Source organism: Gymnogyps californianus, chromosome 3 (assembly GCF_018139145.2).
Source record: "Gymnogyps californianus isolate 813 chromosome 3, ASM1813914v2, whole genome shotgun sequence".
Taxonomy (NCBI): Eukaryota; Metazoa; Chordata; class Aves; order Accipitriformes; family Cathartidae; genus Gymnogyps; species Gymnogyps californianus.
In genome coordinates, this window is record NC_059473.1 from 75,832,780 (window position 1) to 76,386,184 (window position 553,405).

Below are 553,405 nucleotides of genomic sequence, written 5' to 3' on the forward strand. Positions count from 1 at the left end.
TGCACAGAAATGCTCACTATTTAAGGGATGAATTGGCAGAAGAGACATCCTGCAACTATGCAGATTGTAGACAGATGTCTACCTGTGTTTTGCTTGGCTGTAATTTGGAAGTGTACAGAATTTTTCAAGAGCAAATGTGATGTGTTCTCACCAATTTTTATTTCATTGTGGATTGGTCCATATTTTTGCTTTTAGGGATGAAAGCTTACCGTTGTCTTATAACTGTTTGCCTGGTGATGTTTGCTGGTAATTTTGCTTGGGTTCTTAAATATTGTACGTGACAGTAGAATTGCACACTTCCTGTGCAGATATAGCTTTAAAAGAAGCTATTTATTGATGTCACATTTCATTAGAAAGTTTTAAAATTTGGAGTTTAAGAATAATATCTTAAAAGTAGTAACTTACACTATTCCAAATGTGTTTCATTCAGGTACTCCTACTGTTGCTTTGTGTGTGGGTTTTAAAATCGCCTTATCCTTTGTATGATTGAACATCCTTATGCTATCAGATATCACTGCTTTCACTGCACAAAGAACCGGTAGGAAAGCTTTTCATGCCTCTGATGAAAAGTTACTTATGATATAGCGACAGAAGTGTGATGAGAGGTATATATGCATATCTGCTGGTGTTGCACATTTGCTTACAGGACTGTGGGGCCTGATATACCTATACAGCACATGTAAGCCTTGACGCTCCTTGAGATTTTAATTTGGACAATAGTACACTCAGTGCACCTTATGTGTTTGAGAATCCCAAGTGTGCAGGAGTATAACAAAAAGAGAATGGGGGCTGTGTGGGATATGCACACATCTAGCACTGATCAATTACTGATAGGTAACTCATTTTCTGTTCTCCTGGCAGTTAACTCTATGCAATATATATCCATATTTCCACCACAGTGTACTCAATAGCAATCATTAGTTTCTTCCATGGCAGACTCAGATTCTCGGGAGGTTGTGGTTGGAACAACACTTTATGTTGTATCCCATCAAGAGTTGTTAATATACTCTACGTAACATCTGTTGAATTGGGAAGACAGAGCTTCAGGTTGATGCTCTATAGATATCTAAGATAAATAATTTTCTTGGTGAAATTGCCAGCACAGATGCTGCTCTGACAGCATATGATCTAACGGTTTACCTGGAATTGCCGTAACAATCTTAAAACAGACTTGCAGTCTGGAATATAACTACGTAGGAAAAGTCAAGTGAGTATCTTAAAATACTTCACTTTTTGTAGTTAACAAGGTACCTGTTACATTCCAAGTGTGTAGGGATGACTCTGTCTCCAGGAATATGTGGTTTGAGGGAAGAATACAGAAAGATGAATTTTCTAGTTCAGATGGAGCTCTGTAACCATCATTGGCAGAAATTGGAGGATGCCATTAAGTGCTCTGTATCCGCTTAGAGGAGAGGGATCAGCTGTACTTCTCCCTCAATCTTGTCACTGAGGTGATGGCCTCCAGGAGGTCATCCTAGCTGACAAAAGTCATCAAGGGCATAAAATTTTTGTCAAGGATAGGTACTCCTGGGAGCTGATGGGTCCAGACACAGGTTCCAGTCTGAGGTGGGAGAACAGCCATCCAGCATGCACGCTAAGAGAGGGAACAACTTTAAGTACAGATATCAAACCATTCCTTTATTTGGTGCCTCCAAATGCAGGAAGTCCGTAAGTTCTGCAGATACTCTATTCAGGATATCTGGAAACCCGGACTCTCTTGGCAAGTAGAAATGAAAAAGGTTAATTTTGCTGAGTCTTACTTGATTTTGCCAAGTAATCTGGGAATTAGAAGGATTGACAGGTAAGTATAAAAGGAATCAGCTATCCTTGGAACATGGAAATCATTGTCTTGTTGGCCTGTGCTGTGAAGATGTCCATTCAGGATAACTCTATTTTGAGAAGACGCCTTCAAATGTTTTTGATTTCCTGTCTGTGTTTTGAAGAGGAGTGTCTGCTGAAATCTTTTACCCAGCTATTCTGCAGACTAAGCATAACACAAAAAAGAAGATTTCACACAAATGCCATAATTTAATTTCTTCCTGGCACAGAGAGTAATGCCACATTCTCACACTACTGACATGAAGCCATATAAGATTGCTAACAATCATGATGGCTTTTCTGTTTTAGATATTTGTCCACTGGAAACTGGTTTCAGGGTCTGACTCGACTGTAAAAAGAGGCCATCCAAAAACTATCAGATAACAATAACTTTCTGTCATGACTTGTGTGGTGTCAAGATCTAACCTATATCCTGTGAGTTACCCATTTCCTACAGGAAATTCATCTTTGCTACTATCATATAACAGAAGAGCAACCACCTATTCTGCACTGAAATATTTGTCTGCTTTCTAGTGTTTCAGTCTAGCAAGCATAATTTCCCTGAATTGACAGTATTTTTAGAGTAAAATGAGAGGTAAGGGTTCTGTGGTTTGAGGAAGTCAAAGGGAAGTTCAATGTCTGATTCAAAAGCAAATTTCTTTGTGACAACATGCAAATTGATGGGTTTCTGTAGCTCACTGTCTCCAACAAGGAAAAAAAAAATACTGAGAGATGAATTGATTTGTATTTGTGAAATATTCAGCTAATCTTCCCACTTGACTTGTAAGAAACTGAGTGATGTATTTTGGGTTTGTTTTCTAATCCTCAGTATTTGGAAGCTCCATCTCCCAGGGTAAATGAGACCACCACAGCTATGCCTACACTGTAATGAAACACAAAGTCCTTTGGACCAGAAGTAAGCATGGCATATTGTGTACCCCCTCTCCCCAAGCCCTATCCACTCCGGATAGACACATTATGGCAGCAAGGACCACCAGCAGACTGCTTGTGAGCAGCAGCATGCCAGTGCTACCCACCAAGCTCACTCAGGTACCCAGCTGCCAACACGCTCTGAAGAAAAGCTGATGTGCCCATATCTGAGGTCAGTCTTGTATGCTTGCAGTATAAAATGTGGGTAAGTGTGATTTTCAGCAAGGTTTCAGGTCTGCTTTCATTGGAGTACAGATGAAGGTCTTAAGTGATTATGTAAATGTAGTAATTATGTAAATCTAGAAGACTTATGACAATTGGAATTAAGGCTGAGAATGTAAATGTGGACCTTGCTATCTTGCATTTGGTGAGAGAAGTTTTATTTTTCTGAACAATGTAACACATGAAAACCTCAATTCCAACACAAATCTTTACTAACAAATCAGGTTGATGGGCAGTAGGATAAAGGTTAAGCACAATTTGTTATTTACAGTTTTTAAAGTCATATACAAATCCCTATGTTCTGAGTACTAAACTCTTATGCCCCATACATATGTTGTTTGTTTTATTAGACTACATGTGAATGAAAAGAACAGCTGTGACCTCCCATTGTACTTCGAAAGGGCTCTGACAAAAAAACAAACAAATCCTCTTTAAGAAAAAAATTCTTAATTTGAATTCCTTCATTCTGCATGTGTAAGGACCCACAGAATTATTCCACGTTTTCATTACATTCAAAATTAATAGTGAAAAGGCAGCTTAGGTAGAATTGCACACCTGTGCATATTCAGTTTTGGAGTTATCTCTTAACATTTCAGTTATACTACATAGTTCACCACCACTGTTTTCTAATCTAGAACCAGACTCATTGTAAACTGATAGGATGTTCACGTAAGCCTTTACCTGGGCTGAAACTGTGAGTTCATTTCCTCTTTGTACAACCTTTGGTTACCTAAAATATGTTATTAAAATGATTTTTCTCTTTCCATATATAATTTTAACAATTCTTTGTTGGATTGGGTGTGATTTTTTAAGCGTAATCATTAAGCCGATACAAGTATTTAGCTTATTTTAATAAAGTCACTAAAATTACTGTATCTGCACTGCAGGCTCATGTTGCTTTTATAACACCAAATGATTTGTTCCAAATAGCAAAGGTATACAAAAACTGGGTGTACATAGCCCATAGTTAAACTAATGCAAAGCCCTATATAGTCTTATAAAGATTTAGCTTAAGTCAGTAGATGAAATAATTAATCAGTATAAGTTTTGAATGTGACCAAAACATGATACACATATTTCACTGTTCAGCACTCATCGCAATTATCGATCACCATCCCTTCTCTATGCCTCCTGCACTGCACACACTCCTTTTTTCCCCAGAAAATACAGATCTTCAAATACAAGCACAAGTAATGAGAATACAACAACAACAAAACAACAAAAAAAAGGCCTCTGAACTCAGCTGGAGAAGGAGGCTGCTGCCTCCCCATCAACAAGACGGTGTTGATCAGCTTGCCTTTCTGTGAGGCAGCTGCGCGCAGCTTCTGCTAAGCTGCACACTCAGTATGGGACACGGAAGAGAGGAGATATGGGTGCTGGGATAGGAGTCGGGCAACAGGGAATATTGTAGCTCATAGTATGGTGGGGAGGGAGGTAAGGAAGGAAAATGCAACCAAACAATTGATTTGTGACTCACTGACACTGTATATTTTATTTGCCTTGTTCTTGGCCTGTGCAAGTTTGATGATCTCTGTCTTTTGGTCTTCTTCCACATACTCCCACTGCTGTCTAAGCTTTCCTATGTGTCAAATGACCCAGATGTTTCTCCTCCACTGACTATCTTCCAATTTGACTGAGCTACTCCTGTGATTAACAGGCAAGAGGTACATGAACAGTGTGCATTTCCAGTAACAAATTCTGCAGCTCAGTGAAAACTAAAAATTAATAAAAATATTTTTAACATTTAGGTAGTACAAGAGTTTGATTTGGTGTCTACTAATTTTGTTAATTTTCATATGTAATCATATTTAAATAAATTGAAATTATATGATGAATTACCAAAGTCTGTTACAGAATCTCTCATTTTAAGACTGGAGTAACAGAAAATTTGTTCATGCTTGCTGTTATCACTGTCTGAAGAGACACAGGAACAGGCAAAGAAAGCAAGCAGAACATAGCTGTAGCTGGCTGTACTCATGTAATCCAAATATTTAATAGCGAAATGTTCCTAACAATAAATAAGCAATAATAATCTATTCTGTATCAAAGGATATATTTGAACTCCCTGGGCAAGTTTTGGCTTAAGCTTATGAGGCATGTGGTAGCTGAAAGAAAATACACAAATAAAAGATAAACATGTTCTGAATTATTTTACCAACAAAGGGGAGAGGAGGAGGCAGGAATGACCTACACTGTTCTGTACTTTGTTCTTGGAACAAGCCAAGTAACTTCCCTCAAAGCACACACTGTGAACTGCACGCTCCGTGACAAGGTACCAGGCCTGGCCAGATACCCAAATCAGCTCAGCGTGCCCACTTGGAGTCACGTAATGTCAGCGGGCACGTTAGCTTAACGCTCAAAGGAGTGATAACAATGTATTTATCCAGCCGTGAGGAAAAGTGCAGTAAATCTCTCTGTGTCATTTTCCCCCGTGTTCTTCAAACACAGTTACATAAACCCAACCCACATTTCCCTCTTACTATGTGGCAAATATAATCTTCTCCCTAATAAAAAAAAATTAATCTGAATCTGAAATAACATGTTAAATAATTTGCAGGAATGATTAATAGTTCTGCTGACTGGTAAAAATCTGGTTAGAGCAGCTAGGGTATGATGGCTTTTTAGGAGCAGGATAAAGTTTATTTGATTCTCTGTAACTGGGTGTCCTCAGTTGAACCTACCAGCCCTTTGCTGTGCGAGGATTATAACTCACGCTGCAGTTGGATCAGCCTCCATTTCTATTTTTAGTGCAGATCTTGCTCCTTATTTAGTCCTGATTGCATAGCCAGAACTGCATTCTCAGCAGCTCAGTGAAAAGCCTGCCTGTTTCATTTTATAACTTTTCCAGACAAAAAGATGGGAAGCCTGTAGCTTTCCAAACAGTCTTATTTTAGGAGCTTGCAATACGATACAGTCCAAAACCCAAGGGCCACATGAATCCCTGCTGAAATACTATTGACTTTCCTGGGGTTTTACACAGCAAGAATTTGGCTGCTTCTAAGTTAACCAGGATATTTAAAAAAATAAGAAACCAACCCCCCCCCAAAGCCTTCTTCACTCTAAATACTTAAAAGATATTTATTGAAACAGTAATATACATCTGGATCAAATTCTCCAGAAAACATTTTATCCTCCTTAGATTCATAGTTTACAAATCCAATTCATGGAGGCAACTACTAGCCAAAAAAGAAATAAACAAGGAAAAATGGAAAATGTTGGTTTTAAAGAATCTCTTAGCAGGGATGACCACACAGAAGTAATTTTCTGCCACTCAATTAAAACCATAAGAACATTTTTGGTTTTGAACAAAGTTTTCCCACTACAGCAAGGAGTTGCTGTAATTCTGTCAGAATCAGCTACAATGCTTCACCTTCACTTCTAGGATTTGTTTCTGGAATATCTCCTTAGTCATATATACTTAGTAAGTTATATTTCCATGTGTTGCACATAAGTGCATGACTAAAAACCAAGATTAAGATTTTTATCTACATGTACTGAAATACATTGTCAGTAATGGATCTTATTTCCATGTGTGAAGACATTTTGCATCTTACTATACACTGAAATTACACACACCTCCAAATAGGCCTTTTATTCCTAACCCAAGATAGTCATGCTCACATGCACAGATCTCTTCTTAGATGTAATCCTAAACCCTTGCTCTCCCAACCTGCCATAAATCGCTAAGGAATTGTTATGCTGGTCAGGCAGTGATCACTGAATTCAGCCATCTTTATTGTACATGTAAGGATATCCAGCACTCCTCCTGCAGTGGGGAGATTGATTGCAGATGGAAATTTCCCTCCACTGCCCTTGCATTCAGGCCATTGACTAGTCCTTTTATGCCACACTGAGAACACAAAGGCAGATTTAAAAGAAAATTAACTGGAGGAGTAAAGAATTAAAATCAGTGAAGGGAAGGATGGACTAATATATTCTCATTGTAAATTCAGTAATTTAATTAGCCCTCAGTCAACCACCGGACAAATTACAAAGCCAATACAAAACAGAAGGGCCATAAAAATTATGTATTCAGCAGGTCTGAATTTGCATATTCTGTGTTCCCCAAATATCCTATTAATTCTGTGAAAATGGAGGGTATTCCAAGTACATGAAATCAAGTTCTGTATCTTGATTTAAATGACACAGGCTTGAGAGAGAGAAGTTGAATGCCACAAAAAGTACTCAAGATCACTATCTCAAAGGCAGGAGGTTAGAAACTGAAAGGACTGGAAGTTATTAACTGAAAACAAAAGACCCAAGTACTTGAAAGCCTGTTCATCGTAGCTGCTATTAGGAACATGGTACCCTTGTACCCTAAATGGAGAGTACTGAAATTTGGGTATTTGGGATATGGAGTGTCTTGACTGTGCTTCTCAATGTGACACACAAAGTTGAAACTCTAACAGATTTAGAAAAATATAATCAAAAAACACTAGCACCGAGGTGCCAATGCTTAAATCAGGGCAATGGAATCATGACGTGTGTGCCTATAAATTTGGAACAAAAATTTAAGCATGACCATTCTGACACAAAGGTATTTAAGAACAGAGCTTCATTCTCAAAGAGCCATGAAGGCCACTCAGATTTTTTTCAAGATTACACTGAAAAAGACTGAACTGCACATGAAATCCTTCAGACAATGCCTAAAAACATAACATAGCCAGAGACTACACTAACTTCCTTTGAGCCCTTTTCAAGAAGTGACTTTTGAGCTGATGCATGGCAGAGGAGCCCAAGAAGTTGATGCTGAGCTGCAAGGGGCCAAGACATAGTGTGGAAGTCTCCATAGCTTTACGAGAATATGCCATGTTCCAGGAATGTTTGGAGAAATCTTCCACAGGGAAACTCTATATCTAAGAATAAAACTTAGAGGAAACACCTTAAGGAAGCACGACAAGATTTCCTCTAGCAAGCCCCTGGCATGCACTTTCTTATGACACACTATAGCATAGTGCAAAAAGTATCAATTTGCCCACAACTACATTCTGGACATAATCTTTAATAATAAAAGTGACTGCTGAATCCATTTGGAAGAAACACTGATCTAAGTGTATAGAGCTTTGTTTGTAATTCAACACTATAAGGAGTACCCTAACAAATGATGAGTATTTTGTGTCTGATGTAATAACTATTTCTGTATTTTCAGTTAGGAGTGACCAGTTCTGTGTTTTGAGTTAGAAAATGTGCATAACATTAAAATAAATTATTCAAGTGCCATTTTAAATCAAAATGAAGTAGGTCACTTCGAAGTCAGCTTTGATGGGCAGGTTTGTTGTTGGTTTGTTGTTTTTTTTTTTAATGAGAGCATGAGCCTGTTCCCTCAGCACCACTTAATCACTGGTAACTTTCATGAAGAGCAAACAAAAGGCCTCTTTTATTTATCCATTATGTTCCTAAGAGGTGAGAACAGCTTGATGCAAATGAAAATCATTAAAGCATTCTGCACTACCATTAACTGTCTGAATATCTGTCTACGCAAATGCAGCACATAACCCAGTGAAACTACAGCCTCATGACCTTCCGCATTGAAAATCTATGCCTTATGACTCTCTTAACAGTTAAAATACTCTCTGTGACGTGCCTTTGTATAAGTGCTTGGTTTGGACAGGCATGGAAATGGAGTGCAAGCCATTACACAGAAACATATTCAGTTTCAGATACCCCTTCACCCTGACTGGGCAAGGGGTAACATCAGAGATACCTGATTTGTAACAGTGCTACATTATGAATAATAAGCTAAAATGTGATTGCCCAGATCTGATCCTGCATGCAATTACACCCATAACGTCACTCAGATGAATAGTTCCATTTAAGACACAATGAACATATAATAATGCAAAACCATAAGTGGTTTGTAGGATGAGAGGCCTAATTAGATATAAAACCTACTGACCTAGTTCTTTAGAACTTTGTCCTTTGTGTAGCCATTTATGCCCATGCGAACGGCATACAGAACACTGCTATTCTCACTAAGTAGCACACCACCCGACCGATGAAGATGGGTGAATGTATGGAGCTAGAGAGTTTGGTCCTCCGACGGCAGTACTTAGCAACAGAAATGCACCAGAACTTCTGCATTCTTAATAGTTTTAACCAGAGACATACTTGTGATCGCTCAGACAGCAGGTTACAGAAGGCCACTTATTGCTGTTCAGTCTGTCTCTCTCCTTGGCGAAATTTAGGTCAGTCATCAGGCACAAATTTACATCTGCTGCCTAAGAGCTTTTCTAGAACTGAGTCTTGGCAGAGGTTAAGGATATGTCCCCCTCCTTTGGGACACATACCTTTGTTGCATACTCTTATGTAGCAGCAGAGTGGTTTGGACACTGCGTTATTCAATAGCAGCTGAAGAGGCAATAGTAGGTTGGATTCTAGGCCTTTCCATTGCTTGAAGGACACCAAACCAGCCTCTCCTGTCTCCTAGGAGAGTGCCCCTATCAGCAGGTGGTTGCATGTGGAGCATCTCTTACCCCCAGCTTGGGTTTTTGCCAATCAGTGCTGAGGAATGGAAGACTCAGAGGCCAAAAAGAATAAGGAAGCTTTAATCTCCTAGGCCTGCTTATGTTTTTTCATTAAATGGTAATTAGATAGCTTGCATGCACAGTACTGAGTGCAGGAACTAAGGACTCTTAAGCAGGGGCCCTTATTACTCATTTATTTGGATGTTATGAAAAGTGATTAATGTATTTGAAGCACTTTTAGAAAAGAAAGAAGTCAGTGGAACTGAATACCCCTAAAGGTCTTGTTCTGAATTTGGCAAATTGGCACATTTAAAAAACCTTATCTGAGACACTGCTGCTCTGCCTATACTGTTTAGTAAAATGGTACCAAAGAACAAGCTTGAACACCGGGCTGCTCATCACCCACGCTGTTAAGCTGCCAGCATGCTGTGTGGCAGTTTAGGCCCATAACAAGTAGTACCATCTGAAACAGTGCTCCCACACTGCTCAGGGGACAGCATGCGGATGCAGAGGGACACAGCGGTCCCTCTAGCCCTTTTTTATTTCACAGCATAGATGTAATATATGGTAAGGAACATTACAAAGAAGCCAATGAGGAAATTATTAATTCTACTGTCACAGTACAGTTCACGCCAAATAATTTGGAATTTTTAAACCTTTGAAATAGCTGTGTTATCATTTTATACTTGATTAAATTAAAATAAGCTTAAAAAGTTTTGTTTTTATTAGGGACCTAAAAATAAATTATGCTAACAACAATACAATATTTACAGAAACGTTGTGCCTTTAACATGCTCATTCATCTCCTTTTCTGTCAGAACATAAGAAATAAAGGATATGTTTCCAGGTAGTGCTCTTTATCCCTTTTGGCAACTACTGCTGTATTTTCTCTTTATCTGAGCAAAATTTACTTCTAAACAGAACTATTTAATTAAAAAAATGCTAATACTTTCAAAGAGTGATAAAAGATAAAGCTACTCTGGATGAGCTTGAAAAACATGAATGCTGTTGATTTCTTTTGTTTAAAATAAGCAATTTCTGAAGTATTCCAGGCAAAAAGCAATTCAGTGGCAGTCAGAAAAAGAAGAAATCAGGGAACTGACTAGTAATCTCGTGCTGGAGCAATAGAGAGAAACTCAGGTTACTGGTAGTGAAATCTTTATCACAAAACAGGTTTAAAAAGTTGCAGCTAGAACATGTGGTCTTTAAACATGTTTTTTTTTTCTCCAACAACAACTAAGAAAAGGAGGAGACTTTTTTGGTATGAAATTCAATTTCCTTTTCAAACAAATAGATATTAAAAAAAAAAACTTACAGTGATTTTAAAAGCTTATTCATTACAGTACAAAAATACAGTCTGATTTTTAATGGGTACCTAAAGAGTCACCCAGAATAGCCACCATAACTGCTATCTTTAGACAATGATGAAGAAAAACAATCGGGGGATGCAAGAAAGGTATTGTGTAATGAAAGACATACCCATTTTTCTCAAAGCACAAGAGGTCTTGGCACTGACAATTCTTGTTTCAAATGTCCAGTCCTAATGCCTTATTTCAGAATGATATGGTTTTGCAGACGAGCCCACAACTACATTTGATTTACTGACTGATTCTCTTCTGTTTCCTTTTAAAGATAAAGAATGTGTTTAAAGCTGAGTGTGAGAATGCGATCACTTCTTGGAAGGCTCTCTTCCCTCTCTGAACAATCAGAGACTCTTTCAAAGTTATTTTTACAGCATAATAATTTCCTATTTTTCCCTGCGTATTAGTGCTTTCACTCAACAATCATTTTCTTTGAAAAAAGCATGGTCCTAATGCGAACACATCACTTAATTATTAGAGGAAAAAAATGAATAGGTCAAAAGCCTAAGTCCTGTCCTTAGAAAAACAGCTACGCAAAATACTGTCTCCACGAAATAGTTTAAAAAGTAGCATAGGAAAAGGAAGGTGCAGGTGCAGCGGGTGGAGAGACTGGAATATGGCATATGTAAGGGACAGGCCCGAAGTGACTATACCATAAGGCCGGGAAACGCCCCGAGAAAGGGTTAAGCCATGGGGAGGGGCCTACCGTCACGTCTCTTGATTTGACTGACGGGTGTCTCGACCACTCCTGGGGCTGGAGTGAGAGAAGGTTCCAGAAGTCCAGAGACTGGGGCCGATAAATAGGGGCACGTCCAAGCCCCGTGTGGCGACCCTCTGAACCGAGCAGCTGGTGCTTGTGGGTCTAACGCTGTATCCAGGGTTGGTGAGCTCTTTGTCTCTCTTTTTTTCCTCTCTCCCTTCTCTTGAAGTTGTTAACATAAGGCTTACCTTGATTTTGTGCAAAGTTGCATAGCTTAGATATAGGTATATCTCGTGCATGGGCCAATGCTTACAGAATACTCGTTTTATGGAAGTTTCTCAAGTTTTTCATTAAAGGTGATGTTTTTGTATGGAGCTTGAGTGTTGTCTCACCTTAGTCCAAACCGAGGGGATTTGTGAATCTGAGTCGCTCCCCCCTTCCCACAGGTGGGATGTGACAGCATAGAACTTAATACTTTACAGATTTTGGGGGCAGAGTTGTTTAATTTTACTAGCCAAGTCATCAAGTTCCTGCTTTTGGATGAAAACAAGTATCACTGATTTTTTAACTAAAGCAGCTGCAAGATTACTCAAGAGACAGCAGGAAACGCACACCATATTATAACAGAATCCAGTCTCAGTCACTTAGCTGCACAGCTTCCAGAAAGAATGTATCTGACTTCTTGACTAGGAGTCTATAAGCAACACACATAATTCCCCCGCCCCCAAGATTCTGGAAAGAACATCATGGTGTCTTTCCTTACAGTCTTTCCTAACTTAATTAACATATCACATTAGATTAGCAGATCTACTCCATAAATTTGTTTTCTTCCCAAGTTTGTGTCTCCAACTGTACCTGTCTCATGCTTTGAGATATAAAATGATCAATATACTGGTATGAAAATTAGTTTTATTTGCAAGATTCCAAAATTGTTGAGGTAGATCTGTGTGCTGATGGGGCCTGTATTTCCAGTGTCATCCTTTAGTAGATACTACTAGAACTGGTAGAAGTATATCTCAATATGTAATAATAATATCCCTTCAATGCAAGTACTGAGCAAAAAAACACTGGCAAAAAGTGCTCAGTAAGTGAACATTTTTGAAACTAGGTTTCAGTAGTCATAAAATTAGTTTTTTAAACATCTAGATAAGAGCACTACCTTTGAAATTCTAAACAACACTAAATTTTAGGCCAAGCAAGGCTGAAAATGTTAGCCTTAAAGGACAACAGAATACTAGGCAATATTTAGCTTATAATAAAACAAACACCACCACTTTCCCCAAAAGCCAGAACAAAATACACAGTCCAAAGGAAATCTTTAGATATTACATAACTCAATTTTAGGAAAGCATTTCGTACTCTCATGAAACCTCAAAAATCACTTGGAATGCGTTGGATAGATTACAACGCTGAACGAGAGGTACAAAGACACAAGGACTGTAAAAGTTCTGAAGCTTAAGGAAAACAGTGAATATTGTATGGCTCAAGATATCACTGTGAAAACTGACAGCAAATAAAAGAACCCTAGGATAAAGGACACATAGCAATCTATCTGTATATGTGTGGTGCCACAGGAACTGTTGTGAGGCCTTGTGTTTGACATCTTCATTAATCCTTGAGAGGCTACAATGTGGACAACTTTGAGGACACTGAGATACCTCAAAGTAACTTAGTGTGGCTAAAATACAGTCAGAAAACAGTAAAATGAAATTGAGTACAAGAAAAAGCAAGCTACTGCTATGGAAAAGACAGAGAAATATTCTGGAACAAATTCTGGAATATATTCAATAGGATGGAAATACCCCAAAGGCATAATATTTGTAAAGGATCTGAGGATAACAAGCAAGCAGGAACTACAAATAGATTTGTAACAGAGTACCAACAAAGAGACTAATTTAGATTTGACTTGCATACTTGGAAGCACTGTATCCTGGAGCAGGAAGGTAACAGTTTCTCTATATACAGCTGTAGGGCAGACTGTAGAACTTTTTATTTGTGGACAACCAACAAAGTCCTTCAAGCCTCTTGGTGGACCAAACATTAACACCCTCAAGTAATTAATTCTGCCCTACACATGGAGGTCATATGGATGCCTGAAACAAAGTAAAAAACTCTTATCTGGACGTAAGCCATAAATTATTCATCCACGCTCTTTACAACCATGCCTGGAATTCACCAATGAGTTCTAGGCATATTACAAGAAAGATCTCTGCAAATTGGACGGAATTCACATAAAAATAACAGAAATTCTTTGGGAGCTGGAAAGACTCAAAAGGAAATGTTACAAACCTAAACAAGTGTTACCTTACTTGCTCAAACTAAGCAAGTAAGAAGTTCAAAACGCTTTTTTCTTAACATTCAGTTTGTTCTGGAAAATTATTTCAAAGGAACAAACCTCAGGAAGGAAAAATAATTATTTGAGGTAATAAAAGGTTATATATACATATTTAATTAGGAACAGAAAGATTTAGACAATACAGGAAACATATACTGAGTTCTAAACTATAGGTAATTGTCCTAATAGAAAAAAATAGTAGGCATCTGAAACTGCAGCATAATGTACACATTCATATGTTACAGGGACCAATACTGACAGAGATGGACAAAGCATTTAATGGAGCTCTGCCATCCCTAATCTAATCTTAAAACATTTTCAGTTTACTCTTACGGCAACACTCCTCTCCCCTTTTGGATAACAGATGGCTGTTTGTGATCTGCATACTGGACTGAGGCTTCCTTCACTCCGTCTGATGCATGAATGAGGAATGCCTCCCACAAGTCAGGCTACATGGCAGAAAGAAGTACAGCATCTAAAATTAAATGGATTTCACCACTTACCATCCAGCCCCATTTCTGTGATTCATTCACAGAAACATATTTCACATTTTAAAACAACAAAAATTCAAATAACCACATACTCATGTATATTTGGCTACATAAGTTATAGGAGACTGACAGGGCTTTCGGCAATTACAGTACTTGAAAATTTTCCATTATGAAATCTTTTTAATTACTTACTGTTTGAACCATTCGAGCTAACTCTCTTCACACCAAACATACTTCTCAATGGAGAGTTTCAGCTAAATGCTTCAGCTATTTATCAGAACTAGAATATGAAAAATGATGTTTTGCTTGCCTGTTTAAAAACAATTCTTACAACCATTTACCTGAGCTGCATTGTATGGAATAGAAATTTCAGAGTTTGGTAGGGATATGTACACATGTAGATATGTGTACATATAAATTAAATATGCTTTTTAAGTTAATAAACCCCACCCAGTCACATATGCTTTGTCCTGGGAAGATGATGGAGGGATCAACCACATGCAGCCTCAACTGGCAGCTCTGTTGTAAAAATAAACCAATTACTTTTATTTTTACAACAAAAGCTATTCAAACGCTCAACCATTTTTCCCTTTATACTCCACTACTTGCCAGTAACTCTCATTGTTGAACATACCATTCCCACAAACAGTATTAATGTTCAAATGTTTTATGTCATGACACACAATTTTCTCTTTTAAGTCCATACCCAACTTTTATAGTCATTAGACCCAAGCACTAGACAGCGGGTTTTTAAATTACACTGATTCAGCAATGCCACTCATAAAAACAGCTCTAGCACTATTCCTCAATTATCTAAGACTTAATCAGTTCATCTTAATCAAATTTCATCTATGAAATTCTCATTGTCATACATCCAATCACTAAACTTCACTTATTACTATACTGTTAACTGTTCCCCAACAATGTGTGTGTTCTTGTTATACTAAACTTAATTCCTTATGCAATCATATAAATAATTTGCTCTTGACAATAGGTCATTCTCCAAGCATGGGAGGGAACCTGTGAGAGACTGAAAGAGTTAATGTATGTTGATGTTTCAAACAGTATGGCAAAACAAGTTACGGTCACAACCCCAAGGAGCCAGGTGTGCGCCCATCACCGGAGAATTGCCACGTTCGTCATCGTGGGATCCAAGGGTAGTGACATAGATACAGATAGATAGATATAGATCTCCGTCCCTCCTTCCCTCCCTCCCTCCCTCTCCCCCGCCGCCTACCATTACGCTTTCCAAGTTCGGGTTGCTTCTACCATGAATAAAACGTTTAATCAATCGTTTGGTGTCGTTTCACCTCATTTTAGCCCAAGGGAATCACGAAACCACTACAGCCCCCTGAGTTACCCAGTCTGGGTCATAACATTTTTAATTGGCGTCATGGACAGGATCTTTCTCTCCTATCCCAGGAACTCGGAACAATAACCCCATCCGCCCCCCGGGAGACTGAGTTGATTGATTTGAGCGTCCCCGAGTTGGGAAACCCCCTCCGCCGTCCCCAATAAGTGAGCCGGGGGATGGCCAGTGGATCTATTTAAGAAGGCTCACGGAAAGTGACAAAGGGGACTTGTTGATTACCTTTCCCCTGGGCCCCTTTAAGACTCCAGTCACCTGTTTAGTAGACACAGGAGCCCAGATGTCAGCTCTCCGGACGGATGTTGCTAACTGTAATGGAATAGCTGCTGACGAAAACCAAATTTGGGTCACAGATGTTTTTGGAAATTCTAAGTCACAGCCAACTGCCCAGGTCAGGTGCTGGCTGCTGGGAGATAATATCACCTGTTGAAGTCACAATGATACTAGGCTCATTGCCCACAAACATTTTAGGATTGGATTTATTAAAGGGGAGAGCGTGTGTAGACTCAAAGGGAAGGGAATGGAAGTTCAGACTCCCTGTGGCCTCAGTGAGACTGTTACAGTTGGCGCCTGCACTTTCTCCTTCAAAGACAGTCAATGTGAAACCCTATGCCTTGCCGTTAGGGGCAAGGGAGGGAATTACCCCCGTAGTAACTGAGTTGCGGGAACAGGGGATAATTATCCCAACTCACCTTGTAACTCCCCTGTGTGGCCAGTCTGTAAACCAAATGGAAAGTGGTAATTGATGATTATCGGTGCCTGAATGCCAATACGGGTCCCTTAACAGCTGCAGTGCCTAACATGGCCAAGCTGATTGCAACCATACAGGAACAAGCCCACCAGATCTCGGCCACTATTGATGTGAAAGACATGTTTTTTATGGTTCCCTTGCAGGAAGCAGATGAGATCGTTTTGCTTTTACCTGGGAAGGGGTGCGGTTCACCTTTAGACATCCTCCTCAGGGATACCGCCACTCACCAACCATTGCCCACTATGCACTGGCACAGGAGCTTGCCTGGGTTACCCCTGAGAAGGGAGTCAAGGTATACCAATATATTGATGATACATTGATTGGCGGCTCTGATACCAGTGTGGTGTGACAGACCCAAACAAAAATAATCACTCACCTGGAGAATTTAGAACTCCAAATCCCGGCAGAGAAAGTACAGTTCCCATCCTCGGAGGTAAAGTTCCTGGGTATCTGGTGGAGGGGTGGGACAGTGTGTATTGCCCCCGAAACCTTGACTACCCTTGAACAAGTGGGAATGTCTGGAAACAAGAGGGAACTCCAACATGGCTTAGGCCTGTTGGTGTTTTGGAGGAAACACATTCCAGATTTTTCCATCATAGCCCAACCCCTATACGATCCGACATGCAAAAGGACCTCTTGGGATTGGACCCCTGTCCATGAGGAAACCTTAAAGCTGCTGATTTTTGAGGCTGGGGCATATCAGGCCTTAGGGCTGATACACCCGACTGATCCCCTCCATATCGAATGGGGTTTTGCCATTCACGGGCTATCAATACATATGTGGCAATGTGGATGTGAAGGCCCGACTCACCCTATCGGGTTCTATTCGTGAAGTTTTGAAGATGCAGAAAAATGATACTCAATTTGGGAGAAGGGCCTTTTTATAGTTTATCTAGCCCTACAAGAAGGTGAGAAAATCGTAAGGCAACAAGCAATTATTTTGAGAGGGCCCTTCAAGGTCCTGAAGCCAGTATTGACTGGGAACACACATACACACACACACACCCCCGCCCCCGCAGGGGTTACACAGCAGGAAACAGTCAGGAAATGGTATGCACAACTGGATTACTATTGTCATGCATGTAAGATAAAAGAAGGAGCACCTAAGGTACTTCAGATAGAGAGTCACCCGATGATAACCAATCCAACCAGGATACCCCTCCTTCCCTTATAAAACCAGCTCCTCCATTTGAACCTCACTTGAAAAATGTGTGGTTTACTGATGCATCCTCAAAAAGAGAAGGAAAGGTATGGAAATACCAGGCAGTAGCCTTACATGTTGATTCGGGGGAGCAGATTGTAACGGAAGGGGAGGGAAGTGCTCAGGTAGGGGAGTTGATAGCAGTTTGGAGTGTGATAAAAAGAGGCTGAGAACAAAGAACCAATATTAATTTATACAGATTCATGTGCTGTATTTGAAGGATGTACTGAGTGGCTCCCCTTCTGGGAACAAAATCAGTGGGAAGTTAACTGGTGTCGTGGTTTAACCCCAGTCAGCAACTAAGCACCACGCAGCCGCTTCCCCCTCCCCCTTCCCAGTGGGGTGGGGAGGAGGAAAGAAAAAAGTAAAACTCGTGGGTTGAGATAAGAACAGTTTAATAACTGAAGTAAAAATAAAAATACACTACTAGCTAAGAATAATAGTAATTGTAATGAAAAAGAATACAACAACAAAAAGAAAGAAATAAGAAAAGGCAAGTGATGCACAATGCAATTGCTCACCACCCACTGACCAATGCCAGAGCAGCGATCCGCCCCTCCCGGCCAACTCCCCCCTGTTTATATACTGGGCATGATGTTCCATGGTATGGAATACCCCTTTGGCTAGTTCAGGTCAGCTGCCCCGGCTGTGCTCCCTCCCAGCTTCTTGCGCACCTGCTTGCTGGCAGAGCATGGGAAACTGAAAAGTCCGTGGCTTAAGATAAGCGCTACTTAGCAACAACTAAAACATCAGAGTGTTATCAACATTATTCTCACACTAAATCCAAAACACAGCACTGTACCGGCTACTAAGAAGAGAGTTAACTGTGTCCCAGCCGAAACCAGGACAACCAGGTACCCATGTGGCAAAGAGAAAAATGGGAGGAAATCTTAAATGTTGCTAAACAGGAGGGATGCTAAACATTTCTTGGTGGGATGGGTAGCTGCACACCAAAAGGGGAATCACCCAGCCCACATTTGGAATAATGAGGTAGATTCACTAACCTGTTCAGCTACAAGGGCAGCAGAAGCTGAAGAAGAAAAGTGGGAGTATCTGTTACATGTGAAACATGGTCATTCAGGGGTTAAAGACCTTTTCAAAGAAGCTGGTGGCAGGGGCTGGCCAGTAACTCAGGAACTGTGTAACACGATCATTTCTGCCATACCAGTACAATTAGAGAGGCATCCCTTGCAAGAACCCCCTCTCCACTTACTGGACTGGAAGGGCCTCTGGGAGACTTGGCAAGTTGATTACATAGGACCTTTTAAGAAGCCAGACGGGAAGCAGTATGTTCTTGTCAGGGTGGAGGGTGGAAGTGGTGTCAGGACTTACCCAGGCTGCGGCCGCTGCGAGAGTAACTGGGGACAACACGGTGAAGGGGTTGAAGCTATGGTTTAGTTATCTACCTAAACCCCAGTTGATCCAACTGGATAACGGTAGCCATTTTACTGCCAGGGTGGTTCAGGAATGGGCAAAAGGCGAGGGAATACAACGGGTATTTCACACGCCCTACTATCCTCAAGCTAATGGGATAGTGGAAAGAACAAACAGATTGCTGAAACATGTCCTTAGCCCCCACAATTCCAGATGGCCTGCACGACTCCCTGATGCTGTAGCGAAAGCGAACAGTCGCTGGGGGGTAAATGGCTGTCCCAGGCTTACCGCATTTTGCCCCAAACCCCCCTCCCTGCTCCCGGGGAAGAAGGAAAAGAAGGACCTGGTAAAACCACTCCACTTCCCAGGACAACCCGTTTTGGTAGACTTACCAATGGTAGGAGAAGTACCCTTAACCCTGAAAACTCTGCTTGACCTCTATGCCTGGATAGCCACTGACGCCCACAGAAGGGATCATCGAATTAATGCTAGATGGATTGTGCTGTCCTTTTAAACCTGCTTTGTTCTTGTTCTATGTATTGGCAGGGCATTGCAGAAGCCTTTATGGACCATATGTTTACATTATTACCCCTAGTGATTATTTGTATCATCTGTGTAGTTTTTTCTATTGTTTTTGTACATTGTAGCAGAGCACAATGCTTTGGGAAACCCTCTTCCTTGCCTTTGCCATCCTTGGTGAGGGACGAGGAGATGAGTCTTCGAACCCTGCCTGGGAACTGATTCAAGGGTTCGTGCACATCTGGAACCATACTAACCAAGGAATTTGTGTCCCAATTCCTAGGTCTTCAGGAGAAGGTATTGGCTTTTTTATAGTTAATCTTAACCTCTCCAAGTTGCTGGAAAGTAAATTACGTACAATCGTTAATAACTGTACCGCCAATTGCACTTGGGGCAGAGTGAAAGCTCCATTCAAGAATCAACCTAACAATATTTTTGGTGGGGCCTGGAGGGTGAACCAGGATGCATTTTATCAAAGTCCCCTGGAAAATTGGACCGATCTTTGGAACAAAACATGTAATAGATGGAATATGAGTGATCTGGTAACTCCCATGTTGGAAGCTGTGTGAAGCTTGCCAGTATCTCCTTGTCCTGAAGATTTGATGAACATACATAACACGTCAGGTAAATGGTGGAGCCAAACTCACTGTGTGAATCCCGACAGGATATCATGTACCCAAATCCCCTACTGGCCTCCACCTCCTGAAACGGAACCTTTTGAGCACCCCTATATGGTTAAGTGGTCTACTGCATGGTGTATACAGATTCCGGATCACCCAGGCCAGGAATATGGTAAAACCAATAGAACCAGATATGAGTGGGCTTGGTCTATCAAACATATGTTGTATGGAGACACCAATCCCGATCATCCGGTTGATGAGAAATATGCTGAAGCCCCCTCGCCAAGATACTCCCAGTTAATGAACTGTACCACAACCCTAAATTGCACCACGGGTGCAGGAGACCCCGTTGAGACATGGTGTATACCTGAACTCCAAACCTTTATATGGGATATGTGTACTTGCTGGGGATACCCTTCCAGGGGTTTCCGAAATTTGGACAATAGGTGCAACAGAACCTGGAAAACGGGAAGAACTGCGATTAGGTGCGATATTCCCACAAGCCACAGTCTGGAACACTGAAAGGTGTGGGATAGGGACCTACAGGGTACTTGGGTACCCGGAGACGATGGTTACCAATGTAGTACAGCATGGTACCCTGCCCCACAAGGAACATTACGGGGATGTTTGAATGGAAAATTATATTCCCATCTTAATGTGAGACAACATGCCAGATTAGAGTGTGGAGTAGGAGTTCCTACAATGTGTCCTTCTAGAGTGTTCAGTTTCTCAGTGCCTCATCAAAACAGAAGGCGACGGGAAAATGATGGGCCCCAGGCGCAACCTGAGTGGGCGGTGCATGGAGTCCGAGTACCCGATCCTTGTACCTGGAGCCTGACAACATCCCTGACGTTAGAAAATACATTTACTCCATATGTGACCCTTAAAAGACACCAGTTCGCCTTGGAAAATCTGACCTGGCAAGTACACGTCCTAAGCAATTGGACCAGTTATGCCTTCAGGGAAATGAATTTACAAATTCAACAGGTGTCTAAAATGACTTTACAGAACAGATTAGCTTTGGATATGTTATTGTTAAAAGAGCAGGGGGGATGTGGAATGTTAAATCTCACCGATGGAGAATGCTGTCTCACCATACACAACACAACTACCACCACAGAAGAAGCGCGAAGGAAGATGAGAGAGGTGACAGATCAGACTGGGGAGCTTTTCCAGGCAATGCAGCCGAAGGACTGGTTTAACAGCTGGAGCCCTGGATCTTGGTTCAACTCTCTCCTAAATTCACTGGGACTTAGAGATTGGGGAAAATAGCTTTTAACTATTGCTATGGTTTTGGGCTGTGAGTTCTTGTTTTTGATGATTGGCCTTGCTATTGTAAAATGTATGATTTCACGACTTTTATCTTCTCTATCCTCTATCCGTTACGTGAGAGTCACCACCCTGGACGAAGATTATATGGACAATGTTTGAGCCACGGGGTGGTGTGAGAGACTGAAAGAGTTAATGTATGTTGATGCCTCAAAAATTGTGGCAAAACAAGCTACAGTCACAACCCCAAGGAGCCAGGTGCGCATCCATCACTGGAGGATTGCCACATCCATCATCGTGGGATCCAAGGGTGGTGATGTCTCTCTCTGTCCATCCCCCCCACTTCTTAAACATCTCAATAGAACCCCCGCTGCCTACCACTATGCTTTCCAAGTACAGGTTGCTTCTACAATAAATAAAACTTTTAATTGATCGTTTGGTGTCGTTTCACCTCAGTTTAGCCCAAGAGAATCACAAAACCACTATGACCCCCTGAGTTACCCAGTCTGGGTCATAACAGAACCTCAATCCCTTCTTGACATGTAGAATTCTGTCAGCACAGAACAGATCAGGAATCTCATCTTTAGAATTAAAATTGTTTACTGACCATTTTCTTACATTATGCATATGCTGCTTCTCAATTAAATACACTTTCTCAACTTTAAAAAAAAGTGGTATAGTTCTACATTGTTACATATGTAATTTTTTATTAATTTTTACATTTCAGTTTATATCATTTTCTTGAATACTTACATGTTTTCTTGTACACACATTCACTGGTAGGTTTTTCTGAGATGAGGCAATGGCAAAACCTGAAAATGTTGGAAAAAAAATTGTTACTTTCAAAACAAAAAATTGAATAACTTTCAATCAAAACTTCTGTTTGAACTGTAAGTTGCTAAATGCAAGTACAAGCCAGGAAACAAAAATGGTCAAAGGCAGCTTTGCATTTTCATATAAACATTATGTATGTGAACACAATAGGTGTTGTAACAGGGTTGCATTTTGTGCTACAGTCAAGGTTTTCTGAAACAGAAAGCTATACCATATCCATGGTATACAATGTATTTTGTACAATGATGATTAAAACATTTACCCTAATGGCTAAATTGTCTGCATCGATTAGAGGAATCAACTATAGAAATGTTTGGGGAACTACATGCAATTCTTCTAGAATTTTGATCATCAGGTGCAGTCGTGTGATAACCAGCAAACATCATATAACCCTCTTCATAATCTCATCAACCTCCATATTAAAACTTGCTAAAATGCTCTGCCCTGCTACTTTCACTGAGAGAAGAAATTAATTCCTCCATTGGTTAGAAACCTTTCATGGCAAGTTAATTTCCAGTTCATATCTAATCATTCTACATCAACACTGTTCTTTAGCTTAAATATTTTTTCTTCTTGCTTACTCCAAAGTTACAGATATACTTACAAAGTTCACTTATACTCTCTCATCTTTTGTTTTTCTAGACAAAGCCAACTGATTTTTATCTTCTTGATAAAACAGCCTTTTGACATCTATGATCATTTTCAGAACCCCACTCTGTACCTCTTCTAGTTTAAATTTATCCCTCTTGACAACTTAAAAAATAGTCCAAATAAGGTATGATGAAGATCTTGTATAATCACATTGATATATCACTTGCTTTGATAGACATAACTCACTTCATGCAGTTTAGGATTGTACTTATCTTTTAGGACCCATCATGGGGGTAGATTCATACTACTCTGACTCCCAGATCTTTTCTTCTGTCGTTTCTGACATTCTAGTTCAGAGCAGAAAACTCTTAGCAATTTTAAAGTGCAAAATCTTGCCTTTCATATGCAATTGGGTTATTCCAATCCAAACCACACAATTCTTCCTATATGATATGCTTGTTCTCCTCCACACTTGTTACCAGCAACTTTTATTTACATGCTAAATAGGACTACGTTAAAGACATTACATGGGCGGACTCTACCTGTAGTCAACTTCCAGTTTTATAGTCCTTCTTTCAACACAATCCACTGTCATTTCCCGTTAGCAATTCTTTACGTTATGCATTCTACTTAATTTCTCATATGGCACTATACTGAATCTTTATGAAGTACAGATTAAATTTACTTCATTTCCTATGTCAATAAATTAATTATTTTGTCAAAAAAATACCCAGTTACCCCAACAAAATCTACCTTTACTACACCAAAGATTTTTTTTTTTTACTTCTATGCCTTTGCTGATCCTATCTTATAATTTGTTTCCTACGTCCCATATACTGCAACAGTTGCACGTAACACTTCCTTCGGCTCTCCTTCAAACACATTTGTTACTTTCCAATCACATGGCACCATTCTTGCGTTGGTGGGTTTATTAAGCGCCTTTGCTAAAAGACTGCTTTGATACCTCTAATATTTTCATAATTGAGACCTAGGTTAGTTTTCCCATCAGGTTTCTAGTGGCAAGACATTGTTGGTCTAAGGCCATTAAATCTGTGACCGCCCTGGTTCTGACAGAACCTGACTCTGTTACACTTCAGAGCCTATTGCCTAGCCTGTATCTATTCACTGAGAATTAAAAAAAAAAAAAATTCTCATTAATTAGGATCTTAAGCATTATTTCCAAAGCACAGTTACCTCCACAAATGAATTCAGCAGCCTAAGTGGCACTTTAAACCAGTTTGGTATCCACAAGTTGCTCAATTCCTTGCTGTTTGCATGCTGTCCTTAGATTTTTATCTGGTAACATCCAGACAGCAGTTGACTTTCCACTGGTTTGATGGGCACGTGCAATGTTGCCTCAAATTCTGGCATAAGTGGGCCTAACTACCTGGAATGTAAGCAAGGCTTGTCAGGACTCTTGTATGAGGACTCCTCCTGTGTACCTTGCCTATGACGTACCTTGCCTAAACCCCTGATGATGCCAAGAATGCGATGATCTAATAAGCATTCTTAAAACATGAAAGACCACCAGAAATTAATCTTTCCTAATATTTTGCATAGGTGCATTAGTTCATCCATTAGCCTACTGTTAAGGCACTCAGCGTGAAATGCGGATCTGTTTTCAAATCCCAGATCTGCTCGACTTGGAAGAAAGAGCTATCTTTCCCTGTTCTTTTATCTCCCAAATAAGATAAAGGTTGTACTTGCTTAGGTACGTAACTCTAGGAGAGGACTCCAAACTGAGAATCCTGAGAGAAGACTTCAGCCTTACTCCTTTGGGCAGAGGAATATTCAGTTCATACTTTCTCAGCATTTCTAAACAGCTTCTCATCCAGTGTACTCACTTTTGCGGACTAAGAGGACTACTTCTTGCACTGAGTGTTTAGGGAGCCTTAAAGCCTAACATGAGACTACGGATTCTTATATGTGGCAGTCCAAAATTACACTTAGTCTGTGGGGTACACTAGGAAATAAACCTCCCAGTATATAATAAACCTGGGTAACGTAGACGGTCTGACTGTCTACGTCAGGATACCAACTGAGTGGACCACACGTTACTCCTGATCTGTGTGCCCAGGTTTCCTCCCTGCAGAAACCATGTTTCTGTCGCCTGAAAAATCAACACCTGAGAATATGTGGGCCACACTCATCCTCCATTCTGAAATATAGTCTGGATAAATCCAGGGCATCCCCAGACTGAGAGAGCACTCCAAGATTTCAGACCACAGACCTCAGAAATACCGAACATCCTGGAAATCAATAGGAACTCAAACATGGATACGTAAGTCAGTTTTGAAGTTCAGATGTACTGTTTGAAATTTTACCTTTGTGTTATGGTCTAAACTTTTATCATCAAATTCTGTTGCATTCTGCTACTATAATTAGGTATTTGAAAAATGTGGCATCTCCCTGGCCCCCACATGTTTCATCGCTAGATGATTCTCTGTCTACTCATATTTGCATTTATAATTTTTTTGTGAACTGCAGATATCGTTTTGTGACCAGTTTTTAAGTAGGTACATAGTAAGGATTAAGAGAAAGAAACAACTGATGTGCCTTTTGTTAAAAAAAAAAAAAGACAAAACTATATTGATTTTACTGTATAGAGAAATTCTAACTTTTAAGACAGTCATCAGTTATGGTGATAACTAATACCATTATTAATACTCAGGTTTTTATTGTACAGCTGTTTAACTGTGCACGATTAGAAGCAGTTAAATATTCAAGCTTGATTATTTTCATGCAAATACATGGCTAGCTAATGGGGAGAACAGCTGCTGCTTAGCAACTGGAGGAACAGAGAAAGGGGGTGACTTGCTTTATAACAGAAAACTGGATGAAACCTTAGAAAGAGTACATACAGAGTTTGGAGATACCAGGGAAAATGGGTGGTAGTGCTCTCTAACCGTGATGTTTCCTTTTGCAATTACTGACATCCTAGGATGGCAGCATTTTCAGGTAATAAAGGATAAACTACAAGAAAATTTATATATAGTAGATGCATACGCACATGTGTGCATGAATAACAAACAAAACAAGTGCTAAAGACAAACCCTGACATACAAGCTGAAATGCAGGAAATCCAGAAACAGGCTTTGTGTCTCATCTACTGTAAGGGTTAAACTGACTTTTAGACTTCAGCAACTTAAACTAGTGACCTTAAGCTACCACAAGCCAAGACTGCTGGAAGAAGCGTTCTCTTTTTCTTCCTGCTGCTCAAACTCCTCCACTGTGCAAGCATGGGCTTTCACACACCTACATAATGAGGCAGATCAGGGACCTGATCTAGGTTAAAACTAACCCATATTTTTTAGTTGGATCACTTTCACCTGGATCAGTTTCCGAATCCAGTTTGTTATGCAGCTATTCAAATGCTTGCACTGACACGAGGAGGAGGGCAAGGGACCTCCCGTGACACTGCTGACTCAAACCTTTTCTGAAAATATATTCTTACCTTGGTGTGACCCTGCAGACTAACTTATTGACTTGACTGCAAGAAGAATACTAAAGCAGAAGTGTGCTCTAAGAAATGAAGGGAAACTGAAAAGGTACAGCTTAGAAAGCATGTGAGTTCCATATAAAGGTCTGCATGGCTATAAGACTACCACTTGGATCAAGCTATTTACATCAAAAAGGAAAGACACTTAATTTTTTTTCTGAGAGAAACATTTTCAGAAATCAAATTAATACCTCATATGAACAGGAAACTGGCTCTAGGTTAGGTATCAACTGTTCTTGTCTCAGTCCTGCTGTCTTCCGTTTGCAACAGTTGTTCCTAATTCAAAGCATGGTTCTCTCTGATTTAATAAACAACCTAAAATTTTTTGTAATGAAATAGAAGACTCTGAATGACGTGCTTTATGCTTCTAAAAAGCTAGTTATTCCAGCTATCTATCTACACTATTCTGTTGTGGGCAATTGCTTTCTCTTCAGCAGGACTACCAGATACGAACTTGTGCCTACACCTCACGCACCACACTCATTTAGAAGAAGCCAGAATCCTCCAGTAGCTTAAATGTCTTGGATTATATACCAACCCAGCTGAGGTGCAGATACACATCATGTTCTGCTGCCTATGCATATGACAACAGAATATAGCAGTGGACTGGTACCCCCTAGCACAGAAGTGGACTGCTGATGTTGTAGTATCTTAAACTCATGCAGGAAGGGGCACCAGAGCACATCTGCCAGTGTTGAAAGACATTAAACCATCAGTGAAGTAAACAGTGGTGGGAAGATACAATGCTCAGGAAGTTAAGACGATCATGTGAACAGAAAGACAACAGAGCATGGAATGGAGTAGCACAAGAACAGAGTAGTGTCCCTACCAAAGTCCTATGCAAAATGAGGGAAATGTATTCATTAAGCAGCAGTACAAAAGGTATTCAAATAACAGGAGTTAAGAGATGCTATTTGTTAACATGCTTCACCAGTAACCTCCTAGTAATTTATTAGCCTTTGTGAAATTTAAGTATCCATAAGAGTATTCTTGCAGTTCCAAAGGTTTTCCAAATATCAGCCTTGCAAATTTAAATAACCATCAAAAAATTAAAGTTGTAGCTCAGTTATTCTTCAGATACAATGAAAATAGTTTGGGTTTCAACCCTATTTCAACTACTTCTGTGACGCAAGATTTCTTGATGACTAGGTAGTTAGACTTTTTTTCTGTTTGCATAAAAATGAGTTTAAGGAGGAAAACAGATGTGAGCTAGAGAAAATAAACAGCTTACAAAGAAAGAGTAGGAAACCAGTTACCCTTGAGTAGACAGGCAAGCTTCCTGTTCATTACAATGAAAAAATGAAGGGTAGCAACTGCCTGACCTGTCTTTTGTTCAAATCTAAAACCAAAACATATGTAAGCAAAATGTGAAACATATGTTTTACATATTGGACTTTTGTCAGATTTTATAGATTTGTACGTTTGTCTCATATCATCCAGTCTTGCACGCACATGTAACAATATCATTCTAAGTAAATGTAAGAGTATTTGGCCTTTTTATAGGCTGATCTTCCACACTGCCAACTCTTTCGATATTTGGTGTGGGTTTTTTCCCCAAATCCTCAGCTCCGAGACAAAGAGACTGCAACAGGCATCCCAACTCAAGGTTTTTGTTATCATTTTAAATGAAAACCTGCACGAAAGAGCTGGAAAATGCAAAATACGCTCTCCTAAAGGACCAAGGACCAAATAAGAGAAACCTAAATCCTCATTAATTTTACCCGAATTAATGACGGGGAGCAGGGAGGCACCTAGCTCTCAGGACTCGCTTCCACCCCATTAACGCAGGTCTCCGAGGGGCTGTCTCGCCCACTTCTGCTGGGGTTCAAGAATCAAGGAGCCTGACCCCAGCCTCGGGGCGCCCCTCCCCAGCCGGAGAGGGCCCGAGGTTGCGGCCTCACTGCCGCGGTACGACAGGAGGCCGCTCCCTCACCGCCGCCAGGTAACAGCGCGGGCAGCTCCCCAGCCCGACTTTTATTCCCGGGTCGTAGGAAGGTAACGGGCAACCATGGAGAGAGGGGCGGGCGGGGGAAGAAAGAAACGCGGCGGCCGGTGGCCGTGGGGAAAGCGAGGGGGGAGGAGCGCGATGGTTGGAGCACGCTGCGAAGTAGGGGGGGGGGGGGGCGGGGGGAGAGGCGGCCGCTAACGCGGGCTGAGCCGCCCGCAGGGGCGGCGGGGAGACTGCGAACAGGACGCGGACGCGGCCCAGCCCTCGCCGCTCCGCCGCAGCGCGCCCGGCCCCGCCCCGCCGCCGCCCGCGCGCTCGGCAACGGCACCAACCGCCGCCGCCCTTCTACAGGCCTCCCCCCGCCCGCAAGCCGCGCGCAGGGACAACTACAACCAAAGGGGGCGCAGGCTTCAGCGGAAGCGCTACCTCAGTGGTGCCGCTACGCCCCCCCACCCCCCGCGGCCCCGTGAGTAACGGCGGCAGATTTCCCCGTCTCTCTCCTCGCCCCCTTCCCTGCCGCCCCCAGCTCTGTAATTTTTGTTAGCCCCCGCGGCGTGCGGAGACTCACCTTCCCGCAGCGAGGCGGCTCGGCATCCAAAATGGCGGCCGACCCAGCTTAACCCCATCGTGTCCCAGCAGCGCTCCCTCCCCGCCCCAACCCGTCCCATCCGCGGCTCGGGATTCCGCAGCCTCACCCCAGCCCGCGCGGCCGATCGCCGAATCACCGAGGACACCCCCCCCCTCCCCCCCCGCCACCGGGGTGAGGAGGGTAAGCATTGGAAAGATTTCCCCCACTCCCACGCACACTCGCGCCCCGTCTGCCGAGCCCACCCGAAAGACGGAGGGGGGGCGGGGGTGTGTGTGTTGGGGAGTGACACCTCCCCCGCTCGTTGCCCCCCCCCCCAACACACGGCCCGTCCACCTCCCCGTTCCCCCAATGGTTGCGTCCGTGACATCATCATCATGGCAACAACAGCTGCAGCCCGGAGCCGGGGAGCCGCCGCCGCCGCCGAGGTGTCCGTGGTGCTGCGGGGGGACGGGTCCGCGCTGCCCGCGAGGCGCTCGCGGCCGGTCGGGCTCTAGAGCCCGCGGGGCGCCCCGGCCGACCGCGCGCCGCCGCGCACGCGCCCAGAGGCGCAGCGGCAACAGCAAGAGGGGGCGGCGGCGCGGGGCGGGGGGGGAGAGACAGAGAGAGCGCGAGCGAGCAGCGACAGACAGAAGAAGGCGCGTGCGAGGGCGCGCGCCTGTGTGTGAGGCTGTGCGCGCGCCGGCGGGGCGTGCGCGGGCGAGCGAGCGAGCGAGGAGAGGCAGGCGGGGGGCTGCGCTCGCTCGCTCGCTGCGGCGGGGGGAGCCGTGCGGGCTCCGCGCTCGCTCGCTCGCTCCCTCGGTGCGTGCCTCGGCGGCGGCGGCGGCGAACAACATGTTCTCAGTGCGGATCGTGACTGCCGACTACTACATGGGCAGCCCGCTGCCCGGCCTGGACCCCTGCCAGTCCCACTTCCGAGAGGCCCCGACCAGGCGGGTGCCCGTCGTGAGAGTCTTCGGCGCCACCCCTGCAGGTAAGGGACCCCCGTCGCCGCCGCCGCCCCCCGCCGCCGACGGCCGGGCGGGGACGGCCCCGCTGCGGCGCGGGTCCTGCTGGCGCCGGGCCCGCCGCCGGTCCTCCCCCCCCGCGGCGGAGGCAGCGGCAGCTCCTGCTCTTTGTGGCTGGGTCGCGCCCCCCCCCCCGCCGCTGCGGCGCGTCTCACCTGCCAGCGGCGGCTGCGAGGGAGCGCGCCGGGCCCAGCCGGACCCCGGCGCCGTGGGGCGGCGGCGGCGGCCGGCGAGGAGGGTACCTGCCCCGGGTGTACCCGCGGGGGAGCCCGGCAGCCACTGCCGCCGCGGGCGGAGGTGTCGTGTCGCGCAGCGCACCCCGCCCGCCCGCCCCCCCCCCCGGCCGGTGGCGGTGGGGGCCGCGGGGCCGGGCCGCAGGTGCGCGCCGGGGCGGAGAGCCGGCGGCCGCCGGGGCTTTGTGCGCGGCGCGGCCGGCGTGGGGGCTGCCCCGAGCGAGCGGCGGCAGCTGTGCAAACACTGGGGGCAGCCGCCGGCCCCGCGCCCCCGGCCCCCATAAAGGGCAGGATAACGGCGTGTGGGCACGGGGGTGAAGGCGGCACAGCAGGAGGTGTGTTTCTGCGGGGCGAGTAGCGAAAGGGTGAGCGTAGAAGGGGAAACCTTTGAACGTAGTCACAAACGAGACTTCTGCAGTACTTGCAAAGTGGGGGTTTTATGTTGATGATCTTAACGCTAGCGTGGTACAAATCACGTAAAACGATAGGCATTGGTGCTGCACTGCAGAAGGGAACGTCCTAACCGCTGGCCACATGTTGCCCCCTGAGACTTCCTAATGTCACATCCCACTTCATTGCCTCTTCTCTGTGGACTCATGGTTATAGTCTTACCACATCTCAAGTATGTTTCTGACCGTCAGAACGAATTCCTAACAAGTTTAATATTTAGGAAAATGAATTTAATATTTATTGTTTACCCATACATTAAATATTAAGTTGGGAAAAAAACCCTGTTCTTTGAGATGTTAGACATGTTAAGCGTCATTGCTTGTGATCCCTTTATACCTATGTTGTGTAATGCTGACCTTGGGATTTAAGGTATTTCTGCATATTTTATTGACTTACATGTTGAAAATGAGGTATTGATATATATGCTAAATGTTAGGCAAGACAAAAAACACATAATAAAAAAAGCACAGTTTTTTCCATTCGCCCAGTTATTATAGTAGAGCAGATTTTTTTGTTGGGTTTTTTTTGTTGTTGTTCGTGGTGGGTTTTTTTTTTTTTATTTAGAATTATCTGTCTGTTCTCTGTTTAGGCACAGAGGAATGTGAGATATTAAAGCTGTTGTGATCTGATGAATCTACAGCTCCAAATTATTAAGTGGATGAGTGGGATTAATAGATACAATATTGAAATAGTGGGACCTATTTTATTGTAGTTCTAATTTGGCATACAAAGGAGATATTATGTAATAATATTTATGTAATGGCATGAGTAACTATTTCATTATTAAAAAATGTAGAGCCCGAGGTTGTCTGGCAGGTAGCAGGCTTTCTGTGCGTGTGTGTGGTTAACTCATTAAGGCTTATTTTCTTTTAAGAAAATGTTTAGGCTATGCCATATCATGAATGTGGCATCATAAAGTAAACAGTGAAGTAGTTTAGTTGTCCAGCTATTAGGAACACAGTAGGAAATCCCTAGCTTCCCAAACCATAAACTTTAATATTAGTTTGCATAATAGAAGTGTTTCTAATTCGTCTTTGTTAGAGAAGACACTTCACTATAGTCTGCAAAGGAAGCGTGACTTGACTATCTTCTATTTATTTCCTTGTTAAACTTTTTAATGGCTTTTTTTCCTTTCTATATCTTTAGTAATGTTTGCTAATAAGCTTCAAGAACTTCTTATTACATCTCTGCATTATTTTTTTCCTTTTTAAAGAAAGGAGACAAATGTAATTCTGTCTCTTTTCAGCGGTGTTGGACCTAAGCAGTCATTGTCAGAAGTAATGTATGTGACTTCAGAGAGAGGGCTATCCAGTTATTTACTTGAGAGTTGAAATATGAAATGAAATTAAGTATAATCACTTACATCTACATTGACATTTTCTTTGAAGAAAAAGAAATAGTAAAACCAACTTCTATTATACTGTATAAGATAATGGACTGTACTTATTGTTTGGCTTACAGGCAGTGTGATGCTTGTCTTCACTTGAGTTAGTCTGGATAAGAATAACCTGTTCTCATTGGGGTTTAACGTGTGTGTCTTGCCTGCAGGAAAGGTGCTCAGTTGCCATGCTGCCTACATGACAGCAAACCACTATGTCTGTATAGGCTGCTTCACCTCCAGCACGATTAGCTCTGCACGAATCTTAGTATGTTTAAAGCTGTGCATCCATGCTGTGCAGCTAATTGGGAGTCAGGTTCAGAACAGACTCCAAATTCCACCTGCTGAGTGAAGGGGGATTGATTGGTATGTGGAAGTGGCTTATGCAGATGTTCAGAAAGTCAAACGTCTAGCAGCACTGTATCTTGTGTCTAGTATCAGCTATGGATGTTGGTTCTGAAGGCACCTATCTACTCTTTCTTCCTCTTCTTCTGGAGGTATTGTGCTCAGTGAGGTATATGAATGACAGGGATTGCCAGTGTTCTTATCTTTGAGGGCTTTTATATAATCCTGTACTCAACAATTGATTTGTAAAGGTTTGCTGGTACAATCTATAAAATTGAAGTGGTTTGTGGTGTGGTGGTTGGCGGAGGTATAAACCAGACTTTTAATTAAAAATAATAGAAGGATGAACTCCTGGAATGGACTGTATTGGCAATAACATCGGATAACTTCTTTAGGTCTTTTGAAGAAGAAATCTCATTGTATTTGGCAGACTATGCGAGTCATCTCTTGATGTCTTACATCTTTGCATAATAAGAGCTTGAAAGGCAAGGAAACAAAATTTTGTTTAAGCCCAAAGATCCGCCTACTATTTTCTGTTGTTCCATGAAAGAGTAAAATTCTGACTACAACAGCAAAAGGTGAAGTGAAACACTACTAGAATTTATGTTTGAATGCATCTTAGCTGGTTGAGCCATTTCATTCCATTTTAGCCGTTTGGTGCAGACTGGCATGTCTGTTGACATAGTGACTTGGACAAAAGTATAATTTCAGAAATGCTACAACACTGCCATGGTGGTAATACAATGAAAGCAGTATTAAATTCGTGCTTTGTTGTATAAGATCGTAGATATTATTTGATATAGTAGTCTTTGTATCTCTAAAGGAGTCTCGTAATATTGCTGCTTATATTTAAAAACAATAGGTTTTAATTCACTATGTAATGCTCAACTATGAAACAAAATTTCATTATCTTAGTATTTGTTTTCTGCTAGCTAGCAATTTTTGTAAATGCTTTTTATAAAAAAAGAAGAAAACCTTTGAGAAATTGCAAGGCCTGTTTATTAGAATGAAATCATAATGAAAACTGAATTTTCTGTTTACGTACGGTCTTTTGTTTAATTGGTAATTCTTGAATTGTAATTCTTGTTGCTAAGTTGTGGTGTATGGAGGTATCAAAGTTTTGATTTATTTCCTACTAGCTTTTGGCCATTTCAAGCTCTTGGAGTCTTCCCTCAAGATTTCACTGACCACTCCAAAATAAGTATGTGAATGCTCAGTTGGGTGCTTCTGTCAGGTGCTTATTCAACTGCAGGAAGACAGAACCAAACTGTAAAGCCATCCATAAAGAAATCAGAATGAGACTATATGTCATGTTAGGAGAGACATTAACAAACGAGCTGAGGTTGCTAAATGATCACTTCACTTAACAAGACTGAGTGCAAGTAGCTGAGGACACCAGTCGTAAACCGCATACAAGATACCTGTTGGTGTATGATAATGAGTATTGTAAAATGGATAGTCGAAATATTTTAAAAAATCAGAATTCTGATTTGGGCATGATTTGAGGCTGATATACGTGATAAATTTTACAGAAATAGGTACACATTTTAAAATTGCTTTTGAAGGCTTTTCAGTGTTAGGCTGAGAAATGTGTGTTAAATTGACAGGAGGGCCTTTGGAGAAGGCAGATTAGGAATTTACCTAAGAAAAAGCAATGTGTAATTTGAGGAATAATATAACTCTGCGATCCTCAACTGCCACTTTATGTATTTGTCTCTTTTTGAAGGGTTTTGTATTTTACATTATGAAATCACTGATCCAAGAATGAATCTTACTTCAGGGCAGCACAAAAACTCAGCCAAAGAAGATGTTTTTAAGCTACTCTTGCATGCTTTTGATTACGAGTTTTCCTGAGGCTAGGTGTAATTTAGAGTACGGGTTTACAGTCTGCAAAATCTGAATGTGTTTCAGGTAGATGTCCAAGTTTGGTGGCTTCACTTCTCCTTGGTTTTCTGAGAGGGGAACAAGCAGAGGCAAATGCTCCAGCTGAAATCTGGCTCCCTTCCAGCAGCAGTAGCTCTGGTATGACTCAGTGAGGGGGCCTGCTTATCTTCTTTCTTCTCTTCTTCCCTCCCCTTTCCCTCTTCACTGACCTGGCTAGGCTGTATATCTGATCCCATCCCAGTGTCTTTCTCTCCTCTGTTGCTGCTCACTTGAGAAGGAATGAGCTTATTGCAGGAACTTGCTGCTTTCTACACTCAGCTCGCGATTAACTTTTTTTCTCCCCTCATTTTTGCTGCCATTTCAGACACTGTGTCCCACAATGGTCATTCCCCGTAGCCTTCTCGGTTCATTATCCCAATGTTCACAGCCGAGCATCGTTCCAGTTGCCGCTACTTCCCGTATTGCATTTCTCGGAAGTCGGCACTTCTTGTTAACAGTCTTCCAGTCCCTTCTGTGGCTTCATGGTGAGGGTATGAAGATGCGAAATAGGATACAGCCGTTGTGGTGAGGCTTATGCCTCTGCCTTACCTTTTCATACCCTCTCCCAAAATATACCAGTGTACAACTCTTGATAGGGGTTTATTCTGTGGACTGCAGCATGGCCCAGAAGATTTTCAGCATTGTACAGTGTAGCTCCACTTCCAGCGTACCATTTCTGCATCTTACACTGGCAGGCTTCTCATACTTCTGAAGAGCTATTTGAAAAATAGTCTCATGTCCACTTGTTTCTCTTTTCTCCAGAGGTTTATAGCTTCTGTGAGATGTGAACAGGACTGGAGTAGGAATGAGAAATTTGAGATAATGTATTTATTCTGAGATTGTTTTCAATGTTTGAGTTTTGTCAGTGGTGTGATTGGAGGTCATTACCTTGCAATTTACCTGGTTCTTAAAAGGATGTGTTTTCTAGTGTGTTGTGGGGTTTTTGTGGGTTTTTTGTTGTTGGTTTTTTTTTTCCCCCCAAAGAACCTTCTCCTTTTTTTGAGGCATTTGTTACATACTTTGTATAGATTGCCTACTGAGTTGTTTGAGCAATGAGAGGCTGCCTGAATAAACTGTGAGATTCTGCTCCACTGGCAGGAAACTCGTTAAGTGGCAAATTTAGTACCCATGTATATATGGCTTGCTTTAATTCTGTTTCTTAAATAAACCTTAAAATACTGTTACAAAATTGATGTTCTAACTAGAATCCAGATACTGGTTTCATAACCAATATACTGTTTGCTACTGTAGAGTACCTCTTGGTCAAGTCACTGAATATATTTGTGCTTTTGTAATTCAGTCAAAAAAATACCTGTGTAACTGACGATACGTGCTTAGAACTCCATCAGCTGCAGACTTCAAAGTGTTTCACAGAGCAGCTGCATCTGTATTGGGTCTAATAGATAACTTGGGACTGATTTTTATGATCAGTGCCCCTGGAAGTAGACTAACAGCTTATCTATCTCAGCTACAACTTCCAGTTCTGTTACATATTTCTTAAGAGTGCTTTTTGGCTGCTTTCTTTTTCAGTGTGTAAAATGAACCTCCTCAAAATAACACACTGGCCTGAAAATAGTTCTCTCTTATTTTTACCAGAGTAGCACATGCATATCACAACTGAGGTTGGCAGGATTGGATGATGTGTAAACACTCAGTGAGAAACAGCTCCTGCTTAGTAATTTTTGCAGTCTGAGTAGACAAGATAAATTTCTGGAAGAAGGAAACAGGTGTGGTAACACCACGCTATCCGTTTCTTCTCAGTGTCTCATTTCAGAGTTCCAGTATTGATCATTTAATACCCTGTTCTGCTAACTGTTGTCATTACCCTGTTCTTGTTCTTTACCCTTGATTGACTTGATTGACCTCCGTGTGCAGTGGGCCTCTGAGAAGCATGATGATGACAATGAAAATGTAACCATTTGGAAAGAGACAGCATGAACACTCACACTAAAAGACTTACAGTGGATGTTCAGTCTCACAGATGAAGCAGCTGAAATCTTTCAGAATGATTGGACAGTGTTACAGGAGATTCAGTCTCATGTTAAGGGAGATCTGCTGATCAAAGTCTCAGGACAATTAGCATTCAACTTTTTTTTGTAATTAAGCATTCTGTCTCTCCAGCTATTGCGTAGCCAGCTTCTGAAAAGCCAACATCTCATCCTCCTCATCTGTCATCATTGGATGTTGAGTTGACAACTGATGAACTTGCTTCTTCCTCTCTGTCCACCATGTCATATGTACTGTCCCTGTGTGTTACAATTGTGTGCGTTTTTTTTAAGTTCCTGTATGTCTCCTTTATATTACATTTATTCCATGGGGAAAAATTGTTTCACTATCTATTGAATTGCTATCTCACATTTCAGGAACATATTCTTGACAGATAGCAAGGTATACGTGTGTAAAGAAAACAATGGATTTGCTTAGGATCCCACATCAAATCAATAGCAGAACTGATAGTACAATGAAGAAGCTACTGTCTACAAGCAGTGTTATTTCTGTGCTACTACCTTGCCCAATAACAAATTAATGTAAACAATGAAATAATGTTCTTTTATACGTTGACCAAAGCTATAGTTGTGGTAACAATTGTAACATTAAGGCCTAGGCTTGATTAGCAAGGTCCAGGGACTGGTTGCAAAGATCTGCCATGCAATCTGTATAGTTAGGCTGTAATTGCACTGTTATTCATGATACTTATATGTATTCTGATGGAACCAATAATTTTGAGGAATGCAGTGGAATAATCAAGTATCTGAGCTTGCAAACAGGCAGTATTTTTCTGCCTGTGATACAGTTACTTTAAGACTGAGGATAGAGCCCAAAATATACAAGAATCTAAACAAATACCAGAAAAGTTTGTGCTAGATATAGGGACTGTCTGAGATGCCAGTGTTTGCATAGGCTTCATTCATGCATGTTTGTTAAGGTTCTTTTCTTTCAAGAGCTGCTTTTTATTACAGAGAAGTTATAAGGTGTGTAGAAGTTTGTGGGTTTTTGGCAGGGCATTTCAATAAAACTTCACACTTGCTGGTTGGGGTGGGCCGTATGGCTTGTTAGGGAACCATGTCTGTATGCTCCAGCCTTTCTGTGATCAGCATCCAGACGGCCATTTCAGATAACTTCTTCCCCCACTCATATATATGCAGTCTGTCATGCTGACTGCGTGTTTATGAGTTCATGTTATGTGACCTTGGTGTACGTGTGCATGCCTTCTCAGGTTGTGGAGTCATCGTCCTTGGAGATATTCAAAAGCCGTCTGGATGTGGTCCTGGGGAACTGGCTCTAGGTGGCCCTGCTTGAGCAGGGGGTTCGGACCAGGTGACCTCCAGAGGTCCCTTCCAACGTCAACCATTCTGTGATTACTGAGATTACTCTCGTCAGGAGTGAGTATCCAGGTGCTCTGTACAGCCTGTTCATGTGTCCAGGTAAACACAGTTGCATCCAAATGGTGTGGAAGGGTTGCCAAGTAGCTGTCTTTAAGTTCATTACCCTACAGCTGTAAAAGTTACTGGAAGGTTTTTGGCGATGTTAGTGAAAACTGATTTAGATTTGCAAAGAAGAAGAAAAGAAAGAATATTCACTACAGAGACCATTGCTAGGTTGGGTTTGTCCCTCAGTGGCAGGTTCTTTTCCTAAGAATTACAGAGAAAGGAGCAGCCGCTGCTTATTTACATTCAAATTGTGCCTCTGTACTGTTTGCTGACTAAACCAGTGTTTACTACAGCAAGGCTGTCCTATTTTAGGTGCAATATCAACATGCGGTACTCAGTGCGAATATTGAAAGGGCTGTGGAATGTTGCACCTAATCCATAATACTTGGCATTACTCCTCAGGGGAGGTTTACAATACAAGTTTTCTGAGTTTTGTATAATGAGATGTATAATGAGTCTTTCATTTTGTGTTTGAAACTACCTAGGTGGGTTTCTGTATAGCACAGATCTTATTAAGCAGTGGGAATTGGAAACTGATTCAGCTCTCACTTCTGCAGGTACTGCCTTCAGATCAGTAATGAACAAATTTTTATTGCTGCCACCCCTATTATATTTATTATCCAGATGAGGAGGTTATTTTCTGGAGTTCTCAATATAGCAGCTTTTATATTTCCTTTTAAAAAGTTACCTATTTAACCTAGCTAAAATGTTACAAAAGACTTCCATTGCAGGTGAATCTTCCTTTCATGTTCTTGTATGTTTTTATCCGTTGACCATTAAGCAAATGGTTTTGTGGCATTCACATTTGTAAGCAGTGAAACCTATTTTACTGTCTGTAGGAAATTAGAAAAGATTACAGGCAGTTTCTTATGTTGAGGTAAAATTAATCTCTTTTTATAAATACTTGGTGTCAAATATTTTAATTTTTGAGCTGTTTGAATTAGCTTTGTAGAACTGAGGGTTAACCATCTTTACTGTTAGACCTAAATACTAGCAGTAAAAACAACCCAGTTCTGCTGTGAGTATTATCTGTTTGTCTATTTCCTACAATAGAAGTGTTTTTTTACCCTCAGATTAATGTTGAGGTTGGAAGGGACCTGTAGAGATCGTCTAGTTAGTCCAAGTGCCCCGCTCAAAGCGAGGTCACCTAGACCAGCTCCAAGGATGGAAACGCCACAACCTGTCTGGGTAAGTTCCAGTGTTTGATCACCCTCACAGTAAAACAAACAAACAACAGAAAACAAACAAACAAACAAAAACCCCGCCCCAAACCCACCCAAAACTTTTTTTTTAAGCTTCTTGTGTTTCAATTTGTGCCCATTGCCTCTTGTCCATTCACTGGGCACCACTGAGGAGAGTCAGACCCGCTCTTTTTTACTGCTTTCTATCAAGTATTTTACACATTGATAAGATCCTTCCCCCGCACGCCCAATCCCTCTCTTCTTGAGGCTACGAAATCCTGGCTCACGCAGCCTTCCCTTATATGTCCGATGCTCCAAGCCCTTAATCGTCTTCATGGCCTGGTTCCAGTATGTCCATGTCTGTCTTGTACTGGGGAACCCAGACCTGGACCCAGCACTCCAGATATGTCTCACCAGTGCTGAGTAGAGGGGAGGGGTCATGCCCCTCGACCTGCTGGTGGTGTTCTTCCTAATGCAGGTCAGGACGCTGTTGGCCTTCTTTGCAGCTGAGGCACATTGCTGGTTCGTGTTCATCCAGGACCCCTGGGTCCTTTTCTGCAAAGCTGCTTTCCAGACAGTCTGCCTCCAGCCTATAGTGATGTATGGAGTTATTCCTCCACAGGTGAGGACTTTGCCTTTCCCCTTGTAGGGCTTCCTGAGATTCCTTTCTGCCCATTTCTCCAACCTGTCAAGGTCCTGCTGAATGTCAGCACAACCCTCTGGTGTATAAGGCACTCCTCCAAATTTTATCATCTGCAAACTTGCTGAGGGTACACCTGTTCAATGTCCAGGTCATTAATGAAGATGTTAAACAATATCGGCCTCGGTATTGACCTCTAGAGTACACCACAAATGACTGGTCTCCATGTTCCATTATTGCAAGGCTGCTTCTCCTCACTTAAGTTTCATTTCTCTCCCTGCTGCATAGCAGTCAAATCTGTTTTAGAGCTCTCCAGTCTGTGTTTTGTTGTTACCTCTCCCTTTTTTTAACATGCCATCCTCTGAGGTGAAAGTATACACACTTCATTTCATTTCTGATTACAGCAAGGTTTGTTTTGTAGCGTTTATAAAATTTCTATGTAGATATCTCGGGTATGGTATGACTATGTAAAAGTAATAAATCCTGGGTCTGTATTTTCTGGGTTTTGATGGTATGTTTTACCCGAACAGAAAACATAGGAATGATGTAAAATGACTGAATATAAGTCATCATTTGACTAAAAAGGTGTTCTGTATCAGAAATACAGTTTTAAATTGTCCCATGTTTTCCTTGCTTTAGAGAAGTGGCATATGTTGTGCATAAGTAATTTAACTTGCCATGGTAATTCAGGTCATTGTTATGTTTTTTATGTATGGTTCTTAAGGAATTTGTGCACTCACAGTACATTTGTAAACCTGCAATTCCTATGCAGAGAAGAATTTAGTATCTTTACAGTCTAGATTGCTATTTTGAGTCTGATGCATTAAAAAAAAAAAAAATCAAAAAACCCACCAACAAAACCCCCCACCGTAGGATAGATGGCAAGAACAGAATAAAGTTCTGCTAAGCATTTACAGATTGTGCCAGCATGTCAGGTTTTGGTGAGCTTGTGTTCTTATGCCAGCAGTTGGAAACCTAATCAAGGAAATAAATAGTCATTTTTAACCACTGCTATATTAAAGATGAAAGACTTAAGAACAGAAACCAGTTGTTTTAGGTGGTGTGCAGACAATGGTGGATAGTCCTCACTCCAAAAAAATTATGTTCTGTATAAACGGAGCGTTAAAAGGTGTAGAAAGAGTGATATGTTATGAAAACAGATGGCGTGGCAATATTGTTAGTCATTATTTTGAAGTGGAATTTTGTAGGAGGGATTGCCTGAATGGAAAAACAGGAGGAGGGGTGGATGTGTTGAAAGGAAGGCTGGGAACGGAAAGGAGTATGTGGAGCATGTGAGGTGAGCTGGGGAGGGGGGGTTGGAGGAAGGAGAGTGCTGAGAGCCAGGACTGCGGAAAATATTGACGCTGGAGTTGCAACAACAGGGACCAGTTATCTAAGGCTGCTCCCTTTTGGTTTCACTTGCTTCGGCTCATGGGGCTGATTCATCCCCTGGAATTTCTTATCTCCAGACTCGTGGCTGGAAGTAGATGAGGTGTTATGTGAGGTTTATTGCTCTGTGCAGTGGGAGAAGAGAGAAGGCAAACAAAGTCCCCCCCGACTGAGAACTGTCCAAGAGGTGTAGAACATAGCAGAGAACTACAATATTCTCATGAGCACTGTGCAGTTTGTGAGCACGTTTTGTGTTGCCTGCTTTCATGAAAATTTGTATTATTATTTTTAGGTTAAGGGATGTGAAAAAGTAAATAAATCGAATTCTAAATATCTGGTGTTCATCTTCCCAGTGTTTCAGTAGAAATAAACTAAAACCAGCCGGACTTCAAGCCTGACTCTGCAGTGATGCATGCACAAGAAAATACATCTTTTGCTGGCAGAGAAAGATAGGTGGGCCTGCATAATGTAGGTGCATATGTGGCAGATTTAAAAAACAGAACAAAAACCAAACACAGTGAGAAACAGGTCACTTCAACTCATCATCTCTTCTTTAGTGTAAATGGGCTTTCTGTAGCCTGTTCGTTTGTCATGTTCTTCAGTTGCTTCCATAAAAATCTTACTTGTTTTGTGTAAGCTTGATTTGTTGGAAGAAAACCTTAGCAACATCTTATTCTTTCCAAGTTAGTCTTTGGCTTTTTTCAGAATGTCATTCTCTTATGGAAACCACTAGCAATGCAATGTTTTAATTTTATTAATAATTTGGCTTCTGTAGCCATCTGACTCATAGTAAACCATTTAATTTCACTGAGTGTTTGAATTCTGTAGTTTTTAAAGGATGAGTGATTGCATTTTTCACTTGTAGTACCCTCATGATCAGGGACTTGGTATTTTGATAGCAGAGCATTGATGGTGAGAGGCTGAAGCTTATGCATTTGATAATAAAGTTGTGGAGGTAAAATGGTGATGGAAAAATAACAGTAGATCAGAGTGGAGTTGGCCAGAGAACCTTTAGTAAGTTGGTTTAGGAGAAAACCTGGTGGCTAAGATTGCAGTGTAATGCTTTTATTATCTGAAGATACATAATTTGGTATACAAGGGTCAGGAGAAGCACAAGTAACGTTTAGAACTGAGTAGTACAAAACTTTGGCTGTTTTTACAGCTGCTCTGCAGCAGCCATCAGTTGAAACTTAAAGCTTGATCGTACAGTTGAATCTCTGCACATGCCTCTAAGACAGATTGATGATCTTTTGAATCCAGTAGCTTGCGGTTTTTTCTTTTATATTTAGTTAATGATTTTAAGTGTTTTATGGTGTGCAGTATTGAACGGGAGTTTCTTAGTCCAAGAGTTTTGATGCAGTAACCATCACATTGCATAAATGTTGCTTTCTGAAGCCGTCTGATTTTATTTGGCTTGTGTTTGGACAAATGCACAGTGTGGTTATTTGTTAGTGCTTTTACACTAGGAAGTCACTTAGAATTGGGGGGAAGGGATAAGAGGAGGGGAAGACTGATGCAATGTATTTGCTGAGGTGAGGAGGCTTTGGGGGGGTTTGTTTTTTGAGTTTTTTTAAATGGAGGTAGACTCAGTCTGTTGTACTCAAATAATTGGGTTCTTTGTTAGCACAGTGTAATTGAGGTTTCAACTGTTCTAGAGCTGAAAATAACTTACTGTTTTAGAGCATTTTGTGAGCTGCGTATTGATGCTGTAATGGGTAACTAAAGAAGGGTAGATGATTTTCTACCAGTTGTATGTTCTGAAATATTGCACGCACTGAAGCTCTGCAGAAGAATTCTGCTGTTTCAGTTCATCAAAACAGTAAAACAGGATACTGCTAGTACTAGAGGTAGTATATTCGTGTGAGGATTACAGGAACAGACATATATGAAGAGAAAAAGAGGACAAAATAAAACTTGGGGAATTAGAAGTCCATTCCATCTGCATTCATGAAGGAGTCTCAACTTTTTTCCATCTAGACATTATTAAAATGGTTTCTTAATTTCTTCAAATATGTAGTGACCTGTTACAGATGTCAGCCATTCCTTAATGTAACTGGACGTGGTGAAGTTAGATACGCTATGCTATTTTGAATATAAGCCCGGCTCTTCAATACCTGTGAATTGTATATTTAAATGCATACCCAGAACCATAGTCTTTTTGACAGAATAGAACCTAGTACAGCTGTTATAAATCTTATGATACAGTTTTCAACAAAATTTTGGATGTTAAAATTTAATATAAATCTAATTTTTCACTTTTTTTGCAATTAAATCATAATTGGAAAATTTTGCAACTGTTGTATTGATGTCCTTTATTTTCTTATAGTTTTTAGGAGCGGAGGAATATGTGATAAGGAGAGCTATCCACTAAATCTTTGGCTCTGTCAATACCAGAGTGTCTGGGTAGGAGTGCAGTCTCTTGTGATTATACTTTGAAGTGTATGTTTCATTTGTTGGTGTGGGTTTGTTAGGGAAAATTAAAATGTTTGGGAAAATACTGTTTAAAAACCAGTTTAAAGATGAAACTTGTAATTAAGGGTAGTAGTGTCATCTATACAAAAGGAATGACTTCTGGTAAACTTCTATAGAAGTGATGCCAGTTCTTTTTTTTTTGGTGTCGGTTTTCTAAATATTCTTAAAAATAGGTTATTGTCACTGGTGCCAGCCAAAATCTCTCAGTGCCGCTTTGTTGCTTCTTGGGTAGATTTTTCTATGAAACTTACAGTGCTGGTGAAGGGGATGGCACGATGTGGTTGTCATAGTGGTAGTGAACTGGACCTTAACTGTAACTCCACAAATTCTTTCCAGTGTTCCAGCTGAGGAATAAACCATGAAATCCTAGTTGTGATTACTGTTAGAATACTAATCAATTATTTTTTGAAGTACAATTTATCTTTCCTCCTTGTAGTGCTTGTATTCTTTCTATTTGAAATGTGAGAACTAAATGTAGTTCTATGTAATGTCTTAAAAAATCACTTTATGAAAGAAGACAAGATTACATATTCCAAAGTACAGCAGCTGTTTTACAGCATCTGATTACAATGATTGTTTTTTCCAAAGCACTGTGTTTTAAGCAGTCTCTAATTTGAGTGTTTAAGGTATTGTGATTATTAATACGTATCACAAAGGAACTTTATATTTTCTGATATTATTGTTTGCAAGCTAGGATCGGAATTGAAAGGAAAAAATACGAGGTTTTTGTATGTAAGGAAGCAGTCTTTTTTAACCTGTTGGGTGGTGGTTTCTTCTATTTTTGATTAGTTTTCAGTTGACCAACAGAATTCATCACCATGATACATTACATATTTTACAAGGAGAAAAGTGTTTTTTTTATCAACCTATGTTCTAGTAGTTGCCAGCATTTAGAACAAGGAAATCTCCAAGTTGATATTGGAGGCTAGCCATGTAAAAGGATAAGGCGCCAACTGCATGAAGTGTTGTTTTTCTGGCAAATAGCTTCTGTGTACACTCATCCCTAACTCAGAAGTAAATCCGATCTGAGGTGGTTTCTGCTTTTGTGAGTTAGTTCAAGTTTAGCTCTGAATTCGTGAAGCATAGGTCACATCTGTAGTGAAAATTGTTGCTCTTTTACTGTTTTTGTAGTTGCACAGTGAGGTCAAGAGCTCTTTTTTCCATTCAGGAACTTCAGTCACATTTTAAAATAAGCTCAGTTGCAACTGGACATGATTGTCTCTCATTGCCAAGCTGTATGTTGAACTATTTAGCTTTAAAAAGGCTTCTAAAAATCATCTCTCATGAGGCTTAGTGGTATTTCTACTTAGGCCCAATCATAGAGAAAAGGCTTGACTCCAAAGAGGGTTTGTAATGGTTGGAATTGTTGTAGTTTCGTATTGGAATTTGCTCAAGCAGTTAAGAAATCTGTTTTTAAAAAAAAAAAAAAAAAATCAGACATTTTCTACTGTTGGTAAAGAATGTGATGAAAATGGAGTGATCTTTTCCAAAAGTGAGAAATAAACTGATACAAAAGGAATTGTGGATGCAATTAAAACTCATAATTTCCATTAAGTGAAAGGTGAAAAAAAGTGAGAAATGTAGTAGATGATGATGATTATAATTAATATTTATTTAGAAATGGGTTGCACTTTTTCCAGTGGGGAGACAAATATTTATGTTCTGTAATTGTCTGTTAACAGGGATCTTGATCCCTAGCTATTGAACAGTAGCAGCCACAATAACAGGATTAATGTGTCAAAAATGTGACATTTAAAGTTTTTTGTTAACTTGCCATTGTTTTAGGAAATCATATATTAGATCTTTCTTTGTTTTAAGACAGTTTCTTAATATTTGAGACATTATTAAAATTTCAAGGGACAATTCTTCAGTTGGGTGCAAGGAAGTTTGTCAGTAGATGATCTGGCTAATGTGGTTCCATAACATCAAGACTTGATTTTTCAAATGTATATAATATTCACATTTCCTATAAAGTCGATGTATTTCTGGCTCCCTCCAGGAGTTCCACACTTACAGTAAATTTTTTTTATAGAAATGTGCTACAAATGTTTTTATTTAGAAACAATAATTGGAGTCCTGTGTTTTTTCTAATGCATAATTGTCAAGGGTAGTTACTTATTTGTAGGAGAGAATAAGCAGAACCCACAGTCTCATTTGTGATTTGCGTATGTGGTTAAGTTTTTAGTTCTTTATGACCGTAATTTTTAAGTGTTTGCTATTTTTCATGCAGTCATAACTTCAGGTTTTTGTCTCCCCTACAACTCCCCAGTTCATGTCCTAAGCAGAATTTTATACATCAAGACCTGAAAACCTGATAATACCAAGATGAATCAAAAGACTTGCCATATCAAACCACTGCCCTTTTAAGCAGTATCTGTTGTTTGGTCATTACTTTGTACTTTTACTAATTAGAGCTATTTTAAATTGGATTAAACTCTTGCAAGAGAATAATTCATTCAAGTTGGCCTTTCAAGATTATGTTCAGATTGAAAGCTGAGAATCATTTGCAGAACCTTTGCAAAGACATTTGACTTTTCTTTCTTTTAGTTCTACTCCTGTGAAGGTTGGGGGTTTTTTTGAATGTTTATCACATATATAGACTGCATGACTGCATTTCTGTCTGAATGCCATTTATGCAGTTAGCGAATGATTTTGGGCTTTAAAATACTTAAGTAATTCTTAATTTGGTATTACAGATGTAGAATCAAGACTGAGGGATTCAGTGACTTGTACAAGGTCATGAGGGGTTTGAAGTGGGATTCATCCTCCTTTTCTTGCCTTTAGGTGTCTTAATCACAAGACCATCATTTAAGACAATGATATGCACCAGTGCTTCTAAGAATTCCTCACAAGATATGTGCCTTTATGCCATAATATTGTGTGCAGATTTTGTATGGCTAAACTAATAAGCAACAGACTGGAAACAGACATTGTAGAATATGTATTGAAAAGTCATAAAACAAAAGGTGTTATTAAAAGGTTATATTTTGAGGGGAACTAAAGATGGCTGTGTTCATCAATTTCAGCTTATTTCATTAAAGTTTATGCTTTTTTCATCATGTGTTAAAGATTTTGAGTATTCTGTACTGATAAATTATTTCAAAGACTCACAGCGTAGCATTTTGTTTTCTGAAGATGAAAGTTTTGACTGTGCTGTGTCTTCTAATGTTTTTGAACCATATTCAAATACAAGTCTGCATACGTGCTAGTGCACTTCCACTTTCTGAAAGAATTGTTTGAAGGATAGTCCCTGACATAGTTTGGCTCACACAGTTCCTTTCTTTAAAAAAAAAAAAAAAAAAAAAAAATCCTGGACAGGGAAATTTGGCAGACAGTCATATTGGAAAATAATAAACATGCCTCTGCCAGAAGTATTTGAATTTGTTACAGTCATCTGGTCTGGACTAGTAGCTGCTTAAAGATCTATGAATAGCAACAGTAGAGGCAGAGGAGCAATTTTTCTACAGGCATAGGGTTGAAATGATTCTTATTTGGAAGGCTGCCTTTGTCATCAAAGAGTTAGAAACATAGTTTTTTGTCTCTTAAAGTTTTTTTCTGAAGAAATTAATAATATGTAGTAATAAACAGAATTTAAAATTTGCTGGAACGTTCATTTTAGAACAGGACAGTGCAGAAACACTCCAGTGATACTGATGAATGATTTTCTGACCAAAGCCAAGGCAAAAAATAAATAGCCTTACCTGTGTTTTTAGATCTCAAGGTCTTTTGGTGGTTTTGATGGCAATTCTTTTCTGCTTTGCCTCTAGAAATAAAGGAATTCTTTGTCTCTTAAAGGGCTAGAGCCCCAGAGGTTTTAATAGTCAGCTTCTCTTTAGAGTTGCACAAGACTTACTATTACTTTCTCTCAATATGAGGTTTTCAGGTTGTTTTTCCAGTCCACAGCCATCACTATTAATACTATGATGTAGCGGTCACCTGTGTGAGAAGTTCCTGTTGGTCTGTGCTTTGCTCTTGATGCACTTTGTATTTATTTTACTTTTGATATATTCAAGTTAATTGACTAGGATTTGAAATAATCAGTTAAGTGTTGGTCTTAACTATGCAAAATACTTTTTAAGCACAGATTTTTATTCCTGGTTATGGTCTGTTTCCTCCAGTTGTCCAAGTGTTTGAATGTCCACTGGAAGAGTAAGCATTGAAGAGCAGTCTGATGGTTAGGGTGTTAGAGTTCAGATTTTATTTTTTCCGTCAATTTCCTGTGAGGCTTTGGAAAATACTTCTAATATCTAGAAAAATATAAAATAAAGTAGAAGAAAAATCCTAATTTGTAAATTGGCACAGTGCTGCACTGGTAATCTGATCTAAATAATTTGAATCTACATTATCATATTTTCACCTTTTGATCTAGTTGCGAATAAAAAAATATATCCTTTTCTTCATTGTCCTGAACTTTGGTATCAATACTTTCAGGTTCTTTTGTTCTGGGTGCCTGAACAAGTTCAAGTGTGTCAGTCGTTTCTTAAACTCATTGTTAATAATCTCATCATTATTGTTCAAAGGATTGAATTAAACCTTTCTCTCAAAAGGACCAGGAGTTGGGACGGCGAAATAGATTTAATTGTCCAGAATAAAAGTGATACCATTAGTACTGGAAATAAAATGCAAATACTTCCAAATCTGAAACACAAGAACGGGAATATTTGTGTTCTGTGATATTGGTGTTCTCAGAGATTTTTCTAGACTTGAACTAGGGCCTCTAGTTAAGTAGTACTCTTATTGCTTTACGAAACTGGGTACATCCTGAGAATCTTTTTTTTTTTTTTTTTTTTTAAATGAGTGAGAGATGATGGTGACTTTGTACTTCAACAGCCCAAAAACATTTTACTAATTAGTAATCTTTATGGACTGTGAGTTAACTGCAGCAATAGCTGTCCAACAGACCTCAGGGACAAAAAAATTGGAGGTATGATTTGTCAGTGTACTTCTGAACTTGTGTAAACTTCTTCATCTGTCTCCTGACACTGGAGGATTAGCATGAGGTTTTTGCATGGCTTCAGGAAGACAGCCTTTGTTTTCAACTCTTGGAAATGTAAGTAATTGCTTCTGAGGAAGACTCTAAGTGCTCTTTTAAGGTGTGTCTTCACTAAGCAATTAGCAGTAGTGCTTTTGTTTCTTGCCCAAAAGCGTATCATACCATTTACATTAACAACCTGCGTGTGCTTTCTGATTTAGTCAAGTTTGCTGACTTTAGGGAAAGTCATAGATTAGAATTAAAGCACATTTCTTACTCAAGCTTGCCATGACAATGCAGGTAAAATTATTTGAAGGCCTGTAGTCCTCCAGTCCTCTTGCTGCAGTTGTTCTTGAAGGGCATGTAAGCTGACATGATGTGCTGGTAAAAGCTCTTAGAGGATCTCAGCATGAAAAGTAGAATATACCACTAGAGGTACGTGGATGAACAAAAACAACATTGAAGATGCAGAATCACTGAATGGTATTTTACAAAGTTAACCTGGGTCTTCAGATTCAGTTACTAATCTTCCAGTTCTCCATGGGGTAACCAGCTGCAAGGGTATCTAAACACACATGTGAATAAAGCAAAAGCTATTGTCAAAGAGATTGAGACAATCATTTCTCTGACAATGAAAAGAACTATGTTCAGTAGCTTCTAGTCCTCTTTGTTTTCTTTTTGGGCTAGCTTCTACTGTTCCAGTAGTAGCATGGGAAAACAATGGTTTGGAAAGATTACCATATGTGTATTCTGCCGTCAGCTGAAAACAAGACCTCATAAATGCTTGTTTCTGTAAGCCCTTAGGTAAAAAGCAATAAAGCCACTACAGAAAACCAACTAGTATGGAATAAACTGGTTTCAAATGTTTACTTTGTAATAGTTTCATCAAAAGCTATATTCAAAATGCATAAAATTACCTCTCATAGCTAATCTATAGTGTTATCCCCAAGTTTTACCTGTTAATGTAATATGGAGACTTCATCCTGTTTACTTACAAAGTGTACAGTGTCCTGGCAGTTAAATGGATTATATTTTGTTTAGTTTTGTCCCCTCCCTATTGCTCCCTCTTTTAGCTAATATTTAGTCCTAAAACTCTCCAACATGCTTTTTGTTGTTTTGTTTTTTTCAGATCTATACTACCCCTGCTTTTGTATGAAAACCCCTTAGTCCACATGGACCTTTGATTAATGCAGTGAGATGTCTGTATTTTGTTTGGATGTTGTTACTTCAGTTATGAGGTTGTAGTGAGGAGCTTAATGAAGTCCTATGGGTATCTTAAATGTGGGATGTCCTCCATCCCATTACTAAAGTACGTAGCTTTTAAACAGGTTACAGATAAAAAGTGAGGACTTACTTTGATCCAACTAGATGATGATTATTATTATTATTTTGTCAGTGCATTGGAAATGCAAGTTCTCTTGTATTCTTTAAGCTTTCCTGTTGCTTTTGATGATCCATTCAACTCAAAGGCTTAATACAGTAAGATTTGAAACATTAATATTCAACTTGTATAGACACTTGATTCCTTTTTCTAAACATGGTAATCAGTAGACATAAATTTTCAAAACCTGAGTCAATAAAGTTCTGTTAGTGGAACTTTGTGTGCAGGTTTATATAATATATGCTATTGCTTGCCATCTTCAATTTAAGCAGGATTCTGTGTAAAGCCAAACTTCTTAGAATAATAGCAGCAATCCCAGGGGACATAAAAGAAAGCATCTTGGGAACACAGGTAGACCTGTGTTTTTTGATTTGTCATCTTAACTTTGTTTTCAAATGAGAACCAGTTCTGTAGTTGTAGTTGCAAGGAAACATTCAACACCAAAACCAAGTCAATCCAATAAAATGCTGTCTGCTTGAGCTGTCAGAGAGCTTGAAACAATAGCTCTGAGGTATGAACTAACCCATTCTTAAAACTATGCCAATCTGAGTGCCAGTAGTGATGTTCTAAAATGTCAAGAGTACTTTACTGTTTCGCTATTGATTGAGCTCTAGAAAGTAGTACCATATTTATATGCATCTTATTCGTATTCTGAAAAATATAGAGCTCAGACAGGCTGCTAGAGTCAATAAAATGAGTAAAAGAACATAAGTACATGGATATTAAACTAAACAGCAGCAAACTCTTAGATTTGGAATTGCTTTTCTGAAATAAGTATTGTAGAACTGTAGACTTACTGATATAATCACTGTCAATTCAGGATGCTTCAGTCATAGGGCATACACATGTTAATCAGTGAAGCTTGAGGATATTTATTTCCTTGAAGAAAAACTACCTTCACTGCTTTTTCTTTTGTTTCTCTTTGTTGTTGGGCTTAAGGTTAACTGTGATTGGATGGCTTAAACATATGTCAAAATACATTTGTGTAGAAACTGGAGTCAAAAAAAACCCCAACTAAAATACTAGACGAGGTCATAGGCAACCTGCTTTAGGTGACCTTGCTTTGAGCAGGGAGGTTGAACTAGATGGTCTCCAGAGATTGCTTCCAACCTCAACTGTTCTGTCAATCTGTTATGTGACAGAAGAATTGCATTTAATATACCTGCATTAAAACAGGTTTATCCAACTAGTTTGTATTTCAGATTATTTTGTTCTTTGTTTTGTTGAAATGTTTTAACTCATCCTCTTTTCTGCAATTAAGAGAAAGAATACCTAAGTTATTTCTACGTAGTATTTATTAATGGAATTGAAACTAAAGTTTTCAGCTCTTTCTCAGTTTTGAATGAATATCATTGATTTATTTGACAAAACTGAAGTGAAGATACTTGTTCTGCACCTGCTTGAGAGTGATGGTCTCTGTCACAAGCTGGATTTAGAAAAACTCTGTAATTCTAGGCTGCTTACTTTTCCATTTCCATGGTTTGATTTTCTTTAAAAATGTTTGTGTTGGACATGGTTTCCTTAACTTTTAAAAGCATTTAATTGAAATTATGTTAATAGCTTACAGCAAACATAAACCTAGGTATGAGTTGTTACACTTTCAAACTTAATCCTTAAAAGGCTTACTTTAAAAGGAAAGGGTTTGTTTGAAAGTTACTTAAATGGAAACAATTTGGGTTTATGGCTGTCTCCTCCTAATATGACCCTATCAAAAAGTTTTAATAGTTTTGTGGTATTTAGTTGCTGAGGTTTTTTTGGTATCCATTTTGTGAGAGTCAAATGTTACTGCCCACCACTTATTTCAGTCATTTAAGGCTCAGGGAAGAGTTGATTACATTTTAGTTACATTAATTGGTCTTTTCAGAAATGTGATTAACGAATAGCACTGACGTATAATTTGTGATTCCCTAAAAATATAAGGGTGACAGTTAACTATTTGGATAAAGGACCACGATTTTAACCAGGTGAAATTAAGGGAGAATTTCAGTACAGCTAACAGAGATGCACTCTAGTTGCTCATGCTGACGTACTGCAGCTGTTGCACTCAAGCATTACAGACTTCTAAGAACTATCTGAGTTTGAGGAGAGACATACTATTAAGTCAGTAACTGATTAAATCTTCAATCATGGAACAAAGGGAAGCAGCCAACACTTAGTAAAATTTGCATAGTTCAGATTAAGTTACATTTGATTGTTGGCATTTAACAGCTCGCTTAGCATGCAGAGTATCCCTCCAGCAGATTTACATTTGTCAGTTTTGGTGATTGCAATGAGTACCAAAGAATTTTAAACTAGGAATAGTTCAACACAAGTGAAAAGAAGGGGGGGGGGGGGGGGGGGGGGGGGGGGGGGGGGGGGGGGGGGAATAAAAAAAGCTGAGTTTGACAGTGCTCTTTTAGTCCTGCAAGTAAAATTTTAGAATGCAGACATTTCAACTGGAGTGCTCCTTATTTGAACGAACACACCCACATGCTGTAACTACCATATGTATAGATAAAATTTATGTAGTTAGAAATGTTATTATGTTTTTTAATATACAATGTATCTTGTGTTCAATTTGACTGTTCTTGAGCTCTATGATAAAAAATATTAATTCTTCCATGTTTTTGCACGTATATTTTTGGTATTGTTATTGATGCATTTTTATGTTTTTGTTCTTCTACTGTTTGTCTTATTGCAGCTTTATTGTTCTTTAGCCATGTGCCATGAAGTATAAGCATATTGGCTCTTTCTGACCTGGTGAACAGCAATATTCATTCTAACTGTAATAAAACTAATGAAAGTGATTTATTGAGAGTAGAGGACACAGAAGAGCTGCTTGGCAATTTATTTAAAAAAAAATACTGCAATGTACAGAATTCAAGGTAGAAGCTCTCTGATAACTCAGAGCATGTCACCTGATACTCTATGCTTTCATTTGTTTTGAGTTATAATATGTGGTTGCAGAGTAAGAGCTGGAGTTTGATTTTTTAGAAAAGTTTAATAACTTTGGGGTTTTCATCCCTTGAAGGAGCATAAATATTGCACATGAGAAGCTACTGATTATAATATTTATTTATAATAAACTATTTTAGTGCAAGTTGACTGTGTAATTAATTTGTATCAATAATTTATAATGTTGATAGAATTCAAGGAAGGCAAAGAATTGCAGAAAGTTAAATAGTGCAGCAGTCATACATAGTTATGTGAATCACTTGATAGATTTTGGGTATTCAAACAGAGTGGGATGTTATATGTAAGAACAAAGAATTTAAGCAGTGTCCATGGTATAGAAAACAGCGACTGTGAAAAGAATTTCTGATCACTGCAGATAAGCAGCTGAATGAATATCAGTGTGATGCTGAAAGAGCTAATGTCATTTTTTGTTACATTAATAACAGGAGAATGCTGAGGAGGTTGAAGGTAGCATTTGTGAAACAGATGTGATAAGCAGTGTGTCCAACTCCTGCACCAATGTATTTTAAATTATGTTGAAAAAATATGGAAGGCTCAGAAGAGAGCTCAAACGTGTTTTTTCCTCCTCTAGAGGATATTAAGATATATTTTTGTTAGATTGTATCAGGAGCTTGTGAAGAAGCGATGAGAAGTTCTAGTCTAGTGAAGAAAACCACAGAAAGAACAAATACCTGAAATTTAAGCTAGTCAAACAACAGCTCAAATATTTAAGCAAAGATGCGTTTTAGAGAGGGGAGTTTAAGGGATTTTGAACTGCCTGTTAAAGGAAAGTGGTAGCCTCTTCTTCTCCTAAAGCTAGACATGGATCTTTCTAGAATGACTGCTTTTGTCATGTGAGCTACTGGACGACTGGGTTAACTTCTAGGTCTGTTATATCCTGGAAGGCAGATAAACTGATCAAATCTTCCCCCATAACTTAAAAAAAGTACATTAAATATCAATCCACTGCATCAATATGATTCAGTGGTGTATCAGTGCAGGGTTGTGTCTGGGTGGGAAGTACTGCTTCTCGTTCAGTCTCAGCAATGTGAAGTACTAACCATAGGCTTGTGAAGTAGAAAGATTTGAGTTCCAGTTCCCCATTAGGCTCCTTGCATTATCTCAGAGCTTACTTGCTTGTGGTGATCTGAGCTGTATGTAAACAGCTGACCCCCAATTGGGGATTTAGATAAAATCTGTGGGTAGAATTGTGCTTTCTGTATCTTGGAGCTCATAATAGAGCTGACTAGCTTTGCAGCACCACTCTAATGGTGTTACCCTGTAGTAACAGCTATGCAAACTGTCATGGCAGGAGCAGCTGATACGTTGTAAATTTATGTGCTAGTTCAACCTGCTGTAACTTGTGCATGTGCTTGTGCTTCCAGGGATGACAGGCAAAACATCATGCCTGTACTTTCAAAGCATTTGAGCAATCAGTTGTAGTGTCTTCACCTGGTGTCACTGTCACCATGGGCGCTGTCACAGTAGAATCAGAATTTGAAGCTAAATGTAGCTTTTCTATGAAACGTGTCTTTGGGTAATCAGAGTCTCTCTGCCGTTATCTTACTATGGGAGAGGGAGGTTAGTGTCATAGAGCAGGGAAGCCTGTATTGTCTTCCAAAAGCAGCTGTTAAATGCACAATTTGAGTAAACTTTAGCTCGATAAACCAATTTTTGAGATGGGCTTGTCCTTAGAAATGCATTTGATTAATAGTTCAGCATGTGCAGGATTGGATTCTTCTGACTGCTTGTGACCTGAGAGAAGATGCCAGTACTGTGAGTGCTCTCACACCCTGTAGCTCAGGGCGTAAAGGGCAAGTGGCTTCTACCTGCTGTCTGTTCTTTCTGGTTACGAGAGAGAATCCTGTGGTGAATGTATACCTTACTCTTAGTAAGTAATTAGTTCAGTTCTTAACTTATAAAATAGATGTGCTGTGGATAGAATTTACTTGCCCCTTGATTCTTTCTCCCTTTCAGGTAAGATAAGCAGTGTTTCTTTATGTATAGTAGCATTTCGGCCAGGTGCAAAGCCAGAAATGTTTGGGTTGAATCATTTGGCTTCATTATGTATCCATTATTGCTAAATATTTCTGATGCTTATTGCATTTTGGCAGATGCTATTTCCTTGTTTCCTTTGTGTGAGGAAACCCTTCTCCAAAAGGGTGTAAAAGACACGAGATGCCTTTTCAGGCAGTGTTTGATCTGGTTAGATCTACAGAAAGATCAGGCAAGTGTGTCAGCCTAATAAAGCCAGTATTTTAGCAAACAGAAATGCAGTTTGGCATACCCAGTCTATTTTTATTCAAATCTCTTTTTAGTATATAAAAAAGTAACACTGTAAAAAGCAGCTTCAGGAGAGTACAGCATCAGGCCAGACCTGGTTTGATTCTGTACTGTGTAAAATAGAAATAGAAAGCCTCTACTATTCTTTTCTAAAGCAAGTGTATATTTGTTCCTGTTAGTGTTGAGCACTTCAGCATCGTGTACTAATGCAAAATACAGCATCACGATATTCTTTGAAACAGTTATCTTTATTTCAACACAGATTTATGTATTTATGGCAACACAAGTATTTCACTGGTATTGCTCTGATTTATGGCACTGAGAGACCTTCCTGGCACTATCATTGCCCTTGCCTCTTTCTGAGGGTGTGAGAGGTCATTGCAAAATACCGGTCAGTATTGTTTTGGAAACATTTGTTTCCAAAACTAATCAGGCCCATCTACTGAAAGAAGCTCACCCCTTGCCATCAGAGATTTCTTACTCAGTCATACTTTACACAACCCATGTTGATGAAATACAAATCAGAATGAATCATTGGAGAAATCTCAAGTGGAATGGAGAGATAATTGTGGTCAGACAAGGAGCAGCTGACATCGTCATATTTACTCCACTACTCGCACCAATCACAGGAGGACTGAGACTTCTAGACAACTGGCTTCATTTGTTGTCTCTGAAGTTAGGTGTCCTTCATTGAATATTGACTGAATTCAGTATTACTCATTTATGTCCTTCACGGAGTATACACTCCAGCTTGAGTGAGTATTGTCCTGGTTGAAACCCAGTTCTTAAAGGGGAGAAGCTAATAAAGGAAGAAATTATTTGCCAGAAGATCATTGCTTTCTGGCCAGTCCAGCTATCAACAATTTGCCTATTGTTCCTCTTCTGTCAGCAGTCTTCATCTGTCAATTTGAGGGTTCAGGCGACTCACAGAAACTCCTAAGCTACAAAACTATGCCAGATCTTCCTCTTTGAGGGGCAAAAGAGAGGTCTAAAAAATGGGCTTAGTTGAGAGGACTTTATACTCTTTAGTAGCAAACTATCAAGCACTCTTCATTGTATTCCTCATAAAGCTTCATAGCATAGAATCACTATGATTTGATTGGCAATGTATGTTTCTGATTAAACATTGCTGTGGCTTTGATTCTTTAAGCAGAATGTGCTCCTAAGAAGACTTTAAGGAGGCGATGCCCATTGACCATTCCTCTGCTTAAGGAAGGCAGTGAAACGTATAATTTAATTTAAAATTTCACAAATAAGTGATTCTCTTTGTGTTTATGAAAACATCATTTTGGAGGGTTTTTTCCCCCTCATATTCAAAGGGAAATGATAGCATGACAAAAAGCAGTGCTCAGTTTCTGTTTTGTGTTATATATTGATGTAAAGTTTTAGCTTGGATGGTAATAGGAAGAAACCTGATTTAGTATCATCTGGTAACTACAACACAGAGGTGAAAAGTAAGGCAACTTTAGAACATGGTGGAAAGTATTGGAAGTTTGTTAGAATATGCATCTGGTGGTAACAACCTGAAATTTCACCCAGCTCTTCCAAATCCTTATCCATGTAACATGCCTTTAAAAGTTAGTTCTAAATTTACATGGCGGGGAATCACTTTTCCATCTTCTATTGCTATACTGCTTTCTAGCTGTTTCTAGATGTAGCTGATTGTGCCCCTGAAACACTGGAGAGGTGTTGTCTGTACAACCGCTGTCTTAAAGTAGGATGAATTACCTGTTGAAGGGGTCCATCTGCCCCTACTCCTCTTCGACTTAGAAGCAGCATAATGCTTAACTCATTAGACTGGATGAACCTCATACTTAAAAGAAAAGGTAGGCCTCTGGACCAAGAAAAAAGATCCATCTGACTCATAGTAGGTATGTATAATATGCAACTTGGTAGAGATGATTGTGCTGTTCCTGCTATTTTTTTTTATGGTTCTTTCTCAACACTTATCTTTTTCTTTTTTCCTTGTAGGTCAGACTTCAATGGTAGGAGTCCTTAGGCTTGTTTCACTGTTAGGTACATGTAAACAGTACAGTTCTGTTGACAATTAGACACATGAAAATAAATGTACACTTTTTTTTCCCCAGGCAACAAGAGTACAGAAACATCTTTATGGAGTGAACAGTAGCACAAAGTATGTGATACAAGTTTTGGATTCAAGTACACATAGTGAAATGAACCAAGATAGGAAATTGCAAATAAAGAGCCTCACACATGTAGACAGGCTGCATGGGCCCTAAAAGTGCAGGCAGGTAACTAGACAGATCATGTCATTTATACATGGTGTGATAACTACATGAGGAGTAATTTTATCACTATATTGTCTTGTGTCTGCTTATTTTTGCAATGATTCTACTTTTGCTGAAATAATTGACTTGGGACTAGGAAACTTCTAAAAATTACTTTGACTGTATTAGCTCCATTTGAACTTAGACAATCCTTTATTAGATGTGTTTCCATTAGAAAAAGGAAAGTTATATTTATGCATGTTTATCGTGTACACTGGGGGCTTGTCTGCACAATTTTTTCATAAGCAATGAGCTGCAAATTAGACTGTTAAGCTTTTTTTTTTTTAACTAGAATAAAGAGACTTTAGAAAATAGCATGTTTTGTAATACACATCCCTAGAGCTATATATCTTCCAGTTGAGTGCAGATGTTAATTATTAGTTGGTTAACCTCAAATTTCTCTGGAGCAAAAATGTAAGCCTGGTCACATGGCAGGCCACAATGTTGATTTCTATCATCAGTACTTCTTAAAAGTTTTCTTAACAATAGTCTTGCTTTTTTCTGAAAGTTTAAGTAAATTGACATTCTTTTGCATGCCTAGCTACAGATTGTGATGGGTGTGTCTTGAATCCTCGATTGGGGGTATTACAATTAGATTGCTGTTGTTTCACTTAAAAAAAAGTGATTTGATAAATCATAATTCTGACACAGTAACTAAGAAGTGTGCTGTACTATCCCTGAGGAATCATTGCTTCATTTGTGCAGATATGTTTGAATCTCCACTGCTGAGCCAATTTCTTGTGCTATGATTTCTTTGAGAACTTTCATGCATGTTTGTTTTCGTTGTATAGATCTTTATTTATAAAGGACATTCCCAAAACCGGCATTGGTTCACTTGAGGGGGGCGGGGCAGAAAATCTTGCTGTATGACACTTTGTCATGTTTGCGTTCTCTCTAATTCTTTTAATCAGTTGGGAGTCATGGCTGTTTTCTGGCCAGTAGGTGTTCAGTAAATCTGTCTTAAAGTGATGCACTTGAAACTGTACTGTTTTTTTTCATTTCTGGTGTATTGTGATCCCATAGCCTTAAAGTATGAATGCATGATCTCACATTGGTTATTTATTCTGTTCGTTTATGTTGTCCAATAAATAACTGCAAAATATATAAAGCTTTACTGGTACACTTCTTGATTACGAACAAACCCCCTTTTTAAAAAAAAAAAAGGGCAGAAATGCGAGTTTCCCTATTCAATAGCCACTGTCCTAACTCTGATCCAGTTATATTAACATTGATATAATTGCTCTGCTTTTAGAAACACTTAATTTGCTTTACGCTCTGGATTAATTAGTTCTTTTTCTCCACACGAAACTCAAGTCATCTTATGTTGTTTACAAGTGATAAGAATAATAGGATTTGTGTCTTGAAAATGTAGAACGAATCCTTTCTGTTTTATTAGTCTTTGGAAGTTACTTGCTTTGTCAATCTAGTTTGCCAAAACTATTGTAAAATACTGGCTGGCCAGCTTGCTTTAAAAGTAAGGAACATCTAGAGATCGTTATTGTTTTTAAAACCACTTACAATACTTTAAGAGTTTTCTGTCAATAGCTAATGAAAGGCTGACCTCAAGAAAGACTCTTTGCTCAAATATTTTATAGCAGTTAGTTAACTGGCATTCTAGTAATTCCTTGTATTTGCAGAAAATACTGCTTTTTAATCTCTCTTTAGTAAAATCGTGGAGGGGGCACAACATAAAAGCTATATGGGTGTACATACTTTCTAACCATTCCCTCCCACTTTTAAGAATGTGGCAGTACAGGGTTGTTTTTCTTTGCTTTTAAAGTATCTAACATTTAGGTTATAGTTTTGAATGCTGCTTACATTGTCTGTTAGCTGACATTGATAGTGTATGAAGCAAGAACTGTGCACAACTGCCCTGTGGAGCTTTGCCTCTGTGTGTGCTGGCACAATAAGTTGTGCAGTTATGGTGAACTTGGGGAACTGATATATGTTGAAAGGGTAATCTTTTTTGCAGGATGAATTTTTAGCCGGATCAGTGTTCCAGCTCCATTCCTAGTGCAGATGTCCGAAGTCTTATACAGTCTCAAAAGAGAAATGGAGAATGAGTGCAAGAGCAGATGACCTAGGCAGCTTAGTTTTCATCTGATTTTGTCTCTACTGTACAGCTGAATTGCCTTTTCTAAAGACTGATCTTTCTATGTCATGTCTTCTCTTTGTATAAACACCTGGAGGATATTTTTGTATTGAAAATGCTTGGAGCACAAAGTTGGTTTTGAGGTTGTTTTTTTTTTCTTTCCTTATGCTGTATTTTGCTTTTTTCCCTTTCCCTTGCCTTTCCTAGAGGAATAAAAAGGCAAAAATTAAAAACTGAGGAGCATATATAGCAGGTTTAATACTTTGGTTTTGTACAGCTGTGTGTTATTTCACTTCTTCCTAAGTGTTGTTAATATTAAAAGTGGATGGGGGAAAGGAGGTAGTATCTCGAACATTGAGGTGTTTTCCATTCAATTCACTGTATTCTGAAAACTCAAAGATCTAAATGGACAGTTTGCTGTATGCTAGGTTCAAATGATGCTTTAATAAATCTCTTTAAAAAATTTACTTTAAAATGTAATAGCTTAAAACATGCTTATATTTCAGCAATAAGTCATAGGTCATATTTAAATAAATTTGACATGTTAATTTGGAAAAAACAACCAGTAAGCAAGTACTTTACCTCCAACTCAAATGAATCTATATACCTTTATACTGTAGCTTCTGATGTGCTGGTATGAGAAGTAAATCTTTAGCAATTCAGCTGTAGTATTTGCAACCAACTGCATTCATTGTTTCACCTTTTGATACACTTGCTGAAGTTGATGTGTGCAGATGCTGAATGTGCAGTACTGTCATAAAACTGTTTTTAGATTAAAGTTCATAAGGAATCTAGTACATTATTCGTTCCAGCCACAAGGTGACTCTTGCTGTTATGTTGCTCTTATAGGGCTGGAATTGTATGAGAAAGTATAGATTCACAATAAAGGACAGCATACAGCAATAGCTGGACCAAATGCAGTTTGAAACGTACCAGGTTTGCTCTTTTTGGCCTGGCCTGATCTTGATTGAGAAGATTAAATAGTGTGATAGATATCGGTTGTACTGAGCTTGAACTTAATGTCGGTCAGTTTGCGTTTGGTAGATAGTTGTTCTCAGAAGTGACATGTAAGAGCTGATGTCATTCTTACACTAGCAAAGCATATGTGTCATGATACCATTCCTGGTTGCTTAGTTCTGTATGTTCTGATAATATATTGCTGTTTCCTATAGGAATTTTATGACTTGCTAGCAACCCTGAACTTCAGTAAATTGGTCCTTTCAGCTTGAACACATCTAGCTTTTACCTATCTCAAACTCTTCTGTTATTCAATGTCTTATTGTTAATTGGCTTGCTTCTTTAATACTGTTTATCAAAACATAGTAAATCATCAGAGGCCTAACCTGAAATATCAGCTACACCTAGGCAACAAAGGAGAAATACAGGCTTATGGACCCTTGGAAATACCAACAGAAATTTTGATAATGAAGACTCCTGGTCCTTCTGTGTCCTGAGGGAAGGAGCAAATTACTTTATTTCTTGATCTAGCTCAGCAAGGTCTGTCAAGTGGCACCTACTGGCCAATTCAGATTGTTTTTTCACCTTCATAGAATCATAGAATGGTTTGGGTTGGAAGGGATCTTTAAAGGTCATCTAGTCCAACCCCCCTTCAATGAGCAGGGACATCTTCAGCCTTTAGAGTTGCCAAATTTTAACTAGTTCCCCTCCCATCTCATTTTTTCCTCATCTTCTGTAGGAGTTCTGCAGTCTCTGTTTATCAACATTGCATATAAATTCTTTGTTAAAAGAACACCAGGGTTGCAGTCACTAAAAAGTGTGAAGGTATGCCAGAAACCTTTTCCCCTGTGTGAAAGCATTAGGATGATTTTCAATAATGTGATCAAATGCTATTTTTTCACATTCTCTCTAGCAATTAGCACATGGTGCTTAGTGACTTTTTGTCCAATTACTCAGCTGGTAGGCATAATCTTATTTATCATCCACAGTCAAAAACAACCCAAATAAAACATTCACTTTGAGAGGGTATTTTTCTTGTAATATTGATGTATTTATAATTTTTTGTGAAGTTATCTGCAAGTCAGAGCTGAGGTAATGATACTATCTTCTACATGAATAACTGAGGTTCCAAAATGAAGATACTAGATTTCAAATTTTTTGAACTTTTGTGGGGTCTCAACCTGAAATTATTAGGGTTTAAGTTTTTATAACATTACAGTGCTTAATGATTTAATTAAGCATAGAAATACTTAGCAGTTTTCTAAATCATTTTTAGCTGTCTCAGTGTAAAAAAGGCTCCTTCTGCCTTTTTTACGTATGACTTACTCAGCATCACAATAAAAATTCCAAGAGAAAGGTGGGAATGGTATCTGTTTTCTAGAACGATATTCATCTGCCTCGATAATGAATCCTTCTGTATGTGTTGGTGCCTGCTTTATTGGCATAAATTTCTAAGTACTGTGATAAATGAGATGTGCATTATGCAAGTAACTCGTTCAGCATGTAGTTCTGACTTACTTGCAGATTCCAGGTCTTTCCTGTGTATCAGGTGAAGCTAAAGTTCTGTCAAAGAATCACTATCAGTTGCACGATTAAACTTTTAATTAATACATATACCTGAGGAGCCAAAGGCTTAACTAGTAGCACTTAGTTCTGGCACTTACTAAGATTTCTGTCAATAGATTGGCTATTTGAGTTGCAAGTTGAATTCAGGTTATTGGTGGTTATCATCTGCCAGACTGCTCCATCTATTTTTCCTGTCATTCTCAGACTCCTGCTTCCTGTTTTCTTCCCGCATCTCCTTATCTCTCTGTTTATCTTTTTGCTCCCCCTCTCCATGCGTGGTTTGGTTTTTTTGTTTTGTTGTAGGTTTGTTGGTTTTTGTTGGTTTGTTTTTTTTTTTTTTCATTTTGCTTTCTGTGCTTGCTGGATGCCAGCAGTAGGGCTACTGAGAACGTAGGGAGGGGGAGTCTTCATATTTGATTGCAGTTATTCTGCTCTTGCTGCACACTTCATTAACGCTCTTAGACAAAACCACAGAAGAAATCTCCATTATTGCTCAGATTTTACTTTTTTTTTTAAAGGAAACTTGTAGTGTGTAGTATATCATTTAGTCACAAAGTATTAACTTATCTTTTCTTCTAGTTGGTGCTACAGTTATCCAGGCTTTTTCCTGTTGATTTTTCTCTGAACAAGGTGCTACATTAAAGAAAAATTAAATACCTGAACAGTTTCCATATATAGCACTACTTAAAAGTACCATGATCATCCACATAGTTGTTATAGTAAATATGTGGATATACAGTCCATTAAATTGTCAATGATAATGGCGATAATAAGAATCTTTCAGTAGGTGTAGGGTGCATCTATGCTATTAAGATTCAAGGATAGTTCCTAGTGAGCTGCCCGTGTAGTGAGTTCATTCCACCGTGACCTCTCAAGAACATGAACAATGCTGATTATACCCAAAGTATGTATACTCTTATCTTCTTTGCCTCTCTGATTTCAGTCTGCTGTAGGCCATTCAAAACATGGGATGAAGGGAGCTTCTAACGCATAGTATCCTGACTCTTAAAAGAACAGGAAATCTGTTAAAACATTAACAGAAAACATTTTAGAAAAAGCTGTGGACTGGTAGTGAAGATTAAACATCCTTTTTGACAACGCATCACTGCTGGAAGGAGTTTGTCACATTTCTGTCGCTTTTGATAAAGTTCTAGTCTTGATCTTAAAATTTTAAGGTCAGATGTGAGGAACACATTTTTGGGAAGGCTGGTTAAAACGTGTTAAAACATACTGCCTGTGTATCACTGCTGTCATTGGTTTGGGAAAAGGGATAAGTGGGGGTAGAGAGGATTCAGATCTGAACAGAGCAAGGGAGGGACTGGTATTAAGTAGTCCCTCTGAGCATTTGTTGGATTAGCTTAAAATGTGAAGCTAGATTGCTAGCTGTTTTTTCTCCCCTTGTTCTTTTTAATTATATGTGAGGGAGAGCTTTTGTTTTCAGTGCAGAAAGGTAGTCAATAATTAGAGTTGTGCTGTGCACAGAATTTCAACAATTTAAAATTTAATAGCCAGTGAGATGACCCTGTAAAATAGGAATATCTGGACTGGGCGATATTACATTAACAACAGATACTTCTGAGTAACACTTCAAAACATTTCTTAAGGAATGCAGACATTGCTATAAATACCTTGTCTTGGCAAGTGAAGCATCCAGTCTACTCGGTCTTTACAGCCACTCTGAAGGTTATTGAGTAAATACAAGACAACCACATTAAATGATCTGTACAAGGCAAGCAATCTTTGGATACATGCTTTCTGTAAAGTGCTCAAATGTTTAAATTTTTTGCTGTAGCACTGAGACAGAAAAAGATCTTGCAGTTCTAATTATGTGAAGAACTAGAACAGTGTGTATGTTATCAATTAATGACTGTAACAACCCTAAGATAAGAGTGCTACAAAGACTGGGCATTCTTTGCAGAAAGAAAGGCTAGAGCAGGCAAAAAGCCATGAAACCCTTCAAGTGCTGCCAAGAGACAGCAGACTTTACAGAAGATGAAAAGAGGGGGATGGATGCCTAATTCAAGATGAGGAAGTGAAGTAGCATGTCACAAAAGAAACCGAAATAGGAAGTAAGATACTTAATAGTATTGCAAAATGTGCAGAATAAAATAGTAACACCAGCTGTATTACTGAAAGACCATTCATTTACATATTTTTGTAATATATAAAAGAACAGAAGAAGGCATAAAAAGATCACGTTTGAAGAGTGACAGATGCTGTGCCTGCATTTAGCATCTATTGACTTTAGTGGATGGTAAGGTCTTTGTTTACCTGGAGTGTGTGTGTGGGGGAAAGACCCTGCTTGTTAATAACCACAGCTGAGGGCGTGGCAGAGATCTGAGGACTATATTCACAGTAGAAGACAAAACGCTAAAATGTAGATTCTTTTGAAATACCATGGATAAATCTGTGGAAAAAGAATAAGTCTGAAAAGAGCTAGTTTAATTTACTTTTGGTTTGAAGGACTTTTTCTTGTTTAAGACTCCTACCCTCCCATGTCTTTTGGCAAGCAACCAGACTATCTAATATTTTGGCAAGCAAAATAAAAATAGAGAAATAACATTACTGTAGTGTGCTTTCCGTATACCATGCTATTGTAGTATAAAAGAGGAGAACATCTTTCATCAGAATAAAAAAAAAATACTGAAAAATACTGTAATCTGAATTTGATTCTTCTAATGCTGCTATTGTTTCTACTGTTTAAAACAGTTATTTTTGCACTTGCATAGTACCTCTCAAGAGTTAATCCTGAATAGCTATTGAAGATAAGTATAATAATTATTAAACTGCTGTTAAACTGGAGCGAAGAGGTTAAAAATGATCTGAAGGAAAAGGGGGCGGTAAGATTTTCTTGTGTTCGTGTGTGATGCAAACTACAGAATTGGTCAGGATTATAATTCTGTTAGATGAATCAGGATTCAGACCACCAGCTTTCAAGTACACAGCTTCTGTAAATCATCTGTGGAGCTGCTCCCTCTGTAACAGCTCTATAGAATTGAATTTGGCTGGGGATCGGTTCATAGCAAACCAAAGGCTGCTATATCAGCTGAAAATCATTTCCCTTGTGTAGCTGAAGGGTCCTATCATGAGAATCCTTAGGAAAAACTTTGAATAAGGGTTTACGGTATGTGCAATCTCAATTTATAGCATCTTTTAAAAAAGCTTCAATGAATTAGAGCATTTTATCGCCCTATCTGCTTGCTGTAGCTTCTTTTTCCCTCACCTGGAAATGTCTTGAACATTCTGCACCTTTGTGCATAGCCTTTCTTGGAAGACTCATGAACAGGCATATCTTTCACTAATATGTTTTTAAATAGGTTTGTTGTAAAGGATAATACTTTCTCCCATATTGTTTATTATATTAATACAACAAATGGACAATGTTTATACTGTTACATTATTTAATGTAAGTTATGGTAATATGACTAATTTATGGGAAGTTTGTGGTTAAATATGTTAACATTGCATTGAAAGGTTTTATTACTTTGGGGATTGTGGCTGTATGTTCTTTTTTATTAAGTTAATATGGGTAGGCTGAAACTTCTACTCTGAGTAAAGGTTTAAGGCAGAGACTTCCAGCTGTAACACACTCTGAAATCTTCTGGTGAAGTTACATCACAAGGTAGCAGGTATAAGTCTACTAACAGTAAGACTTGCTTTGCTTTGTTACCTTTTCCAAATCTTCTGAAATAGTTTGTACACTCTAGAAGTTGACATCCAGGGGATCATTTCTGTTAACCGGTGTGTGCTGGGTTATACCTGGCTAACAGCGGAATTCCCACCCAGCTGCTTGCTTGCACACACCCCCCCCCCCCCCCCCACTCTAGTAAGGCAGAGGGATAAAATAGGAAAAACAGAAACAGTAAAACAGTAGGTTGAGATAATGACAGGGAAATTGCTTACCAATTACCATTGTGGGCAAAACAGACTCTACTTGGGGAAAATTAATTTATTGCCAATTAAAATTGATTCAGGTAGTGAGAAACAAACTCAGACATTAAAACAGCACACCTTTCCTCCCCCCTCTCCCAGGCTGAGCTTCATTCCTTCACTCCATACTCCCCAAACCACATACCCTACCCCTGGCCTGCAAGCTTACATGGAGGATAGCAGGGGGATTGCAGTCAGTACATAGTGGTATCTCTCTGCCACTCCTTCCTCCTCACATCTTTCCTCTGCTGTGGTGTGGGCTCTCCACGGGCTGCAGTTCCTTCGGGAATATCTTTGTGCTCCACTGTGGGGTCCTCCACAGGCTGCAGGGAATATCTGCTCCGATGTGGGCTCTTCCATGAGCTGCAGGGGATATCTGCTCTGCCATGGAGCAGCTGCTCCTCTTTTCTCTGACTTTGGTGTTGCCTTTCTTAAACATGTTTTCCCAGAGGTGCCCCCAGCTTGGCTGAGGGGCTCAGCTGTGCTCTGTGGTGGGTCTGTTGGAGCCGGCTGTGTCCCACACGGGGCAGCCCCTGGCCTCTTCCCACAGCAGCCACCCCTGCAGCTCCCCCTCTGCCAACAGCTTGCCACGTAAACCCTGAACACAGAGTTACTAAGATACTAAGAACACAGTTTATTTTCTGGGTCATGAAGTTCTGTTCCCTGCTGTTCCAGTCGCACACCATATAGCCCTTTCAAAAGCTTATAGAGGAATTTAAAAGGTGTCTAAAGTAAGGAAGTACTCCCTAAGTAAGTGGCTGCTTGTCCAAAAATGGTAAGCTTAGAACACAGAAAAGATGTTAAAAACTTCTTTAATGAAATAAAAGGGTATGTGTGATAAGGAGTATCAAGTGTTGCAAATTTGCTTATGGGTATCCTAAGAACAGTGCTCCTGTCCTCTAGCTTTCATCAGCTAGAGGAATAGGCTGACATGACAGTTACCTGTGAGTGGGAGATCTTAATGCAAATACAAAAGAAAAGAAAAATTCCAAGAAACATTCATAGAATTAGTTAGCACTGTTTGAAGAATAGGGGAAGAGAAAACAAACAATGTGGTGTCATTTACTTGTTAATGTAAACTAATCGGACTCATGAGAGTGTCTGTGTACTCTACAGTGTATCATTTTTCTGGGATTACACAAGCTTGGTGGTGTTCAGGAATTTATAAATAGTCAACATTTCTGAAAAGTGTCTATGGAAGATAATGCTGATGAAAACACTTAACTTTATCACAATTAATGTCAGGGGGGGTTTGCCTGCAGTTTAGAGTAAAAAAATAGTCTTTGACAATAATTTATGGTGCTTTTTTTCTAACTAGCTATCTAGCTGACAGAAAAATACCTGTTGAACAAAAATGTTTCAACTGGTTTTGTCTGACACAGGAGAGAGAGGAATTGTGGCTGGAACAATGCACACTCATTACGGTATTTAATAGGCAGGTGAGCCTCATACGGAGGTGAAAGTTCAAGTTCAGTTACCAACCAGGAAAACTTTTTCTCCTTTGAATATATATGCACTGATTTCCATTTACACGTGGCTTGTGTTACTCTGATCAAGAAAGACTAATAAGATAGCTAAGAGAACTTGTGTAGCAGTAACAGTCTTTAATGAAAGCTAGTTGAAGGAAATGGAAACCAAAGGCTGTGTGACTACTCTGCTCCCCCTTTTTACTACTGACTGATTTTTTCATCTTTTACAGGATGTGGTAAAGTACACACCATTATTTTATCTGGGACTAGTAAATATGCTCTTTTCTGTTCAGCTATGCTTTGGTCAATGTGGTCTAATATAGTCTGCCTCCGTTGCATTCATGTGGTTGGTTTTCTTACTGGAATAGCAGCTTGGCCTGTGTTGCCAGCCTGTGCATGCCAAGAGCCCAGTATGATAGCTAGAATCTGTAGCTGGGGCCAGCTACATTTTCCTCATTAATGTGTTTTAGTTCATTTTAGCTGACATCCTAGTGATTTTTGACACTCATTCTAGAAATATTACTGATATTGTCCAGCTGCTTACATGAGTAATCTGCCAATAGAGGAATGTCCTGGTTTCGGCTGGGACAGAGTTAACTTTCTTTTTAGTATCTGGTACAGTGCTGTGTTTTGGATTTAGTGTGAGAATGATGTTGATAACACGCTGATGGTTTAGTTGTTGCTAAGTAGTGGTTATCTTAAGCCAATTCAGTTTCCCATGCTCTGCCAGCAAGCAGGTGTGCAAGAAGCTGGGAGGGAGCATGGCCAGGGCAGCTGACCTGAACTAGCCAAAGGGATATTCCATACCATGGAACGTCATGCCCAGTATATAAACAGGGGGGAGTTGGCCGGGAGGTGCGGATCGTGGCTCGGGAACTAACTGGGCATCGGTCAGCGGGCGGTGAGCAATTGCATTGTGCATCACTGGTTCCACACCACCACCCCCCTTCCTTTTTTTTGTTATATTCCTTTTCATTACTATTATTATTATATTTCATTATTACTATTGTTAGTATTATATTTTACTTTAGTTATTAAGCTGTTCTTATGTCAACCCACGAGTTTTACTTTTTTTTTTCTTTCCTTTCCTCCTCCTCACCCCACTGAGAGGGGGAAACGGCTGCGTGGTGCTGAGTTGCTGACTGGGGTTAAACCATGACAAGGAAGCAAGAATAACATTTTGTATATGGCTCATTTTGTAGATGGGTGTTTAATAAGCGAATACCTGACCTTGCCTTGTGTGTCTGCTTGTTTCTACTAAGAAAAGAAGAAAATACTGTTGCCATTTCTCGTAACTCACAAGTCATCAAGTTTGTGAAGAATGGTTTGTACATAGCTCATCCTTAATATCTGAGGTGCTTAACTTCTTTGGTCTCCATTATTTCAGGAGACTTGTACTTTTAAATTATCTTCTCCAGCTCTGGACTTTCCTGGTTCTAGTTTGACTGCATAACAGTAAATTTCATGAGTTATATTTTTCCCACAATCTCCACTATGGATTCAGTTCTTTTTGCTTGGTGATAACTATAGGTAATAGCTGTTCCTTTCTGATGATGTGCCTTTACATCCTATAAATGGTTAGGTTTATCAGTAGTACTTCTGAAATTGGAGACCAAATTGTTTTCTAATGTCATAGCAGGAATCCAAAAAAGGTCCTAATCAATTCAAGGCAGGAGGAGGTAGTTTTATGGAGATCATCAGAGTATCTTCACTGAGTTGACGTATTAAATATCCTGTCTCAATTTTTATGCTTTTCTTGGGGTTTGCTCGTTATTTATGTGAAAAGGAATAACAGAGCCTGTCTTGCGTATTGGAATAAAAAAATACAAGTCAAAAATTCTCAGTAAGACAAAGATAGTAGCCTTGCTTTTGGGGCTTACCATTGATATTTTCCATCAACAGTAATGCCCAGTGTAAACTCTAGCCTGAGAGGCCTCAAAGGTTATTTCTTTTCTAGATACCTCACAGTTCAAAGTATCTAATGGACTTCAGTTTTGTGTGACTATTGCATAGCTTTCTAGACTGGATAAGACAAGACTTGGTGAACCAGGTGGTCTCTTAGGCTTTATGTTTCAAATGATTAGGACAACTTATATTTGATATAAAAAGCTGTCTGTGAGCAAATTAATTGAATGGATGTCAGTTGGAGATGTGACAACTGAAGTGTGTACTTAGGCACTCAGTAAAAATCAGTGTTTCAAATGTAATTTTGTTCGATGTTACCTATGCTATTATCTTTGAACCTCTGAGCAGTAGAAACATCTGTTCCAGGGTTCTCAGACCTCTGGACCTTGGGACCTGACACGTTTGCTGGAGAACTTGAGAGGAATTTGTCTTTTGGAAGATAATGGATTCAAGGAAGCTTGTGGACTTCTTGCTGGAATCTAGAAACTGCCCAGAGATCTGGGATTCTGGGGAGAGGATCTTTGTGCTGCTTTCAAAAGCACAAGAATGCCATTATGCTTCTGGGTTTGGAGGGGGGTGCCCTGTCCCCAAAACCAATGATACCTTGCATTTTCTTTTAATTTGTGAGATCTCCTTATCTGCTTTTAGGAGCCTACTGAAGTGGTGTGATGCTTATTCCGAATTTTTATCTTGGTTTTTGACTATAGAGAGAAACTTTCCTCATGCTAATTCTTTACCTTTTTTCTGTTGTAGTGGTATATTTAGGCATCTTATATGTTTGGATTCTTTTTTTTAAACGTAATTCAACTTTACATCTGAATATTCTGCTTTTCTCTCATCTTTGTTTCCCCCCATAGTTCAAGTGAAAGAACAAATTTGTTGACTTACTTTTCTTGCTGCAGTGAGCCATCCCATAGATGGAAGACTGAGGTCATATATTTTTCATATGGTCAGGTTGTTTCAATTTTGCTGATGCTACAATGTTGATGAAAGCTGGGTACAATTTCAGGGTTAGTAATGTGAGATTAAAAAGGATGCAGGGGGCCTGCTATTTGAAGAAGAATATGTTTAGTAGTGTGATTCTAGGCCTACAAATTGCTCATGAAAGTTTGCTTTCCTTTCTTGAAGGCTCGCTGAGATAGATGTGGCGATATCCTGAATAGGATACTGCTGCTCATTTGAACGCTTTGTCCTGTGTCTTCCTAGCCATTGCGTACTCCTAGAACCCATCTTTTTTGTCTCAGAGTATTCTTTTTGTATATTTATCCCTTTAACAGATCTTTCAGATATGAAAGTACCGTTACATCAATTTCACAACGAGAAAGTGCATCATCTATGGTAACTTGCCCAAGGCTACACATGAAGTCTCCCTAGATGGGAATTGAACTCTTGTCTCTTTGATTCTAGGCTAGGTACTACTTCAATATGCGCGTAGTTATACAGAGATTTCTGACTTTAAATTACACATGGAAAACCCAGCCATTCTCCTTCTCTAAGGATCTCTACATCAAGGGTGAGGAACAATCTAGTTGTAATGAGTCACAGGCCCTCATTTTCCTAGTGGATAAGCTTTCTTTTCTTTTTTTCTTTTCATGAGAGTAGAGGTATTACATGTTACAAGGAACAGTTACTGACTAAAGAATTTTAAATAACCAAACACTCCATTTGGATTCAAACAAATGTAATTTAAATTTTTTTTTTTCTGTCCTGTTTACGAATGTTACTGAAATAAGTGTTTTCTCACATGCCAGGGAAAAACTGAAAGCCTTGACATAAATATCTAATATTATATATAAAGTACGGTCTTTGGGCTCTGTTCTTGATTTTGTTTTGACGATATCTTGCTGCTGCAAGATCTTATTTTATTATTCTTGTTTCTCTAGTATCCAGTATTTAAGACTACAATGTGTGTAGTCCTCCTTTTCTTCTCACCCCTTGGAAAAAAGCTGACTTGATTCGGCAGTCTGGGAAAAGGTTGAGAGTTTCACTTAATCACTGAAGAAGTTACATTAATGTAAGAGACTACTAAAGAACTCTTAAACTGTTATGTTTTTGAATGACATAGCAAACGTTTTAAGAGGGAAAGACCTTCCCAGATTTGTCTTCATCAAAGTATTACCTTACTTGTATCAGTCCGTGTATGTGATTAATTTGCTTTCTGTGAGAGGTAAAGAATGGTGACTTTAATTTCATAGGCTGTATTAGCACTATAAAGTGATTGAGTCCTATTCATTTTCAGTAGCTCAGTTTTGAGTGATATTCAGTGATCAATGTCCTGACAAGCCCACTCCAGTGAGCGATATAGCTTAAATTTAAAACACCATATAAACTGTGCAGAAGATGCTCATGTTGCGCCTGCCTAGCAGGGCAGAGTAAGTACTCCTGTTACAACTTGATGTTGCTCTCTGAAGCCTATTCCTGGAGAAGGGGTAAGTGAGATTGCCTATGGTATGGTAACTTTTATTGTGGGAAAGAAATTACTTTGAAATTGGGTTCTAATATTTATCCCATTTACAAATTTTCATTTTTAGAATTGTTTTTCGAACAATTGTTACTTTTCCCACTCTCTGTAGTCATCATTGTTCACGGTTTGTTTTTCAGATTTTTTTTAATCTAGATGGTTCAACAGTTATTTGAAAATACCTGTTATCTTTTAAAGATCGTAGTGTCATGTCTTTTGGTTTCTAATGACTTTCCTTTACTACTGCTGTTAAAGGAAGGAAATCCCTTATGACTGTCTAGCCTTTCCTGCATCCTGCAGTGACATGCTTGATATGTTCGCATGCATTCTTCTGCTAATACTGTCCATGTTTAATTAGTCCTGCCACTTTACAAAACTGCACTCAAAGTACTTTTAATAGATGGCAAGTGTATAAAAAGCCCTTTGTCTTCCATCTTCTGCATCCTTTTTTTTAACCTCCAGCCGGAATTTTCCTAAAATCTTGGGATCTTGCCCTGTATTTAAGTGCTGCTGCATTCTCCTTTTTACTCCCACCCCATTGTACTTTACAGTGGTCTGGGAGAAATGGATCATAGTTCAGTAATTAAAATAACAGTTTTAGGGAGACCTTCAACAAAACTGGTTGTTCATTTACATGTAGGAGTGGATTCCGTGTAGTTGTTCGCCACAGCTCTGCTTAGCTCCTTATAATGGGATCAGCTTGTTCTGTGGCAGAAATATCACAGCAAAATATGTTTGCATGTAGACCAGCATTAAACTGTTTTCTGAAGTCATATTTATCTAGATTTTGGTTTTGTTTTCTAAATACTAAATGAGATGATGTCTATTCAAAATGTTTCCAGTATTGACTTCAGTTTGTGAGGGTTCTATAGTCAGTTCCTAAATTAAGAATTACAGGATAGGAGCTAAATGGCTTTGAGTATCGTTTCTATAAAGTTAGTAAAACTCTGTCACAACTGTAGGACATGCTCTCATTAATTATTAGAAATCTCAGATGCAGGGATTTTGTATTTTAGAATCATCCTATCTAATGCATAAACAATACTGAGGCTGAAACGCCCCTGAGCTGAGGAGTCAGGCTCTTATTCTTACTGTAGAAATCTTGCATTCCTGTCTGTGGTGGTACAAATTCAGGTCTGTAGAGCTTTACCTGTAGCCTTGTGATTAGGTCAGTCTAATGTGAAAACGTTGGGTTTGGCTTTTTGTAGGTAGAACAGATCCTAGAGCCTAGTGTGTGGTTTCTTTGGGGTGCCTTGACCTCAGTATTGACTTATAGGCTCAGTAGGTTCCAGTGTACTTTAATATTCTCGGCTATAAACTGCGTTGGTTTAGGATCATCTGCATGCTCTGTTCAGACAATCCTCCCATGAGAGTGGAAGTCTCCTGGAGGAGATAACTGGAGGGAGTATCTGCATGACCTCTCCCCTTGCTGGAATATGAGCCAGCAGGTAGTCATGTATGTGTGGAATTACATCCAGAACAGATGGACTTCTGTCTTCTTCTCCTTGAATATATACACAGATCTTCATGTGCTAGCTGTGGTGAATCCTTAGGTGCTCCTTGTCTAACTTGTTTGCAAACTTTACTCCTGAACTGGACAATACAGTAAGGTCCCTTATTAATAATTTTCACATTTTTCTTTTGTACAGAAATTTGTCCAATTTGATCTCAGCGGAAAGAAATTTTTAGAAGTTTAAAGCAAAATCAATTTTTTCACATGGTGAAGAAGCACTTCTCTGAGGACACTTGAATAATAATCCTCAGGTTCTCTAGCTTGTTGTACTGTGAAATTAGGTGTTCATATGCTTGGGCAGGGGGGCTGGACCAGGTGACCTCCAGAGGTCCCTTCCAACCTCAACCATTCTGTGATTCTGTATAGATTGCATCTCAGTTTTATCCATACCAGATCATCCTGTATGGCTGAACATTCTGGTGGTCAGAAGACGTCAGTTCTTGCATCTTCTTGAGTAGTTGTTGAGCAACTTTGCATTCCTTTATAATACTGGTTTCAGTTCTCTTCTAATTATATTGAAGTTTTCTCTCTTAGGGTTGCTACAGATTTTTCTTCTAATATTTTAAATGATACAGTAGCTCAAGGATTATGCTTGGTACGTGTTCCTAATAGTAATGCATATGGCAACCATCTTCAAAAAAAAATAGCAGGCTGGCTTTCTTAATCTCTCTCTTGTGGGTTTCAAGTATGCAAAATGCTATATTTGGTTTTAATACTTCAGTAACATTTATGGCACTTACTTTTGTAAGTATGGGTTTGGGGAGTGGGCTCACTTTCTTTACTGCTGAAAATATTGCATTTATATTATTTTTTAAGTATTGATTCATTATTATTCTGGCTTTTCATCTATATTGACATTTAGTTTGCAGTTTCTTCTTTTCAGAGAAAACAGCTAGTTTGGTAGTTGAGTATCTCATAATATCTCAAGGTTTTGTCTATTGCCTCTTTTCTATGTTATAGCAGCACTTTTTGTGTTCCTTCATTCACCACTTCATTCAGTGCCTGAAAAAGACTTGTGAATAAGCCTCAGCTTTACTTCTAGATTTCTGTATGTTTACTCAGCAGCCTGCTTGAGTCATACACTGGGATGCTTGATCTGTGACCTGCAGATAATTCAACCAGTGCAGACCCCATTCTTTGAGAGAGCGTGGGCCAGAGAAATTGTTGCGGCAGCAGCCTCCTCCTGCCTGATAACCTGTGATCACCACCAGTCCTAGCATTTAGGTACAAACTGTGTTCATTTTTTAATAGAGACATCGTATGTACTGCTGGTGTACAGAATGGTTGTGGTGCACGTGTGCAGTAGGTACATGATGAGACCACAGCATGAAATACTTCAGTGGCCTCTCCCATCTGAAGACTCTGGGAATCACTTCCAGGCATCCAGTTTTGCATGGGGAAATTCTGAGGAGAGCGATCGTATAAACTGTATGGCTTTTCTGCAGAATCTGCTGTCGAGCACCACTTCCATTGATTCTACAGATGTAAAGAAACTGATGAAACCATGTAAAAGTAACATCTGCTGGTCAATGTAAGCGGTCGCTGTAGCAGTCATTACTGTTCTAGTGGTACAAATTTGCTTGTGTGTATCTCTGAAAAGAAACAGAAATGTAAGATTGACACATTTAAAGCATAAAACTTCTTAAGCTTATCCCAAGCCAGGTTTTTAATTTATGTTAATTGATGAGTCTGTGTGGCCTGAGATCCTCAGTGGGTAGATCTGTTTTCTCCTTGTGGCTCTAGTGGAAAGAATCCACTAGAATTTGTAATGGCTTAGTGCAAACCATGGTTGCTATTACTGGAGTCTGGGCTTCAGACTCAACACTATGACATTTGGTGCAATTTGATGCTTTTCCTTAAATGATGAAAGCAGATGACTCTGTTCTTAACACTAGCAGGGTAAGACTTTTAGTAATGTGGAGTGTACATAAAAATAGCAGTATAACCGAATATCATGGTAAATGAGTCAATACTAACAAGGATCAAAGTGAGTAGCTGTATAAACCTAAGTAACTTGACAGCTGCTGGCCTAATAGGAGTCTTAGATCAGCAGTGGTTTGTTTGCTTTCCTGGCAGAATCAAAAATGAAAAGCAGCTCAGTGTGTATGTTTTATAAGATTTCCCTGGAGTTAGATGGTAATTTGACTCTTTGGTCACTTGAAAGCTATAGTGTTCTTCATGGGTTTTTTGCACATAAAGGGGAGTGCAGGGGAAGGGGACAGAAGGAAATAGAAGGAAGCTTTCTTTGTACATGGTTTGGTTTTTTTTTTTTATTCAACAATAAAATGTCATTTCAGTTCAGCAAGAACTGTTAAATAGCTAGAGTAGAAACGGATGTATTTTTTAAATTTAATTAACTTGAGTAATCAGGTGCTAGCTATAAAAGCATTATTAATTAATTATCTTGCATAACTTGAAAGGAACCTGAATTTAAGTACAGTAAGTTTAGACTGTCTCCCTGTTCTGTTTATTCTGGTGCTTTGCAATTCTGTTTTCTGGGGAACATAAATTAACTATAACTCAGAATAATTGGGCAACCATTAAAGCAAAGTTATTTTTTAAAGTGTTATCAAAAAGAACAAGAGTTCATAGCTCTTAGTGTTAAAAAAAAAAAAGTGCAGAACTGATTTTGACTGACAAGTTGTAGGTAGCAAACACCTGAATTTATAAAATTCGTGAGGGGATAGACCTATATATTTGCCAGAAATTCTTAGTCTGTAGCTCCAGTATCAAATTTAGTTTGAAGTGAGTTGGTTTGTTCACTTGATTTTTTTAAAAGCTTCAGTAAGCATTCAGACAAATTATATGTAAGAATAAATTTTAATTTCTCCCTGAATGTGATCCTGGCATACATTTCAAAAAAAACATCACCGACAACAACCCCACCACCACCGCTCCAACTCAACTGAAAAAAAAACCCAAACCCCTCCCAAAACAAACAAACAAAAAAAATTGAATAGAGGAACTACAGAGGTTTAAACAACTATTAATTTTCTGTTAATTATATCGGGGGGGGGGGGGGGGGAATCCTTTATTTCAAAATCAGTCTTAAGTACAACCGTGAGTAAACACTCAGATTTGTTGGTGACTTGGTACAAAAAATAAATGGTCTGCTACCACTGCACAGCTCGATACTCTCTCTCAGTTCATGTGCTACTAATAAATGACTTCTCCCATGTTAGGGGGACAGAGGTTTTCCTGCCATATAAAGCTGTTACTGTCCTTTATTTTTGCCATTAAAAAAAACCCCTCTGGTTCTTTAGTTTCCCCTTTTTCTTAGTGTATTATTATTTGAAGTACATAATACGTAAATAAGAAATTTCTTCTCCTGAAATAGTTCAAAAGCATGGGCAGAATTCATCATAGGTGATGACCTCAACATTATGAATGCATACATAGGTTGTATTTAAACATTGCTGAAGAGACTTGATGGGGGTGACTTATAGGAAGAATAAAATTCACCTTGGAAAATGGACTTGTACTACCATCCTTTGAGCAATTTCTTTCACTTCTAGACATTATGTGAAGGTCTGATAAACATTTGAAGAAAGAACAATACATCTGACCCCCAGTAAAAAAAATGCTATGCTGTTTATGGTATTTGGAGGCATGCGTTTCACAGGTGTAAAAATTTGCAAGCAGTCCTGATTCTGAAGCTCTGTTCTTCCTGCGCTTTAATGGACTTACAGCTGTCTTCGCTGGGTGGCCAATGGTGCACTGATGTGGATATGAATGAGTATAAATAGTTCAGGCAAGGTCCACCTGCTGAAAAATAATCTCAGTTTGAAAGAATGGACTTTTGGAAGTCTTCATTGGTCTTGTGGACCAATGAAGTTATGCTGCCTCTTTGTCTGTAATATTTATCTCCTCATTGATGAAAGCACTGCCTTTAGATACTGTTTTGCTATCTTCATGCAGGGAGTTTATCCAAACAAAATGCAAGATGATATACTTTGCCTGTCATTACGGTGGGGGTTAATTAGTGACATATGCTTATAGTATTTTTCTGTGAAACTTTTTCATTGACCTGTGAGAAGTCATGAATGATTTTGGGGGCTGGTAGAGTGGCGAGCAGGATCTGATGTTCGTTTCAGCAGTGAATGCATGCTCTGTTATATTGTAGTGAGGAAAGAACAGAGAACACGCATTACAGTTGAGACTAGCCCCCCAAAAAACATGGTAGGTTTGGGAGATCCTGGTCCACATCACTGTACTGCCTTGTCTGAAGCAGAAGCTCAAGCTGTGGTCTAGCACAGTGGTTTTCATGGTGTGTTCTTTCATTCTGCTGTTATTGCAGACTCACAAAAGCTAATGCTGAGAAGTAAGCGTGTTGTTAGAAGGCTGGAGATCTGCGTATGCAGTAGAGACCTCTCAGGGATCCACAGATTTTAAAAGTTGAAAATCACCTGGTTTTTTTCCATATCCCAACTTATGCCTTAATAACTAGAATATTGAATGGCCTCGTAGATGCTCTGGATGTTCTTTTTAATTTCTGAGAGGTTGTGTGCTCATCCCAGTGAGGAATGGGAAGAACTTTGATACTGCAAAATTTTCACAAAGGCTGAGAAACCATTACCCATCCAACACTGACTCAGTATGCAAAATTATTCTGAGAGAGGTGTTGTGTTATTACTACAAAGAAAATTGTTAGTGGCGAATTCTGCTGTTATGCAAGTGTAATCCTGTGTATGTCATGTAACCACATCTGTTCTGTGCTGCTTTTGTCAATGAATCAAATGTGAGAACTGCTCTAAATTGGTAACTTCTGTTTGAATACACCTGAACTTGTTTCATAAATTCATTCTGTCTGCAGAACCTGAAAATAACCTGAAAAAATTCAAACTTAGGGACTACTTAAAAGAAGAAAAAAATGTATTCATTAGAAAATAAATGTTTACCTTTTCCTTTTAGGTCAGAAGACTTGTCTCCACTTACATGGTATCTTTCCTTACCTCTATGTACCATATGATGGTTTTGGACAGCATCCAGAATACTATCTTCGTCAAGTGGCGTTCAGCATTGACAGAGCACTTAATGTGGCTTTAGGCAACCCGTCTTCTACTATTCAACATGTTTTCAAAGTGTCATTAGTATCTGGAATGTAAGTATGACCTGTTAGGATTTTTGGTTATTTGTTTTGAAATTATTTTTGCAGTTGTACTACAGAGAAGCACTTACTATGGACTTGGGTGACTGCAATGCTTTTCCTTTTTCTTTTCCCCCATGTGTATCTTCACACAGGCCTGTACAACTACTAAATAACTCTTCTCACTTGCTTTGACTTTAACGTAATCAACAGGTTTTCCCCCAAACACTTGACACAACCATTTTTTTTCTAAACTTGGATCCTAGTGTCTATCATTTCTCCAAATCTACTCCTTTTAGCTTTTTCTGTCTCTGCTATTACAGCAGTACTTTCCAGCCAGCATTTTATACCTGTATGGGTTATTCTAGGTTCCCTGTGACCAGGCATGTCTTGCAGGAGCCTGACTCTAGGTTTCCTTTTCTTTGTTCATCTAAGATGGCCCCTTTAGGAAGCACATCACAGGGACTGTCAGGTCATGTTTATCCATCTGATTCTCCCAGCAGCATGGGCCATGAAGTGGAGGCTCTTAAACATTAATTTACTTATCTGTCAAGCTGACTGTCGTGTTTTATTTGGTGTAGCTTTCTACTACTGCTGGAACTATATGCTATTATGGAATGTTAACATTTTAAGGATTCTCTTAATCAATTTTTATTTAACTTGCATAACCAAGGACTGACAAATATGTCAAATCATAGTGAATAATAGGCAGCTGTCCTGGAGGAACGCAGTTATTTTATACATGCATTGAATTTTTCATGTTCAAAACAATGTAAATGCTAATTTTCAGTACTGTGCAGCACTATCTTTTACTTTTTTTTTTTCAGGCACTTTTGAAACATGTTCTTTATAACTGTTAAGTTTAGGAAGATAATCTTTCTGTTCCCAGCCAGTTTTAGTGGTATCTTCTAGATATTGCTAGTAAAGTGGCTGCAATAACTTCTTTTCGTTTTTAATCAGAACTTTCTGATGTGTTTTTGCATTAACGAGGAAGGTAACCCACCAAATTTCTTATTTTTGTTCTTTTTGTGAGACCTAAGTGAATTGTAGTATAGCTGTTTATCTCAACAGTGAAAGCTGGGCAGAGTAAACTGCTGAAGACAATCTTTCCTCGAATCAGTGAGAAAACAACAGACAGAGATTAGGAGAACCTGCCTCTCTTTAACCTCTCTTGCCTTAGAGCTTCAAAACAGTCATTACTGAAAGATAGATGCTCATTGCCTCAAAGAAGCATAGGAAAGAGTGTTTCAGGTATTTTATTTGCTTGCATAAGAGGCTAATGGGAAGCACCTAACAGAAATTGTAGTACATCTTCATCTTTACCTGGGTAGATAGACATACTTACGTAGTCACACAAATCTGTTTGTTTTCTCCTGTTCCGACCTGAGTCAGATTCTGCTCATAGATATTATAGTGTCTCTGTGGTGAGAAACCTATATTTTTCTTTAAATTTTGGAGATTATCTTATCCCTTCTCTCCTGCATTAGCAGGAAAATTGTTACGTAATAAAGGTGTTTGCTAAACCTTTATAAGTTTAATGTAAAATTTTTGTTGCATTAACTTCCAAACATAGTGGAGGTCCAGGAATAAAAAAGAGGCGAAATATGCTGTCCTTGTGCATTGTGAAGTTAAAGTAGGTGTTCATAGCTAACCTTGAAAGTGTTGCAAATCTTGCTCTCCCTGCTGCCATGTCAATGTGAGTATGGATCACTTGCCATGCAAGTGCTGACTTCTTTTTAAAGTAGCTTTTAATTTACATGCCTACAGCACATTAAGTCATTGTAACTCAATGTATATAACCTGTCATTAGGTTTATACTTTCTCTATAAGAAAGCGATTGATTCATAATACAAGATCTGATCTCCTCCTTTTCAGCCTAACAGCTTTAAGTTTGTTGTTTCAACTTAGCTCAGTTTGAACATCATAAACATTTTTTTTAAACAGTTCAGTCTCTGTCTTTTCGAGATATTAAATGTGTGCGTATTTAACCATATTAAGGATAGCAGTATTAATGTTGTAGTTGTGCAGTTCTGCTGAGTTTGCATTTAATTTAGGACTGAAAGCCCTCTTACTACTGAACTTCTTTTTTTTGACTTAGCAGGTAAGCATCCCAGTTGCATTTTTTATAATATTTTTGATAAAGAGATTTATTTTATTTTGTAGAGGTGACATTTAAATGCATGGTTTCCTGAATTTCTGTTGACTTTGGTTGTGATTACTGCAAACTGTAGACTTCTTGCATTCACCCAATGTGTTGAATTATGGCCTGTTTCCTTAACATGCTGTTTTACAAGCATGTTAGATTAGATTAGAATCCTAGATGCTGAAAAGCCAGTAATTCAGTCAAGTAATACCAGAATTAATGCTGCCTGTTCAACCTCAGTTTAGTCTTGACATATTCATTATGCTATGTATTCTTTAATTGCATTCTCAAATCCTATTTTCTTCAGGATTCATGCCTCATTTAGTGCACAAGATGATTAGTAATCACTGAAAAGGGGCAGCTATTCACTCTTCTAAGCTTTTTTCATCGCTCAGTTATTATATTACACATCCAGTATTTACTCATTTACACCTGATCTGCAGAATTAATGTCCTTAAGGACTTTGTTACAGCATTTATCAGAAAGGCTGAAAGCTGTTTTTAAAGCAGTCCAGCACTAATAAATTTATTAAAAGTACTATTATGATGATGTGCCATCAGGGTGTTTACATGTGGGGAAAGTGAGAAACAACGTTAAGCCAGAAGTGCCTTCTGATTTTTTTTTTTCTTAGATACTTTGACATGCATAGGGCCTATTCTTTTTATCTTTATATAGTAACATAGTGCTTGCCTTTGGCCTGACACATGGGAGTTTTCATTCTCCTGGATATGCAGTTTATCTTCTAATTTTTTTTTCCCCTGGATTTTAATACTCTTTATGGTAAAATGCGGTTAAATAAATGCCACAGCATAACTGGCTAGCTTCTTGCTTTTACTTCTTCCTCTCCAGGCCTTTTTATGGTTACCATGAAAAGGAGAGACAGTTTATGAAGATTTATCTTTACAATCCTGCAATGGTAAAAAGGTAAGGATGTGGCGATACGAAGTTCTGGCTGATTTCCTTATATCTTGAATTAAAAAGTCAATTTTGAAGCACGATTCACCTACATCTTAACAAAATAAAAGCAAAAAAATTATTGTCCAAATTTTCCAAAACACATAAGAAAATTGCTAATTTTAAGCACACCAATAATCTTTTTAGAGCAGTAGCATGTTAGGAAAGCAAGACCAAAATATACTTGCCTTTAGTTGTCTTGTATTAACTGTAATTCTTGAACACTTGAACAAATTTGCATCAGGTTACTTTTCCTGTAACTCTTAAGGAAAACAATGTAGTATTCTTTCGTATATTATAAAGTAGATTTTGGGAGTTTTTAAATTCCAGCACCTGTTATTAAATTTAAAATATACTTGGAAAACTGAATAGTTCTTGTTATTAGACAGTTTTTCTCTTTCTCAATAGAGTAACATTCTGTTAAATGAAAGCACAGTTGATCTCAATCTTACTGTCACAGTAGTTGCAGTAAATTCAGCATAAACTGAAATCCCTTGAGTGTGTAGTATTACCTATTGTAACTGGTTTTTTTTTTAAAGATCTAATACATGATCGTAAGATAGGATTGTCTGGGTTTTGTTCTAGGCTAGGAAAATTTTGCACGATTTAAAATTTCTGTCTTAATGTAATCTATATGTATGTATGACATGACAGTTGTTTCAAACTTCGGAGCTTCTCATGTTTGAATTACTCCTATCCAAATAAGGACTGACACTTCACTTAAATTATTCCTTTAATTTTTCTATATAAAACTTTATTTTTTTAACCCAGTTTGTTGCATTTAGAAATGCTTAGTGCTTTTCTTTGTTTTATAGATATATCCTGTTACTTTGAGATAAATTTATCACACCAATTTATAATTATCCAAATACCTGCAGTTATTTTCTAATGTGTCAATGTTTAAAAGAGCAGATTTGTCATGCTTCTAGGAAGTTGTTTAAAATACTGTTTCTGTGTATACAGTATGTAACTTTAAAACCATGCAGGACATATTCATATATATGTCAAGGAGAACTAGAGAGACTTTGAAAGTTATTACTGGTGTGTAGGCACACAGTTGCTACAGTTATTCTGTAGAAAGATTTCCATGGGCTATAGTGGCTTTGGATCAGTTGCAGGAATAGTGCATGGTATGATGTTTTTCCAGAGATTTTTTTTTTTTTAAGCTGGAGGATTCACAGCTCCTTTGTAATTAACACCCAAATCCTGAATCATTATTAGCAGAGATCATTTTTGTGGGTCTGTTATTGTGAAAACAAAATTCGTAAGTTAAAAATACAACTAAGGCAAAATTTAAGAAGTTTAAGTATTTTGTATTTTGATAAAATCAAATATCAATATTGTTGTACTAGAATAATTTTTGGTTTATGTCCTAATTTGTCTTTAATTTTAGAGTATGTGAGCTTCTGCAAGGTGGAGCCATAATGAACAAATCTTACCAGCCTCATGAAGCCCATATTCCCTACCTCCTTCAACTCTTTATAGACTACAACTTATATGGAATGAATTTAATAAACCTGGCTGCTGTCAAATTCAGAAAGGCAAGGAGAAAAAGTAAGGTGTTTATTTCTTAAGACCAAATAATTGTTTTGAAGGCCTAAAACTACCATTTTGAACAAAATGTCACTAGCTGTCAGACTTTTGCTGTAGTTTGTGGCTGAATGGCTATTGTGTTGTTTCCCTACAGTTTGCTTTCTGTGTCAAAACAAAGTCTGTGTGTAGCTTTCTATCATTTTTCCTTTTTGTGCCTGTGTATTGGGATTGAGGAAGAGTCTGCTTCCTGAAATGAGATGCTATATATCAAGAAACATGTGTTCTGTCAGCAGTGCAGCTGTGACCGTTTTCACAAGATGACTACACCTCTTTTCAAGTCCGAAGATTAAAAACAGTTGATATTTAGTTGAAGAATTTATGTGAAGGATGGCATACTAATACTGTTGCTTTAATTTTTTGATGTTTGTTTTTGATCCCTATATCAATTATAATTCGTTTTTTTGCTGTGGTAGTGTCTTCACAAAATTATGGCTAATCATTATGCTCTGCTGACAAATAACGTTTTTAATTAAAACGCTTGTGTTTGTACTAAGATCATTTGCTCTAAGGTGAAATTTGAAACATAAATGTCTGAGCGCAAAGGAGGTATTTTAAATTTTTGTTTTAAAAAATTAGTTTGGCATTTTGAATGTACACACTTAGATAAAAATGAAGTTTGGCAGGAACATCCATGATGTTATCTAAATGCTTCCATGTAAAGGGGAGATAACAGCAGGAAAACTATAATGTCTTTGGTACTTAACATTTAGAAAAATAAGTATTGTTTACTTAAATCATAATTGTTCCTACAGCTAAAGCAAGAGTTGAAAAGAATGGTAAAGTATCTTTCTGTAAAAACAGCAAGTAAGAATCGTGCTGACTTTAGTTTTGTCTCATTATTTTTATGCATGTGTATTCAGACAGCAATAGATTTAGCACATGGGGTTTCATAACTGATTCTCATCTAAAGACAAATACTCTTTTCGTACTCAACAATAGGCCACACTTTTTGCTGGTGTCAAAACTGTAGGAAGACAAAAGCTCAGCCACGGACAGAGCATCTTCAGGATCTTCAGTCCTGAGGAAGTATAGTCAGGTACCTTTAGTCTTCCAGATGTCCAAAGTGGCCTTCTGGAGACGTGCAATGGGATTGTATTGAATAGTTGCTCCCATTCTTTTTCCATAGCTCTTTTCCCTCTCTCTTGCAGATGATAGATGAAAGACATAGGCTATTTATATTCTCCTTCATCATTTATTTAAGGATGAGAGACCTAGGTCTTGAATGGGAAGAAGAGGGTGAAAGAGGAGCATGGGCTGAGACCAGTGGACTTTAACTATTCGGGTAGGGGAGAATCAAATAGGATATTGGAGCAAGCAAGAAAACGACAGACTACCTTGTCCTGGCTTGATCAGATAATGGCAGCAGTGCTCCTAGCAAGATTCATACCGCTTTGCGTGGCTCCACATCACACATGTATAAGTAGCCTGCCTCAGTCTGTTGCAGTCCCCAGGCGCCGGATGGCTATCTACTACTCTTAGCACAGCAGCTGAGCGACAAATGGTTTGTCCCTGGTACAACCTTATAGAAGCGATGCTGTCAAGAGGCCAGTCCTTGCACAGCAGCCCTGAGAAGCGCCATCCTTTCTAAGCTCAGACCTGGAGTGGTGTAGAAGGCACAGCCTCTGCTTATGACTGACAGACTTACCTGCCTGTTCCACAGCTTCTGTGTCTCGGGGGTTTGCATTCATTTTAGTCAAGTGTAGTTTGTGCTGTGCAGGCCAGGCTGAACATTGTTTCTTAGATGGCAGTAAAAGCCTTCGCCTGAAGATGGGCAGCAAACACTTACTTTCTTCCCTTGCAGATGATGATATAGAAATCGGTCTGGCAAGGAATAGAAAATTCAATAATAGATCTGTTCCTAAATGTAAGTAAGCAGCCTCAGGAGCCTGTTTCCAGTGGTATTTTTCTCACTGAGCTAAGTAGATTGTTTTGAAGGCTGGGAGAGGTCAGCAGGCAAATTTGTAGTAGCAGGAATACTCTGCCTTCATCAGCCTGTATCCAGAAGATGCAGGAGTTCTTTTTTTCAAGTTCTTCTCTTTATGCATAGTGAGGAAGAAGGCTGCAAATTCATTTGTGCACCATGTGCCACTAAAACTATTACAAAACTTTTATTTTCAGTAGTTGAATCTTCTGTAATATGACTCTGAAAGACCTTGATGTGTCACTGCTACTGTCTTTAAAGGTCTTCATGTCAAGAAAAGGTGAATCTTGAGAGTCCTTAAATCTCTATTCCTATGAGTAACTTTACTGAAGAAACAAACTGATACAGGAATTTGAGCCTCGATTTTTAGAAGTATTTGAAAGTAGGGTTCATAGGGAAGAAGAAAGGGGGTAATGCACTGAAACGGCTCTGGTGTGGCATTTGAAATGCATGTGATTTGTAAAAATAATAGTATATATTTTACCAGTTGGCCTATAATCTTGCATAGAGGCTGTGATGTATTTTCCTTTAAAATATAGAACTATTCAGTCCCATTTTGTCAACTCAGAATAATCAAGTTGCAGATGAAAAATAACACGAGATGTTTCCATGCATAGTCAGCTTGCATTTTAATACGGAGAATTAGCTGATATGCCAGACAGTAAAAACATGGCTGTGTTTCCTCCTCGACCAGCTCTGCCAAGGGGCAAATCGTCACTTTTGAACAGCACAGACACTAAGCTACGCTAGGTTTGAGCTGGGTCTGTGCAAACGGGGTCGGATATTTTGTGTTGTCTTTCTGGAATCACCTGCTTAGGCATTGCAGTGCGTAGACCATCTTAGTGCAGGTGTGGCTGAATGTGAGCTAGCTCCTGTATAAACACAAGCACGTCTTTTCACCACAGTTGAGTGCCACGTTTCCCATGTGAGTTTAGTGTCTGTATGCTGTGTCAGTGCACTTGGGAGTCTGATGTAGGGGCAGGGTTTGCAGGAACTAGTCTGGGTGCAGTAAGGTTAGTCTGGAACATATTTAATTGAGCCTGCTGGATTTTGGTTGCTTCTACTTGTAGCTTCTAAGGCACTTTTGGCATGGTGTCTCCCAGTTGCTTCTGTAGTAACTATATTATTCAGGGCTTTTTGCTACATGAGATATCCCTATCCCTGCTATTCCAAGTAGTGGAATTCACATTGGCAGGACTCTGTTATGAAATTTACTTTAAAATTATAGAATAAAAATACATGTCGTAATAAATATTTATTTATTGAAGGCCTCTGACAATTGAATTGTTCAATTAATGTATCTTTAACAAATGGAAAAGTGTTTGCTATTGCTGAAAGGTAAATTTAATACAGAAAAAGCTGCTGGTGTGTGACACCAACATAGCTGAGAAAATTCTACGTGAAAGACCAGCTTGAACCTTGAAGTGGGAGACTGACTAATTTTCAAGGTCTTCTCCCATTCTGCCTGCCCCCCCCAACTTCATTCCTGGGCTTTTTTCCTTTCTTGTGCCACATCCTGTGCATATTGTCTTTCCTTCCTCTGAAGAGTGAAGGTTCAGGAGGAGACCACAAGGGAGGCAGTAAATCTTCACAGGGGACTTCTCCAGCATGACTTTGGAGCACGCTTCCTTACACTGAGATCTCTGAGCAAACTTACACGATGTTTTCTTTATTTGTAGGTCAGACAACATCTGCCTTCATTGCAGGTTTCTGCTTACTGCTACTGCCACTGCATCTGGAATATATTGTGTATTCTCTTGCAGCTCACAGATAAGAAAGACAAAAAGTGTGAAGCAGAATTTAGTGTTTTCTTTGGCTTCTAATTTCCATTGGGATCTGACCTGAGGACCCAGACACTTGGGAATTCTGAAGTTTACATCAGACTGCATGATTTACTTTGAAACTCGCGGAAATAGGAAAAGATTGAATTTAGGTTAAGATAGGACTAGAACACAGCAAATGTAATTCTAATAATGTCAGTGTGTTGAGGATATATTTTTCTTTTTACATGTATCTACATGTTAGAAAGAAAGTTAAATCATTTAAATGATAGCATAGTTACTTTTTGAAGATGATATTGTGCAGTGCTATTTATTCTTTAGCAGCATTTGGACTGGTAGTATTAAATAATAAATGGAATTATATAATGATATGTGTAAAAAATATTGCCACATAAATGAATTCATTTCTCATTCTATTTTTCTTTCTAGGTGATACATCAGGTGTAAGTAAGCATCATAGAATTCATTTGCCAGAAAATTCAAACAGCGTATCTTTCATTGAATGGGAAGAAGATGAAATACCAAGGTCAGCATGCCAAATTTTTTTTGTTTGCTGTATTTTCTTATATACGTCAATTTGTATATACTACAGGGTTCCAGGCTCTCATTTAAAGGACCCTTAAATGTTTTATATGTTCAAAAAAAAAGAAGTGCTAATGTGACACAGATGATCGTTATTTAGTTTCTTTGTATAGTTTTGGTCATTTGACACTTTCTGGTATATGGTTGTAAAAATCTAACTGGGAGATAACAATAGGAATATATGTGGCAAATTCCACTTTCTGGTTTTTGGAAGATATGTTTCTAGCTGCTGCTTCTGATGAAAAGCTAAGCAAGTTTAATATTTATAGAGAATACTTATACATCAGTTCACAGATACTGGTTTTGTAATCACCCTTAACTAACATGAATAGTGTGCTGTCAGAGTATTCCAATTTGTCCATTTCAAATAGTAGCTACATAAGAATCTCAGCTTAGAATTTTCATGTCTGTCTCCCATGCTCTTCCTTTTTTCTAGACATTTCCTAGTCTACAGCTTGTAATTTGTAATAGCTTTACTTCTATAAGAAAAGGAATATATCTGGGATGTTGGGGTTTTTTGGGCCGAGGGGGAGAGAAACAGACAGTATCTGGTGCTACCTCGATTTCTATAGTTTACCCATAGCAAGTTCATTCTTTAAGCTACTTTCTAATGTTTGACAGGTCCTGTAAATACTCTGTCATCTAGTAGTCTTCTCAGTCTTTGGGTAGTTTCTGTCATTCTTCTCTGAATAGCTTATCAGGCTCAATATGCCACGCTGCTTGCTAGCATTATGTACTGGGAGCATTTGCTTTTCCAGTAGAAAGTGAGTGCCTTAAACCATAATTCAGATTTTTCTAGTGTGCAAAAACTTGAGCTTGTGCAAGGTAGCATCTGTTTTTCTGATTCTACTACTACTTTAAAGAGGTTTTGAAACAACATCCATCTGATAGTTGTCTTGTGATTTTACTTGTGGTCAATTCATATCCAGTTGTTCTTGGGCTATTTCTTCTCCTTTTTGGCTGCACACTTCCTTCATAGTCTGTTTCAACCTTTAGTTGGCTCAGTTATGTAAACCAAGTTACTTAACCTTTAGGGGGTTGAATCGTAAGTTAGACCAGGATTATCTGATGTTACTTTACACAGATCTGGGGAAGGAAGATAAAAAGAAAGCAAAGTAGCAGTTCTGGCTGTCAAACCCAGAGAGGGATGAGCCCAGCATAGCAGGAGCCAAGGGTGTCTTCTCTGCAGGCATTCATCCTCATGGCTGTATCCACAAACCTTCTTTCCTCCTCCTTCCGTACTTTTGTGTATACAGCCAGGGGTGCAGCATCTCACTTGTGCCAGTCCTTCTCCAGCTCTCACACATGTTCCAGCAGTGGGATGTTAGCAGTAATGGGGCAAATACCAAGCCTGTCCATTTCCCTAGCATTCATTCTCTACTTTTGCCAGTAGGAATTTCTTTCTTGAATGTAAAGTCTGAACACTACATAGTATACCAAACAAATTCTCTCTAGCACCGTATGCAATGATAGTGGTAGTTCTCTCCCTGATATGCTTTACAGTCTCATTTACCATGTCACTTTGGCTTATAAACATTTTAGGATTTATTAATACAAGATGTTCCTCCTCTTCCTTTTTTTCAAGTGATAATCTTCCATTTGGAATCCCTTATAAGTTCATATAGGGTCTTGCATCCCATTTTTAAATTTCATCCTGTTTCTATTATTCTAAGTTATCCTGCTTTTGTTTTATGATACTATGATCTGGTTATGTATCCAGTATGTCTGCCAGCTTGCCTTATCAGCATATTTCATTAGTACACTCCTGCATTTCCTGCCAGCAGTATTGAGATGTGAATTAAACTCAGTCCCAGAAACTGGTCTATATTCAGTTCTACGAATTTTGTATCAACCCTCAGTCTTTTTTATATATGTCCTGGTTTTGGCTGGGACAGAGTTAACTCTCTTCTTAGGAGCTGGTACAGTGCTGTGTTTTGGATTTAGTGTGAAAATAATGTTGATAACACTCTGATGTTTTAGTTGTTGCTAAGTAGCGCTTATCTTAAGCCAAGGACTTTTCAGTTTCCCATGCTCTGCCAGCAAGTAGGTGTGTAAGGAGCTGGGAGGGAGCATAGCCGGGGCAGCTGACCTGAACTAGCCAAAGGGATATTCCATACCATGGAACATCATGCCCAGTATATAAACAGGGGGGAGTTGGCCGGGAGGGGCGGATCGCTGCTCTGGCATCGGTCAGCGGGTGGTGAGCAATTGCGTTGTGCATCACTTGTCTTTTCTTGGGTGTGTTTTGGGGTTTTGTTGTTGTTGTTGTATTCTTTTTCATTACAATTATTATTATTATTATTATTAGCTAGTAGTGTATTTTATTTTAGTTATTAAACTGTTCTTATGTCAACCCACGAGTTTTACTTTTTTTCCCCTCCTCCCCACCCCACTGGGGGAGGGGGAAGCAGCTGCATGGTGCTTAGTTGCTGGCTGGGGTTAAACCACAACAATATAACCAATAGGAATTTCACCTTCAGCCAGCTCTTAAAATGCTTTAATAATTTAGAAACTAATTTACATCTCCTCCAACTGAAACTGTTTCTCATTTGGTACTGTGTCAAACATTCCTTTGTCTAGAAAATGAGCTATTTTATTAAGGGTGTTATAGCATGGCTGTCTTCCACATGCTGTAGGATGTATGTGCCACTGCAAAGTAACAAACATAAACTCTTTTCCATTCCTGATTTTACTCTGTTCTGTATCTACATGAAATTAATTGCCTGTTATAATTTCTCCTGGATTATTTATGGGAGACATCAACTTAAAACAGTGTTCTTGGAATCAAACCCATACTGCAGTTTGTCCCACTTTCAGTTTACCTTCCTACTTTATTTGCTTTAAAATTCTGAAAATTTACATCTAGGTTGGTTTAATGAACCCATAATTGTCATGATCAACCTTGCTGAGGGTAAATCTGACCCAGATAGTATATGAGATATCTATCCAAGGAAACCCTTGTAACTGTTTCCTGAAATGATTGTGACTCAGATTTTTTTCTATACTGTTTTTATTCTTGCAGTCTACAGCATTACTTGATATCTGTAAAGCTGCCCTTCTTCCTTTATTTCTGTCTTCCCTTAACAAAGTATATCCTGTATTCCAAACACTTGGTTTCTGTGTATAGCTATATCAACAGCTATATTGATTTCTAGTTTCATGTGCAATATCAGCACAGTCCCCTCACTTTGTTATCCAGTCCTCTTGAGTTCAAGTTGAGATGTTTAATTGTTTTGTGAATTGTTTAGCAAACAATTTTTACTTACTGTATTTCATCATTTGACTGCTATTTCCAGCAGCATTTGGAATTTCTCCTATGTGTCAGTACTGAACTTCTAAGTCTGTGCTTGTCCTTTTTATTAAATAGGAAGATCTCGTAAATCTTTCCCTACCTTTCACCTGTACACTTAAGTTGTTAGTTGTTCTTTCAAGAAAAAGCAAAAGGGGAAAAGACAGTCAAATGTTGTTTGAGACCACAAAATTTCTAGGGCTGCCCTGTATTCTTAGTGATTGGGATGTCTGTTTAGACTCATTATCCTTGGTTTTGTGTGCATCGAGAATAAATTTTAGAGATAGTCCAACATGTATCTGCCAAGTCCTTGCTGCAAGTGGCAGTTTGCAAGTTCTCTGGTTTAACCAAGCAGTGCCAGTGATTTGGCATTTCTTGACTTTGGAAAACAGTATATCAAGTGGTTGAAATCCAATGCTGGATGCCTGGAGGTAATATGAAAATATTATTCAAAAGTTATGTATGTAACATTAGCAGCGTTTTGCATGAGTAAATGCCAGTGGTGGTTCCTTATTTCAAAAAACATTGGAGAACTATGCCAAAGTTTCTTGGTGACTGAACTCTCTCTTCAGTACTAGATAGCACCTTGCTACTCTGCCACTTCTCCAGAACAGTAATTAACCCAGCCATCTCCTGTCTTGCCCCTGGCAAATCTCTGAATTACTAACTTGCCGCTATAATTAGCGTACTGTATTAAGCCAGGGACAGCTCTTTTAATCTAATTCTAGAGTGATTCTGTTATGAAGTAGACAAATGTCCAAAGCCACTAGTGCCCAGGAATCCCTGATGTTATAAGGCTTTTAGGTACAATACTTGCCAGTGTTATCAGACTGGAACCTACAAAGCCCACCTTAAAACAGGCAGTGGTCACCTGAGCCCGGCAGTGCTATCCAGCAGTTTTGACAAGAGGAGTTCTTCACAAGACACATTTATGTTATCCCTCAAGTAGTTGATAATAAATGATGAAACACTTCCATGAGTTCCAGTGAGAAAACTTTCTAGTAAACATCAGGCTTGGCATAATCTGCCAGTCAAGTGTACCACTTGGACATGTGTTAAAAGCAGAATGATTGGTAGAATGCTTTTGAGAGACTTTTTTAAAGCCTAGCCATTTGCTATTGAATGCTAGTTCATACGGAAATGGAGCAATCTGACAAATAACACTATTGCATAGTCTAGCAGTTATGTAATGTTACAGATTTCCACTAGGTTTGTGGCTGTCATAATTGCTTTTCTTGCCTGTCAAGATGTACATATTTTTATTTAGCCATTTGATTCTTCATAAAATGTGCACATTATTTAAGTCACTGGAACATCCTGCAAACAAAGACATTTTTTATTCCATGAACAGAATATGGAAAACTATTATGTCAAAGTTTAGAGTCCTTATCAGATTTTCTGTGGGGTTAATTTTTTATCTACTATCCTCAGTTTAACATTATAAATGCCTGAGATGTGGTCATCACAGAACTTGTTTCCCTAGGTTGTCATTAATGTTGGTGAATTAAAGTACTGACCTTGATGTCCATTCTTCAAGGTTTTTAAGGGACTTTGATCTAGCTAACTGTATATAGTGGGCACTTTTTTAATTGTATGTCCACTGTTGCTTTAATTCGTTGCCTCAGCATCTGAGGAAACAAACCTTGGTACTTTCTTTGAGCACAGGTTTCATTATTATTATTATTATTATGCCACTGGATAGTGCCAACAAACTTTTACCTTCTTCAAAAATTAGGACTGTTCTCTCTGTCTGTTGTCAAAATAATTTATTTGGAGCTTTTTCTACAAAGGTGTGATGGATTTGTATTGCAGTTTTTCAGCATAGTATGCAGGTATAAAAGGTAATTTTAAATAAATTGGTCTGAGTATCTCAAGTAGCCTAACCATGGCAGCTCAATGTTGTGCAACCCTGATTTATCTTGCTTCTTAGGAGAGTAAACTTTTGTTCTCTTGCAGCTGGGTTGTTTCCATTCCTATGCCACCTCACTTAACCCTGCCTTTCCTATATCTGTATTACAAGTTGTACCTTGTGAACAATTCTATCTACGTTCTCTTTTACAAAATGAAACCTAGATGCTATGAAAAGCTTTGGCTGGGACTTGTAAGGTCTTCTTTTCTAACCTTGTTCTAATACAGATATTCTCAAATCATGGTTTTGACATTACATAAAACTATATTTTTCTTTGCAAAACATGCATGTGATGTGAAGCAGGTGGTTAGTCCGTTGTATAGGGCAATCTGTGTCAAACAGACCACTTCTGAGTATCTTCCAAGGCATAACAACTGCTAATGACCTGAAGTAGTTCATATTTTCAACTAACTACAGCTAGGAGACTGGACATGTTCTTACTTCTTCATGCTGTCTTCTCACCTGCTAATTGCAGCACTGTAGCTGCTCAGGAAATGTGGCTTGATCTGGGAGAGTGGGAGCTACAGTTGCTTCCTATATTTTCCTGATGTGTTGTGCACATTTGTTTTAGGTGAGCAAAACCAGCAAACCTAACAGCTGACCAAGCTATTGACAGTACTCAGATGAAATAGTTCTCAAAGAAGCACGTAATCATGTTAAATAACTGTACTTCAGGACAGTTTGTACTCCTCCCTCTCCCCCTGACATTTTTGTTTTAATCAGAGTAAACTAAAATGTTAGAAGGGCCACTTAAAGCTGCTCTGCTTTCATATGCCCTTTGAGGTTTTCCCTGAAGTGGGAACAAATGTCATCTTGGCCTTTGTGGCTTACCTGGATGTTGCAGAAGCTTGTAGTGCTACTGCCCTGACTTCTGCTAGTGGAAGTGTCTAGCGACTCACCTTGACAAGGATGTTAAATGCCAAGTTAATGACGTGGTTGTATTGAGAAGACAAGTCCTATGAAAATCTTATTGTATGTGTCAATTGTCTTTATTAGCCTCCACATCAGTCTTTGAAGCGTGCAGTTTTGACTGCCAGCCCTGCCTTAATCCTGAAAACTTTAATGAGAATTATGATGATAAATCCTAAATTTGTTTCAAAAAAGGGCTCTTGTTAGCTCAGTGGTTTTAATTTGAATAATATGCCATGTTAATTGGAGTACTGCAGTTTTTGACAGAAAGACTCCTTATATCTGTTTGATTTAGAGGTTGGGCAAAATGAGCCTTTCTTCTTCTAATCACCCAAATTGTTTGAATCTTGGTGAGTTGTGGACAAAGAACATGCTTCAAATTAATATTATTATGGAAAAAGACTTAAGTTACAGTGACAACTTCCAGTTTGTTTTGAATTCAGCAATGTTGAATTTAGTGTTATTTTTATAGGATAAATCCATATTAGAATCTCTTACTTATAAGAAATCTGATTATTTGGAAAGCTCTTGGCCAATTCTGTCTGTGGTATTGATCAGTTCTCAAGACAAATCACTGACCACACTCTTGATAGGGATGTGGAAAACCAAGACATGGTTTTTTTTGACAAAATGTCCTAACTAGTTAAAGGGAAACGAGTAGAAAGCTGTCTTTTTGTCAGAGGAGAGGCGAATGTTTTGGTTAATGGTTTTAGTCATCAGTCAAACTCTTCAGAAATAGGTCGCTAACACTAAAAATATATTTCGTCTTAAACTTTTCAAGAATATTCTCTCTTTCTCTCTCTTCCCCCCCCCCTTTTTTTTTAAATTGGATTCTTTTTCACAGAGGAAATTAGTGAAGGTAGAAAGCTCAAAGCTTTGCTGTTGTATCTACCAAACAAGTCAAAGACAGATCTTGACCAGATTTCTGGTCATTTACACGTGTCATTTAGCAAAGGAAAGTATTAAAATCAGAAACTCTTCTGATATCAATGACCATTATGTATTGTGGTCCCTTTTCAGTTGTTCCCAGAAACGCTTTGATTTCATGAAGGGAGCAGACAAAATTTTTGCAGCCTCCTCCCTCGTTCTTGTTTCCCAGTGATCTTGCAGTTCTTTCTTATTATGTGATCAAAATGCAAGTTTCAGCTTGCCTGCAGTCCCTGTTGCCCACCATGCAGGCAGGCTCTGTTTGAATGCTTTGATGAATACGAGCACCCAAAGTGCATGACATGAAAAGTATGCATTTTGATCATATTATGGACTTGCTTCTCAGCTGATGGCATGACTGGGAAAGGAGGGAAGTGATGGCAATGGATTGTCCTTAAAGTGTGCATTAGGGCATGGGCAGTCTACTTCTGCTAAAAGGCTGAGCTGCTTTGGTTTAGGAGTTCTATCATCTGCTCTCTTAATTCTCACAATAACTCAGAAACAGTACTGCTGACTGGAGGGATTAGTAATTGTATATTAATGCATAGCATCTTACAGTCGTTAATGAATTCTACATGATAAGTGTTTCACAACTTCTGCCAGACTACTTTTGGATGTTTAGAATAAAGAAATATCCTGCTCTGCCTTCTTTTGCTGTAAATGAGTGAAACATACATTTACATACAGAGTGAAAAATACATTTACTGTATTAATGCAGCCACAAAATGCGACATCAAAAATTTTAAAAGTATGGCTGCCAAGAAATTATTCTGGAAACTTTGTTTTCTCTGCTTTTAAACTATATGCTTTCAAAATGTTAAGTGTCAGGCAATTTCTAAAATTGACTTTCAGGATGCCTATTCCTTTTTTCTTATCCCTCACTCCATTAAAAATCCAATTGCTCAGATTTCTATTTTGTTTCTCAGTTTCATATTATGTATAACACAGGATTTTATTTTCTAATAAAAATTCCACTATTATAATGTGATAAAGGAGGAGAGGAAAGATGAGCTGAGTCTGCTATAGAGAGGCTGAGGTTCTCACAGTAAACCCTGTCAGCCTTACGTAGGGGAATATTTCTTTCTTACCCCAGAAGTCAAGTTGTGCATCAGCTGAGCATTTGAACTAGTAATACAAATTGAACTTTGTATTGCTGTGATATATAGAAAGAGTCAATGACCAAATAACTAGATCTCCTTTCAGTCCTCTCTGTCTTCTCCCTTGTAAATGCCAGTAAATAGATATTCTAGGACTGGTTTAATTTCTGCTTACATTTCTAACACTGTTTATTTCCCTCTTGTCCAGTTCTTTGCCTAGACAGTTAAGCTAACAAGCTGTAAGTTTACTGGGGTTTTTAATCTCCACTGGAGATTAAAAAAAAAAAAAAAAAAAAAAAAAGGTGGACTTTTTCAGAACTTCACACTTTTAAGGTGAAAAATAATTTTCTGATTTCCTTGTAAGGTCTCTGTGTTCTCCCTAACAATGCAGGAAGCTATTTCTGCATTATGCAAAATGCAGTTGGTATTTCAATTGACTGACATTATTTCTTCATAGGTGGACAAATAGATACAGGCGTAATAAAATAGTTATAGCCTAACAATTTCTGTTTTCTCTGTGCATGATACTGCCATCTAACAGTCTTACAAAGCAAAGTATTTGTTTGCCAGTGCCTTTCATAATCTTTATGAAGTTCATGCACTATTGTGGACCTGATAAATAATTCTTGCTTTTGTAATCACAAATGAATGGATTTGTTATCTTAAACTAAGTCATATGGTACATTGATACACTTCAGAAATACTAGATCTCCATTCTACTGACAGAACTGGACAGCAGTCAATAAAAGCTCACATTGCGGTATCCCTTCAGATAAGTAGCCCTCTTAATTTGTAGTGTTGTGTGTCTCCATCCCCCTCTCCCCGCCCCCCGTCCCCCTCCCCCCCCCCCCCCCCTTCCTTCTTTTGAATTATCTCAGCCTTTGCCCTTTGGGCAGTAGGACCTCAGTTTGTGGAGGAAAGGGTTGTTCTTTTGGGGAAAGCAAGGAAAGCTGAGGGCCAGGAGGAAGTGAGACAGGAGAAATGTTGCACCCATTTAGAAGTACTCCTTTGTTCTGTACTTCACTTACAGTGTGGACATTTGGCATGGGCTGAGTATCTCAGGAGTTCTGGTGTAATGGTAAAGCAGTAGACCACTGAAGCTGCCTGAAAGCAGCCCTTTACCTTCAGTTTGTGTTCAGGCTGTTTAAACCAGTTTAATTTCTGCAATGCGTTTGAGAGAACCTCTTGGTCTTCTGCTGCTTCAAAGTCAGGAAAAATATTTTAGAGCTTTCTTGCAGGAGGCATCCTAGCAGTTTTAATTAGCTCTCTACTGAGCAAATCTACACACTTTGCCCATAGATAACCCTCTTAAGGAAGAGCATTTGTCTGAAGTAGCTTCAGTGCTAACTTCATGTAATCTATAGTTTGCTGATGGTCTCTACCATAGACCTCTGCAAAAGGAGTTTAGAAGTAAATATTTCTCTTTTCTAGAATACTGCAGATTGGGAATGTGATGAAGGGGTCAGTTTTGGCTTTTTTTTCTTGGCATGCTATCTTATCTCTTGATAATAAATATGATGCCCTGAAGCCTTTTAGAAACTCAAAATATTTTTGTGGTTGAGTTCTCTGTTGTTTTCTGAGAAGTCATTAGATTTTTGCTCTTACATAGAATCATAAAATAGTTTGGGTTGGAAGGGACCTTTAAAGGTCATCTAGTCCAACCCCCCCTGCAATGAGCAGGGACATCTTCAGCTAGATCAGGTTGCTCAGAGCCCTGTCCAACCTGACCTTGAATGTTTCCAGGGATGGGGCATCTACCACCTCTTTGGGCAACCTGTTCCAGTGTTTTACCACCCTCATCGTAAAAAACTTCTTCCTTGTATCTAGTCTAAATCTACCCTCTTTTAGTTTAAAACCATTACCCCTTGTCCTATCACAACAGGCCCTACTAAAAAGTTTGTCCCCATCTTTCTTATAAGCCCCCTTTAAGTATTGAAGGGCTGCAATAAGGTCTCTCAGGAGCCTCCTCTTCTCCAGGCTGAACAACCCCAACTCTCTCAGCCTTGCTTCATAGGAGAGGTGTTCCAGCCCTCTGATCATTTTTGTGGCCCTCCTCTGGACTCATTCCAACAGGTCCATGTCTTTCCTGTGCTGAGGACTCCAGAGCTGGATGCAGTACTCCAGGTGGGGTCTCACCAGAGCAGAGTAGAAGGGGAGAATCACCTCCCTCTACCTACTGGCCACGCTTCTTTTGATGTAGCCCAGGATACTGTTGGTGTTCTGGGCTGCGAGCGCACATTGCCGGGTCATGTCCAGCTTTCCATCCACCAGTACCCCCAAGTCCTTCTCCTCAGGGCTGCTCTCAAATCCCTTCATCCCCCAGCCTGTATTGATACCAGGGGTTGCCCCGACCCAAGTGCAGGACCTTGCACTTGGCCTTGTTGAATCTCATGAGGTTCACATGGGCCTACTTCTTGAGCTTGTCCAGGTCCCTCTGGATGGCATCCCATCCCTCAGGCGTGTCAACCGCACCACTCAGCTTGGTGTCATCTGCAACATAAGCGAAGCAGTTTAGTTTTACATTTCTTTCAGATTTCGTATTTCTAGATAGTTAAATACTTAATTTTCAAAGAAGGTGTCAGGGATATCCAGCTCTTAATTACATCGTCTGCTACCTCCTTGCACTGTAGTGACTTCTATTCAAAGCTTATAGAGAGCACTGAAAATATTAATGAATTATATCCTATATTCCATACTGAGATTTTTGAGGCTCTGGGTATGTCAGGGAGTGTAGGAATACAAGTAGATGTTGAAAGTCACCAGTTAATTAACCTAGACAAAGGGTCCTGAAGAATAGCATTATTTTAACCATAGGGAGCTTTGAGGGGATTTTCTGTGTTTCCCTAAAAATTTTCAAAGCGTAAACAGACTTCCACATAAACCTGGGAGAAGGTTTCTCTTTCTTAGCTTCCTCCATGGACTCCTTAAAATTAGTTCACTGACAGCGACAGGTGGAAGGCCACTGACCTTAGCAGATCTGAAAAGGCACAGCGGGAAGATGATCAGATCATTATACAACAAGCTTGAATCTGTTTCTGGTATTTTAAGTCTTTACCAAGCCAGTTATTCTTAGTTCTGCTCGTGTTTGGGATGCTAATACTCTGTTTATATTCGCCAGGATACCCCTAAGCCCCCTAAATAAATAAAAAAATCTGAAAAATAAAACATTTTTTGCTTCACTTCCCTTATTTGGAAATATTAAACTGTTTTGCATTGCTCTGAACTGTGAATGAGAGAGAAAAATTCTTGCTGCTGTGTTTTCTGGGTGCAAGATCAGGCGAACGCAGATGGTCCTGTTGGCTGAGAGTTCTATAGAACATTTCATCTTGTATTTGAGGAGGAGAACATTATTGTAATGGCTGTAGTATTTAGAGTTGTTTAACACTTCTTTCTCTTCTCCCCACAAAAGAAAAAGCTAATCCCTTTAAGTTGAAGATACAAATTTCTCATCTAATTAGATTTGAATATGACCATTAATTTAAGGATTTGCAGGTGAGGATGAGAACTGGTAATTCTGTATTCAGGTACTCACCCCCCATCCCCCTCAAATATGTTAGATGTTAGTCCAGTTAGAAAACAGTGATGGTGCATGTTTCAAAATCAACATTTTGATAAAATTAACCTGTGGTTTTTATGTTGTCACAGCTCTTTAATATTGAAAGGTGTTGAGCCACAAAGTACCTGTGAATTGGAGGTGGATGCAGTTGCTGCTGACATTTTAAATCAACTGGATATTGAAGGTGAAATGTTAATAACTTTCTGTGTAAAATGTTTTAGGGCAGGAACTATATTGTCATCTTTTTTAAGGCTCAGCTTAGTTAAGCCACAATCCAGATTTCAGTGTTAGTGAATTGTTGATGTACAAATTTATAAAGTTTAAAAAAAAAATAAAAATTTGAATGAACTCTGAAAGAAAGCAGGTTATAAGAGTAGCCTATTGTCAGAGCAATAGAAAGATTTTTGTTAATGCATAACAGAAGGTTTCAGACCTATAAGGAGAGTAAGTGAAATATCAATATCAAGTATGCGTGTGTATGTACATACATCTGTACATACATACACACGCATACTTGGTGAGAGGAACAGCAAAAGCCAAAGATCTAGATAACAAATAGGAGATTTGTTATCTAGAAAACAGTTGTAGTTACACCTTGACTTTTACGTAACACTGAATCCTAGAGTAAGGCAAGAATTACAATTTAAAAAATAACAGGTTAGAATGACAAAAGAGATGAAGAAGGGCGATAGAATCTAACTTGGGGGGAAGAATGCTTCGTCATATTGACAGAATTCCCTTCATGTATTATTGCGTATTTCAGCCCAGATTGGCAGGAACCCTGGTTTGCAAGCTATATGGGAAGATGAAAAGCAGCGACGGAGACAGAAATGTGAATCTTCTCAGATTAAGACACCCGAGTCACAAGGTAAAAAAAAAAAAAAAAAAATAAATTTGTGCAGCTCTTTATCAAAAACTCTGAATGAGAATCAAGCAGGAGGTAGAATTTAAATCGATGTATCAAGTTTGAGGGCTTTTTAGATGTACTGTTTTTTCAGTTCAAGCTTACTAATTGCCCAGTATGTGTATACTAATTTTAAAAGCAAGATACATAAAGTTGCCTAAAAACATCATGATTCAGCTAGCTGCAAAGCATTCTAGGCAGAATGAATGATAATGACAGTTAAGATTGCATGCTTTACGTTGGAAAACATTTAAACGTTTAAATACTGGCAAAATTAAATCTCTTATCCTGAAGCTTTCCATGGTAGTTTATGCACAAGGGCAGCTCCTTTGAAATTCTGTGGAATTATAGCTAAGGTGATGTTAGATGAAAATTCTAAAAGGATGGACAAATCCCTGTATTTTTATGTAAAAGTCATTGCACAGGAAAGACCATGCTCTGCAAATTAATTGCATAATGAACAGAGCTATTCTCTGCAGAACCTAGGCCATGTTTCTTTTAAAATATGAATGATATTTGGCAAGTAAGCCAGAGGATTGCAAGAAGGAAAGAGGCAAGTTCCTGGCTAAGGCAGACTGCTTTCTGACTGTGGTTTTTTTCCTGTGTTTCTGTGTAATATTATTCAGGCTGCATAAACCAGACTTTTCAAAATTGTTCACTGATTGTTCTTTTCCTGGATGCTCACCTTGGTGTAATTGCAACGTGATTTGTAAATGCTGTTGATGCTCGCAATTGCAAATGAGATCAGTGGGAGTATGTGAAGTATTTTAAAGTGTTTAAATACACTTGAAAAATCAGCCCTCAAATTTGGCATTTAAAATTAGCGGACACTTCAACTTTGAGCCATTTCCTTATAGAATTAGTAATTTTAGCTGCTCTCTGTGTTGAGAGGTCAAAGTAACACTGAATAACAAATATTTTTCAAATTTTGAAGACCGTGGATTTGTGCCAGCAACAGAAAGTGAAAAATTTTTTCAGAAGAGACTTAAAGAAATCCTCAAGCAAAATGACTTCTCTGTGTAAGTGTTTAGCCATTTGCCATAAAGTATAGTATTCTATGCAAACCTTAAATATGCATTTAAAAATTGCTTTTCAATTAACTAGAACGTTGTCAGGATCAGTGGACTACAGTAATGGATCAGAGGAGTTCTCTGCTGAGCTAACACTACATTCTGAGGTACTTTCTCCTGAAGCCTTTCAGTGTACGCCAGCTAATATGGTAGAAGTGCATAAAGATAAAAAGATGAACAAAGGTGGGTATTTTTAATAGCATAATTGTTTAAGCATAAATCTGTTTCATACTTCGGCTGTTTATACTATTAGCAGAAGTAAGCCAAGGAGGATCTGATTGTCAGTTATGAAAAAATGAAGAGTAGTTTTGCTTTTATTTTCATCATTGTTAGAGTAAGCCTTTTTAAAATTGCCATAGCAAATAATGGAAACATACTTGAATAGTAAAATCCATTTTAAAGTGGCTTGCTTTCATAATGTATTGATGTCTGTGACTCTTTGAAGTTTTATCCTTTCTCTTTTTGTTTTTCTTTTAAAGAATCCAATAGGATGCATACTGATAAAGAAGAGGAAGCACTTATTAATGAAGAAGCAATTTTAAACATTGTGGAGAATAGTCAGAGCTTTCAGCCTTTGTCTCAAAGACTGAGTCAGACTACAGTTTTTAGTGAGTATGACTGGAATGTCTTTTCTTCCGGGCTACTTTATTGTTCCACAGTCTTTGTTGTGTTCACTTATGTTACCAGTCATGAAAGAAAGAAAGTAAGTAGTTTACCTCAGGGACTTTGTCGAGCAGGTTGAGACTTCACGCACACACACCCCCTACCACCACCACCAAAGAAACACCTTATATTTTTCTAAAAATGTCACCAGGACAGTGTATTTGTAGAGGCTACTGTGCTTTACTGGTTCACTAAGCCTGTCCTCTTGCCAGGTCAGCTCAATGCAGTCTCTTATGGGTGTTGCTCTTTGTTATGCTCCTAGGGTTACAGGACTAAAACTATCAGAATAAAGATGATTTTGACTGTCTATCCATGATATTCTTGCAGTTACTGCATCTTTCTTACAGTTATGGTAGAGAACATGCTCATGGGCTATCTTTAGCAGCTCAGCTGTCTAGAGATACTGGGGGATAGTAGGCTGATAATGAGAGGCAAGTTGCAGCAGAGCATTTCCCAAAATTTATGGATACAAAAGAATGGTTGAAGGCAAAGAAACAAGTAGTAAAACATTAAAGAGGGGGAGAAAAACCATGACAGCAAACAAATGTGAATGGCATGAGGGGGAAACAATAATAAAGTAACACAACAAAGGAACTTGTATGAAAAGCTACTTCAGGTAGAAATAGTTCAAATACTGTAGAGGAGATGAAAAGCACATAGTTCATGCTATCTCTATATATACATTCTTATGTAAACATAAGGTATAATGTTAATATGTACTAAAGTTGATACTACAAAGTGTGGGAGGGGGAATATGTAAACCCCATAGCCTCCAGTGCTTTTGATACATACATGGTGTGAATATGTGCATGGGCAACAAGATACAATATGGGCAACGATATATGTCTATGGGTAATACAATATACAACAATATACAATCTTTTCTTGCAAAGAAAGGAGGAGTGGATGGAGTGAGATTAAGAGTATTTTTCAGTGCTGTTTTATTTTGCAGAAAGTAGGCAAGATTTTGGTTATGGAAGTTTTATAGGCAAGGATTTGGATTTATCGAGAGAACTATAAGTAAAGAAGTTATGTGGGAGCTGGCAAACATGAACATTGATTTATCTTTTTTTTTTTTTTTTGGAGTGAGAAGGTTGTGCTGAGGGGATGAGAAGTGGCTAAAATAATATATAGGGTGCGTCTTATGACTATGCATGAATTGCTCAACCAAATAGGAGTGTTGAAATGGTCTGCTTTTTCTGGTGGTTAGGGAATCAAATGGAGACTTTATGACTTTTTTTATTATCATGGGGCTACTAATTGCTGGTGTCTTGTGTGACCATGAGTAACATGCTGTATCTTTGGGTCTCTTATGCTCTTCATAGCATGGACTAGTCTTTACTATGCCTTTGTAGAGTCATAGTGCCACAGGGGCTGTGAAGGACACTACTACTTCTACTGCTGCTGCTGTGAAGTACACAACAAGGTTTATATTAATGGGAAGTAAAGGTTGGAGTTTAATGATGGACCTCACAAAGGGCAAAGGAGCCAAGAACAGAAAGTACAATTGAAAGGGGGTTAATTCAGAACTCTGGCAAAGGGGATGGTTTCCATTCTAAACGGTTGCATGGTGTCTTGTGAATCCTTTGTAAAATATGGAAAATGCCTTCCTCACCAATGTTGAGACCTATTTTATATGATTCTCAGGATCATTGTAAATCATATGATATTTCCTGAGGAAGGAAAGTAGAGATTGTAGTTCTTCAGCCAGAGGGGAAGGAGAGAGAAGTAACAAAGATGCCTGGTAGACTGGAGATCATAAATTGGTTATGAGGTCAGATGAAAGGTAAGCAGGAGGAGAGGGGGAAAAAATTGTGACTTGGAAGGATGTTTAAGAAATAAAAATAAAGAATGAGAAGGCAAGTGCATGAGTTAGTTTAAGCTTGGGTCAAATAAAGGAAAATAAAAAAAAAATTTTAAGGGAGCAGTGAAATCAGGTAAACTTTCACTGTTCAGAGGAACCTAGGAAGATAATAGGTTATAATGAAAAGAAAAGGGGGGTGAAGTTAAGCATTATAGTAAAGGTCAGAAGGAAAGAACTAGTTGGTCAAAATCAGCATCACCTTTCATGAGATGCAGTGATTGAAAGTCTTTCAAGTGATACAGAGAGACGTGCCCAACAAAGTTAATGCAGCCTTTGAGATGGTGAGAGCAAGAGAAGGCAGTGATGCTTCAGAAGCTGGCACTCATGCTGAAATAAAAGGGGAGAGTGAGGCCTTGCTGAATGTGAGGAGGCAATAGGAGAGTGAAGAGAGAGAAGTGATTCCACTAAATCTGCTACAGTCAGAAGAGGAGGGCAGAAATAAAAAAAAGAAGGTTGTCAAGATTGTGGATAAAGAGCTAGAAAAGATAACAAATCATAAAACTTGAAAAAATAAGATATGAAAAGAGCTTTGTTTCTGTAGCCTGCCTTGCTTTAGACAGTAATGAACTAGTAGATTTTAAAATGTTGAGGGGTTTTTTGGTTTTGTTTGGTTGGTTTTGTTTTTTACTGGTAGACTATAACTAGTCATTTACAAGTAGAACAAAATATAGATTCTACTTGTATGGGCTTTTTCTGCAGTGGACAGTAGTGCTGATGAGGCCATGATTGATCTGTTGGCTGGATTGGAGAATGATGGATATCAGATGGGACATCACAAAACACTCTCTCACCATCGTTCTCTTGGAAGCTGTCGAAATTCTCAGAACAGTGATGATGAAGAAAATGAGCCACAGTGCGAGAAAGAAGAAATGGAGCTTAGCTTGTTAATGTCCCAAAGGTGGGACAGTAGCATTGAAGAGCCTGGGCCAAAAAGAAGGTATATATGTGATTTTCTTTTCTTAATATGTTCTTTTCTGCCAGATCCTTCCTCCCTCCCACCCTGTTTTCAAGTGTGCTATGAGCCCAGTGAGCTGTAGAGAGGTCTCTGTTGACAGCATTGGAAAAATCTATGCAGATCTTGGGATAGAGTGCAGATGTTCAGATGATGCTGTGAATCGTCAGTTTTAGACAGAAAAAAAGATTAAATGTTTAGGTTTGGCTAGACCTAAGCTTCTAGCTTGCTGTTTGAGGAAAAATTGAGTAGGTTTTTTGTCCTACAAGTCCAGATACAAAAAACTTCAGTTGTAACCTCCTTTTAAGGTCACACCTTGGATGTAGTACAAATGTTAACGTGTATCTTGTACATCTCGCGTGCCTGTAACTTCTACTGAAGCGAATATTTAAGAAGTATTCTTGTGAAGACTGACCCAGAAGCCTGGGACAGACACCCATTTGTTTCCATGCTCAAAGCTTAAATCAAAACATGAATGTTGCTCACTTTGCTGGACTGCTAAAGGTCAGCAGCTTGAATATTTTTAAGGCCAAGATTCTTGGAACACCTTCTCAGGTTGTAATGACCTTTTATACAGTCTGCACTGACAGGCGTTGAAAGAAGCTATATCCAGTTTCTCTTCACCCCTGCTTTGGGCAGACCTTCTGGTATTTATAATTCTATTTGAAAGAGGAGAGACTTCACAGATGTAACTTTTTTTTTTTTTTTTTTTTACATCAGAAATCATAATTATCCTATGATTCGGAGAGCAAGAGAGGCATAGAAATATTTAATCTTTTCTTTCCTGAAGACATACCAAAAAGTTGTAACAGAATCGGAAGTTAGATCGTTAGTCTCCTAATTCTAGAGATAATTCATCTCTAAAGCTAATTTTCCTATCTGACCTTTGATTTTTCTTTGGTTTTTCCCTCATAGTAGTCTGAAAAGTTGGAATTTCCATCTAAAACACTTAACATTAATCTTCAGTTTAGTGGTAGTTTCTGTGTAAAACCAGCCTGTATCTTGCAGAATTTATTAGCTCAGGCATAGCTCTGTATGGGCATGACTGTACAACTTCTGGAGTCAGGTAGGATCCTGAAGCAATTAACTGCTTTTATGCAGTAAAGAATCCTATTTAAAAACTCACCAGACTTGATGAGCTGGCTCACAAATAACTTGCTTATATATGCCTACATCTTAATCCCAGACAGAAAGCACTAGGGAGAATGTACATACCAGGTCCCTCCACAGGGACTCAACTCACGTTCAGAGGGAATTACAAGCTTTGTTTCAGTGTGATCTCTGCAGAATTTGGACTGACTTCAGAAGAGAGCATGGATATCTCTGCCCCCTGCATGATTCTGCTCATGTATAAAGAGCCAGTTTGAGTCTGACGATGGATCCAACCTTATTCTGCTCAGGCTCATTCTGTCTGTACTGCTTCCTAATGCATCCTACCGTATTTATACTACCACTTTTCTGTTATTGGATATTCACCAATCTTCCATTATCTCAAAAAATATACTGAGATAATGAGGAGTAACAACACCCTACTGAGTGAATTAAATGGCTTGGGTTTGATTTGTCCTGAACTGGAGAAAAAAGTCCATCAAGACCTGGACTGGTTCATGTATGATGGTATCATGCTGTGTTACACAAATTTTCCTGGACTCTAAACTGATGGGCTTGAATGTGGAGAGATCCAAGTTATTGTCTGCAGAAGTTGTCTCCAGGCTGACTGGGTTTACTAAAGTTGACAAAGATTGCTTCATGCACAGGATTATAGCATAATTCAGGTTGGAAGAAACATCTAAGTGCTATGTAGTCCAGTGCCCTGGACAAAGCAGCTTTGGATAGATCAGTTGCTCAGGGCCATGTCTGGGCAAGGTTGGAGTATCTCCAAAGACAGAGATTGCATAGCCTATATGGGCAACATGTTCCAGTGTTTGAACACCCTCATAATGAAGAATGTTTTCCTTGTTCATAACATGCCCTGAGGTAGCCCTGTGCCCCTTGCCCTTTTCATATCCCTGTGCGCCTCTGAATCTGGTTTCATCTTCTTTATACCCACTCATTGGATACTTGATAAGTACAGCAACATCTCCTCTTAGTTTTTTCTCAAGGCTGAATAAATCCTGTTCCCTTAGCCTCTCATTATGCATCATGTGCTCCAGCCCCAAGTCACCCTGGTGCTCCTCAGCTGGATTTGTTCCAGTTTGTCTATCTTGTAGTGGGATGCCCAAAACTGAGCACAATACTCCAGGTGCAGCCTCACATCTACTGAAATTGGCCACAGTCTGGTAGTCGCAGCCCAAGATGCAACAGGCCTTCTTTGCTACAAAGAAGTGTACACTACACACTCTCAGGTTCAACTAGGTGTCCACCAGGGCTTTTGCATCCTTTTCCGCAAAGCCACTTCCTAGCCAGCTCTCTCCCTGCCTGCAGCAGTCCATGGGGTTATTTCATCCGATTTCTGGGACACTTGGATTTGTCTTTTTTGAAGTCCATGAGGTTCCTGTCAGCTCATTCCCCAGCCTATTGAGATCCCTCAGAATAGCAGCCCTACTCTCCAGAGTATTGATTGCTCTCCCCAGTGTGATACTCATTTGCATATAGAGCTGAATGTCTTTGCACTGTACTTTTCCTTGTTTTGGGAACATAGAAGAGGGAGAACTAAGCTCACTTAGGTCGTGGCCACTGTGTACCTAGCTGTGCTTGTTAGTTAGGTCTCTCTTCCAAGTCATGCTGCTTCCAGACTTGCGTTAGTCTGGAAATTATATAGCCATATTTGAGTCTATTGTTCCTGAACTAATAAACATGGCTTGATCTAAGTTGGCTCAGTGCTGAGCACATTCAGATGTCTGTGGTGTTACGATACATAGAATTCATGCTCTGGTTGAACTCCACAGATAAGAGTTCTTCAAAAGTAGACTATATTTAGGTTGTTGTGGATTTTCCTTCATGTAACTTCAAAACCTTTGTATTTACCTTTTAAGGTACTAGACAATAATGTTTTGATGTATCAAGCTACTAGGATAGATTATTATTATCTTAAAAACAAAAAAACAAACAAACAAAAACCCAAAACAAATCAAACCCCTAAACCTCAGTTCCTTAATATTTATCTGGATTTCTCTTTTGCAGCCACAGAATAGCTTATTTCTATGAAGAATTATGTCCATCTTGCACTTCATTTTAAAGAAGAAATCATCAAATTCCTAAGTGCTTCTAAGAGTTGTAATAGGCTGGAGGGTTTGGGTTTGGGAGTTTTCTGTATATTTTTTTTTTCTTTTTTTCCCCATATAAAGCCATGCCACCTTAAAAACATGAAAAAGTCATAGAAGCTTTTTTTGTAGATTTACTACTACTTTTTTTTTTCTCCAGCAGATTTATGACTGTAAAAATGGCAGTGTAGAACAGTTAACTTAATAAAAGTGGCTTAAGTATTAGCAACATTAACTTCAGAATGTTCAAGGAGGGATGGAAACAAACATAGTTTTGGTGGTTGTGCTTTAGTTAAGCCTGCCGAGAGAGAATTGTTATAATGCAGTAAAGATTCCTTAAAAAAAAAAAAAAGTAAGCATCTGTTTGCTAAGAGCTAAACTGAAATAATTTTGCATAGTTGGTTTAGTCTTCAGATTTCAAGCACTTTCAAGCAATGAAATTAAATTTCAGTAAAATTGAAATAAAATTAAGCATCTAAATGCCTTCTCTCTAACTTCTTAAGCTAGTGAATCCTGCTGGTTTTGTCTGTAGTTTTTAAATGGTTGGCTACCACTGTTGCCTCTTAAAATAGTAACATTGAATAATATTTTGAGTTTCTCAGTGAGAAATTTAACAATTTTTTTGTTTGTTTCCCTTTGCTCCCCCAGATTACCCAACCCTATAGCACCACACCCCTTTGATTTTGAGGTTCCCTGGGGCTATTGGTATTTTCTAAGAGAAGTATAGTGCATTAATTAGTTCCCTCATTTTCTCTAGGTCAGCTGGCAAAAATATGCATCGAAGTTCAACAGAAGAGGATTCATCTTCAGAGGAAGAAATGGAGTGGAGTGGTAACAATATGCTCCTAACTAATCTCTCTATACCTCAGTTAGATGGGACTGCAGATGAAAATGGTGGTAAGTAAATAGAAAAACAGCTTTGGAAGTTGAATTATTACCTGGGTCATAGTTCGTTTTCAGATCAATTTGCTAATTCTCAAAAGTGCTAACTTTTCAATTCTTGTTTCAATTGGAAGGAAATGCTCTCAACAGATTGCAGAAGCAGGCCCTTAACATCTTCCTTATAAGCCAACAGTATTTTAATCTCAGTGCCCTCTATGAATCACCAGAGTCTGCTTTTGCTATTGTATTAATGATCCAAAAAAGGGCATTGTTTAATTAGTTTTATGGAAAAGATAGTTACCTTGTTGCAAGGGGTATTTTTCTGTTATGCAAATATGGTGTTAAAATTGATGATTCTGTAGGATCATTTATTCTGCTAGGATTTCACTGTAAATAGTAAATCTGTTATTGTGTAAATTTAGATGGTTCTTTGCTTTGCAAGTATTTGCCACACATGCTAAAACATAGTGAGTGTTTGTTTGAGCCTATGTTTCATTCAGCAGATTGCATGTTCACATCTTGGGATTGCATGACTATGCAGTGGCAAAGCTGATGCAGAAGAAACTGCCTTTCAAAATTTATAAAAAATTAATCTGTAGAGATATCTCTTGCCATCTCTTTATAACCTACTGTCTTTGATCAAATAACCTTGGTTAATAGAACGCACACTTTGAGGTTAGGCAAATATATAAATATTATTTGTTTCATTAGACAATTACATATTTTCACATTTATAAAATTCTGTTGAGCAAAACAATGTAAAATGTATGGATCTTGTGGGGAAAAATATATATCTGTATCCAGGGTTTTCTCAGTATTAGGTTCACTTTTGTTCTTGGTCTAATCAACAGTATTTGTTCTTCTTTGTTTAGAAATGTTGTATTAGTCATACTTAATTGCCTTTAAAATTTGAAATTTGTGGTTAACATCGCTTTGTACAGAAGCTTCTTTCTTAATCCATAGTACAAACTGGTTAATGTAAAATCTTGGTTGTGCTCATGCATGTACCTAATTTCCTATTATTGCATTTGCTGTTTGGGGCAGGAATGTAATCCTTTACAAAATTTCTCTATTAGTTCGTGTCTCTTGAAGCTGTTTGACAAAAATAACAAACTCGTATATTAGTATATAAAATACATACGTCTTAATATATCTATTAGCAATTCTTTATTAGAGAAAGTGAGCTATATGATCTTGTTACATACACAACCACAGCTATGCTTTTGTGTTCACTGTTCAAAGCGTAGTTTGCTTTTTCCTTTATAGGTATAATGGTAGGATTAATACATGACTTGATGTACTACTAATATGATTTGGTTTTGCAAAATATACAATTGTAACTTCCTTATTTGTAGTACTTTGTAATTTAATGTAAAAAGGGATGCTTCTGGCTAATGAGACTGTATCTTAAATCATTGTTTAAATTTTAGAATATTTTAACTATATGAAATAGCACATGCAGAAGAAGAATGTCAGCTTAGAATGAGTTTATTACTGTGAACTTTTACATCAACTTCTTATAATAGGAGATACAGTGAATTCAAAACAGATCTCAGTCCAGTTCCTCTAAATTAGAAAATGCTTACCCGCACGTGAATCTGTGCCCATAACATCTGACTGACTGACAAGTATTTTTGCAATTTTTATATCTGAATAGTCAGGTGTCTTCCAAGTGTTCGTTGACACTTCACTAAACTCCCATTTTCTTGGTTGTCAGTTAATCATCCTCATTCTGTGTGTGGACTCCTACCCTCAGAGAATCATCTCCCAGCTGTGTTTCACAGCTCAGGGACTCTGTATGCATTAGAAAATGTTACTAGAAACAGATTGAGACTTCCTTTTATTTTTCTCACCCGGAAACAAATAAATTGCTAAGCTGAAGGCAGCATGAATATAAGGTGATCCCCAAATTGGTTGAGACTTACAGTAAAGACCCAAAGGATCCCCCATCTAGTATGACAGTGTGCAGTGCATGCTTCCAGGTCATATGGCATGTTTCATAACTCCTATCCCCCTTCAACATTTCAGCTAAAGATGTGGACACATGAACAAATTGCTATGTGCCAGGAGCTCTGTGGTAACTGCCTCTTTGCGGAGGAATGAACTCCTTCAAATTACTTGGTGTTCGTTGCAGTTACCAGCAAGCACACGGTTGCTGCAAACCAGTTGTTAATTTGTTACTTACCACCTGCCTGTCCACACTTATCCTGCAGTAAATGTGGTGAAAGTGTCAGCGAAAGAGAGAGAAATCATCCCAGGTATCATGTGATGAGTCTGCACAGGACCGTTATTGCAGCACATGCTGGTTGCAGATCTGTGTGGGAATGTTAATGCACGGATACGAATTCATGATCTAACTAAATGGTGTGAGCTCCTTGCATAAACACCTGAATGGGTGGTGGATTGCTCTGCTTTATAAAAGTGCAGCAAACCACCTATGCTTAGCGCACAGGACAGTTAATAAAAATCTCTTGCCGTGTTGTAAGATAGTACTTCAGCTTTCTGTGCAATGACTTTTCTATACGGGGAAAGTCATCTAAATAAGTTCTTTGTTTTTCAGAGCCAATGAGTATGCATACTTCTCAGGGACAAAGCAGGATACAAGCTTTTCTAGAAATCAATCTGAATGTATTTAGTTATCTGAAAGTGATTTTAGAAGCCTTCTTTCAGAAAACCAGCATGAAATCTTTGGCAATTGTATGCAAGCCAACCATTTAGGAGTAACTGACAGAATGGCTGACACACAAATGTACTGACGACGTGATTTTGATAAAGCAACTGATGTACTCGGGGTCTGTAGTTGTCATGATCATAAATGCAATGTGATTTAGAAGAGTTTTGTTTCTTCTTTGGATGGGAGGGCTTTCAGGAAAATGTCATTAAAATGGTTAATGCCTTAGGTTATTTTTTTTACAGGAAAACTAGAGTAAAATTGCTTGTCTTCCATTTCAGACAATCCTTTGAATAATGAAAGTTCTCGAACTCACTCCTCCGTCATTGCAACAAGCAAAATGTCTGTAAAGACCTCAATCTTTCACAAAGATGCTGCTACGCTAGAACCCCCATCTTCTGCTAAAATTACTTTTCAGTGTAAACACACAAGTGCCCTTTCTAACCATGTTTTGAATAATGAAGATTTAGTAGAAGACCTCTCACAACCAAACACAGAAACAAGACCTGAACTTTCAGTCCATTCTCTTTCAAAAGAAAGCACTTACTCAGCAAAGTACCCAACTCCATTCAGCAATAGTACCCATGCAGAAAACTCTCACAAAGAGAGTAACAAGAAAGATACTCTCCCAGTTCCGTCATGTGAAAATAATATTTTTGAGTATGAAGATGATATTTCATCAGTGAGCAGACAGATACCTAGTAGGAAGTATACTAGCATCAGAAAGGCTGAAAAGGATGTCTCTTTTATGCATGTGGGCCGCCACATTGGTGACAGCATGTTGAATAAAAACTTATTTAACTTTTCCGATTTGAGCCACTCCAGCCATTCCAAAGGTAAAATGTCCTCTGAAGTAAATGAAAAATCCAGCAGTGCAAGTATAAATAGTTTTTTTCCAGCAACAGTTACTGAAAATTGTGAATTGGTGTCTTGTTCAGGAGGCAGTCGAACTGTGGTACATTCACTTGAAAATAACACTGATGAAGGTGGCCTTAATAAGCTTAAAATTAGGTATGAAGAATTTCAGGAGCACAAGGCAGAAAAGCCAAGCCTCAGTCAACAAGCAGCACATTATATGTTCTTTCCTAGTGTTGTTCTTTCCAATTGTCTCAGTCGACCGCAGAAGTTAGCTCCCGTGACATACAAATTACAGCAAGGCAACAAACAGTCCAGGTTGAAGCTGAATAAAAAGAAACATAGTTTTATCAGTCATCAGGAGCCTGCAAGTGTAAATGATGTTGCATCAGTGAAGGAAAGCTGCTATACACAAGGTAATGCTTGTAGTAACATTCCTGATAAGGATAGTGCTTTACCTAGTGACTTAGTTCCTCTTGAAGCTTTTGAAAACAAAATGCCTACAAGTACTGCTAATTATACTGACTGCCAGTTTGCAGATGGATCTCTTGAAACTGAGCAGTCATTTGGATTATGTGGGAATAAATATACGCTCCGAACGAAACGGAAGGTAAATTATGAGACTGAAGACAGCGAATCAAGCTTTGTCGCACACAACTCAAAAATTAATCTACCTCAACCGATAGAAAGTGTTGAAAGTTTGGATGGGTCTCAGAAATCTCGAAAGCGTAGAAAACTTTCTAAAAAATTGCCACCTGTTATTATTAAATATATTATCATCAATAGATTTAGAGGGAGAAAAAATATGCTTGTTAAACTAGGGAAAGTAGATTCTAGTGAGGAAAGAGTAGTACTCACAGAGGAAAAGATGAACTTATATAAAAAGCTTGCACCTTTAAAGGACTTTTGGCCAAAAGTTCCTGACTCTCCTGCAACCAAATATCCTATTTATCCACTAACACCAAAGAAAAGTCACAAAAGGAAAGCAAAACATAAGTCAACCAAGAAAAAAGCTGGAAAACCACAAAAAACAGGTAGTAAAAATATTAAAAGAACTTTATCTTTCAGAAAAAGGACTCATACAATTCTTTCTCCTCCTTCGCCATCCTACAATGCTGAAGCTGAAGACTGTGACTATAACTATAGTGATGTTATGTCTAAGTTAGGTTTTCTTTCTGAGAGAAGCACAAGCCCAGTAAACACATCTCCACCTCGCTGCTGGTCTCCCACTGATCCAAAAGCAGAAGAAATTTTGACTAACCTGGACAGAGAAGCTTTATTTACTAGGGGTCCCAATATGTACAACAGCAAGACTGTTAATTCTAGTGTAGGAAAAAACAGTCGAGCAAAAACTCAGGTTAAGAAATGCAAAAAGAAATTTGCTAGCCCCACTGTATCTACCAAGAAAAAGAAAAAGATTAATCAGGCTGATAAAACAGCAGATGATGGAAAGAAGAAACCTAGAACAAAACAAAGACAAAAAACAGCTGAAAAAGCATCCTCAAGAAAGCGCGTTGTATTTAAAGATGAAAAAGGAAATACTCGCTCTACTGCAGAAGTAAAGTTTGTGCTGAAACGTCAAGATCTGCCTGAGATTTCTTACAACTCTGTCAACTCACAGCCACTTCATAACCGGAAAGACAGTCCTCTTCCTGGCTATTCAGCAGGGTATCTACCATCAGCACAGCGCCCTTCAGCAGCTGATGCACAAGGTAATTCATCAGGCTGTTTTCATTCATTGATGGAAATTGATAAGCCTGTAGATGCACAGTGTTTACCTGCTCCACGAGAAGACCCTCATTCATCTTTCGCATCTACTCCTGTGGCATCTGGAAGGGAAGTACCAAAAATGAGCTCTCAAAGGCCCAGGACTCAAAGTGCTATATTTAGAATGAAGGATTCTGCTCTCATTCAAAACATATTTGATCCATCTAATCACTCAACTCGGGTGACACAGAATGCGCGCATCTCTAAAGATAAGACTTCTGCAAAAGCAGAAGAGATAAAAAATTTGCAAACCAGATATTTACCACCAGCTGGGAAATTAAATGAAGCTCATGACTCTTTGGACGCAACAAAGATGGATCAGTTATATGCCACTAACTATTTGCATTGTAAAGACAATAATCAACAGCAGATTTTTTGTTTACCAGAGGCATCCAAACATTCTGACCCTTGTTCTTCTATTCTTAAGTCATCTGAGGAAAGCCCTAGGTCACTTCAGTTGCCTAAGAACTGTTTTGTAACGTCTTTGAAGAGTCCAGTGAAACAGTTAAATTGGGATCAAAACCAGAGAGGATTTATTTTGGATATGTCACATTTTAAACCTGAAACAGTAAAACAGAGGTCTCCGTCAGAAACAACCATGCAACCAAAACCCATCTCCCAGTATAAAAACAGGACTATAGTGGCCCCATCAGCATTCAGTGAAGGACAGTCTGGCCTAGCTGTTTTGAAAGAGTTGCTCCAGAAGAGACAGCAGAAAGCTCAGAATGCAAATGTTACACAGGAACCATTACCAGCTAAAACACAGCTGAGCAGGAGTATACCATGCCCTCTTGAACAGAATAAAGCAATCAAAAGGTCACGGTCAATCATATCGCCAAGAAAATCCCGTGCTCCCAGGAATACAAAACCTAAAGAAAAAACACCAAAACTTTCAAAAATGGAGTCTTTAAGCCAACAGATCACTAGTCGGATTGATCACTCTGTGTCTGATGACAGCCCCATTTTTTTGTCAGACCCTGGTTTTGAAAGCTGCTACTCGCTTGAAGACAGCTTGTCTCCAGACCACAATTACAACTTTGATATTAATACTATAGGGCAAACTGGATTTTGCAGTTTTTATTCTGCAAGCCAGTTTGTCCCAGCAGATCAAAATTTGCCCCAGAAATTCTTGAGTGATGCAGTTCAAGATCTTGGTTCTGGACAAACAACAGAAAATGACTTTCTGTGTCATAATGACCAAAAATCTGAGGAAGAAAAGCAGCATTCTTCAAGCACAAGTAAATGGATACGGTCTGGTTCGCTGAGCCCTGAGCTTTTTGAGAAAACCTCACTGGATAATAATGAGAACCACTGCCATAGCCAATGGAGGAAAAATGTTCATCCTTCAACTTCTAGATCTAGTTCTATTGATACCTCTTGTACGCAAGAGACTGAGGGCTGTTTAAATGAAAAATTCAAATTGAATAGAAATACAGTAAATAAAGAGAGATTTCTTAACCTTCCTCAGCCTACCAGCTCAGACTGGATTCAAAGCCACATTAGAAAAGAAACCACTTTTGAACCCTGTCAACCACTTGATTCAGTTAATACCTCTTTTACATCCATATTGTCTTCTCCTGATGGTGAACTTATAGACGCAGCTTCTGAGGATTTAGAATTGTATGTTTCGAGAAACAATGAGGCACTAACTCCAACTCCAGATAGTTCACCAAGATCAACCAGTTCTCCCTCACAATCAAAGAATGGAAGTTTTACACCTCGTACTGCTCACATTCTTAAGCCTCTCATGTCCCCACCCAGTCGTGAAGAAATCATGGCAACTTTGCTGGATCATGATCTCGCAGAAACAATTTATCAGGAACCATTTTGCAGCAATCCTTCAGATGCTCCAGAAAAGCCAAGGTACTGTGTTAAATGCATTTCTGTCTACATATGCTTGTGATTATATTAAATTTAATTTATTCCTGTAAAAAATTTTATGCTGTTATGTGGCACAGATGCATGAAAGATCCCATCTGATATACATACATCTGAAGCTGAAAATTACTGTACTTCTTGTGCAAATACCCATTTTCGTTCATGACACTTTGGGTTTTTTATTGCTTGATATTGTAGTAAGTGCGAGTGTGCCTGCTTGGTTTGTAAAAGAAAGATACTGCCCACAGGAATTGCATAGTGAGAAAACTAGTTAGCAGGACTCTGCTTGTATATCGTCTTGAGGACTGCCTGCAATGCAGTTTAGAGCAAAACAATAATTCAAACTATTTTCTTCACAGGGAGATTGGAGGACGGCTTCTCACAGTGGAAACTAGACTTCCAAATGACCTGCTTGAGTTTGAGGGGGACTTCTCATTAGAAGGTCTACGACTCTGGAAGACTGCGTTTTCAGCAATGACAGAAAGTCCTAGACCAGGGTCTCCTCCTCGTTATGGTCACTCTACTGTTAATAAAAGAGAAAGTAATAGCCATAAAACTAGTGAAGACAAAAAAATAGTCATAATGCCATGCAAGTGTGCTCCAAGCCAACAGCAAGTTCAGATATGGCTTCATGCCAAAGAAGAGTATGAACATTTCAAGAAATTGCCTAAGAATCATCCTGCTGAGCTGGCAAAGGCAGCTGAGAATTTCAGCTCTGCAGTATTGTCTGAAGAGAAATCTATAGAAGTAATAAAAGCAGCTAAAGATTTAAATTTATCTAGTCTGGAAGATGAAAGACCTGTTGTGCCTACAAAGAATTCTCCTGCTTCTGTGGCAGAAGCTACAAAAACACAAACCAAGGAAACCTGTGATAAGTCTATAAGCACTATAGGAACTTCTATAAATACTAAAAATGACACAGACTCTAATAAAACTCCACCTGAAAGCAAGACACTTATTATTTCAACACTAGAACATGATAAGGAGGAGGAGGAGGAAGATTATTATGTCAATTACAGTTCACCAGATTCTCCAGTACTTCCTCCTTGGCAGCAAGTAGCATCTCCAGATCCCAAGCAGTCCAATTTAGAAGACACAGAGTGGAAAAGTCAGGATATTATTTTGTCTGCTGTGGAAGGAAATGATGCAGTACCTGTTGGAAGTGCACAAAACTCTCCATCCACCCAAGAGGACGCTAGGACATCCTTTGACACGTCTCCATTTCCAGTTAATGAAGATCCTGGAAATTCTGAAACCATTTGCCTACATAGTACACCCATTGTGCAGGGGAAAAATCAAGATGGAGTACCTGAAGTTCTTGGGTTTACTCCTTTATCCACAGGTAAATGCATTAAATGATTCTAATGATACACAACAAAATTTTCTGAATATGAGATTAAATTTCTTTTGACATAATGAGAAAAGAATTACATCTCCACAAAAATGTATTTAAAACTAGTTTTGGAAAGGAAAAGGAACACCTGTGCGTTATTGTTAAAGTAACTATTGAATTACGAAAAAAATCTAGAAGCAGAACACCCTTTTTCTTCCTGATGGTCTCTAGTATCTGAACTCTGAAGTGCCGGTTAAAAACTTAATTTAAAAGTATAGCTTATTTTGGGGATTTTGAAATCTTGTTGGTTATATTGCTTGTATTTTTCCAAACATAATCTCAATGTAGAGTGTGAATAACATTGCAATGTTCAAGATGATAATCATGTGAGGTTTGGTAGCTTACTGGCCTTGTACTATACGTTCCTAAATGTCCATAAATACCAAACTGTAATAGTTGTGCTTTGGGTTGGACAGAGAATAAAGTTGTATTTGTTCATATATATATATAATATTTGTTTATAATGTTAACCAAATGCCTCTAGTTGTTTCTAGCATGTTGTTTAATGTCTAGACAATATTATTGAGGCTAAGCAGTTTTGCACTCATATATGTTTACAGAACCAAAAGCCCAGAAACTGAGCCACAAGAGGGGAAATAATACTGATGGTCTTCGAAGAGTACTTCTAACCACACAAATGAAGGTAAATTAAGATTTTATGTATAGATGTATTTTTATTACACCACACATACACATTTCCATTCTCTTTCTTCTGTGTTGTTTTTTTCTTTTGCTGTTAAGATCTTGAAAATACATTTTAAATGGTAGGGTGCAATTGCTGTAGAATCAGTGTACACTCAAAGGAAGAAGAAATCAGTTTAATTTGCGGGGGGGGGCGAAGTTGGATATTGAGAGTATGTTCTATGTTTTAGGGTAGTGAGACGCTACTGAAACACTAAAGAGACACTGTGTAAGGATGTTGTTTTGCTCTTTTAGTTACAACATCCTTTTTAAGTTCTATTGTGATTTCCCTTTTTTATGTATGTGTGTGTGTGTATATATATACACACACAGATGCGTATATTTATGTGTCTGTGTGTGTATTAGTTTTCAGACAATGTTCTAAGCATTTTCTGAAAACAACGTAGGCAGTAAATGGCACTGGTATGCTGACAGAGTAGAAAGCAAATGAATCACATAAAATGATCAGACTCGCATGTTTTCCCTAAACAGTGTTTCTGCTCCCCATGTTGGAAACAGAACGGTGGACTAGGTGTATTACCGAAATGACCCAATAGTCTTTCCTGTTGCTCTCAACATACTGGTATTCACCCAGTTCAAGTGGTACTTAAGTGTACCCTTAATTCAGTGCCTTAAAAAGTGGTGACTGAAACAGAGGTTTTTGGTAAATTGTTGCTCAAGAGAGAATAGAGATTTGCTGGTTCCCCTGTCCTCAGGCTTCTAAGACAGCCAATATGTGTGGTTTTTTGTGTTTGTTTTGTCGTTTGGGTTTTTTTCAAAGTAATTCTAACTGCCTCTTGCCTCTAAAAAAAGTTGCCTCTAACTTGCTTTACTATGAGGTTTCATGAAAATTATTCCTAAAAGGCAGAAAGATACAACTGTTGTTTCCCTGTTGAAAAATGACATGAGGAGATAGTCAAAGCTTTTTTTTTCAGTAATTGTAGTGTAGCATTTGCATTTTCATTGATAAATTTGTATTTAATATTGCATATGAATTTAGCAACCTGTAGTTTTTTCAGTATTATACTGTGCTTTTTTTTCATTTCCTCCCCCCCATAAGAATCAATTTGCTGCCCTCGGTGCTCCAAAGAAAGAGACTTCTCAGATTGAAGGACCATCTTTAAATAACACTTACGGTTTTAAAATCAGTGTGGAAAACCTGCAGGAGGCAAAATCTTTACATGAGGTAACTTACTGTTACATGTTATTTTATAAAATGATAGTTTATCAGACCAGTTTAATACTGGCAGAATTTAAAAATCTTTTCCTCCTTGGTCCCTACCTGACTTAAAATTAATCAGTGTGTGATGTCTGCAGCTTTAAGTAGTTGCTCTACTAGTTTCAGCTTGATTTCCAAGTGCCTTTATTTAACAGCATTGAACTAAATTTCACAGTATTTTTGTTGAGAAGGTGGTAAACCTTCCTTTAAAAAGTAAAAATAAGGGAAAGATCAGAAGGAAGAAATAGTAAGTTTTGTATAAAAACATTACTGGAAAAACTAGTTGACCATAACTTTCATGGATCGTTTCCTTAAGAAACAAGGCATCTGACATCATTCAGTCAGGCCCTCCCAGTATCTCTACATGTTACCTACTGAACCGGTTGGCCAGTTTCTATTACATTTAACAAAATGGTACATGTCTCAAAGAGTGTCTCTACATATTTCATGTAGATCAGTGGCTGGTCTGGGAAGAGAGATCAAAATTGGTGCTGGAGAAAGGGATGCAATGTGAATGCAGTACTGCTGTGTTTGGCTGCTAACTGGCCAGCCAGCATGTAGGTGCTCCCAGACAGTCACCACATCCGTGGCTTGGTATTAGCTGTTGACCAATTTACAGGTGAGATGCGGAGATAGCAGTTTTATGCGCTGAGTAGATGACACAGGAGAAGCCACAAGAAACTGATGATTTTGCAGGAAATGGAGATAGAGCTTGATAGTAAAATTTCATTTCAGTGATGGCTGTAGTGATTTAGGATGCAAATCTAGAGGAAATCAGGCTGCCCCCAGGGTAGCTTACATACTCAGAAATATTTGTAACTTTTCCCTTGTGTAATCCCTCCAACTTGCCCATTAGTCCACATTATCAACTATATTATGCAAGACAACAGAGCAACAACATAGCATTGAAACAGTATTAAATACTACAGTATTTATTGTAGAGTCAAAACTGTACAATATATAGGGATTAGCATTTTCATAATGCAAACCATTCTTCAAAAAGCTGTAGCAACATGATGTGGAAGTTCATTAATGCAAGTGAAGGGAAAGTTAGGTATTCTCCGTATCTTCCTGTAAGTGACTTAGTCTTCATGCTTGCTTGCACGTCTTGGGTGAGGGAGGGAAAGGAAAATAAAGACCAACAGTGATTCTTTGTTCTTGATCAGTCTGGAAACTTAACTCAGCTCGATATGCAAAGTTGTTTGAAAACATTACAGGAATTTACAATTGTTGAAGTTGACCATTTCTGTTTGTTTGTATTTTCTGCTTTCGGTAGAAGAAGATAGTACTCAGAAACAAATATTGGATTTTGATAATTGAGTATAAAAATGTATTAAGTGATTAATGTTTTTTGTAAGATAATGCTTTTTGCAAAAAAGTGAGATCCAGAGATGCATGTTTAATCATGTCTATTAATTTTCAGGTGTGACCTCTTAGTTACAATATAATATGACCATATAAATGTCTGCAATGCTAATAATCTAATAATCTCCTCTTAAATTTTTTGAAGAAAGCTCCAAAACATACTAACTTACTGTATTTATTTGTTGGTAGGTCCAACATCTTACCCTCATCAGTATGGAGTTACATGCTCGAACCAGACGAGATTTGGAACCAGACCCAGAGTTTGATCCGATCTGTGCTTTATTCTATTGCATCTCATCAGACACAGCACTGCCAAATACTGATAAAAAAGAAATCACTGGTGCTATAGTGATTGATAGAGACAGGACACTCTCAAGCCAAGGTTCCTATTTCTTTTTTCTTAACATATTTTACAAAAATGCTTATTTCATAGTAATCAAACAGTAGCAAGCAAAATATAATCGAGTATCTGTATTACTATTTAGCTCATTTAGTTTTGTCTTGTTGACTGTTGGATGAACGGCCATATTAAACATAGAGAGAGTTTTCCTGCTTATATCTTCCAAAGAACTATTGCATGGGCTGTAAACCACAAATAACATACGCATGTGCAAAATATCTATGTTTGCGTACTTGTGGACAAGCTCCTGCAGTGTTCTAAAAGTATAAAGAGGAAAACCTGCCTTTAGTTTCCTACTCAAGTTGCTGGATAGCTACAAGTAGAAAATGTTAAAAGCAAGACAGTATGTTTTATATTTTACTTAAGGGTTATTTTTGTGGTTTTATCTGATCCTTTTAGGATCTAAACAGGGGCCCTTATTCTATTGTACCTTTTTGGCTTTGTTTAGACCAGTGATACTCAACCTGTGGCTCTAGAGCCGGATGTGGCTCTTCATGGCCCTACAGGCGGCTCTCGCAATGTAGGCGTCTGATCGGCGCTCCACTCTATCAGGCAGCGCGGGGAGCACTGAGCAAATGGACCAGCAGTGTGGGAGTCGCTGAAGTTCCCCCTCCCATAGGGGGAAAGAAAAGGAGCTGCTGGGATCCCCCCACAGGTAAGAGTAGAGATCACCTCCCACCCAGCAGCCGTGGGGCAGAATGGGGAAAAACTCGCCCTTTTGCCCCTTCCACCCCTCCACCCACTCCTTCCTAGCAGCCAGAAGGGGTTGAAGACAGAATGCTGCTGGGAGAGAGGATGCTGATGTGTCATGTCGTGATGTATCAATATGTGATGATGTTGAGGCAGCATCATCACACATTGAAGTGTCATGATGGAAAAAAAATCACACTGTTGATGCTTGATTTTTTTTTTTATGGTGCTCTACAACTCCATTTAATAAAGAAGTGGCTCTCCAGCTGTTAAAGGTTGAGTACCACTGGTTTAGGCTAGTAAAAAACCAAAAACAAACAAACAAACAAAACCCAAAAAAACCAAAGTCCTCTTTCTTTCAGGGTTTCTTTGGCATTGTGAATGTGTGTTAAACCACAAAATACTGTCTAAAATTTAAGTGTGGACAAAAAGTCTACCAAAAATAAATTTAGCATTAAGGCAACAGCTCCTTCTTTTACCAGTTTATTTTTCGAAGTATTGTAGATATTATATCATGTTAAGCTAAGTTCTTATTATTCTCAGTGAAGTTTATTCTGGTATTATATGCTTGTTACTATCTTTAAAAAAATTATGTCCATTACCTTACTAAGTGAGATTTTCCACAGTATAGTCACTATGGCTCCCTAGGTGTGTGCCACTGATAAATTATCAAGAAAAAGCTCTCTGTAAAGAGGTCCAATAATATTTTGAAAAACCAAAGGTTCTGATCTGTTTTTGTTAGTGAGATAAAATGATGTGTTTAAATGCTATTGTGACATTCCTTGCTTTAATTGATGTGTGCTGTCAATATTTTCTTGGTTAGAACTTTTTGAGTTCCCTGTGGAGTGACTTGACATTGAGATACACCTTTTTTTCCCTTTTTGTATTATTATTGCTTTGTAAGTTACAGTACTCATTTTAGCATTTATTTCTGAAAGCACACTTTTTTTAATTCTCAAGATCTTAAGAATGTGTCAAAGTAGAATGCCTTTTAAAAACTCCAGATTGTTGCCTTAATCAGATATTACTATCTGTTGTATAGAGAAAATTAAGACAGTATGTGTTGCATATTATTCAAAGAGATTTTTTTATACAGAAGGCAAATGCTGAGTTCCTGCATGCATATGAATTTAGCTATTATTTACACATTATCAATGTAGACACTCTTAATGTGCACTAAGTGAGCAGTTGCTCGTGTTTTTCCTTTTCTATTAGTAACTTAGCAGTGTTTTTAAGAAGTATCCTGAAAAAAGAACTATACTATGTTATGTAGCATTTTCATTCTGCAAAACATTTTGCAAAGCACTGCTCTAAGCTAGCAATTAAAATACACGTTTTGCATGAAAACACTGTGTGAGCTGTCATATGATCCTTTAATATTTCTTAATCAAAACTAATTTTCTAATAGCTGGACTCTTGTACATGTAAAATGGTGACATTTTTCTTGAATCAAATTTATTTATATCTGAGAATTTCTGCAAGATTACCACTATGGTAGTATTTTACAAAGGGAAAAGAACAAACTTTTCCACCCAAGAGGAACAAAATAAGTCCATGGAATTAATTGTGATAATAATTAGTGTTAAAGATAAAAATAGCTTGTATTCCATACTTCTTTTCAGTTATATGTTGTATTCTAAAGCAATATTGTTGACTGAAGTAATGGAATTCCTTCTAAATTGTAATGATTTTTTTTTTAACTTTATTTTCTAGGGAGCAGAGACCAAGCCCCCTTGCTCACAAGATCTGGAGTTACGGGACTAGAAGTCAGTTACGCTACTGATGAAAGAACTCTTTTCCAGGAAGTAGTGAATATTGTAAAAAGGTAGCATATCTGTACGTTCTGCTTTTATTTTTCAGGCTTGGTACAGCAGATTTAGTTCCTTCAACCCTTGCCAGTCTCTCAAATACTGATTTTTGTTGTTGTTGTTGTTTCCCTTGAAGGCTTATTTCTAGAGTGGACAAGCGTGGTCTTTCGAATAAAAATACTTTTTGCTTTTCCTTTTCTCTGACAGCAAGAACATTCAGATCCTCTTAAGCAGCTGAGTTACAGTCTTGAAACTAATCAGCCATATAAGTAATCTTCTTTAACATACAACCTTTCCTGTTAATCCCAGAATTCATTACACATCTCTTTCTGAAACTCTCAGAATAGTAGATATTAACAGTGCTGAGAGCTATAGAAAACCCCTCAGATGGGAAGAATTTTTCTAGGGACTCTGAGGCAAGACAGGAAAAAAACCTACATGGTACTGAAACTGCTATGGACAGATTAAAATAACCAGTAGTTGAAAAATCAGTTTCCTTCATTAGTTTTGTCTTCTCTGAATGGAAATCCCTTGCTCCATCAGACTTGGAAAACTGCTGGTTTTCCCCATCTCCACCAAGGCTGGGAAGCCTGTTTGGTAGCCCTCTCAGCTGGTGAGTAGGTGGAACCGCAGATGTCTCTCCAGGCCCTACTGTCAGAGGTGCAAAGCTGTAAAATTGCAAGGAAAAATAAACAGATTTAAACTATGAGTCACCCTGCTGGAATAGAGGCACAAGAAAAAAATGTGTACTAGGCAGAGTACATTTGCAATTCTTTCTCTCTCCAACCAGAAAACCTCTGATGAGAAAGACATTGACCAACCCCATGAAGCCAGAATACAAAAAGAGTTGCTGAATGCAACCAACACAGGGTGGGTCCTGACAGAGCAGCAGATCCCTGTTCAGAGAAGACAAAATTCAGGTAAGGAACATAATTTTATTTTTCTCTTTCTTGGAAATCTAGTGCTCCATCAAACTTAGGAAAATTACTGAGAATGAGAAGCTGCCAATAAATGAAGAATTCTCCACCAGTTGTGTGGAAGTTAAAAAAGTGACAGTACATAAAGAGTATGGGAGAGAGAACTCAGCAGTTAGAATATATATTTATCGCTGAAGAACAGAAGAAGTCTACATCTGTACATATTGAAGGCATTACGGAATGAAAAAAAGCATGCAATTTTGGTAGTACTTCAAGATGGAATGTACCAATCACCAGGTTGCTGACTGAGAAATCTCTTCTTAAGAGATCTTCTCTTTCAACACTGTGCCAGCATGCCTTTTTGATGCAACAACTTTATCTTCAAAGATTGAGTTAGGTAACTTGTATTCCCGGAAGATAAAAGATTTGATCTATTAATGGAGAGGCAGACTGCTGTCATCGTCTTAGTCTACTTCCCTCCCCCCTCTATGCAATATCACCTAAGGAATCAGACTTCTGTTGAACTCTCAACAAATCTGTTTTTAAAACTTGGACCACATCTACAGTTTGCTGCTCTTTTCCCCCTTTATTTTCTGTAGCCTAAGCAAAAGAGTAAGAAATTTTGCTGGAGTAAATGTTTTATATTTCTTAAGCACAAAACCAGTGTCTAGGCCCAGAGTAGCTTTAACTGAAGGCAAAAGTATGGTAAAACTACTTGATTAAAAAGTATTGGACTGCAAAAATCTTCCTCAATGGGAAATGAACAAGCAAGCAGCTTTAATGAAAACTTTCAGCATCAGGAATTATTTTTTTAAACAATCTTCTGTTGCTGTTTTTAGTGTTGTTTTTTCCAGCACAAGCTAGGTACTCTAGTTGTTCTGGTAGGTGCACTTAATAGTAGGTCTGATAGGTTAGAGAAAGAAAACAATCAGGGCCATGTTTAAGAAGTGTTACCACTTGGGGTTCATGGTGCAAAACTCAAAATCACCTTAATTTATCAGCAGAGGACCATATCAGTATCTTATATACTGATGTATGCATCAGGCTAGAGGATAATAGGTTCTTGTGACCAGACAGCATGCCCAGCATGACTGCAGCTTGCTTTTGGTTCATGTTCTTGGCCTCTTTGGCTGTTGGAGGGAAGGGGGGAAGAGTGAAATTCCAGAATCCTGGCACAACGAATGACAGAATATCTATTCAATCTTGATTTTCAATACCAGGAACAGACTTTATCAGCTTGTTGGTGCACTAGAGGGTACCTCAGCTGTGGGAGGAATTGTCTTACATAGCCCAGTTGGAGAATTCTTGTTCCCATTTCTTGTCATTCTCTTAGTAGTTGGCCTAATTCTTGCTCTTATTTCATACATGTGAAATTGTGGAACATACTCATTTGTTTCAAGTTCCAGCCTTCTACTTCTCTGTTTAGGCCTTTTGTTTTTATTCTGTTTTGGTTATTGAAAATAAGAAATGATTGATTCTGTCACTTGTCAATAGATGTAAACTCTGGAAGAGCACAGTAGAGAATTCTTGACCACTGTTCCCAGCACACAGATGAGGGAAAGGTGATTCCTGGGAAATGTATCACTTCCTGCAATACTCTTAGCTCATCAGTCTCTTTTTCCATCAGAAATCTGTAAGCGTTTTGTCTTCATACAAATGACCCAGAATATCTATGCAAATAGTCTTTATAACGTGCTGGTTGATATTGAGGGACACGGATGCTGAAGCAGAGAGTGATAAATTAGTGAGGTTTTAATGCTTGCTGGTGTTTTATTCTTGGGCTGCACCACTAGCCTTTTGTCACTGAAGAGTGTTGCCCAAATCTAACTTTTTATAGCAGAGCTAAAGTTACTCTGTTACATGTTCACTCAAGATGAGTATTGCTTCAGAAAGTTCACTGGAATTGATGAGCTGAAGTTGGATTCAGTTATACCTTCACTGTGAAGTTGTTCAGCATGTGCTAGATCTGAATGACCACAGTAAGATTAACATGTGTTTCCACCTAGACGTCCATAAAGTAAATACCAGGTTAAATGTTCTTCTGTGAAATTAGTAGATGTTGCCTCTGATTAACTCAGGGCAGATGGCAAATGAAAATAAATCATCTTGAGGTCTGTAGACCAGAAGACGACCTGGTTGTTTCTCTGGAATTCTGATCTGTGATTTCATCTATGCTGAAAATGAGCAGATTTCTCCAAGTATTGAGGGAAGTAAGCACCTTTATTTCTAGGAGATCATTACTGAGGGTGATTCAGCTGCGAAATGGGAGTACTTACAAGTGTGAGTACCAAAAATCTGTGTAGAGACAGCTAAAAGAAAGCACATCATTGTAAAGGGAATTTGAGAATTCTCTTTAATTCTAAAAGGTATTGAAATACTGAGCTGCTTGAGGATTGAGAGGCAAGAAACAGTTTGAAAGGAAGAGCCATAGAGGTGAGTTTGGAGGAGGCAGGGAAGAACAAAAAACATGGATTTGCAACAAAGAAAAGCATAATTAAAGTGGTTCTTGGTACCCTGACAAGCATCTTAGAGTTTGAGAGGAAGCTTCACCTATATAGGTCCAATTTTCCCTTCTTTGATAAGCTGTCCTCTGGCTGTAAACAAAAAAAAAAAAAAAAATAGGACTTCAGCTCAAAACTGGCATAAAGCAGCTGAGAAACAACCTCCTTCCCATCCTGTGCAGCCAGTGTGGATGATCTACAAGCACAGAGAGCCAAGTTGTAGGCTCTTTGGACTTGTCACAGGGGAAATTAATTTTTTTTTTTTCTTGGAATGGAGCCTGTACCTATATTGCTGTCCTAAAGGATTCTGTCCTGCTGCCTGAACAGCCTTCTTGAATAGACCCTCTCTTTATCATAAGGTGTCAGCTGCAATGAGTTGGGAGAAAAATTGGAAGAATCTGTCTGCTTGAAAAAGTAAAACAGAACCACTTCTCTGTCTGAACCTAAAGGCCGAAAAAAGAGTAAACACATTCACATAGCTCCATAAAGCTGGCTGTTTGAGGAGGAGGAGGAGGAAGGGAATGCTACAAGAGTGTTTGTCTTGGAGATTTAAAAAACACGGGAAAATTAGAGATGTCCAAGCCTGATGGAGCAGTGGATTCCCATGAAAGAGAAATTAAATGTCTGGACCTCTCCTACACTTTTAAGGCAAATTGTGCTACTCTTCTCTAAGTGCAGATACTACCAGACAGCAGAAAAGGGCTGGTCCTGCAGGCATGAGAGGAGCAAAATTTGGGGAATTCATGTGGGAATGCATAGTCCCCATCTCTGTGACACGCAGAGGATATGGAAACAGGATGGGCTTGAAAAAAAGCAGTGGATTCACTGCTACTTGAGACTCAACAGCCACCCACAGCTCTTTGTCCCCATGGAAGTAGTTTCTGATAAAAGTATAAAAACAGAGTATAAAGTTGTAAGATTTTTCTTAAAGATTTTGGGGATAAAACATTTGTAAATTAATTAGTTGTTAATACTTAACATTTAAATATTTTGTATAATGTTTTTCTTGTAAAGTATGATGCTGATCAAATTTTTGTATTGGATACAATGCATTATATTTGTTCTTCTGTAAATGCTCTTGCAACATTTTCTTTGTAAAATAGAGATGTGTTAATCTAACCTTCTTTTCCCAGGCCAGTATCATCTGTGGCGTTTTCCTGTAGAAATCTTTACTTAATGTCCTGTATCAACTTTATGGATTTTTATTGTCCAAAGCAAACTGGGAAGATGTTTTCAGAGATTTCAGTTATGTATTTGAGTCACCAAGTATTCTGCTGCCATGCACAGTTACTGCTTTTGTCTGTAGCATAGGTCTGGCCTAATTTTTTTTCCCTTTCTCTCTTAATTTTAGCTGGAAGAAAAATAGCAGTCAGGAAAACCAGACACATAATAGAAGGGAACGCATAACTGGGAGCTTTAGTGTTCATTCACGAAATTATCAAATGAGGAAGAGGAAGAGATGGCATAACAGCACATATGACTTAGCTAGAAAGGAAAATAATCACATTTCTTCTCTCTGCAGCATGTATGAGTTGAATGCTAATGCTGTCGTCTTTAAATCCTGCCAGTATAAATGCTGCTTTTCATCTTTGCAGAGAGACTGGCAACAGCATGCAAAGCAGTATCAGTGCCCATCCTTTTAAAGAAAGAGCACTATGTTGGCAGGCACACCTCTTGTTCCTGTCGTGTTAGTCCTAGCCAGCAGCTCTCAAATATCAGTATTACAACTTAGTAGTTTCTTGCAGGTGTAAATGCTGGTCTCATTAACATTTCTTTTAATAAAATAGCTTCAACTGATGATGAAGACCAAGTGGATAGTATACTGTAAAAATTGTAAGAAGGGAGGATGAAAAATATAAAACTTGTCCTCTCCTTAGTTCACAGCCTGTCGTCTTTGTGGTACGACAGGAAAAGGGGAGAGAGAAAGTGAGAGAGACACAGACTTCAGTTGAGCTCACATCAGCTAAACCTTGGGTTTACCTGTTCACTTTCTCATTTGGAATAATGTCATCTTTTAGCTCCAGGCATCTCTTCTTCTCTAATAGCAAAAAGAATACCACAGGAGATCTCAACAAATGACACACTGGTCCATTGGTACAGCTGGTACATGGGATTGGGTTGCAAGAGAGGGCACTTCTGCTGCACAAATTGAGACAGAGTTGATCAGCAAGGAAATAAGAAGCAAGAAACAGCAGCGCCTCATGTTAGGTGCAAGGAATCTGATAGGTCTGTTAAACCTGTTGCATAAGGTAGACCTTATGCATACTGTAATGCAGGAGTTCGGGGTCCCAAGTGTTGTTCAGTAGAAAGGAGTTCTACTTGAATTTCATCTTACTTTGTTTTTTCCTTCGAAGATAATTCAGAGATACACTTAACCAAAAATTCTTTTGATTGTAAAGTTAAGGAAATTCCTAAGCATCCATAAATTTGTTAATACTAATTGTAGTCCTTTGTGCATATACATTGTGAATGCATACAGATATACATACAAAATACATGTATGTGTAACTTCTGCAGTATCTGAGCAACTCAATTGCTGGTAGCATGTTTATCCTTTTTCATGCTTTCAGAAGGATACCACTTGGATCCAAGTTTTAAATAATGGGAAACTGAGACTAAGGGACTATGTTTACAGGGCATTTACAGTAGAGTTTGAATTCACCATTTACTAGTTACTCTACCTTGATTTTCCATGTAGATAGCTTTGTATGAGAGTCGTCTGACTGAAACTTAGACATCTTTATTTCATTGTCAGTGTCTAAGTAGCTACCCTCATCACCATGTATGTTAAACGGAAAGAAGAGGATCTCATTCTGCAAGAGGTGGCTAAAATGCAAGGCATAGTTCACCCAAAGAGGCCTTTTTTCTTCAATGACAATAAAGAGACCAGCTTAGAAAACTTGAGATGCCAAAATTAGTTGAAATGAGACCCTCCCCTTAATGCATGTTCAGTGTCTAGTTGGGAAGGAAAAACAGAGTAAGTAATGCACTGTAAAGTGATACTGTATGACTCAGTAATGTGCTATTATAGGCAATCCCTAATGGCCTGTACAAGCAAGACTGAGTTCAAAGCTAGCACGCTGATTTTTTTTTTAATCTTTTGAGTGATAAACTTTCCAGTCTACATGTGAATTTACATAAAGTTGTGTTAAAACATGTAATATTTAAGTTAGATAGTTTATTTATATAAGAAAATGCATGTATCTGAAAACATCATAAACTAAAGTGGTTTTATGTCTTGTCCTATAAAACATCTTCCCATCTGAAGGATACTAGAGAAACAATTCTTGAGATTATATGCAGGTGGTTTACAGAGGTGGTTGTTTTATTCATTAGCTTAAAAGAGAATAGTAAGATTAACTCAAGAATTGATGAAATGTTGTATTCAGTTGCAATACAAATGGGGTATTTGCATTAGTAATGTTGTAGCCCACTAAAATTTGGTTAAGTAGGAAGCGAGGGAGGTAATGCATTACTTGGGCAAGGAAAAACCCAAAGCAACTGTCCTTCATCACAGGTGGTAGCTGCTAATATAGTTATGGCAACTTGCTGCTTCCAAACAGTATGCTTGTTTCTGTTCAGAACAGGCTTAAAAGAGCAAGCAAATTCCTGGCATAATGAATACTGTTTTATGTACCACATAAGCAGTTCTTCACAAGTTTCTCATTCACGTTTGCATCTATCATGGAACCCATCTGCATAACATCTTGCCCTGCGTAAAATCTACAAGTATTTTCCATTTTGAATTATGTGAAACTAGTTTTCAAATAGGAACGTAAATGACTACTTCCTTCATTTTAAATAATCAGTAGTGTTTTGCAGTATGCTAGGACCAGGATAGTTTAGCTGCAAGAATTAATGTGAAAATACATTAATTTTTTTAACATTTATTCTATGACTGTATAAATCATTACATAATTCCTTTTTATTCCAAAGCTTAGATGGAGCTATTCATAATTTTGGAACCTCAATTAGCAATCATTGTATGTTGTGTGGAACAGCGAATGGTCATAACTCTTTTTGACACTGACTCTGCTGCTGGAAGGAACTGCAGGCTAGCTTCATTCAGTCATCCATAAATTGTTCCAAGTAGCTACGGGTTTGTACCACTGGTAGAACAGGATTCCAAAATTAGTAAATTTACTACTTCCACTCCTGATGATCATTTCTTGTCTCCAAAAACAAAGAATCATTCATTTGACATTAACAGCAGATAGCAAAATACCCCCCAAAAGCAAAGTGCTAGATCTTTTACTTTCTCTAGATTTGCTAGAAATCAAAAACTTACTTTAGAATCTTCTGCTTTAGCCAAAAATCATATCAAAACCATTCCTTCACAGGTAGAAGTAGGTGGTAAAAGGGATTTTTGCAACTTTTGCTGGCTGGTGCAAAAGCCCAAATTGTAATAAAGAGAGAGCCATGCAGAGTAAGATGATTCAAATACTTTTCCCTTTATTTTTCACAAAAAGTTAGTGTCCATGCCAGAAGTGTGGAGAAGCTCTTTTCTGGAGCTATTCTCAGAGTAGTTGGTTACTTCAGAGTGAGTTGTCATCTGCCTTTGGCTGGCACACACAAGCAAGGAAGACACTTTCACAATAAAGTCTGAAGCTTCATTTGTAATGTCTGTGATACAACTTTAACTTAGGATTCAGGGAAAGGGTATTCTCCTATATCCAACAGTCAGGAAATGTTGGCATTTTTTGATACGTTTTAGGATGCAAGAAGTACAGAGATCCTGTTCATAAGCCAAGGCCCCTGCCTACTTCTCCCATAAACTAAGGTCTACAAGCCTGCATCCTGTTGTGGGGTTGGGCATAGACTGTGGTACAGGACCCTCAGCCTATCGTCCAGTCCTCTACCTCCTGACAGCCACTCTTTTGTCATTCAGTTGTATTGAATACTGCCTGCTGGAACTCAAAACCCCTTGACTGAGCTGCATTGAAAGAAGCAGCTATTCTTCCCAGTGAAGCTTCGTTGGTTGGGTTTTTTTTGCGCCAGTGACTTCTGGTTTTAATAGTGCCTACTCAAAAGGTAGGTGATACAGGCTCCTCCAAGCTAACTCCTACCAGTGCTTTGACATTGAAGCCACCTTGTTTGTCCTTCCGTCTAGTCAACTCTTCTCTGAGCCTGATTGGAAGACAGGCAGTGACTGTGTCAGAACACAATTCTGACTTTTCTTTTTGTCATACCTGAGCCGGTCAAATTTTTCACCTGGCATGAGATACAGCATAAAATGAGCTTTTCTTGTGTATCATGTAGAAAGAAGGTTATCTTAAAGGAAGAGGTATTTAAATAGAACTGGTAGATACAGTTGCTTTTTTCCATGTTTCAGTTTTGACAGCTCTCCCTCAACTGCAAATTGTAGCTTTCCCAATAGAGCATCACTATTTAGGACCAGAAGTGTAGTCTGATTATTGTAAGCTACACTGCAGTATGCATGACACATTGTTATTTGCAAAACATTCAAGTAGCCTAGTAGGAAATTCTATTCTATTTCATAAAGGAAAATAGTACAACAAAGTTTGGGGACAGGACTGTATTTCATTGCATATTGTTTTGTGCCGGTAGCTAGATTTCAGTTTATGCTTGATACAGCCTGATTCCATCGATAAAACCTGATTAGACCTAGATTTTGTTCTTTATTTGTAAAGACTGAAATAACAGATGTAAAAAAACCCAAACAAACAAAAAAAAACCCCAATGAAAATATTCATTCTAAAAAATTTTTCAGTTGAATGTTCTTGAAAATCCTAAAAGATTGTCTGTTTTAAATATTGTCTTCTAGTCCAGATGCTGCTTTCATAGAAACCCATTGTGGCTGCTTCTTTTTTAAACTCAACATGATTAGACTGAAATCCTGTTTATATTCTGTTCATGGAAAATATTTTCTTAAATAATGTGAAGCTCATTTTCCTTTTCCCCCCCCTCTCTAGATATGACCCAGACATTTTGTTAGGCTATGAAGTCCAGATGCATTCCTGGGGTTATCTTTTACAGAGGGCTGCTGCACTAAATGTTGATTTATGCCAGATGATTTCTCGTGTGCCAGGTAAGTTAATGTATAGGGTTTCAGTTCAGTTCCAATAGAAAGAAGTTGAAATCGATGAATAAATTAAAAAAATAAATGCAGAGTATTTCTTCAGATGCACCTCTTTTTTTGTTATTGCCGTTGTGTTGTTATAGGTATAATCACACCAGGAAAAAAAAAAAATTGAAATACCAATGAGATTCTGGTTTTCAATGTTTTCTGAATTTTTAAATTCCTTGTGTATTCCACTTCTGGGTGTGTCCTGTATCCATGATCCTAGACTCATTTTCAGTAGTCATGTGTGTTAAGTTTTCAGTTCTTGGAGGTACTTCTGCTACCAAACCTTCTCTTGCTTCTCCTTGGCTTCAGTCATATCTTTATGTCATTCAGGGTACGTACCATAATTATTCATCACTTCTCTGGCTGGGATACGAGGACATAAAGATGCTCCTGAGCAGCATTCGTCCTGGTCAGCAGCTCTGTAATGAAATCCTTACTTTCAACAGCCATTCTTGTATGGTGGGCAAATTTTACTGGCCCAACTGCTAATGCTTTCGTCCGACATTCAGAAAAAGATCTCTTTGGGTTTTTTTCTTGAAAACCTGGGGAAAGTTATCCAGGAGAGTGGTAAGCCTAGTGTCTAAACTTTGCTAATCAACAGAAGCTATCATTCTGAAGAATGCAGTTAGCAAACAGCTAAATAAATGTGTCTGTTGTGGTTTAACCCCAGCCAGCAACTCAGCACACACAGCCACTCACCCCTCCCAGTGGGATCCGGCGGGGGGGGGTGTAAAACTTGTGGGTTGAGATAAGAGCAGTTTAATAACTAAAGTAAAATAAAACACAATACTAACTAATAATAAAAAAAAATTGTAATGAAAAGGAATATAACAAAAAAAAAAAAAAGAGAGAAATAAAACCCAAGAAAAGACAAGTGATGCACAATGCAGTTGCTCACCACCCACTGACCAATGCCCAAGCAGCGATCTGGCCAACTCCCCTCAGTTTATATACTGAGCATGACGTTCCATGGTATGGAATATCCCTTTGGCTAGTTCAGCTCAGCTGCCCTGGCCATGCTCCCTCCCAGCTTCTTGTACACCTGCTGGCAGGCAGAGCATGGGAAACTGAAACATCCTTGACTTAGGATAAGCACTACTTAGCAACAACTAAACCATCAGCATGTTATCAACATTATTCTCACACTAAATCCAAAACACAGCACTGTACCAGCTACTAAGAAGAAAATTAACTCTATCCCAGCCAAAACCAGGACAGTGTTGCACCTGAGAAGAGTCGAGTCAAGATGACCCTGTAAAATTAAAAACTGTCTCAAAAATTTGTTGTAGCTCTAAGATGTGGATGAGGGAGATATGATTTTAAAAATCAAAACAATTGAAAAATCTGCTTTTGTTACCAAAGATCTGTACAGAAACTAAATAGCCATGAAATAAGAAGTGCTTTCCTGTGATTGTCCTATTAAAAACTTGATCCTCTTGCTCTGTAATAGTTGAAAAGGCAAATGAAATGTTAGGAATTATGGAGCAAGGAAAACATAAAACAATGAATGTAAATGTAAAAAGCTGTAGTGTGCTTGCACCTCAGATACTGTGGTTCTAGCCTCTTCATAACCTTTCCCCCATCAAAATGGATATAGGACAACTGGTAAAGATGAGAAGGGTAATCCAAATGTGTCTAGTAATTTAGTAAGTTAGGATTCCAGAAGAGAGAAAACTGGGTGTCGTGGTTTAAGCCCAGCTGGCAACAAAGCACCATGCAGCCGCTCGCTCACTCCTTCCCCCCAGGTAGGATGGGGAGGAGAAAATACAGCAAAAAACCTCGTGGGTCGAGACAAGGACAGGGAGAGATCACTCACCACTTATGGTCACAGGCAAAACAGACTCGATCTGGGGGAAAAATAAACCAATTTAATTTGCTACCAACCAACTCAGAGTAGAAGGATGAGAAATAGAACCCTATCTTACAAACACACCTTCCCCCCGCCCCTCCTTACTTCCCGGGCTCAGCTTTGCTCCCGATACCTCTCCCTCCCCCCCAGCGGCGCAGGGGGCGGGAATGGGGGTTGCGGTCAGTTCGTCCCACATTGTCTCTGCCGCTGTTTCTACAGGGGGAGGGCTCCTCACACTCTTCCCCTGCTCCAGCGCGGGGTCCCTCTCACGGGGGTCAGCCACCCATGATTTTCTCCAACTCAAGTCTTTTCCACACAATGCAGTCCTCTGCGAACTGCTCCAGCGTGGGCTCTACCAGAGTCGCGGCTTTTTCCGGGCCCAGCCATCTGCTCCACCGTGGGGTCTTCCACGGGCTGCAGGGGAATCTCTGCTCTGCCGTTAACCCTCCATGGGCTGCAGGGGGACGGGCTGCAGGGGGACAGCCTGCCGTCTCACCACGGGCTGCAGGGGAATCTGCTCCGGCGCACCTCCTCCCTTCTCCTTCTTCACTGACCTCGGTGTTGTTTCTCTCACATCCCACTCCTCTCCTCACTGGAGCTCCTCTTCTTCTGCCATCATCTTCTTCCTCTCCTGCTCTCTTTACTGTAGTAGTGGCGGCGGCGGCGGCTGCTGCTCTTCTTCTTCTTCTTCGTCCTCCATCTTACTCTCACACCCCCCGAGCCTCCCTCCCTCCCCCGTTCTTAAATATGCTATCACAGAGGCGCAACCACCCTCGCTGTTTGGCTCGGCCTTGGCCAGAGGCGGGTCCGGGTTGGAGCCAGGGAAGCTTCTAGCAGCTTCTCACAGGAGCCACCCCTGTAGCCCCTCCCTCGCTACACAAACCCAGCACAGTGAGGAAGGTAAAAGCCTGTGCAATCAGGAGGGATATAAAGGGAAGTATGGATTGGTTGTTCATGGCCTTTACCAATGCAAGAACCAGAAGTCATCGAATGAAGTTAGCAAATGGCAGCTACAGAATAGGAGTTGATTTTTCACCCCTGGGTGGTTGAACTGTTGAGTTCCTTGCCACAAGATAGTACAAATGCTTAAAGTGTATGTTGCTTTAAGAGGAGATAAACTCTTGGGGAAAAAATCCATTGGTAACTATTATATATGTGAAAATAATGTCTGGCCCAGGAAGCTGCAAATGGTTAGAAGCTGGGAGAGTTCTAGAGAGATTATCAATAGCTGCTTCCCCTGTTCTTGAAGCATCTGCTTTTGGGTACTTAATAGAACATGATACTGGGCTAGTTGCATCTTTGGGCTTACCTAGCATAGCAATAGCATCTTTTATGTTGGCATCCTGTGTGCCTGGCCCGGAGAACATGATGTTTTAGAAGAGCTACGTTCACGCACTCCTTCCTTGAGGCTTGAATATTTGTGCACTCTTTTGATGCCTTCAGAATCTTTTGATGCTTTTGATACCTGTGACCTGTTTAGAAAAGGTCTGAGTTAGAGACCTCCCAGGGACAAGAAAACATAGGAACGAATTTGCATGTTCAGTTGAGAGTTGTTGGCAACTGGACCTTGGTGAATTTTTAAATACTTAATGTACGAAAACAGGAACGCATGACCGTTTAAATATGAATTGGCCACCAAAGGTCACAAGTTTCCTTTTTCAGCCCAAAGGTCTCAAATTTGTTCTTCAGGAATAATAAGTGATTACGTGAACCTTCTTATTAAATTCCCTTGATGGCTCAAATTGAGATGATACGCTAGTTGCAATAATAATGCCTCTGGGTATTGAAGGATGTTCAGAAAAACTTTTGACCCCTTACACCTCAAGACTTGCAATGTCTTTGGTAAGAGGAATGGTAGGTGTTGCAGTCAAAGGTTTCTTGAACCTCCAAAGATCACAAAGGTTTACTTCTCTACTGTAGAAGTATGGCTGAACAATCTCTTCAGTTTGGGACAGGTAACTAATGTGTCTCTGCTTTTGTTCTCAAAGGCTGAGTCACAGCTCTTGTCTTGCAGGACAGCTATGTCTGCACTGTAGTTGATGCAGAATCAACAGTTGCATCAGCAAAGCTCTTGATAGTACCCATCTTCATGACATAAGCTGTTGTTCAAGTTACTGGAATTGGGATACATATGAAGAGTTCCTCAAAGAAGAAAGGTTACTTCTCTGGGAACTGTATGGTTCTTAATGGTGATGTCCCTATGTATTTCACAGTCAGGCTTCCTTCCCTACAACTATGAAGTCCCACACAACGTGGGTTCAGTTCTAGTGAAGGAAACCAAGATTGTAGCCCTTAACATTTCTGGACGTGAAGTTCGAGTGGGCATGCAGGACATAAGCATGATCTCCATGGCACTGGTATTCATAGTACAGATGTTCTTGTGCCAGGTGGTAGATGCACACACAGAAGTGGAATACATAACACTTAAAATGTTTCTAAGAACTAGTGTTATTGTAAGGTAAGTAATTACTCTTTTTTGACTGAACTGCAGGAGAAAGATAAGGAAATGTTCACACTAATGAGCTCCTCCCAAAAATGTCATGCCATAAGTGTGGGCTTGCATGCATGACCATAAACGTACAAGTGTTGTGTTCTCTGTTGCTTTGTGGCCTCCTTGTCCATGGTTTTGACCCCATCTATGTTCCTCTTGCTTTTCCAACCCCTATGCTTCATATTTCCCTCCCTTCTTCACATGCTGTATTTTCAGAACAGGAAGTGCTCCTTCAAGCAGTATGCTCCTCTTTCCTCCTATTGAAATAAAGATGGAAGGTACTTTTCCTTCCCTTTCCTGTGATTTCAACTTAACAAAAAGAAAGCTGGACTTCTCTCTGGTTTTGCTTTATTGGCTGAGTCTGGTGCTGCCTCTGCCATTTACAAGTGAACTATTCATAAGTCATTAGGACGCACCACAAGAGAAGTGAGTACTGTGCCTGTGCGTAGTGGCATTTTTTGTGTGTGCACTGTGGCCTCCTGTTTCCTCCTTTGCATCACAGCTCAAAATTAGGGAGTGGGTAACAGAGGATGAGAGGAGACTTCTTTTTATTTCATCTCATGCACTTGAAAGATAGGAAGAATGTCCAGTTCTGCTTCTTAACAACTTTGTTTCCAAAGAGGCTCACATGGTTCTGGTGTTATATTCCCCACACCAGTTGTAGGGCAGTACACGTTTTTGTAATTTTGCGATGCTCATCACATGCAGAGTCTCTTGTTCATCAGGGCAGTGGGTCTCTTGTGACCACGGTATACTTTGTTGGCTGTCTTTACCAGCAAGACATGAAGCGAACTTAAGAAACATAAGGAATCTCCTAAACAAGTCAAAAGAGAACTAGGATGACACTGCGGAAAGTAGGACTAACTGATAGTTTCTGCTTCCAATGAAAAAAAAAATTGAGGGGGAGGAAAAAAAGTAAGTTCCTCACTTTCACAGGAGATCCAGCATGTGGAAATGAAGAAAAGCAGAAGAAAAAATGTTGCTGCTTGTGGGGCTTTTTTTCCATCCAAACATGAAAAGAGAAATTGCTATTTTTCCTCCTTAAAAATCTGAAACAATAAGGAGGTTAAAAAGATGGTATGCATTTTGATAAAGTGTATGAAAGGTCTGCTAAATTTTGGCAAGGCTATGTGATTTATTGATAAGTTCAGTAAATGACAAATAGGTTTTCTTAACTGTATTTTGATTGATATACAAATTTGAAAGATCAACATACAAAGTTAGTCTGTACTATGTTGTTTCACAGCAGTTCTGCAGAATTTCAGGTGAAATTTCAGAATTTCAGGTAGTCACCGCTGTCTTACAGAAAGATTCAGAGTGCTGCTTCTGCCTCTGCATTTGTGCTTTCCTATTTCCTTCTCTCTCTGTTTGTGCTATCCAGAACTCATGTCTACCTGCTCCCACTGCGGTGGGTTTGCTTTTACTGTATGAAAGGCACTGAGTTTCCTCTCCCATGACCTGGTTCTGACTGCGTAAGATCATTACAAGTAAAGCCTTAAGTTATAAACTCTTTAGGGCAGAAATCACCTTTTTTTTTTTTAATGTTGCGCACTAATGTGCGTGCAGCTAGGTCTCAAGTAACATTCAGCATTGCTAAACCAGTATATTTACTATGGAGAATATATTGCCATGGACACCATTTCAGTGAAACCAAAGTAAGATTTATCTTCAGAGGGATGTGCGAGAGCTGAAAAACCTGGGGGAGTTTTATTTAGAGATTATGTGGAAGACTGGTAAATAAATAATCTTGTGCAATCAGTAACAGTCTTTATGAATTCTTATTTTTCTAGAGAGCTCAAATTGGAAGAGGGATAGCTTGATCTGGTCTTGACTGTCCTATAAGTTGTCTAAATATATTATCTTTTAATGTCTTTAGATGAAAAGAAAGAGAACAGATTTGCAGCTGAGCTGGATGAATATGGATCAGATACAATGAGTGAAATAAATATTGTTGGGCGAATTACCTTAAATATTTGGAGAATGATGAGAAATGAGGTAAAGTTTTTAAAAGGTTAATGTATTTGACTTACTGGGGTTTTTTAATTATTGTAGACTGTTGAAAATTTCATGTAACATATAACTTTTTGTTCTTTATTTGTACACCTTTTCAAATAGAGCAGTCTGCCACTTTGTGAGAATGGATTTTGCAGATCGCTAAAATGTAAAATACTGAAGCCCTTATCTTTCAGTAATGTTTCTTAATGATAATCCTTTTCACTTCTTTGTGGGTTTTGAGAACAATTTACCTGTTTTAGCAATTTGTCTAGTATGGTGGTTTTACTAAATTAAATACTTGAACTTATTTTAAGCTGTCAGACTTACTCATTGTTTTGCTGTTTATGACCTTACAATTAATACTCAAATGGCTCAGTCTTTACAAATCTTGTTCTGACCAAATTCAGACCTGATCTTTGTGATATACTTAATTCCGCATATTCTTTTCAATTGATGAGGGATATTCTTTCCTGACTTGTAAGTAGTTAGGGACTTCTAAGTATAAATGTTTACCTTTTTAACAAAGAATACTAATAAAAAGTTAATAAATTTAGTTGTTACAGTTTTCAAAAAGTAGAGATTTCTCTGACTATGAAAGATACCATGCATGTTAAAACATCCTCTGTGTTTTTCTAGGTGAATCTAATGAATTACACTTTTGAAAATGTGGGCTTTCATGTTCTTCATCAACGTTTTCCTTTATTTACTTTCCGAGTTCTGTCTGATTGGTTTGATAATAAGGCAGATGTCTACAGGTAATGATCTATTAATCCATTTTGTTTGTTCTTTTTAAGGCCAGATTCTTAACGTTGGATAGGTATAAGCTAAAGCTGGCATAGGAAGAAATAATCATTTAGCTCAGGTACTAGAACAGTCTATATGCAGCAATATGAGCTTGTTTACTCTGCTGTTCTGCTGTGTAGTTATACCCTCAATATTTCATCTTTGTGTATTTTTCTGTTTAAAGTACACAAAAATAAAACAAATTTTCAGTTACAGTTTCAACATATCTGAACAGATGTACTATTTTGAAGTTCTGTAAGGTCTTTATTTTGTATATACACTATTCATTAGAAGGACTTTTAATGAACTGTCAGGTTGCCATTTTACTTCACAGTGCATGTCAACCAAGCTAGGCTTAAAAATAGTACAAAACAGTGTGCAAGATGTTAAGACAGTAACTATGCTGCTTAAAAATACTTTTATATGACACGTATCACACTGGGCATCACTCTGCCTTGGAGTGATTTGGTATTGTGTGATATGAACCGTTCATAAAACTGAGTACTGATCTGAATGTCATTCATGACACATGTATAATTTCTGTAAAAGTTAAATACTTTTCAACTAGGTGGAAACTTGGTTTAGTGCTGAAATTATAAATTTATGTTCAACTGAGATAGATATTCTTAATACAGAAGGAAGTTTCCACAAAAGTCCACTTGGTTAAAAAAAACACATAAACAGATGAAGAGAAACTTGAGTTTCTGTTTCAGTAATCCTTTAGGGAAGTAAGGAAAACATGATACAGTATGTCATTGAGATATGCCTTAACAGTAGTTTGCTGTAACACATTCTGTGTATGTCTTTAGAATACGTAAGTGTATGTTTACGTGCACCACATTTTTGAAAGAGCCGTATGAAAATGTCCTCGGGAAATCTTATGTGCTGGTTTGTAACAAGCTATCATAAAAATACGTTTTTCTTAGTAAAGAGCAGCACTCTCCTGATTGTTTATAATGAGGTGTTCACTTTCACAGATGGAAAATGGTTGATCATTATGTTAGCCGGGTCCGTGGGAATCTCCAGTTGTTAGACAAACTGGATTTGATTGACAGAACAAGTGAAATGGCGAGACTTTTTGGCATTCAGTTCTTACATGTATTAACAAGAGGCTCCCAGGTAAGATTTAGTTTTCCTTACACTTCACAAAAGCAAAACAGTCTTTACAAAATGTTTTAGTTCTTCAGTATCTTTTCAGTCAGTATATGTATTTTCATAAGGTCACAGAAGACTGTTTTGCATAACATGAAATTGAAACGTAAAGAAAGGCAATTCAAAAGCAGTAATAATGGATTGAATGGTTAGTCTCAGAGATTAAAAATAGCTGTTAAAAATAGAGTGCCCCAAATGTAATCAAGCCAGTGAGTCTCTTCTACTGACTTTGGGAGCACCAAGTTTTCCCTTTGAGTTGGTATTTTTCGCACTTAGATCAGTCTGAAAATGAATGCTTTTTAAAACATTAAGAAATATAATTCAGCATGTTTTAGAAAGATGAGATTATTTTCTTCCAGGGCAGACAAAGCTGCATCGAATATGTTCTAAGTGACATTTCCTGTGAAGCAGACCTCTGGGTGAGATTTGATGATAAGACGAGAAGGGCTCTGGCTTTATTAAGTACATGTGTCATGCAAGATCTGTGTGGTTCTGTTGATACTAGCATCAGAGGGAAAGGAAGTAGGACAGAGTGAGATTTACACTACTTTCTCTCTTTGAGATCCCAGCAGTCTCCCGTAATACCAAAGGCTTTCCTTGCACAGGTTCTGCGTGACTAGACTAACTAGACTGTTTTCATGGCTTCATGTGAGCCTTGAGCAGCACCTGGAATGACACAACTGCTCTCACTCACGTGTGTCTGCTCTTCTGTTGTCGTCTTTTTTCCTACCATAATTCTTCTTTCCTACCATCTTTCAGCTTTCTGTTTTAATAGACATGTAGCTGAGCTGACCAGGATTGATTATTTTGCCAACCTCTGTGGACAAAAAGACTTAAAAACTAATGTCCTAAGCAGAGCAGCATTGTCTTAAGCCAGCCAGACACGAGTGTGTCTGAAGCTGCAGTTCCTTAACAATTCAACCCAATTTAAAAATGTTGCCACCTTTTTTCCTTTGACTGCAGTTGCCTGTGTCATCTCTTGACCCAGCACAGGTTCTTGTCGGTCTTGCTGGTACTGGCCCTGTATTTTTGAGGGGAGGCGGCACCAGCGGCAGAACCACGGTGGCGTTCAATAGGTATTTGCCAGTTTAGCTCCCTGATCTGGTTTACCGTGTTATCAGAAAAGTACCGCTTTTGGAGCAAGGGAAGAGAAATGCACAGTTAGGGACAGGCAGGGTGGGACTGGCATACTGCTAACGTAGATATGCTTAAACTGTCATGATTGCAGCCCGCAAAGACTGTTCTGCCTGTCATTTTCTCAGATGGCTGTGAGTGGGAGTGAGCAACAGAAACATGCTGCATTTTCTATCCTGACTGTTCTTTTCTCTTTCCTTCTGTGCACGTATGTTTTGTTTCCATTGAAACTTTCTAGATCACAAAAATGGCAGTTGCAACAATTCCCAGTCACCTCAAATGATTTCTTTTTTTTTCACTCGGAAGAATCATCGCTACCTTTTATGAAGACACTCCTTTTCTCCTTAGCTGAAAAAGATGTTAAAATGGAATAGTACTAAGAACAGATTTCAGATATTTTAAGTTATTTTTTCCATATTTTTGTATCTCTTACCAAGTTTTACAAGACCTTTTTTAAAGGTGATTTTTTCTTTTATTTTATTAAGCTATCTGGAATATTCCATAGTAGACTAAACAAATCTAACAGGAGATAGTCATAGGCATACGGATTAGTCAGATGATTGAAGAACTTGCTGAAAACTCGGGGAAAAAAAAAAACTAGCTCTTGCCAGATCCGGTCCCTGACCATCTCATCACATATCTGAGCTCATCACTGAACACAAATTAGTGTGCAATTAGTGCAAGGCAGCAGCAGCTTATGCTGCTGCAAAACTACACTTTCAAAGCCCAACCTGTTTGTAAGATGGCAGGGTCTTGTTAAAGCTGTTGGTTCTGTAAGTTCATTTATAACATCAAAGTTAAAGAAATTATACCTAACCCATTCAGTACAATGATTGAATATGCAGTGCGTCAGGCAGAGGGCTTTTGAATAGTGATTTAGTTGCTTACAAAGCACAGGATCTTAGGATTATATAGAATTGTTCTTTGATATTTTGGGATTTTTAGTCCTTTGTCACTCACATATGTAATTTTCAGCTGTTCTGTTTTTTATTGTGAATGGACACAGTGAATACCTGTCTATTAGTGCTTTTAAAGCCTTACTAAAGCATTGAATAATACATGAGAAAAAAACAGCCCTATGTATTTATGTTGCTACCTCCACATATGACATTTTGTGATGTCTTGAACAAGGTGAAAGTTCTTAAACTTTTTGTTATTTTATGCTTCCTGTACTACTTGTGGCATCATCAGGGAGAAAGCACGATACTCAGTGCAAAGCAGCAGACTTTTGAAATGGGCTGGCTTAGGTTCTTCCCTTAGTTCCCTTGCTGCCAAGTGCATTCTAGTTACTTCTCATGGTCAAAAGCTTGGAGGCACAATTATCAACTTATACAACTCGCATGTCATTTCTCTGTTTTCCCAAATGTTAAAATAAAATTGCTGTGCAGATTCCTATGAAAAATGGTCATCAACTGCTTATTATAGTTTGTTTTCTTCAATGTTCTGCAAGTCTAACAAAAATACAGTTTAGCAAATGCTCGTTCCCTGACTGTAGCATGGCCATCCGTATATATTGTTGCAGCCTATTGGATGTTTATTTTTTTAACCTGAGCTGGATGTTTATTTTTTCCATAGATAAAAATTAGAAGTACTTGATTTTCAATGATTAGGGCTAAATGATGAGGAAACACATGGAAAAGTTCCACTATATGTGATAGAAAATATACGTTAAAAGTAAGAGTATGGCTATTTATTTTGGAAAACTAGTTGTCCATACTTTAAATTCAGGAAGTGTAAGTGCGTATTTACACAGTTTTAATACACCCATGTTTATTCTACATTTTTGAAATTATAATTATTATATCCAAACTGTTTTGCAGTATCGTGTGGAGTCTATGATGCTGCGTGTTGCAAAGCCAATGAATTATATTCCTGTGACACCCAGTGTCCAGCAGCGAGCTCAAATGAAAGCCCTGCAATGTGTTCCCTTAATAATGGAGCCAGAATCCCGCTTCTACAGCAATGCTGTTCTTGTATTAGATTTCCAGTCGTTATATCCTTCCATTGTGATAGCATACAACTACTGTTTTTCAACCTGCCTGGGACATGTTGAAAACTTAGGAAAGTAAGTTGTTATACTTTTCTCACAAACTTTGATTCCGTAGAGACTTTAGCATCTTTTCTAAGGTACCGAGGACCCTTGGTTGTCATTGCAAACAATGGGCATGTATGAATAGCACCGTTTTCTGTTTCACAATAGAGATGACAAAAGTCTACCGTGTGGGTGTGTGCATGTGTGTATACACACCCAGACACACACATATAAATATAAGCATCAATATGTATTTTTAATTAAATACAGAATTAGACTCCATTCTGTTAAAAAAAAAAAATTAACTCTATATGTGCATGTGTGTACACCTGTTCCATTATTGTGATGACGCTAGTTTTTAATATTGCTTCAGAATAAGTTAAAATGTTATATAAATCCACTACCTATTTTCAAAACTGGACTAGTATTATTCCACTGTATGTTAATAAATTGTTGTTGTTCTCTTTTAACAGTTGTAGTTCACTCTGGTCTTAACTATTCAAAATGAAAAGATACAATGAGTTATTCTGTGTAGCACCTCTTATTGAGCTTAACAGTAATTCTGTTAATTGGAAAAAAAATCTCATTGCTTATTATAATTACTTCTATAAAACAATATTTGGAAGAATGGGAAGATGCATGCGATGATTGCTAGGTGTCATCATCAGGTTTTCAAGTTTCTGATTTGAAATTCTGAATTTGTAGGAAGAAAATATATGCAATGTGTTACTTGGTAAACATGCATGGTTTCCATAGGGGATGACAGTATGAGTACATGCCTAACTCAGCATTTGGAAGTAATGCATTAACACAGAACAGAATTGATAAATTATGCGTGTGTTGGAATTTAGCCATTTATTACTACTTTATTCCTAGAGCCTTTTGCATGTAGCTAAGAAATTTTAAATTATAGTCTGTTTGTTTATACCTGAGATTATAATTGTGATTCTATCCTTGCTGGCGTTATCAGCTTTTTAATGTGAGTTGATGCTTTTGCTTGATCGGGCTGTAAATCAATGAATTGTCTTCATATTTAATTTTTCTCTTTATTAGATATGATGCATTCAAATTTGGCTGTACATCTCTCAGAGTACCTCCTGACTTACTTTACCAGATTAGGCATGATATCACAGTGTCACCCAGTGGAGTAGCTTTTGTCAAGGTAATGATATTAGTGCTCTGTGACAGGCATTTCACATCCTGTTGGCTGACTAGCTTAAGATCAAATTGATATTGTAGTTTATATTTTGCTGCATTAAGAGCAGACAGAAGGGGGGGAGGTTCAGTCTCTCATTTCCCAGTGTTTTTTTGATATTTGTCAGAGTGCTGAACTTCTGGCAGTTCAGGAAATAAAATGTCATCTTTATGCTTTCAATAAATGAAAGGCTTATTTCATCTATAATTAAACTGTATTTTACTTGTGCAGTTTGGGGATCAAACAGTAATTATCTGTGTGTAACACTTCATTCTTCTCCTGCCTGTATAGCAGAATGCTTTCCTAGAAAAAGAGTCATGGTTCAGGAGATGAAACTCCCTGACTTGCTTTCTATTGTTCTCATTTTATGTTATGTTTACTGCTGGCTGATTTGTAATGAATTAATATGGCCTGGAGCTCTTACAAATAATTAGCCAATCACCGGCATATTTATATGTAATGTAAAACAAAAACTTTAAGTAAAGAATATTTGCAGAATTTTTAAAAGATAATATTCCTTTAGCATTTAACATTTTGAGAATTAACAGTTAAATATTGAAGTCCCATTTTAGTTAATAAGGTTATCTAAACATTGCATTAGGAGGGCTGATGAAAACAAAGAACAAAAAGCTATTTACCCTGCCACTAAGAGCTTTGCCTGTATTCTAGGTTGCTTGTAATATTTGTGGGAAGAGCCAAACCATTGGCGCCTAGGGCATCTTGCTAATTAATTTGTCTTCTTAACAGTGATTATCTAACAGTTCTGGGTTTTGCTTTTACTCCTGTTTAGGTTGGGCTTTTTAACATAATTTTTTTCTTTGTTCCCTTTATGGCAGCCTTCAGTAAGAAAGGGTGTGCTGCCAAGAATGCTAGAAGAAATCTTGAAGACTAGGATAATGGTGAAACAGTCAATGAAGGCTTATAAGCATGACAAGGCTATAACTCGAATGCTTGAAGCTCGTCAGTTGGGTCTTAAATTTATAGCTAATTTTACATTTGGTTATACTGCTGCTAATTTTTCTGGAAGAATGCCATGCACTGAGGTAAGGGTTGCAGATAAAAATGCAGAAAAACTGTGGAAAAGACACTATTAATAAAGTATAGTCAGATAACACAGTATTATTATTTGAAACATATTTAATCTAAATACCTTCATAAAAGCTGTTTCTATTTGTAGTACTGAAAATCAGCAACTTGGGATTTATTTGTGATCCTTTAAAAAAAAAAAAAGTCTTATTTTTCTTCTTCCCATAAAAGAGCATTTGGAGTTGGCATTTCTGTAGAACTCTCTCCAAAGGTAGATTGGATTACAGTTCTAATAGTGGAAATAAAATAAAACATTGTAGTTGTTTCATAGTTTTCATAAAAGGAGGAACCATCAGAATCCAAACACTAGAGAAAATGATCCTAAGCGATCTTGTCTTGCTTCTTACACTTTTAATATGCCTAAATGAGTTTAAACCAAATTTTCCTTTATTTTAATTCTTAATAATTTTTTGATCACTTTTCCTTTAATTCTTGCTATTTTGGGGTAATGTAAGCAACCTTTTTATTTATTACATGCATTTAAACCATGAAATAAAATACATTGTCTCAATATAGTAATTTTCATAAACAGATCAAACAAGGTTAGTTTAACCTTGTTTACGAAGAGCTAGTATTGGGTTTAGCAGTAGAATAAAGATTTTCAATTTATCTTTTAACTTTGCAGGTTGGGGATAGCATTGTCCACAAAGCCAGAGAAACATTGGAGCGTGCTATAAAACTGGTGAACGATACAAAAAAATGGGGTGCTCACGTTGTATATGGTGATACTGACAGGTAATTAATGGTCTGCTTCTTACGATGTTTTAAAATCATAGTAGTTCTTCATAGATATATTTTTCTTTTGTCTCAACAAGGGGAATTTATGATACTGAAAAGAGTATGTAGACCCTCTTTGGGATGTTGCTTACTGTCTTGCAGAATATGCAAAGTAAATAATATTTATTTTCTTGGAGTTTCTTTTAGGACTCTTAGAAAGCACTTTGAGGGTTTCCTTTCTTTTGAAAATTATGTGGAACAGAAAGGGGGGGAAAATCATATTTTTTCAGGTGTGAATTAATATAAGTCTTATTTATTGAATGAGTATTTTTGTGCCTGTTTCTGATGCCATTTTTATTTTGGAAAATAGAGTATTTATAATATAGTAGGCATTGCACGTTGATACTTAGAGGAGGGTGCTATTTTAAGCTTCAAAAGTGGATACAATTCAGAAGCAGCCACCAGAGCATACAAAGATATGATTAGGCTGCCTGAAATACATCTTATAAATATCTCCCCTTTCTCAGTCAATCTTTCATCTAAATAATAGCCATGCTGTAGGTGTATCCATCTCTGGTGCTAGACTCAGATAATTTTTCAACCATGGGAAACAAAGCTTGTCTGGCTGTCCTTCCTTAATAACTTAGGAATCCAATGACTGATTTCAGCCAGATTTGATGAAAGACTTGAAATTTCGAAGAGACTAAATTCATAGTAGCTTCACCAAAAAAAAAAAATTGTTGGAGAAAGGAAGTAAAATCCTGTTGCTGCCCGTAGTGGGGGAAAAAGGGCGTACCCAGAGCTCTTTACAGCTCTCTCCTGGGAACTCAAATTTTGCAGTGCCTGGGAGCAGTCATGTTCCCTGCCTCACCAGAGAGTCACAGCGTTCGTCGTGCCTTTGGCGCTCCTGCTCTCACACTGAACGTTCAAGTTTCTCAGGTTTTTGGCTTTTCTAGCTGAAGGAAGGGAACAGAATTGATAACAACCTCCCTGCCTTGCCACCAGGGAACTATAGCTTATAAGTTTCAGGAACTATGTTGAACAGATTTGTGCTTATTTCCTATGTCTGATTTCTCGTAGCATGTTTGTACTCTTGAAAGGAGCCACGAAGGAGCAGTCTTTTAAGATTGGTCACGAAATTGCTGAAGCTGTAACAGCAACAAACCCCAAACCTGTTAAACTGAAGTTTGAAAAGGTAAAAGGAAAATATTTCCTTCAAGTGTGTTGGGTGAAAACATTGTTATCCTAAAAAAAAGTGAAGATAAAGGATTTTTCTGGACACTAACGTAGCATAAGGATATACAACAGTTGTGTGCTGTACTGTTTCTGCGGGTATATTGCAAGATCCTTAATGCCTCAGGGACCTTGTCAGAGGAGCGCTGCGGCATGAACAACAAAAAGAAATGTTCCTACTTTCACATCAGGATGCCTGGTGGCCTGTTGCACTGGCAGCACCAGGCAATTTGAAATTCCTGTCTCATCAATGTTTGAAAATGTCTCCCTCAGTTTTGTATTATATACATACAATCAAGCCAATGTGTGCAACTTGGTAGAGAAAATGTACACCATCCCTTGAAGTGATTACAGTGCATTAATTACAAGCCTGATATTTATTCTTCAGCCAGCCTTAGCGCACTTCAGGATATGTCCATGTGATACATGTATGTATAAGATGAAAAATCATAAAAATCCATTCAGTAGGCTTTTGGAAGAAGTATTAATGACAATAAGCCTTTTATAGAAGAGCAAGGCAATGTGATACTAATTTTGGTGGAAGTTTATCATTGGAAAGTCATTAGCAATCAGTTCAGGTGCTCCAGATATTTGCCAAGCACATACCTGACTCAACAGGTTCAATCAGAATTTGTAAGCAAATTGCCATTTTTCACGGAAAATACAGTAGAAAAATATTAGCAAGAAAAGTCAGGATACCTGTGGAAGGCACAGCAACTTTTCCTCACTGACTAATGTACGGGGACCCTTCCCACTTTGAGGCAATTCTGTGTCATTAAGCTGAAGGAGTAATTAGCCAGAAAAAAAATAACTAGGTGCAAGAATATACTTGAGAAGATGTCAGAGTGCTTCACTTCAAGTGCCCTTAATTCACCTGTGGGTCAAAATATTGAGTACTCTCCTAGGGCAGCTTCCTAGCACAGGACGAGGAAAATGCCTCAAAGCTGGAGCATCTGTTCAAGAAGTGGGACACCTATGTGCAGGACCTTCTTCAGCCTGAGGCAATCTGAACTCGCTGCTCCCTCTTCCATGAGAGCCAGGAAGATGTGGTGTTATCCTGGTAATACTGGGAAGAAATTGTTCCCCATTCTTTCTTTTAAAACTGGTCAAGGAATACTGACACAATCAAGAATGAAATAAGAGGTTGGAGAAAACAAGCAAAAGAGACCATGACCCTAAAAATCCATTCATGAGGAAACTGTTCTCCAAGCATAGGCGTTTAAAAAGCATGCTTTCCCCAAATCAAAGTACTAACTGATTTTAGGCACCTCATAATTAGATGAAGTTTGGAAATAGTTCAAAGCCACTACTTTTGCTGGGAAAGTTTTCTTCTCTGATGTTTAAAATGAAATTGTTGTCTTTTTAAGAAAGAGAGATAATACAGTTACATTAAAAATGCTGACAGATGCAATCCAGAAAAGTAAGGGTACTCAAAACAAATTATACTGTGTGTCACTTTTCATCTGAGCTTCAGGTTGCTTAGCCTTTACAGCTAGATGAAATATAAAGTGATTTAAGAATGGAACACCACTGAATCCCAGCTTCCTCAGCCATCCTTTAACAGTCCTTTGATCTAGTTTATTGGTTTTAATGATTTAAAAAAAAAAACAAAGCAGCAAAGTATTCCTTAGGAAACCCTCTATGCTCCGAGCCACCTTATATTCCCAACACATGCCAGATTGGGCTATCTTCTTTCTAAACGTTCCAGGTCTACTTGCCATGTGTCCTGCAAACTAAAAAGAGGTACGTGGGTTACATGTATGAAACACTGGACCAGAAGGACCCGGTATTTGACGCAAAAGGCATAGAGACAGTCCGAAGGGACTCCTGTCCTGCTGTTTCCAAGGTAAAATACTCATGCATTTCTTCCTGAATGAAATCATAGTATTCTGTTATTTCATTGTGTATTTGTCCTTTCTCAGAGTTTCTAGTCCTTGTGAATTGTCAGGCTTTGTCTGTTTTCCTGGTATGAGCCATTTGAAAGATAAATTGAAGATCTTGCACAGCATTACAAGGACTTGCATTTCCCTTCTTAACTACTATCTTTCAGCACCTAAAAATCCCATAAAAAGCCCTCAGCCCCATGTAAGTTCTCTAGAAGTCCATTCTTGATTCAGTTCACTTTAACTGGAATTAAGTATTACTCCAAGATGAGTGAGGCACACTGATGTGTCTGCTAAACAGCTCAGTTAAATAAATCTAGTTTAGCTAAGAATTAATTTAAAATAAACTTCCGTGCCTGTTTATTTTAAGCTGTGTATTGGGGGGTTAAAAAGAAAAGGCTCTTGTTCTTAATCAAGTCAAAACAAATTTATGCCAGTAAGAAAGGTAACTTAGGAGGATTTACTTCCATTTTTCTTTTTAATCCCATGTCGTGGTTTAACCCTAGCCAGCAACTAAGCACCACGCAGCTGCTCCCCCCTCCCCCTTCCCAGTGGGATGGAGAGGAGGATTGGGGAAAAAAAAAAGAAGTAAAACTTGTGGGTTGAGATAAGAGCAGTTTAATAACTACAGTAAAATAAAATATAATATTAACTAATAATAAAAAATAATAATTGTAATGAAAAGGAATATAACAAAAAAAAGAGAGAGAAATAAAACCCAAGAAAAGACAAGTGATGCACAATGCAGTTGCTCACCTCCCGCTGACAGATGCCTGAGCAGCGATCCGCCCCTCCTGGCCAACTCCCCCCTGTTTATATACCGAGCATGACGTTCCACAGTGTGGAATACCCCTTTGGCTAGTTCAGGTCAGCTGCCCTGGCCTTGCTCCCTCCCAGCTTCTTGCACACCTGCTTGCTGGCAGAGCATGGGAAACTGAAAAATCCTGGGCTTAAGATAAGCGCTACTTAGCAACAACTAAAACATCAGAGTGTTATCAACATTGTTTTCACACTAAATCCAAAACACAGCACTGTACCGGCTACTAAGAAGAAAATTAACTCTATCCCAGCTGGAACCAGGACATCCCAATTCTTTTGTTTGCTGAGGTGGTCAGAAAGTCATGGCAAAATATTTTAGATGACGGGAAAAAACATCTTCTCTCATACTCTGGAAAACCTCTGTAATTGTTGAAACAGTGCCAGAGTATAGATAATGTCATGAAAGATATGTCAAACTGAGGAAAAAGTTGTCCAGTAACGTGTTTATGAATGTCTTTGAGTGGAAGAGAATGCAACCTGTTGTCATATTAACATTCTCATTCACAACTGATAATTTTTCTAAGCAGTGTATTAATATTTCCATATAATTTACTGAATTATTTGGAATTAATTTTTAGTTAAACATATGTGTTTTTCTCACCTTTCTCCATTGGTTGTAAAGATACTTGAGTGTTCTATCAAGCTGCTATTTGAAACACGGGACATAAGTCAGATCAAACAGTACGTTCAGAATCAATGCATGAAGTTACTGGAAGGAAAAGCCAGCATGCAAGACTTCATCTTTGCAAAAGAGTACAGAGGGAGCTCAGCTTACAAACCTGGGTCCTGTGTACCAGCCCTGGAAATCACCAGGTAATGAGATTAAGAAGTGCTAATCGTAGGTATTTTTTCTTCTGACCTTTGTACTGCCGACTTACGGGTAGCAGTGAGATGTCTCCTTCAGATATTGTTGCAGCAGTTGGCTCTGACTTTCTTCTGTGTGTGAAGAGAGCAGGCATCAGATAGTCCTAGAAAGGCTTTTCGTAGTCCTGGAAAAAAACACACATGTTCAAGAGTAAAGTCTCTTCTCAGGACACTGTAACGGCGTGTTCACTGCTGTTACTTATGCTTTGGGTTTTGTACAAGGGCTTGACTTTCCAAGACTGCCCATCACTCACGGATATTAGATATGTTTAAAATTGTAATAGTGATGTCTCTCAGTGCTGTGAAATACATTACCAGGCATAATTTTTCGTTTTTTAAAAAGTACCTTACTTAAAGTTAATATTTCATCCTGTTGATACTGTTTATCAGTAATAGATAATGTGAGCTGGCACATTTTGCCATCTTGCTTAATGTAAAAGGTCTTCAAATTAAGGTATGCTTCTTAAGTAAAATAAAATTCAAGTCCTGGATTGATACCTGCTTCAAATTGAATCTTCCTTTGCTTTCTGGGTACTTAAGCTCTTTTTAGTACCCTGGCTGCTCTTTATTAAAATATTTCTTTAAGGAAGGGGTAGCTAGAAAGCAACCTGCATGCAAATCCAAGTGACCTAAACAGAACATATCTTTAGGGCTCATGTTCCAAGCTCTAAAATTTGGGTCTGATCATGAGACAAATTAAAAATGAAACAACTTGGTCCTGTGCTTCATAATAGATGCTAACTTCAGTCGTCTGGAGAGCTACTAATATAATCAGATGGGGAAGTTTACAAGCAAATGAAATAACTATGAATTTGTCTCTGGATGCATTATAAAGGCTATTTTTAAACAGGAGAATGCTTGCCTATGACCGTCGCTCTGAACCACGAGTTGGGGAGCGAGTACCCTACGTCATTGTGTACGGCATGCCCGGACTGCCCCTGATACAGCTGGTGAGGCGGCCCATTGAAGTCCTGCAGGATCCCAACCTGAGGCTGAATGCTACGTACTATATTACCAAACAAATTCTGCCACCGCTGGCTAGGGTGTTCTCACTTATTGGCATAGACGTCTTCAGCTGGTACCACGAGTTGCCACGGGTGAGTGTTTGAAAACAGATTACAAACGCAGTGCATCTATACAGTGTTTGGTTTTATCGTGACTTTTAATGGAATGAGGTTTATATGAGGCAACAGCAAAGGTTATTTTACAAGGCAGTGTTTGATGCCCAAACATGCAGACCTGATTCTGAGATCTTCTGTGTGGTTTCTTTCACTTAGTAAATCAACTTTTTCGGCCAGCCCCTCTGTGCAGGGTTGATCACACTGTCATCTTCTATTTTCTGACCCCTTCCATAGTTTAAAAGAATATTTTTCCGTAACTATATTTTTAGCAGTACTTGTATATGCATCTATTTGGCTGTACCACCTTTTAAATCTCTCTATAATAGATGTTGGAACTCCTGTTTTTCCAAGATATTCTGAAGATCTTTCCTCTTTATAGAAAAGGTGGTAATGCCCCAGCAGCAGGAACACTTTTTTAAACATTTGTATCACCAGAAATGTTAAACTAATTATATCCAAAACTGACTTTCCTAAAAGTTAAAGAAATCATTGAGATGCAGGAAGAGAAGTGTTAGATAGCTGGATTTTAGTTTGTGATTCCCCTGACAAAAAGGGGTGGTGAAAGACAGCGTATCTGTGTAGTGTGGTTACTCTGCTTAGTGTAGACTTCAGCAGCATAGTAGTACATCATGTTTCCCACTGCAGGCTTTTGATACAGCCTTGATTGACTTAAATTCTGCTTCTTTTCTCTACCTTTCCGATGGCACTGTGACACTCACCTTAAGTACCTCCAACAAGCTGCTCTAAAAAGGGAAAAAGAGCCCTGACTTTCTGCAAGGCAAGGGAGCACCGAGGAGGTCATAGGGAGCAGAGCAGCTGGGTGTTTGAAGCAGGAGAGTGAAGGATAGCACAAAGCGTAAGTCATGCAGCACCAGGAGCGAGTGCAGAGAACGAACTTCCCTGGGCGAGGGGGCAGTGGTGGATCTTTGTCCGAGGAAATCAGAGCATGAGCTAGAGCCACGGACCAAAGGACGGTGGCAGCTCTGGGACAGAGACTGCACTGGCACAGAAACTCGAGGGGAGGCAGGATCCGGAAGGCAGCCACTGGGGCTGCAGCCAGGGCACGTTTGGATGTGAAGTAGATCAGCACCTACAAAGGAACAGCTGCAGGAGGCAGAGTTTGAAACGAGATCAGGAATTTAGCGTGTGACTGAGGATTTCTTTGGTTACTCTCTTCTGGTGAGATTCCCTGTGAAATAGGTGTGGGTGGGCTCTGCTCAATGTTACCACTTCAGGGCAAGTGCTACGCTCTTCAGAGTGATGTGACCCATGTTAATACTTTGTGTATGAACCCATGCCCTGCAAGCTGTGTTGCACTTTCATACTCCTTTTAAAAAAAAATAGGCTATGTAATCTAGGAATAAGGCGAGCTGCTCTCTTGAAAGTTCATTACCTCTTAATTATTTTTTTAACAGATGCAAAAAGCTGCCTCGACTGCCCGCAGTGAGCTAGAAGGACGCAAAGGCACAATCTCCCAGTATTTCACGACCTTACACTGTCCCGTGTGTGATGAACTGACCCAGTATGGGATCTGTAATAAATGCAGAAGCCAGCCACAGCATGTGGCAGTGATTCTCAACCAAGAAATCCGAGAGTTGGAGCGTAAGCAAGAACAGCTGGTCAAGGTATGATTAAAGCATTGTCAGATGTCTGTCAGCCAAAGCCAGGGGCTGAAATTTCAAAGCAGCGTGTTACTGAATGCCCCCAACAGAAATGGGAAGTACAATCCGGGTGTTAAACGTGTTACAGCTTGTTTGCTTTTCTCATTGCTGTTGAAGGCAGCACAGCAGCTGTTACTCTCCTTAGCTTTGCGTAAAACTGAAGGCAAAGGGAGGGGATCAGAACAGAAGATGCTTTTCCCCTTTTTTTAAGAGTATCTTACGTGGTTTGTAGGTGCCTTTTTATAATGACAGTGATGGAGAGTTGTAAAAGTATGGAAGATTCACCTTTTTTACACTAAAATAACTGATGATGTTCTAGTAACAAAAACGTTTGTCCCAGAAAATTTATTTATTTTTATGTATAACATGGATGTGGTTTAGCTTGGGGGTTTTCTTGTTATCTTTCCTCTCGATAGGAATTTTCCAAGCTGGTTTCTTCCCTTGAGCTAGAAGTCAATTAAGAGGGTAACTGACTGTGCTCATGAATACATTAGAGCAAAGCACAGTGCCTCCCCTTGCAGAAACATATGCATATCCTCACCTAATTTTCGTACTGTCGTATTTTATAACTAATAAATATTTTTGTTAAAATTTGTTTTTAGCACTAGCATGTGAACCATTTTAAAGACTTGTCTGAATTGCAGGGATATAAATGTTCCTGTAGCCTAGGCATTGATTTGATAGGTTCCCATGGGGCTCTGTTGCTAGAAAACCATTATAATTCACTATTCATAAATATTGCATTACTAAGGTGTGGACTTCCATTTCTTGCTGTATTTTGTAGTTTGCTCTGATCTGCATTGTAAATGGCAGTAAAGGAAGGTGATGCATGTTCTGCAGTTTTCCTGTGGTACCCTGAACCTTTTACATTGCTTTTGTTCTGGAATAAATCAGAACTTGGCAGATTGGTCCGGCCCCACAGAAGGATCAGTGGGTTTGATCAGAAGGTTCTCTTGTCCCTGCAACAGGTCAGGAAGGCCTGGGATCCCGTTCTAGTCAGTGTTTGATGAATCAACCTCTCTGTAAGAGCATCTGTCTTATTTTAGTAAGATTTATATGTCCTTCACAGCTTAAAATCTTGGCCCTCCTGGACTATAAACATGCCGGAGCCAGCAGAAAACTGATATAACACTGAATCGTACATTATTTTAAAACGCACTTAAAAATTACGTGCCATAGATTAAGGCCATAGGCTCCTCCCCTCTACACAAACTGAACTTGGAAAGTGTCTTGAGTACCATTTAGTTTGGTCCCTTGCATTCAAACCAGCCACAGCCCCTTTCAAAAGAATTAGGGTAGACTTATTTCTGAGGTTCTTCTAGTGGCTACAAACGTGGAACAAACCGTTTAAATCCCCTTCCTTTTGGTCACGGTTGCAGGTCAGAGGACTGGTGTCCCCTGAGGGGCCGCAGCGTGGGACGTGGCCGAGAGGGGCCGCTCCTCTCCAGCTGTTGTCAGTTTGAGTTTCTGGTCTGCAGGGGTTTGGTGCTGATACAGGTCTGGCTGAGAGGGTCGCTGGTGCCCAAATAATTTTAACATGGAAAGAAGGAAAAGAACTAATTTTAGAAGCAAAGGATACGATTTTGATTTGTTGTTCGAACTATGCAAACGGTAGGATAACACTGTGTAACGTTTTGATGTTACAAAACACAAGTGTGGTTGGAAGCAAATTTCTGAGATTTTGGAAAAACCATTGGAGGTGGCAGATACTGGAAAGGGTTAAAAATAAAATAGCAGACCAGGGGCCTTTAGTTTTCTGAAGGTAGCTACCTTTGGAAAAACTGTGCCTGCTGCTATTTTATTCCATCAGGTACCTCATGTTAGAAGTACTTTCAAGCAGCATTAACTACATCAACGAGTAGTTCCATGAACAAGAGGAGCAGTGGAACCTGCGTGCCGTGTGTATTTCTGTCTTGGGATTGATTAACTCTGACTTGGAAAGTCAAACTCTAATTGAAGCTGATCTTGAAACAGGAGTAGTTTATTAAGTCCCTTTCCTGTGTAGAGAGTAACTGCAGAATAACAGTTTCGTCTTTCTTCACTAGGAAACTTTTATGCAGGGTCAGTTTATCATGAATATGACACGCTGCCCCACTTAAATCCACTCAACTTCTTTACCTTATTTTTCCAAGTGCCACCACAGAGGAGTAGAACTTAATGAGCAGCATTGAAAGCCGAGCTGTACAGTCGAGCTGTTGACCTCTGCCCGGTTGCGGGCAGGTGGTGCCTGCCGGCCAGGCGGCGGCAGCGGCAGCAACGCGGGCAGTCTGGCAGTGGCGGCTGCAGCAGGGAGCGGAGCTGCTCTGCATCCCTCTGTTGGGGAAGAGCTTGGTGCTGGTAGGGCTGTGCCTGTTCTGCTAATACAATGTTGAGGATTTAGTAGTCCCAAGTGATTTATGCCTTGCTTGTGTTAAGTTTAAAATAACCTGGTTTGCTTTTTTACATGTAATCTAGATATGCAAGAACTGTACGGGCTGCTTTGATCGACAGATCCAGTGTGTCTCCCTCAACTGTCCAGTACTTTTCAAGCTCTCCAGAGTAAGCAGAGAACTGTCAAAGGCGCCGTATCTTCGCCAGCTACTTGACCAGTTTTAAATGATCTGTGTTACAGGATTCCAGGTGCTATTTTTTTTTTTTCTTCAGTGTTTACCACACTAAGACTATTGTGCATGGTGCTTTTTCAATTCTCATCTAGTCCAGGATTTCCATTTTAACTGTTGGGTTTATTATCTGAAGAATAATGAACGCTTATCCTAACTAAATTAAAAAAAAAACAAAAACAAAAACCATTTGTTGATCTATGAATAGGTCACTTTTTAAGATGTACAAATTTCTTCTTTCTTTCATGTTTCTAACATACTGTTTTATAATGCTGATGTTGAAATAGCTATGTGTAACATCTTGTAAATCCATTTCAAAGTAGAAGTCAAGTTTACTTCCTGGAGGAAGGAGCACTGAAAACCTCTTGAAACGATAAAACCATTAGTGTGTGTTCTTGAACTGTCAGTATCAAGACGTGTTACTTATATATTATCCATTCACTTTATAATTTTGTCTGCGAAATATTTTGTAAATACACTTTTTTACTTTTCAAACAACTGAGTAAAATAATGTGCAATGACTTTTATACAGATAATTTTAAAGTTGGTTGGTATATCTCCTCCTAAGTTTTGCTTGATTCCAAGTAGATTGTTATTTTGATCAGACTGTGCAAACAGTAGTATCATGTGTAGCATTTTGAAACATTATTTTCTAAAAATTGCTGTCTTGCTTTAGCTATTAATGGGGCATTGTGAGGAACTGTGCAAAGACATTTTTGTTACAAACCTGTGGGACTGTTGCAATACTTTAAATATAAAATTTTATTCCATTTTTGCTTGTTTTGTATAGACATTTCTATTGCTTCTAAATATGCTTAAAATATTTTCTTTCCTTATGTACTGTACAGTTAAATCTTATTTGCCACCATCTTGACAAAATGTGTATTTAGAATATTTGTATAACTGTATAAAATGGAAAAGGAATTATGTGGTCAGTGCATTGTTTTCTAAACTGGAAATCATTTTGTTTTAGAAGTTAATAATGGAAACCATATTAAAGTTGAATAAAATGATATGGTAAAAATTATATGCCCTTTTTATATTTGCCCTCAATTGCAGACACCTTTGTTTCCCTCATTTGGCCCACAAATGGTCGTGTAAACAACACTGCTCAAATAAGAGTTGAGAATCCACAATTCAGTTTCCAGCTTAAGCTCTGGGATCTAAAACCTCCGTATCAATTCTTGGAGGCCTTGCCCAAACCAGAAGAGAAGCATGTCCAGTTTTCCGTTAGTCAAACCAGGAGTAAGTTTTAAATTCAGAAGTGCAGAGTAGCTTTGAAAAATAGAACAAAACTTTATTTACATCAAGGAACCTGAGTGCCTTCTCCAGTTAAGAATTTATTACATTCAAGATACAAGTCAGTCTACTAAATTTCACATTCTACAGTACAATGTAAACCCACACCAAGCAGAATAAAAACTATTAAATATACAACAGAACATCCACAGATTGCAATGCGCTTTTATGCAAAGAAACTAAAAAAAAAAACCATCAAGGCACAAAACTCTGCCTACTCTTGCATTCGGGCATTGGTCATGTACAGAACAAAAGTGCAAACGCCAGGACTAACGTGTTAGTGCTCGCGGTACAATCCAGCAGCATTTGGCAGTGCTTCGGGGATAAATAAAAATATTAAACGGTTTAACTGCAGGAGGTTACCTTTAACACTGGAGTAAATGGGCAAGTGCTCCTCTTCAACTCAGTCCTGGCTTTATGGACAAAAAAATATGATTCTTAATAAATTCAGATATCTAATCTAACCCATGGACCACACTTCTTGTCCTCAACACAGAGGTGACTTTCCTAGCATAAGCAAGGCAATGGTAAAGTAATACAGTTTACTTCAAGTAATTTCAACCCCTAACATGTAAGTTTCAGTGTTTTAGCTTTCTGGAGGATCTGTAACGTAAAAGGCACTGTAAATAGATCCTCACTTTAACTGTATATGGCAGGAAGCAGTTTACTTCGGAAGGAAATTTAAACATATGAAAACACATTCATTGTCTAAAAAGAAGCCTTGAGGAACACCAAAATCCAAGAACTAGGAAAGCTACAGCCTTGAACATCAAGGATGTCTAGAACTGCTGTGAGCTGCGCTCATCATTGGAAATGTCCTAGATCTGTTTTAACCTTAAATTGCTTTAAACATTTCATTTTCATTAAAGGGCAGCCCCTGCTATTAAAAGCACGCTTTCAGGAGATAAGGAGAACAAGTTCTGTAAGTACATGCCATTTCAAGTTTGAGGCCAGAACTAAGACATTGATGGCTCTAAGTGCTCACTAAGATGACTCAAAATTTAGCCATCATCCAGACAAAGGCTTCCATGTCTCAATAGCAAGGTAACTATGTGAGTTCCGCGCTGTCTTCCTGCTGCTGCTTTTTTGGATCCTTTACTTTTGGCAAAAGGCTGCTCCCTCTTACCTTGGCATTCCAGGCTGTCGCTCCATTCCTGCTGCACAGGCCTCCTGCTTTTAAGGGGGAAAATGGTGATGAATTCAAGTGACTCGTGCAGGAATTAAATACAGCCAGTAAAAAAAAAAAAATAAAATCTTTGTTTTGCACAGTATTTTTACATTTGTTGGGAAGACAGTCAGAAACACAAATAACTGTGCATAGATAAGAAGTAGATAAGGTTCAAAGAGGTTAGAGCACATTTCCCACTGTGGCTTTAATCTCATTTTCTGGTTTTTAGTACTTGATTATACAAGACGTGTTAGCTATCCCTGAGAACAATATCTCATGTGCAGGACATTCCCGTTTGGAATTTCATTCCAAAGATTAGCGTATGACTTTTGGGGATTATTTACAATCTTCCTGGTTGCCAGGTGGGTTTCTTAAACTAATTTTCTTCTGGCAACATGATCTCAAGGTATGGGGAAACTTTTTCACATTGCCGTCAATTCAGATAAAGCCTACGGCCCACAGTTACAGTGGGGAGCTGCCACAGAACCATTTCCCTATCTTTTGTTGTTCGTGCTGCACCAAACCCAGTTCCCGCCGAAGGAAACCTGTGACCTCCCCGGGGGGTGCGGGGGGCTGGGAACGCCCGCAGCAGCAGTTATCGCTCTGGGTATCGCTCCGGGATTTGTCCTTACCGTCAGGTAACGGCCCCTGCTCTCCACACAGGCAGAGCGGGTACTGGAGCGTGGAGGGAAAAAGGGAAAAGGAAAGTTGAAGCAATGCAGGCTTAATCCGCACTCGTGTAAGTCGCCACCTCTGCCACACCACTTCATTTGTTATCATAGGAAACGAACTAAACACACAAGGCCATACAGACTTACTCCTCTTGAACAAATGCTGTCACACGTACCTAGAACGGGATTTGGCCTGATGATAGTTAAAAGCATTCACCGTTACTTTAAGCAAAGAAGAGAACCCTTGCGTAGCAAGTGAAACAAGGCCGTATTTTAAAGTGCAGGTTCATGCACTGCACTGGAAAAGATGCCACGGAAGTGCACGTACACACACACGAAAAGAAAAAAAAGGAATCGGGCAAACCACAATGGCATTTAAGTGCTGACAGCAGAGGGAGAGGGAGGCCCTTCGACATGGCAAGGTGCAAAAAAATTATGCATTTTCACTGCAAGTTGATGCCTGCTTCTCACTCTGCTTCTCAGAAGCAATGAAAAAGCCACGAGAGTCTAGATTGCACACTCAGAGGACAAGACAGGGAACAAAAACAGACCTGGAAATACACTGAACATCTAAGGTTCTGTGCTATGTTACATCCAGAGCTCTTTTGCTTGTAAATGAAACTTCTTAGCAAGAAAAATACTAATAAAAGTGCAAAGTAAAAAACCCCAAACATGAGCGCATTCTGATCACGCAGCCTTAAAAAAAATACTTAACCTACGAATTTGGAGTTTCAAGTAGACGAATGGCAAGACTACCGTTTCAGAGTCAGATTTTGCCATTAGCTGCGGCTTTTTTTGCTCTTACTGGGGAGGGCTGGCTGGCATGACTGGTCCCTCCCAGGCCTTGCTGCTGAGCAGCAATGAACCTACAACTCCGCTAGGAAGAGCCTGCCTCTAAGTCATCACCCAAAGAAACAAAACCCAAACGGCACCAGTCCAACTGGCAAGGGGCAAGTGACCGTACAGTACAACCCGGAAGGACGGTCTCGTCGATAATTCCCTCTCATTTTCAAATTTTCACGTTAACACAACGCTATGTTAAAGTCTTGGCACAGGAAGCCAGAAAAGTTTTTACAACCTTCGTTTAAACAACGGGCTTAAAAATATCACAGCCCTATGTCAATACCATATATTAAGTAATCTGTTTATATATAATTTTATCATCTTCTTCATACATTTCTTGATTCCAATGGTAGTGCAGTAATTAAAATCACAGGTACAATCACAAGTACTTTAGATTATTTAGATTTGTCACCAGTGTTTAACTAGTAAATCAGAGGAGTCACACATGACAGCAGATTAATACGACCCATTTTGTCCCCCTTCCCATACACTGCTTTTAAACGACCCAAAGGCATGGATCCACTCCTAAAAATTCATTTTTAATTTTTTCTCATCTTAGTGACAGAACCAGGAAATGATATAGTTTGCCAATAGGTTATCCGACTTAGAGCCGCCGGGCATCACCTGAAATTTGACTTGATTTCATGGTTTACGTCACACACAAAGTTGCAATGCAGCAGAAACAGCCCTCTTTCAGGAGGTAAGAAAGTTCGGCATCACGGACAACAGATTTCTCTCCTCTCTCGTGAAAACATTTTGTGACCAAGCACCTCAGAACCGCACCCATCACCCACCCCAAAAAACTGAGCGGTCTGAGCAGTCCCCTTCTTTCCTAGTTCGTTCTTATTACAGGGTATGTTACTTAAATGCATGCCTCATTTTGAAAACATCTCTTCTGTTTTAACATTTTTGGTATAGTCTATACATTTTATCACGTTACCCCATTCACGTCATCGTGGACTCTCCCACTCCGAGACACATCGCTGCAGACTGAAAATGGAAAAGGAGAAAGGGCCGGACAAACACAGAAACCAACACGCTGAGCTCTGCGCCACTATGAAAGGATTCTTGAACCACTTTACAAGAACAGCTACAATTCAATTGCATTTCCCTTTAAAAAAAAAAGAAAATCGGCTTTTACTTCAATCATTCTTCTCCCGGTCAACATTCACATTTTTTCTCCCAGGGGAGCCACCAGCACCCACTGGAGAATCGCGCAATACATCGTCCAGATGGGGCTGGAGAGAGACTTTGGCTGGAGAGTCCCCTGGTATCTTACGGGAGGTCTCTATCACAGAGTTTCTCAGCGTGTCATTCATTTCTATTACCTCAAAGTCTGCTTCGTTCCACTCTCCCGCATCCTCCTCATCCTCTTCATCCTCATTAAGCCCCGAGTTTGACAACAAAGCTTTCCGGTCCTCGCTCTCACTCATTTCTTTCAAGTCGCTCTCACCGGGAGAGTTGGCCAATTTGTACATCAGAGGGAAGAGTATAACTGTCATCGCAGAAGTCACCAAGGCAGTGTACATAACCACGGGAACGTGGTGAAACCTTCCTTGAAGATAGCCCACCACGGCAGGAATGCACATCTCGCCCAGCGCGGCGCCGATCACAAAGAGAGAAGCCGATTTTCCTTGCACGACCGTGTACTGTTCTATCCAGGAAATGCCGCTGGGAAAGATGGTAGCCATTGACGCTCCATAGACAGCGGTTCCAACCCACAGCGAGGCTGGGTACCTCACAAAGAAGGCCAAGCAGGAAGAGGAGGCAGCAGAGCCTACGATACTCAGCAGGATCATGGTGCCAGGGTACAGGCAAGCAGCACAGAATATTGCCACTCCTCTGCAAGCGGCAAACGCGCCCCAGAAGACAGAATTCAAAGCGGCTGCTTCGTTTTCTTTCATCTCGGCAAAGACCTTCGCGTAAGTAAATATGTAAGAGCCGTAAGTGACCTCCGCTCCCACGTAGCAGAAGAAGAATATGAACAGGAGAATAATAAGAGCATAGTGGTATTTGGCAAACATGCACTTCTGCAGAGAAGCCTTTGATTTGTCTCGAGCTGAGCTGCCCTTCGAATACAAAATAAAAAAGAAGAAAGAAACGAACAGAAGATAGGTCCCTATGACAACATAGGACCACAAAAAATCTGCACCAAGATGGTGTTTCAGTGCTGACGTAGCTGATGCAGCTGATGCTGTCGGCACAGACCTCAAGACAGACTGGTTTGTCTTTTCAGCTACTGGAAGGTCTTTAGATTCGGAGCCTCCCAAGGCCATTTTAGCCAGGATCGGAGCCACAAACGCACCGACAGCAAAACTGAAGTGTAAGGCCTGCATATGGGGCCCAGCCTCTGCTCCCCAGGTATTCAGTGCCAGTACATTGCCACCTGCAGATCGGAGAGAGGAGGATTCAGTCACTTTAGTCTGAAACCAGGTACTGTTTTAAAGAAAAAAAAAAAAAAAGACCAACCAAACCATAACCTATATTACGAATTCAATTTGCAATAATACCAGGTTTAGCAAATACAATGTGTGAAATTGTAGTTAACTGAAATTCTGCCTGTAAGCACCTTAAGCCCACGTGACTGCTTGAGCTTTAGGAGGGTATTCACAGCAGGCAAAACGAAGAGCCATGCAGTGGCTTAATCCAGCAGCAATGACCGTACTTAATTACCCTACTTGACAATTTGCAGCGTTTTTCAGCCTTTTTTCAAAAGAGCAAATTTAACTGCTGCTCATTTCTGTAAGTATTAAAAGCAAGAATGCACAGCGCTAAGAATCAGAGGCCTCATTAAATAACATCCCAGGAAACATTAAGAATCACTTGCTTCTGATGGGCTGGGACTACCCCAACTGCGTTCAAATGCCTTTCCAGAAGCGGAAAGGTTGACAATAATACCGCTGCAAAGACCAAACTACAACACCCTCGATCAAGAATAAGGCTAGAAAATAAGATCTCAGAGAGACGTTTTTAAGTAGTCCCTGAGAAGAATGCAGGAAAATAAGAACAGTAATCAAATTCCTGTGCTACGGTACAGCAACCCTTGTCACTCAGCACTAACAACTCTTCCAAATGCATTCAGTTACACTCTACTGCCTTGCTCTTAGTTTCTCCTGCTACTCCTGCTCAGGCTGGGAAGTCTCCCTGCCTCAAAGGTCTGACTTCCACGCAGCACACCCACCCACTGAAGGCATTTTTACAATTAGCCTACAGGATTTTTCCCATGTGAAGAATTTTTAAACCAAGTGCCGTGTGTAATGATCCTACCAGAGGCAGCAAATACACCTCTGCACTCAGGCTATTTAGCATAACCTGTGCCGTGCAAAACCATCTTTTTCACTACTGGATGCTATATCATGCTCTTTTTAGTGTGAACAGAGCTCCCTCAAACTCTGCAGAATTACGGCGGCTGGTTCACACGTGCAGCCACCATTCCTCTGCATTGCCTACCAGCCAAGCCACCAAAACCAGGCCCTGGTTGGGATGCTTCCAGAGCGGTTCGGATAGCGAGGCTAATACATTAGCCAGCTCTTTCTCAGAAATAAGCCTGCCCTGAAGCTGGTCAGCCGGATCCAGTAGTACCTTGCTGGCTAGTAAGTAACCACAGGCTCCCTCAGTAAGCCAGGAAAGTCAGCATGCTGCTGGGACATCGCTGGAGAGGTGCCAGGTGAGTAGCCGCCTGTTGCGGCTTCACCACCACCTTCCATAGCAACGCCAGAACGCTCCGCTGCTGACGTATGTTTGGTCGTTTCCCGATCCCCATCTGCAAGTATGCCAGCATTACCCCGTCGTCTCTAAGCGTGCTTACGTCTCTTGCCGTGGCCTCGCCTCCTGATCCAAACTGCCTGCTGCAGCCAGCCATCACTAACTCACCCTTTCTAAGCCATGCCCAATGAACTAATTTCTGTGGGAGTTTCTTTTTCATACCTCTGGTATAACTGACCTTTCCAACCACACCTGTAGTAGACATTTGCTCTACTGGTACATCTTCCTCCAATAAGGGGTCTCTACTAAGAAATTGGTTTTGAACAGCTTTCCAGAAAAAGTGGGGTTTTTTTTCCCAGGCCATTTGCAGTATGCACATGCCACAGACTTACAATTTGGGGGATAGAGTAAATTTGTATTTCCAAACACCTAAGCAAGGCTGGCCACGGGCAGCAAATATCCCTTAATTCAGGGAGATGGATGCCATGGTGCTGTAAGCGAGCGAGCTATGGCAGTAAACGTCTGCTGTGAGTCCCCAAGTGCCGCCTAGCCAGCTTTAGGTAGCCAACTCTCCAACACAGCAACTGTGAGAATCTCTCTCTCAAACACCAGGGCTTGCTCAGGACTAACTTAGCTCCAGCTGGCACTAAGGAACCATAACCGACTAGCTTCCTGTAGGTGAGTAATTTAAAGAAAACACTGTTTAAAGAGCATGTGACACTTTCTTTACGACTCTTAATTGCCCACTGAAATGCGTATTGATCTTCTCCAGGAAGCAAGAGACATGCAGCTCCCCAAGCCCCCTGAGGAAGGTCTGTTACAGAGACACAAACACTGGAAGTCTCGGGACCAGAATAATCCAAGAATCCTGGCCAGGTAAAACAGCTCCCCTCTTGTAATTCAAGATGTGTCACATGAAATACCAGCAACGGTTTTGGTGAGCTTGAAGTTTCCAATTAGTTCGGTGAAGGAACTACCGGACCACGTGGTCCCTTACCTGTGTCTAGAATTCCCATGGAAGCTCCAATAACTGACATCAAGACAGTTAACAGCAGGGATTTCTTACACCAGGGTATCCCATAAAGACCAACCGTTGTTCCAAACATGGATAATGCTGGAAAGGTTAAAAAAAACAAAACAAAAACCCCACATACTACAGTTTCCATTTAAACTACAAAACATGCAGAAGACCAAGAAATACAAATACATTCATAATTATTAAAGTTACAGAAAATCCTAATAGCTGAGGTAACCTAACTACCTCAATTCATGATTAGCAGAAGCAGCTACAAAGTTCAACAGAATCCTTTTTCAATCCTTTTCCTTGGAAAAAAGGAATTTCATCAGAATATAAACACTACCTGAAAAACCTGTTTTGCTAAAGCTTTATTTGCAAAGGGAGTAGCATCTGCTGCTAGAACACTAAGAAGTGTTCTGCAAACTTCTGATTTAGAAGTGCTATTTCAGTATCTTCTGCAAACTTCTGATCTAGAAATGTTACTTTACCACAAAAGAAGTAAAACATGTTTTGAACAGTACGAAGTTTTCCCTCTGAGAACTATGGAGCATTAAATTTGGCTCCATTTTAAAAGAACTCAAATCACTAAACTCTTAAAATCCTATAAAGTAATTGCACCTTGGCCAACAAGCAACCTCAATATAAAAATGCTAACTTTCATTTATATTCTGTTCTCACATGATGGATGTATTCCAAGGGATTTCTGGAGTTTTAAGAGACAGAACTACAAAATGTCTCATCATAAATTTAGCAGCAATTCATTAACTGTATTAGTTTTGCTATTATTAACTACACTTACAACATGCCATTTCAAAAAATATTTTTTAGCAGGTGGAAATTATTTTTATGACAATTTGGGAGGAAGTTCAGCAGTTAAGTTCTATGCTTATAATCACCTTAATAATAAAGTAATCTGTAATTAATATCTTGAATATACAGTATTAGATTTTTAGAAAGCTTGTACCAGTTCAGAGATCTCTATTATTTTTCAAATCAATGCTTGATCATAGGTGGGGCAGATACTTAAAGATCAATGGGGATCGATGTTATTAAGAACTTAAATTAATTCCAAACAAAACCAGCAACAACAACAAAGGAAAAAATAAACATCCAGAACCCAAGAGCCCTAGTGAGATACTTGGAATACATGCCTCAAAACATTTTTGAAGGTTAGCATGCTGAGCTGCATAGAGAAAAAGCTAAAGATGGGGTGTATTAAGTACAGCTTCTCGGATGCCCCGCTCAGAGCTGAACAGTAACTTCTCAGCAAGTTCCCAGTTGTCCACTTCAGCTCTACGCCTGAAGACTGGTACTTAAAAGCTTCCTTGGCAAAGACAGATTACGCCTTCAGTTTTTTCTCTGTACAGTAGCAGAGTTTCAGCAGTTGAAAGATGGGAGGTAAAACTACACGAGCCAAAATCTCTTACAGGCAGCCCTCAGATGATAAAAAATGAAAGAAGATTCAGTAGTTCAAATTGTGGTTTTGCCATAAGCACCACCAAATTGGGAAGGATTAGGAGATGAATCATTTTCCAAGCGTTGTTGACAGACAGCTATCCTGTGTGACACCTCAGGAAAAGAAGCAAATACTAACCTAGTTCAAGTTAACACTCACTTCCACAGGTATATTAATGCCACTATAGAAGGTAAAGTCCCAAATGTCAGACACAGACAACTCTGACCTTGTCACACGCACAAGGAGGCTAAAAGAAACACACTTTACAGGTGTTCTGGAGGAGAGGAATAAAGACCAGGGAGAAGACCAAATAAAGACATCTTAGAACAAGAGCAAATAAGAACTGATCCAGGAAGATGAAGACGGGGGGGGGGAAGACAGAAGAGACAGACAGACATTATATGACATGACTGCTCCTGACAGCAGGAGGCAGGCATACAGGGATAAGAAGAGACTTAGTTCAAATGCTAGCAATGGAAAATGGATCTTCTCATATTCTCTGAACTGACCCTGTGATTACAGCACGGTCCTCAGGGCAGGCACAGTTCTGTTTGAATCTCCCTGAGTAAAAGCATGGGAAGGAAAAGGAAAAGAGCGAGCCCCGGTATCTGGTTTAGTCCCTAACTTAGAGCACGAAGGCACATACTGCCATTACTGCACTTGAAAGAAAAAAAGACAGGGCTTCCGCTATTTTAGGTGTGCTCCAAGAATCTCCACCTGAACGAGACACTAACAGGACTCTAAAAGGAGCACCTCATTTCTGGATGCTGAGCGTGGCTCTTGGCGACCTGACGGCTGAGCAGCCCCGCTCTGCCAGGACGAAGCCAGTCCTGTGCTCCTACCGGAGAGAGTTTCCATGTGTCCAGAAAACCATTAAGATCATAAACTGTGGTTCCTATAGAGTTTGAGCATTTTCACAGCCAGGCAGCAACTGAGCAGCAAGTTTCCACCACCACAGGTGGTATTTAGTGTTTTTCCACTTTAAATAAGTTCTAATTTGGTTAAGGCCCTCCAGTCAAAATCCCAGTACTTTTGTCCAGTACATGAAGATGATCGCTTCTGATGAGGTTTAAGAAAGGGAAGGGTTTTACAAAGCTCTCCCCACAGAAGTGTGCCTCAGCATCACTGCTGGAGGTTCCCGCTGTGTGCACATGAAAGCCAAAACACAGTTTCCCCTGTTTTGTTTACGTGTTTCACAGAGTGACATTATAGAAGCCTGTATGTTCCGAGAGGATCTATACTAAGCGTATTATTTGACACAAAGAAAAAAAAAATCCACTTGTACTTTTCCTGTCCAAACCAAAGGCACCTTTTGGTCAATCCAAACAGGTTTTGTCAAGTTCAAGACCAGTTACCGCTACTAACATGCCCAGCGAGCCCAACCACTTGTAAACAACGCCGTACAGCAGTAATGCCCAGGCACACATGCTGCCAAAACCCCAAAACCAAAACGGAATTATCGCGATAGCGAGCGGCAGCAGAAGCGCGGCGGTTTACGAGGAGCGGCAGCACGTGCCACGGCCCCCCCCCCCCCCCGCCCCGATTTCCACGCCTCAACGCCGCCGGGAAAACGCGGCACGTCGCCCTCGCAGGCCGCGCGAAGCCACGGAGAAGCGAAAGCTGACGCCGACGGCTTCTGACCGGAGCCACGTCCCTCACGGCCAGCGACGGTAACTCGGCAGGGGGTGGGCGGCGGGTGGCCGCGGGGCAGGCGGCGCGGCGCGGCCCGGCACTCACCGAGGAGGAGGTGGGCGTTCATGCAGTCGAAGAGCACCCCCCCGAGCACCGACCCGCCCAGGTAGCCCAGGGACCGGCCCACGAAGATGTAGTAGATGTCGCTGACGTTCTTGTGGACGTTGGCGGCCAGGTTTTGGAAGGTGGGCCCCAGCACCGCGATGCTCATCCCCTGCAACACATTTCAAAGGGGGTGACGACCTCGCGCGCCCCCTTCCCCCGTCGTTCCCGGCCCCCGGCCGGGCCGAGAGGCGGCCGAGCGGCTCGGGGCTCGCCGGCGGGCGGAGGGGAAGGGGGCGGCAGGCGCGGTGAGCCGGCCCGCCCCGCGCTCACCAGCCCCAGGAAGGCCGCGCACAGCGCCCCGGAGATGCACCACCGCAGCGCGGCTCCGTCCCCGCTCCGTCCGCATCGCCAGCCGCCGCCGCCGACCACGGCCACCTCCGCGTGCGGCGCGGCGGGGAGGCGCGGACCCGCCGCCGCCGCCGCCTCCCCCGGCGCGGCGAACCGGACGTGCTTCTTCCGCTCGGCGCCGGCCATGGCTCCTCGCGCCGCGGCGCCGGCACCAACGGCCGCTGCGGCCCGCGGGACCGCCAGCCCCGCCCCCTCGCATGGCGGCGGCAGGGGGGAACTACACTTCCCAGCGTGCTCTGCGCCGCCGGGCAGGGGGATGGCTGCGGCGCGTGGGAGGCCCCGCCTACAGCCGTTGCCTCGGAGACGGGCCCGTGCGGAAGATGGCGGCGGCTCCGCATCTGCCATCGCCAGTCTTACCTTTTTTTTTTTTTGGAAGATTTTTCCACTCCCTGCCGCCTCCGGCCGGGTTTTTAAGACTGGTATTACTGGGGCAATTGACTGCTTCCATACTCCTGGAAGCCATACTGCTTCCATTATATTGAGAAGCCAATTAATCAAAGGTGCCCTTATAAACCAGAATTTTTTTTTTTTTTTTAAATCTGTGTTATCACATAACTCAAAGTGTACTGGACCTTTCAGACAACTTAGCATAAAAGGCCTTTGCCTTCTACAGTGCCTGTGTCTGTCACGCTTCTAAAGCTTGCCAAGACACACATAGTTGTTGGGCCTCCTCATAGCTTATATTGAAACACTCTTATGGAAATTTCTACTACTTGCCAAGAGTAGTTCACAGGCTTTTCAAAATGTTTCATTTCATTATTGCTGTTCAGCACAGAGGTGCTACTCGCTGTAAGAAAGGCTTTAGCTTTCAGCATACGTGTTATTTTTAAGCCTCAAAGATAATTCCAATTTTTTGGTTTTGTTCTCCGAGTTATATTCTAGAATATAACGGACATTGCACGCAGATTGCAGCAACCTAATCCTGTTTCTCCTGGCACGGGTTAGCGTGTTGCAGGTACAGCTCCAGTTCAGCATAACCTGAGGGAATGGATGTATGCATTAAAAAAAAAAAAATCCAGCTACAACAAATAACCATGCAAGATAACATTTAAATGTGACTGTTCATAGCCACGTTAATATCTTTGCAAGGAGTGCAAAGTCTTACTACCAGATATCTGCAGAACACTGCTGAGCTTCTGTTTGTAGGTCCATTGGTAGAGAGTATTCCAAATAAAATAATTTCAAGTATAAAATAACAGTATTTCTTTTCTGAAAACCATATACAAGTCAAACCGCATTTCTAGATGTTAGTATTTTGCCTTGTTAATTAGCTTTCATGATAAATGCCGGTATAAAAATAGCTTCCTGAAAAAGGTACAAAAGTATTTGAAATGTATTCCATAGGCTTCTCCTCATTTTTGTTTTACATACTTACAAAGAGGTTTTGTACCTTGCAAGTGTACAAATGGCAACAGCACTCAGGCTCTTATAAAGGTTTCGGGCATCTTTTTCAAATTTTAATTTGAAATGCAAGCAGTCTAGAGAATAACCCCAGGTGGAATGGGAATATTTCCCCTTTATCATCAGATATGTTTATTAAAGAAAATGAAATACTTGGCCCTACTACAAAGGAAAGGTGAATGAACTCCTGTGATTTACTGAAGCTGTCAATGAGGAAACACTTCATACTGCCAAGGTAAGTCAAGGTGAAATTGGTAGTAGGCCAGTAGATGATCAAAGGTCCACTGAATTACACTGACAGTTCACGAAGCAAAAAAATACAGAATTCTTTTAAAACGCCACTCAAGTTTATTCTACCACAGTTTCCCCTCCCTCCCTCAATTTTACTTCTGCCTTTTTTGAATGCAACTGTTCTGTAAATTTGATAGTAAGCCCCAGAATGGAAAATAGAGTAGATAAAATTTTCAGAAGCATGTAACTCTGGAAGTCAGTAGTTTAGGTTTATAAACCATTGGTCTTAAAATGGATCGTCAGTGCAATCAGAATGAAATGGGCTGCACCATATATTAATTTAGGAGCAAATGTAATGGGGACATTCCAATCAGAGCACAGTGGTAATAAAAGCTGTAAAGACTTTTATACAAAAGTCTGCACATGAGATTCAATAATTATCAGAATAACACAAAATTACTTTTCAAAAATGACAACTTTTACAGGAGAACAAGACTAAAAGTGATGCATGCAGTAACAAATAGGGCACTTAAGAACTACCATCTTTATTCTGAATAATTTGAGACTGATCACAGTTACTTTAGCACCATGAAAAACATTAGACATTCATTTCTTACCCTTCTAACAAAGCAGAACTTTAAAGAATGGAGTTATGGCTAGCAAAACATATATCCTTTAATATCAAAAACAACATACAAAATATGTCGTCTATAAAGATACTTAAACATGTCAGTGTTACCAATATTAGCACACGTTTTCATATAAAATCACTCTAATCTTAGCATACGCAGTTCTGAAACATTAAAAATGTTGACACAATATATATATAAGACTAAAAGGCATACTGAAAATATGCCAAAGTTTACATGACTAGAAACTCACTGGCTGTCTGGAACTGTAATGATGCTGTGCTTGTCAACAGTGAAACACACAAATGAAAATAATTGCTTTTTCCTCAGCTGTCTCCCACATTCCAGTGCTACAGCTCCTGTAGTTGAATGCAGAATGTATGTGTACGCCCTGGTGAAAATACATTGTATTTATATATACATACACACACACTCTTAGTATCAGAGGGTCAGTTCCAACAGAAGAGTTAAGATGCCTGAAAGTCAGCTTCCATAACACTTCCAGCTCCCCAGAAGGGAATCCAGGCCCCAAACAAGGCAGCACCTCTGCTCCCTGCTCAGACAGCACGGCTGAGCCCCTCTGCATGGGCTCCCCCACAGCAAAGCAGGGAGCTGCCCCGTGCCAGCACAGTGAGAACCCAGCTGCTTAAGCTAACCCATAAGGATGATTCTAAGGGTAATAGCGTTGACTCCCATCCTTAAAGACTCCCTTTGGGGCTGCAGGGAAGCATCTCCTGTCCCTTTGGCATGTACTACCTGATGCAAAGAACTGAGCAGGGCATTTTTGCTTTAAAAGGGTAGTGTCCATTTTTTAACATCATACGCACGTGATCAAAGCATTCACCTAGTATGTGTGTGAACTGCCTTCAGCACTCCTGTGAGTTGATTCAACTTCACATCTCCCACTTCACGAAAACTTGCCTCGTCTATCAGGCTATGGCTATTCAAAGGTTTACTGGCAGGGAAGAAGTCTGAGAACAGAAGGCTGAAAAGTACTATCCATATCCAATATGGTTTGCATCTGCTTTGACAATCCAGTGTCTCCAAAGGGAAAGGGGGAATGTATATGCCCAGACATTGTGCATGAAGAGCCAAAGGAGAAAAATGTCAGTTGTCTACCTCATCTGATACTGAATATACCCTGAAGGATGGCCACAGAATGGCTATGTCATCTTTGACTTCGGTGAGCAATTTAGGAAGGTCCATAAACAGTTGCTGAAAATAAACTTAGAAAAAAATTAAACGTTAATGCTGAACAGACAAAGATCTGGATGAAAGAAATTCTAACTAAGAGTATGTTAACTTGAAGTCTTGGTTTGAGACTTGTACAGGTCTTCTAACATGTAGCCAGAATAAATCCAACAATACTTTTTTTATCAATTATACATTGTAAATTGTTGCATAGCTTAGATGTAAATAAGAACCTGAAAGGTTCTCATTATTTCAGACTCTTTGCTGAACAGCTATATTAAGATTTACAAGGATCTCACACCTACTGAAAAGATGTGTCAGCCATACATAAACCCAGTCCCTTGCTCACAATCAGTCTTGGTTTCAAGATCTGGTGTATTAAATTACAGCATCTGCCATTTTAAGTGAACCTCTTTCTACCCAATTTCTTCTGAAGCTTACCCTGAGAACATTTAGTGGAAAAAAGATGATTACTCTGTTTATAGGATGGGAGAGCAATGTCTATGAAAAGTACGCTATCAACTGTTCTCAAGAGGGATACATCTGAATGATTTAAGGGTTTTCTTGAACTAAGCTAGTATTTTAATTTTAGAATCTACCCCCAACAAGATTAAATCTGGCATGAATTAGGTCATCAAAATATGAGTTCAGCAGGTTTCCCATGAACAGGTTTTCACACCTAAAATTAAATTTTGTTACAAAAATTTATTTACATTTACTCAAAGTAAAATTGAATATTCGGTGCTTTTCTCTCCTAGTTTTCAGAACAGCAACCATTGCTACATTATTCAATCATTTTTTCATAAATGTACTAAATAGTTGCTCTTTGTGTTGGGGGTTTTGGTTTTGTTTTGTTTTTGTTTTTTATAAAAAGGGAGACAGCTAACCTCATTTTTAAAACCTCAGGGCATATAGAATCCAGTATATCTCTAAATAAGTTTCTCAATGGTTATTTAGCCTCACTGCTAACAATCTGAACTTTACTTTCTTTTTAACTGCATCTTATCTAGCTTTAGGACACAATCTTCTTATGCTTATGTCCAATAAAGAGCATTTTCTATTGGACATTTCCTCCATAGATACAAGCTAACAGTAAAGATGCTAACAGACTTCTCATGCATTAATTTACTTTTTTTTACCTTGTCTGAAAAGTCATTTTTTCTGAAGCCTTTCCAATTTTAGCATTGTTGTAAAACAAGCACTGGCATCAGAAATAGGTTCATTATTCCAATAGCTTCCTTACCCCTAAACTCTGCCTCCCTCTTGTCTAACATCCCTTTCACTAGCTGTTTTTAACATAGTAATCACTCCTAAACAATTATTCACTCATCATACCCTCTTTCTGGAGTCTCTGGGTTTTGGTTGGGGGTTTTTTTGTTTGTTTGTTTTTTTGTTTTTTGTTTTTTTTAAAATGCTGTCCTTCATATTTGTGAGCATAATTTACATTTTTAGTTACTCAAATATGAGAGTTTGGATTTTTACGTACAGATACATTTTTAAGGAGTATGGCAATAATTAATCCATACTATTGTTATACTACTTCTGTATCATTTCTAAAACTTAATTATTTTATATTCTCTCCCAGATAATTTATATAGATACAGAGCAGCAAGTCAGGAGGATGCCACAATTAGACATCTGGTCACAATGATTTCAAACTGCATCAGTGCTAAAAAGCAGCCTTGTTTTTGTTTAAAAACTCAACGCTAAAACACATGAAATGTAAGATCTGTGATGAATACTAATTTCTCATAACAAAGCAAAAGGAAACAAGAGGCTTTTACCACACTTACTCGACACCTTTTGCATTGCCCAAATAGAAGATAATACTGAATAACATGTTCTACAGAAATACTCCAGACAAGAACAGCATAGGCTGTTAACATTTTTGTAATTAAAATGACTACAAAATGTTGTCTTCATTAACACTATGAATATTTTAATTACATTTTTAGAAGTACTTCTGAGGTGCAGAAGCACAAGTCCCAGGGAACCTAAAGGGACCTCTGTTTTACAGAATGGTTTTGGATTTTTTTTCCCATCTCCAAGTCCCTCCCGCACACCTCTAACATTTTAAGATTCAATTCTTTTAAACCTCACTCATGTAAAGCAGGGATTGAAATTCTGCAATATAAGAAAGGTATGAGCTTTGGTCTCCAATAATCGGGATGCTTTGCGTGATTGTATTTAAAGGACTTTTGTAAGTTGATAGGCGTAAACATTCTATGCAATAGTATTGCTAATATAATGTTTTATATCACAAATGTACATGGGCTTTCTGAGCAATTTACTACAATTCTAGAGAAGGAAAAATAATAAAAATAGAAAAGACAATAAAGGTTATAATTTTAAAACAGTATGCTTCCATGGTTTATGTAAAGAACAGGTATTGTTACTAAATAAGAAAATGCACTTAAATGTGCATTTTGTCTTCAGATCACATTTAGTCTACTCTTTGCTATGACACTTCTAAACAAGAAAACAAAAATTATTGGTATTGAATGGACCTGAAAAAGAATGAATAAGTATTCCACTGCATTGCTGATCCATATCCACAAATAAACAATGTACTTGGAAGTGTTTTATGATAAACTGAAAAGCAGTGTTTTCATCTCAAAGTATTATGCTTTCAAATATTTTTCAGAAAGAGGTTTTCAGAAATACCTGCTTGACAAACAGTGCATAATACCTAAGAACACATAAGTAACAGGGTCATATGTTTAGTATGTTAAGCAAGAAATAGGACATGCAAAGACCTTTATATTTGAATAAAATATGTGGCTATATCCTACATGCAATTGAATACAGCTATAAAGACCTATAATAAACCTGCATGTTCACTTAGTGCAAAAACTCTTTAATTGTTGAATGTCATTTTAATAGCTCATGTATATTTCCATGTTAAAAACAACCTATTATTGCACTTAGAATGTATCCTTTAAAGCTGTCTTGTTTTTAATAAAAAAAAGAATGTAACAAGTACAACAGAATAATTTGAAATTTAGTCTAATTCACAATACTGCTCCAAAGTATTACTGTCAGTACAATTTCAAAACTACCAGCTATTCTGAGGTTTAGCTGAAAAAATATACACATATACATTAATAATATTGCCTTCACCAAATTAAAAAAAAATCTATCATTCAGGAGCTTTACTTCTGAATGTGTTTGCACTCGGAGCTTAGTTTGCACATATTCAAAACCCGTGCCCATCAAAAATTTCATCCTTAATGTTCTTTGTTTGGGCTACTGTGAAAAGGTGAATGCAAAAACAGGTGAGTGTTTAAGCAAACTGAGCAGGCTGGGGTATTTAGAGAAAATAAAACAGATGTTTAATAATTTAGCTTTCTGACGCAAAATGATTTCAGAAAGAGTTAAGGGAATCAAAGAGATCCATATTCATGTTCATGATACAGAATTGTAAAAGACTGTAAAACAGCATGAGAAACTTGAAAAAACAAATCAGACATAAGAGCTACGACATTTTCCAGTATAAACACCCATGGGTATGCCTGCTTTGGATGGACCATAAAAGTTATTGAAGAATCCTGGGTCAGTAAACCAAAAACAGCTTTCACACTTCCAGAAATAGGTTCTAATGAATTAGAAAAATATTCTCTTCACACGCAGAATCACTACGCACGTACACACTAATGCTACAAAACTTCAAATACCTTGAAAATGTGGCTTGAAATCAAACTTGACTCATCAAAAAAGTTCAATGGTATAAAAGATTCTTATAGCAGTTTTGCAATTTGAGCAATAGTTCAAGACTTCTTCAGTATCATACAGTATCTTCAGCCAAAAAGAACAAATCTAGCTTCAGCAGAAGGTCAGGCTGGTACAGGAAAAGAAAGCATCAAAAACCAGATTCCATTTCTTTGACTGGCTTTTCTGTAGTGTCCGACACCAAAGTGCTTTCGTTTTCCAGCATTTTCTCAGTAGTTTCTCCATCAACAGGTTTTGCTCTTTCTTTTAACTTCTGCCGTTCATGGACCCAGGGGATGAAACATAATATAGCTCCGCCAATAAGGGGAGGGACGCCGGCCAGGTAGAATGCTACATCATAGGTGCCGAGGTGATCACGCAGCAAGCCTGGAAAGACAAAGTCACCACTGATAAATAATGGGGCCTTGGGAATCTACAAAAACCATGTCTTTTCTTTGGATTCAGAAACTTGAGAGCTGGCAGAGATTATTATAGCCACTAATCTGACTAGCTGATGGCCAAATATAGGTGTATATATAGGTAGAAAGGTATTCCAGAGTTGATTTAAAGACTTCATGTAACGAAGAACTCAGTATGTCACCACTCAACTGCTCAGTTACCACCCATCATTAAAAACACATACCATATTTCCTATTTGAAAGTTGCTCATTTCAGCTTCTCCAGCACTTGAATGTTGCAATGACTTAGAGAAATTCTCCCTCTTTTGGTAACAGTTGCCTTTGATCAAGGTGCCTCTTAATCTTATTCTAGATACACTGCGTATATTGCATTCCTGGTAGCCTCTTATTAAAAAGTGTGTTTTCCAACAATTCACGCTAATTGCTCTCTCAAAACTCCTCCCATTAATCAAATTCTACTTAAGTATTAATAGCTGTGATAGTGTATCCAGATCAGGAAGAGCCTAATCTATGCTGTTCTAGCTTTAAAATTTTGTTCTTTATAATGCTGCATAGTTCGGTTACATCTTACTAAGTATCTTTCAGTAGCACTCACAGAAGACCTTAGGGTAAATTATGATTGAAAATCATCAGTGGTAAGGATTATAGCTTAAGCTATTTCTACCTCCCAAAGAACTTCCAGTTTTCATCTTCAAAACCTGGACTTTGTCAAACAGTCTCCCATCAAAGAATGAAAAAAGCCAGTGTTCCTACTTAGAAGCAGCAATAAAAGTGACTGGAGCTTTTATCCTCACAATTGTTTTTGCATGAGCAAATTTTGGAGTCCAATTAATTTTCAGATTCTAATTTGGAGTCCTTCTGTAACATAATCAACATACAGGCTGTCACCTCAACAGCATGGAAAATGTCAGGTCCTCAGTCCAACTGGAAACCTATCTTTCTTTTGAGGAATGTTTTACATCTGCATAACTTAATAAAAAAAGACTGAAGCAAACTTTAAAGAGCACAGTAAATTAATAACCCATGAGCAGCAGTTAAATTCACCATATATTCTGGAGCATGTACTGAGAAAACCTGCAATGTAAGTGCACTGCATACGATGTAGGAACAGAAAATATGGCCAAAAAGTCATGCAACCATAGAAACATATTTACAGCTACAGACCATATCTATACTTACCTGCAATGGGTGGACCAACTGTCATAGGTATTGACATAAGTCCTAGTAGAAATCCTATGGCCTGGGAGACATCCTGAGCCCCAACAAGCTCAAAGGCAATAGGAGCCATAATGCAAATGAAGCACCCATCAAACAGGCCCATGAAGAGACAGACAGCAATGAGACCTCCAAAGACATGGCACAGTGGAATCATCATAGACATCAGGCCAATAAAGAAGAATGAGGCCACCTAAACATGACCAGGGGGAAAAAAAAAAAAAAATATAAAAACATGTTGCATCAAGTCAGCAAAGATTAAGGGAACAGATGAGCTTTCTTGCATTTGTAGTGAATTAAACTGTCTGCCTCTATTTACTTCAAAATAAATATAAGCAGTCTCCATGGATTACCACCATCAGAAGTTACATACCAAGATAAAACAAACACATATAACTCATGACATGCAATCAAAGAGATTCCACTACTCATTTCATATGTTTTCAAAATGCATTTGTGTATTGGGTTTGCGTGGCAAGGTTTTGGTAGTGGGGGAGCTACAGGGGTGGATTCTGTGAGAAGCTGCTAGAAGCTTCCCGTGTCCAATAGAACCAATGCCAGCTGGCTCCAAGACAGACCTGCCGCTGGCCAAGGCCAAGCCCACGCCCATCAAGCGACGGTGGTAGCGCCTCTGTGATAACATATTTAAGAAAGGGAAAAGAAGTTACAGGGGAGTTGGAGTTGCAGCCGGAGAGAAGAGAAGAGTGAGAATGCGAGAGGAACAACTCTGCAGACACCAAGGTCAGGGAAGAAGGAGGGGGAGGAGGTGCTCCAGGCGCCGGAGCAGAGATTCCCCTGCAGCCCACGGTGAAGACCATGGTGAGGCAGGCTGTCCCCCTGCAGCCCACGGACGTCCACGGTGGAGCAGATATCCACCTGCAGCCCATGGAGGACCCCACGCCAGAGCAGGTGGATGCCCAAAGGAGGCTGTGACCCTGTGGGAAGCCCGCGCTGGAGCAGGCTCCTGGCAGGACCTGTGGACCCATGGAGAGAGGAGCCCACGCTGGAGCGGGTTTGCTGGCAGGACTTGTGACCCCGTGGGGGACCCATGCTGGAGCAGTCTGTTCCTGAAGGACTGCACCCCGTGGAAGGGAGCCACGCTGGAGCAGTTCATGAAGAACTGTAGCCCATGGGAAGGACTCACATTGGAGAAGTTTGTGAAGGGCTGTCTCCCGTGGGAGGGACCACACGCTGGAGCAGGGGAAGAGTGTGAGGAGTCCTCCCCCTGAGGAGGAAGGAGCGGCAGAAACAACATGGGATGAACTGACCGCAACCCCCATTCCCCATCCCCCTGTGCCGCTGGGGGGAGGAGGTAGAAGATTTGGAAGTAAAGTTAAGCCCGGGAAGAAGGGAGGGGTGGGGGGAAGGTGTTGTTAAGATTTAGTTTTATTTCTCATTATTCTACTCTGATTTGATTAGTAATACTTCCCCCCCCCCCCCCCAAGTCAAGTCTGTTTTGCCCATGACAGTGATTGCTGAGTGATCTCCCTGTTCTTATCTCGACCCATGAGCCTTTTGTTGTATTTTCTCTCCCCTGACCAGTTGAGGAGGGGGAGTGATAGAGCAGCTTTGGTGGGCACCTGGCATCCAGCCAGGGTCAACCCACCACAATTTGTAATCAACTATCCTGCAGTGATTATGTAAGGTCATTACTCATGCACCAACATTTTTTGAAAAGTTACTCTCTGCTCTTTTCACAAATGAAAGCCACAATAATATCAGAAGTTTAATATAGCTAAAACACTACAGTTAGACTCCTCACTGTTGTAATTTAAGTAAAAATATCAGTATTATGAGTGATTACTTCAGGGTCCTTATATTCAGAGGTGGTATTTGAAAGTCTTATTTCAATTTGTCCACATAAAGGTCTCTTGCTGTATTCCTGTAGCCATGCATACTTACAAAGATTTTATATTATAACCTTAGATAAAGATTATTTGTTTGTTGTAAATTAAAGGAATAAAACTCTGTCTTTCAGCAAAATGAAAGCAAATTTAAAAGGAAATAAAAAAAGGTAAGAGTTTTGCTTGTGCGCTATCTATATGTCAGCATAGGAAACAAATGTCCCACCTAACTGCACAAACACATTTTCCAGAAACACATGCATTATGCATTGGTCACTTGTAAACCATTAAAGACAAACAAGGTCACTTAAAAACTACTAGACATCACAATTTTTTGATGGATAAGTGACATCAAATAAATTACTTCATTAGGAAAAGTCTTTAAGCAGACAGCTAGATGAAACTTAATTTTCAGGACAGCATAACAATTCTTTTAGGTAATGTACTTTATTTAGCATACTAAAGAAAAACTGTTTTGCAGCATCTGAAGTATGGTATAGAAATAGAAACACTGAAGAACTAGGTTTCTTACAGAAACTTAAGGCTAGAGGTGAAGAAATTCTCAGTTCTGTGTATTCTGATACAGACAATACAAATATTATTTGAGATGAGTTTATATCTAAGTAGTAATGTGGTTATCTGTAGACAAACTCTAAACAAGATGTTGTTGACCAGATTCTTTGTATTATCATATTATGGTAAAAGCAGCACTAAAACCAGAATCACTAAACTTTGTATCCAGAAGAGACACAATGTATCATTCTGTTATTAAAGATAGACTTTATAAAGCAAAATTCAGCAAAACAGGTCCATAAGAAAGAATGCAGAAATACAGATAGTATGAACTGTTGGACAATCCAGAATAATACTTGAGGTGAATATTCACTTTCCCTCAAAAATGCTGATTTGAAACAGGAGAGCTGAAGGTGCTGGGCATGGCTTAGCAAAAGTTAATGTGTTTTTCCTGCTTAAAACTAGGTGAAACCAACATAACTCAGAAGCATCCTAGTTCATGCCCTAAACAAAAGTCCATGGTTTTCAGTTCTAGCTATTCAAGAATAAAAAGCTTGTAGTTTTACTGCAAGTTTGGTATTTGTGCTTTGTAAATCACGTATAACATCTCAATGCTGCCTTTTCACTTATCTTGACATTTCCTGAAAGTGTAACAATAGGTATCAATGCAAATGAGTGAGATACAGTTCCAGTCTCTATCATCAGGGAATCTTAAATTTATTTAACTATGGCAACAAATACTCCATCTTCAGAAAGGTGTTTCCTTCCTAAGAATTTTTGGTTTTAATAATGTAGTACAGATAATAGCCATTAGATGTCTCCCTTGTTATTCATTTTAAAACAACAAAACAAGAACACCCAGAGGTTGATAACATGCAAGTTATAACTAAAGCTTTTCCAAAAGTCTACACTAACACTGCTACTTTCTCAAAAAAATATCATTTATAAGTGTGGAGGGCAGAAAGTGTATATCCTCCTTCATCCCCAAGCTGCAGCATTTCTGGAAGCTGTGACTCTTTCTGCAAGTAACCCCCTTCATTCAGCAAAATCTGCTCAACTAAGCACTTCCCATGGCTTTACCAGTGTGCACTATGCACAGAACATACCTGACACCAAATTCTCACCTATCAAAGATCAAGAAAAAAGATCCAAAATCCTTAACAGAGGAACATAGGAAAAAAATTAATCTTTCTGCAATCATTATGAAATCATGGGATAAAACAGGGAAAGCAGAATCTAGAGAATCCCCAAAGGTTTTCTCGCTCACATGCTAATGATTAATTTCTTTCATTCCGAGCTGAAAACAGCCAGCAGGTAGTAGACATGTTTCCTTAGCATTAAAAAGAATAAAAAAAAAAAATCAGAGATTCATGAACTTTGCACCAAAGGCTCCTACTATAAAAAACTATACATTGAGTTTCCTAGAGTTTTGAAACTTCTCAAATTTGAATCTCCAGATCAGTTAATTCTGCTTACTTAATAGTACCTGCAACCAAAGCCTTCAGAATATTGTTTGTATATTCCTTCAGAACGGTGTGAAGACATACCTGTAAATAAACTTTTTTTGCACCAGGAATATAATCTGCAACTCTGCCGAAGATCAATCTGCCAACTCCTGAAGTAATGCCCAGACACAGCAGAAGCACTTCTTCTGGCACGCTGTCACCAAATCTGTCTTCTACATGCTTCATCTGTTTAAAAAGAGGGTTGAGAAAATAAACTGGCTTTAGAATTAAAAGGAAGATAAACCTTAGAAAACTTGAGTTAAATAGAAGTAATCTGTGAATCTCAGACTTACAAATACAGCTACAAATGGTCAACTAACTTACTCTGCTTTTACAGATTTTAGAATAAGTTTCACACTGGCTTATCAGTATTAAGTGCAATACAATAAAAACAATCTGAAACATGTTGTTGCTTTATTCACAATTCAAGAAAACAAAGCTGCGTCTAACACCAAGAAAACTGAAGAGAACCTAGAAGTGTTCTCCCCAACCACATTTAAGTTACTAGTCATAGATTTAATGCAGAATCCACAAGGCTGTCTAGAACTGGTTGCTTCACTGGCTGGGGCACGCTCTCAGGTCTGAAGGTACTGGATGATTAATGAGCATCTCCACAGTACTGTTCTGTACATTAAGACAGAGATACATGCCACCAAACTTGTAACATAGCTCAGGGCAGGAGCAAGAAGCAGAGGGGCAGAGTTGGAGGCCAGACAGTGCAAGTAGGAGGGGCCCTCCAGACTGCCTCATCCCGACATCCACGATCACCATGACATCCAGGGGCAAGGAGGAAGAGGAGCAGAAACCACCTGCAGTGCCAAACAACAGCAAGCACTTCCAGGAGAGGGTGCAGCTACAGCAGCAATGAATAGGGCAGACTGGAAGAATGATTTATCAGGCGCTTCAAACTAAAGAACTAAAGCAACTGACCGACGGTCCTGACAGTAGGCCATCAACTACAATGTGATGAACTACCAGTGTCAGTAATTCTAACCTTTCAAGTCATGTTAAAAAAAAAATCACAAGACTGGCTTGATGGATTTGGATTTTTCATACTTTCTGGTTCCACAGTAGTTTTTGTTTGTTTGTGGGTTTGTGGTTTTGTTTCTTTAACATCAACCATGAAGACCAGAAATTACCCATAAGAAAGATTTTTTGCACAATCACTTTTTGAAACACGCTTGGCAATACCAAATATGCCAAAGCAGGCATTAGAAGGTGTAGAAATAATTTGCATAGTCCTGCGATCTCTGTGCTCACAACTAGTTCCGAACAAGAAACTGTAAAGACTCAAAGGTGTGAAGAAGCAAACAGAAAAAACTGATTTTAAAGATGTAGTAAAAACATTTGAGAGACGAGGTGACCACAGGCTGACAGACCTGGATAGCAAAAGCTGCACACCAATTTTTGTTATTAATTCTGATTATGTGATATCACTTCAAACTAGAGAACCCTTAATTTCCTATCTATAAAATGGAAAAGTACAGTTTTAGTAAATACTTCTAGAGCAAAATAGTCAAGATTCGTTCCTGGCCAGAGTGTTAATACACAAGCAGAGCCTTTTTTTCCAACATAAACAGGATTTGCTGAGTGATGGTGATTTTCTTAACTATAAAATCAGTTGGGTTTTGTTTATATGTCACAGAAAGTCTATTAAATCTAATATTAATTTGTCCAATATAATTAATTTTGTCAGGAAGGAAATAAAAATAAGGGTTAGTGGTTTGGTTTTGTTTTTAAAGAATAACTTCTAACTTCAATTGAAGACAGATGCTTGCTCTTTTTATTTTTATTTTTTTCTTTGCTTTTTAAGACACATTTGGGAACAGAATCTGATGAAATTTTTCATCTAGAATGATATGTAAACATAAAATATAAGTTGTTCTATTTATTCCCTTTCTGTCAAAGGTGAGAAGAGGAAAAGCTGACAGTTTTCCCACCCCTACCTTTACATGCCTGCCAACACCTACTGGCCCAGCCGAGAGAAACCAAGGTATTTTCTGCCATTCTTGTCACCTGTTCCACTTCTAAGTAAACAAGCTAGAGGCTGCAGAAACATGGAAGACCTGATTCATCCACTCCCAGAGGCTTTTCAACAGGTAAGATAAAGCTCTACATCTAGATAACTATTAACCCTGCATGTGCAACTGAGTAACCGGATTTCTCAAAGCAGCACTCTGAGGGTGAAATGCTGTCCTCTTAGATCAATGGGGGAAAATACTGGACTCAATCAACTCCATAAGCAGGCAAATAACCGCTACTCATCTCAATCTTCAAATACCTAAATTAGTATTCATTTTTTTACCTTTCACTCCTCTTAAGCACACCATAACCTTAAAGACAGCTTCCAACTAGATGTAAGGAGAAACTTTTTCCCCAGAAGGGCAGTAGGCAGTGGCGCAGGCTGCCCAGAGAGCTTGTTCAGTCTCCTTCCTTGGAGGTTTTCCAGATCCAAGTGCACAAAGCCCTGAGCAACCTGGTCTGATCTCAGAGCTGACCATCTGATCCTTAAAAGCACATTCAATCTTCAGTGATACAGTCACTAAGTAAGCTGTAAGTAACAGCAATACTAACTGAATATCTGAAAATACAGTACTGAATTAATCCTGAATCACTGTAAGTGCTAACTCATTATGGACTTACAGACATTTCTTGTAACTATAGGTTAAATATATTTATTTATGATGAAGTAGCTCAAACGAGATTAAGATTTCCACAGATTTTTAGCCGATAGAACTACTAAAAAAATCCCATGATGGGCAATTACTTGTGAACCTTCTCAGGCAGCATCTCATGCATTAACACTCTTGTCATTGCAGAACTATACAGGCTGTAATTATATGACTCTTGCATTATCTACAGCAGTCAAATGGGGACCCAGGCACACAGACACATCGAAGGCCAAAGCATTTCCCTGTGGGTTTTGCCTGTTCTCAGTAACGTAGCTAGCTCTTCACTCAGAGCTGTGTGCATGCTGAATTGCAGGTCTGATTTTTCCAAATGTAGAAAAGGCCTGTAATTTTGCCTGAGCCAACCAGTACCAGATTTTCCAGACAAGCACGGCTTCTTTACTATTTGAAAATAAGTTATCTTTGTACAATCCAATCTTCCAAATCAAGACATAGACAGCGGACAATATAACTGAATGCATCCCTGGCACCAGCATTCTACCTTATACCCTTGCTCTCTATTATCAGGGTAATGCGTACAAACACAGATCTTACTGTCCAAATTCTCATTATTGTTAGGATGAGACTAGAAGAAAGATTAGCCACTTGGTAGCATCTAGAATACTTTCAGATATACTGTCTTGGCTAACCTCTCCATCCAACCAAGACCCCGATTTTGCCAAGATCTTCCATTAAATGCATACATATGTCAACTATATTCATGCACTGAATCAAAAATAGAGCAATCTGAGCATAGCTGTACTTCCTTTTTCCAAACACAAAGAACTTGAATCTGAAAGAACTGGTAATGAACCAGTAAGAAACAATTCTCTGTCAACTGCTTTCTTCCTGTGTATATTCCATTTTGGGAATCTCCAATCAAGTAAAGCTTTAGTAGGCTAAATGCAATGCAATCTCTTTCTCACTGAAAGAGATGGCCAACAGCAATATATAACCTAGAAAAGTTTGAGGACATAAAAACCAGCATTTTCTTCAAGTCCTGATGCAAGTCCTGATGTCTGACACTTTCATTCAGAGCCAGTGTAAGGATAAAAGGAAACGTTTACAGAGTACTGCTGGTACTGTTCATAAATTGGGGATACTATTCCTAATTGCTCCAAATTAACAGTTTCCTGAAAGAGCTGAGAGGGGTTCTTTTGGTTTTGATTTTTCTTTCTCAGACAGGAGAAGAAAAAGGATAGCCTACATAGACAAACTTTTCATTCTCCATGCTTTCCAGAAACATATGAGCTCTATAGAAATCCAGGCAAAACGGTGATTCCTTGGAATGCAAAGTGGTGAGGCATGCCAGTAAGTAACAAAGATGAAGCTTTGCATGAGGTGTCAGATGAGTCTAAAACATACCCTTACAGGCAAAAACTATGATCAGAGACTGAATCTATCATAGTGCTCATGGTATGGAATCTGCCCTGAGGTACAAGCACTTGTAATATCCAGAAATGTTTTAATAATATTGTTTTTTCAGTACTAATTGGCCCTCTTAGCCACATAACAATTTTAAATCCAGACACCCAAAACAATTCTAGACTTGTATAATGTATGAGACTTAGCCATCAATCTAGGCATGGCAATACCTCCATAATCTACTGATTGGATTATTGCTTCCGCGGCCTTCAAAAACCCATTCAGTATTATTAGAAGACATGATGGCCTTGTCATTCCATCACTCAAGATTTTTTTTTTTTTCCCCAAGCTGTAAGTGCAAAAAAGGCAAAAGACAAAAATAAACTAAGTGCATGTCCAAGTAAGGGTATTAGCAACTGACAGGACACAACTGGAGTGAGTATATGGAGAAAAATTATACTGGTGCTCATCTTCAAGACTACAATTAGATCCTCAAAATCTCAGAAAACTAAAAGCTTAGGTTTATTTCACACACATCTCCTGAGAAAAGAACAGCCTTACTGACAATATACAGATCTTTCTGTGCTGTTAGTGCCATCACACAGCAGCCTTCCTACAATGAACAAGTCAACCACACGCCTGACTGAACAAGCCAATTCCTTCAAAAGCCTAGAGAAAAAACACTAACTGGTGCCTTGATAAAGATATATCAAGAACTTTGCAGTGACCTGTCCTGGAAGATTGAAAGTTTCAGGATGTGCTGAAAAACAGAGCATAAAGTAACTCTGGACAAGTCAGTTTATTCTATAACATAAGGACTCACCACAAAAAATGAGAGGGGGCAGGGGGGAAAATCAGAGAAAGAAACTTGGTCGCCAGAGAACTGTATGATACTAGGCAGAGGGAAGATCATTTAATGCAAATACATTTCTGGTCCAGACTCCACCAAAGAAACTTTTACTGATGAGCCAAAAACTAGCAGACAAACCAGCAACTCCCGACTCCTGAACATCTACTGAAACAATGATCTTCATGTTAAGAGACATGAAATAGCATTACTAATACCTAATGCAGATCCATTTTTAAGGGAGTGCCATCATCCTGAGATGGCTACAGTAGCATTTTTTAGAAATTAAGTGTCTTCACGTGACAAAAATATGCACATATACATCTTCAAGATAATTCCTGTTTACATACTTGCCACAACAGTGATAATATCTCTTTCTGTCTCTAGTCAATTTAATCTACACAATGAACAAGGAGAGAATTAAAGAGACAAGGGGATTATTACATGGCAATCGGGAAATTTTCTATTATTCCACTAAGTAAAGCAGATTAAACAGAATAATCCATACATCATGAAGATTCAGAACAAGTATATTCTGAATTCCTTAAGTAAAACTGAACATAACAGTTAACAGGTTAACTGTTAAGCCTATTTAATATAAAAAAGGTTAAGAATTCAGATTAGAGTAAGAAAAATTCAGGTTGCCAATTACGTAGTTAAAATAGTTTGGTTTTTCCCCCAAAATAGCTAGTCCTGAAGAAATTTGCCCTAAATAAAAAAAATTTCAGAGCTGTTAGTGTTATCTTTAAGAGCATGTGAAGGATGAGTATGATCCCAGAGATCAAAAAAGGCAGCCAATAGCATAAAACCTGAATTGGAGAAACCAAGACAATGGTTGTTAACCAATAACCAATTTTTCTACTTAGAGTCACAAATGCTAATCATTTTTTAAAGCAATTAAACCAGTTCTCAGGTCTTGAGAGAGCGAATGCCAATTGGTAGGCCTGAAAGATATTCAGGGAATAGTGCAAGAAAGCATGCTGGGGACTGAGAAAAGCCTGAAGCATGGGGGACAACCCCTACACTGCAGCACAAGACAGTCCATGACTTCTGCTCTTTCCCTCTTTCACTCCACTTCATCTCAGGATATTTTCAGGTCCCACCCTCCACTAGTAGCTCCTGGAGGTGCCAACAGAGACTGGATCCCACTGGAGCCACAAGAGACAGCATAAAGAAATGGGCACAAGGATATTGGTGGATTGGTGTGGCTTGGGTGGCAGCAGCAAGACAGATAAAGCACACATGTATCTGGCGAAGCTCACAGTGACTGAGAGCAAGGATGAGGAATAAAGCCAGGGATATGTAAGAACTGAAGTGTTACATACACGTGAGGGCTGAGAGTTAAATTGTTAAATAACTTGCCCTTTTTAAGCATTTTAAATTGATTCTCATTTGTGACTACAGTCTACAACTTACAGTCTTAGTTCTGTCTGTTCCTCGTGACCCTAAACCAGTGTTTCCTGGGCCTATCTTACTCTCAAAACTCAGCTAGCCACTACGTCCAAAATTAACTACTATCAGCAAGTCCTAGAGAGTTACAGGTCAATCACATTAACTTGAATTTCCAGAGCAACAGCAGAAAAGGAAACAAAAGAGAACTATTCATAAAGATCTAATAGGTAACATCATAAGCTAAGGATCAACATAGATTTATGAGAAAACAACCAACCCTAATTTCTCTCTATTACATGGTAGGTAGCAAACCTTGACAGAGGGAAGGACAGAAGTAACAAATCTTGACCTTGGCCAGCGTTTTGAAATTCTCTCAAACATAACTATACTTATGAGCCAGTTTGGAATACATGACTTAAATGGAACAACTGTAAAGATGGATGTTCAAATGTTTGGAAAAGCTATTTTTAATTAATGATACATTGCAAAACTGAATATGCCAAAGAAGGCTCCGTAAAACCCTGCCCAGATCTACCGCTATTTAATATTTTCATTAATGATATGGACAGTGAAATAGAGAATATACTTATCATTTGATGTAATTTGCAAATTTAATAAGTATTGCAGGCACTGTAAAGAAAAAGACTGGAATTCAAAATGATCTTGGCAATCTTGGCATCTCAGTCAATAGTATGAAATAAATATGATTAAATTCCATAAAAACATTATGAGGTAAATAATATTCAAGAAACACTACATGAGGTAAAAATCAGATGCATGAATACAAGATGGAAGAATAATCTGGCAACAGCTCTTTAGAAAGGGAACTCAAGGTTTAGCAGATTAAACTTCAGCATGTTCTAATAATGTCATCATATTGCAAAAGTAACAGAATTTAACAATTCATGACACGATGTGACCTTCACATACTGGTCAGTATCAGTAAGGCCTCAGCTGAATTATGTCCTATTTTGGTCATTACTCATTATTAAAGACATGGACCATCTGTACAGAATCCAAAAGAAAGATCTGGCAATAAGCAGAAATTTGATAAGCATGACTTATGAAAAAAAGATTAAAAATAGAAATATAAAAAAGGTCCTTTACCAAAGTAAGTCTGTACTCAAAAAACGGGGTAAATTGATGAAGTATGGGATACCTCCAGTCTTATTTTCTATGATTCATTAAGTAATTTGATGGATGTCTTAGTATAGTCACAAATACATACTTATTGAGTGTTATGACTTGAAAACTTTTTTTTTTAGCTCTAGCTTGGTAAAACTCTGCTGCACATTTGATTAACAGTAACCTTATGACTGAAGGAAGCAATTTCCTGACATCACCACTTAAATTTTAGAAGCGTAACGTAAGTAATTCTTTGCAAATCATTGTGGCATTTACTAATATGATAAAGTGTTATCAGGTTATAACTTACGTAATTAAAACTGAGTATATTATATGCTATGCTATGATCAAGAAATTATGGAGTATCAAAACAATGGATTAAGATATCTTGTACAAACACCCAAAGTAACAAGAAAATACTTCATTAACCACTGATAATTAACATTGTATGCACTGGACTTATTAAAAAAACACTTTGGCTACTTGTAAACACAATTTAAGATGGATTCTCAAAGCAGCTAATAGAAGTGAAGCAACTAAAACCTAATATAGCAAGTTCATCCTCTTTATAATACTAAACTAAAAGCCTATAATATGGATTAATTTTATTTAGCATACTTTAAGTAAAATTTTAATACAAGTCCGCTGCTACACATCCAGTTTAGTCTTCCTCAACTTTAAAAAAGAAAAATACATCCATTGTACTATTTTGTCTAGTGATGATAATGCCTTCGCCTTGACTTCCAAACAAATAAAGTCAAACTTCATTAGCCTAGCTTAAAAATAAAAATGATAAAAGAATACTGAGAAGAGGAATATAACAGCATATGCTATTTGTCCAGAAATAAGTGCAAAGATATGCTCACAAAAGTGATTTTTTTTAAACTAAGAACTGTTAGTTGTTATAGTTACTTTCGTAAATACCTAATTTCCTTCCTTATTTTTGCCTAGATTAGACATCGCTGGAAACACTACATAAATTTTATAGAAAGCATATCTTTAGCTTCTGACAATTCAGTTCAGCAAAGCTGAAGGTAAGCTTACAATTGACTATATGGGAGGACAAGCGGGACTAACTGTGTATTAACCAATTAAATGAAGTAGTAAGTGGAAAAAGGGAAGTGCTAACACCATTATAACAAGCAAGACCTTTATTAGAATATTGTGTTAGCGACAGCATTTACATGTCACAACAGGACATCTTCTCACTGCTGAACTTAAGATGTCTGCCTTGGCCAGCTAGTCTTCCTAACTGATACAAAAAAAAAAAAAAGATTCTTTGAGAGGCAATTCAGAAGCCTGACCTTGATGCTCCAAATTGCTCTCCAGAGAAGCTTCTTATTCTTTGGACCATAAGGACTAGTCAGTCAAACTAAAGGTCTTCAAGTCAAGTGAGGTGAGTACCCCTCAGCTTGAAAAACGTTTGGAAAGACAGCTACGAGACTGATTCAAGGTGTCTGGAATCTGCCATACCGAAAAACTTATCAGGAGAGAGCTCATGTTCTGTAACTACTCAGACAGGAAGATGACAAAGGCAAGGAGAAACATGGGAAGCTGGACTAAGATCAGAATGAAAATAAGTGTTTATCTGCATCAGTGAAGATAATTAGCCAGGAACAAAAAGCTTTTACAAAGGGATGGGTTTCCATTTCACAAAATAGTGCTGCTACCTCAAGTTTTTCAACTTGACAGTAAAATTAGCAATAAAATTACCAGACAAGATTGTACGACTTATTTGTGTGAAAAGAAAGCAGCTTATTACAGTAGCGCCTTCTAAAATTTACCAACATAAAGATTGTATTTCTTACCTATCGCGAAGAACAACAGAATAAGCAACTAACTTGGAGTTAACTGGTTAGTAAAATAGGGATTCATTCATCTACCTACATGTTACAACGCTACTGTCATCTTCTAAGAGAGGTTGACTTCCTTACTCCACAACAGAATTTGGGCTACTTTTATCAAGTCTCTCAGGACTAGACTCCTTAAACCATAGGACTTAAGTGAGTAAAATCAAAACATAGATTCTCAAACCTTTATTCAGCTGCCACATAATTCTGAGGGCATCCATAACACTTCGATACTAGAGATCTACTTGTGGACAAGGTCATAATCACCTCAGCTTTCACAGAGCTGGGTGAAGTGCCTGTCTCATTCTACTGGGACACACAAAGAAAGCTCTCGCAAGAGTCTCAATTCTAGATGGAAGTCCCAAATACACTGCCAAATATCTACCAGATCAGTGCCCAGAGAAGCTGAATCAAGTAGTCATATTTTCATTTAAAACACAACAAAAAGATATGATAATGATAGTCTCCCCCACCTCATACGGAGATATAGCCCTTACTCAGGATACAGATATTTATGTTGCATTTTCTTTCCTGCCTGGAGAAAATCCACCTCTCCCTTTTCCTAGAAAATATTCCACTCAGTAATAATGACAAATTTTAACCCAATCATCAGAAAAGAACCTGAAAAATAGGTCACAGCTTGCCAATTACTGGCAATCAAATAGAAAGAGCTACGTTCCAGGAATTCCTCAAAGGAAAATTCAAAATACATGGAAAGAAATTCACAAGTCTGAACAGGATTTAACAAAGCAAAGAGTTTCTATGCAGCTCTTCTTGGAGCAGAAACTGGACACAAAAACTGGTCTGTATATGAGTGAAGGAAGGTTCTTCACTTAATTTTGGTGATCAGTTTTCTTTGCTCTGTATGAGGTTAGCAGGAAAAAAACATCAACTGTGATCTTAGGCTTCTGGGCACTTGTGGAGCTTGAGTTTAATTCAGGTCAAGATGCTTCAAGCATCCAAAGACAGGACGCTGAGTTTACCATTAAAATAGCATTTTTCCAAAGAAAAAAAAAGAGAATACACTTTACAATTTAATCTGACTTTGAACTATATGCTCCGTTTGCTATTAGAATAGTTTGTATTATGCAAGAGCACATTAACTAGTGTGCTGTTAGAGACTGATACAAAGGAAATCATAATGTAACTCAGACCTTTCGAACTGCTAGTATTGCACAGACCTGAGGAAGACTGCTTTGCTCTTATCCTTCAACATCACCTTATTGTTTGTACCTGAGTATACCTGCTACCTAAAACATTTTTTTGCAAACTTTCATTTACTTTTACTTCTAAAAAACAGAAAACATTTGTTTTATTCTTTTCAGTTTCTATTCTTTCTGTACTTATGATTTTTACTCTTCTCCAGTACTTATTTGGAAAACATAGTTTAAATATGCTTTCATAACAATTACAAGTATAAAGTATGAAATAATTTATTTCTTTTCCCACCACCACCCCCAATGTCGAAAGTGGACAATCTAGCCAAGAATAAATACTGCCAGATCAACATTGAGGAATACTAGGAAAGAAATGGGTGCACAGGATAATGACAGAAGTGGATAAAGGGCGAAAATTTCACTAACCTGGGCAGTCAAACTGCAGCAGATGTTGAGATCTGAAGGGAGATAAATGCAAAGATTAGAAAAGCAAGTAAAGCATGGGGAGCCACTGAAGATTTGGAGTCTCAGAGATACCTGCTTAATAATTACAGTGGACCTTTACAAAACCAGTGCCTTGTTAGTCTTCCGTTGGAGACAGAAATATGGTAGTGGATGAGAAAGGTAATAGTGCTAAAATTGACAGCTATGCCTACAGTTTTAACTTTTTTAGATTATCTACAGTATAGAGAAATATCTGTTTGACACACAGTTATCTGTTAGTACTGGACATAGTTTAGAAGATACTACCCTATCATTACAAAACAGACTCACAGCATATTCTGGGAAACAAAAGATGTAGTACACTTCAGACAAATGACTGATGTAAGTCTGAAGAAATGAACAGGTTTCTTGAACAGCAGCCCATAAAAGCAAGTGAATGTAGTGATGGAGGCTGATTTTTTTCCAGTTTGAGTAAAAAAATCCAGACATCCCCATTAGACATTAAACATTATTTTACACAACGTTTTAGAAGTAGCAAATTTATGACATAATACAAGTGGCTCGCAAAACAGACAGTACTTACCTTACAAGAACTGAATTTCTTCAAGATATGCTATGTGTATGCACTTTACTGTGGATATGCATGTGTTTTATATGTTTAAGGTTAGAGATTTGTGGTTACTAGAGTCCATACAGTATACGCCATACTTTTCATCACGCTTTGCACTCAAACATAGAGGACAGCGTTTATATCTCTGCTTCTATTTGTCTCCACTGTGGAATCCAGGGGCATAGGACTTAAAGGAAGGAGAGAGGTACAGGATTAGGACTGTACACACAGAATGCACAACCTGAAGAGCTTCACTTACTGCAAGGTATGTAACTCCTTTCTACTATGGCTCCTTGAGCAGATGCATGTCTCACCGCAGAGAACACAAAGCAACTACCACTGCCTATGCGGAGATGACCACTCTTGCAAGGACAGCAACTGAAACACTGGTTTCTCAAATGAGGAGTCTATTCTAGAGATGTCACACCTGACAATATTTAGGGAACACAACATCAGTAGGGGAGGCTTGAAGAGTTACACAGACATTTGTAAGCAATGTTATGGATGATGACTAGGGTCTTGTTGGGCAGAACGTCAACTACTGCAGTGAGATTCATCCTGACTATCCTATAGCTTGTCCTGATATGGCAGCTCAGATCTGCTTGGAGAATCTTGGGTGGTTTCTATACTGTTCATATTTTCCAGTATAATTCTTCCTAATGACCCAAAGCTTTTACTTGGAGAGGGTGCAGTTTACAAGTGGAAAATGGCTATTTTTCTGAATGGGCAGAATAGAGAAACTGTTTTGTCCTGAATAAATAAGGCCTTTCAGAAACTGACTATATGGAAGTGAATACAGTTTTCAAAGTACACAGTGAGAATTTCAGGTAAGCTCCCAGAAAAACTGTGGCTACAGAGGATCTCATGAGAGCTTGGCTCTTCATTTCTCCAAGTTGATTGCACAGGAAGACAGTTTTTATTGGCACATGTTCTACAGGGCAAAGGTTCAAACATTGAATTTGCACAGCAGAATCTGATCTCTCAACGAAAACAAGGCACATCACTGATACAGAGTGAGAAATGAGTAGACAAGTCAAAATAGCTGGCTGGTAAAGAACAGAGCTGAAGGACGAGTCATCCTGGTTCAATTTAAGAAGGCAGTCCAAGGTGATAAAACAGTCGTAAAATAGTTAAATCACATGAAGGCAAGGATCTTACAGCACAGAGGAAAAAAGAGTGGGAATCAAATCCGGCAACAAAAATCTGCATCATCTATAATCCATACCAGCAAGTTCTCCTGTTGGTTATGTTTTTTCTAAAGTGAAAAAAAGGACTTTCTTAGCTAAAGAACAGGAACAAAATGGATGTTCCAGCAAAAGATAGGAAGTAAAGACCAGTAGACAGCACTATCTTTTTGTCCAAGGACAGACTACATAGGCACAGCACTAGACCCAGCAACTTCAAAGTAACAAACACAGAAGATCTGGAGACAGACTAAGCCACACTGAGGACAGACAAATATTTATCTGAGCTGTCTGATTTTGTGATGCAGCCTAGACAATGAGTTTGTTTATATGCATTAAAACATCCTTACCTAACAAGTATTTTACAGATATTCCAACCATCTCCACACCCCTCCCAGGAATAAAAATGTGTGTCTTGTTAGGTAGGATGGTGAAGATTTTGAACACAGCTTAGCTTCTATCCGAGAAGCACACTGCCTAAATGATTTAGCCTTTAAGTACCCATCATCTGTTCTGATGAGATATATCTGAAATACATTGCTTTAAAGCTTCCCTATACAGCAGAAGGACCATTACCTTTCTCTCCGATAACAGAAAATACAATTGCAGTATTGCTCATAGCTATCTTTAAGCCCAGAGATTGTCTAGAGAACAGATTCATGAGTTCCAAAGACAGTTTACATTTTGAGGGCACTGTATCTGTCACTAAAACCAGTGAGCTTCTCCCAGTGAACTAGTTGCCCTGGACATCAAAAGGAGGTCCCCCACAGCCACTTACTAAACTCTTCTAGAATTTCAAGAAGGCAGAAGCATACATATAAAAAATACCTGCCTGTGGAACAGGCCAACCTTCAACAGCCCATATGTGATCAGAGATGTAGCCTGTACATGTAAACAATGTACATTTTCACTGTTGTGTTTCGATCTGTAAGCCTGAACAGGCTCTAGAACTTACTGCAGGAGAGTTATGCCCTTGCAAACGTGGAAACCAAAGAGGCCACCATAACCTTCATTATGCCAAGGGAAAAGGTTTGACTTCCAAGGGTTTAAAAACCCTATTGAGCTCTTTGATCAGGTCTCTAAATCTTTCACCACTAAATATTTTCTGTAGAGAAGATCTGTCTGTATTAGTCAGCTACCTCAAAGACCTGGGTTAAAATCCTCAAAGCTGTCAATAATTCAAGTGACAAGGGCCCTGGTATTAATAGTTTTGACCTAACACAAGCTAAGGAACTTCACACATGTGGTAATGTAATGGAAATGTTGAATTCTGAAAGTTAAAGACATAAGAACCAGTCTCTGAATCACATTTAACTTCTGTTTGCAGATGAGCAGGTTTCCCCAAACCTATTCTTTTTTGGAGATGAAAGTGAGTAATTTCCTATTTCCCAGGAAACTTCCCATTGTAAAAGATATCATTGGAAGGACAGCTGAAAGACCATGGGAGGTGATGAACAGGAAATGAACTGAACTGGAAGGTTTATCCAGATGAAAGAGAGCCCAAGATGACAGGTATGCTGGGTAATGCCAACTCAAATGCTCAAAATGGGCCAAGTGGTCTCCAAAGGAAACACACCAAGGTACTCAATCTGTCACAGCTGTTTGTGGACTGAGCAGAGCAGGGGATTAGTGGCCTAGTAAGAATGCTTGTCATCACTGGCACTTCTTCCCAGCCATGCCTAGGGTCTATAAAAAGAGAAGGCAGCTAAACTGATTACCTTCATGCAACATAATACCAAGGGGGGTAAGGAATCTCCTCTGAATTCTTCCAAACATGGTGTATTCCTGGTTTTCACACAGCAAAGCACAGCACCACAGACGACGTACACACTACGGTATTTCTTTATTTCCCAGAGAAAAACAGCTACACAGTGTCCACTGCTGGCAGCCAGGTTTTAAATAAGGCTAGAGGTTCACTTCATTGTTACAAAATTTCCCCAAGAATCTGAAAAGGCAATTTACCAGCTGAGCCAGAAAATCTCATATTTTCAAATATGATGCCAGCAGAGCCTAAGAGTCTGTACCTAACAATAGTCCTAGGGCTGCTATACCTTTCTGGAATACCTTTTAGCTGGCCAGCTGCTTGGAAGCCTCTTTACTTTTCATTGTGAGATGCATCTTCTTTTCCAATACAGTTGATGAAAATCTTAGAGCAGAGTCCAAGGTGATGCTTTGTTTCTCAGTGGCAGTTTCTAGAATCTGAGACAGTATCTACCTATTTTTTCCAAGCATTAAGTCTGCAGTCTCACTTCTCTGTTCCTTGGAGGTCCAGCTGAACCTACTCCTGGCATGTGCAGATTCAGAGCAGCAGTGAGACACTGAATCTTCAATATTTATCTATTGAGGAGAATAAATCCAGTATTTAAATCTGTCTCCCAAGACAGATTCTCCTGAGGAAGTTGTTGGAAAAATGGCCAGGCACACACTATTTTTTCATATTTTAAACAGGAAGCACACAGACACAGAACACATGCATTCCACATAGCTACTGCTAACCAAAAATGTTACATATGCAAGTATGTACCCATCATGGAACATGAACATGGATAAGCAAAAGTCAGATTTACACAGTAAATTAAGAAATAAGCAGCAAAGCTGGGTGAGAAATATTGAAATCTATTTTTCCTGAGCTGTTCTGAAGTTAAGAGTACAGTCACTGTTATTGTAACTTTCACATTGCTTATCAACTAACAGGTAGCTTTGTATACAAGTCTATAACCATATTTAAACAATAAGCTTAATCTTCAAATAGATCTAGCCATTCTTTAAGAGTATGTATTGTCCTTATAAAAAAGATTTAGACTTAGAAAGGTAAACTTTATCAATAAACATTTTTATTGCATTGTCTAGCATCCAGTTGCTTTTTTAAAAGTAAAACATGTAATAAGTATTTGCACTATTTTGTTCAGCTATTCAGTTGTTCAATTCAGTTTTTCATCCTGCAAGGTATCAAACACTATAAATAAGACAGGACCTATCATTTCCAAGAGGCATTTAATGAAAGTAACTGCTAAACCAAACCATGTCTTTGTTTGAAACAATTAATGGAGATACTGTGAATGTCCCAAGACAAATTACTACAGGACTGAAACATTGCACTGAAAGTGTTAAGATGATATCTCAGTCCTGCCAGTACTCCTCATAGTGGCTGAATATTGCTATATCAAAACACAACACAATACTGGGCCCCTTTTCTTGTAAATGTCATAATTAATATAGTCCTAAATTCGTACTGAACCTTAAGTGACCTTAGTCACTGCTTAGAAAAGACTAAGCAGTGGCAACATCCATTTTAAGCAGTATTTCTTTTCACCCTGCTAAATAAAGCACAAAAAGCAACAGCATATCTTTTGAACTACCTAACATGTGACCTTATATCAAATTTTAACAGAATTGTTCTAACAAGCTTATAAGAATTAAGGATGTATGATTCTGATTAAGTACATACTTTTTTTAAAGGGTAAGAGAACAGCACTAAACACTTAACATTAGACTGTGATTCCTGAAAAACAGAAGTTCTCTGTTATTAGCAGAACAAGCACAGGACAAGTGGCACAGAGACTAGGTATACTTTCTTTCAAATATACTTAATCATTTCCTTGTAAGACAGCCCTTATTAAAAACAACTTGGAAAGAGTGTTTTGCATTAATCTGACAGATTTCTGTTGTGGACTCACAATTTAAACCTGAATGGACTAAACTAGTTTTTTTATTTGGCCATTTGCCTATTTTAGAGAGACATCAAAAGAAAAACTCTCAATCACTGCAGTTTAGACTGGTTTCAAACTTGAGAGGAATAAGAACCATTTGATTTAGTAATCCTATGAATTATCAGTTTGCTCTTCAACAATCTGAATTAATGCTACAAGTATATAATAAAGTCAAAACCTATTTATAGTATTTCTCCCAACCCAATTCCCCAAAATCACATGGAATGCAACACCTACTAATGGAATTTGACACCAATTAAACTGGCATAAGAAAAGCTCTCCCTTTTTGGTTCTCCCCTGCAAGAGCCAAAAGGAATATGATGCTTATTTTGCATGCAGCTGATATCTACCAGTCAGGGTCTGGTAATTCTTGCCAGCTCCTTGATATGAATCCTATCTAGCATGCCATATAATTAATTTGTTGATTTGTTTAATTTTAGTTAGAGCCTAATTCATGAGCAGGTTTTCTCTGGTTTTAACAGCTTTTCCTCTATCTAGCAAATATGGTGCAGATGGTTAAAGTTGTGAAGACCTGGCTAATTCTATTAGTCCAAAGCCCAAAATGAGCTTTTATTTCTTTCTTACTACAAGTTTTACAACATGCATCCTCCTTTCCAATATGCTTCAGAAAACACAAGCGAGACAAACAAAAATCAGGGCTGGCCTCAGAATCACTCAGAGACCCTGCCTGGGGCCGTAGGAGCTCCTCCACTGTGCCAAGCCAGCAGACAGCAGCTGATGTGCAGTGACTAGAGCACACCAAGTCTGCAACCTCCAGTTACCATGGACCCAAGTGGTGACACACAACAAGCCTAATCAGCAGGGCCTGTGGCACCTGTGTTTCATCACATGGTCAAGAGCACCCAACACTGTCAAAACAGCCTTTCCAGGTGGGAAAAATGGGACTTGGTAAGTACAGGAACCAGGTCTGAGGGCTAAGGGAAGAGCTGTAGGCATGAGGCTCCATGTATAAGTGTTTTTTCTTAGGGCACCTGCAACCAGTATCCCATTCTCGCAGTCTGGCTATTGTCGGCCAACCCTAACAGTGGGAAAATTTCAAGAGTTTTAGCATAATGAAAGCTGTCACTTGCCCAAGTATCATATTCCTTTTCCAGTATTGCTACAATTTAAAAAATGCAGTAAACAATGGAACAATAGTAACTTTTGTTTTCAAAAGCTAAGAAAGTAATCTCTGGTTTGGTAGATGTACCAGCAAAAAGTTTTTTTCTTATAACCTTTGACTTATCTGGAAGTACGTACTTTTACGTACTTCTGCAAGTACATAAAATGTGGTTTTTATCAAAAGCAGACAAAACTAGGATAAAAAAAGTCCAGAGCTATCTACTGGACTTGAAGTATCTGTGTTGAAGGGCAGAATCCATGCTGTTCCTTCATAAACACTGATCTATTCACTTTCTCAAATACAGATCCATAGAGACTGTCTAAGGTTTTAAATAGTCCCCCCCTAGCATACATCATTTCCCACCAGCAATAAATGCTATGGTTCTTCACTTACTCATGTTATCATAAAAATAAATACCTTTCAATTAAAAAGATTTTCCCTTCTTTTTGAAATTATTAAATTTGAGTTAGAGGGATGAGTGTTTGCTTAGTTCTAAAAGCAGACCTAAATTCTTGAATGAGTTTAGGTTTATGTAGAAATAATTACAGAAATGGTGGGTTTAGCTGTGACAACACGTCATTCTTTAAGCCCCAAGCAGCAAGTTTACTGTTAGTCCTATGACTGCATCCTCTAACCCAACGATTCAAACTCCTGCTTTCTGTCACAAAGATTTCTGCTACTGAGGATACATCCATCCTTGGCAATCACAAAATAATTATAAAATAATCCTAAATGCATGACCTGCAGGTATTAAACTCTTTTCATCCTGATCACTTATCCAAGATTGAAGGTTAGAAAAATCTTACACATTCTGGAAGTGGAAATACCGCTATTCATGAAATTCAAGTTTTAATTTTCCATTTCAACATCATTAAAGCTAGGGATTATTTTATTAAACTATTTGTATGTCAGGCTCTGAAAGATTAGTGAGCACTTACATAGTACTTAATGGACCATATACATAAACAAACAGAAATATGACATTGATGGTACCTACATAGGTTTTTATCAGTATAAGCACATGAAGTTTTGTTCCAGTTCATACTGTTTCTTACCATACCTGTCATACTCACTGATCAAAGTTTGGTTCAGGCTTTAAATGTTTCAGAGTACGGTCAAGAGTCCTGGGTACATAACACAAGTTAAGTAGTACCTCAGTCCTCCATGGATTCTCTGTGTATATTGAAAGGTACCTAAATTAAATTTTGCACAGAAATCTGAATCATAATCAATCAGATGTTTTAAAAGATTAAAGAAAAAATCAAGCTATTTTCCATTTAATAATGCTATCTGCAAAGCCAAGAATGAAAGCTAAGCTTCTTGTTTAGAATTGTTTTATTTAAAAGTAGTGGGAGCTTGCTACACATTAAGAAGATTTTTCTCTCTGGTTTACAGGAGGACCAGAGAATTACACAGTAAAATTGAGTATTTAAGACAAGTAAATTAAAACAAAAACTTGTGGGTTTCAGGAGCGGGTTTTGATAACAAAACTTATCAGTGAAGAGGTCCTAAGAGCTGGTGAAGCTTCCCCTCTCAAAAGTGGCATACAAAGCAAACTGACTCCCATTGAAGATTTTATGTTATAAATAGTTAAGCTTCATGGTTCCTCTGAAACGGAGCAAAAAAGCTGGAATTTAAATCTCTTAGTATAATTTTGAGGTAATCTTTAAAATATTAGATTCTAACTGCACTTTGGAATAGTTTTATAGTGTTATCAAACATTATATTACAAACAGCCTTGATCAAGTTGTTTTCCTGTACTGGAGCTGTATTTCACAATCAGAATTTGTGCCAATCTGATATGGGGGAAAAAAGCACTCAACAGGAGTGAAAGCACACTATAAAATGAAAAATTATATAATATAAAGAAAAGATACAAAGGGTTTTGTCCTCTACAAGTCGACCAGCAGCTTTAGTCCAACCTAGAAACAAGACGCACTTGTACAAGCGTCTTGGTAAAAAATTAGCTTTGTGTTAAATAAACGTATTTTAAAGGTTCTATGTGACTGCTTGTATAGCCTTGTTCTTCAGTTCTCTGCAAGTGTTAACCATCATTTACGATCTATCCAATAGTTTTCTCTACAACACTTTCCTTCTACTCCTCTGAACACTGTTTTATTTCAAAACGACTCTACAAAACTTACAGGCAAATAGCATAAGATGTCACAATAGCTTAGTGATCCAGTTGAACAGTCCTTTGAAATAGTCTAATTCTAAGTGTTATAGAATAAGATCTACACAATTAAAAACTAAGTAACAAGAACTAGCCATGAATAAAAGTCAGTTTACAGCTGCTCAAACACAAACCAGCCCCCACCCTAAGGTAATTTTTAAAATAAATACCTGATGCAGTGTCAGTAATCTAACCAATGTATTACCAGAAAGCAGTGACACCACTTGCTATATTGCATACAAACCCATGGGCTTTTAAGGATTTGAAGATTTGACAGAATTCAAGACATTTATTATCATTAATCTATCATGGATGAATAATAAATATTAATATGATCCTTCTGTTTTCATAGTGGGTACTAGTTCTACCAGTCCATGCTCTTTATCAAATACTCTTGAATATGAGGATGTGTAATGGTCTAAATAGAGCATTCCATTGCAAGTTGTGGGCTTCCCCCCCCCCCTTCCCTTTTAAGCCTTTTGGTTTGTACCACTTCAGTTTAGACAGCACCACCAGGAAGCCATTCAAAAACAATTCACCATTTAAGTAGTGTAATGAGTGCCAGCCAGATACATTTCATGTAATGCATCTCCCAGTTGCATCAAAATTTCTTAGATTAAGAGTGTACTACAGAAAAAAAATCCTGCTAGGGAAACAAATTAACTTTAGTACATGTATACAAAATGGCTGATTGACAGCTTCCCCATCATCAGAAGCTAAAGCTCTATCAGTTACTGTAGATAGCAATAAAAACAAGCTGAATTGGCAGCTAGAAGCACCAGATAACAGGATCAGTTATATTAGTGCTATAGTGGTAAACTACAAAGCTAAAGTTTGCGAGACAGAAAAATCCAAGTATTTTGCTTCTAATAAACCTGGAAAATGGTCAATAAAATATACCCTGAAAATGCACATTTTACAAACACATCTCAATTTAAAGGAACAAAAATTAGAAGTTTTACCCGTTTTCTGTTATTTACTCCTTCCATTATTCCTCTGAAACACACAAGTATGCTTGGCAATGTATGCAGCTGAATACCAAAATAAGGAATTCTTTGGAATAGTACAGAATACTTTTCAAATGTCTCTCTTCACGGTTAAAGTATTTTAAACCTTAGATTGAGAACAAGGAACTAAAATTTTAACTGGCTCAACTAGTAGTTCCAATTAGAGCCCTGGAATCTCTTTTAATCACAGACAACATCAAAATTAATTTTGTGTTTCTCCCCAACACAACTTGCACTTTAAATATTGCTTCCTATCACCAATCGTTTTAGTCCATAACACACAGGGAAATAGCTGTAGTTTTAAATACATCATATGTAGGAAGAAACGTGCACCTACCAAGTGAACATAAGGCACAAAGTATCCAAAAAGTGCAGCTGGGATCCCAAAAGCCCAGATTCGGTAACTGAGAACTTTGAAAACAGAGAAACTGCAAATCTTTTTTTCAGGAGGAAATCTGAACTTCCCCTTCTTTCCTCCCTCCTTGTCTTTGGCGTTGGAAACAAGGGGTTTGTACGTAAAGCCAGCCAGGAACAGAATAAACATAAGGATGCACAGGACCCGTAAGGTGTTGTATAGGCCAACAGAATCGATCAAAACTCTCAAGAGGAAGGGAAGTGACACAGTGAACAAGCTGCTGCCTGCAGTGACAATGCCATTCACTAGTCCAAGGCGTTTCTTGAAATAGTGCCCGAGAATGACCAAGGATGGCTGGTACGCAAATGAGCAGCCACAGGCAAATAAGATCCCGTAGGTGAAATACAGAGGTTCAATGGTGCTATATCAAAAGAAAAAAAGAAAAAATCATTAGTGTTTTGTACAACACTGTATGCTCACATTCACCTACCATATGCAAGACAGTTTTTCAATGAATGGACATATTTACAGAAGTGAGTTAAGAGTTTGTATGCACTTATAGTTGAAATACACTGTGTCAGCTTAATTCAGCAATTATTCTATTTTCTTCCACTGAAAATTTCATAGAATTCATTGAACAGGTAAAAAAGCAAGATTATATTCAAGTATAATTACACCAAATAGCCTGACTAAAAGCAAGTTTTAAAAATCGTTGTCAGGGTGAATTAGCCAAATAAGTTCAACCATTGCTGGGTTTTTGGATTTTTCTTTTCCAAAGAAAATTATATTGTTTTGATTTACACATTTCTTCACTGTGCTAGCAGTTCAAATGTAATAATGAACACTCCTCATGAACCTAGAAAAGTCAAGTATATACATAGTTCATTACGAAAATACAATAGTAAAAGTGGTAATCATCATTAATAATGAAAAATAAAACATGAAAATACTGTCAAGTTTTGGTAATACATTATTAGCAAATTAGACTTTTTAGGTATTAATTTTTAGACAAATAATCCCCTTTTTATTAAATATTTTAAATTCAGTGTTTTGATCCAGATATTAGATATGCTAAGAAAGAAATAGGAAAAAAGTTAATAAAGAATGAAACATTTCAGCTCATATTAAGGAGGATCTTCATCACAAGGTTCTCCACCATCACCATCTACTATACAACGGAAATGAAGTAGAGCCATTGTATTAGATCACAGGCAGACATGTGACATTAAAAGGTAATTTTGCAAGAAATCTTAACAATATGAAGTAACAGTGTTAGTAGAATAATTAAATTGGTATTATAGTATTAATAAGTCAAAGGAAACATTTTTACATTTAGATGAAGGAGGCAATGTGCGAGAAGTGTTTTTATACAAGATTTCTGAGGTGGCACATGATGATTTATTTATTTTTTTTTTTAATACTATGTTTTCAATGAACCATGGGCTCTTTTCTATCAGCTAACACCTGCTCTTAAAGCAGTTACAGAAAACCATTTAACCTGTTAGCCAACATATTCACCTTTTTTTTTTTTTTTAAGGACTATGAATGCTTTATGTAGTTCTTTTCACCATAGGATGTTACCTCCCAGCATCCCTCTATACCAAAATACACTCCACAAGCTTTCCACGCAATTACAGAGATTCTTAGAAAACAGTATTCGACTAACAAAGGTCTGACACCAGGAACTCTGGTTTTGTGTATTCTTGTGAAAAAGAATATTTGTGTAACATAATGTTGTTGCTTTCTATATTAAACTATCAATTTCCAAAACTGATTATACACAAGGTAAGCCAGCAGAAACAACATAAGGGGGAAAGACTGATTACCTTTATCAATGGAAAATAACCATGAAAAACAAAAACAGAAGTTATAAAAGGAGAGGAAGAACATAATACCGTAGGGACAGAGAACTACCGCTTCCATCTGTAGATTAATTCGGAGAGTTTGCAGCATGACATACATAGTAAAGTATTTTCCTGCATTACAAATATTCTTACATCTCAGCTTCCCAAGAGATAAAACTTATATTAAGAAATCAGTACGTAACAAAAGCAGTAAATCATTTACATTTATCTACTGTACAATATTTTGCTTTTAGAACATTGACTTCTATATCTGAACTATACTCCCTCAATTAACTGATAACATCATAGGCATGAATCATTTTAGTGTAAGTAACATAATGAAACACCAAGAATGCACATTAACGTGGCATGTACTCTAAAAAGAATTCACCTCTCCTCTCAAAGTCCTCCTCAAATTCTAAAACAAAATTCAAATAAGCTAAAATATTTTTAAAGCCTTTACAAAATAACTTCCTTTTGCATGCCTCTTCTGTGCCCTTGTTCCATTGAATATTGGAAACACAAGGATGATAGCATTTTATTCAAAGGAAGAAAACATCTTTCCTTTATCAAGAGGTTTAATTTATAACGAGACTGTTCTAGTATTCATCACTTAACGCACTACTGGGAAGCAAGAAGAAAGACTTTTCCAAGATGCATTCTTTTAGTTTTTACCTCACCTGTGGTAAAAAGCCCCTTAAAACATAGCAGGAAGTGGGTTTTTTGTTTGTTTGCTTTAACAAAATGAATTAAGCAAAACATTTGCACTTGGATTAACCAAAAAATAAAAAAAAAATCAGAAACTTGCTCAATTAACAAGAAAACAAAGCTTTCTTTTTTCCATAAGATATTCCAAGAATAAATACAAACACTAGTCTCAGTACCTAAGACAGAACTATTTGTCTTCTCTTCCTGTAAATTTGTGGATATGTTTTCACATTAGGGGACACATGCCCAAACTAGACATATTAGCTCAGGCATAGGGCCACACGGCATGGATATTCATCCATACAGATCACAGCCACCTCACATCTATCTAGTTCAGAGTACAGGCATAGAAAACACATTTTCACAAGCCTGTCTGTACAGATACATTTTCATCTATGTAGGAAACTTCTGGATTTTGCTTTTGATTGTTCTTGTACTTATTCTGCTAAGGGTGGGGGGAAAAGCAGGCTGAGAACTAGAGGTAACTGTGGCTTACTTTCCTGCTACTTCTTACCCTATCTTCACTAACCAATTTCTGCTGATGACTAGAATAAGTGAGTACATTTCCTCACTTCCTCATCTTCTACTGGGAATGTCCAAGAAATCAGCCGCTCTTGAACTTCTTAGGATTTGTTCTGCAAAAGTTACAGAAATGTACAAAATGAAGTGTAATCTAGAGAAAACACTCAACTACTGTTCAAGTTTTTTCAATAACACAAGAAAGAACTGAGATTTTCTTAATAAAGCCAGTAAGCCCTAAGTATATGTCATTATACCAACGTTTTCACTATCTCTGTGTTTGGCAACTCGACCAGTAAGAACAGAAGAAAACATCAGATTTTACTAGAACATTAACACCTTCCTGGAGGTCCTACTGCGTATTTATCAACATTAGAACAGTGTTTTAAAAGCAAATTGAGGGGACAGTGTGGGGGGAAGACAGAAACAATGTTTATGTACCTGCTAAAACACAGCATACATCAAGCAAACATACAACAAGTTTATCCAGGACAATGCTGTTGATCTTATAGCATTAGTCTTGCTATTGATACATTTACACATAGTGGTTCCTGTTAAATAGGGAGTGCTGTTATGAGGTTATATTGTATTTTTAAAATTACTTTTGAAGTTGAAAGTACCACTTGGAGTTTTCACAAGTCATAGTTAGAAAGACAAAAGCAAAAAACAAATAAAACAAGGTTTCTACTCTGACAGATAATATAAAGTAGCACTTCTTACTCCATATTCTGTTGATAGGATCAGCATTACCTCTACACTGTAAAGTTGATAAAATTTCAAATGTAAAGAAAAGAATTTTTTACCTTACAAAAGAACTTGAAAGTAGTCCAACAAACCCTACTGCAGCTCCAATAACAGCTACTTTTCGACAACCAAACAGGTCTGTGAATATGCTGACTATTGGAGAACAGAAGAAGACCATCCCCATAGAAAGAGAGCTCACCCATGCTGCAAAATAGAAAAAGACAGCATTTTAAAAGACCAAGTGATTTAAGCTTTCAGCTAGTATTTGTTTTAGTTCAGCAACATAAAATGGTAGATAAAAAGTTGGGTAATAATTGGGTAACTATTTTAAAAATATTTCAATACATTTTTAAATATATTTAGCTAACATGGTAAAAAAAGCCTGACCAATTTACAAAAATCAACTAATTTAGACTTTATCAGCTCAAGGAATGCAATTAGCTACAGAAGTTATTATTACTTTTACTTTTTTTTTTTAAAAACACAATTATTCCTCCAGTAACCAACCTAGTAATCAAACTGATGACTAGGCCATTAAAGATACCTTTGAGGCTCCATATCTATTCTTACATCAATTAGCAGATTTTACTTGATTTAATTCTAGACTTCAATGACTAAAGAGCTAGGTTTGCAGAAAAAAAAACAAATTTTTAACTTAATTACATAGATCTAGATCATACTGAATATTAATAATGAGTAAACAAACAACAATAGGCTTTTATACTGTAATATACACATCAGGAATAGGACTTTACTTTAAACAAACTTGAGCTAGTACAACCATTTCCATATATAATGGGAAAATGTCACAACATCTGATACTGCTCCAGCTTTACAGACATTGTTAAAACTGTACTTTGTTTATAGATGAGTCTTTACATCATTAAGATTCAGTTCAGGTGAGTACACTAAAGTTTCAGCCACAAGTGTGGTTTTTATTCCAAGTGTACCAAAAATATCTTCAAATAACTTAGGTAGAAGAGAATTTGATTCATTTTAAATTAGAAGTCAATTCTCTGCTTCACTTCATACAGGTGTTCAGAACCACATCATTTACCTGCTATCATCTAATCGTTCTTTCAAACATGTGTTACTGATGTTACCCCCAACTGTTCTCCCAGGGAATAAAGGTAAATCAAGCAGCTGTAGCACAATAGTTACAATAAATATATTCAGGTGGCTAAATGTCCTCAAGTATTTGGGAAAAAAAATTGGTCTAAACAGGTAGTGGAAAAAGCTGCTGATGCAAGATGCATTGGAAAAAATATTTTAACTTTTTTGAATTGTACGGAAGATGAAAAAGCTCTTTCAACCTGGAATGGATTTAAATCTGTGTAACTAGAATTTTCTTTAGAATATCCTTCCTAAAAACAGTTAGATAAACAATTGTGATTCAGTGATAAGAGCAAATAAAATTATCTGTAAAAAAAAATATAACCAAGAGACCTAATGAAGAATATTTGCAAATATATCTATCAATACTTAGAAGTAGTGTTGTTAAAGTGCCAATGAGCCCTACACATTGATGAAGACCCCATTGTGCAAGGGACTAAAGACAGAGCAAAACAAACAAGCAAACAAAAAATTGTTTCTTCAAAGAGTTTACAATGTAAATGGAAGACAAAAGAGAACAGATGGCTAGAGAAAAAACAGAAATGAGAGTACAAGAAATAAAACCTTTATTTTAGGGCAAACAATGATCTCAATGAACCATGACCTAACTGTTTGGGGCAGGGGGGTGTTATTGGGGTTTTTTTGAGCATGTGATAAATGTAATGGAGTTTCAAGGCACAATCTGAAGAAGAGTGAGGTACTTTTATGGGTATTTCCTGCATTTCCTGGGTATGACTAACCCAGACAAGATAGCCCTGCCAGCCTTGCACCTCTGCAGCAGAAACATGAGCTGTATGAAGGGAGAGAACAAGAGACTAGGAAGAATGAGGCCCCTGTGACACTAACTGAAAGGCAAAGACCAAATTTATGAAAGGTCTGTCTTTTCTCTCTTCCTCTGCAGTCAAGGAAGGCTCAAATGCACCTTGAGTGTGGCAAGAGATGACTTAGAGATCTGCCCCATTTTACAGCCCAGATGGCTCCTGATGTTGCAAGACAATGTTTGTAAGCAGGAGCCAGAGGGAGTAAATGCTCTCATACATCCTGGAGACCACCCAGTTGCAAAGCTTCTAAGTCGTCCAACTCCTACAAGACTCCCCATCTTTTTACTTATCTTTCCCAGAGTGAGCTGTATAAAGTCTGCAGTTCTACTGTCCAAATGAAACTGCAAACACTAGGAGGTAGAATGTCCATGGCTTACTGTCACCCCCCCAAATAAATGGTAGCTCCACCACCATGAACAGTCCTCAGTATCTCTACATGACTTGCAGGGCAGCAATAAGAGTCAGAGTACCTGTGACACCTGGGGTATCTGCAAGGCCAAGAGAAAAGGCAACTAAATCCTGAGAAGTAGGCATTACAAGACTCACTGTCATCAGATTCACAGTGGTATGAAGGTACCAAGGAATGGCTGAACCTCCTGCCAGCCTTCCTGCCTAGGTACAAGAAGACAAAGGCAACTGTGGCACTAGACAAGCCCACCAGAGATTACTGGTTATGAGAATCCAATCTCACATGGACAGGTACATGCACCCCATTCATGGAGACAAACAGGTAAAGAAACTGGGCAACTGAAACAGAGTTTAAGTAGCTTGCATAAAGTCACAGATTAAATTACTTCAGAGCCACAGATATGAGTCTAGCAGTCCTAATTTCCAGTTAGCACAGGCTGTGATTCAATTAGCATTCTCCTTAGTGAAATCAAATAGTTTACAGTACTTTTTAATGGCTTACACAGCTAATAAAATAATTGGAATATAAAAGCCTGAAGTGAAAATATTCAGCTCAAATTACATTCAGTTAACAACATGCCGACTTTGTCTCTTCATGCTTCCAGGTACTAATGAAAGAAATATGCCTTTCTTATCACTTGATTCTCTCTTCTTTTTGTTACAGCAATGACAGGCAAAGCCTAAAAGAGAAGAAAGGTTCCCACTGATTTTCAACACAACACAGTTAAGAGGAAGGACAATGACCTTATCTGAAGAGTTTCAGAACAGCACTGCGGTTATACTGCAGAAGTGGGAGCCCGTGCTTTACCACTTATCCACCTAACAGAAACTGGAGCCCTTTAAATTACAACTTTAAGTTAATACGAGGCTCTTGTGTTCTACAGAAATGTAACTTAGAGATGTTGTTGGCATGTCTTGTATAAACAGCTTTATTATTTAATGAAAAGAATGTTCTTCAAGTTTAACTTCACATGTATGCATAGTTCAAGAAATTTACTGTATTCATCCTTTGTGAAGAAACCTAGCACCAAAAAGAATTAAGATATAGACAGAACAGCACATGTGTAAATTGTTAATCTCCTTAAGACAAATAATTCTTGCCACGATATCTTGATCTTAAGTGATGGCTATAATATATTCAATAGATCCAAGTAATTTGCAATTTCACTTTGCTCAAGTTTTCAAGCATTCTTACACTTTTTCACTCAGTATGAAAGAGGTACAATGAATTCTTCCACATTTTTAAAATAGAAATTACAACTGTCCCAAATAAGTAATACGAAAAATTACAAATGCAGCTTGCCAGAATAACGAGAGCTCTCTAGAGCAGTTATTACATATTAATTAAACCATTTCTCCTCCAGGCTATTGGCTGCTTTCCTGGCCACAAGCTGGCTATATTCCAGAGCTGCTAATTCAGATACTCATACAGAACCTAATTGCTACATATAACTGCATTCATATTCATACACAAAACATTTTGATTGCCATAGAAGAAAAGCTATTCCTACTTTAAGGACTTAAACCTTCCTTAAGGCACTGGAAGTTAAGAATTAGCTCCTCAAAACATGTAATTGCAGAATAACCAATTCCCAAGCTTCCCTAGAAGATGGAACAGAAGTTATCCTTAAGATAAAAATATCAGACCAGAGAGCCTATTGGTAGCATCTATACTGAAAAGTCTGTTCCTGTGCCATTGAAACACATAATAGATTACAAAAAACCAAACTTCATAATAAGTAAAATTATTCCAAAATGAAAAGTCACAGCTACATGTTCTTTTCTGATCAGTTCACTACAAAGGTATGTACTTCAGCTACAATCTATGTTCTCATATTTCTTTAATTATTTCTCTGTTCAAAAGTCTATTGCAATGAAACTATACCACATACTCCACAAATACGCTGCTGTTTTACCATGAGTTTTTAAAAGTCAGCCTTAAAGTGTCTTTTGTCTTCAGCTATAAATATAGTATCTAGTATCTGAGCATTCACAAAATCATTCCCATCATCACAGCAAGATTACATAATACATATTTATCTACCAAACTATGAACCAAGCTGTTAAATGTTTTAGTTGATTCTTTAGACTTAAGCACTAGGACTTAGGAGACAACAGAAAAGAAAGCATTAATACCATATCGCATTGGAATGCTTCATCACACATAAATTTAAATAAAGGATACTCATCCATAGCATTCCTCTTTACAATCAAAATTTTTCTATGCATTGCAATAAGAATCTTATCAGTTTTATCCTCACAAGTGTCTTTCAAGTGGTTGGCTTAACACAGTAATAAGACCCTTCATTCTTTAATGAACTTCAAGAATTTTTTTAATATCTTCCCCTGAGATTTTTCTGGTTGAGACAGGGAACACAAAGCTACTGTCTGGAAGACAAGTGATACGAGGCAAGTGAAGAGAAGAATATTTAAAATTGAGGATTCAAAATCAACTCAAAAATATTTTGTTTCCCCACATTAAAAAAAATCAGATGTGTGTTTGTGTAGCTCATGCGGCAAACCAAGACAGCAGTATAATTACAGTTCACTGGATAGCTTGCAGAATAATCTGTTTGGCACTACGCATACTAAGACAGAAGCACAGGCTGTGGAAAGTGAGAGCAAGCTTTCCTACATTTAATATAACAGATTCTCATGTGCAAAGACCTATAGCTACACTGTCTTTAAGCGCTTGCAAAACAGACTGGCCAGCCATCCCCTAAACCAGTACCTCTGCTTACTGTCAGACATCCTTCCTAAAAATCAGTTCTCCCACGATCTCATTATGTAACCAGTACAGTAGTTCAGGCCATACTACACTGCTAATACTTTTAAGTACAAACTATAATGATGCTGGATAATGAGAAATTCTGTGTTAACTCATAATGAACAGAAAGTACAGAATCAGAGACAAACTGCTTCAGGTCAACGTCTTGATTTATAAGATGGAAATAATACTTCTCTCATACTGAAAGTATGAAATTCTGGTTTTGTGGAAAGTACAAAGCAGATTTCTAAGAAATAAATTATTTTAAAATGATTGTGCAAAATAAACAATACAGGATAAGTTATATGAATGGCAGGTGTTTAAACATGTTTCATTCTCTCACACTGAAAAGGCTTGTGCAGAAGTAGCCTATTACAATGAAATCATAATGTAGAGTTAATATTAACTGCTTAAATAACGGCACTTTGTAACTTCCGAAAGCTCAACTTCAATATTTAGGAGGGTTTTCTTGTGTTTTATAAAAATACATGACAATACTTACAATATGAAAATCTTAATGCTTCCATTAGGTTATTAGTTATGATTTATGCAAGAATAAGGAAGCCTGTGTGTACTCTCAGCCTCAAACCATTAACAGCTGAGGGACTTCCTAAGCCAGATTTTTTTGTTTTTTCCTACCAAAAAAATTTAGACATTACTTTTTTTCAATGTATTTATCAATATTCTGGCAATTTCTCCTCCATGAACTGCCATCCTCTCCTGGAACACTTATATATTTTCAGTATCCGCAACATCTTACAGCAAACTACTCCATAACTCAACTATGGGCTGTGTGAAAGACCTCCACTTCTATTATGGCCATTTACACACAAGGATATTCTCTTCAACAAAGCAGAAGACTGGCTTCCATAAGATTTGTTATGAGTGTAGCTTGGGAATTTGAGATCCTGTTTTGGAGGAAACAGAAGTGGTTGTTCAAAGTTATTTCTGGAGATAATTTGCTCGTCTCCAGCTAGTGTTAGTAATTCCTTGCTGCATAAAAATAAATGCCATGTAATGTGATTAAGAACAAAAGAATTCCAATACTGTGTAGATCAAAGACTGATTTAGCCCAGCATCCTGTTTCTGACCACCACAAAATACTTGGACAAAGAATATTTGAAAAAGGGCTAGCATCCTGCAACACTTTTTCCCTGGCTGCGTCCTCCCAACATCCAGCAATGAGCAGCTTAGAAGCCTCCTAAGGAGAAAGTTGCATCTAACCGTTCTTCAAGAACATTTAGTTCCATCAATATTACTTTGGCTTCACTGCATTTTATTGTGATCAGTTACAGAACATGCTCAGGCACCAGCACCACACAGAAAATAAACTCCCCTTTGTTTTGAACCTGCTCATACTTTAATTCCTCTGCTGTAAGAAATATGAACTAGTCATCCCTGCTAAACTTCCTCTTGCAACCCATGATTTTATATGCCTTTGTAAGATCTGTTCATACTCATTTCTTCTCCAAAACAAAGCACCTTTTTTACTTAGTCTGTCTTTGTATAGAAGATATACTTTTCCCTCTTCCCCCTTTATACTGAGTCTAATTGTATTATACTGTTTCTGTGACAGGGTAGTCAGAACTGCATACAGTATTTAATATGGGACAAAGAGTAAGTTTCTGTGCTAACAACTTTTTTTTTTCCATTCTCTATCTCCTAATTATCCTTCTTTTTTTTTATTTTTTTTGAAGTACTGCAATTGCTTCAGAGTAAAGATGTTTAGAAAACTATCCACGACCTTATTTTCCCACTAATGGTAATGACTGATGTAGAGGCCTTTTTTTTCCCCAGCATGTATTTGGATTATATTTTTCCCCATGAGACATGTACACTGACTTTAATCTGCCATATTAATCACTCAGCAATAACACAAGAACTCAGCAAGTCTAATGGTCAGCCATCAACATGCTCATGCATGAGGACTGGCTACAAAGTTTGAATTTGTTCAGCCTGCAGATGAGAAGACCAGAAGCTCAAAAGGAATCTAATTAGTGCCTCCAGATAATCTATCAGGTGATTATTACAGAATATAGAGCTAGTCTCTTCACTGGTGCACAGTGACAGGACAAAAACACAGAAATGGCAATAAGGATATTCCAATTAGATGTTATGAAAATTTTTCACCATAAAGGTAGTCATACACTAGAATGTGTGGTCCAGAAAAGCTGTGGAATTTCCATCCTTTGATATATTGAACACTTGACTGGGCAAGGCCGTGAACAACCTGATCTAACTCAAAAGTTCAATGTATTTTTTAACTTGGCCCTGCTTTGAGTGAGCAGTCTCAGACCAGATAACCAGAGTCTCTTCCAACTCAAGTTATTCTAAGACACTAATTTATGGAAGAATACTGTTCTAAACCCCTGCTTCTTGAAAAACTGGATTCTGAAGATCATGTTAAATGTTAGCAGTTCTTCAGAAAAGAAATTTTAGGTTGGCAATATTAGGCCGACCACCAATGCCTTGAATCTTAGAAAAATGTAAAAATTCCTTCACGTAAGGGGGGGGGGGGGGGGGGGAACTAAGCTGTAAAATTAAAACCCTTTTTTTTTCCTTAGGAAATGGGAAGGAGCTGAGGGTACCCTTGAATTCTAAGCCAAAGAGATCCTTACAAATAGATCTCATGAAACCTATTGTTAGCATTATAGATGTAAGCTTCATTGCTTACAACTACTGTATGTCCCTCCTACTGATGCACTTTTTCCATCAATGTTTTATTCTTGTTGCCTGTGCCCAGAAGGACAGGGTTACCCTTTGCCTAAGGCAGTCCAGATACATCCTCTTTTATCCATTATCTATTTTTCTTTCTCCAGGGAAAAGCTAGTAATTTCCAAAAGAGGAAACTGTTCAACAGATCTTAGGTAACCAAGAGAGCAAACAGAACCATTAGACCCAGCAAGTATCAGAATATCCTCCCATGTCCAGAGAGCCTCTGTAAGTCAGCCTCTTAGAAATTGCCAACCCTATTTTTATCCAACCTATCACTACCCAAAGACAACATCAAACGCCTTGTGCTACATGCCTTGCTTACACACGCCTGTGAAAATTGTTTCAGAGATGGCTCAGTAGCTTCTCATTAATTCTGAGGAATTGCATTAGTTGTGGGTGCAAAAGGGAGAGCAACTGAATTTCCATATAGCTGTTCCCATTACTGAGCAATCCACAGATCACAGAACAGTATGTCAGTAGAAAAGGAAAGCGGATGTTGAAATGCATGTATTGACACATTTAGAATTCCTACTGTCAAAAAAGTACACGACTTGTTCTATTCAAGAGATCTGCTGATTCCATTAGAGAAAGTATGTGTTTAAGGACTAAAAATAAATTTATGACATAATGCTGCCACAGGAAGTATCCTATACTCTGAGCTCAGGTTACATGACTACAGCTTTCAGTTTGCTTACTTTCAAGTGTAGTTGTAGATGTCCGAGCTAGGCTCTCCCTTAAAGCAATACTATCCAAAAGAGAAACAAAAAATTAAATCCCAATTTAAATGAAAATTCTAAATTATTTTGGGCAAAGAGAATTTAGTGCAAGGAAATACCATATATTTTGGACAGCAAAGCTATCTTGAACAGGCTTTAAGAATCGGAATTATCTGTAAAGGATCTAATCAGATTTCTGTAACACACTCAAAGAGATCATGGCCAATACACAAAGATTTATGAACTAGGGACTGGTGAAAGTACCCGACAGGAATACAAGACATTGTTTTTTCCCCACTCTTTTTTCTTGTCTGAGGAACAAGTCTTTTATTGAATAATCTTATTACTGAAAGATACTGGTAGTTATAATGAGTCAGAAACCAAGAACTATGTATGACCCACTGGATCCCAATAAAGAGATCTTTGAACAGACACCCAGTTCCTGTATCACAAGCACGAAAGCATGAACCTCTGTTTTCAGCAGACATTAAGTCATTATCAGACAGTCTGAATTAGTTTATTCTGAATGAAAAGATTGAACTCACAGATTTTACAAATAGCTGTAAGCTTTCCTGTGCTTATGCATAGCATCTCTTCAGTATACATGCCTTGTGACAGTCCAAAATGCTACTTCAGGTTCGTATGTGCCATTTTGATCTTGATGCAACAAGGTGGAAAGAGGCATAAACTTGCCAATATGTTGTAAAATTAGCAAAATAAGCTTATATAGTAGGAGTAAGAAACAAAAACATTATATCAAGTCAGAACATACACTGATTTCTTCCAGGGCTTTATACACCATAAGTGTTCTCTGACATGTGACAGATGAAAGACAAAGTGCCAGAAGAGATTCACGTAAATCCTTAATACAGTGACCCTCCCCAAGCTTGCCATTTACAAAAATAGGACTAGACTAGTTTCACCCTCTGCCTTCCTAAGTAACAACAACACAAGATCAGAATTTCTACTGAGATCAAGTCCTTGTGAGCACAAGCAGCAGGAAAACAGAGAAGTCAGAAAAAAATGGGTATTCATACAATGACAAAACATCCATATCACTGCAACTAGCTGATTACTTAACTACCATCTAACTTACACTTGCTATAATAACACAAGCTTAGGCAGAGTTTTGGGGGCTTTTTTGCTTGTTGGTTCCCCCTTTAACAAATCAACAAAACAGAGAGTAATGGTGAATCCAAAGCAAGTATCATGGGAAACTGATCATGACATTTTTTTTTTTTTCCAAACTGTAAGGCACAAAATAGGAACCTGAAACAGTTAAAGAAAAAGATGTTCTTATAGGCAAACAAATTTTACTACTAGAGAGACTACAGATCTTCTATGTAGTTTAAAAAGTTAGAAGAAAATAAACAAATGCTTAAGTTAGTAAAAGCTAAAACAAAAGCTCAAAAGTGCACTATTAGGCAAAATATTGCTGGTAGAGATTATAAGTATTAAGCCTTCAGGAACCTTTAAAGGAAGGCTGAAGTCAATCATTAACAGAAAAACACGTGCATTTGGATTTCACGGCAAACTGAGCTTGACCTTTGACACTTAATAAAGTCTGAAAATGCTGCAGTAGGAAGAATAAACAAGGAACAAATCGATAAGAAATGGCTGTAACCACTTGTTTTTCCTTTTAGGAGTCACACAAGAATGTTTTCTGCTGACTGTCTGAGACATTTTTCAAAGCACAACGTAATCACATTTTTAACTAATGGCCTAAAAAACAAATTAATTCCAGAACTGATTTTCAGGCACATTTTTATCTTTCCTTCCCTCCTCCTCCCCCAAAATTAGCACCGGTTTCTTTATTCAGTTTTTTAAATACCAAACAGTTGAACACCAAGGATCATGTTCTATTTTGATTTAGGATCAGTAACGTTCTGCCTAAGAAAGTATTAGCTATTAACTTCAAAGATGCCAGCCTGATTTGCCAGAAAGGTTTAATCCTAACTGCTCTCAACCAGTTACACACATATTCCAAACATATCTGCAACCAAACATGTCATGCAATGGTCTCATGTTTTAGAGCTATAGCATAGATTAGACCTCAAGACCCAAATTCTTAAGTTCTTAATGGAGCTACTAGTCTTCTTCCTTTCCCCCACCTCACTTGCATTGGGGCAAGACCTGCAAGTCAAGGTTGCCTTTTAAATGGCACAAGCATACATTTCACTTCTACAGCATCAGAAGTCTTTGTGAGACCATGATGAAGATAAAAACAGACAAGATAAAGAACTCTTACTTCATAAGTAAGTTTGGTACACTATTTGAAGTTCAGGAGTGTAGTTTGCCATCAAGCAGCTCACAAACTAACCCTAACTTCTCACATGCAAAGATGCTTCTGAATCTATCAGAATTGGCTAGGAGGCCCCATCACATCTCAGTAACTTCGTGAGCATCCTCAGGACAGTATGTATTCTCTGATCACATCAACATATATTCCCCTTATGTTCTGTAGGTCCCTACAGAATAATCAAACTTAATTTAGGTCTTAAATCCATGTCTTCAAGGCTTAAACTGTTACCTAAAAGATCTCCTAATGTTACAAACCACCATTCCCCACTATCCAAAGCAGTCATTAAGAGCATCACATTTATGGCTTTATAGGCAAACAAGTCCCCATTTTCAGGAAGGGACAGACTATTTACCATAAAGAAAAAAGTACACTAACCAAACCCAAAATACTATTAGGCAGAGTAAATAAAACAGAACAAGTGATTTTAGGACAAATCATTTAGATGCTGTAACAGGTAAATATTTTTCAAGGTAAGATCTGATTGTTGAACTAGCATCTGCTTCAGAGGGGAAGAATCTGCATTTATATAGAAACAAAAGTGTCTATTTTGCAACAGGACATTTCAATCCAAAAAACAGAAAAGTGTTCAGAGGCATGTGCCTGCCTTTAGTATTACAAGTACAAACATCGAACTAGACAGCAAAATTCTGTCTTTGCAATTGCAACATTATTTCGTGCTATAATTTACATGGAAAGCTACATTTGACTTTAAAAGAATTAATCTTAAGGTAAAGTGAGGTGACAAGTAAGAAGTCCAGTATGCCTATGTCTCAAAGAATGCTTACTTTTTTTCCCCCATGTTTACATGTAAGTTTCAGTCTCATCACAAATACACTGCCAAATGGAAATACAAGTCCAAAACTGGACTATTTAAGTGACACTAAGAATTAAATGTTGTTTTCACAGGCTAAGGAAAAAAGGGGATTTACATGCATCATTTTCTTTCACCCATATCTCCCGTTCTCTTCCCTTCAAACACTGAAAAATTAGTAAAATAACAGGAGTATCCTAAGTTTTTGCACAGCAAACAAATGGATTAAAGCATTTTCCCTTTCAGAGGATAGGAAGAGGGAATCATTTGCATGGAAAGCTTGATAAAGAGCAAATACAAGAAGAAGCATATATGACAGGGTAATTCTCTATGTCAGCATGTACCCTTTATATCAGTTACATGCACACGTGACTCAGCTTGTGCACTCTGTAACGCCTGTAACCAAGTGAACCAGCCACTGTAACTCTTGACCTTGTTCTACCTCATCTCCATCCAAAATTTTCAAGTCTGCCAATATCACTTACTGGGACAATAAACTATTTCTCATAAATTTAGTGCCTAACTCAGGCAGTTATCTTATCTATCTGATTTCCAGCAATCCAAATGCCCAGGTTGCCATACATCTAGAAAACCTGAACAAATTGCTACTTTGCATACACAAAGTAATTTTATCTTAGATATACAGCTGATAAACCCTCATGAATGTGACTTGCTGCATACATAATATTTCACATATGCAACTGAGATATATCAGTCTGACAGATACAGGACATATGAACTACAGCTTGTTGAAGTACTTCTTAGCAGATTTGGAGTTCACATCTGTCCCATCTAGTCTAATACCCAGTTTGTGAAAAATCAAAAGCAAGAAGTTATACATATTTTTATTTATTCATAATACCAACAGGATTTTGACTAGAGTCTCTAGACACTACTGACACTTACCATTGGTAACAGTTATGATTTAGATATTTACAGTTAGTAAAGTACAAAAAATTTTTAAACAAAAAGCTTCCTGTTGAATCATAGGCCCCCTCTCCCAATCATTAAAATGTTTTTTCTTAGGAAACACTACTGAGCCAAACATGAAAGCAAACACTTCCTCAAAACTATTTTAAAGGAGCACCATATTTATTTTAAGTTCATATTCTAAAGCTGAGAATTTAAATTTTACTGAGTTTATCCAAAAAAAACAATTTAAACTCAGTTTTTCATAGCCATTTTCACACAACTTCCATATTTCACATTCAGCACCAGGTACTTCCACAGCAAAACACAGCAATTTCATTTTAAAATACAAATAAATGGGCAAGTAATTGAGCTATTTGAGCATTATTTTAAAATTTTAAAACTACAATATTTCTTCTGAGCTAAAATTGTATTTACTTGAGATAGGGCACAAATTTTATTCTGCAACATTTGTCACATATATAAGTACTCTTAGCATTACAGGTGATCTCCTTTATCATACTGTATTACTCTGCAAAAATTTTTTTTTGTTACACTTAATACATCCAATCAGTTCTCAAAATACTGAGTATACTTCTAAAGAAAATAGTTCTTTAAGTTTTATATAGGTAAAATCTAGTCAAAAAAAATAAGGGAGTAGTAAAGCATATATATCATATATAGAAAATAAAAAGCACCTATAAACAATGATATCTGGAATAAATCTGTTTAACTCAAGAAACATATCTTCCTATTCCAATAATATTCCTACTATATTACTTATTCTTTTACTTTGGATCCACCTATTAGTGACCCTTCACCAAACCTATACCTGCTCCCAAAAAAGCCAAACATCAAAGTTCGGTTAGCAGATACAACTTTCTGAAGATTCTTTTAAAGAAAGAACAGTTTTGCTTGATAAAGATCCCACTGTCTTAAAAACAAAACCAATGGTTTTACTGAATATTTTGCTGTATTCTGAAAAATAATAAGTAGGTACAACAGCACAACACTCTGAGCCAGTCATACTGCTGGTTCATTTCCTCTCTCGTTTTTCACCAATGCCTTTAGCTCTTCAAGCTTCTGGGTAGCTGTATTAAAAAGACTCTTTATACCCACTGTGAGCCAACACACACAGGCACACACTGTCTAGTATAAATTTTTTTCTCTGAAGTCCCAGATTAAAATATTGTTTATTACTTCCTTACGGTATGAAAGTCTTTTCTCCTTTTAAGACAAACTGTAAAATTTAGTCAAGAAAACTGCTGGAATCAGTCATCTCCAAATATCTCATGAGGGTTGGAAGACCTTAGGGAGTTTCAATGCCTTACTCCTTAATCGTTCACTAGAGAATCTTTATGTTTGTTGAAAAGAAGCCTAAATCCACCACTGTCTAGCAATTGCAGTAGTCTTGCTTAAGCTGCACAAGCCTGTAACACTCTTTCCTGCAGTGACTCAGCCATTTTTGTTCTGTCAATGGCAAGAATCGGTGTATAAACAGTATAGACTTTTTTATCCCAGTTATACTATTCTATAATGTGCTATTATGCAATATAACAGTTATCAAAAAAAGAAAGGCACTCAAGTCTTTCTGCTGAAGGATCCATCTCCATCCATTAACATTGCACTCTAATTTCTCAGATGAGCCTGAGCATTTTAAATGTGTTTTTATTTTATCAGCTTGCAATCTAAGCACGAAGTAGCTTGGCTACTAGCATTTCTACAACCATGTTTACTTTAATGCTATTCCCAGAACAGTAACCCCACTAGATCAGTTAAGGAATTACACCAACAATTTGCCATCTTTGCAGTAAGATCTTAACTCCAAATGAATAAGTGAGCTATTACTCCCTATTTCTAAATTTAAGGGGAAGGAAGAGAAGGACTAAAAATAATATTTAACCTAACAAAAATACTATTATATCAAACAGTAACTGTCACTAGATAATGTGTGAATAATAATGATATTAACGTTATTAATAATGTGCATATAATACATATCCACACTTCACAGAAAACAGTCATATTACATACTCAGGGATTTTTGGTCTTCTAGAACATAAAAAAGAAAGCTTCTAGCTCTTATAATGATCTAAAAAGCTTAAGACACAGGGCTATTTCCACTGACAAATAAGTTACAGCTTCCAAGAGAAGAAAATGCAGAAAAAGCAACAGAAAAAGGAAAATTGCTGTTAAATGTATTACATGCAAGATCCTGAACAAAGTCTTTGAGTTCTGTTGCTCTGGAGTACAACTCTCTTGAGCTTGCTCAAAGGCCTGCTGCAGGCATCACTACTGACCTTAACAGGTATCAGACTGTCTTCCATCAAGCTCCATTTACGCAGTGTTGTGTTATGCAATAAGAGATCATCTGCCCACCCACAAAGGGGCACAGAGAGGCAATGGCAGAAAGGGGAGCCCAAATAACATCCTGCCCTGGCTCCTGCCAGGCCCATGGCAGGAGCCTTCAGCCCTGATAGCACCAGCCCACTCTGTATGGCCGGAGGAGCACAGGGGTGAAGGCAGGTGGGAACCCAAGCTGCAGGCTCAGAGGAGGGGACACCCTGTCCGGTCCTCCCCAGGCTGTCCCAGGAGAGCTTCAGCCCCCATGTCCAGGTGTGACACCCATCAGGGTGAGTCAATGCCAGGACACTTTCAGGACTGAGGGGGATTAGTGCCTTGGGGCATGGGACACACTGGGGCAAACCATGGAAGAGCATTTCAGGATCACACAGGACTTATTATGGGATGTTCAGGGGAGGAACCAAGAAGGGATTTAAGTGATCTAGAGAGGAGCAAGTATGGGGGGGGATAAGAGGATAAAAAGGATTGGTCACATGTAAACAGTTTGCTGGTCAGTACACTTGTCTGGTCATGCCCTGCGCCTGATCAGCACAGCCTGTCCTGTCTTCTTGCTAAATTCCTTTCTAACCTTTTCCTGGGCAAGGGACTCTCCATCTATGTGCATATCTGAGTGTCTGAGCCCAGCACCTGGAGGGATCCACATTGCAAACATGTATACATATATTATAGATAGATATATATATACACACACATATTCTCACTAGCAGACCTCCATTCTGTTCAGCTAGAGAGGGGAGCAGGATGAGGCCACTAGTGCTGTGTTCATGTGAGTGTTCTTGTTTGAGTGTCTGTCAGTTCATCTGTGTGGCCAGCCATGTACACATGTGTATATGTGTACATGTGCACTCTGTGTGAGTGTGCCTACCGGAAACACATTTTCAGCCTCACTACTGGCTAGACTAGGGACACAAAGCTGCAGCCGCCTCACTTCTCTCGGGCTGTTGGATCTGGCCTGATATTTTCCCAAACCCTTAGAACTAAAAGAAAAGCCAAAAAAGCTATAGTCTTATTTAAAATACGCTAGTCCTTCCCTTCTGGTCCAAGCTTGTATTTTCAGGAAATTGCACTTGTCATACAAGAACAATTACTTGTCAGTTAAATTCACAAGTAGCTTTTATATTGATGAAAGAGTACTTACTGGTATTACTCTAACAAAGAAAACCTCTGGGAAGCTCTGCACTTCCTCCCAAGGACTCTCACAGTGTAAGAAGAGTTGCTAGGACAGGACACTCTCCTTGCAGCAGCTGGAATACAAATTTGGGAACTTAGCAGCTGCTCTAAAACTACACCAGCCAAAGCATCCAAGAACAAACAAGATAGCAAAGTCCAAATATCTTTATGGCGTAAATAAGACTTCCATGTACTGAGTCCTAACCAGAAATATGGAAATTTGGTGCATGTAACTTCACCTTGATGGCATAACATGGTGTAAATCAGCACTAGGCAAAAGTTACTGGAAAGATTCTCTCAAAAAAGATACCAGCAGGTGCCATCAAAAAGCAAAATCAAAAAACATGAATTAATAGTATGCCTGCCCATGAGTACAGTCTGGAAGAACTTTCAAGTAAGACTGCAAATAAAAATTTCAGTTCAATAGACTACACAAGTATTTAACTATTGGGAGTATGGACAGCAAAAGAATAGTATCTATTTTTCAATTATTCTGCAATTATTAAAAACTAAAGCATACTGTGAGTGTTCCTTTAGCTGAAGTGCTTCAAAGAAAAACTGTTAACAGTCAGCATCCCCTAGCCAGCCCAAAGAAAACAAAGAGTCAACAAGGCCTGCATGCTTTCAATTCACACTGTAGACCAGAGGGCAGAAAGCTCTGTTGCTTGTGCTTTACTTAGGAAAACCACTAGGTGCCCAGGAAGGAAGAAATCAGCAGTAACGCAAGGAGCCCTTGGCAGTTCAAACCTGGTAACAACTACCCCACCAGTCCTCTAGGAATCCATCTCCAGAAGAAGGTGGCTGCTCTTCAGAGAGTTTCTTCGAGGAATACAAGAGAAGGTTTACTGTGCAAAGAATGCATACGCAACCCATGAGAGAAAATGGATCAGGAGCCTAAGACAGAGAAATTGCAAAGTATTGAGCAGGTTAAAGGATTTGAGGATGGGTAAATCTGCATGTACGAACAAGACAGGAGCCTGCAATACCAAGAACAAGAAAAGGATTAAGCTGATAAGACCCAACAGCTAAAGCTGGTGTGACAGCAGAGTCCTGTGTTTCCTCTGGCACCAGCAAGGTAGAAAAGCAAGAAAAGGGGAAGAAGGAAGACTAGAGAGATTTCTTGGATGACAGGATAGGAACAAAAAGATTCTAGCAAACAAACTAGAGCCCCATACAAGAATGGATAGCTGAAGTTATGTTAATAAACAAAAAGTGAGTAATTTTAATAACAATTCAGACAACAGGTCTGATAAGCATATTTTGGTAGTTTAAGGGGTAGTAACAGATTAAGAGCTGCTAGCATGAAACAGAGGCAGGTGTTCTCTCCCTTTTCGTACAAATGTACAGACACTTTGTAATGGAAACATTAAGACTGATATGATTGGACAATGAATGGGAATGCCTGGGTGCAGAAACACCAGAAAGAATGGCAGAAGAAAGGCCTTTAAGAACAGCATGTGTTGATGACACCTAGATAAGCAGATCAAAGATCACAGTACAACTACATATTAGCTCCTCAAAATACCCAAGTCAGTAAAACAAGGACTACATTTACACTAAAACAAGGGACAAACTATAGACTTAAGTCATTAAGAGATAATGGTGGGAAGATAAATAACAGGACTGAACCTGTAAGACAGCCAAGATAAGAGACAAAAGACTGAGTAAATCCTAATGACTCAGATGTGAAACAGGATGAAGAGATCCTCACCACTGTCAGCTCCTGTAGGGTACAAGTCACACCCAAATACACAGCTGCTGACCTAAGAAGAACCCAGAAGACATGAGGATTTGATAGCAGGAATCTCTCATCACTCCTTTCATTGGGAGGATTTCTAGCAAGACCACTTTGACACATTCATCTGTGTGGTCTTGTTGCTCAGACTACTTTGATACACATGTCTCGATACTCATGAGTATGTGGGTATGACTGTGCGAGTGTGTGAAAGTGTGTGGTTGTGTGAATTTTTGGTTTGTTTTAAACAAACATCACCTCCCCATCCTCTAAGGGCTCACAATGAGCTTTGCTACAACGTTATTCATCATGCAACTGGAGGGGGATTAATGGGACAGGTAAGAGGGAAAAAATGATACTACAGCAACAAAGGAAACAGTCCACAACATCCATCCACATACAGTCCAGGCATTAAGGAATCACACAGACTACCCTTAGTATAGACCATTTTATGTCTGACTCAACATTTCCCACTATTTGACTGGAGGGAAGATTTGGTTGCAGGAGAAATTCCTGCTTTCCTAAATAGCATTTAATACTAGTTTATTGTGAAAAAAACTGATACAGCAATTTAAATGCCAAACCACTCCAAATTCAACATTCTTTTAAAGCTCCAATTTAATTAATTCTCTCCCTGGGTATTCCTGGCTTATGAACCTCACAATTTAAAGACCAATTCAGACAATTCCATCCACCAATACAATGATGTCACATTTTAATACATTCTTAGACGGCAACTTACATGTGGTGCCTTCCTTTAAACTAGACAATATAACATCACACATCTCTTGCATCCTTCAGTCATTTCTTAGGATTACCTACTCAACCCAATGACATTGGCAAAAAGTAAGACTTGTTAAGAAAACAAGTGAAAACAAAAACAAAGTAAAGCTTGTTAAAAACAAAGGGAAACTAATTAGGACAGGAATTTGATCTAATAAATTATTCTGCATGAATAATGATCAGCTTGTCAAAATTCATGGTGTTTGTTCATGAAGCTCACAGCTGGAAACAGCAGGGATATTTCAGGTCAAGAATGAGGTTCTTTGGCAAAAACTACAGAAAGAAGTTTGCATAGTTCCTGCCAACACCATGCTTAGCTTGAGGCAATGCTTTTACTTTCAGGAGCTCTGAAGTGACTCAATTTAAAAAAAATACTTACTAACATATCCAATAATGAAAACAAAGGATTCTGGTAGTTCTACAACCAGTTTACTGTTAAGAAGATTACAGACTTCATATGAGAAATTACAGAAGCTTGAAAATAAGAAGACTCAAAACAGTGATGTTATTTTTAAGTATTTATCTTCCTTTGGTAAATGCAACTAGGGACAGCCCCTTAGAAGACAGAGGACAAATTCACTAAAGTTTCTCATACTCAAGATGGCTACTGTCAAACTGCGTCATTCCTGCTCTTAAAATGCCTGCAAGGAAGAAGACATGAGACCATCCTTCTCCGTGGCCCCTCGCCCCCAGTCAAAGAACATCTTCACATAATGCTGCCAGGGCAAACAGATGATGCCATACACTTCAATATTGGTGACCACAAATAATAGTCTTCCTGACAATCAGAACTAAATATCATCTAGGTGCAGGCTGGTAGGCACTTCATGACAAACACTTACCCTTTTCATAGCTTTAATATATCCAGATACAATAAAAGTATTATTAAAAACCCAAAAGATGGGGATAGGAAAAATATTTTTATTCTTGTTTGAGGAAAAAAACCAAACAGCATTTCCGCATGGTGGAGATACAACTAGGAATTGTTTTAAAAACTAATCCTCTAGAAGAACAAAGGGACTTCAGTAAAAAATATAATTTCTCAAATCATTACGTATGTTGTCTGCATTTTGTTAAGAAACTAGAATAAACTTACAAGAAAAAGTGAAAGTTATCTTACTCTTTTACAAGGTTTCTTTTCTAAGGAGGATTCTCTTCTCCCTCATCTAAATTTTATTCTAGAAAGCACTAAAACAAAACAGAAGTATTTCTTCACCATAATGAGGAGGTCACCTCCTCTGATGCAAGGCCTCTTCAAAGTGGCTGAATATCATGAGCTTTTGCACATCTAAAAGGACCTGTAAATACTTACTCATCAAGCAATCATTAATCATGTGATTAAACATGTTTTTAATAAAAAGATTTTAAAAAAACAGTCTTTAAATGTAATCACCTATTGAGAATTATCTGGATCTGCTAAAGTAACATGCCATTCAAAATAAGTCCAATGTTAATTGCTTAGAACTTTTTACAGCTTTCAAAGGGTTCATCCATCACAAAAGATTCTTAGAAAAACAAAGTTCCCATTGGATGAGAGGAAAAGCCCTTGGAGGTATGAATAAACTGACTAAAAGAAACAAGAAGAGGTCAAATTAGCATACAGAGAGCAGTTACCAGCAACATCCAGGAAGAATCCATGTTGAGTCCCCTTGCTGTCTGGTAACATTAACAAATCACCTGGAAAAAGGAGAAGGGCTGAAGGGACAAAACTCCTCATCTCAAAACAGAACTCAGGTGACTGCAGCTGAAGGGTGTTCTTTGGCTGGCTGGTTTTTTGAGGGTAGGTGGGAGTGGGTGTTTTGTTTGTTTGTTTTTAGAGAGAGAATATATATGGATGACATAAGAGGGTGAATTTTTTTTCATTTCTCATAAAACATAAAAGTGGGATTGGACTCCCAAAGTTATCAGAAAGCACATTTAGAACACAAGGAAGTGTGAATTATGTTAGAAAATAAATTCAGCTGTGCATCCTCTACAACTGAGTGTTCTGAAGTCCACAGGTATTAAGTGACTTCGAAAAAAGCAATTGATATAGGGTGGGCTTCTCTGTCTCTCCAAGTCCAAAAACCACTGACTGGCCAAAGGGAAGAAGGTATATAGCAGGAAGGACTACTTTTTAAGCTTTGTAAGCATCAGTTACCAGATACAGAACACTGGCTTAGATCAATTTGAAGTGTGACCTATTATTTTTATGTAATTCTATTTGTTCACACATGATCCACAGTCATGCAATATGTAGTGTTGTAGTCTCTCTTATTAAGTATTAAAGCCATACAGCTTGTTTTACAAGACATAATATGGATGAAAAGAAGGACTTCACATGCACCAAGGCTTAATAATACCACACTGGGAGGAGTGACTGATATGCTGAAGGACAGGGCTGCTATGTGCAGGGACCTCAACATGCTGAGAAATGGGCCAACAGGAACCAGAAGGAATTCAAAGGCAGATGTAAAGTCTCACACCTGGGATGAAAAACAACAGGAGCCAGTACAGGCTGCAGGTCGATTGCTTAGAAGGCAGATTTGCAGAAAGGGACAAGGGGGACCTCATGGACACAAGCTGAATCTGAGTCAGCAGTGTGCCCTTCAGCAAAAACTGACTCCGTTCCAGGTTCTATTAGCAGGAGCATTGCCAGCAGGCTGAGGAACATGGGCATCCCACTCTCATAAGGCTGTATCTGGAATTGCACTGAGTTTTCTGCTCCCCAGAACAAGAGACAGACATTGACATATTGGAGTGAGTGCAGGAGAAGGCCACCAAGATGACTGAGGGCTGGGGCACCTAATACAGGAGGAAAGACTAGGAGAATTAGGTTTGTTCAACCTTAAGAAAAGGCTTAGGAGGCAGGAGCAGTGCAGATCTTATTGCTGTCTACAACTACCTAAAAGACAGAGAAAACAGAACCACACTGCTCAAAGGTGCACAGCTGTAGCACAAGAGGCAGAAGACAAGATGGCACATGGGATTTTTCAGCATGAGGGTGGTCCAATATTGGAACGTGCTACCCAGAGCAATAGCAGACTATCTGAACTCAACTGGATGAGGCCCTGAGTAATCTGATCTGACTGAACTTGCTCTGTATGGGGGTTGAACAAGACAGTCTCCAGAAATCCTATCCAGCCTTAATTATTCTATGACTCTATGAATACAGACACCACAGCTATAAGAGTTTCACAAGCAGGGCTATTTCCTTTAAAAGCTACTGGCAGGGCACTTGAAAGGAAAGGTCATAGAACTTTCTCGCAATTAATAGGAGGGTCCATGCAAGCACAGCATTATAAATCGAGGTTTTGGAATGTTTTTATGCAATGAGATTCTCTTCTCCATAGCTACCAAATACAAATAAGATACAACTGAAATAACAACAACCATATTTTTTGATAAATGAAACATTCCTTCGTTTACCCTAGAGGTTTGTTCCCAAGTGACTCAAGCTGATAACTGTAAATAAAACACCAATTTTAATCATCAAATTTCTGCCAGAAAATTAGAGTTGATTTACATATTTCTGTCAGCAGCTCCTGATTCTCTCTGGAAGAGTTATCATACCACTGAAAATGCTACTTTAAAAAGACAAAAGTTGAATTCAATTATTCAAAAAGCTTTATGATCAGGTTTAACACCAAGATTGTTTATTTTTTCAACCATAGTCATGCCACTGAGCACACTGACACAATTTAACCACTCATTAGTCACAACAATTCAAATCTCAAAAAAACCAGTAAATCACATGGTCAGGCATGTATGCAACCATTTGTGTCCAAAATAAGAGCTACCACTGCTTCTTATGATGCCATGTTCTCAGTTTGCATTCAAAAGTTGAAGTCTGGATGAGAACAAATTTTGATTCAAGCATTTTAACAGCTAAGGACTTGGAAGCCTGAGAGCATGTGAATGGAAGTTCTAAGAAACCCAACTTCTGTCTTGCACAGTAATCCACAACAGTTACTTATTAATAAATCAATGCCAATTCCATTAACAGCTATGTATAGCAAGTTCTTGATTTTTAAATTTAATAGAACTCCTTATTCCTAAAGTTATGCAGAAAAAAAAAATCTAGGACATGTTAATAGTCAAGACAAAACATTCATCAGATACACCACTGAAAAGCATGGTAAAGACAAACCAAAATAAACCGTTCATCAAAGAGTATGTGGACCCAATAAAACTTTACCTTATTAGCTAGAAAAAGAACTTGGAAAGTGAAGCCCAGCATGAGCAAGAATAGCAGTCATTTATACTGCACATCATGTTTGCAGTCTCATTTGGAAACCTTTGTGCAATCTAACAATTTAAGTAGCTGGTTTATATCAAAGTTTGCAGTTTCAGGACCTACATCTACATTTATACTACAGTGCTGAACAAATGCTCTCGTCTACCACAAAAACATTTTGTTTTATTAAACTAAAACATGCCAAATGCTATACATATGTATAGATTCTTTTGCATAGACTAACTTCTTTGTAAAATTCAAAAGTTGAGCCATCTGGGTTTAGAGCCAACTTTCAAGTGTTCAAGAAAGGTATAAAGCAATTCTAATTAACTCCAAATTAGCAATAAAAAGACATTAGGAAATACCAAATCGAGTAAGTCTATTTGCAGTGGTCCAGGAAAGCAAAACACTAATTAAAGTACTTACACTCAAGGACAACACTGGGAAAAAAAGTAACACAGTTCCATTGGCTCTGCTTCTGATAAGCTGTGCACAGTGCAACACCCCTAACTACTGAAAAATGCCAAGAATAAGCCATTTTCAAATTTGCACATGACAACTGCCTGTGCATGGTACAGGAGACCCATAAATTTGAAATCACATACCTCTGCATTTTGTATCAGCCTATTCAAATAAGTTTTGAATAAATCTAATTTTTATTACTCTAATCAATATTAATATCAAAATTCAGATCTGTAATGACAAATACATACAGTAATATTGACCTCTTTCCTTTAGTGAATATATTTCCACTGTGTACAGGTTTTATGAACAAAACACTGGAGCTGTGTCATGGCAGAAACAAATCTGAAAACAACAGGCTGTGTTTGATTCTGCTTTTATACTTTCCTAAAAACATGTATGTGTGTGCATTCAGAAACAGAGGTTCCTGTGTGCAAGAGGAAATGCTGTTTTCTGTCTGTGTGTTAAGAATAAAACATCACGTATTTGCAGCAAGCATCTGTGATGCTACATACCTTTTACACTTCTACTGTTAGCAACCCGTGGATGTCTGAACGTTGACTGTTGAGTGCTCCAAAGCCTCTATGCCCACTCTCCTCCTGCTCGCTGCAAGCATTCTCAATAGCCTTTGGGAGTTATGCAGAGCCATTAGCACCCTTTCCTCCCGGAGCAGGGGGAGTACAAGTGCTTGCTATAACCTGTCTCTGGAGAGGAAAATATGCATACACACACACCCCCCGTCTTTCTTAGTGTGATAAGAACAGCTGGAAAACCAATCCGCTCAACTGAGGGTCTGACCATGGCTAGGTCTAAGGAAAAGTGGTTTTAAAAGCGTAGCTAGACCTCCAACATTGATGGTATATCTAACTAGAAGGTATTTAAGATTGTGGAGGATATCGCTTTAGTCCTTAGGGGTATAGAAGCATTTGACTTCTCGATGCACAAACAAATTTAACCAGATGAAGTCTGTGAAGATTCAATATGTTTTTTCCCTATTATTTAAAATGGCACTCTGAAGACAAATTTACAGCAGTATTAATGTGAAATTCTGTGATAACTCTAAATATAAGGCATGCATGACTTACTGAGATCACTTTGCCCTTAAACAATATTAATAATAGTGTCCTTATATGGCAAATCTGCTATATCCTGATATTTTGACAGCAGTTAAAATAAATGGAAGGAGATTAAATAAAGCCTACTTTAAATTGAGGAAGTTTCAAGCAGAGATTCCACAATGAAAAGACTGTCTACAGGAAAGAAGTCCAGTTCTGACTGACAGGCAGAAACATACTGCATGGAACAATTACTTCCAATCAGACTATTTAATCCGAGTTAACCAGGGTATTGTCATCCCTTTTCCAGAATCCCTGTGAAATTTTGATCAAAGATGTAATGTAATAAACATTGTAATATACAGCGTAAGAGAATCAGAAGGAATATACTCTGTAAAGACCAGCTACAGAATAGGAATTTGACAAAGGCAAATACAGATTTTCATAGCGTCAAACCATGCACCATAAACTGCCCATAGCAACGATCTACAGAAAGTACCCATCAGGTCAGAAAGATCCAGGAACCACTTAAACTACTCCTTAGTTAACTTATTTTCAACATCTTGTATTTGCAGGATAACAGGCATGGTATCCTGATAGAGTAAATTTTTAGGTCGATTTGAGGCCTGCTTATCTAATTTTAGGGCCCTGAATGTTTCCAGATATATGTGTGGCAGAGGAAGTCTGCTCCTAGACAAAGTAAAAGACTCCAGTGAGGTCAAAGCAGTAAGGGTGGCCTAAGGCTACTGAGTAGGACCTATGAATAACGACTCCTAACACCCTCTTTCAGGCTGCTCTCCAAAGGCAAAGGATTGATGACCACCAGTGACAAGGAGCACGACTTTCAAATATCAATACCCTAAAGACATAAATCACAAGTCCATTTAGTTATCAAGAACAAAAAGGATTTTGAAAGCTTGCCTAAGTTATGTCAAATAAAGGAGAATTGGGAAAATAACATGCATGATGTAATGTCACAGGGTAGACTGTCTAGAACTAAAAAGCACACGTCTTCCTCTATGTCCAAATTAGAAGACCAACCCAAAATGAGTAAGAGTTACTTCAAACCCAAAATGGTTTGGTCATTCAAAACAGCAATACATACTGTATCTTATTCCACATATGTTCTACGTCTGTACTGCTGGAAGCATTGACACAAATTTCAGTCTTCAGCTTAAACTTTGGTTGGTAAGTTTTAGTATAACTCATACGGGAAAAGATAATATCTATCTCCACATACTACGTATACTGCAAGGTTCAACTGCAATAGTTATGAATACAAAACTGAAAGCTCAGCTTCTGTTCACTTATGGTTAACCTTTTAAAATAGTTCACTAGTTCTGACAGTTCTATAAACTTACAAAACTAATTTCTTTAAGAGCTAAGATCTCCTGCTCAGCAAGCAATTATCCAAAGATTAGTGTCTGGTAATTCATTTATTCCCTTCAATGAGCAGAAATAATGGGAATTGGGTTTCTGTGACTTTAAGCAGCTCATGCTCAGTTACTACCAGATGCTCAAAGTCATCACAATGAATCAGAGCAGGAAAATACATTAATTGGATTAAGTGTTACTTTTACATTTCCCTCTTCCCAATTGAAAATGGAGAACATTTTACCTCATTTAATATGAGGAATGTAAAAGTAAATGTAATAAGAATAATAGTAAAACTAGTAAAATAACAGAAGAGTAATTCCATTTTCCTGCATTTCTTCTCTGATTTGAGAGCTCAGAAAAGCAAACAGTTGCAAACAACTCAGCTACAGAAACTGTAGAAACCAGTGCTTCATATTGGCAATTTGCATCAAGTAAAGTATTGAGCTGATACATACAGGAAGTCAGAGACCTTACATCTTGCTGCTGAAGATCAACAACAACAAAACAAAATCTTGAGACAAATTGTCTAGGTAACATTCTTACTTAAGGGGAAAAGGGAACAATTTCAGAGAGAAAAAACCTAAAATACTCTTCAAGCCATTTTCTAATAGAGCAGCACTGACCTTTCCAGACACTGCCCATATACATACAGTAAATGTTAAGAAAAGAAATAAGTGGCCCTTCATTTGCATGCAGAACCTTGGGAGCGCCACTGGTTGCCTACACCTGTTTAAGCCAAAACCAAGCAGCATGCTATTCCAACAATCTATTTTCATAGCAACTGGTCTATTTTCAGAGAAACTGAAAGCATTACAGAACAAAAAGTAGAATGCTCAAGTTAAATGATAAAAACAAAATGGAAACATTAATATATAATATATAGCCAGCATCTGTAAAAGTGTGTACCAATGTGATCATAATCAGGACTTTTTACATCAAGAGATCAGCATATACAATGTCTAGGCTTTCATACTGTTTTTCAGTTGTTGTTCTAATCTGTAATACCAACATAACCAAAAAGTATCTACAAATTCTATGTTATAGCTGAATACTTTCAAGTTTTATTTGCTACAATGTTTTCTTAAGTGTTTTCCTTAGAATAAGAAAATATTACCAGAATGCTTCCACTTGTATTTGGTTATATCCAGCTAAATCCTAGTCAGCTAATTTACTTATTAGACAGTTTCCTCCTAAAAACCTCCAAACTTCGTTTACAAGTATTTGGTCATCTTCATGAGATATAATTAACACATGACCAAAAGTCTCAAATAGCATATTAGCCCAGCCAACGCTTTAAAATTAAAAAAAATAGTTGACTGGCAGGTACCAACTGGCATCTCCCAGATACCTTGGCAAAGCATTATGCCCTGCCATGACAACTTTCAGAGGAGCAACGCACTGCTTCAGAGAGAAAGCAATTTTCAGTTTCCAGCTCCTACCAAATGTGGGGCTCAGCATGAATTCCCTCTCCCAGAGACAGGACATAACTGACTGGCACTGTCTGGCCTCTATGTATGCCAGGGGCTCTATAATCCTGCCAAGATCAAAACTGGAAACAGAAAGGTTAGAGGCAAAAATCACACTGAGCAGCTATATCTTACCTCTGAGAATACGCTTTAGAAGTCTACCAATGTTGGCTAGTAAACTATTTCAACTTTCTTGATGTATTCACATTGATTTTTTTTTCTTCTGTGTAGCTTAACTTTGCACATCAACAAATCACTGGCCACAATCATGCCTGGAAAAGCTGCTTATAACTGCCTCATTTGGAAATGGCTGAAAATAATGCAGTACCTAAAATTATAGTTTAACTGTTGGGAGCTATATAAACAAATTTAAGCATTCCAACTACAAGATGAATTTACCTTTGCTTCTGAGGAACAGAATCATACAAAAGCGTTGGCCACAAATTCAGCATCAGCCTATTTTCCATATACACATGAACTAAATTCTAGAGCAATTAGAGGTTGAAGCTCATACAACATCACATGGAAGACAGTTCAGCAAATACAGCTAAATTAGTAACTACATACAACATCAGAGCATCAAACAGTTCTATGGGGCATTGTTTTCTGTACCGATCTTATCAGACTCTGATAAACCTTCAAGAGGGAAGATAACTGACAATAAAACCCCTGAAGATCCAACTAACTGGGTTTGTAAACATGATCTCTAACTAGCAGGCACTGCTGTGCATGTCTGAGTGTGGATACTGTTAGTCAGAGCAAAGACAGTACAGATGTAGCACATACAGGTGTATGATAATATTTTTTGTTGTGCCCACCAACAAAAACAAAATGCTCAGGGTCAATACAAGACACCTGGAGTTGGATTCAACTTCCATGTTAAAGCACCCGAGTGTAGATGTTTGTGTGAGGAGTCAAAGCTCCCCACTAGAGTCAGTGGAGATCTAGTCAGCACAGCTAGGGTAAACTGCAGAGTTTCAGCCCACCCTAAAGTTGAACTCTGCATCTGGCCAGCTCAGTAACTCCCCAGATTCCACTGAAAGTACTGACTAGATCTCCATCTACTATAATCTGCAAGTTCAATCCTGTACCTTGGCAGTTCTCTCCTGGTGTAACATCCTCTTGCATATTTTGCGTCACTGGCTGAAACTGCCAGCGTCACCCAACATTGCAGTGCAGCAAAACAGACAAGCAGAGCAAGGCAAAAGAAAAAAACACCAATAAAGCAAAATGCACATTACTGGTCCAGTGTGATGCCAAGCATCACTGAATGATTGGCACCAGTGCCATTTAGGAAGGCTGCATTGCACCTCAGTACATATCATGCCTTTCAGAACAGAACAAAACCCTCCAATCATCACATTTGCTTCAATAGTCCCATAGTGACCCAGATAAAAACAGGAAAAAGAAAGGCAAGGAGGGGAACAACTATATATAGTTTACCTATTTATGATTTTAGCACATGCCAAAAATAACTACTGAGGGCAAAAATGCAACTATACTACTTCAAACTGATACTCCTTAAATCGGAGACAAGCATATGAACAGACTACCTCTAAAATCTTACGGTACTGTTTTCTATCACAAAACATTTGTGATATCCTTGTCTTACTAAACTGAAATTCATTACTTACAGAATTTCAAAGGACCTGTGCTTGTCTAAGCTAAACCAACTGCATGTAGAAAAAGGCTTTACTTATGAAGGCTTATGAAATCACTTCATAAAAAAATGGAGAGAGTAGCTAAATACAAAAAAGTAACTGCTAAAACAAATGACAATGCCAACAGCAAAGCATAGCTGTAATCAGAAGCAGTACAAGTCAATTTGGAAGATAAGAGCTTATATAATCAAGCAAATAAATCTTTGTGGATGCAGCATCTCACTAGAGCATGGCTTAACAAGACATGTCCTACCTTTAAAGTAAGCAGATTGATTTTACCTTTGATCTCTTCTTCACCAGCCCTAACAACTGAAGGCTCTTTCTTCCTTCCTCTGCATTTACACTAGTCCCAAACTCCCCTCATCTCAACTATCTTTGTGTAAACACTGCTAAGCCATTCTCTAACCACCTCTTAGATCCCCACTAAACATTCATGCACTCCACCAATCACAAACCCTTAATCCCACTCCTCAATCAATGTCTGTTATACAAAGCTACACTCAACACTTCACTAGAAGATTGGCCACTATATGCACTTATTCAAGAAAACGAAGAATTTTATTAATTATGCAGTTTCACACTTAGTGGCAAGATTACCTTAAAATTAATTGATCACACTCCCAAGCTCTGAGTTTTGCACAAAGACAGGGGGTAGTTCTGGTGGTAAAAACACGGAGAGCCTGAGAGAAAAACAGTTAGTTTATGGCCCTTATGATTCTTCTATCAGGAAATTTAAAGGTAAGAAAAGGTAGAGCTTACAAACTGATGGAGAGCCCTGCATTACGGAGCAGATGTACTGCCTTTGCTAAAAATAAAGAGTAGACAGTGAGGGTCTATAGCTTGTTAGGAAACAGATAAGGTATATACAAGATACAGTGGTTGTTAGAGGGCAACCTCTCCCCCTCCTTTAGTTGAAGGGTTTATGGGCTTTTATGCCATATAGGTCATATGTATATATGTAAAATTAACAACATGTTACTTATCTATTAAGCAGGATGCAGAGCAAAAGTCAAAGATGCATCTTAAGCTCCAGAACGGGAAATATTATCAGGATTGATTCTTAAGTATATTAATAATGTATTTTATCAGAATCATCACTGGTTTATAATACAGCAAACAGTGCTAAAAACTGTGTGGACAAAATCTAGCATTTAATGTCTTAAAATGAAAAAAGCATGATTTACTTAATTTCTGAGAAGATCCAATAAATCTACTAATCAGCTACAATCACACCAGCCAGAGATTCGCAAACTAGTCACCTTGTCCACATTACTGTTTCACATTAGCCATTTCTAAGGCTAAATATGACCACCACTCTTAATTATCTGTTAAAGTCCATTGAGCCTCCTCTATTTCAGATTTTAGTTTAACACACAAAAGAAAAGCAGTGACCAGGTTTTAAGCCATGATGACCAAGCTGTGGTATCTCAGTCACAGAAATTGTTCTCTTCCAGAAAAACAGAAATAAGTATGTTGAAGAGGAATTACAGAACAGTTCATGCAGAGCTCTACAGAGCTCTGCAAAAGCTCAAGAAAAGCAGAGCTCTAACCTTTTTTTTAAAGCAATGTCTTGATAAAAACAATGAAAGCCTTTCCATTCTAAGAATACTGTTTGTAATACCACATCTTCTGCACAGTAAAAACTGACCAGCAATCTCTCAGGCTGAGTTCCTATCCCAAAGGACTAGCACTCAAAGTTTCCACAGAATCCACGCTGCTTATAAACAAACAGCTGTGAGAAATGCCAAGATTGATCACCTTCAGAAGGCAATATAAAACTTGCAGCAAATTTTCATCTTGAAATTAAGTTTATATCTTTTTCATTCTTATCCTTAATTTGAAACCTACAGGAATGCTCTCACATTAAGAATCTACAACCTTTTTGCTTGAAACTCTAGAACAACCACACAGGTCCAGCTGTACACAGTCTTAAAGACATGATACAATTTTTCACCTGGCTTTTAAATTTACTGTTTATAGCACCACGCTCACCTACCCTGATCAGGAAAATATGCACCTAGAAGACTGGTAGGTGGGATACCTCAGTAAACAGGAAAGAAATCTCAGTTGCTCAGACGCAGCCATGACAGCATCCCAAATAACAAGCAGCAGAGTAGTTTGTAGGATATCTGCCTGTCCCTACCTGTATTTTCCCAATACAATTATCCTTAATAAATACAGTTAAATTATTTACAAAATATTTTAAAATAATTTGAACAACTGCTGAAATAATACACGTTCAGCTAAAAAATTTATTAATACAGTATACAGTTTTGTCAGACCTTGATGTAGAGACTGAACCTGTATCACATGACATATATTAATATTAAATGTATTATACCACATGTACAAAAGATTAATACTGTCCCTAAATTCTGTCCCCATCCCCACTCCACACACCTTCAAGGGTCAGTGATTTCACTGCATGAAACTAAATGTTCATTGAACTGCTGCACTATGAACAAAAGACTTTGATATGTACAGAGGTGTAAAAAGCTGTTAATGCTCCATGCTTCAATTTGTAAAAAATGGGGTTACTCTGATAGGATTAGAAAATACATCTCAAGCTTGCACATTTTATTTAAGCTTCCAGAAAACTTCCTAGTGTTGATTTAATTTTCTAGATCACTGCCTGCACCCAGCAGTGTCAGAAATTATAAGTTGAGAGTTCTAATTTCTTTCAAGTTTGGAATGCGATGTTGGGTTTTGAAGAGCCTAAGCTACATAAATATTTCAAAGATAGGAAATTATTTGAAGGTATAAAAGAACAAAGGGCAATTTCAAATTCACGTTTGTGTGCCAAAACCATAAAGGCTTTCTTTAAAGTACATACCTTCAGTTTTGTCACACATGACAACTTAAACCAATGAACTCAAGGGGCCACAGGCAGTATTTTCACAAATGGATTGGAGAACCCAAAAGTCATCATATAAATTGTACACTCAAGATTTGAAAAAATATTATCTAGCAACACTACACCGACTTTCTGAGAAGGCTGCTACTCTGAACCATGACACATACCACTGACACATGTCCAAAATATGCACCATAGTTCAGGTTCTCAATTTCAATCTCACTTGCTTTGAGGTTAATAGCATCTTTAGGTAAAGCACCATTACCACACCTTCCTTCCTCTCAAAAATAAGGAGCATTATATAGCAGCTGATGTCATCACCCAGTTCAAAACCACTTTGCAACTACTACAGTATGTGCTAAACATGGAGCAAACTGACAATAAGTACGCTTTCAGTCTCACCTATGTAACCCATTGAGATTATTCCAATCCTGGCATGTTCTCCAGCATGTTTAATTATAACACAGGATCAGATTACTGTCCAAGTAAGCCCTGGCTGTGTGGCCCAAGAACACTCAGTACTTCCAATTCTTCTGATAGGAGATACAGGCCTCCTTGGGCAAACCAAATTGGTTTGTTTTACACCAATGTCCTTGTTCAACTGTTCATTCTGTATACTGCTTAGCTGCCATCCAGACTCTAGTCTAGAGCAAACTAAGCAGCTCCTTAAGAGACATCTGGATAGTACATGTCTGGGTATAGAAAATAAATAAGACAGAGTCACAATAGTCAGTCCAAGGACAACAGGGGGCTCTGGAGTGCCAATACCAGAAACAGCACAGACAAAAGCCTCCAAAGATACGGCCCATCTCAACATTCACTGAGGATCGCTTTTTAATGAATACTAACATTCTCTTTTCTTCTTGAATTCTTTGGCTCTTAAGTATTCAACGCAATACAGTAAGAGCTCAAACTAGGACTTCTCTAATTAGAAAAATCCCTTTTTGGGGTTGTAGTTAAGAAGGCGGGGGGGGGGTTTGCAAAAGAACAGCTTTCCTACCTTGTACACAAGAACACTGTTTCTGGTCATCATATAGTGAACTTGCAACTATCAAAGCTGTGTTTTGTTCCAAAAGAAAGGACTGTTCATTCCTTCCAGACTGTAGAAGCAGAAAACTTAAAGACCACAGTTTATTTAGGACATTCTACCATAGTGTTTTATCCCTGCTCAGAGTTACAGCATTGATAAAATAGAGTTAAAATTATAAAATATTTTTAAAATCTGTCAACTGTGGTATCATACTGCTTTACAATGAACTAGAAAGATTTTTTGAATACTTACCCAATGCATTTTCTATTTGGAACCTTATTATTGAAGCATCTTGAAAAAATGGCTAAAACCCAGACAATGAGCCAGAAGACAATCCTTACTGCCCATTTTACAAGTCATTTCCAAGAGGACAATAGTTAGAGACTAAGGGAATTAAATTAATAGCTAGCATGTTTTAAATTACTTATTCCTCATACATACGTTCTTAAAAATGCAAAAGAAAAAACTATTCTGAGGTACTTTTGTTGGAGATATGCGAGAAACAAAAACAAAGGATGCTATTTAGTTAACGAGGCATGACCTTGAGAAGAGAAACAAGATGACACCATAAGTCAGTGGGTAAAGACATACCAAGATAAGCACAGGGGCAATCAAAGAGCTACTTGAACTGTGAGTGAACTATCCTAATTAACATACTAGAAAACCCACCCTTGAGTAGGGAGAGCCCCCTACCAACAGAAGCCCCTTCCTCACAGAATATGCGCAGTAAAAAAGGAGGACACTGCGACTTTAAGTGGAGATGAGACTTGCGAGAACCAATAGGAACGAGAGTAACTAAGCAAAACTGTAAAAATACTGATAACTGTTGCTTGAAAGGTATAAAATGCTTTACCGTGTGTTAACCAGGTGTGCTAGCTTTGTGGAGTTACCACCTAGCACCCATCTCTGCGCAGACATGAAATAAACAAATATCTCGGCTCTGTGTGTTAATCGGCTTTTTTGCACACCGGGTGAAAGAATCCTGATTTTTGGGACAACACTTTGAACATATATATGAAGTACAGCTCTACTGAACAAAGCACACTGCAGAAGATAGATAGCCAAAGAATTCACTACTTCTGCTTATTACAGCAAAAAGGCATCAAAAGAAAGTTGCTTTAACAACTTGCAGTCCAAGCACAACCCCACCATCTAAGGGAGACCATGTTCCATGGGATTATAGACATGCTGCTGATAACAGCAAGAGGCTGGGCTCAACATCCCAATAATCCCTTCCTGTGTGTGGGAACTAACATTGATGGTTTTTAAATTGGTCCCATCCTTGCTAAAGGGCTGCTACTCTAACTTAGCTATTAGAACAAGCCATTCCTATCCAGTTCCCATGAAAATTAACAGCAAGATATAAAACAGAGCTCCTATTATTGTAATAAGTTAGATTTCTGGAAGTAAAACATAATTTAAGATCACAAGGGAATGTTTTCTCATAAAATTATCCTTTCTGTACATATCTGCTGAAGGTTAAACTGCAGTAGTCTAAGGCTGCATTAACTGTGTGTGTTCACAAACAAAAGATGAAAAAAATTGTGGAAGATATACAAAAGAACCTATATTATTCCTTCTGCCACAAGGAGTATGCTAAAATAAAGCAGTTATATTATCAGTGCTACATTAGCTTGGATGCAAGTAATCAGTACAACTCCTTTGTAGTTCATACAGCAGAAGCAATTTCAAATTGGGCAATTACTTGCTAAGCATTATAGATCAATGTTTATTGAAAACCCTCATTTTCCTTAGCAACACACAGCAATATAAGTTAGAATTTTATGAATATTCCTCTCATTTCAAAGCATGATCTTTGAGGTGTAGGATTCTATTAAAAGCTTTTATTCATAATTCAGACCAACAAACCCTTCTCTTCCCTATGATGAAGTTACATTACATAAAGATCTGGAAAAAATTTCTTAAAAATCCAGACTAAGATTTATATAGGTATTTCTGAAAACTAAACTGAAGTTTGGGGATTTTTTACACACATTTTGTTTAAAAGTAAAAGGCTAGAAAATATCAAAAGTTCCAATTACAAAATTTCCTTAACATTTAGCAAACTAAAGATGCTTTCATGTGACTGATCAAATACTTATTCCCAAATGTTTTATAAGTATTAAGAAACTAATCCATAAATCTAGAAATGAGGAATTGAAATACAGATTAGGATAGTTTCCAAGCGTATAACAATTCTACAGTTAAACCTGAACTGCCACTCAGTTCCTCAGTTAAGATTATCTGCATGTGGCTCTTCAAATAGTAAATAATATCTATATAAAATTTAGAAAACATTAAATACTAAATTTCATATCACTGTTGAACCCTCACATTATGAAAGGAGTTGGCCTAGAGCACAGCTCCCACAGCACAGCCAAGGCAGCCAGACACAGCAGTTTGCACAGCAGCTAGCCAACAGCAGGGCATAACAAAGAGGGCCAGCAGCTCTTCAGAACAACAAACACTTGCTCAGCAGTGGTGCTGCCACAGGGCAGTCCCAACCCAGACTGTGCTCCTAGGGAGGGATGCATCTAAGCAGGTCTAGGGCCCCTCACTGAGGCAGCAAGCACCAGACTACTTGCCTGCAGGTGCGTGTGCTGGTGGAGCATGTGTGTTACCAAGTGAAGGAAATGTGGGAGGAGGTCAGCACACTGCACAGCATCGAAGATGGCAAGAAAGAGACTGACTTTATCTTCTGAGACCCTGAAGCTTCTAGAGTCTGCACCCCCAACTATGCTGAAGGAGGAGTAGGTAGTCTGCTTATTACTGTGAATGCAGCGAAGGGCTGCAAAGATGATCAAGGAATTGGAACATCTAACATATGATGATTGGCTGAGAGAGGTGTGGTTGGTTAGGCTCAAGAAAAGGCTGGGGGAGGGGAAATCTTGTAAGTGTGTATAAATACCTTTATTTATAGGAGAGGAAGTAAAAAAAGACTGAGCCAAACTCTTCTCAGTGGTATTCTGACAAGAGGCAATAGGCAATGGGCACAAATTGAAACACAGGAATTTTCATTTAAAGGTAGGAAAAATCTTTTTTACTGTGAGGGTGGTCGAACACTGGCACAGATCACTCACCATCCTTGGAGACAGTCAAAACCCAACTGGACAGAATCCTCAGCAGCCTGCTCTAGTAGACGTTGCTCCAAGCAGAGAGGCTACAACCTTAACCATTGTGTTATTATCTGTAATTACTGAATTAACTCAAAGTGGCTAAAAGGGTAAACAGACAAATTATGCTATAATAGTTTGAGAACAGTCTACTAGATTTCCTCATGCAAAACTAGTAACTGAATAAAAGAAAGAGACCAATAACATTTAAACTTCAAGTTGGCCTTTAACAAGACTCCTCTCAAGAGGCTAAAGAAATCAAATCATGGAAAAGAGACAGAATATTATCAGGAAACTTAAAGTGTCTGGAGGCAAAGCAGCCTAAGTTAAAAGATGAAATCATCTTTATGGATAGCCAAACCGCACTAAGCACTGGTACATCTTGCTAAGTCTAAGAGGGTCTATTAACAAACATATACATTTTGCTAACTTCCTCTTTAGACAGCAGTTATTTAAGCCAACTCAAAAAATCAGGAAGGGATCTGAGGAACCTCAAAGAATGGCAGCCAAAATGGATGAATAAGAAGACATTGAACAGACTACAGGGACCAATTAAACAAAACAAAGTTGAACAGTAAGCAGCAATGCACACTGGAAAACTTCAAAGTCAACTAAACTCCACTGAATGCAGGTACTAATAAAAAGCAGCAAGAAAAATATTAGGTTATGTTAATAACGCAAACTAGATAGCACAATGTCATCATAGTACATCATGTCATGCCATAAAATGGCAAAGCCTCATTTGGAATGACACACAGTATCTTTCTTCTCCTTATTACAGAAGGTTATAGAAGCGTCAGAGATGATGACAAAGAAATAACATTAACGAGAGTATGAAAAATGTTCCACATGGAACAAAACTGTTAAGATTTGAAAGATGTATCCAAGGAAAAGACATAAGGAGACACACGGATTAAAATATATATATACACACACCAGTCCCAAGCTACTTTGTCTGAAAGCAAAATGGCAGATGACAAACCAGCAAGCCATCTAGATAAAGTATCTTCAAAATGAAGGACAAAAAAGTTTCTTGTGCTACTTGGAAATCAAACCAAGTTTAAGTCTTCATCCATCTGCAGAGCAGTCTAACCACGGTACTGCTGCTTACTTGGATTAGAAATGAGAGCACTCAATAAAAAGATTTTACATACACTCTTCAGAAATTGCCATTTAAGGATGAGACTGGAAAAGTCAGTTTTAACACTATCTTAAGAACCATCAAACAAGGCATTTCTCTTATAAATGAAAAATAAGCCAAAAATAAAGTTTCATTTTAACACTTTAACTTAATTCTTTTAAAGATGTTTTAAACTATTTTAACCTCACGTTTAAGAACTCTTTCATTACTTACTTTGATGCATGCAACTAGATTAGCATAGCTGCAGGCAAACGCTAAACTACATTTAGCTTTTTAGTGTTGTACAAATGTAATAGCTTACGAGAACACCTTTATTGATAAGGTTATACTAACAGCAAATTACTCTGCAGGACATTCAATAGCATTTTGCTTTCATCCAACTTTTCACCTCATGAATAAAGTACAATAAAAATGTAGTATTTATGTGGGTTTGGTTGAAAGAGATTTTAGAGGATACAGTTTTGTCTGAAAGGCAGCACACAAAAGCTCATAACTTGAGGCATGTGCATTTAAAGCAGAGTGGTGGCAATAGCCAGCCATCTTTAGAATTTTATAGGGATGTTTCACCCCCGTGAAATTAAAAGTACTGCTTCCAAAGAAGCCCACAAAAATAAACTGGTCACTAGCTTTCAGACACATTAGGAAGATTATTCTCCCTAACTAAGCAACTTATTGCAAGTTAATCTGCAGTTGGAACAGGAAGAGATCTAACCAATGTGAATTCCAACAAGAGGAAAACACACAAAAAGACAACCTAATCAGCAGGCACAAGGCTAATCAGTCTGCAAACTAGTTATCAAGAGCACAAGAGAAACGCCCTAAAGCTGGAGGCATAAAGATATATGTGCATGTGTGTATGCATAAACAGTAGTGGTATTAACTATTCTGTCCTAAAGAGAGACAACATACTAAAGAAGCTACCTTCAACTTTCCAGTTTGACCCAGTCATAATTTCAACTGCTCCAGAGTCTTGATTTAAATACATATTTATAATCACAAAGCCAGGTCAAAAGAGTACAAAAATATGACTGCAGCTGAATAAAATGAATCGTTACTTTTACATCAGGTTAGTTTTCAGCCAATCTGCTCCTGTTGCTGGTTCCCTGCACTGGTTTCAATGGCCACACAGGAAGGCAGGCAGACCACAGCAGCACCGATATCCACCAGTACAAGTTTTTGTGGAACTACATCCTTCATTGCAATGTAATCCTGATTGGCCAAACTGTTACACAGTAGTGTGCTTTCTTGTACCTCACACAAATTACAGTTCTTGTGCTCTGATAAATCAAATTTGGAACACAGAAGTTATTTCTTCTTTTAAAAAAAGAGAGAGAAAAAGAAGTCAGCTGCTCTCATAAGCCATATGACATAGTTCCAGCTTGCCAAGCTTCCCAATTTACTGGAAACGACTTCTCGTTGAATTAGAGATGAAAGAGTGGTTCTGAAGGACAGTTACAGAACAAGGTCTTGAATGATAACAAAACCGATGATAGTGTTTTTATCTCTGAAGCAAAGCTCAGGAAGATAGCAAAAGATTCAAGGAAAAAGTAAAGGAAAAACTTCTCAACTTCAAACTGTCCTGTTGTTAAACTAAAAAGCCAGCCCTGCTCAGCAAAATTAAGTTATCATATATAATAGTGGTTCACCTGTTCTCAACACGTGTAGATCTCTGTAGTCATCCAACATCATTTTCACAGTCTCTGAGTTATGGCCTGGATGTGACAGCAAAGGCAGAATTCTCCTCCCTGCCCTATGAGACCCACAGCAATCCAGCTCCAAGAGTCCCAATGGTGCTAACGGTGTTAAGCCAGCTCAATGAGCTACTAATCATTCTGATAGCCAGATACATCACCAAAGGTTGCACCTTACAAAGTCAAACCAAGGTACATACAAGCACACAGATAACCAGTTCAGGCCAGCTGATGCACTGTCTTCTAATAACACTTGCTAATACAAAACAAACATGAGGATGCAGAACAGTTATATACTCCCTGTGCAAGGCTATTTGTACAAGGGAAGATGAACAAACATACATAGAATAATCCAGTGGAGTTACAGAACCAGCATTGTAAATCCTAGAACGAGGAGCAATTAAACTAGTATTTTTATCTACTTTTTAAAAAAAACCTCAGTATTTTTATTTCTGTTGCCACTAGTATCTTAGTATTTATTTGCCTTTTGAAAGCAGATATGTGTACTTACACACACAAAAACCTACAGAGGCATCTATCAAGAGAGCACAACACAGGGCTAGACGGGGCTCACACACCAGATCTCCAACCGAGATAACACAGGGGCTGGCTCAGTGCTCCACATCCCCCTGTGCCAACGCCAACAGGGAGAGGAACCAAGTGCTCTTCCTGCCAGAACCGGGACTGGCCCCGGGGCCCGATCCTTTCCCTTCAAGGATGATCAGACTACAACTGCATTTGAATGCTAGAGGCCTACTACGTCTGTCCTATTTCCAAGGACTAAGAGCCTCCTGTATTTCATTGCCATTGTGTTTTTCCACCCAACTTGCTCCTCAAACACAATAAACAATGAACGGCGTAGTTTCCTGAGACTTCAGGCACACCTTTCTAGAAGTTTTATACTTACGTTGGGGGGTTTTCCTCTTCTGCAGTTGTGCATCAATCAGCTTTTGAACAAAAAACTGGCTACACAAGGAAACAATGGAAATGCTTACATAGTGCACCACATAAGCAAAGAAACAAGCTTTTTACTAATATGAATACCAAAATATTGTATACTAGTTATGTTCAAAATTTCATAAAAAATATGAATTGTGATTTGATGCCCCTTGAAGAAATTTGTGAACCTTCTATAACCCACAGCACAAGGTTTTCCATTAATACTGCTAAATCCTGCAAAAGTGTTAGTTATAGTTATTCATCTTAATTATCCAGCGCTGATGCTGCATTCTGGAGACAGCCTCCCTGCCTTGCCTGTACTTTTGATTCCTTCCACTCCTTATCTGCAAGGCAGAGTCACTTCTTGACTACATTCTCCTCCCTTCTGCCTCGTCCCATTTTGCCTTTTAAACTGATAAATATCCATCCATCTACTAAAAATAACAAAAATAGCACATACTATGATCACTTAATTCCCTCCCATTTTGCCTTACATAGAGATAGGCATCCATTATTAAGAGATTACAAAATGTTATTAAGAGAGAACAAAAATAGCATGTACTATGGTCTACTTAATTCCTCTTTTTGAGGAAAACACCAGGCAAGAGACAACTACTGGCTGGTCCCAAAAGAGCAAGCACACAAAAACCTCTGGCAACACATACGCTTCTGGCAACAGCTAAGTAATCTTGCAGTTAAAAAGGTGAATTCTGTGGTACTCTGGACCAACTGCAAGGTTCCACAGACACCTGGGGTCCCAGGAGATATTATCTGCAATATTCATGCCTCAAAAATCAGCATTTCAGATTTTAAAGAAATAATTTTTTTCAGAAGGATTAGAATATTAAACTTTGTATTCCAAAGCAAAACCACACAGCAAGAAAACTTTCATTACAAATCCCAGTTTTCAAATTCATTAAACCTGACTAAAACTCAGTTTCCACTGCCAGTTTTGAGTCGCAATCAGTCCAAACACAAGAGACTGACTAGATTAAGTACTATAATCAATACCACAGGAATGATCAGGCTAGAGTTTTCTCTAACACTAAAATCATAGTGACTTTATCCCATTAGTCATTCTTTTTTTTTTCTACAGCATGCCAGCTAATCTATCAGTGTTCAATAAGAGCTACACTAAGCGCAATTTGCCATTTCTGATCATAGCTCCCCTTTATGGCAAGCTAAATACTGTATCAAGATTTGTTTAGTTCAGTTCACCCTTGGTCCTATCTTCAACAAGATAAAAAAACAGCAGACAAACAGTTTCTAGGCAATGAAGTTCAACATTAAGGAACAAAAAGTTCTGTTTGACAGTTGCTGCTTAGCCCTCATGGTGCCCAGACTCATCAGGGTACTTTCAGGTATTAAAAGGAAGGACACCTTTTTATCTGCTGTTCTGCTATTTACAGGAGGCACTTTTGTATTTACAGTCCTCCTTCACATGCACACAAGTCATCTACTCGAGGCAACTATCTGCTACTTCCCCCAACTTAAACCCATTTGGATTTAAAAAAAGCAAAATTAGTGTCTTCTGCTTTACCCAAACCAGAGCACATCTGACAGAGCAGAAGAAAATGCAGCTGTAGCTTTTGGGTTTTTTAATAAAGCAAAAAAGAAAAAGTGATGCAGGAGGTGCTGGCTGCATCCAGGACTCAGAACTCTTCCTGCTCTTCTAAGCAGGATGCAAAACAACTAGGCTCTAAAGCCAGGTTCCATTTTTTTCCCCCCACTCTTCTCTGCAGTTGGGCAAATTTTCAAAAACATAGGTGGAGCACACCTGCAATCTCACCTCACTTAAACGCCAGTGGTGCAATAACTCTTCCAGAAGGTAAGAGACAGTAATTTCAATCCTCTTGTTGATTATTTTGACTACTGCACTATTACCTAAAAGTCAAGTTTTTCTTTAAGTACAATGGGACTATTTTGAGAGATCATTACTAGAGAACCAGACCCTCAGAAAAAGCAATTCCACCTCTGTACCATGAACAGAGTATCAGCCACCCACGTGTTTCTGCATTTCTGACTGGCCAGTGGCTCCCAGGTCAGTATGCAAATGTTCACAGCACCTCCTCTGAACAACCTCATTCTTCTCCTGTACAGGCTAAGGAGCCTAGGCACCTACTTCTGGACGTGCATTTCCCTTCTGTGAAGCAGGCACTGACACATCTATGTGTAGACATACATAGCTTCCCATCTTTCTAGCTCAAGAACACCAAGCACTACACCTCCTACATCACCACAAACAGTTCAAATGCTGGAGAGCACATCACTTCATGCTCCACCACAGCTTTCCAACTTTCTTACTTCAGTCTAAACACCTGTCCTGGTTTTCTACTTCAGACAAAGATACTGTTATTAAGTCGGGGAACGAAAATTAGCTTCTTTGTCTCCTACATCTCAACTTTAGGCCCACTTACCCCAATATTAAGGAAGAGATAAATTTCAAAGCTCTTTTAAAAGGTCTGTAACACCACTCTGTACTAAAAAAGTTTCCTAGAAGGCTTATACCTCTGCAGGGCTACGTAGCTGGAACACTTTTTTTCAGTAAGGAACAAAACCATAAAAGACAATGTTTGGGTTTTTAATATTTCATTTTAATATGTAAGCTAACTTTTAAATAAACCAACTTTATTATTATGTACTATAATAATTATAATTATTTTGTTATTATTGTGAGAGCCAAAAACTGCATTTCCTCAACTTAGAAAGTCAAAGCACAAGACACTTTTCAGAGAGAACTTACATAAAATAAAATAGAATATATGCTCACCTTTGAATTATTTGATATTTATGTGTCTAGAATGATTTAGATTAGTAATGGCAGAGTGGAGATTTGATGGTGATCGGTACTGTTATGTCTTTAGAGTCTAGTAAACATCATTAAATTTACTGGCGAGTTTTGGGGTATTGGTTACAGCAGTAAATCTGCACATTGAACTGCTGGTTTTGGTAACTGTTAAGCCCATTCTTGACATATTTTAAGTGCCACTATACCCCACTGTTAATTAATCATTTAGACTAATCATTAGGCTAACAGGGGCGGGCAAATAAAACTTTCTGGGACCAAGAGTATGCATTTTTCCCATAATGCACGATGACAGATGCCTAAAAATACTGCCGTGGAAGGAGTCAGAGTACACCTGCTTCTCTCCCTGCAGCTTCTCCGCCGACGTCCCAGGAGCTTCCTGCCCAAAGCCCTGCCTCTGGGGCACGGCTGTGAGTGCAAGCCCTCTCAGGGAAGGAGAGAGGACCTTCTTCTCCTCGCCTCAATGAAACGAGTATTTCCGAGTCCCTCAGCCCCGTCTCACGTGCTTGCGGCGGGGCAGGCTCCCGCCCGCCCCGAGGGGTCTCGCTGCCTCTGCAGACAAGAGAGGCGGGACGGGCCGCAGCCGCCCCTCGGCCACGCCGCGGACCGGCCCTGACAGCCCTAGGGGGCACAGACACTGACAGCCGGAGCGGCTGCACGGCTCACAGCGAGAGCTACCGGCCGGGGCACCTTCTCCGCCCGGGCTGGGGGCGGAGAAGGCCCGAGGCGGAAAGGGCCGGAAGCCACCCCAACCCCTTTCCTCGCCGCCCCTCACCTGTTTTGAACGCCAGCTGCTTGTCCTCGCTGCTGCCGAAGAGCTGGAGCATGGAGACGAACAGGACCCCGCACGAGTTCTGGATGCCGAAGACGGCGCCGTTGCACCACATGGCGGCCAGCATCACCACCCAGCCCCAGCCGCCCTCGGGGGGCTCAGGCGCCGCGCTCCCGGGGCAGCCCGCGCTCCCAGGGGCCTCCGTCGCCGCCCGGGGCTGGGCCCCGCTCTCGCCGCTCGGCGCGCCCGGGCTGCCGCTCCCGGGGCACCACTCGCCGCCGTTCTCCTGCCGCGGCTCCACCACCGTCGTCGCCGCCGCCGGCGGGCCGGGCAGGGGGGCGGCGGCGGGGTCCCCCGCGCCCTGCGGCGCCAGCTGCTCGCTCACCGGCGCCATCCTCAGCCGCGCCGCGGAGCGGGCACGAGACCCTCCCCGCGCGCCGCTCCCGCCTTCCTCCTCCTCCTCGCGACCTCTCGGCCCCCGCCCGCCTCAGCCCCTCGCCGCGGGAGCTGCGGGCATCCTGCGGCGCTGTGTCTGTCTGTCTTATCTGTGCGCGCGCGAGCGAGGCCGCCCCGCCGCTCGCGCCCGTCCGCCCCACACACACACACTCGCGCGCACACCAACCCCCCACCCCCCCCTTGCCGCCGCGCCGCGCGCCGAGGGGTGACTGGCCGCCGCCGCTTTATTTTAAAAGGGGGGCTCCCGTGGGGGCGTCAGCGGCACGAGGGCTTTGCTCCGCGGCGATTGGCTGAGGGAAGGGAGGCGGGGAGGGGAGGGGGGGGCAAGGGAAGGGAGGCGAAGCCACGCTCCTCTCCCCCCCCCGCCCCGCTCCCTGCCTCTTCAGCGGAGGGGGTGGGGCGGGGCCGCGGCGTGTGAGCGGCCGCGATAAGCGCTCGTGCCGCGGCCCCTCGCCGCCGCTCGGGGAGGGGAAGCGGGGGTGGGGGGGGAGGGGGCGCGAGGCTGGAAGTCAACGATTAACGGCCGCCGCCGCTCGAGCGCTGGGCGGGAGCCGAGCGCCTCAAGTCTCCACACGCAGGTACCGCACGCTGCCGTCGCCAGGCTCGGCGGGGAGAAGGGGAGAGCAGTAAACAAGCCCCTGGCCCCGCTCCCAGGCCGAGTTAGTTCCCCATGAGGCAGGGCAGTTACACCCAGCGGTGTCCTGCTGCGGCTACCCTTTCTGGGCAGCTGTGAACTGAGGGAAAAGTCTGAAACTCCCTCCCCGGCGGTTTGCTAGCAACAACCAAGTAAAGACAAAACACCCCAAAACGCCAAACGAGGGGCGCCGCCCCGCGCCTCCCCCCCCGCCCGTGTGCGTTGACAGCCGTTGCTCTCCCCTCACGGACGTTGCTCGGCCCTTGCCGCTGCTCGCTGGCCCCCGGGGAGCTCTCCATCGCCCGCTCTCCCTCTCGAGGGGAGGGCCCGGGTTCTGGGCTGTCAGCGCCGGTACGGAGGCGCCCCGCTCCAGGGCCCTCGGGTCATCCGCCGTCCTCAAGGAGCTGCTCTCCGGGACAGCTCTCCACCTCCCCTTAGCACTTTGCCAGGGGTGACCGTGCTGAAACCGTTTCTCCCCGGTTGTCTTCTTTTTTTCTTCACAAAGGAAGAGAAAATACTGCACTTGCACACCTCATGAAGTGTTTCCCGCTTGCACAGAGGCATCAACTCTTGACCTTTCCTCCCCACAGCCAGCAAAGTGAGAGGATAGGGAAAGCTGAGGTCAGGAGCTTTTTGGTCAGTGATCCTTCTTCCAAACTCTCAACCGCACATCTGTTCATGTGTTTGGCAGCTACTCGTGTTTTAAGCAGTTTGGGCCTGATGAGGAAGAGGAGCTTCTTGAAAGAAAATCAGCAGATTATATCTGGATACTTCATCCTTCCCCATGAGACCTGGAGGGCTCAAAGCAGCCTCTTGCATTCATACACCATCCCCATCTCCCCTCAGAACCTGGGTTGCTACTGCTATACCAGTTGCGCCATCCAACTCCCCTGCCTGCCTGTTAAAGCCTCTTCCTCCTTTTTTGACCCTGAATCACCTTCTCTCTCCTACCTACCAGTGGCCGCATGGGGAAACAAAACTTAGTCCAAAATAAAGCACAGATTCTTAAGACCATGCCTCGTTCAGCACAGATTACTCAGTCACTCTCCACATGAAAAGCAGTAGCTAAAGAAAGAAAACCATATAATGACATAATGAAAGCCTGTGTAATAATGCACATTGCATGGGTGTCAGTCAGCTTTAAGAATGCCTGGCTTTTAGAATTAATTGACCTTCGGATTTTTAATTTTTCCTTTTTAGTGTCCTCCAATTTGTTCTAAAATAAGTTAGGTTTTTTTAAAAAGTTTACAAATACATCTGTGATAATAATGAAGTGCATTTTATAGATGCACTAATCTTGCTGCATACTCCCTTTGTCTTGTTACCCATGCCCATCTAAGTTAAACATAAAAACATTACACATACACATACAACAGCAGTAGAATACGGAAAAAATAAAAGCCCATAACAAAACACAATATAGCTGTATGAAATACGTAATAATTGTCAAAGCAAAGAGAGAACTTTTGGCCGACCATTGAAAAACACATCTGTTCCCCCCAAGGAACAAGTTTTAATGCTTATGAAAAACCCCAAGCCTATCATAAGCTTAAATATGCTCAGAATATTTTGTAAGCAATTTAACATGCAAAAGTTAACACTTCACATTCTCCAGCAAGTCTTTGTCCAGAGGCTGCTGTCCAAATCTGTTGAGCTTTCTCGCAATAAATCAAGCTTCGCCCACCACAATATGACATTTCTGAACAGTTATGACAGAGCGAACCTTTTTTGGAACCAGATTCAATCTTCATTATGTTTGCCAGCAATGATTAACTTAATTAAACTTTCGGTTGCATAGGAATAAACAAGGGCAAAATCCAAGACTGGATCTTAATATGACTGATCAGAAGGGGCCCAGTTCTGCAAGCGCTTAAATATGTTTCTAACTTTCAGTTAGACTCCTCAGATTACTTCAGCTGCCTTCCTGAATGGGGGCCTGTGAACCGTGTGAGAGGTAGTCAAATCAGCTTGAGGGAAGAACCACGTATCTTTTCTGTTTTGGACAGCGTTCACTTAAGCACAAGACTAATTCCTCCTCCGCATGTTTTTCAATATAATATTTATGTGCCGCAGTTTCATTTCCCTGTTTCCCACAAACACTGTAATGACTCCCCCCCACCCCTTTTTAAGATAAAGGATGTGTTTTTTTAAAAAAAACATTGTGAACATATTGTGTGCAACTTCTACTTCTGGGCATTTTTTTAAATAGATTCTATTTTCCAGTTCTTAAGTGTTTCTTATCCCCTGATTAGTACGAAATAACTGTTTTCTCTTTCTCCTCACATTGTTGGGAATGGAGAGTCACAAAATCTGATTCTCCAGTACATAGAATTTTTATGAATTTGATGGCTATAACTATTCCGTGTATTCTGTATCTTATTGTTCTATTGCTATTTATCTAAACTAAAAAAAAAAAAGATTTATATTATCAAAAAATTAGGGCATATGGGGCCTTCCTTTACAGGCCTTAAGTAGATATCTAGGGAAACTTTGTATCTCTTTGCTCTTTGGTACACTCTGCTCCTGTCAAGAACTAAGTCTCTTCCCTTTCAAGAGAGGTCTCTTGAGATCTCAGCTATTTCCCTAGTAGTTCCCAAGAACAAGAACAATAAAGGCTCACTCTTCATAGTCAGATAATTTTCAGTCCCCACCTCCCACAGAAAAGGTACTTTGCAAACAGAATATGGGCAGGTTTGACTTCAGTTTGATTTCTAAAGTTTTTGTAACCACAACAATTCACAATAAAAGCATTGGCGTTTAAATTCTTGCTATGAAAGAATTAAAAAAAAGGCTATTTGAAATGAAAAAAAAAACCTAACTCTGGAAAGATATGTAAAAGGAAAGCCACCCTTGTGACTCTGTTATTTGAGCCCTGCATGATCACAAGAAAAATAGTTTAAAAAGAAAGGGAAAAAGAAGGAAGGCGGACACGAGAGAATTGCCATAAAAATAGTGTAAATAAAGAGATTACAGACTTGTATACAGGTAACTATCTCTTTCAGCTAAATTGTTGTTATGAGCAAGGAAAAAAAACATCACAAAACCAAAACAGAGAGGAAAGTGAAAAAATCAACTGAGAATGGACAGGCTGAGAAATGTGATGTGAGAAATACCTTGGTTTTGTCTAAGATTTGTTCCTGTTCATCGTAATTCACTTATTTTACGTGTTTTATTAATACCCAACAGCTGATAAAACAAACAGACAGCAATTGTGCATGCAAAAGACATAATGCTTGCGACAGACATCTGCTGTGGTGGTACTTAGGTTATGCCTATTTTAGGATCAATATATAAAATGCCAGTGCCAAAGGAGGAATTTGCCCTGTCATTTGTGGGCTCTCAAAAGCCACAGACCAGGAAATGGCAACTTCTGCAACCCTATCTGAAATTCGAGCCAGCTCCCTATAAACATTCACTTGCTTTCTCACAAGCTATTGAAAATAGACCAATACTTCAGTAGCTCTCACATGCAGCATTTTCTTCGACCATAAGGAATGTTTCGCGTGCCAACTACTTTAAAAAACATTTATCCATATAGTTGAAGTTTGCTGTTAGTGACACACCAAGACAGCTTTTTCCATAAATCATTTTATTTGTAGAGCATTTCAAAATTTTGTAGTATTCTGCAAAGGTAAAGTGGACAGGATGCCAAGACTGAAGAGTACATGTTCAGAGAGTTTAATTCTTCCTTCTTCTGTTGATCTGATTAGAATTTGTACTGTAATCAATGAAAAGGGTATGCCTATATCATCCAGAAAAAAAAAGGTCTTTAGTAAAATGCCTAACTTTGTCACAAATTTGCAACAAGCAGTACAATAGATGCAAAACCAAGAAGGATAGGCACTGTACAGAGAGGACATGAGGCTAACACAAAATTTTGTCACCACTTAGACTAATGCATGCTCTCAACGATTAAGCCTTTTTGTTGTTTAATTTTCAGCTAGTATTAATAATGCACCTATTCAACAGAAGGATTTGGCCTTAAGTCAGAAAGAGGAGATAAACAGGATAACCATTGAAACACAAAAACATATGGTATCACCAACTCTGTGAAGATCAACATTAGATTAAATCCCATTCAGTAAGCAGTGTTTATGCATCTCTCAGCCAGACAGGATGTTCTACTGATGTTTCAGACTGGGCTCCAGCTGAGTCGTATGAAGTACAGGGACTGCATCTTGCTGCTGAAGCAAATGAGTCACATTTTCAGAGATAAAAAGCACAGATTTTATTTGTTTACTATGGGGAGCATTGGGAGTGTCTAACCTTAGTTTTAGCATTTGATAATACCTACAGTAGAAGTTTCCTAAAGTGCTATTAGTTGTCAAGATATAGGTTCCCTCCTGCTTCACGAATAGCTAGAGAATTTTCTTTTTTGTATTTTCAAAAGAGAAAGAGCAAGCAGAATGAGAGAGGGAAAGAGAGTAGCCTAAATGTCTAAGCTGAGGGTAAGCAACAGGTCCGATTCCCACTTCTACGTTTATTTAAAACAACAGTTCCAGACCTAACATTTTCCTCTTTTAGGTTCACCTAAAGCATGGGTTATGGCTCAGGTCTGGCTCCTTTACAAATTAAATTTAGTTTTGGTTTTTTATTCAACGAAGTGTAGGTGGGATGTGATAGGCTGTTATCTGGGACATAGTTAACATATAACTGCTATTATTAAAGGTAAGCGAGTGAAAGAAAGTGATAGTTATTAACTGTAAAAGCCCTCTGCCCCCTGCAAATCTCCAGTTGCACAAAGCTAAGTTTTTGATAGCAGACTCTTAGTGTAGTATTCCTCTAGCTTGCCTTGTCACTGTCTCCACTGTGAACGTCTGATCAGAGCTGGTCATTTACATAGTGTTGGTAGGAGGGAATAGGGAATTCCAGGGGACAAATTACTTTAAACATAAACATTTATGATAAGTGATATTAAAGGAGCCCAGATGACTAGCTCAGATGTACAAGTGAGAACTCTAGGCACCTAAAATTTGGTGTAATTAATCCCACCCTTGGATATTAAGTTGAAGAACATCTTAAGATAATTTTTATTCAGACCCCAAACATGGAATTTGTTTTGATCCTCTTGCTAAGTGAGGAAGCATGAATACATTGTCCTAGCATGATCATTCACCTCTTTCTTGGCAGTGAAATAACTAACACTGTTGGCAACATTCTCATTGGGCTTCAAAGTTAAAATCTTGTTCAAATAAGCAGGAACTGCTTCAAGCCATTGCTTTAGGCTGTCTTCAGGCTTGGTTGGATACCACTATCCAGGTCAAGTATTTCGTATTGCATCCATTATCACAGGATCTAAGCACCTCAAAGTTCCTTCCTTTGTTTACATAGATTTAATATCTTCCAGACCACCTTTGCAACCTCAGGAACTCAATTTTACTTTCAACAAAAGTTCAGAGCATCAGAAAAACAAATGTTTTATCAAATAAACCCAATCCGATTGTTGTCTAGAAGCAGATTTTGGTTGTCTGCTCAGTTGCTACTCAATTGACTTTTCAGGTTGCAAAAAGTCCAAAAAGCAAAGAGCTATTACCTCCACCAATACTACCTAACTAACAAACCACCAGGAACAGAAGTGACACTAATCTTTCTTGCTTGCTTTTTAAGAATTCTAATTTCTATTCAAGTTAAATTAACTTTGTTTATCAGCATTTTCTTTTTGTCACTTTGAAAGTGCTTCTGTATTAAAGGCTATAGCAAGGGTTAGCAGGTGTTAGTGGCCCCATTTCAAGGTATGATTTACAACACTGTCAGCATTTTACTTACTAGATAAGCAAAACGGTGTATCTAAGCAAGTCAATTCAAATATTAAGGCATATGAAAACTGCTAACAAAGTCTTCCCTGTAGAAAGTCTGCTTGCCTTTGCAAATTGAACAGATTTGTGTCGAGAAATACAAACATTAAAAAAATCTGACATTTTAAGAGTAGTATAAGAATACTAAATATATCAAGGATTATCTTCAGGTTGTACATATTTGCATTGAAGTACTTACTTAAACTGTATAGGACATATTAAATATATGATAAATCACTTCATACAGCACATTACCTTGCAGCTGGCACAGAAGAGCTTCATTTCATTCTACTTTTCTACTCACGAAGAGTTGCTTTAATATATGAAAGAGTAACAGAAAGGCAACCTTTTTTCAATTTTTTTATTATTATTATTGTGCTAGGTCTACATATATTTCTTAACTATTACCTGAAATACTGAATTTAAAGTTGGGTATCCCACAGCAAAAAATCCAGTCTGTTGCAGGTCAGTTCAGAACAAAATTTACATACTCTCTCTGGTTCAATTTTCTCCAATTGATAGATTATTTAACCCACAATTCATCCCATATCTGGTAATATGGGTAAAACAGATTTCAAAAAAAGGCATATAGGAATGCCTCATTCAGTTTGCAACAACTGGATTTTGTGAAATAAACATAACAATTCTTGTTAGTACCATCAAATATCTCCTCTCTTTCAAAAGCAGAACTAAGTTAATCCTTGAATTGACAGGGATTATTTTTTTTTAAGTTAAATAAATCCCATATAAATGCCCCTCCTCTAAATATGTATTTACTTAGTGGCTAAGTAAAAGTATACCACTTGTCCAAAAGTAAGCACACACATAGGCCCTGCACTTTCTATTTATGCTCTGATAAAAATCCATCCTTACCAGATTAATGGGATAACCCTTAGTTTAGATACAGGAATAAAATAAATGAATACAGAAAAAAAGGATCTATAGTAGAGCATATATTCACACATGTCAATTTTGCAAAGGAATCCTAAATTTAACTATTATTGCCTCCCATATTGCTTAGGTTGCGAAAGACAATGCGCTACCCCTGGCTAGCCTCACTCACAAGGACTACCAGGTTACCAAATAGCTGGTCATTCATAGTGCAGCATTTACTTGAAAGCCAGATGTATAGCATCCAGATTCAGTAACTCCCAAGTGCTATTTGCATTCCCTCTGAAACAGCATTTTTGGTAACTCAAGGGATGCAAACAGACTAAGATTCCTCTCTGGGAAACCTAGATTGCATTCCCTAAGATGGATAAAATTAATAATCAATTGGCTTTATCATCATAAAGATCCTCCCAATTATTTAAAAGAAAGACTATAAAAAGATTCTACATTACAGCAGCGTGTGATCACAGAGATGTGACACAACAGATACAGCGTCAGTTTTCAGGCAGAATTATTCAGTGTATAAAATGTCTAACTCTTTAGATGGCTGTCTGTGTCATATTTTAGTTACAAACACTTTAAAGAAAAAGGTGAGTCTTCCCTCCTTCTCTCACCAGGGTGAAATCAAGGTCATCTTATTTAAGAGTAAATTCTCCCTGAGATAGTAAATTTAAAATTAAATGACAGTCCACCTAAATTATTTTACTAAAAGCCTTCAACTTCTCTAAGCTCTCCAAGTAGCATCTTCTACACCTTTAAGAAGTTGCCAACTGCTTGAATAATATAGTACACAGAGTACCACCCTTTAAGGGAAAGATCATGTGCTCAAATTGGGCCAAATAAGCAGTAAGATGATACATAAATTCAAGCCACTTAAACCACATGAATGATTCCTAAACACTTAGGATTCTGATTTATAACCATACACAAGCAGCAGTATCATAGTTCCAAAATTCACTTTGCTGGAATTTACTGCAGGATACTACTGTGTACTAGCGGGATTTTACAATTAAGAAGACCTATAATGCTACTGACTGGGCATGAAAACTGTGTACTAAATGATGTACAATTCTTCTATTTGAGGTAAATTTGCTACGGAGAATAGCATTATTAATCATTAAGTCATCTCAGATTTCTATATCACTATCCAAACATGCCTAGTATTCTCGCTAAGAAAGTCACCACTGACATAAGGAGGTGATCTTAAAAATAACCCGGGACCCTTATTTTTACAGAACGAGTGTTTTCTGACCTTTTATGACCCACTTTGTTCCCAAACATTGTACTTCTGTAGTTCCTTTGATCTTAAGGCATTTTGCTAATTGTACTTCTGCAGGATACTTGATGTACTGCCACCAGTCAGTAGAAAAGCAGAAGCTAAAGGACTACTGGTCCTTTCTTATACATACCGATGTATATCCACATACAGAAGAGGGTTTATTTTTTCATTAATTAGCTTAATATATCATGGACGTGTGGAAAAAGTTGAACAAGAAGAAAAATAATTATTCTGATATAAGACTGTTCACATATGAACTGTTGTGGAATAACTGCAGAGCTTTAACTTCAGACCACCTTTTACTTTACACAGTGTAATAACTTGCACCAGCCTAAAGAATGGGTATAGTTAAAGTGGTGTTAAATCTTAGTCTGGAAACACTTGTTAAAAATCTGCTCACCTGAATACATCCAGTCTCCTATCTGCTTTTCTCCTTGGGAAAAATAAAGTTGTTCTTTATTCAGTGTTAGAAGGGTTGATTCACTCCAATTTAAATATAATTAGCAAAATTGTTACGCAAGCTGCAGTTGCCAGATCTTTATGGCTGGTAATACCTCATCCAAAGTACACACTATTTTCTGTTTCCAGTATGATTTTGCAAGGCTATCAGTTGGAAAAAGCAGTTTTCTGGTTGTGCAATGAATCCAATCCTAGCCAGGAATTAAAGACACAAACATAAAACCCCAATCTTGTGTTTGACTTCAGCTTTTTACAGTAGCACTGATACTTCAGGGTAACCTACAAGGGGATTTGAGTGCCGTTTTTTCATTTTGCTTTTCCTGATAAGCAGGAGCAATGTGAGAGAGCTAGACTTCTGATTTTTTCTAGCCAAGATATGTGCTTCTTATAAAGCTGAGATGTCAAGCTCATTTTGGTGAGCAATATATGTCTGAGGTACTAACTGGAAGCACTAATTGTCACAGGTGGGTTGATCTCTGTTCTCTGGTTAGACATCAATTTGTTGTGATTGTGTCCAACCTCAATCTCCCGCGTTTCAAAGACTCGCTGACGCAGATAGACCCAGTGTTCCTAACTCTGGATTTCTCAAGCAAATTGCCAGGTACAGATCCCATGTTTAACCCCGTTCTTGCCACCGTGAGTCTCTTCTGTCTCTTACCCCCCAACCAACCCTCCTAATTACTTGGATAAATTCATTCTGAGTCTACCTTGCTGTTTCCTAATAACATGGTTTCCTAACAACAGTTCTCAGAAACAACTTTGGTGTTAAAGCAAGGGGCACAGGCTTAGTACAGGAATTTCTTACCCATGAACATGTAAGAGTTACAGGTTGGTTTGTTTTTAAACAAACTTTTGAACACAGTCCCTGCGGTCTGCTTAAACTATTCACCACCAGCAAATCCTGGGCTTCCTTTGAAGCCCGAGGCTAAACAGCCCCTCCAGACTTCCGCTTCGACTGGCTTGTTTCTGGTGGTACAGACTCTCTCTTACTCAAGGAAGCACTTTCTTTGTTGACAATAAGAGGGCTTCTAACTCAGGGTTTCACAGGGCGCTGGCCACTAATGACAGAAATACAAGGGCGGACATCGCATGCTTCTGGTCTATCTGCAATAGCTCGGGAAAGGACCTTGAATTAAAAACAGTTAATCACACTCTCAGTCTAGGAATTCATTCTTTCATTATAGTGTGATCGTATCAGTATGACTGGAAAGTAAAACATAGTATTTCAGTCAGTCTAAAATACTGAGTGTTTGAAAGCAAACCAGCCTTTTTGGCAGGACCCTGAGTTCCTCTTCCCACTAATTTTCCTTCTTTGCTCCCTTCAGCCCTCAGTCTCATGTCAGGGCAACTAAACTTTGAGCCACGCAAAGCTAGATAAAGCTTGCTTCATATCCTATTTATGCTTCTCAAGGTAAAAAGGTCATCAGAGAATGATTTAAGAAACGTTTTGCCCCACACTTCCTCAGGACTTCTGTACTCCTTTCTGGCCCAGTCAGCATGATAGCTAGGAACCAAATTGTAATGTCAGCTTGAACCTCCTTTTTAACCCTTCCTCCTCCCCACACTGGGAGTTATCACTCCTGAGCCGTAAAAATTCACAGCATTGCCTAAATACCACATTGTATTTAGCCCTACAGAGCCGTTTCACTGTGAAAATGAAAGAGAAGTTCAGGATAATGTCGGTATATTTGTCCATTAACCATAGTTCCAACTTGCCGTCTTGCTGGCTTTTTACATCATCCCTGAAACATTCTCCTTATTCAGCAAAGAACCTAACTCGCGTTTACATTATTTTCCTGCGGCAGCCTTCTCTGCTGACCTGTTCCAGAAGTTTGTCATTTATTACATGTATTATCCGTACCTGCATGCTCTGCTTTTTTTCCTTCTGAAATTAAACAGCTCATTTCCCCTAGATCTGTAACAACAATAGGAAATACACATATATTAAATTTCTCTTTAATTTCAACTCTCCATGTCAATGCATATCAGGACCCTTTGATGTGGCAGGAAGCATCCCAGAAACAACGTAGATTTTACAATGCCTTTAAAAAGGGACCAAAAGTTCCTGTACTGCATGTTACAGCAGCATAACAGAGAGTTAAGTGCTGAGTGAACAACTCAGAACAACATTAAGTGCTTTTCTCCTTAATGTGTAACAGTACTTATTTCACAGACTGAGAAGCTCCTATATCTGATCTGGTAGTAGATGACAGAAAAGCTGAACTCAATTTCCCGAGGTGTTTTTACACTCAAGATAATGTTACGGAGACTCACCTACTGCAAACTCCTGTTTCTGTAAGCTTTAAAGGCCGCCTAAGGATCTCTTAGAGAGCAGTAATTGCCATCTGCCGGCCAAATCGGGAATGGTCTTTGCCCACTATTTCTTTGTCTATCATCTGGCTAAATTTGGAAATGGATTTGAGCAAAGGAGACAGTGCAACGTGGGAGCAGGACAGCGCAGCCGGCAGCTGAGGCTGCACACTGGGACAGCAGCATGCGCATACTTGTCCGTCTCATGCTGGAAAGGGAGGAGAAAAACCGTAGAGGAGGCGATGGCGTTTGAGGATCCATGACATTACTATCATTTGCTGAGATGTTGATTTAAAAATAGAGAGCCAGCAAAATTATTGTTATCTTCTCGTCTGGAAATTAAACTTGAAATTTTATACTTTTAAGTGACAAAAAGACAATTTAGGGGAGGCAAACCCCATGCTGCTGGGAGAGGAAGGCCAGGTCTCTGCAAATTTCTGTTTCCAGATCAGAGCTGGTTAGAGGCAGCAGGGAGGCACCACAGTAATCCCTGCCTGTTCTCACCCAAGATCCTGTGTAGCACAGCATGCTCATCCTCTGACTCTCCCCTCTCATCTGCTTTTTCCCAGCTGTGACTTTTTATCTCCCAAGCCCTTCAGTCTCCAAATTAATTTTGCAACCCACCCCAACTCTCAGAGTCAAACCATTTCTCCTCATCATTTCAATCCAGAACCCCCGACATTTTCCATCTTCTTTCCCATCCTTCCCTAAATTCTCTTTCCTCCCAAGACTTCCTCCTTTTCCCCTATTCTCACACTCCTCCACATCCCCAACCTTCCTACTCCAAGAAACCCCAGCCCATAGGGCACACCTCTTCCCCTAGTCCTCAGTGCAGAAGACTCACATCTGCCCCAGCTGCTTGACTTCTCCTGCTCCGCCTGCTCAGAACAACTCTACCTCTTTAAAGTCTTCCTCAGTAAGACACACAAGGCGGAAAGCCATGACAAGTCTTGGGAAACACAGATGCAAGGTAGGTTTATGTGAATACTTCTTTGATAACTACCCATCAGGTGGTAGAAGACAAGAATTAGATCCCCCTCTTAGTCTTCTCATCTGCAGGCTGAACAAACCCAGCCCTCTCAGCCTCTGCTCGTGCAGTATGTGCTCCAGCATCCTGACCATCTTGGTGACCCTCCCTGGACCCTCTCCAGTTTGTAAATATCCCTTTTGCTCTGGGGTGGCCCAAACAGTACCCCAGACATGGCCCCATAGGTGTCAAATACAGGGGAATAATCACTTTCCTCAACCTGCTGGCTGTGCTCTTGCTAATACAGACCAGTATGTGGTTAGTCCTCATTGCTGCAGGAGAAACTGCAGATGCCTATTCAATTGGCTGCTCACCAGCACCTTTCTGCAAAGCTATTTTTTATCCTGTGTATCCCCAGCCTGCACTGATGCATGGGGTTATGACATCCCAGGTGCAGGATTTTGCATTTACCTTTATTGAACTCCATGAGGTTTTTGCTGGCCATTCAGAAGGGACTTGCTAAGCTGGAGGAATGACCCATCCTGCCCTCCAGTAGACTGACTGCTTTCTCCAATTCAGTGTCATCCATGAGCTTCATGAAGGTGGGGACCACCCCACTGCACAAGTGGTTGGCAAAGAAGAAAAGCAGTAGCTTCCTCTTAGTATTCCCTGGCCTTAGTGGAATTATGATAAATGGACTTGTGTTACGACCCAGACCAGACAGACCAGAGGGTCGTAGAGGTTCTGGGATCCCCCCGGGCTAAATTAAGGTGAAACGACACCAAACGATCACTTTGAATGCTTTATTTGAACAATCCAAACTGTGGAAGGCCTAACGGTGGGCAGCGTGGGTTGCAGCAAAACATTCACAAGAAGAGAGAAAAGAGAGGAAGAAGAAAAAAAAAGAAAGAGGGGGAAAAGAAAAGAGATAGTCACCACCCTTGGATCCCACGGCGTCGACGACGAGCGTGGTAATCCTCCAGTGATGGGCACGTGCAACGTGGCTCTTTGCAGTTGTGTCTTTTATAGTCTAAATCTCCATCCACAGTTACGCCTCTTGAAGACTTATATGGGTTCATTCTAGACAGTTCTCAACATATATAGTAGTGTTCCAGAGGGTTCTTTATCTACTGAGCATGTGCGGCTTATTGGGGTGGTGGTCTTAGGGACTTTCCAAGGAGCTACAAGCCCCCTCCTCAAATAAGCTTTGTGTGACCTCTGGCCATATGTGGTGGGTTTCTGCCAGAACACAGGACTGCACACCCTCCAGCACACCCCCTGTGTCCATGCCAGCCAACTTCTTGCTAATGGCCCTCCCTCTTTGTTATCCAGACCATACCTTGGTTGCTACAATGTTTGAGACATTGACAGACATTAACTCTTTCAGTCCCTCACAACTCGTTCTATCACTCAAAATATTTTCTGGCAGGAGTTCCATAGCTTAACTGCATGTGTGGAAAATATGCATCCTTTTATGTGCCACCTATTTCCTGTAACCTTCATTGGGTAGTTCCAAATTAACTATCTCTTCCCATACAAGAACACATCTCCATGTCATCCATGAATTCATATGTCTTTGCAATGTTCCTCTTCAGTTATATCTTTCCCAGGCAGAAGAGCTATTTCAGTCATTCTTCCTATAGAAGCCATTCCATATCTTTTGATCATCTTTGCCCTCCTCTGAACTAGTTCTGTTACAGCCCTTTTCAAGGTGGAGGACAGGGATAGCTGAACTGCACACAGCAGTCAGGGTACGGGCACACTTTGAATTTATACAGCAGCAGATTTTTGTACTCTATTTCATTTTCCTCCTACTAATTCTTATTTCCCCGTACTAATTCTTAACATTTCCTTTGCTTTTTCGACTGTGAGTATCAGAGTGACTTTTTCATTCTCTAATATAATCTCAAGGTCTCATTCCCAAATAGCCATGGTTAGCTCAGAACACATCATTTTTTTAAGCTGATGTCAGGTTTGTTCATCATTTGTACATACCAACACTGAATTTAATTTGAGTGGCATTAAAATGGCACCCTCAGAAGAGTCTTCTGGATATCTTTGCAGGTGACACTCATCTTTACAACACCAACTTATCCAACATCATCAGCAAATTTCATCATATCATGTTATCAAACTACAAGCTGTGAAAGAATTTTAAGATAGCCAGTAACTGGGAAGCAAAATAGCAGGTTAAATTCAATACTGAGAAACATAAATGTGAAAAAATCCTTCTCTAGGTACATAAAATAATGGTCTCTAGTATGTTATTATCATTAGAAAGTTCATTAGAGAGGAGAGATCTTGGCCTTATTTTGGCTCCTTCTCTGGCAGCAATAGCTCCCTAAACAATAATGTCTAACAGGCACATAGAACAGTAATCATTATTAAGAAGAGAAAATCAAAAAGAAAGTGTTGCACACGTCAGAATTAGTCATGCAAAAATACCTTTGATACTACATACAAGTCTGTTCTCAGAAAGAATATAACAGCACTAGAAAAAGTACAAAGAGGACAAATTAGCAATATGATACAGCTTCGGTGTGAAAAGCATTTCAGTTTATCAGGACTCTTCAGCTTGGGAAAGAAATCAGTAAGGAAACTGAGGCCTGTAAAATCATGACTGGCATGAGACAGGTGAAGGGAAATGTTTATCTGCTAACTCTCAAATAGAAGACCTAAGGGAGATCCAAGAATATGATCAGGCCTCAAGTTTAACCCAATAATTACTATTTCATTCAACAAAACTGAATTATGGAACTAATCAATACAAAGCGTTTAAGATGCCAAAATGGTATACTTAACAAACAGATAGGAAAAGCCATAAAAGAAAGATGCAGTAACAACAAAATACAACAAACTGGAGATTATCTCCAACTCAAGAACTTTTTAAACTGCAGGTATCCTTATACTTGGAAACAATGGGAGAGGTATTGAAATAAAGCTCTGTTGAGCTTCTCCCTGTTCTCATGCTCTTTTCCAAAGCACCTGAAACAGGACATTTATACTCATTTTAAACTTCCAAGGTGAAGCACAAATGCAGTTCCCTGCTACCACAGACACTGCAGTTTATTTCTCACATATTTGGGGAAATCGCATGGACAACCCATCCAGCATGTAAGGGGTGAGTCCTACCTTTGTTTCGAAAAGTCACTCTCTAAATCATGTCCCCTCAGACGAAAAGAACTCTTGATGTGAGTTGAGTGTGGTTGTTCTTTTGGTCTTGTGACATGGGTGAAAATTTGAAATGGGTAGAAGTAAAAATGTCAAAGCAAAGCACTGTGCTTCCACTTAACTGAATTTCTTTTTCAACTTATGAAACGTTAGCATTGACGTTTGCATTATCAGCACGTTATACTGAATATAAAGGTATGAAATGTTTCCGTGGTCACGAATCAACTTTCTCCTATTCCCAGAGTTTTCATTCAATGGGAAGCTTTGGCTTTTCATTCTGATTTGGAACAACACAAGGTTTGCAAATGTTGCAATTCCCAGAAATTCCACTTTCCTAACAGCTCGTTCCTCATCACAGACTGACTATGAAACGCCAGTGTGTTTGTCTGGAAAGGGACAGTTCGTGTCACTTACAAGCATCCATCTCACGGATATCTTTATTCATACAACTGCTAATCCTTAGTGATCCCACTGGGGTCTCTCCCTCGGCAGGAAGCTAGAGTGGCAGGGAGCTCACTTAGATTTTCTGGTCCGTGGAAGCTGGATCCAGCAATTCTCATAGCCCACATCCAAACTATCGATCTAGAACAACAAACCACTTTAATCACACAAGTACGGCTTGGCAAGCACAAAATACAAAAGAGAAATAATGATTCTCCAAACAAAGAAACAAGAATGCTTGTTCTCATTAAGGGCTTCCCTTGAATTTCACTCAGCAGCAATAAGAAACGGATCTCCAGGGCGGACTGTGTTCAACACCCTTCTGCAATGTGCAATTGTGACTAAACAGGAGCCCTCGAAGGATAAGACCTTAAGGCACCTTGTTTTTCGTTTTTTAAGGAGAAGCTACCACAATGCAGGAAAGCCATGTTCAGTCTCTGAAGAGCCATGTGCTACTTCAATATCTTGGTGAGGACTTTTTCTTTACACTGTGGTTTTTTACTATGCCTAGCACAAGCGGGTTCTGGGATCCTTCTCAGAGGAACCTGGGTATTACTGTCCTACAAGAAATAAATAATTGTAAGCATTCAAAACTTGTTCTTCTTGAAGGCTGGACTGTGATTTGGATAAGAATAGAATAAGATTTAAGAAATACCTCTCCAGCAAGTCTACTATAAAACTGACTGTGTCAAGTAAATATAAAGTTGGGAAGTTTTGGTTTGTTTTTTTTTTAAATAAGTCTCAATGGGACCTAAGACCTTTTACAAATGGACCATGATTCGTGATCCTTAGGTAGGAATGATATGTCACTTTATACTGCGATGCACTTACGGAGACCCATGCAGCTATGTGTGTGTGGGGAGGGGACAGCTTCCTCTGTGTGACATATAGGAAAAGGTCTTAAAGCTCTTGCTCCAACTTTCATTTTATAATTGATGATTCTTTCTCCCCTGCAAAAAACACTTTTTGTACAGGTTTCAAAATTGGGTTTGCAGAGATGAATAAGTATCATATAAGTTTTTATCTCTCCTTTTCCTATCTTCCAAGTCAGATCTCTAGCTCAATGTCCAAGAGGGGACTTAGAAGACCAGAAAGTTTCTGATTTCAGTCATCTGGCTTGCGCTGTGAGAAAACACCTCCGCTAATGCCTTAATAGTTTGCCTGTTCTTTCTTAACACTCACTTGTTTTGCTGACAGAGTTAGGCCCATGGAAACTAGCTCTTTACCTACTAGGTTGAAAAGTTCATCCTGTTCTACTTTTTAATAGAACAACAAAACTTTCCTGTAAACTCAGCTCCCAGAATCGATTACAAGTCTAGTGTAGCTGGCTCTGACCACATGCTGGCACCATTTTAATAAACCACAAGTTTTGACAAGTTTTTTCCTCCTTCTCTGCTAGCATTTAATACATCTTTTCCTCCAGGCATACCAGTCAGGTAGCATAAATCTCCTGCCACAAGCATGAGTCTCTAAAGGAACAAGATTTACCTTTGACAGAATCTCATGCATGAGACCATCTTTAGGGTAGATTTATCATGTCCTATGCAGCCCACATGCTGAAAAAGCATTTCACCTTTCACTTTTTCATAATATTCCTTTAACTACACTTTTTCCTTAACAGGGACAGCTTTGTCTATACATGCTTAAACTCTTCAGTCACTTTACCACGTAAGCCACAGAATAGATTTCCTTCCAGGAATTGAAAGAAAAGTAACTGAGAACCTAATCAGCTATTACCTCCTGAAAACAGCAACACAGGTCTAATGGAATTTCAATGAAATTAAAAATATTTTTCATAACTGGAGAAAATAGCTAAATCTGTCTTCAAAAGATTTAAGGCTCGTGCTAAGATGCAGTGTTAGTTTTCCAAACATAACATAGCACCATGCAGTATTTCTGATCATGCTCAGACTAGAACAAGCACAATTTAATCTTTTATTCAAGTTCATTAAACAAAAGCATTCAATGCAGCTCAAAAAGCCTTATTCATCGCCATAGCTCCATAGCATCAGAGGGAAAAAGTATGTTGAAAAATCTTCATAGTGGAGAAAATCCTTCCAGCTAAAACAGAAGCCACATAAGGAGTTTTGTCAGAAGGTTACTCCTGATGGAAAGGAGAAGTTTCCTGAATATTATTTTGAAGGTTGCCTTAAAACCAATCTGAACAGATTTCTTCATGTTTTGCTAAAAGGCACACGGATGAACTAGTATCTCTCTTACTCCTGACCAGGGCTGGGTGGTGTTGGTCTTTGTTGATAAACCTGAAAATTTCTGAGAGGTTTTCTTTGCAAAGAAAATCACAAATTGTGAGTGGTTCCACTTAGGTCAACTTATTTCTGGCCAAGCGCTGTTGACAGCTGCTCCAGCTCCACCACAGCACAGACAGCACAGACTCCGGCCACAGGAAGGTACACGAAAGCTGCCAATAGAGACCACACCGACAGGGAACTCACAGCTTTCACATTTTACCTTTGTTCCCAAAGCAAATCCTTTCTGAAAAAGTCAGTTAACCTTTGCTGTCACATCTGTAAGATGGTGTTAAAAGTGATCTTCTTCACAGGGAAAGTTGTGATGAAGCTTACTGGCAAATGTAGGTCCCAAAAACCATTGGTTTCCTTAAGAACAGACTCAGAACCATAGTAATTCTCAAACTCAGGCACCATCTCACAGATATTACTGTAAGCAGCAATACAAGCGGCAGGAGTTCCCTCACGTCTCCCATCCCACTCCCAGCCTTTTGCTTCCTCCCCGGTGCGGCAGTGCACCACCCAGTTGTGCTGTGAGCCAGATCGGGGAACTGATCTAGCTTCCAAACAAAGAGCCCCCCTTTTCTCCCCCCGTCCCCCGCCTTTTAAAGCCAGTTCAATTCCCTGATCTGGTTGCCAGTCCCACAAACAGCTGCACCTTCATAACTCCTTACGTCAGCACTGCTGCTGAACTCCCCACATGGTGTTATCTGTAAAGTGGGTTTGTGGTTTGGGTTTTTTTTTAAAGAAATATCATTATGTATGGCCTGCTGCCTTTGAGAAACTGGAGAAGGCTAATGGCAGGAAGGGTGGGTATCCCTCTCTCTCTGGAAGGAAAGCAAGAAGGAAATGCTCAGCAGTTACCAGGTCTCTGAATCTTTCTTCAAGTGAGCCCTTCTGCTCAGTCCTGAAGAGACGAGCATCTGGAACACAAACAGAAACCCCTCACTCATCAACTACAGAGTGCACTTGAGTTGAACAGCTGTTTGCCTACAATATCCTAGAAGCCCTTAGGTATGTCAGGTATGTTCAGAGAAGAAAGGAGAAGAAAGAAAAAAAAAAAAAGAAAAAAGCACCTACAAACTTCTTTTCATGACATAAAAAATAAAGGCTGCCTAATATTTCATTCAAATAACCCTAATGAGCAAGAAATTATTCCTGTGTGCAAAGCAAGCCAACAGGAGCTGAAATCTATCACCTCTTATGAATTAAAAGCTTATTACTGTTTATTGGCATGCTGCATGTGCACTTTGGAGGGTCTCATTAATTCTTCATAATAACCTGTTTTCAATTAAAAAAATTAAATGGCTGTGATGGGAGGTGAACGCAAGTTCTGCATCGCACTTTTTGCAGCAAACCATCCCAATACAAACTTCCTGATAGAGCAGACGCGACTGCCTGTCTTCTGGCAGTGACGCGTGCAGAACAGCTCTTTGCTCGTGAGAACCAGGAGAGCTCAACTTTGCTTAGAGATGTTTGGTGTGAATTTATACTGCTAAATACCTTACGTTTCTTTGTTGCATTGGGACTGGTTTCTGTCACACACAAGAGCATGACACACCAGGAGAGAGAGGAGACGTTTTGCCTGAACCTTTTCTTCCACCTCACTTCTGCATTCCCTTCCTCATCTTCCCCCAGAACAGAGAGCAACTTCTGAGCCAAGGAGCTCACCTTCCACTGGAGAAGGACGTTAGCAACTTGCAATCAAAACTGAAAAGATGTAACTACTCATGGACTTTTTTGGATTAGGAAAACAGAAACCCCAACTTAGTACAAGGAATACAGCTTTATCTGAAAAGCAGGCAGGGAGAGAAGAGGCTTTTAAACTATCTTTTGGCAACAGCTGATGTTAGGCCCCAGCGTGCCTATCTACGGCTAATGTAGTCGCTGCTCCAGCAATAATTCCAGAGCATAAAACAGCATCAGTAATTTTCCTGCCTAGAGGCCAGCAGCAGCAATCAATGGTTTAATTTTGCAGATTTAAAAAGCGGAGAAATAACGCCAGCACCTAAAGCAGCCTTAGAACTGATCATACAGTCTTAAGTGAAGGTCCTTTCACTGCACACGTGCTGAGCACTGCCTTCTCCATGGAGTATACGTTAATGTTAGGAAAGAGAGAGAGAAAGATAGATTTTTAAATTCATCTTACTTTGCATTGCAGCACGGTATAAGTAAAAAATCCAGTTTATTGTGCATCGCTCGGATCTTTGCAGGCAATGTAGCACAAAGCAAATGTACACAACCCCTTGGCAGGGGATAATCAACCAAGGATCTCCTTCCGAGTTTGCTGAGCAAAGCCTGGCATTCCTTCCACCGGCACCAACAGGTCAGTGCTCTTGCTCACACTCTCCCACTTTGGTCACAACTGGAGAAATGGGCCTGGTTAGACCTTTCCTGCAGATTTCCCTGCCTGACTGACATGCCTAATACTGTGGTTGACAGGACAGCTCTTCATCCCATCCCCTCTTTTGATTCTGGTTCCTGACCTCTGCCTTTGGAGTTTGACTGCTGCCACTGACGGTGGCTCTTGATTCCTTGTTTCAGTTTGCCTGGACGCTCTCAGTAAGTGCCTTGATTGTTACAGTGATCAACTGAACAGGGAATTAAGCAAATAATGATCAGTGCAGAGTACAGAAGATAACTGAGAAAGATGAGGGAGACCGATATTGTCACCACTAGTAGAGCAGAAAGAAGAAATTAATGTAATAATCACCATGAGCAATAAAGGACAAGAAACTCAACTTCCTGCCAGCGCAAAGAGATGATCTGGACAAACAGTAGGAAATGGGTCACTGCAGCTGTGTCTGGTTTGGTTTGGAGGCTGTGAGAGTGAAGGAAGTCAAGAGGAGAAAATTGCAGCAATCAAAACAGAAGACAGTTAGGGCCTATATGGGTGTACTTTGGTATCATGGACAGAGTGAGAAATCCAGATTTTATAGGTGTTGTGTTGCATCACAGGAAGAATTATGGGATTATCAAGGGGGAAAGAGGGAACACAATGAGAATTTGGGGGAATGTCATTAACCACACATGCTTTCTGTTAAGTTCTGCTCAAAACTTTCTTCTACTTCCCCTGAATTACTTTGAGCTTATCTTAGAGAAGTGGGGAAGAAAAAAGATCAAGTAGACAGAATATGAATGAAAGTCAAAGAAAACAAGAACAAATGAGGAACAGACGCCTTAGAACTTCCTTAATTCACATACATCTACTGCGTTCACTGATTGCTCTGAGTAGGTGATTCCCATGTTATTTAGGATAGAGCTTCATCCCAGATTACCTATAAGGTTTTCCTCTCCCAACGCCCATCTTCATTTCTTCACCCACACAGCACTTAGGTCCCTCCTGCCTACCACGATCTCCAAGATGATCAATTCCCAATCTCATCAGGTAGGTCCCTCAGAAACCCTGTGTCCTCCCAAAATGTCTTTGCCAGCTCCTTCTATCATCTTCTGCATAGATGCATGACAGCAAAACTGTTTTCCTGTACAGTGTTAGCCATATTGTTCACTTTGAACATTCATCCATTTAGGAAGGCAATCCTACACAGGCTTCACATTCAGGAGCCTCGTGTTTCTTTTCCTCGTATATTTTTAGGAAACCTGACTTCTGATACAACTGACCTATTTCTCAGCTATGTCTTTGGATTGCGTCTGGGACGCGTCAGCACTGCTAGAGGCACTTTAGCAAAGTCCAAAAGGAGGAGATAAATTGCACTTGGAGACAGGGGAGAACTATCTGCACCACATGTAATACACATGTTAATATGTATTATGTATGGCTATGTTATATATATTATGCACAGCTAACATCTTCCACTTCCCTCTCTTTAATAATGAAAATGTCTCTAACACAGTTCTGCTCTAGTCTTCCCCCCGCCAAATATTTGATAGCATCTGGAATAAGCGATGGTCAGCCTTTTTTGCCCTGGCCGGGGGATGCAGCAGTCAGTGCAATACCCGGTATGTCTGCGATGTTCTCCCTTCACGCTCTTTTCTAACCCTCCTCAGCTGCAACCAAGCCAGTGGGGGAGGGAAACCCTCACAGTCAAACCCAGAAAGCACTTAGGGGAAAAAAAAAAAAAAAAGGTTGCTAAGGAACCGTAAAGATAAACTCAAACCCACAAAATCCAGGAAATAGAAAGGAGTTCATATGCTCTTTTCAAACACACATCACTCATTGCTCTCAGTGCTCAGTCTGACACATTATACTAGCACAGAGCTAAGGCTGTGATTATATGTGCCCAGGACTGATTCCCAAAAACGTGGGAATCCCAAGAACCTAGCACGTCGCGCCACTCAACAATATCTACCTCTCTTCCTACTTTTTTTAATTACACCACACATGAAAAAAGCCAAGTAAACTTACAGTGCAGGTAGACTATCAATTCTATGTATATCATTAGTTATCTATAATGACAGTAGCCTATTTAAGAGTAGCAGTGAAGGTGCCAGCAGCACAGCTGGGCAACATCAGCATACAAACGGAGGGTCCACAGAAGGCACAAATCATACCCTCCCTGCCGTTGCCATCCTGCCAGCTAGACTAAAGACAGCACGGGCTTGACTGCTGATTTGCAACTCCACCTCCATTTTACCGCACAGGTACAGCCTTGGGAGCCACGCTTTGCCCACAGGGCTTTTCTTGAAACCAAATTTATTACTACACTCAACCCATAAATAAAGCTATCTCCAGCGCGTTGGGAGGTAAGAAGATGAAAGCCAGAGGAAAGAGCTGAACATGCCCGTTATGCCTTCCCCGTGCCACGCAGACCCCGGGGCCATGTTCATGTGTTTTCAGAGCCTGGTGAACTCTGGCAGCAAGGGGCAATTGAGGCAAGGCAAGCCCTTTCCATCAGCTGCCCTTTGAGCACCACATGTTCTGTTCCCCATGCACACAGCTACATTGCAGCAGCTGACAAATTTCCTCACACTTTAAAAGACTCTGGGAAATAGGAACATGCCACTAGAAAGGTTATATTTAGCCCTCCTATCTCCATTCACCTTGAGTTAAATCAGATACTCAGAATGTAGCAATTGCCTACCATGCGGAGGTACAGTCGTACATGCCGTACATCTGAAATCACATTAGCCACCAGCCTTGTGGCTTAATCATTGCTTCACAGCAAGGTTGAAACTTCTCTGAAAGAAATGAGGTGAACTCAGTTGCTAATTTGGCTTCATCCTATCTTGTCATCCAGAGATCAGAGTGGTTCATTTCTGCCACGAAAAACAAGAGCATTTCCACTTCCCACTCAGAGCTGCACCGAAATGGCACCACTTTGAGCAGTACGAAGTATGTATTAGAAATGGAGCAAATTTTAATCCTTGCTAACAACGTAACTTGAAAGTGATTAGCATGAAAAAGCATAGCCTAGATATCCTTACACTATAGCCAGGAGAATTTCTCCTTGCCTCACATATCTAATGCATTTTGTCCACCATGCGGCTGTATTTCACCAGTACAAAAACTAAGAAGAAAAGGGTATTCGCACCAACAGCCAGAGCTGTGGGACATCAGGCACTTCAGGCTCCACCTCTGGTCAGCAGAGACAAAAGACCCTGCAAAGGGTGAATAAACACACCTGGGTTCTCCCCATTGACCCATGTCCTGTGCTCAAGGACTTTGGGTCTCTCCGAGGTCGGGCAGTAACCACACTCAGCTGTCAGAAGGTGAAGTAGCCCTCACCTGTCCCAGCTTCCTCTTCATACGAGGAGCAAACCAGCAGCAGCATTAAACAAAACCAATGCCAGCATGCAACAGCTTAGGTCTGAGGGCTACTGCTGAATAACTGTCTCACTTTTTACATTAAGAGGTAACAGGATGTTAGATGGTCTACCTTACTGTTATGAAATTCAGTTTTTAAACACCAAATTAAGCACCAAAATTAGCTTCCAAATTAGGAAAATACAACTTATAGTCTTTTACAACTATGGGCATGCTGTCTTTTAAGAACTTATAGTCTTTTACTATTACTTTTACGACTATAAGTTCATAAAAGACAACATGCCCATTAGTACAGTTCTTCTACAGCCATTACCAAACATGGCTTTCAGCCAAAAGCGTAGCAATCTGTACTTCAGAAAGATATGGTGGGAAATACAAATCTGAAGTAGCTTATGGAATTACCAATTTCTCAAACACATGGTTATAGATTGGAGAAAAGCATTTAGAGAGTCATGCAATTTATTTTGTGTAATGATAAAAAAAAAAATTTAGGTAATACATTGAAGATAAATATGTTTGTGCCCTCAGAAAGATCGAAGACTTTTAAAGCCCTTTCTTTTTCACTCTACAAGTTTTATCAAGTCAGCACAGCAAGAACATCATGCGCGGCATTTGCACAGCCACAGTTACGGCTCAGCTCTCGCATAAGGAAAGCAAAGCCGCCCAACAGCTTCCATCCAAGATGCAGAAGACAAGTGAAAATAACAAACCGCCTATTTCTAATGTGACACTTCTGCTGATTACACTGAGAAAACTAACAAGAAAAGATGAAGTATTAAAAAAGTAACTAGGATGAGCAAGCTTGCTGTGTTCATGATAAAGTGTGTACACTTTCATCATAATGATGCTAAAGGGCAGAGTAATAGCTTCCAAAGAGACAAGCGGAAGAAAAAAAGCAAGGTTTTTCAGTACGTTCCAAAACATAGAACACCACACCACAGTCCCACTAAGCTCTTAAACTCTCATCCCCTTTACCCAAGACTTTAACTGAGTCTTCACTAACTCATGAGCACAAACTTAGGAGGAGAGCAGGGTAAGAAGAGAAGACTCGTACCTTTCATGGTTGCTTCACATACTTCCATTCTGGGCACAAATCAAGCATCAAAGATTGAAATTCAAACTGTAAAGGTTTCATTTGTGCCTAGAGCAAACATCAGGTACTTTGCTACCACGGTGATGAACACAGTAAAAACACCTTAATCGCTCCCCATTTTGCAAGTGTAAAGTAGGGCTTGGTGCAATAGTTAAAAACAGTCTGGCATCAGACATGTTGTGAGTTCCCACGTTAGAAAATGGTTTATAGTTTATTGAGTATTGCAGTTGTGCAAAAACTGAATGAAATACATAAACAATAAATGAACAGAGAAGTTGTGTTGTGTATGTTATGCATATACACTACTCTGGTCCTGCACAGAATTTATAAGATGAGTTGATTGAGCAAGGGTTCCCAGAATAATAGCCATAAAACTGTTCGGGAAACGAGTCACCTGCTTGACTAGCATATGTTTGCTAACACCGAGAAAATAAATACACAGCTTCGGAAAACTAAGCAAGTTATATCACATTTTTTATTTTAAATAACCAAGTTCCATGTTAAAGCTCAATACCCCCATGTTCCCTTTAAAATGACAAACCATTAAAAAGATTTTTTTATAAAACTAAAGCTAACAGCAGCTGAATCATTACGTCCGACACATTTATATTACAATATATATACTAAATTTGAAGGTACAAAGAGTTTTCAAAGCTGTTCCAGACTATCAAGCTGATTTTGATTTTTTGGGACTAACCCCACCATCTTCAGCTGACTTCTCTGCTGGTCTCTTTTTTAACCCTTTCATTTTCCGCGTCTGCAGTTTACCAAGATCTTGCTTCTGCATGTGGATTCGACCGTAAGTTGTACCGAACACATCATGGGAGATATTCTTTTTCTTCTTAGGCTGTAAGGGAAGAACAACATTAGTATTTCTGAGTAGAGAGTGCCAGGAGCTCTGGTGAGAATCAAGTGCCTAAAAGCAAGGCCGCATACATTGTTTGGAGCTTAGAGATTAAGGTTTGTTCTGTATGTTCTATATGCTTCCAGAGGAGAGTTTGTATGCCAGCTGATCACCGCAAAAGTGCTGTGGCCTCAGAAATCTCAGCTGGCCTATATAAAAGTAAGCTTTTGCCAAATATACAATAATACTTCAGCTTTTGCTCCTTTCCACAGATAGATCTGGAAGTAATATGCTTTCCAAGGTACCTACCTTCAGGGCTTTCGGTTGCTTTAAAGACAGTTTATAAAGGTCATCTGAAGCTAAATGTGTCCTCCTCATAACCAGATCTAATGAAGGTCCCATCTCTTCCAGTTCAATTCTTGGTATTTTACAGCCAGATTTCTTCAGAAGCACCCTAGAAGGGAAAAGCAACCAAAATCAACATTGTCCTCTGTGATAAAGATTTATCCGTCTTCCTAAAGGGCAGGTTCAATCCTGCAGTTCGGAAGACTATTAAAAACAATTGCTACTGCTAACTCTACTATTGAGAAAGATGTCTGTCAATAGCAATTTATAATATATTAAATCTGTCCCATCACAATTCAAACACACCCAAAATATAACCTGGCTAAAGTAACTTTTTTTTTTTTTTTTTAAAATGAGACCAGTATTATCAGTATTACTGTTAAAACTCAGTCCCAGTACCCTGAAAGCCGTATCATTCCTCAAATTCAAAATAGTGCCCTGGGTATGAAAAATATTTACTATTGTCTACAGCAAAATAACCTGAGCACTGAGAAAGTTTTTTGTTTGTTTGTTTGGACGAAGGAGACTGATAAAAGTGATTTTCTTACAAGAGAAATCAAAATCGCAGGGAACACAAGCTATGAATGCTCACAGCCTCCTAAGGCAAGGCCATGAACTGCAAGGGTGAACACCAACACAGCAAGAAAGATTGCCTTGTCCTGCCTTGTCCTGTTTTTCCTTGCGTATCGCTGCCTGCAGCCTACCATCTGTCGTTCTCTGACAAACACCTATGTGAGGAGAGTCCTAGAAATCAGCCTGAGAACAGACTACGTCTATGAAGTCAGTACTCTGAATTCACCAAGTTAATTCACGCCACCTTACTAATCCAATCATAGGAAAGACCAATCCTCCTTGCTAGAAGAGGGAGCTCAACAAGGAAGGAAGCAGCAGGTTTAGGGCTGAAGTGTTTTCCTTCTGCTGTACAAGCTACTCTGTGTTAGGCTGGAACACCTCTTACACATTACATGTTTTAAATGCAGCAAACTATTGCTCAAGCCAGTTCAATTACACAACTGTGGGCTAAACTTGGGGAAACGTTGACAAGTGTACCAAAAAGCAAACAAATAGATAAAACACATACTCACTTATAGCTTCGCATGTAAATTTTCCCATCTACAGCTGTGAAATGCAGAACGTACTCTAAACCAGCCAGACGAATATTGGGCACACTAGGACCTCTGAAGAAATCTGAAAGAATATTTAAAAAGAATAAATGCCAGGTTTCTTGGCTGAAAATCAAACCAACAGATGACTATAACAAATTGGTTTATTTCATAATGGACCCACATCACATCACTGACATGAACTCCTTGCCTATACAGATATTTTTACTGTATCTAACTAAGCAAGGCTATACATAGGATGGCTCTAGAAAAGCCGAATCTGTATGTTTAATGGGAATCTCACAAAATAGCTGCTACTTAAAACTGCAGCCCTGCCAAAACACAGGAGAGAAACTTAACATTGCACGTGTTAGCTCCTGCACTGGTGAAACCAAACGTGTGTAGAAATCCTGACAGGAACACAGTGACTTACCAGAGATAATTTGGTAGCAATATACACGCTACCTAAAAATAAGTGCATGGAGAAGAGCAAATATACTTTCAGAGCAGTTACTTACTTTTATTAAGCTAATTGGGGTAACTGCATTGTCTATTCTTCTAAATATTCAGCTCTAAAGTCAGAAAAATGAAATGTATTTATTTTGTGTTTAGGCCAGTTCATGCTCAGCTAAACATAGATCAACACAGAGAAGCCATTAGCTCAGGTATCTGTTTAAAGACATAATTCAAAAAACTGATACTGAAGATTCTTAATCAGAGCCAGATTTGGAAGAGTACAAAGAAGGATTAAAACCAGTACAAAACAGATTGAAACTGTATCTTGTCTACTCTTACCTACATTTTCTCTCTCTGACTTGGGGAAAAAGTTTAGATATATCTTTCTATATATTCTTTCATACCTCCCCCACAACAAAGCACTTCTGTCCTTTAGGTAAAGCAGTACTCGTCATTACAATTAATGTTTTCTCTATTTAATAAGCAACACATATCTATAAAAATAAGACACTTGAAATACTTGCTTAGTTTGCAGAGAGAACACTGAAATACAGGTTAAATAAAAAATGAGCCGTCTGCAGTGAGGTTCTTAAATCAGGCTATGAAAAAAATACTGTGCAATCAGAGAGCTTGCAATAAGCACAGCAATCTGTCCAACATATGCAGAGGGTGGAGAAAGAATGTGACCTTGACTGAAGGAACAAGGTGTGCTAATAAACATGACAGAGCAATGCTGAAACACGGGAGAACTGCTAACAGATGCAAAACACATCAGTCTTTTCTGTTCTGTCCCATTTTCAGATCCCTTGGCTAGTTGTCTTTTCCTCCACTACCTTTTTCAAGAGTATCAGCACTGGAGTGACATCCAAAACAAAGTCTTGCTGGCAGAAATCAGCTGGAGTCTAGCCAGGAAATGTCCTTGGTCAATTAAATACTCTCTCCCCCTCTTGTGGGTTGAGCTTGTAGTTAGAGGAAAAGTTGCAAATAAAATAGCTTGTTCACTTCTGACATATATTTTTCCCTTTGACTAGTTCTCTGCGGGTACACAAGCTTACATTTACAGTGGTTTTATTGGCAACATCTCCCTTTCGTATTTTCCTGTGGCATCATACATGTTTTTACCCACAGGATGATCTCTTCCAACAAACGCAGGTGGTCAGGAATTTCTGTTTCCTGGCAATGCTGAACAGCTGCAGAAACCTTACACTTCAGTATACCCAGAGAGTTGAACTTTTTTTAATGTACTCTTAATTTACAACTCTTGCTTTGGTTGGACTAGAGACTTGCTTTCTCCTTTCTTTCCATTCCTAGTTCTTTCTCCTCCTTGTCCTCCACATGTTTTCAGAACTTCTAATTTACTTTTTCCTGCAGAGAGCTTCACAGGACCTTTCCATTTCCAGATTAAATTCCTAAATTATTTCGCAACATGAGGCTATACACTTCTTTTTGTATCAATTCGTATCCAAAAGCTGATAACACTGTAACCTATGTAGCTCTGGTTAGCATTAGCGGAGCTCAAACTCTATCCCAGACACTTCCCAGCCATCCCCTTTCTTGGCCAGAAAGAACCCACAAATCTTTTCAGACACTCAAAAAAGTCTGCGTGAGGAAGGCTATATGAAGAACAAGCTGATGGTCAACCTAAAATTGTAGAGGTCTCCTGGAAACCAACATTTTAGAAAGTGTATAAGTCACGTAGCGCCTAGCCATTTTTAGGATGAAATGGGTGTGCAATAACAGAACTAGCAAGCAGGCAGTGTTGTAAGAGATGAAACATTTTATAAATACAAGCATAAAAAGTTATTAGAATTTCATGAACTGCATTCCAAGGACTTACATAGTAAATGAATTCCTACACTACATCAGCAGGCAACGAAAACCAAAAGGGAAAGAATGGGATGTCTTTGTCTTCCAAGTCTCTAAAGAAAAATGCAGCTGCCATTTATTGCTCCTAAATAACTTCTTCCACTTCACAATTTAAGCAGACTACAGGGTTTGGTTACCATGAAGACAATAATTCACCCTTGCCTTTAATTTTACAAAGAAACTGCTGTAAGATGATAGTCCAAACATGCATAAACCCTTGTGATATCACAAAAGCCAATGAAAGCTTGGTTGTTCACCAGCATCACTGGCATCACATTGCTTTGGCAACGAGAAGCTGTTAGCTATCTAATATTCTTTCTGGGATCCCAACAATGCTGCTACAGTAACAAAATACTTGCTGTTTTGTTATAAAGACATTTTTCTATCTTTCTTAGCAATAGAGTGGCAGCTTAAAAGCACTATCTTTTGCAGGAACAGAAAGAATCAGTTCTTCCCTATCAGTTAAGGGCAGTTTTGAAGCAGGTCAAATTATTACCCACACAATTTTAATTGGTTAGTGATACCTTCAAGCCTTTACACTCCTTAACCTTTTCCTTTGTCTATTGTTTTGCATCCAGGTTTTTCATAGAAGTCAGCGGAACATTCAGACCTGGAGTACTTGGAGTACATTCAAGAAGATTGGGTGTCAATTTGAGTACATTTGACTGCAGTCATTAAAGGCAAATAAATAGGAGAGGAGAAAGGACAGATGAACATCAAAAGAAATAGGGCAGGAAAGACTAGTTAGTTATTTGGCAACTATCTAACGATGCATGTCTTCCATTTAAGGTATCAAGCTGTTTGATCATGGGGCACATGAGCACATCTGGATGCCAATCACCAACACTGTGCAGATGCCTGAACAAGATACACTTCAGAAAATAATGCACCTGCTTCCTGCAGTGTAAATGTTCATTTAGTGACACAAACATGCAGTATTAAAACTCACTTATCTTCGTATTCAATATTCACCCACCTTCAAAGGTTTATAAGCACAGTTACTAGCCTTTCATCTATCCCCAAGAACCAGTCAGCTGTATTGAGAGGATGCAAATTTTCTCCTCTCCTGCTCCCTTTTCAGTCTCATTCCAGATGAAACATCTTGCTTTAAGGAATTATAATACTAAGGGGGAGGGAATCTCATTTTTAAGGTCTGTTTCTAAAGAACAATCATTTATCTGTTTGCCTAGAAAAAAAGAGCCTGATCAATATTTATTTTATATGAAAGGGAGATCTTGCAAAGTTGTAAGATTATGAATTGATACAACCCAAGAATGGAACTGAAAGAACAAGACTGTTCTTGTTGGGCTGGTTTCAGCATTGTACCGGAGCTTTTAAAAAAAAAAAAAAAAAAAGTAGTAGTAATCTACTTTTAGGAAACCTATCAAAAAGAAAAAACACACCGCCCTACTTACTAGATCTAGTTCTACCAAGCAAGATGCATTTTTTAAGTGTCAAGAGATACAGTACCACATGACTTTTATGTCCCAAAAAAAGTACTTTACTTTTCCCTACGAAAAGTATAATCATTTTTTGTAGTTCCCCAGAAAAAACCCACAATGTGCTTTATATTCCAGAGCCTCCAACCTTGAGATAAAAACCTTTATGCCAGCTTGTTTACTAAGCTCCAAGCCTGCCTTGAAGTTATGACACAGCTATTATCTACAGCTGATTTTTACTGCACATGTTCTTTCCAAGTACTCTAATCAATGGCACTTTTGTTAGAATTGATCAAATTTCCAACAGAAAATGCTTTCATTATAAAAACACAAGCTCAATTATACTGATTTGACTTTTTTGTAGGCAAAAATATCCCACTTTCTGAACTTAATCCACTGATTTAAAATGAGATACTTTAAAAATATTACTTGGTTAGAAAAGTGATAATCCAGTACAATTACAAACTAGACTTTTTGAAAAATGCCAGAATTTTCCCACAATCAAAGTAATGAATTTTAGCGAACGCGAAGTTTCACCTTCAGAGCCTTTCAGGCTAGTCTTTTTTCCCCCACTAACAGTCACAATGATTAGTTCACTTTAATTTCATGTGACATGAAATTTACAAGTGCCTGTACTTGTTTTCTTTCTGTGCTGAACATAAGCAAACATTCATTGACAAAACAGCATTTCCCAACAGATCATATTACTACAGATTTATGCAATCCTACTGCTCAAATAATCAAAATACTGACCAATGAGAAGGCTCTTCAGTCTTCTGTATTCTTCATTTACATCAAACATGTCACCAGCAAATATCAACATAGGTTTTGTTCCTTCAGGACATTTACTGTTCTGCGGAATAAGAATTTTAAAACAGAACAAAAATTCAGACTGTGTTAGGGAACATATTATTGACTTAATAGGTGGTTAGCCATTCAACACCAAATGAAAAATTGTTGTGACCTGTGATCAATATGGACAGAATAGACACTTTTTTTCATTGAACAACACTGTATGTGTATGGAAGGACTTTGTTTTTAAAAGGGTGAATTGTATTATTCTTTGTGCTGTATTAAAAAAGATAAGATTCTTTACTATAAAATGTATAAGATAACACCTTCCGGTGAAAACGAGTGAATTTGACTGCAATTACTAACAAGAAAACTAAAATTAGAGGCAAACAAGTCTATTGTACTTCTGACACTGGAGAGTACATGAAAAAGGCTAAAAGAATAGTTTAGTCACTCATCTAATTTTAATTCTGGCCAACAAATACATTTACTTAACTATAACTTCCCTGTTATAAACAGTGTTATGAAGATATGCACTACAATCTGACTTAAAGGGGAAGATTCACCTTTATAAACCGTAATTTCTTCACTATCCCTCTAGACTGTCCTGCCAATTTATACACTGTGATGAGAATAAGGACCATAAAAGTTCCTTATTTTTGCAGTGTATGAACTGCTTGATACAAAAGTACACACATATGAAATATGTTTTAGTCTTGCCAAAATGAGCCTAACATAGCCATAAAAGGTGAATTTTCTCTGGATTTAAATAATAAAGATGTTAGCTCCCTGTCTGAATTAAGTATAGTTCCCTGAAAACTGGCATTTATGTGCTACTGAAAGCTAAAGAAAGTTTCAGAATCATCTCAGTCAGCAGAGTGACCCTCTTTGGTTATAATTTGAGAATAGAGATTTCAGTTTTCAAAGCCCACGCCAGTTTATATAGGAACCTACCATGAGCAGAACCTGACTAAGGAATTTTGTAAATGTGACGCTTTAACTAAAAAGGAAAATATTAGGGATAAACCAAGTCTAAAAAAACAATTTGCAAAGAAAGTTGCAAGCTTGCTCAAAACAACCAAAATAAAATAAAAAGCAGAGCATAAAAATAACAATCTGGGGTACACAAATTAGCAATCCTTATATACTGCATGAAATGCTTTTTTAAACAACTCCTGTCCTTACTTCAAAGCATAGAAAAAGCTAATGCACCAAAAAATCCACCGGTAGATGTCACTGAAATACTGAATTAGCGATTCCTCACCTTGACATCTTTTAGGGATACAAACTTCTCAACGCCTAGCTCAATCATGTCTAGGACGTGATAGTCAAACATGCGACCTGTGAAAGTAAAAAAAGGAAATCCAGCTATTTAAATATTCATTGAAAACCAGACCTTTCGTCCAAATAAAAACCTAAGTGAGACATATTACCTATTATCAGGTTGTTAGGTCGCTTCTTGTTATGAGAGCCAAACAGAAACAAAGAACAATCCGATTTCTTGGAAAAAAATTCCTACAATTGAGGAAAGGAACAAAACTCATGAGTTCCAGTTTGTAGTGTTTAAAGTATTTGGTGCAGGTATACGTCACAAACACGTGAGTTTAGGAGCTGCTTAATGAGAAGAGCAACTGCACTTATCAGAAGAGTTTTGAGTATGTCCAGGTCCACATAAGCTAAAATTGACAGCTGGATCCAAGGTTCAAATAACAATTCATTTCTTTTTTTATTTCCCATTGCAGTCTTAAAGATCAAGCCAGGCAATTTTTTCTTGCCATTTCATCTGTAATGCCCTTTTTCATAATTCCTCATTATTTGTTTTTACACAAGATGCCTTCAACCAGTTCTCCTTGCCTGAAGAGTAAGCATTTGCAAGTTGGCTGCAGTTCTAACACCTCATTTTAGTTACCCCGCTAAGCTTTATGCAGCATATTAGCTTTGCCTAACAGCTGCTGAACAATCAATTAATTCCCTCAACAGCAAATGTAGGAACATCTGCAAGCATCTAATGTTCTCACTCTCTCAAGAGTCCTACTACAGAGCAACTTCACGTCAATTTACTATTTAAGACTAAGATGCTACTTAAAACCAAGCCAGCGGTGACTACCATAGAGAAGATCTTTTCTCCAGTTAGATTGAGAACCTATTATGGTATTACGTCCAGAGCCAATATTACAGCAATTCTTTCTGAGGATGTCTGACTCCAAAGCCTGCTGCTTCTCAAGGCAGCCCCTCATTCTGTGTATCAACCATAGTTCCTAGATACACACACACACGCTATTTATCCAGTACTTCCCAGAAGTACCAGAGTTTCTATACCTGCACTTAGCAGTTGTGAAGCAGGAGAAGCCACTGCTTCTCCTCCCACCCCTGCAACAGCAGCAGCTCAGAGAGGATGCTGCAGCTCTGCCCCTCTGGGAGGTCAGGAGAGACGCCCCCAGGAACAATCCTAGGCTGGATTAATTGCACGTACAAATTGCACAGCTCAGCACTGAGCTCTGCCACCAGGTCCCTGAAAAATACTGACTGTAGACAGATCAAGAACACAACCATCCCCTTGAAACACTTGCTCATACAGCTCTGTTAATCACTGCGTGTTGATATATGTAAATTCTCTAACAGCTGTATGATATTTTATTAAAAAGATGCAAACTCAGATGCCTCAAATGTGTCCTGCGTATACTGCAACATCACATACATTGCAAAATTGCCCTTTTAATAAAATGCCTGTAACCAAGTTAAAAAAAAAAAAAACTAACTTGATTTGACTTTCCATATCTTTCTAGGCTCTGATTATTTGTTGACATTGTTCTCAATGACCTAACCCCATTGTTTTGAGGTTACAAGAATTAAAGTTCCCTGAAGGACCCCCTTTTAAAACATCAGAATGATATTAGCTGCCATATTTTCCCAGAAATTATCAGAAGTTTAAACCAGCGGTCAGCTGATGATCAGCTGGTTCCTATATGACCGTGAAACCAAGTCATCCAGCCATGGGATCGTAAGAGGTTTAGTTTCAGCAAATAATGTTGCAAATCTTTCCTCGCTGCCTACAGTAAGTTTTCCATTCCACTCATGACATTTTAGGGATGGCTGCGTTACTGTGCTTCATGCCAAGAACAGAACAGAAGCACATACTACAACACTTCAGCATCAGTATTAATGCAGATTAAGTAGCTTTCTATGTTGGTGTATCTATACTGCAACCACAATAATTTTTTGTTCCTCACGCATTGAAAATGCTTTAACTCAACTGCCCAATACAGCTTCAGCAACTCCTCTAGCACTCACTATTGGTGGCCTTTGCTTTTGTAAAAAGGATCCTTAATGATCATCAAAGTTTCCCCTTTATTTTCACAATCCCTTTCAGACAAGAAAGGGCATTTGTACCCAGTGTGTATACATGATTTTTTTTTTCTTCACACACAAATTTACTTAATACAATACCCCCAAATTCCGAACTTCAGTGTGCATCAGTGCGTTATTTCAACAACCGCCTCATGCATTGGAAAGCTGACCCTTATGTCCCTATGTGAGTCAGCAGTGGCACAGAGCAAACATTACCAAATCATGATCACTGGGAACCAAACAACTTATTTTGGGATAATTCGTTTTTGTCTTTATTGTAAAACCACAGCTGTACATCGCTATCTCCTTTCTCTCATTCTTTTGAAGGAAATACATATACTGCTTTTATGACAGACATATTTCAGCAGCTAAAGTAATGCTTCAATTGAAGTGCAAATGTGTGAGATATAATCTTAGGATTAGCCCCTCTATTTTTTGCCTTCCTGCTCATAAATTATCTTGACCTTAAAGCACTGAATCAACACCACTTCCAGACAGGGGCATACCACCAAATGTATTTCCAGACACACATCCCCTTCCAAAATACCCTCCAAGCCTCTGAAGAGCCACTTTTGCAACCTCTTTGTAGGCCAAATACATATATTTAACTGAAATTGCGCATTTTTCTGACAGTTCTTGACTGAATGTTGGAACAGAACTCTCAGCGACCATCTCACACTTGCACAGCTGATGCATGTGTTTGCATGTGGTACTCTGCTGGACTTTTCTTCCTCTATTCAAACATGAGGAAGTCACAGAAAGCTATGACCCCTCCATTTAACTACTTTAACCTACAAATTCACCAAACTGAAAACAAGTTGTTCATAAGCTATGGTACTTTAGAGGACTGACTTTTACAAAACCAAAATAAAATGCTTTATTCTTCTTTTCATATCAAGCACTGTTACTTATAATAGCATTACAGACTCCTATGTTTGCCTGTCAGTTTACAGAAACATGCATTTAAGCTAAAGACAAAGTCCTTAGAACATGACAATTCCATCTCGCAGCCAGAGGAAAAATACGCCTACTAACGCCATAAATCTAGACACAACCCTACCTTCAACTTATCCAAACTCCCTATAAACTTTGTTTCTCATCTAGTTCCTCACGGAGTAACAGCAAATTATCCTCCAATAAAGTTCTTCATGACTTTAAGGCTGTAAAATGTCACAAGAGAAGACGTGGTTTATACTTACCAATGATGTTTGATCCTCAAAAGGCCTAGTAATATTTTTCCTGAGAGGAAGAAAAAAAAAAAGAAAAAAAAAAAGATTTAAAAAAAAAAAAACAAAAACGAACAGGCCCAGATAAGCACTTCTAATTAGTTCTCTGATAACATTAAAATTCTGCATTCTCCTGGAAACTCCAGCAGTAGAGGTTCAGTTTTAGTTCAAACCATAAGCCATATTAATACTGCTAGGAGTTCCTTAGTGCCACCGTCGCCATTTTAAGTACTTTCCTCCACGTTTCCTGTCTCCTGGGGCCTGACTTCCAGACCACCACCAGCGACACTTCATAAACAACTGCCTTTGCTTGTTCATCGTTCATCCAATGTTAAATTTAACTATTACAGTTAATGGCTTTGCACTACATCCATACAGATACTGGGTTCCCATTCTGAGCAAGACGTATCTATCGTTATAACCTGTAACTCAAACTTATAAGAATTCGGATATAAGAACTCCAGCCTACCCACCTGACACAGAACCTCGCTAGCTGTTTGCACAGATCAGTCAGAGAAGTCAACTGTTCAAGTTTGCTGAATCCTGCTCCGTAACACTTGGCACAGAACAGGGCTCAGCACCAACACTGATCATGCGTACCTTGTTTCCAGTCTACTGAAATTTATGATGACTCTCAGTCACCTTCTGCAACCCCTTCCATTGTTCAAGCCCCCACGCTAGCCAGCATCTCTATTCATGCGTTGAAATTAACAAAAGCTGTCTTGTCAGAAGACTCAAAGGTGTCAAAGTGAGACCACTTACTTTTTATACAGTACAGCAAAAGGCTTCTTCACAGCATACTGCAAAAGACAAAGTTAAACACATGTTATCTCTAATACCTTTAAGTGCACAGCACTGCTTTTTCTAAAACCCTACAACTTACATGGTCACATGAAATAGAGTAATTGTTTGTGCAAATCAGTCTAGAAGAAGGCACCTCAAAAGGCCTGCCCACAATAATACCCTTCAAGTTGGTAGCAATCTTGGTTCCCAATTAATTGCAAAAGGACTTATTTCTAGAAACTACGAAATAACCGAGAAACAGCTGAAATCAAAGCCATGTAATGGAATCCCTCTGCTTCTAGGGGCATGAGGAAAAACAGGGAGTGAGCAACCACCTGATTATCATCGGCATAAGATGGTAAGAAAACGACAAAGGAAGAAGAGAAAAGAGTGTAGGAACAGCTATAATATTTTCAGGTATGGAGTCAGGAGACAGGATTGGTAAGTTTAAGTTTTAGGAGAGGTTGAAAGCTCCACATCAATACACACAGTGGTTTACAGGATTCTGGGATATGACTTCAGGTGAGTGATCCAGTCCCAATTCTGTACCTAATCCTCTTGTTTTCAAGTGGACTTGCAACACTTCACCTTATATACTGGACAATCATAGAAAAAATAACAACGAAGAGAATAAGCTCAAAACTTCTGGCAAAGAAGAAACTGGAAGAAAATAATCTCCATTGAGGGGTAGGTAATGACACCTTTGGAGTACTGGTCAATCTGAGCTTTGGGGAATGGGGAGAGCATGAAAATATTGATCTTGCAGCAGAGAATATGCAAATTGTAAGAAAAAGAGAAAGGAAGGCACTCTTGGTGTAGCACAAAAGATTATACAATTAAAGGTTGCATACTATGTCCAACAACTTACAATGTCTTTAAGCACTTCAGTCACTGTTAAGTTTGCATTTCCTCCTTTTATGAGCATAGCATTTTTTGTATTTTCTTTAAGTTTGGGTTCTCTCTTCTCAAGAAATCTTTTTGCTCTTTTAGTTTTAGGCTTTCTGTAACAATAAATTAACAGTTAAAAACTTAATATTAGTAACAACACCCAACACTGCAGAAAACAGTAAAGCAAAGCAAGAATTGGAACAAGCTGTGTTCAAGTAACCTGCTTCAGTGACTCAAACTAAACCCAACCTGCAGAATTACAATCGATGCTAAAAGCCTAGTCTCAGATGAATGTGTTTTACTGCCACTCCTCTCCCTCTCTGTCCCCCCAAGCTAGCAAAGGTGGTTTTACAGTCTTGGGCTTTTCAGTTTCTGCTAATTTAGAGCTTAAGCTATACCAGAATTCCCACAGGCTACTGACAGGCTGAAAGCTTCCCCTCACACCAGCTCCCTCCCCAAGTCAGAGACTCGCATATGAGAAGAAAACAAAGTTCCTCAAAGACCATCAATGGCATCCAAGAGAAAAGCTCCAGTACGGCATATCTGTTGGCAGGAACCAGAGAGCAGTACCATGCACTATTTAGGTGAAATACACCAGCCTTAGCAGAGACACAGAGCTTATATAAATTAATAACCACATGACCTAAGAACTACACGTCTCCACTAGACGAACATAAAGCTTTTAGTATCTTCTCCGTGAAGCATTATATTTATTTTCTTTTAGAAAACAAACAAACAAGAAAACCCACACAGGTACTTCCAACTATGGATGAAGATAGTTCTATTTGAGTGTGCAGCAATACATAAATTCAATACCAGCTGGTCACCACGGTTCCTTTAAGTTACCAACTGAGTAAGGGCTGTCTGGCCACCGAGAGGGCAGCGCTCTGTTTTCCTCCTTCCCGCACGTTTTCCATAGGCCTTTTCTCTCTGCTGGCCTCCCCCCTGCAACCCTCCCCGGAGCGGCGCCGCCCAGGCCCCACAGCCGCCCGCTGCTCGGCGCCCCCGGCTCCCCGCAGGGCCCGCTCACGCTTCCCCGAGCCCGGGGACACCGGGGCCCCGCCCGGTACCGGCCACCCCGCGGGCTCGGAGCCCTCACAGGCCGGGAGGAGACGACTGCCCGCCTGCCCGCCCCCCCGACACACTCACACCACCCGGTCCAGCGCGTCCATCGCTGCCGAGTCGCCTCACGTGCGCGCCCCGCCGCCCTCAGGCAACGTCATCTGATACGTCACATCCGCCGAGGGAAGGCGGGCGTCAGAAAGCGCTCGGGTTCGGGCAGTGAGCATGCGCGGAGCCAGCCCCGCCCCCCTCCTCCCAGGGTGCGCGCCGGGGTGCCTCCAGCCGTGAGGACATTTTCCGTTTCCAGCCCGGCGCTGCTGGGGTGCGCGTCAGGTGCGGGCCGCGCTGCGCACCCCTCTGGCTTTTAAAATAATCCTTCCGTAGGCGTTGCCGTGCTCCTGCACCTTCAGTATTTGAGTTACGTGCTGCTTTCCCCTACTGGGATGACCATTCCCCGCTAAGTAGCAGGTGCAAATTAATTAGACACACAGATAATGATGCAGTTACGCAACTGTACATAACTGCAGCAGCGGCTGATCAACTTGCTTCTCACCTTTTTGCTTACCCTCCTCTCATCCCTGGTCCACTGGGAACCACATTAAAGTTGTACAGCTAAAGCATGCCATTTTAAGCCCCATTTCCCCCCAAATTTACTTAAAGACTGATGCAACTATTGTGAGTGGGGAACATGCCCTTATACATAATAGAAACCAAATGCCAAAGATTTATTTCTGCTTAGAATCCCTAACGTGGTAGCATCACTTTTAAGCCAGTATCTACTCTTAATCTAAAAAGTTTCTAGTTATTTCAAAGCCTGCAGGCCTTCAGTCAGTTGGTCAGAGTTGTTCAAATTTGTTCAGGTTGTTGCATTTGCTCCTCAAGTTCATGTTTGATTGTAACTTGAAAACTGAAGGTACAAAAAAGCCAAAACACCCAGCAAAATCCAAATACTTAAAGCAGAAAAATCTTTGCTTGCCTACCTACATCTAATCTGGAATATACCCGCCTCCCAGCCTTCCTGTAAACTAAACACCTCACGTGCTGCACTCTGCTTCTCGAAGTTGGGCGTCTCTGAATCTTCCCCAAGGTTTTGTTTTGTTTTTTTTTTTAAAAATCTCTTTTTAGGTGCTGAACATCATAAACACTGGTAACTGTCACAATCTGCAAACAAAAAGTGCTTAACACCCGACATGGCAAGGAACTACCGGGATGGTCTCATGTCTAGGCACAGGGACATAAACAATACATAATAACCAGGCAAGGAGGATTACAGTAGTAATCCTACGTCCAGCGAACACGCTTACCCAATACCCTTTTTACTCCACACACCCCCTGCCCACCAATTTTGGACTGTACTTGAAATAACAAACTTGTTGGGCTTTTTTAGGCGAAATCAGTAAAGATGAAGAATTTGCTATCAGCAGCAGTGGACTCATAGCACCTGCTTTCTGGGAGGAAGGGGGGAAAGATAGGTAAAGAGTGAGTATGGTTGCAAAAGTTAGGCCTAATAATAATAGAAACAAAAGTTTGAGCATTATCAATAACATTTAAAATCTAAAAAACATTATTATGAAGGTACTCATAGTTTATGATATACAGACTGTTAAAAAAAAAAGATTCCCAGATGAAATAGAACAAAGAAACATCTTTAGTATACTACTGAAAGAAAAGGCTGAAAAAGGTCAGAAACTAATTCTGCTAGAATACTCCTTGCACATAATAAAAAAATTTACACGTACGTAGTGACAGATTTAGCAATTGGTTAACAAAACATGAGAGAGTTGCTACGTTCGCACGCTGACAAGAGAGTAAACTCTTGGAAGCACCTCTCTGTTCTCAGCGGCAGGAGCGACGATAGCGAGCGCTTTCTATCTGCAGCCCACCCAGTCTCTCTAGCAGGAGGTTCAGCTGTCAGCAAGCGCAGGCCAGCACCGCAAATGCTCCCCACTGTGGGCAAGCACGTACATTATATCAGTTCATAATATTCCCAAGATCATTATTCCAGTTATAATTAACCTCCGTCTATCAGCACCATACAAATCAAGTTTGAACAATGCTTTTAAACTTCCATGATTGCAGTTAAATCCAGAGGGAAGGCTGAGCGGTCTCCCTGAAACCTAAAGCGCAGACACTACCATGTGAAAGATCTGTACCCAGGCTGAAGGCGTACGGAACGTGTTCCCTCTTCTTCCTCACCTTCCTCTCTCTGCCTCCCCTTCCCCCATGATTCCAGTTGCTTCTCCATAGAAAAACGGAACAGTGGGATTGATGGTTTGAAACTGTTGCACTGTTTTGATGACTTACCTTTACTGATCCTGTGCTGTGAACAATGCTGGGGGTGAACTTCTCCTCTGATCATTACTAATTTAATGCTGGAATTAATTAGGCATTCCCATCATCACAGCATTGTTGCAGTTAAACTATTTTGAGGGAGGCAGAGAAAGGCAGGAAGGAAGCAAATGTTTTATGTTTAAAAAAATGCTGTGCTTTTAAAAACATTATCATGAATGCACAGCATACTCAACTTTTATATGAAATACTATGTGACAATATAAATGATGTAGCATCAACCCACAGCCTAGCTAGGGGCCACAATGCAGTCACATGGATCAGTTTGGGAACCACTGATGCATGGGTACAGGATCTTAGGCATAAAAACCTTCAGAAAAATGCCAGAGGAGAAGATCAGAGCCAAGAAGTTACTGGGAAGAAAAGAAGAAAAAAAAAAAAGACTTCCTTCTCTATAACATACATTATGTTATATAGACAACAGGGGAAGGAAGAGTGACAGATGCCTCATTAAGACCTAGATTTCAGTTGCTGACTAGTCCACAGGGGTTTTCAAGACTTGACTGGACAAAGCCCTGAGCAATCTGGCCTGAATTCAGTGTTGACCCTATTGTAAGTAGGAAACTGGACAAGAGACCTCCTGAAGTCCCTTCCCACATGAAGGATTTCTAAGATCCGTCAAGGGGACAAAGGACGCTAGAGAAAATCCAAACTAAGCAATTTGATAAGTAATCAAACACGTAATAAAAGCCACACTCACTTGAATTTTTCTTTCAATAACTGCAATACAAGAACAGACATAGTATGCGGCTGAATATGACACACAAGGTGAAGCTATACTTGAAAAATTCATTACTTTATTTTAAACAACGATTTTTTTTTCTTTTTTCTTCTTACAAAATGTCCCAGACTGTACAATACATCAACATTTTTCTAAGGTAGGGGTTTTTTTAATTATGTAACCATTAGCTCTTCTTCAATGTTGAGGTAGAGATACACACATTTCCAATCAGCGTTTTTGAAAAACACTTAAGCCCTCCCCACTATAATCCAAACATAAAAGCAATGCACAAGAACACAATGTCCATTTTTCCACTATTAATTGCTCAGATAAATTGGAAGTCACGTCATGGCCTATAGAAGTTGGCATTTAAAAGTTGTCCCATTAACTCCATGAAGAAATCCTGAAAAGGTCGGAGCTGATATCATGGAGGGGCATCGTCTAAGGCAACACTTCCAGAAGGAGAATTCTCTGCCCCAGAAACAGGGCTGTCAGGCAGAGGAACAGAAGCATCTATTTCCAAGCTGTGCTGCTTCTCCAGATCACAATTAATGTCAGAATTTCCTCCGCCACTCACCTCTCCCTCTGACTCTTCAGTCAATTTGTCTTGGGCCTGAGCTGACTCCTCAGAATCTTCTTTTTCACGCAGAAAGCTGCAAATCGTATTAGGCCTGCTGTAGGAAAAATCTCTGTCCTTGATCTGTAACCACTCCACTCCACCTGATGCACAGAAGGAAAATCCATATTAGTGACAAAAGGAATTAAGAGTTAACTGCAGTTTTTTCTTAGTTTAAGTTCACTGTCATTAAGGCTGAGCCTGACCAACATTTAAGTAAAAGAATCACTTAGGATAGAAAGATGTCTTTCAAGACTTTGGACCAACACTGATTTTTGTGGCGAGTCTCACAATGGGGCTTAAACCATCCATTTTCCTTGAAAAATAAGGCTATGAATAACAGAAAGGCATTTGATAAAGAAAGACCAGCTTAAAAATGAAGAGAAACCTAATTGTTGATAAATTAACAACAACAGGTATAGGCTAAACCAACTTATCCAAGACATACAGCTACAGGTTTTTATCCAGATACTGGAGGCATTCTGTATGGTTCATTGATGTCACCAGCTCCATCCCTAAAGAGCAGTCACAAGGGAGATTAAATTATTAGGACAGCAATGAAAAGCAGGAATGTCAAGATACAAAACTATGCTATGTCCGTGTCACGAGTACTGTGTCCTGCTCAACCCATACTGTAAAACTAGAAATGAGAAACAAGAATTGGCAAGAGTAAAGTTAGCTCTACATGGGAAGAGACTTTAAAACCAAACAAACAGCAGCAACAAAAACCACAAAAAAATGCAACAAAAAAAGACAGAGACTAGAATTCTACTTGGAGGAGACAGCTCAGAGAGGGTAGATGTTTATAAGGCTGTACTGGGAAAAAAAGCAGGGATTGACTGATTTTGTTATCAGAATTAGGAGATAAGTAACTCACTCACTGGAAGCACCAGATCATACATTTGTAACAACCACAAAAGCAAACAAACAATCAAGAAAACCCACAGTAAAGTTATACTTTTTCCATACAACAGAAATGCGATTTGAAAACTAACTGCCATAAGAAGTGGTAGAAGTCAAAAATATAGACAGGTTCAAAAAGCAAGTGAAGATGACAGAGCCTTTATGGACTAAAGACATAGTAGTCCAGATGAAAACTCTTGTCAGGATATTCATGACCTGCTGAACACCGAAAGGATAGCCAAAAGAAAGGATTACTCGTGTATATGTCCCCCTCCTCCTACTTTCCACATACCCATTTACTACTGTTCATAGTCAGAAATAAAATACAGGTCTAAAACACCTTTGGTCCGATCCAGCATGGCAGTTCCTGTTGTATTTAGGTGTCAGACACCACCCTTAGACTCTTAAAATAACCTAAACATAATTCAAAATGCTGAGAAAATACTTTACAAATGCAATAAAGAGAATAAAATGTTTGTTCACCTAACTCTTACAACATCTGGCAATATGATAGGGAATGACATCAGAGATAGTGTAAGAATTTGCGCCATCTCCTGAACTCAAGTATCTCAAGCTCTTACAACATGTATGGAATAGACTCCAAATAGAACTGGGATTCCCCTCCTCCCACTTAGATTTTTAGGCACTACGTGTTGCCAATTCACAAAATGTTGTAGTTACTTTGTATGCACAACATTAAACTTCTGTCAGGGTACAGAAACAAAGTGTTTTTCAGCAGGTATCATCATTATTGCTCCTCCAGAACAAAATGAGCCTTTGTATTAAGCAACATATTCACTAGTCTGTTGTACTTTAAAAATAATAGTTTCTGTTTAATATTACCTACTTAATTATATTGAGAGAAGAAATGGTACATGGTGTTGATAAGAATGCTGATGTTTGCTTAGATTCTAGATGACATTTCATGTTATACCTCCTATGACCAATGTCCAGCTGACTGCCCATATTTAATGTAAAATGGCTACGTATTCTTAAAATATGAAGCAGTAACACTGACTTGAGTGAAAAAAAGCAACTAAAAGCCATAGGATACTGCCAATGAATAGTAGGATACTCAATATCTGACTATGTAAAAGCACTGACTTCCCTACAAAAAACACCACTGAAATAAAGCAAACATACGAGCACTGAGTTCTGCCTACAGAATGAAAATCAATATGAACGGTCTGCTAGGTGTGTCTTTGCAAGTAAGTTAAATTCATTTACAGTTCACTGTAAATTCAGTAAGAACAATTCAGTTGTAGTACATACAACATGGAACTTCTTACTAAGGATATTATAGATTTTCAACAATTACTGAGACTCAAAAAGTCATTAGAAAAATTGATGGAAGTAAAAAAAAAAATTAAAAAAAAAAAATCAGTGAAGAACTACTAAACAGCACTTCTGATTTCAGAACTAGTGCCAAAACTTTTAGATGACAGAAAAACATACCAGCGAACATCAGCATATGTTTGCCCTGCTCTTACACTCTTCTGTAGGAATCTACCACTAGCCACTTCTGGAGGCAGCACTGGTCAGAAGGAATCCCGCTCTCTTTTTTTTTGTGTGTGTGTTTTGTATTTTTGTATTTAAATATACATATTTGTTGCCTAAAGAAGAAAGTTCCTCTAACATCCTGCATGCTCTTGAATCAAACACTTAATCAAGGCTGACACTCCTAAGCATAATCCATCCATGTCCCTATGCATAAAAGCAGAGGCACTAACCAACGTTCTCCTCTCCTTCCTTCTTTTCTGTCAAAAGTGTCCGTGTCATGTTCAACTTCTTCATTGTGTGGCACTTGTATTTCAGCTGTACTTTTTGGTTGCCTTCTGCATCTACTATGAAGACAGGAGAAAAAACAACACCCCAAACCCAATCATTATAGTGAATTCCACTATCAACTGAAACAAGATAAATATTTTTAACCTCCCAGGCTACCACAACAAATAGGACATCAAATCACAACAATTACCATGCTCTGTGTTTTCTTCAAAAACCACACAGGTTCCCAAGGTATCTATGGAAAACAAAGTGAGAAAGTCTTAGAGACTAATTTGTATCAGCTGTAGATACTGCACCCACTGGCACAGCTCTGGGAATGTTCTGACTTGAAGCCCCTCGCAAAGGCCCAGCACTGGTAACCACACTGTCAACTTGGGAACAGACAGGAGTATCACGGTCATTGAAAGTCACTACAAGGGAGGATTCCAGATCATTTTCTTCCAGATCAACGTTGTCACCATAAGGCAAATGGGAGAACTACAGATTGCACAACATGTCAGTCCTGCTTATACAGGAGACAACAAGCACTTAAAGGCATTTTATGTCTCACATTTTTCCCTGCAGAAATACCAGCTGGTGCACCCCGGAGTCAGCTTCCAGGCATACCTTCCAGGAAGTAACGTGGATGCACAGGTAATTTAGCAGTGAACTCAGACTGGTGCTGCTCTATATGGTGTTACACAAACACCACCCAGAACTTCAGCACCTCACAGGACCATGTTCTCCATTCGCAGCGGAATTAACTGATGTTAAGAAAGTTCTTTGGGTCACATGAAAAAGGAGATATTGTATCCACATCATTTTTCCTACCTTCATATTCTCCTGCAAATACATATCTGTCCACTTGTAAAATGGGCCTCTCTGTCTCTATTCCCTATAAAGAGAGGGACAAAATTGCACAATGTCAGGTCTCTATTAGCCCAGGCAAATTTCTTGCTGTAAGATCAGAGAAGACAGATATAGCAGAATCCAGATTACATCAATTCCTTGAAAAGATAAATACTAAAAAAACCCAACATAAGGTAATAACAGTAAAATAAGTATTCCATAACATGGTAAATGTGAAATAAAGTTTCTTTTGGTATTAGAGAAAAGGAATGGATTCCAGACTGTAAAGCTTTCTCAAACTGTCAGCTTCATATGAAGAAAAGTACATCTTTAAAACAGGATTTATGGAAGTGGATAAGAGAGTTCTGCAGAGGATATGATTTTACAGAAGCTAACAGACTCCTGAAAGAATGGCAAGACATGCAATTAAATTAATATTTATTAGTTTTCAAAAAACGTAATAAAAGTAATTTTAGTTATTACAGTTGACCCTGAGGTCTTCTGCAATGTTAAACATTGGGGGTGGGGGGAGAAGGAGTTTTCTTTCCATTTTTGTAGGAGGCTTAGTTAAGCAGTGATAACAACTGTTACAAAGGGTTTAACCAATCTTACTGTAGAATCAGTGTACTGTTAAAAAAAAAAATGCAATGACAATTTTTCAGTCTATCATCATACATGTTACTTCAAGTATATTAACTACAAAGAATATACCAGATAATACTGTTCTAGTAATCACAACAAAACCAACAATGCTGAACTGGTATAGAAAATGCCCTAGTATGTTAAAAAGGATCAAAGAAATTCAGATCAAACTGCAGCCAATGGTCTATTTAGGTTACAGTAAATAAAATTAAAGTGGTTATTTCCTCTAGGAAATTAATTGAGCCTCTGTTCTAAATTAGCAAATAAAAATAACATCTTTTTTCATGCAAATACGTATATTTTCTAAGCTCCAATTAATACAAGTTCTATAAAGTGGGATAACTTTCAAAAGTCTTCGGAAAATACACAAGGTGAAGAAGTTCGGCATAAAGCATTACACCAGCACCAGAACTGCAATTGCAGGGTCATAGAAGCTTCTGTGATTACTGTGTGTCTCCATTGTGAGGGAGTTGAAAATTGTTATCTAATTTTATTTTTTTAAACAAGGAGTGGGAGAGTAAGGCAGCAGTTCTATCAGCTCATTCCCTTCCTCTACAGCAGGGCTTTTTGAAATACACAGGCCAGGATCCCATTATTCTTAATATATGAGATACCTATAAACTGTATTTTGATAAAAATTAATGCCTGAACAGAATACACTAATTAAGGCAAAATGTGTTTTAATAGTACATCGTGAACATCAACATTATACAGGACATGAAGATAAGCACATGCTAAAAGTTTTGAAGATGAGGCACTATGTAGTAAATTGCGCAAAATACAGAATATCACACAGGTTAATAGGAATTCGTGCAATTTTCCTCTTGAACGTTTGAAAAACAGAAGTATCTAAGATCAGCAAGATTTAAGCTCTGGGAATCTCTTTCTGCTGCATAAGTTGAGAACATCAATAGCATTAACTAACGTGTAGAACATATTTGTTGTTTTTTTTTTTTTACTACAGGAAATTAATAAAAAAATTAACACATCAGTACTAGGCAACAGCATTAAGGTTTTTAGTGTTCAAAACTTTGTTCCTTTGGCTGATTTGTATTCCTTTTTGGACTATACAAAAATGGAGACTGACTTCCCCTTATGTGACCAGCATCACAGAAAACTTGCTAAACAGAGTAACACAAAGCAGAATCTTTTATTGGAGTTTTAGCAACAGTTGCCCATTATGAAAAATCTCAACGAATGCTTAATCTGTGGAGCGAGCACAGGTAGATTTGGATACGAGTAGGATACAGCATAGATACTTAAAAGTTTTTCTAGTAACATCACAAGAGAATCTCAAAGCACAAAATTTAAAAGAATCCCATTAACACTATTGAAGAATATGCAGCCATTCAGCCACCAGTAATGAATCATGTGTAACACATTTCAAGTGACTTAGGCCAGATCCAGGAAGCAAATCTGCTTATAAAAGCATATCCATCCAGTGATGGATAATTTACAAATTTTGATTGTATTTCCATATTTGAGATTTTCAGAATTGACTTTACCACCTCACATATATTTTGATCAGTGGTATACTCTGAGATGTTCTCTTCCATCTCTTCAGTCTGTAATAAAGGTCTACTTTCAGAAAGTATTTGCAAATCAATAGTACTTGCACTATCTATACAGCTCTCATAGTCCACATAGGTTTTGAAGGGCAAATAAAATTTCTCCCTGTCCTGGTTTCGGCTGTGACAGAATTAACTCTCTTCTTAGTAGCTGGTACAGTGCTGTGTTTTGGATTTAGTGTGAGAATCATGTTGATAACATGCTGATGTTTTAGTTGTTGCTAAGTAGCGCTTATCTTAAGCCAAGGACTTTTCAGTTTCCCATGCTCTGCCAGCAAGCAGGTCTGCAAGAAGCTGGGAGGGAGCATAGCCAGGACAGCTGACCTGAACTAGCCAAAGGGATATACCATACCATGGAACGTCATTCCCAGTATATAAACAGAGGGGAGTTGGCCGGGAGGTGCGGATCGCGGCTCTGGCATCGGTCAGCAGGTGGTGAGCAATTGCATTGTGCACCACTGGGTTGGTGGTTGGTTTTTTTTTTCCCCTCTTCTTTTTTTGTTATATTCCTTTTCATTACTATTATTATTATATTTCATCACTATTATTATTATTATTGTTAGTATTATATTTTACTTTAGTTATTAAACTGTTCTTATCTCAACCCACAAGTTCTACCTTCTTTCCCGATTCTCCTCCCCATCCCACTGGGAGCGGGGTGGGGGGAGTGAGGGAGTGGCTGCGTGGTGCTTGGCTGCTGACTGGGGTTAAACCACGACACTCCCATACAGACAAAGTGATTAAACAACTCGGAAGGAAAAGGACAGGTAAGCCAGATTCTTACAATAAACTCACAGTGAAGCAAACAACATCCAAAACTGTTTACCAAATGCTTAACACCCAGTTATCCTTTACATTTTCAACACTTGAACTTGCCAGGCAGTATCTGAAAAAAAACCCCATTGTAAATACAGTGCAATTCAGAAAGATTTTGTCTTTACCTGTCAGCTGTATTCAAGTTATTTGAAGAAATGTGCTTAATATTTTTTTTGTAATGTGTAAAATACATCATTTAAAAAAAAAATTAACTTAGAGCTTGAAATCAGAGGGGATAATGGTCCTAGCTTATAAATACTTCTGAAAATATTTCCTTATATTTACATAATACTATATTCAAAGACCATATGCCATTTCTGAAATAGAGAGAGCCCACAACATGCAGCCAAATACGGCCAAGACAGTGCACATAATTGTCTATCAAAGATCTGATCTAAATGTTATTGACTTCAAGGAATTTAGAAACAGCCTCAGTCCCTTGTTCACATGCGTACTGACTTACCCCTTTCCTATTGTGCTGTAATCACTCACCAAAATCTTGCATTTGTTTTCACATTTTTCTAGGAAGTCTGAATCAATAATTCCTGATAGTTCCACCATGACCAGTTGCTCCTACAAGACAAGTTTATAACGTACGTCTGTAATTGATAGATCTGAACTCAGGGGAAAAAAAAAAAAAGCCCCCCCAAAAACAACCCAAAACAAAAAGAACAGCATACAAAGACCCAGACCTTCAGAATAAACAGACCCCAAATCTGACTTATTCTGCATCTTGCCTAGAGAAAATGGCAGACAGATGTTGCAATACCCAGGAAAATGCAGTGACCCACTAAGCCATCAGACACCTGTTTCACACCTGAATTTCCTGCCCTTTTCTTCCTAGCTAGGAAGGGAGCTCTTTTTTCACCCTTGAAAAATGAGGATTGATATGGGTGATTTATGAATAGTAACAATGACCAGTTATATATTCCAAAATACGTTTTTCCAAAGCTTTAGTACCTACCTCACTAAGACACCATAGCGAGAGGTTAGGCAATGTCTTGCTTGAAATGGTTACTTTTTATAACATATTGCTTTGAAATAAATTCCTGTTTGCAATTCCTTACAATTTTGGGTGAGGAAAATGCAAAAACCGAACAAAAAAATAGCCACCTTGAAAAATCTGCTATTCAGGGAAAAGAAGAGTTTTCAAGAATCACCATCTAAGCAGCATCCATGAACATACATAATCACAGAAGAGTACTAGTTCGTGTTTTCGGATGTTATGGGGGTAGGAAGCAACTGAAACTGGAAGAGTGCTTTCTGACAACGCCGTTTTCCAGAAAACCTGAAGTAGAACAGCCAAAGCGATACCGCTTTCGAGACACGACGGCTGCGGGGGCAGAGAAACCCGACAGGCCCAGGGAAACACGCTCGCTCGGTGCCCGACCCCACCGCCAGCCCGGGGGCGGCCATTGCGGCCCTCCCGCCCAGCTCTCCTCACGCGTCCGGCCTGCCCCGCCGGCCCTCCTCCAAGCAACGGCACGACGACGGACCACAGGCACCGGCCCCCGGGAAGCGGGGAAGGCCTTGCAGAGGTACGGTGAGAGGAGAAAAGCCACCCCCTCCCTCACTGGGGCCCCGGGGGCAGGTGCTCGGCCCTGCCAGCCCACAGGAGAGCGGGCGCAGAGCCCTCCGCTGCTACCCGCCAGGCAGCCTGACCCGGCCCGCTCAGCGCCGGCGGGGGGGCAGAGGGGGCCGGGCCGGGTCCACAGAGGGGACACGCCCCGAGGGGGGCCGGCCCGGCCGGGCCGCGTCCCTTCCCCTAACGCTGCTCCAAGGAAGGGGAACGCCCGGCGAGCGCGTCCCGATGCCGGCATTCACCAACCTCCACCTTGTCTTCCTCTGCTTCGTCTTTCCTCTCGCCCTCCTCCGTACTCTCTGCCGCCGCCATGTCGCCAGCGAATGCCCCGCTTTACCCCCCCCCCCCCCCCCCACCTCAGCGCGCACCACGTGCGCCCGGCGCCGCCATCTTAGAGGGCGACCGGCCCCGCCTCCCGCCCGCCCGCGCTGCTTCTCCCCCCTCCCTGCAGCGGCGGCTGCAAACGGCGCCAACGGCAACGGTGGCCCCGCCCACGCCGGCGACCTGCCGCTCGCGCCAGCTGCCCCCAGCAGGCGGCGGGAGTGGGGCGCGCGCGTCGGCGACCGTTAAGCGGTGGGACGTGAGGAGCGGTCCCCAGGGGGCGGGGGTGGGGGGGGCAGTGTGGCGGTGCCGAGGTGCGCGGCGGCGCGCAGGGCCCTGGGGAAGAAGGTGAAGCTCGGCTAGGGAGGAGCCCGAGGCCGGTGTGCGTGTCGGGGGTAAGATGCAGGGCTATGGGAGCGGGAGGAGAACAGGCAGCGGCAAGGGAGAGGAGGAGTGGCGGCCCAGGGGGAGGAGGGCTCCCCGGGGGGTAGGCGGGGGCGGGGCGGCTGCGTCAGGAAGCGGCTTCCAGGGCCTGAGCAGCTCTTTTTCAAACGGGCTTCGTGTCCCTCCGCCTGCCCGTCCGTTGCGAGACGTGCCGTACCCCGCTGTCCTCCTGCCGGCGCCGCGTCGCCTGGACCTGAGCTTTCCACCAACTGTGAGGTTTTCCACAGACCCAGCACTTTGCCAGAGTGGAGTCACACCCCGTTGCTCAGTTCTCGTTTGCCAGGTTAAACGAGGCGCATCATCCCTGCTAGACAGAGTCCTGGTTTCCTTCTTCATCCTAGTAGCCCGTCTCTGGACCGGTGCCACTCGTCTCCCTTCTTGTGTGCTAGCGTTATGTGCACCATTACAGATAAAATTTTGGCAGACCCTTCTTCGGTGGAAGAAAGGGAAATGTTTTGCTTTGTGCATGGTTAAATTGTATTTGCTGTTTTCATGTCCTTTGCCTGATGCTTTCTGGTTATCTTGTCAGGTTCGAATACACTCCTGTCTGATTTCCATCTGACAAGGATTTCTGAGATAACGTGTTAATTTATTTCTTTATAAGTAAGTGCGGGACATTGCATTCCATAATCCTCAGTCTCATCCTGTTTTTCATAATGTAATTCTCCCTTATTTTCCTTCTGTATGCTATGTTTCTGAGTTTGTACCAAAAGTGTCTTCCTAATCATTGTGTCAAAGTCATTAATTAAAATATTAAATAAAAACTGATCCCAAGGGAATTCACTGTAGATTTTCTTCCAGCCTCTACTTAACCTCCGTAAGATAAACATAAATGTCAGCGTAGCACCACATCAAGTGTTTAACAATGTCTAGGTATGTGTGATCTAATGCATTTCTCCTTTTCCTAGAAAAATCACTGATCTTAAACATATCAAGTAAGTTTAGCAGGATTTTTCTTTGGGAAGCTAGCGTTAGGCTTCATCTCATTTTCTGTTAAGCTTCACGTTTTTAATTATTCTTTTCTTAGAGCTTGTTTTAGAATATTGCATACTGCTGTGGTAAGAACAGCCTATAAATTTGGATTAGTTCTAAATACAGAAAAAGATGCTGGGGCATGTTAGCTTTTCATCAGGCAAATTGCAAAGGCTTGAATTTTGACTGCAGGGGAGGATGATAGCTGTGGAACAGATGTTTGATATATTACAAGTGTTAATTATCAGGTATTTTAAAATAATAGTTTGTATCATTTGCTTAGTGTGGGCTGCTGTATTTAAGGGTTTTAGAAGATAAAAACCAAGTTTTTGAGTATCTGATTTCATGTTCTGCCACTAGAAGGAGATAGATAAATAAAATTATGCATAGAGAGCTTGTTCAACATTTCTGATAGAGGTTTTTAATGAGCTTCTAACTTTTAAAGCTGTATGTAAATGTTGGTAACTTTAGCTTGTTGATCTTATGCCGTATAATATGAGTATATGTGTAGTAAACCCAGTCTTTTAATAGTTCTTAACTACTGGTTTCTATTTATTAAATCATTATATTTGGCAATTACGTTTTTGCACTAGGTCTTCCTGCCTTTAGATAAAATTTTTGTTGTTTTGAAGAAGTTCTACCTGAATAAAGCAGAATAAGCTCTCTATTCTGAATATATATTTAAAAATTAATTTTCATAACTGACAGTGGTTCTGTAATGTTACATTAATACCATCATTCTCTTTTTATAGATGGGGGGAGGTTAAGTGACTTAGCTAAAACTACAGAAAGCCCTTACAAGAACATAAATGTGTGCCAGATCAGCCTGTGTAAATAATAGACTGGCATGAACTACTGATGAAGGAGCCAGTACATTTGTTTGCTTTTATACCAGCCTAAGCGTCATGTAGTGTCCGGGATCATCTCAGTCTCCTAGTTATCAAGTCAGGGTGTGCAGTTGGATGATGGGAAATTTTTGGTGCATGAATGCCAGATGTATTTTAAAAGAGACTACCTCATTGTCAGGCTAAACTTGCCACGGGCATTAGTGGTTTGCCTTCGTCTTTCATATACTGGCAAGAATATTTCAACCACTTAACTCTTAAAAGTGACTCTCCTCAGAGTCTGCCAGGGAGATTGAACTGCTTGATGAGATAAATATGGAAATACATGTTTTGAGGATCCAGGTTTTGGGTTTCTGAGGCCCCAGCTAACAATCCTGTCAGTACTTGAACAGATTTATGTGTGCATGCTGCCAGAGGCGAGTACCTAGGTGGCACTTAGGTCAGTTTGAGTCAGTGACAACCAAATGGTAAATTTAAAATAAATGATCATGTTTGAGATCTATGTACGTAATATGTATGAACTAGTTTCAGTGGGTTCACTTGCAATTTAAGCATGTTAATGCATATTTTGTTTTGGGCCCTGTAGTTTGCAAATTTTAGTTGTGGAAGTTCATAGATTAGAGACTTGGACTATGTATTTTAGCAAATAAACATTATTGCAATTAAATTACATTACAGGAAATCACAGACAGTTCACTGAAACATAATGAATAAATTCTGGCTTTCTACTTTGTCTCATTTTTCCATTTTCTTTTGATTTTATCTTCATGCTTGAAATTCCTTCTCAATCCTTTTGCAGAAGGCAATCGCCCTTTCTCCATTCCCTCCTGAACACTTCCTTTCTTTGTGAGGCCCTGGCACTAGTGTATCTAAGTAAAAGGTTAAATGGTTTGTAAAAACACAGGGTAAGATAGAGTCTTTGTTTAAGTTCTTGAGTTTTGTCTGTCTAGACTGTGAGTGCCTCTGGTTGAAAAACTTTTGTATTATGTAGTAAAAACCCACAGAATTTAGTATTTAAAAATGATAATAGATCGTATGTGTGCATGTATACACACACTATATATAGTTTATGTATCTGTACTATCTGCTGAACTGACTGCCTCAGGAGAAGGGTGTTGTAGTTTCTAGCCTTATTTTAAATTGGAGTGTAACTAAAACTGATGATGTGACAAAAGGTGATTGCCTGTGAGTATCAGAAGAGACTCCTCAGTAAAATGTTACCATGTGAAATGGCTAAATGTAATAACACAGTGTTGTAAGGTGCAGAGAGATGCAGAAGAAAGCTTGTAAGAGACTAGTGTGTATTTCTGGCTCTAGCCAGGGTTACAAAAGGTAAATCAGCCCCAGAACAAAGGTAATTTGCTGATAGTATTACAGAGGATGATTTCCATTTCCTTGCAGCTACATTGCTGAGCCTCTTCAGTTAGGAATTAGTAAGCCAAACCAGCTCATAGGTATTGCCAAAAAAAAAAAAAAAAAAAAGACCTGCTGGATTCCTTTGCATCTGTGCCTTTGTCTTTTCAAAAAGCTCCTTAAAGATCGTGTAAGGAAATCCTAGCAACCCTATTAGACAAAGCACAGTCAGAGAAGAGTAGGGTAAAGTAAGGGGTGCTTTATTTCCACAGTGCTTATTCTGTTTGCTATGTATAGTCTAAGCCTATGGAGTGAGATGTAATACAGTAGGAGGGAGGGAAGGAAGAAGTTGAGTGAAGGAGACCTTTCTATTCCACTAGTTCTTAATCTAGATGGTCTTGCTCCAGTTGTCATGGAACGAGCACAGTAAGAGGAGGGAGAAGAGGGGCTGGGAGGGAGACTTGGGCACAGGTGATCCTGCAGTAGTTTGCTGGGCTTCTGCTTTACTTTTAGCAGCTAGAATCAGATGCCAGCATAGTAGGAGACTAAAGAAAGGGTTAGGCGTTCCTTGAGTTCTGTGCTCAGGAGTCTGGAGGCTTCATGCCAGTCTAGGTGTCATAGACCCAGTTGTTATACAAGGCAGTTAGTCTGCCCAAGTGCTTGTTACTTGGCCTCTGCTTCCCTGGTCTTTTCCATTTCATTTCTATTAGGCACTCAGAGCAAGGTTTGTCATGGTAGGAGCAGGGAAGGTTGACAAGTGGCATGTGAGAGCATCCTACCACCCATTGCAACTCAGCTGTGAAAGCAGAATTGAGCTGGGAAGGGCTGGCAACTGGAGGTAAAGAAGAGGCAGGCAAGCATGGTTGCTTCTTACTGAGAATGCTGTTATGCCTGCCTTACATGTGCATACAGCATAAACAGCACCACTTCTGCCATTCCCCCAGAGCATGCTGTCCTGTATGGGAGAAGAAACACGGGGGAGTGTTCTCTCCTGCTTCCTGGGCTGAGGTAGCTGATGAGAGGAGTTAAGAGCAGGAGAAACTTAGGAGAAATTGTTTTATTATTCTTTTTAAAAAATACCTGAGAAATCATGCATACCTTAGCCTCCCAAGTTCTGCTTCTGGACAGGTATTATTAACTTGTTCCCTATATAGCCCCTTAAAAACTTTTTTGAAGATCCATGCTATATACCCATTCAGCAGCTAAGATAGTGGATTTCACTGAGCTTTTCTTTATCTTATTGGACTAGGTGGCTTTGAGCTAAAGCTGGTGTGCTCAGAATTGGAAAGGGTCCTCTTCTGGGCCCATCTGTTTCAGCTGAACATGCTACTGTCTCCACCTTCTGCCACTGCTGGACAACAGGAATATATCTCTCCTAATCTGGTAGTTCGTCTTAAGCCACACATTTAAATTTTTTAAGCCGAGTAATAGCCTGTGAGATTACAGAATGATTGAGGTTGGAAGGGACCTCTGGAGGCCCTCTGGTCCACCCCCACTGCTCAAGCAGGGCCACCTAGAGACGGTTGCCCAGGACCACGACCAAATGGCTTTTGAATATCTCCAAGGATGAAGACTCCATAACCTCCCTGGGCAACCTGTGCCAGTGCTTGGTGACCCTCACAGTGAAAAAGCGTTTCCTGATGTTCAGAGGGAACCTCGTGTGTTTCAGTTTGTTCCTATTGCCTCTGGTTCTGTCACTGGGCACCACTGAAAAGAGCCTGGCTTCGTCCTCTTTGCACTCTCCCTTCGGGTATTTATACACATGGATAAGATACCTCTTGAGCCTTCTCTTCTCTAGGCTGAACAGTCCCAGCTCTCAACCTTTCTTCATATGTCAGATGCTCCAGACCCTTAATCATCTTTGTGGCCCTGCACTGGGCTCACTCCAGCATGTCTATATCTCTATTGTACTAGGGAGCTCAGAACCGGACTCAGCACTCCAGGTGTGGCCTCACCAGTGCTGAGTAGAGGGGAAGGATCATGTCCTTTGACCTGCTGGCAACGCTCCTCCAGATGCAGCCCAGGCTACCATTAGCCCTCTTTGCCATGATGGCTAATTGCTGGCTCATTGTCAGCTTCCTGTCCACCAGGACCCCAAGGTCCTTTTCTGCAAAGCTGCTTTCCAGCGGGGTGACCCCCTTCATATATTCATGCCTGGGGTTATTCTGCCCCGGATGCAGAACTTTGCACTTCCTCTTGTTGAACTGTATGGTTCCTGTCAGGCCATTTCTCCAGCCTGTCTAGGTCCCTCTGGATTGGCAGCATGACCCTCTGGCATATCAGCCACTCCTTCCAGTTTTGTGTCATCAGCGAACTTGCTGAGGGCACACTCTGCCCCATCTTCCAGATCATTAATGAAGATGTTAAACAGGATTGGACCCAGTATTGACCCCTGGGGTACACCGCTAGTTATTGGCCTCCAACTAGACTTTGTGCCACTGATCACCATGCTCTGGTCATTCAGCCAAATTTCAATCCACCGTGCTGTCTGCTCATCCAGCCCGTACTTCAACAGCTTGTCTAAAGCCTTACTTAAGTCATGGTAGACGATATCCACTGCTCTCCAAGTCAGTCATTTCGTCGTAGAAGGTTACCAGGTTGGTCAAGCATGACTTCCCCTTGGTGAAGCCATGCTGACTACTCCTGATGACTTTCTTGTCCTTCATGTGCCTGGTTTCCAGGATTAGCTGCTTCATCACCTTCCCAGGGATTGAGGTGAGGCTGACCAGCTTGTAGTTTCCTGGGTCCTCTTTCTTGCCCTTTTTGAAGATGGGAGTGACATTTGTTCTCCTCCAATCTTCGGGCATTTCTCCCAATCACCAAGATGGATCAAAGATTACCAGAGTGGCCTTGCAATGACATCGGACAGCTCCCTCAGTAGTCATCCATCAGGTGCATCCCATCAGGGTGCATGGACTTATATATGTCCAGTTTGCTTAAGTATTCCCCAACCTGATCCTCTTCCACCAAAGGCACATCCTCCTTGCTCCAGACTTTCCTCCTGGTCTCTGGGGCCTGGTTTTCCTGAAGGCCAGTCTTGCTAATAAAGACTGAGGCAAAGGCAGCACTAAATACCTCAGCCTTTTCCATGTACTGTGTCACCAGGGGCACTGCCTCATTCAGCAGTGGGCTCACATTTTCCCTAGCCTTTCTTTTGTCACTTATCTACTTAGAGAAGCACTTCTTGTTGTCTTTCACATCCCTCACCGGCTTCAGTTCCAGCTGGACTTTGGCTTTCCTGACCTCATCCCTGCATGCTCAGACAATGTCTCTGTATTCCTCACAGGTTACCTGTCCTTGATTCCACCTTCTCTATGCTTCCTTTTTGTGTTTGAGTTTGGCTAGGAGCTCCTTGTTCATCCACACAGGCCTCCTAGCATTCTTGCCTGACTTCCTACTCGTTGGGATGGACAGCTCTTGAGCTTGGAGGAGGTGTTCCTTGAATATTAACCAGGTTTCCTGGGCCCCCTCTTCCCTCCAGGGCCTTATCCCATGGGACTCCACCAAGAGTCCTTGAAGAGGCTCATTTTGTCTTCTTGTCTTTTCCTCAGGGGAAAAGAGCTTAGCTGTTAAAAGTAATAAATGCTGCCTCCTGCACACAGCAGGCTCAGAGCTTCAACTCCTCCTTCCTTCCAGTGAGGAGTTGTCTCCTGCCAGTATCATGTCCTGGAGCATATAAGGGGAAGAGCAGTGGGAACATCCTGAGGGAACTTGGTGCTGCATCCACATGTGGGAGGAATGCGTCTTAGTGTCTATGAGTGATGGGGCAGGAGGGGAGTGGCGTGTCAGAGCTGAGAACTGCTGCGGTGTCCTGCATGGAGTCCTAAAACTGGGATCCCTCCCAGTAAAACTCGGCAGGTGACAACTTTCTGAAGCAGGTGGTAACAAATAGGGAGTAAATTATGTTACTTCTTATCCAGCTGGATCAGAAGGGGATGTCTATCTATAGAACTGACTTGCTAATTTATGAAATGTTAATGTTTGGAATCTTTTACATGACCTCAGATTATTTGGCATCAGTTATTTGAGATACCGAGATGTAAATTCTTACTCCTGTTGGGCTGAAAGCAGTTGAATGCCCTTGACTTCAAAGGTCACTGGGAATACTCATTATTTTTCAGGGCCAAGCACTTATTTAATCTCAGCTGGCCTGTCTGTGTTTGTTTAAAATATGTTTAAAACAAACTGATATAAAAGGCACTTGGAATTTATTTTTGCATACAATTACGTAAAAGCAGAAGGTTATTTCTGTTTCATATTTATTTACTGATTTTGATCAATGCTCCCAGGGCTGAGTTTTTATTAAAGTGAAATATTTTTATTGAATTGTGGTTTGTTTTCCTTGTACATGAACACTGCTTTGCTTGTTAGTGAACTGCTGTTAAAAGCATTTTTTTACACACCTCAAGAACTGCCAAAGTGGTTTGCAGTGCAGGAAATAAAAAATACTTATTAGTCAATCTGTATCAGAAACATCAGAGTCTTAATTCAGTAGGTTTTTATTGAGGTGTAACTTGGCAGCAGTTTGGAATTCCTGGTAGTTTAGTGCTTTTGTAGGTATGCCCACTGACCTACAGACTAGTATAAAAAGTAAGAATCATATTGCTGAAGCCTGAGGGTAAATGCTATACGAATTTGTTTTTCTTACTGTGATATTACTACAAGGTGTTAGAATGTTGCTTTTTCAATGTTAGTTCATACTATGTGGGTGAAATCATAAACGCATTCTATATCTTCAAAGAACAGGACAGAACTGACAAAAGTGAGGTAGGAAATAGTAAAGAGTAGTCTAACAAGTAAGTCCAGTTTTACAACCAACAGAAGGATGCACTGACTCAGTTATCTGTGTGTGCATCTCTATAAGTACTAAAAATCTATTACTCCATAAACACCAAAAACCCCAAATCCAGAATAGGAGAATAAGAATAGCTGGTTTAAATTGGGATAGTGTGATACTGTGCATGTTAGACATTTGAGGGAAGGAAGATAAACACTGTAACATCAGGTATAAATTATGTAGGGAAAGTGAAAACAGTATTTTGCACTGCTAAAGGATGTTGAGTCAAATCAGAGTTAAAATATATCTTTAAAAACAAGTAATATACAACTTACATGAATTCTAAATAGGAAATGCATCTTGTTAGGACTGTAGTATCTAGATGGTGGCAATCACTTCCTGATAAGGAAAATCAGACAATGTAAAAGCAGAAAACAAAAAATAAAAGATTGTCTAAGTACTCTTGAGTATTCTAGGTAAATGTCGTATTGATTGGAGTCATGAGACTAAAATTCTTGGTGCCATAAGTTTTAGGCTTCTTGGAGTGACTGGTGAAGGAACCTACAGGATAGAAACTAACTCTGGACTTGATTCTTGATCACCATTGTGCATGATCCGCTTCAAACTGGTTTTATGGAAGAGCCATTCTGAAATAGCGATTTTAATGTACTTGCAGTTGCTCTTGCACTTTTAATGTACTTTTTGATGCTCTTGCACCAAAATAAAGATCTGTTTGCATTACAGAGTGCTGCGGACTTTGGCTCTTAAAAGAAACTAAGCTGCCAAGGAATAAGAAGTTGTTCTTATGGATTGATTAATGGTTAAAAGGTGTGAAACAAAGGGTAGGAGAAAATGGTCTGTTTTCAAAATGAAGGGAGATCATTAGTGGATTTCCATGGGAATTTGTAGTGTTAAACATATTCCTAAATTATTTGTTTTAAAAAAAAAAGTGGTGGAAAGTGAGGTACTGAAGTTGGATGATAATACTGTGTTTTCAGGGTTGTAAAAATGAAAGCCTGCTGTGAAGATTAGCACATGAATGATTGGATGGTAAAATGGCAGGTGAATTGCAACCGTTCTCTGGCTAAGGAACTCCTGAGCCAAAGATTGCTGAAGACTGAGGAGATTTACAAGGTGAAATACCTTTTCATGCTAGTCTTGCCTGTTCTTCTGCTCTTTTCCAGGCATTCACTATGGGCTGATTTAGGCGACAAGGGTACTGGCTAGGTGGATCTTTGATCTAGCTCAGTGTGTGGCTAGTTTGGGCTCTTAAATTTCATTAGAATGACAAACCAAACAGGTAGTAAACCTGTGAGATTCCTTTCCAAAGTCTGTAAAGGCAAAAATTTACATGAACTCAATGAGAGACTGGACAAGTACTTGAAGGAGGGATCCACTGGGGATAATAAAATGGGCAAATCATATCAGGCTGAGGACATCAACTGAGCTGACAACAGTTGGGAGTACACCGTGTATACTTGTGTTCTTCACTAGGTGGCCACTGCTGCGGACAGCATACTGAGCTAGCTAGACCCAAAAGATGTATGAACCCTAAATTCTGTTTAGTAGCTTCATTTTTCATTCCAGCTATTTAACTCAACTGTCTCTCGTACAGAAGCAGAGAAATATAGCACAGTTGATAAATCACAGCAGATGACAGAGCGAGAGGTGGAAATCCCTGTGAAGATCCCTTTGTCAGTTAACATACCATGACATTTGATATGCTTACAATTACCGCTTTTACTCATGAAAGCATCAGTACCTGAAAAAAAGCTTTTATAGAGCTCTTTAGGAACTCTGTGTAGGAAGACTGTGAAAAGCACCGTTGTGAATTACTTTTAAGCCTTTAAAGCTATTGGAAAAGTAATTTTGAGGAGTTGCGTTGGCTTGGTCTGATGCAAAGCCAGTGCACTGATCCACTGACAGCATGTCTTGCCTCTGTTTTCAAGAGGAAGGGAGGCTAATGAATGGGGAAGAGGGACCTGAATCTGTAGCAAAGCACATTTACCATTTCCACTGCTTGAGGAATACTGCTCAGAAATGCCAAGCAAAAAGTGGAGAGAAGGAAATTGTCATGGTTGACCACATTCTTTCAGTAGTTCTTACCTTCATGATTCGCCTCATTGTTTGATAGATAATGTATTTGGAAAGCAAGACAACCAATGCAACATGATGATCTTTCCCATGACAGCTGGATCTTTTAAAATGTTTTACGTGTATTGCTGTTTTAAGAGGAGAGTAATGCTTTAGATGCGACAATGGAAGTGACATGGTCACAAACGTTAGATGGCAATGTAGAAGCATTCTATAGAGTATCAATTTCCTGCTACACGACAAGATGTAAATTTTTGTATGTATTTTCAATAATAATGAAAAAAATTAAAATAAAGCAAGTTAATGGATCTGTTCAGTTTTTTTAAGCTAGTTCATAGACATGCTTACGTGCCACACTGTTGTGGCTATGTTGACACAAACTCATACTCCTATATCCTGTAAGATTTTGTTGCTTTGTATTACGTAATTAAAGTGAAATTATTTGGAGAACCGATTCTTAAAAAATAGCTTTTGTTACAGCACACAATGCCTAGGGTCATTTGAGGGTATATCTACATGGATGGGTGCAGGCAGTAACACATTCACTCTGCCTGTGCCCTGAACCAGCCAGCCAGGAGCCAGCTCCCGTGTAGCAGCTGTGTAGCTGTGATTCATGTGTTGCTGAGCCTGAGTTAATAAGGCTGGCTGCGAAGCAGGATATCTTAGCTTGGGCTCAGAACTGTGCTAATGTGGCCACAGGATTTCTGGAAAGAAGCTGGTCTTAAGTCCAGCTGGCTCAAAGCTTGAACAGAGCAAAGACATGACTGTGTCTATTTGTAAGCTAGTCAGAAATGCAGGTCAGGAGATGAAGTTTGAGAGAATTTCTCTATATTTCTATAGCTGCTGTCAATGAAATTTTTGCCTCTATTAAAAAAAAAAGTCAGTGCTGACAATTGCCTCAGTTTACAGTAAGCTCATGATATTTTCAATAGTTAGGAATGTACACTTTTGATTTTTAAGCTATACTAGAGCAGATCCTTTTTTAAAAAGAATAATTTAATATTTTTTTTCCCCCTAGAAAAGCAGATGAATAATCTTTTTAAAAACAAAGGATCTATTAGCCTTAAGGCTTAAAGACCTTACTATCCTTTACTACTTACATTTGCAGGGAAGCATAGCTGGTTTTCCCCAGCAAGCAATTGAGAGAGGGAGATACAATTGTCAGCTCAGATTCCAAATTGGACCTAGGCAGCTCTGGAGGGAGTTATTAGCTGTCTGAAAATGCCTCAGCAGTACTTACTGCTGATTTGATTTTTTTTGCTGTAGAAATCTGCTCTGATAAGAGAATTTATACCTTCTCTTGTGGATTTCTGAATGGTGGATAGACTTGAGCCACTCTATACAAGTCTATAATGAAAATGGAGAATACTGAATTGTTTTGGCCTTGGCCTTTTTAACTCTCTTTATTTGCTGTCTTGGAGATTCTGAAGGCATGTTGTTTACACTTAGGATCATCTTTTACAGTCAGCAGCAACACACATATTATAAGCTCTACACATAATTAGTTCAGGACTTTCTTTTCCTATTTCTGTTCTTACAGGCACGTGTTGTATTTGTACCAGGTCCACAGTGGGTGAGCTTCTAATACTTTCTATTGTAACTAATTTCATAACTTTTTATTGCAGTTCTTGCATTCTGAGTAGTTTATACTGAATAAAATATTATTCATTGAATGGTGACTGATGCTAAAGGACATTCATCTGAACATGTGTTACATGAGTTTTAAAAAAAAGATTGCTATTAAGTACTGCTTTATCTGCCAGGGCCTTCACACTGTAATTGAGCAACAGAATTATAGGAGATGAGAGAAGATGCCTGTAAGTTTATACTGTCATATCTGTATTTTCATCTGATATTATTGCTTAATCCTCCTTAAAGGATTGAATATGACATTCCAAATGTCAGACTTGAACATCTCAGCCATAAGGTCCATCATTATTATCTATCATGGGGTCAGGATTCCCCTGCAAAGAAGCGAGAGATTTCTGTTTTAACAAATAGAAGTTTATGCTGGCATTTAGATACATATGTTCTTATGAAAAAAACACCAGGTACCAATTTTAAGATTCAAAAATACTTTATTTTTGAAGAGGACAGTTTTTTAAAAGATAATATGGTAAAACAAAAGACATTCTGTCTTTAAGTAATAGTTACATTATATAGCACACTTCCACTGTGCATGAAAGCATGCCAAGTCACTTGGAAGCAGAAAAGTTTTTCCCATTGTAGAAGCTACAGAGTAGCACCTTAGGCTTGCTCTCCCTTATATTCAGTGTGTGAAAACACATAATGATGTGTAACTGGCACCATATCAGTTTCTTTAAGCTCATTCAGCCATCACTGTTCTGGAAACCAGAAAAGGCAAGGCAAAGCATTACAAGCATTACAAATACCCTTCTGTCATCTTCATCTTGGGAGCAATCCAGATTGAAAGATTCTGCTGATACCAGTCCAGCTTTGGACTGGTCTGGGCAAGGGATTGTGTGTTTGGCAAGAGCTAGAGAATGGCCAGATCTGGCATTGCTAGCAAGAGCAGTGGTCACTGCCAACATCTCCTTTCACTTCAGTTTCTCTAATCAGCTCAGAATTAGCAGGCAACAGCCCTGAATTTGTGACTAGAAGCAACAAATAATTTTCTCTCTTGCCTCCTTCTATACTATTCCAATCAGCTCTTCCTCCCATATTAGCAGATACACACAGTGACCAGCAGTAAATGATTCATTTAGTTGGCTTTGCTGCTTCACTGGAATTCCCCAAATGCATCCTTTTTTTCAGGAACTGTTCTCAAGAATTTTAGAAACTATAAAACTAATCCTAGTACAGCACTGAAACAAGAGATACTATGATGAGTATTTTCACTGCTGGAGACAGCAGAAAACTTCAAAAAAGATTCAACCTCTACATCTTTAGGCTGGTGACTTTAATCAATGTCATTTTGATTACTCAGAAGAGGGTGAGTAGTTCAGATGTCTTGACCTAATTTAGGATACATATATTTATTCTTATGTAGCCTTAAGATTGTCTTATCAAAAGAGTCCTCATTGTATTGGGGAGTCAGGGTAATTACTAACGAAGGATCATTTCATTCAGCCTCTGCATATTGCCCCCTTTTCTAACATTCTAGTTGCCACTGGTGCTTCTGTCAAGTGAAGTAGAATATCCTTATTTCCATACTGTATAACTGGTTTACAAGATTGTGAAAAGAGCAAGGACTTCCGTTCCTGCAGGCAGTCCTACTGACTCACTAGAAGTCCACGTTTCAAGACAAAGACCTATGGTCATGTCTCATTCCCGTTTGGTCCTTAAAGAGTTTAAACAGACAGTTGTCTGTCTTCCTGGGTGGTTTCAAATGATGTCAGATTTAATTGTATTCCAGGATGCTTATCAGTACAGTAAAATCCTGCATGTCTCTTTTGGATTGTACAGCAACTTGTACTTATGCTTTGTGCTGCGTTGTTCCTTGGGAGCTTGGCTGCACTCAGCATATTCTTTAAGGGGGAGACGCACATGGTATTTGTATTCTCATCAGCATACAAGCAACCGTTCCTCGGATTCCTATAGGGTCCCTGTGGTGGTGGAAGGAATGATCCAGCATCTGCAAAAAGGCCTAACTTGAAATCTTCCCATTCCATCCCAGGATGCATAAAAATATATCTTTCTGCAGAAGGATAGAGGTCCATTAAGAAATTGTACAGGACATACGGTTCCTGGAATAACAGAAACTTCACATCACACTGTCTCAGAGCTCAGGCTCTGTTGCTAGAGGGCAATTTGGCTAGATTTGCAGATAGAGTGATCAAAGTAATTTAAAGTGCCTTCAGAGTCTTTAACAATCTTGAAAATTAAGGATTCCAAAATAAAAAAAACTTGAGGAACTGTTACAAAAATGGTATTCTAGCACTGTTTGTATTTTGTGTTTGTTTATAGTTTGCATATTTATATATAAATATATACAGGTGTATATTTGTTTTGTATCTAATATATGTATTACATGTGGAATACAGAGATTGTATTAATTTCTTAAGTCACCATCACATAAACTGAAAAAATAGAATATTTTGAGACATTCAGTATGGACTGACCATCTGTTTCTGTAACCGTCTATTTTTTGTGATTTAATTCTCCTTTTTCCCAGATCTTTTGAATTCCCCAGGGATTTGTATACAATACTGCAAAAACCAGTATACAGAGTCCTGCTTCTCTGAACACAGAAGGAATCAAGCGGAGACTTACCTTGCTCAGAGCTTCCACTCTTTTCAATTAGCACTCAACCTAATAGTTTTATCAATATGCTTTTCTTCTAAGAGTCATATTCTTAGCCCTTCTGTGACTGGCTCTCTGTTCCTTCTGTATATATTCCTGTGTTAGTTCTTCTCTCCAACAAACACATGCGTACATAAATACACACAGAATCATACCAAGCAGTACCCTCCACTTACCCCCTTCTGATTTCTTAACAGATTCATATGCGTGTTTATTTTAGACAATTACATATTTTGAGAACTCAACCTGGACAAGCAGTGGTTGTAATTATACATAGGCTTCAATAAATTTTAACCAAATGTATAATAATGTGCATTGCTTAAAAATAATACTAGCATGTTTCTCTAGCATGTAAAGAAGTGTATTTATGTTATATAAGATTAAGTGCTCACCTGCCTTTGCTTGATTGAGATCTATAAGACCAGGAAACAAATGTAATCTATAGGTCAGCTTTTACACTAAAATCCTATAGTCAAGCTTTATTACTGTAAGAAACTGAGAAGTGGCTCAATGAGATGGCAGTTGTCCAAATTTAGTACGAATAACTAGGATTACAATTCTTTAAAAAGGAGTTAGGACAGTTTTATGAAAGCTGGTTTAAACATGTGATTTCTACGTGTCTCTGTAGTATTTTCTTTATGAAAAATAAAAATAGATAGCTTTTTCCAGCAGCTGATTCATTTCTTACCTACGGCTTGACATAGTAACATGAGGAGTTGAAGAGAAAATCACTGGTTTGTAACTTCTTGTCTGCTGAGCCCTTCTGGGTGGTCTGCATAGTTTAAATATTTCAAGAATGAAGTATTTAAGAGATTACAATGTTAAGAGAGCAGGTAATCAGAAAACATATCTTCCTGTTATGTGGCAGCACACAAAATGGAAGAGTTGAAAGGCACAAATATAAATTGTTCAGCTTTTCCATGTCATGGCACTTAACAATGGAGTACAGCTGCAAACAAACCTTTTACCAAGTTTAAAACTAGAATATTAGAAACTACGAATTTAGTTTATTATCTGCCTAGAAACAGTGAAAGCACAGCTGAACAAATTAAATACTAACAATTAAAACCAATATTAACCATAGAAGAGTACAGACAATCACAAGGATGGCTGTTTGTTTGTTTGTTTGCTTTACTGTTTTCACTAGTCCTGTCACCTTCATGCTCAGTATCCTTCAGCTGTAGGTACTCTAGCTTCAGCAATTACACTCTGAAGCCTTTGTAGCTTTGTCTTGTTCTTATATATGCCAGCTTTCACTACAGCACACTAGGTAAAATACACCTTCTGTAATAGGAATGAGTAATTTTCTTTATCTTATTTTTCTGGGTTCCCCCCCCAGTATTGTATTTCACAACAGTTTGGAGGGATAAATAAACTAGGTCTTTATTTAAAATAGCAACTCTATTAACACTTTTTGGGTTATATCAGGTTTTCACTCAAAATAAAATTTGAGAATTAGAAACTATAAAATGTTAGATCTTCAAATAAGAAAAACCCAACTTCTGCACTATCTGAATGTGTCTGTAAAATACACGTCTGTAAGAACCCTTAAAACTGGCAAATCTGGGCTATGAGAGAGATGGTTTGGACAGAGCGTCTTATCTATAACCTAGCTAATAATGTGGTTTTAGGCAATATGCAGCATATAAAGAACACAAATCTCAAAGTCTAATCAAATGAACATACAATGAGTACTCCTTATGATACGTGCCTTGCAGGATATTGTAACAGTATTGGGAATGCTTTAATAACTGAATAAAAACACATTCTTCCCTTTCCTCTCAGATAATGCAGCAGCACTGTCTGCTTTAGAACAGCATCATGGAATAAAAACAGGAGAGAGACATCTTTAACAAAGAGAAGACAGTGAGTTTGGAGGGGGTTACCATTAGAGAATAGCCCTCAAGGGCTTAGGCCCTCTGGTTAGTTTTAAGTTTCATCCTGAAATAGCGTGGAAAATGTACGTTACTGCTGTCTAGGCTGTTAGGGATTCTGGCTGCAAGATACCAGAGCAGCTAAGAAGGAATCTCGTAGTTAAGTGTAGTCTAGTTTTATCTACCTTTTTATAGCCTGGATTCTAACTTTGTCATTGGAAATCTGACCTTGTATTTAGCTAAACATTTTTTAGCCCTTAAGATCATGTGCTGTTAAAGATGAGGCTAGTGAAGCTGACAGATACACAGTAAGTTCCTCTTTGAAAGAGACAAGTCCAAATTTAGGGACTGGAGATGGCTGTAAAGCTACAGTGGCTGGTGTGTTGATGGAGCTGTCACACTGTGTGTTTTAAAGAATAACCTCCGGCAGGCGCAGAGGCCAGTGCCTCCTCTGGAAGCAGATGATGAAGAGGCACCATATTGGTCCAAGTTTATGAGCAAGAAAAATGGACTTGGAACATTTTGTCTTGTTCTGTTACATCTGTGTAACTCCTGTCCACAGTAGGCCTGCACACAGAAAAGAGGCTGAAATTTAGCCCTGTAACTGCAACTAACAACTCCGTTCAATCCTACGCTGGTTTTCTCTTGTCTTTTTAGAACTTTGTTGGTGCAGCATTTTTAACAGTGTAAAACAAGTACCAAATCCTTACTTCTGCCCATAAAGTAAGACAATGAAACTTAACAGTGGAGTCAGAACTTCCACTTCTATGGCTACTTTGCAAGCTCAAACCAGAACTTTGCACCTTTCTAACACAGAGGCACGTATCAACATATCTGCAGTTATAAAGCAGCACTCCTACAGTAATCCATTTGCACAATAATTTCAGTTGTGAAATAAGAACACAATCACATTATAACCTAATACAAAAAATGTTCTCAGATGAGATATAATATGCAATTGCATGAGAGCTATGCAGTCTGCATAACTGTAACTTAATTGTTAGTGGCTCAATAGTTGGAGTTGGACTTGATGATCCTCATGGGTCCCTTCCAACTTGAAGTATTCTATTCTATGATTCAATAGGCATTTAAGTGGCCAAATAGATTTAACAGTAATGCCATCAGTTTATTCACTCTCAAGTCAAAGCACCATGTTTATTTTTAGGGAAGTTTGTTTTAAACTCCCCTTGCATTCTCAATTACAGTTGCTAAGGATCCTCTCACTCAAAATGCACTTTTACTTTTGACACCAATGTGAAATTTGAAAGATGTACTTGAGGGCTGTAGCACTGAGTTACAACTCCATTATGGAACATGCTCCCATATAAGTCGTTCCATTGAATCCCCCAGGATTGAATTTATAAGAGTAAATACTCATTACAGTTCACCGCTCAGTGCCCCATCCCTTCCGCTTTAATCAACAGCAGCATAAGCTGCGAGTTAAATGAGTGCATGATTTCACAGAGTACTCTGAGCTACTGAAGACTCTAAGTTCAACTGTTTAAAAAAGGTTTTATAAAATGCATTTTTAATTTTTTGTTTTAATATTCAGGAGTGTATTTGCTTAAAAGAGAGAACAGGGTTTGGCTTCATGAAGCTTACACATAGATGTCTGCAAGTTCTGATCATGGAATGAACTAATATTTAATTATCTATTTTAAAAGTGGTTTGGAAGGAGTGTGTATCACATTATTTTCTGTCTCCACATGCTTGTTCTCAAGAGCATAGGAAACTGAATAGCGAATTGACAGCAGCAGTATTTTCCTAATGTTTGGATACTTTTTCCACACAGCTTCTGGAATCTGAATTTCAGAGTCTGCTGTGTCTTGTTTTTTTAAGTAGGCATGTTTTTTAAGCAGGCTACCAGCAGCTCAGGTAACTTGCAGTTTTTAACTGGCAATATCTAAATCGAATATTGTAAACTGGATCACTGAGATCAAGCACTGTGTCCGTAGTGAAAGCTTTACTTTGGAGCGAACCATTTAAGCAGCTATAAACAGGAGGTAGCTGCTTTCGTAACTCACCTTCAAGAATGGACCCATTTTTGGCCAGTGAGGCCTTCCAAAGAAGGTCCAGCTCTACAGAGCTCATCTTGAGCAGCCTGTTCGACAAGCTTTTGCTTCTGCTCAAATGCATGCAGAAAATCAGAAAGCATAGGTATGTGCATATGTCTGTGGGTGTGGTTTGTCTGTCATGGATAAGCCTTACAGTTCTGCATCGGAGTAATCTTCTCACTACTCTGTAAAATTGTCTTAACTAACCCACGCTGCTGCTTATGAGTATACAGTAATTGATGTGCCAGCAACTACATATTTATGCAAAATATATTTAACAGGTGATACTCAAGTCCATTACATTGCACGTGACAGTTAACCAAGCAAAACAGGTAGTGCAGGCATATTTTGAAAATCAGATGGATTTCTAATTTATGCTTTCTGAGATCAAATACTTTGCATATGATAAATCAATGATTTTTTTGCTAAGTATCTAAATCTTCACATTTTGCTGAAGAAATGAAAAATTAAACATCATTGCAAGTCAGCCAATATTAGCTTACATATTGCAGATAATCTGCTGGTTGTACCTGGACTCCTGATTATTGCAATTAAATTAAGTTTCTGCAACTCTTTAAGAGCAAGCAAAATACAATTCGGTCACTAGCAGGGAAGGAGGGAAGAAAGAGTTGCACTTTCTGTATCTTGGATTGCATTTAAGACTGTAGAAGCCTATGAGTTGCTAAAAGAATGGGTATCAGTCACAGAACATGTTGCTCCCTGCTGAGCGTGTCTGGAAAGGACACCAAGGATCCAGTTTGACTTCTCAGGGCTAACTAGATTTTTTCTGGGTTTGCACTGAGCACCAGGAACCTTGCACTGGCACACTTCCTCATTCCAGACTTAAAAAGCAGTAGTTCCAGTGCATGTCTTCAGATGGGCAGATGCCTTGCATGCTATTTTGAAATACTGATATTTTAAGACAAATTTAGAGTGATGGACTGAGAGGATCAATATAATCTAGAAAATGTGGGGAAAATAACAGGAATGCTACAAATTACGTAATTTAAAGTTACGGATTAGGTAAAGCGTGCACATTAGGAACTACATAATAGCAAAAATGTGGTTTCACGTTCTGGCTAATCCAGGAATGAAAAATGCTGAGATTATGGTATTCATGTGTCTGAATTTGCTCCTAAATGTCACTTTACATATTGTACTTGTATATTTAAAATTAACAGCAGTTGCCAAAGGCAGAACTAAGCATGTCATAGAAAATGTAAAATTTGTATCAAGATATGGCTCTCAGGCAGCTGCAGAAGCAAGACTCTCTAGGGCCTAGTTTGTTTTTTTTTTTTTTTTTTTAAGTATAGCACCAGCTCTGGTATTGTAAGTACAGTGTATAACAAGAAATAGAACAAAATTGAACAGTTAACTTGAAATATGGCTAAATCTTGTTTCCAGCAGTGCTTCCTTGTGGGCATGGAGTATACTAACAGCAAACACTAGAAGCAATTTTTACCCTAATCCATCTTCCCCCAACAGCAGAGGCCTGCCTGAACTGCAAGCAGTGTGCAGAATACCCCATGGACTACACCACCAGTAATTCCACAGTATGAAATGAAGCAGGATGAAAAAGTGCAAGTGTAAATGAACCTGAAGTTAAACACGTAACTGAAAGTCAAATGAAACAAATTGTCAGGAAACGCCTGTCTCAGCAGCTTTCTAATGACAGCGTTCTCTTCCAAGTGCCCGCCTGTAGGTACATGCACAGTGTGGCTATGCAAGCATTTGAAATTACAGTATTTTTTACTTGAGTGTATTTAAGAACGTGCAGGTGATTCTCTGCATTCCTTTACATGTGAATCCTGTTTGCTTAGCTCCATGTAGCTGAGTCAGAGCAGTTCCTCAGTTGTTCATTAACTTTCCTACTGAATTGTTATTACTGTGGTTGCATGGGAGCTTAACAGGTCAGCACAGAACTATCCTGTTCTTTCTAGGCTTTGGCCACAGGCTCTGCTTTAACACTTCAACAGGCTTCAGATCATAAAAAACATGTTTGGAAGCAATTTTTTCCACCTCTAATGTAGTTTTGGCTGTACAGCTTGGGAGAACACCACACTTCTGGTGCACATCCTCAGCGTTATTTTCAAGCCTTGGGCCTTTAGCTATTGGTGGCATTGCTTTTAGGACTACCACTCGGGAAACCTGAGTTTATACCACCCCAGTTGGGAAGCTTCGATGTTTCTCCACCAACACATAATCCTCCTGCACCACCAAAGCAGCAGCCAGACTGACAGCCAGTACCTGTTCCTAGAGTCATCCAGCACTCAGATCCGAGTATCAGAGCAGATTCATCTCTTTGGCATCAACGTATTACGGCAGAGGCCTAGGACTGAAACCCAGGGGTTTTTAATGCCTACTCAAATGGCTTGATAATACCAGCACCGGTGCCAGCAGCTCTATTTCCACCCTGTGTTGAAATTACATTGGGGTGCTCAGATGCACAGAGCTGCCTTGTCCTCTTGCCTGGACTAATCATGCTATCTGCAGTCTGCCCATCCCCCTCCATCCCCACAGTCCAAGATGAGACCCTCCAGCTTTGCAGCAACCAGTATTGTCTTCATTCCTCAGACTTTCAATTGCTTCTATTAGCTTTGAAGCTCCTCTCTTTCTCTTGGGACACTGTGAGCCCAGCACTCATCACTCCAGACTGAGCTCAAATGCAGGAAGTCCGCAAGAAATGGAAGGAAGGACAAGCTACCCAGGGGAAATACCAAGCATTTCCTAGGCACACAGAGATAAAACTTCAGACAAGTTCAGTCTTAAAACTGCTGAATCAGGCAGGTGACCTAGCACCAGAAAAAACCCAACATTCCTAGCCATTAGCTTCTGGTCTACTTTACTATCTAGATTAGGTACATACCTACTTTATCTTAAAAGGCAACCTTCACCTTAAGCTTAGACCGACTTTGAGAGTTCACGTACCATAAATGTATGCCAGAGTGTGTTACTTAAGAGCAGCAGAAGCAGGAGTTGTCTTATTCAGAGGAATATTTTAAATATTTAATGGTGAAGAAAAAACACAGGTTAGATGAAGACAGCAAATCTCAAATTTTTGTGTGTTCATTTAGACAAACATTTTTAGCCTCAAGAACAGCATAACATTTTCATTTGGCTTCCTTTGACATGCTGTCTCATTTTAAACTACCAACATGTTAACAGTTGAGATGCATCCTCTGCAAGGGCGAAGTAAATTTGAAGTAATTTAGGACAAGAAACACATGAATCTATTTCAGAATTAAACCATTTGGTACCAAAAAGCATGAGAGTGTGAAGGGTAGAATTGCTGGATCATCACTACAAACAATTTAAGCGAACTTTTATTGAAGCATTAAGTTGTGGTACAGATATTTTTAAATGATCAAAGTCTAACACCACAGAAATTATAAACACCATACTCCCCCCATCCTGATCACCCTAGATAGTTCAATAATCCATTCAACAGCTTTCATTTTTATAGCTGAGGCTTATGCTTCTATTTGTAAAATGTGTATTTCAGTATTACTTGAAAAGGGATCTTCAGTCTACTTAAAGGACCTCAAGCCAACAAATGTCAGGTCAGTTGGGACAATGTTTAAGAACAAAAAGCCACTGAAATATTGGTCCTCAATATTAACACCAAAAAGCATTAGTGCCATTTACAGCATGTAATTGATAACATTGGTAAAGAACATCAACAATATGCTTAAAATAAAAAAATCAACATGTTCCAACCACTTGATTTCTAACCAAGCAGACTTTAGTTTAGAAGCACTGAAAAAGTGCTTCATTTATAAATACGGAAGGAACAAAAAACCATTGTGTCAAACCAGAAAGAGTCAAAACATTGCAAGGACAAGAGGGGAAGAAAAAAATTAATCTCAATTTTGTAGTTAACATGCTGGCCTCACAGCTGTTAAAATCCCAGTATTTGCAAACATAGCTGAAAGTGTGCCAGCTCTTTAAAGCCTGCATTTTAGTCAATACCCATTAAAGTGACTTTGAATTACACACTTATTCATGCTCTATGAATAGCATTCTACTTCACTTCTGTCCAGGTGCCCCAGACAGTTCTTGTTCTATGCCTTCACTTAATGCCCTCAAGTCACAGTAAGAGGAACCACCTTAGTAATTAGGAGGAAAAAACAGATGAAGTCACAACACTCAAATACAACATAAGTCACATGCACAACAATGTCACAGGACTGTCACAAGATAGAGGCATTAGCTTTGCTTGGAACAACAAAATGAAGTGACACTGGACCAGTTTAGAAGCACTCTTTACAGTTAGAAGTGGCAGGTCACAGGTTTTACTGAGAATAATCCAAACCAATCAACACACCCAGACTGGCAAATTCCACTCCTTCACTAGATCTACCTGCCAGCACTCAAAAGCACCAGCTTCTTAGTCTGACATAATAGGTGATTAGGAAAGAAAATGTCTGGTGCCAATATGAACTTGCACTTCACAAAGCTGTCACACAACTATGCCAAAGCACTTGCATCCTGACTCAGCTCTTCCCCTATCAAGTCTTGGACCATCTTCCAATTCTGCCATTGTGTAGCAGTGTGACAGCTTGGGGATGTAGACAGATAAATAAGAATTAAGGTAAGATGAAATTTAACCTGCACTAGTACCGATACCCAAGTTTCTAAAGGTGAAAGACCAATGTATTAGCCCAGTGCTACAGTATAGCCGAGCAAATTCCTATAAGCTTTATTAGAGCATGAAAAGTCAGTCTGATTTAAAAATAAATCAACCACCACCTGTAGTAGCAAAACAATTTGTAACTGTTTAAAGCACTTTCTCCAAACACGAAAGTGTTAATTAGGAATCAGTTTCATTAGAAATCATAAAAGTTTGTCAAAAATTGTTTTAGACTGAAATCACAACATAGATGAAAAAAAGTGACAATTTAACAGACAACTGTCCCCAGTGAGTAGGCTGAGGCTAAAGTCTAATGAGGACGAAAGCCTTGTCTGTGGGGAATTTTTGGTGATACCTGGAGAAAAACTATACTGTGTGTAATTCTACCTGAATCATTTTTACAAGTGTTGTAAAGTTTCATACAGTAAGATTTTTCTACATGCACTTCAATTTCACAGCAAGAGTGGCATAGAGTACCTAAACACAGAAGAGAGCATTCATGCAAGATATCTAACTCCTTGATATAATAATGCATACAATTCAAAATGGTTATACTATGATTACACCTAGGGCTTTCCACAACTACGAGGTGGTGGGAGTGGAAAGCATGGCCCCCTGAATCATTAACTAGAAAGCAACCACCACCTTCTCTATGGGATTTCTTTTTGCGCTTTTTCTTCATTCTTAATCAACTGTGCTGTTGCTGGCGATTTTTTGTAAAACTGGTAAAAACAAAATTATAATCACTGAATTGGGCAATCTGGTGATCAAGACGTTTAAACCCTTCAATCTTCTGGGCAGAAGAAAACACTGTACGACATTTAGAACTCTAGGAAACAAAAAAGTGAAAGTTACTTTTTTAAACTTAGCATTTAGAGATGGACTAGCATAGTATGTATTTTATGTGTGATTCTTGTGATACTGTTACCAACATGCTTCAAACCCGTGCCTGGCAGTGCTGGAGGAAGTTTCAATCCCAAGCAGCCATTCTGCTCCCTATGTATGGTACTGCTTTTCTATGAACCCTTACGGGGGCTAGAGCACCTCTCCTATGAAGAAAGGCTGATAGAGTTGGGGTTGTTCAGCCTGGAGAAGAGGAGGCTCCTGAGAGACCTTATTGCAGCCTTTCAGTATTGAAAAGGGGCCTATGAGAAGGATGGGGACAAACATTTTAGCAGGGCCTGTAGCAACAGGACAAGGGGTAATGGTTTTAAACTAAAAGAGGGCAGATTTAGACTCGATATACGGAATAAATTTTTTACAATGAGGGTGGTGAAATACTGGAACAGGTTGCCCAGAGAGGTAGTAGATGCCCCATCCCTAGAAACGTTCAAGGTCAGGTTGGATGGGGCTCTGAGCAACCTGATCTAGTTGAAGACGTCCCGGCTCACTGCAGGGGGGTTGGACTGGATGACCTTTAAAGGTCCCTTCCAACCCAAACTATTCTACGATTAGCTGGCAGCATCACCATTAACAGCAGCGCTTCTACAACTGACAGCTGCAGCCAAATCCAGAAAAATGCCAAAGCAAGAAATTATGCCTATACAGAGCTGCACAGGAAGTCGTTAGAATACTGAGATTGGGCTGCCTTATCTTAGTATTTCAGTTTTCTGGAGATCAGATTTAGTACATGCCAAAGCAATACTGAAGAGTATTTTTACTTTCCAAAGAAACTACCATGCAAATACAGAGGCAAACTGGAAACTACTAATGCTCCAGTAAAAAGTCTCTAGCCTTGCTTTGTTTGTGTCTACATATGATTTCAGGAGCTGACAAGCTAGTGCAAGAAAACTCACCTGATTAACAAAGAGGGTTGTCACAAATTTTCCTGGCTTGAAAACCTCTACAACTTTTCTAATCAGGTCATCATAAGAGGTCTGACTTATGTTTGTTTCAAAACTAACATAAGAAAACTCTGGTTCTGGAGTGATGTGAATAGTCCAGTAAGTTCCCTGAAAAAAATTAATATATTATTACTGCCAAATAATTACTATTTATTTTAACATTAATTACCAATAATTGTAAAACTTACATCCGATTTCATCCCATTCATTGAATACCCACAAGGATTGAACATTGTAGCATCAATAACAGAACCTGGTATCAGGTCACGAATTCCACTCATCTGAAATAGAAGTACAATTACACCACTCAGTTTATCATGCATCCTTACACCTGTTTAGATTTAACTCAAAGGCAGAATGAACACCAATTTAGGAGACAGGACACCAGAATTCTCCCAGTAACAAGTCAGTCTGATAATTTGCACCACTGTAGATGAACTTGCTTTGCATCCTGTCACTTAACAAGTAAGTGACTGAGTGCCAAGTCGCTTGCAAGTTACAGATACTTTGCCGCTTACGGAACCAAGCTGCATAGCTCCAAGACAGGGGAACAGCTTAGAATTCTAAAACATAAGTGCTTCTGCAACTAAAACAGAAAATGGAGCTCCTGTTCAACCAGTATTCACAAAGTGAAGGCTGTTTACATTTACTCCAGAGTGAGAATATACTTCTTTATACTATAGAATGAAGCGCAATCCCAGGCACTCTGATTTTCCACACAGTACTTGAGCTACAGCCAAATCTCAATAGCAAACACAGAACGAGAATCAAAGCCTAAGATGGAAAACCAGATGAAAAACCAGATGAAGTCAATATACTTGTCAGAGAAACTTGTTCATGTCACAGGACTTCCCCATTTGGAAAAAGGGGAAAAGGAGGCAAAACCAACAAGTTATGTTTAGACCTGAAATCCACCCTCCCCCCATCCAAATAGCTCCACAGTTTAACCTTAATTTTGATACCTAGATTCCCTTGGCATTATCTTCAGTCTAAGTCTTACTCCTCATAATCTCCATCCTTCAGTGGAAGTTACTCAATTGTGGTTTTATTCCTATCCCTCCATTTGTCAGAGGATAAGCTTCCAATCACCCAAAGCACTGCAAATTGCTCCTTTCAATAGATTAAAGCAGGGGCATTGAAAATGTGAAGTTATATCCCCAAAAACATTCTCGAGTTAATCCATTTGACCCCCAAAACATTAACCTGACACTTTCTATGAGTTCTTTCCTACCACAAAATAAACCTTCTATTAAATGGTAAGTGAAGCATTTTGTTACCCAATTTCCACCATTCCCAAAAACGCTTAGTTTTCAAGCAAACATACACGAGTGACATCATTTGCAGTAACACCATCTTTCATGTAGAACTGGTCCATAACTACTGGGTCAAGCTCACTCATCAGAATTTCCAGTGTCTGATCAGGCTGATTGGATATCCGACTCTCTGGGAAATCCAGGGTGTACAGGTACCTATACAAAATACAAATCACATATGTAATAAATGTTAGCAGCACCAAGTTCTACTCTAAGTCCCAAAGATTTCAAAGTCTTCACATACATACCAGCAATCAGAATTCATACGCCCCATGCAATAAGCTGCTCCATCTAGACAAGACAAAAAGTCTCCAGTTAATGTACCACAGCTGATCCTTTATGTAAAGGATGAGCTTCATTTCATATTTAAAGACAGAAGAAGTCTTTCACAGAACACTAAGAGGTTCACTGATACAGTTGGCATCTGTATCAAATAACTAGGCATTTAACTTCAGGAATACAAAGCCAATAATCAGAAAAACAGGCTCCCTCAGAAGGTGGTCTGGACACCCCAGTTCAGAGCCACTAACAGGAAATTCAGTTTACAGCTTTAGCTATGCACAGACAGAAACCCTAGTACTCTTAAGCATCTATTTAATGAATTTATGATTAGCATTTATTTCTAAATAAGTACTAGATTTTCCATGTTCCTTCAAAAAAACTTTTCTGCCAGTAGTTAAAATTCAAGGTTATTCTTGTAGGTTTCAGATTTTATTAAATGTTTAAATTCAATCTTTAGTGCAGTGACTTTTCTGAGAAAAGCCTACATTTTTCTTCAGTGTATTAGTTACCTTAAATTACTATTTTACCTTTTCAATGAGGGTTTAAAGGTTAGCGAGAGCTGGATTCTGCAGACTGACTTACTACACTCCATTTGGAAGTCTGAAGATGACCTCAGTTAAGACAAGGTGCTAAGTGTCAAGCTTAGTATGATTTCAATTTTAATCTTGGCAAGTTAGGGTCAGAATTTCAGAAAATAAGTATTTATAGCTTTTGATTTTTATGCAGCCGAAGCTTGTGCTGGCTGCAGAACTGCAAGGACTGCTGAATGAATGGCCTGGCAGCCTGTACATATTGTACCGCTTGTCACTTCACATCAACACTTCACACAAGCTATGCAACTTTGCTGAACTTTCATGAACTTACTTGGGAAAATTTCATTAAGAAACTCTACTTCTTCCTGGAAATTCCTATGTGGGTACTCCTGGTGGGAAGGCTTCATGAAATTCTTACGTGAATAAAAGAAGCTCTGAAAAAAACAGAGGTGCAGCTTAGATACTGAATATATCCATCCACCTTGAATCTAAAAATCTAGATACATGCAAGCATTTATTATAAGCTTTCACAGGACCTAAGTTTTCATTGTCAAAACGCTGCTACCTGTATTTCCATTTCAGAGGCATATGGTTATTCCTCACTTAATTTGTAAGCTACAGGAGACAGCTTACTTCCAAATCTGTTTTCCACAAGAAAACGTCAGTGACTTCAGCACTGACAACATGGGCATGGAAGTCTTTCACCCTTAAGTAACCTTCACTCAGCACAATGCCATTTTTAAATTAGCATCCTTTAAGAGGCAAATAGAAGGCTAAATCCTACAGCAGAGCAAGCAATCTTATATTACAATCTTCCCATTATGGGAAGCCTACATAAATGGCCAAGGAAGTTTCAGAATATTTAATAAAAATCAGTGAATTTGAAATACTAGTAAAAAGCTTTTTGTACATTCTAAGGAAGATGCAGCATTTTTGGCTCCTTACCTGAATTGAGTCAAACCCACTATACTCCCTAGCAAGCTCCAACAGGGGAACCAGTGCTTGCAGTAAGAGGGTGGTACCACACGTCTTCAAAATGAAACGTCTCTTGGAGACAAACATGCTACTCTCACTGTAAAAAAAGATGTGTTAAAACATATTAAGTGCTCTATATAAAACAAGCCAGGAGAGAATGGTTAGATCTTGGTTCTTATCCCAACCAAATGCATTATGTAAGTGAACATTCAGCATATGGTACATAAACATGCTTGGCAAATGGATCAAACCAATAGATTTCAGCTAACATTTAAGAGCTGTTATGATTTCCCAGAACAAATACCTGCTGCAAGCGTGATATTACACAGCTCCCACACTACAGGAAAAGAGGTACTACATGCATTACATATCCTCAATCTATTCGAGAAATACAAACATGCTGTGAAGTGGGTACACAACATAGACATGCAATTTAATTTTAACCCAGACACGAAACAGGGCCAAACTTGAAATCTGACTTTCTCAGCTGAAATAAAGCCTACGAGAAAGTGAACTCAAAAAAAGGCAAAAGCCTTAACAGAATTTCCCAAGTTGTCTGGCTGCATCTTCTAGGAAAGCTGACTACTGGGAAGTGGTGAATCAGCACCTGTCCACAGGAATAGCAAGTCTCATAATGAGAGTATAGGCACAGCTATACAATATGCCTTATACATAAGATACAGTTTATGTATAGTTAATTTCTGTAAGTCAGATACTTAACTACAGTCCCACTGAACTGGAGATAGGCATTGATACTACATCCAGAACACTTAAACATGTATAACAAGTATCTTCTCACCAATTAACTGAACAATGGGAAAAAAAAGTCTAGCTTAAATACCTAACTCAGTTTGGAATGCTGCTTAAGAATTTCAAGTCAAGGTTGTATTTCATCCAGGATACAGTTGTAACTAGTTACATTCTTTTCAGGATTTTGTTTTAAATATATGAAGCCTGCAGAAACAAGACTTCAGCAGTTTCTCTGACGAGCTTGCTCTTAGCCCAACCTTGCCCTCAAGACAGTCTTTCAGTGTACAAAAGTATCAGTTTTTGTAATCTGAAGTAAAACAGAGAATGTCAATGTGTCTAAAGTTCACGTAGAAAATGCACTAAAGTATTCTGCAAGACGAAAAACACATGGCAAAAGTAGCGTCCTTACAACTAAGTGCTGCACAACACAAAAATTCCAAGATTTCAGGAAAGCTACATTTTTACAGATGTCCCTTAGCTCAGCTGCAAGAGTTACTCCACTTGATTGCATTATCTGGAGTTAAAGCTGATCTACTGATACAGTTTTTGCTGATCTAAGAGTGACACCTATGCGCCCTATTCTGCTGAAGTAATCCTAAACCTCTTAATTGGGGAGACTGATTTACCTCTGGACAAAATTCAGTGATCAGGTGCAGAAACACCACAGCTCTGTCCTTAATCCTTTCAGTTAAAGAAAAAAGACAAACACTGATAACTACGAAGACATTTCCACTACTGAACAGAAGCATGACAGTACTATGATTAGCAGACCCCTGCAAGTTGTAGTCATGAACAGCAGGATCTTAACCCAAGACTGGATTCTCAGCCAAGTGGATCCCATATGACAGCTTGAACTTCTTTACCTCCAGGAGACTAAAAGAATAAACTAGTGGCTTACCTGAGTACATAAGCTTCCTGCTTGTCAGTTTTTGTCACACTTATGATCAAACAATGCACATTCTCCAGAAGTTTGTCCCACTCAATCCTGTGAAGAAATTATAGAACAGCATAAAACAGGTTAAACAAACTGAAGCTTTCTGGAACCCTGGGTAAAAAGTATAGCCCAAACAAGACTATAGCTCTTGTCTTGAGTTGCTGGATCTGAGAGCACGAAAGGCGAAGACTTTGTGCATAGGAACTGGCTATCACAATACAGTAATATCCAATTCTTAGCTCCCAATGGCTAAGTATTCCTCAAGATCCATTAGTGTAATCTGCTGCACAAGGATAACTGTCAAACAGCAACTCCAAGCTTCTAACTAGGCAAGTCGGGATACCCTTGAGTCCTGCATCCCACATGTACTAAGTTAAAATTAATTGTTATAACTTAAGGTATGCTTTAGGCTGACTCTCCATGTACTTCAATCACAGTAGTTATTGGCAAGTACCAGAATAATAAACCAGCAAGTTAACATTAACACATTTTATTTGTCCAGCTTAAGAGTCAAGTTCATAACTTAATTGAAAACTAGCGCTAAAAACTAATACACATCTCAATGTCCTGAATTCCCTTTTGATCAATCAGGATCACAGAATTCCTTCTACCTCTAGAAGATACAGAAGACTTCCAGCAAATAGTTTTGAATATGACAAGAAAAACTGAACTATTTTCATATAGTGCATTAAGTTGAAGCTACAGTGCTAGATTTCAGTATAGTGGTACAAGTTTAATATTTCAATTCTTTACTGTCATTACTCATTCTACAAGGAATTTTATTAAGAAACTAAAAAAAAAATCAAAGGGCTCAAATTAAGCCCAAAGACTTCCAAGTACTCATGAGAAGCGACAGACTTGCAAAAAACTACTTTGTTTGTCACTTCAGTCTTGTGTCTACACCAGATCAGCAGAATCCAATACAGTCAAATTTGCTATAAAGCAGACAGGAACAGATACAGCTTCCTGAAGCTGCAAAATTACAAGACTGCCAGCTGCCCTACTTCTCCCATCCCTCCCTTCCCACAGCATATTCCACCTGCAGGTTTGTGCTGGCTCTTGTGCTCAGACCTGTCATGAACCAAGAAATTTACTAACGCAGCATAAAACTAAGCTGCCCATCAGTAGAGCTGGAACAACTATAGGACCCTTCGCAGCTGGGAGCACGGAAGAACTGCAATTTTTTCATCACCAAGCAAGCTATTAGATTGGCTCAGCTGTCCATATAACTGTCAGCCTAATCCTTCCGCAGGAGTCAGATCTCTCTCCCTTTATTGACACTGCAAAAGCTCTATAGTTGTACTTCAGGACAGAGCACTCTGTTAATTCTATCAGCAGGGTTCCTCCAGCAGCCACCAATCCTTCCCCTTAAAAAACTGGTCAGTTTGCAAAGTTGAAGTTTTAGATTCTGCTGTACATGTAATTAAAATATCCAGATGTTCTTTGCTTCTCTGAACACCCCAGCAAATAAATGCCTTAATTTCTCCTTCACTTGAGAATGCCTCCTGAAACTGAATTCTGCACCTTTACTACTAATACTTGAGCATTTTCCCTTTTAGTATTACACTAAACCAGTATATTTATACAGACGTCAACCAGAACAACATCCTTAAGTTACAGACTCACACTATAGCCTCCTTTTAGATGAGACTGAAGCTATGAAAAATGAGTTTAAGAGAATCCTATGTATCTTGAAATCCCTCATAAGTGCACATCTGAACAAGTTTATGAACTCAGTGATATAACTGGATACTTAAAATCAAAGTGAGGTTTTCCCTACCACCCCGGTTAGTGAACCTTGATGAAATACTCTTCTGCAACTATAGACATGACAGCACAGGCCACTCAGATCTGCGTGTCAAATTAAAAAAAACAGCTTGTTTTTAATGCTCAGATAAAGTCCCACACATTTATTCAGCTCTACACTTATTTCATTGACTGTGTTCAGCTCTGTTCCTGATACTCAAGTTTATATGAAAATGCAAGTGTCTGCTCATCTTTAAAAAACCTGGTAAATGTGAAGAGTGAAATAGTTTATATTATACATATTTTTTAAATGCTCCTAGACAATCACACTATTTTGCTGAGAAGAGGACTGAAGGATTTAGTTTTCTCGGAATCTACAGCAGACCTGCATAAATTTGCCAGCCTTAGTATCTTCCCTCTAACATCCTATTATATTCTTCCTGTAAATTGAACTAAGTAATGTGTTTATTCAAATCATTCCAGCACCACTACTGACAATATTTTATCTGCTGTTAAAGAAACACCCAGTGTCTGACATCACATTTATGAAAGCTGAGGCAGAGTTCCCTTACACTGCCTGATGCTGAGCTGCAGTAACCTCGTTTCTACATTACTACAAATCTCATTTTGTACTTGTCTAAGTATTAATGGGTATGTAACTATCTCAGGCTTTGCAAGAGCATACGTCTCAGCCTTCAGAAGCTTCTTACCTGGTCAGACAGTCAAAACCTTAGCTTTATGTAGACAAGTGAGAATTTTCTTTAAGTATCACTGTAGTGCAGTTCCATGCAGACGTTTCAGGAAAATGGCTCATTTAAGTTTCAATCACATATTAGCAGAGGAAGATGTAACAATTTTGGTGTTCAAGTAGTCCAACAATGAAGGATCAGTACAGCACACTACCAACAATACAATATCGCATTTTAAGTCCAAAGCCTACCATGCAAAGAAGTCCCTAGTTATGCTTGCTAGTACTATAGTTGGTATTTAGGTACTATGGCTGAAATCTACAGTTGTACAAGACCTTTGCATACTAAAACTTCGCTCAATTCTTCACTATTCCACTACAGAAACCATAGCTAAGCATATGCTAAATGTTCATGCGTTCAGCCTTTACAGGAATAAAGGGTTAGTTCATCTGATCTGATTAGAGTAGCATTAAGGAAAAAAGCCTACAAGTTGAGAAACATACAAGATGTCAGGCTTGAACCAGAAGCATACATAAAAGACCAACAAAGGACTGCAGCACCCAGGATGAGACTTGGCCACATTAGGGAGAAGTTTTGCAGAGATACAGGCCTGTACCTATATACATTTTAAAGTTAAGTACAGAAAACTACAGAAAGGCCACTAACATGCTGGATTTGATCTCAATATAATCTATTTAAACAAGATGACCTTAGTATTTGACATTTTCCATTGTTTAAAGCAGAGCTAAGGAAGAACATCTGGGACTACTTTGTACCAAGTAGACTGAGTTCTCTAGAAGTCTAACTCTTGCATTTCTTCTTTTTCTTTAGTCTGTATAATTATTTAAATGTTACTAGAGACAAGCAATGTCCATCCCCACTTAACGTGGAAACAAAAAGTCCACCTTAAAAATAGTATTTCAATGGTTATCAGTACATGTATTGCAGCTAATCCCATTTTATTTTGTCAAGTAAAAATCCTCACAGTTAGTAACTGTGAAATACTTGAGATTACATTACTTATTTCGTAACCGAGTGAAGTTTTAACAGGGAAGCAAAGCCTCCAACTGAAAAAGGGGAACCAAAGAGACTAATTCTTAATAAAATGCTATCATGGGCTTCTGCTCTTCAAAATTCCACTTCCAATGGGAAGTACGTAGATTGCATTACTATTTCCTGAATTATTTCCCATAGCTAGACATCAGGACAATCCCAAACACTTTGGAAACTACCTTCCGATACTCAAGCCAAGCATACTAGAATATGATGCTTGAGAATCATCGGTAGCTAAGCAAGTTCTGTACAGACCTGCATCCACTGGAATTCCAAACTGAAAATGCCTTTGAGACCAACTCCTCACTGTTATGTAGGCTTATTACTCACTTCATTCCAAAGCTGTAAGATCCTGTTTCTGAAATCTCAAATAACTGCCACCTACTGAAAGTCAAAATAGTTTCTCCAATAGGCAAGCACCATGCATCTTAAATGGTTGCACATGCTCAGAGAATGCCAAATGAAAATGGAATACACCTACTTAAGTGTGAAAAACTGTCCATGTTTGAATGGTAGAAAGCTACTTGTTCTATACTTGACTAGCAGAACATGCCAAAAGAAAAAAAAAATCAAGTTTAACAATCTACTCCTATACCTGTGTTGCAACATTTAGTGCCTTATCAGCACAAACTTGCTACCTGAGTGCAAATAACTTCCATTCAAACTGCCCCCCAGGTATGACAGTATGGAAAACCTATCAGAACTGAGAAGTATTTTAATTTATTTTTAGGAAGTATGCTTAAAGTGTGTAATGAAATGAATAGTCAACAGTTCCTCTCAACCAAGTTCCAGACCATCATGTTTGCTCCTTTAGTTCATATTTCTGAGAAGTAAAGAATAAATAAGCTATAATCAAGTTTTCCTTGCCAGATAAAACCATACTTTTGAATGCAAGTTATTGACCTATTCTGAGCCTTTACCTTCAGGGGTAAACCAGTTTCTTAACACAGGAGTCAAGCACATCAAGCAGTAGCACAATGCTGCTGTTTCAGGCCAACTGGGAAGGGGATAACAGCAATTTGAAGAGATGCAGAACTACATCAAGAATTTGTTCCTATCAGCAATTAACAGCCTCCACAAGCATACCATCCCACCACCCCAGTAACCTTGCCATGCACCCACCTTGCTAACACAGCCCAGACAGCACTAGGAGGAAAAGTTATTTTGCAGTAGGGCAGGAATTCTTAGGAAATAAATCCTATGGAACTCCTAAAGACAGCTTAAGCTGTATACATACTCTTGCATAGCTTTTAATTAAAATAGAACAGCTGAGAAGTCTGCAGTAATCAAAGTAATAAGCATTTTAATCTTGTACTTTACTGTAAGACCTTGTTTTAAAATCAAGCATTCAACTGCAGAGCAACTTTTTATTCCCTCACCTGTTACCTACTAAGTATTTTTAGGAGCCAACAGATATATCGGTGACCTCATTAGCAGGCTACAGTTAAGTAGGCAAATTCCTACCAATACTATGATCCAGAACAGTCAAACTTAATGCCTTGTCTAAACTGCCTATGCAGAGATGTAGCCAGGGTGCATGGAAGCTGGCTAAACATCATTGTCAGCAGAGTCACAACATTCATTTCAAGCATCCTGAAACAGGTAGATACAGTACAGACCAACTACACAAAAATCACAAGCTTTTTAAAGCACCTCCTAACAGCTGGTGTATTTCTCTGCAGACAGCTGCATGTGAATTATTTCCTATTAGAATTATAACTTAGTTTATAAATTGCTGTTTAAGATAGGTTATCTGGAACTATGTTCACACCCTAAGTTTAGACACAAGGCACTGGCAACGCGATAATTTTACTTCAACAGTATCTGTGGAGCGCACAAAACCCACACACCCTCTATATGCTCTGAACATAGATATACAGAAAGACTGTCTGCATCTCCCTTATCTTAAACTTAAGAAACTCTCCAGGGACATGCACTTCATCTTGAATTAAAGACAGGCACCTGAATGGAAAATTGCATCCACATCAAAAGTGATTCCAAGCAGTACTCTTCACAAAATACTTCTTACCTAGAAGGTCCTGAGCCAACTACTAAAGAGAATCATTCCCAAATGACACCAAGATATTTCAGCAATGGCACAAAGATGGCCACAGATAGCGCTTTAAAGGCTGAATATTTCTCCTGCTGCAGGCCTTTTATCGTTATTGTAGTTACAGCAGTATACACGGAATGACGACTCCATCCTTTACATCCAAAGATACTCGACGGGTATTCCTAAGTCTCTCATATCAAAGGACAAAACATACCTGACACCCAAGACGTTTAAGGAAGCGTGAGCCTCAACAGGCAGGCACATCAGGGCTTCAACAAGACTTACAGGCAACATTCAGGGCAAGTTCCAAGTGTAACCTTCTCCAGAAGGCAGCCACTATCTACCATAAGCCTCAAATCTTCCTGTTCTCCTGGCTGAGTAAGCAGCCATTACAAAAGCCCTTTTAGAAATATACCAGTAGCTACATATTTTAGTAGGATGCTCTATGGAGTCTCACTAAGGGACCAGATCTTTGACAGAAAGTGACTAACTAAATTCTTTAGCAGTTTCAGTGGTAAGGTAGGAAAATATCAAAAAGCCTTCAACATCAGTCTTAACTTCCCGCAAGCAGTATCACAATCAGTAGCAGTGAGTGTAAAAGGGCTTGTTTCCTTTGTGTGAAACTATTCTTTAATTACAATTGAGAGTTACAAGCAAACATATTTTACCTGTAATTTTGAACTTGTTTGCTAAAATCTAGTTTATGAATATCAATTTTGATGAGGGGAAGACTGAATTCCTAAAGTTCTCCAGATTACCTTTCATCTCCATGTAAAAAAAGCTCAGCAAGTACACAGTGACAGAAGCTCTTATCCTGGCACAATCCTGCCTAGCCTGCCTTCTTCCCAGTCTCCACACAGAGTAGCTCTACACTGTTTTGTTCCGAAGCACTGCAGGAGTAAAAGTAAAATAGGGCTCATGGTCCAGCCTCCTTGTACCTTCACTGTTTGAGAAAACAGGCAGACAACACTGCTATGGTCCTAAGGACTGCAGGAAGGGGTAAAGGTGCAGCGGCACTGCAGCAGTGAGTCGACTCAGGCTATAGGGTGCAGTACAAAGCAAGTATTTACAGGACTCGTATCAGATGCTTGACTGTATTGGTGCCTAGAAGTTTTCATGTAGCACAGGATGAGAATCTTGTATCAGTGTCACTCCATATTGCTCATTACTGCACTGTTTTTTCTCCGGTTTCTTGTGTGTCCACATAACACAGACAAATAGGAAGCACATTAAAGGTCCATAAACAAGCTTAATTTCAGAGTATTCTTCAGGGTTGAATGCCTGAGATATGGACTCTTAATACTTGCATCAAAAACCTATGGCTTCAAACTTCTGTACATTCAAGATCATGATAAGCCTTGACATGGGAAACGCATAGTTGCACATCATCTGAAGGAATAAACAGCTTATTTCACTGCGGGGATCATGAATGCACTAGTCAGTCACCACAGAATTCCAGGGCTCACAGCATGTTCATCACATTTGCAAACCCTCCTTTTTTATACATAGTTTAAGGCTATTTTGAAAAAAACATGCTTTACAAAGCATAGTGAGAACAAGCACTAAAGTTAAAGCAAATTATTTAGAGACCACAAAAATGTTAACTTCATTCCACTTTCGAGTATGAGTAGGGCAGGCATCTTCAGATGCTTGCCATTATTTCAACCACAAGACCTTTTCGCAGAACTGATTAGCAAATGAACAACCCCCCCCCCCGCCCCCGCCCCAAATCTTAACAGCAAAGTACAGCCCATGTTCAATACTTTTCTTTAAGTTTTTAGTTGGGACCTTTACTGAATGTACTGAAACAATAAGTACAGATCTTTTCTGAAATACTTCACACCTATCCAAATGCTTCTCTAGAAAGCAGTCTTGCCTGTAGGAGGAAAAAACATAAAAAATTTCTTAATTACATCAGTTCTTGAACTTTTTTCCTTTTTTTGCTGGTGATATCCAGCAAAGACTTTAAAATATCTAATTCCTAGCAAGCACACGCAACATGGAAATTTTTAGCTTTGAACACCAGCTTAGTCATTCAGTAGATGAATGGCTCACATTTCACTACTAAGCAGGTATTACAATACAAAAGGCAAGCTCAACTGGTTTGCAACTTGATTCTAATTTAGCTATTGTTCTACAGTTTCAGCTTTGATTTCAAATTCTGTTCAACATAAACCAGCTTATTCAATTGCCTTTACAGAATTAGCATAGTGGGATATTTTATTCAGAATTTTTTCATTTGCATCTATCAACTGTAACAAATAATTTAATTCTGACAATTTCCTAAGAGAATATTTATAAAACTTCATTTCATGCTAACAACACAGTATCACCGATAATTACTCCTGGACACAGGTTAACAGCAATTTTCAGACATGTCACAGCTTCCTACCAAAAAAGTACATAGCTTCAATTAACATCTTGTATTAAGAGCCAATTAACACAAAGGCCTTCAAAGCTTGCTCACAGGTCTGAAACTGTGTTAAAGACCACATGTTCAACAGTTAGCAGTTTGTATCTACTCTATTAAAACTTTACAGCTATATCCAAACCATACAAAGGAACTGTCACAGTACCTGCCTTGCAATTACATTAAATGCTCTTGAGCAATTTTAAAAATTAAGTTTGCAGTTTTGTAAACATGAACCTGAGCTGACAAACAGAACACCAGAGAGCATGAATGTGTCAATGAGGAAAGCATTTGCAGAATGCCATCTCTAAACTAGATCTGTATATTCCAACACCAGCATATTAACACAAAGTCAAATGAGTACTTTTGGAATCTTTCACATTTAAAGTCAAATACAACAGGAATCCTGAAGTGCCTACATAACTCGGATCATCTGCACGTACTTCAGCTAGGATTTGCAGTAGTCTTCCAGGATTGTCTGGACATTAACTATACAAGTTACCTTGTGGTATCTGCTACATCACTAAATCTCAAAGAACTATATAACCACATCTGATTATTTCCATGTTAAGCACATTACTCAAAAAGGTCTAAATAGCTTCACAAATCAGAAAGTTACATGAGCAAACGACCTCATTACACCAACAGATCAGAGCTAAACATGTACTCTGCAGTGCTTCTGGCACAGCATACATGAACCTTCCACTACCCATGAGCTAGTGTATATATACACGCACACACAACATGGGCTACTCATTATTTCAGGAAAGGCAGTTATCTGCCCACTGGCAATTCAGATCTTTGGATCGCTGACTCTATCAATATATACACACAGGAAATTTGCTGAGAAATGCCAAAACAAAGGAAGAGACAAATAGCATATCCTAAGTATGCCTTTGAATGGAGACGCTACTATCATTAACATATTCCAAACATTCAATACATCATGACAAGCTCTCCTCCAAGCTCCCTTTCTCCAGCTGCCTGACCAAAGACCACTGAGTGATATACACAAGCAGATCTGGATACACTGAAACCACCAGATCCTCCAGCTACCATCTGAACCTGAAAAGTTGAAGTTTACCATACTGATAGTAAACTACTGACATAAGTATAACCTTCAGATTTGCCCTGTATGCTTAAGACAAGCCTGCTTTTTTCAACTATGTCAGCTGATTACATCTACATACCAATCTTCTTGTCCCTGCAAACTTGTACATACTTCTGGGTCCATTCTAGGGTACCTAAGCAGATTTTGCTTTGTACTTCAAGCTTGCAACTACCATTTTCTGACACTTCCAGGACGCTTGTGCCAGAACATAATTTTCTGCAGATCTGCAGTTGGACCCCTTATTATTCCAAGTTGGAAGTCTAGGTATTCCAGTCTTTCCAGACTGCCCCCCTATAAAATACTGTACTGGCAATCTACAGTAAAGACATCTCATGCCTGTCTTGCCCAGCATAGTTTCAAAGATGACCTGTGTGCCAGCAGGTGGCCATCAGCTACTGCGCTAACAAAGGCCAAGCAGGCATACCTCAGCCACAGGAGGAAAGAGCTGTCCCCTCCCAGAGAGGGCCGAGTTTGAAACACGTGTACACAAGAAGCGCTGTGTGGGCCTCGGGCCTTTCTTCCTCCCTCCCTGGGTGGCAGTGAAAGAAGCGCCAGCACATTCTTCAAATGCCCATTGGGTGACAGGCGCGGGCCCTCCCCTTCGCGGCGCCCAGCTCTCATTGGCCTGAACTTGTCAATGGGGGAAAAAAAAAGAGGCAGCGCGATCTGGGAGCGGAGCCAAGAGACTCACGTGTAAATCGTGGCTCCAGCCACACTTCTGGGGGAAGGAAGGGGGGGCGTCCGTCCCCCGTCCCCCCCCCCCCCCCGCCTCACTCCGGTGCCTACCACGCCACAGGAAGGGTTCCCGTGTACCGCCTGCTACCCTCCGTGAGAGCCGCTGTATGAACCTGTCCAGCTACACAGCGCCGGAGGTCGCAGGGAAACCGGCCATGCGAGGGAACCATCAATCGGGATCTCCCCTCTCCAGCTTCCATGAACTGGAAACGAGATTCCTATCCCCCTCTTTCCGCAGTACAGCACAGCCGGTCCCAACGGGCAGGGATTTTCCGAGCCTTCCCACCCCGAGGCTGGCGGGGGCAAGAAGCCCCGCCGTAAAAAGACTCCCACGGCTCTCGCTGCGAGCGGGACCAGCCACTACCAGACATCTGCCGGGAGCCGCAACGTGCGCGGGGGCTTGGTGCAGAGGGGTGGGCGCCGCTGCCATGCCCCCGGCCGCCAGCAGCACTGCGACACTCCGCCATCCGCCTCCCCCCGCAGGCACTCCCGGCCGGCGCGGCACACGCCCGGCTCTCCTCTCCCCGCCGCCACATGTTGCCAGCAGGGACCGCGCGGGGCTGCACGAGGTGGCGGCACGGAATGGCTTCCGCGCCGCGCCGTCCCCGGCACTGCCACCTCCCCCCCCCACCGCCGCCCCGGCCGGGACGAGGGGAGGCTCCCTGCCGCCGCGGGCCGGCGCCGCGGCCTTGAAGGGGGGTCTCTGGAGGGCAACGGAAGGTCACCCCTTGCGCTCCCGCGGCTGCGGCGACGTTGCGCTGGTAGACGGGAGAGGCCGGGGCTGTCACCGAGGGAGGGGGAAGGAGGCCGACAGTTCGGCGGCCGCGCAGCGGCCGAGCCCGCCACGCGCGCGCGCGCGGCCGTTGCCACCAACGGCTCTCCCGAGCCACCCCGGAACCAGCCTCCCGTCAGCGCTGCCACCAGCCCGCGCACGGCCATTACCCCCCCCAACCTCCGCCCCGCTCCTCTCACACTCCCGCCCGCCGCCTCCCCACCCAGCTCCGCACCGCCGCCACCACACCCGGGCCCCGCGTGCGCCGGCCATTCACCGTCCCCTCCCGCCCCGCGGCCGTTAAGGGCAGCGCTCCCAACCCCCGCCTCGCTCCCCCCCCGCCCCCCCAACCCCACCCCGGCCGTTAACGGACCTGGGTATGGTGCGAAGATCGCCGGACCCCTTGCTCTGGTGCGGCTCCTGCTGCGCGGGCTGCTGCCGGGCGAACCACACCTCCAACAGCTTCTCGGTCCCTTCGAAGAAGTGTGCACCGTTCTCCTTCATGGTGAGACAACTCGGCAACCAACAACCACAGAAATTAACGACAACCAAACTACCGCCCCCGGCCGCTACCGTTTGCTGCTGCACGGGCCGCGCTGCCGCCGCCGGGTCCCAGTCCGTCCCGGGCAGGTTTCACCTTCTAGGGGATTTTTTTAATATTAATTTAAAAAAAAAAAAAGAAAAAAAAGGCGGAATAAGAAGGAAGGATTATTTTTTTTAAACCAGCGAAAACCACCCGGAGTGCGCGGCGGCGGATGCGGCGTGAGCGTGTGTGAGAGGGTTACAGTCCGAGCGGGGGTGCGGGCGGGCAGGCGATGCGGTTCGGTTCCTTGTAGTCCGTGTGTTCCCCTGTTACAGAGAAGAGCGTAGAGCGAGCGCTAGCTAATGTCGCCGGCCATACTGTGTAAGCGAGGGGCTAGTGCGCACGCAGCCGCTTTTATACCGCAGGTAACCGCATCACGTAGGATCGCGCTTGCCATTGGGCTGCCGCCGCTCGGGCCTGCCCTTCCCCGCTTCCCATAGGTCGGCGCTGACGCCTGTCGAGGCATATGCCGGTTCCTCTGGCCCCACCCACTGCAGCCCGCCCGCTCGCCTGCCCGCCCGCCTGTCCGCGGGGAGCGGGAGCGGGAGAGGGGAGCGCGGGTGGCGGCGGCGCCGGGGCCGGGGCCGGGGCCGGGGCCGGGACCGGGACCGGGGCCGCGGTGTGGCGGCCGCGCCGGGGTCGGGCCGCGCCGCTCCCGGGGGTGGAGGAGAAGCGCAGCCTATGGTCGGCAGTGAGCGATCCGGGGAGGGGGGTGCGAGGGGGAGCAGGGCTGAACATGGCCGAGAGATGACGGGGGAGCAAACCCCGAAACAAATATGCGCGTAGCAAGGAGCAAGCCCGAGAATAAAGCCTCTTCCCGGGCCGAAGCTGCAGGACTCCCTCTGCACCTAACACTTCTTTCCCTGCGCGCTTTCTGTAACGTGTATTACTAGCTAGTAAAGAGGAGGCTTAACTGAGCGTTCAAACGTAACTCGCTCCCCTCTTCCCTTCAAGGAGCTGTGCATGTGTGACCAAGAAGTAAGAAGTTATTTATACGTGTGTGTGTGGCAGAAGGAGCAAGTGACTGGGGAGGGCATGTGCAGCTGTATGTGCCACACAGGAGGGGAAGCGTCTGCTGGGAGGAGTGGGTGTATGTGCATGTGTAAATATTTGACTACCTGCAATATTGTTTTTTATATTTAGAACAAATTGTTGCAAACTAAACAGCTTTATGGTCGTTTAAAACATTTTTCATCAGTATTATAGTACCTTATAGTCCAGTATTGCAATACTTCATAGTCCAAGGAAACCCTCACTACTGACCAAATGAAGAACAGAAAATACTATCTGCCCCAATGAGCTTACAATATAAAGCATGGGACAAGCAGCAGCAGATGGCTGAGGACAGATGAATGAGTCCCTACTAGGAGACAGTCAGATAGTATCGGACAACATAATAGGCAGTGGGCTCTGTCCACCAGCGGAGGAGTGACTCATTGAGTCAGTGAGTCATTCCCAAGGCAGCTGGATGTGAATCATTCCCTAGGTGGCTAGTCGCCACTGTATGCACCCTTAACACAGCCTTATAGCTGGCAGAGAAACATGTTCTCCAGTGCTGTGGTTTCACTGTTTTTTAACTTTGTGTAAGTTGTTACTACCATAAAAAGAAGGTCTTCCTTTCTCAACTGTTTATTTCTGCCTGCATGCTGCCTCCTTCTTTGTGCCGGTACAAGCACTTGCGTGGCTATTTGTGGACTGCATCAGGTTTAATGCTAACTACTTCATTTTAATCACGGCTAATAGTTTTTATTTGTGATCAGCTTTAACTTGCATCAGTTTCCCAAGCCAGTTCATGTCCTAGCTACATAAATGCTTGTGTTGGTATAAATAAGAGGTTGTGCTTGGGCATGCACAAGAAATTATGGATGGGGAGTGCAGGACCACTTGTTTCAGTAGCCACGATGGATTATATCGGCTTAAAGTGCTTATGAAACTACAGCTGAGAGTTTGTGGACTCTGTCCAGCCATATTCCTCATTTACTTTTAATACCAGTCCCCCCATCCTTGTTTCTGGACCCATAATACTAGTTCCTAGTTCTGTCTTCTGTTGGTTTAATGTTAGTCTCTGGTCTTCAGTCAGATACTTGATCCTACTTTCTGTTTGCAAGTGATCTATGTGACATTGCTCCAGCCAGATGTGTCTTTTTCTCTTCTTGGATCCCGTCTTGTATGGAGTCTCTGACTTCCTGATCTTTGACTGTAGTGTGGTCTCACCGCATGTCCTGGACCACGTGCACACAAACTCCAGCATTTCCTGAAGTCTGACTGTGCTCTTGTCTGCCCCCTACAACTAATGCTTTCTCTGACTTTTCCAATTCAGAACTTCAATGTCTTCTCACCTGCTACCAGACACTAGTCTGAGTGGGCCTAACCCACTAGCTGTGACTGTTGTCTCTTGGTTTTAAGGCACACCAATCGCCCATAAGAATGTTTCTAAGACACTTCAGAGGAGAACAAGATTCAAAAAAATGAAGTAAATTCTTCTTTATTTCTAGGAAGCTTCTCAGTGTGAAGGATAACCGACGAAACGGTGTGAAGTACTTGTTTGAAAGTTTAACAAGGGACAATACAGCCCAGTATCACCAGCTGACATGAGGAGGGAAATGATCTCAAGGCTGAGTAAGATGACACAGTGAAAGAATTTGAAAACAAAGACAAGTACTTTGTCTGATGTGATAGAAAAGTAGCAGGGTGATGTAGTATATTTGAAGCCAGAGGATATGGGTATGAACACCTAAAAAGAGATTTATATTAAAGCTGAAGGCTACAGGCCTTCCTTCATGAGAGGCTGGATTGCTGACAGATACACACAAAACAGGTGGAGGAGGGAAAGGAGGGAAACACTGAAAGCTCTTTTGTGAACTTGACTGGCAACTAGACATGAACAAAGTATTGTCTGAGAGACAGGCTGAGGTTTCAGGAAGGACAGAAGGAGATTGTTGTGGATTAGAGGGAGGTTCTGTGAGTCATCATTGGAAAGATGGTCGCTGAATTCATGTTTAGCACTGAGATTACCCAGAGATAAAGGGCTGAACAGGAGCCAAAGGACTAGCAGGTTTGAAAATGTCCATTCAAAGGGGTTGCACTAATTTAACTAGAGCAGTTTTTAAATTTATTTAATAACATTAATCAGACATTTGAATCTGGAGGAAGGAAGGCTTGGGAAGACAGAAAGGCTCAGATATCATCATATGATTGTGAGACACAGGGCCAAAAATTGTTTATGATCTGGTTCCTTTGTAGTAATCTGCTGGCACAACAGGCCGTAACTGGCCAGGTACACTACCCTGTGCGCAGGAGGAAATTCTATGTAGTAAAAGACTGTTGTAACTATATCAACTCCGTTTTGCATCTGTTTATGTTAGGTGTGTAACCAAGCCCAACAGTCGGAGTGGTTCAGAGTTCCTGCATGCCAAAACAGAGCTTTGGGGCAGTCAGAAATGGGATGAAAGCCTGTATGGTGCTGAAGCTGCTCCCCATTTTCATTGCTAAACCAGCTGCAGAACACAGAGCTCACAAAGTTAGTGTGAAGCAATCTTTGCTCTTACTCATATTCTTGAATAGGGCAAGTTTGGTGTCAACAAATAATCAAGTCCAGAAAGAAAGATGAGAAAATATGAATGTTTTATTGTACGGAAAGGACAATGATGAATTCTGTATTCTTATCCAGTCTCTTTACACTTTCCCAGTAGCACAAAGGGGCTGTAGAGTTCTTGAAATTTCTCCCTAGGGAATACTCCTTGTGTAGAGGTTTCCTCACTTTGAACAGCTATTTTGAGCTGCTGCAATGATCCATAGGAGGCTGTGGCAGCAAAGTAATTTAGAGCTGCCAACTTACATGAGAGGCATTGCCAAGAAAAATGAAGATTCAAATATGGAATAAAGCCGCCTTTACCAGCCCTCCACCCAACGGGCAGCAAAGAATCGTACTCACTCTTTGTGAAGGAGAACATTCATTGTTAATATTTATGTAAAGGTTATGTTACGCTAATTCTATGCAACCCTGGTATGTGATCGTGAGAAGCAAAAACTGTAGTGTGCTGTGAGGAAGAGCACTTTTGCTGTCTTCCTCAAGTGTTTTGATGGTTGCTACAAAAAGAACAGAAAAGCAAGTTGCTACAGAGCCAGTGTAGGCACAGAGAATGCATGACTTTCAAGGCATTTTTTCCCTTCTTTTAAAAACAAAAGCACTCATCTCTAATATTGCCAACCTGGCCCTGCTCCTCCATTCCCATTCTGATTTACTTGTCCCGCTTCTCAGATTTCTGCTTATGGAGAGGACAGTAACCGCAGCCAACTTCACAGTTCAGAGAGTCAAAAGTCATGGAACAGAATTTCTCAGCAAATCTGGGCTGTTCTTCTACATGATAGCAATCCTAAATTGTGTCATTATAGTAACAAGCAGCAATGATCTTTCAGTAACTTGAGCTATTTTTAGCTCAAAATAGTGATTGCAAGCACCTCATATGGTTATTTCCTACTGAGTAAATGAATTTATTGTCTACAACCAGCAAATATCCTTCTAAATTAAATGACGAAAGTAAATACAAAGAATTGTCCTTCTGTGAAATCCTTTTCAGGATGCCATTGTGGTTTCCTCTGCAGTTAGTTCAGATTTGACTGATAGTTTTAAGTGTGGTACTGCCACACAGTTTATCTCCTGACAAATGACAATTGCTGACAAAAAAAAAAGGAAGTTTTGACAATTAAGTAAGTCTCGTAAAATTCTGTATGTGTTAAATCGTAATAGTAGAAGTAGCATACATTTAATACTTGGACAGTGTATATTATGTCCTATAATAAAAACATGAAATTACTGAAGCTTCTCAAAGTTTATCTTACATATCCAGCAGCAAATATTTGGTAAATAGAATAATCACTCAATTACATTTGGAAAAGGTGAATAAAATAAAAAGGCTAGGATTTTCAATTTTGGCCTAAATGGTAATTGCTACTAGTTTATGTGTGTTCTGCAGGCCTGGATGTCACGGTGATGGGCTATAAAAACACCGCTGCTGCAATTAACAACCTTTTCAGTGATAGGTGTGAAATTTGCTCCTCTCCATTCACCTGGCAGAGACCCATGAGCTCACACGCTAGTTGCTTTCAGGAATGGGGTGGAGAAGATGCGGTCTCTTGAACAGGCTGCATTCGTTTTCTTGAGTTCTGCTCTATCTTTGTTCTGAACGATGCTTTTCCACACACTCCTGCCATTATCTAAACTGTCTTTGCTCCCATGATCACTCATTGTACTTGTTAAAAACTGAGGCAAAGTATTCGTTTCAAATCAATAGCAAAGTGCAATTTATCTTTTGCCGAGATTATCTTCCATCTCTCTCCTTTTCATATTCCATAGCGCTACAGTCCTTCCTTTATTGTCTTTCGTTTATGGGGCTGAAGAATCTTTTTTGTTGTTTGCTTTTCATATCTTTTTGGAAGTCTAACTCAGCTTGACTTTTGGCAATTCTCACTTTGTCCTTCCTTTTCTTGATCCCTCAGATAACATTTCCTTTGTGCTTAATCCTCTTTGCCATTTTGTAAATGTTTTGGTTTTTGCTTGTGGTTATTTATTCAACTAGCTCTCTTCAGTAGAACTTTCCCCACTTTCTTGAAACACAAAGTCCACATACTTTTATCCTTTTCACTTAAAATAATATTATCCTCAATATTTGAATTCGTCAGTCCCTGACTTCACAAGTAAGTTCCCTTGTTTATCAAAGCTTGTCTTTTTGAAATTGAGAATATTGTTTACTTTTGGAGTAGAAGCTCTTACCATCTTTTCCCAAATCAATTTTGACCTAACCAAATTGTTTTATATCTGTTGTAGCCTTCTTCTGTCATTAGTGTCAACTCCTCTTTGTTAGGCAATGACTATCATGCCTATACACTTTTTCATATGCATTCGATTAATTAATATAATGCACTGAATGCAATAATGAATGTAATTCACAATGGAAGGTTTACAACATAAATGTTTTGTCTTTATCTATGAAGATTACTTATAAATGCTTTTAGCTCAGTTGTAGTTGCCTTCTACTTCACTTTCTGTTTGTACCTAATTTACTAAATATATGATATTATTCAACCATATTCTGAACTAGTTACAGGTGATCTTCAAAGAGGAACTGAAGAAAGAGAATTTGGTAATCCTGCTTTTTCTTATTGATGTTATTTTTCAGTGTTCTAAAAACTTGTGTGAATCCCTACATTTGGATAATTTAAAAGTACATGGAAACTGCTGCTTGTTTTGCAGTTGTGTTCCTGAAAATGAAAAGACTCACTTAAACTTCCCTTATTCGGCCCTATGGCATCAGTTGTATCTTTGAAGCAGTGTTGATTTGCAGTCACTAATACAAAGCAAGAAAATTACCATTTCTGATCCTAAAACCATCCAAGATTGCCTTAGTAAATGAGGCAAACCAACAGCTTTCCTTATGACCCCAGTCCTCCTGTGGCACTTGAAAACAAAGCTGTCAGTCAATAGGAATCTTACACCTATATAAGCAAAACTCATACTTTCTCCCCTTCCACAGTCTCCAAATGCCCCTGGTCATATTGGTCATTTTAGTCCAGTCTAAAGGAAGTCAATATGCAAACAAAGGCCTTGCTCCTGCAAACATTTACACGTTTAACTTCTAAACTAAATTTGAAGTCGATAGAAGTCCACAAATCTATGAAGCTATTAATGTACAGAAGTATTAGCATGCATGATGGAGTGAGAAAGGCAGATTTCTCTTAGCTCCTTTGAGAGGAAGAAAAGTTAATTTACAGTATTATCTATTGTCATCTGTCACCAGGATACAGGATAATCAGAACTGACCTTCAGAGAGGGGTTCCAGGGAGGAAAATGAACTGTGCCCTTTGTTCTTATTTATGATTTTTTTGTCAAAACAAAATTTTATCGTGCTTATTTTTACAATAGGAATTCAGGTTGTATCTGCTCTACCCTCTCCCTTCCATCTGCCTGTGGTGAGAGAACAAGAGAAACATCACAAAAAATTAGATATTTCAGTTCAATTATTTCATTGCATTGGCATGTACTGTACTTAAATACTGAATGAACACATAAGAGATCTTTATTAAAGTTTCTGTGTCTCATTTCCTTGATGTAGATTGTTAAGAGTAGCTAAACCAAGAAAGGTGCAGGAGGCAAAGTGAAAACAGATTATTTGTTTCAGAAAAAAATGCAAAGATTTTTTATACTGTAAGGAAAAGACAAAGCTCCATCTTTTCAAATACCCAAACCGGACTGCATAGAAAACTTTATTTGAAGGAACTAACTTGGGAAGGATGGGATGTCAACCACACGGAGGAGTTTTATTTACACAGAGTAAACAAAGATGCACCCCTTTTTTTATGACCCCGTACACAAGGCCTATGGTCAAAGCTAAAAGGATTCTTGGGGAGACAACACTGAAACACTGAAAGTCATGTTTCTCCGAGGAGTGCATACGTATATCCAAAGTTCAGTTTAAAATTATATTCCTTTTGTTTTAATTTAGTCTGTCTTGGAGGTAAAGCATATTCATTCCTTATTGACTTGATTGAAGAAAGCCAGGCTGTCTCCTCTTTATACTAGTTGCTTCTGCAGAGACATCTGATTGTGATTGATTTATAATCAACCTTCCGCAGGGAAAATTTCATCATATTTATCACAAAAGTAATGAAAAAATATTTGTATAGCTTGTAATTGCTTACATTGTTTCTAATTGCTCATTTATATAAATAAGGGATTTACATTGGTTATATTATTATCAATTGTAATAAGCCTAAGCATAAAAAATCACCAGTTAGGTCTTAAACTAATGAGATTTGTTCAAAAATAATGAGATTTCAGACATTAATAAATTGGGATTTGACCTCTGGGGTATTTGTCAATGTGTACATTCAAAATTTCAAAACTCTGAAACTGAAGCCAAAAAAACCCATGAGGCTATCACATGAATAGCAATACAAATCTTAAAATGAGAGACTGAGCGATATTGATACGATAAAAAAAAAAAGGCTCTTTATATGGCTTTATGCCCACTGCTATATTTCATCCATAGCAGGAAAAAGCTTTCTTATAACAAAGAGAAGTAGATACCAGATTTAATGTATAATTAGCTGGTTTACAATTGAAATAATTTATTCTACTCTACGTGACAGCGTCATTTAAGTCTCTCTGTAGTAGTGTTCCCTGTTGATGATGCTACAGCTAAGCTGGTGTCAGCATTTCAAAAATAAAACCTTTAAACAAAGGTCATGACTCATTTCTGAAAGTTGCTCTAGGATAAATTGTGACAGAGGGCATATTTCTGGATGATACAAAAAAGTAATCTAGCTGTTTTGGAGACTGGAAGGCAAAGCTTTTACACAGAGTCGTATATAAGTGGAGCTGTTCATAACATCCAGCAAGGTGCTGGCAAAAAATACCAGTTTTTCATGACTGCACTCCTTTTTTTTTTGCTATGGATCAGTAATCCTCGATTGAACCAGAGTGTACTTTGTGCCCTTCCTTTTCATAAATATTTCTTTAGTAGTTTAATACTACCCCTCCCTCTATGTTTTCAAAATACTAGCTAAGGTCTAAATTGCACAACTGTCTCTGATTGCAGCTTTGAATTTGTGCACCAGCTAGGCCAACTGTGGTAGAAGACACACTGAACTTTTATACACTTATTACTAACTGCAAGTGCAGGAGCCTTTTTGTCATTTGATCAACAGAGTATCTCTTACTAGTGATTTCATTCTGTGTGCAATTATAGAATACATGCTGCCTGGTTATGAAAAAAGGCACATCTTAAGCAATATGGTCAGTTTAATCGTAATAATTTGATTTTTTTTTTTTAACTTAGTACTTGCAACATATAACATAACTTGATTGTACATAAAAAAAAATAATCTCTTTTCTTCTCCTACCTACCATCTCTCTGGTCTCTTTAATTCATATTTCAGCAAGTCGTTCACGGCTTTTTATCTGAAGAACTCTTCTGATCTGGATGCTCTATATCCAAACTTGCCCCCAACAAGGAAACTTGTTCCTTGTAGTAACAGCGACATACATAAGCAATGGTAGGAGATAGTACCGATTTTCTTGACTCATAGTCACGTGACATAGTTGGGGTACAAGGGGTTAATAACTTCAAATTAGTTCCTCAAATTGTAAAGCATCATGTACAAACATTACTTCAGATTTCTTTTCTGTGATTTAGAGCACAAAGTTAATTCAGACAATCTCTTCACTCTCTAGTTTTGTAAGGGAAATGGCAAGATTTAGACAGGTAATCTAAGAATTTATCTTTCTTTGTATCCAGGTCTGTTTATGTCAGGAAAATAATATAATTCAGCATGCTAACGCTATGTCATTTCACATGACTACGAGAGTGATGAAGTTTTACTGTTTTCTCAGTTTAATTTTCTAGCCTAGAACAGGATATATTTCAGTTTGAGAAACTTTCCATATTGAATTTTACACAGAAAACTAGAAAATATTCTTTATATAGACCCTCTGGTTCTGCCTATTTCCTTTGCCTCAGATTATCTGCTCCAGATGTCTGCACCTTTCCCTGTTGGTATATTCTTCTCAACTGTGTCTGTGTGCATTTACTTTGTGGACAGTTTTAAGATGTTAATCACTCTGTGGCAAAAAGATTCGTGAAAAGGCTGATCAATATTTTCCTTTGGTCAAAGAACTTTCAAGTCCTTTCTTGGCTTTCAAAAAACATGTATTTGAGCTCTTTGGAACCTGTCTTATGTTTCATTTTTGCTGTGAAATGTCTGAAGCAATTACAGACACCACCAGATAAATTAATCTCATTTAACTTTTACATATGCAATGCAGATGTTGATGACTAAGATGTGTCACCCAGGGCTTCCCTTGGTGGTCAATGTAGAAGAACAGGTAGGTTTAGGGCATGAATCACCCGACCTATTTTAGACAAGGATTCATTAAATTTTCTAGGTACACCGAAGGGTCTACTTGTTCTACTGGAAGAGTAGGCATAAGGGTGGAAGTGAAACTATATGGCTGGTCTGGGAAGAGTGAGCAGAGAACTGAACTGCCTGTGTAGCAACAGCAACAGTTTTATTACACATTTTCAGGAACACTACAAACTATGTTATAATAAATCATAATCTAGAATTTATTTTATTAATATAATGTATTTAAACTGCTAAGAATTTTGCATGAATGCTGCATGAAACAGCTGCATAAAAGCATGCCTTTCTGTTTCAGGGATTGAAAGATTGATGCATCTTTACTGGAGAAAAAATATTAACAAGTTTCTTAGAAAATTTTTAAAGAATGGCAACAAAGACCTCTGCTGAACATTGATCTGAGAGCATTGCCTTCCATCTTTACAGCATCAGCACTGGAATTTGTATTATCTGACTTGAGATGCCTGCAGTACTGATGTCTGCATCTGAGCTAGTTCTCTAGACTTCAAGTCAAAGCAGAGTAACTGACAATCCCAAGGTTTAAAGGTATGACTACATGAGAAAGCATGCTGTCAGCCTACAACAGCTGACACTGCAACATCAGAGTACATTCATACATAGCTGCTCAGCCTGACACAACCCAGCTTCACCAAGTGTGGTTGTACTGGGTGGAGCCACACCAAAATGCGAGGAGGTCTCCCGCTGCTAACTTGCACTGCACTCCTCTGTGCAGAATTTTTCCAGTGTCAAGATACTAGAATCAGTTTCCCACAATTCTCCATTGCACAGTGTTTTCTAAAATACAGTTTTTCTTTTTTTGTTAATAAAAATCCATACTTCGCAATTTTCTCTCTGCCCTCAGCATGAGATCTGTAAAAGGTAATGTACCTTACATTTCTGGTTTGCATACCTTTCATATATGTGGAACTTAAGCAAGTCCTTCTAAAATGGTGACTAGTGATGGGACAAGAATGATGAAATTTTGGGGAGGGGGAAAAAATAACTTCACACTATGGAATAATGTTTCTGGGCCTGAAAAAACACACCAGAAGGCGAAATTGTGTGTTGCAGGTTTTGGGTGACTAGCAGTGGCTGAAGAAATTCAGAGTGAAGAAAGCCACATAAATGAAATTGTATGCTGAAGAGGTACTGGCCCTCACCTTCATCAAAGAGACACCAGAGTGAGAGCCACTCTGATGACAGATAAGCAAATAGCATTCACGCTCTAGAAGTTAGCAACGCTAGCCTGCTTACCAGATAGTGGGCAATCGATTGGGCTGGAAAATCCACAGTGAAAACAGTTGTCATGCAGGTCTGCACGATCATCAAGCATCTCCTACTTTCTTGATGTTATGAATCAGGGTGGTGCCTGGGGAACAGAGGAATCTGAAGCGGGGGATGACAAGGTTGTGGTAAGGAAATACGTTGGATGCATCCCGCGTCTGCATCCTCTGAATACAAATGGGCATATTTGTCCATGATGTAAACCTTGGCTGATCAAGGAAGATACGCAGTACTTACAGGAAACATTTTTCTTTGACTGTTTTTTACTGAAGCGTGGATAGTGAAACTTAGCCTTTGCTTCCCAAATGCAGAAACCAAAAAGAACAGTTGTTTCAGCAAATGCAAGGTCAGTTTGGATGACTTACTTAAAATTCACAAGTAACACATCCTATTAAGCCTAGTCTGAGTGAAATAAGCATGCTGTTGTAACTGTTGCATACTTCTAGTTCAGGTTTTGTGAGGCCTGCTTTAAGCAATAGGGAAAGCATGGCAGTAGATTGGCAGGTTGACTAGGCAAACATCCGGTTAGTTACTATGGCATTGTTTGGTTAAGGGAAACATTAGATCCCTGTACAGTTGTGTTCTCAGGAGGGCTGTTTGCTGATAGTCAGTTTTCCCATTATGGAAACAATAATCAGTTTCAAATTAACTACATTCATTACTGAATTCTCCTCGGTTTGAGGTCAGAGTCTAGAGGCTGAGGGAGGGTTTGGAAATATCCAGGAGCACAAGAACACACTCTGGAAGCAAAGAGAACATACAGCACCAATGCAGGGTACTTCTGGAGGGTCCTCCTCTTGCTGCCGCGCACATGATCACAATGCACACCTCTAGGAATGGATCTGCAGAACAAAACATCTTCCAAACCAAAATACTAATGTGGATGCACTCTCTATACGGCCAGAACATTCTCCCTGAGGTTCTCTCCCCCTCTCTCCCCCTTCCCAGGAGTTCATCACTTCAGGCCCCACTCTCCTTGCAAAAACTGCTAGGGGAGCACGGTGCCAGCGCGGGGAGTGGCAGGAACCACGTTGCCTGCAATAAGTCACGAAGGACAAGTAAAGGGCAAGGCAGATGGGGCTGCCTGGAGTTAGAGACGAGGTGCATGGATACCTGGGGCAGCTAGGAATGAGGAGGGAGCTGGGAGCCAGAACTGAGGGCCTTATGGACTAAGGTGTTGTACAAGAACATGTGCTCAGGCTTTAAATGCAAGTGTTTTTAGAGAAACTTTTGCTATTCAGTCAGCATTGTCATTACAAAGCAAACCCATTCTTATGCTAAGGAAACTGCTGGAGTTTGATTGCTTTTAACATTAGTATATAAGCACTCAGTGTAGTGGTAATGTACTCTGCAGTTTTACATTCTCAGAGAGAAAAGCTGAATTGGTGCTACAGACAACTTCGCAGGAAGTTAATTTTGTAATTTAAATACACTTACTGAAAGCAAACAAAAATCAATGACTGAGTACATACATGATCAGGAATTGATCAACGCTTTGTTGTTTTGTTGTTAGCCCAGACTAATGGGCTAAACCTGTTAATGTAGTGCTAAGGTGTGTCTTTTCTTAGCTAGCCAGTATGGTTTCTGTACAGGTAGTCAAAGTTTTGCCGTTTTCCCGGCAGGTATAGAGATTGGCAATAGCTGCTGTTCGCAGGGCGGACCAGGAATTACAGCTCTGCAGCCATGGACATTTGAGAAATTCCAAGGAGGAATTTGAGCCCGAGGGAAGGCTTGTTTCTTTTGCTCCACGACTCCTAAACTTTTTGTCTAAGGAGCTGATTGATAACAGATGCACCTATCTGCCTTTCTGTTTTTCTTGAAGCATATTGTTTTTCAGCAACAGGATTTTTCCTGTGATCTCCCCAGGATGTTGTCCGTCTACTGTGTATGCTCCTGGTCAGCATTCTCTGTGGAATAAAGAGGCTCTGGAAGTGTATTACCCCTTGTTTAACCCGTTTTTCCCCTTAATCTGCATCAGTCCTTCAGCAATTATGGAGGCTGTGTTTTTCTAGGGCCCTCTGTCGAAGAAGAGATCGTTAGATTTGCTCGGCAACAGGAAGGAGAAGGAATTTGGAAATTCCTGAGACTTTGTTCCCTGCAGGAAGGTCTGTCTCCTTCCAGACAGCTTGCTCTGGGTAAAGGCATTGCTGCAGGGATGCTAAACTGCTGGGGATTGCCCGTGAGTCCTATGAAAGGGGGAACTGATAGAGGGGATCTTAAAGCATAAGCACTGGAACAGTGTAGTCAGTGTAAAACTTAGTACAGGAAGCAGTGGTTATGACCACCATAATGTCCCCAGCAGTGACAAAGGCCCAGGTGCACACAGTTGCAGGTTCCCAACCGTATGTACTGGGAAGATCCAAAGGCGTATCTTCACAAAGTGAAGAAAAGAAAAGCATGGGAACCTAAGAAAATTATGTGGAGGGATCAAAAAGGATCCAGGAGGATAAAAAGGCCATTTTTCTATGGGTAAAATATATATTCTGAGGAAATCAGAATTTTTCCCTTGTCTGAAAGCCAAAGAAAAGCAAGCTACCATTAAAAGCCTGTTCCTTTGTTATGCTAAGCCACAGAAGAAAAGAAAAGGCTGTTCCTTTTAAGAGAAGAATGTCAAGTTCAAGCATTGCCACAAAGGAAAAAGCATACCTTTTAAAGTAAAATGCAGTAGGACAGCCTTGAGCTCCTGCCCCCTTCCCTTGCTGTACTCATCCGGACTCTTTAGGAATCTGTCTCTAATTCCACCCTGTTTCAAAGAACCCCTCGCTCTCCACACTGATGCCTGCCCTGCCTTAACACTCGTCTCTCTGCTTGCTCTTCAGAGGTGGGGTTTTCGTTCTATTTCAAGTGTGAGTTGTTTGGGGGAATTATGTTATTCAGACAACACAAAAGCTGAGTTTTCACATCAGTTTGGTGGTGGAAATATGGATAACTATGACAAAAGTTAACACTTTAATTGTGGTAGAGTATGTACATTTTCATTACAGGTTCAAGAGAATAAATAAAAAGCAACTCAGTGCTATGGCATCACTATGGAGGTCAACCAGCAGAGCATACTCGCTGCAATCTCCTCTCACATGCTTCTCATGATGATATATTAATTAAAAGCAAATAGATTTATGATCAATAGTAAGTCTGTCTGTAGGTCATAGAAAAATAAATGGTAGACCCTTCCAAGACCTGCTGTACCAGAGAAATGAGAGGTACAAAATATTCCTAAACTTGAACAGGGCATTTGGCTTCTAGAATTACATTCAGCTTCAATAGAAACTGCAGCTATTAATGGGCTGTCACGTAATACAACAGAATTACTTGAGCAGGATTGTTTATTCCCAATCCTACCAAAAGCTCTGGATGAGCCCAGTTTAGTCAGGTGTTAAATATGATTAACTGCAGTGGCTTTCAGTGGCTTAACATTTTATTTCCAACACCTAGTTTCTTACAGTGCCGCAATACATGAGGCAATCTGAAGATAAAACAGCTATTGATTTTTTTCAATGACACAAGTGCATTTAATGGAAAACACCAGTACAAAAAAAGCAAGAGTATGTATGATTATTATCAGTATATAAGGTAATGTAATAAACATAATATCAAAGTAGCATTCTTAGTACGAGATTGAAGTGGTTAATTTTGCCATGTAATTGCAACTGCTAATAGGGGGAACTATGCAAAGGTTGCAACCATTCTGAAAACATGCCCACACACAGCTTAGGTGCTACATTGGTTCAAAAATCAATAGAGACAACAAATTCCTTATTCTCTGGATTTCATGCTACATTTCTGGAAGTCACAACTGGCTCTCATACAATACCTTAAGTCTGTCAGTTAAACGACAGACTACCTCCCTGTCAAACCCTACCTCCAACGGGACTTCTTTCAAGGAATGGCAAAGCTTGTGCACAAATTTGGTGCTCTGAGCACTAGGTTTGTTTAGCTCTTCTGGGGCATGTCGTTCCCTGTACTGATTTAACACAGTATGTGAGACTTTATGCAAACGGCTACAAGGTATTTATGTCTGTCTGGGACACACCTTGGACCAGCTGCTGAGTGTTCCTGCATTTTCTGCATAAATGCAGTAGCAGTAGCAGATAGGCATCTCACTGAGATAATGTGAAGGCTCATGGTCTGTGGTCCCTGGTACAGCACAGCCACAAGTTGATCTACTTGAACTCAGGGCAGTGAGAAACGCACATCAAATGCTCTGTGCCAGGAGTTGAGATCATCTGTTGTGAAAAAAAGGGATGTACCACTCCCTTATTTTCTATCAACAAGGATGATGGTGCAAGGTGACCTCTACTACGCAAGAGAGTGCAGCGACAATGGGACCTACTGCAGCCTACCCACCCAGAGTACCAAATGGTCCAGTTGTTTTGAGCTGCTGAACGGTACGGAGTCATGTTTTGTCAAACCTTTTCCGAGACAGGGTGTATGTCAAGTTTTCTTTGTGTCCTGACTTCTAACAGGAAGCACAAGTTTTTTGCTTCAGGGGTAGTTTGTCTTCAGGGTCCTTCTCGTGGGTTTCTGATTCCTGAGCTGGGAAGACATGTACATTTTCCATCAAACTCTGTTATGCAAGGTTATTCTAAAGGAAAAACATGGAAGGGTAGCGGTAATCCCATTAACTCCAGCAGGATTAAATAATTATTATGGCTGTCAGTGTGCAGTCCCAGAATTTGCCTCTACTCTGCGTTACCCTTACACAATATACCATCTTTATCAGGGTATCAGCTCCTGCCACCTCTTTTTGGTACCTGTCTGTCAAAATGTTTTTATTCTGGTAAACTGAACCTTGGCTAGAAGAAGTAGATAGATTCATGTCTTAATGTATGATCTTTCTTATGTCTCATCTAAAATTTTTTAAATGCTGTATCTAAATTACTTAAATCAAGAAATTAAGCTTCTTGCCTGCATATGCTGGGCTTGCTATTTTTTATATTAGCAGGCCCTTTCTTTTTTTATATTAATTACAGTGGAGCTTTCAGAATGACTTAAGCTTCAAATCCTCTAAGAAAGATATCTGAGTTTGCTATTTTCATGCAGAAATTGTCCCACAGGATGAAATTATTGGATTTGGATTTGTTACAAGATTACAAAGAAGGAACCTCCTACCAGGATCAGAGTGCTGCAAAATATTTGCATTCCTAAGACATGTAGAGTGCCTAGGTGGAGCTTTTACTAAGTATTAAGCCACTTCTGAAGTCTCTAACTCTGACGCTGCCTTTGGGAAGACTGTGGTTCAGTTCTTACTCTATTAGGGACTTGGGTGGCTGACAGCCACAGTATGGGATTACTTGCCCACCATGTGGCCACAGGCACTGGCAAGTGCTCGAATATGCATTACTTGCCTGCAAGTATTGGTTCTCCAGGTCTGTTGTGCGTGTATACAGCTTTACAACTCACTCCCCTCCGCAGGACGGTAAGTTCTGAGGACTTTGTGATTCAGGTGAACTGAAAGGGAAGCGCAGACCCTGATGACGGTATGTAAACATACAGAAGGCATGGTGCTAAACTGCACCTGAAGGTTACACTTCAGGCAATAATTCACCAGTTATAAAACTGATAGCATGCAATACTGCTATACAGCACACCCACAAAGTGAATGTGGAGACAGAAGAATCAAAGCAGGTAAGCAGCCTTATCCCTGTTAATGCAATCTTACAATTAAAAAAAAATAATAATTTTATATGTTATTTATTTATGCATTCAATATATATTTACATATAGTAATGACTTCTGGGTAGGTTTCTCAAGGAAGATTTTTTTAAGTAAGGAGCATAATTTAGAAATATATTGTGTAATAAATACAATGTTGGGACTGAAGGATTTTAATATCACAAGCTATCCATTTATTCTGCTGTTTTACTTGGTTTCAAGTTGTATCCTTTCAAATGCCACAAAAGGGCATTCAGGAGACCTGGCTACAGCTGGGGGCTATTAGCACCCCTCAGTGTGGCACACTCCATGCCACATAGCATGGGAACAACATCATAACTTACAGCCCGTCCCTCCCAGCTATGTTGCAGCTCCATTTGGCCGTGCTCAGTAGTTTTTTTGGTGTTCCTTTTGCTGTATTAGGCTAATAAAGGCCTCCTAGAACTACTTAAAAATTGCACTATTTTACATTACAGTATAATTAGACAAGATTAAATTAAAACGGTCTTGTGAGATGACAGATAAAGAAAAGATGTAGATAAAGATAAGAAAAGATACTCATCTTCTTTTGTGCTGATATATTGGCTCAGGATGCAACACAACTTCCTGCTGTAGATCATGATAAAATAACTTATTGTATTAGAGACAAATTTATAGGAATATCACATCAGTGAAAAAAAAAAACTTAGAATGCTATAAATATGTTTGCACAAGGGCGTTACCAGGTTAGCAGTATTGATTTTCAAATCAATATAGCAAGTAGAGTACACAAGGCTGTGTGCAGTCAGGGTTTTAGCATGGTTTAGATATGTTTATACTGGTTTAGCCATCTCTGGGCAGCAGACTGCCGTTTCCTTCCCAACATAGCCGGAACAGATGAAGATACGACGTCTTGCTGCTTGTCACCATCCAGTAGCGGGTTACTGCACCCACATCTGTTGTGTAGGTGCTCCTTGGCTCGTCCCCTTGGAGACTTCACTGGAGGTCGTTCGCCAGCCTTGCTGGCACCAAGGGACCCGTTCTGGAGCAGGCTGGCAGAGCTGTGGGTGGAAATGGCCTTTTGCAAAAGGTCTGTGATGAAGGGCTGGGGAGTAGTAACGACTCTGAATGGAGCAACTGTTCGCAAACTTAATTTGTGCTTATGGTCTAAATGTATAGTCATAAACCAAACAGATAAAAATAGTTTTAAGTCAATATAAGAGAAACGGCACACAAAAATTGAACTTGTTTAGTTAATATCGCTTAAATTAAGTCCATATAGCTTCTGTATGTAGGAAAGAGCTCCTGAAGGGGATTTTACGGCATTTGGCCTGCTGAAAGCTCTGCAGTGGTCACGGCACAGCCCTTAGATCTGCTTTTTATGCATGACCAGACTGAGCTGGGAAATCAAACTCCCCATATTCTGGGCCTTCCCTCCATCTTTTATCTTTATTTTCAATGTTGTTTCTCATATAGATGTGCAGAACTTCTCTATTACTTCCTTTCTCTGTGAAAGTGTATTACATGCCCTGCTGCCTGACCAATACGAGCTATAATCACTGCATATTGTTTGCTCATCAGTAATTTACCAAATTTACTCCTCTATTTTCAGTCCATCCAGAATTGGTATAACCACCAGATTGCTTTCAGGCATTAAGTTCTTAAACATCTTTTTGACACTAGATGGCTTTTTCTACCATTTCAGTGACCTGACATACTTTCAATGAAATCTGAATTATTGATAGACAGAAATAAATTAATTTGTAATGCCACTGAGTTCAGCTCATGTCTGTATTCTTTCCATCAAAGTCATAGCAAGGTGAATTTGATGTTTGCCTTTCCACACCACCCCCCCCCCCCCTTTTAATGTATTCTGGGAGGGATAAGGATGACATGTGGTATCAATATTTAAGTGATATCAAGGAAAAGAGATTACACACAAAAGCAAGCACGCAGTTTTATCAGACTTTAGAACAAGTATCATGTTACCTGCACTGTGCCAAAACCAGTTCTTTTTGTATCTGAATTTAAGTCGGATACAGTCTAGGATGTTGGAAATGTGAAAAAAGAATGCACTTAATAACGGCAGAAAATACACTCATACATACACAGCATATGATTCTCATCTGTGGATGTTCAAGTACATCTTTCATATGCAGGAAGTCCTAAAGGCAGTGAAAATCTTTCATTCAGTAGGATTGTATAGTATGGACCTATGAATACTTCTTTTCTTTTTCTTTTTAATTTACAAATAACCCCCCCAGGTTCTGACAACGAACTACAATTTTATATGTTTGGGAAATGATGCCTAACTGCTGGAGCAGAGACATTTAACAAAGACTCATGTTCTGGCTCCTGAAATGCAGCCCCGGTCTCTACTAATTTCTGTATTAATCCCAATAAATCAAAACAACTGTAGATTTTCCTGCTGTGATGGCACTAAATGGCTTTGGAGATTTCCCTTGAATGTTGTAAATGGTATGGAAACTCCCAAGACCCATATTTTGCGTATTGCCCAGACCTTCCGTCCTCAAACCTTATTTATAAACTACTGGGAATTGTATCCGTCATATTGCCAAAGGGTATTTCTCTGTGACTATAAGCCTCGGGAAACAGGGCTTAGGTGATATGCTGTTTGCCCACCCATCTTGTCAGACCCTCTCTAATAACTTTTGAACCCATGAGTTCATTTCAGTCACATTTGATGCAGAAATAGAAAACTTCAGGCTATGAAATTCCTCCAAGTTTCGTGAAACGTAACAGCTCAGTAAAGGAAAAACTACTTCCTTCAAATTATTACCATGACTGAAAGGCTGTTGCCCGAGCTCAAAGGTTATTTATTACATTTAGTTTGCTGGCAGCCAGCACATGCCTAGCTCAAAAGCAGCCACATCCCCTTGGTTCTCACCCAGCTGGTAGCTGGGAGGCAGGAGGAGGGAGCTGTGGACACTGGGGGAAGGGAAGATTGATGATGGGCAGGGAGCCGGAGCTGTGGACACCAGGAAAGGATGAAGAATGGGACGCGGATCCAAAGAAGCCAGGGCTTCATTTCTGCCACTTCTTAACAGCACAACTTGATCTCTACCTGGGAATGACTTGAGTCAAAAGCAACACATCAAAATTAAGCCTACTGAAGTAAGCTCAGCACCCAAAATGGATTCTTAGTGTAACCAGCACAACGGTGACCATTTAAACAAATTTTCTGTATATTAGTTTATCTTCTTTTCCATAAGCATCCAGTTCACTACATACAGAGTTCAGGATTTCACTACTGAGAACAATTTGGTAATCTGATGCTAGTCTACTGCTATTGTTTCTGTTACCATTGATATCACAATTATTTCTATTATTTCAAGCATGCTTGCTTCTTTAACAAGCATACTAAAGTTACAGCTCCTTGTGTTTTGTCTTATACCAAAGAATCCATTGCAAGTGATGGACTCAATAGGTTATATGAAGAAAGTTTTGTTTGCACTAGCAACTATTATTTTGCAATAATAAAGTAATAACAATAAAATAATGGTTAATACTCAGTGTCCAAAGTTACCAGTTAGATTTGAGATAGTCCTATTAAGGATGTCTAAATATTATTGTTCCTACTTTACAGACACAAGAACTGAAACACATATGATGTAGTTTTTCCAATGGTAACAATGAGGTTTGGAACAGACTCTGGGGCAAACATGGCTCCATTAAGTTACTATTGAAGCTCCATTTGATTTAAAGAGTGTATGAATTTCACTCCCTAAAATTTAAGTCTCCTTACTCTGAGATAACAAACAAAAAAACCCCTTTCCATTTTTTTTGCTTTCAAACAGTCCTGAAAAGCTCACGCACCTGTAGAATTCAAATTCCTACAGTTCCTCAGAAGTCACAGGGTTAGCGGAGAAGCCTGGTTTGCCATAGGTTTACCCAATGGTAAGAAAACTTCAGTCAGAGGAATATTCTGGTTTGGCTGTCATGATATCAGACTGTGGCTGCGCAGAATCAAACACAACAGTTTCGGACTGAGGAAGATGAGAGATGAAAGCTCAAGATCATGTGACATCTCATCATGCTAAGGAGAGGGCAAACTGTAAAATGACATTATAGGCTGCTGGTAAGCGTTCTGCTGGAACGTACAGCTGGGTCCAAGGTGACAGGGTAATTTTGGCTTCAGCGGCTTCAGTTTGTTTGCTTGTTCTGACAGCTGGACATACAGAATGTGCAGGAACTTCGCACTGCCTGCTGTCATGTGGTGTAGCTCTTGCAGAAGCCACACACAAGCTTCATGTGGTTTAAGAGCTATAGGTTGCCTATGCCTGCATTAGAGGTTGGAAGAAGCAGCACATTTTGTTTGGTTAGTTCACACAACAGGAACTGTTATCAGTTTGTTAATCCTTCTGAGATCCATACTGCCTTCTTGCTGACACCAGCAGATGGGAAAGAGAAAATGAACTGTGACTTCTTCCACCCAGTCCTAGCAACAGGCATTTGGTAGTTTCCACATATGGAGTAGAAGATGAGAGCCATGGCAAAGCAATTAGCCTAGTAAGACGCATCCCACTTCCTTCTCATTCTTTCTTCAGAGCTTTCCTATGGGTGGTGGGTTGACCCTGGCCAGCAGCTAAACATCCACCCAGCTGCTCGCTTACTCCCTCCAAAGTGGGATGGGAGAGAGAATCGAAAGGGCAAAAGCGAGAAAAACGCATGGGTCAAGATAAAGACAGTTTTGTAAGTCAAGGAAAGAAAAATAAGAAAAAGAAACAAGTGATGGAAAGGCACTCACTCACCACCTCCCACCAGCAGACTGATGCCCAGCCAGTCTGCACGCAATGGCAACTTTGCAAAAACTCCCCCGAGTTTTATCGCTGAGCATGATGTTATACGGCGTGCAGTATCTCTTCGGTCAGCTCGTGTCAGCCTACTCGCTGCGGGGGCAGAGTGAGAAACAGAGAAGGCCTTGATGCTGTGCAAGCACTGCTCAGCAATAGCTAAAACACTGGTGTGTTATATGAACGCTGTTTTGGTCACAAATCTAAACCACAACACCATACGGGCTGCTATGAAGAAAATTAACCCCATCCCAACCAGACACAATATACTATCAGAGGCTACAGGGAACCAAGGGCACTTTATCCTTCAAAGAAACATTAACATGGCAGTTGAAAGTACTTCAGCTTAGGTGCATTGATTTAATACTTTTGATTGCCTTAATTTTGCTGAATGTCTATGTGTAAAATTGGAGTGAGGATAAGACAGAAGCTAGTGGTAAGAAGTCTTACTCAGCAGCAAGGGCATTCATGTCCTGTAGTAAGAGCAGCTAGTGATTGTCTATAGATGCATCATCCCCATACTTCCCTTGCATCAACTCTTGTTTCTGCATCTTCCATGAAGCCAAAGTCACAGTCACCTTCTCCTTGATACTTTATCCAGCCAGAAGCACTGTAGGGGTTTGACAATAAAATTTTTGAGGTTTGGTGGCAAGTTTAAAAAGTATTTTTGCTTCAACAGTCAGCGCTCAGTCTTTTCTATATATGGCATTAACAATAGGTATTTGTCTCAGGATAATCTCTTTTTTCTGAGTTGTACTGGTAAGATCATAGCCTGAAGTATAAAAAGATTTTGGTCAGTTCTTTTTTTCAGGCTGACTGACATTTGGCTGACTGCAAATTGTTTACTGGTCAATGGACATAGCTAGTAAAGCTAACCGATAGTTTAGCTTTACTTTAATCCAAAAGTTTTCCTAAAGATGAGGAAATAGTCTGCCTAGCATTACAGATAGAAAACCTGGTCCCCAAAGAAATAAAACCATGCAGGACAATGGAACTCCTGGTTCCTTCTCTCATTAGACCATCTGGCTTTCTTTTAAAATTCAGAGTTGCTCAACTTCTTCAGCGTTGTGAGCCAGCAGCCGATGCTGTCATTTCCTATTTGGCTGTAAATACAGTTCTGGAATCTAGATAATTTAGGATTTTGCCACTGAGGCATGGATGGAGTTAGGAAATAATAAAATTAGGGTGGAAATAAGAAAACCAGAACTTCAGTAACATATCGAGGCTCTCGGCATAGGAGTTCTTAGGTTTTCCTGAACCTAATTCCACCATAGTTTCACAAAGCTCAAAATCATTCACAGGCAGGAGGGATTCAGCTCTTGGATCACTCGTTTCTTTTGTTAGCACATCGCAGATTCTAAGAAACTGTGAATTTTGTGAAACTCAGTGAATTCCTGAGCTGGAAGTTTCCTCTGGACCATGGTATGCAATAGCCACAAATGACACAGTATTAATGAAATATGCCTTTTGGTTCAATTTATTTTTTATCATTTATCACCCCCCCAATCATTTATTTTCCCAGCTAACAAATCCAAATGTATTTAGCCTCTCCTCATAGGATCGTAAGAATGGCTGTAGTAGATGAGACCAGAGGCCCATCTAGCACACAATGAAAGAGTGTATGAAAAGGGCAAGCAATAATCCCTTCTGTATGCCTTCCCAGCTTCCAGTAATCTGAGTCCTGCAGACTTACTAAGACAAAGGCAGTATTTTGTATTTGAAAACTGCTAATGTGTTTGTATCCCATCATTTTGCCATTTCATATTTCTGAGTTTTGGTTATTCAAGCCTGAACGTTACTGTAATCCTACTATATGGATTTTGAGATGGGGTAACTAGAACTGAAAGCAATAAGCAAGCATATAAACTGCACCACAGTTATATGCAGTACTATAAATGTGGTTTACGTTTTGTTTTCTTATCCTTTTCCTAAAAAACTTTACCTTTCTTATACTATCAACCACTTCTGAGCACTGAACCTTTGTTCACAGAACTACTCACAGTGACTTCAAGACTTTTCCTGACTGATACTAGCTTTTAGAGTTCATCATCATTTCTGTATGTTTTTACCCCCATGTGTATTATGCTGCACTTTGGAACACTGCTTTTCAACTACCACGACTCACACAGTGTCGTGGAAGCCTCCTGCAGTACTTTTCAATCAGCTTTAGATCTGAATTATTAGATATGTTCTTCAAATGTTGTCACATCATTACTCATTCCTTTTCCCAGTTCACTTATGAACTGTGAACAGCTCAGCTTTAAGTATGACTCCTTGTGGGATAACCCTTCTGTCATGAAAACTCATGGTTTACTTCTGTCTTTTGTTTTTTGACTTTTAACTGGTTAGTCCATGAAATCAGGCTCCTTCTTAAGTGATATAGAATAACAGAGTCATAGAAAAATAGGGCTGGAAAGAAAACCAAGAAATCTAATTTCTGCCTATTCTCCTCATCATGTTAATGCTACCTTACCTACAAAATTTGACAGAGGTTTATCTAACCTTTTTTTCAAAATATCTAATGATTTTTGTTTTAGTCTAATGATTACACAGTATCTCCAGACATTTTCATTATATAACTGTCTTTATCACTCAAAAGTTTTCCTATATATAAATCTCACTTGGTACAGCTGAAGTTTGTTATTTCTTGTCCGACGTCTCCTATGCAAAGATGATTTGTTAAAGCCCTTTTGAACATTTGCTGTTGAAAGCACTTGTAATAGGGCATCACAATCTATTTGGCTAGGAGCAACACTAAACTATAATAGTTATATATATATAAATTATATATGTTCTATAGACTTGTCATGAAATACTGTTCTATAGCCATTGCTTGTCTTTAGGATGGATTCTGCCAGTACAGTGGTATAAAACTTATTATATCCAATGGAAAACATAACAGTAGAACTTGATACAGTTCAGGTTATCTGTTTAGCACAGTTCTGTTTCTTCTGTGGGAATGGATTTAACTTCAGAAAGCTACCAGACAGTGCAGTTTTGCTGTATTCTCCTTTATATGCTTCAAGGATAATTAAAGAAACATCTTTCCTTTTTCATTACATGCTACGGTCTTTCCCAGTTCATGGAAGAAGATCAGTGGATTCTACATGGAAGTTTAGAATTATTTTAGCTTCTGAAAACTTTAACGACTGGCAAGGAAATAGAGTAGGTGGAATATGGTGGTGCTGGAATGAGGATGCCAATAATGCAGGTAGACTGAAACCATGTATGCCAACAAAGCCAAGGCACTCAGTTACACCGCCTGTGCAGCTCTAAAGTATGAAATTTTGGGCTGCTATATTCAGAATTAGAGTTTAGGCTTTCTCCATAATTATGGGCAACTTCTACGATTTTAGAATTCAAGGCTTTCTCTAAATCTCTGCTTTGGAGGTATTGGCTGGCCCTCTAAACCAGCTGTCATGCTGATTCTCAAATGTGAACACAATGGCATTAGTTAATAGTATCCTCTGGCTTTTTGGTTTTTTTTCTGACAAACTGAAGCAAGCCCGTTATACTGCATGCTGTACCCCAAATGAAATATGCTCACGCATCTTGCTTCACAATTCATAGGAAGTAAGTGGATATGCTAAGAAAGATATACACGTTGTTACACTAGTTGATCAGCGATAAGGTGGAGTTGCAGTTGTGCAATGATGAACTGTGGCACACCGTGCAATGCAGAATTATTTCACTTTTACTTTGCTGTCTCCCACTGTTCTTTAGTTGGTGAATGCTGAATTCCCTCGGTTTTGTCAGTTAACTGCTCAATCTTGCCAGTCTGTAAAGAGAAGGTAGGGAACAGCTTTTGTGATTTTGTGAGGGTTTTCTTTTTCTCAGGAAAAAAACATGGTGAAAAGCAGTACAGCCTATTTTGAGACCAGCTTCTTGGATTATACTCAAGAAAAGCAACACAAGGTTTCTATTTCAGTACTATTTGGATTATGGTACTATAAAAACGAATTAAAAAAAAACAGAGCTAGTCAAGTAATTATATCATGAGAGCAGAACTCCGAACTCTCATCTTCTGTTCCTAGCATGCTCTCTAGATTTACTGTAAAATCTTGATAGAGCCCCTTATTTACTTTACTTTCTAAACCTATAAAATAAGGTTAATACTTTTATTATAGGTGTTTAAAAGTTAATTGACGTAAAAGATTCCAAAATTCAGAGTTTCACTGGGAATGATAACATATGCACTTACAGCCATTTGAAGACTTTCTAATCCATAACCCTATTAGAAATCCTCTGACATGGTGTCCTACTTTCATTAGGCTCTTCAGACTCTCACACTAGTATGTTTAAAAACCCCAAGTATATTTCTACATTTTTTTTAATAGAACTGTTAGTTTTTCTCTGCTTCTGTAGAGATGATAATACAGTTCATGTGAGACCTCTATTCGTTCTGAATTTTTTCTACTGTTATTCCTCAGACTTCTGAGATGCATCCTTCCACTCTTAAGTGAAGCAACATCAGCTTAAATGCGACTGACATAAATAAACACTGTATGTGTTTATTAATGCCCCACTCAAGATCTACTGCAAAAATGCTGTCTTGATCCCTAAGAATTCAAAATTTCCCACTGGATTAACAAGTAAAAGCTTACAAAGAGAGTAAGTGGAGAAAAGGTGCAACTACCTCCAGATGTGGCCTAGAAAAATAAAAAAAACCCCACCACATATTTTTTGGTTTCACTAATACACAAAGAAAGAACTGTAAGAGATTGCCTACGACAGAAAATACAACTTTCCAAGCCAAGGAATGAAGTTAAGACAAGCTGGAAAGAAAAGAAAACAGTGTATTTTACGCGCAAGGCAATCAGCAAAGAAGAAAAATGGTCTGTGTGTGTCGCTTTCTTGATGTTGAAGTGTTGAAGACCAAATTCTTCCGTTTTACATTAGAAATACATGTCTTATCTGTCTTGCAGAATTGCTTAGAGAACTGGCAAGAATATTCAATTCCTCAACTTTCAGTCTTGCTCCAAACACCTGTCCTCTCCAACAGTTCGGGCACTATTTAACCACAGTGACTTGAGTTCTGGAGGAAATGGTGATTCTAACAAGCGACAACCTGGCATCTTCAGTTAGGCTGGCAGGCTGGAAAAAATCAGGCAGATTGCAAGCCTGTCATTTTCTATTTTCTTTGGTGGGGCTACTCAGACTTTCTGCATCAGCACAATTAACAAATGATAGGGCATTACATATTAAAAATGTTAGTAATTTCTCTTCTGACTGGAAGTGAATAATACAATTAATAAAACACTTTTAAAAAACGTGAATGCTATTAAATATGTATTACGGGTATCACAGCCATTCTATTAACATGGAAGAGCAATGGAAATGTCACAGTACTATTCTGCCTCTTGCTCTCGGCCCATTTGCCGCCGCTCAAAGATTCATCTCTGCTCTGTAAATGGCTGCCCGCCGCTGCTCCTCCTCTGGGAACCACCTGGAGAGGAGATGCCAAGCAGCTGTTCTCCAGCAGGCCTGACAGCGTGTGCCCACATAAACAGTTTCCTCCACCTTTATGAACTTGAAGTGGAATCCTGCCATGCGCTCCAACTTAAAGAAGAAACAAATGTGCCCATTTCCATCTTTTAACCATGAATTGATAAAACTTTTGCATCAAATGAGAAGGTAGCCTCATTCTTACCGGCCTCTGAGCTGGCCTACACTTGGGGCTGCTTAGTTGATTCTACGCTTTTAATGGCTTCTATGTGCCAACGTAAGGATTCAGAAACTAGAAGCAGGGCTGCGTCACGAGAGAAGGAACCGGGGCACAGATCACATTCTGCGTTTTCCATAACCAGCTTTGTACTGGTCCAGCTTCCGCTAGGCGGGCTCACGAGGGGAATGAGAAGAGCATGGCTTGTTTAGTCCACCAAAATAAAGGCTGTGTGGGGATGAGATTGCTGTCTATAAATACTTTTGGCAGGGGATACACACAGGAGCGCGGGAAAGGCTACTTGAGGACAGTATTTGCACAGGAAGAAAAGATCAATGTGGACTGGTCACAGGGAAACGTAGGTTTGAAATTTTAAAAAGGCTTCCAGCTGTTAGAGAGGTTTCTCTCGGACAGCCTCCCAGTAGCAGCAGCGAGGGCCAAAATGTTTACTGGCAAAGCACAATCAGTTTACGGAAGAAATGATAAAATGGCTGCTTGCAACACTAGGGAGCTGGGTACAGTATAGGGTAGAGGGGAATTAAACTGCCTTGGCTTACAAATGCCAGCCTAACCGGGCTCTGTAACAGGGGGTGCTGTTAGCCCTCTCTCACCAGCGCTGTGGACATACAATGAATTATAGTAAAAGACAGTCTTGTCATTACATGGTGGAATTGAAAGAGTAGAAAACAAAAGCCTTAGTAATGAAAATGGGCAATAACAGCTATTTTTTTGGCCAAAGAGGGCAACGGGAACTACTTGTACAGCTTATTATTACCAATAGCAAGGTAGTCCTTATTCCTAGTGACTTTAAGACTGGATGAATACATCTGGGTAGCATAACCTTCTGCAACTACATGCTTGCCTTTTTAAGTCTGTGCCCCTTTCTTCTCAGTGTTGGCTTTGATTACTAGGGGACCAAAGATGTGAACGCTTTGCAAAATTTAAATGGTTAGTTCTAATTTTGGCAAATGTCTTTGATGTTGACACTGAAAGATCAATGGTCCTCTCTCCCCTCTGTTTAGGAAATTTGCTAGCTCATGATCAGGCCTTATTCAGAAAGATCCATATCTGCAACTGCAGAGAAAAGCACTTGCAGTTCTCTGGAAAATATTACTTTGGTAAACGAGCGATGAAGTTTTGTGAGAATTTTGGTGGTTAGCTACCTGGCACAAGGGAAATTCTGAATCATCTATTGCCTTCTGGAAGAAATAATCACTTCAAAATGGTTACACTCCTTCTGCCATTGCTTGAGAAACAAACTTCTGGTCAGGACCTCATGACTTAGCTATGCACTAGTAATCATACATTGTACCTTACCTTATCGTGCAGTTGACCTCTCCCTTTGCTTTGTCAGCAACGACAGCTTCTCATCAGCTCGTCTACCCCTCCCATCCAGTGTGTTAGGCAGTGGACAAAGTTTCCATTTAGGTAACTAATGCTAGGAGGGCAGAAACCGAGGTGGTTTCTGTGTATGGACAGCCTCCATTTGTACTCTCCCCTTCTCTCATTTCATTCTGTTTCATTCACTTGCTGCTGACTGTTATAAACTAAGGTTGAATACACAAGGTGGGGATTATTACTTGCTTGTATGACAGGATATAACCTTGGTATTTGGTTAGATCTGCATCGTGCTTCCACAATGCAAATATGCTTGCAGAGTCATGTTTTTCACAAACAAATCCCTGGATGAGAGAGACTGAGACATAATTTTAAAAGGCCTAAATATTTCTATGATCTCAGCATGAAATCCGAACCGTAGAGTAGCATCGCATTTGTCTAAAAACCTCTATGCTTGGGGCTGAAGGGACATAGCTTTGCTATGATACCGAATCAGGAAGCCTCAGCGATAAGCCTGGGTTCGTATTTGAATGCAAACGCTGTCATCTGCCCCTGTGATTCTTACTACGAACAATCAGTTTATTTAGCAGCGTTTGGCTACATCTAGACACTTCCTGAGAATTCGTGTTTCCAACATGGAACCGCAGCGACACAAAGGTGACGCGGCGCAGGTCGCCTCCACCTACTCCAGCTTTCCACTCCGCCGCCTGCTCCCCCTTCGGCCCCAAACGGCCGCGGGCCCGCAGCGCGGCCCCGCCGGTCGGGCACACCCGCGACCGGGACGGGGACGAGGCCTCCGCTCCGCTGACGAGCTGTTTGCTTTGGGCGGGCCAGAGCCCCGGCGCTGCCGGCGCGGGACGCGGCCCAACGGCCGCTTCGCGCGCGCCGCTTGTCACGGGGCCGAGCGGCGTTAACCGCCGCTCCCGGGACCCCGCCCCCGCCCTTCAGGCGAGCAGCGGCTCATCCCCAACGCCGCAACCCCACCGGGCTCGGGCCGCTGCCTCCAAACAGCCCCCGGGCCGGGCCCGGCTCGACCCGCGCCCCTGCCGGCGTCGGGCGGGGCGGCGCCGGAGTCGCACCCGCGCCTGGAGCCGCCCGGAACGACCGGCGGCGACCCGCGGCCGAGCCACCGCGGGGGCGGGGCGAGACCGGCCAATCAGAGGGCAGCATCCAGCAGGGGGGGCGGAGCCGGGCCTTGAGTGGCAGCTAGCGAGATAAACAAGCTGCCGCACTATTCGGCGCCCCACAGCCCGGTGCGCGCTGCGAGGCGGCGGGCGGCGGCGGCGGGCGTGTGCTCTCCCTCCTTCCCTCCTTCCCTCCCTCCCTCCCTCCCTCCCAGCGAGAGGCGCCGAGCCCGGCCGCGCTCGCTGCTCCCGCCTCTGCCCGCAATGTGAAGAGTCAGCAAGTTCCCAGTGGCCGCTGAAACGCTCGGTGTCTCCGGGGAGCGAAGTGCGCCGACGCCGCCTGGCCGGGGCGGCCCGGGGCATGCCGGGAGTTGTAGTTCTGCCGCCACCCTGTCCCGCCCGCGGCGCCGGGGTCGGCGCCCGCAGCCGCACTACGACTCCCGGCATCCCCCGCGCCGCGCCGCGAGGAGCCCAGTTGAAGCGGGTGGCGGCGGAGCGCACCCCCTCCCCCCGCCGAAAAGCCCCAAACCAAAACAAAAACAAACCGCCCCCCCCCCATCCCCCGCCCGCCCGCCGCCCCCGCCGAGCCCCGGAAATGGCGGCGCCGGGAGGGGGCTGCGCCAGCCAGGGGTGCTGATCCGGCCGCCGCGTCCCCTGCCCGTCCCTCCCCGCCCATGGGCGAGACATGGACTACGAGTTCAAGTCGAAGCTGGCGGCCGAGCGCGAGCGGGTGGAGGACCTGTTCGAGTACGAGGGCTGCAAAGTGGGCAGAGGCACCTACGGGCACGTCTACAAGGCCCGCCGCAAGGACGGGTAAGGGCCGCGCCGCGCCGCCGGGCCGCGCCGCCAACGGCCGGCGGGCCCCCCCCCTTTTCTCCCCCCCCCCCCCCCCCGTGCCGGCGCCCTCCCTTCCCCTCCCCGGAAAGTTTCTGGCAGCGCGCAGGGGCCGGAGCGCGGAGCCCGCCCCGGCAGCCCCCGCCCCGCGCTGGGAGCGGGCCCCGGTGCCCCGGCCCTGCGGCGGGGGCGGCCCGCGGCCCTGCGGCGCGGTGCGTGTGCGACGGCGGGTCGGTGCGCGGCTGCCCGCCGAGCCCCTGGCGTCGCGTGAGGGGAAGGCGAGCCCGCCCGCCCGCCCGCCTGCCTGCCTGCCTGCCTCCGCCCCGTGGCTGCGCCCGCCGCCCTGCTGTCGCGGTCCCCGGCGTGTGCCCTCCCGTCCTGGCGGCCGTGGGACGCGGCAGCGCTCCGCAGGCGACGGCCGAGGCCGTGGTGGCGCGTCCCGCTCTGCCCCCCCCGCCGGCGCAGCGGGTGGGGGGGTGCTGTGTCAGGCGGTGCCGTTGGGATCGCCTTTTAGGTCATCGCTTTCATCTTTTGTGTGACTGCGTTCGTGCTTTGGCGTTCTGCTCCGAGAACTTGCAGGGGATTGGAAAACGAGCAAGTTTGATGCGAGGAGCACCTGGCTACCGCCCGCCCGCCCCTCCCCGCGTTCTCCCCTTCAGGCCGATGCGCCCGAGCCGCCCGGGAAACCCCCGGGGAGTGTGTTCGTCCCTGGTCTGGCCCCAGCCCCGGGTACCCTGCTGAACCCAGAGCTGGGCAGGCTTGGCTTGGCGGCGTGTCTGGGAGGCTCCTTGCAGGCAGAGCTGGCAGCTTCTGTCAGTACCTGCGCACGGGTGTGCAGGAGGTGTGTCTCCATCGGCACCCGTTTCCCACGCGAGAGCACGATACCTGTCCCTGTCCTCAAATACCTGGCTGCTGGCTAGATCCAGAGAGGTCATTTAGCCATTAAGCCCACGTATGTTGGCTAAGCAAGGCTTCCTTCTTTTTCCTGGGCAAAAGACAGCTGGTACCATGGGATAGGTGTCCCATGGATGCCATTTTCACTGTATTGTGGTTAAGAGAGCGATGGGGAACTCAGATTGCAATTTGGGATTGCTTAGTTGGTGTGCAGTTGTTGGAGAGGAGCAGTCCTGAGGCCTGAGTAAGGCTCTCATGCACGTGCAGGTTCTGAATACAACCCTTTTCTTTCAGAAGAGCCATTAAGCGCTTTTTCACTGTGGCGTGTGAATAGTGCACAAACACCGACTGCATTTATAGAAGTGTTCTAAGCATACTGTAAAGTTCAATTAAAATATACTTGCAAATCAGAGGTGATACCTTTCTAACAGAAAGCCGAAGAGTAATAGCCTTCCATTACAGGCAACTGAAACTTTGAAAAAGAAAAGACTGAATATGGAAAAGTGGCAATTTTTTAAATAAAGTTCTGGAAGTGGTTAATGGAATGCTGCTGCTTTAGATTAATAGAGAAGTCCAGGGATTTTTCTGTAGGAGTAAATTGCATTCATGTGTGTCTTGAAAATTTAAACTCTGAGTTAAGAGGATGTAGTATCAAAGTGATTAATAACTGAAACGTAGCACACTAATTCAGGTGGAGGATTAAATGCTGGGAAATGAGCTCTGATTCTGACTAGCTTGCTCTGCAACCTTAAGAATACTAGAGCATAGCTAACTTGAAATGTTAAAGCCTTTCTGGGTATTACAGCTGCCACTGAGCTCTTATAATATTTGTGAGTTTAGTAGTTGTGGGTTTTTTTAAGTTTTAATTTATTTATATTAGATATGAGATATATGAGAAAAAGCGGTAATAAAAACACCCAAAATGCTGATTAAACGTTTTTTCTGTTCTTTGATATAGTAATCCTAAAATTACTGCTTGTAAGAACAGCATAAAAGAGGCAGAGCTTTGAGTTCACTGTTTTATGAAAAAAATGAAATTTGGTGTCTGTTTGTAACTTATCTGTTTCATTTCCATCATTGGCAATGGAAAGCTGTTGCAAGAATTACAATGATGCTACAAAGCACCATAAAGGACATCTTCAAAATCCCTACGGTAATAATAGTATTATAAAGGCAAACGAGTAGTAAAGCAAAAGTAAACATGATAAAAAGATAGCTGACGTGTCAGAGCTGGGAATAATCAAAGGGAGACCTTGAGCTGTAAGAAAACTAACTGGTAAAAGGAAGTGCAAAGTTTCAGCAGGCAATCAGATAGATTGAAATGCAATATAATATGGCACAAATGCAACTGTACTATATACTCAGAGGTTTTACTTCATGGAGCTTGGAAACTGGGTTATTCTCACTTTTTTTGGTTTTCCTTTTTATGACATTGGTGAGTTCACTCTCAGTTGCTTTTGTGTAATAGGACCTTGGGTGAAAGTAAGATGCGAACAAGTTAGAAAAAAACTAGAAAAAACCCTAAATCATTAAGATAAGGTGATTTCCTTATGAAAATATCTAGCTAAAATATCTCTGCGGGGTGGAGGATATTTAGCATTAGTTCTTAACTTTAAAGGGTCTTTAATGACAGAGAGAAACTTCTTCCAGTGCTGGCAACAGAAACATAGCAGTGATGCATATTTATAGTGTGCTGATCACTGGGGGATTTTGAACCTTGTGTAAAGGAATTCTTCTTTGGCTGATCATAGAGACTGTTTCAGTATTTCAAATTTGCAAGGCATTCCTGTATAAAAGAAAAAGATTCTGGCTACTTGCTTCTTACAGTCAGTTTACAGTCTCGGGAGGCTGAGGGCAGTCAGAACCTTGTAGCTCTGCAGAAATTCCACTGAGAGCCTGTCACTTCATGTTTCAAAAACTTGGCGTATAAACTTTATGAAATAGTAAAATGTGTTTATATGGAGCTTGGCAAGCTGTTCGATAAAATGCTTGTAAAAAAAGTGGTTGCATTGCTTAGATCTCTGTGAATGGCTTGGGTATAAAAGCAGTTTTTTGACAAAGTAACAGCTTAGTTTGCCTTTTTCAGCCTAAAGTAGAATATAATTTGGGCATGTTTCCAGTGAGCTGATTGATTTCTATGAAAGTTAAAAGATTTTTTTTTTTTTTTTTAAATAGGCAGTCAGGTTTGAACAATGTTGGTGTGACATTTGCATGCACTGCATGAGCATATTTTTAAAGACGTTGAGCACCTGCAGCTTCCATTTATTTTAGTAGTGTTTGTGTGCTCTGCTGAGGTCTAGTGGTATTACTTGTATTATGCATTTGGCTAAATTAGGCACCTGGGTTTACAAAACTTTCATTAATTTCTTTGTAGTACAGAAGGCCTAGAAAATAGGCGTCTTTATATAAGCTGTCTAATGGTTCATTTCAGTGTACACAAAAACTGGACCAGTGGCTTTGAGGGGGGGGGAAATAGTGATATATGCCTCATGACTGCAATTGAGTTGTCAATGTTAAGTTTTTAGCTCTTTATGTAGCTGGAAAATCTGTTACGATTTTTGTGTGTGTGTGTGTACTACCTCAAAACGTCGTGTTGACTTTTGCTAACTTTTTTTGGACACTTATTCACATTTGTCCAGTGAAACAAAGAATGCAATTTTTCCAGTCGTGGTTAGGGAAGTGTGATTTCGTTTCATGCCTTATCTCTCCTTGTTACGTTCCTTGCCGCTTCTTTGATCACAGTTTAAGCCACGATGTTGTGCTTAGTTGTTTCACTTCCTGTATTTCCTTATCATACAGGAGGCAATTTTTAGGATGAAGCAAGGGTTGGAAATTCTCTTTTGTATGTGCTTGAATTATTTCCCTTTACTCTTCAGGAAAGATCAGTCTATCAGTCCAGGCCACTACAAAGTATTTCTGTTCCTTCACCAGTCAGCTCACCTGCAGGAGGATGTTTGGACGAGTCAGCAAGCTGAAAAGATACTGCTGTTGGTTAGTCAGGAGCGTGCAAGGAATAATGAGATGCACGAGTCAAGTAGAAAATAGGCCACTCTGTTCTTCATTCTGTAGCAGCGACAGCAGATGTAACACTTGCAAAAGCTGAAATCTTCATGTGAATAAAACATTTCTAGTTATTGCTGCTTCTGCTTACCTTTAAACAAACAATTGAGCTGGCTGCTTTCTCTCACGCTATGGCTATGTTATTTTTCTTTGACTTGCTACCTGGGTTTGGGCGACAGAGGTTATTAAAATAAAATTACAAACACTTTTTTTTTCTTTCCAAGTAACTATATAGGTAATATTTTTAATCTGTATGTTTCAAAACACCTTTTAAAAAGCAGGTGTGTGCTTTTTCATCTTGTTATGGAGGGAATGACAGAAATACAGTGATCAGCTTCCAAGACGATGGCAGCAGAGGGGCCAGGAGGCGTACCCTGGGCAGCTCCCAGGCTCGCCGCCTGCTCAGTAGCTGGCGCTGCCCCGGCAGACCCTCCTGCCATGTTATCCTTTGGCAAGGATAAAAGGTTTGGTGCTGCCCTGTACTGTACAATGTATCAGCTGAATGAAGCGTGTAGATTTATATGCTAATATAGTAATATACTTTTTTTTTTTAAAAAGAAAGTCACTCTTTGTAACTTGTCAGATTACTTTGTTGTTAATGTATCTGTAAGTTTCAAACAAGAGAATTGGTATAAAACAGGCTTCACCTTAGCTGCCAAATATGGAATTCCCTTTTGGAAATTGGGCAACAGTGATGCAAGTCCAAAAACATCACTGCAAAGTACAAGCATAGGAGGGGGGAGACAAATGAAATCTTCTTTCCTCCCTCTCCCCCCATTTTTGAGTACTGTAAGCTTGTAACTAAAGAGGAGAGTCTGTTTTCCTCCTTGGACTGATAGCCGTGTGCAGAAGCATTAATGTAAAGTTCTTAACAAAGATCTGAAGTGCTTACAGCATCCAAGTCCACACGAGTTGAGTGAAAGTTAGGGCATGGGAAGAGAAAGGAAGATGAAGTGCATAGCCAAGGCAAGTGTATAATCTAACGTAGGAATGCTGGCTGTGGTCCTGGCCATGTAACCTTTTGTTTGTTTTAGGTTTTTTTTATTTGATGAATCTTATTTGTTTGAGGCAGAAGTGGAAAAATACTAATTAAGAGAGAAAAAATAGCGTGCTGAGAGGCATGGTTCTATTGGAAAAAACAGGCTTTCTCCTGGGGCAACTTGCTGTGGTTGGGGTTTCTGCTAATACTGTTACGTTGTTCGGAGGTTGCATCTGGTCGCACCTATGACTGAGATCACTGTGGTGGTAGAAAACTTTAAGTGTAGAAGAGGCAAAGGTAATCTGCTTATTCTCTTAAAGCAGTATTTGTATAGCAATGACTAGTGTACTGTTCTCCCCGTATTGTTATTCTGCAGAACTTAAATTACTGAAGTCATATAGCACGAGTCTGTCAGGAAACGAAACATGCACTCAAATTGACTAAATGCTACAAATGAACAATGTTGGCGGTAAAATCACAGGGGAATGGGTACACGTGTACTGCCGTTACGTTTACTGTTAAGAGGGAGGCAACTCATTGATGTGGCAAGGATTATACTCTCTTGAATGTGAAACTGGAGTGTTATGTACCAATGCAAGTTCATACTTGTAAGATATTTGAGAGTCTATAATAATTTATGTATTTACATCTTCTTATTTCCTCTATTTGACATTGTCTTGAATGTAAGTAATTTGAGTTTTCAGCTATAGTTGCTGTTTACTAATGTAATGCTGTGACAGGCTAAATCACAGAAATATTGACCCAAGTCAGAAAGCAATGTATTTGATCCTGAACAATTACCTTTCTCTGCAGCAAAATCTCTACCAATGATGGTATCTAAAAAGCTATGTTTTGCTCCTCACTTTCATAATCTTTTTTTCCTTGATGAAACTTACCTTGAGGAAGGTAGAATGGCTGAAGGTGTTCATGCCTCGCTATAATCTCTCAAAGGCTAAGTAAACCTAAATACTAGATTTACCCACGAATCCTGAAAATACTTGTTACCACTTAGTGCTCTTAATACGTGTGAGATGGAGCAGCAGAACTAAACCAAACCTGTCTACCTAGTTGCCTGCAATGCATTCTAATAAAAACCCCCAATCTAGGAAGAGATCGTTAGTATTTCATAACTATGCCTTACTGGGAGCTGCTAGTGCAACTATACCGTGGCTTTGCTTCCTGCCCAAGAGGATAGTGCAAGCGGTCATGAGTAATTTTCAGTGCTTCCCACAGGCTCTTGCATATGGCCTCTCCCATGGCTATTTTGTCCTTTCTTCTGTTACTTTCCCTGAAACCAAGTGCAGAAATTAGCTGTACAGCCCATAGCCTTTCAGAAAGCAAATAGTGCTCAGCTGATGTTTCATTTGCTACTATGGCAAGCACAAAGGTATTGTGGTGGTGGTGGTGGTAGGAGCTTGAGGAAGAAAGGAGGTGAGTGCGGGTGATGAGATGTAGAAGAGCTTGCATTTGAGAGAGAAACAGAAGAAAATTTTTGCCAAGCTTGCAGAGGAAGACTCGTGCATAAATTAGCCCATAATAAGCTGTGAAGGAAAACCTCTCAAGATTTAGTGGTGTCTTTTCTTTAAAGAGATGAAGAGGATAAGAAGTTTCCTGTTACAGAGTGAGGGAGTTAAGAGTTTTCCAATAGTGCTGCAGGAAAAGGAAGTAAGAGCTTGAGGGGGAAGAAGAGATTCCTTTCTGGCCCCACTTGGTAAGAGGGTGCAAAGCAAGGTAGAACAGGGGCTAGGTCAGAAGCTAAATACTTCTTATGTGAACTACTCGACATAGAAATTTAATATTTCGGTGTATTTCTGGGTCATCCAATCTAATCTGTTGTATTGTAGGTAGAAGTGTTGTAAAGTTTCTTTCATAAATTTGCTTTCAGGTTTAGTATTTTCACATCATGCATGATTTAAAAACGAAACAAAAAGCCAACAAAAAACCCCAAGCCCCAGAAATTGCCGTGATTCAAAATGCTATGGATGTGTTTGCACGAGTAACCAGAATTTCTGTGGAATGTTCTAACCAAATTTCACTAGAGATTTGTTAGTAACATTGAATTTTCCCATATCTTTTGAAAATACCTACTGAAAGGGTGTGTTTGCGTCTTCTGTGGCCTTAATCAAGCTCATGATTTGCATAGATGCCTTCTGACCCAAGTCTTTCTCCTCTATTTTTAACTGCCAAGTTCTACGTTGTGAAATAAGATTCTGTTTGCATGTACTCACTGCTGCTTAACGTACGGTTCAGGAGATGATATGGTCTATGTGTATGATCTAGGAACGGATCATTAGCAGGAGTAATTGGCAGCTCTTTACATTCTGCTTCCAAAGATACGTCATTTCTTTAGCTTCTTTGCTGGCATTTGAGAACTGACGCAGGCTGCAATTTTTTATTCTTTTTTTACTGAAAAAAAGTATTGGAACATAAAAAAGATTTATTTGTTTCAATAACAGTGTGTTTGCCTGAAGGAATGCTGAAACTGGTCCAGGACAACTGCTTTTAGAATAAATTGGCTAACTCGGCATGTGACTTTAGGAAATGAAGAACAGTTTCTACCTGTATAGCAAATACAAAAACTTTACTGTTTTGACTTGGCTCACGAGTGTTAGGTATCTAAATAATTTAGGTTTATAAAAGACCTCCCAACTCTGGGGACTTGGTTTACATGGATCACTTGACTATAAGTTAGGTGACTGACAGATAAAAATGCTAGTTGTGATGATATTAGAAATTATTATACCTCTTGTGAACTTCAGCTGTCTCAACAGATTCAAGAAGAAAAAAAAGTGCAGAAACCTTTTAAATCAAAATTAGTTGTTGTTAACAAAATCCTGTGAAAGTCTTTAAATCAACTGATACTTAACTTCTATACTTGAATTTCTTAGTAATATTTTCTTAGACTTTTCTGTGGGAGCACAATTCGTTCATTTAGCAGTGGGTTTTTTGGAGAATTTATGAACTATTAGCGTATCTAATAAAACTGTCTGAAAGGGAAGGAATGTTGTAGAGATAGTGTTAACGGATGTTTGCAAAATTGGTGTCTGTAAGTGTGGGTTGGTTTCTTTGGGTTTTTTTAGGTTTTTTTTTAGTTTATTTTATTGGAAAGCAGAACTGACTTTTCTGGTTGTGAGAAAGATTGGAGCAGCTGAGATTACTGAAATAGTGGATCTCTGAAGGACATTATTCATGTTTGCTTCTGTCTTTCCTGGGATTAGCAGTTTTTAAATAAATATTTTCAGATGAGGCTACTGCATAGCTGGTTGTTTCTCCCTCAGTTGTCATCTGTTTTCTACGAAGTTCGTGATCTTGAAATATTCTAGGGTCATTCATCTTGTAGATGAAACCACACTGAGGTCAGGCTTTCCAATAGGCAAAGCAACAGCTATAGCTTCCTGTGTGTGCTGGGAGTGTCGGATCGCTTGCTTAAGGATAAGGGTTCTGGGCTAAATAAGAGCACAGATACGAACTGGGGACAGTCTCAAACAGTATGGCCTTGAACATGTGTTCCCATAAACTGGGCCTCGTGCAATATGGTTATTTTTTTGTTTGTTCCCTGCTGACTTAAGTAGAAGATGCTATTGATTTCTTTTTACAGTCAAGTGAAAATAAATGTTATAGACAATTGATTTGGAGGCAGAAGCTGGATCTGCTGGAATGGAAACTACATCCGGAGGTATGTTTTGCTGTTTTGAAGCAATGTATCTGGTTTCCTCATGCATTAATTGCAGGAAGAGTCAATCCTTTTTATGTGGCCAGAAGGTTTTCTGCCTCTTCTCTCCCTCCTTTCTTTCCCTGTCTTTACTAGAGCACTTGGAAGCATTCACACAGGTAATGCTGGGACTCTGCTCCGACTGCGATTGTCCTTGACTCTCCCACCTCTTTGGTATGTTGTGGGGTCCGAGAGCCTGAAGAGATCTGATGATACAAAAGCCACTCATGCATGAAATTGTAGCAGCATGAGATTAACTGTTTGACTCCTAAGTAGATTGTTTTGAGAGAGATACTACTTATCTTACGGCTCATGAATTCTGCAAATTCAAAGGTGTTTAGAGAAAATTCTCACCTGTATTAATACTTCCATGGATTATCACAGATTCATGCTAAGATTTAACACCTTGCTCGTTCAAAAATGCCATGTTTGTTGCTTTGGTTCATTATCGTTAGTGCAGCTGACAGTGGGTTTCAGCCTGTGTCTTTGAGTGTGTCTATTCCTGAAACAGAGTTTCTGTATGAGTTGTTGCCATGTTCTCAAGGGTGTTGTAGACTTCAAAGTTAGCTTTATGTTCATACCTTTTGATTAAAACCAGTCATTGTGCAGGATAACCAGTTGTTCCTTTGCCCAATTCTGTCATGCTCCAAATGAGAAACAGAGGTAGGCAAATTACCAAATTTAATTTGACCTTCAGTTCAGAACAACTGAAAGACTGTTACAAGTTGAATGCCATTTATTCTACCTTTAGCATGATTTCAACGGTGGGGAAAAAAATGTCAGTGTAAAACTTTATCCAAGCGATGCTCTTAGGCTACAGAAGGAGTGCGAGAGAGCTATGGGACATGCAGTTTTAAAGTTCAAAGCAAGCAGAACATGGCTCACGTTCCCCAGGAACAGATGTGATGATTGCTGACTAAAGACCTTGTTTGTTGTTGGGAAGTAGCAAGACTGTCTTCGTGGCTGGAATAAAGACATCTGTAACTTTGCGAAATCCTAATTGCCTGACATTGAAGTGAGGAAAAAAAATGGAGATGCTCCATTACTAATGATGATTTTTTTTCCATTTCAGACTGAATTAAATTATACCTTGTGGTGACTTTGTAGAATTTCATTCCGGTCCTTATACCTTCTCCTGAGGGTGTTTTTTCGACTCGGCAACTTTCCAACTGTAACAAATGTGCTCTGTCTCACTCTGCCCGTACAGAATGTTGGGTCTTGCTTCTTGGTCATGATTTGGGTGGCAGCTTTTGTACCTAAAGGCTGGTTTACTAACTAAGAATTACATCCACATTGTGTTAGTAAGCTTTCATTTAGGTCTGACTGAGAATTGAAGATTTCACGCTAGATCATTTGAGTTGGGAAGTGTGAAGGAAAAGAACAGAAATTGTGCGACAAGTCTCTCTCATAAATCTGGGCTTTCTATATGCTTTAGAGGAAGCATTTGATTGTGTCATGAGCTAGAAAAGGAAAACCGAGTAACTGTGGTTTTTAGGCCATTGTCTTTCTGATAGGTCTTGCATTGAGTCAATATTTTTTTCTTCTGCTATAGGTGAACCTAACGCATTATAATGATTTAGAAAAAAATCTGCATTCGGTGTTTCAAACAGATTCTTGCCAAAAAGACCCAAAAGAAATACAGGCTTCCTAATATGTGGTGATGTAATAGTAATTTCCCACCTATCAAAGTTGCAGTATTTAGCCAGATTTAGCACTATAGAGAAAGAGACGTGATGCACATTAAGCTGGACTGTGTAGTTACAGTATGTTTTTACACTATGGCTTTAGGACCTATACTTACAAAATTACTGAAAAGAGACAGCTAATGTTCTTGACATCTAGTTAGTCACAAACATTCTTCTTATAAGTGATTTTACAAAACAAATGGCAGATTCTTTTTTGGCATAATCTAAAGGACCCTATGTCTGTGGCCGTGGTACATAATTCACTGATAAATAAAAGTCTGTTTCCTCTTTATTTCAGAGGTATTTTTCTCCTTCCTGCTGCTGTTCCTTATTTTAAGGTAACAAATCCTCCCATGCAGTATCCTTTCTGGAAGGGAGGTACTTCCTAAATCTATTCATTATCTGTAATCAAGCCTGTCTATAAAGAAATAAGATCAGGTACAGCTCTATCCCCTGCTTTAATATAGCAAATGCTGGAAGAAATTACCTGGAGCAGCAGAATAGTTTTACAGCTTTCAAGGTTTAATGTGAACACTTCAGTTTTTACCTTTATAAACAGGCTGTCAAGTCTGCTTATGCCAATCTGTTATAAAATAAACTTAGTCATATGAAATTCACAGTTCTCAGTCACTCAGGATATTTTGGAGCCACTCTAATTTCAGCAATGGCAACAACCCAGTAGCTGGTTGAGGTCTCTGTGAATCTTCATCAATAGATTTGGAGTGAGGGTGGCAGTGACTGAAGCTGTGCTCTCTTTCCTTACAAATACAAAGTTTTATTATTATAGCGTAAAGGCTGGATTATAATAAGGTTAGTAAGATTTCCAATGGTCTGTTATTACAGAGATCTTAAAAATCTGTTTGTGGTTGTGACTGTGAAATAGTCTGAAACTGTTGTTAACAGTTAGAAGGTATCCATGCGACAAAGATTTGCTTTTAATTTTCTGAATTAGAAACTACTGGAAAAAAAGGAAGAGGATATAGTTAGGTTTTGTGTAATGGTGCTGGAATAGTTCCAATCTCCTCATGTTGATATTAAGAGACCTCTACTCCCAGTCTAGTGAAATTACAGCTAGGTAAAGGAGTTTTTTTTATAACAGAAAATCTTATCAGTGCTTAGATTCACTGTTTTGTCTTTTTAATCAGCTGTCATCTCATACATGAAGAACACATCACCTATGGTAGGTGAAGATTGGGGTTTTTTTAAAAGGTATTTAGCATCTTTTGTGAGACTCTGTGGAAGCACACAATATAAGGGTCTTGTGTTTAATGGCAAGTAGTTTAGCATCACTTTAAGAACTTGCCTTGTTCTTTAACATGCATGTTTCCTCCTGAGTTCATAGACTGGTTTACAGAGGAATAAACAAACAGAAGGGTAGCCATATCAACAGTGGTTTTTAGAGGTACGTCTGGGGATATTCTATAGATAATAGAACAAAATCTGGATATAGTTCAATTTCTAATAGGGTACTGTGATAGCACTGAGTGTCTGTTCATAATCTGATGCCAGTGGTGCTTTTAATATGATCTCTTTTATATGGCTGGAACATGCCAGATTTTCCAGCAGGCTAAGCTCTGTGTAACTGTTCTGCTGCATGTTTCTCGTAATGTATGTAATGAAAGTCAGATATTTTTTAAAAAAGGCTAATTGTTGTAATCAGTTGTTCTATATTTGGATGTGACTGCCAATTTGTAAATGTTTATAGTAGACTTAATTTTAGAATGCTAATTTCAACAAACAAAATAAAAGTTCTCCTTTTTTGTTGGAAGTTTTTTTTTTTTTTAAACCAACCAAATAAAAAAAAAATCATTGTTTTAAAAATTCACAGGTTGTATTATGAGTCCTGAGTTAGCCTTCTTTTGGGCATGCATTTATGCAAGTACCTGACATTGGCAAGTCCATAAAATTATCGGAAAATGGAGTAGGAAACTGTGCTGAGTGTTCAGGAATTTGGTATTGTTGCATTTTGAGAAGAGTGACATCTAAAATGACACAAACTTCTGCCTTTTATTTCTGCTGTGTTCATAGATTCCAGAAGGGCTTAATGTATGGACTTCAAGTCTTGGAGGTAGCAGAATATAAAGAGAAGTGCTGCCTTCTGGTGTTATTGTATGTAAATGCTGAGGTAGCTGGCATCATCTGGGACGTTTGGAAGGAGACCTAGCAGAGTTTAGTGGGTATCATCAGGCAGTGTCACCGATGAGTTGTGTAGCATTCAGGTCCCTTTTTGAAAATTGAGATTATAAGGACTTTGTGAGACAAAAGATTTAGAAATGCAATATGAAATGTAGCATATTGTTTCCATTCCGAGAAGTGTTTTCCTTGTGTGTTCCTGGATCAGCCTTGGAGATTCTCTTTTCACTCTAGCTCATTTTATATTGCATAGTAAAGACTGCCCTGTTTGGTGTAGGTTTATTGCCTTGCTCCCACTCTGCAAGTTTACTTCTGGATGTTGTTCCAGACAAGATGCAAGCTCAACTTTTAAAGATTGTGTAGTCATTGCCTGCTGGGGAGGTTGGCTTCCCACCCTGCCACTAAGAGGAAAGTCCAGGCCCAGGTTCGAGCAGATGAGGTGACATACATGTCTGCTCTTTCTCTATGAGAAGTCCTTCCCTGTGCGCTACACACGTGTTCTCTTCTGTTTGCAACACCAAGAAGGTTCCCACCAAACCTCTGAGGGATGCATCAGCAGGCAGGCCAGCTACACAGTCCACAGACAATACTGAAATGGTAAACTTTTCACCGTTGCTGAATGAGGTAAAAGTCTGCTGGTTTCATCCATTCTTTTAATGGCCAAAACCAGCCAAATATAACTTGGGTATCCATGTCGTATGGAACTTGTCTGGGACTGGGCTGTAGGAGCAACCTGTAGCTGCTGTGAAGTTTTTTAGCAGAGCAGCAGGCAGCTGCCCTTGAAGGTGAAGAAAGACAAACCTTTTAAAGGACTGATGTGGTCATAGATTTCTTTTAAATTTCTGCTTACTATCCTTACTGTTTCACATTTTGAGTTTCTTATGTAGCTCTCAAAATGAACTAATATATATGCATTGAAATTCAGCATGTATACTGTTCTCTAGAAATAAATTAAGATCAACCTGTAGATTCCCAGCTTCTGTCATTTGTGGCTGCTTGCCGCATGGATGAAAAGGAGCTGGCCGAGCTGCTGACTGGATAAGGCTTGATATGGTTTGAGGATAATGATAGAAGAAAATTACTTTCCTAGTCTGTTGAAGAACATGTACCCTAGTGACACCATGCGTGGATTTTTTTGATCTTGTAATTCTTTTGGCTTAGTGGCTATTTCTATATACATAAAAAACACTAAAGCATAAGAACTCATCACTTTTTGGGAAGGAGTAGGTCCCTTTTTCCAGTCAATCATAGACACTTTTACTGGTACCATTACCTTTGTAAAAGGCTATGGCCATGTGCTATGTATACAATTAAATCTGTGAGGAGCTTGCATAAGGGTAACCAGTGCTGAATGTGATCGATTTAGTGGCTTTGCTGCCGTGTTCTGGATAGCACAGAGGGTTTTTCAGTTAACTTCTAGGTGCACTTCAGTCTCATGGTTTTGCCTTATCTTGGGGGGAGGGGGGGAGTTTGTAACTCTTGTTGGTGATCTCCTGCTGAGTGATTAACTTTATGCTGTATGGCAGCAATTAAACAAAGTGATTAGAGCGTAACAAGATATCTGTATGAATGTTGTGTTCCAGGCAGTACTGTGTTTGAAGGACACTGAACTCCGTAGTGTTCCCAGGCTTTGTCCTACAAAGTCACAAATGTTTAAATTCCAGTAGTGTTGCTTACAAGAGTGAATAGTTGTTTTCCATTAGGTTTTTCTAGCTAGGTCTTGGAATGTTTTTATGGTGCACTTCATTTGTTTAAGACAATGTGCACTTTAATTATTATTTATTTATATTTATGATATTGTGCCTTTAATTTAAGAAAATTATTATTAGTATATACTGTAATGTTAATATCTGTTAACTGATGTGATAGTCACAGTTGTAGCTTCAGTGTGATTGCAGTCTTTCAAGCAAGTTCCTTGATGTGGATAATTAATTCTGAAGTTGGGATGTATGTTAAATTATCTGTGAATTCAAGAGGGATCATCATTAAAAGTTTAAAAATTTGAATAATAGGGATAAAACAATAGTTTGAACCATGCACTATTTTCAAATCCTCCTATTTTTCTTATGGTCTTGGGCAAGTTGTTTCTAGTTTTCCATTGGCTTGTTTGTAAAGTAGTTTCTTATATGATGGGAGCGCTCTGAAGTACGATTGCAATAGTTAAGACAGTTTAAGTCCTTTGAAATCTTTTAATTATTCTAAGTCTTCTGAACTGCACCCTTCTAAAGTGAATTTGGTACTTTGTTCTTTCCAAAGCATTTGGAAAATGGAAAGTGAAAGTGTTACCCAGAAGAAGTAGTAATCATATTTTCATTTTCTGCATTGAATACTGCAGTTGGACATAAGTCAGCTGAGTAAAATTTTGGGGGGCAAGAGGGACAGAATTTTACTTTGCATTGTACAAATTAAAATGTTAACATTAACCTTAAGGATTGCAGAATGGGGTATTTATTGGTGAAGGAGAAAGGCTTAATCTCAAAGAGCAAGTTACAGCCTTACACTGGTATGGATTTTTATAATGGAGGGATGTTCTCAATTATTGCTGGTAGGCCTGAGGACCCTTGCATTTGGATGCTGCCTATGGCAATCTGAAATACAGAGTCAGGAAGTTTTCAGGATGGGGGTATCTTGTGTCAGCAGTTTCATTTTTGTAAAAAGTTAATCCCTCTTAAAATAGCATTAATTGTAATGCTTCTGGAGCTAGAAACAATGTTGATTTTAATCTTTACCCCTAGTTTTGGATAAGGGAACTTGAAGCGTGGAGAAGCCTGGTGGTGGTGTGGCGGGGTACTCGTTTTATCAGGCAAATTCTTCTGCATTGATTTTGAAAAGCTTTAATAAAAATTGTTAAGTTGCAGCCTCTTAAGGAATAGAGTTCCCTTTCAGTTCTGTTTTGCTGTGTTTTTCACTCAGATTCAGTGAGCGCATTGCCACCATTAGCCTGGGGTGGCTGTTTAATAGAACCTGCTTGATTAAACTTCGGACTATGCCACTTGCTCCCTGCCCTCACTCAAACCCCCACGCAGCAGGACCTTCAAGCTAGTTGGCTTGCTCCCAAGCCAGTATTTCTGTGGACCAGATGAAAATGATTACGGACAAAGACCTTGCTTCTGCTTGGCTATCCCTAGCATGGGTGCCTTTTGCCTCATACCAGAGCTGTGTAGTTTGTTGTTCGGGTTTGGTTTTTAAACTCAATCATGCTTGCTCCACTCTCTAGTGAAAAATGTACTGATATAGGATCTGTCAGAAAAAGATTTATGAAAACTTTCCTGCTGTATAATTCTGTACAAGTTCTTGAAATGTTTTCAGAGTTCACTAGAGTTTTTCTGTATATTCAACATGAAGTAGAAATACTTCTTCCTGCCTCACGTGTTTTGTAAGAACATAGGTCTTTAGGGAGTTGAACAGTATACTTACCTATCACACACGCCATTTGACATTATTTATTGAATTCTTACAAGTGGGGAAATAGCTAATAAAGTACTGATATTTTTTTTTTTTTCCTTTGGCCATTTAATACCATTTTATTGAGTAACCAGAATTGTGTATTTCATCAGATTGCATTGGCTGACTTGGTATTGAAGTTTTAAATATATTTCTCTCTCAAATTATCTTGAGATTACTATTAAATGGGAAATACTATTAGTTAAAATGCCACTTGGTGGAGATCTTTTGGAAAGTGCTTTAAACAGCTATTATGTTTGCATAATAAGAACAGTTAACTTTGGAAAAATATTCATACAGACTTGCATTTCTGCCAAAGCAAGTAAATGGTACTTACGTATTTAAAGGAGGCTATGTTTATGATTCGGAAGCTGTTGGTAAAAAACCATTTTTTGAGATCTAGAATATGGTATCTTTGGAGTTCTTTATCCTTGATAACCATTTATTTTAGGTAAGTATTTCATTATCCCCGTTTTTGCTCAATGTTCACAAAACCCAGTGTCCTGGAAGTATCTTGTTTGCAGCTCAGTAAGGTTGCCTTCTTTTCCCAGGTGCTATAATACCTTAAGTTGTTGGGTTGTTTGGTTTTTTTAAACATCTTTCATAATTTCTCATTTGTGTCTTAAAATCCTACGTAGAGTGGCTGGCTGTTAAGTGATGACAGAGTCGCAGTGGCAGTGGTGTTAAGCAGTGCTGTTGAAGGCAGTGCGTGCCAAATGGTATGCCTGCTCTCTGCAGTGACCTTCAGTCTGTGAAGGTCTGAGTAACTGAATGCAGTGCTTGCATCTGTAGAACTAGTTCAAGGGTAGCCATATCAGTGGGGTGGTGTGCGTGGTTAAGTAGACTTGCCAAAAGAAGGGTATACTGCAGTGCTGTAGTGACTACGTTGTTTTAGGATTCAAGCTGGTATGTATGCACGGGATTGTTCTGTACTGTGGAGTTTAAACATGACCATGGTTTAAAAAGCCATGACCAATTTTAAATGTCCAGAGTTGGTTTTGGTTCTGCGGACTATGTAATTTTGTCTTCACAGTCTCAGTAAGAGATCTGAGTTATGGAGTTAATGCTTTGCAGTTTACATAAATCTTCAGCATAGATAGCAGAACTGTGTATGAGAGGGGATGGGCATTTATTATTTACTCTTTAAAATTCGGACTAATTAATGAAATCAAAAGCAATTTCTGTGAGATAAGGTATGAGCTTATTACCTGTAAAGTTACACATTTCTTGGTTCTGCATCTTAAGCCAAGTTCTTGTAAATGACTAATTCATGAAAATAGAGGGCTGCTCAGTAGGGAGCAAAGAAAGAATTTGAATTATCTGTCAATAGATCCTGGTGAATTCTTCTGCCTAGGAAGCAGACATGTCCACTTCTGAAGTAACTCCTGAAAGTGTACTTGGTAAACAGCTCTTAGGAGCTGTTAATGCAGTATTTGGCCTAATTTTAGTAATGGTAACTTCTTAGGCTTTCTTTTGCCCTTGAAAAGTTTTGGGTGTTCCCCACCGCCCCCACCAAGCACAGAGTCAGAAGTTATATGTTTAAAATACTGTGATATGAGGCTATTTCATTTTAGTTAGCAGAGAGGAATAAAAGTTTGTTTTAGAAGAGGAGGGTCCAGTCTTGTTATCTTCATTTGTCATATGTTGGTTGTTAAGATTTGCATCTAAGTATCTGAATGGGTGAATATTTTGGGGGTAGTTGCAAGGCATGTTGTAAGTTGCTGTCCTTCCCATTTCTCCACGGAAAATCTGTGCAGAATGAGAATGTGTTTCTCTCTTTGGCAGTTCCAAAATCATTTAGGTCACCTCGAAGTAACCTGTTCCTTTAGTTTCAGCTGCAGAAGGATCTTCTGTTACTCCAAACCTATCTGGAGAAAGAGGCCCTTTAAGCCTGTAGCCTAACATGCTTGGTCTTGCTTCCTTAGAAATCAATGTTGCACCAAATCGCAAACACACTGAAACACCCTGCTTGAAATAAAGCAGATTGTAATTCCATTACAACTGAATTTGTCTGGTTTTTTTAATTTGGAGGGAATATCTTTTCAAAGATTTCCAAAGATTTCATGTAAGTGCTTGTTTGAGAGAGGAATAACAACTGTTTCTGAGTTAAGGTGCAGCACCAGAACTTGGGTTTCCCTGTTGGAACACCTGCTGAGTGACTGCTACTTCAAAGGTGGATTTACTTTTTGCAAAACTTGCAGTGCACTGAGTTTTCATGTGTAGTCAGAATACATCTGGAATTTTTCTTGTCATATTTTTGCTTCAAAAAATGTAGTGCGAAATGGAAGCCAAGCACAATGTTAACTATAGATATGGGTTGTGGGTTCAGCTGCTACTGAAAACTACTGAGAATAATGATCACCTGTAGTTACTAATACATGTAGGCAGTTATAATTTCTGGTCGATCTCATTCTCCCCCCACATTTCTCCACTCAGCCACTTCTCATCCCATGAATTTCAGAGATGGGGGGGTCTGGAGGAGGGTGGGAAAGAGGCTGGAGCTGGGCAGGACACAGGCCTGGAGTTAAAAGCCAGAGAGGCTGAAACGAATTCAAGTTAATTTTTCACCATAGCAAACAAAATGGTTTGGGCCTGGAAGAAGGGAAGACTGAAGTCTACCAGAAATGCTATAGGGAATCTGGATGGGGGCTTGTGGGTTGTTGAATTGTAACAGGTGAGTGCAGAAGTGCATCAGCACTGCAGGTATAGGTGCTTGTCAACATGTACCGATGATAGCTGAATCCTGCAAAACCTTATCCTAAGCAGTAAGCTGGTTATGTTGTGTCGTGAGGGCTTCAAGATACTACTTAATTTTCTTGTTCTGTTGGTCTTTCCTCTAAATCACTTCAAACTGTGATTATTTAAAGGGATAGTACTGTGTTTGGGCTGAACATTTTCACGTTCTCCAGCTTTGTACTTCAGAGCACACAGTTTCCTATGCCGTGTAGGGGTCTGTCAGTAGCCTGCACTTATAGAATAAGTATAATTAGCTTACTAATAATATTTCAGAAGTAAAAGTGGATTGACAGTGGCTCATAAAATCAAGTAAGAACCTTGCGGTTCCTAGATGTTTCTAGGAGGGCTTTCCAGGCATGGGATATGACTGTGTGGCTTTTTCATGGTAGTAGACAGTATCCTGGAATTTCAGGAAAAGTGTCCTCCAAAATTCTCTGTAGACATATTTGCAGTTATCTGTATGGTTTCAGAGAGAAATGGATATAGGTTAACAAAGTTTCTTTATGCGGGAGTTTTTGTTTGGAATTTTTGAAGTCTGTGTTAAAAGGAAACTTGCCTTTAATATCTAAGTGTAATTTATGCATAAAAACAGATTGGCTTTTCAGCTTCTTGATCCAGACCAAATTAAAATAAATCATTATACTTGTATTGATTGGTGTAATATAAGTCAGAGCTAAAAATATTCCTCTCTCTGTTTTTTTTTTTTTTTTTTTTGTGTACAGAAAAGATGAAAAGGAGTATGCACTGAAGCAAATTGAAGGTACAGGGATATCCATGTCGGCCTGTAGAGAGATTGCAGTAAGTGTACATAAACAGAAGTATTTTTACTGACATCATTATTCAACAGATATTTTATTTTCTCTGAATTAAGTAACATAAAGGTTATCTAAATGTTTCTTTAAAGTATGTGAGCATGAAAGTTATTCAAACATGAGCTTTTCTTAAAATGCTTTCTACATAATAGATTTATTTTTTTTTTTTAGCAGAAAGACGTGTTCTTGCTAGGTAATAGTAATGCCTCTTTCTGGTATAATTTTGTTTTATCTGCTTTTGTGTGTTGAGAGGGAAATACATGTGAACATTTTAATGAGGATTTATTATAAAAAAAAGAATGTTTTTAAAATGACTTGAAGGAAAAAGTTTCTGAAAGATTACAACTGTCATTACAAGTCCGCTTGCTAATAATGTATTTTATTTCAAACTAATGGTAGCTTACTCTTCTTTAGTACCTGAGAACAGTTTGTTCTCATTCCTTATTTGTTTTGCTGAGTACAGAGAAATTTCATAGCAAAATAAAAAACAGCTTTAATTGTATTTTTATTACATGTGTCTTAGGAGAAAAAATGGATTCAGAAATTGCACACTTGAGCACAGTAGCGCCCATCATTCCTTCAAAGTTGGTAAAAATTAGGTGTTTGTATATGAAGGTAGAATTTGATCTTTAAATGTTTATTTTATGACTGAAAATGTGCATTACTGCCGAAGTGCTGGACGGCGAGTAGAATTTTGCAATGCAAAAAATCTTGCGTTGCAAAAGAAGTGCACTTGATTAAATATTTAGCTTGTTTTAATGCTGTCACTATGCTGAGGACTGTTGAAATGTATGTTAGGATTGTGCCTAAAGCTTTTTATAGGCTAGTAGTGTTGCATTGAAATATGGCATTTAGGTGTGCAATGCAGTGTGAGGCATTAGAAACTCATGATGTTCCTGAACTGAACAAACCACTGTATTGTGTTTAGTGTAGTGCCCACAGTAATTCTGTATGAAGAGACTTAACAGATAAAACTACTATCCTTTTGAAGTGCTTGTCACTGTAAGGTCAAGGTCACTCGTGGATTTGAGAGGTGGCTGCATTGCTGTCAATCACTTTAAACAGAATCTACCCAATGACCTTTTTGCTAGTATTTCTGCCTTTGGAGGAAATAAGAAATCCTCTTTTAACATCAGTACTAGATTATATTCTTGTTACTATAAAGTCAGTTTTGACAGCATTGAGGGTTTTTTGTTTCTTTGATTCTCCTTTATTTTTTGTCCTTTGTTTTTTAAATTGTACTACCATGGAGATGATGTGTGGAATAGTATGAAGGAGGCTTTCCTGTTGTCATGATAGCGCTGTGGTATGGAGCTGGTTCTGTTATACCTGGACACAACATCGTGAGGAAGTAGAGAGTGTCAAATTATTTTTTTTCCTCTGATGATACATCACCATTTCAATCTTGGTTGTTTTTTTTTTTTTAATTTTTTTTAACTCTTTTTTTTTTTATTCATGAAGCTTTGTGCAAAGCTCAGTACAGCCTGGGAAATTTCACAACTACTGTGTAAGTTGCTTGAATCCTCTCAATGGTTCTTCCTGTAATTCTTCCTTGAGTGATATTTTACTCTTCTTCAGACTTTATTGTAAAACTCTATAACCTGAGATAATGTAGCAAATCACTGTTTGCATCAGTGAAATTTCAGGTTGGTCAAATATTAGAAATGTGAAAAAGGTAAAGGTGAAATAGTTGAAAAAGAAATATGAACTTTTTGTCATACAGAAACAAGCAGAATGAAGTGCATTTTCCATAAAGAGAAGCAGACTTATAATTAATGCATTAATAGTTAATCTTGTATTTAAAGGCTTAGATGGGTAACGAAGAGGGTAACGTTTACTGATTTAAATAAAGATTATCAGCCTGGAAAGAGGCCACGTTAAAATGTCATGAGTAGTTCTTTTGACGTTTAAACCCACCCCCTACAACCCCCCCCCCCCCCCCCCCCCCCCCCCCCCCCCCCCCCCCCCCCCCCCCCCAAAAACCCCTCCAAACCCCACCCATATTCCATGGAAGCTGAGAAAATGGAAGAAGCACCAGTGTACATGGTTCTGTGTGTGTGCGTGTTCAGAATATTTTAATAATTCTATAACCTGAAGACACTTGACAATGTGCTCAAGAAATATGTTGCTGAACTAAAAGGCATTCAGTTTTGCAGTCCAAGACCATTTTGTGTGTAGTATTGCCCAGACACTCAGAATAAGATCTACTGGCTAACTTTCCTGAAGAGAAAAGGCAGATGACTCCTCTCTTCTGGCGTTACAGATCAAGTTGGTCTGTCTCTGCTTATGACTTTGAAAAACATAAAGGCTCTTTTACCGCTATTAATATGAGCTTTTCCTGGAAGAAGGCTTATGTCAGTGAAAACATCATATAGGCAGTGGTTCCTGGGGCAAGTGATGATTACTTTCTTTCAACTGTAGGGTGATACCTGCTGAAGGAATCCATATTTCAGCCAATTCTGTTGTATTGAATATGAAAGTAAAGAGGGGATTCTTATATGTTAAAGAATTGTGGGGGGAAAAAACCAAAGAAGCTAATTTCTTCCCTGTAACTCGAGTCTATTCTGAAGATAACTGAAATGCCAACTATTTCTGTGTTCTTGTTATGAGGCAGATTATTGCTTGGCTTAAGCAACAGCATTTTTGAAGAGTAGAGCTGTGAAATATGAATGAGAGTTATGAAATACAGAGTTTTCATTTTTACATGATTATTTAGTTAACAAATGTCACACCTCTTTCAGCTCAAGACTTGTATTAGCTTATTTTGGAACCAGTGATGGATGAAATGTTTTCCTTACTGCTTGAACATCAGGGTGGGATTTCTAATTCTTTTTGTAACATGGGCAAAATATGTTCCTGAATTCCTAGAGCTATGTATAGACAAAGTGGCTCTAGAAATTTGTTAATATAGTTTGCATGGTAGAAGATGGAAGATAAATAAAATACATTTTTAGACATTAAGACCTTAAGAAAACTCTGTTCCTTTCCATTCAGAGGTGGGACATCAGAGCATATTCATTGCAAGGTAGTTTGAAGATACATTGGAAGCCTGCGCAACAAAAGAGCATGTGATTATGCTACTGGGTATTAGGGCGAGGAGCTAGTTTTCTTGATGCAGGAGGAACTTTCCTATATCCTTTGATTTGGAAGAAGGAAACTAAAGAGTTGAATGTTATCAAGTGTGGAGATAGACAAGGATAATAAACTGGATTTATAAATAATCCAGTGCATGTTTTGTGAAAAGTTTTTCTTCATTATGCTGAAAAGGTAACTTAAATACTTTTTGGGGAAAGGAAGGCTTTATTCAATTCTGCTGCCTCTGTGTTTTACTTTTTGCTCCTTACCTTATCTAAGTAGGTTTCTTAGAACAAGTGGAGACAGAAGAAACAGACCAGAGGGGTATTATTTGTTAGGGCTATTTTTTCCTGTGGAGTATCTTGACCATCATCTGGTAAGAACCAATAGCTATAACTTTAAAAGTCTGCAAGCAGCTAACGGTAATGGAATTTTGTATTTGTTTATCAAAAAAGCACCAGGGTAATACAGCTTTATCTGAGATTTCTTGCCCCAAAGGCTTTACTTCCTGTGAGAGGATTATGCTGGTTACTTCAAGTACTTTGCTTTCCACAGTGAAGAGACTACAAACTTCTAATTGTAGATTTTGGGGAAAAACTAATGCAGAGAAAAGAAAAATATAAGCCTTTTCTTAATCAGTGCCATTCACTGGCTACTCTCAAAATATCTGGATATGTAGCCTGTCCCTGAGCGTGGAAGAACTTCAGTGCAATTGTTTGTGATATATAAGGTTTGCTAACGGTGTAAGAAAAGTACAATCTCATTGTATTAATAAAAGGAGAGCAGGAGAAAGCAGTAAAATGTCTTTCCTTGACTTTCATTTTTTTATTCAGAGAAAGAAATTAATTCGGTGACTGATTTGGACAGTGGATTTTAGGCTTATGCTGGTGGACTGCAAACTATTTGCAACTATCTCCACTTTAGTGGCTAAGTTACTTCCAAAATTTGTGGTTATGTGTTGCTTTTCACATGAGGAATTGCAGAAACCAAAGGCTGAATGGCAGTAGAGGTTAATCTGGAAATCCTCAGAAAAATTGCAGTCTTGAACAACTTGGAGAGCTACAAGATGATTATTGTTATTGGCTTATTTAGCTGAGATGGTGGAGTTTAGGATCCTCAGTGGAGGGAGCGTGTCAAAAAGCAGGATTGCAACCCTGGACTTTAGGAGAGCAGATTTCAACCTCTTCAGATATCTGCTTGGAGGAATCGTATGAAATACAGCCCTGGAGAGAACAGGTATCCAGGACAGCTCATTGATGTTCAAGGATCACCTTGTCCAAGCCCAAGAAAGTTCCATCCCAACAAGTAGGAAAGCAAGCAAGGGCAGCAGGAGGCCTGCATGGATGAACAAGGAGCTCCTTATTGAACTCAGACATAAAAAGGAATCATACATGAATTGGAAGCAGGGATCAGTAACACAAGAGGAGTATAGAGTTGCCATTTGACCTTGCAAAAATAGGGGTTAGGAAGGCCAAGACTGACCTGGAGTTGAGTCTGGCAAGGGACCTGAAGGGCAACAAGAAAGGATTCTACAAGTACATAAGCAGCAGAAGGAAGACTAAGGAAAACATGAGCCTGCTGCTGAATGGGAACAAATGATATGGAAAAGGCTGAGGTACTCTAACTTTTTTGCCTCAGTCTTTACCGGTAAGACCAGCCTTCAGGAATCTCATGCTCCTGAGACCAGAGGGAAAGTTGAGCAAGGAAGACTTACCTTTGGTGGAGGAGGACCAGGTTAGGGAGCACTTAAACTGGAAGTGCCTAAGTCTGTGGCGCCTGATGGGTTGCACCCACAAGTGCTGAGGGAGCTGCTTGGATGTCATTACGAGACCACTCTCAATTATCTTTGAAAGATCATGGTGATTGGAAGAGGTTCCTGAGGAATGGAAGAGGGCAAATGTCACTCCTGTTTTCCAAGAAGGAGAATCAGGGGAACTACAGATTGGTCAGCCACACCTCAGTCGCTGGGAGGGTGACGAATAAAATCCTCCTGGAAACCATTTCCAAACACATGAAGGATGAGAAGGTGATTGAGAGTAGTCAGCATGGATTTACGAAGGGGAAATCATCCTTAACCAGCCTGATAGTGTTCTATGATGAGATGACTGGCTTGGTGAATGAGGTGAATGCTGTAGATGCTGTTTATCTTGACTTTAGTAAGGCTTTTGATGCTGTCTCCCATAACATTGTCACAGACAAGCTAACAAAGTACAGGTTAGATAAGTGGGAAGTGAGGTGCATCGAAAACTGGCTGAACAGCTGGGCCCAGAGGATTGTGATCAGTGGCGCAAAGTCCAGTTGGAGACAAGTCACCAGTGGTGTACCCCAGAGGTTGATAGTGGGGCTGATACTGTTCAATATCTTCACTGATAAACTAGGTGCTGGGATGGAGTCCATCGTCAGCAAGTTCGCAGTCGATACAAAACTGTGAGACGTGGCTGATACACCAGATGGTTGTGCTGCCGTTCAGAGGGACCTCAACAGGCTGGAGAAATGGGCCGAGAGGAATCTCATGAAGTTCAACAAAGGGAAATGCAAAGCATCGTATCTGGGATGGAGTAACTCCACGCACCAGTACGTGCTGGGAGCTGACTGGCTGGAAAACAACTCTGCAGAGAAGGACCTGGGGGCCCTGGTGGACAGCAAGCTGACTGCGAGCCAACAATGCACCCTCAGGGCAAAGACAGTCAACAGCATCCTGGGCTGCATTAGGCAGAGCATTGCCAGTGAGTCAAGGGAGGTGATCCTTCCCCTCTAATTTGGTACTGGTGAGGCCATACCTGGAGTGCTGGGTCCAGTCCTGGGCTCCTCAGTACAAAGGAGTCATGGAGCAACTGGAGTGAGCCCAGTGCAGGGCCATAAAGATGATGAAGAGACTGGAGCATCTGACATATGAGGGGAGGCTGAGAGAGCTGGGACTGTTTAGCCTGGAGAAGAGAAGGCTTGGGGGATCTTACCAATGTATGTAAATACCTGATGGGAGGGAATGAAGAAGTGGGAACAAGACTCTTCTTGATGGAGCCCAGTGACAGGACAAGAGGCAATGGGCATGCATTGAAATACATGAAATTCCATCTGAATACGAAAAGGCACTTCTTTACTGTGGGGGTGACCGAGCACTGGAGCAGGTTACCCAGAGCGGTTGTGAAGTCTCCATCTGTGGAGATGTGCAGAGCTCGACTGGACAGTCATGGGCAGCTTGCTCTACCTGACCGTGCTTGAGCAGGGAGGTTGGGCTAGATCTCAAGCGGTCCCTTCCAGCCTGAAAGATGCTGTGATTCTGTAAAACGATCTTCTGCTATTTCTGTCCATTTAGTAGAAATAGAGCCATGCCTTTCAGATATATTTCTAGTAAGCAGATAACCATTTTGTACTAATAAAATAGTAAACTAGTAAAATACTACTTGGCAGTGAAATACAATGAAGAAACATTGGTTTGCTGAGTTTCAATAAAAGCTGCAAGTCCCTCTTGTATCCTGAGTTGTTCTTCTGAGGTTCCTGACTGGTCACTGAAGTTAGGTATTTATGCAAAGTTCTTGGAAGACTTTTGAAGGGTCTGAACTTTATTCCCAAATTCTTTTTTTGGGTCTGTTTGTCAGTAAAACACACATTTAATCTAGTACTTATAACAGTTCCCTGGTATGAGTTACACATATTTTCAAAAAATTCAGTGACAAATGAAAAATAAGTACAGTTTTCCTCTGGAAAACAGTCACTGTTTTTAGTGTATTCTGGCTGTTCTCTTACTGAGACAGTTCCATGTAAGTATATTAAATACAGTAGTAAAAATGTCCTGGAAACCAATGAAGTATTTGTAACAGTCGCTTGTACTGCAGTGAATACAGTCTTGCTCTGAAATTCTTCTTAACCCAGAAGAGGATAGTTTAAGAATGTCTCTTTATAAGATCTCCCCCCCCCCCCCCCCCAAAGCACAGCCTGCAGACAAAGATGACTACTACTAAAGGTTTCATGTGAACCAGTGACTTGAGTTAGGTCCTAGGAGGGTCTTCTGTCAACTCCTGGTCCTTTCCAGCTTTTCTCCCCACCCCCAACACTGAGAACTTTCTGTCTTCCAAGGATAAGTTACCAACTCTAGCCATCTTCTCTGTAAATAGCGATCTTAATTCTAAACTTCATTGGATTTTTCTATATCAGGTTTTTTGGTTGTTTTTTTTTTTAGCTCAGTAGCCTTTTTTCTGTGGGGAAAAATTATTAGACTAGGCTGTTACAGATGATTTAAATGGGAGAAGTAGAGCCACAAACCAGCAGCATTTCTCTCCTAGCCTTGCTTAAGAGTGCCCTGAATTGCCGCAGTTTTGCCCTGTGTGAATGTTGGGTCTGGATGCGTAACCATTTTAGTTGCCACATCCTGTGCCTGTGTGTGCTAGTTGTTAGTGAAGCTGCTAGAGGCTGCTCCTTCTGGGAGACCTTGAAATGTTGCCAGTACACTGTGGGACACTAGTGGGAGCATTAGTTGGCCTTTGTGTTCGTACTTGCATTTATGGGTACAGGCTAAAATAATTCAGACTGTAATGTTAAATGAGTTACTGAAAGCTCATTCGAAGAATTTAGTGTGCACAAATTATTCTCAGGCCTTTTGCCTATTGATGCAATGTATGTTACAAAGTGCTAGAGGGTAGAAATATTTTGGCATCCTCAGTTTCTGAGGGTGGGCAAGGTTTTAGAAGCCTTACAGATTAAATGACAGGTTTTTGTAACCTTTTTGTGTTTGTCAGCTGTCTTGAGCAAGGCTCTGTCTCACTGTATTTATGTTCTTTTCTGCCTCCCTGCTGTCCGTGGCCTTCCTTTGCGTGTAGACAGCTCTTCTGGGGCTGTCTCCCTCCTCTTGGCTTTGGGGGTCTGTGGTGTTGTGGTGCTGAAGCTGAGCCAGGGAGGTCCAGCTAGACTTACTGTCTCCGTCTTGAAGCACTTTGTGCCTTTGCTGTGTGCTTCTCAGCAGTGCTGCTGGCAGCACGGCGCAGGGACACTCAAGGGGACACATTGTGCCTTGCTGGTAGAGCTAGTAAAGCTTGTTTGCTTTTACCTTTGTCAGGTGCTGCACGTCACTTACAAGCTGCTTTCACCTCCCTGGTTGGAAACCGCTTAGTCAAATGAACTAAATGTGAAGGTACTTAATTTGAGACTGTGGACCAGGCTGGCCTTATAACCTGTTTGACCTGTCTCTGCATCTCTTAGGAATGCAGAAGAGATCAGCTGTGCAGGAATAATGGTAACTTTTCAGTATTAATAAAACACTTTGAAGATTTGTAATGCCATTGGCTCTCTTCAAGTACAGTTACATAGAATTTCATAATAGGTACAAGTCCTCTGCTTTGGCTACATTGACCTTTTCTTTGACCTTGACTATCACAGCAACTTGCAGTATTTACTGTTATGTAGAAAAATAGGTTTCTAACCTTGGTCCCTGGCTTTGTTGAAGGCGAAGTTAGGTAAAACAGGGCTTTAAAAAAAGTCTGTGTCCCTGAGTACATTTGCTGTAAGAGATTCCTTTTGAATATCAGAACTTCTTTTCCCTTGCCAAGATAATATAAACGTGTAGAATATTTGGCAATGTAAAATCTCCCCATAAATTCTCTGCTACCTAATTAGAAAAGATTGTTAGATTTGTTTGTGGAAACTTTGAAACTCCACTCCCTCTTTCAATAGCTGGAGGTAGTGAAATAAGTGTAAGTTTAAAAAAAAATTTTTTTGAAGGGATTTTTATTAGAGAGTTAAGGCATGTGTTGGCTAGAAGTGTCTGTGCATCGTGATTTTATAAGTATGAATCAGCTGGAAGGAGGTTTTTGGTTCAGCTACATGACAACTCATGTTTTGCATGCCATAGGAAGAATAAGAGCTCTCTGTGTTACATGGCCTAATCTTGTATAATCTGTGTAATTTAAATGCTTTTTGTGTAAGAGAGTACTTAAAGTCCTGCTTTGGTTATTCTTCAAAAGGATTCTGTGGACATTTTTTGTCTTTTTTATTTTATTTTGTCTGAAAGAACAATTAACTTCATTAAATAAAAAAGTACACAGGTAGTAAATCCGTGGAATAAAAAGAGATTTTTGTTTTAATCAATTAAGTTTACTTTTTTCTTATTGGCCCATAAATGTACTGTAATGTTTATGAAAATAAATTTCACAGCTTGAAGTATAATTTTTTTGTCAAGTAATTGTAACGAAAGTAGAGCATCATCTGAAGCAGCTAGTCAGCTCCATTGTCTAACTACAGCCACCTCCTTCAGCAATTTAACAACAACAAAAAAGAGCATGCAGAGGAGAAAGGAAAAGGGAAATGCTGCTTTTGGCACACTGTTGCTTTCTAAATAGAAAATTTGAACCTTTTTTTTTTTTTTTTTTTTCATACAGAGGTTACTTTCCTATTCTTGAAGTTGTGTCTCTGCTCAAAGCAGGAGAGCAATATCAACAAATCTATGGCAAGTATGTTAAAAAGAAGAAGAAAAAGAAAGCTTTTACCCCATTCTAACACAGTGTGAGCCAAAGAAGCTTCTCTACGAATTTGGTACTTGACATCAGTTAGGATATAATCCAAATTCCCGGTGCAGCTGACTAGGGAAAATGGGTGTTCAGTGCTGTTCAGGCTCAGTTGTTTTCACTTCGAGTTTGCTGTTCACTTCAGATCCTGAATGTTCTCAGAACACACAAATGCAAAAGCAATCTGTGCCTTCAACAGAAATGAACAAAAAAGTGAAGCCAAGCCTCTTCAGGTTAAGCTGTGGGCAGCAATGCACTGAAAGCAAATAGCTACTTTATCACTTAGATAAAGAGCAGAGTTGCAGATAATGCAGGAAAGACATTTTAAAATACTTATTTGCCAAACTTAAATACTCCCTGCAAGATTGCGTGTGTGTGTGCACACATGAACATGTATGTTTTAAAGCTTCAGTTGGAATGTTTTGTAAATTTTGTATTGTTTTATGAATTTGTGTCGTAAACCTTTATTTTTCTCTTCTGTTTCTCGTTCTCTCTTTCTCAGTACATGTTTTCCTTATGTTCCTCTGTTTGTACTTTCCCTGTAGTCCAGTAAAATTAGTTTATACATGTTTTCAGTTTATTCTGTGTGGAGTTGTAAAATTGTTTGAATGGTGTATTGACTTTATGTAACTCTAGAATGTGCCTTTCTAATTTAACATTACATGTGACTGTTTTTGATGCCTCAGATTGAGAGGTGTTGGCATGGGTTTTCAGATGATGGGATTCTTTTTAAGTTGGGACTTCTGTCTTTAGATACTGTTACTAAATTGCCCACTTCATTCAGCAACAGGCTCACATTTTCTTGTTCAGCCTTTCACAACTAATGGAGTAGCAGAAGCTCTTCTTGTTGCCCTCAACATTCCTTGCAAGTGTTGATTCAAGCTGAGCTTCGGCTTTCCTGACACCATCCCTACATGCATGGGCAATGTTTCTAAACTCCTCCTATGTAGCCTGTCCCTATTTGCACCCCTCTGTGTACCGCCCTTCTTGCATTGGAGCTCTGACAATCTGCTTAGCCAAGCCAGTCTCCTGATACTTGTATTTTTGAGTAGACCTGCCAGCTTTCCTGAGCTCCTTTGCTCTTCAGAGCTGCTTCCCATGGCCACCTACCAGTTCCTTCAATAAGCTGAAGTCTGTTCTTCTGAAGCTGCAGGTCTGTGTTCTGCTACTTGCCTTCTTCACTCCACTCAGGATCTTGAACTGTACTAGTTGATGATTGCTGCAGCCAGAGCTGCCTTTGGTTGTCACATCTGCCACCAGTTCTTCTTTGTCTGAGAACAGCTGTGTGCCACCCTTGTTGGCACATCCAGTATGTATATCAAGAAGTTGTCCCTGATATCCTCCAAAAATTACCTGGGTTGTTTGTGCCCTGCTGTGTTGCCCTTCCAGTGGATGTCAGGGAGGTTAAGGTCTCGTAAGAAACAGGGTTTGTGGCTCAGAGACTTCTTTGAGTTGTAGAGAAGACTTCATCCGATTCCCCATCCTTATCAGGTGGTTCTGTAATGTACTCCCAACACAATGTCATCCTTACTGGTCTCTGCTGATCCTGACCCGCAAGCTGTCTGAGGCTTCTTTGCACCCATTGAGTCTGTGAGGCAGAAATAGAATGTTATTAGTAGTGCCTAAAGTGGATGAATTAACACAGAACAGAGATGGCTGGATTGAAAGTGGAATATTAGTGGAAAAATCTTTAAGGCTTGATCAAATGTTAATAAAAAAGTTGCTTTTTTCAATGCATTGTTTGGCATTGGTTTCAGCCCTATGTATGGCTAAGTGGATAGTGTTTTTAGTCTACAGTTGTATTTTACTCTGCAGGTTTTTTTATGTAAGTTGTAGTCAGCTTTGTTATTGAAGGCAAAATGTCATGTTACCTTCTACTAAAACTTTATTCACTTCATTGAATTTCATTATGTTAAAAGTTTCAGTGTGGTGTGTGGTTTTTTTGTGAACCTCTGTGTCTACTTCTGTGGTAAGCTGAAAAATAGCTCTGTTTAAATACAGCTTCCACTGTATCTTACTGAGATTCTTCTTGTCTTTATGATTACTTGATAGATTATTGTATGGGGATTTTGAGACGCAGGGAGGCTTTCCAGTTTCCAAACTGTAGGCAACAGTACAATAGTCACTAAATGGATAGCCGGGATGCCTTTAATTCTGTGATGCATCTTGTTCACAGGCTTACAGTGTGAGGTTGTTACTGTGTAGAGTTTGCTTAGTTTGCATTTTGATAAGAAAGGTGTGAGCATCATGGTTTTGTTCTCTGTTCCATTTGGCCATCTGACTGGCAAAATATTTCTGCCCTGTAGAAAGGGCATCATGCTCATCCTTCCTATCTCATTAGCAGTGTCAGAATGCTTCCTTAAACCTGCCTGTTGCCTGTACACATGTACTAAATTGTGGGTGTATGTGTATGGTCAGTATACTTGACCTTGAGCTTTTTCATATGCAGCCACCTGAGGATACTGAAGTTAGGGTAGTCCTGACAGGCTACACTATTGGAAAAAGTCATCAGTTTTTTGAATATGTGAACAGCATATTGGAAGAAGCTATCAGTAGAATAAGTTTGATTATAGACAGTTACAAAATATGAGATCTGCTGCCAGTTCTTGAAGACATTTGAGGAAGCATCTGCCTTTTCTTTCTCTGCTAATGAACTTATCCCATCCCATGGCCCCTGCAGAGTTTGTTTCTCAACTCTCATTGTCTTTCCATATTTTCACTTGCTTATTAGATTACTCGTTTCTTTTTTACCTCAGTTGCCTTTTGTACTATTTTCCTTGCTTTCTCCTCCCTTTATCTCCAGATGCCTTTAATATTTACAAGCAATACAGTGGTTTCCTGTCCACTAGCTCTGTCTTGGATCCATTTTGGTTTGACTTCTCTAAGCTTCTAGTCTAAAAAAGCTTCTTATTACTGTGATTAATGATCTCTCTCTGACCAAACTCCAAGGTTTGTTCAGTATCCTCATCTGCCTTAATATCTTTGCACTTCAGACTAATAATTGTTCCTTCTTTTTTGACGTGTTATTTTTGTTATGTATTAGTGATTTTGTTCTTCTAGGTTTTATCTAGTGTATTTTATTTTTCTGAGGATGGGTGGTCCTTGCAGCTTTACATTCTATCTCTAAGTATTTATTATACTTGTGGCCTAAAAAATATTTTACTGCTACTAAATTGTCTTTTGTACTGTTCCACATCTGAAATTCACTGAACTTGCTCAAAGCCTTGTAGTCTAAATAAGGAATTCTACTGTGATTTTAAGTTTTAATCGTTTTCAGCTATCTCCATTGTTCAGATTTTCAGTCTGAGGCCAGATGGATTATTTCATTTTTCCTTCTTCTGGGCATCTCAAATCCAGACCATTTTCAAGCTCTTATTTTCTTTTTCCAGTACTTCCAGAACTCATGTTTCTTTGTTTCCCCTCCCCCCCCCCCCCCCCCCCAACACAGATGGGCCTGAAGAACAGATCTATATTCCTATCCCACTGGGATTATTTTAAATGTTATCTTTCTCCTATGAAACACTGCTGTATAAGGTGCTGCTATAGAAGCCTTTCTTTAAACCATTCCATTTCTGTCTTACAAATTAAGTGGCCTTGAAGTCCCCTCTAAAAATGCAGAATCTGCAAAACAAATAAAAAACCACACTTATCTTCTGTGGTTAAACATACTACTCCTGGTTACTCTAGTTGATGCTCAAAATGCCATCTACTTGCTTATCAGATGTTCATATAATTATTTCTGTGTTGTTCTGCATACTAGTGGAAATATAACTTGTCAGAGCATTCCCATAAAAGTACCAGTCATTTTTGCATTGCTAAAGTCCTAAAGTGTTCAGTTCTCTTGTGTGGTCTGTGGTGAACTGATTGCTTATATTTTGGTTTAATAGCCTTTTCTCCTTTTCTTGCTTGGCATTTTCTGGTGCTATTGACTTGTACTGACTGACTAACTTGAAGCTTTAAGTACGCACCCAGGACATGATTGCTATTGCACGTGCAAAACCAAATGCACAAAAGCTATAGGGGTTTTCCTGCAGAAGTTTTCCCCACAACAAGGACAGCTACAGCATACGCATTTGACGATAGACAGTGCTGCTCCTCTTCTCCCAGCCAAGAAAGGAAGATGGTGAAGGAGGAGGGAAAGTTAGTTTAGGGTGTTGTCAGAAGGAAGATGAAATGAGATGAATTTAGGATGATAGTTGAGTGGTGGTGATTGTTGTGCAGCTTGTTCTGCCCCAGTGAGCTCTCTCTTCCTTTCTGAGTGCTTAATCTTTAGGTTTCACACATCATTTGAACTTCCGTGTTCATTGGTCCTCCATCACATGCACACGGGAAAAAAAAAAAATCCATCCATCGAACTAAAGCACGCAGAGCAGTTTGTCATCTGGTGCACTTCATTGTTGTTAATATTTCATCCATATTTATAAAATTGTGATGAGTTTGCTAAGGCAACAAAAGGCATCTTCCAAAGGTTGATCTGCTGCTACTCTCCAGTTTGGCTGGAGAGCACTAGTGAGTGCTGGTATGGGATGAGTCCCCGTAGCACTTGAATATCTCCAGTAATCCAGGGGCATGGCAGTGAAGGTGACTGTTTCTGCACCACATTCAAGGGGACTGAGCTGAGATTTCTAGATTTGATAGGACTTGCTCTCAGAGTACTCATAAGCTGCAGCATTTTCAGCTTGACAACTTGGCAGTCACGGTGGTGGAAACTGGCTGGATACAAAGCCTCAAAGTGACTGTTGCTTGGCCAAAGGACAGTAACGCAGCTGTTACTTTTAATGCATGTGAAAGTGGGCCTGAGTTTGTGATCTGATAAATATGGGCTTAATGTTAAAAAGTCACGGCATTCGGTTGCATTAATGGCGATAAGGGAGCGGTGGGGAGAATGAATATGAAGTGTGACTTAGGTTGATATTGCCCTTTTATACTGCACGATGCTCAGAAGGATTCTGTTGTCTAGGTAACAGGGTCTGTACTTCATTTCTTAAGAAAGATGGAACAGATGTTCTTGCAAGAAGCAACCAATTATCACCAGTGAGAATATTGGCAGTATTTAAACTAATTGCTCTGTTGTTGCATACAGTCCAATTCATATGCTATGAATAGTAAAGAAAATTTAAAGGAAGGAATCTTCCTAGCATGGCTTTTCCTGAATGAGGTTTTTAAAAAATATTTGTGGTTTATAGTCACACTTCCATTTATCATTGTATTTTCTTCAATATCATTCAGTCTTTTAATTTGGTATTTGTAACGTCTTTCATGATCGTTGAGTCCCATTGCTGCATCAAATCTGTGTCATATCACATTAATTTATATTGTTCATTTAAATACATAAAAATCTGAAGGCGATGGGGTAAAAGGATGCTCACAGTGGAATAAGAGACTGAGGGGCTTTTTGAAGTCTGCAATTTGATTTTTTATTTTTATTTTTTTTTATTTATTTATTTATTTTGGTGGTAAAATCCAGGCACAGCTACTCGGATAGGGACTGTGCCATAAAAAGCTGGGGCAAAAGGGAAGCCATATAGACATCTCTATACATGAAACCTCGCTATATGCTGCTTAGGCGGGGACATAGCTTGTGTGTGGTGGGATAAGCAGGTGGTGACAGTGGCAAGAAAGAGAGGAGAGCTGAAGGGGACAGTGTGGAACAAGGAGTGCCTGAGAGCTCTCTCACTGCAGCACTCATCAGCAGTGTGCCTTCTTTTTATGAAAGGTTGTGCTAAAGTAACTTCATGTATGAATTAAAGTATTTATTTTGCTTATGAATATAGCTTTGTCTTCCTGGGAGATTATTGTAGTCTTTACAGCATAGGATATACTCTTGTCATTTATAAGAGATTTGGAGGGAGGTGTGTGTAAATACATTTTTATACCTTTGGGATAAAATCTGATGTTGGGTATTAAGTAAGAAGAGGGAGCATTGGGACCAGATTCTCAGGGCATTGTTTGTGGGTCCTCAGCAAAGCTAAGCCATACCATTATGCATTTTAAGAAAACATCTGGCCCCTTGCCTGAACTTTTCCATGCTTCTTGCCAAATATAAAAGGTCTATTCTGTGTTTTTTAGGTAGGGCATTGCAAAAACATGTTTTCTGTCTTGGCAGTAATAGGATAAAGGAAGAATCCTTGACCTACTGTCTTTTTATCGGCTCTGATAAAGGATGTGCTGTTTGATTTTTATCTGACTGGAAAATGTCATAATGAGTGGAAACAAAGTGCATGTTGCACTTCTTAGATTATTTGGCTGAGTTATCCCATTGTATAGTAGTGACATGTTGATTGGGACAAAATGTCTTATTATATTTGGTTATTTCAATAACCATTGTAAAACATTTGTGGTCTGAGTAGGAAAAAAATATTATTTGTAGGGTTTTTTAGTCCTTTTTACCAGGCTACTTGCATGTAACTTCTAATCTTTTGCTTGTCGTCCTTCCTCTGACACTGGCTCCTGACTCTCTTTCTGTGAACTCTTCTGCATTCATCCTCTATAATTTAATGCAGATGATGCATCTGGTCGCTTAGCTGTATGTATTAGCTTGTGTTTGCCTCTTCAGTCAGGGGCAATAGTACTTAAATGTTCACGTTCACTAGCAGAGCTACTCTTTTGTTGTCCTTTTCAAATGCTGTTGCCTCCAATTCCTATTTTAAACCTTTTCTTTGTCATATAGTTTCTTCTTTGTGTAGTATCCTTCATATTCTGTTGCTTAGACTTCCTTATGATATCTGGTGTGTAAGTATTCATGACTTCTCATATCCTCTTGTTCCTGCTTGCTTTTCTTCTGTTGATACACTTTTTGATTCTCCTCGCGTTTCCCTATTGTATCACAGGGTCTGTCAGCAGCAATATTTACCACTTTTGCTGCTTCTTTTGTATGCTAGTGTGCTTATAATAAAATCTTACAATCAGCTTCTGCAGATTTTTCACCTGCTTTCATGAGAGTTTTCTCCGATTTTACAGTTTAATTGTATCACACTTCGCCAGTCCCAGGTCCTTTTCACCACCCTTGACATACTCTTTGAGCTCTCCTCTTTTCCTGCCTTCCCTTTTCATACAAATCTGACTGACTTTATTCCTGAAGGTCATGCTGAAAGGATAAAAGAATTCAACAGGTACTGTATGTTTTTCCAATTTTTATCCTTGGAAACAGAAGCTTCTTCCTTATGCCCCTTCTTTTCTCTGCAATGGTTCCATTCCCTTATGCCTTGTTTCCTCCTCTTCTTTCCGACCTTCTGGTCACAAAACAGATACTAGCCTGCCGTCTTAAGTAACCTCACTTTCAAGGGAACTAATGCTTAAAAGAGGAGAAGAGGAGGGCACTTTTGCCAGAGGGTTGGTGGGCCTCTGGACTTTGTGCCAAGGTTAGGGGAGGGGTGTTTGCTGTGTTGGATGCTTTTCTGTGCGTCTCTCCCCCCTTGACATTTTCTGTGTTTGCCCTTTGTTTTCCCCTCCACTAGTCTTTTTGCCTCAGTCTTGTTTTTCCTACCTAGTTCATTCCTCTTTATACTCTTTGTCCCATTTCCCACTCCTTGCCTCACCAACACAGTTTTTTCCCCTCTTCAGCTTTGCTAGTGTCCCCTGCTTTTTTTTCGCTCTTCCCTTCTGTTTCCACAGCCCGTCGCATTCCTCACCACTGATATACTATTGTAGTCCATGTATCCTTCTCCCTTGGTCTAGTCTTTTTTCCTAGCGTCTTTCTCCAAGGTCACGTGTGTCTCCTCACTGCTGATTCCAGCTCTGCCATTCCTCCCGCTCCCAGTGTTGCTGAGCAGAGCAGCCGGTAAGCTGCAGCCTGTGTCCCTCTCCTGCCGGCTGCCATGCTGGTTTCCTTCTCCTGGGGGTGGTTCTCCTGACTGACTCTTCCTTCACCTTCTTCCTACCTCTTCTCTTTCTGGACTGAGTTTTGTGTCCCTTGCCCCAGAAGAAGTCAGCCTTCTCCTCAGGGACTGAATTAAGCAGGAGAAAAATGGGGGAAACTTTCTACTTTTGTTTTAGTGCCAGAGCTGTCTCCGATGTGCGTCATTTAACAGCTCTGAAGGTCTCGTAAGTCCATTTCTACAGAGTATGCGCAAATAACTTTTTTTTTTCCCCCAAGGGAAAGTGAAGCATCAGATGACAGTTTGATGATACAAAATTGCTTAGCCTGGTTTTGTTTCTTTGCTAACCTGTGCAGAAGTGCAAAATAGCTTATAATACTGAGAGCTTGTGTGATAAAATTATGTTTGTGTCTATCAGCATTGAATTTTAATGTAGTGGAAATGGGAGAGAAATGACCCTAGCTATTTACAGACAGCGATGGCTTCTTGAACGATCATTACTCTGGTGCAGGTTGAGGGTAGGGGGAGAATCTTTGAATCTTCATCACTATTCTTCTGGAAACAGCTCCAAGTTTAGGAGCAGTCAAGGAGGCAAATTCAAAGTCACTAGAATGACTTTAAAGTGAATTACTGAAGTCAAGACCTGAGAGCAAACCAGACTTGGTCAACCTCATAAATCCCTGTTGCATTCAGATGTTGAGTGTCTATGTGCCATCCTGATCCCTTTCCACCTCAGAAAGGATACAGTAGCACTAGAAAAAGTAAAGAGAAGGGGAGTCAAGAAAGTTGGTGATACAAAACTACTTCTGTACGGAGACAAAATAGACTGGGAATCTGTGGGTTGGGCAGGGGGGGAAGCTGAAGGAAGATGCAGGAGGTCTAAAATCACAGACTTACATGGAAAAGTTAGTGAGGGAATTGTTATCCAGTGTTTATCAGAACAGAAGAACTAGGGCAACTGAAGGAACATAGCCAATCTCTCCCCAATGCAACTTGATTTTGAAACATAGCCTCCCCATCTTGTAGAGACCAGGGATAGGACTAAGTTGGGGAGGAGGAATGCAACTGGGGGCTAATCGAGCAAATGCACAAAACCAGTGAAGGGCCTTGGTTTAAACTGGTTCTCAAGTCCCTGATCTGGTGGCTTGCTGGAAGCTAACTGCTCATACCATGAAAGGCTTGTACTGTCTGTGCGCTGCTCGATGTGTTCTTTTCCTCGGTGTTTGCCTCAGCTGCATGTCAGGGGCAGGATAGTAAGCAGACTTGAAATGAGTCTTGAGTCTGAATCAAGTACAGCAGCTCTTACTTCTTTGAGTAGGAACATACATGTATTACACATTTTGTCCTCAGTGGTGTTCTTGTAAATGGCTAAGTGGTTTATGTGAACGATCAGATGTTCACTAGTGCCCAGACACTGGAAAATCTCAGCCCGAACAATTAGTTTGGCAAAGTTAGGAGCAACAAATGTTCAGGAGGCTTGCTGTAGTCTCGGGGATTCTTAGTAGTGGGTGATGGCATAATTGTGTAAGAAATCTTCCTAATTTCTGAAAGAGGTATTTCTTTTTCTCCAGGCAGTCTGAAGTTGCTATTCCAGAAGGAAGATGCACATAAATGAACTCTGTCATTTTGGCTGGGATTATAAAAATGTTATTTGCTACCGCTAATTGCATGCTTAACGAGATACACCAGATCTGGAAGAGTTCTGTTGCAGGTCTTGAGAGTGACTTCCAGTTACTCATTTCTGCATAATATCTGGGACAGTATCTGCACTCAGTTCTCAGGAAGAAGTCTAACGTGAGTGTTTGTGATATGTTGTTTTCAGGGCCACATGGCTTTTGCTGCCTTGGGCAAAAAGTCAGTTCGGTACCCATTTGCTTGCAGTAAAAGTTACTTTAGAGAAAGGTTATATTCAGTGGAAGATTAAATGCAGAACGCCACATGCCTAACCTCTCGTGGTGGTAAATATTAACCAGTTACTAGTTTCTACGAGTTACTAGTTTCTTAATCTTATTACCTACCGTTGTTTCAAAACCTCTCTTACAAAACTGATGTTGTTCTGAGTCCTCATGGGTTGCCATAAGAGCACATTTACCGTACCTTGTTTATATTTTTATCTCTTTGCTCACCAGATTTTGTGAATTACATTAAGCCAACTTTTGAGCCTTCCCAAACCATATCGGTCCTTATTGAGGGAAATACTGGTTTTCCTGCATTCATTGCCTCATTGAAGAATTTTTCATATTTAATAGAAGAATGAGGAAATAGCAGGCTTTAGATTACAAACTGACTTTTTTATCCAGTTGCAGTCTGATCCTGAGAGTATGAGAGGAATCTTGTGGTAGGCGTTTAACGACTTGGGAGACTGCCAATGAACATCTTGTTTTAGCTTGCTTTACACATTAGATTTGTATAACGTGTGGCTAAAAAGATTGCAGAAAATTTGGGTAAAAAGTGAAAACCTATGAGCAAAAGCAGAACAAATTTAACGCATAATTGTGTTAATAAACACTAAGAACGTTCTAGCCTTGTGCTTCCAGAGTGAAATGCTGCATTTGTTTTAAATAACCATCAACAGACTAATTGCTTCTACTCTTTCAGAGCTTTTACTCAAGAATTATAATATTCTTAACTGAATCTTATCCTGAAACAGTATGCAAGAAACCTGATTGTAAAACTATGTGCAAAACTTTTGCTGTTTTAAACAGACCCAAGTTAATGAAAGGAAGTTAAGAACCAAAAAATACTCACATTCTCTCCTCCAGTCTGCAGGTGTGTTTCTCACTTGGAACGTGGTATTAGGCTCAATTTATACTTGAAACTGTAGGCTTGTCTATTAGCTTGTTTAACTAGAGGTAAGACATTAAAGCAGATCAGTTGAAGTACATCAAACTTTAATGGGTGCTGTCATTCAGAACTAAAGCAGCTTTAACTTGATTCCCGTAAGGAACAGAGGTTTAATGTGCTTAATATGTTTTGAATTCATACCTCTGATTTGATTTAATTTTCCATTTAAAGAAGACTTGAACTATAAATTATATATCTGAACTCCTGCCTCCCAGTCTGGAGTAAGTAGAATGAGTACGTATGAAGAATAATCATTAGTTTTTCTTTTTTTTTTTCTTTTTCTCTGTCTTTAACTGCACGAAGGTAATTTTTTCTTTTAATCTTGAAATGCTAAAATACATACAATTTATGTCACATGGTACTGTCACTGAAAACTTAGTGCGATCTACAAGATTATATTATTCCTCCCTGAAAAATCTACTATTTCTGTGATTCAGCATCATGGAAACAGGACCTAACAGAATTGTATCCTGACTGGAGGTTGCTGTTGTGTTGCTGGATCAGCCGTCAAGGTTTGGACCAGATTAGGGCATAGCCACTTGATTTCATTTCTTTTGAGTTTCTCAGAGCATGGACTTTATGCTGGCTTTAGGCTGGCTGCAGGATAGCTGGTACCTGATCTGGCATACAATCAGTGGATACAAAGTTAAGCCATCACTGATTTTTTTTCAAACAGTTTTGAATCACAGGAGAGTGTTGGGTTAATACTTTGTATTATGAGAAGGGTGCCTTTTTAATGCGCTCTTGGAAATTCTAAAGTATTGTTAGACTGTTGCCTAATTATAACGATTTGTATTCCTGCGTATTTATGTATGGGAGAAATAATTGTATACAAGTGGAGGACTTGGATGTGACAGTACTCAGCAGCAGCATATTCTTCGACCTTGAATAATAAACCAAGTCCTTTCCAAACTAGAGGTAGAGTTAAATTTATGGAGTTGGATTCCTAACGTTCAGCATGCATACTTGAGAAGCTGTGTCGGATTTAAGTTACGTGATGTATGCAACAATTCTTGGCTCTTTCCAGGGCTGGGATACCTTCCTTCAGGCTGCATGGAGTCACCTCTATTCCAATTACTTGGAATATTGTCCTGAAGTCTTATGTGCTTGAGTGGTGTCCTTTCAGGCACTGTGCCCCTTCCATTCAGTAGGTCAGAGCAGTGGAGAAGACTGAAGCCAGGTCTGCCACTTGGTGGGAGTGCTTTGGTTATTGAGCTGTCAGATTAAGAGGAGATGCTGGCAGTCTCCCAGCCAATTTGTTACAGAGCTGAATCTGTTAGATACTGTCTGAGAGAACCCCTCACTGATTGAATTTTACAGGTGGTTTTGGCAGAGATTTTGGATCTTGAGTATAGGTGCGAGAGAGGTGTTCAGCAGCTCAGCGTTGTCACGCTTGATGTGCTCTGGGTCTGTATAGAAGCAAACCCAGGAAATTTTCAGATCGTATGATAGTGAACTTTAGGATCAAAAGCAGAAGCGTAGAGTTGCACTTTTCTGTGAGTCCAGTAGATGTATTGACCAAGTTGGAAGTCTGGTCATTATCACTGGTAGGACACAAGAAGCTGTTGGATGGAAGTTTTTTCAAGATCTAGATTTTATTTTCATGGTAACTGTCAAATAACTTGTATTTTAATTTGTGTTGTGTAGTTTGTAATGTATAAACTGTGGAAAATGGAAGAGTATCACAAAAATGAAAATTTGATTTAATAATAAAAACATTAATCAAAAAGTCAGTTAAGTAGAAGAGATAATAAGTAAACTTCAGGAATAAAGGGGAAAAATAGGTTGTAAAAATATTTTCTATGGGAATTCTTTTCAGGATAGCATTGCAATCACTGCCCAATCCTTTGCATAGGTTAGAAATGTATTACCTTTTGAGAGATGCATCACTATGGTGCCATAATTAATTATGTTGAGGGTGGAAAAACATACTTTTTGGCCATTCTTTTGCTAAAACACTATTCCTCTTACTCTGGTTCATGTAACATTTATCTTTCTGAAGCCTTTTTGAGAGGAAAACCTACTTTGAAAAATGAACGATTGATCAGAATTGATGTCTAGTGTTGTTAGTTGCCCTTCTACAACGGTTTTGGAAAACCTCAGTTGCCGTCACTGTTTATTCTCTGTGAGATACAGTGCAAGAGCAAGGTGGTGACTGGTTGCCAGGAAATCAGAAAAGTGCAGAAATGTTAGAATAAGCACTGCAAGAGAAAACTAGTTGCAATTTAAAAACCCAGACTGAATGTGTAGGTGTTTGGAATTATGCGATGCTACTTCTGAATTTTAAAGATATATTAGTGAAGTGATGTGTTGGTGTCCGTGTCCCCCCCCCCCCCCCTTGTAAAGACTGTTCTAATACAGCTTTAGGTTTAAGAGTCTTTGTTAGTTTGATGGGAAATTTCTTTTATCTTCTCAGTAGCAGAAGAAATTTCTTTTCTAGTCAACCGAAAAGCGAATTGAGGGTATCTTAAAATCTTCAGGAACGACAAACATTCCATATTGCTTTTTAGCAGGTTACTTTCTACAGATGTTTTCAGTTTAGTTGTTGGTGTTATCTGAGTGGGTGAACGTTCTTTTGTTTTATTGTAGGCCAAATAAGGAGAAAAATCTCTTTGGAGATTTTTGGAGATTCTCCAAATAAGGAGAGACAGAGCTTAAACTTCTCTATACCTTTCAATTGGGAGGAAAATGGTTATTGTTAAATCTCTGTCAGACTGACCAAATTTGACTACAGAGCTGCCTTTAACAGAAGAGAGAGCACAGAATTTGATTTAAAGGAAACCTTGTTTCCTTTAGGAAGATGCAAAAATTCAATAATTCAGATGTATTTTATAGAAAAGATATGAAAACAAATGATATATTTTAATATGTGCACTGAAGCTATGTTGATATTGTATGGTCTTAACGTCGGCATTTCCTTATATAATTGTATTAAAAATTAACAATATTCTTGTTTTGGAAGTAATTTTACAATAGTTCTTTCTTTCTATTTAAAAGTCTATGCCATGGTATACCATATTGGTAACTAGGAAATGGAAAGAATCATTATACTTGTATTTCTGCCTGTGTTCTTCAAGAAAAAATGCTAAAGTTACTTAATTTTCTTTTGCTGGGAACCTCAAGAATTAAAAATGCAGTTACCCTAGTTTCTATTCCTTTATTTTAGTTAAAATGTAATACTTATGAAAAGTCTTTTGCCAAGCTTTTGTTTCATAATAATGATAATGTTATTTAGCAATGCCAGACCATTTTCAGCTCCCGAAATGAAAATATTTATAAAATAAATACTTTCTTAATCCTTGTCATAGGAGGAGGGTGGGGCAGGTTTTTGTCCTCTTCCTGTCCTGACTTTTGGCAATTTACTGGCTAGATTCTGTTCAGTGTCTTTTCACTTATTTATTTTTTAAAATATACTTTGTCTTTCTCTTGTGGGAGTTTGGAGCCCTCACAGTTTGGGGGCTGTGTGCTGTAGAGAGATGGAAGCGTGAAGAAAGGAGAAGTTGAAGGGCATGTAGAGCAGACTTGGAGGGATGTTTCAATATGAAGGACTGCTTGGGATAAAACTGATGAAAATTGAGTGCTTGTATAGGAGAATTAGAGGGAAGAAGAGAGTCTGCTTGGACTCATGCTTTAAAATATTTTAGCTTGTTAATTTTAATTTGGAGTGTGTTTTGTAAACTGAGGCAGCACTCCTAGCAGTTCATGTAAGAATGGCAGTTGTTAATTTTTGGCATTTCAGTCTGCCTTCCCTACTTGGTTTTGCATGCCAAAGGCTGTCCAAGGACAGAGCTTGACCAGACCAGTATACAAAGAATATGTCCTCTCTAAAGCAGAGCTTAAGCTGCCACTTAAACTTTTACCTTTCTTCTTAAATTCTTTGGACAGTTTCTTTTTTTTTTTTTTGTTTATATGTATCCATGTCCATTTTTATGTTGCCTGTGTCTTTTTGAGACCTCTTATACGTGTGCCAGCCACAGACAGCTTACAGCTGGAAGGAGTGATAAACGAACCCTCCATACCTGCTCAGTTTGAAGCTATTACTAGGTAAAGACTTTTTTTTTTTTTTTTAACTTCAGTTATGCAGTAACTCTGTAAGTGGAATTTCTCCAACTAGAAAAGAGAATCCAGATTGATTCTCAAGTTTGGGATTTTCCAATCTGGATCACTAAACAAAGCTGAACTTTGAGTAGTTTTTTAATGTGGTACGCTGTTTCAGTTTCCCTCTCTTTTCTTCTTCCTGATAACTTTGAGACCTGTAGCACGGTTAGCAAAGGATTGTTCTTACAAGTTTAATAAAATTAATAGCTGCCTGGTTTTATTTTTTATTTTGAGAGGCCCATATATACCTCCCTGAGGGAAAAGCTGCAGCATGAGCTCAATAGAATAGGCATCAGAGGGTCTATGTGGAAAGGATAATATTAATAACACGGACGAGAGGATCTAGTCTTGATTAATAACATCTAAGTAAGTTGGAACTTTAAAGAGCTTCTGAAGGAGTAAAATGATGATCTTTAGGTTCCTTTGAAAACCCCAGCTTCAATTTAAAACCACCTTCAGTGACCCTAGAGGCTTTGAATATATTCATCACACAAAAGGCGGTTTTAAAATTCTACACCGTACAATTGTTTTTATGAGCAATCAGGCTCGTGCTTTGGTCGCTCCTATGACTTGTTGTCATCCACATCTGTGCCTGTTAAAGGTTTTGGTTCTAACCTTGAAAATGGTTAAATGCATTACAGAGTGCATTTCCAGCAAAGAAACTACCAAGGTTGTTCCGGATCAGTTTAACTGCGTGGATCAAAAGACTGGAGTAACCTACATGAAAGATAGGAACACCTCTTAGATGAGACTGGCCTCAGAATAAATTTCTGAAGATGATTATGGGTTTTGTCATCGCTGACACAGAAGTACATGTTCACTGCAAGATTTACTAGTATAAGTAGTGAGAGCAGTGTTTGTCTTCCTGTTTTCTCTGATTTTTCTTAGGTTTCCTTCACAGCGAGATGAAAGTGTCTGTCCTCACCCTGCTTTTGTAGGTGGTAGCTAGAAAGCATTATTCATCCTATGGTGAAAAAGTATTTCTATGCAAGAGTTATTTCTTTGAGGAATGTACTGTCTGACTATTTTTAAATGTGCTAAACGCCTTCATAATTGATCATGTTGTTTACATTAGTAACAGTGTAACTCTCCTCCTTCTGTCTCCCAGAAGTTGTCTTTTTCTTTGGGAGGAAAAAGGAAGAACTTTCTATACCTCGAAAGAGCAAGAGACTTCCTAGTTGCTAGTCTACTTCACGTAAAAGTTACTTGCATAATATGGTGATAGACAATTTGTAGGCTAAGTTCAAAGAGTTTAAACCAAATTACTGGCTGTCAATCAATACGTGATCTTTTTCATCTGCTGGAGATGATCAATAAAACCTCACCAAACCCACCTTTCGTGAAGGCTTCTGTAAAAGCACATACTACATAGATATTGCATCACTGAATCTAGTGGCTGCCTGTTATATCAAATTCATCAAGTAATTTTTTTTTTTCCAATGATGATCAAGCTGCAAATGAGATATGCTGTTTTCCCTGCTATTTGGAAGTTATTCCTGAACTTTCCTGTTCATGAGATGCCATCTTACAGGGTAGCTTTATCTCTTATCAGTTGTATCTGTTTGTTCTTGAACCATGATTGTCATTTAGCGTTATTATGTCTTTCATCTTTGGTGCTCATGCCTCTGTATTTTAGTGGATATCAATCTTATTTCCTTTCAATATTTGATCAGTTACAGTAACTGAGCAAGCTTTTTCTTCCCTGTCAAGAGACAGATTGTTTGCTCCTTTGGTCACCCTTTGTCTCTTTCAGGGTGAGTTCATCTTTTTGTGTGTGTGTGGAAGGGGAGGTGTTTGAGCACAGGTAAAGAATACCGCATATAGTATTTTTAAAATATATCACAGAAGCCTTTTATGTGTTGGTATCAGTACATCCCTTTCTCTCCTGTAAATACCTCAACTAGTATGTCTAATACCAGATTTACCCTCTTAATTTTCTTTGTTGTTTTATAGTAATCCAGTTCTACCTTTTTGTCACTTGCATCTGATGACTTCTCAGTCTGTAGTAGAAATTCTTGGTTAGTTTCTAAGTGCATAAATTGAGATTTTGTGCTGTTAATTTCATCCCATTTCTATTACCCTTTTTTTACTCAGTCATAGAATAAAGTATCATAAAAGATGATGTATTATCACACTCCTTTTCTTCATTGGGAATGCTACCTTTATTTAATCAGATAATTTCATTCACACTCATGATTTTGAAGCTAAGATGGGTTTTATTAATAATCACAATACCTATTCTTCGGTAACTCTCCAAATAGTTAATATGTAGACTACTTTATCTTGAAATGTTTTCCATCGCCAGCTGCCTTTTTAGGTAGTTTCCTGCTGACCTCAGACTTCTTCCAGTTGTCATCTTTCCCATCTGATGAAGTCCTTAACGCTATTATAAAGTTGAAATTTGAACATAGATCTTCTGCTTGTGTAGAAAATCAGTTATCAGAGAAGAAAATCAGGCTAGTTTGTTTTTAAGACATTTTTCCTTATTCATTGTTTCAAAATGTTTTTTTGCATGCTTTGGATTAACAGGTCTGCAAATGCCTTGTCTCCTTTCCCTGTCCCCTTTATAAATGTATGTGCTGCATTTGCTCATCATATGATGCCACCTCTGAGTTCTGCTTGTATCTGACGTGCTAATTTTCACTTTCTTAAACATGAGGCATTTCCATTACATGTGTGTGTTCATTCTTTTCGTGATCCATATCGTAGCTGTCATTAAAACCTGAGGTAAAATATTTTAGATTTTTATTTCTGTCTTTAAACTATATGATATCCCACTTTTACTTTCTTATTCTTGTGCTTGTGCACTCTCTTGTGCTCCTTCTCTGGCTAGACGATCTTTACTGTTTATTTTGGTTTTCCATGCAAAGTCTAACTCAGCTTGACTGCTGACACTTTACATTTCCAATGCTTCAAGCTTCTATACCAATTCTGTTGCCAACTTAACTTTTTCTCACGCATCAGAGACTTTCCCCTCATGACCTCCACCCCTCCCCTGCTACAAGAGACATTCACTTGTGAGGGAAATGCTCGGTGTCCCTTGTGAGAGAACTTACTCGTCAGACAGCAGAAGAAATTACTAGCAATTCTGCATATAGTGTGTAGCTGCCTGGAATCCTATAAGCTGTTTCGTGCTATTTGGGCTATCCAAATGCAGCATTTTAAAATTTGAGACTGTGGCATCAACTAAGAACTGTGACGAGCAAAGATGCTTGTACAATTCTCTTGACCAGAGTAGTAGTAATAATAATAATAAAAAAATCTAATATGTTTACAAGAAAGTCATTGTACAGGACAAAGTTGCACAGATGTTGACAATTCAGAATGATGTCCTTCTCAATGACTTTCTGCCAAAACTGCTTTGTATGCTGTTACCAAGAAAGAAATGTACTGTAACTTACCTGAGACAGGTTTTTATTAGTATTTTACTGCAAGTTGGGTATGATGGAACTTAAATTTTAGAGGAACAATAAGCTAAAGTACTATTAAAATATGATGCTGCATTCACTTAGTAATAAATTCTAGCAGTTGCAGATCCTTTTTATGTTCAGGTTGTTATCTTGTACTAAAATGTTGTCAGGTACACTGAAGTCTTTCAATCACTAGGACAGTATATTAATTTCTTCTTTCTAACTTTAGACTTGAATTAACCAAGTCTCTAAACTGATTTACTTCTGCACAAGACCCAAGAAAAATAGTATTGGTATTATGTTTCATTTATCCGTTTTGTATGTTTAAAGTTTATAGAGCAATCTGTGGTGCAGAAAAGCTGTAGACAATGATTTACCATGTCTCTGAAGTTGTCCTTGGGATTCTAGGTGTGGCTAAAATGCACATTTGTGAAACGGGTTTATGGTGATGAATGGACATACAACCATTTCAGAAAAAGGTTCATGACTGAACTGTTAGACATATGTGACATGTGACAGCTAATAAAGGGAGTAATGGAAGGGCGAAACTGTAGTCTTACAACACTCTCTCTTCTTCCCCCCCGCCCTAAATCTCCTATTTGGACAATATATTTAAAAATTAGTTCTTCTGTTCCCTTATTCAAAGAATTTGAAGTCAGGCTCATTCTCAGCCTGCACAAAGGCAATAGGAACCCTTCTGCCCTTTATAGCAGAAGCTGGCAGAAAAGCAAAAGTGGCGAATCTAACATGAGATAAGTTAGGCCTTTGTTTTCAAGATTAGGGTTAACTGAAGAACTAGGTGCTACCCTGGCATCCTTTAAAGCAACACATAATTTTGAAGCCATTTAGACAAAAATTAATGAGAATACAGTTAGGTGGTTGGTGTAGAAGTTAAATATTGACAAAATTCTAGTCAAACATAAAAGTCGTTAGGGTAGGTAGTTGATACAACGGTGATGAAAGTAGCTTTAAATATGTCCCTGTGTTTTCACGTTATTGGCTTCCACCTGTCTGTTTTAATGAAAATATTGTTTCTGAAGCCTCTGATTTCTTTTTAGCTAAACCTTAGATCAATACTTGTCTTTGAAACACTTGTCTCAGATTTGCTGTCTCTTGATTTCCATAGCTGTGTATTTGGTTCTGCTCTATATTCCTTTCTGATCACATCTTTCCAGTACTTTTTGAATGACTCCCCTCGTCTCCACTCCTTATGTACCTGTGAATAACATCAGTTTGGTCCCTGCGGTCACCCTCTCTTCAGCTGTAGTCTGTCTCTAGACGAGATTATTTTTAGACATAAATCTGACCAACATTTCTGTTTGACTCATGCTAGTCACTTGTGCCCTAAGCTGTAGTTTCTGATCTTGTCTAGTTGGTGTCTAGCACTGTTGCAAGCCTCGCGTACCTAGAGCAGAGCTCCCATTCATGACCCCGTGCGCTGGGCTTTAAAACGGACATTTCCTTGGTCTGGCTCCCGCTGCTGAAGCACCGACTGCTGCAGCACCCGTAGTCTTGACGGCCAGAATGTGACAAAGCCTTTAAAACTGTTCTGGTTTGGATGTGCACCACTTCTTTCCACTTGCAGCTTTCTGTTTTACATGAAATTTCTTATGGCCTCCTGTTACGTTAGGGTTGTGGCTCAGAAGAAGAAGGTATAAACATCTGTTGTTTGATAAAACTAAGAAAGCACTTCCAGAATTACTATCTGTCATAAGTGCTAAAGCGTTCACTTAAGATAGACAGATGAGAACAACGTAAAATTTGAATTGCATTCCTCCTTAATTAACAAATTTGTTCATCTGTTGGAGTACAGAATCAATAACACAAAAGCTTATTTAAATATTCTTAATAATAACTTATCAGTATTTTCTGTTACACACCGTTAGATGGAACAAGATGATTTGACAAGTTTTCAGTCTAGTTTTTAATATTGGTTGGTGTCTAAGTAACTACAGAATGAGTTTAAGTCAGGGAATCAAGTCCGTAAATGTTCTGTATAAATTATGAATATCCTTTGAAATATAACTGTTAGAGAAGATGTGTTTTGGTAACCATTCATGTCTCTGAAATATTTTGCTTTGTAACTGCTCCTCTTGAGAGAAAAAAATAGTTATTTATAAGGCTGCTGTAGCCCCTATGATTAAGGTATTGGGAACATCTCAGCATCTTCTAGATTGCAACTTTAAAAATAACTTTATTGCTTTTAACATGTTCATTTACAATATAGTTTAGAAAAATTGCTAGCTTTTCCGAGCAGAGCAGACTTGAGAAGCAGGCAGGTAGAGAGGGCATCTGTAACCTGCGTAAACAGACTTTGTTTGTTTGGTGGGAGCTCTTGCCATCTGTGGCTGCAACTATAACCAGTCATCCAGTAGCTGAAAAATACAGTGTCAGAACTTTTTTGTAGAGACTGTTTGTTACCCTCAGAGTGCTCTATTCTTCAGCTTCAGATTAGATACAGACATTCTCTGTTAGAAACTCAATATGTGTAGTATGAAACTGACATAATTATTTCTTCCTCATGTTCTCATGTTTTTTACAAAAATCAGTGTTTAAGATCGTATCAGTAACAGTTTGATTCCGTCATGTGAATAATGCTGGGTTTGGATAAGGATGCTTGTTGTGTCATCTAAGTTGAATCAAAAGAGGAGAACTATGCATTAGGAATAACTTACTCATTGTAAATGAGTGTATGTCATTGTTTTGGATAAGAAATTTACAACTTTCTTTAATATGAAAGCATCCTTTTTCGTGACTTGTGTGAAAAGGAGAGGTTTCAGGTTTCATTTATTAATCAGGCTGTTCTGATAGATGGTGACCACTGCTACGTGCAGTTTCTCTGTGTGGATTGGTGTGAGCAGAGGTGTTTGAGAGCTGCAGAATATACACATTCCTGTCTCATTTTCGTATAGCACCTTTCTGTTAATGCACAACACTTTAGGTATTCTTTCTATTCTTATGCTCTACATAATATTTCTGTTAGGTTGTTTATTATATGCTAGCATTTAGTATGGAACTATATTCTCTTCAGCTGTTTCTTACTGCAAAGTTTTACTTATTTTGAGAGAATGCTTTTTTTTTAAACAATTTGGAATTATTTTATATTGCTATTGCTGCTAACAGTATCTTTAAGAAAAATCTAATAGCAACTAAAAAAATAATATACCTACTATAATTTTTTTTCTCCCCCTAGTTTAAAAATTATCTTAAAATGAAAAGAACTCTTTATTAAAAAAGAAAAAAAAAAAGGCAGCGGCATCACATCAAATTCATACTGGAAAATATTTTTTAATTTACTAAAGGTATACAGCAACATCTCTTGATGCATGTCAGAGACAATTTTAATCTCTAGGGTTTTGTTAGTTTATAATTCTGCAAGTTGTTACTATTTGTTAAGTGATAAAATGATTTTTACTGTATCTTGTAAGTGATACCTGGGCATGACTATTGATCAGTTCATCAGGGAGGAATTTCTTTCTTTTACAGCTAGAAATGCTTAGTGTTAGGGAGAAGAAGAAACAAAAAGAAGAAAACACTTCCTGCATGGTAGAAAAAGCATTTAAATTATTTCATTTGCTGGAAAACTGGAATAGATTTAAGCAGTTGTAATATTATTTACAAGATTTCTTGTCTCGACAGATATCTGTATAGCCAAAGGATGATATAATTTAAAATTAATTCTTTTCCTTATTTTTTTTTTCCCCTAAAATAAACATCTTGAGTCTTTTTCTGTAAGGTGAAAAAAGGGAAGATTCATTTCTCTCAAATGTGCCTTGAAACCCACTCCATTTACTATTTCGCCATTATAAGTTGATTCTTGGCAATTTATATACTAGTGCTGCAGATGCAAGCAATTTTCAGATAAAACAGAAGTGATCAATCATTCTTGTGACTGCAGTATGGAGGGGGGAAAAAAAAGTGATTCCATGGAAATGATATTTTTGGGAGTACTGCTTCCCAGCTCCTCCTGAGACTGATTTAATCTGGCAGAAGAATGACTTCAGCAGCGGTGCCTGCTTTAATGTGCTGTCTAATTAGTCATGAGACCTAGTTTTCTTTCTGGCAAGCAGTAAATAAGCTTGGGTTTATTTCTGGACTACAGGGTAGTAGTTGAAACAGCCATTAGAAAAATGGTTTTGGTAAACTTTTCTTTGAAAACACCCTTATGTTCTGAGAACAACCCTGTGGACTTCGAGGCAAGCAAGGCGGGGATCCAATGCAAAAGAAAATTACTGGTAATACAATAATTGTGTGATGATCAAGAACTGTGGTGTCCATACAAAGAACTGGACCAGCTGCACAAGCTTCATTCTGGCATCCTCAAATCCTGATGTTCACTTTTGATAAGAGAACAGTTATGTTTGTGTTTAATAACGTCTTTTATTCTAAGATAGAAGCTGAGGGCGAGGGGGATGAATAGGTGGGATGGTCAGCTGTGTGCTGAGTGTGGGACAGAGAAAGGTAGCTAGTGATGGTCAGCTGTGCTGGCAGAACAGCAACCCATGCCACGGAGGCTGTGTATATCCTCATTTTGACGTTTTGAAGATAACGTGCTGAATCAGTGGCATCTTTTCTTCTAGGGCCTGTTTTAGGATTACTTGTTTGCTCTTTGTGCTAAGACCTGTTTTGGGTTTTTTTGTTGTTGTGTTTGCTTTTCTTAACAAGCACAGAAGTAACAAGAGCTTCTCTGTTTCTCTGCAGCTTTTACGAGAGTTGAAGCACCCTAACGTGATTGCATTGCAGAAGGTTTTCCTTTCTCACAGTGACAGAAAGGTTTGGCTGCTGTTTGATTATGCTGAACATGATTTGTGGGTAAGTACAGATGTCCCTGAGTGTTTGAGGTAGTGTAATACGAGCTTGTTCAAACTGACGTGTGTGGTGTACCTTCATATAGCGCAGAGATGCATAAATTTCTTGCTCTGTAATTAAGAGTCTAACTGACATCCTGTTCTTTGTATACTTTAAAACCTGCAAAAGGCTATGTAGAATTTTTTAAAGTCAGATTTCGTTTTGAAGCTAGAAGAATTTTCCTACAAGCTTTAATTGGAGTTGAAGAAAGCATTCCTAAATTGAGACCTTCTAAAATAGAGTTTGGAAATGTATTTAGTATTTTCTATTTCCTGCAGTTTTACACACACACAAAAAAAGAAAGTAGGAGAGGGACTGCTTTACTGAGTCCTCTCACTGAGATATAGTGGAAGCGACCACCATTCACTTGTGACCACATTCATTCAATCATCTAATTCCAAACAGTGCATTTGTGACAGTATGAGTGGGAAGAAAATAAGGAAAAAAAGTAAGCACTGCTAATTGGGCCTACTGATGGACTATCACTATGTGGAAGAGGAGTAGAGACTTAGATGTCTGGTTTTAAGTTTCCAGCAAAATATGATATGATTTGATTTGGTCTATTGTAGAGGTGGACATCAATGACATCATGAGTTGAACAGATACAAATATTCAGGCTCCACACCTATTGATAAGATGTGAGTTGCTTGGACCTGGATTTGTGTTTAAACCCAAAAGGTATCAAACACTTACTAAGAGTAATCAATATGTTTATAATTCCTTTGAAAATACTGGCAAGGAGAGGAAGTGGTAATATTAATTCCAATGTTACTTTTTAAGGCTTTGGTAATATAGAAGTTGCTATTACTAAGGTTAGTGACAAATTGCTCAATTTTTTTGTACTTAGCTCTCAGGAGCTACTGAATATGCACTTGTAAATGACACAAAATTGTAATCTGGAAGGAAAGTAAACTTAGACCATGCAAAAAGATACTTCTGGCACAGAACAAGTAAAGTTACGGTATTTTGTTCCCCTTAAAAATTGCTTAAAAATATTTAATTTGATTTTTCTTATGGGGTAGCAGCTTTATATTTTAAAAGTTTTCTTCATCAAAGTTCAGTGTACACTGAGAGTTTGTATATTTCTCACAACTGGTGACAGTGATGATGAATAGGAATGCAGCAGCTGAAACCCTGTGTGGACAGAATTTATTTGTGCATCAAATGAGTTTACTCAGTTTTATAGAACAACCACAACAAACACATTTTACTACTACATTGAATGGCATGTTTAAAACACCTTTTTTCTAACCTTTTCCATTTGAATTTATTTTGGGCATGTGGTTTTTACACTACATGGTGATTTTTCACATAATTTAACAGCTTTAGATAAAGAATCACTGCAGTCTAATATTCTTACCACTCCTCACATCTGGCTGGGTATTGGTCATAATATCAGTGAAGTTAATTCTTTTCTATTATTTGAGACTGAATTGTTTGTTACACTAGTTATTTGATGTGAACTGGTCTCCTACTTCCTAACTCTCTTACTTTTTTTTCTATGGGACATGCTACACAAATCATTTCTCCTTTCCTGTATAATTGCCCATGTTTCCTTGCTTCTTAAGCCATTGCCAGGAATTCTTTTTCCTCCCTTGCATAAAGTTAGCCATGTTCAAGGCAGTCTTGGTTCTGGCTTAACCTTGGTCCTCATTTCCTTTACCGTCAGCACCTCCCAAGCATCGCTCTTAATTCCCCTTTTGTCTCTTTTGCTCACTCCCAACTTTGTGTCTTTTTCCACGCTGCCTCCTACACATGGAACAGCCTCCCAATTAACGTACGTAAAGATCCTTCACTATCCTCCTTCAAAAAACTCCTGCAAATCCACTTATTTTGTAACGCATTTCAGTAATAACAATCACTTGTCATTCTGTCTGTGTTGTGTTGTGTTTTGCATTTCCTGTGCTTTACAGCTTGTGCCCTTTCAGCTCTTTGGGGTAGAAACTGTAGTAGAGGATTGGCACATTTTGTTATTGCTTAGCACCATGTGCTCCCCCGGCACTACATAAAACCAAAATAAGTCTATTCATTGTGTGTACCAGTTTAGAAGGATTTAAGTTTTGGAATTGTAAATATGCTGTCACTAGAGAGATGTAGATTCCCAGAGACCAACGGTTTCAAATGTAGGTAGCTTAGAGTTACTTACCAAAATTTGTCTGTAAGTATGGGAATCGTCCTTCTGTTCAAAGCTGCCCAGCTTTAGTAACTCCTATTGGCTTCAATGAGAAGAGTAAATTCTCGTCACTTACAAACATCAGATGAATTAAAATCATTACATTTTTTCAGCTTCTGTACTGAAAACATTTGGCAAGAGATGAATAAACTATATTAGATGCTATCTTATTCTGTTCATTTTGTAATACTGAAAAAAATTGTCCTGTTCTAATGAGGAAAAGTGATGGTGCCAATTAAGCTTATTAAAAAGTTCTTTTATGGTGAGCAAGAACTTTTTTTTATACTTCGCATTTAATTCCCAAGGATTAGACTGCTCAAATCTGAAATTTGTGTATAGATAGCATCATACTTTATAATTTGCTATAACTTCTGTTGATACCATTACCAAGGGATGAAGAAAGCTATGCTAATTCGAACTACTTTTGGCAGTTATTGGTGAAGACTTATTATGTTGTCCTTGCCTGCAAACAGATTCACTGTTTAATAACTAAGCCTATCAAAGATTTTTCCTTCATCTCCTCTCAAGTTACGTTATACAAAACAATGCAAAGCCATTCATGAGATTACAATAAAGAATGTCTAAGAATATAGGAATTCTTTTGACCAATTGATTTATAACTCTTGTTTGCTTTAATTACCAAAATTCTTAGTGTAATCCACAAATGATTTCCTTATGATTTTTCTTGGCTATTAGTCTCTGTCAACTGGTAAAGTTCTTAGGCTGTTGGATGTGCCTCATATGTTAATTTATAGTGTATTGTCTACACTGTCATCACTGCTTATATATGCTCATGCTATGAAGTAAATGCAAGGTTCCTTAGCTTGTACCTCAGTGTAAATGGAGCATCTAACACAAGGTTAAAAATGTGTATGTCCACAGATGCCATTGAATATCTCGTACATTATAGGCCATATCCTTTCTTAATTCCTGCTTCAGTCTCATACCTTTATTCCAGTTATCTGAAACTTTCAGCTTCAGATGTTCATAGCCACAGAACCAAACATCTCCTGTTCCTTCTCTTGTGAGGGACATTCCTTTTTCAATATCTACTTGTAAGGTCTTGGATGCTTTTAATCCAGATTGTATCCAGGTTTTCTGCCTTGATTAATTTATGTTGAGATAAAAAAAATGTAATTCAGTTAACACATAGATGAGTTAATCTTAAATCCACGAGTGGAATTGATACTATTTTGAAGTTACCTTTTCCAGTACACAGAGCTTCATAGTCTTACAAAACTATGCATGGATGAAATCTTTCCAAGAAAAAGTGTAATTCTTTCAACTGATATATCTATTTTTCTGCTATGTTCATTTTTTTACCTTAAAAAAAAAAAATTGTTTTAAATGCATGAGTGTTTGCTGTTTTATAACTAAGGAATAACTTATTTTCCTATTCAACTTTCATGTATGTTCTTATTTTACCTTAGTCTTAAATTGTATGCTGCTATCCAGAACTTCCTATGTAAAGCTCATGCACTTTAAGACATCATTCAAATTTATATTAAATACATTAAATGCATGATGATTACTTAATTGGACTTTAAGAAAAAAAAGTTTGATACACATGAGATCTGCTCTGGAGGTGAATTCTATTTGTTGTCAGTGTAGTTAGTTACAATACTTAGAGCTTTTCTTTTGTTCCCAGCTACTCTCCTATACTTTTACAGCATCAGATTTTTAGTATTGGAAATATTTTCTAAAGCACACATTTTTGTTTTTACTACTGCAGATAAGCACACATTCAAGGTCTTCAATTCCGTAGTCTCTATATTTTTAAATAGGATTTTTGATTCTAAGCAACATTTTTGTAACTTTTTTTAATATTCTGAATTGATAGGGTATCTACTTTTCTAGCTATGGTACAGAGTTAATTCTTAGATTCATTTAATGTGTGTGTGTAACTTCAAAGCTTTAAGATCCCCTTTTCTGGAAATCTATGTTGTAATTTAAATCAGAAGCTTCTTAAATTTTTTTTTTATCTCATTCTGAAAAACAGTGACATTTTAATCACAGTAAAATGTGTTGAGTGTGTTTTTATAGCCATAAAAGCCATTGTTGGTTCTTAATAAGTGATTAAATAAATTATTAACTATGATTTGATAATATTGAATGGGATGATACATTCACTATCCAAGACCAGTTAAACCATGATCTGGGTATTTTTTAGGTTTGGTTGAATGTTTCTCTCTTATTATTAGGTTCCGGTGATCTCTAACAACTAACTGCTTAGCAGCAAATACCACTGAGAAATGTGGAGTAACATAAATCTTGAAATTGTTGTTGATAATAATAAAAAAATATATGGACAGACTGGCTTTGTATTATATGAAATACTTGTTATGTATATATTCTGCTTTTTAAAAATGTAGGATAGAGATTATCAGCCTAGTCGTGTGTACCTAAAAATAATCATGAAATAATGGAAAGGAGAAAATATTCTTCCTGCATGTGAATTTCATAACACTAGCTAACTCTCTCAATATACAAATAAACGTACTTAATTTCAGCTAACAACATTTTGAATAATGTTCTTATATGCTAAATGAAATTGTGAAGCTGTTGCATACTAATTTGTGCAATAAACCTGCACGTTTGTTTAATCACATGAATGTTTTCTAATAGATCTGAGTTTTAAAGTAGTCCTCAAATATGATGTAATCAGTTATAATTCTTTCTTCCACTAGGCTTCAGTTTAGCTTTTAATCATGAGGATAATTCGGATGCTAGTTGATCACAAATGTTTTTATATACATGCAAATACTTTTCTCAGCGTAGCAGTTCTATTTCTTCTCTTTTAATTTTCTACAGTCACGTGTATGTTTTTGTTTTAATTCAGTCGTGCTCCACTAGGTGATTCTTTGTGCAGTCTTCTCTGTCGTGTGCACATTTACCAATATAGGATTCTGCTAGCTGGCAGAAGAATGTAGGATTTGTTGGGGCAGAAGGGAGTGGGCGGGCATAGGTTTTGATTGCTTTAAAGTTACAATTTCTATCATCAGCCATTGTTATGGAAAGTCTTTACAGCATGATTTGTCCCTTCCAAATGTAATGGATGGGGTCTTTTTGACACTAAAGTGATGGTTGGATTTCTTGCAGTGCCATTCCGTGTCGATAGCTGTCTGTTCTAAGAATGCGCTTGTCACTCATAAAACTTGCTTTTTCTGCCAGAGTTGTAGGGATTTGAGGGTAGTTTATGTGGGTTCATTTTCTGTGCCATGAAGCGTGAGAATTGGAGAAAACAACAGGTAGGGACAGACCTCAAAGACAGAGGCAAGGGTGCAAAAGCATGAAGTGCGTGAAGAATTAATGTGAACAGAGTGGCATGAATACTGAGTGTTTCAGATATATACTGAAAGGGTAGCTGAATTCTGATGATGTTTATTATCATTGTATAGAGTTATTTTGATATACTTAGGTCTCAAGGATGTAGAAGACCTAGAAAGACCCCAGCAAAACCTAGGAAAATTATACTCAATCTGTTTATGTCTGCTCTGTGCTTCAAAGCTTAGGTATTTAAAACAAGTTGGCATTAGCAAAAGTTAGTGTATTAAAGCTCCTTTCACTGTTACTTAAAATGTTGACCTCTTGTCACTTGGAAATGGATTTTTTGTTAGGCAGTTTGGTTAATGACATTCTAAAGAAGATACTTGATGATGGCCGTTCACTGGCATCCTTTAGAGGGAGGTGTTGAGGCATACTTTTTCTCCCCTCCTCTTTTTTGAAGGACTTACGTGTTGATTGCTGTAACGCTTCCAAATTTGGAAACTTAAGTGATCACTGTAGAAATACTTTTACCCACTTTTGGTTTTATTTTATTTTATTTTACTTGTGATACACGCTTGACAAAATTTTTTTAGTGTCTAAAACTTTGGTGTCTGAAATGAGTCCTAAGTGTAGACATATGAAGCTGTGATTTATTTTTGGAACAGCAAACAAATGTTACTCAGGTTAGTTCGGTCTGTCTTTGCTTCCTCTTTTTGAAAATTGTGCAAACAATGCATGGTTCGTTTTTGTACCACTTTTAGATTTTGATTTATTCTTCCATAGCCTTTTAAGTGCTTTACATTTAACAGTCAACAATATTAGTTACCTTTTTTTGGGTATTGATTGCTGAAGAGAGAAGATGGAAATCATTTTATGTTTAAAATGAGACTTGAAGCCGTATAACCTGAATCTTCCTCTTGACCTTGGCACACATTTAGGGTGTATCCAAGCTTCCATCTCTTCAATATTAAAATGTAATTTTACTTTTTACTGGCGCATTGACATAATTCTGTTTTATTCTCAAAGGCTGGATTAGCGATTGGATAGAACGAAGGGTTTTTGCTAAAAAAAGCAAAACAGTGGGGAGCAAACAGACAATTTACTTCAGCAGGGAGCAGCATCTGTGTTGACATGATTGCATTTCAGTTTGATGGAGATGCATGTAATTTTGAAACAAGCATTGCCTTAAGCAGTAGAACTCAAGTAGTCAGGTTCTCTAGAGGGTTGTGTCTTGAGGTCTATGGATCATCTCATGTCTGTTGAGATGGGAGCTCACACTGTAACTTCATTTAGTCAGACATGCATAAAATCTCTCCTTTAGTTGGCTTCTTACTTCCGTGAAAACTTTCCAGGTCTGACTTGTTTGTTTGTTTTAACCTCTGTCATACTGAACAGCAATTCTCAGAATCGGGAATGGGATGACACAAACACAGAGCGAGTTTGTTTGCATCAGCTTGACCTCCTTGGAAGCAGGCTAAAATTAGGATCTTTTGAATGCTCGTTTAACTGCTGGGTAAATACTAGGGGTTTTCATGAAACAAACTAAATGAGTTTGCTCTATATTGTCATGCATTATGTTTACTTTGTTTATGGTGGAGGATTTGGAAAATGTACATAGTTCCTCATCAGCCAGTTTTCAAACCAATTTCAACACAGTAGGTAACATAGAAGGCAGATGAACTGCTAGATTGAATATTGTTTCATGAGTCACCACTGTATTTTCTTTCCAAATGCTTAGCTCTGTTTCACTTCTTTATCTACTATCGTTTATATGGTCTTGCCTTTGTGAAAGCTAAAATGGTCTTACTGAAATAAGCCAGCTTATCCGTTTTTCCTCTCAATTTTATTATGTTTTTTGAAGTTGAAAATCGAGAATAATCAGTTAGTAAATAAAACCAATAGTCCCAGAGATTGCAGACAGCAAATTATAGCAAGCCTCTGGAAGCTTCATTACTTTTCTAGAATGTTAATAAATGTATACTTTAATGTTGGTCAGTGAAGTATTAATTTAATTTAGAATATAGACTTGAAGCCAGTGCCACAAAGTCGATGCCTTGTTTAAATTTAAAACAAAATATGTAAAAGCAATATAAATATTTTTACATTATGTTTATTTTCAAAAGTGAATACCTAATTGGCTCTCAGCATTTTTGGAATCCAATCAGTGGCAGCATGTTTTTAAGATTTAGGAATCTGAAAATACAGATGCACAGAAAGGGAAAGCGACTTGGCTACTTTTGCTGAATAGATATGAAAATTGCTTGGAGTTTCATTTACCTCGTATGACATGCATTCTTTTGTTTTGAAGCATTTTAGATATATCAGAAGGAGAGCTTGCATCTGCAGTGTTCTAATGAACTAATTAAAATGAAATTATGGCTGGATAACATTGTGGATGGGTTTCTGTTCCGCAGCATGCGACTGGTATAGTGTGCACTGACAATTAAGGCTTCCCTAAACTTTTGCTGAATGTGTCTGGGTATTTTCCAGCTTTTGTGGCCAGGTGGTCTGTCAGAATACGGGAATTAAGTTATCTTTAAGGAGTGACAGTGAAAAAAGATGTGGAGAATGCTGAAGCTGTTTGACCCTCTGTCTGCTTGTCGTCTTGCTACAAACATGCCTCTCTGACTTGACTGGATTGTGGAAGTCTTCATGTTTTGTTCTTAGTGGTTATCCATCAGGGGTAAGATTCAGCAAAGAACTTGAGCATACCTAAAGGTTAGAAGCTGCAATGTCCAAGCACACCTTCTGGTTCCCGGAGAGAGATGCAGAATGTCCTTCATACCTGTCAGGATTCAAATCTATACTCCCAACTCACAGGACAGTCTTGATGCTGTGCTATTCTGCAAAAAGATCTATTGAATGAGAGAAAGGAAGAGTGTGGTTTTGCAGCCTAGCGGTTAGGGCAGTCATCTGGGGAGTGGGAAATGCAGGTTACAATTCCTATAATTCCTGTAAATTATTCCATACCCTTATTAGGTCTAAGATTATGGCTGTTATATGCTGTACTTGAGGCTGCACTTTGGGACTGTTCAGGAACTGAAGCTAGTAGAGAATGCCTCATCCACTTGCATAGTGCAGTTATGTATAAAGAACATCCTAGTTTGTGCTCTACACCTGAGGTCTTGGATTTAAACAATTAAATCTTAAATGTTTTGACACGGAAAGAGCACATCTCCCTGCCATAGCTGAAGTCAGCAAAATTGCTCAAGTTAAAAGATTCCTTTAGCATAGTTGTATTGATATGGCATCCTTTGCTTTGGAGCTTACTGTACACCTGATCTGCCCGATCTCCAAAACTTTTGTCAAATTGTTATGACCATTCATTTATTTCTGTTTTGATGCTCTTTTTTATTTATTTATTGTAATTTGAGGAATATTTTCCCACAACAGTGGTAGGGCCATATAGATATATTTCTGAAAATATAAAGAAATAAGAAAAAGCTTGGGCTTGCTGCCTCCAGTAGAAGAGATGCTGTTCAGCAATAGCACCTATTTGCCCTTCTGTTTCTTAGCTGGACAGTGCCATTAAAATTGCTGTTTAGTGTTGGTTATGTGTGTTGGTCTTTCTTCATATGGCTAGTTGCATACAAGAAATTGGATTAACTACTTTTTTTTTTACAAAACTCTTGAGATTAGGACTTGGTCACAAGCACTGTGGATTCATTCCAATGTCATGGGGCAAATTCAGCTTTTCAGTTCCCTGTACTATTTGGCCCTGCAGTATGTTTTTAGTTTAATTTTTGTTCAGTTCTCTAATCTGAACTGTGATGGGGTGAAGTTTGCGTTTTGACGAATATAAACTTCTGTAGAGTAAGTTGGCAACAATAATTTTTATTTGCTTTTGTAGGAAACCTAATTTTATCTAATGGTGATATTGTTAGCTTAAAGCAAAACTATCAGTTTTAATTCACTTCTGCAATTCAATAACTCTTTCAAGAAAGGAGCTTGCTTTCTTAGCCTTTCTGACTGGGACAAGCAAGCATCAGAGCAAGATGATTTAGAATGTGTCTACATGGTATTTCAGAGGCAGACAAGAGTGAGCTCTGCTGCCTTCTGGAGCGTGTGCTGGCTTCGCTAAGTGTGGTGGTGAGCCTCAGCTGGCAAGTCTGACTGGGTAACTTAGCGTTGTGCTGATTTAGTTATGCTAGCTCTGGTTTAGAGGTAACTTGCATATCTAAAGCTCAGTGCAAGGGCAGATTATCTGCCTCAAAAGTTCAGCTAGGCGTTCCTGTGGAATGAGAGGAAGAAAGCGGGATGCTGCTGTTTTGACTCACTGCAGAAAAACCTTCCCCTCTACCCTTGTGTAAGCCTTGCTTTGCTGATCTAGTGGATGGCCCTGGCATAGTAGTAGCTGCTTGACTGATAGTGTCTTGTTCCTAAACAGATTCTCGCATTGCTTTAAATGTCTGCTCAATCCTTTGGTTTCTCATGGGACAAAACCTTTGGCAGGGTTCCCAATCCGTTGGAAGGAACCGGGGAGCCACACAGGAGGGCAGGGGCAGAAATCAAGAGGGCACCAGCCTGGTGCTGTCGCACTCCCTTCCTCCAGAGGTACCAGAGGGGCTGTGGTAGGGCCAGAGGCAGAGTGTTCCTCCTCAACGCATCCGTGGTTAGTTGTGTCCCATTCTGTCCCATGAGACCCTTTTACAGTTTCATTTCCTATATACCTTTGTTATAAGGAATAATGTTTTTTGTGGATACTAGTCAGTTTTTAAATGGATATAGAAATCCCTTTTAGTGATTACGTGCACCTTGAAAAAGGGCTGGGCTGGGTTTATGGGTCTTTGTGTTGTGACCTTGCCTGTTGGTGCTCCTGTATTTTTTTTCATACCGTGTATTAATAAAGATATCAATTTGGGAGTTTATGGTATCATTACTGCTTTATAAATCATATTGTAATTACACATGAAGGTCATTATCTGGTGAGCATTGTGTGGTACTGGAAGGCAGGGAGTCCCAGTTGAAGTTTTGACACAGAATCTTCTTGTGACATGACAAGAAAAAGCTTTTCGAAGGAAATGATCCTTTAAGGCTTTCCATTATAGTTTTCAGAGTGATCGCACAATTAAAGGATCAGGTACTAAGAGCTTGTTTTGTTTACTGATCCTCCTTTATATATTAAAAACTGATAATCCTGTAGATTTCTTTTATACACAGCCATCGCTGTTGTACATGTAGTAGTGGAAGGCTCAGTGGGAACATTGCTGTTGATAGGGAGTAAGCAGGCGGCTGTTCTGATTTATTTGGGGGTTTTTGCCTTTTTTTATTTCCCTTTAAACAATATTGTCTACACCTTTGCTAAGCACAGTTTGACAGTGGCTAAAGTACTGGTGACAGCCAGAGGTAGCATTTACAACCAGGAAACGTTAACCCGTTAGCATTTTCATTGGGAACAGTAGTAACAGCCTTGGCGGGGGGTGGTGGTGGAGGGAGCAGAGGTCCAATGAAAGCACAGCCATTGGTTACCCCTCTTTAACCTGAGGAGGGGGATGATCTTGAACTAGACAGATCCTATTTAAAGAAGTGGGTAATTAGTAGTCTTGTCACTCTACAGATTAGCATTTTGAATTGCTTTCAGTAAAAATGCAAACTGCCTTTATTATTTCTGTCTCTCAAAAAGCACATAATTGAAAACTATTTTGTTATTTGAGATGCTTCTTTGAATCGCCTTCAAAAAGGAAATTTTTTTTTTTAATCTGAATGAATGGGTTTATGTTTGCTGAATGGCAATATGTTAAGATTGGGTTTGTGCCTTGCATATCCCCACCTTGTTTGAGGATTGAAAAGGTAGAAGGGCCTCACCCCGCTTTTTCTTGTAAGAGGTAGCAAAACCAAACCTAACCCATCATCTCCACATTGATCTTACAATACATATTAATTAGTTTATGAATATTTCATGATCTCTCAGCAATCTTTTTGTGATCTTTTTTTCATTCCTTCAACTGACTAATGCTGGGGTCTCTTTCTGCATTCCATATTTTCAAGTGGTATTTGTCCTCTAGTGGGCTGACTGACTTCTGTAATCCAAGAGCCACTAGCTTGTCATCATCAATGAAGTATGCAGCCAAAACTCAGAAGCGAGAATATAACCATTTTTAGATGGTTTTGAGCATGATCTCACCCTAATGTGGTGGTGTGGGGTTTTTGGAGTCGTCTGTGTCACCCCCCTTTAAATATTTATTTAAATATTTATTTAATATCTCTCTACGGGGATTCTGATTTAGAGGGGAACAGTAAAGTAGTTGCAAGCACTCTGTCCTGGGTGTTTTTGGAGAGGAGGAGGGAAGCTGTGAAAGCATAGAGTGTGGTCCTCTTTCTGGTAGATACTGCTGGTTTGGAAGATTCTGCTCTAGCAGCTGAGGATAAGAGGATCCCAAATGGGGAGGAGGGAGGGAGGAGAATGTAAGGTAAGTAGCCAGTCTTTAGATATTAACAAAAGCTTGACAGCTGTTTTTGTTTAAAGCAACTCAGAGTATAAAAACAATTTAAGAAAATTGTGAGCACATCACTATTACTTTTAATTGCAAAGTTCAACAAACTTTGTATTTCATTCCATTATTTAGTGTTAATAGTTTAAAAAAACCAACACAACAAAAACCCTTTCTACTTATCCAACATGCTTCATGTTTCTACTTGTTTTATTTCTAGCATATTATCAAGTTTCACCGTGCCTCAAAAGCAAATAAAAAGCCCATGCAGTTGCCAAGATCTATGGTTAAATCCCTACTCTACCAGATCCTCGATGGAATCCATTACCTCCACGCAAACTGGGTGCTTCACAGAGATCTGGTAAGTGTTGCATGTATCACCTGGTTAAGAAAGTTTCACGTGCGTGTTGTTGGGTAGGAGAAGAAAAGTCCCTATTAGTAATCTTGTGTATCGATCTGTACAGCTCTTCCTGTTATTGTTGCAGGAGACCAATGGAGACTTCAAACATGAAAACAAACTATGTTTTCACATTGTCTTTATCTGAGTCATCTGAGCTCAGACAATGATGCTAGATCCGGTAAAAGGATTGCAGATATCAATATCCGAAAACAGTACATGAGCCAGCTGATATATGTTGGTTGAACATTCTTATAAGTTTGTACACGACTTTGAAAAGGCATTTAAGTAGGAAAGTGATTGATACCCGTGTACATTGTTTGGCTTACGTGCAAGTTACCATAAAAGCTAGTGAAAGAGTAGTCTTTTCATGGAGTATTTCTTTTCCATGTGGTATTTTTTCTGACCGTGGGAAGAGAACTATGAAAGAGTTGTCATCTTGAAATTTCTCATGACCTGAAGTGGCTCTTTAAGTTGACTGCAAATTACAAGGGCAGCCAGTTGCCTTGTCTTAGTTACCCTTTTCCCCTTAAAGTTTCCCACCACTTCTCATACTTGAGTGAAGTCCTACCAAGGGTTGCAAAAAGGAGAGTACTAATATGGATATAGTGCTTGCTGCCACTTGCATTGTAACTAGAATTTTTGGCATGAGACAAACAATATGATGGTTAATATGCCAAATCTGTTCTAATAATTATGCTATTGTAGCATCAGTAGTAGGTATGGTAAGAAAGGTAGTGTAATCCTGCGTATAAAGCCACTGCTTTTATTTGGTTATTCTTCGTAGTTGCCCCAGTATGTCAAAATAGGGATGCATGTCCAGAAACTTACAATCACTAATTGAGTTTTGTGAGACATAGATTGTTTTTGAGTATTTAATAGTAAATAGGGGCTTGGATTAATTTTTGGATGTAGAGCAAATGTTTTCTTAAAAGATATGAATAAACGAAGGCAGGCCTGGAGTAGAAGTCACAGACATCTTCTGAAATAAATTTTATTTAATTTTTGTCATAATACCTAATAACAGTGGCCAGAAGTGGGGTTTCAGGTTTTGGTATGAATCATTTTTTCCACCTCGTTCCTTGGTATTTATTGTCAGTTTTTCTGTTAAATTCCAGATGTTAGTATATTCGTGGGTTTGTGTGGGTTCCCCCCCCCGCCTTTGGAATAGTAGCCATGAGCAAAAGCAGGAAGCAAGTACAACCCTGGTTTTCATGCTACAATTATTACTTTCCTAAGGAGACAGCTGTTGTTTTGGCAGAGTGCTGAGATGTAATTAGATACAGCTTGAGAAGGAACACCTGAAAAGTCTATATTCAGCTATGTTTAAGGGAAGTGAATGTGTTCATGGAACTATTAAATATATATACACTCAAATGCCATACATGAACTTAATATCTTGATAGGAAATAAAAGACGGTATCTAAGATAATAATAACAAATACCCTCGAGAATTTTATTGCCAGTGTTGCTATTTCCAGCCTGCAGCACCAGGTGTTTTGCGTGACTAGTGCCGCTGCTTTACAGGTCTTATCTGTTGTTGATGAGTTGCAGCAAAGCTGGTGCTTAATGTCTCTGTCTTTTTTTTCTTGGAACTTTGGGAGGTAATGGTTGCTGTTATGTAAAAGACAACTATTTTTCATGGCTCTGGAATGATAGTGCTTGGCTGATGTTGGCATAACTGAGAAGGGAGAAGAACAGAAATTTGTGAGTCTTAATGTGTTCTAGGTATGCGAATAAATTTAAGCTAATGGATTCTGGGATATCTCAGTGAGAGAAAGGAAACCATTTAAAAAATTGCTTTGGTACACTGATTTAAAGGTGTATTCAGAATCTTTTGCCTTTTTAAAAATTATTGCGGATTTCTGAAGAATTCAGGTATTTCAAATGGTTATTTTGTATCTTGAACACAGTAAGAAAACACTGATGTTATTTTGGATGTGTCCTGTCTGCTCTTGAAATTAGGAGTTAATGTAATCATTTAGTAACCAATTTAAATTCTCAGTTAACCAAAAATTTTTTATATCTCTAATTTTTATTCATATGCCCATACCTGTGATTTTTGCTTCTAAGAACAGTACCTCAGGCATGATGTCACTGGGATCAGTTTCTTGCATAGTACATAAATACCAACTCTTGAATGTCTTCTTAATATGGGGAGCAGTTTGTCTGGTGTTTTTTCTCTTAGCTGTTTTAATTTATATCTGCTGGAAAAATATTTTTCTATTTTATGTAAACCAAATTTTGCATCAAGACACCTTGTACTTTCCTGGTTTAATATAACTCTGTTCTTACTATTTTTAGCATGCATTTGGATGTAGACCAAAGATGGTGACATCCATAAAAGTCATGTTATGCTTATTTCATTGCTTTTTTTTTTTAAATTAGATTCTCCAAGAATATTTATCATAATATTAGTCAAATTCTCCTGAGCCATGGAAATGACCTTTAGAATTTATTTAACAAATGTTGCAATGAAAAAACCAGAAACACGGGAGGCTAGGTATTTGAGAGAGTAGTTGCTTGGAGGTATTTGAAGAACATTGTTTAAATCTTAATTTGGTACTGTCTTAAAGAGTTTTTAAAGCAGCTAGAATACCAAATGTGCTTTTTTAAAAACCCCTGGTTCTCAATGGATCCATATTTTTAGATACCTTAAAATTGTTACTCTTAAGTTATTAAGATCAGCTGTAGCCAGCAAAAGCATGACAGAGTAATAAAACTGGTGAACAACGTGAACTTGCAGACTTGCAATACATGTCCTGTCCTTGGGCTGAGCTAATGGGTAGTTTCTACCACAAGGAGACAGTCTCGTTCCCCTCTTCACTACCACTAGGCATTGCCACCCATTTTAATGGCCTGGCAGGTGATGCTCACCTGACTCATGGTGAGCTCATTCAGGGAGTTAAACCCGCAGAAAGTATTCACTCTTCTCCTGCAGAGCTCATTTTCTGCAGGATTAGCTCCCTGAGGAATCTCACTGGGAGTGTATGCATATGTGGGAGCTGGCGCAGAAGAACCGTGAGGCTAGAGGTGGTGGCAGAAAGCTCAACAGGTTGTTCTAGCATCATCTGCCATTAGATCAGATTGTTTTATTGTTAAAATGCATCTTTTTAGTTCTTAGATGAAAGTGCAAGTGTTTTTAAAAGATTAAGTTCTGTTGTGGTTATAAATCAGTATAACTTTTATGTGTACCTTGAATCTCTTCTGATATAAGACTTATGTCAGCTTAAACTCTCCCAACACAAGTCCAAATTTAGGAAAGTGCCCAAACTGAGGCAAATTATAACACCAAATACACTCACACTCATACTTCTAGAAATATGCAAATAATTTAGTGTAGTGTATCTTACAATTTCTTGTAATATTGGGGTTATTTTGTTTCTGGCTTTCTTATCCTGAAGGTAGCTGAAAGGTGCTAAGTTGTTAATTTCTGTCAGTTAAAAAATATTCAGCAGTAACTTTCTTTACAGCAAGATTCAACCAGTACAGAATATGGGACAGGAGCATTAGAGTTTTGATTTCTTTGAATAGCATTGTGTCAGTTTATACACCTTGGAGTTGTCGTAAGTCTATAAAAATCCATACATTTGTTCTCCTATCAAGCCATTTGGAGTGGGATTTTGTTGTTGGATTGCATGTTGTTGGACAACGATTATTTTGCCTTTTCAACATAGCAGCGTTCCTGAAAGCCATGCGTGAGAGGAGGGAGGCTTTGCTGGCTCTGCTAGCTACTGGGGCATTTCATGATGAACGAGAGGTTAATATAGATAGATATTAGAGAAAGAACCTTTTGGTACTAAGCCTTTGGTTTTTTTAAAGTGCTCTGTATACACTGTGGACTGTCCACTTGAAGGAGATCTAAAATTGTGCTCCATACCTTGAGTCAATAGCAAGTTAGAAGATGCAGCATGGGGAGTACAGTATTTCAGCGTATTATGATATTTTTGTCCCCTCCTCCCCCAAATGTGAATTATTTAGATTCTACAGGAATGTTCAGCAAAGGCCTTACTTTGCAGAGACGTCTAAAAATTGAGATCTTCCCTACACTGTTCACAGTGCGCGTTCATGTTAGCAACAGAAAGGATTTTGGCACTTTCTCTGTGCTAATAACCCTTCTGTAGTTGATGTTAGTTGCTTAAGGACAAAAGCAGGCAGAAACCATTTCCTTTAGAACTTGATAAAAGCAATTTCTATTTGTAATAGGATGTATTTTCCTGGAGGGAGGTATTATCTGTGAGATGTTTGAAGTGCACAGAAACCGTATTGAGGAATTCATTTAAGATTCCACTTACGTCCTTGAACATTTCTTTGGAATACTGCTTAATGTTATTAAAACTACTGGATGAAAAATGAATGTTGGAAATCAAACTCACCAGAGAAATGCACTCCCCCCCCCCCGGATTGCGTTAAATGGTTGCTTTCAGCATTCTGAAATTGGAAACTTGCTCATTGCAATAGTCATATAAACTAACTTTGTAAAATGAGCCAAGTTCCTAAAGTGTTTTTATTATAATTTTAAATATTTGTTGACTAAGAATTTCTCAGTTTCTCTTATGTTGCCCCTCTACAGCTTTAGAATGTTTAAATTGACCGTGTATGTCGTTTTACAAATTAGAGATTAGCTTACAGCAAAAGTCTTTTAGATGGAGCAACAGTGACAGAGGTGAAAATACTCAGTGTTTGACACACGTTTGAACTCACAATTTTGATTTACATGCAGAGGGCAGAGTTAATATGTTCTGATGGAGCAAAGGTGTCCACGAGTCTTAAATTGCAGAGATTAAAAAAAAAATTCCTTTTCACTCAATAATTAATTTGTATTATTCTGTTTAGAAAAAGATTTAGGTGTCTAAAATGTAAGTGAGACAGAGGGTAGATTCTAGACGAGGTTGCTCCCTGGGCAGGTTTGGATGCATAACTTACTGTTGATGCAGAAGGAGGCCCTGCTGCCTCTACTCCTCTCTGCTCCACCATGCTCCTCCTCCTCTTCCAGGCTGGGGATTGGCAAACTAACATGAGTTAAAATTAGACCCACGAAGAAGAGATTGATCTGTATGCAAGTTCATTCCCTGATCTGGTTCAGCACACAATTACGCAAATGCTTATTTAAGGTGGATATATGGGCAAGACGGATGTATGTGTGGGAGCCAAGTGGACAAGGATGGGTCATAAGGAAAGGGTAGACTTCCGTTTTCAGTGACATTGTCCTATTCCGCTGGCAGTGTTAAGTATATAATCTGTAATTCTCCTCCTACTTAACCATTTTTGTACCTGTAGATTTGTTGGTGCCTAGCTTTTGGCTAGTAAGAATAAAATGAGCACCTGAAATTTCTCAACATAAGAAATCTAAGATTTGGTGTTTTGAGTTGTGTTTTTTGAAGAGTCTAGTTACAGTTGTGTGAAATAATATTTTTGCCAATGGCAGAAAGCAGAGTGAGCATGTTTCTCAGGTCCTCCAGTTTACAGTCTCAGATGTCAGTATAAATACACCTTCTTTGGCATTTAAAGCAAATGTGAACAGTGGTTGCAAGGAAAGGGTACTTTTCCTTCTTCTGCTGTAGAAGAGAATGGGTGGTAATGTGGCAGACTTCTGCAACCAAGTGACTAAATCCTGAAGCAAATTCTGGATGTAAGGTCCTTATATACTGCAGGACAGCTCTTATGGTGGTATTCAGTGAAGAAAAGTGGTTGTAGTGAAAACTTAGGAATTGTTTTTGTCACTTAGAAAGACAGCAAATGTTTTAGAGTTTTGAAGCTGATAGGCACAACAACAGAGTGGAGATAGTAATTGAGTTTGTGGCCTATATTACTAAGAGATGCTGGATAGAAGTAGAAGATGGGAAAGAAAAACAAGTAAAAGGAATCTCAGTGGGAAACTGAAGCAAAGATGGATTCCCCCCCCCCCCCCCCCCCCCCCCCCCCCCCCCCCCCCCCCGGAAGACACAGCTAAGGGAGAGACCAAGAAGAGCCAACAAAAGTCTTTCTGCAGTTATGTCTTCCAGCTATCTCTGTGTACATGCCCTGCAACACCGTGCATCGCTTTCCCTCACTGATAGCCAAGACTCGCTTTTCTCAGGATTTTTGTGATGTCCCATCTCATCGTTCCAGTCAGGCCCAAATCTTACTAGAGCTGGCCTTTCCTTGACACTTCAGCTGCCGAGTGGGCTAAGCTGGTGGAGCTTCCATGTCCGTGTGTGGTTTTCTCAGTGTAACCCTTTCTCTCCAAATAAACCTTCTCACTCTAATTTCACTAGGGGGTGGTAGGGAGGAGGAATCCAACTGTGGCGAAGATTTTGCCACTGGTTTCCTATCTCCAGCTTTTTTATTACCACCCCCTTGTCTCTTAAAGCAGGAGAAGATAATGTATGAGTTCTGTAGTTTGCTTCACTATGTCGTCTGTATTAGCAGAAGCTTTTTTCATTGCGTGCTTAAGGTAGTGAGTTTGTATTTCTTCCTGGGGTGGATTATGGAGTGTCCGTGCACTTCTGCCACCTGCAGAATTTATGGAGTGCTAATCTGAGCATTTTTGGTGGAAGGACATAGCAGACAGCTGAGGTTTGATATAATTTTGACTCCGCGTGTCTGTTTATATAGCGAGTGTCTATAGACAGCATTTAGGATGATCAGACATGTGAGCTCCCAGATTCAGGCTTCTTAACAGGTCCCCTGAATATCCAGCTGCTGCAGTAACAGTAAACCCAGTATCTTTCCAAGGGTAAATCTTTAGCAGAGCCAAGAGATGCCCGTGTGGTGACGGGTGCCGGCTCCAGCTGGCCATGGTTGCGCTCAGGGCAAGCTGTCTTCTCTGGCGCTCCAGCTCCGCATCTCTCGTGGAGCGGACAATGCGGTAGTTGTTCTCTCTCAGGGTTGTCTGGAAACCATAGCCATCTGGAGACGGGGTTTTCTCCTGTCAGAAGTAAAGCAGAAAGGGAAAGCCCAAACTGAAGGGGCCAGACAGATGAGTTTCTGTGGGAATTGGGAACTTCTGTCTCCCTCAAAGGCACAGCCTATTCAGAAATTTTAGTTAGAAAAATTTTTAGTTAGAAAAAACTAATTAGTGTTTCATCCTCTAACTCTGATAATTTGTGATTTAAAAAAATACATTTATTTATTCAGAATGAGTATTTTAAAAGAGAGAATGAGATCCGTCACGATGTTTGTATAGAATACCAACATTTTAGTAAATTTTCAGTAATTCAATTATATTAAATTCAGTAAAGCTCCAACGGTTTTCAGATTTTTAGTTGACTGGTTGACTCTTACTTCAGGGATTAATTAAAAAAACAGTCATTTTCTCATAGTAATCCTCCTCTAGCCAGTATGTAAATCTGCAGTCTCTTACCATGGACCTGTACCTGGACTCTGCTCTGGAACTTTGCTGCCACGTTACACAACTCACTTAACCTGCCTTTGCCTCTGTTTCCCAATCTGTTAGCTATTTATGGTCTAATTTGTAGCTTAGTCCTTTATGTGCTATGAAATCTTTGAGTGAAAGCAGTATAGTATGTGTGGTTTATGTAGTTAACTTTTTTTGTTGTTTGATACTCTTCTTCTAATGAGCTGGGAGTATTAACAAAGACTAAGAATTAAAATAAATTGCATGTTGTATGAAGGCACCAGAAAATTTCTTAAAATTTTAAGTGGATACTGACTTTTTACTTCTGCTTTCATGTCAAAGCCTTTGAGAAATGAGAAGAGTCGCTCAGTGCTTATTATTACTAGTTTATAGTATTTAATTACTCCCTCCTATTCCTCCCTGTGCCCTTCCAAGAAGATTTTCCAGGCCAATAAATAATTAGAAAAGTTACCTAAAAAGCAGCAGAGCTGAAGTGGTTTTTAAATGTCCCACTTGCATTTTGCTAGGCAAGTGAACTGTGGGTTTGAAAGATAAAATGTGAAATGACGACTGCGGGAAACTCCCAGCACCAGCAATTCTAAAAAAGGATTTTTATGTGCTGATATCAAAAGTAAATTTAGACGTAGGTTCATGCATCCCTCTCTTGACAAGCAGCTGCTGTGCAGGAATGCAGAACTGTTGGGTCCTGCCTTCTGCCAGTAATTTTGCACTGGCTTGAAAAGCTTCTTGGCCCTGTTCACCCATTTGGGCACGCACATGCCTCCTATAAATAAATAACGAGTCAACCTGTCTGCCAGTTTCTTTAAACTTCTTAAAAACACTCTAATTGTAATCCCCACCATTCTGTGTCATCGTGTGTGTGTGTGCACGAGAAGGGTGCACGAATGTGTACGGGCACGCATTCCCGACTCACGTTCTTCCCTAGCTGTGTATGGATTTGGGCCTCTTAATCCTTTATTATTCCATCTGCATGATCTCTTTGGGGTGAAGGGGACTTTCGACAGTGTCAAAGAACCTTATGAATGATCATACTCAGATGCAGATTTCCCAAAAGAAAGGAAATGCAAGCTAAACCTATGTATTTTGAGAGGTTAGACTCCATGATGACTTTAGAAAGTGATTTGAATTTATTAGCTGAAAGGTTAACACATTTTTCCTCTTTTCTGTCTGTTTAGAGAGAGGATACGCTTTTTTATTTACTGCTGAGGAACAACAGTATGTGGGTGCTTATACATGTATCTATATGGATACATGCTTCTAGATAGATAAATGAACCAGAAATTTTACATGCTGAATAGCAAACTGAGTTTTATCAGCATATGCTTTTCTCTTTTTTTCTTTTTCTGTGTAAGTATTAAGTATATATTGAGGGGCACCTACTAGAAAATGGTGCATTTCTCATTACTCAGAACTTTGCTTTTCTCCTTCAGTTGTAAAAACTAATCTTCACGTGATTTAGAAAGGTGTACAAAGACGTGCACAGAGTATTACCTCTGTTGAGTACATGGAAACAGCAATTTTTCCGAGACTGACTAATGCATACCTTTTGGTTTGTGGCAAGAATATTAAGAAGATGTTTATAGATTAAGTTTAACTGTAAAAAAAAAAAAAAAAAAAAAATTGAAGAAAAATGTTTTACCTCAGGTTCTGAAACAAGCTTATGCCCATAAAACCCTGACTGGATATAAATTCAGATGAGTCAGAAGAAACAAAGGGACTGATTTAATGTTTTTAGCTGCGTTTTTGCTGCTAAAGTCAACAGATGACCTATGGTTCCTGTGAGCCTCGTATCTCTTTTCCTGAGGTGGAAAAAGGGCGAGAAGGAAGCAAAAGTATTAAAGTAATTCTAGAATTTATTTGGTTTTTTCCTGATGCAGAAAAAACAGAAGGAAAATGTCATCTTTTCTAATTATCCCAATTCAGATACCATCTGCTGTATGAAGGTTTCTAGTAAATACATGATGTATTTAGCTTACTGGTGCAGCTGACCATTTGGAGTGAGCAAACTGGGGTTTGCGTTCTAAATGGAAAAATGCAAAGTTTAGAATAAGCTTTTAAAAGTTTTTCTTTTGTAAAAGTCTTACCACTTTTTTCTGTTGGAGAAAGTGCCCTTGGGATAATGGGATTGGCTACAAGTGTGTCTATCAGATAATTTCTTTTTGGACTCATTGCCCCTTCTTAATAAGGCTGCAAAGGTTGGCACCACGTTGTTGACGTGTTCATATTACAGTAATAGAAATTAATGAAGCTTAAAAGTAGTATATTAAAATCAATGAAGACAACTAATGTAACAACATATAATCACGAAAAATGAAAACGCTGCATTTGTTCTTCATGTTGCTTGCCATCTTGCACTTTCTCTTGTGCATTTCTCTTCATTTGAAGGCATACTGTAGTTATTACTGTTCTACTAAGATGTTGCAATAACGTTGCAGATTGTCTTGCATTTAAGTTAAGCATCTTTGATCACTGATCCAGGAAGCTGCAGTGACTAGCAAAGGATGTTAGTTTATTCCTCAGTTTTGTTATGTGTGAACCTTGTCAAAGAAACTGGCTCTGCTGCAGAAAATGACTGACCAGCTGGTGTTTCACTGCTGGCTTATCTCAGGGCCTCTTTGTCTTCTCCAGCCTGCATCCTTTCTGCTCTCTGGCTAATGTTTCAGAAATCATCAGCCTTACTGTAGCTGTAAGACCAAATACCACAGTTATGTCAGTTAAAGAAAACAAAGGAAATCCTTTATACAGTCTGTGAAGTGACCACTGTGTGAAGTGGTCCTCTCAGAAACTGGGCATTAGGTCTTCAAATTCATCTTTAGGGAGGATTATGGTAGTCTTATACTTGTTTTTTTTCTGAATTTCATGTAAAAACAGCTTGGAATTAAATTTTCAAGACATTTTAATAAATACAGGAACAAACCTTCAGCACATCTGGACCACTGGTAGAAGTATTTATAATGTTCTTTCACCTATTAACAGTGAAGCAGCGAAGATTTCCAGACAAGAAAGGCTTGTCATAGTGCAAGTAGTCAGTCTTAAATGCATACAGTTCTCTGTATACCAAACCTCTGTACTAACAGGATTTTTTTAAACTGTTTTTCTCTTCTCTGTTGTTTTCCTGCCCTCTGGAAGCTAAAGCCCATGTGAATATATGACAGGCATTTTGACAGACCCCCTTTCCACTTTGTTTAGCACCTCAGTGGTATTAGAGCACAACTTGTTATTACCTTCTGGTTTCCTTTCAGTGGCTGGTAGAAGCACTTCCCCAGCAGTTCAGTAACCTTCCTGTGCTACTTTGTAAAGTAGTAAAGAACAGTGTGGAAATTCTTTTCTTCTGTTTAAGTAAGCCGATGGCATCTGAAAAATGGTTTTTATATTGGGATTATGGTTTTGCGTTCTCAAACAACCCCTCCCTCCCAACCGCAGGCTAGCCCCCCTCTGTGATGCTTTGGTTCCTACTGGTATAATAAACTTTGAATATAAATTTTGGTTGGTTTTATATTAGTTTATTTCTATTTAACCATTTCTGGGTTTTTTTTGTTGAAGAGTTTTACCTTAAAAAAATCAAAATAGTAATAAAAATGAAGTAAGGTGGTACTAAGAGTTTACGCTTGCTTATTCTGCTAGCTTAAATATTGAGCCCAAATCCCAAAACATAACATGATAATGTTCTATGTAGCTGGTGTTCTCAAATATAACTCATGTCTAAGAAAATAATTCTGTAGACAATATTTTGCATTCCTGAAATTCCCCTTGCAATGGGGGATTTCAGCTACTGAGGCCATTTTGTCTTATGCTGTAATTGTTACCAGAGTGGGTTTTTCACAAATGTGTTTTCTGTTCTACATTTTTCTTTAATCCATGAAACATGCTTGTACTTTTTTACTTTGATTTGCCTTTCATATAGTTACTTTTGATGTAACAGTTGTGGATGATGATTGTTAGAATTATGAATTAAGTGCAAACTCCAGTAGGTTACATTTTAATGAGCTGATATTGACTTGTAATGCTACGAAAATTATTTTTGTAGCTGTTGAACTGTGAGTATGATTAGCTGTTTGCCAGCTCAGCTGAAATTAAGTCTCTTAAATGGGATATTAAAGTTGGTTTTGCTTCTTGAAATTCAGGATGTGAATTCCAGTCTCAGCCCTAAAACTGATTGCTTATCAAGTAAATATTAATTTGAATTCTTGATAGTTAAAACCAAGAGGATTGCAGACCTATTTAGGTTTTGGGTAATGTATGTGTGTGCCTGAAATTCTGGTTATCTGGATAGTGTAATAATTTTGCAGTAGCTTCTTAGTAATTTTACTGTGAGCAAATACATATGCTGCGGCTGGCTGACTGCTGCTCTTTGCTAGGACGCAGGATTTACTTGGAAGCTTATTTCTCTGTGTGTGTCTCCTTGCTTTGGTGGGGAGCTGCTGCTGTTCTTTGATGCCAGCTTCTGTAGCAGGATGGGAAGGGCTCGCAGTAGCAGCGAACCTTTTAGGAGACCCAGAAGTCATCTTTTCTATGTAACATAAAAATACCTGAGTGTATATTGCAAGTGGTGTGTTAAGTTTGAAAAAATGTTAAGCAAATTGAGCTGTTTTCTAGTTTATCTCATTTTCAAGCTATTTCTCCTCCTGCAGTGTGGAAGTTTGGATGCTTATTTTATCCCTGTCTGTAGGGATATGTATCCCTTTATAACCTGTAGTTTACTGAAGCGCTGATCCCCACAGTTCTGCTCACTTAGAACTTTTCTTTTTGCTTCATTGGAAAAACACTAGATGTTAATCTCTCTATCTCTCCAGGATGGTGTACATGGGAACACTCAGGAAAGTCTGCATTAACTGTTGAAATAGATTAACTAAATTGTGTTAAACTTCTTTGTGGCTATTCTGAGTGGTCTGAAAACGGAGTTGTGCTCAATTCAGCTGTGCCAGTGTGAGGTGGTGCTGTCTCAGACTGCCCAGCCCTCCGCTGCAGTGGAGCCGATGCTGGGTACCACGCAGTCAGTGATGCGAGTGTGATTCTCTGCTGCGACTGTCCCAGCCCATGGTCCCAGCGCTAGCTTTTGCCCTTGACAAAGGTATATTTGTTCCTGCCAAAGTGGGCTGGAGGGCCGTGGCAGAGGAGCCTGTTCGCTGCAACTGTCTGCTGTCTGGGTGATTATCTGCAGCGGAGAGACAGCATGGACTGCTAGAGGCAGTAACGTTTGAAACTGTACAGCTGTTTTTCTTGGTGCACACAACTTGGAAGCCTTCTTCAGTATTTAGGTAGTTTTAATTTAATTTAGTTGAAAAACTTAAACTAAAGCAGAGGGTATGGCTACATGAACAAGTTACAGCAAGGCAGTCTAGGGTGTGGATTTGCTCTGCATTAGTTCCTCTGTAGTAACTGCTCACCTGCATGTTTTTATCCTGCAGAAAATACATAGTCCTTTGATATCTCACTCCTTAATGAGAGTGAGATAAAATTACCTAACTTAACATCACTAAAACTGGACAGCTACTGCGTTAATTTCCAAGTGCCTTACATTGTTTCTGAGGATGATTTAATTAAAATGCTGATAACTAAAATGTCGATATAATAATGGCTGTATGGGTTTTTTTTTTTTCTGACTGGTACCCATATGTTGAGCTTGTGGAACAATTCAGCCTTTTGGGTACAGTCCTCCTACAGTGCATGTCTAGTTTAGTCTTTCCTGTGCAAGAACCACTTCAGTCTTACAAAAAATTGTATTCAGAACTGGGGGGGGGGGGGGGGGGGGGGGGGGGGGGGGGGGGGGGGAAGTATCCCTTTTCATCTTATTAATATCAGATTTCAAGTTGTCAAATGAGTTGATAGCTTTTGGATTTTTAATAGTAGGGACATTACAATTGTTAAATCTGTATTAAAGCTATTACTGCCTGTAATAAAACTTCCCTAGACTTTCACCCTGGTCCTAAGTTTGTAATGTGACTATTTTCAAAATGGATGTTGCAACTATAGAGAAGAATTTCAGCTGCTGAGCACAGCATATACAAAACATGGGACAGAGTAAAAGGGAGTAGAAAGCGCTCTGATGGTATGTTCTGAAAGCTAGGGGTTTTCTCAAAGGGATTTCGTTGCACAGTAGGCTTTTCAAAAGTCATAATCTGGCTTTGAGGAACAGGAGTTGAGTGCCTAGCCTATTTATGCAGTTTGAAAAAAGAAAATAAAAATTCCCACAGGGAGTTTATTTGCATTTTAAGCACTTGATGTTTTGTGAGCATGTCGAAGGACTTACTGGCAACATCAACAGTGAGGTAAATCATGAACCTCGAGCACTAAAAACATAGACATTTTTCCTAGTAAATTGGGGCAAATTTGCTGTAGCAAGGACAATCATGTCTTTCTTTGAAAGTGTACTATGTGTTTGGAGTTGTTTAATTTAAAAAAAAAATACAAAAAAATTAGGACAGCTTGACCTGCCACACTTTAACATGCTCATGTTTTTGGCATGAATCACAGAATGTTTCTCAGGAATTGGCAGTATCTCACAGTCACTGCATGTCTATGCAGGTTGTTTTTCATTTTTAAAAAGGGCATAATTGTTGAATGAAAAATATTATAATTAGTTCTGAACTATTTCAGATTTTGTTTTCGGCACGTAGAGCCTTCTTCACAACTCTTCTTCTCTGTTTTCTTTCTTGACGCAAATCTTTCATTTGCTTCCAACTTCCTGCTCCTCTGCCCATGTTCCCATATCTGTTGATCTGCCTTTTGCCACCTCTTTAACATTACTCATATAACCTTGACTCAGCTTTGACTTTCCTGAAATACTCCTCTTTCTTCATCTTCACAACCTTAATTATTGCTCCTCCCTTTGGCCTTCGCAACTTTGAGCTCTGCAGTTACTGGAACAGATAGAACGCTATGTTTCATACCTTGACCGACACGGGGGGAAAAGCTCACTCATTCCAGATGGAGTGACACTCCTTTATTTTAGGATCTTGTTAAAAGTACCATACTCATTCAAAAACTTCATGGACTCACTAAAACCTAAGGGTCTCTAGATTCTGAAGTTGGTAGCCACCCCTGCTGTGGTGGTTCTGCCTCAGAAAAGATTTTGAGACTGGCTTTCTCAAGGCTTTTGCCTCCCCAAACAGCTTTTCTGTGTTTCCCCACTCAAAATTATGTGTACCAAATCTTCTTTCCCTATGCCTTCTAGCTTTTAACTTCCATTAGTAGCATTAAGAATGAATACTGTGATAATGGTCATGTATGTTTAAGCTACTACAGTTTATAGTTGTCACATGTCTTACTTTATATGTAATTCTTGTAAAGCATTTGGGATTATTGGGAAAATCCTTTATGAAATAAAAAGAAGGTTTTATCCATTTGGGGTTTGGCAGGCTTTTTTTTTTTTTTTTTAAACAGCAGATCACTTTTTGTCCTTACACTTTACAAATAAAAAAAACAACCAAACAAAAAAAATTTAACTTTCCAGAAATGTTTGTGTTATTTATATTATTAGAAGTATATGTATTACTGACTACAGGTTTTTTGGAGATGTCAAGCTGATCCCGTATCATGATTAATTAACTTGCAGTTTATTTTGCACAGCAAGTTTGTAAATGTGTCTGAAAATCTTCAACCACAGACTTCAGTCCAGAATCAGCCTCGATTGGTGATTGATTGAAAAACCTTTTAAAAGTTGGTGCTGAAAACTGGCTATAGGCATTCCAAGTCAATAACTAATTAGCTCTTCCACGTGGTATTAGATACAGTACAGCAACTTCAATTCAATGTGTAAGGGAGGTCTTGATGCTTACTATATAACTATTATAAAAGTGTTGCAAATAACTCTAGACACATGAACAAGTTAATAAATAATTGATAATGTTGTTAGGTTAAATTTTTCTAAGATGACTTAATGATTTTTTGCTTTTGTGCAGCATATGTCATTTGGAAAGAGCCTAATCTTCAAAAGTGGTTAACAATCAGACTCCTACACCTTGTCTTAAGTTGGCTACCTAAAATATTTAAGCACCACCTGTTTATATCCTGCCAAGAACTGCTTTTTAGTTTGCATTAATGAGGACAAGTAATACTAATACCTAATATATTTGTTCATGAAAGCATCTGTTAACATAATTGTCTTTTGATGCATTTTTATTAGGTAGTAAAATAAAAATGAAGATACTAGCAATATACTGAAGAAACAAACTTTGAGAATCTGAAATGCCATGTTGTAGCAGTACATTACTCTAAATGTTGTAAAATAAATATATTTAATGTACCTGTTTCCCCCCAAAAATTCTTGTACACTTCTGAACGAAGGAAATGAAGAAATTACTTGCTGCTTGTGTAAATTATTTTGGCCTGGTTGCCTTCATTGCTTGTTCCAACATCTTTTTTTTCTTCTATTTATATCCACAAATCAAGGCACTTCTAGGACAGAAGATTAACGTTTTCCTATCTACTGTGCAGCTTTTAATAAACTGTAGTAATTTCTGTGAACACTTCAAGTCACTATATCAAATATGCTCAATGCAAACACTCTTTATCTTACCTGGGTTATTTTAAATTTGAGGGCTGGAAAGATGCCTTAAATATTATGCAAGACTTAATGGAATAATCATGAATGTGATAAAATGTCATTGCCTCAATCTTGTGTTGATTTTGTAAACACAGTAAGAAATCGAGGCAGACAGATAAACTCATTACTCTGAAGAGATTCCTCCACTGCTCTGCTACAACTTGATTATCATATGTGTAGTCTCTAAACTGAGGAACCTCTTCATCTGAGACTTGCAGGTCAGAGCGTAAGCCCATTTTCTTGATGGAGGCAATGTTATTGTGAGTGCAAGTGCGAGTATGAACTCAAAACCTTGTAGCTGCTCTGCCTGCCTGTGGGCACACTTTTACCAGCAGTATTCTGCGGTAAATAAGAGATACCTTTATTCCCTCATGAAAAGGAGCAAGTTGCTTAGTGCTTACTGCAAGATAGCACACGATAAGAGTGTGCCCATGGCAGTTACCTGCATGTTAGCGGAGGTGCTGACAACTCACACTTTCACTTAGCCTAATTAATTTGTTTATCTAGCTGCACAAATTTCTAAGGCTACTCCAAATGTGTTACTCTGCACATGAAAATGCCTGTAGAAAACACTAAGAATGTAACCATGACTGTTTAACAGATGTATTTATAAACCATTTTTTAAGTGGGATCTCACACCTCGTTTATGCTGTTGAGAAGTACTAAGCCTACTGCATTTGGTTATTCAGCAAATGTATGAGGGGTCCAGGCATTTCCCACTAGCACCGAAGTGCTGTGTGAGCTCTTCTGTGGCCCGGGTTTTTAGGTTCAAGAATAAGATGCCTAAACTCTTGTGAAATTTTTACCCTCAAACACTATCTCGTTGCTAGTAAGATTCATAGATGGAAAGGAGGAAGCAGTGTTCACAGCTCTAAAGTGATAGTGTTGTGGAGTTATGAATCTTCCTTAGTTGTGTCCAGCATACTTTGCCTTGGTCTCTGCAGAATCTTTATTTTGAAATTTTGGAGGTGCTGGTTTGAAATGAATGGCTGCAAAGTATTCTGCAGAAAGAAAGACTCTTCCGGATAAGGAAGTGACATTTTTCTGAGTGAAAACCTGGAAACCGTAGAAGCAGTTATGGGTAGGGAAAAATACTTCTTGTGCCCGGGGCGGCAGGGTACATAACAGCAGTTACAGCCTTTGCTTCCAGCTTGTCTTAGACTGTGACTGTTGATACTAAAACACAAATTACAAATGCCATTCTACAAAGTGAAACTGGTTTATGTTAAAAAAAAATACTATTGAAAAGCAATATTTATCAAGCTGTGTAAATACTATGGTATCTGAGAAACGAAAATATTTCTCTTTTCCAAGACAAGAAAAGTTAACTATCTTGGACTATACATACAGCATCTAAGTAACTGGGATAAATGCTTGAGACTCTTAAAAGATAATTTATGGTCTCCATAACTTTTTAATTGGTGTATTAAATCTTAACTTTAAATAGTTTTTCTTTTCTTGAACCAAGTTCAGGTTTTCAGTCTCTGTATTCTAAGCCAATTTTTTCCCCGTTGCTCATATACCTTTCCCAGCCTCCACCATTTATGCCTGTGGCTGCAGACACTTTCCTTGGTCTCTGTCCCTTGCTCCTGCCAGCTCCACTGTTTTATGGGTCAGTCTTTGCTTGAAAGAACCTCTCTGGTTACCGTTCTCCGAGTTCTCTCCCTCCCTGACACCAAACCCCCAAGCCCCGTCTGTGCAGTTGCTGTTTCTTCCCTACACAACGTGCACCGCTCTGTGTTCGCTCCTGTGCCCTGTTGCTGTACTGGCCTCTCCTCAGACTCGAGCTTTCCAAAGCAGGAGCCATTTGTTCCGTACTTTACCCATTGTGCCCTTTGTGTACGAGAAGGGTTGCGTAAATAAACAATAAAATACTTGAATTGGGTGGTTGTGTAGGCAGTGTTCACTCATGTTTGGAATAGCAGTATTCTAGATCTATACCTTTCAGTTGTTTATGGTTGTTAATGAAAGTACATTCTGGATTGAAATGGTTTATGTTTGTTCCTACCTGACCTGTTAGAAAATTATTTTAAATTGGTGGAAAATCTGCTTAAGCACGTATGACCTTTAATTTATCTGAAGAATTGTCTTGATGAGAAGGTTTCAGATTGTTTTGGGATGCTGATAATTCTGAATTAGTGTTGATTTAAGCGTTAGATCTTCAATTCTAGACCATATAGACCTTTATTGTCAGACTGGGCTTATGCTGCCGTGAAGACAGGAGGTTATATTACAGAAGGAATACCATAAAAATTTGAATGCCAGCTGAACATTAGGCTCCTTTCCATAGCATTTACTGATAAAATGAGCAGAAAGGGAATGCAGTATTCTTCTAAATTTTACAGAGAGTGCATACATTAAAAATACTTTCTATTGAGAAACATTATAAGGTCATCATTAACATAAACACATGCAGATGTGCTATTTAATATCTCTTAATCTCATTTGTGTGTGGGAGTATCTAAAACCAGCAGGTAATGAATAAATCTCTTTCAGGCTTCAGAAAACAAGTAGAAATATTATAACTTACAAGTCTATCTCTAAACATATCCTTTGTTACCTCTGCCTAACTTTTTCTTCTGCATGAAAATAGCCTAAAAAGACTTAAGAGGATCATCATGTCGTGTTGGTCTTTTACTAACTTTGTAATATTGAAGTCTAATACTGAATACTGGTATGGCAGTATATGCAAAAATGTTTTGCTGTGTCTCCTGTAAGGTTCACTGCCTCATAAAATCTCGTTAGTGCCTTTTAATCCAAAGGAACTGTTGCAGCCACAGCCACGATGGAGCACTTTGAGCACAAGAGCAGGCTGTTGGCGCAGGGGCAGAGCACACCAGCTACCTGGGAGCCCTGCTTTAAGGGGCATGGCGGTGCAGCTGTGGGCTGCAGGACACAGGACAGCTCTTGAGATGGTGTAGGGATTGTGCTCTCTTATAAACTCTGATTAATGCTGTGAAACAAATGTGCTTCTGAATAACAGTGGAAATGAAATCGAGCATTTGTAACCACAGTTGTAGCATGCCCTAGGCAGACCACATTTACTGGTTGCTTTAAAAACTCCGTAGCTGCTTGTTCAGATGGAGACACCTTGAGACAACCTCCAAGGGGAAACTAGGAGAATCAGTTTTCTCCAACTTTATGTTACAAAATTGGGTCTGAAATACAACTGTTGCTAAAGAACCTGGCCATTGGCACTTGGCTTCTTAAAAATCAGAGCCTGAATGGGCCTGAGGATCCCCCAAAAGTCAGGAAACTGAGAAATGAGGGAATAGCTTTAGCATGAACTGACTGATAGATGGAGAGAGATTTAATCTGGGGCCTGGGGCGAACAGAGTGAAGGTGATAAACTAAGGAAAGAGTTTCTGTTAGGATGGATTTTAAAGGGTACGTTTTGCTTAACTTTGTAATGAGCGTGTCAGCTGAGCAGTGGTACTTTATCCATCTGCTTGCTTTGCAGTCCATAGTTGCTTTTTTTCCACTGCAAGCCACATGAGGTTGTGCTGCCTCAACTGATACATTAGTAAGTTGTCTAGAACATGGTAACTGGATGGTGAGTCTGAGACCTTATGGTCCAGTGGACTGTTAAATCCCAATTAGTATTGCTGTAGGCGTCAAGGCTTGTATTAGGGTGATAAAATTTCTTCCTGAAGCCTGAAAACTGATCTGCTGGACAAACCATGATGAGAAAGGGACATGTAACTTAGCCCTGCAAATACTGGAAGCTGAGAGCTTGCTTCAAGGAGATACTCCGAGAAAGACTATAGAAAGATTGGAGTTATGTTGTAAACCACTGATCTAGATTATTTCCACACGAAGGAGAAGTTGATGGTATACTATAACAGGCATTTGAATTGATCACGTAGGTAAGGGTCAGATTTTTTAGTCTTTAGACTCAACATGAAAGAAGGAGGGGAGAAGAGATGGGATCTCACTTTTTTTTTCCTGGAGATTATGGGCATAGAAAAACAACATATATGAAAAGTGGATAAAAAAATGTAGCTTGATGCTACAAAATAATGTATGTAATAAACTGACAAGAGCTAGTTAAACTATATGAAATATTATTAGGCATAAACCCTTGATTGTTGAAATCCTGTAAAACTTAATGTATTTATTGCTTTTCTAAATCTTGCCAAAAGTTTATACCCTAAAATAATAACAAAAGAAATTTATTCCATAGTCCTGAGTCCCTTCCGCTATATTCCTGTGTCCATGTGCAGACAAAAAGGGACTCTTAAGACCCACTCAACATGGAAGTAACCTCTATAGATAACTATGCTATCTTTTTCTTATTCTTTTCCTCCTTTGAAATTTCCATTAAAGGACTTTGACTGAATCAGGTTGAAATATTAAATCTAAGCTGTCCAAGCAGAAGCTGGTTTGTAATGAAAATGGGTTACATTTATATCTGTTCGTTTGGTACTGTATTATTTATTGCAGTCAGAAAAGCTTTGTTAATTCTTTGAGTCTACCAGACTCTCAGGGGAATGGAGGTATTGGAGTTTTACTGCCAAAGATACTTTGTGAAAGGCAATTAACAAAATGTTTTATGACAGTGTCAGCAGTCTCACTTCCAGTCATTTGTCCTTTGATTGGATAGAGGCTTCATCCTCCTGTCTTAATAACCCTGCTAAACCAGGAGGAGTGGTCAGAATATCGTATAAAACAAATACCAGGATTTGGCAATGGTGGAATTTAGTGCTGCAACTGAAACAATTACCAGATATAGCAATTATGGTATCTAATTTTCACGCTGCTGTAACAGGAACAAAGTAATGCAAATAAGTGAAGAGTTCCAGCAGCGGGAACAGGTGAGAATCACATCAATCCCCCTCCTCTCAAATTCTAGTCCCAAGGTTAGTACAGTCGTAGGCTTTCTCATGTTAGTGTTCTGTCAGACTTACTGTCTCTTAGCTTTTGCCTTTAAAAAGGTGAAGAAAGTGTTGGTGATTGTAATGTTTCACACGTGCAAATATCTTCTCAGTTTATTTGCCTTTGGGTAGCTATTCTGAGTAAAGATCATGTGTGAAGAATGTCTAATAAGGACTTGACGGCAGAGATGCATAGACTTGGCTTGACTGCAGTATCTTGGGGCATTCAAGATGTCTCTTGAAGCCCCAACAGAGGAAGAGTTTGACTGTGCTTTTATGGAGTGAAATTTATTTCTTCATTTCCTCTTTGTAATATATTAAAAAGCAGAACATTCTTCCAAATTAGTTCTGAGATGAGTCTTTCTTCTGTTCCCATGCATGATGGGCCTGCACATCTGCACTGCTCAGAAATGGGGCAGCAGAGGTTGAGCAATCTGTCTTGTCCCGTGCTCTCCTTGGTGCTCCCAAAGAGCCCAGACAAGGTCTAAAGACAAGGCCCTAGGTGTGTGCTGAGTAGCTTCACGGGAATTTTGCTGGAGCGTGTACTGTAATGTGTTGAAAATCCCAGGGACAATGTGAATTCAGTGTATTATTTAAACATTTGCTGTATGACATTTTATTTTTCATTGATAATTTATGATCATATTTTTCTCTTTGTTTCCATCTTCCCCCTTCTTTGTCCTTCTCAAGGTTGCATGTAACATTTTAAGTTCAAATATGCTATTGCAGCACTAGCACCAGCAGAATGCTTTGGATAATGTTGCATAGCAACATAAAATTTAATTTGTGTCAAATGTTTTGGGATTCTCCTAATGTGAGGTTTTTTTCATTCTTTTCTTTTTCACTTGAACTGCATTGTCATTGATTGGGGTGAAACCACTGGTACACTAGTACATTGTGAAGATTGTTATAATAGCAGCAATGCCCGGCATCCGAAGTTGTTTGGAGTTTTCATTTTTTGTCTTGCAGTAATTTAATGCTCTGTCAGCCATAAGAAACCTGAAAGAAATGGTGTGTGAAAGGAAGATTGCTTCATTTCTGAACTTTTATGTAACCCAGAATTATATTCTCCTTTTGCAATTACTCGTTTCATATTCCCCTTGTGTTTGCAGTCCATTTTCCAGTGACATAACTGCAACTATATTATCCATTGATTAACCAGGGAATAGAGTTTGGTGAATAGTCTTTTCCTGTTTCAACAATGATCAAACACCTTGAGTTTATAAATTAAATATCTTTTCTAGCAATTACCTAAGAAACCATTGTTTCAAATTGATTTTGAAGCAGAGCATTCTTACAAGGAACATGGATGTTTTGGCCGTTTCAGAGGAGTGCCTGGGTAGGGCTGAGGGGAGTGAATTTCAAGAATTAATGTCAGTTGAGGTATATGCTTAATTACCTCTCGAGAACATCCAACCTGTGAAAAATGAAGTAAAACAGAGAAATGAATACTTTACCTGACCACTGATTTCTTTATCATAAGGATGGTTATATATGAGAGTAACTGAAGGCATAGCAACTTGAATAGAACGTACTAGGTAGTTCATGTATATGTGATTGTATGTGATTTGGTTAAAATGAAGGAGGGTGGGGGAAGTTTTTTCTTTCCCATGGTGAAATACATTTGTAGTGAGTGTGTTCCAGAGTCTGGGCTTCTAGGCTGACTCTGTCATCTCAAATAGGTGTTTCCAGTGTTAAACGTATAGCTATGTAACTGTTCAGCCAAAGGTGCAATAGGAGCATGACAGGGTGACTGAGATGGCTTTGCATGCATCAGCTTTACTGCCACTGCACTCAGCAGCATGCAGTGTTTTCAGTGTGGACTTTAACTGCCTAATGGGAGGTTGTAGAGAAGATGAAGCCATTTTAAGAGGTATGCAGAGGAAGGAGGAAGGGGCACAGACACACATTTCCCCAAGAGACATTTTGATTAGGTGATGGGAAACAATTTTTCGTCATGGGAGTGGTCAGACAGTGCAAGGGGTTGCCCACCAGAAAGGCTGAGGAACCTCTGTCCTTGGAGAATTGCAGCTCCCTTGGTTATGACACTCAGCAACCTGATGCAGCTTCGAAGTCAGTTCTATCTTTGAAGTTGGCACTGTTTTGGACAGGATGACCTCCCTGTTTTGAGCACCAGATGACCTCCAGAGGTCCCGTCCACCCCAAAGCATTGTTTGATTTTGACTGATTCTCGAAAGAGTATCCAGAGTCATGGGCTGGTTTAAATCAGTCTGTAATGAAGCCTGCATAGTCACATCTTTGCTGTTGTTCTGGGCTAGATAATCTTAAGTTTATTTAAGGGACCTTTTTTTTTAATATGTGCAGATCTGTGGTTGCACTGTAGGCATGGTTTTAGTATTTCTGCTTTATTTTGCTTTCTGTGCATAGAGGAGTTTTATAAGAATATATAAACATGAAAAGATTTATTTGATAGCTAGCTTCGATATGAAAACAGTACATTTCCCCTCTCAACACGTAACAGATACAGGCAAGGAATGTGTTTAACCAAAATCTTTATCTAAGGCATTCCAAAGAAATATTTCAGATATCTTCTGTACAGTTTGTTCCTACTTCTAGCTACTTACCATCAGTTCCAGAGCTTGAGGTAAACTCTACAGTTCTGGTTGCTATTAGAACTTCTGGTATCTGGAATTAATGATTATTTTGACCATATCAGTTCAGCAGCTATGAAATACATAAGTCCCTAACATAATCTGACACCATGGTTTATGATGGAATATCCAGTTTCCATCTCTCAGAATTATGCAAAAGATTTTTTTCCTCTCAAACAGTGGCACACACTTCCATGTCTTTATCAGTTTTGTATATGTTTCATTTTAAAATTATTTTTATAAGAAGCAAGAGTGGAGATAAAAATAATTGTTATCATATATGTATTATTATCATACTAATAAATATGTTTATATACATTAAATTTAGTTTCCTACATGCTACAAATACATTTCAAAATGTTTTTGTTGTCACTGACGTTCCTCTGTTGATGATCAAGTACATTTTCAAATTTAAAGATAACAATCTGGTGACAGCTGTAAAATTTTATGTGTCTGCATTTGTTTGTATTTTAATTTTTTTATTGCAAAAACTTTTGGACTGATTTTTTTTTTTTTTTTTTTTTTTTTAATTTAGCTATGTGGTACTATGTGGTAAATTTAGCCTTCTGTGGTACTCTGCTTCCTGTGTTGCCATATAGTTACTTAATGTGTCTGCCTCTGTTTTTTTTTTTTTTTTCCTCCTTTCTAGATTTGAAAAAGTTTTTATTTCATTTGAATGATGTACTATTTCAAAGCATTTTGCATTCCGTGTGATTTTACTGCCTTTTTAGATCATGTGCTGTGGTAATCAGCTTTATTTTTGGCCTTGCTCAATTTGATAATATCTGTAGAAACAGTATTGATTTGAATTAAATGATAATTATATTGATGAGATTTGTTAATGATATTGCTTTGCAAGGTCAATCATTTTAACAGAGTAGAGAAACAGTAGAAGAAAATTGTATGAATTTACAAATCTAGGCAAAAAATATAATAGTTTTTTTTTTTTTTGGTAAAGTTAAGGATAAAATCTGAAAAAAACCCCAAGTTGAAAGTGATGCTGTGTAATCAGAGCAGTGACTCTAATATGAGTTCACAGTATGTAAGGCTTGTAAAGAGAAGCAGATGTGAAGTTATTTTACTCTGTCTGATATACTTTTGTTTAGTGCTTCAGTATTAGAAAAATGTTGACCAAATGGTTTTCTGAAAAAGGAGAGGGAAGTGATGATAACAAATTTTCTGTACAGTTTTCAATATATGGAAGTAATGCAAATGGAAGTGATAATGATTTGGAGGTTTGCAGTGGGTAATAAAATCTTTTTAGAACCATTTCTTTTTTAAATCCCGCATTAATTAGATCAACTGTTATCAAAAGTGTTAGTACCAGTATGCCAGTATATTGATCTGAAAACAATGTCTGGGTTTGAATAGCATTGACTTAAAGCAGGAAAGTGCCTACATTTCCTTGTGGATGAGAAGAGCAAAAGCTTTGTTTGCAAATTTTTGTGAACAACCTGCAGCTCCCTCTTAATCTTGAACTTAAAGGCTCAGTGGTCTTTTGAGCAGTGCCCGCGGAGTGGAATGCTGTCATCTCATTTAGGACCTTTGTCATTTGTAGAGCAGTGTGCTAAAAGCTAAGACGAAATCACCACTACTCTTGTTTTTGGCTTGTGAATTTGAAAGCGCATCTATGTATCAACACTGTGCTGTTTACAATTGCTTTTTTAAATAACTGAGACTTGAAAAGACCTCAATCACAAACCAGTTTCTTTAATTGTGGGGGGAGCTTTTATCTAAAAGACTTGCTATATCTTTTACAATAGAAGCCTCTTAATTTCAGATTATTTTTTGTCCAGTGATACATTCCAAAAGGGAAACACATTTGTTTGGATATAAACAATGAAGAATGGTGTGTGGAAAGTGGTATGTCCCTATGGACTTTTTCTCACAGGAATGTGATTCTGCACCAAATCTCTTAAGAATTGTGTCACTGCTGTACTTGAGGAGATAACAACAATAACCATTAAAACTAAAGTATTGCCGTCTATTGTTAGGCTGTTGTTCCTGTTTAGACCCGTTATGCTCTTTCAAAACCATAGATGGTTTCTTTTCCTTTAACCTTTATTCTAATCTACTGTCTAAATATTTAAATAGGAAGTATATTGATTAAGATAACATGGATGTCCATATGAGTCCATTCATGATACTTCTATTATTTATGAAAACATACTTGTTAGCCCACCATTTTCATTTCTCTCCCACCAAGATCTGTTAATTGCTTTATTCCCACTCTCCCACTGATGTAGAAAAGTAAACACATTATCCATGCTTATTACTTGTAAAGAACCCATTAAATTATTGCAATCTACATCCCTTTTTGCAGATATTTCAGGGTTTTGCTCCAGTTGTTTGTTGCTGTTGACCTTGCTCTTTTTGCAAATATTCTTTGGACAGCCAAACCTCAACTGCATTTCTCAGCAGGGATTTCTCTGTTAATTTTTATAGCTGATATTAAATGTGAGATTCCTAACTCTTACTGTTTCTGTTGTTTCTATAGCAACTAGATAGGTGGAGACGCAGCAGCATCGCTTTGCTTCCCAGCTGGTGTTTTGTGTTCTCAGCAAGGGGAGAGTTTGAGGAAAATAGAGAGGGTATTAATTGGGCTGTAACTGGCTCAGAAGTGTAGTCCTTGTTGAGTTACCTCACCCTTTCCTAAGGAGTTAGTTAATAATTTTGAGCAGGGCTTCTCAAACTTCATTGAATAGAATTCTGTCCTCTCTGAAAGAGACATGATTTACTCGAAGTATATGTCAGGTTTTGGTCTCTTAGCTGCTTGGGCCTTCATGTTTTCTTCCACCTAAAACTCTGTTTTCTTTGTCACTTGGACAGCAGTAAGATTTGTTTCAGGAACTAGACTGGTGCTTATAACTTGCATGTAGCCTGAACATACATGAGGTATGGGGCTTTTTAATTTCTCTGATTCCCACTTTTTAATCTGATTTTTGCAGCTGTCCAATAACTATATTATACTAGACTGTAATTTTATAGTAGACTATTAAGTGACTATCTCAGAGTAAAATGTTTTGATACTTAAAATCCTACATATCCAGAGATTAGACTAACACATTGTCCCTTCTCCAAAAAGCCGAAGTTGTTTGCATTCCCTTTAGCAGTCCTCTCACTTCATGATGGAAACGTTCATTACCTACTTTCCTGAGGATCTCTGATGCCAGATTAATCCCTCTGAAATAACCCAAAGTCTTTCCTCTATACCTGAGTACCCGAAGTCCTGCTACTCTGCCTTGGTGCTGCTCGTTTAACCAAGGTCCCAAGGAAGTAACCCTGCTCCATGAGGGTTGGGTTGCTCTCATCATGGCTTATGTATCGTGAAGACTCTGGGGAGGTGAGGAGTTTTACTTTACAGTGTTTAAGCCATTATTATATAAAACAACCACAAAACACATGACCTATATTTTAAACTCCTCTGAAGCTGTTTATTAAATAAAAATTCATGGGCACAGAAGCTGGATATCATTTGTCCCATCTCAGAAAGATGGCTCCTATCAGGTTAGTGTTACTCTTTGACTGGTTCACCATACATACAGTTGAAAATGCTTTCCTAACCAGAATAGCTCTGATTAGCAAGAGGAACTCAGAAAGTTCTTATCTTTTTAGTAGCTGATAACCAAGCAGTAATTGGCTCGTGTGGGAAATAAGAAGCAAGTTCAGGTGTGTTCTCCTGACTTGAGGAACAGGTTTAAATGAAGACTTCTCACCTTGCAGGAAGCTGCCACAATGCAAACTGTTACTGAGACAGCGGTCTGCATGTCAGTGGGGATCCTGCAGGCATCAGGATGCCATCCGCGAAATGCCTGTTGTCTCCACATTGGTGGTGGTGCCTCAGGAGAAGCACTTGCTCTTTTGGAAATAAGACTAAGTTTTCAATTGCTTCACACTTTATTCCTTCTCTGTTTTCCCTCTCTTTCCCCCACCACGACACTCTCAGAGAGATTCACAAGAGCTAATGGATATGTAATCTGGTACCAAAGTTTATAAATCAGCATGCTTCTCTGCTGGCTGCCCAAGCAGGGTTCTGATCCTCGGTGGATTAAACATTAGAACAGATTTAAATTTTAAATGGCACAACATCTCTTCAAAACATTCTGGCTTAAAAATACGTAAATGGACAAGTTCCTTGCTTCCATAGATTCTAACCTAGTGTATCCCCTGTATGTATAGGGCCACTAAGTTGCTTAGGAGTTTGGGGTGTCTTTCTGAGGCTGAGGGAGCTGGGAGTGTTCAGCCTCAAGAAGAGAAGGCTTGGGGGGGATCTTACCAATGTGTGTAATACATTGATAACCAGGAGGAAAGAAAAATGAGCCAGACTCTTCTCAGTGCTATCCAGCGACAGAACAAGAGGCAATGGGCATAAATTAAATGTACAAAGAAACCTTTTTTTACTGTGAGGGTGGTCAAACACTGGAAAAGGTTTCAGAGAGGCTGTGGAGTCTCCATCCCTGGAGATGTTTAAAACCCAGCTGGACTCAGGCCTGAGCAAGCTGCTGTAGTTGACCCTGCTTTGAGCAGGGGAGTTGGACTAGATGATCTCCAGAGGTCCTTTCCAACCTGAACTATTCTGTGAATATTGTGGTTTATGTCAGCAGATAAAATAGTACTTTTTTCTATGAAGAAATTGCTGCTTGAAGAATCTTGTAATATTATAGGTAAAATATGAATCTTATGAGATGTTTTGAGAATCCTGTTGTATCTGCTTAGATTTTAAATTTTATCTTAGTCCATCTCCTAGTGTTACACAGTTTATCTCTTACAACATAGTTGTTCTATAGAAAAAAACTAACCTAGAAATCAGTGCAGTAACTACATTTTTATCAACTCTGTTCATGTGACAAATAAATGCATTTTATAGTGCCTAAAATCCAATCCTGAATGTAAAGGTCTATTGAAGTGTTTTTGACTCATACTCAACTCTCAATCAAGGTTGCTAGGCAGGATTTTAGGGAAGAATTCCAACAAGGAAACTGGAATTTTGCTGTCTTGGTTGGGACAATTCTAACTATGTGCTTTCTAACAGAGGTAAAGTGTAGTGTGAACTTGCATGCTTCGCTTGCTGCCTGGTTTCTGAATATGCAGAATGGGATTGTTCTGTTCTCCAGAATATTCAATTCAGGGTAATACATAAATGTAAAACCAGAGTTTGACCAGTTGCCTTGAAGGGTTGATTTCATTATCATTAAATATTAGCTAAGAGCAAGCATCATCTTTATCTTTCCTAGATTTGCTGGTAGCGTTTACTCAAAATCAATTAAAATAGCTATTGCGTTCTTCAAGAAAGGAGTGCATATTCCCTCTTGAAAGGTTCCAAAAATATGTTGGGGAATGAGAAGTCAGGGTTGGTGTTGAGAATTATCGTGAGATTAAAAAAGGAGGAGTAAAAGAGGCAATGGCATCTGGAGCAGGGTTGGAAGGAGAGGCTGTGGCTGGAGCCAGGGAAGAAGCAATGTGTAGCACTGGGAGTGAGGTGGGAAAGGAGAACAGCTTCCTGGGGGGTAAGGAGAAAGAATAGGTGAAGTAGTGCTTTTATTTTGTTTGGGATTTTTCTTTTGGTTTGGTTTGGTTTTTTTTCAAAAAAGCTAAGGATTTGCAACTTTGAGCCAGATTAGTAACCCTGGTTTGAGTGTCTCATTTCAGGTAAATAGTGGTAAGTGTTAGGAACTGAGAAATTAAGTGAGGTTCTGATGTTGGCTTTCTGGACATCTCTTTCAGATTCTTGAACAAATCCTGCTCGGGCAGACCTCTTCAGGCATTAGGGGTTTTAAATATAATTAATATTCGGATGTTCCAAAAATTCTGCTTTGAAACTTTGTTATGCATCTCTTCATTCAAATCACTTAATGTTTTCAATCTTGTTTATTTCTTTACAGCTGTTAACACAATAGGGGAAAAGCTTCCAAGGAATGACTATTGATGTCTGAGGGAACCTAGATCCTAATTGCAGAACAATTGCCATGATGTCATGTGCAGATTTTATATGGTGTTCACAAGCAGCTGGTTCTGAACAACAGCAGATTGCATAAAATGCCTATAAAGGTTTTGTTCTACTCGTAAAGCTGCTGTCTACACTGTCAAAAGCTTGTGGATGTAGCTGTCTGTGTATACTCCTGGTTTAAGTGAATTCTCATAGCATGAAATCAACTTACTTTGTGGAAAAAAATGCTTTTGCCAATGTAATTTTTATCATTCATACACTAAAACCAAGCACAGCTCTAAAAATGTAGTTATATATGATGATAACAAAAGCAACTCCTATCTATGCATTTGCGTACCAAGATTTGGCATCATTTTCAATAAGTTATACTAGCAAAAGTAGTTCTTGCAAGATTATTGATATGTAGCATAAATGTTAGCCTGGTATAAAATTTTGCTGTAGAAGAAAATCTCGCCAATGACCGTGATCATTCTGGTAAAAATGGAAATGCAAATTTAATTAAAGATTGCATTTCTTACTGTGAAATGACAAAGTACTTTACTATTTTTCTAATTGTGAAATTGGTAACTAGGAAAAAAAACTAAATGTCAGCAAAACATAAAGGTATGGTAATTTTAGACTTGTAAGGGTATTTATGGAAATGTTTTCCTTATAAAATAAATGTACATATTTTTATTATTCATGAAGATGATCATGAAAGGCTGGTCAACTAAATATTCTGCTTTTTGTTTTCCAGAAACCAGCAAACATTCTGGTAATGGGTGAAGGTCCCGAAAGAGGAAGGGTCAAAATAGGTAAACATTTTGAGATAATTTCATTGCACAGCTAAGGAATTACTTGAAAAATTTCATCTTCAGTGTAAGATAGAAACAAATCTTCGTTATTCTTTGAGTGTATGTATGCACAACATCTAGTCCAATTTTAAATCTCATTCACTGAGTTTACAAGCTTATAGAGATTCCAAACATATTATTAGACTTTATAAAGCTTGCCAAGGATATCTGGTGAGATAAAAGCATCTGTAAGAAACAAGAAACTAATAAGCACATAAAACAATGGCTATGGCCAGGGTTCTTTTGACTTTTACTATGATTAGTTAGTATAACATTGTTACATATAAATTGTATTTGTTCTTAATTATTTTTATATAAATAACATCAATGCACATGTTTGTAGAGGTCCAAAGGTTTGCCGTGCAAAAGGCTATTTGGCGTCAAGGTAGGAAACACATGTAACTGTGATGGTCTTTATCCAAAATCTAATTACCTGTGCAGATCGTAAGCCTTAGTCATGTGGATATAAACTTTCTTTTAATAAAGCATGTGGCAATCATCAAGAAAGAAGTAATATACTGGAACCTCTTTTCTGTTCATCGACTTTTGTTGTATTTGAAAATGTTCAGCTAACCATTTTTTATTCATATGCTTATATTAGTTAGGCATTTCATAACTTTGGAAGCAGAAAGATTTAGGTGAAGTTGTGTGAAAGATAAGTTTCAGACTTGGATTAAAATGTGTGGTTTTGAATATGCACCCAAATTTTGTACTTTCCTGTCTAGCATTTCTTAATGTTACTTACAAGGTTGTTTCTAGAGAGAATTTTTGATTTGTATAAAATGAATGCTTACATTTATAATACACCTCTGTAACAGTGTGCACTCACTGATTTCATTAATTCCCAGTTAAAATCTTTTTGCTGATTCTGGAGTTCGTTCCTCCAAATCAAGTAGTAGGCATACTTTGAAAAATAGTGCAAAACAATCTACACTGCAGTCGTTTTGGTTTTGCACTTCGAATAAATATATAGGAGTCACAAGGGCTCACAGTTTTGTAAGCATATATAAAAATAAAAGAGAAAATGTACATTAGAGACCTACTACTATTGACTTTAGTTAACCAGGTTTCTGTTACAGTTCTATTTAAATAAACAGGCATCTGTGTTATGTAAAGTTTTACAATACCGTGATGAAAACACTTAAAAGTCAAACGTCATCCTTCATAGGCTTATAAATGAAGTAAATGGAATTTAGCCTTAGATAAATTTGGCCCAGTATTGTTATGAGTAACTTGTTGCTTTCTTAGAAACTTTGATTTGTAAGTTTTAATGTTTTTGAGCTTTTGTTATAATTGCTTTTTGGCAATACTGTTAAATTCTGATTTATTTGTATTAAAATTTTAAATGTTCTTTTCTTTTCTTTTTTTTTCTCTCCCCTCGGTCCCCCGTCCCCCCCCAGCTGATATGGGTTTTGCAAGATTGTTCAACTCACCTTTGAAGCCATTGGCAGACTTGGATCCGGTTGTGGTGACATTCTGGTACAGAGCTCCAGAGCTGTTACTTGGAGCCAGACATTACACAAAGGCCATTGGTAAGTTCTGTGCAAGAAAGAGGTTTATCTTTAAGTTTTGTAGAGGAGGGTAGCCTTACAGTAGATACGATGATCAACTGACCAGCTAGTTTTTTTCCTGAAGTAGCAGCAGATGGAGTATGACCCAATCCATACAAGATTAATCCAGATTGAAACTTTCTGAGGACTGTGCTTTTATTTTTTCAATATGAGTTAAGGTTAATGTTAGACATCTTAAATGTGTTGTTTGTTTTTAAAAGAAAAATATTCTTTGCATTGGTTTATATGGTTTTCTGATATGGGCTCAGAAATCTTCTAATCTTGTAAACCTTTAGAAGGGAAAGAGCTATGGCTGTTAAAGTGGCGTTCTTCTAGGGTGCTTCATGTCCCGATGCTTCTATGAAGTGTGTGGCTTGATAAGGAGAAGGGCGGCCTCCTGCGCTGTGTGCAATCTGCAGATCATTGACTCCTGAGGAGTTACGAAGCTCCATGTTCAGGAAACGCTGATGGCCGGGCTCTTGTCTTCCTTCCCCCTTAGTAAGTTCCATAGCACAATCAGCCTTGGTACCTAGCTGTTTAGAGAATAAAACACTGAGATGCACAGGAGGTATCCTGTCTACGTGATTAGGTTATATATTGAAGAAAACTGCAAAGGAAATGATGTCCCTCTGTAACGGGGTGTCGTGGTTTAACCCCAGCCAGCAACTAAGCACCATGCAGCTGCTCACCCCTCCCCACTCCCAGTGGGATGGGGAGGATGATCGGGGAAAAAAAGTAAAACTCATGGATTGAGATAAGAACAGTTTAATAACTAAAATAAAATAAAACATAATACTAACAAAAATAATAATAAAAATATAATAATAATGGTAATGAAAAGGAATATAACAAAAGAACAAACAAACGAAAAAAGAAATAAAACCCAAGAAAAGACAAGTGATACACAATGCAATTGCTCACCACCCGCTGACCGACGCCCAAGCAGTGATCTGCCCCTCCCGGCCAGCTCCCCCCCTGTTTGTATACTGAGCATGACATTCTATGGTATGGAATATCCCTTTGGCTAGTTCAGGTCAGCTGTCCTGGCTGTGCTCCCTCCCAGCTTCTTGCACACCTGCGTGCTGGCAGAGCATGGGAAACTGAAAAATCCTTGGCTTAAGATAAGCGCTACTTAGCAACAACTAAACCATCAGCGTGTTATCAACATTATTCTCACGCTAGATCCAAAACACAGCACCGTACCAGCTACTAAGAAGAAAATTAACTCTATCCCAGCCAAAACCAGGACACGGGGTTAAATCATTCCTATGTGTACAGAGGTGGCTTTCTTGGGAGTTGCAGGCATTTTCCTGTTAGCAGTTTTCAGCGATGCTATGTGGGCCTCTGTTCAGAGAGTTACAAAACACCATGTTATACTAGCATCTCTGTTGAATGTTCAGTTGGGTGGACCAACACTTTTAGTTAAGTCTCACAGTCTGGCTTTTTCAAATAACTCCTGTTTATCAAGCTATCATATACAGCAAAAGGTTTAAAAAATGAATGGACTGTCACCTGATTTTGATGTGGACTTGCACTTCACATTTCTTTATTGCTCTTCTCTCCCATTTGGAATCCTCCAGTGCAGGAGGACCTGAGTTGGGCAAAACTGCTTTGTTTGTTGATCTTGCCTTGAATGTGCAGGAACTGTTAAGAAGGGCAAAAAGGCTTCTGCATAGCTCTAGTGAGAATATATACGTTCAGTCTTGCAGGCAGGTAACATGCATTTCTGTCCTTGGATAAAGTTTGTCAGCATCAAAAGCCAAAAAGTTGGGGTTTATATGCTAGCGTTCCTTTTCATCTGCTGAAATGGAAAAACATAACTCTTCAGATGACAATGTCTACATTAGCAAGTAGTGTGGCACAATAGATGTGCATCTGTAAAGCAAAATGGTACTGAGTACCTAGCATCCACATTATATGGGTTTTTGAGAAAGGCGAGTACTTTGGGCTTTCTCTGACGTGGCCCAACGGACTACTGCTCATTAGTGGCTGGTGCACACCTTTTGGTTTAATTTCGTCCTAAAGGAATTTATTTTGTGCACTCTGAGAGAACTCTGCAGCGCAAGCTGAAGTGTTATAGGTGTGGACAATCTGATCCATTTCAAAAGCAAACTCCTAGTCCAAAGTAAAATACTAATTGCAGATAGATTCTATCAGGTTGAAAGGGACCTTAGGAGGTCTCTCGTCCATCCTCCTGTTCAAAGCAGGGTCTACTCTGAATTCACATCGGGCTGCTGAGGGATTTGTCCAGCCAGGTCTTGAAAACTGCTTAGAACAAAGATTCCACACCCTCTCTGAATGACCTGTTCCGGTGCTAAATCATCCTCATAGCGAAGAATTTTTTCCTTATACCTAGTCGGAATTTCTTGTTTCAGTTTATGCCTGTAATCTCTCATTCTGCTGTCGTATACCACTGTAAAGAGCCTGGCTCTGTCGTCACGGTCACCTCTCCGTAGGTACTGGGGAGGCTGCTCATAGGTTCCTCTTCAATCTGAGCATGCCTGTGTCCCTTGGCCTCCTCTCCCAAAGTGGGTTGTCCAGCCTCTGACCATCCTGGTGGCTCTCCACTGAACTTGCTTCAAGTTATCAAAGTCTGTCTTGTATTCAGGTCCCCAGAGTAGCCCAAATGTGGTCCAACAAGGGCTAAGTAAAGGGGAGTAATCACTTCTCTCAGTCTACTGGCTGTGCTCCTTTTGATACAGCCAATACATCCTATTGATGCTGTTAGTCTTCATCACTGCCAAGGTGCACTGCTGGCTCATGTTTTGCCTGACGTCCACTGGAACCCTCAAATCCTTTTCTGCAGAGATGTTCTCCAGCCAGTCAGTCCCCCACCTGAACCATTGCAGGGGGTTAGTCCATCATGGGTGCTGGACTTTTTATTTGTCCTCATTGAATTTCATGAGTTTCCTGTGGCCCGTTCCTCCTGCCTGTCTAGTTCCCTCTGAATGGCAGCTCTACCCTCAGGCATATCAACCGTTTTCCCCAGTTTTCCCTCGTCCACAACTTGATGGGGGGATGTTCCAGCTCCTCCTCCTTAGCATTGGTAAAGATGCTAAGTTGGGTAGGTCTCATAGGCCTCTGTGGTACTTCACTTGTAATCAGCCTCTAGGTTAGAGTATAAACGTTAACCGCCATCCTCAGACCCTGATGATCCAGCCAGTTTTTCCTGAAACCCAGGACCCATGTTCTGCTACTTGCCTTCACTACTCCACTGTTTCATGGTTGTTACAGCCAAGGCTGCCATTGACTATAATATCCTCAACCAGTTCCTCCTTCTCCGTGAGTAGCAGATCTGAAAGATGACATATGTAGTATCTGTATGAAGAAATTTACCCCAACATCCTCCAGAAACCTTTGCAAGGTCCCTGAGGTGACCCTGTTTGTGTCCTGTTTATTTTCCGTGATGCTATGGAGTCTATTCACCTCCTGCCACAGCTCCTTTCACGGGTGACTCAGTGCCCCAACCAGAGTGTATCTCCTGCTGTGAGGCTGGTGTCACCCTGCAGCCTGAGTCCTGGGTGGCAGCACCCTCCCTCTGGAGCTCTGTCTTGGTTGAGGCCTCTGATTTCCCAGGGTATCTTCTCCAGTGGGTGTTGGGGATGGAGCCTTGTAGTGCCCCCCGCCATGGTTATGGCACAATCCCATGTTGTCTGAAGCAGGCTCTTAGGGCCTGCTTTGCATCTGTCACCATACAAACTGGGATGCTAACTTCTAAAGTCTGTTTGCTGCTCTCTGTAGTGGATGAAAACAGTTACTAGAAGTGTTTAAAGAAAATACTAAGAGGATTACCTTAAACGCCTGTAAATTAGATGCTTAAACTGCCCTGATTGTTGATTTTGTGAAACACGGATGTGAGTGGACCAGGTTACTGAGTGATCTGCGTGCATGGTACTGGGAAGTTACCTTAACTGACAGTTACCTGTTTTTGATAGATAGCATATTGTTTGCAGATTTATGTGAGTGATATGTACCATTATCTCAGGATATCTCTTTGAAGAATGAATTAGTGTAATGCCATTGTTTTTTTAATTATGTCATAAATTACTTGGTTCTTGCCGCGAGTGATCTGTAGTCTATATTAAAACACAGACAAGGAGTTCCTATGAAACTTTAGAGGATGATACTGCTTCAGAGAGATCTGGTTTTGCTAGTAGTTTATTATTTCTGAGGCTTTTATTTCTTGTATCAGACCCACACCAGTGAATCCGCAGGAGGGGTGTGAATGCGTCATGGAGTATCTGGTGTGCAGTGTGAATGCTGAGGGCACTTAAAATGATTTGGGCAGCAAAGTAAAAAATATGGAAATGAAAACAAGGAAAGTTGCAAGGTGAGATTTGTAGGCTGACTGAAGGATTAGAGGAGCATGTGACAGAAGAGAAAAGAATAAAGGTACCTGGAGGTGATCTATGTGCGGCTTTAAGGCAAAGGGAAGAAGTGGGTAACAAAATGACAGCCGTGATGTTCATGCAGTTTATGAGTCCAGACTTGTGTTTTGCTTCTAGCATTATATGCACTTAAAAAAAGGCAATCTTAATGAGCTAAGCACGCTAGTGAGAGTTTAACTTGAATGCTAATGTTTTTGGCAAAGGACGCAACTCGTAAAGCTCTCTCTTAAGTCTCTGTGCAAGAAGTATAATTTTAACATCTCTTAATATTACATAATTCTCAGGAGCCCTAATGTATCACTTTTAGTAATAATTCATAAATTATATAAGATTCTCATTTAACTGCTCTTCAGTTGGAAATAATAATTTAGAATAAAGGTGATTAGATATAGCAATTTCTGAAAAAGGAAATGACAGGCTATTTGGTATAGCTGCTTATTTTCCGTAGCTATTTTCTTATGCATTTTATATAGTATATAATTTTGTATAATTAGTAAATATCAATAAAATCAGGCTAAAAGCAATGTCATGCCAGCTTTAGTCTATTCTCTTCCAATTTTGTCATTGTGAGAAATATTTTTGTTTGGATTTACTAGGAATGCGTTGTCATCGATTCTCTACTGCAACACACTGAACATTGTCCAACAGTTGCTACATAATTCAGATGTTTGCTTAGGTTTTTACTGGCTTAGTCTTGATTTTATTTTAAATATATTTTCTGTATTCTGTATCTAATACTCTCTTCCTTATCTTAGCTTCACATATAATGTTAATTATTAGCAGTGTATTCATAATATCCTGGACACTGTCTACTATAGTGCCCAGTTTGGTTTTGTTCTTATAATAAAGCCTTTAGGTATGCTTGCTTGCATGTAAATAGTTCTCATACATGATCAAAGAATGAAATTAGAATTTGACTTTTGTCTCAGACAGGATTTTTGTCTTTGTTTTCTGGACCTGATCTTAGTTACATTTTGTGGGTTTAACTTTGGGGAAAAATAGGACTAAATACAGTCTGTTCAGAAAGAACTGTGTATTACACAAAACAGTATATAAGCGTATTTCATTATTTTAGAGGTAGTTTTTCAGTGACATTTTCCCCTTTATTTAATTTGTTCCTTCATAGTAATGAAGTATTCTACTTTTCATTTATTTGCTTCATCATGTATATAAAATCATGTTTTAAGGAGATACAGGAGTCAGGAAAATACTGTTGAAAAACAGAAATAGCTTTTGTGTTCTGCATGTTAAAAGGATAGTAAAAAGCCCATGTTAGGGTTTCATGGGCAATAATATTTAGTTTCCTGAACTGTGAAAGTTTATAATCTAAGCCCTACTTGTTAATAAAGTTTCCTATATAATCTGCTACCATAGTTACAAGCAACTAACTAACTAAATTGGGAAAATGGTGTAGTAGAAGCCAAAGGTCACTTTCTGTTCTATTACCACAATATAAATCTGTACTGAATTTATTGTAGGCTGTGGAAGTTGGTCTGCATTTCCAGCACCATAATTTAAAGGCAGAATCTGTTCCCATGTGTTCATCAGATCCTAATACTCTAGCAAAGAAGTAAAATATGCAAATAAAAGTAACTTGAACAAGCTTCAGGTGAAACCAAGTAACTGCGAAAATGTAAAATGCTGTGATCATGGAAACATTAAGAAAAACACTGAACTTTTTAGAAAGTCTCCAGCACAAGAGAAAATGCCTTTATACACAAAATATTAAAGAAACAAGGTTGCAGTAAGTGGCAAGGTACAGTGCTCCTTTCATTGATGGGCAAAGACTTCTCCACTATAATTTTAAAGAAAGTAAAGGAAATGACTGTGGCAAAATGAAGGAAAAGGTACGCTGGCTTTCAGCTTGAAAGGAGACATTAATCAGATTTTTTTTTCACTCTGGGAACATCAAAATAGAAAATAATGTTTTACTAAGTAAAGTAAGTAGGAAGAACTCTTTTTCATCATAGGTTTTTAAGAAAGCATGTGGCAGTCTCTACTATGATTCATTCTGGGGCATCTTGTAGCACAATATCAAGGAAATAGCATAATCAAGACTTGTTTTTTGTCAAGTTGCAGCTTGTGTAGTTAGCAGTGCTATCAGACAAGAACGTGTTATCTTACCTCTCTTTACCACTTCCCTTAATTAAAGAAATAGTATATTTGATAAATGGCATCAGATGGCTTATAGTACTTTAGATGGTTTGGATTTTGTTGGCAAAAGAGTTCTTTAGAGTGATCATTCAACCACGTGTTAAGCAAGGCTAAAACACTGTCCTGCACCGAAAAAGGATGGGATTATTTATTGTGAAAAAATAAATCTGAGAACCTGAGAAATCTCTATTGCTTAGTTACCTTCCCTCACTTGTCTAGATTGTAAATCAGCAGGAATGTCAGAAATGGCCATGTGGCAACTGCATTTACCAGCCCGAACAAGATTTAGGTATAGAGAAACTGTAATTCAAAGCTTGGGCAATGCACTGTCACCTCATTCTATTTCCAAACTAACATATGGTTATGGAAGCTGGAAATGTGTGAAAGGTATAAGCAGATATCAAAATGCCTTTGAAAGCAAATGTCACAGGAAAATATTAGGTGTATCAGAGGGAATGAATTTATAACGAATGTTGGGATTCGTCAGAGTTTCAACAACTCCATTCAACTTCATGCAGGGAAAAAAGAGAGGGAAATATCTGGGGTGTATTATGTAGGATTTAGGATGGAAATAAGTGCATATGTGTTCCATATTGCCTATGCAGCGAGTCCCACACGTTCTGAGTGCATCAGATGTCCTTACTGTGCGCGCACAGATTGTTGGCATGCTGGCCGGGCTGTGGGGCCTCTGGAAATCTTGGACTGATGCCTAAAGCTCTTCTGGTCCCTTGTTCTGGGAGGGTTGGGGGGAAGGAGGAAAAAAATAAGACCTATTTGGAAAATCTGGTAAACCAGAAATTACAAATGGGGCCAACCAGAAGATTGAAAAGTCTTCAGGAAAAATGTACAGGGGAGGTTCCCGCCTGTGGTCTGTGGAGCCATGGGAGTGCGAGGACTGCTTTTAAACATCCATGAGAGATAATTAAGAGCAGCAAATCTGTAGTCAGTCAGGTTCTGTTTGCTGCATAGGGATTCACATTCCTGTTTGTGAGAGGTTGTGATTTGAGGGGAACGGGTGTGGAAAAACTAGAAAAGTAGAGAAGTTTGGAAAATATTAATTTATGCACTCTGAAAAGAAAAACTCAGGCTATACCAGGAAGAGAGCCTTGTTCGTGCCCTGGGCAATGTTATGTGACATGGGAAGTAATTGGCTTCAGATGATATTTTGTGGTAAACTTGTTTTGGCATGTGGTGAACTTTCTTCGTTTTGATTATCACAGTTGTTCTCATGCTTTTTCTGAGAGGCAAAATATTTTAATACCAAAGATTAATTGTTACTCTCTTATCTAGTTATTGCAGGTGCTGGATGATTTACTGCTGTTTTTTCCTCTTCCTTGACAGTGATTTCTAAAATACTGTACAAGTTTCTTCTTTAAAAAAAAAACCAAAAACATTTGCTACACTCCACAATCTTATCACTGCAATCACCTAAGAAATGTAAAGTTTTATGAAGGATTATTAGGTCACTTAACTAGAACATTTTAAAGCTACATCAATAAGTATTTTGGGAAGCTTGAGAAGCTGACAGCAACTCAAGGAATATCATCCACAGGATTGTTACACACTTTAACATGTTAACTGTTTTGAGATCTAGCATACTAGTTCCTGCCTTCTTCTAACTGGTCTATTGCTCTTGCTTCTCAAATATGTTAATGTCTGGAAATTAGCTAGTAAAGCTGGCAGCCATTGTCAAGTCTGAAGAGTGTGAGAGGTGTGTTTGAGTGTGTACTAGCTTAATAGTCAGGAGAATGAGAACAGTGCAGTGGGTCAGACCTGTCTCTGCTGTTATAAAACTAATGGAGGTATTCTAATGTGGGGCAGACAGTAAAGTTTCATCTCTTAGGACAGTAAACTGGGTCTCAGGAGACGTGGATTTAAGTACTGATTCAGTCCCAAGTGTTGTATGTAGCTTACAGCATGTCATTTAATCCATCCCACGTGTTGTTTCATTATCTATAAAGTGGGGATGCTAGTTAGTGGTATTGTCCTGAAGATAAAATCACTTAATGATAATAGGGAGCTCCAGTACAAGTGTGTTATGAATTATTTTTGTTAACTCAGTGAATGGATTAATTTGTCTGAGAACCTGGGATGTCACTTAGCATCTGCAGTTAGCTTGAGAAATAGACATGTTCTGGACATTAAAAAAAGAAAAGGAAAACAAAACCACTGAATCTTCAATCACAGCTAGAATCTGCTAATTGTCCTGATTTAGATTGTTCTGTAAATTAACCTGTAAACTTCCGCCCGTGGTCACCCAGTACTTTTTCATACGTTCATGAGTCTCTCCCCTTGCACAGCATATGAAGGGAAGAACGAGGTGTTTTTGCCTTTTTATTCAATGTCTTGGCAGATTTGCTGTTGCATGATGATTACTATGATGTAACTGTACATGGATTATTTTAGAGCTGGAAAAATAAAATAACATAAAAATACTCAGAAGGCAGAATGTCCTCTATCGTAATAGCTTTGTGGTTAAAAATCACTTCTAAGGAAGAGGGGCTTTCAGAAATCCATCTGTGCTTAGTCCCGTGTACATCAAAAATCGTCAATGATTTGTGAGCCAAAAAACCCTCACTGCTGGTAATAGTCTCAGTTCCATGTCTTTTTTTCCTTCTAATTATTTTTCCCTCAGAGTATCAGCTTCGTGTTCTTCCCAACTGTTAATAGCTATAGGGCCTCTTATATGAGCAAGCTTTTCCTTCCCTAGTATTTCACTGACTTTGCCTTTTACGAGGCAGATGAGCTTTGCAGCAGCAGGATTGATTCTCTAACCTCCCTGAGCAACCTATGCTGTGAGCTCAGTTAAAAAAAAGATTTAGGGAAGTAAGGCAGGAGTTCTTCTTGCAATGTCTGTCATAGCCCAGAGCAAATAATGGATCCTAATGTGGAAATGGAACATGAATGATGACATGAGAAAGCAAGACTCGGCATTTGGAGGTTGGGAGATGCATTTTGCCCGCTTTCTCTTCATAGTCAATTCCATTCTGTACATGTCAGTTGGGATATATTGTGATTCTTTGGGATATACTGCAAATACGTCGTTCCTTTTATATAAAAGGAGCAGGTGAATGGTTTGGTGCAGAGTTGAACTTGCATCTCAGAGATGTTTGATTCAGTTTTATTTTTTAAGACTTCCTTTACAAAGCAATGGACTAAAGGCTGATTTCATTTTCTTAAATGAAACATGAGGTTGCCATTTAAAGATCCAAAAGGTTGTCTGTTGTAAAACCTGGTTCCATAAACATTTTACCCTAGCAAACTAGTGCAGTAATGAAGGCTTTTAATGTGCTCTATTTACTACCATATCTGGAAAGTTCACTCACAAAAGTTGATTTTGGCTGAAAACCAAATACCTACTATCATAACAAGATGCATACTTCTGGTGCAGAGGAATTTTTTTAGTTAATCCGTCAGTTTGATCTTCAGGCACAATTATTTCAGCAATATCAACTGAAACTCAACACTAGAGCACTGATTGAGTAGAATGACTTGTTCTCAGGACGGGTGGGATTACTTCACAAGTAGACTTCTTGGCAATAGCTGTGACTGACAGCAGAATTACATTTCACAGCAGTTTATTTCGTTGCTTATCCAATGGAGTCGCTTACAATTATGTTGGAGTTATTGTCAGTGCCTATTAGAAATAGCTGTAAGGCTGAACCCCTTAGTAACAGAAATGTTAAGATGTTGTAAAGTAAAGCACTCTGTTTAGAAGGACAAATAAGCTTCCCTGACTGTGCTATCTAAGAGGCAAGATTTCTTCACATGCATTCCTCTCTGTTGACTGAAATAAGGTAGGCATCAAAAGCTTTAATAACTCCCAGAATAGACTGTCATGGCTTGTGAATTGGTACAGGCCAGGAAAGTACTCTTCACACATGTTCTTTGTTATAACTCAGTCTATCAGGTAGCAGGCCTTTTGCTCACCTTGTGTTAGCTCTGAAGGTGTTGACATGTTGGACCTAGTAAAAAGTTGTAATAGCTAATGACACAAGCCAAGTGAGAGCACACAACAGATTATAAACTCGCTGTCCCTCTTCATTTAGCATGGAGTTAACCTCCAAAGATCTCCACTGTGTACAGAAAAGCTGGTTTGTTAAAATATTCTGCATTTAATTAGGAAAAAAAGTATATTTCCCTTTCAAAGAATATGTACTGCTCTCTTCTCATTCACTGCAGTTCAGAAGAGCACAGAAAATGGCAACAATTTGCTAATATGCTATGTTATTTCTATAATATAGATCATGTGATACTGGACACTTACCTGCAGTGATGGAGTAAGATGGAAAAAAAAAAAAGGAGGAGAAGGGGGGAAAATTAATGCTAAAGCACCACAGTTGGAATCAGGAGTTCCTGGCTTTCCAGTCCTATGATCAGATGATACCGTCAGTCTTTTTTTTCATATGGTAAATTGGAAATGCAAAGCTGTGGATGTTCCCTGAAAAGCTTTGTAAATACTATTTTACCAAACAGCGGCGTATCTTGCCTGTTCTTAATTCTTTCATCATTACAGGAGGAAATGGTAACAATTTCTGTATTAGACCTGCCTAATACTTTGCGGTATAAAAGAGACTTGTGACCTTTGCAATGAGAAAGTTTCATACTTCTGTTACTTGCTGCAGTTGTTTGATATTTGGTAGGGGGAAATAGCCCTGAGGCTACAAAGCTGCCTTTTGTGTCACCCATTGCATTCTTTGTGCTTTTGATGAGTTGTCACTGAAAGAACATTTTTCTTTTTACTTTTGTTTCCATGAAAAGCTTTGGCAGCCTGCCAGAGTACCTCTTGGACCCTCTGAGGTATAAGCACTGCTGTTGCTGGAACAAAAGTAGCCATGCATTCTTTGCTACCTCTTGGAGATACTGGAGTTGGCATAAAAATAATAGCCCTCTGCCATCTCTGATGCATCTGAAGGCTTAGGATTAGGCAGAAAACGAGGCCATAACACACTTTCCTTGCCAGCACTCAGCGCTTGTCCCAGTGACCTGATTCCCTGCCCTGAAGTGACATCACCTGAGGCTGGAGCTCACCCCAGTTTCTGGAAGAAGAACTGAGAGAAGAAAGAAGGTGGAACCATCACTCTCTCCTGCATTCATGCAACCATCACTCTATGCTGTCTCTCAAGGACATTAGCCTGCTCTACTGCTAGCTAATGTAGTTAATCTGTAGTTTATACAGTAGTAGTGTTGGAGACACAAGTGAAGAGTTAAAGAATTGCTGATGAAAATGTGGTATATAGGATTGGGGGGGAGGACAGGGGAGGAGTATTTGGGAAGACAGGCACTGAAAATCCTTACAAAAGCAGTATAATGTCGGAAGAGTTTAACTTTCGAGCTGCTGATGTTGGTAAAAGTTGAATTCTCATGCTCTACGGTACAATTGTTGATGAGATTGCATTTTCCCCGCCTTGAGGATTCCTGTCTTCTTCAGTACATAGGCTGCACAAGTTAAATACAAGGTTGCATATAGAACCATAAACCTGGAATTTCCAAATTTTTGGATGTGAAGTTCTGTAAATTAAAGATTTAAGTTCTTTAACAGGGTTTCTTTGTTTGCCATCGTATTTTTGCTGCATGAGAAGACTACTTAGGGCCTCTGATCCTATTGCCGCTCCCTGTATTAAATCTGTTGTACCTGTGTTGTCAAGCTTACCCCAGTAGTTTAAGTGTAATGTTGCAAGCTAGGTAATGTGTCTAATGCACAGCAGAAGTCTGAAATCATCTGATCCAGGACCTTCATTTAATGATGATATACTGAGCACTACAAATATAAGTGGGAAAATAAATATTTTGACAACCTAAAATAACTCTGTTTAGAGAGAATGAAGAAATCCTGGCCCACTAAAGCCCTGTAGAAAATTACAGTTGATTTCAGTGAACTCAGAATTTCAGTCAAGATGCTTCAAAATTTTTAAGGTTGTATTAATTGAAATCAATTAAATTCTTAGTACAAACATGAGAAGAGCACAGCTTAGTTTAAAAGACTAGGATGAAGGCATACAAGTAAAAAAAAAGTGAGGACGATAGATTTCATTACTAATTTGAATTAATATGGTTTTGCCTTTAAAAGTTTTGAATTCTCTTGACTCTACGTCATGGCACAGGAGATAACCGCTCTTGAAATAAAACATTGCTCTTAGATACACATGTGGCTGGCTGTGAGCATCCTTCAGATTACTGAGAGGTATTCTTTCTGTCTGCAGAACAGTCCTCTTTCTGGGTTTACAGTATAAACTTCTGTTCTTCAGTTAAGTTCTGTTGAGATGCTCTTTGTTAAAGATCGGTAAACATTGCCTAACTTATCAATGAGTGATAGCAAATTTATGACGCTTAGCCCACTGACACCATTTTTTGCTTCCCCTTTAAAAGCCTATCACGTGTAAATGTTTGACCCCATTCTCAGTTCTCATTAAGTGTCAAATTTGAAAGGCTAGTGACCACTTCTTCCTCGACCTTCTGTTTTGCTGAATGTCGTGGTTTAACCCCAGTCAGCAGCCAAGCACCACGCAGCCGCTCCCTCACTTCCCCGCCCCCCACCACCCCCACTCCCAGTGGGATGGGGAGGAGAGTCGGGATAGAAGGTAGAACTTGTGGGTTGAGATAAGAACAGTTATTAAAGTAAAATATAATATTAACAATAGTAGTAACAAAATATAATAATAATAATAGTGATGAAAAGGAATATAACAAAAAAAAAAAAAAGAGGGGGGAAAAAAAACCCCAAACACCAACCCGGTGATGCACAATGCAGTTGCTCACCACCCGCTGACCCATGCCAGAGCCCTGATCCGCGCCTTCCAGCCAACTCCCCCCTGTTTACATACTGGGCATGATGTTCTGTGGTATGGAATACCCCTTTGGCTAGTTCAGGTCAGCTGCCCCGGCTATGCTCCCTCCCAGCTTCTTGCACACCTGCTTGCTGGCAGAGCATGGGAAACTGAAAAGTCCTTGGCTTAAGATAAGGGCTACTTAGCAACAACTAAAACATCAGCATGTTATCAACATGATTCTCCCACTAAATCCAAAACACAGCCCTGTACCAGCTCCTAAGAGGAGAGTTAACTCTGTCCCAGCCAAAACCAGGACAGCTGACTAAAGTTTAAATGAAGCATATAAAAATTGAGACCTTAATGTACAAATGGGAAGATCTTTCCCTTGTGTCTGTGTGTGGTAGCAACAAGTGTGTAACAGGTATGTTCTGTTCACCTTATCGGACTAAAGAAATGAGAAATTCCCCTTTAAAGATACATTACTGTCTTAAATCTAATTTCTAGGTATTTAAAACCAGTGTAAAAACTAATGAACTCTTTTTCTGTAGTATCTCTATGCTCCTAGGTCACTCTCCGTAAAGATTCCAGATAAGTTTAGAATCTGCTGCTGTGCTCAGCACAAGAGATGCAAGATTTTTAATAAAGAGGTTATACCTTTTCATTAGACCAACTGATACTTATTTGAAAAAATTAGACACATTTGCCGGCACAGCCCCCTTTCCAGTTTTTTGGGTTTTCAGTTTTTTGGGTTTCCAGTCTGTTGGCATATTTGTTGTCCTTGCCTTGATCTGAAAGTTTTCGTGAATCTTACATAAATCTTGTAGCTCTTATAGGTGACCTGGATTGCCTTGTTTGGGCTAAGGCCTTGCTGACTAGCTTTTGGTTACCCTGGTTGTTGCATTAGCCCTTGGTGGAGGTAGAGAAGCTGTATTCTGGTGTCCCTCCACTCTCCGCTTCCTTTACCAGTATTTGAATGTGTCCTAGAGTCTAGACTTTGTGTTCAAAACAAAAAAAAAAAAAGCAGGTTGGTTGAAGTACTGATGCTACTAAAGCAAACCTCACTAATGATGAATTCCTCAGATCGATTGCAGCTAAATATTTTCCAATTTTTTACTTACTTTCTTTAACAGAGTTTTATTAAAGAATTATATGAGACTAAGAGCTTGTTTATATATTTCTTTTCTTGGATATAGTTAAGAATCATGAAGTATTTCATCTTGGACTCTGTCCTGTATTCAGTGAAACATTTTAGTTAATATGCATGGGAAAAGATGTTTCATTTTGAGAGTCAAGGCTATTGCTCAGTAAATTGTCTTATTGTCTTAAATGGTCGTAACATTCTTAAAGAATGTTTCCAAAATACTGGAATAAATGCAGAAATGAGATTATTGTGTCATAGAAAGGAAAGAATACATGAGCATTTGTCTGCTTAATCAGCCCTATCATTAAAACAGCTATATCAGCATCGTTTTGTACTTGCTCCTTGGCTACAGCGCTGAAGTAGAGCGGGACATGCAGGATTTTCTCAGCTTTGGTGGCTGACCTATAAAGCTATTAGAGTCACAGCTTTTAAAACTGGGACATGGACAGCCATACAAATATTCTAATAGTCTGTGCACCCAGGCATATACATGGAAAATCTATTTACTAACCACAAATGATCATCTTTAACAGGCTATTTTTTTCATTGTATAAAAGTATGTAGTACTTGAGAAATATTGTTACAGTGGAAGTTTCAGTTTCACTGGTGAATAAGTTTGAATGGGACCTGAGCAAGCTGTTCGGTAAGGAGTCTAGGGAAGGGAGTATGCTATGAAGGCCTTCACTCCCACCCCTCTTTCCAAAGCCGGGGAGCAAAATTGGCTTGCACTCAGGTTCAGTGTAAACTTGGGGAAAGTAGGGAGTCTGGAAGTCTTGGAGGGCAAAGTAAAAAAAAAAAAAAACCAAAACCAAACCCCAACAAACACTAAAAACTTTTTATCACAGATCATTCCTGAAACCTAATGATAGTAGAAGAGACTGTAGGAAACGGAACCATCCTTACAGGAATGGTTGTGTTACTCTGGTAAATTTATTAGGATTCTCCTGGGACATCAGATGGGAAAACATTTAGTATCCAGTGCAAGTTTGTAGGACCTATGTGTCTCAGTTTTCAGTGGGTCTGGGACATAACAAGTTAAAGTGGATACTGTCTGTAGTTTAGCTTTGGCTCGGGAGCAATGAGACAACTCACCCTCTTCATCATTAGTAGAGGGGGGAGCAGAGAACTAATTATTGGATAATTTTTGCCAGTTATTTTTGGTGGTTGCTTTTAAAAAGAAATTTTATTTACAGTGAAATTGTTATACAGCATTATAAGTTCCTCTTGTGCTAGAGGCAGCTGATGTGCGCTAGACTAATAATGCACTGTACTTGAAAAATACTGCTTATGTGTTTTAAGCTTTGCCCCTGTAAATGCCCACTTCTGAGGGGTAGTACGTCTTATTGGAATAGATTTGGAATAGATGTAATAATCATTAATCTTTTTTTAGGGACCACAAACCAAAAACATATGAAATGGCAGTGGATAGGGTAATTGCTAATTATTGACACACTTTTCCATAGTTAGAGCTGAAGTTTGTATTTGGTTGACTAATATGAACAATGTAGGAGATAAATACCTATTAGGACTGCTTGTATTGATGAAGCTTTTAAACTTGCCAGAATTTAACGAGGCGTTCCTGCTAGAAAAAATGCCACATGTGGTAAATAATTACTGTAAATTATGAATGTTATTAAAAATAAAAAAAGGGACTAGCCAAACTTGGCAGAAAATAATTAACTGTGAGAATGGTTTCAATATGTGCCAAGGATGTGTTCGAGATCAGGTTACATAAAAGTTAGATTCACAAAGGGAAGACCCTGACCTGCTTGAGCTGCATGGCTATAAGGCCTTTTCCAGCTGTTGAATCTTCGCTTACGGAAATTAAAGCTTCAGGTTTTCTGTACTAAGTATTTTGAGTTACTTTGTCTTAGTTCTTTGAAGCTGAAGAGTATCTGGCAAGAGACCTAAAGAGTTGAAGCCCAGCACTATGAACTACTAGAGACTATAATGACTGATCAGAGCTAAAGTATTCTCATGCTTGACTTGTCCGGTAATACCATCCCATAGAAAATACAACAGTAGCTTGGGAGTTACCAGTGTTTATTCAGATGTAACTTCCAGTTGGTACAATGTCTGTCTTTCTGAATTCTCGAAGGGTTTAAAATGTGCTCTCTGTATTAATCACAGCGTCAGGAAGTGGGAATGTGTTGCCACAGTGGCTCTGCTCTCACACAGTTCAGCTGATGAAGGAGGAACAGAGTTTTGAAGTTTGCTGTGTCACATTTCAGCTTTGTTGTCAACAAGAATACTAGATTTTTTTTTTCTTTAAAAGGAAAAGGTCAGTCTGGATAGAGCAGTAATGAATAGAATAATGAGCTGTGGCCCAGCCTCTCCCTCACTATGTGATGGACAGTGAGCACTGCAGAAAGCCATGAAAACCAAGAGGGCTGCAACTCCTTTGGCCTCTAAACCATCTCCAAAAGGATTTGCTATCTAGTATGAAAATGAATGAATAGATACTGTTAAATGAAGATGCTATTCTTCAAATAATAAGTAATTTCCATTCTGGAGTAGATAATTTATGCATACTACCCAGGCAGGAATTGTGATTAATATGCTGTATTAGCTGCTTGAGCAGATAAAATCTCAAGAGCTAAAATCTTGTTTTCATGCAGATAAGGCTAATAAAAAAGTCAAAGGAAGATAAAACCCCGAGAAAGTGATATAATGCACAGAGCAAGTTATACCCTGTCGAAACTGTAAAGTCTGAATGAAATGTTATCAGACTTTCTTGTAAAGGGAGTAGGGAGAAAGGCTTATAAATTGGGACACCCCAAGCTCCACACCTGTAACATGATGGAAATAGAACTGAGCTGTTCTGGCAGAGAGTGTGGTGGCTCTTTTTTTATTCCCTACATAAAGACAGCAGTGTTTTTTTTCTTTCTTCAGGAGACCATGTGTCTCGCAGGCGGCATGGGCCAAACACCACCACTGACAGCAGGTGCGGTTTTGAGTCTCAGATTAGTCGCAACAAACAAGAGACTTCTCTTGGTGTTCTCTTTAGTCTGAATCTAATAAACCACACTCCAGTTAGGTAATTTTTTATCTCTTAGACCTATACATTAAGGGTAAATTGTTTTCTGCATTTATGCTTTTAAATTTGATAAAATCCAAAAGGTTTCCCATGGTCATCTAGTTTAACCTCAACTACTAAGCAAGTCTCCACACTCTTGTATTCAGCAATCTATGCTCATTATTCATCTGATCTCAACATCTTTTTCCAGAGTTATATCCCAGACACATATTTGTCAGTGTAGCAAATCCATTTCTTTTCTGCTAGTAACCTTCTCAATGACAAATTCACACTTGCATTTTAAGATGCATAATAAAGCATTTAGGTCATACAGAACACTAAGATGAGTGGTGATAGTAGTAACTAGAACAAATACATGTAATCTAGAAATTTCTTCTCCTATAAATGAAACTAATGTTCTTGTCCACAGTGGACTTAATTTTGAAAAGCATATTAATGAGCAATTTCTGAAATAGAGGTTGTTATTTTCTTTCATTAAAACATCAGTATATCATGCCGTTGTTTTCTGTATGTACATGAGATGTAGATTGGAGAGTTCCAGTGTTGTTCCAGTGGGAGTCAGTTGTCAAGTAGGAATTTTTGTTTAATATATATATTTTTTTTTTAATTAAAGTTTAGTAATCACTCTTCTACTCTTGATTAAAATTAGGATCTTGTTTCTCCATTTTAACTAGTTTGCACTATTTGGCTAAATGTAGGAGTCATTAGTCTTTTCCTTCTTAGTATTTATTTGGTTATCAATTATCTGTTTGGAATTGTTCTGAAATATGTGATAGAACTTTTATTTCAATGTATCTTTATGGGGGATTTATGGTTTAGTTTTGATGGTCAGTTGAATGCCCTTTAAGTTATGTCATCAGCAAATATTGTGTAGGTTTCTGCCATAACTCTGAATACATGAAGTGCTGGACTGCCAGTGTACAACTTGAAACAGAATTTGGAGACTTTAATTTTGATTGAAAAAAACTATCTCCAGATTTTACCCTTTTTTATGTATTATATTAATGCATTATTTTTAAAGTACTGTATGGAATTATACTGTGCAGCATTTTATCTTACTGTGGTTACACAAGTTGTTGAGAAATTGTGCAGAAACAAAAACCAAAGTGATGAAGTACAGTAAATTTGCATGAATTATCCTCCTTCTTTCTTAGATATTTGGGCAATTGGCTGCATATTTGCTGAACTATTGACTTCGGAACCTATATTTCACTGTCGTCAGGAGGACATCAAAACAAGTAATCCTTTTCATCACGATCAGCTAGATCGCATTTTCAGTGTAATGGGATTCCCTGCAGGTAATTTATTTTCATTAAAGCGTCAGACGTAATGCTACTGAGTTGATTTTTTTTTTTTTCTAAAGGAAATGACTAGTTGTTTGCATAGGTATGAAGAAGCTGTCAGTTTGATGGATTTGGAAATGCTGGCAATTATGGAACAATAGCACTGGCCAATAAAGTCAAACAACTGCTGTAGTTATTTCTTCTCATGTATTACTTAACCTACACTTTCAGAATTGTAAATGCTTCTCCTTTTCCCCCCCCACCAAAGATAAAGATTGGGAAGACATAAGGAAGATGCCAGAATATCCAACTCTTCAGAAAGATTTTAGGAGAACAACGTAAGTAACAATAATGCAACAACAGTTCAGTGAATGTAGCAGATAGCCAGAAATTGGCTCCTATCCTCTGACTTTTTGGGGAGGGGATTTTGGAGTGTTGGCGTTCTAACGCTGTAACAGCTGTCCTGTTTGAATTAGCTGTTTTGCTTGAATGGTGTTCTCTCCCTCAGCTGCTTGTTAAAAGCATCAACTGAGTGGCCTCCTCATTTCTCTAGAAGGGGTCGTCATAAGTGCCATTTAATCTATGGCAGGTACAGACAAATGAGCTTGCTTAAACCACTTGTATTAGCTGTTCAAGATAGCTTCATTCATTTTGTGTGAGAAAGAACAGGGAAGCACCTCCCTGGTCCTTTTGACCAGCAGATAAGTGGAGACAGTAAAGTAGTGGACAGAAATTTCTATGGAAGGTAATGTGTTCAATAGATTGTGATGCAAAGCCTATCTGGGATCTGAGAATTTTCCACTTCTAGTGTTTCCTGGTGCTTTGGCCAAATTAGTCAGGTGGTGGTGATAGATCAGAGGGTGTAAGGAGCAACACAGACTCTGTTGTAAGGCAGAGGACATGGATTCAGGAGTTTTGGATTCCATTTCCAGCTCTGCTGTGGATTCATCACGCTGGCTTTGGACAAGATATGAAGCTTATCTGTGCACGAAGCTTCTTTCTTTTGAAAATGGCTATAGATAACCTCTGGATTTGTAGATTAAAGGCAAGGCACAGGTCATACATAGTTGGGGCATTTTTGAGCTTGCGAACTGTAAGGACTGTGGTTTGCTGCAGTTTGGGATCAGGGAGACAGAATGGTAAACTAACTGCTCTGCCAAATTGCAACTGGAAACAATAGCTTAGCTGTTGCACTGCTACAAACTGCTGTACACTTTCTGTGGCAGAGCTGCTTTAGAAAAGTAGAGGATAGACTTCAAGTTGAGTTTCTCTGTCATATGCCCATGTCAACAGCTTATCCATACGCTATAGAAGTTGCATGTTCCGTGGAAATAATCTATACAGAGTTGATACTACATCTGTTAGTGAAAAGCACACTTTATGTGTGCAACTACTAGATAAATATCTGACATGTTTTCTGACAGCAGTTCTTTTTACAGTTTACTTATTAAGGGCTGGTAAATGTTTTTGTGATCACTTGGTACAGTTCCATATTCTTAATGCTGTATTATTTGAGAAATGTCTTTGTTTAACTGTATTTTTCAGATATGCCAATAGTAGCCTCATAAAATACATGGAGAAACACAAAGTCAAGCCTGACAGCAAAGTTTTTCTTTTGGTAGGTACAACTTGAAAATCACTATGATGATAGGAATGACATGCATTTCTAATGGTAATATCTGTGTCTGTTCTTCTATCTCATTCTAATGAACACCGACAGTAGAGAAAGCTATTTATCACTAACTGGCCATTTTTGAGATGTGTTTTCTTCATATACATTCATGCCGAGGGTGTGCTTAAACTGCTGGTATTGAATGTCTGAAGGTCTTATCTAATTAAGATCTGCAAGGCACTTGTATACCCAGACTTATCCTTAGGTCTGCTGTGCAAATAGGATAGTGAGTATTGTATATCCTTTGATTCCATGTTGTTTCAGAGAGCTAAAGAGCTCCCAAGAGCTGAAGAGTTTTGTGAAGAAAGAGAAGAGGAAAGGAGAAATTTAATTATTTCCTGTAGTAATTTTTTTTTCTTTTTCTTCCCTCTGATAATAGTCCACCTCTGTTCTGTGGGTAATTCCAAACAATATCCTTAAACATGTATTTGCTGGTTACCTAGTTGAGTCATTCATTGGAGGTGAATACAGGCTTACTCTGTCTAATACAGCATCATTTCTGGATGCCTCTGTGGTGACTTAGTGCTGTCTAAATTTAGGAATGAAGTTCAAAGTGACTTTGCTAGTGCTGTGAACAGGGAGTCTCTGTAATGAGGCTGTTAGTGCAGCTTGAGTTCTAGTGCTCTGTTTTCATCACTAGTTACAGATTCAGCATAGCAGTCTTTTCTCTAGGTCCTGGCAAAGATTTGCTCTTTGACTTGTTAGTAGCTGCTGGACGATGACACAAATAGCCGTGGAAACAGAATAGGTTGGTCCCAAGTTCGTGGAAGGGAAGCATTCACATAAGAAGTGTGAGACTTCGAGAAAAAATAATTAAAATTTCTTAAACTCAACTGGGCTCACCTTGGAATCATCTGGAGGAAGAGTCTAACTGAAAAGATGACAATTGTAAGAGACATCATTAGTTAGCACCTGAATTTCCCCATTTTCCTACTAAAGGTGGAAGCCACCAGAAAGCCTGGTGGAAAGGCAAAGAAGCAAACGGGTTGCTGTGAGCTTATATGGCTAATTCATCAAGACTATGAAAGCTAAGCTAGTCATCTTGGGTGGGTAGGCTACTTTTCCAGGGGGAAGTATTAACCAGATCTCTAAAGAACACAAAACTAATCATATTTTGCCACCCTATGGCATATTATGTATGCTTTTATATATATAAACAAAGGAACTTTTCATGATGGAGAAGGTGTGAGACAACGTTGTTACAGGGTGACTGAACAAATAGATAGGTGTCTACCTATGTATTCCCCTATATAATTGTGAGAATGAGAACTGAGATTTCCGAAAGTCTAAGGGCTCTTTCTGAACATCATGAAGAAGACTTAGTTCACTTAGCAAGGTAGGTTCTCTTAGTCAAATTTTTCTCACTGTTTGTAATCAGGGATGAATAAGGGTGGTTTAGTGATCAACCACAGAGATAGAGGCGGGTCTCAAATAGGTCAGTCTCCCAGAGCACTGCATAAGAATGCCCAGGAACATGGACAAACTTCTTGATATCTCACTGCTGCACTGAGGAGGTCCATGTACCTAAATTGCCACAGCCATGCTACAGCAAAGAGGCTCAGTACCTGCCTTATCTTGTGAAAGATCCTAAAAACCAGCAGATCTTGAAGGAAAGGTGTGGATTGCTCTCCCAAATCAAGAGATGAGAAATGTGTCTGCTAATGAGCTTGGAGGTACGTGTATTCTGAAGCAGACTCCCTAAAACTCCTTGTTCATATTCAAGGTAGTTACATTATTTTTTTTGAGGTAACCTCTGTCATGCAAGGTGACCTCTGAAGACATCTACTTTGTAACCTTCATTGGTCAAGACTTTGTGCTAATGAGTACAGAAAGTGTGGTGCATAGAGAAGATACAGCATCAAGTCGACCAGTGCAGGATAGCAAGTGACTCCTGACAAAGAGGAGGATATTGTGCCACTCTGCTGATTGACATTGAATGATAATATCTACATGAAGGGCAGAATGTTTTCCATCCAGGAAGAGGCATCTGTTCTTGCTGTCCTGGAAAAGTTACAAGCATAGTATTTATAGCTGTCGTGTGAGGCCAGTAGAGCCTGACAGCGAGCAATCTTGAGAGCTGCTGAGAAGTATGAGACTGTTGATGAAGTCCAGTCCCACAGGCTTGCTATATTGTGTTAGCAGCTGCTACCCTGAAAGCAAATTGTGTCCAGACATTTTTTATTCACTCTTCTAGAAGCAACAGAAGTTACAGAAATCCAGAGTTTGACAAAGAAAGTTGGTTCACAGTAGCATTACTGATAGGCAGGATATCTCACTTGGAGTGACGTTGTGTGTGGTATCACCTGGAATGGGCAAACTGATTATATCCTCAGGGGTGGAGGGGGATTACTAAGGGAATGAGCAGATCATTAAAAGGTCCAAGATATCTTTAGATCTTCTACTGTGGTACATTAGCCTTATCTTTGAATGACAAAGAGTACAGGTCATGTTTGGAGGTAGCTTATGATAACGGTGATGTATGGCAGAAAACTGGAGGAGCTTTCTCTTGAGTAGTACTGCAGCAACCAGTTCTGAGGAAGGAGTCCAGGGGGCAGAGGCTGACGTCCTGTACTCTTCTGTCAATGATGACATCTGGTACTGAAGACCAGGAGTGGCCTTATACAGAAAATGTTTGTCCCTGCGGTCACTGTGGAGGAACTGGGGAGAACAAATTTGCATCACCTGTAATGGTGTCACAAGCCACTAAAACTGACAAAAATTTTGCATGTAGGGAGAGGTGGTGATTTGAAATAAAGATACTGAATACCAAAACTGTTGTCTATATGTATTGTATCATGTGAGGTCACTGTGTAGAGAGCCAACAGCGCATTAGAAGTTGAATTTGTTAAGATACACAGGAAACGTAGGGTTAAGGTTTATCTGACAATAGAAAACACAGTAAATAAGCGTGCCATGCAAACTCTCCAGGTGTGTGCAATGCAGGACCATCTTGAGGTGTATTTCTGGACAAGCAGCAGTAATCAGTTCAGGAGCTGGTTGCAAATGAACTGATAGGTGGAGAGACAGCCCAAATGGCTCTTTGTGTTGTCAGTCTGTTGAGATCCATGGCCCATAAAGTATGGGAATAAGGAGAGGTGGGAAGGAAGTGGTAAAAGTACAGAGAATTTTATAAGACCTCATCTACAAAGTAGGGTTAACTACAACTATTGAGAAAGGAAATACAGGGAATCATCTTTCTTGATGAGTGCTTTTACTGAGGCTGTTTACTGTACCATATATATAGAATATAGAATTGTATATCGTATTTTTGATTTATTGGAACAAAAAGCCCCAAACACCCATGCCAAAATTCCATTCTTTTGCTGAATATCCAGGGAATTTTTGTTGGAGGCCTGGAAGACAGAGTTTGAGCTAAGATGCCCTTTGCAGAAGGATTTTTATTATCACTGTTGACTTGAATTAAGAGAGTATTGTGTGAGAGCAGGATACTGTATGATGTAATTTGAGCACTCAAATTTCCTACTGTGAGTTTTTCAGAATGTGATAAATAAGTAACTATTTAAAATGGTATGTTATACCTATAATTCCTGTTTTACACTACTAATATATTGTAATCCTCTTTTATAGCCTGCTGCAGTCAACAGTATTCTAGCTAATAAATTTATTATTGCTTTCCTCCTAGCAAGGAAGAAAGGTTACTATGAAGGGTTTGCTCCTCCTCTTTCTCATTTCAATATCAATTACAGTGGGATTGGGAGCTGCATGAGTGGCAGAGTGCTCTGACTCTGGAATGTCGCCAGTGCGAGAAATGAAGATTTATTGTTTCCATCCCTAAAGAGATATGGAGAGTCCTGGTCATGTTCAGTCTCTTCTGACACTTTTTTCCCTCTTGTGTCAGCAGTACAGAACAGTATAAAAGCTATACATGTGCCACAACAAAATGCCATTATTTAGAAATGATGCTTTATGAACCTGTAGTAGCTGAATATAGTGTCGCTTTAGCACAGTGGTTCAGCCTTAGCAGTTAATATTGCCTGATACACTTAACTGTATTTCTTAAGTGAGAAGTGCTTCACAGCCATAGTGCTTTGATGGATGTGCATTCTAGTTCTTGGGAACTTCACTGAACAAGCAATGCTAACTTAGGCTTGTCTGGACAAGCCACAAATAATTTAACAATCCACAATCCAGGACATGTAAGTCATAGTTTGAAAAATGATAGTTTGATAAGCTTTTTGCTATTTTTAATGTTATGCTTTGCAGCTTCAGAAGCTTCTTACTATGGACCCTACAAAGAGAATTACCTCAGAGCAGGCTTTGCAGGACCCCTACTTTCAAGAGGATCCTCTGCCTACATCAGAGTATGTATTCCCTCTTCTGTGCTCTTCAGGGGTGTCTTCTTTCTGCTAAATGCTAATCCCTGAAATGAGATGACAGCTGAAAAATTCACAGATATCTGCCTATATCCACAAGAAGTAGTAGCTCAAGCATGCTCAGTAGAAACTATTAGTGTAGTGCTAAAGTGTCTGTATCTACTGGTGGCAGAACTGAGTGGTCATGGACAATAACCCAGTACCGTACTAGTGTAATTCTGAACGTACTACCAAAGCTAGTGTGACAATGTTATTGCAGTATTTAGAGAATTAATCTGTGCCCTGTTCTATTCTGCCTTACACAGCCTCACAGAGCCCTGTTCTCCACTGCCTGGTTTCGTTGTGCCTCTCCCGAGGACTAGGACAGTTCTCTGACCTACAGCCCCTTCCCGTGCCCTCTTGCACAGGGTAACAGTATGAGGAGACAAAAGTGAAGAGATCAATGACTGCCTAAAATCCCACAGATCCCTTGTTCAGAAGGCTTGAGAGTACAGATTTTATATCTCTATATATTTTATTGTCATGAAAAATTCAAATGATATATTCAATTCCTACTTGGCAGACTTTCCTCTTCCAGTTTCTCTTCCCAATTTTCAGAAGCATGGTGGTTCATAGCATTATGATCTGTAGGAGCTGGATGCAGGGAGACTTCCACCTTTGCTTTCACTGGTTCCTCAGCTAGCAGGCAACACTAAAAGGAGGGAACAGCCACTGGAGTGCAAAAGGAGTCTAGTTGGGACTAGTTGGGGTTTTTTTCTTTCTTTTTCTTTTTCTGTTTGGATAAGCCAAATACTACATAGCAGCTAGATTAGGAACTGTTTACACACTTCAAAAAATTGTCACATTGATTGTATTCTGAATGCTGGCACAGAAATCTAAGAAATTGATACTGGTCAAGATCTACCAGTAATTTTCTATTTTGTGTTTATCTGATACTATCCTATGTAGAGCTATAGCTCTCCATGGATTACAGGATAACATTATGATAAAATCTCTGCCATAAACATTAAGGAATGTTCCAAATCCCATTAACCATCTGAGTTTAAAAGCTTTTTTTTTTTTTTCTCTAAACAAGACCTGAGAAGCTAATTGGAAGTAACTCTGCAGTTGTGATTGGCAAATATATTTAAGCCCGCTGTAAGCCAGGGCGGGCTCATAAGACATTAATACTCTTTGGATCAGGCCCTTTATTCAGTGAGCCGTGCATGTTCCAACTAGGTGTTGTGGAACCTCTGACACTGTGTTTGTTCATTTTGCCATCTGGATCAACAAGTGGTCGTTCTGGCATTTGGGCGTACTCAACCATGCCGTGATTTCTTAATGGTGGCCTCATGCCAACAGCAAAGAGATCTGACATTATGATCAGCACCTAGCTGCTGGTATCTGCTGCTATCTTGGGTGCCACTCACTTATGGAAACAGGACTCATGAAATACAAGAAATTAAATTGTGTTATATTCATTTGTTTTTAATATAGCATTAAGTAAGTGTATGTCATATATACATATTTGTGGAGTGTTTACAATTTACTGTGTTTCAGTGTATTTGCTGGCTGTCAGATTCCGTATCCTAAAAGAGAATTCCTCAATGAAGATGAACCTGAAGAGAAAGGGGATAAGGTATAATAAACTCTTTTTTTTTTCTTTTTTTTCTTTTAAGTATGCAATAAGAAAGAGTCATGGTGCTACCAAATGAAAATTAATGAAATGTGAAGAGTTAATAAAAAATGTGTTTTCCAGGCAAGGCTCTCTTAAAACTGCTTCCCAGACAGATTAAAAGTATCAGATGACTTTGGGGTGTCTCAGGCGGTATCACCAGCACCGTTTGCCCTGACCTGTGGGTAATGACCTGGATGGGTTGTTCTGTCAGCACTGGCCTGTTTTCAGCTGCCATCATTCCAAGAGGACCTTGCTACCTCCTCCTGCATTGCATGATGAAAATACATTGTGATCACATGAAAAGAATGGCATTTCCATTGTATGACTGGCATACATGCAGCCATTTGAAACTAGATGGCTGTCAGGGTCTCAAATAAATAGTGGCAGCCTGCTTCTGGCACTACATCAGAACATTTCATCCATCTGCACACAGTTTCCTGATCATGTTTTAAGGGCCCTCAGGAAGAGGAGTAATAAGGAGCGTGAACTGTTCTGGTCGCGACAGTCTGCTCTGAGTACTCTCTCCTAGCCCCATAGACTTGGGCAAGAACTTGTTTGTGTGCATAGTAAATTTTGGTGTGTCTGCAACATAATCTGACCTGCTTTGTGCATGTAGCTCAGCTGTGCTACGTGACCGCAGTGATTGTCCCATCATGCTGTGAAGACAGTACAGTGAGACACCAGCAGTAATGTATAGCTAGCAAAATGTGAAGAAAACAGCCTTAAACTGTAGTTATCTGAGGGCTACATGAGAAGGACTGTTAATCTTTTGGAGAAACTATTTGACTACATGCATCTTCTGTTTTCAGATTTTCTGTGTAACATAAGAAACTGGCTGAGTTTAAAAGTGTGCTTATCACAATACCTTTCAGACAGCAAATTTTGTTTTCAGAACAGATACTGTAGGTTCTTCTGTACTGAGAACAAGTGGTAACATCCTGGATTTTTGTGTCCAGATAGTTTTTTCAAAAAGAGGAAACAGACACCTAAGCAAAAATACAATGAAAGTCATGATACTGATTTGGTTGTCATTTAGTTACTAGCTTTGCTTTAACACTCACAGCTTCAAAAACAAGAACAAGCCTTATGAATTAAAATGACTCTGGCTTTTGTTACGTCAGTGTATTTAAAAGTAAATATCTGTCTTTTTCCTGGGGGTCTTGGGGGTGGGAAACAATGGCATGTTTATATTCAAAACAGCCATTATATAAATGGTCTTTGAGATTGTTGGGGACAGTCACGTATTTATGCACACTCCAAATTAAACTTTTTTCAGACCATTTAGGTAGTATAAGTCACGCATTACTCATTGAACATGTTCCCACAATGTAGAAAATGTGAAGGTAAAGGATATTCTGAAAGTTGGATCTGTACCATGTTTTGTTTCTTTATGATGTTGTTGCAAGTGAAAGGATTTTTTTTTTTTTTTTTTAATAGTGTTAGTTTCTGGTTTGTTTTTAAAACCATAAATATCTGTATAGTCCTTTGGAAACCTAGAGGAAGTTCTCTGTGTTTGTTTATTTGGAACTTGCATCTGAATTGAATAACCTTTAACATAAGCATCCGTTCTTCGAAATGGTTAATCATTAGTCAGCAAAGCTAAAATGAGTGTTTGTAAAACAAAGTGAAAAGATTGTTTTCTCATTCAAATTCTGTCAGGCAAGTTTCTGCTGGGTTCGTTTCTAGGTAGGACCAGAATTTCCTTTTGGTAATTTGTGCCTGAGAGGTGACGTGATAATATGTTGCTAACTGTAGACCTTTTACAAGTTTATTCATTTAGGAACCACCACGAACTAGACTGACCTGAGGACAATGTTTTTGCTGGCGTAAGCTGGTTTTGTGCGCTAAGGTGGTGCAGCTAGACCCCAGCCAGAGTCTGACAGAGTAGATCTCAGTCTCTACCCAGGCAGTAGCAGTAGTAGCTGCACAGAAGAGCAAGCTCAGACTAGTCAGGTAAATTTTGTGCTCATATCCAAAGTGCGAAACATGGGACCTACAACCCTACGACAAACTGTTGTCTTTAATTGTGAGAGTTCCTGCAATGTTTGTTTACAGGTAACAAAATTGCAGTTTTTCAGCTCTCACAGTAGCAACCACCTCACTTGCATCCAGACTCCCCTATGAAAACACAAATTTTGGAATTCTAGCACAAATACTGCCTTAGTTATTGGTGTTTGTTTGTATAAGTGAAGCTCAAACCATTATGAAAAGATAAATTGCTTCTTAACAATTTTTTTTTTTTTTTTACAAGCTAGCTTGATTAACTTTTACAATTACTGAAGTTTAAATCTCCTGGGAAACAGAATCTGACTGAGATGGGATTTGAGGACTACAAGCAGGAGGATACATTATTGGTTTTGCTAAATGTGAAATGGAAATGCAAGCCACCTCTAAGTCCTTGAAGACGCAAGGCTTCTTTGTAATCTTAAATTAATACATCATTGCAAATTTCATCTGAATGTATCTTGGGAGACCGTTGTGATGAATGGCATAGATACAGATCTTTTATGTCATTTATCTGAGGTAACTAAATGCCTTTTGGTGATTGGGGGCATCAAGAATTTTCTGCTAGTGGCAACTGGTTGTCTTGATTTCTGAGCAACTAATAAAGTGAGGTTTTTATAAAAGGCTGCCGTACTAAAGCTTTGATAATTATATAAGCAGATGTTCTAGGAAAAAAAAAAAAACCTATCCTGAAATGTTCCATACAGTATACTGGGGGGGAAGGTAGTAAGGCTTTTTAATTCAAGCCAAAATTGTAGGTTTTTTCCATGATGAACAAGTGACATATTTCACATTTGGAGCAAAATCGCTTTTCTTTGCAATTCTCTTATGTGCTTCAGCGCTCTGATGGAGGAGCCATCCCTGGTGCTTGAAAGCAGACAAATGGGTGGTCTTTCCTTGCAACTGTCTAACCATGGAGGGCAGAGCTGCACTCTGCTGGTTTTCTAACCTTCCCTCCAGTTCCCTAATACTCTTTTTAAGTCTGTAGCCCTCTGAAGCCAGAAACGTACAATGTCTTTTGCTCATGTTCCCCTTCTTAACTTTTTTCTCCCTTTTGCAGCACTTTTCTCTTTGTCTCTCTTCCTGCTAGGTCCCGGTGTCATCTTAATCGTCTGGCTTCTCTTCCTTTGCTAGTCTTCTCCTTCCCTTGCCAGATTCTTCCTTCAGCTGTTTCCTCCTCTTTTGTCTTCAACTATTTGTCTCTGGTCAATTTTCACTTTTCTACTATTTCAGTAAGATTTTCTGACCCTATACCTAGCACACCATGCTGGACCATATTCCCAGTATACCACTCTTTACAAGATACTAAAAAGCACAGGAGGGCAACACAGTAATGAAACCTGTTTCTGGTTCTGCCACAGAATTTCCTCGCAACCTGGAAGAAATGATATCATTTCTCTGGTCTCAATTTGCTTACCTTTCTGGTAGTAATGCTGCCAACCTCCTTCGGGTTATTGTAACGTGTCATTTGTGAAAGTTTGAAAAGTGGTTTTGATTCTGAGTGAACCAAGGCTGTTGAAGCACTTAGAGTAATTTGCTGTGGTTCACCACGTCTGCCACTGAGCACTAGTGAAATCTGGGGGGGGGTTGATTCAGTTCATTAGGCGATTACTGCTTTATAAATGGTTCCTTCAGTCCTCCCCTCTGAGCGCTTGGCTAGCTGTAGGAGGCACTAGACTGTCGTTCCAGTTTTAGTCTAGCTTGCTTTGTTAAAAAACCAAAATGACCACAAATGGGATACCCCCCCCAAAGCGCGCAAGAGTGTACCGAGGACGCGTTTCTCCCGACACGCAGCCTTGCTGTGTTTTCCCATCGAGCAGGCGGGCCTGCCTCCTTCTCCGCAAGACACGGTGGCGCCGGGGGTCGGCAACTCCGTAAAGCTCGCAAGCTAGTTCAGAGCAAGTGACCGTTGTTGTGTCGCTTCTTCCCCTAGAATCAACAGCAGCAGAATCAACATCAGCAGCAAACAGCACCTCAGCAGCAGCCGCAGGCGGCAGCGCAGCAGCCGCAGCCGCAGCAGCAGAACAGCGCCCAGACCAACGGGACGGCCGGGGGCGCTGGCGCGGGAGGAGGAGGAGGCGCGGGCGCAGGGCTCCAGCACAGCCAGGACTCCAGCCTCAACCAGGTGCCTCCGAACAAGAAACCACGCATAGGGCCTTCAGGCGCTAACTCGGGCGGGCCTGTCATGCCTTCAGATTATCAGGTACCTCTTGAATTTTTGCGGCTTCTGACGCTGTAGGGCCAAAATGTCGTTTCCCCCCTTCCCCACTGCAAGAACAGATCGTGTTTTAATGAATTTCTCATGTAACCTGAGCAGGCGTGCTATCATTTATTAGATAAAAATGTGAGTTTAAAGGTTTAAAGTAGAAAGGTTTTGTTCGGTGGTTAGTAATTTTCAATAGAATACCAGTATGAGTCGTATCTGCTGCAGCCTATAAAGTGTTGAGGACTAGTCCACTCCAGGAAAGCACTTAAATATATGCTTAACTTTAGGTTTGGGAGTGATCTTACTGAAGCCGGTGGAACTATTTCATGCATGTAAACACTGTGTTAGATCAAGTTCAGGATACTTGGCTCTTTGCAATACTAAATCCTGTGTAAGAAGCAGATCTGAGAAGATCCTGAGAAGCAGAAGCAAAGTTAGAACCAGGCTCTCTCATTTGATTCGTGCTTCATGTTACCTCATATCATCACATGTATAGAGCAGTTCTGTAGTTTATTCTAGTATCTTGCTAAGGGTACTTCTAATGTTAAAGAAAAAAAGCATGTTAGCACAGGAATGATGTCTTGGTTCATCAGTATGATTCATGCTGAAGTAGGGCACAAAGACACGCATTGTTTCTAATGTGACCAAAGTTGAATTGATTTCGTTTTCCAGTACAGTAGCATTCATAAGCAGAAGCAGTATCACTGAATTATTTTTGGATTTGCATACTTGTCTTTGCGTACTAGAATTATATTTTCCACTGAAAAAGTGACTTACACTAAATATAGAAAGCATTGAACTTACCAGGATCTTCAATACTTGTGAGTTTATACTTGCTGGGACAGTAATGAGTTGAAAGCAGAATAAGAAAAAGGTAGATATTAAAGGTAGATTTTAAAAGATGTTAGGGATTCTGTCTGCTACTAGCCTTCAAGAGGATCCCACCTTGGAGAATGGTCTTTTCAGGCTGCTTTAAAATTAAAATAACTAGCTTTTAAAAACCCAGCTCTGGAGTTGCCTTGACTTAGCCCTCCAGACCTTCTCCACAGACAATTGATTTCTCAGCGCCAGACATTTTTCTCCCATTTCTGTTTTACTCTTTTTAATTACAAATGATCATGAAGGCATTGAGGGCAATTTAAGGGTAAAGACAACTAGGTTTCTTTTTTGAAAAGTTCCAGACGGGCTTGAGGTCTGGACAGATCGCTACAGCTGTCTGACTACCCGGTATTTATGGCTGGCCTGTTTTGGTCTGTATTTTGAGGACTGGTGTGCTGCATTTGATGATATCCATTATAGAATCCTTATACAGCTCTCTGAATTGTTGGCAAACTCCCTCCTTACAAGTTGCTAGCAGTCTAAATATCATTTTTTTCAGATAGTTAGATTTTTTTTTTTTTACCCCCTGTGACTCTTTCCTTCTAAACTTTAACAGCACAGGCATCAAAATGATGATCTGTATGTTTCCTTTACATCACTCACTAAATTGTATGGTCTGATTATCCATTTTTACACTTGCGTTTGGCTATCTGCCCTTGCTGACTGTCTTCTGTTCCAGAAAGGAATGTCTGCAATTTGTCCAAGTCTGACTTCGTTAAAAACAAATTCTCTTCTGTGGAACAAAAATAAGCATGGGCAAGTTAATGCATTCTTGTAGTCTTATGGCATTAATTTTACTCCATTATATCTTATTCAGAAGTAGGAAGAAGATTCCCTTTGCTTTGAGTTTCATTTAGCTTGTGATCTAAAGTCTCCGTTGAAATTTTTTTGTAGTTCACCAACCTCAATATATGTTGTTTCCACAAATGACAGTGCGAATTCCTTGTTGAATTTTACTGAGCATTCCTTGTGTAACCTTGGGTGTTTTGCTTAGGATGATGAGCTGATGCTTTTCATCCAGAATGAGTTCCTATGAAGTCATAGCATTTATCACAGTTCTTTTTCTTTTTTGTTAGAAGTTGCAAAAACTTTCAGAATTTTGAGAGAAATTCCAGATTTCAGACACTCTGTTAACAATCTAACTATGCAGGCCAAGCATAATCTGGTTATTAACAGCATACATGCCACTGGGAGTCATCTCTTCCAAAGCCAGTGTCCTGAGCTGTTACCTCCCAAACTGACCCTCACAAACAAGTGAAGTTACTCCGTACAACTATTAGTTATATTGATATTATATTGAGATAGAGGTCTGCAAGATTGGACTGTTATCTCTCTCTAGCCTCACTGTGCTTCACCTTGAAAGCAACCTTCATATTCCTACATTAGACAGAACACAGAAAGAGTAATGTGATATTTTTAGGGTTTAGTATGTTTTACAATTTATGTAAAATTAAAGGTACAAAGCTATGTACAGAAACAAAGGGCAAAAGTGTTTTACACTGCCTGAACTTTAGGTTCCTGCTCTTCATCATCCAGCTGAAAAGTTGTCAGGAGGCTTTCACAGCTCTCCTGGTTGGGATCCAGTGCTTAGATGAGACCACTGACTGGGGTATTGCCTTCACTGAGCAGATTCTTGGTCTGTGGACGATGTGGTATTCTTACAGACCCACTGTCTCCATGGGATTTCCATTCAGAACTCAAACTTCTCCAGAGGCTTTCTGTAACTCATAGTCCTGATATTTAATCAGAATGTAGGTTCTTAACACTTTTCTTAGACGATTGCTGTTGGCCACAGTCTTGCTGATGACCCTTGGACATAGCCAAGTAGAACCATCAACTAGACAGTTAACAGAACTCTATTGAATGGCTGCCTGACCCTGCACTTAACTTGGCTGGAAACAAACTGTTTGCTGACTGCAAATAGTTTTGGGGTTTTTTTGTAGACTCTCCTTTCTTGTGGATTGGGGTGGGGTTTACCTTGCTAGAGAGTCTCCTATCCATTGAGCAGTACTTTTCATGCAAAGTGATTTTGCAGCTTGCATGATTTTGCAGCTTGCATTTTTTTTGCAGCTTTACATTATTGCAGCTCATTATGAATTCTGGACAGGGAATGGATATGGTAATAAAAGGGTGAATTTAGCAGGCTGGAGGTTGCAACTGATCCATGAATTTGGCTTGCTGAGATTGGGGTCCACTGAGCTAACATCCCAAACAGTGGAGGGAGAAAAAAAAACGTTCAGGAAAATGAATGTTAGGTGATTGTACATACACATGCCCCTCTTTAAGCAGGTTGAAAGACTCACCTAAAATTATACTATTTTATCCTACTGGACATGTTTTCATTTAGATAATTGAGTAACTCTTAGGTCATGGTTGTCTTTTTCTCAGGAACAGAATAAATTGTTTCTCTGTAACATTTTGTATTACCTATCTTGAAAAGGGTGTTTGTGACCTTAGCAGTTTGTTTTTGCATTAATAGCACTTACAATAATGATAGACATAAGTTTAAGAAACAGCTAAATTTTGAAATGGAGTCTGCTCTTTCTTGTGTATTTTTTCTTCAAAAACTGGGTGTGTACATGCTGTGCTTCTAGGTGTCTGCCAGCGACCTTGTGTATTTTGTGTGCTGTGTTAAGGCTGATTGCAGATCAGATTGATTACTTGTTTTATGGGACCTTAAACAGTAACGCTGTTTAGTCAGCTTCTCCAACAGTCACATTTTAATGAGCTTCAGAGAGGTTAAAAGTTTCCTGAGCTGCATAGTCCTAGCAGGCTGGTTTTCATTCTCCTGATCCCACTCTCTTTTCCTGCAGCACTCCAGCTCACGCCTGAGTTACCAAAGCAACATTCAGGGATCTTCTCAGTCCCAGAGTACAATGGGCTATTCCACGTCATCTCAGCAGAGCTCCCAGTATCACCAGTCTCATCAGTCTCACAGGTACTGAGAGGGCTAACAGGCTGCACTCAGAAAGGAATGGACTAAAAGCCAGAAGACTCCAGCAATATGAAGTTCATAACGATGAGAAGAACCAAAAATACAAACTATGATGCAGAATTAAAAGTCACGATGACAAAAGGAAAACTTCACTCATTGAAGACTTCCCGCCCCCCCTTTCCACCCCCCCATCCCGTTATTGCCATAAAGGAGATTCTCGTGAAGTTTTCCTTCCTCCCTGCCCTTGCATGTGCTCCATTGTGGTTACTCTAATGAACCCTTCTGATCTGAACCCAGCACTTAACTTCTTTAACCTTTGGAATTTTGAAGGATTCCTGGTGCACCTTCCTTATGCTGTAGTGATTGCCATAAATCTGTCTTTTCAATCTCTTTGATGGGATTTTAAAGTTTTAAAATCTTGAACTCCCAGGCTTTCAAGCTTGTATATAGTTAGTTTTATACTAGGCAAACCAGTTTAGCTATACAGGTATATTGCACCTTTTTAAAGCACTATGTTATTTTCACAGGATATTACTGTTTTGCTCATGGATGTCAAGAACAGCAAAATTTTACTGTTCCAGAGTATTTTACTATTCTGTTTTTATTAGTCTAGTTTTCAGGCGAGGTCTTAAAAATAAAAAATTTAAAAAATAAATAAAATTTAAAAAAGAAAAAGGAAAAAAGAAAAAAACCCACCCAAGTCTCTGCAGCGACAAATATGCTTCATGCTACTGGACTGAACGCCAAACAGAAGATTGCTGATATTTCTTAACTCATTCACATTGAATTCTTGAAATCACAGTGATCATGCTCTGACTAGTTTTAAATTAAGCGTTATTTTAAATGAAACCAGGACAGTCACGTAAAAAGGAGATGCTTTCAGGATCTGTTGGAACAGAAGAATGGAATGTCTTCCCAGGCTGGACACCAAAATAGTCAGGAAAAATGTATTTACTGCCCTCACGTCTCAGTAGGAATGTGGATGACGGGCTTGTTTTTCTGTTAAGCAGCTGATTAATGTATGTGAGAGTTCTATAAATTTAGCTTTCTTTCACATTCCTGAGTCAGTTTTCTAAATATAAAGGTGACAGAAATACTAAGACTTGCAAAAACAAATGCATTTAATCGTTTTATGTTAGAATTAATAATTAAGAGAAATTATTGTGCAGTTTGAAAAGCATGTTGAAAATTGTTCCTTTTTCATGTTTATAATGCATATTCTGTGTCCCTCACATTGCTGTGATTAACCCAGATTAGTTACACCAGATGCGCTTGATTGCACTGAAATGTTTCTTTTTCCCTAGAGCAAACATGTTTTGATTGTGCCTAAGGACTGTAAGTGGATGGGTAGCTGGCAGAAAATCCCCAGTAAATAACCAAGAGTTCAGAAGCATAATCAGAGGATTATTGTCCAACTTCTGCAACCACAGTTATTTGAAGAGACAAAACATGTAATTTGGGACAGCTTCATTTTTCCTTCACCCTTCAGAAATAAGGCTGGCTCTTGTTGCAGAAAACCTGGAAAAATGCATTTAGAAAGCTACTAGCAATGTAACACCAGCGAGCTTCCACAACTGGTGTCCAGAGAAGAGGTGAAGTGAGAAGAGTTTATATGTAAACGGTTAATGTTACAAGCTTTTATACCGCAGTGTGTTCTCTGCTGTCCTGTGTCCATACAAAAAAATTGTATACACCTGTACGCATTCACACTGAAGTTGTGATCAGACCTAGCAAGATGAGTAAATCTGTTTGCTCTGAGGAGAATGCTTTGCATCACAGCTAGACACATACATATTTCTACTGGATTTGATCTCCCGATCACCTTTAGTGCCCCCTTCCTCCTCAAACGTGGTGTTTTCATACCTTTTGTGAGCAGTTGGCTTGTTTTGGCTATATCTACCATCATGTGGTTTTGACAACACCCAGCTTCTCTGGAAAAGCAACTAAAACCTGCTTTTGTCATCAAATGGGTAAGAAGGTGGTGAAAATGAAATGAAGCGATTTGAAGGAAAAAAGTATTTCTGGGGAAAAGTAATCTCCCAAAGGATACTTTCAATGTGTAACCCTTGAAATGCTACATATTATACATACCCTAGTAGCCTGTTTGAAAGAACAGATTTTAACTGTTCCTTTATTTTATTTCAGTGAGTCTGGGGTTACATTCTTTCCGTAAGTGGAATGTCTCATCTCTTACCGATGTTAGGATGAAGTACCTTCGAGCTAATGGATATTTGGCCAGTGCCATAAACTAACATTTATTTTTATTTTTTGTGACTTGAATGTCACATTTCTGGAAATTAACCTTTGGCAGAGTAATTTTTGTCCCCTCCTGTTCTTTTCACCCTTCTGTTCTCTCAGAATCCTTTTGTCTTTTCCATTATAGTTATCTAACATTTCTTCTCCCTACTGTGACCTGCAGCTGATCATCAAAATTCATATATCAGGAGGTGGTGGGGAGACGTGTTACCGTATGGTTAATTAAGGTGGGCTCTTGTGCCAATAAGGCAAAATCATGGTGTAGATTAATCTGTATATAGAGTGTGAAACTTCACAGCAATGTAAGGTGCTTTAATTGAGTGAGCTTCCAGCTTCTAGAGTGACTGCCACGACCTCTCTCTAAGCTGATCTGGCATTTCTGCCTTGGTTAGGTCTGATGGACGACCACATGCCGCTGTTCTCCAGCTTTTGTGTGCACACGTGAAGCCGAGCTGACTTCCTCCGTTGCCTTCAAACTCACAACCGGGAGGAGAGCGAATAAAAGCAAAAGCGTTTGCTGCGAAATGTAGGCTGTGCACACTCTTCTAGTTCCTTCCTGGTGGTGAAATAATTCACCTTGTCTTGGGAGCTTAATGCCCGTTGCCGGGGTGGGTGGCAGTCATAGTGGAAGACGCCTTGCTTTCCAGGGGTCATCCCGTGAGGTAAAAATGCTCCGCTTTCAGAAGTGAATCGTGCAGTGTGTCGTGGGAAGCCAGGACCACGTCATTTTTATGTTATTTTTTGCCTGTGCAGTTTCATTAGTACTCATAGCTCTGTCTCTGCCCATAACCTTTACACCCTCACCAAAGTGTTTCACGCCGGTACCAAGAGAGGCAGGTGACACCGGCAGAGCTGTCTTCTCCATCCTGGTGGCCCGGTGGGAGAGCTTTTCCCATCGTGGCTCAGAGGAAACAAACGCGTGGGGAATGAATGGGATGAGCAGCCTGGTCCGCATTGGTGAAGTTTATGTAGCACAAACTGCACAATGAAGGAAAAATATAGGGAAAGCTGCGAGTCCTGCACTGTATCTGTGACACTGTATCTGGGGAGGGGGAGGGAAGAGCATTCGTAGCGGGAGGGGTGGTGGGAAGCTAGAAGTGTTCAAATATGTATAATATTTTATATAAACATAATAAGCTTAGTTCCCCTTCATAATCTTCAGGAATGGTACTTTAACACCATTAAGCAAAGAATTGTTTTAGGATTAAATAAATGTATTGTACATAAGGCCATACGTAATCTTCTAAAAATGTCGCCAGACAGGAGCGATGTGTATTACTATATGAAAAAAAAGTCCTTAATGCACTGTTATCTCCTAAATATTTAGTAGTAAATTAATACTATTTAATTTTTTTAAAAATTTGTCTTGTGTAGACACTAAAAAGTATTACACAAAATCTGGACAGAACATGTCCTTTTTAACAGCAATTTAAAGAACTTTTTATATATGTAAGGTAGTAACTTTTCGAATTGTTCTAGTTGTATTTTCCCATGTTTACTATTTGTGGAAGTGTGCCTGTCTCTATTCAGTTATTTTTTTTCTAATAATTTCATGCACGCATCTTTCATTTTTGTAGTTTTCATTAGAAATTATTGTGTATGCGCCTCATGCTGCCACAAAACTTTGCCGCTCTAGATCTGTGGTGGCCACATTCGGCAGTGCCCGTGCCAATGGGCTAGCAAAACCACAAAGCAAAATACTTGTTTCTCATTCTAGAGTAAAGTTTACTGCTTTTAAGTTGTCCTGATGTCACTCTTGAAATGACTGTTAAAACTAAACTATGAGTTCATTGCATTTATTTTATATTCTTGGTTGTAATGAAATGGAATTGACTTTGCTTCAGTGTGAATTTTTTTAATAAAATAATATACATTTGTAATAATAATAAAAAGTTCAAATCAAATAAGCGTGCTGAAAAGTTTTTGTAAACATTGGCTTTGGGCTACCAAGAGGGAAAATATAGCCCACAAAATTGCAATTGTAATTATATTCAGGATGTTTATGATATCATACACCACACAAAACAAAGCTTGCAAAACCTCAGAGTTGAAATTACAGCTTTTAAAATGCCCACGAGGATATTCATGGGTATGTGTCTATCAAAATAGAATGAAGCCTTATGGAAAACAGAATCCATGGAGTGGTTCTCTTAGGTTTTGCCCTCTGCCTAAAAGTATTCTGGCATGCCATGCTGATGCCACTTGTTGAGATTCATTATTACTTGTGTGACAATGCTATGGACGTGTCCTCTGAAAAAAAAGCTGGTTTATTGCATTCTAAAGCTAAATGCCCTCTTACTTTTTCCTCCTGCTGGACCTTGGAGGATTTCAGGTGACAACATGGAAAGCATGAGCTAGAGCATGTTGGTGGGTTTTCAAAGTGGGTTTTTGTGTGCTTTGCTAGTCTGTGTTTCTGTTCCATCTAACCATTGTTTCACAGATGGATAGCTAACTTCTTCCAAAAATCCCACTTGTCTTCTCCGTAACAGTTGCATGGGTAAGAATGGTTGGGATTTACTTGTACTACCAGTCATGTTAAGAAAGAGGCTTTGGTTTCTGATGTGCCTTTTGCACAAGGGTGAGAATAGAAGTAGCCTTTTGCCAAAAAGCTTAGGCTGCATCTCTGACACCTCATGGATAAAGACCTGTTGCTTTAGCCTCAATGCAACTGAGCATCCCCAGCTCTATACCCCTCATAGTTTCCTTTCTGCTTCTGCTGTCCTGTTTGTTGGTAAGATTGTGCTTAGTCAGCAGCTTTGACTTGGATGTCCTTAAAACCTCCTATGTTGGCTCTGTCCCAGTCTTCATTCTTCTACAGCATCTCTCACTGTTTTTCCTACCTGGTCATGCAATTTACAGTCTAATCCAGCCTCATCATACTGATCTGAATTGTGGTGTCATCTCTTTTTCTGTCATTGACAGCTGGGCAACTTACATTTCACAGCCATTCAGAAAGCTGCAGAGTAGGTTGTTTATTAGTCTCTTGCTTTGACTTGTTGCTTCCTGCTTTGCGTTACTGCCCTGGCTCTGTCATCCCTGTTGCATTAGATGTAAAGCTGCTCTCTTCACTTGCACATCGCTGCCAAAGCCTGCTGTTACCCCATCCCTCTTACTCAAATTGAGAAGTTATCCAAGTTATCTCCTGGTCTGATCGTCCCACCAGGTCAACCTCTGCACCCTCCATTTTAGACTTCCAAATAAGCATCTTTATGCTCTGTTTCCAATTGCCCATTGTTCATGAAGACCTGCTGCATAAATTTCTGAAAAATTCCCTCCTAGGTGTCTTCTGCATCCCTCATTAAAACCCTTTGGCTTTGATGTCTACAGAAGTTTACTATTTTAAGCTACTGGTGTGCTATGAGTCGTACCTATCGTGTTAATGAAAACTGTCCCAGTGTTTCATTACACTGTCCAGTCTCTGCATCCATCTGTCACCTCCCTGTGCACCCGTTGTAAGTTCCCTGAGACAGGAATGGTCGTTTTGTCCTGATACAGTAGTTTCGTGACTGGCACTTGCGGGCACTTTGTAATGCAAATAATAGTCACTGTAATATCATGAGGTTTTGCTTCTGGACAATACACAGTAGTAGTGCAAGGAGTAATTCCCATGTGCTGTTTGAACACAAAAAGCATCATATTGGTGCCAAGTATCAATTTGATCTGGCTAAACATGGAACTTGAGCAAGCATTGTTCTAATAGCCAGCAAACGTTAACAATGGTTTACCTGCAGTGGTTTTTTAACAGGTAGGTACTGCTTTTTTATGTTCCAGAAAACTTCATGCCCTTGCTTAAGATTGCAGAAAAACCAGCAGCTTTGGTTTATTTCACTATTTTTATAGTAATGTAGAAAAATATTATTGCATGATTACTACAATGATTTTTTCGTTTGCAAGAAATATTTATTAGAACAATAATTGTTTGAGGTAGATTAAAACCACCAACAAGGTTATGAAAGACGTGTGCACAGTCATAGCTGAGCTGCTGAAATTGCTGTGGGAGTACCACAGTTGTTATGTAACAGATATCCAAGATAATCCAGAGTAGGTGTTTAAAAAAATAATGATTATTATTATTTGAAGTCTGAAAGTAATGCCAACCTATGTAGTAATTTTTATATAATGTGCTTGCCTTGGAATACTGCTATAGGATCAGTTTTTCCAGCTTTGTATACCGGCATGCTGCTAAGTGTATTGTATGGACTCTAACAGGCCATTTCTGTCATTATTTTGTAGTGTGTTCTTCAAAGTATCTTGAAGAGGACAGAGAATTTGAGAGTATGTAACTTCTATGTGTACATTGCATACATTGAACACATGGCTGAATGAAGTATTCAGCAATACATTCCTTTGGCTAAAATGTCTTTTGATGATGTTTAGTAAGAAGTTATGTGAAACCTCCAACTGGTGTTTGAAGTCATTGCAGAAAGGATACCTTTGTCCCAGTCCATTGTCAGAATGGAGTTTTGCTTTGCTTACACTAGCAGTAAATGTTATAAATAAATTAGTAAAGGAGAATCTGCATTATTTTTTAAATATGACTTTTTAAAATAAGGAACAAAAAAAATCAGGTATTTGTTACTGAGTCTTGGATGTGATGTGGTAGCCAGCAATAATGCATTTTATGCAATCTCCATCCCACGAGACTTATCATGTGTCTTAAGTAATAAAAAACCCAATATGTGAATCACTGAAGAAAGAATTCTTCATACTTAGCATCAGCAGATGAAGTTTTAATAATGGACCAGGTCCTGCCAAATGATGTATGGCCCAGATGTCCTTTCCACGGCTTGCATTTAAGCCTGCATTGGAAAGATTCTTCCCTACATCCACAAATAGGAATTCCTTGGGATGTTAGGAAAAAAAAAAAAGGAGTGGAAGTGTGCAGCCTTTTGATTTTGTAACGAAGTTTTAATGCTATCAAGTTTAGGTGTCTGAAGTTCTTCAGAACATGATACATTTAAATGTGTATTTTTAACGTTTACATTGTTAAAAATACTTTCTGCCCTTATCTGGGCAACGTGGCACAGCCCTGCTCTGGAAAGATGACCTCTAACTCTGCATGCTTGACCTGGTCAGGGGCACGGTTGTCAATTTGGAGTCTTGCAGACGATTTACACAAGTGGACACTGAACTTTAACCTGTAAGCTTAGGTCACACAGGTCTATGGAAAAGCAATCAGCTTTTAAAGAAAACATACTTCCTTGGCTGAAAGGTGAGCCAGAGAACTGCAAAATTAAAGGCTTAAAGTCTTACCGCAAAAGGCTTCTGTAGTCCTCCAGTTTGACAGATAGTGCTATGAGATGATTGCAAATTGTCAGATCATATTATTGTTGCTAGGCTGGTCAGTTCAAAAACATCTGTTGTTGGTCTTGCCATTATCTAATATGATGTAGAATGAGTAGCTTGCGAAATTATGATTTTCTGTTTTCAACCTCTTTTAATTGTATGACTCGTTCTTGCAGTGCTACAGAAGAAAGGAGGACAGTTTCCAATCGTTTGGTTTTGGCAGTAAAACTCAGAATGTTAACTTGCTAACAAAGAGGAACCGAAGGAGATCAGGCTTCTCCCTTGCTGGTGTCCTCCTTTCACTGCAGCAGAGGAGATTCAAGCAGGCAGATCGTATCATGGCGTTGTGTAGTAACTGCGGTTCTTGGGAAACATTTGAGTTTGAAAGAGAAATGTTTATCTCACAAGTATAGCATCACAACGCCTAGCGAAGTTGACAGGAGTGAGTCACCTTTACAAAATTCCCTGCACATAGCAAGCAGACTGACTCAATCATGTCAAGAAGTTTATAGACTTTGGTCTTACCCACCCATAAATGCATGAAAATCTGCGTAGTTTATGGTTTCAAAATACTCCCCCTGGTAATAATGGAGCTTTTGTTTAAACGTTTAAAAGTTTCTTGTAGCTTGCAGTATCCCACAAGCATAGAAATAAATCCCTACCCATTGAAGAAACAATGGGGACATCTACTAACACGCCCTGGTGGGCAAGTCCCCATGGGGATTATCAAGAGTTGCTTCTACATCGTGCTGCTGCTGGATGAAAGCTGGAAGTCCCCCGTGACTTTGAGACAGTCTGTTCTGGGAAGCAGGAATGAAGTAACTTCTGTTATCATCCAGAGTGATATTAGAACTGTTTAAGTGTATTTGAGTCATCTGAGATTGTGACATGTATCATATTTGCACAGTGGCAGTATGCTTTCATTTCCAAGAACTCAATCTCGCACAATAACATTTACATATATTGTCTGTGGAGAAATGCTCAGCTGTGGCTTGTTAATGTAAATCTTATAAAATACTTGTCAGTGGATCGTGTGTGCTGGAGGACATAAGAAATGACCTGCCAGCTAGATCAAAAGCAGGCATGTTCTTTCCCACCTAATGTGCCAAACTCATATATCAGTCGTAGTGCGTCATGCTTTTATTAATACACAGTGGTTGTGCTATTCCAAGACTGCGTTATCGCTGCAGCTTCTCACGTATCAGAGCTGAGGTAATCCATTTGTATTCTACCTAGCTCCTTCGTGATGTTTTGCATATGACTGTGGGGAGACCAGCAATTCACTGGTCTGTGACTCTGGGTAGTCTATACACTACCTTGAAAATGAAATCAAAAGAGCACCATAGCAGTATTCAGTCTTGCCCTCATGTGGACTGAGATTCCAGTGCATGCGACATGGCATACTTGTGGAGGGGATGGGGAAAGAGCGTGGGAAGGATCCCTACTTCTGTGGGATCAGGGATGGTCTCTGGATATGCTACATGTCAATGTCAAAACAAAACATGCTTTTGCTTTTGGATTTCAGGATCTTGCCAGACAGGTGAACTCCAGCAGTATACTCGTTTGAATTATTAGGATCTGTCCTAAGTTTGTTTAGGCCAGCATGGCTGATAAAACCACGCTGACATTGATAGTCATCTGTCACCTCTTATATTTAAAAAAAAAACAAACAAAGACTAACCAAGTTTCCTATGTATTGCTCCTCTCACGCACATATCCAAATGTGGAGCTAAGGAATAATTCGTTTCCCAAAAATGCAGTGAGAAAAGAGGATACCCTGTGTAGCCAGAATAGCTATGCGTACTAAATATAACAGTGCTGAGCATCCGTACAGCAGGTTTCAGGTTTACACCACGTACCACAGCTTAGGATGTTCGGGGCCAGATGTCCCCACCGTGTAAGGCGATCGTTTCCTTCAGCTGGGTGCAGGACCAGCTCCCAGCCCCACAGCTGCTGGTGGGGAACGCAGTTACCTGACCCAGACCCACCTCCTCCCAGCCAGAACCATCCCTCCTGCAAGAGGAGGTGATCTGTGCCATGGGCAGATTTGTCAGCCCCTGCACGGACCATGGCACCCGTCTGATGTGGAAATTTTGCTACTGTGGATGTTCGCAAACTATTGAGGGAGTCGGTCCTTTGAGAGGGTCTGGAAGTGGTGGGGTCGGCGTAGAGGTCCCCTCTTGGGTTGCAGCTGCCGTGGTGAATGCGAGGGGTGGTGAATGCAACGCGCCATTGCGGGGCGGCTGCAACTGCGAGGCCCACGTGCGGCGATAGGAAGGGAGATTATCCAGCCCCCAGGAGCAACGGGCCCACCTTGCACAAGCTGTCAGCACACGTTGGCAGGCAGTGGGCGTCTTGGGAAGGTGCCAGAAGCGCCTGGGGTGAGCTGGGAGAGGGTAGCATTGCTGCTCCCCTGCTCTCCTATCTGGGACAGAGAGGCTCTGGTGGTGGGGTCTGCTTTCTCAGATGCTTTACAAACACTGTGGCGCTTCAGAAAAACTCTCTAGACCCCCCGGAGACTGTTTGCAATTCCCACCCTTGCAAATTAGAGCACAAGCAGCTGAAAGCGTGAAAAAGACTGAAGCCAGAAGCGAGGTGCCAGCCAGCGCAGCGATGGGCATGTTGCACGCTGCCTCTCCTCCCCACGCACAGCGCTCCTGAGGGCCTCCGGGTGGGAGAGGCAGAGATGGAAGGTGCCACGTGAGGGCCAGCTCACTCCTGACTCTGAAAAGGTGACGCACTGAGTTGCCACAGCTCCGTGGTTGCGTGCCTCCGTGGGGTGGGCCTGCAGTACCCATCTTCCAACAGGTTTTAGGCCCTGACATTTCTCGGAGGGTCTGACAAGTCCCGGGTGTGGGTGAGGGTAGGACTTTCGGAAGTTTTTTGAAGCGTGTCCTCCTGCTTCTCTGCAGTGCCCCAGATCCAGACCTCGTTTTGCTGTGTTTAAGGTCTGTCCTGCAGGAAGGTCACATAGTAACTGGCAGTTCGATGGATTTGGAGGTCTGATCCCCTCTGATATTTTCTTCCCCGCTCTGTTCTCACCTGCTAAGGCTGCTGTAAGCTTTGGCTAAAATGCCCCTCCTCATACCGTGGCTCAGCTTTGCCCAGTCCTACACAAACCCTCTCTTCTTCAGACACCTGGCAGCCTGCACCTGAGGATACCATTTTATGGCTAATGGTAGACGCATTAAAAAAAAGAGCGTATTCAGAGAGCCCTTGGGTGGTTTGTTGCACTTTGCTTTTACTGCTGGGGAGGATATTCTGCTGCCAGTGCTGCCTGGGTCCTGGCTGTCCTGGGGAGCTGTCTGCCAGTGCTGGTGTTTGTCCATCAGGACATCTAATGTTGCAGCACATATTTCAGAGCACAGCCGGAGCCCTCTCGGGATTATTGTCTTCAAATTTTCTTACATATTATACCGTTGTGGATGGAAGCATCGTGTGCCTCATGGGAGACTACTGAGGAAGCCAGAAAGAAAAGAAAAACCCTACATGGGAGAGACCCAGCCAGTTCAGCAGTATGGCAGACGTCATCTGCCATGAAGCTGGATCTTCTGCTTGGAGGACATGAGTCTTGCTGAGGAAATTCATCGCATTGACCTGCAAGTCAAACAGAAAGGGCTGATGGAAACTCGGATTCCTTGGCCATGACAGGCAAAAGAAAGTCTGCAAATGCCGTGCTCGTGCAGGGCTTCCGCCGGCCCCTCCAAATTAGGCGAGGCATGGTTCGTGCAAGCCCTCTGCCAGCAGGAAGCTGCTGCCTCCGTAAATCATCTGGGCTGGCAGTCTTGTCCTGCCAAGGGAAGGAGGGGAGGCAGCAGAGGGGCTGAAGGAAGAAAGGACTCTCCGGCGTCGCGTTGCAGGGCTGCAGGATGACTTGCTGCCTCAAACAGCAAGGAGGGGCCTGGCTGCCCCTCGTGCTCTGCAGAGATAGACCCTTAGCACCCCACCATCATCATCTTCTTGGCCTCTTCCCTCTGCAGCCCTAGCTGCCTGCCCCAAAGTCCCAGGTGGCAGCTGCTTTGGGGGAAGACTACCAGCAAAAGACCTACACTGATTCAAATGACTTTCCCAGTCCAGAAGAAGAGGGCAAGAGCTAGACCTTTCTGGGAAAGCCCTTGAAAATGAACACTTTTGCTTCCCTTTGCAGGTGCTGGCAGGGAATGAGCACAGGGTTATTTAGGGAGGATGTGAACAAATCCTGCCAGAGCCCATTAGAGGGACTGATGTCCTGGGAGGGGGAGAGAGGTGGGGGGAGGCTGCCAGGCCTCAGGGGGTGCTCTTTTATATTTCATTTATGATCTGTTGATTTGCATCTGGCTGGGGTTTGAGCCCACATGATTCACGTTCACACGGGCAGGTGGGAGCGGCTCCATTATTTTCTTTTGAATCACCCCGCATTTCTCTGTCACCAGAACATGCTTTAACAGCCGCGTGTGCATGTGTGTATGTGTGTGTGTGTGTGAGACCCAGCAAGCATGGTGGGAACAGGGTAGGCTGACTTTGTCTCAGCTTGGTGGACTTGGCAGTGTTAGGTTTACGGTTGAACTTGATGATCTCAAAGGTCTTTTCCAACCTAAATGATTCTATGATTCTATGATAGAACCACGAGCAAGTGCCATTCTGCAGGAGTTTCTCCTGGCTTCTGTTTTTTACATGAGGTTCTCCAGCGAGGGGTCAGGAGCCCCTTTTTGACTCCTCCACTGGGTTCTTGGAACACCAGCGTGCTTATTCCCCTTGCTGCCTAGCTGGGCAGTGTCAGCCTGCAGCAGTCACTGCTGTTGGACCTCAGTGGTGGTGGGAGTCATCACAGACTGGGTTCCCACCGACTGTCCAGAGACACATAGACTAAAATTTTCTTGCCTGTTTTATTATGAATTGTAAAGGGATAAGTCAGTTCTGACCTGTTTAATATGAAGAGTCTAACTAAATCTAGCTGCATGTGAGCAGGGCTGTGTCGAGCAGCAGCACCTCAGGAGCAGGATTTGGAGTCGGAAGACGGGATTATCATCTCACACCGCTGTGTTTAGGGGAGCACAACTCCAAGGCAGCAACCTCAGTTGGGGGCACACCCAGGCCAAGAGAGATGGTATGGCTCGTGGTATGGCTCACAGCAGCAATATGACAGTGTTCCCCAGAAGCTGCTCTGTGAAGCTGCTTGTCACAAAGTGCAACCCCCCCTCTCAGGAGGGTTGTTGAAAGCTCCAGAAGCAACCTGAGCTGGGAGCAAAGGGCCTGAAATATCTCTGAGCCACTACTAGCCCAAAGGTGTGGGACCATTCCGTGGAGACAAGGTGTAGGGCTGCCCAGGGCTGGGCTGCAGCAAGTTCAGGCATCAGGACAGTAGACCTGTCACTGTCCCAGACCCCAGCTCTGCTCGGAGGAGGAGTGCCCAGCAGGCACTGGTGCAGGGGTGATGGCTGTCCTGGCTCGGAGGAGCCGGTGCAGCCCCCAGGGGAAGATGTGTAGAAGATGAGAGGTATGGGGTAGCACGCACCCTGTGCGGGCAGAGCTGGCCCCTCAGGGGCTGTGCCGTAGCTCCCATCATGCTTGGAGAGGCGAGCAGCCCTACAGCTGCGCTGGGAGCACGCCAGCCGGCGTGTTGTGTGTGTGCAGACAGGGCAGAGGCGGCCAGGCTGGTGGATGCTGTGCTCAGCAGTCCCCCCGCATGCCAGCCAGCCCCTGGCAGTGCCAATGGGAGGGCGAAAACCCACTGGTCACGCTGGTTAACCAAAGCCTGGGAGAGACGTTTAACTATTCTGAGCTGCTACGCGTGTATCTGCAAGGGGAGAGCCGCAGTGAGAAACACCTCGGGCTGTGAGCGCCCAGGCCCTGCGCATCCCGGGTGCCAGAGCATGAATAACGTACGGGCTACGTACGACGCCCTTTGGCAGCTGGTGAGAGTATGTGCAAGCTGGAGGAGGGGGAAGAGCCGTGAAGCCCTGCTGCCCAGCCCAGCAGCCTGCAGAGCTGGGGCTGCTCAGCTGAGCCAAAATGGCCACGGAGCCAGCACTGTCCCACCGGTACCGGCTGTGGCTCCCGATGAGCTGGGTAGAGCCGGGGTTTGCAGCCGTGCCAACAGAGGAGTTGCTCTTTAGGAAACTGGTGCTGTTTATCGGTTAGGGGTTGTTTTGTGGGTTTTCCCCTCTTAATAGACAGCTACATACAAATGTTGAAATTCACATTTCTCGACAGGAGTTTGGCTAAATGCTCTCCGTCACATAAACCGCAAAAAATTTGAGCGCAGGTCTGAGCCAATTTCTTTCCTAGAGCCTTTTGGAGCAGACTTGTCACTGGTTTCACTGGGAGGCTTCAGAGCAAAGCTGTTGCAGTCCGACTTTGCTTTTGCAAACAGCTTCTTGAGGCTTAAAAATGAAATGTCTGTTCCTAGCCGTTGCCGTTTTCTGCTTGGCAAGTCTCTCTGCTAGCAGCCTCCATGGCGTTATGACGGGATTTGTAAATGTGGTTTTTCTTTGCCTGTGTCCTGGGCAATGCCCAACAAGGGTGAGTAGGTACAGGGGCCACGAATCTGAAGTCTGCAGTGCAGCATCTGTTTGCTCCTCGGTGTTGACACAGTGTCTTTGATAATGGGCCTCTTTTTCCTTAAAAGAATTCTTAAAAAAAGAATTTAATATCAAAGGTTGATCTGAATGGATAACGCTGCATGGGGTCAGAGGCCTGCTCTTTCTTTCTTCTAAATTTTAATGTAGTAGTGTTCGCTGGGCTAAATGGCTGTCAGGTAGCTGAATGCAGTTCTCTTCTCTGCACTGCTGGTATGGGAACCAAACACCTCCACGCACTCTTAGCTGAACGCTGGCTCTTCTTTGTCCACCTCTTGAGGGCTGCAAATTCCCACAGAGTGTTACTGCACCCGCACGTCCGGGTGGTTTGGCTCAGTGCTGCACCTGGTGTGGGCGCAGGTGTGGGGATGACCGAGGAAGGGGCAGGAGAGCTGGGAGGAGACCTTTCTGCTGTTTGGATGGGACCAAGGAGCTCAGTAGCCAACTGTGGCTGGCCAGGACCTCTGCCAGGGGTTGCCTGCCATCTGCTGGCAAATCCCACGGGGATGGAGCCCAGGAGGGAGCTGGAAAAGGAAAGCTGTTGCGGTTTCGTGGTATCGCTCTGGCCAGAGACGATACTATGTTTTTCTGGTAGGACTGGGGGCCCATCAGAGTGATGCTTCCAGCTGGCAAGGCTGAAGGCTGCGTTACCGTCCAACCCGCTTCCATAACCCCATCGCTCTGGCCGAGCTGCAGAGGGATGTGGCCCTGGCAAAGCGAAGCCCTGAAATGCCTGATCTGCCGTCGCCCGGCATCCATGTACATCCTGATGCCAACATCTCGCCTGTGTGTCCAACATTTGCCCACCTCCAACAGGGCCCGCAGTGACCACCACCCCAGGGTCAGCCTGTTCTCTGCAGAGTTTCGTAGCCCCGAGCTGTGCTGGATTCAGGGCTATGGCACTTTCTTGCCAAAGCAGGCATCATCCTCTGGGGCTGGAGGAGGGTGAGATGAGGATGATCCCGCAGCAGACCGTTGGCTGCGGGGCCAACGGGGCAAGGCCACAAAGGGAAGCAGCCCCTGGGATGAGCCCCTCACCTGCCCACGCTGGGGCCAACGCCAGAGCCGAGGCTGCTCTCCCGCAGGCTGGGAAGGAGCCGCCGAGCCGCCTGGCTGGGGCAGGCAGAGCAGCGAGGTCTGTCTGCGCGAGGCGGGGAGGAGGCAGCTGGGCACTTGGGCAATGTGATGGGGCAGACAGCAGTGAGTTCAGACTGGCCAGCTGGGACTTTTGCGCCTTTGGGCAGCGGTGCCTGAATCTATTTACATACCAGAGTGCTCTTGTTGTCTGGGGCCCGGGCAACCACGCAAAGAGGATCTGTACGTGTTCCCGGTGCAGAAAGAACAACGCTGTGATTTACAGCAAGCGTCTCCCTCCCCCGTATCTCTGCCATGGAGATAAGCAGTGTTTTGCCTGAGCCTTGTTGCTTGCACAGGGAACCTGTTTTCCAGATTACTGGGCACGTATTTTGACTTCTTCATGTCTGAGCTGTCAGATAACGCTGGAGACTAATTCCATGCGCAGAGCAAAGGCACCCCAAGAGCCCAGCCTGCCGGGTCAAGCACCATTAGCACCATCAGCAGGTGCAGCGGATTTGCCCACATGCCAGAGGGCTGGTGTAGCTGAGCTGGGATGCTCCATGCTCCCCACTGGCAGCTGGGGCTTCCCTCCTGCAGCTGCCACGTTCACCTCCTCTGCTGCAGAGGCTCATCAGAGCATCCTGCCGGGAGCAAGGACACCAGGCAAGAACCAGGCCCTGCCCTAGAAAGCACTGCTGGTCATGCTGTTGACTCAGTCTTGCTTCTCTCTGCTCAGGGTTTCTTCCCCCTCTGTGAAAAGCCGGGCTGGAATAAACCACTCAGTGCTGCCCACCATGGCCATGGTTCTGATTTTTATTTCTCTGTTCCCTTCCTTTTTTCCCTGCTAGGACTGGATTAGGCTCAATTTTGTGGCTGGGCAGTCTGGAGTAGTGCCAGACCTTGGCTGTGAACAGTGGCGGTTGTGTGGGACAGAGATTTTGGTGAGTTTTTCTGGAAGTTTGTGGCATTCCAGCGCAACCGTCCATGCAAAACCAGGCAGTGTGTCTGCTCTGGTCCTTTGGTACATTTTGAACCATCTCTGAATTAAAGCTACGTGTGGGCAGCTCAGAAATGAAGCCGGGAGTAGTTCTGGTACTAGGAGACAGGCATCCTCGTGTATCAACTCTGGATGCTGCGACAGTGACTTCTTTAGCCCTGAGAGTTACAGGAGCCAGGACCTGTGATGCTTTTTGCTGCATCTTAACTTTGATTTTATCCACAAATTTTCCCAGTCTGTTTGACTCTCTTGTCTCGCTCAGGTGTGCTAGCTATGCCTCTTTTGAAACAAACTTTTAAACACTTGCAAACACGATTGCATCCCTGACCTGGGGAGGGGATTATTACTGGTCACGTAGAGTTCCCATCTGGCAGCAGCAAACCCCACTGCAATTGCTTCGTAACAGCACCTGGAGGCAGACACGTAGCCTTAATGTAAGGCAGGTATTTGTAAGTGGGATGGGTACCGTGACTGTAAAAAGAAGGAAGACCCTGTTTAATGAGACGGCCTGTACTATGTATGTGTGCGACATTTGCTGTAAAGCTGTAAAAACTGTCCGTCTTTCTCTCCAAGGTACTTTCTGGCTGTGTTTCTGTATCCCCCACAATTCGGAGCTGTTGAAATAGTTCTAAACATTAGGGGTATTGCACAACTTGAGATAACACTGCCAGTCTTGCTCAATGGCAGGGGGATAATAATGGCAGGCTCTTACAAAAGATACCTGCGGGGAGAGATCCTGGTTTCATTTGCTTGTTTGTTTTAAGCTGAACTGCCGTATTTGCATTTGTTGGTGCCAAATTCTTTTGCTCCCTCTGCCATATAACTGAATGCTGGTTTAGTTACCTTAAAATGCAGCCTGAAACAATTCCAGTGCTTCATCAACTGCTGGAAATCACGCAGCTGAGGAGAAGAGAATTCAGACTTTTTCAGGAGATACTTTGGCAGTGAAAAGGGAAGGTGATGCTCAGGGGGTTGGCACCTCACATGCAGCTCTCCAAGGAAACTCAGTGCGGGGGGGAAAGGAGTAACAGCACATCTTTGCTTCGCTTGCAGAGCTGCAGCCTTTTACTCTGCTTTCCCTGAGCCGCTTCTCCACCTACCTATCATTAGCATTAAAAATCATACCCTATTAATCGCTGTCATTAAAAATAGAGGGTTTTCTGTCCTGTGCCAATAGAGAGGGTGTCTTTGCCCGGGAGCGCAGTCCCTGAGCCCTTTGGCAGCGATGCGAGGGCTCCCATCAACTCCGGCGGGTGCTGGCTCCCGGCCCAGGACAGCCGTCGCTGCCAAGAGCCGCGCTGCTGCCTGCTCTCCAAGCAAGAACCCGATACCAGGGCAAAACCCGGGACAGCTGCAGCAGTCACACACCAGCGTGCCATTTGGAGACTTACACAAGGGCACAAAAATGAGCTGCGCCTTAATATAACTTATTACAGCCAGCTAAGCCACGCTTTGCAGAAGAAAATTACGTCCCCCACCATATATCCTAAAGCTGTCGCTGCATCGAGGCATTCTGAAGGCACAATAAGATCTTAAAAATGCATCAGACAAAATGAAATGGTTTTCTTATAGTGTCACAGTAATCCCGATTAGGGCTATAATGCACAAATGTGTGAGATACGTGGTTTCTTAAACAGGGGCTGTTTATGCAAGCGTTTCCTTGCCGTGCCTGCTGGGAATACAGCCTCGACAGGAAAACGACATCTGCAAACAAATGAGCAGAGAGACACTAGCAAGTTCTCATCTTGGAGGGAAATTAGCATTTTGATATTCTGTGCGGGGCTTTGCTAGACGGCCAGGGCTCGTAGGTGCTGTGTAATAATGACACCGATAATTAATAATAAATCTGATGCTGAAATGCCATGGAGTAGGGGCTGTCTGCATCCCTGGCGTGCAGCAGGGTCTCAGGGTGGGAGCTGCTCTCATGGCAGATACCTTCCTGAGAGTATTTTACAAGTGGGGACAGGAAACTCATGGCTAAAATTAAGGGATAAGAGGGGTGGCTGGTAAGAGAGCTGAGCGGCACGGAAGTCAGGAAAAAACTTTGGTGCTGAGAGAAGGGATGACGAAGGTATTACAGGCCTGATGCTGCTCCTGATGTTGCGCTGGGACCGAGCATCCTTTGGCAGCACTGGCCCAGGCTTTCCACCCCTTGCAGACAGTTGGTCCCCTCCGGGCAGAGACAGCGGAGACATGGGGCTTGCAGGATGGGTAGCAGGATGAGCAAGGACGGAGGTAGGGGGCAATGGGGTCCCTGCGGCTCACAGGTGGTGGGGGACTCGATGGGACTGGGGGAAGGCAGAGGGGATGGAGCCTGACCCAAGGGACAGCTCTGAGGCTTTGCCCAGCAGAAGGGCAGGCTGAACCCTCGCTGACGGCAGGCTGGGGGGCAGCAAGAAGGGAAGGCAGGAGCTGTCGGCTGGCAGGGGAAACCACCTTGTGCCTGCAGGGAAGTGGATGCTGCAGGTCTGGGTCCGAGTGCCTGGTTTGGGGACTCACGTTTCTCTTCCACAGCCTTGCACAGAGCTGGGAGGAGATGCTGCCACAGTTCCCGGCTGGCCTGGCTCTGCCATCCGTCATGGCATCACACGATCCATCTTGTAAAGAAGGGGTGCAGAAATTATCAAAACCGTGTGGAGCAGTTTGCATGGGGAACATCTCCCACGAGCAGCTCCTCCTGTGCCTGGGTCGAGACCACTGATTTAAGATGACGAAGGTTTGAAGCCTCCCTGGCACAGGCTGTTGAACCTCCACCTGCCTCAGTCCCATCCCGGGACTATGTGATCCAGGCTAACTGGGAGTGTTTATCTCGCCAGACGGCTTGAGGGGTTTTATTCCCCAGCAAGCTGCTTGGAGGGATGCACCGAGTGAAAGTTTTTCACAGGCAAGGCACATCTCATAACATTACGGTATGTCGCATAGCCACGGTGAGGCGTTTCTGGCAGCATCTGATGCTGTGGCAATTAATTAACAGTGGGCACAGCAGGTGGCTCTTTAGCCCGAAGCTGCAATTTCACCACAGGCATTTCCCCATAACTTGCTTCTGATGTGATTTTTCTGTCAAATTTATCTGTTGCTCTTGCTCTTTTTTTTTTTTTTTTAATTTTAATGATGGCTTTTACTGTTCTCACCAGAGCCATTTGCCAGCTGCTGCAGTCAGCTATTCCCCACACATGCAAGAGAGGCTGAAAGCGGGACTTCATTTCACAGAAGGTGAGAAACGCACAGGCTGGGGCTGCTGACTGGCACCGCTCCCTCACCAGGATGCTCTCGGAGCCCCGACTGCTCTTTTCTCTCCATCCTAGGCCTGGCCAGGATAATCTCAGCCTTACCGCTCTGTGCGGGAATTTCTGAGGACTGATTGCACTTCATTGTTTTATCTCCTATTTCTGTATGTGTATTTTGGAGGTCTTTCTCTGAGGTCTGCCTGGGTGGCTTCTGCCTCTTTTATGGGATTCTAAAATTATCAGCTGATGCTTATTCTCTTCGTTGGGTGAAATGTTTACAGCCTCTTGCTAAATCCAAGCGGTTCCTCTCTAATTTGGGTTTCTGTCTTCTTCAGACCCTAAGGAGAGAGATATATTTTGAGTCCAAATTAGTTGTCTGGAAATTGTACTTTGAGGGAAAAACCATACTGCTAGCTGCTGCTAACTGTGCAGTAGGTAAGGCTGAAACCCAACCAGTAGCTACGTCCTCTAGCTGGAGAGGATTAACTGAGGCTGCTTTCCTCTCAGACGCCCATTTTGCTGGGCTACGTGTACTGTTTGTGTAAGAGGGAGAACTGTTTTCATAGTTATGTTACAGACTCATATTGGTAGTATCTTAACGCCCCGTGCAAACTACTGAATTGAGCCCCGCCTCTTGTGTTTTGAGTTGCACCTTGCCCTCACTACCACGACGTGCCCACAGGTTTGGCATCTGCTGTTGCCCTTTGTAGGCCATGAGCTGGACAAATCCCAAGCCGTGAAATGCCTGTACAGGCTGGTGGCACCAAAGCCACAACCTGGAGCACCTGTGGAGGTGGATCCAGGCAAAACAAGGTGAGTTGGTGAGGCTGTAAAGTAATTTCTCCAGGCAATGGAGATGGGAACATCTAAGAAATGTTAGATGTTCTGTTTTGGCAGAAACCTGCCAAAAATGGCTCTCAGCTGAATGGGTGAGAGTGTGTGTTAGCAATGGATTTAGGACAGACAAAATGATCACGCATGTAACCCACAGAGCTTCTGGGAGCGGAAGATCAGGCCTGTAATTGGAGCAATAACAGGGGAAAGATCTGCTGTGGTCCATGTTTTTTCAGTCCCTCCTAGTGTGCCTGCAAGGCGGCCGGCCATGCGGCTTAGCGTTAGGCAGGGCTTTCTTATCCTGCCACCCTTTGCCTGTGCTTAGGACCACATCATTCATGACCACACCAGTCTTGCCCCAAAGTAAATGATATATCAATAGATCAGGAATGACAAAAAAGTTGCCATTGCAATTTCAGGCAGGATTTAGCCAGATCTGCTCTATTTTTTCTTATGATCATGTTAGTTCTTGCACAAGCGCAGCTCTGAAGGCAATTTGTAAGAGCTGGAAGTGTGAGAGTGCATTTTCCACAGAGGACTGTGTAGATCAGCATTTTACACTGCTGTGCAGATCAGTGATTTACACTGTTTTTCACTTGCTGCAGGAAGAGAAGTCTGTAAAATAAAGGGAGCTTTTCAAGAGAATGTGATCACCAAGCACACCTCCAGGATTTTGCTTTGTTGGAGATGGCGAGGATGTTATTTGCATTCTTGGCAATAAATAAATTTTCTTCATTGCTCTGGTGCCCAGACTGTGCAGCTTCCATGAAGAGCTGTGCCTTCAGGCCTCCTGTCATGCGCTCATTCAAACACACACAAAGGATCACACCAGGAAGCAAGTGATATAGTTGAAGTTGCACTTTTTGCAGCTCTGGAAATCTAGCCAGGAACCCTGAGTGAGGTTGGGGATATTAGCTAGACCTCCAAAATCAGCGTCTGCACAAGCAGGTCGTTGTCTGGAGCCTGACTTTCGGATTTATATGTATTTTTCGTTTTTCAATCTCTTCTCAAACAGGCTGTCATGCTGCCTCCCTGGCTGTCCCATGTACACATGCATCTTGGATGGAGACAAAGTATCACCATCTACTGGCGGCTGAAAGGATAACGGCAGAAAATTTTAGAAGGTAATGAAATAAAAGAATTGGCTGTGCTTTTGCCAGGTATCCATGTGAGAAGCTGCAGAGAGCCCTGCTCCAAGGGAGGAGAAGGTGGCTCACAGGGCCACTTTGGACCGCCTCAGCCTTCAGGTCCCCCCCTGAAGCCTCCTTGGCTGCATTAGAGCAGCTGAAGCCTGGGAGGGTATTTCTGGCTCACCCTTGCTGTGGTTGCACCTGCCCTTTCGTCTTGTGTGCAGGAAAGGGTGATGCTCGTGGCACTGTTTGCCCAGGGTCTGCATGATATATTGGGTGACACTTTGATGGGCTGGAGCAGTTGTGGCTTGGTTGCCTGGAAATGGGAAATGAAGGCTGGGCCCATGAACCACGCTGCCCTGGGAAGCAGCCAGTCCTTCCCCACAGGAGCTGGGCTTAGGTCTGTGGGCCACGAAGGGCTCCGGCCAGCTGGGCAGCTTCCAGGCCCTCACAGCCAGGTGTCAAGTGCAGAAAGGATCCTGTTTCTGCTATGCCCTTTGCAGCGAAGTGACCAGTGAACCCAGAGCAGGGGTGTGTGAAGATAGGAAGATGCTATTTGCTGCTCTGATTCACGTGTGTTGATGGGTTGTTGAGATCAGACAGGGACGTGACAAGCTGCAGTGACCTGGAGGACAGGGAGGAGGTGGGGTCATCTCCTGGTGACAGGGAGGGCGCTCCACAGCCCACGGCTCTGCTGCTGTCCTTGCCTAAAGAGTGGGGGAAAGCACAGCCACGGCTTGGATTGCACTCTCCAGAAATGCCCCAGCAGAGGTGTGGGGTCCCACAGACCATGCACAGCCTTCAGCGGGTGAAGGCATGGGTAAGCATGGCTAGAGACAGTGATGGAGGGAACAGTGCTGGGGACGGGATCTCTTTGCTCATAGCTATCAAGTCCCATCTGCTGAAGGCAGTGAGAGGCAATGGTGTACAGGCAGTGGCGCTGAGGTGGACCTGTGGCATGGGCACACTTTTGTTGAACTGAGACAGTGGAGTCCATGGAGCTGACCACCAGCAATGGGCAATGGGCCACTTGCACCCACCTGGGATAACTTCCCCAGGGGGCTGCAGACAAGTCCTAGTCCATCTTTGGCCAGTGCTCACCAGCACCAGCAGGGTCTGGGGGAGATGCAGCAGAGGAGCAAGGGAGATGATGGGAGGAAACAGAGTGAATGGGTATCAGAAAGCAGCTGGGAAACTGACTGAGGGGACAACAGCCAAGGACTTCATGGCAGTGGTGGGGGATCTCCTTCAGTAACCGCAGCTCTTGCCCTGTTTCCCCAAGATACTTGTGTGACTTGGCCTTCTAATAAAACCTTGCCTTTGGTTTACATGCAGAGCGTGTCAAGGTGGCAGCCACCCTGGAGATCACAGTACAACATAGGCACACAGCTTTATTCCCTACACGGTCACTTCCCCTACTTGCTGGATGGGTTTTGAAGCCTGGGCCGAGCTTCGTGTTGCTGCACCTGCCAGCATCCAGGTTTTAGTGTGGATGCTGTCTCTGCTGAGACAGCAGGATAGAAACAGTCTGCGCATACATTTGTGTCAGTTGTCAGTAAAGGTGCACAGGAGATGTGTCTCTTCTTCCCAAGCTACTTGGACCTGTTGTGTTGAATACTCTTAAGAGGAATTCCTAGGAACACCAGCACCCAGTAGATGGGCCATGTGGACTTCTAGGATAGATACCACCAGGCTCTACTAAATCTTGACTTTGCTTCTGATTGCCAGTTAAAAGGCAATCAGAGGGAAGAGGGACTAAGAATCACCCCATCTTTAGGTGTTTTATGCTTTTTCTTACTGAGGACATTATGACCTCTCTTTAAGCACCATCATCTCCCCCCTGTTTGCAAAAGGCCATCAGAAAGCAAAAATAAACACTTCTGGGTTTCAAGAAAATACTGTTCAGGGTGATCCTCTCCGTCCATCCATCACTGCTGTTTCCCTCTCTTCAATCTACTGTTCTGGGCATTTGGAATGTGCCACAGCAATCACAGCCTGTGTCCCTGCCCAAGGAATGCCTGTTGCTCACACCATGTTGCAAGTGCCCAGCAGCTGGTGGAGCAACTGCTGAGTTAGGAGGAAGCAGGTTGCGCTGGGAGCCTCCTCTGACACCGTCACAGGGCATTTTAATATTTTGGTTTTGTTCCACCTAGCCACAAAACTCCAACATATCAGATTTTCTATGAAGGGGACTGCAATCTTGGCTCTGGGGAAAGCAGCAAGTCTCAGACCCTGGAAATCGTGGGACTGTGGGCTCCTGAGGAGTTGAAAATATAGCAAATTGTGTTGCTGGGTGCATGACTCCTTGTCAGGCGACCAGGGAATAGTGCTGAGGGACTGTTTGGGACACATGTGGGCTCTGCTGGAACTTTGTCAAAGTCACAACCTTTCCACAAAATGTTTCAACATCACTGAATTGGCAAATTCTAATGAAAGAAATATTTCAGCTGGTTTTTCTCTACCCTTCTGTGTTGGGTTTGTGTAGCGAGGGAGGGGCTACAGGGGTGGCTCCTGTGAGAAGCTACTAGAAGCTTCCCTGGCTCCAACCCGGACCCGCCTCTGGCCAAGGCCGAGCCCATCAGCGATGGTGGTTGCGCCTCTGTGATAGCATATTTAAGAAGGGGGAAAAGACTCCTGAGGTGTGGGAGTAAGAAGGAGGAGGAAGAAGAAGAGCTACAGTAAAAAAAGAGAAGGAGAGGAAGAAAAGGGGAGAAGAAGAAGAGGAGCTCCAGTGAGGAGAGGAGTGGGACGTGAGAGAAACAACCATGCACACACTGAGGTCAGTGAAGAAGGAGAGGGAGGAGGTGTGCCGGAGCAGGTGTCTGGGCCCAGAAAAGGCTGTGACTCTGTGGGAAAGCCACGCTGGAGCAGTTTGAGGAGGGCTGCAGTGCGTGGAAAGGACTTGAGTTGGAGAAGCTCGTGGAGGGCTGACCCCCGTGGGAGGGACCCCACGCTGGAGCAGGGGAAAGAGTGTGAAGAGTCCTCCCCCTGAGGAAGGAGCAGCAGAGACAAGGTGTGATGAACTGACCGAAACCCCCATTCCCATCCCCCTGCGCCACTGGGCAGGAGGAGGTAGAGGTATCAGGAGCAAAGCTGAGCCCGGGAAGAAGGGAGGGGTGGGGGGAAGGTGTGTTTTTAAGATAAGGTTCTATTTCTCATCCTTCTACTCTGATTTGGTTGTTAACAAATTAAATTGGTTTATTTTTCCCCCAAATCGAGTCTATTTTGCCTGTGACCATAAGTGGTGAGTGATCCTTCCCTGTCCTTGTCTTGACCCACGAGGTTTTTTGCTGTATTTTCTCCTCCCCATCCCGCCGGGGTGGAGGAATGAGCAAGCGGCTGCGTGGTGCTTTGTTGCCGGCTGGGCTTAAACGACGACACCTTCTCTTGTGGGTAACACATGACACAAGGAGAAGAGGGTGTTAAAATAAAAATCTATTTTTAATTTTAAAAAGGCAAGCCTTGCAAGCACACACTGTGCATTATGATACTACATGACTCTGCTATACAATCATTTCCCAGGGCAAACATATAAAGGAGTAGGATTAAGGATGCAGGGGCTGCTGTAAATCTAGTTTGTTGCAATTTTCTGACTCTTAGTTTTGCAAAAAAAGGAAGTGTCCCTTTTTCATGTAATGGTTTTACATGCCAGTATATGTACTAACACAAAAGCAGTGTGGCTTGGAGCCAGTGCAAGAGGACAACAGTCCAGCATACAAAGCAATCATCTTTCTGGGACAGCAGAGAAGGAAATGTCAGGCAACGGGGCTGTCCCCCAGGCTGGAAAGCACAGCAAAACATTTCCTACCCCATGGCAAATGCAGCTGCAGCAGCCGCCTGCCTCTCCCAGAAAGCAGAGGACAGAGGTTCATTTTCCTAGGTCACTGCTGCTATAACCATTAAGATTTTTGTTGTTCTCAGATTATTTTGCTTTAACTTATTTTCATTGGAGCCAAATGAAGACATTGAGAACTGCAAATGAGTAATGTCTGGTCTCAAGGCCTGAGCTAAATGTCTTTACTATTTTTTCCTTGTACCACCATGAGATATAAGAGAGAATTAGGTTCAGCTTTGCAGTCCTTATATATTGAAAATGTCCTTCAATATGCGAGTAACAGCACAGGGAATACTTGTGTGACTGTTGGGATATGTCCATGGATCATTTGCGTTGTTATTTTTTCCAGTGCTAGTGTTTTTGCAGTTTATTTTGGCTATCTCTTTAAAGAAAAAAAAAAATCTTTCAAGCGTATCAGCGAATGAGGCATTATTTTGTGCACTGTGCTTATCCTATGCTTCTCTGAAGACTTCTACAAAATAAATAAACTTCTAAGAAGGGCATTATGAAAATACCCCACAGCTGAAAAAAAATGTGGTTTTAATATCAAAATTTGTGCCTCAGCCATTTTTCACTGTTTTGTTGGCAACCACTGATGTTGGATCAGAGGGAAAATATGTTCCAAAATATATTTTGCAGTGACTATTTTGGATTCAGTTGCCCATTTGATTGTGCCAAGCAGATCAACATTCAAAACACCTTATTAATAAAACTTTCTTCTGCTTGTTTGCAAAAGCAAAATACAAGACCTATTTATGGAGAGAGACACTTAAAAAAATATTCCATGCCCCCGAATCACGTGCACTACAAACCCAGTTGTTTGGTTAGTTCATTGTCACTTCCACACAGACAATTCTGCTTTTTTTTGTATTGTTTTCAAAGAGTTGCTTGCTGAAATCAGGGTGCCAACAGCCCTGGGTCTCCCCGGACATTTTTGTTTTCGTATTTTTTTCTCTGACACCTGTTGGAACCAAGTCCTCTCTGTCACTGGGAAGAAAGCTTGGGCTTTCCTTGGCAATTAATGCTGTATTTACTGATGCAAGTCGAGGTGCTCTTTTATTATGACTTCCTGAGCAGGACGCATATTCCTCGCAGTCTTTTTTTAGCCTCTGCAAAAATCTATCAGAACTATCTTATCTAAGAGAGACTGGGTTTCTTTGTGGTTTTGTGCCACAGTTGTCCCTTCTCTATTTCTTCTCCCTTCAGTGAGGACTGGACATGGGGTGAATTTTTTACAACATGTTTTTAAAGTACATCCCTCATTCTACAGCAAAGTAGAGACGCTTTACTCAGTGACATTTGTGTCAATACACAGTGACCTCGTTTTACTGCCTATTGCCAGGTAAACAGTACCATGGCATTGAATAGGATCACTCACATGGGGACAGGTTGCAGGATCAAGCTCTTGATCTAGATTCCAATATATTTTGAAGCTAACCCAAGAGAAAGCATTGATTTTACTATGTAAACTCTGTGGCTTTTGTATGAGCTGTGTAAAGGTCGTATGCTTGCTTAGCTCTAGTGCTGCCCAGGAGCAGTAAAGCACTCGGTGCTTTACATGCACCCCTGAGCAGCGGCCCTGAACTTCCCTGGGGTCCTTGGAATAAGCTGAGCCAAGAAACTCAAGACCCAGCAGGTCTATCATGGAGGGCAGGACTTCATTCCTGTTGCATCTTTACCGAATACATAAATTCAAAAGGAATTTGGGGATAGGGGGAGTATGGAAACAAAATTACATAATAGCATTTGAATTTTTGCAGTGAAGAAGAACCTAAAAATGTAATACTGAAACAGGATCATTTTGTCACAGCTGGATACCTTGGAAATGACCAGATGGAATTTTAACCACGTTTCTGAAAATGTTGTCTTTCAGGAAGCCAACTAAGGGGAGTTGCAGTCTAGAAATGATTTTGATACACAGTTTTTAAGAACTCAGTATATACTTACAAGGGAAGTGTCAGCAGTGCCGTGCTGCCTCTGCTCTCTTTCTAGAGGAAGGAGTTGATCAATGCTTCCACGCTGGCCATGACCACTTGGTTAAGATGTACTTTTAAACTGTGGTCCATAGCTTTTTGCCAAAGCTTCTCATAGTTTAATAGTTAGAACAGCCTTAAAACAGTATCATCTGCCTTGCAGGACTCTCTATTCCTAATTTGATCTGATTTTTAAATTTATTTTTTTTAAATTTCAAAATGCAGGGAGGAAGAGTACTCTGGAGAGCACTGTTGGGACATCTTTCTCAGGGTACAAGAGCATGTCTCACCTGAGATCCTAACACTGAGCTTGTCAACTCCGTGAGTGTCCTTCTGGCAATGGGTTTGTCCATCAAGCTATGGATGGTGTTACTGTGACTCGTTATGTTTAACCAAAGTATTATTTTCACTGCAAAGCAATGTCCCCGACACAAGGATATTTGCAAAATCTGTGAAAACTTTCAAGCCCCAGGAACATTTGGAGTGTTTTGGAGATGTGGAGCCACACCACTCAATGCATGGAAAGGAATCTAGGAAAAGCCTCTTTTTGGCAGCTCTTCATTGATGTAGGATCCCGAGTCCTGATTAAGAAACAGTGTAGGGTTTCCAGGACATACAAGTTTCATTAAATGTTGATGCAACATTGTTTCTGCAAACACTGAAGTGCTTTTGGAAAAGCTGCCCTAGAGTACATTTCTGCTGAGTCAGTGGTTAAATAAAAATTCAAACTACAAATCACACTCTGGCAGACGTATTTCAGGATTTCAGCTGATATTTAAATAAATTTACATCTGCAAGAAAGTCTTCAGACGTGCTACAGTAATCCTTAAATTATCTACTTGAAACAGGAAACCTGAAAGAGTTGTAATATTATGAATAGAAATACATATGAAAGCTTGCTCATTCAGTTAATAACAGCACCAGGGTTTATGGCTAGCCTGGTGTCAATGACTGCACTAGATATGAATAACCTCAATAAATATGAGGCTCTGATTTGTTCTCAGCTGCACTATCACAAATCCAAACTATTTCCCTGCTAGCAGAGGAATTATTCCATATTACTGTACTAGTAAGATCCATGTAAGTACCATTGATATCATTACATCAAGTAGCTAGGAATAAAAATGGGCCTCCTGTGATTTAGATTGTAATTACGTACATGATTTTTGAAGTGGGATCTAGTTCCATACAGTGTAATTAAGAAGAGTAAGAAGATCTGAGTTATCTTACATAGTGTTTCCTTGCAGATTTTTTAGATACTTGGTAGAAACAGACTTCCCTTTACATTATTTACAGGGATTTGCTCAGGAACTTGGAGACAGAGTCACTATCTTTCTTACAGAGAGGAAAAATGGTGTTACCCTGTTTTAGCAAGAAACTGCATTATTGAACTGTTTCAACAGTCACTGCCTCTACAGTTACTTGTTATCATCTTCACTGGAGCTGGGAAAACTGGTTAGCTCAGCCACCAAATATGTTTCCTATCAGATGTCCTCAGCATTTCCTATGAACAGACTGCATTTGAAAAGATGGCTAAGAATTGTGTATAGGCACATTAACCCTTTCTTCAGAAGAGGTAAATTTTGTCATCAAATGCAAATATTGTGTCTGTTGTTTTGACAGATCCTTCAAATGTGTAAACAAATTCTAAAGAGGTTTTTATTTCAGGCAATATATGGGAATGCTGTTTCTATGGTGGTCTGTAAAACACTATAAACACTATAAATAACATGCAATTAATAATCCTGGTAGTGATTAAAATTTACTATACTTTCTTTCCAAACAGATATTTTTTTCTGGCCAGCTCATTTTCTACCTCTTCATTTAGATGCTACGAAAGTGAAGGAGAAAACTCCCTTTCTAGACATGTCTCCTGGTCTGGTCAGAGAAGCCATGCTTTGCAGAGGCTCTCAGTGCCCATCTGCCCCCATGCTTGAACAGTTTGCTTTTATGTCAACAGGGCACTTAGGACTTTCTTTAATGATGTCTCTTTTCCACTTGAAGTGAAATAGCCTTTTGCTTCTCATCCTGTTTTAAACCTTTGGACGCCTTCCTTGAGTGCATCAGTTGAATGACACCATTCACGTATGTTGTAGTTTGAGAATCTGAGTCCTTCTGAGGATAATTGCAGAAACAGCACAGTGACTGCTCAGAGAAACAACTGGGAAAGAGTGCTGTCATGCAGGAAGAGAGGTAACATCTCCCTGAGACTCAAACGCTTTGGGTGCTTTGGTGCCTGCAGAGGCTAACAACTGCTTTACTCTACTCTTTAGGCCCTATGGCCATCCTCAAGTGTCCTGCTTGGCAGTGCTGCAGGGGCTGGTGTGGTTCTGCCAGCCTGGAGCACATCTTTGTGGACACATTCTTGGTGTGGTGCTGGGACCAAGGCTTCCACTTTCCTGTGGCTGTCGTCAGCACCTGGTTATTCTCAGGTTGGTCTTTCTCATCTTGGAGGTGTTGCGTGCAGTATGGGTGTTCCTCAGATCAGAGACTGGGGTGCAAGTCTGCTATCTGTGCCCTCACCACTGTGCCAAAATCACTCACTCACTGATTTTTAGTCAAATATTTATCTGTAGTGGGGGTTGTTAGGCTCTTGGATACTTTCTTGAAAACAGGGCAAAGCAGAGATTTGTGTTTACAGCCATTGAGTGAGCAGGTGTTTCCCGCCGGTTAGCAGCTCATGTGTCTGTTTCCTTCTCACATAGGCTGCTCTCTTTCTCGTGTGCTGCTAGCTGCTGAAATAGAAACCTTCAGGCAGACTTGTGGAGACTGTCCTACCCAAGCCTGGAAATTCGCCCCCCCACACACCAGGGTGCAGAGCGGAGCGTGTCCCCAGCCATGCCTCCTGCTTACAGGGTCCCCGCCAGGGAGCAGACAGGCTTCAGGCCCAGGGGCACTACCAGCATCTGCCCCCAGTTGGCAGCTTCCTAGCTTCCAAATGCCCCACGTCCTCTGGGCAGGGGGACCGGTTGTGCCAGGGGAGGCCTGGCCTGTGCCTTGAAGGGCTTCTCTAACCTTGGCGTAGGCGGGTACGGTGTGGCACCTGTAGGCTCGGGCAGTTCTCCTGACTGGGAGAGAGTGACCAGGGCTAGCACCATTTGTTATTGCTATTATTTTCCTTGTACATAGTAAAGAGCAGAGGATTCCTCTGAAGAGCAGAACTCAGAGCTGAAATGACTAGTTTGCTCTTGACATCAAAAAAATGGATAAATAAGCCTCTGAGGTCAGTGTTTTTGATAATATATTTCATTTCTTTTGAACCCCATCTACATTTTCAACTGCAGCAGTGTTTCATTATAGGAATGTATTCTTATTTTAAAACTGCAATTTAATTATATGAATAAATACTTCCAGAAATTTGTCTTCAAACCTGGTAGTTTTACTGCATGTCCCTACTCTTATGTGATGAAAAACTGTGAATAATTGTTGCCTGTCCATCTTCTCTGTGCCATTCCTGATTTTATGGGCCTCTGTCATATCCTCTCTCTTAGCTGGGGATCCATCCAAGTATTAGTTTATGTAGTTTCCCATTGCATGGAAATTACTTTCTCCCTCTTGGCTTTCATTTTCCCTGTAGTTCTAGTATGTCTGTTTTGGGATGGGAGGACAAAAACTATACATGTGCAAGACAGACGCGCCTCATGGATTGGCAGAGGAGTAGGAAGACTTTTTATTTTGTTCATTCCAAATGAATCACAAAGTCTCTGATCGAGCACCTTGGCTCAGTGCAGCTCTGTGTGATGGAAGAGACAAGGAAGTCGCTCAAAAGCATATTGGGAAGGAGGAGTGTCTCTCTGAAAGTGGTGCTGCCATCTGGAAGCTTTCCTTTAGCCAGTTAGTTGCCATCTTTCCCAATGATTCATGGGTAGCCTAACTCTTTCTAAAAAATCTGATATAGTTTATAGCTTAATCCGGAATTTTAGAATAACAAAATCTGGTATAACATGGGAAACCCATGGGGAATCCCACAGAAATGTTAGCTGTACAGCAAGAGTGTGTCGGGCTGGAAAAGGGTGCAGGAGAAAGCTGGAACTTCACCTGCTTCCACTGTTCAAGTTTTGCTCACCCTCATGCTCAAATGTTGACCTCCTCAACTCAGACTAGCAAACTCTCCCCTGTGGAATGTCAGACAGATGACACAAAAACCTCATGCACCAGTTCAGTCTTGTGTTTTGTCTTGATTTTCATTTTCAGATGAACTGGTTTTGCTGTGCATTTGCATAATGAGGAAATTATGTAGATACACAAAAGGGAAGGGAAGAGGAGGGTACTTCGCCAGGGAAGGGACACAGCTTGTCGGAACAAGCACTTTGGTAACATATCCAAAGCCGCAAAATGGCTCTTTTTGTCCCCTCTGTCTTTTTCATGTGTGCTTCAAATCAATCATAGTTTGATATCTCTCAAATAAATGGAAGAAAATGTAGAGCCTCATTATTTTACTTCTTTCATTTCACAACTCTCTGCCTGTTTTCTCCATCTGAATTGAAGCAGCGATGGAGAATGGCGGACCTGATTTTTCCCTTTACCCAAGTTTATGTCAGGAGTAACTGTCCTGGGATGCTTTGTGTTTGTATGTTGGGGAATCTCAGAGAAGCATGAGATGTATAGTAAGTGCACAAAATCACTCCTTTAGTTTCCTGAGTTGCTGATATTACAGCTGTCAAAATACTGAGTGGTTTGGTTTGGTTTTGCAATCAAGTGCTTAAAGTGCTTATGTTCAGCCTTGCATGTTTTAATGATGTCCTTCGGAAAACTCAGCTGTGTACCCTGTGTGATTTGTTCTGAACAGAAACAACATTTAGTACCTTAAAAGAATTGTCTTGAGAGGACTGGAAGTCTTTGAGCATGTGCAGACTTAGTTCAGTCCCTCTCGAGTCAGCCAAGCAAATTCAAAAGTAACAGGAGCAGCGTTCTGGGTAACCACTGCTTTCTGCTTGAAATCTCACATAGGCCAGCGTGACAGGGTGTAGGAGGAATACTAAATAAACTGTTAATCCCAAAGGCTTGGCAAGAACTCGCTGAGCATACCTGCCTCACTGTGGTCTTTTAGCATATAGCAGGCATCAGCACATCCAGTAAAAGATAAACTGGGTCAACTGGGAGAAAAGCAACTGCAAAAAAAAATCGGTGTAATCCAGGTCATTTCCACTGCAAGATTTAAGAGCCAAGTGTATCAAAGGGAAAGCAAAGCAGCAGAAATGCTGTAAGGATATTGGCTTTGCTAGTATGTCACCAAAGTTCATGTTGTACTTTCACAGCAACATTTGTCCAAAGAACAACAGGACTCTACAAATCTTTAAGAATCACACGTACCAATTTCAGAAGTGAAAAGGAGGGACAGCTTCAGCTGGCACCATGTTAAACTAGTGCTGGTTGTTGATAGCTCACTTAAGTGAAGTGAGACACTGAAAATTTATAGGATTTTTGGTGCAGGGTGTGTGCTATAGAGCGTGAAACGCCATCTGTTGTGGGACACTCTACACAGACATGAATGACCCTGTACAGGAAACTGAAGAGTTACAGTTAAGCGCATAATACCCAAAATTGCCAGCAAATTTTGCCAAAATGTGTAATTTTTCTTGCCTCTGTTGTCTAGGACCGGTGGTGTGCCTGCAAGGAGACACAAGACCATTGCTTGGTAGGGCTTCTCCTGGAAGGTCCTTGCTGTAGTGTTTGCTGTCTGTGCTGCTTGGCTTTGGCATTATCTTCATCTACTCCTGCTTCCCTTGCACTACTTCTGTGTGGAAAAACCCATCTGGAGTATTGCTTGATGAGAGTGGCTGCTCCATACCTCTTAAGAAATGATGGATGTGGCAACAGGACTTGATACAAGGTTTTCTATGGGGTGGTGCTTGGACAAGGTTGTAGAATTAAAGTTTGGATTTGCTTTCTAGCCATTTGTGGATTTCACCTAGCTCAGCTTTGTAGTAATCTTTAAAACTTTAAAGTGTTTACATAGCCAACATCAGCCTGAGATTGGACTTTCTGAGTGAGGGATGCTTGCACGTGTCTTTGGAGATTCAGCTAAAAAAGCCTCTTTTTTCTTTGGCTCTTCATAGCCTAAATACAATCAGTCCAGTGAATGCAAACTCACCTGTGGCATTTTGTATCCCTAACTGGTATGCAGAATAGGAATGATTGTATAATTGTGTGTAGCAATAGCTTTTGCATCTGTTGGCAAAGTTGCATAAAATTTTTGCCTTCAAATGAGACTTTTTGATGAGAGTATCTGACATTACCTGGCTGCATATCCATGTATAGTCTCTGTTTGATTTTTGCCAAACACACACAAAATATGCCTCTCATTTTTAGTACGTTTCTTACAAGAAGGAAGTACTTTTTCTCAAAAATTTCAGTTACACTTCATTGCTCTTCACCCTATGTTAAAGTCATCTTACATTAGGAAATAAGTAGCTCCTACTGACGTATGGAATGTAATTTCTGTTTGTCTGCTTTATTAGCCAGGTTGCTATTTTGCAGTATACAGTACACGCCGTATGTATTCCAGATCCCTGAGGTGCTCGTGCTTGGCGTCCTTCCTGCTCTGAAAACTGTGCTGCCATTTCCTCATTGCTGAGACCACCAACAGACAGGATCTGGGAGTCCAAAATGCAGTGGTTTAAGACACTACTGGCACTCAGGTCCAACCCACCTTTCTGCCAACATAGACAGGGCCAAATAATATGAAATCTGTACCTCAGCCAGCCTGTTTCACAGACCATATATTTGCTGAGGCATCAAGCAGAGGGCCATGGAGCAGACAGCTGCTATTGGTATCATCTTCAGTCACTTCATCTAAATCTGCCAGATCTCTCTTGACTGTGTCCTTGGTCATTTATGCTAAATAGTTTAAGCTAACATGATACGCTGCTGTTTTTTCTGCACTGCTAAGAAGCCACAATACTTGTTTGTGAGGTCCCAAAGAAACTCCAGTTTTCAGAGAGAGCTCCACACATCAGCATGGCAGCAGCAAAAGGAATTCAGTAATTGCCAGCGTGGTTTAACTCATCAACTGCAACAAAAAATTCACCTCATCAGTTTTCTCTGTGAATACATTTATAAGCTAGAAGGCACTACTTGCATGCGTGATCACTTGCATAGCGAAGGATATAGACTTTCAATTTGTTTTATTATCTAACTCATTTGATAAATATCTCTATATATCAGAATATCTCTATATAAGAGAATATCTATCTATCTATAAAAGGGAAAAATATCTAATTTGCTGATGTTTAGAAAATGTCAAGGGGTGGAGAATCCATCAGTTCCTTTGGTTGATGGTTCCAATAATTATTTACACTTTCTGTTATGGACATGGACCTTGTTTCTCATTTCAGTGAATCTGGCTTTAACTTTCAGCTTCTGGCTTATACTCTCTCTGTCTCTGCTAGTGTATAGGGCCACTTGGTAATTGTATTTTTTCCTTATTCAAGTGCTAATGCAGCATAAATTCTAGTCACTTCTTAATTTTACTTCTAACAAAATTACAAAATTGAACTGTGAGCTCCCTTCCCCCTCTTCCCAATAACTTTTATCTCTGTCCTCCTGTATGTTTTGTCTGTACTAAACAGCAAAACAAAACCAGTACAAAATGCAGGATATTCTAAATGATGCACATTCTATAGATGCCTTCTCTGTTCCCCAATTAAATACAGACTGGCAGAGAACAATTTTGTAACCCTGCTAACGCTGCTGATGCAATCATACATGCTGCTGTTTTAGGAGGGCTCTGGGGAGTTCACAGGACTGCATTGTCACTCTCCTGGTCACATTAATGGTGAGGAAGTTGTACTGAAAACCTTGGAGCAGAGCGAGCTTTGAGAGAATATTGCCCAGACTTTGCCACTGAGCCCTGTGTCCCCTGGCGTGCTTTCTGATGCTGTGTCCTGGCTATCCTGTGATCACTGGTCTTACAGGAAGGGAGGAAACATATTAAAAGAATAATAATTGAAACAAAATTAAAGATGGGATTTTGAGTGTACCGTGTTATATGTAATTAGAGCTTTCTCTTTGGAATTTCTCTTTAGATTAAACTTTTGCTAAAAGGTATTTTTAAGATGTCTATCGGATTTCTCTGACTTTTATAAGGTATCCCTGAAGAACTCTATTGTAAAGATATCATAGTGTTTAGCTTCTGCTTTCCTTAGAAGGCCAGGCCTGTGTGTACACTCTGTAGGTGTAGTACGAAACTGAAACAATATGCAAATTCTCATTGCCGCCTTCCTTATAGACTAATGGGCTTCTGTTACCCCAGAGAGTTTAGATGGAGTAATGACCTGCAAAGCTCTCATTGTTTTCCTGCACATTCAGCCTGCTTTTCTGAATTTCTGAATTATTTTTCATTATTCAAAAAGGCTGTTTATTCATATTGGACCAGTGAGGAAAGTTTCCATGATGAAGTACTCTGTTCATATGCATTCATCATCCCTACAGCTGGAATAACTCCAGACAAAAGGATACTGTGGAGGAAGAGTTCTTGAAAACGTGAAACTGATATAGCCCACGCTGAAGTATCATGGTTAGATGTATCCTTACAGATGTCCACAGTACAACTAGGAGACACTCGCTAGGCTTCCAGAATCCTGTCTGGGCCTTCATTGCACTGAACATAAATCCTGAGTGAGTTCTCTGGAGGAGTCTCTTGTGATTATTCCAGAGTCCCATCCAGGAGACAGTGGAAGAAAAAATACAGCCAAAGCCATAGCGAATGACTTCGGGCTGCTACAACTGCCTCGTGCCTGCCTGGCCTGCTGTTTGAGTAGCAGCAGGGGGGAAATGAAGATATGTTGAGCATGTTTGTCTTGTAGTGGCTGCCGACAAACCACTCTGCCATCAACATTGCTATGGCTCTGGTTCTTTATGGTTGATGAGAAAATGCTTGGACTGTCATGAGAAAACAGGGAATTGCAGGGTTCCTTCCTTATAGTTCAGGAGAATCCCAAAAGTTTTTGCATAGCTGGGCGCACATGCTGATCCTCTTTATCAACCTACTTGCTGCACTACTGACCATGTTTTTAAGTCTGTTAAATGTATAATGACGCACAAGCTATTGCAATCTAATTGCAAAACCCCAAAACCACTGAAGTAAAACTCATATAATGCCTTATTTTACTTTCCAGCAGACAAAAGCAACATCTGCGTTACTTCCTTACTTTTTGTAAAGACAAGTTTTCTGCAAGCTTTTTTCAACACCAGCAATTCAATGGCTGACAGACTTTTATGCAAGTAAGACCCATTTTGGGCTTACTCTCTAGAAGCTTCCATTGTGTTTTCATTGATAAATGCACTTGCAATCGTCCTGCCAGTTTTCCCTGGAAGGGAACAGGAATTGCTAACTTCAAAACAGGAGGTGAAAGAAGGTTACATTCAAGCTATGCTGTCGTTGATTTCAGTGAGGTTTTTTTCACTAGTGTGATAAAAGCAGACACGGGAGACCACTCGGAGATGGACTCTACCCGCGTGCTTGACTTGAGTGCTGGTGGCAGTAGTTAGATCATCTGTGTTTCTTGCCTGACACAGCTGCAGTTCCTGCACTCCCTGTAATACTGCTCCTCATCTGCGGGTTACAAGCCTTGTCAAAAGGAGTGGGGAAACAGATGGGTCAGAAATTGGCTCCATTTAAGAAGTCATTACCTGTGTCTATGGAAAGGTGTTGGCAACACTACCAGTTATCTGCTGTCCACGCCACTTTGGTGTTTAGGGTTCAGCTGTAATTTGAAGCTCAGAGTGCATGTATGAATGTATTGGAACCTGTCGTGGTTTAACCCCAGCCAGCAGCTAAGCACCACGCAGCCGCTTCCCCCTCCCCCCTCCCAGTGGGATGGGGAGGAGGATCGGAAAAAAAAAAGGTAAAACTCGTGGGTTGACATAAGAACAGTTTAATAAATAAAGAAAAATAAAATACAATACTAACTAAGAATAATAATAGTATAGTAATAATAATAATTGTAATGAAAAGGAATATAACAAAAAAAAAAGAGAAATAAAACCCAGGAAGAGACAAGTGATGCACAATGCAATTGCTCACCACCTGCTAACCGATGCCTGAGCAGCGATCTGCCCCTCCCAGCCAACTCCTCCCTGTTTATATACTGGGCATGACGTTCCATGGTATGGAATATCCCTTTGGCTAGTTTGGGTCAGGTGTCCTGGCTGTGCTCCCTCCCAGCTTCTTGCACACCTGCTTGCTGGCAGAGCATGGGAAACTGAAAAATCCTTGGCTTAAGATAAGTGCTACTTAGCAACAACTAGAACATCAGAGTGTTATCAACATTATTCTCACACTAAATCCAAAACACAGCACTGTACCAGCTACTAAGAAGAAAATTAACTCTATCCCAGCCGAAACCAAGACACAGGTTTAAAGCATGTTATGCATCTTCTCGGGCTTGAAAGAAACAAGGCAAATCTGTGACCACCACATGTTTAAGAGAGTGGACGTTGCAGACATTACATTAATAACCTTTGGAAATGCAGACGTGGGAGTTTGGTATTAACTTTTACAGGAGTCAGCGCAAATTTCCTTTCTTTACTCTGATACAGGCAGTAAAGGTATTATCAAAGAGGCAAGTACAGAGAGAAATGTGTGCAAGAACGCCTATGAGAGATTCCACAGAGACAACTGTTTATGGATCTTTTTAGGTTTAAAAAATGGTGCTGAAAGGGATTTATTTATTTATTTCCTGCTTGACTTTTACACCAAAAATAGATATTCCCTATAACATAATGCTGTTGAAAACTGATGAATTTACTTGTTGTAGGAGGCAAGACACTAAAAACAGGCACATGAGCAGCAATGCAATATTTAGCTGGAATGTTTACTGCTCATTGGTGTTTGTTTTTGCAAATAACTATTTAACTAGTGTAGCTCTTTGGAGAAAGAAATGCTTTGTTACAGTACCAGTGCTGCATTCAAGCACATACCATTTCAAACTTGGAAAACATTCTCCAGAAAAAACCCAGGACGATTAAATTTAATGCTGATATTTATAAGGTAAACCCCAAGCAATTAAAAAATTCGTACCAAAAGCAAACAAATCTGTCCTTAGACTTACTAGTTTACATATCCTAAGAAAGTAACTGCAATAAACCTCTAGACTGAGTGTTAAAAATATCCTTTGCAGATGCACAGAGACAGATGGGGAGCTTTGTCAAACGTAGCAATGCCTTCAAAACAAATTGCTTTGTTGAAAAAAAGCCACCCTTCAAATGTTGGGTGAGGTGAGGGGCCTAAGAACATGCTAACTGTGAGGAGCAATCCTCTGCTGAACTTACTATTCAGATTCCTAGTTGTGTAACGTGATATTTGCTGATTTTGCTGGTCTGGTCAGGAGTCACTCAGAGCCAAGGGGCCTGACAAACATCTGCTTTTTCCAGGTCTACGCTGGAACAGATTGTCACCCCGAAGCCCCAACATCTGCTCTGCGCAGAGGAACAGTTGTGGCGCTTGCTTGGGGCCAGGGCCTCTTAAAGGCACATTTCTCTGTGAAACAGTGGAGCCCGACAGCCCGTGTGGTAGCAAAAGTATTTGGGTCAGGTTTTGGAAAGGGAAGGTTGCCTTCCAGTCATTTAACAGAGGTTTGCTTCTCAGCTTTTTCTGTGCTTCCTAAAAAATGAAGTATGCATATTATAAGATTGAATTGACTTGGCTTTTTGGGGTTTTTTTTCCCTGTGTTTTTCAATAGAGCAGCCCAGCAAGAGCTCATGCAATCTTCTGGAAATGTGTCTTTCATCACAGAATCATAAAATAATTTAGGTTGGAAGGAGACTTTGGAGGGCATCCGGTCCATCTCCTCGCTCAGAGCAGGGACAACTTTGAACTTGGATCTACCTGAGAAGGGAAATCAAGTGCTCTGGGGAGGAAAAACCTTCAATATGAGAGCTGCACCTGCAACAGTTTTTTCTGTATCTTGCCTAATTCTCAGAGACCAGAGCGACTGGGCTGCTAGAGTGTATCTGTTCCAACAAAACCCACTGCTAAGTTAATTACAAAGGCCTCCTGTTGTAACTCGCTTTGCTAATCCTCAACCAATTTCAAATTTATTATCTTGGCCTACGCTGGGTAAGAGAGAAAAATAAGTCTAAATATAATTGAGGCTTCATTACAAATTGGAGTACTAATGACAGTCATGCAGATACGGGACACATTACGTATTTTACCTTTATTAAATGATAATACTTTTTTGCATTGTGTGCTAAAACTTTGCAAAACCCCCATGTAATACATCCAAATAACAGAGCAGATTATAAGGCTACTAGAAACGACTCTTATTCAGATACTGTCCTGGGAAAAAATTGTTTATACCCTCCTTTAATTGGAAACGTCCATATGAAATACACTAGAGCCTGAAATAGCAGATTATTAATGATTGTCACAGGAGCATTTAAGCACGTAATTGCCTCTAATTTAAATTTAATGGGGGAAAAAAAGCGCGTGCCGCAGATGCTGCCCGACGGGGCAGGCAGAGGCCCATCGTTCAGAGGGAAGTGTCCGAGGCGCTCGGTCTCTGTGAGAGATTAAACCACTCACTCGGGCACGAGAGCCCCAAAGCAGTAACACAGGAATTACGACCCCCCTCTCCGCCGCGCACCGCCTGCCCGGTGCCGCCGAGGTAAGCCCGCCCAGCTCCCGCTGCTCGGCAGGCGGTGTTCCCGCTGCGCTAAGGCAAGCGGAGCCGCCGGAGCAGCGGGTCCCGCCTGCCCCGCCGGGGACCGGCTCCGCGCCGGAGGCGGTTGGCGGCGGGGCGGCGACCGTTAGGCAGACGCCCCGCCCCCCCGGCCCGCCCGCTGAGGGGCCGCGCACGGCGGGGGCCGGGCGGGCCGCAGGGGGCGGGCGGGGGGGGGACGGGAGGGGAGGGGACGGTGCCTCTTCTCCGCACCGCCGGGACAGCGACGCCGAGGCTGCCGGCTTGCTGCCGCCCCGCCATGGCTCCCAGCTCCGAGCGGCTCTTCGACTCCTTGGGACACTTCGGCAGGTACCGGGGCAGCCCCGTCCCGTCCCGAGCGGGGACCGCGCCGGTGGGCTGCGGCCCGCTGCCCCGCGCGCTCGCACACGCGGACGGACACAGGGACTGTCCCGCTCGCACTCACGCATCCCCGTGCAGGGACTGACGGACGCCGGCACAGGCAGGGTGTCGTGGCTGCCCCCGCAGGGACTCAGACGCACACGGGGGCTGACGCAGGGAGACATCGCCGTGCATCGCGTGTGCTCACAGCATTGCACACACGTGCACGCACAGGCTGACACACTGACGCGCGCACACACACACACAGAGGAACTGACACACGCGCTACACACATGCGCTCACACATGCTGCACCCCGGTGTATAAAGTCACACTATACAGACAGGCACTGACGCACGTATTTGCATCTACACACCCCCATATATAGTCTTCCGTACACACGCTGTGACCCATGCATATGCTCACACACGCTACGCACGCACATCTGTATATATGCCACATTCACATATGCACCCACACACTACCCATTCACACATAGCTCACACACCTGTAGGCACCATGTGCGTTCATATACACTGTGCATGCAGCCACACACATTCATGTACATGCACTCTTGGGCACTTAACGTTCACACATTTCTTGCACATGTGAGGGTGCGCACACACACACATGCACCCCCACGCACAGAGCCCCAGGCCCTGGAACAGCCTGGGCACTTCAGGGGCGATGGGAGGGTACAAGCAGGACATATAGGAGTATTGCGTGACACACAGACGGGCTGTTTCTGCACAGGGGCATAGGCTTGTGTGCAATAGATGGCGTGTTTTTGTTGAGGTTGGGCTTGTTGCACGGGATACATGGATGTGGAGTATATATGTATATGTATTTGTCGGCAAGGGATTATCTGTATGGTAAATGGTGTGATGCATTGTGACGAGTTTTCTTTGATGTGGTTTGCGGCTATGATGTGTGTGTATACAGGCCTGGGTTTGTTAGATGGGATACACAGGTGTGGGGGGGTGTGTATGCTTGTGTAGCTGTGGATGCAGGGCTGGTATATGAGACTCTGCTTATAGCGGGTAATGGAGAAGAAACATTTGGCAAGGAAATGAAATTTTAGAGGATATGAATTGTGAGACTAAGAGGCGCGCATCGTCACAGTGGGTTCTGTCCTGTACTTTGACGATGCACTGATCAGCATAGATTTTGTAGGCACATACTCCTCGGAGCCAATGTCTGGAATAGACATATGTGTCACAATTTGGCTACAAGTTCAAGCTGTTGAATTGCAGTGTTGCGCTTTCTAGCTCAGTCACCAGTGGGCTAGCCTAACCCACGATGTTGATCTCCTCTCTATCGGGGGGAGGCAGGGGTGGCATTTTGAACAAAGCCTGGGAACTCCTTTTAATGGTAGAAATGCGTACCGGAACTCTACAACAGAACAGGCTCTTAATATCACGTGCAAGCAGTAGTGGTGGGTATCAGTAGCCTCTGCAGATAGTTAGGATGGAAAGACTTTTTCTTTGCTTAACTGGGACCTGTGCTTAAATTACATGTTTGGCTAAGTTGTGACTTACATGCGTATCTATCTGAACAATATCTCATTCATTAGCAGTTCTGGGTCAGCAACAAAAATAACTTGCTCTGTGTGAACTAAGAGAGAAATCCTAGCAATCAGTTTATTCTGCTGTTGCTCTTCTGTCTTTCCTGCTCTTTGTGGAAAGCAGGCACTTGACACTGAATACTGAAATAACACGAAAGTAGTTATTCCTTACTACCAAAGTAGTTTTCCTACTTGAGAACATTTATCAATACTTTAGATAAAGTTTTCACAACTACTACTTGCAATTAAAGGCAGAACAATTCTACAGTGATAGCCTCACATCTAGGGGCCAGATTTTTTGAGATGCAGTTCAGTGGGGGTTGCTTTAGGTTTAGGACCTTTGAGATGAACTGCAGACTACCAAAATTTGCATAGTCATGTTAGACTCGTGGCTGTTCGAGATTTCAAAGACCACATGCTAAAAGTAAGTATAATAGTAGCTTATGGTGGATGCACCTATTTAAAAAAATGTTGTAAAAAACCTCTTTTTAATCCCTTGATACTGCTAGATAAATGATCATACTTTGTATAAAAGTTTGTTTTTCACTGTAACCGTGAAGCTAGTTCTGATTAGTTTGTATTTATGCAGCATCATGACACTGACAGATAATTGATCATTTCTTCAGTTCAAGCAATTCTTAAAAGGCCCATATAACCTATGCACTACATATCGATTCTGTAGGTTTGCCACAGTCAGATTCTGAGCAATCCAAGCATGACTGTTAGTATTTTGAGACTGGTTTGATTTTCTTAAAATCTGACAGATGCAGTAAAGAATGGCCAGCTGTTTATATGTATATAAATATGTATGTGGAGAGAGTATGTATGCATTATATGTATGTAATATATATAATATATATAGCTATATAAAAATTATTCATATACAGATAATATATAAACCTTTTGCTTTGATTAAGACTGTGAATTTTGCAGAATTAACATTCACATGGATGCTGACAATATTTTGCTTTCCATTCGGACTCTCCTTCAGAAGTCTCAGTGATGCTATAGTTCTTACTGGGGTCTTGAGACATGCGTGAACAACCATAAAAATGTAACGGCTTCTGTATCCTTTGCCAATAAAGGAAGACTTTATTCCTGTCTTTGAATTTGGGCATGGGTAGCATCTGTGGCCTATAAATTCAAGAAGGTTGTTTTAAACATTGTTCTTGAGTCTGTCTCTGGAGCATGAGATCACTGCTCGCTATTGCAGACGTGAATGAGAAAAAGTAGTCCCATCTGCTTCAAATGGCCTCATCTCTAATGAGCTGCCAGGCCTTAAAGCTCCCAGTTGAGCTGCATTGAACTGCACCCTTCTCCCATGCAGCAGTTCCTGCCAGACTGTGCCTATGGGCTCTCCCTCTCTGCCCCCTGCCCCTTCCCCAGCCCCTTTCTGGCCCCCCCCCCCCCCCAACTGCAAAAACCTGCTCAGGGGCCCCGTCAGGTAAAAAGGATATAGTCAGCCACTTGCCGTCACTGGCAGGCCCCCGTACTGGGAAAGGGGCGACACGACTAAGGGGTGCAAGGTTGGTAGCGCAGCGTGTGCATAGTGGGGAGGCATGCCTTAGGACCTGGCTGGCTGGCTCACACTGCCCACACATCTAGTTCCCAGGTAAACTAAAGGACTTTTAATAACTTTAGTGACTTTCATCTACCAGCAGGACACAGAACTTACTTATCTGGTTGCTGGTGAGAAACAGGCTATGTATTTCGCAGCTCTGATCTAGCCCATGACAGAGTGCTGAACGGAGACATGATCTAATTAGGAATAGCTGTCTAGAGAGAAATCTGGTAAGGTACCTCTTATCGTAAGTGTGGATGAGAGTAAGGATTTGATTTCCCAGCTGGAACGTCTGGTAGCTATGAAATGCAGCTTACGTGGTACGTAGAGTTTTCCCTGTGATTTACAGTTTTCAAATCTTGGCTTATACTTTAGCTAAAAGCAGGTGGTGAAAATTGTCAGGGAGAGAGGGGAAGACTGGGTGTCACTGACACTATTTCCAGGTTTTGTGATGAAGTATTTCCAGAATCTTTTAAAAGATTGCCTTTTCTTTTAAAGTATTCTGTCTTTTACAAAGTTGAGTAAGTTACCCGGATTTTCAAATGTTGGTTTTATAAATAATGTATTTTACTAGCAGCTAGACTGTCTAATAAATTAAAAACGATTGCTCTTTATCTTTAATGAAATGTTTGTGTATTTATTCAGTTTTTAACATCTTTACATTGTTGTCTTATATGAACTTGTTGCCTGGTCAGTGGAGTTGCTACAATTTGAACTTTAGAAGCAACCAATACAAGGATTAGCAATGGCTGCTGTGAGGAGGAGAGAAGCAGGACAGGCTGCCTGTTTGGATAGGATGCTCACCTGTTGTAGCCAGACATGGAGTTTAGTAGAGATTAATACACTTACCAACAGTTTCAACATTTTCTGTTAATTTCCCTGGAACTTTTCTAGTGTTCATAAATAGACCAGAGACTATGCTTAGCTTGTAAAAAAACTGGCTTGACTTTTGTAGATATTCTTTCAGTGGAGTTCTAGAACGCAGACCCTGCTGGTCAGTGCCATAGTAGCAATATTTGAACACTCAGTGCTAATGCCATTTCTCTTCTCCCTGCTTTGTAGGGCTCTTGGTTCACTTCTAAAGTCCTACACCAAATGGTCTATCTTCTTTTCACATCTCAGAAGTTTTCCAGGCTCCTGTTTTCATACTGATGCCCTTATGCTCTCTCTTGTTTCATAGCTTACAGCTCTTGTGATCAGATTACGTCTTCTGCAAATTGTGGTGTGTATATGTTACTTCCAGGAATTCTTGGGTTTGTATCAAATAACAGAGTCCTAAGTATCTCAAAGATCATGCTCACCACTTCTTTTCACAAAAAGAAAATAAGAATACCTTCAAGCAATGATTTTTCAAACTCAAATATTTTACAGATGTCTTGAAAGGTTCTTCCCCAACAAAAATACTTTTTTCAAGTGGAGAAGTGTACTTGCTGGACATGCAAAGAAACTGGTTTTCCTTCTCCAAGTTAGTATGGAGAAACAGGCAATCATATTCAGCACTTGAACAGATGATTAGCTTTAACTTAGAAAATGGAAACATTACAAGCTTTTTCTGAAATACTAATAAATTTAACGTCTAGTACATCCTACACAAAATTAATATTTTTAAACAATATAATGTGAATTTCTGTTTAAGCTTTGAGTAGGTTCCTGAAGATGAACAAAATACTGTGGTCTAGAGATATTGTTTTAAAAAAAACCTTTTTTTTCCCCATATACTGGCTACTTTATACAGTGGAAAAGTTTTATCACACCATATCTGTCATTCAGTTTTCAAAATGTATCAGTGGACAGCTGTTTGTGTTTACTGGAATGTGCCAGACAGAAGAATCTCAAATCTAAGTCCTCCTTTGGCTCCTGGTCAAGGGTGGTGTTTGACAGAAATGCTTGATAAATGTTCTTCAGCTTTATAACTATGCTGTGTTATAACATGTGAGTCAGCCTGTGCTCATCTCAGATGTTCATAGGATAGAATAAGTGGACTTGGCTGCATTTAATTTTTTTTCCCTTTTTTTTGGGGGGGGGGGGGGGGAGAGCAGGCGTGTCCGGATATTTTGCAAAGAGTACTTGATCCCGTTGGTTGAATGGCATCGTAATAGCCTTGGAGAAGCGAGACAAGCCATGTGTTTTCACAAAGCAGACTCTAGCAGCTTAAACAAAGATCTTATTATCTATGCCTGACTAGGCGAAAGTAGAAGTACTCTCAAGACTCAGAACCAAAGTTGGATACTGGCAAGTGCTCCTGGATGATGGTGACAACACACTAGCAGTGTGGTCTGCAAGAGGTACTAGCAGTATTTGCTGGGATCCAGGTCATATCCGGAGGCAGTCTAGCACAGGATCTGCATAGACAAAAGTGTACTGCATCAGAATGTGCTGGCAACCTCACCCTGCCTGTTTCTGGATTGAAAAAGTAGATTATAATAATAGAAGTAGATTAAAAAGTAGATTACAATAATAGAAAAATAACTAAAGAAAAGCAGGATGAAATTGCACTTGTACTATCCATTACTTTTCTAAGGCTAAAACCTGCAGTACAAGCAACACTCAAAGCTAGTAAATCAATTACGATTTGTAAACCAGCTGCTGAGGTTCAGACTGCACCTCTGAAATGTTGGCAAACCCCCAGGGTGGCTTCTAGACAAAGTTGTAGCAGGGACATAGTTATGGCAGCATGAGGCAATTATCACACACATCAGGGAGCTAATGATCAGCTGTTTCATCCTGAAATATTATGGTATGAATGAAAATGAAATATGTATAAGGCACTGCACAGTGTGTTCCCTGTAATACAATGCCTGGGACTGGGATATCACTCCTATAAAAGCTCTGTCAATAATTTTCTCATAGTAGTCATGATTTTCAGCAGTACTAAGATATCTCAAAATCAGAAGGAAATGTTTTATAAAAGGGCTTACTCATGGAAGGTTTGACCAGTTTATTGCAGGAAGTGAAATGATGCAAGTAGAAAACAATGTTAAATTTAAAGAATTTTTCTAAGGCCCCAGAAGCCTTCAGCCCATGCTGTGAAAATTTCTGTGCTACCATTTTGCTATACACAACAAGAATGGAACTGAGATACATACACAGCTGACATTTTATTTAAGGTAGCTTGAGGCATGAAGCTATAGCGGCTGAGCAAGAACATGAGATTCTCAACTTCTCAGAAATATGGAAAAAATAGCAAGACAGAGAAGATATCAACTGAGGTAGCTACGTCTCTGTTGCAAGGCCAAGACTGGAAAAAGTGTGATGACAAACTGTACAAGACAGAGATTTACAAGTACTAATAATGATGGTTGATCTGTCAGATTGTCCATATACTTGGAGAGGAATCTCAGCTGTCTTTGAAAAATACTGAAATTACCTAGAAAGCTAATGTATACCTTAATATCATACATTGACAGCCAAACTATAATGCTCACCTCACTCAGAGCAGGTGTTCTCTGAAAATCACATGCAATGAAAATGTGGTTTGAGGAAACTAGAAGCACCATCCATTGGATCACAGACTGAACCCTTTCCTCAAGGAAATGTTTTCATTAAGAGGTGAAGTTGGGTTTCCTCTTCCTATTATTTGGAGGCATTACTATTAGGTAACAGCATCAGAGGTGCAGCCTGAGCAGTGGTGCTGAGGCAGGAATACAGGACAAGCCCTGGAGAACAGATGGAAAAGGCCGATAAGGCAGCAGGAAGTAGAAAAGAAGTGCCGAAAAGGTGCTTCAAAGAGCTGGAAATAATTTGCTGCTCTATAAAGAGCAGTCAGGACCACACTTTGGATGGAGCTCAGTGCCATTTAAATGTGTTGTATCCATGATGGCTTGGACTTTTCCAGACATATTGCGACTTCTTTCTTCTCTCTAAGTTGTGAAGAAGATTTGGAAGGGTCTAAGTTCCTACCTGATACATCTGTGTAAGTCTATGCTGTCTGTGTGGGGAAATCAGCTGCCCAAATCAAGGTGCTAGTGAGCTTATCTCACTAACTTTACAGGCCTATAGTATAAACTTCAGACATCTACATCAGTCACCTTGTCAAGGGGGAGAATTAGACCCTTTAAGGGCATGATCCATCTGTCTTACTTTCAATGAGTGGCTTAGGACAAGATAAATGGTGCACCTAGATTTGTCTGTGGTTCCTCATTGAGTGAAAAGGGGATCTAGAGAAGTAGTACAGGTGTGTATGGATTGCATGCTGTATACAGTATATTGCATCCAAGCGTACAGTATACATGCAGATTCTTTACTTTCAACGTAAATTAACTATTTAAGGCTTAACTAGAAGGTTGGGATGTGGGAAATGCTTCTGGCAGGACACTTTCTGTGTCACAGCATTAGCCAGCATGTCAAGACAATGTGAAGCAGATACCAAGATCCTTGCATTGCTCTGCTGTCAGACATCAGAAAACCTGGCAGGTATGCAACAGTACTACTGTTACAATGCTTGCTACGTTGTTGGCTTTCCATCAGCAATCCTTGCTGTCAGTTCCTTGAATACAGGTAATTCCAGGAAAGATTGATTTAGGTGAACTATTGAATCGAGAGCATTAAGATCAGAGAAATAAGAGATCAAGCCTGTTCTGAACACGTGGAAATCCCAAAGGTATGGAAAGTGAGGGAATAAAACCTGCAACTGACTTCCTGAGAAGGAAAAAAGAAGATTAATGCAATCATTTAGAACTTATGAAGTAGGCAAAAATACATTTTTTTAGTCTTTAAATTGCAGGCATAGATCTTTGTGTCCTTGATGAAAAATGAGAAAATATTACTAGTAATATTCATTTAGCCCTTGTTCTATAAATAAATATTACCATATCTATGATGTAATATTTCATTTGGTGGATGTCTGTCTAGTGCTAGAGAGAAAGTCAAATACAGAAGGTGAAAAATGAGCACCAATAGATAAGCAATATCCAAAAGCATTCTCTGACACAAAGCCATTGGATATATAGTGAAATTATACTGATGAGACCACATTTCATTTAAATAATTTATATTCACGGCTTATATTCCAGAACAAATTATTGGTTGGATTTTTTTCTGCATCTTTGGAACTGGTGTAGGTCAGCAGATCCAGGAAATACCATAAACTTGTTACAGCTCCACCCTTCTGAGAGAGATAACTCATGTTAGTCCCAGGGTCAGAGCAACTGGGACCTCATCCAATTTACACTTGTATTTTAGGCTCTTTGGAGAACTGTCGTCCTTTGTAGATCAGTGTAGCCGAGCTCAGTTCTGTCTCACTTATCCATTGAGAATAGAGGGGTCAGTTGGTACAAAAATAGATTTATGTAGAAGAATCCTGGTTGGTCTGAGCAGAATCCAGCTTCTTTATTGGATTCTTGTGGAGAATGGGACCTGTATATTGCTTGTAAATATTTATGTAAGGTTAGAAAACAGCATTATTCCAGATCATTCCCTTGTATGAGCTACCATAAGAGAAAGACTCAATGCAAGAACCTGACAGTACTGTGGAAGTATAAGCAGGTAAAAGAGCATTACAGAATATATTTAATAAGAGGTCAAAGTGCATTCTTGGCCTTGGAAACAGTCAAATCTGTAATTTGCATTTCTTTGTTTTTAATTTAAATTACTTCCAATTTTAACAGTTTAAAGAGAAAGGTAGTAGAATCATCTTCCGTGAATGACAGGAAATGAAAAGGTTGCTTTCCATTAAGAAGTCAAGAACAATGTGGAAGAACTCAGTCTGTTGGTCGTGGAAGAGATAAGTGACCAATAAAACTACTGAAAATATTTTTTCTTTGGAAAGATCAATAATGCTGTTAAGATTTTGACTTTTCTTCTTTAGAGAGGTTGTAGAAAAGCTCTTTGTCTAGTTAAAATCAAAGGCAGTATGTCAAATATCCAAGATCTATTAAATCAACTTTCAGCATTTCATCCTATTTTATATACTCTACAGTGTGTAAATTTCTCAGAGAAGAGAAAACAGCAATGTTTTTCTTGTCCTG

At 39.8% G+C, this 553,405-nt stretch overlaps 7 protein-coding genes across 10 annotated transcripts; 2 read left to right on the top strand and 5 right to left on the bottom strand.

The window, feature by feature from the left end:
• The first annotated feature begins 29,716 nt into the window (after positions 1-29,716).
• On the top strand, positions 29,717-158,221 carry REV3L (REV3 like, DNA directed polymerase zeta catalytic subunit). Its single transcript, XM_050895192.1, has 32 exons — positions 29,717-29,855; positions 77,994-78,183; positions 81,161-81,235; positions 82,659-82,819; positions 86,990-87,086; positions 98,919-99,013; positions 99,593-99,697; positions 100,668-100,752; positions 100,838-100,990; positions 101,293-101,411; positions 104,030-104,267; positions 108,243-108,382; positions 111,320-115,523; positions 115,898-116,880; positions 117,492-117,574; positions 118,673-118,798; positions 120,386-120,578; positions 123,000-123,111; positions 132,446-132,561; positions 138,817-138,935; positions 139,572-139,690; positions 140,696-140,837; positions 143,825-144,069; positions 145,090-145,198; positions 146,068-146,274; positions 146,943-147,052; positions 148,115-148,229; positions 149,976-150,113; positions 151,592-151,782; positions 152,684-152,930; positions 154,370-154,579; positions 157,070-158,221. Exons 1-32 carry the CDS (start codon positions 29,717-29,719, stop codon positions 157,208-157,210), a joined length of 9,507 nt encoding a protein of 3,168 aa, XP_050751149.1. The 3' UTR covers positions 157,211-158,221.
• A 2,051-nt stretch (positions 158,222-160,272) lies between these two features.
• On the bottom strand, positions 160,273-169,646 carry MFSD4B (major facilitator superfamily domain containing 4B). The gene is made up of 4 exons (XM_050893916.1): positions 169,443-169,646; positions 169,113-169,281; positions 165,899-166,015; positions 160,273-163,582 (listed from the first exon to the last, which is right to left on the bottom strand). Exons 1-4 carry the CDS (start codon positions 169,644-169,646, stop codon positions 162,339-162,341), a joined length of 1,734 nt encoding a protein of 577 aa, XP_050749873.1. The 3' UTR covers positions 160,273-162,338.
• Positions 169,647-171,303: 1,657 nt separating this feature from the next.
• Positions 171,304-250,593, bottom strand: SLC16A10 (solute carrier family 16 member 10). The gene is made up of 6 exons (XM_050893032.1): positions 250,203-250,593; positions 207,062-207,206; positions 203,170-203,608; positions 182,219-182,362; positions 178,279-178,507; positions 171,304-177,067 (listed from the first exon to the last, which is right to left on the bottom strand). The coding sequence occupies exons 1-6, from the start codon at positions 250,591-250,593 to the stop codon at positions 176,832-176,834; spliced, it is 1,584 nt and encodes a 527-aa protein (XP_050748989.1). The 3' UTR covers positions 171,304-176,831.
• A 25,530-nt stretch (positions 250,594-276,123) lies between these two features.
• Positions 276,124-289,964, bottom strand: RPF2 (ribosome production factor 2 homolog). Of its 2 annotated transcripts, none has more exons than XM_050894363.1 (10): positions 289,906-289,964; positions 288,737-288,869; positions 287,848-287,885; positions 287,059-287,098; positions 283,945-284,026; positions 283,776-283,852; positions 282,473-282,572; positions 277,941-278,043; positions 276,820-276,964; positions 276,124-276,513 (listed from the first exon to the last, which is right to left on the bottom strand). In XM_050894363.1, the coding sequence occupies exons 1-10, from the start codon at positions 289,926-289,928 to the stop codon at positions 276,334-276,336; spliced, it is 921 nt and encodes a 306-aa protein (XP_050750320.1). In that variant the 5' UTR covers positions 289,929-289,964; the 3' UTR covers positions 276,124-276,333. The 2 variants fall into 2 exon arrangements, with proteins under 2 accessions (XP_050750320.1, XP_050750321.1); XM_050894364.1 differs by lacking the exon at positions 289,906-289,964 and adding an exon at positions 289,573-289,648.
• Positions 289,965-292,928: 2,964 nt separating this feature from the next.
• On the bottom strand, positions 292,929-301,943 carry GTF3C6 (general transcription factor IIIC subunit 6). Its single transcript, XM_050894365.1, has 6 exons — positions 301,878-301,943; positions 300,542-300,622; positions 297,006-297,069; positions 296,386-296,430; positions 296,138-296,251; positions 292,929-293,608 (listed from the first exon to the last, which is right to left on the bottom strand). The coding sequence occupies exons 1-6, from the start codon at positions 301,941-301,943 to the stop codon at positions 293,313-293,315; spliced, it is 666 nt and encodes a 221-aa protein (XP_050750322.1). The 3' UTR covers positions 292,929-293,312.
• Positions 301,944-323,620: 21,677 nt separating this feature from the next.
• On the bottom strand, positions 323,621-343,319 carry AMD1 (adenosylmethionine decarboxylase 1). Of its 2 annotated transcripts, XM_050894262.1 has the most exons (9): positions 342,832-343,319; positions 331,854-331,940; positions 330,176-330,302; positions 329,562-329,664; positions 328,664-328,706; positions 328,427-328,571; positions 327,291-327,383; positions 327,055-327,210; positions 323,621-326,087 (listed from the first exon to the last, which is right to left on the bottom strand). In XM_050894262.1, the coding sequence occupies exons 1-9, from the start codon at positions 342,960-342,962 to the stop codon at positions 325,947-325,949; spliced, it is 1,026 nt and encodes a 341-aa protein (XP_050750219.1). In that variant the 5' UTR covers positions 342,963-343,319; the 3' UTR covers positions 323,621-325,946. The 2 variants fall into 2 exon arrangements, with proteins under 2 accessions (XP_050750219.1, XP_050750220.1); XM_050894263.1 differs by lacking the exons at positions 328,664-328,706; positions 329,562-329,664; positions 330,176-330,302; positions 331,854-331,940.
• A 30,092-nt stretch (positions 343,320-373,411) lies between these two features.
• Positions 373,412-507,436, top strand: CDK19 (cyclin dependent kinase 19). Of its 2 annotated transcripts, XM_050893534.1 has the most exons (13): positions 373,412-373,625; positions 393,012-393,087; positions 425,544-425,654; positions 437,782-437,922; positions 468,033-468,090; positions 469,530-469,661; positions 488,324-488,467; positions 488,721-488,790; positions 489,998-490,070; positions 494,349-494,446; positions 495,998-496,076; positions 500,053-500,322; positions 504,018-507,436. In XM_050893534.1, the coding sequence occupies exons 1-13, from the start codon at positions 373,498-373,500 to the stop codon at positions 504,147-504,149; spliced, it is 1,512 nt and encodes a 503-aa protein (XP_050749491.1). In that variant the 5' UTR covers positions 373,412-373,497; the 3' UTR covers positions 504,150-507,436. The 2 variants fall into 2 exon arrangements, with proteins under 2 accessions (XP_050749491.1, XP_050749492.1); XM_050893535.1 differs by lacking the exon at positions 469,530-469,661.
• Positions 507,437-553,405: the final 45,969 nt, after the last annotated feature.

Bases quoted from the DNA above. Each gene is read 5' to 3' on its own strand.
- REV3L (XM_050895192.1), top strand. From the start codon at position 29,717: ATGTTCTCAGTGCGGATCGTGACTGCCGACTACTACATGGGCAGCCCG. The intron at 29,856-77,993 runs GTAAGGGACCCC...TTTTCCTTTTAG, and splicing joins CTTCGGCGCCACCCCTGCAG to GTCAGAAGACTTGTCTCCAC. The intron at 151,783-152,683 runs GTAATGAGATTA...ATTTTTAAACAG, and splicing joins CCAGCCCTGGAAATCACCAG to GAGAATGCTTGCCTATGACC.
- MFSD4B (XM_050893916.1), bottom strand. From the start codon at position 169,646: ATGGCCGGCGCCGAGCGGAAGAAGCACGTCCGGTTCGCCGCGCCGGGG. The intron at 169,282-169,442 runs GTGAGCGCGGGG...AATGTGTTGCAG, and splicing joins GCGCGGCCTTCCTGGGGCTG to GGGATGAGCATCGCGGTGCT. The intron at 163,583-165,898 runs GTAAGGGACCAC...TCCGATCTGCAG, and splicing joins CATGGGAATTCTAGACACAG to GTGGCAATGTACTGGCACTG.
- SLC16A10 (XM_050893032.1), bottom strand. From the start codon at position 250,593: ATGGCGCCGGTGAGCGAGCAGCTGGCGCCGCAGGGCGCGGGGGACCCC. The intron at 182,363-203,169 runs GTAGGTGCACGT...CTTTTTAAACAG, and splicing joins TTGTGCCTTATGTTCACTTG to ATGAAGCATGTAGAAGACAG. The intron at 178,508-182,218 runs GTATGTCTTCAC...GGTCATGTTTAG, and splicing joins CAAAAAAAGTTTATTTACAG to GTGGCCTCATTCTTCTTTAT.
- RPF2 (XM_050894363.1), bottom strand. From the start codon at position 289,928: ATGGACGCGCTGGACCGGGTGGT. The intron at 287,886-288,736 runs GTAAGTTGTTGG...TGTCTTTTGCAG, and splicing joins CTGAAGTGCTTAAAGACATT to TATGCTGTGAAGAAGCCTTT. The intron at 283,853-283,944 runs GTAATATGTCTC...TTACTTTCACAG, and splicing joins ACCTAACAACCTGATAATAG to GTCGCATGTTTGACTATCAC.
- GTF3C6 (XM_050894365.1), bottom strand. From the start codon at position 301,943: ATGGCGGCGGCAGAGAGTACGGAGGAGGGCGAGAGGAAAGACGAAGCA. The intron at 296,431-297,005 runs GTAGGAAAAATG...TGTTTTCCATAG, and splicing joins ATTTGCAGGAGAATATGAAG to ATACCTTGGGAACCTGTGTG. The intron at 296,252-296,385 runs GTAATTGTTGTG...CTGTCTTCATAG, and splicing joins TGAAGAAAACACAGAGCATG to TAGATGCAGAAGGCAACCAA.
- AMD1 (XM_050894262.1), bottom strand. From the start codon at position 342,962: ATGAAGGAGAACGGTGCACACTTCTTCGAAGGGACCGAGAAGCTGTTG. The intron at 330,303-331,853 runs GTAAGCCACTAG...CTTTTTTTACAG, and splicing joins CAGGAAGCTTATGTACTCAG to TGAGAGTAGCATGTTTGTCT. The intron at 327,211-327,290 runs GTAAGTTTTACA...AATTTTTTTCAG, and splicing joins TGAATGGGATGAAATCGGAT to GGAACTTACTGGACTATTCA.
- CDK19 (XM_050893534.1), top strand. From the start codon at position 373,498: ATGGACTACGAGTTCAAGTCGAAGCTGGCGGCCGAGCGCGAGCGGGTG. The intron at 373,626-393,011 runs GTAAGGGCCGCG...TTTTGTGTACAG, and splicing joins AAGGCCCGCCGCAAGGACGG to AAAAGATGAAAAGGAGTATG. The intron at 494,447-495,997 runs GTATGTATTCCC...ACTGTGTTTCAG, and splicing joins GATCCTCTGCCTACATCAGA to TGTATTTGCTGGCTGTCAGA.